This window comes from Podarcis pityusensis (genome assembly GCF_964106645.2).
Source record: "Podarcis pityusensis genome assembly, chromosome: 1".
Taxonomy (NCBI): Eukaryota; Metazoa; Chordata; class Lepidosauria; order Squamata; family Lacertidae; genus Podarcis; species Podarcis pityusensis.
The window spans coordinates 111919284-112419593 of NC_138028.1; the positions used below are offsets into that span (position 1 = coordinate 111919284).

General features: G+C 42.3%; 15 protein-coding genes and 3 long non-coding RNA genes across 38 annotated transcripts in view; 11 read left to right on the forward strand and 7 right to left on the reverse strand.

Moving 5' to 3' along the window:
- Nucleotides 1-8644, reverse strand: part of LOC308458121 (uncharacterized protein) — a 14254-nt gene extending 5610 nt beyond the window's left edge. For 2 of the 4 annotated variants that reach the window (XR_013977181.1, XM_080972837.1), the window contains exon 1: nt 7438-8644. Coding sequence is in view for 1 of the 4 variants with exons in the window: in XM_080972837.1 (XP_080828963.1) it covers nt 7438-7459 (22 nt within the window). In the remaining 3 variants the exon portion in view is untranslated. Of the gene's footprint in view, nt 1-1264; nt 2364-5855; nt 6124-7437 lie in introns of those variants that run through there. The other 2 variants (XR_013977182.1, XR_013977183.1) reach the window with 2 other exon arrangements.
- The window catches only part of NOSTRIN (nitric oxide synthase trafficking), a 33178-nt gene extending 611 nt beyond the window's left edge, over nt 1-32567 (forward strand). The window contains exons 2-16 of the mRNA XM_080971396.1: nt 4245-4330; nt 8655-8738; nt 9404-9466; nt 9675-9756; nt 10573-10635; nt 12321-12419; nt 15452-15577; nt 20293-20391; nt 21259-21384; nt 24513-24621; nt 26916-27004; nt 27751-27873; nt 29820-29931; nt 30951-31073; nt 32192-32567. Coding sequence (XP_080827522.1) covers nt 4245-4330; nt 8655-8738; nt 9404-9466; nt 9675-9756; nt 10573-10635; nt 12321-12419; nt 15452-15577; nt 20293-20391; nt 21259-21384; nt 24513-24621; nt 26916-27004; nt 27751-27873; nt 29820-29931; nt 30951-31073; nt 32192-32343 — 1536 coding nt within the window. The 3' untranslated portion in view covers nt 32344-32567. The remainder of the gene's footprint in view (nt 1-4244; nt 4331-8654; nt 8739-9403; nt 9467-9674; nt 9757-10572; nt 10636-12320; nt 12420-15451; nt 15578-20292; nt 20392-21258; nt 21385-24512; nt 24622-26915; nt 27005-27750; nt 27874-29819; nt 29932-30950; nt 31074-32191) is intronic.
- A 518-nt stretch (nt 32568-33085) lies between these two features.
- Nucleotides 33086-41533, reverse strand: SPC25 (SPC25 component of NDC80 kinetochore complex). 2 transcript variants are annotated; one of them, XM_080973097.1, is made up of 7 exons: nt 41328-41533; nt 37602-37826; nt 37075-37140; nt 35610-35756; nt 34834-34929; nt 33565-33663; nt 33086-33283 (listed from the first exon to the last, which is right to left on the reverse strand). In XM_080973097.1, exons 2-7 carry the CDS (start codon nt 37753-37755, stop codon nt 33159-33161), a joined length of 687 nt encoding a protein of 228 aa, XP_080829223.1. In that variant the 5' UTR covers nt 37756-37826; nt 41328-41533; the 3' UTR covers nt 33086-33158. The 2 variants fall into 2 exon arrangements, with proteins under 2 accessions (XP_080829223.1, XP_080829222.1); XM_080973096.1 differs by having other exon boundaries at nt 37602-37759; nt 41328-41532.
- A 5329-nt stretch (nt 41534-46862) lies between these two features.
- On the forward strand, nt 46863-52664 carry LOC308458905. The gene is made up of 3 exons (XR_013977770.1): nt 46863-47249; nt 49611-49708; nt 52601-52664. It is a non-coding gene; the product is annotated as an uncharacterized lncRNA (long non-coding RNA).
- Nucleotides 52665-55826: 3162 nt separating this feature from the next.
- G6PC2 (glucose-6-phosphatase catalytic subunit 2) lies at nt 55827-62742 on the forward strand. Its single transcript, XM_080972403.1, has 5 exons — nt 55827-56525; nt 56921-57030; nt 58882-58993; nt 59801-59916; nt 60823-62742. The coding sequence occupies exons 1-5, from the start codon at nt 56308-56310 to the stop codon at nt 61332-61334; spliced, it is 1068 nt and encodes a 355-aa protein (XP_080828529.1). The 5' UTR covers nt 55827-56307; the 3' UTR covers nt 61335-62742.
- A 2860-nt stretch (nt 62743-65602) lies between these two features.
- ABCB11 (ATP binding cassette subfamily B member 11) lies at nt 65603-145773 on the reverse strand. 4 transcript variants are annotated; one of them, XM_081023368.1, is made up of 29 exons: nt 145283-145773; nt 110896-110987; nt 109846-109867; nt 106220-106273; nt 104599-104641; nt 103384-103625; nt 101853-101940; nt 100134-100267; nt 98542-98713; nt 97446-97570; nt 96158-96332; nt 95300-95413; nt 93984-94094; nt 93749-93874; nt 92268-92471; nt 90837-91007; nt 89250-89451; nt 85940-86003; nt 85134-85269; nt 84829-84993; nt 80170-80274; nt 79903-80064; nt 77444-77647; nt 75615-75856; nt 75157-75313; nt 71170-71367; nt 69053-69259; nt 68404-68550; nt 65603-67467 (listed from the first exon to the last, which is right to left on the reverse strand). In XM_081023368.1, the coding sequence occupies exons 2-29, from the start codon at nt 110969-110971 to the stop codon at nt 67267-67269; spliced, it is 4047 nt and encodes a 1348-aa protein (XP_080879494.1). In that variant the 5' UTR covers nt 110972-110987; nt 145283-145773; the 3' UTR covers nt 65603-67266. The 4 variants fall into 4 exon arrangements, with proteins under 4 accessions (XP_080879494.1, XP_080879492.1, XP_080879493.1 ...); XM_081023366.1 differs by lacking the exon at nt 145283-145773 and adding an exon at nt 113288-113412 and having other exon boundaries at nt 110896-110990; XM_081023367.1 differs by lacking the exon at nt 145283-145773 and adding an exon at nt 113288-113408.
- On the forward strand, nt 101405-105049 carry LOC308458464. The gene is made up of 2 exons (XR_013977443.1): nt 101405-101554; nt 104704-105049. It is a non-coding gene; the product is annotated as an uncharacterized lncRNA (long non-coding RNA).
- Nucleotides 118486-131172, forward strand: DHRS9 (dehydrogenase/reductase 9). 3 transcript variants are annotated; one of them, XM_080972497.1, is made up of 6 exons: nt 118486-118504; nt 124156-124382; nt 125828-126179; nt 128655-128913; nt 129786-129949; nt 130686-131172. In XM_080972497.1, the coding sequence occupies exons 2-6, from the start codon at nt 124374-124376 to the stop codon at nt 130910-130912; spliced, it is 1011 nt and encodes a 336-aa protein (XP_080828623.1). In that variant the 5' UTR covers nt 118486-118504; nt 124156-124373; the 3' UTR covers nt 130913-131172. The 3 variants fall into 3 exon arrangements, with proteins under 3 accessions (XP_080828623.1, XP_080828622.1, XP_080828621.1); XM_080972496.1 differs by lacking the exon at nt 118486-118504 and adding an exon at nt 120762-120919; XM_080972495.1 differs by lacking the exons at nt 118486-118504; nt 124156-124382 and having other exon boundaries at nt 125777-126179.
- Nucleotides 143133-154549, forward strand: LOC308458052 (retinol dehydrogenase 5-like). Of its 2 annotated transcripts, none has more exons than XM_080972642.1 (5): nt 143133-143537; nt 145809-146126; nt 146605-146863; nt 152884-153047; nt 154158-154549. In XM_080972642.1, the coding sequence occupies exons 1-5, from the start codon at nt 143510-143512 to the stop codon at nt 154409-154411; spliced, it is 1023 nt and encodes a 340-aa protein (XP_080828768.1). In that variant the 5' UTR covers nt 143133-143509; the 3' UTR covers nt 154412-154549. The 2 variants fall into 2 exon arrangements, with proteins under 2 accessions (XP_080828768.1, XP_080828769.1); XM_080972643.1 differs by having other exon boundaries at nt 154161-154549.
- Nucleotides 154550-156283: 1734 nt separating this feature from the next.
- LRP2 (LDL receptor related protein 2) lies at nt 156284-298225 on the reverse strand. Its single transcript, XM_081023121.1, is given in 80 exon segments — nt 156284-157799; nt 159484-159555; nt 160476-160583; nt 161631-161741; nt 163700-163829; nt 164794-164914; nt 165069-165136; nt 166429-166519; nt 166615-166734; nt 168334-168510; nt 169603-169823; nt 171027-171155; nt 172315-172480; nt 173101-173244; nt 174312-174443; nt 175330-175461; nt 176144-176272; nt 177475-177597; nt 178393-178530; nt 179395-179511; nt 180650-180766; nt 181625-181744; nt 183438-183566; nt 184406-184651; nt 186038-186234; nt 188490-188667; nt 190195-190418; nt 192536-192706; nt 193372-193524; nt 194447-194963; nt 196375-196670; nt 198643-198844; nt 199320-199451; nt 200358-200477; nt 201174-201299; nt 204408-204650; nt 205871-206074; nt 207734-208023; nt 209305-209463; nt 209868-210033; nt 210822-211742; nt 212502-212690; nt 213903-214142; nt 214989-215202; nt 215699-215876; nt 216488-216597; nt 216759-216902; nt 217790-217956; nt 219931-220059; nt 220972-221149; nt 222346-222574; nt 224011-224195; nt 225201-225412; nt 226785-227033; nt 230120-230497; nt 231850-231966; nt 232357-232476; nt 233318-233557; nt 234102-234383; nt 234616-234753; nt 236001-236131; nt 237055-237180; nt 238806-238998; nt 240067-240270; nt 240990-241130; nt 242784-242986; nt 244902-245108; nt 246413-246636; nt 247857-248026; nt 249146-249274; nt 251517-251636; nt 252210-252353; nt 253388-253504; nt 254346-254459; nt 254573-254683; nt 261523-261639; nt 263911-264033; nt 267746-267853; nt 297849-298048; nt 298050-298225. Coding segments are annotated over 80 exon segments (14244 nt in total). The 5' UTR covers nt 298211-298225; the 3' UTR covers nt 156284-157637.
- Nucleotides 298226-330779: 32554 nt separating this feature from the next.
- Nucleotides 330780-368304, forward strand: LOC308458327 (uncharacterized protein). The gene is made up of 36 exons (XM_080973320.1): nt 330780-330983; nt 331897-332465; nt 334327-334347; nt 335753-335812; nt 337440-337493; nt 338056-338100; nt 339106-339132; nt 339337-339381; nt 340368-340412; nt 341481-341534; nt 343505-343573; nt 343970-344038; nt 345881-345949; nt 349106-349174; nt 349728-349796; nt 349889-349957; nt 350641-350709; nt 351131-351202; nt 351944-352012; nt 352122-352193; nt 353754-353822; nt 354284-354352; nt 354473-354541; nt 354672-354740; nt 355170-355238; nt 356248-356316; nt 357348-357416; nt 358530-358610; nt 359510-359545; nt 361140-361176; nt 362099-362656; nt 364087-364328; nt 365283-365361; nt 365629-365760; nt 366748-366939; nt 368026-368304. The coding sequence occupies exons 1-35, from the start codon at nt 330827-330829 to the stop codon at nt 366936-366938; spliced, it is 3612 nt and encodes a 1203-aa protein (XP_080829446.1). The 5' UTR covers nt 330780-330826; the 3' UTR covers nt 366939; nt 368026-368304.
- Nucleotides 368305-370913: 2609 nt separating this feature from the next.
- Nucleotides 370914-386640, forward strand: BBS5 (Bardet-Biedl syndrome 5). Of its 5 annotated transcripts, none has more exons than XM_080972186.1 (12): nt 370914-371055; nt 373029-373111; nt 374331-374396; nt 376651-376700; nt 377550-377677; nt 378136-378271; nt 379226-379321; nt 383079-383141; nt 383943-384077; nt 384188-384271; nt 386213-386236; nt 386363-386640. In XM_080972186.1, the coding sequence occupies exons 1-12, from the start codon at nt 370994-370996 to the stop codon at nt 386462-386464; spliced, it is 1029 nt and encodes a 342-aa protein (XP_080828312.1). In that variant the 5' UTR covers nt 370914-370993; the 3' UTR covers nt 386465-386640. The 5 variants fall into 5 exon arrangements, with proteins under 5 accessions (XP_080828312.1, XP_080828314.1, XP_080828313.1 ...); XM_080972187.1 differs by lacking the exon at nt 370914-371055 and adding an exon at nt 371182-371580; XM_080972190.1 differs by lacking the exon at nt 370914-371055 and adding an exon at nt 371602-372099.
- A 2034-nt stretch (nt 386641-388674) lies between these two features.
- KLHL41 (kelch like family member 41) lies at nt 388675-397060 on the forward strand. Its single transcript, XM_080971810.1, has 6 exons — nt 388675-389867; nt 392610-392767; nt 392849-392956; nt 394229-394414; nt 395470-395616; nt 396705-397060. Exons 1-6 carry the CDS (start codon nt 388758-388760, stop codon nt 396814-396816), a joined length of 1821 nt encoding a protein of 606 aa, XP_080827936.1. The 5' UTR covers nt 388675-388757; the 3' UTR covers nt 396817-397060.
- A 963-nt stretch (nt 397061-398023) lies between these two features.
- Nucleotides 398024-423272, reverse strand: FASTKD1 (FAST kinase domains 1). The gene is given in 16 exon segments (XM_081023915.1): nt 398024-398614; nt 401219-401333; nt 402423-402564; nt 404046-404159; nt 404726-404857; nt 407162-407290; nt 408318-408432; nt 409254-409740; nt 410812-410943; nt 413031-413141; nt 414796-414842; nt 414846-415194; nt 415788-415913; nt 419137-419205; nt 420396-420903; nt 422149-423272. Coding segments are annotated over 15 exon segments (2493 nt in total). The 5' UTR covers nt 420731-420903; nt 422149-423272; the 3' UTR covers nt 398024-398524.
- A 147-nt stretch (nt 423273-423419) lies between these two features.
- Nucleotides 423420-446198, forward strand: PPIG (peptidylprolyl isomerase G). Of its 3 annotated transcripts, none has more exons than XM_081024041.1 (13): nt 423420-423734; nt 431997-432075; nt 432211-432285; nt 433326-433433; nt 434519-434563; nt 435777-435864; nt 438624-438653; nt 438768-438907; nt 440422-440626; nt 442171-442338; nt 443509-443593; nt 444334-444470; nt 444916-446198. In XM_081024041.1, exons 2-13 carry the CDS (start codon nt 432015-432017, stop codon nt 446036-446038), a joined length of 2265 nt encoding a protein of 754 aa, XP_080880167.1. In that variant the 5' UTR covers nt 423420-423734; nt 431997-432014; the 3' UTR covers nt 446039-446198. The 3 variants fall into 3 exon arrangements, with proteins under 3 accessions (XP_080880167.1, XP_080880168.1, XP_080880169.1); XM_081024042.1 differs by lacking the exon at nt 423420-423734 and adding an exon at nt 427577-427722; XM_081024043.1 differs by lacking the exon at nt 423420-423734 and adding an exon at nt 430173-430188.
- A 2759-nt stretch (nt 446199-448957) lies between these two features.
- On the reverse strand, nt 448958-454306 carry LOC308458377. Of its 4 annotated transcripts, none has more exons than XR_013977310.1 (3): nt 454167-454306; nt 451552-451646; nt 448958-449825 (listed from the first exon to the last, which is right to left on the reverse strand). It is a non-coding gene; the product is annotated as an uncharacterized lncRNA (long non-coding RNA). The 4 variants fall into 4 exon arrangements; XR_013977311.1 differs by having other exon boundaries at nt 448958-449860; XR_013977312.1 differs by having other exon boundaries at nt 448958-449860; nt 451552-451632; nt 454167-454257.
- A 178-nt stretch (nt 454307-454484) lies between these two features.
- Nucleotides 454485-467636, forward strand: ZSWIM2 (zinc finger SWIM-type containing 2; the record flags this gene model as incomplete). Of its 2 annotated transcripts, none has more annotated exons than XM_080971412.1 (9): nt 454485-454611; nt 456885-456961; nt 458705-458745; nt 459120-459333; nt 460300-460551; nt 462610-462694; nt 463589-463698; nt 464103-464250; nt 466010-467636. In XM_080971412.1, the coding sequence occupies 9 exons, from the start codon at nt 454534-454536 to the stop codon at nt 466499-466501; spliced, it is 1497 nt and encodes a 498-aa protein (XP_080827538.1). In that variant the 3' UTR covers nt 466502-467636. The 2 variants fall into 2 exon arrangements, with proteins under 2 accessions (XP_080827538.1, XP_080827537.1); XM_080971411.1 differs by having other exon boundaries at nt 454534-454677.
- Nucleotides 467637-467893: 257 nt separating this feature from the next.
- FAM171B (family with sequence similarity 171 member B) lies at nt 467894-498132 on the reverse strand. Its single transcript, XM_081023917.1, has 8 exons — nt 497757-498132; nt 481049-481282; nt 480065-480157; nt 479003-479161; nt 475320-475490; nt 474522-474638; nt 473160-473283; nt 467894-472676 (listed from the first exon to the last, which is right to left on the reverse strand). Exons 1-8 carry the CDS (start codon nt 497962-497964, stop codon nt 471350-471352), a joined length of 2433 nt encoding a protein of 810 aa, XP_080880043.1. The 5' UTR covers nt 497965-498132; the 3' UTR covers nt 467894-471349.
- Nucleotides 498133-500310: the final 2178 nt, after the last annotated feature.

Consider the following 500310-nt stretch of genomic DNA (forward strand, 5'->3'; position numbering starts at 1 on the left):
CCCCCACCCCAGCACACCTTTTGCAAAGCTAGGCAGCTTGTCGTTTTCAAAGGACCAGATTTGGCCCCAAGGCCTCCTGTTGCTGATTATCTCTACTCAACTACCTGGCATTCAGAAGACATCTTAAGGCAGCCCTGTTCAGGGAAGTTTTTAACGTGTGATATTTTACTGTATTTTTGGTTTCTATGGAAGCCGCCCAGAGTGGCTGGGGAGGCCCAGCCAGATGGGCAGGGTATTAATAATAAATTATTATTATTATTATATTATTAAATATTAGGCTTAAGCCATATATATGATGCCTGATCATTTGAATGGTTTCCTTGAGTTTGGTTCAGAAGCTGTAACATAGATTGGAACAGAGAAGCGGGCCAAGTAACACACACTTCCCTGAAGCAAGTTTAAATCATCCTTTGGTTGTGAATCTTGCTGGGTTAACTTGAGCCAGTCATTACTTTGCAGGGCTGATGTGAGGATAAAACGGGGGCGTTTCTTAGAGGAAAAGCCAGTTTGAAGGGAAAGGTGGACAAATATGCAACAGAAAACTGGGGAGAACTTAGAAGAGGTATGTATCCAAAGATGGATGTCAGAAGCTGAGAAAGAAGAATAATAGAATTGTTGAGTTGGAAGGGACCCCAAGGGCCATCTAGTCCAACCCCTCTGCAATGCAGGAGTCTTTTTGCCTAACATGGGGCTCGAACCCACAACCCTGAGAATCAGAGGCCCTATGCTCCATCAACGTGAGTTATCAAAAATAAAGACATAAATAAAGTCCATTGAAATTGTCTCCTCTGAACTGTCTAGGGAGACACAGGGATATAGACAAGATATATAACTGTAAGTTCAGGGCTGCAATCGTAAACACACTTTCTTGGGAAAGTATATGTGTATCTGAAGAAGTGTGCTTGCACACGAAAGCTCATACCAAGAACTAACTTAGTTGGTCTTAAAGGTGCTACTGGAAGGATTCTTTTATTTTGATTATGGCAGACCAACACGGCTACCTATCTGTAACTGGAACACTTTCTTGGGAGTGAGCCCTACTGGAACGCAATGGGATCTGCTTCTGACTAAACACAAGATTGAGGGGAGGAAAACTGCGCAGAGAGGATGGTTTTGATCAGGAACACAGCATGCAATTAGAGAGAGGAGCAGTGGCATAGTGTGGGTTGCCTGAGCCCGGGGCCATGCTGAGGGGGTGGGTGGGAAGGAGGGAAACAGACAGAGTATGCATGCACATTCAACTGCCCAACGGCATCCACATCACCTGGGAAATCTCAGCTGCAGAGCTAAGAAGAGAAGAGTTGATCCGTTGTCTGGAGCCCAGGAATGGAAGCTCTACTGAGGCAGCACTGGGTGTTGAAATTTGGCACCCTTAACAATTTTGCACCTGGGGCAACTGCCCCGGTGCCCCCCATTCTACACCACTGGAGAGGAGCACAATTCCCCACTGCAGCCAGTCCCGCCTCCAAGAGCCGCACTTCCGTACAGCTGCATTCAAAAACAAACCAGCTAACTGCACACCACCCTGGGGATAATGTTCACGTGGCCACTGGATGCCTTGCGCATGTTGATCCTTCACAATCTACCAAGGATTCGAGCAAGCATTTTGTTTCCTTTGCCTCTGTTAAGAGATGGCAGGACCGCTTGCAGTTCCAGGCTTGCTGTGCATCCATTATGTGTGTGCGCGTGGGGGGAATTGCTCCAAGTGCTGCTGTTTTGTTGTTTTGTACAGCTCAGCTTCGTCAGCGAGTGCCGATGCCTTGCAAAGATTTAACATCCGATATAAAATATTAATACTGTATGGCTGCTGCTTCTAGCAAGCTGCATCTTGCACAGCAGGAGAACTGGAAGCCAGCCAGCAGAAGTTTCTGCTGCAAAATCTGCTTCTTTGGATTTGACATTTTTATTTTAAAAAATCTCTAGAAAAGAGAAATGTTACCATAATGCCTAGTAATCAATTGCAGGGTAAACATCCCTTGTTGTAGGCTATTACCAGCATGACAATTATAACTAATGAAAGCAATAATAATATTTTATAGCAGGCATTAGCTCTGTCTTTGGTCACTTTGGGAGGAAAGGCACGATGCAGTATTTCTCATAGCTATACTAAAATTAATATAGGGTGGTGGTCAACAAACTATGCGCTGGCACACTGGTCCTCAAAGGGTGTGGTGCACCACACTGGCATGGCAGGAGAGGATGGCAAGTGTGGCAGGAAGATTCAAGGACAATCAAAGAAATATTTAAACATTTCATTATGGCATGGTATGGTTGTTGCGCGTATTGGTCACCCGTTCTCAGAAAACTGTCTTCATGAGTTTCTGCATGTAAGATGAGCCCAAGGCGATTCTCCGGGACCCTCTAAGTGTACTCAGTGTCTCAGTTTCTGATTTGATCCCAGAATGTCCTGCTTTTCCTTAGGACGCCCCTATTTTCATTGGGGGTGGGGGTGGGAGGAGATATGCAGTTTTGCGAACCCTGAGCCAAGGAGATAAGTAACCATACAACCTTTAGAAGACATCTGAAGGCAGCTCTGTAGAAGGAAGTTCTTAATTGTTTTATTATGGTTTTTTTATATGTTGGAAGCTGCCTAGAGTGGCTGTGGCAACCCAGTAAGATGGGCAGGGTTTATTATTATTATTATTATTATTATTATTATTATTATTATTGACGTCCCTATTTTCATTGGAGAAATGTTGGAAGGTATGTTCTCCCCACGTCTCCTCTCACCATGCGCATGCCTTTTGCCATCCCCAAATCTGCTGAGGAAGCTTGTCAAGGGGGAACCCAGAACACATTTAGCGGGAATGCCAGGACTGCAGGAAGGAAATGGTTCTGTCATGCGAGGAAAAATCCTCACACTACCGGAATGTTCACCTTAGCACTATGTTGAATGAAACCAGTGTTCTATTAATATAATAATAAAACAGCAGGCTATATGCAGTAACGGTTGCGAATGTTGAACTCTACTGGTATAATGCATGGGTCTGTGCTGAATTGTCACAGAGCATGCTTTTCACAAAGGACTATGTCAGGAGGTGCAGTGCTTCCCTCGAACAAAAAAAAAGCCTTTTCTTGCGAAATCCCGATCCCTTCCTCCCTGCGTCTTCTCCACCCTTTGCAAAACACTTGCATCTGAGGCAGAGAGCATCTCCGGCCACGTTTTTGTGGATAGCCTCCTTTTTTAAAATGTTCAGTGAAAGTATATTAAAGGAGGCAGTGCTTCTGGCTTGCCAAGAGAAAGGGGAGCATCGCGTTGCAGAGGAGCTTCTTCAAAATAGTGACTTGCCTAATCACAAACTGGACATTGGCTCGCAGAGAGATCTGAATGAGCAAGCTGGCGTTCCCAGGAATGCTTTGTGCAAGTGAGGAAACCTAGCACACCAAATAGGAAGCTGCTTTCTACTGGGCCATGGGTCCTTCTAACTCAAGATTGACAACACAGGAGCTTTCAAGGCTTCCAGCAGGAGTCCGTCCTTCTAGCCCTACCTGGAAATGCCAGGGACTGACCCTGGAATCTTCTGGATGCAAAGCTAAGACTGAGCCACAGCCCCATCCACCCTCCATACACTGGCCTTTCCCCAAATTGGCAGGAGGGGGGCCTTTAATGTGAAAGGAGAGTAGCACAGGTTATCTCCATTATTTCTTTTTCATACCTGTGAATGCGTTATAATGGAAACACTTCCATGTGGGCTTTGATCTGGCACAATGTTTGCATGGGGTGATGGAATTGGGAATGGGAAACAAAACGAACTCTGAGAACCATTTTATTTAAGCCGTGTGAGATCTCTCAATGCCAGAGAGGGTGTGTAGATGTGTGGGTGCTACAGAAACTCTGTTGATTTTGTAAAGGTCTCCTCCCTGTGTGTGGATATCATTTCTGTTGGGTGGAGATTTTGGCTAGATTTCAGGGAGACGTTGCAGTCCACCCACTGGGAACTTCTACCTGTTGTTTAAGTAATGATAACAGTAATAGTAATAATACAGGAGTACCTAAGGACCTTGTACATTAGCAACAGCTGGTTTTCTGGCTTAAAAGTATGCAATCACTTTGCATGCCCCATTCAGTGACGGAAAAGGAAAAGAAAACCTTTGCTACTGCAAATACTCATTCTCTTCCCACACAAGCTGCACACCCGCTTCCTACTCTATTCTTTTCCTTTGTGGCAGGCAGAACGAGTGCAGACCTGAAATGTTGCCCAGACCTTAAAGCCTGTAAACAAGTCTGTATCTTGTGTTTTCAGTATGACAGGGCATATCAAGATCTGAAAAGATTTTCCAAAAATGGAGATAATTTCTGCAAGCAACTCATGTCTATTCTTCAGCAGAGGTATGTATGTGTCCCCTCAACCTGGTAGACTTCAATCTCCCTTGTTTGCTCAGATAGCAAATTATTTTCTCCACATGGTATGTGTGTGCTGGTGGAGGGAGCAGGGAGAGAGTTACTGTTCTCTGGAACAGACTTCTATAATACAAGGCTGCTTATCATTTCCTCCCTGCATGTTTGAACAGTTTCTATAAGGCTTGGTCTGATGCCGCTTGAAATATAACTTGCTCATCCAGTAATTACTAGGGTGGCTGCTGGAATGTGAAGAAGGGGAGTGGAGAAAAGGTCTAATAGCAAGGACCAGCTTCAAGGTAGCATATACGTGGATTTTCTTCCTTTGGCCTGATGATGAGCTCAGTGGGATGTAACCCTAAACCATGGTTTTTTCATGGTTGAGACAAGTAGTGTAGGTGAACCTTGGGTTTATGTGCCTCCTCCTTCAGGACAGCCACACAGAGGAATTTGAAAGCTTTCCCCCTTTTTGGTTAAGCACAGGTTGCTACGTCATCTGAACCAGGTAAACTGTGGTAACCATAATTATAGTTTGTTTAAACAAGCCAACGTGAAGCCATGGTACGTTTCAACAAACCACTGTTAACAGGAGTTCAGCATGCTGTCCAAACCCTAAACTGTGGTTAATCTAAAACAGAAGTAGAAGCTGCTGATCCCCTTGCAAGCTACACCAGTGAGAAGTGGGGAGTGAGGAGTTTGCAAGCCCAAGGCTCGCTGCAGCTCATCCCCATGACACGAAACCATTGTTTAATGTTAGGTGTGAACTTTTTGCTTTGACCTAAAGCAGGCAAGCATTCATAGATTGTGCAAAGTCCAATTCTACCCTGGATTCCCTTGAATGCAGCAAATAGGGTGATTATATATATATAAGACCTGTGCTTCTGGAGCAACACTGCCTTTTGCCTCCCGCAAGAGTCCTGACTAACCCAAAATAAAAGCAACAAGCATGGCTGGGAAGGGGGAAGAGGCAAGAGGAGGGAGTGGGAATGGAGATACTTTGCTCCTGCTGACATCCGAAGTGTTGGAGCAGCACCCTTGAAAAAGAGTGGTGTGGAATAGTCTACTGGATGATCCCAAATAACTTAAATGCAGTGCAGACTGAGAGGTGCCCAGTTATAGGTAAGAGTCCCTCATATGGACTTTAGCTCTTAACGTAGAGGGTAATCTCATTAAGGACAGGGCTGGGTGGACAGGGCATTAAGTGTTAATTAACTCAGGTACTGGGCCATTGCACACATATCAACACACATTTCCTAACTCCTTGTGGCAGAATGTCCCCCCAAGGTGTCTCTGCAGTTAGAACTCATGGCCGGGTGATTGGGATGTTCCTTATGCAGAAAGGGGAAGGCGTTTCACAGGAAAACATAAATGTAGGCTTCACCCAGTTACTGTGAAAAGGAGTTTGCTGGAGGTTACCGTACTGTCACTGCCCTTTGACCAGGTCATCCTTAAACAGGGCTATCTATTTGCATTTTATAAGGAAGAAGTTCCAGGGATTCCTTAGGCTTGCGCTTACCCAGTCCATTATGCACATTGGTTAATCTGGAGAAATTCACCTGCACAGCAACTGCAGCAGAGAGGATATTTGGCGGGAACCACTAGAGATTCCTCTAACAGGATCACACTTGGCTTGAACTTCCATAGCCCTACTTGGCTTAAACAACAGCGGCTTCCTCTGATGCCTTTCTGGAGTTTCCCATTCACTGAAATGTTCAGTTTGTGATCTATGCGTCTGCCTGCAGTTCTGACACACATTTGGTTATGTAAACCTAATCAGAGGACTCAGCTACATTGGCAAAGAAAAAATGCATTTGCTTTACATGCATTCTAACACTGAGACACCAGATCGCACCGTGGAGTTCCATACAAAGTTTGCAACGCATTTAACTGCAGCGCTTTTTTGATGTGTCTAGATCCAGCCAGAGTAGACTTTTGCACTGGTTCTGACAGGCCAACCAGTGTGAAACTAACCTCTATTGCAGTGGAGCCACCTGTAAGCAAGAGGGGGGACCTTCAGCAGGCAAGGGTCCAGAGACAGAAAGGGGAAAGTAGGGGAGGCAAACCCCTGAGCTCTGGCTAACTAAGCAATTCAGTAGAGTGATGTGCATCAAAGTGATTTTCAGTGAAGTGATGCTCAACAGGGTGGATCTGGGGAGCCAGAACCCACACAAGTGATCCAGCAAATGATTTCATAGTGGAACTGAGTAACCAGATCCTGAAACCAGATATATTGTTGCTTTGAAGCCTGGAGTTTTTGCACTCTCGTAAACAAAAGCCTCAAAGGAAATTCCAGCATTGATTGGATCATGGAGGTGTCATCCCTATTTCCTGTACCTGATATAGATAGGTCATGCAGGTCAGAGATAAAGGATTCTCTTTCGTGGAGACAGGTGGTGGTATTCACCTAATCTAGGCCCGATTAGGCCTAGATTTGAACAACAGGCTCCTCTCCCAAGGGCCACAATATTGCATTAATTTTGGATTTCATTGATTGGATTGCCAAAAGCCACATCCTGCGCGTATGACTGGTTACCTTGCCTCTACTAAGGTGACCAACTTGATTCACCAGGTTGCCTTTTTTTGCTGGATCGTGCCCCGATTTAGCAGTCATATTGTTCCTGCAATTGCTATTGATTTTGTAAAGTCACAAACAGAGTTTCAGAAGATTTACTAAGACACATTTCACCCAAGGGGGAAGGCTGGGAGGAAGGCTTTTAGCTCTAACTTGTTATTTCATCCTGAAAACCTAATTCATTTTACTGTCAGATATTCTGAGTAGAGAGCAAGGATTTCATTAGCTGTGCATTCCAAAGAGAAATTGCCATTCCATAGAAGATTTGCCTTGCATCTTAAACCTCAAGGCTCCCCTTTCTAGGAGACACCTTTTTGAAAGTAATTCTTTTCTAAATATGATGAAATGCTTTACAACTTATGCAGTAGGACAAGTGAAATTCGGGCACACACAAAAACCCCTCAATTCTCTTCCTTTTTTGCAAGCTTGGGATATCATCATTACTTCCATGCTACTTGGATAATAAAATATGACATTTGTCATGAGATGAACTACATTAAATCACGTCGGTGGGTGATAAATTTACCTTGTGAACATATAAGCATCATCAGCTGTTCTGATTCTTTTGCATGGCAATGAAAAGAAAGGAAACTTCTGCCTATGAAGTGTGCGGTCTACCAAGCGATGGTTGCCTCCCCGAATATTTATTTGGTGCCCCTTTGATTAATGTTGGGGTCTCCAACCTTTTCGGAATTTTGAGAAAGTGCCTTGGGTGCCAGCCACAAAATGGCTGCAGTGGGGATGTGGCTTAAACACAAAATGGCTGCCGCATCTAAAGAGCTGGAAAATAGGACCACAAAATGGTGTGAGCATGCCATCCCTCGGTCAATGGGAGCCAAGGAAGCACCTACATCAGTCATCGCCACACTCCCAGAGAAAAGCTATTTGCGCCACTTCCTTCAGAACAGAAGGGATGGAAGTAATCAAATTATTACCTTCAGTCAAATGTGGGCATGTTTAAGGAGACTTGAGGCAAGCAGGAGCAGAGCAGGAAGAGCAAACAGTCTCATGTGTATTGTGGATTTTTGACGGGAGATTTACTGAGACCTTTTTGAGGGCATCGCACAAGGTACTGGTGGGCTCACTGGTGCCCACAGGCACTGTGTTGGTGACCAGTGTTATTGCTTGCATGGTGTATGTGTGAATGAGCCATTGCAGATTAGGCAGTGCGCAAATACAATGTTCATTTCACCTCAAAAGACAATGCACTTAAGTGAAGTCAGTTTGAACATTTAATTGCATGCTATTAAATGATGTGCAAGAAGTCGATTTAGGTACAGTACATGTATGAACCAGTGCAGAAAACAGATCCACTTGTGCACACATTTCACCTTAATGCGCCATTTCTGCACCAGAGAATTGGAAAGCTTGTCATTTGAGCTCATTGTTTTTCATTACATGTCAGGCCTTGTCCTCCAGTTTCTCTGCTATCCATGCCCTGCCACACCCCTCATTTGAAGAGCATCGATTGATAAATCAAATTCTAATAAAAGCCAGCAAGAGTGGCTGAGTATTGCTAAATAATTTTCTTGGGTAAATTACATGAATGTTGAAGGCAAACAGGACATAACTGATTCATGATGGTGCATTAGCAGAGCACTTAGGAGTGGTTATGGCACTGCTGAGTGACGTGAATTGTGGGTCAGCATGGAAGAGTAAGAATATACTTCCAAAATGACAGATCATTGCTGTCGAGATACAAGGAGCTGCTTGCATCATGACCTCTGGTTTCCTTGTTGGCAGGGCTGATTTGGAGATCACATATGGCAAAGGGCTGGATAAACTGGCCCACAAGCTCACCAAAGCATTGGGCAAAATGAAGGTCAGGTAAGTGACATCAGTTCCCACCTAGAACCCAGTTGCTCCGATAGGGTTTTCTTTTTCCTTTGTCATGGAAAGTTGTAGTCTAGAGCCCTGGGCGTACATGAGGCTCCCATTGCTTCCTATGGCAGATGGAGCTCCAGAAGTGTACCTGGTCCTTTGCCCTTCTGTGCCCAACAATGGAAACCCCTTGCTCAACAAAATGTCTGCCTTCCTGGCAGCCATACTTACAATATGCTGCCTTCTGAGCTAGGCATATGTATTGAGGGGATGCTGCCACATAGATGCTGCTGCCACATTCTCAATAATAGAATGGGGGGGGGGGAGGTCAGTGGAATCCCCAACATCTAATAGAATGGGGCAGCTGTTCCCAGGTTTGTCTTTTCTCTAAAATGACTGGCACAAGTTTAAAGTCATCTTCTGTGTTTTTAAGGTGGCAGTGGCTTGCCGAACAGCTGCAATTCCTCTTGCAAAACAACCGTTGTGGATTGAGTTTGATCCCCAGTTAGTTGCACAAAATGGCATCCTATGTAAATCTCCATGCAGAACTGTTAAAATGTATTGTGTCTGAGACCAGATTTTTAGCGGACGTGTTGAAGTAAAAATAAATGTGTATACTATATTTCCTTTTTCCTCCCCCCCCCCTTTTTTTTTGTTTGGTCTCCATTCAGTTATATTTGCAGTGCCTGGCAATGTGTTTCTGAAGGGATGAAATCTGCCTCCGATTTGCACAAGTAAGTACAGTCTGGTCCATTATTCAAAGTCCACTGAGAGCTGGGAGGGTTTTAAAACCTGTACAATCAACATGGCAGTTTTTATTGCCTACTCTGGGATTGCATGGAGAATATTTACTGCATTTCCCTCGGCGGTTGTCTAGCAAATAATTTTTCGGAAGGCAAATGTTAATGCAGCAGGTATATATGTTTTATGTTCTGTGCCCAGGAAACTTGGCAAAGCCATTCAGATGGAAGCTATAAGTCCAACAAATCACGTCCTGGAGGAACATGAGAAGAGGAAAAAAGCAGTGAGTTCAAATAACCTTGCTTTTCTGATGATCTGGTGCAATGTCTGTGCAGGTGATGATGCATAATGCACAAAGTTCTGTTTCTAAGTAAGGCTGCAGTTCTGCATCGTTAAAGTCAATGGCTTCTGATTGCTGGTGGCTTCTGGTTGCGTCAGCAGGAGCAGGATCACAACCTAAGTCTATGAGGATTTGGTTTTGCAAAGGGCCTCTTACCAATCTGGTGTGATGCTAATATTATTGTCCACTTGCACTAAAAATATATATATATATATATATATATATATATATATATATATATATCCTTTAAAATCTTTAGATTCCGACTTTCCTTAAAAGGCCCAATCTGGCTAGATTTTCTTAGGCTGTACATTGATAATGGAACAAAGCCATATTGTCTCACCCCTCATATACCCAATCCATCACTGTGCTCTGCAGGATACCATCTTAATAGAAGATCCATTCCAGACCTTTGGATTTCCCTCCTGTTACATATTAGGCAGGAACTATCTCTGTTGAAAGACCTTCCTCTTTCAACAAGTTAAGATCTGTACTGTACATGTATCTGTACTAGAACCATTTTTATATATGGAATTGTCTTTCAAGTGTTTGCATTTATTTTTATATAGGTAACTGCTTTTAATTGTTTTTTGCACTTCGATGTCTCATGGTTGTTTGTTTTTTTATATAATTGTACATTTTATGGTTGTAGCCTCCCCGGGGATGTTATGGTTAAGGACAGAGGAGAAATCAAATAAATAAATAAGCAAGCAAGCAATGATATGCTTCTCAAATGTCATTGTGTTTCTCTTCCATAAGCTAGATAATACAGTTGCGAAGGCAGCGGACCTGGTGACCGGCAACTGGCGCCAACAAATAAAGGCAAGTTTCCACTTTTCGTCATTGCAAAGGTACCAAGTCAAGATCAACCCCAAGAAACTCTTCCGCGTCTCGTTGAATTCAGCTACGTGAAGGGGGCTAAGAAGTGCTTGATTAGATTATGTACCATGGTTTGAAATAAAAGGCATTGGTTAGCTATGCTAGAATGCAGATATAGAGGGAGTTTGAAAAACCATCTATGGAGAGGAAAGGCAGCCCCATGTGGTATCATCTGTATGAGCCTTAAACAGCAAAGGATATGATCTACAGTGGTGCCTCTCAAGACGAAAAGAATCCGTTTTGTGAGTCTCTTCGTCTAGCGGTTTTTTCGTCTTGCGAAGCAAGCCCATTGACGGATTAGCGGATTAGCGCTATTAGTGCTATTAGTGCTATTAGCGGCTTTTAGCGGCTTTTAGCGGCTTATCGGCTTAGCGGATAAGCGGATAAGCGGCTTAGCGGCTTAGAAAAAGGGGGGGGGGGAGGAAAAAAAACCCGCAGGAACTCGCAAGACATTTTCGTCTTGCGAAGCAAGCCCATAGGAGATTCGTTTTGCGAAGCACCTCCAAAACGGAAAACTCTTTCGTCTAGCGAGTTTTCCGTCTTGCGAGGCATTCGTCTTGCGGGGCACCACTGTATAGGCTAAATGGAGCATAGGAAGCTTCCTTACACTAGCCACTGGTCCATCTAACTCTATATTGCCTACACTGACTGGCAGTGGCTCTCCAGAGCTTCACAAATGAATCTTTAGTTGTCCTACCATGATTGAAGATGGGTCCTTTTGCATGAAAAAAAAAAAGTCTTCTTCCACTTGGCTATAGAACTTTCTCCTTCCCCTCACTCCCAATGGAACAACAAAGCTGTGTACCATTTTTGTGGTGCAAGGCACCTTCCTGTGCTTCTATCAACTACAAAGGTATCCAGCACCCAAAGTTTCGCTTGCAGGCATTTGAAACTGTATAGATCTGTGATGCCCATCTTTGCTGTTCCAGACCAGATCAACAAAGTTAAAAATGATTGTGTGTGTGTACATGTTTGCAGGTAGTTTCTGGTCGCATCCACTCTATGAATTTAAAGCACATGGCTTCCTTCAAAGAATCCTGAGAACTTCAATTTGAGGGGGTGCCTGGAATTGTGGTTCTGTGAGGAGGGAACTACAATTCCCAGGATTCTTTGGGAGGAAGCCATGTGCTTTAAAAGCACGGTGTGGATGTGACCTCTGTGACACAGGTGAAGAAGATACATACTTCCCAGGAATTCCAGCCCAGGTTGCTGTTGGTGAGCCTCTGCAGATCAGTTTGCTGCAACTGAATCTCAGTGGAGGTCTTTAGATCAACACCATTTGTGGAGCTTACGAACACAAGGATTAATTTATGTGTTCAAGAGCAGCTAGTAACTGAATGCAGCATAATGAGAAGTCCTCACTTGTCCTCTGCCTGATGATATCTCCTTTGCACCATACGCCGCGCTCGCCATTCCAAGACAATGACATCTTACCCCCTGTCAGAGTCGCGCCCTAACCCCTTCCGTCAGTGAAAGACGAGTCTGGGCAGAGAACAATAATCATGACATCAAATAATAAATTGTCTATGAGAGATCCCTAATCAGTTCGATCCCCAGCTCAGCTTGAAAAATATGCAGTTTCCTTCAACCCCTCACATCCCAATTGATTTCTGTGTGTTTGGTGGCAGGCCAAGAAGAAATTAAAGGAGCTAACCAAGAACCATGAAGCGCTCTTCCGCGAAACAGAGAGCTCCCAAGCGCTGGCTTCACCAAAGACCAAAAGGAAGGTAAATCTTCAGACAGGTGCTTGCCTCTTGGGTTTCTACACAGCCAGATTACCTGCCTGCAACCATGTGGGTTGTGTGTAAGAGAATGGGTGTCCCCAGGAAAATTCCCAGTGTCCCCTGGGCCAAGAGCATTAGGTCACATGATGCAGTGCAATCTCCTCCACAGTAGAAGCTAAGGTAATTGACAAATCATGAAGACAGTGTGGTGGCATGGTTAGAGGGCTGGACTACGTCCAGAGAGGCCCAGATTCCATACACTCCCAACATTTCTCTGATGAAAATTGGGACATCCAATTTTTAAAATAATAATCATAATAATATAGTACCCCACCCATCTGACAGGGTAGCCCCGACCACTCTGGATGGCTTCCAACATACGTATATAAAAACATACTGAAACATTAATTATAAGAATATAAGTTTACCACTTCTTTTCACTATCCTCCCTCCTTTCTTCTTCCCCAATCAAATCCATGCTTGATGGTGAAGCTCTGTACATGACCTTGGGTCAGTTACTATCTTTCTCCCCAGCTTATCTCATAGGGTTATTATGAGGATAAAATGGTGGACAAGAGCCATGTGTGAGGTTATTGAATTGAACGTTGGGCTATAAAAGTAGTAACGATAATAACAGCCTACTTTTCTGAAGCATTGGTCCTGCCAGGCTGCTAGATAAAATGACAAGAATCAATCTATTAGGTGTCTTTGAGGGGAGAGGGTGACTTTCTTTTTTTAAAAAAATGATATTTATTGAAAAAAAAAATTTTAAATTACACACACACAAAAAAGACAAGACAGAAAAATAAAAATAAAAAATAAAACCATCATTCTCAAATTCTCCACTTTCAATACCTTCTTTCTTTGACCTCCTCCTCCTCCCTTTTCTTGTATCCTGATTAATAATAATCACAGCAAATCCTTTCCATAATTCATAGTATTCTGTCATTACATTACCTTAATCTATTTTCATCTTATCTTATAGAAAACCTTAAAGTTTAAAACTTAAATCTTATTTTTACCACCTTCTCCTAGCCATAACATTCTTACCAAATTCTTTAGACATTTTTACAGGAGCCAAGTAATTTCATTTCAACATTTTTCTAGCATTCATCAATTTTATAGAACAATCCTAATGATAAAAAAAAAGAAATAAACAATCCAATCTTCATCCAGCGTCCCTTCCTCCTGGTCCCGGGTTTTGTCAGTCCTTTTTATCTTATTAATCTAGCACATTAACCTGGTAATCTTATATCCGAAGCCCTCAAGTCTCTTCCATGTCCCTTCCGCAGCTCTTCTTCATATTTTCCTTTCATTCGTGGGAACTCCAGCTTGGTAATGTTTTTGACCCTTTTCAACAAATCAGCCCCTTTTCCATAGTCCAGACTAGACTCCATGTGGTGTTTAAAAACATGTTTCAGATTCCCTCCAAAATTGAGAGCCCCCACAGCTCCAAACATCTGACGGCCCATTGCCAGACTCGAAAAGTCCAAATCTCCCTGTATAGGGGGGTCTGTCCAACCCCCCATTTCCAAACCAAACCAAACTTTATCTTTCCAAGTCTGGTTTTTTCCAAGTTCATTTGTCAAATCCAATAATTTATATTCCTGCTGGGCCGCAGCTCCCTCCGTCTCTGGCGCCCAAGATTCAGCAGCATCCTCTTCTCTCAGCTGTTCTGTCATGGCACACTCCTGTTTTAGCTCCTGGGTGGGCTCCATATAATTTCCCACTACCTGTTCAAAGGTTCTGGCCGCATTAGTCATCAAATCCGTCTTCTGGCTTAACTGATCCAATAGGGCATTTATTTTGCAGAGAGCACCCAACAGTGCTTCTGAAGACATTGTCCTGCAAGGTCACAAATCCTTTCCCACAGTTGTAATCTGTGGCAGCTGCAAGCTCCCAGGAATTAGTTACAATTTCACAGTCCCCCTCTAGGGGGAAATCTTCTGATTGTTCTTTCTTTTAAAAACAATAGCAACAAAGTTTCTTTTTTAAGGTATTTTGTCCATATTTGTTCTTTTTAAAATGCGAAAGGAAACAATGGAATCACTATGTTTCTCTTCTTTTAACTATCTGTCAAAGACATTTGTTTCTGGTCAATGAGCTTCAAACGTCAATTCTGACACCCCGCTCCAGGATCAGGACGGTGGAAAATTACTTTGCTTTAAACTCACTTCTGCAGGTTTAAACAGCCCAAAAAAGATCCCCCTTCTTCTCCTGCTGCCGAAGGGGGGTTCAGCGATTTTAAATGATGAAAACCAATCCTTTGAAAGTGATTTTTAAAGCTCTAGTTTATGTCGTCTTTGCTTTATTCTGGCTACAAGGAAACGGAAGGCTGACTTCCTGTTTAGACCTTACCGTTTCAGTACCAAATTAAGGTAAATTTTTAAGTCCAAATTCCTTTCTATTTTGCCAGTTCTTATTTAAAGTCCAAATGTTCAATGTTCCAGTACTCACGGGTGGTTATTTTAGATGCCAAATTGTCCCAGGAAAAAGGCAGCGCTCTCCGGCAACGGCTATGTGGCTTCGCTCCACAGAAAAAGCAATTGACTCACAGCACCGTGCCACTTCCCCCTCTTCGCTTCGGAGCCCGTTAGTGGGTTCCTTTGCGGGTTGTGGGGGCGCTAAGGGTGCCCGCCGAGTCCCATGGTCACAGGCTTCATCCGCCTGTGATTTCCAGAAGGGTCCCCGCTTCGCCGTAGCGGAAAAGACCCGTTTCATGCGGAGCTGGTCCCTCCAGTTCAGAGGGAGTCCGCCATTACCGATGGCGCCACCCCGGAAGTCGGGAGAGGGTGACTTTCAGCATTGTGAAGCAAAGAGTCATGATTTGCTACACACAAAACACAGTTTTCTGCATGTTGTCATGCACATAGCACGCTGTTAAGCTTTTGGCCTTACCTCTCCTGACCTCACAGGTGCATAAATAGAAGATAATTTGCCCCTGCCAACACGGCTATGAGAACAATGCCTCTGGTGAGATAAGTCAATCATATTTCTCTTTTTTTAAACAACTTGCATTTATATTTTCATTTCAGTTGCTCAGAAACCTGGAAAAATCTGCGACGAAACTGGGAAAGGACGATGAAGATTACTATGACAAGAATCTAGCCGCCTGTAAAACTAGGTTGAAATGGGAAAGCACTTTAGAAAATTGCCACCAGGCAAGTCGTTTGAGGTTCTTTTCTTGTGCTGTTGTACATTTTCATTCTGACACTTCCCCTTGAATATAAACAAGCCTCATTTCTGCACTGCCATCCATTTTTTATTTTGATTTGCAATTCAGTGAGAACAGTGAGGTACCTCCTGATTTACAGCTGTGTGTTCGAGAAGGGAAAAGTGGGGGGGGGGAATCAAGGTCCTGGGAGCAGAGGCCTACTCTTTGAAGTTATAAACATTAAAGGGAGGAGCTGCAGCTCAAGATTTGAGCACATGTTCTGCAAGCAGGACGGTTCCAAGTTGAGTTCCCCAACTCTACAACTAGAAAGGCCTCAGGCTGGAGCCAGTTAGAGTAGACGACCCCAGGTGAATCAGACCAGAACTCGGAGGTATGTCCAAGATTCCATCTCTGGCATCTCTCCAGAGAAGGCTGTATAAAACCCCGGAGCACTGCTGACTTGGCATATCCTCAGAAGGACACAGCTTCATATGTTTGTGCATGCATTTGTCACCCCATGCTAGCATAGTAAATCGCCCCAGGGAATAAAAAAGCCAGTCCTGCAATATCCACTGGAATTGCTTGATGATGATGACGATGATGATGATTGTGGCGTTCGTATGGAGCCCCCGGTCGTCTCACGGACTATTGACCCGTACACCACTAATCCGCTGCCACCAACCAGGTCCTCCCCGGTAAATCACTTAGTCTCAGTTATGTTCTCAAATTAACAAAGAAGAGTGTAGTTTATTTCAGACACAAACAAACTTTAACTGCATTCCAAACCTTGTTACTCTTTACCTTCTTAGTCTTGTTTTATCCTGTCTCTATCTCTTCTACCTCCCCTCACACAAGAACCCACTGCACTAACTGTCTCTCTATTTCCAACTGCTTTTCCAACTGCCTTTCCCAACCAACCTACCCACTAAAACCAACCAACTACCCACCAACGACTAACTCAAACCTCGGGCTAAGCCCTTTTATATACAGGTAGGCTCTCTTCGGATTATTTACACCGGACAAGAGTGTACACAGAGACTGAACATGGAGCCCGGCACCACTTCCGTTGCGAAACTCTGCAAGCTATCCGTGCCTCCTGCAAAAATCCTCCTCAGGCCTCTTTCTCTTGCCGGTAGCAGAGCGAAACACAGCGGTGAGAAGCAGAGTGCAGCACGTGTGGAATAAATCAGAGCAGACACAAGGCAGTCCTTATCTCCCCTTGCTCTTTAATCATGTAGAATAACATCATAAATTCAGACCTGGCGAGAACTGACACATTCTCCCTTTCGCATGGCGTCCGAAAGTCAGACTGAAACACACGGAGTCAAACCCCTCCCTTAAGTGTTTCTAACCACGCCTCAGGAAAGAGACGTCACCAGAACTCTTTAACTCTGTGAGTTCTGAAACCATTAACAGGCTCCGCCCCTGGCTTTCCTATTGGTTTACATTTTACCCCTTCTCTCCCCCCTGTACAGACATTTTTCAAACGAACGAGCAAATGCTAGCATAGCAAATCGTCCCAGGGAATAAGAAAGTCAGTCCTGCGACATCCACTGGAATTGCTTGATGATGATGATTTTGTTATTTATGTCCCGCCTATCTGGCTGGGTTTCCCCTGCTTCTCTGGGGCTGCTTATACTTCCTAGTTTCTTAAGGGAATATACCCTTTGGTACCAGTACACCAGGCCATTTAATCTAGCCTTGAAATTGCTTGATTCTCACCCATCTCAAAAGGGTGGAGGCTCACACAGAGCCCCAGTTTGCACCTAACCGTAAGCGAAGCTTATGAAGAAGCAAACATTTGGGCTCCTGGAGAGGAAATCCCAGCCTCTTTGCTGGTGATCCCTGGTCATTTTGCTGCTGCGTTGAGCTCAGCTGTACTTTGGCCTAGTGTGTTGCCTGGGGGTGGAAAACAGCACTCACTGCCATGACTATGACACGGCTTGGGAGGAGAGAGGCTCAGAAGCGTCACTGAATGTGACCCATGGGGTCAGTGTGGACGTTTACCCCCCATGGCAAAATTTGTAGATCCAACAAAGCCGCAACATCTGGTTTGTCATAGACAACGTTATAATCTGACTTGAAACGTAATGAAATATAATTCATCAAAGTGGCTTTTTAAAGAAACACCCTCCCACCCCCCAAAAAAGCACCAGCATCAACAGATTGGCCGTAAATTTCATACTCAATCATTTCTTTTCTAGAAGCAGAAATTTAATTAAATGCTGTTAAGCATCACCACCTCCACAGAGTTACTGTATTTTTAATCACATGCTGAGTTCTGCTCCAAACCTTTTAGCATTCTTCAGCTAAAGGAACACCTACATAAAAGAGTCGAAGGGTGCAATGCAGCCAAAGCAAAACACTTTTAAACCCATTTGATTTCAGTGGAGGGAGAATCATGTGCTTCACATGTGTGCCTATGGCTGTTTGGGTGCACCCTTTCCACTCACGGGGGGTCCTAAGTACCTGTGTGATGTAATGAGTAGGTTGATAGTAGGGACGCGGGTGGCGCTGTGGTCTAAACCACTGAGCTTCTTGGGCTTGCCGATCAGAAGGTTGGCAGTTTGAATCCCCGCAACGGGGTGAACTCCCATTGCTCTTTCCCAGCTCCTGCCAACCTAGCAGTTCCAAAGCATGCCAGTGCAAGTAGATAAATAGGTACCCCTGCAGAAGGAAGGTAAATGGTGTTTCCGTGCACTCTGGCTTCCATCACTGTGTTCCGTCGCGCCAGAAGCAGTTTAGTCATGCTGGCCTTGTGACCTGGAGAGCTGTCTGTGGACAAATGCTGGCTCCCTCGACCTGAAAACGAGATGAGTGCCGCAACCCCATATTCGCCTTTGACTGGACCTAACCATCCAAGGGTCCTTTACTTTTACCTAGGTTGATAGTACAGTGGTACCTCAGGTTACATACGCTTCAGGTTACAGACTCCGCTAACCCAGAAATAGTACCTTGGGTTAAGAACTTTGCTTCAGGATGAGAACAGAAATTGTGCAGCAGCGGCGCAGCAGCAGCAGGAGGCCCCATTAGCTAAAGTGGTGCTTCAGAACAGTTTCAGGTTAAGAACGGACCTCTGGAACGAATTAAGTTCTTAACCCGAGGTACCACTGTACTTAGATTTCTGGCACATGCACCTTTCTAGCACTTTAAAGTGTACAGCACAGAACAGAATCCTCTGCAAATTGATTTTTTTTTTAGCAACCCACACCACATAAATACTGCTTGTACAAATGGATAATTCCAGTGACCAAAAACCTGAGAGGTATGGATGAGATGCAGGGAAATTCAGACTTAATACATTTCATTTCATTTCACTTTTCATTTGTATACTGCCTTTCTATTTACACAAGGCAGTTTACAACAACAAAATATACAAGGTAGCACACCTTATCTGATCCAGTAATGGATTGTAATTGGAGATAATGCAAAATATTTGATGCAGTAATATTAGAAGCTAAGGTGGCATCAGCAGTGGCAAATGTGAAGTCATTTATTTGTATTAATTTGGTATTGTAATAATTTGTGAAGATTGGGTTGAAATTCAGAAAATCAATAAAAATAATTGGCAAAAAGAAATCTGATCCAATACAAAGGTAATAATGAATACATAACTTTAAAATAAGCAACTTATGTCAAATAAAGCAATATTCAACAATCCTTTAGAATATAATAGTACACATAAAATTAACTCTCAAAATTTTAAGAGTATGTTCATTTGTACACGCATGCGTGCGTGCACGCGCACACACATACAAGTTCATATATTACCTCAAGAAGGTTTTGAGAGGCAAATCACTACTTTCCTGGTTAGGGTTGCCATATTTTGAAGAGCAAAAAAAGAGGACACATTTGCCAACTTCTACTTTTAACTATGGATCACTATAACTCTCATTTTACATACCCTGGAAAAAGAGGGTGTGTCCTGGGAAAAGAGGACATATGGCAACCCTATCAGTCTCAGCATGAGCTAAAGACTTGCCCATTCATCCAGGCTTTGGAGAGCTCCAGATGACTCATAGCGAACTGTATTGTATTGTTGCAATATGGGGGTTCTGAAATGCCATACCCACTTCTGTTTTTTTAAAAAATTATGTACAGTTGTACCTTGGTTTTTGAACGGAATCCGTTCTGGAAGTCAGTTTGACTTCCGAAAATGTTCGAAAACCAAGGCACAGCTTCTGATTGGCTGCAGGGGCTTCCTGCATGCAATTGGAAGCCACGGAAGCCCCATCGGACGTTTGGGTTCCAAAGAACGTTTGCAAACCGGAACACTCACTTCCACGCTTGAGTCGCAAGGCGTTTGACAACCAAGGTACAACTGTATTTTGATTTCAGTGTATTTTCTGTTTGGTGTTGGGATAGCTTTGTGTTGTTGTTTTCTTATATAAATTTCTGTGGGGGGTTTTAATGAAGAGCGCTCTGTAAATGAAATAGTAAGCATAAAATAAGAATAATAGTTCTAGCATGACTAGAAACCATGGGTGGAAATTGCAGGGCAGGTTTTGGGGGACATATTAGGAACACTTTCTATTGGTAATGCTGTTCAGCAGTGGAGCAGTTTGTCTTGGGACGTGGCAGGTTCTCAATTGCAGGAGCTATTTTTGCATAGTCTGGATTGGGTACGGGGTTCCTCTGGTGGCTCTGTGTGCAGCAGACCAGTCTAATCCTTGCAGATCGCCCATTTTGTATGGTAATGGCTTCCTCCCTTCCTTTCAACAGAGCATCCTAGAACTCGAAAAGGAGCGACTGCATCTTCTGTGCAATACATTAAATTGTTACAGCCAGCATCTTTCCAGTTTGGCACAGAACCTAATTGCGGTATGTAATATTACGATTTTTCACCTCCAGTGGTTAGAAAGTTCGTTTTTAAAAAGGAACTGTTTCCAGTTCAATAAAGTTGTTTTGCAAAATGAACTGGTTCAGTTCCAGTTCATCCAAATGAACCTTTTAGTTCATAAAAAGTTCATCCTTGGCATACGTTTTTTCAGCATTCAGAATATTACCAGCCAATATGCTGAACCAAAGTCCAAAAGCAAATCGGAGGCCACACACAAGTAATAAGATGTCTGACAGACAGAACGTAAGCAGGTTAAACTTTCCCCATAATTGTATTTCCATACTAGAAGACTTACTCTGTTTTATTTCTGCCACCTACACAGCTGTTAGAGGCACAAAGCTAAGGAATCAGAAAGAAGGAATGTGAGGCATTTCTCTCTTCTAACCTGAATAGTTTGCAGCAAGAAGTACAGGTCCAAGAACAGGTGCAGGAAATGCCTCACATTCCTTCTGATTCCTTAGCAACAGTGACTGACTTAGTGTCTTTAGCAACAGCCTAATAAGCCTTAGACCGTTCCTGCCACATTTAGCTTTGCAACTTTCTTTAGAAATGTTTAGTTGATTTTTTTAAATCAACCTCCGGGCCTCCTGCTGGGGGATGGCGAGGGCAAAAGTAATGAACATGAAGATGAACTATAAATCATTCAAAGTTCTATCCCCAAACTGAACTTTATTCACCTTTAGAACACCTGACATTTACAAGTACTACTTTCAGGTGTAGTTCAGAGATTTTTGAACTAGTTAGTGAACTTTGTTCAATGGGACTAGTCCATTCCAAGCGCTGTTCACTTCCATCTAAATACTATTAGAACTTCTCTTCATATTGAATCTTGTTTGTCCTGATTCTAGTGCCACACAAGGCTTCATAATGCAGTCAGTGAAGTTGATGCACACAAGGACACACAGATGTTAGGAGAAGAAATGTCTATGCCTGCTACAGAGACCAAGCTGGAGCTGTTATTAACAGACTATTATGTAAGTGCACTACTGAAATGCTTGTCATCATGATGGGCAATGTTTGTATGGCAATAGGAGCTGCCTGCTAGGGCTGGGCGATTTATCGATATATCGTCCAAACCCAGTTTGAAGTCCATATCGTGATATCGGTTTCATAGTTTTTGACCTGGCAATATATCGTGAATAAGGATGTTTGTGTGTGTGCTATGCAAAAATCACAATGTAGGAAAAAGCATGGAACCAACCAATGCTTCTCTTGATTCCTGCAGCCCGTTAGCTCTGCTGGCTCAGCTCTCCCCCGCTTCCTTCAGGGAGCAGCGAACCACAAGAGCATTGGCCAGCGAAAACCACATTGCAGTAAAAACTGAAGCCAGCCTGTGCCTCTACGTAGCTCCATCCTTATTTCAGACATCGTAACATATCAGTATATCGCAATGTTTAGCCAATGCTATATCATGATGTTGAAAGCAAAATATTGCCCAGTACTACTGACTGCTGTAGGAACCTCTGGAGGAAGTGTAATGGCATGCCTCTTGGTGCATTCTGTGTAAACTATAAAACTGAGAGCCAGCTACCCAGTGGTAGGCAGGTTTTGCTCTGATTTCACCAGTGCCTAACTGCGGCACTTTACTTTCCCTGTCAGGGTGAATGACACAATTTGGCAGAAAGTAAATGGGGGAAACAATTAATATGGGAACTGAATAGATTTCTTGCCATCCGTGATCCCATTTCTCAAGATTGCTCCCATCTGCATACCTCCAGCCTCTTCTGTTCCTTAGGACTACTATTACCATGTGTGTTGGCCCGTTCAAGTGTACGATTAGCACACCAGTACTTTGGTGGCCCAGATGGGCCTGCTGGCCCTGTAGTCCGGTGGTAGAGCATCTGTATTGCACAGGTTTAATTTCTGGCATCTCCAGCTAGGGATGAGAATGTCCCCTGTCTGCAAACCTGGACACCCTCAGCCAATCATTTATGGGCAAAACTGAGCTAGATCGTTCTATGGTCTGACCTAGTACAGGGCAGCTTCTCAAGGTCCTATGCTGGCATGCTAACATTGCATATGAATAAACCATGGTACGTGCATTTTACTGTGACTGAGCACAAACGGAATATTCAGGCTTTACCCATGGCCCACATCTTGTAAAAATCAGGAGTGTGTTGCAAGAGTGGGACAAAACATTGAGAAGCAGTTTGTGTATTAATAAACAGATACTATGAAAATATTGATCTACAGGTTGCAAATAGGTTTGTGATTACCTGAACACTGTTTTGTTCTCTCTTGCAATAAATGCCATTGCAACCATGTTCAGCTCATAATGCAAGTTCTAAATTAACACCCCAACTGTAGAGCATCTGAAGCAGCCAGGCCACATTCAAGATCCTTAAAAAGGCTTGTAATATTTTGGCGCCACTGCTGTTTTTGCTTCACAAAGGACTGATCACAAATCAACGGGTGCTGCCAGTGCTTTATCCACACAGAGGAAGCAGTTGACATAAATCAGAAACTAAGATCCACAGAGCCAAAAGCCACAGCGGGTGCCTTCTTGACTATTATATTTTCTCCTGTAACTGTCTATATGGGGGAATCCAACATTATGCAATTACTAAGCTATAATACAATAGCAACAGAGAGCTGCTTTTTCAGCACTGTCGCTTTGCATGCCACTTAATCACAAGGTTTTATTGGCACAGCAATTATGCTTATGCATTGCAAAAGCACAATATGATAAGCAGAACTGGAGTATCCAAACAATGGATCTGGATAAGCTTATTGTCTGTAACTATTATTATTCAACTGAGCTGGGAACATATTTCAATTTTTTATGTGTCAAAGACTTTGCGGGGGAAACTATAGGGCTGTGTTCACATGTACACACACACACACACACACACACACACACAATGGGCAAGCATCAGAATTCCAAGGTAATTACCCTGTTCATTAGTTTTGGGGGCCAGACAGAATCAGAGGTGTGTTAAACCTTTCACTGATTTTTAACGAACCTTCTTTCAAATCATCTTTCTGATAATATCCATGCTTGTGCATAATTTCATAGAATGTCTGCTTCTTCTGACGTACCACCCTTGCTTTGTTGCACCATAAAACTAACATTTCAAGATAAAGGGAAAGGAAGTTCTGCAAAAGTAACATTTGTATGCTACCTCACATTGTTCTGTTACTAGAAATGGCGATTTGCCGAGCAACTCATAATATTGCTGCATGCGTGCAATCAAATTATTTCATATTGAGAATAATAATTTAGCACAATCCAATATTGACTAAATAACACTATTTGATATATTCTAACTCCATTGCTTGGGGCCTGGAGACTTGAGTAGGGATCAGGAATTGAAAGTCCCAGGGCGAATCTGTAATATTCTAAGTAGGACCAGCTTGCCCCAGTTGCCAGTGTGGAAGGCAAAAAGATTGAGTGCAGGACAGTTGATGTCTGTGGGCAACAGAACATCCCAATGTCTACTTTAGAAAGATGTTGGGCCTGGTCTGCTACCTTTTACCACCTCTGTTAAGTGGCCCTCTCAGAAAACTAGAGTCTTGGACAGAATATACAGGTTAGTTTAGTGCTTGCTAATCTCTACTGCCGTCACCTGTGATTGCCAGAATACCATGAGACCCATAAATTCTGGCTGATAGGACATTCACCTTCCTTTGCTAAGAAAATGCTCTCGGGGTCTAAGTGCTTTGATGGATCGCTGCCTTGCCTTAGAATCAGAGAATTGTAGAGTTGGAAGGGACCACAAGGGACCATGTATTCCAGCTCCCTTGCAGTGCAGGAATCTTTTGCTCAACTTGTGGCTCAAGCCCACAACCCTGAAATTAAGAGTTGTATGCTCTACCAACTGAGCTATTGCCGCCAGTGTTGCTTTTTTTAATCTGAGACTAAATACTGAAACATTTTGTGGTGCATGAAGCCACGGTGAAGTCAACCATGTCGTCACTTGGACTTGATTTGTGCAGACCGTGCCAGTGTCAACACTCAATGTGTGCTTGAGTTTAGAGTAATACCAAATGCAGGCTTCATTGTACTTCTGCACTTCTAATAAACACCTTCCTGCTTGGATGCATTTTTTCTTTTCCATCTGAACTGCATGTCTAAAACGTGGGTTTATTTTCCTGCAAAAAGGAGGAAGATGCTACGAGCCTCATCGAAAAAGAGAGGAGACAGGCTTCCATCAAAGCCAAAGTACTACGTGTTCAAAAGGACTTGGAGAAGGCGTTACAAGACAAAGCAGGTGCCTTGAAATGCCGCCTGTATGCCTTGATATATTGAGTATTACCATTCAATCCCTGACATTGCTTCTAGAGAAAACTGGCCTAGACAAGAGTCCATAGATTGATAGACTAAAACCAATTCCCCTGGAATTGAAGACAAATGTGTAAGGAAGCTATGTGCATTGTTAGCCCTTCAACACACAGCTTATTTACCTATAAAGGTAAAGGTACCCCTGCCCGTATGGGCCAGTCTTGACAGACTCTGGGGTTGTGCGCTCATCTCACTCTAGAGGCCGGGAGCCAGCGCTGTCCGCAGACACTTCCGGGTCACGTGGCCAGCGTGACGAAGCTGCTCTGGCGAGCCAGAGCCGCACACAGAAACGCCGTTTACCTTCCCGCTAGTAAGCGGTCCCTATTTATCTACTTGCACTTTGATGTGCTTTCGAACTGCTAGGTTGGCAGGCGCTGGGACCGAGCAATGGGAGCGCACCCCGCTGTGGGGATTCGAACCGCTGACCATGCGATCGGCAAGTCCTAGGCGCTGAGGTTTAACCCACAGTGCCACCCGCGTCCCTGTTATTTACCTATACTTATTTATAAAACTTCTTACCTGCCCTTTAGCATAAGATTCCAGGGTGGAGTTACAATAACAGAATATACAGTTATAAAAACAGATAAAACCATTACAATTATAATGCACACAAAAGCGTTCCAAATGGAACAGTGCAGTGTACAAAACAGTATGAGATGGTTCCACAAAACAGCTTAATTTTCAAAGAGCAGGGGAAAGAGATCTCTTTAGCCCAATGTGAGAGCTGTACAATGAAGATGCTAGATACATCTCTGTGGGGAGGTACAGTCGTACCTTGGTTGACAAACACCTTAGCTCCTGAATGTGGGAATGTTTAGGGATGCGGGGGAGGATATATTGTCTAAGATATCCTATCCCAACTTGTCTTTACAAGTTCAACAAAATCAGCAGAATTAACATTCCCCTTTTTTAAACACACGCACATCAGATAGCTTGCTCAGACTCGTTAGAGTCTCTGTAAATATTTCCTGGTATTTTTCCCGTTTAATCCCTCCTAAAATAAGATGCTATGCAGTCTTCTGTAAAGTATAAAACACTTACAAGTAATCATCTGTTCACACAAAGGTACCCAGAAGGCAGACTTTTAAAAGGTTATAACATAGTTTAAATGTGGTGACTATCTCCTTATGAGAGAAAGCCCCCCTTTTCTTCTCTTGGCCTGGAGCCAAGGGTGCATCTTAGTAGTGCTGTTGTTAAGATGACATTGATAGAAACAAGATGATCGCCAGCCTGTGATTCTTTTCTACTTCAGGAGAGGCCACGCCCATCTCGTTACACATAGGGAGTTTCATCTCAGTCCTGGAAAGCAGGAAGTTCTGGCTGGAGGACTGAGACAACCTTCATCTCTACTCTAGCCATGTTGTGTTTGACTGCATTCTTACATTCCACACTGAATGCCGCAAACCTGGGAGTGTTCTGGTTTGTGAATGTTCTTTTGGAACCTTCCTGCAGCCAATCAGAAGCCTTGCCTTGGGAGTCTAACGTTTTGGAAGTCAAATGGACTTCCAGAACGGATTCCGTTTGGCTTCCAAGGTACGACTGTATATAATTTTGGAGCTGCCACAGAAAAAGCCTTCTCAGGCTGTCATTCCTCATACTTCTGATGTGTTTTAACAAAAAGGGCCAGTAGGGATGGAGATGGTATTTTGTATATTTGGGGCCTAAGCCATTTAGGGTTTAAAACACTTGAATTGGTTTGGAAACTGGCAACCTGTTGCATCTTCCATGGTGGATAGCGAGCAAATGAAAGCAAACAATAAATGCACAAGTCACCCTTCGCTAACAGAGGAATTGCCCACTTAATAGTCCAGGCTGGCTAGCCTCTTCCTTCTTGCCATTTTGAAAGTTAATAAAGGCAGTATTTAATTTAGGTTAATTTGTTCTCCTTGAACAGTTGATCATCTTGGGTCCTCCAGATGACTGCTATTGCTGCGTCTTTTATTACCTTGTCTGCTTTATCACAATATGATTGTACACCACTTTGTGGCCTACTGAGCCAAAAAGTAGCTCTTAATTTTTTAATATAAATAAATATGTCCTGGGAGTTTTCTAATGGCACTATAACGCTTTACAGTTGATTTCCAGAAACATTTTATGAAGCATTTGTTTTCCAGAGACATATGCATGAAAGATTAGTAAATGTTCTGTGTGTGGGGGAAAACACTATAGTACAGATTGTTTAATCTTTTATAAATGGTTATTCCTTCAATATTCTTTTTAAAGGTCTGGAACGAATGCTTAACGCTTATACGGAATCTCCACAGTTCTCAGATGCAAAGAATCAGAATGATATCACTGAGCAGCTTGATGAGGTAACATTTTTTGACTGTAATCTGTAAATTAGTTTTATACCATCTTTTTAATGCCTGCCTGGGCTTAATTTGTTCATTTCAAATCCAGCTTTCACTAATATCTATTGTCCATGCCTCAAACAATCACTAGAAAATCAACTGGGCAGGTTTGGAATAGAATAACCTGCCAAATTGGGTGTGATTTATTTTAGGACAAGAGACAATAAGAGAAGTACTGTAGTACATTTTAAACTGGAAGTCTGTGTGTGTGTGTCAACTAGTGATGGTACAGAAATTTGTTTCAGTTTGCATTTAAAGGTGAACCTATGTAATCTGCATTTTCCAAAACAGGATGTAAACCAAAACACATCCATCCTTCAAAATTCACTTCTGTAAATTATGGAAATGCAACCAAATCATGTGTACAAAAATTCATATAAGTAGGATAAAGTGTGCCTACAAATGCATATATTACTGAAAACAATATACAAAAAATAATTATATTGGGGGAATTGCTTTGCAAAAAATATCTTTTAACAGGCAAACTTGCAATCAAACGTGAGTGTATTAGGAAAAATGTGCAAACGTGTGAAAATGTGGAGAACTCAACTGAACATAGATTGGAAAAAAGGGGAAACGAAGGGAAATCAAAATTGAGATTCACCCATCCCTAGGGTCAACTCCTGCCCCCACCCGAAATCAACATGAAGCAAAATACCATTTTACTAACAGTATTTTATTTTTTAAAAAACTATCTGTATTACTAGACATCTCTGAAAGTTATCCTTCTGCATGCAAACCACTTCAAGCTGGCGACTGTGCTTGCAGAAATTGAGCAGATGCCCAAACCAGTCGAACCCAGGAACTGCATTTCAAAATGGAAGGAAAAGGTACTATGAAGGGTTGTGGCCTGTGTCAAAGCACTTTTAGGGAACATGTGTGAGGCTAATTTGGAGGATATGTTTTTACAGCCCAATCCCACAAACTATTACAGCCTTCTGTACATCCTGGTTCTTTCACCTGCCATTAGTGGGACCAGTATGTCATTGCTGGTAAGAGCATACATTTGGGAAAGATTATTATTATTATTATTATTATTATTATTATTATTATTATTATTACAATACAGCTAAACAAAAGCTTTTACTTACTCTTCAAAGTACCATATTTTTCGCCCCATAGGACGCACCTAGTTTTCTTTTTTGGGGGGGGGAAATAAAGAAAAAAAAATTTATTTCCCCCCCAGGCGCGGGGCTGGGGCGGGGGAAGCCTGAGCTTCCCCCGACCCCAGAACAGGCAGCTCTCTGCAAGCCTTGGGAGACCGGCGCGACTTCCTGCCGGGCTCCCATGCCTTGCGGATATCTGCCTGAAGCCCAAACCAGGTGCGCACTGACCCCTCTCGCTCTCCAGGCTTCAGCGAAAGCCTGCATTCGCCCCATAGGACGCACACACATTTCCCCTTCATTTTTGGAGGTGAAAAAGTGCGTCCTATAGGGCGAAAAATACGGTACTTATTTAGTTATCTTGTATCTTGAACTTTAAGTGTCTGGTTTGGCATCATAACTCTTACTATGATGGGGCAGAGTAATCTTTGGGAAGTCTTTTAGATTGCTAGATTGTGCTGTACACTAGTTTTCAACTGCTCACTTTTTAGCTGTTTTATAAAGAGGTCATTTTTCCACTGGAAATTTTGCCTGCTAGAGCTGAGTACAGGGGATAATTATAAAAACAACTTAGAATCATAGAATGGAAGGGATCCTGAGGGTCTAGTCCAGCTATGACCAAACTTGTTAGCTAGGGATGATGGGAGTTGTAGTCCAAAAACAGCTGGAGGGCCAAGTTTGTCCACCACTGGTCTAGTCCAACCCCTTGCAATGCAGGAATGTCAACTAGATCAAACATGATAGATGGTCATTCAACCTCTGCTTTAAAACCTCCAAGAAAGGAGAGACCACTACCTCTCAGGGCAGTCTATTCCACTGTTGAACAACTCTGTCAGAATGTTATTCCTGATTTTTAGTTGGAATCTTTCTTGTCACTTCAATCCATTGATTCAGGTCCTACCCTCTGGAGCAGAAAACAAGCTTGTTCCCTCTTCCATGTGACAGCCCTTGAGATATTTGAAGATAACTATCATATCTCCTCTTTACCAGGCTAAACATACCCAGCTCCTTCAACCATTCCTCATAAGGCTTGGTTTCCAGACCCTTGATCATCTTGGTCACCCTCCTCTGCACAAATTCCAGTTTGTCAATATTCTGTTTAAACTGGAGTGCCCAGAACTAGACACAGTAGTCTGACCAAGGCAAGATAGAGAGGGTCTATTACTTCCCTTGATCAGGACACTATACTTGTTGATGCAGCCTACAATAGCATCAGCATTATTTATTTAGCTGTTGGATCACACGGTTGACTCATGTTAAGTTTGTGGTCTACAAAGACCCCTAGATCCTTTTCACTTGTACTACTGGCAGCTTCAAAAGTGATAAGGGATATAGTTTATTAGTGTTACTTGTAAAGATGCAGTCTTATTATGGAACAGAATCCTGTGGAAAGCTGCTTTATGTAAGAAAATATAACTGTTTGTCTGGGGGAGACTATCAAATCATATCTTAGCAATTGGGGAAATAGCCAACATTTGTTCAGAGTATGCAAATGTTTACATGTTTACACTTAGCTATAGTTTGGCTTAGCATTATGTGCAAACTGCACCCCTGCGTTGTTCAAGTATATTTATTTTCACGTGCCTTTAGGTACAGTACTTTTGCCCAAAACAATTCAATTTTTAGCATTTCTCCTGTTAACAATGTTTTTTTCTTTCCCCCAAAACTGTTAGGACTGTGTGCATCACTCTGTGGCAATCACCTGCCCTGTTAAAAAGAAACATTTTAAGCAAACTTTGAGCACAGGGGCCACCAGTGAAGAAGGAATTAACAGTTGTCCACCAGGTAAGGACACAATCCATTGCAGGATCAGCATGTGAAGTCTAGGGTTCTCTTCTCTCTCATAATCACATAGTTGGCAAAATGGCTGCCATTCTGGTACAATGGTACCTCGGTTTTTTAATGTCTCCATTGACAAACATTTTGGTTTTTGAACACTGTAAACCTGGAAGTAAATGCTTCAGTTTTCGAACATGCCTCGGAAGTCGAACATGCCACACGGCTTCCGCCGAGTGCAAGATTCTGAGGCCTAGCTGTTCTGTTTTCAAACGTTTTACAACTTGGAACAGTCTTCCAGAACAGATTACGTTCAAAAACCAAGGTACCACTGTAACAGTAGAAAGCTAAGGAGCAAGTGAAAAGTTTCTAGCTAGTAAGATGTCTCTCACAGTTTCGGTACAAATTAAAAGCCTAAAAAGCAGCTGAGCCTTCTGGGGGCTCAAATATTGTGTTAGTAATGAGGATGCTGATAACTTTATTATTTGTACCCCACCCATCTGACATAATAAAACATTAAAAAGCTTCCCTATACAGGGCTTCCTTCAAATGTCTTCTAAAGAATAATAATAGGATTATTCTTCCCCATTCCTCTGTGGTGAGGCTCTGCATCTTTTGAGTGCCTGCCACCCTCCAGTCCTTCAAATTTATCATGATGGTGGGAAATGGGGCTGTCAGGTTCTAGAAATATGCACGTACAGCTATATAGTATGGGTACTTTTTCTGTCCAGAAGCAAATAATGCTCCCTGCAAAAAGGGAAAACAGCCGTACAACTGCCAGGCCAAAATGGAAACTATAATCAAACATCAGTTTTCTTAAATAATTTAAAAGGGGTCAACATACCTAAAATGGAACATAATACACCTGGCCCTTCAGATCCAAGCTGTTTTCAAATCTCTCCATCTCAAAAAATTAATTCAAGAGCTATAACTGGGTTGTTGTTGTTTTAAAAGAGCTAGTTATTACCACAATACTATATTTGTTATAGCCTGCTGTAAATATTATCACTTTTGTCCAAACTTTCCAGTAGCTGTTAGCAATTCAAAGCCAACAGCTCTACCACCAGAGAATGGCGATTCAGTGTATGGAACTTGTACAGCTTTATATGATTACCACGCTGAAAGGGAGGACGAGCTCTGCTTGAATAAAGGTAACGGTAACATTTTCCCTCCTCTAATCTCAATGTAAGAGAAAAGCCCCACTGGATCAGACCCAAAGTCCATCTACTCCAGCATCCTGTTCTCAGTGGCCAAGAGAGGGACTAGCTTGTAGCATTTCTGGCTACAAAACCAGGGGTAGAGTTTTAACTTTATGCTGAAATAAACTCCTGGGGGAAGGACTAAAACCTGCCCACTCTCCATCTACCGTATTTTTCGTCCCATAGGACGCTCCGTCCCATGGGACACACCTAGGTTTTTTGGGGGTGGAAATAAAGGAAAAAATGTTTTCCTTTATTTCTCCCCCAAAACCAGGTCGGGGAACAGCGGGATGGCGGTGCTGCGCCTCCCCCGTTCCCCGAGCTTGTGGGGCTGGCCGATGTCTGCCCGGCGCGAGGGGCTCTCTGCTTCAGGGCGCCCCTCGCGCCGGGCGGGAGGCTGCTATCCGCAGCGTGGGGAGCCCTGCGGGAACTCCTGCAGGGCTCCCCGCGCTGCAGATGTCTGCCCGGCGTGAGGGGCGCTTTGCTTCAGGGCGCCCCACGCGGGAGGCTGCTATCCGCAGCCTGGGGAGCCCTGCGGGAACTCCCGCAGGGCTGCCTAGGCTGCAGATGTGTTCCCGAAGCGCCAGGTGCTCTGCTTTCAGCGCGCCCGGCGCTCCAGGAAGCAGGCTGCCATCCGCAGCCTAGACAGCCCCGCGGGAACTCCCGCAGGGCTGCCTAGGCTGCGGATGTCTTCCTGAAGCCTGGAGAGCAAGAGGGGTCGGTGCGCACCAACCCCTCTCACTCTCCAAGCTTCAGCGAAAGCCTGCATTCGCCCCATAGGACGCACCCAGATTTCCCCTTCATTTTTGGAGGGGAAAAAGTGTGTCCTATGGGGTGAAAAATACGGTAGTTTGGCTCTAAGCATACATATGGAAGAACACTTAAAAGCACAAGCCATACTCAAGAATGGTTTATCTGGTTTAGTCTTCACAGAGAAACCCTTCTGTTCTTTTAAAGGATGATAGAGACAGAGTACTTTCTAAAGCCATGTAGCTTCATTAAGAAACTTGTGTTTAAGATCTGGTTTATTTGACTAAGGAAGTTAAAGTAACACTATGTATTATTATTAGGTGATGTGATTGAAATTCACCAGAAGGAAGAGGATGGATGGTGGTATGGCTCTCTCAATGGGAAAATAGGTATTTTCCCTGCTACATATGTGGAAGAATTAATTCCCTCTACCACCAGGAGCCTCAATGAAGATGACGAAACGTCTTTTTAAACTGAAAAACCACAACTGGGACAGATTGCAAGTGCAACTAACAATATGGATTTATTCACTTTGACAAGACATCAATTCAAGCTTCTCTAAGTGCCTGCTCTTCCTTTGTTTAGAACTTTTTCATGTTCTAAATAAAATATTGAAAGGCATTATATAAAACTCAACTTTCATTCGTTAAATTATTGTCATTATCGTAAATAATTAAAAACAATTGTAATACCAAATTCCTTCTTAACTTCTTTTTAAAGCAGTGATACCAACACTAAAGTAGCAATGCTGTACACATTTCACTGCAAGTAAATCACATTGCACTCATTGAAGCTTACTTCTGAGTAGACATGTATGGGATTGCATTGTTAAGGAACAACGATATTGATATTTGTCATTTAATGGGACTGGTGTTAGCTTGTACTGGGCGGGAAACTTTTTTTTTTTTTTTAAGAGTTATACAGTGAAAGCAGACATTTACTATACCTTGTTCAGAGACTGAGTTTGATGTGCCCACATTCCATGGGCAGCTCTGAATGAAACAGAAGGCTTCAGGGGGAAATGACATTTGCCCTGCCTGGGCAGGGGGGCGGGTGGTAACCTAGAAACTGGTGCTACTAAATAAAGCAAAACTTTCTGATCTGCAAATGCAACCCTGTTCAAATCTGAGGAGCCCAGGATCTGATCTGTCTTCATGAAAAGCAGAGGTAGCACAGCCCAGGTGCAACTCAAACTCTATCTGAAGGTCAAATAGTTACGATGAATGCCTAATTTCTTTTATTTAAGCAGAAAAGATATCCAGACAGATTTACATATATAACAACATATCATTTATAAGTCAAAGCGATGAAGGCTTTCCTGACGTTAGCAATAAATGCAGAAAAATTGCTGGTTTCCCTCACTTTTTGCTGCAGTTCTTCTATACAGTCCAGAGGAGGAAAACAAGAAATCACTAGGAGAAAATAGGGAAAAACATAAGTTGTTGCATAAGTTGCTACTTTATCCAAACCATGAAGTTAGTGAATCTTAATATACTGGAGGTAACAATTCTTGCTGCAAAGATTAGGTGATTTTTTTAAAGCAGAATCTAAAGATTAGGTGATTTTTTTAAAGCAGAATCTAAATGCTAATGCCTTTTTACAGTGTGTGGAGAGAGAATGATGATCTGAGATTAGATTTATAGAAAACAGTTCCACTATGAAATGCAACAGTATCCATAAACTTTATACATACCTTCATAAGCTCCCTCTTCATTTATGGTAAGGGTAAGTATGTATGGTTTCTCAAGATCTTTGTGGTCAACACAACGGAATATAAACTGCAAATGACTTGCTAAAGGCAAAAACAATATTTCGTTAAGTGTGTCAGGTAACATCCATTGCCTGCGTTTCATGTCCCTGCAACATTTAACTAAGTCTTAAACTGCTGCTGTATTTTTACCAAGTTAAAGGATTCACATTACATAGAAACGTATCTGCTCAGTCTAGATAGCACCAGCCATCCTATTTTGTTCAAATTACGCTCTGAAGATTAGGGTGGCTGGATTCAGAGATCCACGGATGGAGTTCTGCTCATGGGATGCTCCTGTTCACAGAATGAGGAAATGCAAGTTTCATCAATTCCCCCCCCCCCACTCCAAGTGAGAGGGAGCCTCAAACCACATGAGAGTTGGTTGTGGAGGCTGCAGGGGAAACTAGTAAAAATCATTTCCAGCCCTTTCCATGAGCAGAGGCCTCATTAGATCATGTGCCCCTTCAGTGGATAGGATTCTTATTCAGATGACTGATATCACCCTAACTGATGACTTACTTCATTATCATCTATATAATGCCACCATCCTACCCGTTTTCTATATACCTAGCACAGTATATTGCTCAATCAAAAGTGCATTTGGAAGGGAAGAGAGAATGTGTACAATAACCCCAATTTTTGGCCTCTTCCTTATGGAAGTACGCAAGTAAAACAATCCAAGATTGTGATAATTGATTGGATAGCCCCCCCCCCCCCAAAGAAGCATGCATCATTTTGGTTTAGGTACTTAGGTACTTAGAAAACTGATAGCGTAATCATACATGATGTAATGCTAGGGTGTTCCATCTCGAAAAGTTGGTTTGTGAACAAAAAAGCAACCTGTTTGTTGCCATGATTGCAAAATCCTCTTTTCCCTGCTGCCCCTGTAAAATGAGATTACTGACAGCACTGAACAGTTGTGGCGGCTGCTTCTCACTCATCTATATAGGACCCAGAAAGGACCGGAACTATCAGCACCAATTATCCATTAGACAATGCACTTTCAGGACATGAGCATATGCTGGATGCAATGGCTTTCTCCTTTACAGCAGCCTTTTGTACAGGTGTTAGGGCACACTTGCATGGGAAACTGTTTCTATTCAAGTTCACACTTGTTGCACTTTTTATTGGGCAGTTAATGGATTAATTCTGCTACAGCAAAACAATACTAGTCACACCCTGAAATTATAGAAAGGAACACATCAGTCTTACCACCAGTTTTGCGTATTTCTAACCCAAGCCGCTCTTTAAATAGTTTTTCAGACTTATGAAGTCTTTCCATGAATTCTTCTGGGGGCTTGCTTTTAACTGAGATTTAAACAAAATAAGACGCAGTGTTTTTTTTTCATCCATGCCATTAACCTAAAGTTGTATTTTTAAAAAAACTATTTGATAAACCTATCAAATCTTGGCCTCTCTTGTTTGCTGCCTCGTCTGAATTCTACAAATGAGGAGTTAATATATGCTTTTTTAAAAAAAACACCATACTATTTAATGAGCCACCTGCCCCATCAAAATTTCATTTTCTTGATGTGGTGTGTTCCTACTCAACTGAATACTTTAATATGAATACATCTTTCCCACCAATGTTTTTTTTTTATATTAAGGTATTTTGATGGGTCATTTTGCTTCCCAAGTTAGAAAGCAAGCCTTACTATATAATCCTATGTATATTTACTCAAAAGTATGCCAAGGATTGCAGTCATAGTCCTTTCTATTGCCCTAAATGTAACACACTTATAAAGCTCCTAAAAGTGTCATATTATAATGCATTTATTCAGAAGTGACACTTGCATAAGCTGCCAGATTTTTATAAATCACAGGCAAATACATCATACATTTTAGTACACATTTCACTATGGGGAAATCATGTTCATGGAGTTAAACTAACGTGATGTGGCCCTTTGTCACACATTTCTCAAATAGTATGGCATTTTCCAATCTCTCCAGAACTAGAATTCTTTATCACCATTTTGATTGTGACTTACTTTTACTTTTTATGATCAATTCTTCTCTGAGTTCTTGAATAGTAGCCATCAAGTCTGCCTCTTCCTTTCTGCCATCCTTAAGGTCAGCAAGTACTTCGGATAATTTCTCTTGTTTTTCCTCAATGGATTTGTTCTTCTGACAGGCTTCTACATGCAACAGGGAGAACTTGGAAAACTATGCTCACTGCTCACCCCATATTCCTGATAATTTACAAACAAGTTGAAAAGCATTGCTACCAATATTAATAATTGGCATGCCCCACCTCTTATATCCTACCATTGTGAGAACTGTCCACTTACTCCTATAATCAGCTTCATGTTCATTAACAAGTTTCTAATCCAGACAAGGACCTGTCCTCTTATCCCATAAATGCAAAGTCTGCTGATTAATCTTTAGTAACAGAACAACAGTTTGACATTTTAGATTTTAGAAACAGAGGTAGCACATCCTATTTTGCCGCTTAAGGCAAAACGGGAAGTGGCACCCTGCCCTGCTGTCACACTGCATGCCCTGCTGTATTTGCCATGGCAGAGAAGCGACGGTGCTTTTTTCAGACAATATCTCACTGAGGTGCTGCTGGCAGTGCTTCTCTGCTGCTGACAGAGGGGCAAGGCAGGGTACCTGCAAGAGTGCCACCTGAGGCCGTGGGCTCACCCTGCTTAATGGCTGGGCCAGCTCTGGAAGCCAATATCTATAAGCTAACACAACAAAGCATTTCTCAACTCCCTTCTCACTATATTCAAACCTTGTTTTCAACCACCAAATTTTTCCCATATCCCCCACCTTCACTCGCTCTACTCAAACCTCAGCCATGGTTCAAAACTGCCACTCCCTGTCCCCCCTTAGTGTTGCTTTATCCCTGCTCTACTCAAACCTCTCCATCTTCCATTCCTTAGCTGCTTCTAATGTTGTTTGACTCCTAGTACTATGTGTTGTCTTCTACATTAAGTTCCAGATTCCATGTAGCCATTTGGAACAGGTATTTTATTAACAAGCAAGCACTCGGATATTTTCAACATCCATTAATTAACCGTCTCTAACTAAACAAGCTAAGTGACAGGCTCACTCTAAGATTTCTATACACCTTAAAGATACAGTAAGATATGTCTGCAAAAGTAAGAGGGCTACAGAATTGGAGGGAGGAAGAGGCATAGAAATGGGGGCAGTCTCAGTGCAAGCAAGAGTTGAGAAAAAGGAGGAAGGGAAAGGGAGGTGAAGATGAAAATGGGGGAGTGCAAAGGGAGTTCGCAAAAAAGGAGGGAGTGGGGAGCATGGCCATGATTGCGAAGTGAAAGCAGGAGTATGACAGTGACTTCAGAATAGGAGAGGCTATTTGCTTCATTATTGGGCAGAAGGTGAAAAGGGTGGCATCAAGTTAGTTTGTGTACAGGGTGGGGGTTGCAGAAAAGGGGAGACAAGAAGGTATGTACTCATGCAAAAATATTTCATGAACTCATACTCTACCATCTGTGTACTCATGAAATTTAGTGATCATCTTGTCCCCATCTATTAATCTGTTCGACCATTTATCTGTAATTAAAAACAAAACAAACAGTTATCTGCCAGCCCACTCCTGAAACATTTGTGCTGGTTTATAAACAATGTATACAAAACAGATTTAAATAACTTTTGCTGATAAGCTATGCTGAAAGTCTTGGCCCTCACAAAATTTTATTTATACCCAGATATGCCTTCCCAACCCAACATTGCTGAGAGACAAGTGCAGGAGATGGGATGACATGGGACCCAATTTGGCTTTTCTTTCTCTCCCACCAGCCTCCCTCCCAACAGCTTCTCAGCCATGGAAGGGGATTGCTACTAAGGTGTGTCCTGCATTCCACAAATGTTTTAAAGGAACACCACTTGCTCAGAATTGCAGTTTAGCATCCCTTGCAAATAGGAAACGGTTTCTGTGTAGAGCACCTTTGCCTCCGTGGCAGGAAGTGTCAATTAACAATAATTTAATAGCAATAACCCATATAAAATTGTACCTGAAAGCTTGCATAAAGACTCCATGCATAAATCACTCAGCCTCAGCGTCTGGTCAATCTTCTCATTGCTACAAGTGGTTTTGAACTTAGTCCATAATTCCTTCATGTGTTCTGCAAGTTTTGCCAGTTCATCATCACCTTTTTCCTGGGCCATGATTCTAAAAATAGATTACGGTATAATCACTCAGAAGTTTCTCCAGGTAGACAGACAGGCTTGCTGATTTCCTGGGCAAACGTAAAATAATTGCTTATTGAAAAATCCCACGTATCCAAGTCATTTAGATTTTAAAGGGCAAAAATCTAGGTATCAGAATAAGTGTTGGGCTGTTTACAACTGACTGCTATCATTAGCCATAAAAGCTCTCACAAGACCCTATGTAATTCTCAACATGACAGAACATATAAAATTACCGTATTTTTCGCTCTATAACACGCACCTGACCATAACACGCACGTAGTTTTTAGAGGAGGAAAACAAGAAAAAAATATTCTAAACGAAACAGTGGATGTATGATTTTTGTGGTTCACGCTGTGGCCACAGACGTGATCTGACGGTGAGTTTGGGGTAGCCCAATGCAAAAATCCTGAGGATCCATGTGGATCCATGCTTTGTAACCACGTTTTTGCGCCATTGCAGCCCCATGAAACAGTGGGTGCGTGTGTGTTTTTTGGTGCAGGCTGTAGCCATGGATATGCTATGTGATCTGATGGTGAACTTGGGGTGACCCAGTGCAAAAATCCTGAGGATCCACGTGGATCCGTGCTTTGTAACCACGTTTTAAGTGGGGAGGGAAGGAAAAGCATTCAAGGGACAAGGAGCACGCGTGGGGTGTGTGGAGAAGGATGCTGCTAATAATGCAGAAGAGGGGTTTAAGGGGAGAAGGAACACGTGTGGGGTGTGTGGAGAAGGATGCTGCTAATAATGCAGAAGAGGGGTTTAAGGGGAGAAGGAACACGTGTGGGGTGTGTGGAGAAGGATGCTGCTAATGATGCAGAAGAGGGATTTAAGGGGAGAAGGAACACGCATGGGATGTGTGGAGAAGGATGCGGCTAATAATGCAGGCGAGGGGTCTAAGGGGAAAAGGAACACGTGTGGGGTGTGTGGAGAAGGATGCTGCTAATAATGCAGGAGAGGGGTTTAAGGGGAGAAGGAACACGCATGGGGTGTGTGAAGAAGGATGCGGCTAATAATGCAGGAGAGGGGTCTAAGGAGAGAAGGAACACGCATGGGGTGTGTAGAGAAGGATGCTGCTAATAATGCAGGAGAGGGGTTTAAGGGGAGAAGGAACACGCATGGGGTGTGTAGAGAAGGATGCTGCTAATAATGCAGGAGAGGGGTTTAAGGGGAGAAGGAACACGCATGGGGTGTGTAGAGAAGGATGCTGCTAATGATGCAGGAGAGGGATTTAAGGGGAGAAGGAGCTCACGTGGGGTGTGTGGAAAAGGAGCTTTTTGGCAAGCTGAGCAGGGAGGGGGGAGGGAAAGAGCACTGTTGCTTTAAAGGAGCCAACCGGACAGCAGCCACTTACAGCAGTGTAAGCAGCTCCTTTCCTCTCCCGCTTTGCTCCTTCTCTCCCTCTTTGCTGCTTTACGCAGCTAATGGCGAACCCCCTGCAACCCAAGTCCTGCTCAACGGATCAGCTGAGATGCTGGGAGAATCGTAATTTCCCCCTCTCCCTCATAGCGTGCCCTCCTGTCCCCAGCAGCTTTTAAAACCTTTTTACTGGTTTTCACTGCGCTCGTGGCTCAGAGCCCTCCTGTGCCCTGCCGTCCCTCTGCAGCCTCATTGCTCCATTTAGAGAGCGCACGGACCTTTGCTAGCTGAGGCTGCAGCAGCTGTTGCTGGCTACGCGGCGCTTTTTCCGGCTCACTATGGCTCCCATCTGTCCCTCCTCCCGTGTAAGCAGCTGCTGCCCGCTTTGCTGCCATGGCTCTCCTTCCCTCCCTCCTCCTCGGCTCCTCCCCCTCCTCCTGGCTGTAAAGCAAGCAAAGCTAGAGCCGTGCAAAGCCCTGCAAGCGGCTCCCGCTTTGCTTGACTGACGGCAGCCATGGCTCCGGTTGAGTGCATTTGCTCCGTAACACGCACAGGCATTTTCCCTTACTTTCTAGGAGCAAAAAAGTGCGTGTTTTGGAGCGAAAATTACGGTAATCCTAACACACATATAACCCTTCAAAATGAATACGACTTAATACTTTAAATACGAAATAATGATGGAACCAAATAAATTTTTAGTGCAAGTGCATTTCATCAACTGCCAAGAAAGCCTTGCTCTTGTTAACTGCCTCTTAGTGATGGGTGAGACTGCAGGGCCTGATTTTCTGTTATAAGGTTTGGTATGAACAGGCAACCCTTTGCATAGACAAATCCCAAACCCAAAATATGTTACCAGTACAGAATTGCTGCAATATGCAGCCTCCTTTGCCAAAAGTTTCCAAACCATCTTTAAAAGTTACCTTACTTACAGTGCTAATAATTCAGCTTGGAAGGAGTCAGAGCATGATTTACTAGGTCAAGTTTCCCCAGGAATATGATCCTAACAGGCAAACTAGCTTGGCCACTGATGCTCCTTGCACTGCCATTGGCAATGTTTGGGAGCAGATGCTCTCTTCAACTACAGCTCACCTTCAAGGGAAGTGTAAATCCCTCCCCTCACACAAGACAAGCTGCACAACTCCATCCAGGTGTTGCCAGCTTTGCCATTTTAAAAAAGGGGTGTGGGGTCAAAGAAGCTTTCCAGGGGAAGAAATCCAGTAGCAAAATCAAACCATATGTAAGAAGAGCTGAAACTGTTCACCCTCAGCAACTAAGTGGCTGTTACAATTTTGAACAAGGATAGCTCAGTCGGTAGAGCATGAGATTCTGAATCTCAGGGCTGTGGGTTCAGGCCCCACGTTGGGCTAAAATATTCCAGCAGTACACGGGGTTGGACTAGATTACATTTGAGGTCCCTTTCAACCCTACAATTCTATGATTCTTTGAAATCCAGTTGGTGGAGTAAATAAAAAGCTTTCTGACCGGCCACTTGCTTTTTTTCTTTCTTTCAAGAATCTTCCTGAAAATGAGACCCTCACCATCATTAATGACGATGTCTCTCTAATAAGTTTTTAATCATTGGAGTCCCTTCCAAATCTACAACTCTATGATTCTAAGCACGGATCGTAAGGGGCTCCCCAACCCCCTAAGTATGGAGGTAGACTATTTAACAGGAAAAAAATCAGGAGCATTCTCTTTTTTTAAAAAAAATGTTTCTACTTTGCCTGGCAAGAACTGAATTCTGTGTGTGTGTGTGTGTGTGTGCATAAGTGTGTGTGCGCGCACACCCACCCACCCCATATATATACACCACTCACGAACACATATATACTATACATAGCCACACACTATATATACACATACACTACATAATATACATACACAGATATACTATATTGTATAGATCCACACACTATATATATATACACACACACACACACACCATATATACATACACTACATATACGTACACACATATACAGACACACATACACAAACACATAATATCCACTCACTATCTATACACACCATTATGTGTGTGTGTGTGTGTGTGTACACACACATACGCATGTACACACACACACACACACACACACACACTCTACATATTTATATAACGATAGAGAGAACACCAGCAGACACTTCCCCCCCTCCTCCGTCAGACGAGTCCCCTCCCTCCCCCCCTCCCATACCAAGGGACGCGGCAGCTGCAAACCCGAGCCTGTCTCTCGGCAGCGAACAAGGGTCCGTGTCCAGGTCGCCTTGTTCTCGGAGCGGGGCTGCGACTCAACTCACGCCCCGCGAGCGGCCGCCCGACTCGCTCAGCTCTGCCGCCACTTTGTTCAAATCACGCGTCGCCTTCGCGCCCGCCTCCAACGGCCAACGGCCGCTTTCCTCCTTCGCGCTCAGCGTGCGCCGCACAACGGACCCAGCGATTGGTCCGCGTGCATTGAAGTCACCGGCGACGTCAGGTTCTCTCTTCGCTATTGGCCAAAGAGATGACGGGTGACGATCTGCATGATGGGAATTGTAGTTCGTGTTTCTCTCAACGACAAGAGCGGGTTAAAGCGCCCAACACGTCCCCTAATACTCTGACTGGTCTCATATCCCGCAGGGGGTGCTACCTTGTCACCGAATCAGAGAGTTGGAAGGGATTCCCAAAGGTCATCTAGTCCAATCTCCTGCAATGCAGGAAAATCTCAACTAAAGCATTCAGGACAGATGCCACCCAACTATGCCAAGCTCCAGACTAGTTGTTTATATATTGTGTAGTATTGTGTGTTAATATTGTAAACTGTAAATTGGGAAGAGTGGAGGTATAGAAATGTAATAGGTAATAAAAATAACAGTAATAAAATTATAGGCTAGTGCTATCTACTACTACTACTATTTATTGAATTTATATACCGCTCTATACCCAGGGGTCTCAGGGCAGTTCACAGAATAAATCAAGATATAAAACCACAAAATACCTAACAAAAATAAAAACAACAACCCAATAGCCTGGTAGTGGCTCTCCAAGGATGCTACCTGACTTGACTGACACTGAAACACACAAACACACCGGCGTAGCGTGGGTTGTCAGCACCCAGGGCAAGGCAAGTAATTTGCGCCCCCTAACCCGGGGCAAGGCAAGTAATTTGCACCCCCTAACCCAGGGCAAAGCAAGTAATTTGCGCCCCCTAACCTGCCGCCGCTGCCAGCTTCTTGCTGCTGCCTGGTCTGGTCTGGTGTGGTTCTCTCCCGCGCTCAGCTCTGCGCTGGGCGGCCGCTGCACTGTCCCTCCCCCAGATAGTCCCTCGCTCTCTCTCCGCACTGCACGCCTGGCACCCACCCCCTCCACAGTGGGCGGCGACCCAGCGGCTCGGATCGGATTCGCACAGCCAGCACTGCAGTGAGAGAGAGTGAGTGAGCCAGGTAGGGGCAGAGAGCTGCGACTGCGAGCGCCCCCCCCAGATGTTGCGCCCGGTGCGGCCGCCCCCCCTGCACCCCCCACGCTACGCCACTGCAAACACACCTTTTAACTGGAGATCCCAGGGACTGAACCTCTATTTAAAGCTCTTGTGTCATGGTAACAGTCATGGCAAAGAATCCTGAATCTTGTAAGTGCACTGGAGTCCGGAGCCCTACCTAGGGATAGGGGAAATATAGGGTGGCATCTAAGATGTGCCCCTGCTGCATCAGGCCAAAGGCCCTTCTCATCCAGCATTCTGTTCTCACAGAGGTCAACCAGATGCGTGTGGGAAAACCACAAGCAGGATTTGAGCACGAGCCCACTCCCCTCCCTGTGGTTTCAGGAGCATACTGCCTTCAACAGCGGAAGCAGAACTTAACCATTGTGGTTAGTAGCCATTGATAGCCTTATTCTCCATGAATATATCTAATGCTCTTAAAACCATCCGAATTGGCGGCCCTCACTTATCTTCGGGAAGCAGATTCTATGGTTTAACTATACAAAGTGTGATTAAATACTTTATCTATCTCGGATCTTGCAACATAGGTGTCCTCAAGCTTTGTACTATGAAAAGGAGAGGGGGTGAAACTCTCTCTGTCCGTTATCTCCACACCAGGAATAATTTTCTGTACCTCTTATCATGTCTCCTCTTACCCTTTCTCTAAACAAAAAAGCCCTAAATGTTACTTAAAATCTGCTCCACCCCTTGGTCAGTTGGGTTTCCCTTTTCTGAACCTTTGCAACTGGTATGGGCAACCATGGTTTTTGTTTTTTGTTTGCAGAGAATTTTACATATAAAAAACAAACATTGAAATATACACGGAGTCAAGATTTCATGCTCTTTATTCAGCTCATAGTGGTGAGGAGGAATGGCGTTCCCCCAGAATGTCTGCCTGATATACATTATTTACACAATGGGCCCCACGTGATTGGCTAATTCCGGCATTCTCCTGCAGGCCAATCAGGTTGCGGATTCCCTTCCACCTGGAACTAGATTGAGTGGCTCCTGTGGACCAATCAGACTGCTGCATTCTGAATCCTATTGTTCTAGGACCAATCAGAGTGCTGCCTTTTGGATCCTATTCAACTCAGTACATAACAAACGTGCAATGGAGATAACACAAGGACTGTACAGATGCTGTTTCAGTGAAGACTGATCACATATACATGAGGTTGTGGTCACTGCATGAAGCATCCTGTTAGCTGTGGCTGCAGACCAATCTTGCAGGGAGTTGAATCCCAACACAGCACTGAGCAAAATGTTATAGTAAAAGGGCCAAGAGAGAGGATTTCTAGGGCATTTACAGCACAATTTTTATAAATCTGAACTCCAAGGGTTTTTTGTTAGCTGTAAAAGATGCAACTGAGATCAAAATAAAGCAATGCAAACCTTAGTTATGTTGGTTCAAGGAATTGTTGGAGAATTCCAGGATGCCATGATCCAAGTTTGGGGCAAGTACTCTTTGGTGAAAGAACCCCAGTAGAGATTTAAAATCACAGAATATGCAGAAAAGCAAAGGGTGGAAATATAGGCTGTCATACATTTAAAAATATGCCCTTCCAAGTTCCTTCCCAAGTTCCTCCCCTAGTGTAGAAAATGACCACATGTTTGGTGAGTTAAAAAAGGTTTACTTGCAAACTCACCAAAGGTCAAATTCATGTGCTTTCCTGGAGAGTTCGGGACAGTAAAACTTGGCTTAGTTACAGTGGTGAAAGTTCCTAAATTATTGGTTTAGGAACTCAAGAGCAGCTTGTTAGAGCCATGCGGTCTGAGCTGCAGCAACCAGCTGAGCCCTCCTCACACCTTGAACTTCTCTGGTAGACTGAAGAGGAATAAGGGCTTGATTACCTAGTCCAGGCTTCCTCAACCTCGGCCCTCCAGATGTTTTTTGCCTACAACTCCCATGATCCCTAGCTAGCAGGACAAGTGGTCAGGGATGATGGGAATTGTAGTCTCAAAACACGGAGGGCCGAGGTTGAGGAAGCCTGACCTAGTCCATCCCAAAGTGAGCTAAGCCTGGCACTACAGCTCACTCTATGCCTTAATCCCTTAGACTTAAGCATGTTGGTTATATGAGGCTTGTTATCCCATAGGTTATTTGTAAAAATCTTGAGGAATCTCCACTGGGGAAGAACAGTTGGTTCAGGAAGAATTGCCTTTGATACTATGTTTGAGTTTGCAGAACCCGAAAATATATCATGTTACAAGACAGTTGGTAGATGGCATATATTTTTGAAGCTGCTTTAGCAGCATATGGAGTACATAGTTAATGAGCCCATAAAACCTATTTCACAATTATATATAGTATTTGTAAGGTGGTAATCCCCAATATAATAAAATGTTTTTCTAAGCTTTCTATTAAATATTCAGCACAGAAAGGAAATAGGGATGCACTTCTGGTTGTACAAAACTCGACACACTAGGGTATTTTCTCCCTGCCTTGTCAACATGTTGTTCTGAAATCCTGTTTTTGCAGACAGAGAGAAAATCTTTTTAAAACCATCTGTCCACAGAATGTCTAACAATAAATAAATTAGGTTAGCATTGATTTTCACTTCCCTTTCATTAAATTTAATGCAAGCGTAGATATTTCTTTTCCATTTCACAACCTCTATATATGTCATTAAGGCTGCAAGGACTCACTCCCCTAGGCTGGAAGTGCCAACAAAATGGAGTTTACTTCTGAGTAGGAGTTCACTGTGAGATGGCTATTTTGCACCTCTCATAAATTCTGGGCCAGAATGGGATAAAGAGCAAAGAATCAGACTGCTAGCTGAACTGCTATAATAAAACAGCTTTTATAATAATAGACTGTGTGCTCTGCAACTGGTTCTTCTTCAGTACTTGTAGGCTGAATATTTCTTTCATGTCACCTGCCTTGAGTTTGGGAACACATCATCCTCTTGCTTTTTAAATTGCCGTTTGTTGTTTCCTAATGAGTGCTGTGTGCAGCAGGATGAGCTGAATCCATTCATTTACCTGTTGCAAAAATAGTTCTGTGCAGCATGCGTTGATCTTTGGCATCACTCTCCAAAGAGCTTTTGTGTTTCCCTGGACTTTTTAGATCCAGTGAATTATATTGCATTCTTCTATTTTTACCTGTTGTCTAGCAAGCTGCCAGCGTGTCTTATACCAGTTCCCCGTCTGTGCAGGTGCTGATTAGAGACTTCATTTGAAATGCAGCAATGGCTTCCTCCCAGCTTTATTATTTTCCCATTGACGAAAATGTATCTACAGAACACAAAAAGGAGCCAGCACTCACCTGACAGAGTTTGTTAGCAATTCTCAGTTCTTTTATTAGGATTGCTCATCTCCAATTTAAAAAAAAAACACACCTGTTTTATGTAACAATGACAGAGTTTTATTTCTTTGCTCCTTGGAGAAGGATGAAAAAATTTGCAGATTTTTCCAAATCTGCTCATAAAGGACGGAGTACAGAAAGCTCTGCCTCAGTGGGGAAATCCTGTTAAGTCTTTAGCACAGTCTCACCTGATAAATGCAACCATGATGATGATGCAAGGTACAACTGATAATAGATGCTTTTCCAAGCAGCTCAACAAGACCCCATAACAAACAGTAAGGTTGTCACAAACAGGCAGGACAATGGGGAGGAGAAAGAGGATCTTGGCGGGGGTGTAGCTGCAACTGGGACCCACTGGGGCAAGCCGGGGAGAGGGTGGTTTTGTGGGAAGTGCTCACAGGATGACAGGGGACAGCGAGGGGATGTGGTTCAGTGTGCAGGGACCAGAGCAGCACGACCCATCATCAGAGCCAAAGGGGTCTCCACGAACAAGGCGGGCTCTGAGGTGTAGGGAACAGTGGGAAGTATGTTCTGGGAGGCTGAGGCAGGCAAAGGCCCACAGCCTGCCAAGTGGGGCTCCTTAGCTCTGAGAGAATTCCTCAGCTGGATTCAACTCAGGACAGGTGAGGGTCACATGCCTCATCAAGCCCAGGTGCTACAATCAAGACTCAAAAGCGAAAAGGGGAGTAGAGCTGTTGGGCTGTGTCTGCCTATCTTTCTATGTTGATGGACCTTGACTTGGAAGCTCTAGAACATCTACAGGACTGTGCTTTGGGTTGGACTGTATTTTCTGACCATTGGACTTCGTGCTTGGCCTATTTGGATTGACCCTGGACTGTGCATCCCGGCTGTTGAGCTTTGGACTTGACCTACTGTATTTGTCAGTGGGACTTGGAGTCAGGGGTTCAGGTGAAAGGTCAACAATGCTGCTGTAATTGTTGGTCCTAGCCCAGGAGCTACCAGGCATATTCATTAGGTCCAAAATGTCTGTACTGGACAATGCACTATAAGATGCACTATTTGGAACTTGCATGTGAGGCATGAAAAGGAATCTCATGGTCAGCAATCTTATCCTGTTGCTTCTTGCTCTCTGACCAGTCTTACCAAGAAGTCTCCACGGGACACATGATAAATGGATGCTCATCAAAATTTGATAATTCTGAACAAAACAAATTAACTGAATTTTGGATCTTCATCATCATTATTTTTCATTCCAGTCGTTCTAGATGATGGATTTTATCATCCCTGTTCCATTCTGACTCTAAGTGGAGGGGGAAGGAAATTTGCTGCCTGATCTATGATGACGCCTGAAGTTAATGTTATTGTTGCCATGAATGAAAAAACATTGTGTACCAAGGGTAAGTGGACTTCAGCTAACACTGTTAGAGAAGTCATTTTGCTTTGCTGCCTTGTCCTTCTCCTTGCAAACATTTGCTTAGCAACACCTGACCTCGGTTATCATATAATGTTTACTTTGATAATATGCGTACAGTAATCATGGACATTTACTTGCATTAGTTAAAAAGTTTGCAGACTGAGGTCTGGAGATCCCAGAGATGCTTGTTGGGTGCTTATCAGGGGCTCCTCAGTGAGAAGACCAGCAATGACAGATAAGCTTGCCAACCACTATAAAGCTACACCTGTCATGAACATACATGACAAAATTTGGGAGTGTCCTAGCGGTCATCTTAGGCTCTCGCAGGGTGACAGTGAGGTCCAACCTGTGTGAAATGCTTTGCACTCTAGAACCACACCTCAGAATCCTAGTTGATATTCACGGCCTTAGAAACCTTGCAAAATTCTTCTTTGGACGATCACTTTTTTTTGTTGCTTTATTTCCATGCCCCCCGCCCCGCTCTGCCCGCCCAGTAAATAATGTCAATCGAGAGTGTACAGAATTTCAAAACATAAAGGAACCTCCTGGAGGAGATTCATGGAGCCATCCAGTCCAATAGAGTAGACCATTTTCCACAGTGGCCAATTGGAAACCCACAAGCAGGGCATGGAGGCAACAGCAGGACACACCCAGAATAAAACCCCAGTCTGAAGAGGCCCTTTGTAAACTGAAAACGTTGCAAAAGTACAATTGGTTGTAGGTTTTTGTACCAGAACCATTGTCGGAGGGCCACTGTTGATCAGCACTGCAGAGCACCGTGGCCTGCAGCCAGTGCTTTTTTCCTGGGGGTACGCATACTACCCCTAAACATTTTGTGAATCTAAGTTTGGCCTCATTGGGGGGCAGTATTTCAATATGAGTAGGAAAATGAGAGTACCCCTAAACATTTTTTAAAGAAAAAAAGCACTGCCTGCAGCCAAAAGCTCAAAGTCTCTCTTCAGAGAGAGCCTCTCCTAGGAGCACCAGAGTTTTCATCAGTGGGGCTGTGGGGTGGGGGGTGGGGAATAAGGACCGAAGAATTGCAATTCCAAATACAGTACAGCAACCTCCATATGCCAGTGAACAGCAGACCTGCATATAGGAGACAGAATTCTTAGGGGAAGGATTTGAACTCTACTGCATCACTTTAAACCATCAGGCTTTGCCCAAGTCAGACCCTCCCAGTGTCCCTTTTTTCCAGGGACAGTCCTGGATTTACAGAAGCCACCCCAGTTTCTAATTTGATCCTGGAATGTCATGCTTTTCCTTAGGATGTCCCTGTTTTCATTGGGGAAATGTTGGAGTGTGTGGAGTTCTGTGACCCCCTGAGCCAAGGAGCCAACAACCTTTAGAATACACCTGAAGTCAGCCCTGTATAGGAAAGTTTTTTTAAAAAAAATGTTTAATGTTTTATTATGCTTTTATATATGTTGGACGCCAGCCAAAGTGGCTGGTGCAGCCCAGTGAGATGGGCAGGGTATAAATAATAAAATTATGATTACGTATGTCCCTATTTTCATTGGAGAAATGTTGGGAGGTATGTCATTTTGTTGCCTGAGGTGGAATGACTCCCTGTCTCCCCACTCCCCAATGTTAAGGCACATAATACTTGAGGCCAGCCAAGTACTTCGTCACCGGAGGCAGAAAATCCCACGATTTTACTGCCAGTAAAAATAAGAGTAATAATAAATTAACTGTCATTCAAAACCTGGAGTCTGAGATGGCCTCTTCACTCTGTCTAATAGTAGGGCTGACCCTGTAAAGCATGGGTAGGCAAACTAAGGCATGGGGGCCGGATCCGGCCCTGTCGCCTTCTAAATCCGGCCCGCAGACGGTCCGGGAATCAGCGTGTTTTTACATGAGTAGAATGTGTCCTTTTATTTAAAATGCATCTCTGGGTTATTTGCGGGGCATAGGAATTCGTTCATTTCCCCCACCCCCTTCAAAATATAGTCCAGCCCCCCACAAGGTCTGAGGGACAGTGGACCGGCCCACGGCTGAAAAAGGTTGCTGTGAAGCGTCTACACTCAGAGTACTCACGATGCTGCACATACTTGTTTTGGTGACTCAGGGGCCAGCAGGCAACTGACCAAATGTCTGGATAGTCACTGAGAACAGGTGACAGTTGCCTTGTGCAGAGTGCACTCTTTTGGTTCCTACGTGTATTTGCATACTCACAGTTCTGCGGGCCATATAAATGTGTGGTTTGTTTCTTTGCTAGGACTTGCAGGTCCTGGTACTGTGCCATGACAGGTTTATGAATTACCCAGTCGTGGTACGAGGTGAGAGTGGGGCAGGAAGGGAATCCACAGAATCCCATAAGAGTGTTTTAACTCTTTTGCAGGTGACAGGAGTGGGATCAACGCCTGAAGAAGCAGAGGATCCAGACTAAGATGCACCTCTCCCAGTGCACCTCCAAGTTCCATTTCCCCCCACTTTAAGGTTGGTGAAGTCTTCCCAGGATAAAGATTGGTATTGCAAGAGTGGTATTGATATCATTATCATTATCATTATCATTATCATTATCATTATCATTATCATTATCATTATCATTATCAGTGCTTTTTTCTGGGGGGACGCAAGGGTACACATACCCCTAAACATTTTGTGACTATAACAGGAGAAGCAGCTGAAAAATTTAAATTTTTAGTTTCTTCTCTAGCATAGTGAATCGTCAGTTCCATTGCTACCCCTGATGGTGGCCTCATTTCCTGTCACGGTGTTTCCTGAGTCTCAGATGGAAGCGAGCGTTTAATGTGTGAAGTAGGAGTTGTAATCTAGCACGGTGATTGGTCAGTTTCATTGTATTTACTTTTCCCAATTTGAACTATAAAATGGTGATTTTCCCTGAGTCAAAATGAGAGTACCCCTAAACATTTTTTTAAGAAAAAAGCACTTATTATTATTATTATTATTATTATTATTAAAATGCACCAGGATTTAGTAAAGATTACTAAATTTAGTAAAGATTTAGTAAAGATCCCCTAGGCTGCAATCCTATTTATGTCTTTACTAACTCAAAAAAGGAGAGAAATAGCAAAGTTGGATAATATGGAGATGGGCAAAGTTTACTTTAATCATGCAGGTCTAAAGAAAACCACTGGGACTAGCAGAGCGATGAGCCAAAGGAAATGAATGGGCTACTTGGTGGATAAAATTCAGATTGCAAATGCAAATCAATGCACGAGAGAGAGAGAGAGAGAGAGAGAGAGAGAGAGAGAGAGAGAGAGAGAGAGCAACTCCTACATTGGTTTAATTAGTTTTAAATTGGTTATATCCATGCAGGAGCAAATCTTGGGCACCTCATGGGCAGCCCCAGGAGCTCCTGCAGCTGTGACCCACATCCAGAGTTAAGTGATTTAAATGAGAAACTGGTAGAGAAAAGCAAAATAAATTGCCACTTTGGCATTATAATTCATTGGGGTTACACAGTTGCAAAGCACTGAAGAAAGGAGCATATTGGAGTATCCTTAACCGATAAGTTTTACCCATCACAGCTGGGCGTGGGGAGACCAGATTGCTCCCTAAGGAAGCAAAAAATAGTCTTATCTGATATTTGGCAGCTTCCTAGGTTTTAAAATTCGGAACCCAATACCCAGTGCATGTTGTGGCTTTTGCACTAGACAGGCACCACTGTCAGGGACTGATCACTTCATGCTGTGAAGGAAAGGAGAAGCCAAGGCTATTCTTAGCCATGTTGCCTCCTTCCTTTTCTCATGCCCAACAGGTGAGCAGAACCATCAGAGAAGACAGCTCTGATATATATATATATTTTAAATGATATTTATTGAAAATTTTTAAAATTACAGAAAAAGACAAAGCAGAGAAAGAAAAAAGAAAAATCAGAAAAGAGAAAAAGGAAAAAAATCCACATCCAACAATACAAATTCAAAAAACAAAAATACACCACAAACAGATAAAAATAAAACCCACATTCTCAAATCTTCAACTTTCATTACCTTCTTTCTTTGACCTCCTCCTCCTCCCTTTTTTTGTATGCCAGTTAATAATTATCGCAGCAAATCCTTTCCATATTTCATAATATTCTGTCATTACATTACCTTAATCTATTTTCATCTTATCTTATAAAAAACCTTAAAACTTAAATCTTATTTTTACCCACTTCTCATAACCATAATATTCTTGCCTAATTCTTTAAACATTTTTACTAGAGCCAAGTAGTTTCATTCCAACATTTTTCTAACAGTCATCAATTTTATAAAACAATCCTAGTGATAAAAAAAAAGAAATAGAAACAATCCAATCTTCATCCAGCGTCCCTTCCTCCTGGTCCCGGGTTTTGTCAGTCCTTTTTATCCCATCGATCTAGCGCATTAACCTGGTAACCTTATATCCGAGGCCCTTAAGTCCCTTCCATGTCCCTTCCGCAGCTCTTCTTCATATTCACCTTTTGCTCGTGGGAACTCCAACTTGGTAATGTTTTTGACCCTTTTCAACAAATCAGCCCCTTTTCCATAGTCCAGACTAAACTCCATGTAGTATTTAAAAACATGTTTCAGAATCCCTCCAAAATTGAGAGCCCCCACAGCTCCAAACATCTCACGGCCCATTGCCAGACTCGGAAAGTCCAAACATCCCTGAATAGGGGGGTCTATCCAACCTCCCATTTCCAAATCAGTCCAAACTTTATCTTTCCTAATCTGGCTTTTTCCAAGTTCATTTGTCAAATCCAAAAGCTCATGTTCCTGCTGGGCCGCAGCTCCTTCCATCTCTGGCGCCCAAGATTCCGCAACATCCTCTTCTCTCACAGAGAAGACAGCTCTGATAAACTGGCATGTGAAGCGGGAAGGCGGGTGCTCTAGGAGTGTGTAGAAAGTGTCTAAGTTACTTAGAAGTCACACTGTTTGTCAGTTGTCTGGATCTGAGAGCATTTTCCCTGCTCAGAGCGAGTTGACTTTGGGTGCCCTGGACAAAGGATGGCGTGGTGATGACAGTGGAAACTAACATTTCTTGTGCACTTATCTGACTGATCACCTGTAAAAAGGGACAGCAGACACCAGGCTTATGAGATCTATTTTATTTTGTGTCAGAACCCCAAGATTCACGAATGTGGAGTCAGGTGCAACAGCCATATATGCTAAGAATTAAAGAATTCTGAAGGCAGGAATTTGCTTTGCTTTTTTTTTTTTTTTAATTATTATTAAGTACCCAAGGCTTAACAGAGCTCACAGTCCTTCCATACAAAATCCCATTGGGAGTCAGAAATCTTTCATGGTCTACTGTAAATCAGCAAGAGGTCTACAGTAGGTCCCCATCTACTTTCTGTCTCCCTCAATGCTATTCGCTCATAGCTGTATATTTACAAAGACACAGGTTACAAAGACACCAGTAAACCTCTGCCTAGCCCCTTTCAACTCCAAATGAAATTGATTCTTCGAAGACTCGATCTGTTAAAGAGAGCACAAAGCATTTCCCTCTCATGAGTAAATTTTTTTAAGGTCAACTGGTACTTTGTTGGGGCCAACACTGAAAAACAAATAGCTGTCGGACCGTCAGGGATGAGCACTTAAAGGACTCAAAAAATAATGAGTCTAACCATCTGGGCAGCTTCATTTAGAAAGAATTCAATGCCACTGATTAGTTTGTATTGTTGAAACAATAAAATGTTCTTTTTAAAAAAGAGAGACCAATGTCTTGACATTCCGAAACAGACTGGGAGGCAAGGCAGTCCACTCATGCCAATAAGATGCTTATGCTAAAATAATTTCCACAAGGCTCTGGGTGGAACTGAGGCTGTGCACATATTCGAGGCTTAAAATGCAATAACTTCGTTTCCCCTTGCTGCTTTTCAAGTGGCTTTTTCACATTGCTGTATTTATCGGAGAGTGGGTGGAGATGTCTTCACCCAATGCACATTACCTAATTTGCTTTCCCTCACCAAACTCCTGTTCAAGGAGGCTGTCGTCTGTGCATGCGTTGTCAACTGCACATGCACGACAGCTGTCTCAAATGTACACACCTAAGCTTCACGTTTTCAGATTGGATGATGGAAGCTGGTTTGAGGGAAAATGCATCAAACAGCAGTATTTCTTGAACTACAGGAGACAATATGGATTGTGGATAACTTCATGTGTGCTCAGCTTCAAACACCAGTGGCAGGAGCACACTGAAGCCAGAAACAATGTCAATGAGTACACAGCCTAAATCAGAATGGAAGTTGTTCAGAGTAGAGCAGAGTTTAAATACTTTAAATAAATAAATGTCTTGCTTAAAACTCTCCCTAGCAATTAAACATTATATGATTGAGATAGCATCATAAACTAGTTCCTACATTGTTTTAAACAGTTGCTGATTTATTTATTTTTCGAGTGGTTGAGTGAAGACATATGGATATGTTATATATTGTGATAAATAACACAGTTAAATTAATATCTAGCCAGCCAGCTAGCAAACAATAACATGGCCGAGCCACCTTGTGGAGCAAGGTTGAATTTGACATCACTCACACACTTCATCAGGAGAGGGGCAAAGAGGGGGGAGGTGGATGCGCCAATCTGAATTACATAACAAAAATGCTTCTCAACCCCAGAGCATTAGGAAGTCAAATTACCTCTCTGATGCCTTTCCTCATAGCTTCATCAAACACTGCAGGACTTGAATCTGCTAAAAGGCTTCTTCAAACACATTTATCTCTGCTAAAGTAAATGTGTGAAATAGCTCTCCTGTAGAAAAGGTCCTTTAAGTTCACCCACTGAAACCATCTGTTGTGTGAATCAAATTCAATAGCTTTATATGATTCCATTAAACACACAACATATATAGTTGGCAGAATGTCTTCTCACCCCCTCATATTTTTTATTAAAGAGCCATAAGAGGTTATTTACTTTTATTGTTTTCTTAGTTCCTATTTTCTTTCATCTTATTGGCAAGGAGCACAATGCACACTGATTAAAAAAATGCATCCATAAAAATAACAAAACAATCAAGCCTAGACTGGTTCCCTCATTCATTTTCATTTTCATCTTTTTGATACGGTAGTGTCATATATATATATATTTAAAACCATTCTAATTTCCTCTGGGGAATATTTTGTATGCAGGCACCCCCCTGTGGTGACAATTGGTATTTATGTCAAGTGAAAAGCTTGAAAATTGAACAGGATTACTTGACCAGGTAGAGATACCAGCCATCTTCACACAGCCAGGATCAGGACGCATTCCTAATTGTACGCGAGTGAAATTGAGCACAACTTCAAACAATCTCCTCATGACTTTGCCACATCAGATGTGGTGGGCATCCTTTGCTTAACCAGTGCTATTTTTCTAGAAAAAAAGAGGTGCTGGAACTCACCATGAACACCTCCCTTGTTCTCTTATACAGTGGTACCTCAGGTTAAGAACTTAATTCGTTTTGGAGGTCTGTTCTTAACCTGAAACTGTTCTTAACCTGAAGCACCACTTTAGCTAATGGGGCCTCCTGCTGCTACTGCGCCGCCGGAGCACAATTTCTGTTCTCATCCTGAAGCAAAGTTCTTAACCCGAGGTACTATTTCTGGGTTAGCGGAGTCTGTAACCTGAAGCGTATGTAACCTGAGGTACCACTGTAATGGCGCCCACCTGAGAGGGACTGAAATGGAGTTCTGGCAAGTTCCAGCTGTGAAAAAGCCCTGCTTAAGCCTGCTCTAAGGCCAAATATGTTACAATGCTGCTGTTGTCCATGTAAACCTGATATCTTAAGGAAGGAAAGGACCACACATTATGAACGGTACAGCGCTGCCGTTTAAATGGCCACCCCCACTGTGAGGTTTCTTCATCATCATCCCTACAATGAGGCAGAATGAAGCAGGGGCTTCAGGTGGCAGATTCTGAGGTCCGGGAGCGGCCAGAGCTGTGAGTGCCTGTGCCAGCCTGTTGCCCTCAACTGCAGTGGAAAACACTGTCCTTTCCCAGTATTGGAGTAAGATTCAACTACCAGTCCCGCTGGCTCCTATCTGTGCCTTGGAGAAGGCGCCATCTTGTCCTTTACCTCATAGCTGTCAACTTTTCCCTCTTCTTGTGAGGAATCCTATTTGGAATAAGGGAATTTCCCTTTAAAAAAGGGAAACGTTGACAGCTATGCTTCACCTCAAGTGGCAAAATGTCTTGAACAGGCCTTGGCAAAAGGGAAAGAGGGAGATCTCATAATGGACTACCGTATTTATTAACAGCAGGCCTCTTTTACATTGCAACATGTAGTTCTGCCCTTTTTCTCAGTATTTTCTAGACCAGCACAATGACCAATGCACAGAAGGTAACCTATTTGGAGGCACATGGTTTTTTTTAAGATCTTGTTGCTGTGTGTATTATTACTGTTTACAATTGCAATTTAGAAGTATAATAGGCTGTACCAGTGCTATTTTTCTAGAAAAAGAGGTGCAGGAACTCACCACGAATGCCTCCATTCTTCTCTTATAATGGCAATGGCACCCACCTGAGAGGTACCGAAACTCTGGTGAGTTCCGGCTGAAAAAAAAGTGCCCTGGGCTATGCTTAGAGATGGGCATGGTAACAGAAGCAGGTTTTAATTTCAAATAAAAATGCAAAGCTTTAATGGCTTTTGCCTGCAGCGATTATTCATGTATTTCTGGTTTTTATAGCAGCAGCAGCAGCAGTAGTTAATCAAGGGTGCAAATGGCAAATGCCCAGTCTTGAGAGAAATGAGCTGTGCAAAAGATTCAGACAAACATGGCCCAACTGTTCATATAATGGTTACATAAGACGTGTATTTAGCATCACACACCTTTGCTCACAATTTGCTGCAGATCAGCATGTCCTTCAGTTCTCTTCCTCCATTAAAATGGCAAGCAAACAAAAGGGGGGGGGGGCTCTTTCCAAAAGCAGGAGAGCCATGTGTCCTTGCCAAGAGTCACATGCTCCAGGAACGGACAATATAAAAGCAAAAAATCAACCACCGTTCACTGCTTTCATGTCCTCGTCTACTCTCCTTTCCATGGTTTCAATTCTCCCATTGAAGCTAAAGAACAAAAGGGAACTTGCTTCATGCAAGGGACTCGGTCTTAGTGCAGTTTCTAACAAGTTAAGATGGATCTTCTCCACAGCCATGGCGTGCTCATAATTCAGCATTTGCAGAAGGATTACAGGTCATACCAGAGCTTTCTAAACTTCATGTCACATGTCGGAGATCCTCGGAACATTTTTTCAATTTATTTTCCTCTTTGGTTCCAGCTTAATCAAGTGGTTGGGACAAAAATGATCTGGGTGGCAGTGATCGGTGATTGGTTTAATCTTATATTTAAATGGTAAGGTTCGTTGCTTCCTTGGAAACTTTGGGAATGGCAGGATCCACAGTCTTCTGAGATGAGAAATCTTCTGGGGACTGCTGGTTACTGAAATTATTTAGGGTTTCATTGAATGCTAGCCGGAGTTGATCCATTAACACTGATGTGTATAACTAACTTAGGCTCATTAATTCCAATGAGTCTGTTCCCTTAGTTGGATGCAACCTGTAGTATATAAGCTTTGAAGAGTTATCTTTCCCCCTTTTAAACAGGACAAAGGAAAGTAAGGCTTCTGCTTCAGCATATTATGGTAAAACTGATCTAGCCGTCAAGCAAGAATAAGAGAGAGTGGTATGCTGCTAAATAACGTGTTGGATTTGTGTGTCCATTGAAGATAATGCTTTCTTTTCTGGCAGGATTTTGTTTGGTCATCGTCCATATTGGTGGGTCCAGGAGACAATGATCTATCCAAACCAAACTACCCCATGCCTTGAGCAGTTTCCTATAACATGTGAAACAGGACCAGGTAAGATATAGAGTATGATCTGCACGCCACTGCAAAGCAGAACTGGGGTTGGTCTGTGTCTGGGAACGTTGCCTTTGGTTCTATGATAGAAGGAAGGTGGGAAATAAATGTGAGAATAATTTTGTGTATGTGTGTGTGTGTGTGTGTGTGTATGCCTTCACTACTATGGAGTTGCAAATGGCCAGCTGTCCGATTTTTTTTATTTTTTGGGGGGGGAGATTTAAATTAGGGAAGAAATTCCCCAGAATGATTTAAAACAGCATGAAGTACTGAAAAGACCTGGTTCAACTGCTTGTGATAACATTCACATCCTTGCCCCCATCTGTAGAAAAGCAGTGTAGAAAATGCTAGTCTTAGTAGGAGATTTCAACTTCAGAAGTAGGTTTCATAAGAATGATTAACTGCAGAAAAGAAAGAAGGAAGAGAAGGAAAAATTGCATATCATTGTAGCAATGAATAGATCAGGTACTATTTGTTCCACCAGCTACAGGGTAGCTGAGTCAATCATTTATAAGGATGGGCTTTAAGTTCTGGAAACCAATAAAACTGTTTAGGACCAGCAACATAAGTGGCTTGGTACTCATTTCCCTGAGAAGTTAATATCTAGTCTGGCTGCAAAGAACAGCTGCTTGAAGTGTTTCTTCATGCCATGCTTTTCCATACCATGTTACCAAGTATTACTACAGGCCAGTGAAATATGGATTTGACAAAAAGGAGCTGTGAGCAATTTACCAGGCACAGAAACATAGCAAGCTGCCTTATCCTGAGCCCATTTCGTGGAGCCTTGTCTACACTGAGTGGCAGTGGCTCTTCAGGATTTCAGGCAGGGAGTCTCTCCTAGCCCTACCTGGATGCTGGGGATGGAACCTGGGACCCTCTGCATGGAAAGCAGATGCTCTAACAGGTGAGCTATGGCCCTTCCCCAAATGCAAGTGCCGTGCACCAGCACCACATGGTATTGAGATTAGCCTGAAGACATGTGATACAGTTCTACTGCTGAAGCAAAGGAACACTGGCCCCATCAGCCAATCGCATGGGAAACCTCCTGGGTTTCGCATGTAAGTTGGAGGGTAAACGGGATACAAGTGAAATAAACTGATGTAAGGAAACAGCTTCCCATCTGACTGGGTTGTCCCAGACACTGGGCAGCTTCCAACATATATAAAAACATTATTAAATAGTAAATATTGAAAAACTTCCCTATACAGGGCTGCCTTCAAAAGTCTTCTTATAAAGGTTGTATAGTTACTTATCTCCTTGGCTCAGGGGTAGCATAACTCCATACCCTCCAACATTTCTCTGCTGAAAATAGGGGTGTCCTAAGGAAAAGCGGGACATTCCAGGATCAAATCAGAAACCAGGAAGGCTTCTGTAAATCCAGGATTGTCCCTGGAAAATAGGGACACATGGAAGGTCTGCAGCTCCATCTCTAATAGATTAGAGATTAGAATGCTAATTTTGCTACCATGAGTATGGATCAGTTACCTTTATGGTTAGGGATTTTATTTTCTTTGCTTTTTAAGATTCATTGGCTGCTAGTTTCCGTGGGTGATTTCTCCTTCTCTGGTCTGATGGGAGATGTCTCTTAAGATTGGGCATCTAGTTGCTCTGCATGAACTGCATATGAATACTGCAGGCAATTTAGTCCTATGGGCACATCTGAAGTTTATAAGGCGGCTCTTACCTGCTCCTGATCACTGTTTGCTGATCCCCCCTGTAACTGCAGTATTGTTAATTAAGTCGTTTGGAATGCTAGATGCCCACAACCCTGCCTTGCGACAGACACATGGGCTTTGGAGATGTACTGGTGCCTTTTGGAATTTTACCACTGCCTTTGTTATTTCCCCACAGGAAGCCCCTCTGGACATGCCATGGGATCATCATGTGTCTGGTATGTGATGGTGTCAGCAGCCCTGAGCTACACGGTCAGGCAGAAAGGGAAATCAACCATTAATCTGCACAGGTCAGTCTCTTTCCCAAAGCCACCCGTTTAGGAACATTATACATTTGCCACGAGATGGGCAGTGCGAAAATGTGAAAATGCTTTCGGTCACCTTTTGTTACTGTTTTTTTGATCAAGAAGCAACAATACAAAGGAGATTTTGCAGCGGTTCCTTTGGTAACTTAAAGCTTTATGTGCCATTAATGCCGAACTCAAGAGAGAGGAGCGGAGGGTGAGATGATAAAGACATGCCCTCACAGAAGGCTAGAGAGGCCCATTCCGCTTCCAATTATGGAGACCTTTCACCATGAAACAATTAAAAATGACAAAACATGAAAACAAAATACAGCAATTTTTTTGGTCTGATGCACTTAAAAAACAGGTACAGTGGTACCTCGGGTTAAGTACTTAATTCGTTCTGGAGTTCCGTACTAAACCGGAAACTGTTCTTAACCTGAAGCACCACTTTAGCTAATGGGGCCTCCCACTGCCGCTGCGCCGCCAGAGCACAATTTCTGTTCTCATCCTGAAGCAAAGTTCTTAACCTGAAGCACTATTTCTGGGATAGCAGAGTTTGTAACCTGAAGCGTATGTAACCTGAAGCGTATATAACCCGAGGTACCACTGTAGTGGCATGCTAAATGCCAAAATAAAAAACAACAAGTTTCTAAATTTGAGGACTCTTTGACTTTGAGGTCCAGGCCAAATGGCATCCACTCTGATCAGCCCTGAACTGAGATGTGGATGCTGAGAAGAGAGAGGGGGAAAACAGTCTAATAATTTTCATTTGGTTTTTGTTATTATTTCCTCCAACTGTTTCTTTAACAGAATCACCTGGTCTTTCCTGTGGAGCATGTTCTGGATTATTCAGATCAGTGTGTGTGTCTCGAGAGTCTTCATAGCAACACATTTCCCTCACCAAGTCATCCTTGGAGTGATTGCTGGTAATAAGGACAGAGCTTTCTTTTTCTATGGCAGGATTTTCTATGTACAGGATTTTGAAAATTATGGGAAAGTGTGTTCATCACTATATTATGTGGGTAGTGGGAATGCATATCTAACCAGGTGTTCATGTCAATGTTAAAGTTGTTTTCAAAATTCTGAAGCGATAAGGAGTAAGAAGCGGTGGCAGCAGGGCTAAATTTCACACACTGATTTTAACTTATTTAGCTGCTGGCTTCTAGTTAAGACTTTTAAGTGAAAAGGAAGTGTACTTAGTTTAGGCTATGTACCCATTAGTGACTTAAACTCCTCTGCATTTCAAGTCACATTTCCACATTGCGGTACACACCAGAGTGATGGTGGGGCTGTCTCCACCTGATGTGCTGGGCCTATTTGGTTTCCCAACGCCTGCAACCCAACTCCATTCAAGAAGTTGTCTTCTGTGCAATGACTTTCTCAAGTGGACACACCTCAGCTTAACTGCAGAGTGACTGTGGCTGACCTTTTCAATTCAGATGGTGTGTGTGTGTGTGTGTGTGTGTGTGTTTGTGTGTGTGTGTAACCTCTAAGTGATTTTTAAAAAGATAAAACATTAAAAGTAACTAAAGGCAGTTAATAACAGGTATTTAAAAATGTTCAAAAGATGATTAAAATCAACAGTAAACAAAAGGATTAAACACATGCCAGCGTTCTTCATGTCTGGATACTCTTGCCTAAACAAAAACATTTTAAGCAGATGACAAAAAGAGAACAGCGAAGGTGCCTGTCTTACGAAGGGATACATTTTGCAATACCTTAAATATCACACCAAACTCTCATTCTGGTGTGTGGGGTTTTTGGCTAAGCATGGAAATATATCCGTTTCAAGTAAACACATCACTTCTAATGTCTCGTTTCTTCCTTCACAGGCATGCTCGTTGCTGAAGCGTTTGAACATGCCCCAGCCATCCAAACAGCAAGTTTAAAAACATATATCCAGACAAATGTGTTCCTCTTTGTTTCTGCTCTCGGCTTTTACTTGGTTCTGAAGCTTATCGATATTGATCTTTTGTGGTCTATTCCGAAGGCAAAGAAGTGGTGTGCCAACCCAGAGTGGATCAATATTGACACGACTCCATTCGCCGGACTGGTGAGGAACTTAGGTGCCCTGTTTGGGCTAGGCCTCAGCATTAACTCTGAGATGTTTATCTTGGGCTGTAAAGGTAAACATGGCTATAAACTGAGTTTCAGGATGTCATGCATAGCTACATCCTTAGCCACGCTACAGCTCTATGATTTTATCAAGATACCCACCCACACCGAGTATCTGTTTTACATCCTTTCTTTCTGTAAAAGTGCAGCCATACCGCTTACGGTTGTAGCCTTTGTTCCGTATTGCATATACTTGCTCATGAAGCCAACAGAAAAGAAGTTTCGGTAGACATTAATGGTTGGTTTGCCTTGGAAGATCCTGGAACATCTTAAGATGCCAAGGATGCTCTGTGGCCGAAGACTCAAAACAGTTATTTCACTTTCTCTCACTCTCCATTCCGAACAATGGTGGGTATATTTCTGATTTGCAAAATCGAAAAGAGGCTTACACCCAGGACTGAGATTCTCATACCAGGAATAATGATCAGTTAAGACCCAAATACTGTTGATTAGAATGTTATAACATGGCTGCCTGAGCTTCCAACAGTTATGAAAAGTTTGTATATACGTATGTACAGGTAGTCAAAGCGTGCTGGATTTTTTTCTGCCCTGAAACTGAAAAGTGCTTTGCCTACCTGCTCCTCTGTCTCAGCCCAGGAGATGTATAGTTTTACTCAGCACTGCATTTTATGTATTTGTGTGGGCATGTGTACATTTGTATAGTTACTAGTAAATTACACTTGCATTCTGCAAGCACCTACCTATGTTTCTGGCGACCCCTAGAGCTCACACTTCCCTCACATCCAAGCCTTAAGCAACTCTGTGACCCATGTGTGACTTACTTTGCTCTCTGCTGAAATGCTGACATCTATTCTGAGATAAATGTCATGACCCAAGTTATTACTGTTAAGACCCAATATAGTCATTTTGTCAGACTTTTCTATTCATCAGTGTTTTGTGGACTGTATATGTGCCAAATTTCTTTGCTAGGTGACCCAGAATTTCCACCACCTTTTGGGAGTATATGTGTTTTTGTCTTGTATCGTCCCATCCCATTTAGTAAGACACAGAGGCTACAACCCTATACTCACTTAGCTGGGACTTAAGAGTCAGTGAACTCAATTTGGATTTCAAGTAGAAATGTATAGGATTTGCACTGTTACTCTCTGCCTTTCAGAGCCTTTCAGTTTTTTCAGTTAACTGTGGAGTGTTTTGGACAATGAATGTGCAAAATTTCAGCTTTCTGGGAAGCTTGGAAGATGCTCAACCATTTGAGGGTGCTCTTTGAATCCTCTGTTTTGTGGGAGCTGTGTACAAATGTCCCATTTTCAACTTTGTGTAACAACTGGGGTGCTTTGGACTATACATGTACCAAATGTCAAGGCTCTACAATATTGGGTCTCATTTATTCACTGAAAATAGAGAAAACAAGTAATTAATATTTACTAAAATTATGCTATTATATGATACAACTTATCTGGAGCATATAATGCTGTCCTCAGATTTTTCCAAGAATGTGAAGCAAAAGTAACTACTTAGTTGGTTATTACATAACAGGAAGGCAAGTATTTTTGCACTGATATGTCACTTGTGTTTTTGTATCTTGCATGGTATTTCTGCACCCTCCCTTGCCTTGAACTGTGCAGTCTAGTGATGAAAATGGAAACATCTTTTATACATTAAACTTCTCATTCAAATACTGGTAATATCTGCATTACTTAACAGGTCAGGAGTTTTTACCCCTTGAAAGCAGCTGAATCATTGTTAGATAAGTATATAGAGTTGTAGCTTAGAAAAGGACAAACTATTTATTGATATGCGTGCTCTGTGCTACATACAACTTGTATGGAATCATAATGTTCAGCCTCACAGCCTTTCCACCTTGGTAGACTGAGGAACTGAAAGACGCAAATATGCGAGAGATAATGCTTTGACCAAGGTCATGGCAGAGGTGTGACCTGAAGCCCACATTTCTTCATATTCAACTGGCACCCCAAATTCGGCACCATTAATTCATCACATCCCAGCTCCTGCTAGGAAAGATCCACTGCAATACCATGGATGCATGCCATAAGTAGATGTTTAGACGGAACCAAAGCTAAATAAATTTTCCTTATTAATGGCAGTCACAAAGATTAATCTACATATCATTCACACACATCCAACATTTGGCAAAGTCATTTTGCATCTGGAACAATAAACACGCACTAAATCTAAACCAGGGATGGGGAATCCTTTGGCCCTCCAGATGTTTGATTCCCAACTCCCATCAGCCCCAGGCAACATGGCCAATGGTCAGGGATGATGGGAGTTGTGGTCCAACAAAAATATCCTCACAATAAGCAAATATGAGTGTACTGTATTGTAATTCTGCCACTACACATTGGCACACAATGCAGCTTATCTCAGTCATTTCTGGGTGTCTACTGTTCTGCTCACATCAGCATTCTTGCTCTCCACAGCTGTTTACGTAAAGCATCATAACATTAAGCTACATACTGGTACTTTTCAAATGCAAAAAGTAGGGTGCCTTACCCAGGCAGCATACAATCATTTCTGAATACTGTATTCATAGTACGGTGCTTTTGTTTTGTTTTAACAAAAGCCACATACCTAATTGTATTGTTATATTGCTGTCTTGTGTTCTGTCTTTTTATTTTTATTTTAAATACAAAACTCCTCTAGAGGCACAAAGGCATGTTCCCTTTGAGAGACAGAGGGAGAGAAGTGCATCATAGCAGGGATGGTGTTTGAGTAAAGAAAGCTTAGCTGATGAACGATACACTTTAGTGAATTAAATTTACGTAAATATAAAATATTAACTGCGAAGGAAAAATCTTTTGCTTTTGATGGTAGTAGGTACTGTATTTGAAGAGGCATTCATTTCTTTTCTGTGTGTGCAAGAAGAAGCAATCCTATACCCACTTCCTGGGGGGGGGGGGGAAACCCCACTGAACCCAGTGGGACTAAGTTTTAGTAGACATGAAAAGGATTGTACTATAAATGTTGCTGCCTTCATTTGCTCTAAGTACAGGTATATTATTGAGCTATTGCCAAAGGATTTCCCCCCCTTTTTCCTTGGTGTAAATGTCAGTAATTTTCACAAACATTTCTGACATTCTCCTGTTAAGTGACAATCACCAATGCTTAACAAGCCTGGAGGATACTAGAATGTCACCTTGTGAACTTAATTTGCAATGCATGAAGAGTTCCAACACAGAGCAGGGGGATTTGGGAAAACCGTTTATATCAAGCCAGCTACAATCCCAATTATTCTTTTCCTGTTAACGGTTTCCTCTCTGTAAATTGCTAACAGCTACATGAGGGAAATCTAGTTTTAAATTGATTGATTTTTGGCAGCATGTATATTTCCAAATTAACAGATTGCGTTTACGAGAAGGCCTTTTCCACAAATCTTATTTAAGATTTGGGGTTACCAAATACGCTTTAAAAAAAACCAATGCTCTGGAACATCACACCTCTATACCAATGGATAGCCCTTGTTTGGGACTCATCAGTTTGAGCTGCTTTACTTCTAAGTCACTGTTTGATGCCTAATTCGAACTCCCTTTCCACATTATGATGATGAAACCCCATAATAAATCCCATGAATTGCCCAGATGAAAAGGTAGAAAGTATGGTCATGTATAGGCCTGGCTCTTCCCATTCAATCAGCCAAAGACAGCTGTGACTTGGCAGCACGCAGCTGTCAGGGACATCAAGGAGGATGCAACCACCTCTGGGTACCATCATGGCCCTGGAGACAGAATCCCCTTCTTCTGGGGATGAGGCTGAGGATTCTGAACCAGAACAGAGAAGGCAGTCAGGGCCAGCTTCCACCAGATGAGCCAGGGCGAAGTTCCCCTACAGCTTGAGAATGATTGGACTTGGGGGATTCCATTGCAGAAACCCAAGTGAGACCATTGCCTTTGAATACCAGTTCCTGGGAATCAGAGGTGGGCAGGATGTCATTGTACCTAGGTCCTGCTTGCAGGCTTTCCACAGGTATCTGGATGGCTGCTGTAAGAACAGGATGCTGGACTAGATGGGCCATGGACCTGACCCAGCAGACTCTTCTTATGTTCCCACCAGAGGTTCCCCCACTCCACTGTAGTAGGAGGCTACAAGAGCAGGCTGGGGCCACTTTAACTGAAGAAACTCCCTTAACCTTCCAGTGCAGGCAGAGCTAACCATTGGGATTCAGCTGCTTCTGATGCATAGGGCCCAATTTGTTTGTTGCTGAAGCAACACCAGAGCTTTGTATTGCTATAGCACAGCCTGAGCCTTCTATCCAGCCTGAATTTTGCCTTGTGCTGCATCCAGCCTGGTCCTGGGCGGCCTCGTCCTGCACCCAACCTGAGCTACGCCTCACTGCAGAGTAGCACATCTGATTCCAGATAATAACAACAACAGTAAATTAAACCACAATTTGCTGCCCTTTCACGACACCCGCCTCACTCAGCCTAATGGTTCTGGATGCAGTTACTTCTTTCCATCCTTTTTAAAAAGAATGATATTTAGTCAGCAAAGTATTTATAAGACAGCAAAGACCCAAAATTTCATCCCTTGCTTTAATGAAAACATATCTGTACACAAGTAGCTGGGTAGCCAACTGGTAAAGTAAGGAGGACGGTAGTGATACAAATTCTCCTTTCTGTATCTCCACTTCCATACAGTGTAGATTCTTTACTTACCAGTCTTCCCCAACCTGGTTTTGGACTACAATTCCCATCAGCCCCAGCTAGCACAGTGGCTGGAGGCTGCGGAAAGCTAGTTCAGATATTCAGTTAGCATTGGTTGTTCACTTCTGCAAACACATGACAACAAACATTCCCTACCCCCAAAGGACCGAGTGTAGTGAGGCTGCATTTGCCTTTTCCTGCGTTTTCTTTTCCTGATTCAGCAGCACTGATGGTAATTTTTCTGTCACTTTCTGCAGCATCAGTATGAACAGCTTCCTGCACCCCCTAGCTGTTTTTATCAGTGTTCTTTGTTTTGAGAAAGGCATTGTGGCAGCTCCAGATGCCTTTTTAACGAGCAAGGGAAAAACTGCAGCTGACTTTTTCTCCATTTGAAAAATGGACCTATAGCTTGCTGGTGCAACACATGCCCTGCCTGATCCATTTATATTCATGTGCGCTGAATGGTTTGCAATGGAACTGTACATCCCATTGTCAAGATGCATCCAGACAGTTCAGCGTGCTGGAATGATTGCAATATGGATCAGCGTGCAAATCCATACATAGATCTGCATTGGCTTTGTGCGAAATTTCTCCCTTGTTTGATCGGTGGCGAATATAATTTCATAACTTGCTGAACCTCCAGTGGCACATGCAGTGCACTCATTTGCAGAACAGGTGTCATGGGTAAGATGGCCTTTCTTGATGGACACACACAGCCACCTTACAATGCTTCCTTCGTGTTTATGGATATGTGGACACCTGCGTTTAGATATTTCCATGATCACAACTGTGAAATGAGGAATAGTAGGTCATGCCAGTGGATGCCACTGTTTGCCCAGAGCGCCAAGTGGAAGCTGTTAGGATATTTCCGTTCCTCCTTAAAAAGGGAGCAGGCTGTTGTGTGTCAGGGAGTTTCCGTTTTGTATATAGCTTTTGTATCTGTCTGTTGCCTCGACGCGAAGGCAGGCAGTCATGTTTTTCCTTTTTTCAGACCAACGCTGAATAAAGTTGTAAATATGCTCTTCTGGGTGCATCTTCTGTTGCGGAGTCTGCTGCAAGGGTGTGCATGAGTCCTGGAATGTGTCTGAGGCTCGTGTCGCTAACTGTCTGATGCTGTCCTACGAGAGACCGATGGATCGTCTGGAGATGCCTGTCTCCCTGGCAGTATCCCAACAACAGGTGGACCGGGGGCTGCAGATCTGCAGTTGTTGACTTCACTGGTGTCACAGGTATGTTGCCTAATAATCCAGACATATAAATACTTCGGCAAAACTTTAGTTGATTAAAAAAAACAAAACCAGGTTTTGAGCACTCTCCCAACAGCATCACTGTTTGAGTAGATGTTGCCTTTCTTCGTACCACAGCGAGTTTAATGACTGATGTCACAAGCTGGCAAGCAGGGTGGTGGTGCGCTTTCTCCTGCACATTTGCAATAGCAGAGTGAATGTGTAACATAAAGATTATTGACATGTTCATCCTTGGTCTTATCACATCCCCAAGTAAATTACATTGATTGTGTCATGGAGTAAGTGTGAAAGCTCAGCTGATAGGTGCCCCAGTGGTAACCAGTTTGTAGTATGCCCCTTGCTGGGCCATCAGTTCTTCATGAGTGCCCTTTTCAACGATCACTCCTTGCGACATGACAGCTATGATATCAGAATGCTGAATGGTAGAAAGGCGGTGAGCTATGACGATGCACGTTCGGCCTTCTCTAGCTTTATCCAGTGCAGCCTGCACAGTCTGAAGACAAGGGAGAAAGTAACAAAGTAAAGGTAGTAAAGGCAACTTCCTGCAGAGTATCTCAATGTTGCTCCTGGCAATTGCATTCTAATCTGGTCATTCACATAATTACTTTATATATATATATGTAACCAAATAAGTCCTTTCTCCCCCGAGGTAGTGCTCAGCCTTTTGGGCTTGCTGATCGTAAGGTCAGTGGTTTGAATCTGCACGACGGGGTGAGCTCCCATTGCTCTGTCCCAGTTCCTGCCAACCTAGCAGTTCAGAAGCATACCAGCACAAGTAGATAAATAGGTACCACTGTGGTGGGAAGGTAAACAGCATTTCTGTGTGCTCTGGCACTCATCATGGTGTCCTGTGCACCAGAAGCAGTTTAGTTATGCTGGCCACATGACCCGGAAAAGCTGTCTGCGGTTAAACATCAGCTCCCTTGGCCTGAAAGCGGATATTAGCGCCACACCCCAGCTTTGACTGGACTTAACAACCCAGGGGTCCTTTACCTTTTACCTTTACATTCAAGCATTCAGTCTAATTATTAAGAAAGTCATCGCATGATCATCGCATGAATGTATGGGAGAGGAAAGAACCAAAGAAATGTTTCTGCACCCTGTGATTCACAATTGAGAGAGCAGCTCTTTTGCATCCTATTCATTTGTTATCTTTGAGGCATGATTGATGCTACAGAACCATTCCTTCACAGCTGGCCTTAAGATACGGTATGGGATTCAGTCATGGTGAAATAGCTTTGCCCCAACAACCAAGGAGCAAAGCGTAAATTTACAGTGAAGAAGGTTGGTAAGAAAGTTCTGCTTGCAAAGTTTCATCTGTGAGGATGACTTACTCGTCATCAAAAGGTTAATATGCAAGTATGAATTGCCCTACTTGCGCTATGTTGTTGTTTCTTAGTCCACGTGGTTTACTCTCCCTCCTGTTTACCTGTTCACTTTCGGTATCCAGAGCAGATGTTGCTTCATCCAGTAGTAAGATCTTGGGATCTCGGATGATGGCTCGGGCGATAGCGATGCGCTGCTTTTGCCCACGAGAGAGCAGTGATCCCTGAGAGCCAACGTTAGTTTTGTATTGCTGGAAAACATACATTGGCTGAATTTTAAGCAACTCCTTTTACCATCAGAAATATGCACAGTGCTGCAGTACTGGAAGAAAATAATGGTGCTGCTTGTGGAGGCAATGTGGCATGAAACAACTCTTATTCGTGTTTTATTGGTGATATGAACTACCCTTGGGATATGAAAACTTTCTCAGGGCAGAGAGTAATCCACGTTTTATCCCCACAATAAACCTGTGAAGTAACTGAGAGATGGCAACTGGACCAAGGTCAGCCAGTGAACTTTATGGATGAGAAGGGATTTGAACCCGGGTTTCCTCGCTTTTAGTCCAACAACTCTAACTGCTACACCACACTGGCTGTTCAAAAGTGAGCTGCTGTTCATGAGCATATTATAGCATGTGCATAGCTGCATCTAGGAAAATGGCTGAGATTCTGTGACTCACACACCATGGATTCCTTATTTAGCCACCGTTCCCTTTCACAACACTGAACACTAGTGAAGAAAAAGATGCTTACGTCAGGAAGCGATATGACGAAGTCATGCAGCTGGGCCTTCTTAGCTGCTGCTATCACTTCTTCCATAGAAATCTCTCTGGTGTTATCGCCGTATTTTATATTGTCAGCAATGCTACAGCCAAACAGCACAGGTTCCTGGGACACTATCCCAATTTTAGATCTCAGAAAGCGGACATTTACTTTCTTGCTGTCATGTCCATCTATCAACTGCACAGGAAAAAAAACCAGAAAAGACAAAATATTTATTTATGGACTATTGGCGCCGTCGTAAGGGAACCTCAGTTTTAAATTTTAAGTTAAGCTTACACTGAACTTACTAAACTTTAAATAATTTTCACATGAATCTATGCTGAATGCTTAAACCCCTTTAAGTAAAATTATATTTGAAGTATCTCTTCATTCCAGTGCTGTTTAGAACTAGCCTTATAAAAGAGTGCCTGAATTCAGTTGGGTAACTTATTTTGAATGCATTTAGATGAACCACTTGTTTGGTAGATTTCATGCAAATAAGTCCACTTACTTTAAATGGTCAGGCGGCATTGCAGCCTGGAGACGGCCCCATGCCAGCCATCTGGAGGCCAGTTTGGGAGGACTGCAGGCCTGCCTGTGGATTGGCCAATGGTAGGCAGGCTGGATATGGGGATTCCCCAGGGGGCGGGACCAACCAGCTGGTGACCACTGAGGGGTTGCTTCTATCCGACACCCAGATGGGGGCTAGAGCCATAGAACTTCTCCAGTGGTGACCCTTTGGGGGGGGGATACTCTTATTTGATGTAGGCCATAGGGCCTCCACCCCCACCCCGTGGTGTAGTTTACCCTTAGATACACTCCCAGCAGATGGACTGGAGTTAAATAAACAACTTCACCCAATGCCTATGCCAAAACCTCACATATGTAACCAATAAAGTTGTGGCCTTTTTGAACCCAAAGACTCTATATGCTGCTTGGTCACGGGGTCTTGGCACTCAAGCTTTCATCCTCATTATCAGCTGTCATTCTGATACAAGGTAAGTTTATTATATGGAATTTACCAAGCAAATTGTTCTCCAAATTCATGTGAAATATGTTACACAAATGAGTTCAGTGGAACTCGGGTTACCTAGTTAAGAAAATGTCTGTTTGTCATAGCTAATAGATGTACAGGTTTCACGTAAATTTACCTTTACGTTTTACACATTCATAGCCTCTCTTTACTTTTTTTTAAAAAAGGGATGTCTGTGTAATTTCATTTATCGGAAGCAGGGCCAGCCTATGCATTAAGTAGAGCGAGGCACCCACGTCAGGCAGAGGTTGCCAGCATTTTATTTTTATTTTTTTCATATAATTTTTATTAAATTTTCAATATACATTCCACCAAAATTTAACATCCGCTTCTATCATCTACATCTTTTAGACTTCCCTCAGCATGTCTGACAATTTTCCGTATTATCACTTCTACTCACATTTCTCAATTTTATATTGCACTCTGACAATCTTAATCTTATCATATTTTTGAGGTTGCCAGCATTTTAGTGTGCATTTCTCTTAATATACACATTTCTGAATGCAATCATAACACATTTTATACACAAGTTTTATGCGCATATTTTATAGACGTATATGCAATTTTGATCTGGAACCCATGGGGAAAGTGTCAAGCCTGTTCGAAAGCTACCAGACCACGGACAGCACTGAGTGAGCAGTTTGCACCAACAGATGTTGGAAGCAGACTGAGTGAAGCCTTTTAGGCGTCTGTTTCCAGATTGCATCCTCCTGGCTCTACCCCCAGAAAGGGCCAATGCTCTGGCTTGAAGACAGGCACTCCTCTTTTATTCCATGACCTCCCACCTGATGTATTCCTTGCACTGCAAGCTGGGTGATTTGCAGTGAGATGCACCTGCTCCCTTAGGGGGAAATGTCCACCAGAGTCCAGGCTCTGACCCCATAAGCACTGATGGTCTGGGAGGTTCCCCTAGGAGTTCTCATCCAACCACTTCATGCACTGAAACCAGAACTGGCTGCTTCTGCATCCTCCAACTGCTGGGTTCAGGGGGTCGTGATGGGAGAACTGTGGGTTTGCTTTATAACAACTCTTCGGCGCTCTTTTACTATGTATGAAAGCAGAGAAGGCTACATACCACTCTTCCTTCCTCAGGGTCATAAAAACGTTCCAGAAGTTGGACACTGGTACTTTTGCCACATCCACTACTTCCAACAAAGGCAAGGGTCTGTCCAGATTTCACAGACACCGAAAGACCATTTAGCACTTGGACGTTGGGACGAGAGGGATATGTGAACTTGCAGTTCAAGAATTCAATGCTTCCACGAAAGTTATCCTGATTATACAAAGGGAGAGAGAGAGAGAGAGAGAGAGAGAGAGAGAGAGAGAGAGAGAATGTTCTGCGTGTGGTTGAACTGAATTCACAAATGACTCTTATGGAAGTATTGATTACTATTACCACTATTCCTATAACTGTCACGATCAATTACCCTTTTAAAACCGATTAACCATGTAGCTCTTAAATGATAAGCAGATGGAATCTAAATCAATTTGCATGTTGCAAAACCTCACTGAGTAAGGAGACAGTTGCACCTTAGTGTGGGAACATACAAGACATTGGTTAAAAGGAGAAAAATCTACCACTTTGTGGTAGAAGGAAATAACCTCATGCATATTTCAATCAGATTTGCAACATTTGCAACATTGACACTGCAATAAAAAAAACCCCAGGCCCCAGGCTGCAAAAATATAACACGTTCAGTACAGTGTGGAAGGTTTAAAAGACATGTTGACAATGATTACAGCTGACCTCTACCAACTTCTGTTGTTTCCTGCGGTTCTTACCTAAGAGACAATGTCACAGCACCAGCATCACTGAGAAAAGTAAACCATTTGCTCATTTTCCATGTAAACTAAGAGCTTTAAGTCTCTTTCCCATCAAATTAGGCACAAGGAAGTGGGAGTCAGCATGTGTGCAACCTGCACAGGTTGCTGGAGCTGATGGAAGTTGTGGTCCAAATCATTTGGAGAGCGCTAGTTTGGCAAAGCCTGCTAACAATCCTGAGTCCTGGAGCTTTGGTTTGCTGTTACCCAAATTATTAATCTGGAGACACACTGAACCTGTGAGATTGAGTTGAATAACTGCACTGATTGATCAACTGGCAACAGATTTACGTAAATCATTTAATCCCTTTGATTTCAGCGCATCTGCTCTAACACTGAATAGCACCCGCTTTGTTCAAATGGGGCTTACTCATATAAGTGTGCATAGGACTGCTGCCTGGGACTTGCCCCCACAAATACCACTACTTTTAAAAATATATTCCATGTCATTTCTGAGTCAGACACTCCTCAGAATGAACCTAGCGTAATGTACCTAGCGCAATAGGAAGGAAAGTGGTTTTCACATTACTTTTATGTGTATGATGGCTGAAATAATTCTGAAGCAGCAGTGTCCGGTTCCTGAAGATGCTGAACCAAAAAGAAGAGCCAATGAAGCAACAGGGGCTGGTGTATCAAGGGAAGCTTCCTTGTACTGTATGGCCCAATATCAGAGAAGTCCACTCTCTCCTATCGTTCATTCTGCGGGGTGAGCTATATCACTGAGGTTTCCGTTCTGTACATGTTGTGAAACCATTCTAACAGCCGCCAGTTTACAAATTCATGAATCTAGATGAACTGCTTTGTGCATTTTTTTTAGTGAGTCATTTGTGCCTCATTTGTTAAAGAACAGCCAACTTTCAATAGCCAAAGGAAGTGGCGCAGGATTCCTAATACACCTTTCTCTGCAAGTATTGCCTAAGTTCCTCATATTTGCACCATTACAAAATGAGGCACAGTAAATTCACTGACGTGCAGGTGTCCATTACATATCCAGCATTACAGTCTGTGGCTTGTACAGAGTTCTGAAGGGCAAAATAAAGTGATTGCTGTTACCAGGCAACACCAGGCCCTTCATTTGATAAATTTGCCTTCATCAAGAAATATTGTATTCACACACATTCTCTCTCTCTCTCTCTCTCTCTCTCTCTCTCTCTCTCTCTCTCTCGCCAGTGTGGTGTAGTGGTTAAGAGCGGTAGACTCGTAATCTGGGTAACCGGGTTTGCATCTGGGTGACCTTGGGCCAGTCACACTTCTTTGAAGTCTCTCAGCCCCACTCACCTCACAGAATGTTTGTTGTGGGGAAGGAAGGGAAAAGAGAATGTTAACCGCTTTGAGTCTCCTTCGGGTAGTGATAAAGTGGGATATCAAATCCAAAGTCTTCTTCTTCTCCCCCCCCCCCCTCTCTCTCTGTGTGTGTGTCTATAGTGATACCTTCCACTTTTCTTTTGTGGAATCAAAGTGACCAACTGTGGGCTGCTTTGCACGTCATGGCTTACCATGTACGAGCAGACAGCTCACACTTCATTCCTCCCTTAGCTCTTGTGGCAGCAACAAGCCAGAATCCTTGGCTTAGAGTTGATGTCTGGGTCCAGGTACTGTGGTTTGTTTTCTCTCAAACAAGACATGATCAGGAAGCCGAGAACGAGCCCTAGCTTCAAACCATGCTTTGGTGTGTGTGACTTGACACAACCCCAAGCCTGCTTTGGGTATGCTAAGCTAAGGACCATGGCTTGTTGCTCCACTTGCGCCAAGGAGGAATGAAGTGGGAGCCAGGCCTTATGCGTCAGAATGGCACCACACACACAAACACACATAAGAGGGAGGTATTAGTAGGTTCTGGGGAGCCCCAAGGTTTGCACAAGTGCAAAAACCCTTACAGGGAAAACCCCAAAAGGGTGGGAGGGGCTGCAAAAATAGCCCCAAGAAGGCTGAGCACGCGCAGCAGCCACAAAATGCTGATTGACTGGTTTGGTTGGGCGGGAATGACAGAAAACCAGGTGGAAGAGCAATGGAATAGAGTATTCTGAACCTCCACATTTTGCAACATTTTGTCTCAGGTACGACTTTTAATTAATATTGAAGAAAGACACCACTTAATGCCAAATCAATACTTCACTCACACATATTCAAGTCATTGTGTGATGGCTGCAGTAAGCAGGTGGCAAACATGGTGAGCCCATAATCTACTCTGCTGAAGAGTTATTATGTGGTGTGAACTTTCACTAGGAAGCTAAGTAAAATTCTGTGGAGCTGCTCAGTTCCTGGCTTTGTTTCAGGTGGAAACATTTCCCACAAGTTCTAAATGGCCTGAAGAGTTGTCCATGCATGCTGGCTGTGACTATCCAGGGATCTAGACAGGGTACATACCCAGAGAATGGAAGGAAATGAACTGGGGACCCTCTGCATTCAAAGCAAATGCTCTGCGATGGCCACTGAGTCTCAGCCCTCCCCCCATGCCAGTGCTATAGCAGGTACATGGCTATGCTGGCACTGGGTTCACAAGGGTGCTCAAAGCACAGCTGCTTCCCCTTCTTCCTAGGAAAGATTTCCTAACAGACCACATTTTTTGCAGACAAAGAAAAAGGAAACCCACAATTGCTGCCTGTTAAACCAGGAGGTTTGACGATATTATTCCTCCTTAGTCGCTACCATCTGGTTGTTTGTTTTTTAATTCTGGGTTTTTTTATGTTGTTGGTTTAGTTTCTAATCGGTTTTAATCACACCGCCTATTTTTCACAAGGTGCCTTGAGGACCTTAGAAATGTGTCTAACTTTCAGAACATCAGTGCTCACAGAAGACTGCAAGAACAATAGTATGTTGGGAGGACTTAACAAGGGGCTAAGATTGGAGGGACAAAGAGCATATAAATCTTGAGACGGGGAGAAATTTATCAGATGAGTTACCAGGAATCATCACTTAAAGAATTCCTTCTTCTAAAGCTGAGAGCACAATGAAAAGTTGGGCCACATTCATGGTGCCTGGGGTATGTGCACTAACTTTATTCAAACTACAATTGACCCCAAATTGCCTTACCCTGGGCACGTATTATTTGTTCAAGCCAATGTGGTTTTCTTTAATCAAGCATACTCTGTGCCCTCAAGGTATCAGCAGACCTTGTATTGCTCTAATTTTATGTTCTTGACACACTATAATCTTCTTTGCTCCAGTACAGAAGAGGGAACTGGATGACCTTCGGATGCTACAATTATGTGATTCTAATAACATGAATTTCTGCTCTTACCCATTTTTCTCCAGCATCACTGTAAACACTGATTTGGGGAACACGATCCACCAGCTGAAAAAAGCGAGCTGCGGCTATTTTTGCTTTGGCATAATTTGGCGTATAGGAGGATGCTCTTCCTAATGCAGTTCCACTGGTCACAATAGCAGAAATCACCCTGAAATCAAGAAGGAAAGACGTCAGCTTACATGATACTTAGGAAGAAGAGCTCAAGGTCTACTATTCTGTTTCCATCAGTGGCCTGCCAACTATGTCAAGCAAGGCTGGAAGGCAACAGCCTCCCCCCTCCCCATGGTTGGTCTCCAATAACTTATATATCCAGAGATATACTGTCTCTTAACATTGAGTTGTCATTCAGTTTTATCATGCCCACAAATGTGTCTGTTGAGAATGCACGATCAACTAACAGGTTCTATTTGGGAAAGATAATTTGTGTGGGTGTGTTTCTGTTCCTTTACCTAAACACATAGCTGTAGTGAAGTCCTTCCTTGTCAACTAAAAATCCTCCATACCGATAGGAGACCGAATTGGCTATAAACAGAATACTCTGTGCAAAACCAAAGCAGAATCCATAAACATTTGCTTTTTTGACTGCTGCTCTGTAAGGGACTTCCAGCTCTTTCTCATATGCTTCAATAAATTTTTTCTCCTTCCCAATTCCTGCGACAGTCCTGATGTTTGCAAGTGCTTCATTGGAAATCTGTTGAAAAGAAATAGAAATGGAGGAGTAGCAAAGATCTGTTAGATGTCAGTGTGAGAGATATGGGCCATACATCTGGTGAGCTGCTGTATCTCTATATCTATCTATCTATCTATCTATCTATCTATCTATCTATCTATCTTTCATCTATCACCTACCTACCTACCTGCCTACCTATTATCTATCTATCTATCTATCTATCTATCTATCTATCTATCTATCTATCTATCTTCTATCTATCATCTATCTATCTATCTATCTATCTATCTATCTATCTATCTATCATCTATCTATCTATCATCTGTCTATCTATCTATCTATCTATCTATCTATAGTTTTAAAGTGTAAGTTTGGTTTCCACACCAGTTTACTAAGAATCTCTAGTTTTGAACTGATTCAGTTGAACTTACCAAGGTCAGGCCAATGGAGACACTCTAGGCCCTCATACCCAAATCAGCTCCTCAGCCTGAGGAACTTGCCTCATTGAATAGCCACACAGACTTACTTTGCTTTTGACCATGTGCTCCACCTCTGGCCCTTGCCTGTCTATCTCCGCCAACAGCCTGTCTTTGATCATATCCTTGAATTCTGTCTCTCTGATCCTTTGCTGCTACCATTGGAACCTGACTACTAGCATATATTTGCCCATGTTCTTGCCTTCTGGTCCTCTTACTGCAGCTAATTTCAGAATCTGACCAAGGCCTGACCCCAGGTTTCCTAATCTAATAATTGTTTTTTACTGTACTGGTGACTTTTCCAATATTGGGCAAGAAACAATTCCTGGCATGGGTTCTCATATCTGGGCGAGGGTGATGCTGTCTACATAAGCATCTTAAGTACACATTGACAATAGAGCTAAACGAACAAATGGCTTGTCTTAGCTTGTTCTGCTCCTATTCTTTATCACATTCTTAAGTTGCTGGTAATAGCTATGGACAGACACCGTTCTCTCGTTGTATGCTTTTACGTCATTTGTTCTGCATAGCTATACTGTCGCTTTCAGTCTTATTATCAAACTTTTAGCAGCTTTGGCTGATTCTCTGGCTGCATCCCTAACTGGAGAAAGAAAGCAGACGTAGTCCTGGTTACATCCGGATTAGACTACTGTAACACACTCTACACAGGGCTGCCTTTTGCAGACAGTTCAGAAGCCTCAGCTGGTGCCAACTGAAGTTGCTTGTGGAGGCTAAGGAAATATGTAAGATCGATTGTGTACCAGCTACACTGGCTGCCAGTACATGCCAAGGCCCACTTAAAGCACACACCCCTTCGTGATTTGGATGCGCATATATGCAATGCCAAATGTGTCTTTCAACTCTATCCAACCAATTGCAACCAGAAGCTAAACACTTTATTTACCCTCACACTGCCCTTCTGAGAAGAAAAATCAGGCTTCCAAGGAACAGAGACTTTAAAATACTGCTTGACAAGTAGCAGGGGGCGGGGGAGGCGGCCATTTCAACCCTACATGACTATGCCAGGTCCAAAATGCCTGTTATCATTGACAACACTGGATGATTGCATTGTTACTCACCATCTCATTTAATCTTAAATGATGTGCTTTTTTGTAGTTGTTTTAAACATTACCTTCCCAGTTGCTTCCAATGCTTGTTTGTCCTGAGAGGCAAACCCTGTTAGCATCTGAGACTGCACCACACCAGATAAAGCCAGGAATGGCAAGAAGCAGATGATGACCAAGCTGAGCTTCCAACTGAAGTAGAAAGCAATAACAATGGCCACCCCAATGTTGGTGACAGAGTTCACAATCATTCCGATCTGGCTGCCAGTTGCCTTAAAACAAGCAAAAGGGGGAAAAAAGAAAGAAAGAAAAAAGATCACCAACACACTCTCCCACATTAAGCACTGGGACACTTTTTGCTACCTCAAAGCTGTGAAGGAAGGAGAGCTATTGTTTAACTTGCAGCTCCTATTGCCAAGGAGAAGCAAAGAGTTAGAAGGGATTTTGGAGGTAGCCACCTTCTCTGTGCAGGATCTGCAGTGCAGCCTCTCTGATAGATAGCCATTCAGATAATAATATCAATAATAATAATAATAATAATAATAATAACAACAATATATTATTTATACCCCGCCCATCTGGCTGGGTTTCCCAAGCCACTCTGAGTGGCTTCCAACAGAATATTAAAATACAATAACCTATTAAACATTAAAAGCTTCCCTAAAAGTCTGGTAGTTGTTTTTCTCTTTGACATCTGGTGGGAGGGCGTGCCACAGGGTGGGTGCCACTACCGAGAAGGCCCTCTGCCTGGTTCCCTGTAACCAGGCTGTAACCAGGATGTTGAAACACCTCCAGTGAAGGCAGTCTGAGGCAGTCTGTCCCACTGCCAAACAGCTCTTTCCATTACAAAGTTTCTCCTGGAAATTTTATCCAAAATCTATTTCCCTGAAGTGTTCTAGACCCACCTTCAGGAACAAAGAGACTGAGCAAGGATGTGTTGCCAAAGCACCTCTTTTTCCTGCCTATGTTACTGAAAAAAAAGCCTTTGGCACTCCTAATTGTGAAAACAGGCCCATCAGCAACACACTCATGGAGAGGGTCTGAAATGGCTAAGCCGCCCTCGTGGCTGCAATGTGCTTTGTTCATTTTCCCCAGTTTGTAGCAACCTTCCAAGAAGTGGCATATGGGAAGATAAGTTGGGTCCAAAGTGTGAATTATGGATTTGAAAGGAATTCCCATTTATGCTGTCTGCTCCTCTCGTTTAGGCCTCTATCTCAACCGCTTCAGACTGCAGGTGGGGGCTCAAATGAGGGAACAGCTTTACACCCCCATCGCCTCTGTACATGGGAAATTGAACCTTAGGGGGAAGAGTCCTAGACTGTTCCTTGATGTGCTTGGTTTTTTGTGTAGGAATCTTTGAATTTAATCTGTGAAGAATCATTCCATCATGTAAGCCTGCACTTGGGAACGAAATGGTACAACTGAGACACAGCTTTATCATTTCAGTGAGAACTAGGCCTTATAGTTTTGGCTGAAAGTTGAATGCTAAAAGATGCTCCAGTGTAAAAAAAAAAAATGTTAAGGTGTGAAATAGCCATTTTTTCTCCTTAAAATCACCTTACCAGCAGCTTTCATTTCTATGGAGTTTCAGAGGCATGTTTGCGTGTCGAGGTCCCCAAGCCACCCCCTAAATAAATCACAATTCACACAGAATTTTTTATTTAAGGTTTTTGGTATAATTTTGGCCACAACTTTATTGAAATACATAATGTGAGTGGTTGCTTAGACATGGGTTACGACTATCTGTCCCCCGCCCCGGGACAGAACTGACTTCTGGAAACCTGCGAAAGTCAGTAAGGGAAAACATTTTGGGGAGAGAATGGGGCTGGGCACCACACCCTCACCCCTCCCCGCATGCTCCCAGGGGCTTGTGTGGCCCAAGCCCCTTGCCAGGGATTCGGACAAAAGCATGGTGAGCCCCTGGATTCCTTTAACGGAATTCCCTTGCAGCAGCAGCACTGGAGGGCCAGGCACAGCCAACCCTTACCCCTCCACCAACCAAATTTTAACGAATGCCTAACCACAGCCTTACAAGTTGTGACAATTTGCTATGCAGTAGGCAAAAACCAAATGACACCAGCCAATCTGCCAAATGGACAAAATTTCTACCAGGCCCCTGCCCCAAAAGCAGACGACCCCATGACAGGCATAGCAAGGTCAAACGCAACAGCCCTAAATTAGGGAGGGTGGGCGGGCAATCCGATGCACACAGCAAAAAAGGCCGCACCACGCTGCATGCAGAGAATATCTAACCTTTGGGCCAACTCACTAAATGGTAACATCAAAATCTCCCCAACAACCCAAAATAGCCCAATCACAGTCATGGCCATCCAAATGGTCCCGCCCAGCAACCAAGAGGGGGTGTCTTGCTAGACCCCAACGCAACATGTGCTCTCCATGAAGAAGAACATGCTTTATCCAATAAACCCATGACAATAATTATCTTGTCTCAATTTCACTGAGTGGATGCCCAGCTGATGTGGCAATATCTGAAGTGCGTTAGCTACTTTTATATAAAATCTCTTACCCCTTGAACCTGAGAGGCATCAGTTGCTAGTCTTGTGGTCAAAGCCCCTGGGCTGTTCCTGTGGTCATCAAACCAACCAATTTCTTCACCTAGCATGGCCTCGAAGCCAACCTTCCTTAGCCGTCTTGTAAGCAGCTCACCAGACTTTGCAAATGTATATCCCTGAAATGCATTTAAAGAATGTGTAAGTCTAGACATGCCAGCCACAAGGCACCTAAAAACGAGAAAAGAAAAGCAACGGAACAGCCAATCTTAATGGTCATTTACCTGTAAAAACTGTGTAAAAAATGATATAACTCCAACCAATACAAAGAGCAGGCAGATGCCGTTGATCTGTAATCTTTGTTCTTCTTCATCCAGGATAGAAAAGGTCTTTTGGGAAAGAAAAGAAAGGGCCATAATATTAAGTGCCAACTAAAACAGTATAATTTTATTATCTATTTAGGCAATTTATACACGGCTTCATTATAATCATCTCTAAGCAGTGAACTGAGAGTCTCTACTTCAGAATTCATGTCACATGATTGCAATGATATTGGAAATCATAGGATCATGCAATCTAGCCCATGGGTAGCCTGCAGATGTTATTGGACTCCAACTTACAGCCTGCATGGCCAGTGGCCATGGCTGTTGTGAGTTGTAGGGGGTCATTGTATTGGGTACCCCTGATTTAGCCCATTTTGGTTTTACAGTTGCCTTGAGTATTGCTCATGTGAGATTTCAATGGAGTGCTGCAAGCAAATTTTGCCCCCTAGTACAGCACTTCTTAAAGGACAGCATGACCATAGCCTCACATCAGTGAAGGTTTATTGATTTAAATGGTGCTACGATTGAATTTCCCCAAATGTAAACAATAAGCTATAGATTTTTTTTTATAAGGGACGTTTCCTCTACCTAAGTACAGCTTGGTACTAAAAAAATAAAGAGGTGCCAGGCCTTAAATCTGTCGGGAGGAGAAGCCATTCTCTCTAATCAGAAATGTATTTGGTTCTACTATAGTGGATCAGACAAAGTGAATATTGTTTTTCTATCTTTCTCTTAACCTCTTTTCTGTTTTTTCTTTCTTTTTCCTTCTCTATCTCTCCCCCTCCCCATATTTCTGTGTTTTTATTCTATCTCTATAAAAGTCTTGGTTTGGTAAAAAAATGGGGAAATGTATAAAATTTTGTATTTTTCTCTATACGCTTTCATAAAATTTATTTTTTTTTAATGAAATGTATTTGTTTCATATAGAATAATTATCCTACTTTTCTTTATGTAGTTCGAGGCGATAAATAGCATAATTATAATAAAACACTATTAAAACCATTAAGAAATAGGAAGTGTTGAGAATATCAGGCCAGCAAATTAAACTGTGTTTCAGTAGTTGCTGCAGGGAAGTATCCCATTTAAATGGTGTGTGCGCTATTCATAACTGATGGCACTATGTTTAATACCTGGGTTTCAAAAACAAAGGATTAATCCGCACCAAGAAACTAGAGAACTTGGACCCAACTGAAGTACAAACAAATCACTGACGTGGGGGGAAAAACCACACAAAAATCTTCCATGCAGCTTTTAAGAGGCATAAGGGACTAATAACCAGAGGAGAACAATGGCAAGTAGCGAGTCTTTGAAAAAGTCAGGTTTTAAAAGCCCTTCAATCCACTAATAAGTCTTCAGAGAAGGAGCAGAAGGCTCAGCAAGTCCCACTGCCTCTTTTTTGGTAAGCATTTATTTAAAACGTTCCCCTAATCCTCATAAAGTCAGCTGCAATCACATGCTCACTGGGAAATGTAAAACTAAATGTGTGTGTGTGTCAAAACTCAAATGGAAAAACAGGAAGTTTTCTGCTTTCTTATAAACATGCCCAAAGCCCCACATCCGTGTCATTAAGAGACACTATAATCAGTGTGCCTTCAAGGGAGGGCATAGATCCTGTTTGTTAACTCTTTGGGACATTTGTTTTAGAGGTCAACAAGCTACCTGTTATCTTTGGCAGAATGGGAAAAGTAGCCAAAAGGAAAAAGTATGAGCGCTCAAAGAGGGGTCATTCTTTATGCTCATTAAATCCATCCCTCCCCACCCCCCATGTCTTTCGGACAAGTTTTTTGAGCCACCAGTTCACAGGCATGTTGACAACAACAGACTTAAACACTAACTTTTAAAGCAATTGCTCTCAAGCTATAAATGCTGATCTCTGAAGTTTGATCTTCCAGACTTGCTAACTAACTTTTACACTATCGCCAGGTCATGAAACACGTGCTTGTGTTCCCGTTTGATGTTTGTCTATACAGGGCAAATCTTAGTAAGTCAACTAATCTGTAAAAACTAAGTTGAGCAGAAGCAATTCCCACACCAGCTGGATTCTAGTCTTCAAGTTTGCCCCCTTAAAAGGGGGGGATCTGCCTTGGAACTAAACATTATAGGTAGAGGAAACCTTGGACTCAGCTACTTTAGTCAAGGAACAACGTTCTAAATGCATTATAAATATGCAGCACCAGATTGAGCCAGAGAAGGGGGGGTGGGGGATTCTAAGCAATTTTCCATAGCTTTTTTTCCTTTCGTTATAAAGATTTAATTTCTGACTTATTTATAGCATTTCCCCCCTGTGTGTAGATCCATCCCTTGTGTCTGTAGCAAGTAGATGGATCAGGACACAAGTTTTGGCCCCATTGTTAGAGGCAGTATGCTCTGGATGCCCGTGGTTGTGAACCACAAGTAGTTATCTATTGCACTCAAATCCAGTGGGTGTCCTTCCCAATAGGCATCTATGAAAACAGAATGCTGGGCTAGTTGAGGTGTTTAGACTTGATATCCCGCCTTTCACTCCCCTTAAGGAGTCTCAAAGCAGCTAACAATCTCCTTTTCCTTCCTCCCCCACAACAAACACTCTGTGAGGTGAGTGGGGCTGAGAGACTTCGGAGAAGTGTGACTGGCCCAAGGTCACCCAGCAGCTGCTTGTGGAGGAGCGAAGACACAAACCCGGTTCCCCAGATTACGAGTCCACCGCTCTTAACCACTACACCACACTGGCTCTCAGTTGGCAGAGGGAGCGTGTTCTATTTTGCTACCTAAGGTGAAACAGGAAGGTGCCACCCACTACCCCTCCACCAAATCTTCGTTCGCCAGGGCTGCTCAGTGTGTGGTTTCCTGGTTCTGTCAAGATCTCACAAGAGAGCTATAAGATCCCAGAAACCACAGCTGCTTATTGCTTCTGCAGTGGCAATGATGGCGGCGGGGCACCCCTGCCACAGGTGTTCTGCAGATGGCCAATGTGCTTCATTTTTCTAGGAAATGGGATTAGCTGACTCCCAAAAGGAGATGCTTTGTTCACAATAAAACAGAGCAGTGGAATAAATTTTGGCTGTCTTCGCATTAACTTTCAACCAATACTGCTGCCCAAAGTCGATCAACGTTGAGTTTAAGTGACTATAAAATGCATGGTGCAAAAAGGGAGCAATATATGCATTTGCTTTCTAAAAGCATATAATGCCTTCATGGGAGTCTGTCAGCATGCCTGTTTTGTTGTTTTGATAAAACCATGCAAAGGGGTTGTTCAAAGCCTTTGTGGCTTTAGTGCCGGTGAATTTAATTCACCACCAGCACTGGCTATTGTGTCTGTGAGTTTACTGTCTAATAATAAAATGCCTCCATACTTCAGTCAGGTAGGAAAGGGATAAAGTATTTTTTGGAATATTGTAAATGTATAAAAGCAGACCCTTATTATATTTCTCACTTCTTTATAGAATCATAGAATTGTAGAGTTGGAAGGGAGCATGAGGGAGCATGAGGGCTATCTAGCCCAACCCCTGGCAATACAGGAATCTTTCACCTAATGTAAGACTCGAACCCAGGACCCTGAGATTAAGAGTTTCATGCTCTAATGACTGAGCTATTTATGATTACTAGAATGCCATGGAATGGGACAATTTATCAAGGGGAAGAGGGCATATAATTATTCTTCACTTTTCAGATTTAAGGTTGCAGTCCAATGCACTGTTTTATGGGGAGATGTCTCCGTGAACTCAGGGGAATTTGCCAAACAAACAAGACTCAGAGTCTTCTACTTGTTTCTCTTGAAAGTAGCCATTGGTGTGAGGTGGAGGGATGCTCCAAGCTTAATCAAATTAACAGTACTGAGGTATGGGGGAAGAGAGGTACCTGAATTATGCCTGTCTCCCCCTCTCCACTCCCAGCAGGGCCAGTTGCAGGATGAGTGTGTGTGTGTGTGTGTGTGTGTGTGTGTGATTTCAATCTAGAAATGTATGGAAGACAAGGCTGGACACCCACCCCCCAGTGCTGCTGCTCAAATAACTGCTTTAAAGGAGAAAGAAAAATGAAACCCTTTGGAGATCTGAAATATCTCCTTTATCACCATAGTGCCTACATATATGAAAATATGTCCCCCTCCTAGAATGCATGAAACTGGCTCTTAATGCAAGACCCCAAACCCCCCTGCTCATCTCCAGAGTACTGGTGTTTATGGGTCTGTTGAGGAAACAGTCATGTCTTTTTTTGCAACTGACTCAACCCACAAGTTTCAATCATACATTCTCCAACAGTTTACAAAACTGTTGGTGGGCCTGTCATTGTAACAGAAGACCCTCCTTCCCAAGATAGACCTCTCCCCACCACCACCAATGAATTCCAGAGCACCCCCAGAAGCCTATGAACCTCAAGATTCTGGAATGCAGCTGCCCGGTCCTTGGAGTCTGCTGGGAGAGCCAATTGTCAACAGTCCCCTTCCCCAACCTGGTGTTCTGCATGGGAATTGGGCAAATGACCACGAATGTTCAAAAACTACTAAAAGCAGCAAGCCAAAATGTTGGAAATGAAGTAATAAGGACTGCTTGGCACACTGTTGGCACGCAGTTGTCCTGCATAATACAAGGGTAGTGAAAAACCATATTCAATACAAGAAGGAGGAAATTGGTCATGACCTACTCCAAGAATCTGACTGAAAAGCAAGGCATAGAGTGGGTTGACTGCCCCGTTGAAGCCTGCTCCAAGGGATCCAATCAGCATGTAGGGCCATTCAGCAGCATTGTATTTCAGAATTCTGGTAACATTAGCAGGCTTCACTTCTTCCACTTTTACAGCCGTTGGCTCCTAAAAGAGAAAACGGGCAAATATGTTGATATTCTTCTTTCCGTGCTGCCCAGTAGAAACTTTGAGGAAGGGTTATACAGCGAGCTTTTCAAGAGGACCAGAGAAAGGAAACAAAATGGATGTTTTTGTCAAATAATGACCTTCTTAAATGGACTGCCATCTTCTTCATACTGCCTGGTGCTATAGATATGCTCCGAATGGTTCTGGGCAACTGACATTGGGTGGTCCGGTACTATATTTGACAACTGAGATCTGGAACGCTGTCGAAGGGAAGCTCTATGAAAGAATAAGGAGAAAAGGTGAAGTCTTAGGAACAGCAGTTTAAGGAGTTTGCATCTAGCGTTATTACTTATCACGATCATAGTTTACGGAAATACTATACCTATATCCTGAGATTTATGGCACAAAGCTTGACATGTTTGCTCAGAAGTAAGTCCCGCTGAGTTCAAAGGGGAAACTTCCAAATAACGGCTCCCCCAGACAACCTATTCACAGTATTAAGCCTTCATCCCGATTTGTTTGCACAAAACTTAAAAATCAATCAACCAATCAATCAATCAATCAATTATTATTAATTAACAAGCCTTCTGCTCCTGTCCCTTTGCCAGTTCAAAGAATACCCATTCTCAATGGTGGGCTGATTCTCATTAAAAAAATAAAACTGCCAGGTCAAACTCCAAAAGAAACTGGTTGCTGCCTGTCATATTGGGAGCCTGTCGATTGGGAGCCGCCCAGAGTGGCTGGGGAAACTCAGCCAGATGGGCGGGGTATAAATAATAAATTATTATTACTATTATTATTATTATTATTATTATTATCATCATCATCATCATCATCATCATATATCTAGGGGTGCTACATCCTTTTCCCTCACCTGAAGCAAAACAGGAACGTGCTGTTACAATGCTGCATTGTGTTGTGTTTTGTCCCCCACTGAAAGGCTTACCTCAAGCTGTCCCGATAACTTCCCCTGACGAAAGACTGCGTTTTCTCAAGATTTGGTTCGGCTGCTGTAAAACAAAGCCAAAGAAGCCCATCAGAAAGTGAGATCATCCATTCCATTCTTATATTTTGGTATGTGTTTACAGTGTATAAAGCAAACCCGTTACAAGGCTGAAAGTTTTTGCTTCATGGTGGTTTGCTAAATATTCTACCTGAAGCACAGCAATTCTCTTTAGTTCAAAAAAGCGTGAGCTTAACTTAAAGTACACTTCTTTGGCAGAGCAGCTTTTTAAGGGTCCTGGATGTGCTCCTTTAGCAGCCCATCAGTTGTCCACACATGGTCCTATGACCCCATGTTGAGCTGTATGGCAATCACTGGATTTGCAAAAGGAAGCTATGAAGAACAATGCTCTTTGCATGTACAAAGCACAGACCACTAGCACATGAAAGGTCTTGAGCAGCTGCCACACTAAGAATAGAAGCGAGCAGACATAGGAGCCAACTCCTAGGGGTCAATGTCCCTTTGCCCACCCTAAACTATTTGAAGCCCCCCCCCCCCCAAGTTGAGACAGGCATTGCCAGTCAAATGGTGTGCATACATTGTGTCTTGTGATCTATTATGTGGGGTGGGGCTTACCTGCCCTCCCCCCAATATTTTATTCGAGTTGGCACACCTGCGAGCAGAAAAGCTACATGTTTTTGTTGGGGTGTACCACTTCAAGCGGGATGGGGGTAGCGCTGTGGGTTAAACCACAGAGCCTAGGGCTTGCCGATCAGAAGGTCGGTGGTTCGGATCCCTGCTACGGGCTGAGCTCCTGTTGCTTGGTCCCTGCTCCTGCCAACCTAGCAGTTTGAAAGCACGTCAGAGTGCAAGTAGATAAATAGGTACCGCTCTGGCGGGAAGGTAAACAGTGTTTCTGTGCGCTGCTCTGGTTCGCCAGAAGCGGCTTAGTCATGCTGGCCACATGACCAGCTGTATGCCGGCTCCCTCGGCCAATAAAGCGAGATGAGCGGAACAACCCCAGAGTCGGTCACGACTGGACCTAATGGTCAGGGGTACCTTTACCTTTACCATTACCACTTCAAGCTACAAGGGGTAGCTTGCATATTCGAATATTCCCTCACCTCAAATTATCACTGCAAATACACAGCTAGAATGTCAGGATATGAAAGCTAAATTATAACCATTTTATCCTGATGTACTGATTTTACAGATACAGATATGTTTCATTCCGAGCAGAATTCAAGCATGCAGTCTCCCCTCCTACACTCTGAAATGGTGAATCGCAGCACAAATTGCACTCTGTCTTTAGTTTATTCTCACAAATGCAGGGGACAACGGCTCAAGGCTGCTATAATTTTCTTCTTCACTGGTGATTAGGAAACACAGTGGGAATGGAAGCAGCCCTGAGACTTAACAATTTAACAAGATGTTAAATTGTTTTTATATGCCAACAACTGCGGCAAGAGTATTGTTAGCCCAGAAATGGAAACAAGAAGAAATTCCGATGAAAGAAGAATGGCAGACGAAATTAATGGACTATGCAGAATTGGACAAAATGACAGGAAGGATTCGAAACCTGCGGGACCAGAAATTTACAGTAGATTGGAAGAAGTATATGAATGATTTGAAGAGCAACTGTAATCAACAAATTATGCTAGTAGGAAGTTTTGTAAGGAGAAATATACGAAGTGTTACAAAGTAGAAAAAGATAAAGATATTGGTTATGAGTTTGAAATGCAATAGGGAAGATAGGAAATGCATACTAAGAGATTAGATTGGAAAATTTTCAGACAGGATTGATGGAAGTAAAAAAAATTGAATAGGATGTAAAAGTATGTTTAATTACTGTAGAATATATATATATATATGTGTGTGTGTATGTGTGTATATATATATATATATATATATATATATATATAGGAAGCAGCCCTGAGACTATGTAGGCCCTGTGCCTTATATTTCCAAACAATGTATCCCAGAGTAGTAAGAAGATGCTTTCAGTTAGAAGAACGCCAAGATGTCTGAGGTTATATCAGCTCTGCATGCTCCAACAACTCTTTCGGAAATCTGAAGCGTTCTTAAAAACGGACTGCAGCACAGCAAGAAGGCTTGTTCAGTTTGTGTCAGCAAAGAATGCTGGTTGAGGGGTCATCAAAGTGTGACACTAGTAAAGTGGTCTTGCTCCCAGGGACCATAGCTCAGTAGCAGAGCACAGGCTGTGAATGCATAAGAATCCAGATTTGAACTCCAGCATCTCCAGTTAACAGGATCACAGGTAGCCATAATGGGAAAGCATGTTCTCCTTCATGGAGAGCACGTGTTGCGGTGGGGGCCGCCAGGACACTCCAAAGTTGTGGGGTGGGCTAATTGATTGTTGGCCACTGTTGTGATTGGGCTTCCCTTGTTGTTGGGAAGAAGTTAATGTTGCCATTTGTTGATTGACAGCCAGAAATGCTAAAACTCCTTGCACGAAGCTAGGGCTTCCTCTTTTCGCCCGTGCATCGGATTGCCCGTCCCCCCTCCCTATATTTAGGGTTGTTCGCTTTGACCTTGCTATGCCTGTCATGGGGTCGTCTGCTCTTGGGGCAGGGGCCCAGTAGGAATTTTGTCCATCTGGCTGATTGGCTGGGGCCACTTGGTTTTTGCCTACTGCGTAGCAAATTGTCACAACTTGTAAGGTTGCGGTTAGGCATTGGTTTATGGTTTGGTTGGTTGAGGAGCATGGATTGGCTGCGCCTGCTCCTCTAATGCTGCTGCTGCAAGGGATTCCATTAAAGGAATCAGGGGCTAACTATTGTTTGTCCACCCTGTCAAGGGGGCTCGGGCCATGCAAGAGCTCCTGGCTGCATCTGGGGAGGGCTGAGGGCAGGTTCCCTGCTCCATCGCTACCCCCAAGTGTATTCCCCTTTTCTGACTTTCGCAGGCGTGCGGAATGTCAGTCTGTCCCCCATGGGGGGGCAGATAGTCGCAACCAATGCCTAAGCAACCACTCACATTTTTATATTTTAATAAAGTTGTGGCCAAAATTATGCCAAAAAACCTTAAACAAAAATTCTGTGTGATGTGTGAGTTATTGGGGTGGCCCTGGGGACCTCGACACACAAAGAGAGAGAGGTGCATCAGTGACCCAGAGATAGATGCACAAATAATCTAACCCTGGAATAAGGCACAGCTTGTTTTGTACCTATGTGTAGGACTGATTTTTCATGGGACCATAGGGAAATAGTTGTGTTAGTACAGAAAAGGAAATTAATTCCTTGAGTTAGTAAACCTTGACCTCGTTTTCAGGAACGCAGAATAAGGTACTTGCTTTGCACCGACGTGTCAGTGAGTGCCTTGTCCCCTTGGCTTTGCAAAGTTACCAGTGTGAAATAAACCCCTTTCCGTTCCATCAGCTCCTCGTGTTTCCCCCTTTCTACTGCTCTTCCATGCTCAAAGCCAATTATGACATCAGCAGTTCTGATTGAGGACAAGCGGTGAGCAATGGAGATGGCCGTGCGCCCAACGCGAGCCTAAAGCAATGGGGGGGAAATATCGGTGAAGCAAACAGATGAGTAAAACAGGTAGGCTTTGGTCTCTTTGCTTTTGTGTGTGTGGTCGGTCACGGAGCATGGAATGAAGCCTAACTGGTGTAAGGACATGCAAAGAGCTCTATTGGATCAGACTAATGGCCCATCAAGGCCACTCACAGTTGCAAACCAGGTACCTATGAGATGCTTGGAAGAGGGACATGAATGCTGGTACACAGAAATCTGTACGTTCTGTGTGTGCCCGTCAAGCTGTCTTACACCAGCACTGATATTTATATTTATTTCCAAGCAAATGTTTGAAGAGCAGCATGCCTACCTCCCATCTCCAGCATTGCCTGCTATTTACTGAACACCCCCCCCCCCGCTTTTTTAACCCACGCTTTGTGCCTGTGCGCTTCCTGGCTGTGCAATTCTGGTATTGGAACACTCATCTACTCCCATATAAATGCGTACAAAAGGTTGGAAGCTTAAAAGCTGTGTGTTTCACTTAATTAAGACATACTCAGAGCAGACCCACTGAGATCAAAGGACTTCAGTCAGTCGTGCCCATGGATTTCAGTGGGTCCATTCAGAACAGGAAACACTACCACTTCCATGTCAATCCCCAACATGACTCTTCCCAACAGCTCTTTGAGAGCTGTGTTGGGAAAGTCTTTGGGGTAAACTCTTCCCCACCACAGGTTGAGCTTCTGATCTGGCACTGCTCCCTCCCCAGGTTTCCACTGCTAACAAGCCTAACAATTCTGGAAACTGCATGCACGTTTGTTGGTTAATGTGTCGATGTGAGGTTCTAGGCTGTAGAACCTTGCATCCACTCTACTGATTTTCTTATGGAAACACGCAACAAGTTCCAGAGTGCACATAGCAGGGCCCCAGCCTTGCTCCTAAAGGCTTCTCCGTTCATTTCAAGAACACCCAGAGAACACCAGTTGTGCATTGGAGCAAATGCAAAGCTCTGAATAGCACCGTTGTCGTTGTTGTTGTTGCTAACTGGATTTTAGCCTGCCCTTCCTCTTTCTCTTCCCCACTCTGATCTCATCCTCACATCAGAGATTGTGACTGCCTGAATGTGAGGGTTGAATATCGGATTCCCACTCCTACTCTGGCACTATAATCACTATGTCACATTAGCTCTCCTAACCACACCTCACCATAATTTTGTATCTTGTAAACTTATTATAAAAAGAAAGTTGTGGAGGGGAGAAGAGACTAATCTCTACCATTAAGGAGATTGTACTTAAGAGGGTGTGTGTGTTTTTAAAAGTTTCCTACCCCCACCTCCATGATATTGAATTATTATTGTTGTTGTTGTTGTTGTTGTTGTTGTTATCCCCTGCCCATCTGCCCACTCATTAAATATGCCAAACCTTATGAAGGGCCTCTTGGACTGTAGCTTCGCTTTTGTTGTCCAGTGCTGATGTAGCCATGTCCAGTAGCAGGATTTTGGGGTTTCGAACCAAAGCACGAGCAATAGCAATCCGCTGCTTCTGGCCTCCACTCATCTGACCACCACCTTCTCCAACTAGGGTGTCAAATTTCTAAAACGGTGGGATGGGAATATGAAACCAGTGACAAAGGTCTTTACCTCGATCCTATTCAATGGTGAGAGCTGCACCCATCCTCTGTCTGTGCTCCCAGTGCTGGTGTGAGCTCATGTATCTCTCTAGTCTAGCAGGAAACCCCCATGTGATCCCGAAGCAGGTATCATCCACACAATTCTTTGTTAAGGAAATAAAACAAGCTTCTATTCCTCTCTGCATGAAACAGAACCATGAATAGAAGTCTGATCCACCTAACCGGGTGCTATCTATCTTTTTTGAGTGTCCTGGATCTCAGACAATAAATTTCAGCTGGCTTTCTAGCTAAGGTCTTTTTGGTGGAGCTTACACAATCAAAGCATGTGCTCTGCCATGGAGATATGGCTAGGTCCCCTCGAAACTGTCAAAATAAGTTTGAGAATGACATGTGTTGTACACCCTAACCCACCCCAAAAATATCAAGGCACCTGAAGAAGCAAGTCTCTTATATGTGTATCTTTGAAGAGAAGAACACCTGGCCATAATGGCCAACTAGGTACCTATGGAAGCCCACAACCAATACCTACATGCAACAGCACTCCTCCACCCCCCAACTTGTGTTCCCCAGCAACTTTGACAGTGGAGGTAGAACACAGCCATTGAAAGTCCTTATCCTTCTTCTACTAGCAGTCAACTTACTGAGAACAACCATGTACATTTAAACATCACTTTATGTCTCTTCATTACCCGGGAAAAGGAAAAGGAAAAGGAAAAGGAAAAGGAAAAGGAAAAGGAAAAAAGGAAAAGGAAATACCAATAATGGTTTTAATCCAACAGGGGATTGTCTGCTGAGAAGCAATTTACCCAAGAAACTCCTAGTAGGTGCATGAGTGGCTCAGGCACACACCTTGGAATTGCAGCCAATAAACACTGGCATCACCAAAAAAATCTACTTTCTCTCTCTCTCCTTTGAAGGAAGGAACCACAAGTAAACTTCAGAAGATAGTGGCCACTGTAGAAGACGGCAAGTGTCCATATTGTCTTGAACACTGCACATAGACCTACACAGTAATTGTCCACCACTAGCCATGTATAAGAACCCACCAAGGTGTGATAAACATTCTGTTCTCATTGCCTGCCTGAGGCTGCAAAAACAGATAAACACTTCTGGAAGACCACAATGTCTGAATGGTGAGCTGTGCATGACTTTGTAGGTCACAAGCTAGATAGGCATGCAGTCACATCAGGATTTTGAATATTGTAAACTGAAGCTTGCCTTACCCCAGGCAGATCCATGATAAAGTCGTAGGCATTGGCTTGTTTGGTTGCTCTGATGATGTCTTCCATAGTGGCATCTTCCCGACCATAGCGAATGTTCTCTGCAATGGTGGTAGCAAACAGGACTGGTTCCTGCTCAACTATGCCAATCAAAGAACGCAGCCACTGAATATTAAGCGAGCGAATATCATGTCCATCTAGAGTAATCTACACAACAACAACAAGTTGTTTGCAGGATAAATAGTCATAATACACTTGTTCAGTCACTCAATATTTGATATTGGAATAGACTCTACACTAGGAATAGATGAATCTGTCAATTTTGGTTTCTCCCAGTTTTCATATTTCCACACTACTACGTGATTTTTTTAACAAAAAAAGTACCCATGAAAGTTCTTTAGCATGAATATTGCTTAATACACACATTTCTGAAATGCAATTTCCCTAATACAATGCAGTTTTATATGCTATATTTACTAATCAATGCCTTTAAGCACTTTGTACCCTACTCTATGAGGGTGGCAGGTGGCACTGTAGCCAAATCACTGAGTCTCTTGGGCTTGCCAATCGGAAGGTCGGCAGTTCGAATCCCACGATGGAGTGAGCTCCCACTGCTCTGTCCCAGCTCCTGCCAACCTACCAGTTCAAAAGTATGCCCGTGCAAGTAGATAAATAGATTCCACTGTGGCGGGAAGGTAAGTGGTGTTTACATATGCTCTGGCTTCTTTCACAGTGTTCCGTTGCACCAGAAGCGGTTTAGTCATGCTGGCTACATGACCCGGAAGGCTGTCTGTGGACAAATGCTGGCTCCCTCGGCCTGAAAGCGAGATGAGCACTGCAACCCCATAGTTGCCTTTGACTGGACTTAACCATACAGGGGTCCTTTACCTTTTCACCTTACCCTATTCTATGTACATGCTACTTTGCTGGAGAACTGCACTGCAAAATTCAGAAAACTGTGAATTTCAAAGGCTGGCTGGATTTCACTTCATATATTGATTCAGAAAGCGCAAATTACGTATGTTCACCTTTAAATGCAAACTGAATCTAATTTCTCCCCTATCTCTGCTATATACCAGGGGTCAGCAACCTTTTCAGCCATGGGTCCACAGTCCCTCAGACCATGTGGGGGGCTGGACTATATTTTTTGGGGGGGGAGGGAATGAACGAATTCCTATGCCCCACAAATAACCCAGAGATGCATTTTAAATAAAAGGACACATTCTATTCATGTAAAAACACGCTGATTCCTGGACCGTCCACGGGCCAGATTGAGAAGACGATTGGGCTGCATCCTGCCCACGGGACTTAGGTTGCCTACCCCTGCTCTATACCCACAGTGGGAATGAATCATGTCCCAGGATTCTTTAAATGAAAATGGAAGTTATGTAATTGTTTACAGGATTTTTAATTAAAAAGGGTGGGGGGAGGGATGAAAATGAAAGTGACCACTCTCTTACAATGAAGTTAGGTAAAGCTCTCACCATGCCTTCACTAGGGTCATAAAATCGCTGGATGAGCTGTATTGTGGTGCTCTTTCCAGCTCCACTGGGTCCAACAAAAGCTGTTGTTTCCCCTGCCTTGATAACCATGTTGAGTTTTTCTAAAATCTGGAAATAAAAATGAAAAAGATCACATGTTTAAAAAGTGTTTTCCCTGATGTTCAAAGCAGTACATGGAAGCTGCTATAATGGTTAACCAGAAAAGTGAAGCTCTTACCTTTACGTCAGGCCTGGATGGGTAGTAGAAAGTCACATTATGGAATTCAATTTCACCACGGACTTTATCCAGCTTGTAGCCATCTTCTGACATACAGTCAATAACAGGTTTCTGGGGCAGAGTTAATCGGTTATATTACTTCCCTTGTAGAAAAGCTGCTTTCTCTCTCTTTTTTGCACTGGGTAGAATCCAAACATAAGGAAGACCCTTGTAAGAGGGTCTTAAGGAGTTGCTCCAGCTCCTGGCCGGAGCCTGGGGTTGGCTGGGGATGGAGCCACCCATTTCAGATTACCAATGGGATGCCTGCCACTTGGGTAGCCCCCACACTGCCTCCCTAGATGCCAGTCAACTTCCATGGCACTCCCCAACAGGCGAATTGGGATGGTGAATCGGACTTCAGATGAGAAGTCTAAGGATGTTAACAGATCCTGGCCCTATGCCATGCCAACTCTGCTCATTTTGCTGCAATCTGTAAAGTTTTGGCCTGTTTTCATCCACCCCCAAGTTCCGTGCTGTCCACCTTTCACCTGGTCTTTGAGTCAAGGGGCACAATGTGCCTGCTATGCAAAGAGACCACATGCCCAGACCATGCTTGGGGAATAACTTTGGCTTTCCTGGGAGTCAATCCCATTGAACTCAGGCTTGCATCTGAGTAGCCATGCACAGGATTGCACTGCTAAAGATATTCTTTAAAAAGTGCAAGGCATTATACACATTTTCCTACGACCCACTCGTCTCGTTCTCTAATCACGCGCATCAAAGCTGTTAAGTAAGCATTATTTTCTGCTATGCGAGAGCTAAAAGCAGAAGAGCACAGCTGGCTGGTACGGACGTAGCTTATTTGCCCCCAATGGGATTACAAAGGGTTATATTTGCTGGCTATTCCATTCTCTCCATTCCCTGAAGCTTTGGTAACACTATATGTATTAATGCCCTTATCTGAGCCTTTGGCTTCACTTCATTCCTTATAAATCAAGGGAGACCATAGCGGCTTAATTCCTGAAACCACTTTGCGGAGCTAAGTGTCTTGGCGATCAGGCCGCTTATAGAGTTGACTCCTAATAGATAAATATTGGAGCTTGCTGATACTTTGAATATTCATAAGCAATCATTTAGAACTGCCGCTTGGACGAATGCGCTCTTTGTCAAATGCACAGGCATGGTGCTGGTTTGCTTTAATCTGCAATCAATTTTTCCCTTAATCACCATAATATTTCTCATCTGTGCTGTTGGCAGAAGCCCTTAAGCTGATGCAAGGCTCATTTATTTCACCCTCCAATACAGGCTAGTAGTGCTGAACCAGTTGAGCTACTCACTTTATCTATCGTCTCAAAGATATTTGTTGCAGCTCCTCGGCCAGTGGCAAAGGCTTCCAGGCAAGGAGAAGCTTGGCCAAGACTTAAGGCAGCTACCAGAACTCCAAAAAAAACCTGAAAAGAAAGAAAAGGGGGTGGGGGGGAAACAATTATGTTTTCTGGGTGGCTTTAAAAATTGCATTGGAGCAGAAATTAAATTATAATTAGAAGGAATCATTCTGGAAGGCAGAAAAATGTTTTCGCCCTGTGTGATATATTAAGGGGGGTACAAAAAGATATTTATAGATCTGAAGGCAGGAATGCAATTTAAAATGGCATTATTGTTTTCTTTTCTCAACTAAGGGAAACATTTCAAATTTTCAGATGAGTAGAGGGAGGTTCCAAAGAAGGTTAAAGGATGCTCTGAAATATATCTTATATGCTAATAGTGAATTCGTTGTCTGAGCGGCAATCCTTGAGTAGTCAAAATGACACCATTTGTGCATAGGAGGAAGGTCTCAGCCAGCTGGAGGGGGAGAGGAGGAAATGACCCCAAGGGACACCCCCCCCACACACACAAATATCAGCCCAGTGAATATGCTTGGTAAGTATAGAATGCTGACTGGCTGTAGGGAGGTGTGACAGAAAAATGTGTGGGATGGTGGCAAAAGAAGAGGAGAATTCTGCACAAAGGCTAGCTGGAACCCTGAACAGAATACCTCCTACTAGGTACGCTGCAGCTTTACACGACAGGTCCCACTTGTTAAGGTTACACTGAAAAGTTTACAAAGCACCCACTTTGTTTTTCAAAGCAATGAGGTGGCTGGAAGTGCAAGTGCTTTGAGGGGGGAAAACGGGGGAAACCACTGAAAGCCTTACCTGTATAAGTGTGCCAGGTGAGTACTCCTCATCTTCAAGAACAAGTTTTGAGCCGTACCAAAATGCTAGCGCATAACTCAGGAAAATGATGCACCAGATGTAACCGGTGAAAAATCCCATTATTATTCCCTTTCTAATTCCCCAGTTTTGGGCAAACACTAGGTTTTTGTCATATCTGCGGAAAGAACAAAAGGAAAATTTAAGAAGTGCATTTGAGAAAAATAAAACACAGCAAAGGGGCTAAATAAGGGCCATGTTTGGGGTTGAAGGAGTTACAAAAGAGGCATGCTTGCATGGTGCAGGTGTAATGCCTGTAGCTCAGTGGCAGAGTGCACACTTTGCATGTGCAAGGTGCTCAGTTCGGTCCCCAACCTCTCCAGGTCAGACTGGGAGAGACTCACACGTGAAACCCCAGACATCTGCTGCCATTCAGTGTAGGCAATGCTGAACAATTTGGACCAATGGTCTGATTCAGAATAAGGGGTGGGTAGTGCAAGGGGGAGGAGTTTTATCTGCTACTTTTTTGGATGAGGGGTGCTGGACCCCTTCCCCTTCCTGCACCTTATTTCCTCCCCATATCATATTGAAATACAGGCATTCTCCCCACCTACGCATGACTGACTGGCATGTCACTGCATATATGCGCAGTGCTGGGAAATAGATAGATAGATAGATAGATAGATAGATAGATAGATAGATATGATACGTTCATCCCTAGAAATAGTGGTAGCGAGCTGGAGAGGCTTGCAAGAAGACCCTTTCCAGAGCCCGAAGAGAATGTCAGTGAGGGCGGAGGAAGCCCCAAAGAGACCCAAGGCACAGCGGGGCTTTGTTTAGGCTGCTCAGCTTCCCCACCTAACAGCTGATGTGCAGGGTAGCGCAGCAGCAGCCACTTTTTCACACATCCTCCAGCTGGTCCCAGAGCTTCAACTCTAGTTGGAGATAGAGTTGTGTAGAGAGAGAAAGAGAGAGAGAGAGAAGTAGAGACAGAGCTGGGGAGCAGGGGGGAAACAGGCATTTAGAGGCTTTTTAGAGGATGCTCCCCACTTATGCAATTTTCGCTTATGTGTGCAGGGGCCTGGAACATATCCCCAATGTAACTGGGGGGGATGCCTGTACTAGAAAGTTTGGGGGAAAGTGTACTGTATGGGATGATAGACTGGGTGGATCTAAGCTATAGCAAAGGAGAGGATTCATCTTCCTGCACGTGTTATGCTCTTAAAATCATAGGCTTTGTTGCTTTTAAATTTCTTCAGGTCTGTGAGTCAGTCATGATATACAAACCAACCTTGCAACTTCTTTTCTTTCCCCTCCAAAAGCAGCCACTGTTCTGATGGATGAGAGCACTTCATCGGCCACAGCACCAGCTTTTGCATAAGCTTTTAATTCTCGACCTGTCAGCTTTGCCACAGCCTAAACCAATCAGTAAGAAGATTCATTTAGGCAGTGAAGGTTTTTCTCCTTTGGATTGTACAAGCTCCTTGCTGTCACACTGGGTTATCTACATTTACAAAGGACACATTTATGTAGCAAATTCATTCTTCTTTTTCTTTTTCTTTTTTCGCTCACTTCACCTACCCATAGTCATGTGCTAAATAGCTTATGTGATAGATCAGGTTGGCTTATCTAGTGCATTATATAGGTGCATTTTAGGCAACATCACCATATTCCACTGTGCTCTAGAATCAGCTATATAAAATATTGATGTTGCATATGCCATCATACAACTGTTACACAGCACACCTAATATTTCTATTACAAAGATTTTGTCAGCCTTCCATCTTCACAGAGGATTTCTCTGTGAACGTTTAGACAAGGTTGACAGGGAGTTTGTTAAATGCCTGCCTTCCACAGAGTCAGCTTTCAGAAGGCTGGACGTGCTTGCTTGTGCAGCAAAACCAAGGAAGAGTCTTATGGCACAACAAAAATTACCTAATGTGGCATTCCCCAACTGGATGCCCCCCAGATGTTGCTGGAATACAACTCCAAACAACCCTGGCAATGCTGGTTTGGGACTGATGGGAGATATAGTCCAATAACTCCAGCTGTAATCCAGTAACATCTGCAGAACACCAGGTTTGAGAAAGGTTGATCTAAGGTATTGTGGCTTCCATTACTGCATGCACATCCCACTGAAGTCAATGGCAAAAATCCAGTTGGGTTTACTGAGGCTCTCAGTTTGGTTATAGGAAAGACAGACAGCATTACTGAACAACAGTGAAAAATAGATATTGGACAGATTTTTAAAAACCCTTAGTAGGTGGTTTGACAGAGTTCTGTGGAGTAGTTGTTGTTCTTAAACAGCCAGCGACTTTAAAATCTTGCCATAGTTCTCCATGACTACAAAGCAGCCATAATTAGATACGAATGGCATTGTTCCTTACCAGGCCAATCATGGCAGCTCCAACCCCAAGTAGTGGACTGACTGAGATAATAACCAAGGTCAGCTTCCAGCCTCTGACAAATCCTAACATGAATCCACAAATAAAGGTGGTGAACCGCTGGATAAAGACTGCTACTTGATCAGCAATAGCATCATTTATTTTATTTACGTCACTGTGGAGAACAAAAAAAGTTGAAGCAGCAGTTGCATATGACCCTTATTGCAATCCCAAATATTCCATCAATTGGTTTCTACATTGGAGAAATATTGATGAGAGCCATTTATCTCATTTGCTTTTATCTCTTCGTTCCTTTGTTTAGACATTTGGGAACTGAGGTCTGAAGTAAACAAGCCTTTCCTTTTAGATTCCAGGCAGGCTATAGGTTCTTGGGTTTCTGGGACAGGTATTTGGCTTACGAACCACCCCACTCTTGGACTCTACTTGCCAACAAACCTGTGCTTGTGTTTCTCCTCCTCACCCCAGTTCTCCTTGTAAGCTTGGAGACTGGCTGTGCTATGTGTCAGCCATGGAAAAGGAGAGTGAATGAGCATTGGCAGGGTCACTTAGCAACAAAAGGACATGCTCATCAAGCATCACCAGCTTGTGGAAAAATGGCAGGCCAGTTGATGGTGCAAACAGGGCTGCCTTCCAGATGTTTTGGACTACAACTGCACTGGCTGAGGATGATGCAGTCCAAAGCACGTCGAAGGTACCAGGTTAGGGAAGGCCTTAGATTTTTTTGCTGGGAAAATGTCTACATGACACACCTGCCTTGCTATCTGTGTGTTTCCACCCTCTCCCTGTGAGGCTCATGGCTGCTTCCTCCCACCTGCTTCTACATCTCTGCTTAAGTGCCTATGGTGGCCTTTTCGACATCTGAACACACATGCAAAGTAATGGTTTCCTAATGGTAGGAAATTTCAAGCAGAGATAATAGTTTCATCTTCTACCCTTTTAATACCTGTTGTTTTCAGCAGCTGCTAAAGATGGACAAATCCATCAGTTTTGGGTTTTTTAGTTTCTCATTTTTTCTGGTCTTTGCAGCACTTTCTCATCAGTTTGTGATTATTATTTTTTTAATGTCCTCACAGAAATGCATCAGTGTTTCCTTATTATTATTTCATTAAATTTATGTACCTCAAAGTGGTTTCAGTGTGAACATGCATTTTTGTATGTAATTTTGTCTAATGCACACATTTTTTTTGCAAGCAGTATTCCTTTATGTAATGCATTTTGTGTATGTGATTTTCACTAATACATGCATTTTTAATGTACACTTTCCCCCAATATATGCATTTTTCTACACATTTTTAATCGAAGAACTGCATCACAAGTGTGAATTTGGAAAGCCAGCTCTGTTTTCAACTCATTTATTGTTCTAAGAAGTGCAAATTCAAATCAATTTTCTCTCACATTGCTAGCAAAATCCAGTGGAATATTAGCTCTGCTTTGGAGTCAGACCCCAGTCTGGTACAAGTAATACTGTAGATATTATTCTTCACTCACATAACCTCGCACAGACTACTCATTAGCATGCAGCGTCTTAAAAACATGCTGACCTCATCCACCACTGGATGTCTGAGATTACTCACTCAGAAATACGTGTACTGAGTTCCCCCACTGATGTACAATCAAACCAGCCTATATCCATCCTCATTATTTTCCTGAAATAGGCTTTTCTGATTTTCTGTGTCTGTCGAGCGGCTGAGATTACCCATAAGCTGATCTGTAGGGGGTAGGGAAGAATGAGAGATAAGGAAGAGTCATGGTTAAAAGGGGGAGGGGGTGATCATCTAGCAACTACGAAAACACGATGCAAATATTGACAGCACAGCCAGCTAAATGGAAAAAAATATTCTAATTTTGGGTTTATTTGGCATTGATTATTTCTGTTATAAAAACCCTGCACATGCTTTATAGGTTGATTCCGGTATCTACAGATATATGCTACAATGACTGGCAGGAGCCATTAACACAGTTACATTAGTGGGAATTGCCTGGCTTTAACCAGGAACAGAATATATACCGTACTTTTCTGTGTATAAGACTAGGTTTTTTCTTTAAAAATTATGCTAAAAAGTAGGGGTCGTCTTATACATGGATAGTGCATAGGATGGACATTTGATTGGTTGCTGCCACGGCTGTCAGCAGCTTTTTGGACGCATGCGGGTGAGCGATTTTTGGCAACCCCCCACAACAACCCTACGTAATTCCCCCCAAAAAACTCAACAACTCCGTGCCATCTCCCCCAATTTTCTTAAATTTGAGTCCCCCAAAATAGGGGGCGTCATACATGGGGGCATCTTATACACAGAAAAGTACAGTACATAACAGGGTGCTTTTATGTGCTTGGGAACAGTAGTCAGGTCGTAACATGCACTGCTTTCATAAATTTCTACCTCCACAGAACCCTTTCCACGTCACATTGTAAGCCACATAGTGTTCTTGAGGAGCAAATTCACTGCTGCTGTCTGAGATAGTTGGGCCTTCCCATCAGGATTTAGAATACACCCTAGAATACTCAAACCTTGCACATTGCAGCTGCATTTTATAAGGCATGGTGAAATGTGGTGGGCAAGCTGCCTCCAGAGAGCCTTGCCTACCATTATTGATCTTGACATTGAGGAGCTAACTGTAAAAAAACCAAACCACTTCTGTTAACTCTTATGATTAAAGGGCAAATAAACACTTGGTCCCTTTGTGTGCATTCTACATGACATGGAGCATGGGAACAAATCTCAGGCTTACAAACCTACTCCAGTAGGGCTACTAAACACATGGACATGTATATAACTGGATCTGGATCATCACCATGAGACAGCAGCATAAAAATTGCCTCACAATGCCCATAGCTGAAGGATTCCAGTCAACAAATGTCCACAGGAAGTTGGGAGGGATGAATGGGAACACAAGGCAGGGCCTTCTGGGTGGCTGCACTCCAAACTGGAAATGCCCTGTGACTGTGTCCCAACTGTGGAGAAAGGAGTTTAGCTGCCTTTTTGTTGTTTTTCAGGTGAGTGCCACTGACATTAAGCCATTTTCTATTGTGGAAAACAATACGAGGAAGTAAATAATAATACAGTGGTACCTCAGGTTAAGTACTTAATTTGTTCCGGAGGTCCGTACTTAACCTGAAACTGTTCTTAACCTGAAGCACCACTTTAGCTAATGGGGCCTCCTGCTGCTGCCGCGCCGCTGGAGCCCGATTTCTGTTCTCATCCTGAAGCAAGTTCTTAACCTGAAGCACTATTTCTGGGTTAATGGAGTCTGTAACCTGAAGCGTATGTAACCTGAGGTACCACTGTACTGACCTGGAAGTATGCCAGCACAAGCACTGCACAGCCTATTCCCCCATAGTAACTTGCAAAATAACTCATTTCCGTTTCAATGTCCAGCAACCTGAAAGATAAAGAAAGAATTAAAGAAGATATATGACCTTGGTAAATCAGTCCATCTTGAATCGATGTGCCTGCAGGCAAAATTAATATGAGAAATAATGTAACTTCATTAGCAGCTAGATGAACTTATTTCCATTGTTCTTTTCCCTCAGTTAATATTTGGGTATGAATTCAGAAAGGGCAGAGTAATGGATTATAGTGAAAACAAAAAACTGACTTTCCAAAATAATATGCACTGTAAGTAGCAGACAGTCTGACAAAATAGGTCCACCATATTCTCCATTAATATTAATAACAACAACATATCATTTATATGCCACACATCTGAATGGGTTGCCTCAGCCACTCTGGGTGGCTTCCAACAAATTATAAAACCTCAGTAAAACATCAAACATTAAAAGCATTAAATGCTAACTGGTTGATGTGTAATTCAACAAGGGCAAAACAAAGAAGGAATATTAGTTATTGTTCAACATTTGCATAAACTGATCCAGTTTCAAACTATTTCCTTGTGGAAGACTAATGATGCAATCTATGCACATATACCTGGAAGCAAGTCCTATTCCATATAGTGGGACTTACTTTTATGTAAACATGCGTAAGAGTGCTGAATCTGAACCACTGCCAAAAAAAACCAGTGCTTAGGTGGGACAAGTGAATCAACCTTAAGTTACCTCAATTATCTTTGGCCCTGAAATCCAAGTACTCAACCACTATTGACTTGTGGGTTGCAGCTACAACTTTTGAAGCCAAAGGACAATTACCTTTGTGTGATTTCCTGTTGAAATTGTGCACAATACTGTAGTTCTAAATGCCAAAAGTAAAGATATATCTTTCTTTTTCTTTTTTTTACTTCTACAGAACCAGGGCAGTACAAAGCAAATCTTAGAAAAATGACTGACGAATTTATATTTTTACACGTTCTAGTAAGAGCCAGCAGTTGGCAAAGCTGGCTAGACTCAATGGTAGGGGAAGCATAAATTAAAATGAGCAATTATCAGCCAGGAAATGAACAAAGTAGCAACACACCCAGCTCTGGAGAGGAGATGACATTAGTCCAACTGAGATAGGACATGGTATGGGAATATTATTTAAGGCATGGGGTTTGCAAAACTACAGAGCCAACGCCCAGTGGTGTAATCACACATATATGAAGGCAGGCTGGTAAACTGACCTGGAGTATCATTGGTTTGTCTTCTGTGCAAGAATGCAGGAGATTTCAGACAATGTCATTTAATAACAGGGGAGATAAAATGCTTTGCTCATTTGCAAGGTTTATAAATATCGAAATATTGAAATATTACTGTAAGGTTATGTCCAGCCTCTACTCATAGTCGACCTGATGAAACTAATGAACCCAAGTTAGTCATGTTCTTTAACTTCAATGGGGCTACTCTGAGTAGTATTAGCACCGGACACAATGCAAAATGTCTTGTTCACTTACCCACAACTCACTGGTGTATTATTGTCGTTTTGATGATAGGAACTGTTGATCCACACTATAGTGTTATTCACACATCCTTTGTTTGGGTCACTAAGCTCTTGCTTCTCGATATCATATTGAATAAATGTGTCTGTCATCACCCCAAAGACAATCAACATGGCTGGCTGGGCAGCTCCATGAAGAGCAGCGCAGATGCCACCGAAAACCATCATCAGTTTCTCAGATGAAGAAGCAAATCTAAACTTTAAGTGGGGGGAAACAGACAAAGAGCATTCACACAAAAATTATGCATCGCTCCTTTGTATATGAATGTTCCAATTGTTTTTCTTACTAACAATGGCTGAAACCCAAGGCTGTTGCTTCACTGGCAGAATGGCTTTGATCCACAGAGGTGGCCACTAAAATAAACGGAAGTTGTTTTCCCACCCCACCTTCCTGCTACAGTCCCTTGAGAACTGAAAATCTGTTGCAGAAGCTTGTAGGACCCTCTAGATAAGTGTGGAAGAAGGCACAAGGGTTGTGTATGGAAGAGAGATATCAGTGCAAATCACCTCCCTTCTTTTGCATTAATAGATGCTCTTCTGAGTCAAAAGCCACTCCATGAGTGGAACTATAGCACTGGATTTCACCCAGGTGGCGCTGTGGGTTAAACCACAGAGCCTAGGACTTGCCAGTCAGAAGGTCAGCAGTTCGAATCCCCGTGACGGGGTGAGCTCCCGTTGCTCGGTCCCAGCTCCTGCCCACCTAGCAGTTTGAAAGCACGTCACGTGCAAGTAGATAAATAGGTCCCGCTCCGGTGGGAAGGTAAACGGCGTTTCCGTGTGCTGCTCTGGTTCACCAGAAGCAGCTTAGTCATGCTGGCCACAAGACCCAGAAACTGTACGCCAGCTCCCTCGGCCAATAAAGCAAGATGAGCGCCGCAACCCCAGAGTCAGTCAAGACTGGACCTAATGGTCAGGGGTCCCTTTACCTTTACCTTTAATGCTAAGCTCCACCATTCCTTCTTGGAGTAACGACATGCACCACCTTCACAGTGAACATCAGGCTCCCCATAACAGTTTTGGAAAAACAAAATACAAAGCTGTCTCCATTTGTACTTGAATCTCCAAAGGGGTAGTTGCGATTATGACGACCCTATAAGCTGGGAATCTGACCACCCTGATCTATAGAACCACAGCAGATATATGAAGTGGTGAAAAGCAACAATTTTATTACCAACTCAAAGAAGCCAACTCGAATCTCATTCTTCTCTGATGTCCTGTTTAAAAAAGAAAGAAAGCAAAATGTGTTGTATTATGAAAATTGTATTCTTTCCCCCAGATATGCTAGGAATCAAATTCCTTTTGTTGTATTGCCTGATGGAAGAACCTCTTCACAGTGCCAAAGAAGTCTATGTGTAAAGGCAGCTCCATCCTACCACCAGCAGCCTCTTCCCCCCACCATTGAATCAATCCAAGACAGTCAAGAATTCTCCAATATTTTCACACACACACTGCGTTCTTGAGAAATACAGTTTCACGGCATGTTCCCTAAGTGGTGTTTTACAGATGCTGGACTACAGGAGCATATCTCAAAAGCCCCCCTCATGTAATCAATATTGACTGGTGTTATAACAAAACATTTGCAAAAATAGCATATAAAAGTTTGCTGTAACGCCCTTTTCTGACTTCTGTGAAAGAATGTGCTTTCCTTGACAAATTAAAGGAGACTCTTGTTATTCTAGATCCAGCCACAACTGAAACCTATTTTAGGCCCCAAAAGAAGAAGAGTGAGCATAGTACAGAAGGCAAGGCGGTTCTTGGAACAATGAGGCAGAGATGGGAGAGGCTGGCAGATTAATCTGAGGGATAAATTTGTGCTGCCTGAAGAGTTACAAGCTGTGGTTTGGTATTGCTGTCATTGAACCACCCATATACTTGCACGGCATCAATACTTGCATTGAAAACACAAACACACACACACACCCAATATATTCTAACAGAATTTACCACACATTATGCACCAATCTGTATTGCCCTGCCCAATGATGAAGCGAATCTTCTGCACGTGAGCAGAAATATTACATAGAAGCAGGGCTCCGAGCCCCCCCGCCAGAATTCAGCTCCGGCCCCTCTCAGGTGGGCGCCATTGCCATTATAAGAGAACAAGGGAGGTGTTAATAGTGAGTTCCAGCACTTTTCCCCCCCTAGAAAAATAGCACTTGGTAGAAGGGAAGTGGAAAAGAATCTTATTGCCACCATAGATCTGGATGATACAGATGATTAAAGTATTAAGTTGTTGGTTACACACACACACACACACACACACACCATGGTAAATGATTACCTGTCTTACACAGTGGCATGAAGTGGGTCTTGTGAGGTACAAAGTGAGGTATGTGAGTGCATGCTGGGGTCTTTGTAAAGAAGTAAGGAGTTTCTAGAAATGGGTTCATGCTGGGTTATTACATTTCGGGACTGACATGTTGCATTTCTTTATTACATAAGAGCCCCACAAGATCAGAGCAAAGGCCAGATCTAGTCCAGTTTCCAAAAGATACATTTGGGGAGCCCACAAACAGGACACAAGGGGGCAATAACCTTTTCTCACACACAGTTCCTCCCCATCATGATCCTGGCCACAGTTTACAACCATTATGGCTAGCACCCAGTTAATAGCCCTAGCCTCCGCGAATTATTTGTCTAATCCCATTTGAAAACTGTCTGAAGGATGGCTGTCAGCACATCTTGTCCCAGAGATTTTGCCTCCTTTACCACCCTCTGTCACTCCTGCAAAGTTTAGCAGAATGAACGGGCCCAGCAATTATCCTGATAGAAGAGTAACCAGCTTAACTTACTTGTTCCCTTTTGTATTGTTCTTTGAAGAAGTTTCCTTTTTATTATGGAAATACCTGTGAAAGGCAAGGCAATATCCATGTGAGTACTCTTAAGGGGCCTATTCCCATGCACTTCCATTCAAATTTATTTTATCTATCAAAATGTATGTTATCATCTTGGGACATTGTTATGGCTTCAGTTGCAACAAGATCATCATTTTGAAAAGAGGCATTTGAAATACAAGGAACTGGACTTTATTTTTAACAGACTTGAAACCTGCCCCCTTAAAAAGTAGATTACAACAAAGGTTCTAAAAAGCTCTATTCCTTCAACAGGTCTGATTTTTGTGCCCTTCTGATACCATTAGTCCCCAGGACAGCCCATCCCCATTGCTGTTCTCTTCACATTTCTACACCGATTTATGACTGTAAAAAATAATTCTCATGAAAATGCACCTGCATTTTAGTGCAAATTTCTCCTAATGAACACATTTTTGTATGCAGTTTTGACTTAAATACATATTTTCCCAAGCATTTCCCCAATATATAATGCATTTTTGCATGCTATTTTCTCTAATATTCATCCATTTTTATGACATTTCCCCCCTAATTCATGCATTTTTGTACACTGAATAGAAAAATTCAAGAAAGGTCAAATTTCAAGTATGGCTGCATTTCAGTTCATGTATTTGTTGGGGAAGAGTGAATTGGAATGTATCTCATTAAAATGCAAACAAAATCAAATTTCTCTTCCATTCCTACAAGGAAGGCAGTGCTAGCGGAACTCTTAAAGGAAAGGAGTAAGAATTCTTTAATGCACCATTAATTTTAAGGTTGGGACTGTCTGGCTTAATGCTGAGGCTCAGAGGATCTTCAAAGGTACATGATGTGAGAGTGTTTGAGGCAGTTCTGGTTATAGGATCATAAGCTGTGTCTTATCCTATATATCTTAATATTCCACCTCATTGCTTCATCTGGCTGCACTCCCACAGGAAAAATTTCGTATAGTGCTATAACAATGAGATAAGAATATAACAGGGGATGGCACCCTTCCCAGACCCTGCTAATCCCATAATTGGTCCACTATAGTATAAAGAGCATTAACTATCCTGTTGGATAGCCTGGGTGGATACTTGAAAAATCAGTATTGTTCAGAAGGGAGAGAGAGTTTGATTTACTCCTTAGAGGCCTAGGTTCCTCTTGTACTCCCTGAGTGGCCTCAGGCAAGTCCTCACAGTCTTAGCTGCCATCAAGAATTACACATGAATAATGCCTACAGGTCTCTGTGCTTTTCCTAGGAAAAAGCAGCTTTGGGGAAAGGCAGTGTTGAGTGGGGGAAAATGAAGAAGGGTGCTTTATGGTTAACACCTTTCCTTCCTGCTACCTTTCTACCCAAAATCATTACAGCAGAGGTTTTCAACCTTTCTGAGTCCACAGTTCCCTTGACCAACTACATTCTTTCTACAGCACCCCTGTGGGTCTCAGGAGCCCAGTTATGTCACCCCTGGCCCACAGAGCTGGCAGCCTCTCACCCTTTTTTGAACACCCTCCCTTGTGGAGTGTTCCCTCAGCCTCTTTTCCTCTCCCCTCTGCTTGGGAGTCCTCTGGGCAGTCACGGCTGCCGCCCCTAGTCTCTGAGCTGCCCCCCTGCCCCAAAATGCTTCATCACACTGCCCCACAGGGACCTGGGACTTGTCTGTCCATTCCCAACAGCAAAGGCTGGTGGACTGGTTGGCTGGGATCCCTCGCCCGCTTGCTTGCTTACTCGAAGGCCGCCTGAGCTCCTGGCAACCAGCACCCCCTGGCCAGCCCCAGCAGAGCTTGTAGCCAGGGCTGCTGCAACACACAGTCGTACAAGCCTTTGGGAGGCAGAGATGTGAGAGGGCATCAGAGGAGGGAGGGAAGGAAAGAGGGACAGAGGCCAGTGTTGTCCAAGGCACCCCTGACCATCATTCAAGGTACCCCAGGCTGCCATGGCCCATTTGATGAAAACCACTGCATTACAGAGGCAGAGGCAAAACAAAAAACAAAAAACCACACCACCTTGTGGAGTTCCTCAGAAGTGTATTAGTGTCCCTCATTATGCAAATCAGTTAATGGGGCCAACACTTTCCTGAATGATAGCTGTCCTATCTTTACTGGTCTCTTATTGGAATGCTCATCTTTGCCCTCATCTGCACATAACACTAAGCCAAACCATAGTTTAGTGTAAGTGACCAGATTGGCAGAGAAGGCATGTGATTGCTTTTTCATCCCTATCTGCATGGGCCATATCAGGGAGAAGTACCATCCAATTCAGCATAAATTAACCTCTCGTATACAAAGTTCACCTGTACGAACATGAATTTTCAGTTTTGAAGGGCATTGATCATATTGCTATAATGGTTAGGTTACATTATACTGCTGGTAAAAATGGTCAGATCCCAGTCCTTCCAGAATCATAGCTGTCAACATTTCCCTTTTTTAAAGGGAAATTCCCTTATTCCGAATAGGATTCCTCGCAAGAAAAGGGAAAAGTTGACAGTTATGTCCAGAATGCATCTCCACGCTACTCTGAGTTTTGCCTCACCAGAAGGCTTAATTTGAAACTTAAATCCCATTCATGTGTGTACCTGGCACCAAACTTCGTGACAACCAGTTTGAGTGCGGTTCTGAGCTGTGAAAACATATGTAAAGGCTTGGTGTTTTCTCTCTCTATTTCCGCATATCTGGAGCCCAGCTCCTCAGAAATTTGCTTAAGGCTATATTCTCTCATCAACTGTATAGTGATACAGCAGGCAAGTTTCTATTTTAAGACATATTAGTTTTGCTTTCACCAAATTATAGCCTAGTACAAATCTCTTCGTATTTAATTCTGGGGTTTTTTGTTTTATTTTTTGTAAGAGGGTTTTCCAGCAAGAATATTGTATTCTGTTCTAGAATATTCTGTTGTGGCATAGACCACAGCCATGAACCCACACAAAAGTGATTGATTGGCTGTCAGTCAATGTCATATCTAAGGAAAGCAGCCAGAGTGGAAAATATTTGCACATGGAATTGTTAATTGTCACATCATGCCATGAAACCTGTGAATAGCTCCAACCTGCATTGTAAAAGGAATTGATTGAAATAGTAGCATTTTCTTCTGGTATTCTGTTATTGCATATTGTGTTCTGAATTTTTGCTTAACTCATACCAGTTGCATAATATTAGAGCTTAGAAAATTGAAGTGGCTGCATTTCCTATGTTGCAAACACACCAATGAATTATGAAAACTGCTTTCTAGGCATCAAATAAATGAATAGTGTGGATCTTTATACAGCCAAAACTGCACCATCCACTCACAACGGGGAAAGTATCAGCAGGCTCAAGAGATCCCTCCCCCCACGAAGTACCAAAGAGGTGCAAAAAATATTTTTTTTGGGGGGGGGGAGTTCAATGAAGAGGGCAAAACCAACAAAACAGACAAATGAGGTCTGCGCATGCTCAGTAGTCACAGAATGTTCCTTGACAGTTGAAGGAAGGAGAGGGTGTAAAACAAGGAGAGGGGAAATGGAATGAGGCATGGCTGGCTAAAATCCAGAACAGAAGGACTCTCTACACTGCAACATTTTGTTGCATGTCCTACTTGTGCAACCAAATACTTTGTAAATATCTGCATTACTTACTCTGGTTTGCAGATGCCGTTATCTGGTGGGGAAAACAAACAAACAAACACATTCTATAGTTAGCATTCTTTGAAAATTAATCCACACACACATACAAAGCCATTTTAATTACCGTATGTACAGGCAGTGTTTGATTAAAGAGAACTCAAAGAGTTCGTACAAAAATCCCAGTAAGATCCAAAATGGACCAAATTGGAATGATTCATGTTGGAGATCTGATTCTACAAACCAGTTCCCAAAACAGGTTCAGGAAATGGAAAGAGACATAACTTAGTGGTGGAGCCAATGTTTTGCATGCAGAAGATCCCACAGAATTGTATCATCTTGCCATTGCTAACCGAAGAATGACTATGTTCAGGCACAGGAGTGCTTGTATGTCAAGGTCAGAACAAGGCTCTGTTTTTGTTTTTTAAGATGCTTCTATTATTACAAAACACTGGGAAAATTCCCGCTATATTAAAATGGCCGCTGTATTTTATTATGTATGTGTATTTATCCAGGCTCCTATTCCACTTCGGAATAAGTTAAAAAGTAACTCTGAAACAACATAAAATAATAAGCATGATATTACTGGGGGGGGGGGGTCAATCTAATGCAGAAAATACCACATCAAGATGGGGCAGCTGGTTGCCCCATTTCAAAATTCTGAGACTTAATCTTGCCTGCTCATCACCTCTGCTGCTACCTCTTCCTCCTTCTCCAGCTAAGAAAGGTAGCACTCCGCATCCAAGATCCTGAGATGCTCAAAAAGAGAATATCAGTCTTGGGACCAACCACAACCCCTGCAAACTGGTCTATTGCACACTGGAACTTGGGGAAGAGGACAATCCTCTTGAGCTGCATATCCTCCTTCCACATTATGCCAGATAATTTGTTAACTTTTCCACCCAGAGGAAGAGGAGGAGTTAGCAGTAGTGAGTGGGCAAGCAAATACTCCCCCCCCCAAAAAAAACCCCCACGAGCTTGGGATGATATGAGGAAATGGGTCTTGAAGAGATTTACAGACATGTGCCTAAAGTCAAGAGGTATATAAAATGGAAAACATCATACGTGATTCTTCCGGCTCAAAGCCATAGTTGTCTTCTCCGATTTTCTTAATACTGCGCAAAGTAACTGGCTCAGGCATGATCTTCCTCTTTACGCTGCTAAATAATGATGATGATAATGATAATAATGTGTCCCAACTTTGCAAACCAAATGACAATTTTCTAAAGCTCTCTTTTGTACTTGTATGGTTTCACTGAGTAAAATGAAATGAAATTCTTCTAAGTCAGTAGGTCCATGGTTCATCTCCACTTTACTTACTTATTTACTTACCCACTTACTTAAAATAAATCTAAGCTTCAGCTAGACAACTTCCAGTATGAGTTACAATTAGTCTTTTTAAAAAAGAAAAAAAAAACGCAGCAATTTACATTGCTAGACAGCTCTATCCCCCCCACCATAACTAAATGGTGGCAGTGGTCTAAATATTTTGATGGGGCCCTGGGGTAACTGTTGCTGAAAAATAAAGTGAAGGCCTTCATTTGCACCCTTACCTAAGCCTCAGAATATTCCACCCCTCATGCAGAATAGTCTGAATATAAGGCCAACCCTATCATGTGACAGAGGGAGGCAGCTGCCTCGGGCAACAGATTTTGGGTGTCATGAAAAGCAGCAAATTTTTACCCATTTAATTAATTATTGCTGCATTTTTATTTATTTTTTTACCACCTGATAGCGGCATTTATGTAATTGTGAAGAGATAACTCAATGGAGGTCAAGGGGGAGTATTTTGCTGCTCTGCCTCAGGTAGCCCTGCCCGAATAACTGCCGTTGTAGAAAATTGTATCTCCTTTGCCCAGTATCTATTGGGTGTTCTTGATAGTCAAATTCCTCTTCAGTTCATTATTAGCTTCCACTTTAGGAACCCTCTTTGACTGAGATTGCAGGGCAGGAAAGTAAAGCATAAATGTAATATTTACTCCCTCTGCTCAGTTCTTCCCTCATCAAGGCCTTTTGCAGGCGGCTTAGTGCAACAGTTATTATCATTGTTCTTTATTAAATTTATTAGGGGGTTTTTTTGCCATGGCAACGCAAAGCAACTTACAGTATTTTTAAAATTTTAAACACACACACACATTAAAGTTACCATTAAAAAAACCTAAAAGACCATTCTATTTTTTTTAAAAAAACACTAGATTAAAACATCCCACTCATACAAAAAAGGCCATAGATAATTAAAAACCAAAGGCCTGATGTCTAAAGATACAGTGGTACCTCAGGTTAAGTATTTAATTCGTTCCGGAGGTCCGTACTTAACCTGAAACTGTTCTTAACCTGAAGCACCACTTTAGCTAATGGGGCCTCCCGCTGCCACCGCGCCGCCGGTGCACGATTTCTGTTCTCATCCTGAAGCAAAGTTCTTAACCTGAAGCACTATTTCTGGGTTAGCAGAGTCTGTAACCTGAAGCATATGTAACCTGAAGCGTATGTAACCTGAGGTACCACTGTATGTAACAGCAGTTTCACCAGCTTGCAGATCTGCCTGTAGCTACCCTGACCTAAGACATTTCCTGTGCCTTTAAGGTTTAAATTCTATGCACTCTTACATGGGAGAAGTAAGTGGGTAAGTAGAAGGAAGAATCGCAGCAGAAGTCACTTAGACCACTTCAGTCCTGAAGTGATAGGCAAAAACATACTTAAGTATTGCACAGAAGGGAAAATTCAATTAAGGGTACAGCAGCCACCCCAGGATTCATAATCAGCATAAAAACAGAGACCTGACTTGTCCCCCTCCCCAACCACCCCCCCATTAACAAATGGTCTTTGCTCTTCTATAGGAATTTTGAGTTGTGTTAGCGAAGAACAGCAGCAACATCATCATCACCATTGTAATAAAATAACAGTTTAAGACAATGACTTTAAGTAGGCTTTTAAAGAACACTCATGCTTACAAGAATAAATATTTGTTCCCAGTAGGAAAAAGAGTAGCTGCAGTGTATTATATCAGAAAACTGTTGCAAGAAGGAAGAGATATCAACATATTCCAGTTCTGCTGTTCCAATCCAATTTAGATTCCTCCTTCCCAACACACATCTCTGCTTTTAAATAAAACTTAAAATATCAAGACATGCAGTCATGGATCTCCTATATCTGTTTGGCCATAAAATACTCTGAAAACGTCTTCAGTTAATATAGCAAATTCATCTTGTGCCCAGGAGTATTTGAAATAGTTATTTCAAATTATTACTTATTCTATAACCTAGTAAAACAAGAGTTTCAGAAAAAAGCAGCTTAGCTTAACACTTTTCACAGAATGTTCCTTTATTTCCTTAATTACTGTTAAGACCATTACAATCTAGTCACAGTATATTTTGTAATTTATTGAAGTTGCTGAGGTGCATGTTCTTATTGTTTTATCCAAAGCTAACATTGTAATAATACATATATTTTTCCTCACCAGTTGAAGTAAAAAGAGGAAGAAACAGAGAAAAAAGCTCCAAGGATCCTATGGAGTGAAATTAGTCAACAGTTTGTACATCCATTTTCAACACCCATCAGCTTTCAATGTAGTAACCCATTTATCAAGAGTTAAGCCTCTAAGTAGTCAGAGACTATTTACACAAAGGTCAGTAACCGAGTGGTCCTCAGAGTTCATTGACATTCAGTGTAGAATTTTAACTTGAGTAAAATTATCATACAGCTGAACAGCAAAATGAGAAAATAGAAATCTTTGAAAAACTACACAGAAAACAAAAACAAATGTCTTATGCAGTCTCAGAAAGGTAACATTATAATAATTCTTGATTAAAGGTCAACAATGAAGTCTTATGTATGTGGAATGGGTACAAAAATCACTTTGAAAGTCCATCTCTAAATCTGAAGCTAAAAATCTTTGTTCCTTTTCCAAAATTTGCACAACATTCATTCTTTATCTTTCTCAGCTGGAGGCTAAGCAGCTAACTAGCCAGAAAAGCTTCACAAAGTTCCCCTTTGATTCGACCTAGGCTAGAAGCATTTTTGAAAGCTTTCTAGAGAAGTCATTTATGGGTTCACCACCCACAGCAACGTTTGACGGAAGCAGTAAGAGGTCTTCTTTGGCGTGAATAGCAGAAACCCCTTCTGGAGCTCATGGAGCCCTAATGGAGACATTACCAATTAGGAGCCAACAACAAAAGCTCTGAGCTATATGTGTATCATCAGTGTGTTGCCAATACACAGGTGATCCTTCATTTGATCGCTGAACATTGGTGTGTAATGCAACTGGACGCCGATAACAGCTGGTGCAACCACAGTTTAAGCATCTTAATTCACCTGTCATCTTTCTAATCTTTTCTATTAAATTCACAGCTTCTCTGCAATTTTAATTACTGGCTTTCAGAATTAAAGAGTCAGGTGTGTAGCTGATCATGTTGGGATCCACCTTTCACACTTCAGTTATACACTAGATGAGCAAGTTTTATAATTTATTCTAATGGGTCCTAAAGTTGCCCCTCTTTGGGGACATACGTAGTCTATGGTATCCCATGGGTGTTTTGGGAGGGTACTCACTTTGTGAGGCAAACTTGCAGTGGGTCTGCCCTATTGCCAGGGAGCAACAGGACTCAGGGTAACTCCAACAGTGGTATTTATTTGCAACAGGGTGAGCTCCTGTTGCTCGGACCCAGCTCCTGCCAACCTAGCAGTTCGAAAGCACTCCAAAAAGTGCAAGTAGATAAATAGGTACCACTCTGGCAGGAAGGTAAATGGCGTTTCCATGCGCTGCTCTGGTTTCTCCAGAAGCAGTTTAGTCATGCTGGCCACATGACCTGGAAAAACTGTCTGCGGACAAATCCCGGCTCCCTTGGCCTGTAAAGCGAGATGAGCGCACAACCCCAAAGTTGTTTGCGACTGGACTTAACTGTCAGGGGTCCTTTTTACAAATGAGCTTGGACTTGCTTCACAATAAAGGCAATGCTGTGTGTGTGGTGGTACTCATTGGTACAGAGTACTATCACCTTTCTTTCCCTTTTGGCTACCCATAGCAGACATTTTCTGCTGGCGCCCATGGTGCTTTCATCAACAGATGAATATCAGTGCCTCATTTTTTTAGAAAAGCAAGCAAGCAAGCAAACAAACAAACAAACAAACAAACATAACTAAGTAAAACTAAGGTTCCAACTAGTTCCTGTCACCAAACTGTGGAGGGAGCGACACCTGTGGAGGGAGCCAGGGCAGGCATTTCTATTACAAACCAGACATTTTATATCACCCAATTATCACCACCACCAACTAGTGGCTCTAACGACAGCTGCACTTACTTTGTAACTACAGTGGTACCTCGGGTTACATACGCTTCAGGTTACAGACTCCGCTAACCCAGAAATAGTACCTCGGGTTAAGAACTTTGCTTCAAGATGAGAACAGAAATCGTGCTCCGGCGGTGCGGCGGCAGCAGGAGGCCCATTAGCTAAAGTGGTGCTTCAGGTTAAGAACAGTTTCAGGTTAAGAACGGACCTCCAGAACGAATTAAGTACTTAACCCGAGGTACCACTGTACCATATCCCATCACATTACTCAACTCAGAAATGTTGCAAGGCATGAGATCTAGAGCAAAAGTCGCGGCTGCACTGCTTCCCACAGTTTTATGACATTTGAAAAAGGAAACATGACACACGCAGGAAGCACAGCCTTCCAACAACCAATTAATTCTTAGGAAATGACCTCGTGTAGCAATGGGCTGACATCAGCCTGCTCACTTCAGAAATGACAGTTCTCATCAACAAATATTTGTGTGTGCAGAGAAGAATCATAGCTACATTACCATATATTGTATTGTATTCCTTCTCTTTCTTCCGTCCACCTTTTTCACTTTATTTTGTACCACTGCAAACTTTAAAATATTAATACAGTTGTACCTTGGATCCCAAACGCCTTGGTACTCAGACGCTTTGGTTCCCGAATGCCCGGAAGTGAGTGTTCCAGTTTGAGAACGCTCTTTGGAACCTGGATGTCAGATGGGCCTTCCGCGGCTTCTGATTGGCTGCAGGAACTTCCTGCAGCCAATCAGAAGTCGTGCTTTGGTTTCCAAACATTTTGGAAGTTGAATGGACTGCCAGAACAGGTTCCATTTGACTTCCGAGGTACATCTGTACTAATGATATCGTGGAGTTGGCAAAGGTTATACTCTGATACGGCAGTGGTGTCTTGGTGGGAAGTGCTGTAGCTCACTGGTAGAGCATCTACTTTGAAAGTCCCAGGTTCAAACCTTGGCATCTCTAGGGAATGTCTCATCTGGAACCTTGGAGAACTGCTGCCAGTCAGTGAAAACAATATGGAGCTTATACTGGTCTGACTCAGTATAAGGCACCACCCTATATTCTTGTGGTGAATATGGGGAAAAAATGAACACCATGTTGGAAAGTATTTGTTCGAAAGGGAGTGGTATTAAAATGAGAGAACAATCGTTCTCAGGGTGTACACTGGCTGCCAGTCTCCTCACTTACTGCATCAGGTGAAGATTACTTCATTTGATCAGTATTTCTCCCCTACTCTTCAAGTTAAATATAGAATCACGACTGATCACACATTTACCGCATATTCACCAAAGGGAAATAGCTTTCCTGTGTAATAATGACTGACCCAAATAATTGTTTTTTCTTCCTAGCTCCTGTGGCAAGAACTCCTATGGCTTTAAAAGCTAAAAGGCAGCTAGAAATTTAGTAGGTGAGGTTTTTCCAAGAAGGGAAAGATTAAGTGAACTGGGTGGGGATGGGGAACCCTTTTTCTGCCTTTCCTGCCCGCAGGGCACAAAATTTATTTATTTACCTAATTTATATTTTGCCCTTAATCCGAAGAGCTCAGGGCAGTTCACAAGATAAAAATACAGGATAAAAAGCACAAAATAAATAGTTCAAAGAAAAACAAAATAATAACCTCTCCCACAAACACATTTAAAAGACTGTAGAATATGAATCAACCAAAATTCCTAACATAAAAAGGTAATGTGATTATCATTCCTGACAGACTGTGCTATTATTGTTCCCTGATGGACAGTATAGTTTGGTTCTATGTTTGTTGAAACTTGCATATTTGATTCATCCTCTAGCTCAGTTTGGAGACCTCACTGGTTTATTAACAGGGTTCTGTACTAATGGTGGGTCACAGGGCTGCCAACTTGAACAAAACATTTGGGGGGGGGGGTCCCAGGCAAGCCCCACCTCACATAAGCGATCACAAGACACAGTGTGCACACAGCATTGGAATGACAATGCATAGCTGTCAATGATTCCCTTTTTTAAAGGGAAATTCCCTTATTCTGAATAGGATTCCTCACAAGAAAAGAGAAAAGTTGACAGCTATGTGACAAAGCCTATCATGGGGGGGGCTTGCCCCCTCAAATATTTTTTTTGGGGGGTCAAAGAGACTTTGGCCCCTAGGAGTTGGCTCCTATGGTGGGTCAAAAGTTCAACAGATGGCTTATATTTTTTTTACCTGGGAAGCATGGAGCTATTTAGTGGGCAAAAGGGGCCACTCATCCCCCTTATGTCTTTTTTTGTAGCTGTTACAAGAGTTTAAAAATGGCAGCAGCAGTCCTGCTGGTGTTCATCTTGATGGCCGCAAGCTGGTAGCTGTGGAACCACTGGTCTCACCATTCAGCAAAGTGACGTGGCGTGTGAGGGTTGAGGTTAGTAGCGACAGTCTCCTGCCGTTTCCTCGTGAGCTCCCTCGCCATTCGCTATGTTGAAGAAGAGAACTGTGAGTGCTATGCGGCCTGCTCAGTAACCCTAAGCTAGCCTTCTGTGGTAGAAAATGGCAGCGCTGAAGTAAGAGTCCACTTCCAGTTCAGTTAGCTTCTTCGGAGATTGCTGCAGGAAGCAAAATTGCTTTGGCCTAGAATGCCATGTTTTGCCTAGAATGGCAGAGGTGTCCTACAATGAAGTTGGAAATGGGGAGACTTAACCTTGAGAGATATAAACAAGCATTGATTAGGATGCCAATGGTGCCAGTCAGAAGGAGGTTTTTGTCTTGTCAGAGATAATAACCAACCAGAGCAGGGCTTACTGTGTTCCCCAAGATGTTGCTGGACATGATTCCTATGATGTCCATTGGCCATGCTGACTGAGACTGATGGGAGGTGGAAATCCAGGTTACCAGTGGTAAACTGCTAAGTTATAAACGTTATTTTAGATTGTTGTTTGTTTTGTTTTGTTTCTCCCGCCCTCCAGTTTGCAATGAAACTCCCATGGTGGCACACAAAAATATAACACCACCATTAAAATACAGTAATTTTAAATAATTGGCTAAATTATTTAATTCACTTGAAGGAAGTATTACTCCTTTACACCAATACTGTGACCCTTGACCCTGGACTGTGTGTTTCGTAGCTGAGGAAACACAAGTGTGACTCACTGCCAAACTGAATGCACCTGTACAACATATATGACTTATGTAATCAACAATGTGACTCATGAGACCTGCAATTTGTTTATGACTTGAGTCAGAAGGCACTCATTGTGATGCCTTAATTTAAAAAGTCAAAAGGTGGTTCTGTGAAGGAATCATCTTTAGAAGATTGCCAGGGAAGAAGGAGAGAGAGAGAGAGAGAGAGAGAACACAACAAGTTTTTGGACTAGCTGTACTTGTAAGGCGCACCTTTAACAGCCAACCTGCCAACATATTTTCTTCAACTGAGTAGGTAGGTACCAATTCCATATTTGGGATGCAAGCATTTTACTAATTGGTGTAATGTAGTGGCTGTAAAAGTGTGAGTTATGAGATGGTAATTCTCTGGTTCAAATTTCCATACTGTCATGGACTTACCTGAGAGCCTTAGACAAGCCAAAGCAACAAAGAGTATTGTAGCACCTAAAAAAACCCCAACAAACGTAAGCTGTTGTGGGCTTTTAAGTCAGCCATAGCCTCCTAGACACCTAATCCCCTGTAACGCAGGGACCATAATGTTGCTGTACCACAAAGGGTTATTGCAATGACAGAGATCATGCATAGCAAGTACTTTGGGAACTTAGGGCAACACGGTACGTAATTATTATTGTTATTATTTATTCTAACTTCTCCTTACTGATATGGATAGCCTCACTTAACAGGGTAGAAGATGAAGCATACTGTATGTGCATGTTGGTCTGTCTGACTATCCACCCATCCTTCTCGCTGGGTTGTGAATGATTAAATCATGCTCTATGAAACTATGAATGAAATCAATGGGTATGACTGACTCCTGTCAATTGTTCAATGGGTCTACTCTATTATTTACTTATTATTGTTGTTACTTATCATTTCCTTCAATATTTACAAATGCTGTTGGAAAAGAAAAAAGAAAGAAAGGAGATTCTTCCAAATTATTGCCTGGCAACCCTACGCTGATTCCATAGGGACCTTGAGTTGCCACCTTTCCCATGACATACGCACATGCCCTCATACTCCCTCACTCATGCAGTAGGAAACACGTGAAATTTGCCACCCCCCTTTTCTGGTTTCATCTGCTCTTTCAGCCAGCTCTCTGGCCTTGCGGTGCGGCTTTTAAACACCAGGTTCGTCTACTGGAGGTCTTTAATGCCTATCTGATAGGCAAAGCCTCGTTTGCTAAATTTTTAAATAATCATTGCATCACCCCCTGAGTTTCTGAGACCCAACAACTCCTGATTCACCAAAAGTCAAGAGGTCAGGAGAAAAAGATCCCAAGGGACAAACATGGTAGGGCTCTGCTAAATTGTTGGGTTCATTTTCTCCAGACTCCTGGGAGGGAGCAAGGATTAGGAAGGGACTGTTAGGACGTTGTCTGGATAATACAGGTAACACGGAAAGGGGGAGGATGTTAGGATATTGATGTTCCATTCCAGCTTGCTGGGAACTTCCGTTTGTGTATAGCTTTTGCTTTACGCTTCTTGCTCTTGAACATGAAGGAGAGCCGACATGTTTTCTTTGTCCTGATGTATGCTGAATAAACTGCTTGTAAATATGCTTTACATATGCCTCTGTCTGCCCTTCCATCGCGAAGAGTTTATTATCTCTGCTGGCTTGCATGCTCAGCTTCTGAAAGGCTTCTGAAGCTCTGATTGAGTCGCTGATTGATGCAGAACCAAGGGCTGGAGTTCGACCGGCAACTGGCCGGTGGGCTGGAACCAGCTGGGGGCTTGCCAATTGCCCCCGTTCCCTCAGACGCATCACCACAGGGACTTGGTTCAGTTCAGATTTGAATGCGAACCTACCTACTTCACATTTTCAAAAACAATATGCAAACCGAAACACAGCTGTCTTTTGAAATGTGCACTGATCCACATTTTGTGATGCAGTTCTCCTGCCAAATGATGTATACAAAAATTATTGTAGCACAGAGAAAGGGAGGGAGGGAGGGAAGAGGGCTTGGACCATGAGCATCCATGAAGGGGATGAGCAGTCCTTTCCCACTAGTAAACCATAATTCCCAGAATTCTTTGTTAAACCAGAGTATGTTTCCAGCCTTTGTAGACCCTGAGATATGGGACAAAACGTACAATTGCGGTTTGTCTTTCTTTTGTGCGTGAAGCTACCCTGCTCTCCCCCCTTTCAAGCATTTTACTCCCCACTGGAAAGGTGCCTGTGGACACCCATAAATGGAAGAATTTGGAGAGGAACCAAGGAAGAGGGGAGTCAGAGAGAAAAAAGAATATAAAGGAAAGGAAGAAGGAAGCAATTTAGAATGAAAGATAAAGCTAGGAAGAAAGTAGATGTGGGTTGCATTGCTGTGTGTGTGTGTGTGTGTGTGTGCGCGCGCGCGCACCCACCCACCCCACACACACACGCCCATGGATGAGTATGAGAGAGAGGTGTGTTTGTTTCTAGGAATGTTGGCTCATTTCCTTGAGTGATCTGCTTTGCAAGGGCATGTGATCTTCACTCCATGGATTCATAGGATTTGTGACATCACTAGAGCTTGCCTTGTGACATCACCAGGCCCTGCCATGTGAGCCTCAGGCTTTTGGATGCTGGAGACCAGGGAACCTCAAGGGCACTAGATCTGCTACACTCGCTCTGCCCTGCCAGGGAAGGAACATGGGAGTTGTGCCAGCAACCGCTGGGTGGATCCAACAGTCAGCTCCTTACAATCACAAGGGTGACTATTCTTGTTGTCATCTCCTTCACGATCAGTGTAGCTCACCTCTAAGTGTACATAGCTTAATGACAACCTTCTTCCTCAGATCAGGACAGCAAACAAGAAAAATGAGCATGGCATACTCTCAGAGAGGGTTGAAAACTGCAGTCCACATCTTTCTAGGTCAGGATACCGTTAGAGGGAAAGAAACGAGTGTACATCTTGACCCTGATTTTAAATAACATTTGGATTTCTGAGACTATTTCACCCTTTCTGTGTGCTAAGTTGTAATTTCTTTTTTATTCAGTCAGCAAGCTACAGAGCGGTCAAAGAAAACCCATAACTACAGAAAAGCATGTGTGAGACCAGGAAAAGAGCAATTGAGACACTCTTTCCAATCCAAAATTGTATGGCATGTAGAGGGCTCTTAAAATACAATATGAGAGGCATATATATATATATATATATATATATATATATATATGAAAAATTATTAGTTTCATATAATCCAGAATTTGTAAAAGAAAATTCTCAGAAAGGAGGCATTGGAATGTGGCAGTAGAATAAACGAACCATTTATCTCAGACCTGATTCATTGTAAATTAAAGCAAAATTGAAGCATCTAAATAAGCCAAGGAAGAGCTCTGCTCATTTATCTGTTCACCAAAAAAGTTTCCTGTGCAAATGCAGGTCAGTGCCTTGACTGCCAGATTCAACATGCACTGTTAAGATAAGGGAATATGATCTGAGGCACTGTTCCTGGCAGGTGTGGGTGTTGAATGGGCATTCCAGGATAAACTTGGAGATGAAAAGGGAAACGCCTAAATTTACATGGATTCTTATTAGGAAATGCTGGTAGGTGAAGCCAGAGCCAATGAAAAGAAGAGCTAGCCCGATTAGTTGTAAGATCATAGAATCTTAGAGTTGGAAGGGACCCCAAGGGTCATCTAGTCCAACCCCCTGCAGTGCAGGAATCTCAGCTAAAGCATCCGTGACAGATGGCCATCCAACCTCTGCTTAAAAACCCCCATGGAAGGAGAGTCCAGCACCTCTTGTCTGTTCCACTGTCAAACAGCTCTAACTGTCAGAAAGTTCTTCCTGATGTTGAGTCAGAATCTCCTTTCTTGTAACTTTAATCCATTGGTTCGAGTCCTGCCCTGCAGAGCAGGAGAAAACAAGCATACTCCCTCTTCCATGTCATAGCCCTTAAGATATTTGATGGTAGCTATCATATCTCCTCTCAGTCTCCTCTTTTCCAGGCTAAACATACCCAGCTCCTTCAAGCGTTCTTCAAGGCAGGTGTTGAGGGGCTGATGAGGTAGTTCTCCATTAGCCCTAATTGGTCTCCACTGGCTCTTGCAGACTGTCAAGTACCGCATTTTTTGCTCTATAAGACTCACTTTTTCCCTCCTAAAAAGTAAAGGGAAATGTGTGTGCGTCTTATGGAGCGAATGCAGGCTGCGCAGCTATCCCAGAAGCCAGAACAGCAAGAGGGATTGCTGCTTTCGCTGCGCAGCGATCCCTCTTGCTGTTCTGGCTTCTGGGATTCAGAATATTTTTTTTCTTGTTTTACTCCTCCAAAAACTAGGTGTGTCTTGTGGTCTGGTGCGTCTTATAGAGCAAAAAATACGGGTACTTTGTGTACAGCAAAGAAAATAGGTTTGTGCGATTAAAGTGGATTAAAACGCTTTGTTGCCCTTGTGCGAAAAACCCACTTTTTGCAGATAGGAAAGTGATGAAGAAATGCCTTGAACAGTGTGGAATGCATTAATGATTGGTTGGTGAGAAGGTGAATATACGGCCTGTAAGCAAATCAGAGTGAATGTAAAAAGGGATTGGACAGATTTGTGGAGAATAAGGATATGAATGGCTACTGGTCCAGTCTCAGAGGCAGTACAGCTCTGAACACCAGCTCCTTGGGATTGTGAGCAGGAAAGGGCTCTTGCGCTCAGGTCTTGGTATCTGGTTGGCTGCTGTGAGAACAGAATACTGGACTAGATGGGCCTCTGGTTTTATCCAGCAGCCAGGCTCCTCTTATGTGTGTTTGAAAAGAGAACAGAGAGTTTTAAAGGGTTTCCCCTTCCCTGAAGAAGTGAGAGGAGACTGAGAAGCATTTATCCTTCTTCCATTTTAAAAAAGAGGAAGTAATGAAGCTGAGAAACCTTACTTGTCTGAGAAAAGCTGCCTGGATGATCTAAAATAAATTTTAGATAAAAAAATGGGGGATTTTGAAACAAACGGAAGTTGAGGAATGTCATGCTACTTGGGGAGGATATAAGCTTCTAAGAACAGAGCCTATTCAATTGTGGCTCTGAAGTCGTAGGAGGCACACCCTTCAGGGGAGGTTTGCCTGTGTTCCTTCTGGGTCTCCTTTCGAAGGCAAGTGAAAACATTCTTATTTCACCAGGCGTTTGGGATGTAATTGGAGGTGTGCTTTAACTGTTGCTCTGTTATCAACAACTTTCGTGACTGTGTATCTGCATGTAAGCTGTTCTGGGGGGGAATTGTATGGAATGTTCAATATTTGCAAGGAATGACACAATTGGTGGGTTATTTTCCTTGCAGGGTAGAACAAATTTATATGTTTGTTTGTTTGTTTGTTTGTTTGTCTTTTAAAATTATTGCTTATTTATTTTAAATAGCGCTATAACACCCCTTGCCAATTTGGATTCAGGATAGTTTGCAAAGAGGGTGGGGGACTTTTAATCTTCCAGATGTCATTGTATTCCCAACTCCTGTCATAGCTGACCATTGTTCATGCTGGCTGGAGCTGAAGGGTCATAGATTCCCCGCCCTTGTTTTACAGCATTAACAGTACAACCCTATACATGCCTACTCGGAAGTAGCTTCCATTGAGTTCAGTGGGTTTTCTTCCAGAATCGCAGTCTAAAATGTCAGAAAGCTATAAACTATACAATTAAAAAAAACACCCAACTACAGTGGTACCTCAGGTTAAGAACTTAATTTGTTCCGGAGGTCTGTTCTTAACCTGAAACTGTTCTTAACCTGAAGCACCACTTTAGCCAATGGGGCCTCTTGCTGCCGCCATGCCGCCGCCGTGCGATTTCTGTTCTCATCCTGAAGCAAAGTTCTTAACCCAAGGTACTATTTCTGGGTAAGCGGAGTCTGTAACCTGAAGCATCTGTAACCCGAGGCTCATAACATACTAGTCCGTAGTGAGTGTTGCAAACTTATTTCAGATCTGTGCGAGCTTACTAAAGAGCAGCTGTATTGTTCTGTAATTATTTCACCAATAGGTTGACTGCATCTTTGCGAGCGAAATTCCGGAGGAAGTGAGGACAGACAGCCACATCTACCTATTCCGTTCCGCAACATCGTGTGTGCAATGTCCTGCTTTTAAAATGAGTCCTGCCACACAGAGGGAACTAATCTGAGAAGATAAGCAAACAGCATATTGATCCAGCCAGATCATATAGGAGGAGAAACACCCTTTCCCTCAGGAGCCACAGCCAGCATGACAGAGGTAAATGTATAGATGGACTCTGTTTTGTTTTGCAACTCTTTAGTTTTCAGCCAGCCTCCAAAACAGGTGATTGCTTTATGCCGCTGTAAGTCTATGTGTACAGGTGATCTGAAGCCATGGCACTGAAGAAGTCAAGCTAGCAATGTCTTCAGCAGCACTGCAGAATCAGGGCAAGAAATGGGTGTAGACAAGTCTGAGCTCATCTGTGAAATCTCTTGATGGCCTTGGTCAGATGATTCTTTCCCAACCTCAGTTGCCTCTCTCTGATGTGATGATACTGATGTCCTTGTTGTGAGGATGGGTGAAGTAATAGTTGTAATTAATTTTGTGCCGTGGAAATGTTACAGGCATGCTCGTTCCAGGCTGACGGCATAAGGTGGAGCCAGCATGCTGAATGAGCTAAGCACACCTGGGTCTGGAAAGTGTGCATAAAAATGCATTTAGACTAGGGAGGATGACTTGAACAGATACATAGATTAGGCAAAACTGCATTAAAACGTGCATATTTTGAGAAATGCACGTTAAAAAGCTGGTGAACTTTTCATAATGGCATTTCCCCCCCAAATAAATAAATAAATATCACAGCCTGATGCAGAAATGTTAGAAACATATATAATTGTAGTGTTGGAGGGGACCGCAAGGGCCCTCTAGTCCAGCCCTCTGCAATGCAGGAATATGCCGGTGGCCCATATGGGGATCAAACCAGCGACACAGTTGGTGTTAGCACCATGCTCTAATCAACTGAGCTAACTGTCATTGTGGCAAACTGAATTTAATACCGTGGAAAGTGTGAAACTGAGAGAAACTGAAATTGGCAGTTGTACATCCCTAGATCCTGCCAGTGCCTGAGTGGGGATGTTCAGGAAGCCCCATATAATAAGATACCTTGAGTTCAAAGGAAGAAATGTAGGGTATAAATACTCCCTCCCTAGAAATGCTAGGCTGGCTCCCTCCTCGCTGCCCTTCTGCTGGCAGGTGAAGACTTCCTTATTCCTACAGGCTTTTAGGGACTGACTGCTTTGAATGAAAATTTCATTGTAACTATCTGTATGATTTTAATAATAATAATAAAATTTTATTTATATCCCACCCTCCCCAGCCAAAACCGGGCTCAGATATTTTCAGCCCAACCCCATTGTGTGCTATTATTTCAGATTCAAGGGACTTTACTCCCCATATACAGCCTGACTGAGAGGCCACAAGTCTGTGGTGCTTCCTAACTACTTAAAACTTCCACACGCTGATGAATGGAAAGAGACCATTTTATTTACTGGCCCCCAGGGAAGCTTTCCTTATTTTAACAGAAGTTAAAGGCTGGTGATGGAAAGTGTGAGTGGCTCTCTGTGTTGCCCCCGCTTTTTATTTCCTTTAGATTTTCATGGTCAGGAAATGATGCTAATGGCAGGGAAATGCCTGTTGTAACGAGTCTTTCTGTCTCTTTCAAGGAGGAAATGGAAGATAGCGGTCTCGAAATTGGACTTTTTTACTACGTGTTGATGTGGTTTGTCATCTGCTTCGTCTGGTGGAAATGGAGAGCAGGGCAGAAGTTAAAAGATATGTACCTTGTAGGGAAATATGTGTTCATCACCGGCTGTGACTCTGGATTTGGAAAGCGAGCAGCCAAAACCTTCGATAAGAAAGGGTTTCAAGTGATTGCTGCCTGCCAGTCTCAACAGGGAGCCGCAGAACTGAAAGCAGAGACTTCCAGGCACCTCCACGCTGTGCTACTGGACGTGACAAACACAGAGAACATCAAATCAGTTACGGAATATGTTAAAAAAGAAGTAGGGGATAAAGGTAGGTGACGGGCACCTGAACTCTTCCCAAAATCTACTAAATGCGGTGCAGACCCCCAGAGGGCTCCTGCACATTTAAGAGAAGCATAGAATTGGGGCTGCTGTGAAGGAGGAAGGCTTAGCGCACAGAATTTCTGCTTCTGTGCAACCTTAAAGATATAGCCTCCAGGTACATATCTGCTAACCTGCACAGAAAGCCAATGAATTGTTTTGGTATTTCTTAGGTTTTTTCTTTCCGTCTTAGTGCAAGCTTTTAATTAAACTTACAGTTTGGGGTATAAAGTGATCACAGTGCACTGTGGCCTCCGTCAACTGGGCGAGGGCTCATCCACATTTCTGCTTGCCCCATGCCTCAAAAGCATGGGTCCAAGTGATTTTCCCCCTTGTCCTCCTGCTTTCCTCCAGGGAAAATCCCCTGTTTAGTGCTAAATCGAAGCAAACGTCATTCTGGAGGAATGCCCAAATTGCCATTTGCTCCGATTGAGCGCTAAAGAGCAGCTTTTCCTGGGGGAAAGCGGTGGGGCGAGAGGAAGTGTGGATACCTCCTGTGTCTCTTAGGTCCAGACTTGAAATTATTTGTATATTTAATTGTTGGTAAGTCTTTCATCCGCTGTTTTGTGCAGAGTGAGCTCTCCTCCCCCCTTCCTGTTTCCACAGCCTTCATGTTTTAAAAACATAGAAAGGAAAAGCCAAGTAGGTTGTGCAATGATGTGGCAGAGTGTGGGTGAGGCTGTAAAATTCTAAAACTTATTAAGAGGCTCGTTGGGGCTTACTTTTGAGTAGGTATGGGGGTAATAGCATGTGAGCAGTAGAGAAAGCAGTGAAGATTACAGGGAAATTGCAGGCATTTTAAAATTACGGCTTTTTACTGTTGTAAGCTTAGTGTTGTAACTCAATGTTGTAATTTAGTTTAGCCACTGCCACACAAACCTTGACTCTTATTAGGAGCAGTATTGGCTATGGCAGGGTAGAAATAAAAACGGTGGTCTTATTTTTAATAAGGGGTTTCCGCAGGAATTCTTCCAGGGTTGGGGGACAGTAGAATACCAAAATGATAGGAATGTATGAAATGGCATGGAGAAAGGGGATAGGTAAGTCTTTTTTTCTTCAAGTCTCATAACGCTAACACTCTAGAATAATCGCTCCCATAAGAGGCAGTGACGGCCACCATCTTGGATGACTTTAAAACAGGATTGGACAGATCCATGGAGGATCAGGCTGTCAATGGCTACTAAGAACAATAACTATATTCTCCCTCCACTGTTGAAAGCACTGCAGTCTGCTTCTGAATACCAATTGCAGGAAACCACAGGGGCAGAGAGTGCTGTTTTGTGCTCAGGCAGCGGCGTAGCATGGGTTGTCAGCACCTGGGGCAAGGCAAGTAATTTGCGCCCCCTAACCTGCCGCCGCTGCCAGCTTCTTCTTGCTGCTGCCTGGTCTGGTCTGGTGTGGTTCTCTCCCGCGCTCAGCGCTGCGCTGGGCGGCCGCTGCACTGTCCCTCCCCCAGATAGTCCCTCGCTCTCGCACCGCACGCCTGGCACCCACCCCCTCCACAGTGGGCGGCGACCCAGCGGCTCGGATCGGATTCGCACAGCCAGCACTGCAGTGAGAGAGAGAGAGTGAGCCAGGTAGGGGCAGAGAGCTGCGAGTGCGAGCGCGCGCCCCCCCAGATGTTGCGCCCGGTGCGGCCGGGGCCCCCCCTGCACTCCCCACGCTACGCCACTGTGCTCAGGCCCTGACCATGGGTTTCCCGTGGGCACCTGGGTTGCCACTGTGAGAACAGGATGCTAGCCTGATCCAGTAGGTTCTTGTTATGGTCCTGGGGAGCAGGCTAGTTTCTCATAGACCAACAAACAGAAAAACGAGAAGAATACCTGCCTGATTTCGAAACACTTTAAAGTTGCTCTTTTTAAGGTCACGCTGCTGTTCATGATTTGGATTTCATTTTAACTACATCCTGTGTTGGGGAGGTACTTTACTATTTTATATGGCAAGCTCCCTCATATGACAGGATGCAAACCCAAGTATTGCTTTAGAGAGTGAGCAATTACGTGTATGTGTGGAGATAATTGTCCTATTCAGAGCTTTCACATTGCCCTCATAATATTACAATACTTTTCAGCAATGGCAATGCACACATTCATCAGTGAATTTCTGCATGATGAAATGTCAAGTGGTGTGCATGCGTGTGTGAATTAGCCCTCGCTCACTCAGACTAAAGTGTTCAGAGTAAAGAAATGGCATGATTGTGAATTGCTACCAATTACCATAGCTGGGTTACTGTTACAAGCTTTCTGTTTTTACGTAGATGTAATGATATTTATATACCATTATGATGATGATCTTATTCTCTGCCTTTTGAATAATAATGATTATGGGGATGTTAAATTACAGAAATCAATTTCTCCCAAAATGTTTCATTCTCAGACATAATAAATTGTCTTTTTCTTTTCTATTTTATCTCTCCCCCCAATAGGTCTGTGGGGCCTGATCAATAATGCAGGAATTATGGGAGTATCAGCACCAACTGACTGGCTGACCATCGAGCACTATAAAGCACCGATTGATGTGAATCTAATAGGCCTCATCAATGTTACTATACACATGCTGCCATTGGTGAAGAAGGCAAAGGGAAGGATAATAAACGTAACCAGTGTTGGAGGTGTTCTACCAATATGCTCAGGTGGTTATTGTCCATCCAAATACGGGGCAGAAGCATTCACCGACAGTTTAAGGTAAAATGATAGTTAATGGATGGCCTTCATAATGCATGCATGATTCAACCCAAACTGAGCATGGGTTCCGTGCCTGCTTGCAGGGGATAAAACTGGGCTTAGTAGAATTCTCTTTCCACCATGCCACTGCCCTCACCACCACTGACATCCATCCAAATCTATCTCTCATGCTACCTGAATCAGGGGTCATCCAGCAAAATGGTACACCCATGAGACAGTGCTCCTTATATGTATTAGTTCAAAAAACTAATGTAGTTCTTGGTCATCTGTTTTTTTACTCCACTTTCTCCACTTTTCCTACATTGCAACATAGTACACAAGATACTAATATATAAGACTTATTTGGATGTAAATAATGGGCTCCACCTGTCCATGTTCTATCTGGTGTCTGTTCACAAATGATATCTTACTTGAAACATAAGTGCACATCATGAAAAGGATTTGAAGGTGTGTGCTGAACATCTGAACCCAATGTCTTCTTGAGTTGCATTGGGCACATTAATTGAGAAGCAAGAACCAATTACCAAGTTATTGCAGAGAATGGCCCAGATCCCTGGGATCTGGTGGAGCCATTAATATAAAATGAATGAAGAGATACAATCTGGTTTAAACGTCAAGGAGATAGACAGGAGTTGATATGAGGACATGCATGATGGATCTCTTGTATTCATGAGGTTTACCACAAGGACTCCAAAGGCATCCCATGACCTTGACTCATTTTATATAGAAACTGAGAAGTTTCATTTCTAAGATCTTTGTGTTTGTATGCAGAAACTATAATGTGCTGCTGACAGAATCTACATAGCTCTTTCTCTAAAAATCCGCCCAAATTATTGACCAAAATTAATGTCAGCTTTTTACTTTCTTTTCAGACAGGACATGAAACCATTTGGAGTGAATGTTTCTTGCATTGAACCAGGGCTGTTTAAAACAGGGCTTTCTGACAGAGACATGGTCATGAGACAAAAAATGGCTGTTTGGGACAGTCTTCCTCAAACTATACAAAAGCAGTATGGTGAAAAATACTTAAAGGAAGGTAAGCCATGAGTTGCCTTGTTTTGTATTAATGGAGAAAGGGCCTAAACGTAATACTGAAGTAGTCAGAAGTAGAGATGCCATCAAAGTTCACCCAAGCCTGGTTGAGAAATTAACTTCGAGGTTACTCAAAAAGGCACCTCAAAAAATAGAACACTGTGACTGAGTCAATATATTGAATATGTCTCACTGAAAAATATGAGAATAATAAAAAGAGATTTTCTGTGGCTCGGATCAATATCTAGGGCAGAGAAGAATTCCTAGCATTCAACCTTCTCTCATCTCCACCAGCCCACGGTCAAAGCACACTCCTAATCCTTCCCTTCATTTACCAGAGGTGAATGCAGTAGCAGCAACATGTGGTAGAAAGGACGGAAGCTTTATTGCTTCCTTCCCTCAGCTTCATGCACCACCGTATACATCATGACTGAAGAGTGGTAGGCCTTGGAATCATCCCATGGATTACCCATAATGCCAATAGACCTTGCAAAGACTTCCATGTCCTGCCTGCAGCACAGCTGGATAATGGAGAGAGAAGGGAAGGGAACGAAAGGAGATAGGAAGCCTTATTATTTAACTGCAAGTAACAATATGTCAGTGCTCTTTGCACAGTGCAAAACTAGCTCCACGTCAACAGTACTTCAAATAAATAAGTAAGGATTGCACAGAATTAAGACTCTTGAAGCTTATTGCTGCATTTATTTTACCTCCCTCTCCTGGTTTCATTCTCTTTGCAGATGCAGTAAAGAAGGAGAAACTAGTGAAGCTGTGTCAGAATACAGACATCTCATTGGTTGTGAATTGCATGGAACATGCCTTAATGAGCAAATATCCAAAGGCCCGGTACAGTGCAGGCATGGATGCTAAGATTCTTTGGCTACCACTTTCAAAAATGCCATCGTTTGTGCAGGACTTTGTACTCATGAAGAACAAAGTTCAGCTATTTGACCCAAATGCTGTGTAAAATTGCATCCGAAAAAACTCCAGCTCGTGCTTTTTCAAGCTGTGCGTACCGAACAATGAAGATGAATACATCTGTGTTCACAGGTGATCAAGCAATCCAGAGATGTTGGAAATAATTGCTTCTCTTTTCTTGTTTACCCCTTTTTTTAAAGAGCAGTTGTCATAAGGACTGCTTTGCCCAGTGGTAGTGAAGGCAGATCTAGATGACTAAGGCTTAGCATTTGCCAACTCAAATAAATCTTAGTGAATCGACCAGTCAAATATTGTTCGAGTAATAGTTTGAAATTATTAGTTTGTCAGAATGTTGTCAAAGTACACAGACAATTATGCCCGTTGCAAATACTACAACCTGTTAACAGAGCCTGGTTCCTCCTAAGAGCTCTACCCAACACCATGGAGGTATCTCTTTCTCCTCCCACAGAAAATACTATTGACTTGTACTATTGACTTCCCAGGAACTTATGACTTGTCCCATTTTTCCTTAACAAACATTTTCTGGTGCTAAATGCCTCTGAGCATATTTTGGCTCTCTTTTCTTCCCAAAGGCAATAGATCCTTTGGGGGGATGGCTTCCAAGGGCCCCTGAGCATGTATAGAACATTTTTCCTTTCTGAAGAATATGTTCCCTCGCGTATCTGAAGACTGGAAGCGCATATCCCATGCCCCACCCCCAGGCTGCTTGGCTAGGGTGGTCTATGGGGAGGCTAGTAGAGCAGAAGTGTGCCTGAATGAGTGGCTGGCCTGGCCGGCCCATGAGGCAAGCTGAGACTCCCAAATCAGTGGCCAAATGTCCTGGGCCGGCCCTAATGAGCAATGAGTGATCCTGACTCTTGCAAAGCTGGTAAGTGAGGCCCCCTTACTTCTCCCACTGCTACACCATGGTTCGGGGGAAAAGATAGGTTGCTACTGCCAGAAGGGTGCTCATGACATATTTGGCTATGGCTGGATGGTGTCAACTAACACAATGCAACTGGTCAGAACCCCATGTTATGTGTGCTGGCTGAAAGTGTGTTGTGTGACAGAATGCTGGTGTCAAACAGCTACTTGCAGTTTGAACTGTGGCACCACAGTCATCTGCCATAGCCAGATAAATCAGAATGCATTGCCCACCAAAAGGAAGAGAGAACGAGCACTTGCTAAATATCACCTTCTAGTTAGCATTTTTGACCTTGTAGATAGGGACGTGGGTGATGCTGTGGGTTAAACCACAGAGCCTAGGAATTGCCGATCAGAAGGTCGGCGGTTCAAATCCCCACGATGGGGTGAGCTCCCGTTGCTCAGTCCCTGCTCCTGCCAACCTAGCAGTTCGAAAGCACTGTGCAAGTAGATAAATAGGTACCACTCCAGCGGGAAGGTAAACAGCATTTCCGTGCGTTGCTCTGGTTCGCCAGAAGTGGCTTAGTCATGCTGGCCACATGACCTGGAAGCTGTACGCTGGCTCCCTTGGCCAATAAAGCGAGATGAGCACCGCAACCCCAGAGTCGGCCACGACTGGACCTAATGGTCAGGGGTCCCTTTACCTTTACCTTTACCTTGTAGATGGTTCATCCAAGGGTTTATAAGTGTTGAGCAGTAGGAGACATAATGATTCTGCTGCATGGCAAGCAGTCAGGCACACACTTTCAGTTGTCTTCGACTTTCCAGTGGGGGGAAAAGAGGACCATGGGGCTGAATTCCAATCTGCAAACCAGTTCTTTGTGTGGCTTATAAAATTTACCTGTGGGTGGTTTACCTTGCAGGGAGGGGGTTATTGGTTTTTTTTGGGGGGGGGCTGGTTGTTCTTGTTTCTATGATGCATTTTGTGTTTTATCGTGTGTTTTTATATTGTGAACTGCGCTGAGATCTCAGCAGTTCTCAAACATGAGGAAGGTTTCTCTTCAAGTGGTGAAGGTCACCACTTGGTGCTAGATATTCCAGAGAAGGACAGAGTCCTGAGACAGGTGAATCCTCCTCCTCCAGCTTTGATCCAAAATCTGGGTAAGTGGGTGGGCAGCTGGGTGGGGTGTAACTGTCAGGAGCTCGTCCTACGCTTGAGTAGGACCCTGGTGGAGTCACATGCCCGACTGGTATGTTCTCTCCCTCCTGGTCGTTCGTTCGGGAGCTTCAAAAGCTTTCTTCAGCCCGAACATCACAGCGACATCGGCACACTTAGGGAGCCGCTGAGTCTTTGCAGCTTGCGTAACAGACCTCAGCAACTCAGCATTTTGGCTAATCTACTTTATTTACATATAAACACACACAGAGCACTGCAACATGGATCCCTCTCTCTCTAGCACCAGACAGCAAAGATAAAAAACAAAGGACAATAGTCCCATTTCATGAAACACAGTAACACAAACATCCTGTCTCTATCACTTCTTACTCTGTGGAGTCAAAACATCCACTGTCATGTGATAGACAACAATCCTATGACTGCAATCACGGAGCAGGAATTCTAACAGCAACTGCATCCTCACTCCAATTGCTTTGTAATAATTATACTTTCGTGTGTGTGTGTGTGTGTGTGTGTGTGTGTGTGTATTTAGGAGGGGTGAGCAACATATCCTGTTGTATTCTTCTAAGGCCAGTAGTACCCCAGTCCACACATCTGTGATCACGACTGTAGAACACGAAAAGCTCTGTGTGTTCACATTTGAAACAGATTATTAGTGTTGCATTAGGAGAGCTTGCAAGGTAGAGTAAATTCAGAACGGCGATGTGAGTGGACAACTTTCAGTTGTTTGAGGAAAGCTCCTCAAATAGCAGCCAGTATAAAAACATCTGTCCAGTCTAATTTTTAGAGTCTGTTAAAGCTAAAGTAGCCATTTTAGTGCATCTCGGAGAATTATCATATGTATTGTATTATTGTTTTTTCCATGCAGAAGTCATTAATTTATTGTGTGTTACAAACTATACTGTTCTGTATTTCAATATTACGTTATTTGTACATTGTAAATATTGGTAATGTTTTGTTAGAAGCAACATACATGTCCCACACAATAGTATAAGGTATGCTAGCTTGCCATGTTTATAATTGTTCCTTCCAATGGACATAAGGGCATTCATAAAATAAATACTTGAAGACTATCAGAGTAATGTGCCTGAAGTGCAATAGGTTTATCCAATGTTAGTCCTAAATAGAGTAGACCCACTGAAATAAATGGACCCAAGTTAGCCATTTCTATTAATTTCAATGTGTTTACTCTGAGTAGGGTTACAGACTAATGGATTTTGGAGTGGGCTCTATGAAATTTTGCTTTTGTGTCTTGTTAATATTTCTACCTCAGTTTAGGCATGGCAAAACCACTGAAGCTATGTTTTTCTTTTCCCTTTTGCACTTTCCATTCAATGGGCAATTGTGTTTGCTTGCTTCCTCTGTCATTCATGAAAGCCTTTGGTGGGTTTACATGCAAAAAGCTTGTGATTCTTAACTGTTCAGCGCTGTTTAAATAAACATACCTTTCTTCCTGAGGAATCATCCTATATATACTAATAGTGAAGTCCGTTCTATGTGCTTGTCCTTATATGGCCAAAACAGTACCATCCCCACAGAAGTGGGGAGGTATCAGCACACTTGGTGTAACCCCTTTGCATAAATAAATGGAGAGGATAATCCCAAAACAGGCCAATATAAATAGTGGTTTAATTTGCTCTCTAAAATAAAGCCTTAAAGTAGTCCATATGTTTCTATAATACTGATATGCAATGGTTTCTTGTGGAATAACAGAATTTCCAGTTAATATAAACTTCCTTTTGATCTATTTTGAGAATCAAGGCCAGTCACTTGTCATGTCAAATAAGTCCTTGGGCTGATGGAACTACAAGTTCCAGGGTGTGTAATATAATCATGGGATGGCCCCATGAACTTACTCGCCACTGGTTGTTTTCATGACCTTTTAATGGTGACCTGAAAGCCTGATCACTTTTGGTTTAGCCCCAAAGTTGGAGATCTCATGTCTACCTTCAGGAAATCATGTTTAGAACCTATATAGCCTTATTATCAGGGGCAGCCCACCTATGAGGCAAGGTGAGGAGATCGCCTCAGGCAGCAGGATCTGCAAGGGCATCAAATTCCAATGTAGATCTTTATTTCCCCCTTGTTCCTGATGTAGATCTTCACTCACCCCTTCTTCCCTGGCAAGGAGGGATTCCATTTTGTGGTTTGCCTCAGGTGCCAAAATGCCCAGGGCCGATCCTACTTATTATTACCTTTGCTAGAAATCATTTTAAGCATCTGATACTAGGGACGCGGGTGGCGCTGTGGGTAAAACCTCAGCGCCTAGGACTTGCCGATCGTATGGTCGGCGGTTCGAATCCCTGCGGCGGGGTGCGCTTCCGCCATTCGGTCCCAGTGCCTGCCAACCTATCAGTTCGAAAGCACCCCCGGGTGCAAGTAGATAAATAGGGACCGCTTACCAGCGGGAAGGTAAACGGCGTTCCGTGTGCTGCGCTGGCTCGCCAGATGCAGCTTGTCACGCTGGCCACGTGACTTGGAAGTGTCTGCGGACAGCGCTGGCTCCCGGCCTCTAGAGTGAGATGAGCGCACAACCCTAGAGTCTGGCAAGACTGGCCCATACGGGCAGGGGTACCTTTACCTTTACCTTTTTACTAGGCTTCAGAATAATAGTGTCTTTCAAGCAAACCTAAGGCTTAGCTCAATTGCTCAGGCTGGTGAAAATAAAGCAAGTGTCCTTTTTCACAGTTAATAAGTAACTTACAAGCCTCCCATTTGCAACGTGTTATGCTGCCCACAGAGTAAAGAACTCTAGTCCATCTGTCTGCCTTTGGTGGTGTTTTGGGTTGTATAAGGCAAGACAAACAGTCTTTAAAAAGGAGCTAGAGATTAATGACCAAACACACATTTCCTCTTTTGAAAAACTCCAGTCAGTAACTAGTGATCCTGTTGTGTAATAACATTAGCCTGTTATCTCCCCATGGGCAAATCACCACTAAGCTCTGCTATTCTGACAACACTGAAAACTTGTTGAAGAACATACAAAGGAAACAAGTACCTGATTTCAGACATCCCTCCTCACATATAATAATAATAATAAATTTATTATACCCCACCCATCTGGCTGGGTTGCCCCAGTCACTCTGGGCAGCTCACAATACATATAAAAACATAATAAAATGGCAAACTTTAAAAACTTCCTGATAAAGGGCTGCCTTCAGATGTCTTCTGAAAGTTGTATAGTTGTTTGTCTCCTTGACATCTGATGGGAGGGCATTCCACAGGGTGGGCGCCACTACTGAGAAGGCCCTGTGCCTAGTTCCCTGTAACTTCTCTTCTCGTAGTGAGGGAACTGCCAGAAGGCCCTCAAAGCTGGACTGCAGTGTTCAGGCTGAAGGACAGGGGTGGAGACGCTCCTTCAGGTTTTATGTTCTATCAGTTCTGATAATAACAACCCCTTGTCTGATAGGACAGGAGAACTGCCCAGACCTCACACTGCCCTGGATGGAAGTAATTTGCATGTATCTGAGCATTGAATCTGGCACTGCCTTGAATTAAGGAAGCTTCCTAAAAAAAATAATTATGCTCAGAAATTTAAACCCCAGGATCGCCATCCTACGCATCTCTACTGGGAAGTAACTTCACTGCATTCAAGGGGTTTTTCTTCCAGGTTTAAGTGTGCATAACACAGACTGGCAACCTGTTATAAAGGGTCACATGTGACTCGAGCTTCACTTTACATGGCACCCTTCCCCCGCCACCAGCACCTTCCAAAGCTACCCAATTCTTCCATCCCATCAGTTCCATCCCCCCCGTCCTGTTCATTTTCTATTTATCTTTCATTGATTTATTTTTTTTAAAAATGGTTTTTTTATGCATGCATTCTTGGAGAAGACTTATTATCTGGAGCTATTCCAATCAGTTTCAGAACTGAATCAATCTTGGTCTCTATCAAGAGACAGAGACAAAGAGACAGGGGAAATGGGACCTTGTTGCTGCTGCATCTTGGGCTCTTGGTGGCTTTGGACACCATCAATCATGCCATCAATTCTGAGTCAGTACAGTGGGGTGGATATTGGGGGCACTGTTTTAAAGTGGTTCTGGTCCTACCTAGAGTATCATGTCCAGAGAATAGCACCGAGGGAGAGCTCCCTGGCCCCCTGGTATTTGCAGTATGAGGTGCCACTGAGTACCAAACTCTCCCCAAATTCTCAGTGCTGCTGCACTCAGGCCCTGCTAGTGGCCTTCCAATAAGCAAGTGGTTGGTGTTATGTACTGAAGTTCTCACCCTGGGCCAGCAGGGGGATACTGTAGATAGTTATGCAAATGAAGGATCGAAAGTGACGTTCAGTGATTGGATAGTTTTAGAAAGTTGCTACAGTAACGTTGTACTGGAGCTCTATATAAGCAGGCTGACTGAGACCTTCAGCTCAGTTCTGTTCTGGCCTGTGAATAAACAAGAGCTGTTTGAAGAATCGCTGTGTCATCTGATATGTTCACCCACAACTTAACACTTGGTTACTGAGAGTACAGGATGCTGGACTTGGCCTGATCCAGCATGGCTCTTGGGGTTGTTGTTGTTGTTTACATCTATGTAAAGCCAGTGAGAGCAGTCATTAGCAGTTTCGGGACAAGGTGCCAATCACTATGCTGACGACGCCCAGCTTCATTTCTCGATAATATCTGAGTCAGGTGTGGCTATGTAAGCACTGGATGAAACAGAGGGCTGGATGCGGGCCAATAAACAGAGTTTCAATCCTTTCAAGATGGAACTGCTGTAGATGAGAGACGTGCCAGTTGCCTGTTCGGGATGAGGATGCGTTCCCACTAAAGGAACAGATCAGCAACTTCATGTGCTCCTAGATCCAGATTTGACTACGTTATCTCAGTGGTTTAAAAAAGTTTGTTTGTACTGCCCAGTGCTGTCTTTCTAGAAAAGGAGTTATCAGAACTAGGGTTGCTATATCTCAAAAAGTAAAATTGTTGACACCCACAAAATTGTTGAACTTTTTTGGGGAACAAACCCAAATTGTTAAGGGGAAACTCCCCCCCATTGTGATTTTAAGCTTTTGGAGCTGTTTCCACTGCTTTTTCCATACATACGGGTTTTCCCTGACATTTTTCTGTTTCAGCAAAATTCCCCCCAACACCATTTTTATACCCAAAAATCGGGACGTCAGGAATTTTCCAGACATATGTCAAGTCTAGCTGGAACTCACCATGAACACCTCCCTCATTCTCTTAGAATGGTAATGGCGCCCATCTGAGAGGTGCTGGAACTGGGTTCTAGTGAGTCCTGGCTGAAAAAATCCTTGGTTATACCACATAGATCTATTTACATGATGATTCAGTATAAAAGTTGCATTTTTTTTAAAGTAACCCCATAAAATTTTGCGGTGCTTACTTTTCTGGCGACCTCCATAGGACTGGAAAGTCTAATCTGGTGTAGCCATGGTGAAAATCAAAACAGGGCAGCCTTTATTCTAGATTAGTTAATCCAGAACACTTTTGTCACTGGTTCTATGCATTATCAGCCTGACTGTGCCACTACAGTGGTACTTCAGGTTACAGATGCTTCAGGTTACAGACTCCACTAACCCAGAAATAGTACCTCGGATTAAGAACTTTGCTTCAGGATGAGAACAGAAATCATGCAGTAGCAGCGGGAGGCCCCATTAGCTAAAGTGGTACCTCGGGTTAAGAACAGTTTTAGGTTAAGAACGGACCTCCGGAACGAATTAAGTTCTTAACCCGAGGTACTACTGTATTAGCATGAGGCTTTTGATGGATTATCCCTGAGGGAATGTAGGTCTCAAGAGAGACAGACAGACAGACAGACAGAGGTTCTTTCCCCTGACTGTCTTTCTGGAATTAAATGTTGAATAAAAGGACATTATCTTTCATTAATGACTGCAAATTAGTGATGTTTGTTCATCTGTACAATGAAGGCTGAAAACACACTATATTTTTAAAAGTACACTCATAGAATCATGGGAACTGTAGTTTACCTCACAAATAGCTATAATTCCCAGCACCCGTAACAAACTATGGATATGTGCTTTAAAGCTGTGATGTGTTCATAGCCAAAGAATCAGTGAAGAACTGTTTGTTTTCAAGAGATGTCTAATTCTTTATTCTGAGTAAAGATGATAAATTCTTATAGACAGAGGACATGGTTATCAACAGCTGCTTCTACTCTCAGATATATTATGCCTCTGAATCCCAGTCGCTGGGAATATCCTATGCCCAGAAACAGAGGTGCTGTTGTGGACTTTGAGGCAAAAGTCCAGGCCCCACTCAGCTGAGCATCATTATTACCACATTATGAAATAAGGGCATCTTATAAAAAAAAGAGCAGGTATGGGAAACCTTTGGCCCTCCAGATGTTGCTGAACTACAACTCCCATCAGCCCCAGCAAGTATGGCAAATGGCCTGGGATGATGGCAGTTGTAGTTCTGAGACATCTAGAGGGGCAAAGTCTCCCCACAGCTGGTCAAAAGAGTCTCCTTATGTAGGCTTGCCATATGTCCTCTTTTTCCAGGGCACGTCCTCTTTTTCAGGAGTATGTAAAATGAGAGTCGTCATAGCGACACATAGCTAAAAGTAGAAGTCGGCAAATGTGTCCTCTATTTTGCTCTTCAAAATATGGCAGCCTTGATAGTTGAAGCTGTATGCATTAGCACACATTCCCATCAAAAGAGGTGGGCCTCCATAAGGTCATTCTGTTCAGAGTCTTAAATTATCCAACCACTTCACTGTTCAGAAGCACTTTGGGAGTTCCACAGAAATCACACACCTATTTCTTCGCCATAAGATGACACCTCACAAGAGACCAAGCAGTAGGTGAGTCACATTCCTATGTGGCGGAGCATAAATGAGTATAAGATCTAGTCAACTGATTATGTGAGCCAATTCTATGAATTCAAGATCCAATCTTCATGGGTGTGACCCAAACTTGACTACCAGTGATAAGAAGGCAAAACAGAAAGTGCAGTGTAACTAAACACTAATTTTAGTCATTCCCCACAGCATTGAGTATGTTTATATAATAAATCTCTCATTCATTATATGAGGGGCTCATGAAAAGGTACAAAAAACTTTCGAGGCCCATAGAATATATGTTTGCAGTATGCATAGCAAATCTTTCATGCTACAATTGTATCTTTCATCTGAAACTAATTACAGCCTAAACCATTTAGCAGCCCTGCACATGCACAATATCTTTGATTGTCAAGTGTCTTGTGTTTCCATGTTAAAATTCATAGGTAAGAATGTTCCTGAGGTAAATATTTTAATGTGTTATTCACAGATATTCCAGGAGCTGTAGACAGAGTTCCAAAATCAGATAGGACTTACAGAATCATTGAGAAATGCTGACTTTTCGAGAACTGCTTTCTATAGCGCTGGAAAGATGTGACCGTCCAGATTTTGTTAGACAACGGCTCTCATCACACCTGACCATTGACTATTTTGGTGCTGATGGGAGTTGTAGTCCACAACATCTGGAGAGTCACAATCCCTGCTATAGATAAGAAGCTGACAGACTTTTCGTTCTTGCTGAATAAATGTTGCGACACCAGCCCACACTCTGCTTAAGCAATTTCCATTATTGCTTCAGTCATTTCAGTTCCGTTGAGTTTTCTTTCGATCTCTGAAGAAGCCAGAGTGTTATCTCAGGCACAGGTGAGATGTGATTCTGTTTTGGAAGTTTTCTTTTGACTAACAAATGAAGTCATTCATAAATCTGTATTGCTAGTAGCTATAAACCATTGCAAAAGCAGTAAGATGCCTACTAGCACAGACACGACATAGCTAAATATACTATCTGTTTAAAAGACAAACAAAATTAAAATGAACTCCGAAACTTCCTGAGGTTGCTCTTAGATTTAGCTGCTGAAATGAATGAATCACTTTGACTATCCATTTGGTTCAAAACTCTCACTCAATTTATTTTTTTTTTAAAATTAATTTATTTTTATTTTATTTTTTGCTGCAAAAGGGAACAAAGCAACTTGATAGGATAAATATGCATATTTACTGCATAACAAGTAAATCACCATGGGAAGAATTCAGCGTCACACTAATGAGATCTCCTTATCAGTGTGAGCATTTCTGCTTGTCTGGTGGAGCAATTTCCCCCTCTTCCTCAAAGAGAGGCAGACATACTTGCTTGGTCATTTCAGAGCCCAACACACTCAATAAAACTAGCTTTCCCCATACTCATTCTCCACTCTGATCCAGAGCTTCACATCAGATCAAGAGTTTGTCTCAGAATTTCAAATTGCCGTTGGTGCCATGGCTATAATAAATGTTGTGCGGATGCCTGATTATCGTCTTCCAAAGCAACTACAGTGGTACCTCAGGTTACAGATGCTCCAGGTTACAGGCGCTTCAGGTGACAGACTCCGCTAACCCAGAAATAGTACCTCGGCTTAAGAACTTTGCTTCAGGATGAGAACAGAAATCGCGCAGCAGCGGCGCAGCGGCAGTGGGAGGCCCCATTAGCTAAAGTGGTGCTTCAGGTTAAGAACGGTTTCAGGTTAAGAATGGACCTCCAGATGGGGCCACTAGGGGCGCATCAGAAGATGGCTGACAATAACATCTCTCCGACCCACACGAGGTAATTTGGAGGCTGTGATGGGAGTAAATAGCCTCCCTACCCCCCCAGGATTGGGGGGGGGACTGCCCTTGCCTGCTGTGCCCTATACCACCCCCGAATTTGTGGGGATGGGGGCACTAGGCACAATGCTGTGGGATTTCAGCGCTCCTGGACGCTGTCTCTGATCCGCGCCACTAGCTGCAAGAACTTCAAAAGAAACAATTTGGATGAAGCGAATGCACATATTTCAAGGAAGGAGGGGGAGTAAAGACTGCTAACAGAAGAGATCTCTGATAAAACAAGACGAGTCGGAGGAACAAGTATAAATCATGAGAAGATACGCCAAGACTCGGTATGGCAAAGGGACTGATGGGGGAGGGGGAAAAAACTTTCCTTTCTTTCCTTTATGTGATTAAACAAGAATCCCCCCCCCTCACAAGTCAGAAATGTCATTTTAAGGACCAAAGCATGTTTTAAGAAGAGCGTGGAATGTATAAGGGCTTTGGAATGATGCAGTTAAAAATACCGTCGCCATATTGGGAAGTTCTGTCGGAGGACTTAAGTCTGGGAGGAGAAATAGAGAAATAGAGCTGTTTTTATATTGTGGGTGAAACTCCTCAGAGGGACTTAAGAACGACAGTTCTGTAATTAATGATGGAAAGAGCGATGTTATCTATGAAGGCGATGATATATGGAAACCATCTCGATTTGAGGATTGGAAGAATGGAAAAATTCACACAGGAATATTATTGGTGTTTATCGGCTTAAGGAGACTATCAGAAGAGATCATAAAGAAAAAAGAGAGAATATATGAACAAGATGTGATGTGGAAACAGCAAGATAAGACTGGATAGAATTATGAACTTCGTTTGGACTGATTTGGACATTAACGCAGTAGCAAGAAGATGATCAGAATCCCCCTTCGGATCTTGAAATATGGGTCCCCTCAACAAAATTTAAAATTCAGCTTTGTAATTCGGAATTTATGTGATGTGATTTGATTTGATTTGATTGGCCGGTTAATAAAAATTATTAAAAAAAGAAAAAAAAGAATGGACCTCCAGAACAAATTAAGTTCTTAACCCGAGGTACCACTGTACTCTATTCCGAACTTAAAAATGGAAAGCGTAATGCTGGTGGTCAACAAAAGAGGTTTAAAGACTGTCTGAAGGCAAATCTAAAAAAAAGTAGTATAAACACCGACAACTGGGAAACACTGGCCTGCAAGCGCTCCAGTTGGAGAACGGCCTTTACCAAAGGTGTCACGGACTTTGAAGACACTCGAACTCAGAATGCAAGGGAGAAACATGCTAAGAGGAAGGCACGCTTGGCAAATCCACACCGTAATCAACTCCCGCCCGCGAACCAATGTCCCCACTGTGGAAGGATGTGTGGATCCAGAATTGGCCTCCACAGTCACTTATGGACTCGTTGTTAAAACAGTGCTTATGGAAGACAATCTTACTCGGCTATGAGTGATCACCAAAGAGAAAGAGAGAAGTAATGATACCCTCCCTACACGTGCTGTTTCTCAAATTTTCAAATATGTAGCCAGGTTCTACTATTCAAGTCCAAAAACCTGCCTGCCAGATAATGAATGAAATAGTTTATTGGGGATGCTGTGCAGTTAACACCCACAAGATGGCAAGTCCCTCAAATCATTTCTTAATCTATTTATTCTTTGAACAGTACAGGGAGGAGATCTGCACACAAATGAGCAGGGGGCAGCTTTCAGATTTCAAAAAGTTATTCTAATTTGAATTGGCACTCCTTCTGTTGGCAGCTGAGGTGGGAGAAGCATGCATTAAGGATATAAATCAGGCTAAGCCTGAGTGAAAGGGTCAGCTGCGGTCACTGGCATTAAGATATCCACCGTCTCAAGGACCTGAGTAGTGCCAGTAAATGCCTGCAAGAAAATCACAGTGTAATACTTGTATATTCGTTTAGACTGCCAGAAAGATGTAATTGTGCAGATGCTACTGAGAAGCCTCATGAGTTGAAATCCCAACTACCATCCATTCTGAAACCAGCATAAAACCCGAGAATTGAGTGTTCTGACCCTGCAATGAGCTGGAGAGACATCTCTGCAGAGTGTAAGTACAAGTCACGGAATAAAACCAACGCCTTGGCAAAATCGTTCAGAAGATATCGCAGTCAGTGTATTGACAGGTGACTATCATATATAGGCTGAATAATCAAAAATAGGTCCCACTCTATGAGTATTGTATAGATGATGATGGTGATCTTCATTTTATTTAATTTATTGATGTTGTTGCTGCTGCTGTTACATTAATATCCAGACTCTCTTCTACCATGGAACCCAAGGCAATGTCAATGTCTTTCTTAGATAGTCATCTCAGGAAAGTGGTGGCCTCAGATATCGTCAGACCAGGCCCTGAGATTTGTTCATTGGTGATTCCTAAAGTAAGTGTATTTAGGCTCGGTGTCTTGCTCTTTCAAGGGAACAATCCTCAGTCCAGTGGGACCTACTCACAAGTAAGTGCACATAGGGCTGAAATCCTTACCAAAACAATTATGGATGTGCCTTAATGATTCTGCCTGAGCTCCCTCCCCCATCACTTAAAGCAGGTCTGCTCAGTTGATGACCCAGCAAGCTAATTCTACCAAAAGCTTGATAATGGGGATCCTGCCTGGGGTGGCATAGAGAGGTTGTCAATGACCTGGTATACCACCGTCAACAGCTGCTGGGTGAACTATGTCTGGCTCAGTGGGTCATGAAATGGGCAGTCCTGATTTAAATTCCCCTTTATCTTTGGCCTGCATTTCATGTGGCTGCTGTAATTGGTGCTCTCCTTGAGCCTGCTGGTTATAACTAGTTTTCTATCTGACAGAGATTTAAGAGATAAAAGGCTCATGGAGATAGATCCATAGGTACTCAATTGCAGTGCCTTACTAGTATCCTATGCTGATGACACCCCATGTGAACATAAGCATAAGAATTTCCTGGTGGGAGGGTAAGCGGAGATACCTGTGGTGTTCCTTAAAGAATTTATCAAGCATTTCTACAAAAGTATCAATGTGGGTATCGCTTTGAGGTAAAGCTTTTTTCTGGCCCCACTTAGCACTAGCATCTGCCACTCAGAATGTGGTTTTCCTCACTTCTGACATCAAGTGTTTAGGGAAGCACCACATATTTCTGCCTCTTTCTTCTTGAGTTTTGTTCTGCTGATGGTTTGTGTGCTGTGTCTTTGTATTTTTTTAGGGTGAATGTTTGTAATTTATTTCTACCGGCTCTTAATTTTTAATTGTTTTTGTACTGTACTGTATTTTAATTGTATGACACCTTGGGAGGGTTTAAATAATTACTGTAAATCAGGGCATTTTTTCAGCCGGAACTCAGTTCCGGCCCCTCTCAGGTGGGCGCCATTGCCATTATAAAAGAATAAGGGAGGCATTCATGGTGAGTTCCGGCACCAATTTATTTTAGAGAAATAGCATTGCTGTAAATGTTTCTGGCTATATTTGCTGACTTTATTGCTTACAACTTCCCTGTGTAACTCTAACAACATGCCAAGATATCATCATTACATTGCCTCACAATTAAGAGCATTCATTTGCCCAAGCAAACATGTGTTTTGCATGCTTCATATACAAAGATGTGCAGATAGAAAACTTCCTTGGCATCACTTGCTGAATAAACACTGTGACACATTTTTGTTACAATGGTCAGGCTAATGAAAGGCAGTCAAGAAAGAAAGAGAAAGAGAGAAAGAAAGGCACTCTCACACCATGCTAAATCTGGTCTCTGATAGATCAGACTATAGATTGTCAGCACCAGTATCAGCATACAAAACACAAAGCAGAGGGGTCATTATACTCACCAAAAAGAGCCCAAAGTTTGCGGTTAGCTCAGGGTTGCGATCTGTTTCCATTGCAGAATGGCATTGTGGGAAGTAACAGAAAGAACACAGTCCTCCACATCACTTGAGAGCCATCAAACTCCCCTCCCCTCCCCCTTCACTATCCTGTGTTCATCATTGCCTTGAATACTAATGAATGTTCACCACAATGGGCACTGCCCCAACTGCTAACTGAGCTCCCTTTTTTCACGTTGAAGGGTTTTTCAGATGGGAGTTAGTGGCCAATATAGAGCAGATGCCATCTTGAAAGCAGCAGAGAACTATTGAGAAACTGCTGTGGAGGAATCTGCTCCTCCAAAGCATGTTACTCTTGGATACTATTCAGGTTGTGCCAGAAGTCTCTAGCTGCCAACTTATACTGACGGGAAGATTCAATGAAACTGGAACGGGAAACAAAAGCCTCTGTGAAGTGCCCAAGTTGACAGGAATGGTGAGCACTTGTGGCAGATAGGTCCACACACTGCTGTCCTGATGTTGTTTCAGATGGCGGACAGATAGGGATGATGGCTGTCATCCTTTCCATCGTGGTGTGCTGGTTCATCAGAGACTGCCTAAAAGTGGAAGGACTGAGGGGGAAGTATATTGTCATCACTGGATGCGACAGTGGCTTTGGCCATGCCCTGGCTAAGTACCTCGACCAGAAAGGATTCCGCATCATTGCTGCGTGTCTCTCAAAGGAAGGGAGCCAGGAGCTACTAGCCAACACTTCCTTGTCATTGCAAACTGTGGAGCTTGATCTAACGGACCCTGGCAGTATTGACAAGGCTGTGGAGTTTGTGCGGGCAGAAACTGAGGGTGTAGGTAAGCAGCCTATAGAACACAGCCTTGCTTTCAAAAGACAGGGGGCACCTCGAGGCAACCTGAATTGAGCATCCATTCAGAATGGTTTGCTCAAAACTTGTCCAGATGGTCTACAACGTCTGTGGGGTTTAAATGACATACGCTATTTCTCGAACATTAAGCCTGATTTGAGGCACCTGGGCTCCAGAATTCCCTAGGTATATGCATTTTAGATTCATTTCAGTTTTTAAAACACAATTATACACAGTGCAAAATGTCAAGATAAAAGTATTGTTCATGTGATATCATTTACTTCTGCTAGTGTAAGAATACATAGTGTAACAAATTACAGCCAGAAATTTTTCATATATAGATATATAGTGTAACAATCTGAGGTCAGGACAAGTCTCCAAACCCACATTACCAGCTCATTCTCTGATATCCTTTCCATGCTTCTTCACATTTTTTTTTAATTATTATTCCTAAAATACTCAAACAGGACTGTATGGCTTGGTAAATAACGCTGGGAGATCCATACCCATGGCCCCCACCGACTGGATGCAGCTGGATGATTTCTACAAAACCCTGGATGTCAATCTAATGGGGCTGATTGGGATTACCTTGAAGCTCCTCCCCCTCCTGAAAAAAAATAAAGGAAGGATTGTCAACGTGTCAAGTGTTCTGGGTCGCCTGGCATTTCTAGGGGGTGGCTATTGTGTGTCGAAATGGGGAGTGGAGGCATTCTCTGACACTTTGCGGTGAGTTGCCGTGGACTTGTGGGTGACAGATGGTAGATTACTACTGTCTCTGTGATCATAGATCATGGAACTTTGAAGTGTCAGGCATAGCCCTATTGGCTTTAGCCCAAACGTAGCAGAGTTTTCCTGCACAGCGAGGAAGCTAGTTGCGGCGGTAATGACTAGTCAGCTAGACTCAGAATAACTATTTACAGGATTTATTAAAAGGAAAAATAAAACCAGCAGAGTTTCTGCATACAAATCAAAGCAAAATAAATCCTTTCTTTCTCTCTCTCTCTCATAACCATACACAGCACTTCTAACTCCTTCTCCTAACACACCTCACACCAAACTGTGCTAGCAATCCTAGATAACAGAGTTGAGTGCTGGTCATTAACCAATCAGAGTAAGTAGTTTCTAGGTCAAGCAGACCTTGGCTTTCTGCCAAGAGTAAATTGACACTGCCTTGAGTTAATTGTGTGAAGCCAGAATCTGCAAGTTTCCCATGAGAATCAATTAACAGAAACTGAACACCCCCTCACAGATTCTGCTGGACAATTAACATCAAAAAACACCTATGTAGGAGATTATTTTTCCAGCAAACCTAAACCCTTGCACATTTGCTTGTTCTTTATCTTTGCCAATGGTTTAGTTAATACATCTGCTACATTTTCTTCACTTGATACATAAGTACATGTGATTATATTGTCTTGTACACAGCAACGTACATTTTGGTATTTTACAGAGATATGTTTGGAACGTGATTTGAAACCCTCTGTTTTACTTAAGGTTATACAAGCTTGATTATCAATGTAAACTTGTACTGGTTCTCCACAATTTACATTTAAATCTGCTAACAAATGCTTGAAATAAATCACCTCGTTGCACAAGTCACTCAATGCGGCGTACTCTGATTCCGTTGATGACACACTTACAACGTCTTGCTTGCGTGACCGCCAGCTGATTAAAGCTCCACCGAACATTATAACTAATCCTGTGACAGATTTTCTATCTGGCAAATTTCCCCAGTCACTATCACAGTAGCAACTCAACATTTCGTCCTCGGAAGAATTTAATTGTAACATATAGCCAATTGTCTGTTTGAGGTATCTCAGAACTTGTTTTACCCCTTTCCAGGCATTTAGTGTGGGTTTTGAGACCAATCTACTTAATATGCCTACTGCGTAGCTAATATCAGGTCTGGACCACTGTGCTAGATACAATAAACTTCCAATTACAGAGTGATATACATCAGGATGTTCAAATTCAGGACTCTCATCTATGTGAAGTGTTTTTATGAAACCTGGATCCATAGGCCCCTTTGCAATCCTGCATCCTGTATGTAGTCAGTAGTTGTTTAACTTTGTTCTGCTGACTAATTAGGCAGCTGCCATCTTGGGCCCAGCACACTTCCAACCCTAGATATGTCCTAACCGGGCCTAAGTCTTTCACTTTGAACTTACTGGACAATTGCTTGGCAAACCTTTTAGTTTGTTTATCTGTTTTACAGGCATACAATACATCATCTACATAAATCAGACAAAACTCTTGATCACTGCCTGTACCACGTACATAAACACAATTGTCAGCTGTACTCTGCTTGAAACCAAATGACACTAAGGCCTCATGGAAACATTTGTTCCAAGATCTTGCAGCCTGTTTGAGACCATATAGAGCTTTGTTTAATTTTAACACTCTATTGGAACCTGTCTCATAACCAGGCGGTTCGGCTAGATACAGGTCTTCTGATATTGATGCATGTAAATATGCAGTCTGGATATCAAAATGGTTTAACAGGAGTTTTCTCTTTGCTCCAAGCGTTAAAATCAGCCTTACACTGTCCCCCTTAGCAGTAGGGGAAAAAGTTTCATCATAATCTTTTCCAGGCCTCTGAGAATATCCTTGAGCCACTAAACGAGCTTTGTATTTGTACTTTCCTGTCACCAGAGGTTTAAGTTTGTACACCCACCTGCAGCCTACAATCTTTGCCCCCTCAGGCGCTGCTACTGGTGTAAAAACCTTGTGCTCATTCAGAGAGGACATCTCTTCCTCCATTGCCTGTTTCCAGAGCTCTGCCTCCTCTTTTGGTAACTTTAACACCTCCTGAAAACTCTTGGGTTCTGCAATTACACTAAACACATTTGCAGTATCTGGAGAAAAACGCACCGGAGGCACTCCTTTGTTTTGTCTTTTAGATCTTCTGGGAGAAAATTTTTCTTCTGACCCACTTTCCTCCTCAGAACTACGACCTCTCTTTTGCTGCTTAGCAACTGGTCTCTGGCTAACTCCACTTTCTTGAGAGCTCTTATCTGAACTTTCCTCCCCCTCAGACTCTGATTCTCTGTGTCTACCTTCAGAGTCATGGAGCTCCTGGGAAGGTTCAAACCAAACCTCAGTATTGGCATGTAGTCTCTCCCAGCCACTATGTTCACAAAAACTGGAATTCCTGGAGATCACAATGCCATTTGTCCCTTCAGCAAAGCGGAAACCTTTTCCCAGCTCCTGGTAACCCACAAACACTAACTGTTTGGTCTTAGGATCTCCCTTCTTTCTCATTTGTTTCGGAATTAATACCCAGGCTTTTGATCCAAACACATGCAAATGGTCAATTTTAGGTTTTTTCTGAAACAATTTAAAGTACGGGGTTGTACCTATTGTTTGATGAAAGAGCCTATTTTGGAGATAACACGCGGTGAGCATACTCTCCCCCCAATAAGACATGGGCAAATCAGCATCATCAAGCATGGCAAACATCATATCTTGTAAAGATCTGTTTTTTCGCTCTGCAACGCCATTCTCCTCTGGGGAAAAAACGTTTGTTTTTCTATGCCCAATGCCACGCTTTTGTAACCAATCTCTAAAGGCATTTGACATAAATTCGCCACCTCTGTCCGTCTGAACCCTTCTGAGTTTAATGGACAGAAATCTTTCCACAGATGCCACCCAGCCTTTAAACTTAGTGAACACGTCACCCTTATTCTTCATGGGAAAAACCCAAGAGTAACGCGTGGCGTCATCCACAATTGTTAGTGAAAAGCGCGCTCCACCCCTGCTTACAGCAAATGGACCAATTACGTCCATGTGAACCAGCTGTAGCGGTGATTCACTAACTCTGTCACTTCTGGGGTAAGAGACTCTGTGGGTTTTAACCTTTTTACAGACATTACAATCAAGGTACTTGTTACAACTCTTTAAATTACCCCCATCAGCCAATTCAGACATTTTTAGTACACTTTTCCAGCAAGCATGCCCCATTTTCCTATGCAATAAGTGCACACAGTTGTCATGTATAGCTTTGTTATTCACTGCAGGCTGAGATTTACTGACTACTGCTGCAACTTGAGATCCTGCTTTAAGCCAAAACAAGCCTCCCTCTGACTTAGCAGTGCCTAAAATCTCACCAGCCTTCTTAATAATGCAACTGTCTCCTTCAAAATACACTTTAAACCCAGCTTTTAGCAAACAATCTACAGACATCAGATTGCTCCTTAATGATGGCACACAAAGTACATTTTGCAGGCATTCACGAAGACAAGGAACAAAAACTGCACCCCCCGAAATCACTTCGGAAGTACTTCCGTCTGCTAGAGCCACCTGGCTGCGCTGTGCTGAGTTCTTGGAAACAAACAATTCATCTGAATTTACGATGTGCCGAGACGCTCCCGAATCGACCACCCAGACAGCTTGTTTCTCATCAGCAATCTTGACCTCGGCGGTCACCAGCTGAGCCGACTGTTTTTGTTTGAAGAATTTCTTTTTACGCTGCTGCTGCTGATCTCGTCTCTGCTCCTGCACCGGCAACTGAGACTTGACCAACTCCGGACATTGTCGTTTTAGATGCGCTGAAGACCCACATCGGAAACAACGCCTAACAGCAAACGCTGACTCCTCACCAGTACGCTGCTTTTGCTTCACCTCTGGCACGGCATGAGAACTCCTTCCAAAACGTCCACCTGTAGAAGCCTCTGCAGCCAACGACCTTTCTTGCCTCTTCTGCCATTCTTCAATCAAACGCCCAGTAACGTAACTGACTGATAAATCACGCTCCTGTATGCCTTCTAGAGACAAAACTAAATTATCCCAGCTTTCCGGGAGAGAACTCAAAATAATAGCCACCTTCTCCTGCTGGTCTAACGCACAGTCTCTTTCCTGTAGCGCAGCGAACTTTAACTGTAAACTGTGTAGGTGTTCCTGCATTGTAACCCCAGGCTGTAACATTGCCTTGTACAATGCCTTGCGAATGAACAGCTTGGAAACCGCTGTCTCACGCACATGGAGTTCTTTAAGTGCTTGCCACACACCTCTAGCTGTCTTGATTCCCCTCACATACGGCAACTGGGAATCTTCCAGCCCCAAGACAATTGTGGCCCTTGCTCTTTGGTCTTTATCGAGGTCTTCATCATCAGGCTTCGCAGGAAATTTACTCACCACTTGCCAGAGACGATCCCTCTGCAGCACTGCCTGCATGCGTTCCGACCACAGCAAGTAATTGGAGTCATTCAGACGCTCAAAAACCATCTGAACTGGTTGTGAGGCCATCTTGAGAGCGATGTCCCTGGAACCCGGAACCAGCTACTCACGACCACCGAGAGAGAAAACAGGAACCACAGCACCCAGCACTCACACGCTGCAGCTGTTGTCCTTGTGTCCACTGCGTCACCAGCTCACCACAGTCAGGAACCAGCCAGTGTCCATCTGCTGCACCAACAGGAACAATAACTTCTGGAACTACTGGAACCAACACCGTTGATGCTGACACCACCACAACTCAGGCTGGCAGCACAATGCCCATAACCTCATGGAACTTTGAAGTGTCAGGCATAGCCCTATTGGCTTTAGCCCAAACGTAGCAGAGTTTTCCTGCACAGCGAGGAAGCTAGTTGCGGCGGTAATGACTAGTCAGCTAGACTCAGAATAACTATTTACAGGATTTATTAAAAGGAAAAATAAAACCAGCAGAGTTTCTGCATACAAAACAAAGCAAAATAAATCCTTTCTTTCTCTCTCTCTCTCATAACCATACACAGCACTTCTAACTCCTTCTCCTAACACACCTAACACCAAACTGTGCTAGCAATCCTAGATAACAGAGTTGAGTGCTGGTCATTAACCAATCAGAGTAAGTAGTTTCTAGGTCAAGCAGACCTTGGCTTTCTGCCAAGAGTAAATTGACACTGCCTTGAGTTAATTGTGTGAAGCCAGAATCTGCAAGTTTCCCATGAGAATCAATTAACAGAAACTGAACAATAGAGTTGTAGAAGGGATCCCAAGGATCATCGAGTTCAACCCCCTGAAATGCAGGCATCTCAACTAAAGCACCCGGGACACCCAACCTCTGCTTAAAAACCTCCAATGGAAAGAGGGTTCACCACCTCCTGAAGGAGTCTGCTCCACTGTCCAACAGTTCTTACTGTCAGAAAGTTCAATCACATCTGTGACTGCCTGCAACTCAGGTTTGAACTGACTGAAAAGTATAATTGTGGGTTCACGTGGAAAAGAAGACAGGAAGGCCAAAACTCATTTGTCACAACAACTATTTATAATAGCCAGTTGTAGGATTACTGTGGAAGAGGATGCATCAGGGCTACAGCGTGGAAAAAGCTAAGTCAGGAGCATTTGCTTCCTGTAAGGGTGGCACAATCTTGGATTTGCAGGAGGTAATATGCAGGCACAGCTTCCACCTACAGGACCCCATTCTGGGTGAGAAGCCACACACCAGCATTGTCTGCTTGACATGCATAAGGTCCCATGTTCAATCCTCCACATCTCTGGCTAAGAGGATCTTGGGTAGCAGCAGGTGATCTTAATCTCTGCCTGGTATAGCTTGATCCCATTTATTCCAATGGGAAGGGAACCATAAGCAAACAAATAAGACTCATGTGGCCTAACTTTTACCATTCTTTTATTAACATCCAGCAGGACATTGCATATGCCACGTGCATCCTCTTCAGTTTCACCTGCCCCACAGCCTTAAGATTGCACCATTAATTGGATTGGAAAACCCACCACAAACTGACGAGTTTTTAAATTTTTTCTCTTAGGAGGGATATGCATCATTTCGGAGTAAAGGTGAGCATTATCGAGCCAGGATTCTTTAAGACAGGAGTAACTAATATAGGGGACATTGAGAGAGACCTACAAAGACTGTGGAACCAGCTGACTCCAGAGGCCAGAGACTCATACGGGGAGAAATACTTCCTTGACTGTAAGTGCAAATGTCCAGCACAAAAATTTGGGATGGTTTGAATGCCTGCATTTTATTCCAATTATGTGATGATTTCTGCAAGGATTACTTGGCGTTATATTTCCAGCTTCAAATCATTTTGTTGACTGTGATGGGAAAGAGCTTCAGTTTCGATAGGGAGGTATGGGGTGGGGTGGGAGGGGGCCTGAACCGTTTCCCGAGTTGGAATGCTGTTGATCAAATGCATTGAGAGATACATGTGTTTTCAAAAGATCACACTCCATGAAGGCAGAGAAAAGTGACCATGGGGGATTATTATTTGGAGGACCAACCCATAGCTCAGTGGTAGTGCATAGCTTTGCATACCAGAGGCCCTGGGTTTAATCCTTGGCATCGCCAATTACAAGGACCAGGTAGCAGGCAGTAGGTAGGATCTCTTCCTGAGACCTTGGAGAGTCAATTAGATGATACACAACTAGGTAGGCAAATAACTTCACCTGCCATAACTTTACCTATGCTCTTCAACTTAGCTTTCACAGGATCTAGGGAGGTCTTATAGATCCTGTTAGTCAAACATTACAGGTCGCATCCAAAATATATTGCTATATGTATATGCCGTCTCTTAAACTGGATTGCATTGACAAGGGAAACGGAAGGGCACCTTCTGAGTGTAAAATAATCTTGGTGAATTGTGAGGCAGGCAAGATCTAATAAGCTGCTGAGCAGAGTCTTACTGAATCAGCATCTTCAGTGCTGAAAGTCCTCCCATCTTGTCCAAACTGTAATGTGCTACTACGAACAGAAACTGGCAAAATGCAACTTCACAATGGTACCTCTAGGACAAGACTGGCACAGCAAGACACCCCATGGGACACATTTAGAAAAACAGATGCACAGATGACTCAAGAAATTGTGTTAGCTGCAGGTAATGGGGTTTCACGCTGTATTTTAAGCAGACCTGACTGCTGTTGAATGAATTAGGAGTTGCTGAGTTTTATGCACAGCATGACTAGTGGGGTAAAAAGTGTTTGCATCGCTGCTTTAGAACTACAGTTGTGTTTTGATCTCTGTTCCCTTAGCTTTAAAAATCTGGATTTTCACTTGATTTGATGGGGTCTTTTATCTTCCTAGCAGATTTAAGGCTGCAAAGGATATCCATGAGAAGGCTGTGTGATCCTGATGTTTCTAAGGTCACAAAGTGTATGGAGCACGCCTTGACCGCCAAGTACCCAAGGACGCGCTATGGAGTTGGATGGGATGCAAAGTTATTGTGGCTCCCGCTCTCCTATGCCCCCACGTTCCTCTCTGACGCGATGCTGAGAATGCTTTTTCCAGTTCCAGAGGGTGACAGTAATCCAGCAAAAAGATATCAAATAGATGTTTAAGGCAGGTGAATGTGCCAACATTTTGAAGCAAACTCTTGTCTCCACGGTGCTCTTATAGACTCTTCTATCTTGCCTGGTGAATATAACTTATCTGAAATTTCTAATCACAAAATCATAGGATTGTAGAGCTGGAAGAGATACAAATCTAAATGAAATAAAATACAACTGCTCAGTGTTGAGGGAAATGCTCATGCTGGGACTGAGTCTTGGCACAAATTAAGCCCAAAGAGTTTACAATGCCGAGCTTCTTAGAATTTTTTCTATTAGGAAATTATTGGTTCAGTACATGATTTGATGGGCACAATGGTCTTGGAAAAGGAACAGGATAAAGGTTTTGTTTGCTTAAGGTTTTCTGGTTAATCATTAAAAACTAGTTCAATTAAAGTTTACCTCCGTTCACCAGAAAGACAGAAAGCTACACAACAGGACAGGACAGCACCTCAAGAAAATCCCCTATTTTCTTCCATGCTACTTTGTGTGAATGCCAAGCAGGGCTCAGGATATTGAAATTAGATTTCTGTTAAATGCCTTGAAAGATACCTAAATGGAACTTCCCTTCAAGAAATGGCTTCTAATCAGAAAAGGTTGTTTGTCCTTGTGCCAGGCCCAAGCTATCATCAATGAAAGAACTGAGATCTTAAAGCTGATTAAGAGCACTGTTGCAATATAGATGTCTCCCAAGTTTATTACCCCTTCATCAGCATTTTAGTGCAAATTTCTAATAAGCACATTTTAATACACAGCTTTGACTAATGTACATTTTTGCAAGCCATTTACCCTAATATAATGCACTTGGGATGTTATTTTCACTAACAACAACATCATTATTATATATTATGCCGTTCCCATAATATATACATTTTGATAAACATTGTTCATCTGGAGAACTATACCACAAAATCCAGGTACATGCAAATTTCTAAGGCTAGCTTTCTCCTTTTTTTCCTTTGCACCACTTTATTTCTTTAAAACTGAACACTTTTCAATAATACACACACACACACACACACACACACGGCCAGCAATTTTAGTTCACATATCATTTGGGGGAAGTGTGAATCCGATAGATTCAGCTTTAAACATTTACTGAATCAAACTTCTCCATTCTTAGCAGCAACAGACCTTTACTCCTCATGCCATGCAGCTTTGCAACTGACCGGTTTGCTGAAAAGCTACCTGAATAGGTCTTCTATGTGATTATGGATGTGGCTATTGACGTTTCTGTGCTTGGACTAAGTAAGTGCATTTGAAGCCACCACAATACCAGGGAGGGGCACCGTGGCCAATCACTAGCTCTGTCTCACAATAAATGACAACCATGTCCTTAAGAGAGGAAAACACCTTGATTCAACTATAAAGCATTTCCACCACGATCGCCCTCTGCAGACTTTTTCTGCAGATTCCCACTTATTTGCATTTGGCTGCTAACAATCCCATGGACCTGAACTGAACTGTGTACATTTATTTTCTTTTATTTGATAAGTTTTATATATTGCTTAATCAACAACAAAAGTTTTCATAAAGCATTCATAAGGATTTTTTTTTTTTTTAAGTTGAGGAGTTTTCTTGTTCCAGGTTCCTGAACTTATCTGTGCTTAAAAAAATAATAATAAAAAAAAGAATTTGGGGAGTTCACACCTCTTTAAAAAATAAAGTAAGGACATGCCACCACGAATGACCACTTCAAATCTTTCCGATTTGCATGTGATTGTACTGCAAGTTCCCTTTTCTGCCATTTTCTTTCGAACTACAAACTGTGTATAAGCATATCTAGCCTTGGGGAAATGGTGGTTGTTTCTGACTTCTGAACTCTACCCAGTAGATGAGAATGCGGCTCAATGCTCTACAGTCCATCAATGATAACACAGGAAATGATAAAACACACATTAGATTTATTCAGCAGCAGCATTTTCCAGTTTTCTAATCAAAGTACGTATCAAGGTAATAAAACCAAGCATATTAAAAGAGGGATAGCACTTGACTTTGAGAATTCAGGTGTGTGTGTGTGTGTGTATGCGCTCCAAACAGCAGAAGTCTAGTCTGTTATGAATTTCGAAGCCTGGCGTTATTCTGAGTAGCTAGGTCAGGAACACTAAATGGCAGCTCAGACTATTCCTGGAGTGGCACATACAATTTTCCTGAAGGGGTTCAAATTATGCCTACAAAGCAGTCTTGATCAGTAGTAAAAACTAACAAGATGTATAGTACAAGGCTGTATCAGTAAAAATGGTTTCCCTTTCTATTGTTGCCCAGCTCAGGAAATAAATAGTTGACAAATATCAAAAATGTTCACATGAAAAACATCGGAGACGGCTCATTTTAAAGCGGACCAGCATTGTTCATATTGCTATGGCACAGAAATCAAGCATTTTGGATAGCAGACTAAAATTGGTTTTAACCATACACAAATGACTTGCAGAGGCTTCAGCTGAGAATAGAACTCTTCCATTGATGACTAGGAAAACAAGTTGCTAAATTAAATGTGGATGCAGCAAAAATGTAAAGGACAGCCCAGCTTCCTACAGACATTTGGAATGACAGTGTATAAAACTGGGACCTTAAGGAAAAGATGATGTCTGAGGGAAAAACGGATTCTATTCCCAGCAGGAAAAATATTAGCCCAAGAAAAACATTCTGTGCCACTTGTAATTCTTTTTTTGCCCAAGAAAAGAGTTGTGGAAAGTGTTCATGTTCTGTTTCGTATCATACAAAGAGGCACCTATTTTTCATATGCTCTGGTATGTAAAACAGAGATGGATAGAAGAAGCACCAGTGCAGTCTTAGCAAAGCGCTGCCTATAAATATATGCTCTGAAGGTTGTTGCAACTCAGCAGAGGGCCACCACCTTCTCCTCTATATTATTTAGTATAATTAATTACATAGGGGGTGCACCCCTCATGATGCAGTTTCAGAATAGATTCATACGAAAACATCGACATCCAGATAATCTTTCAGAAATTTACAAATGTACAGTATATTTATAACATTACTTTCAGAGAGTGTCAGTGCAAAGATATACATATAGTACACCGTGATAATTGCTCATAAAAATAGGCATTGACATGTGTAAAAAATAATAACAACAAGGCATGGTTTCAACAGATGTCTCCAGCTAAAGGCTAAATATATTTCTTTATAAAGAGATGTGAACCATTTTTTTTCCTCCTTCTGTTTACAAAAATATATGTGCAAACGAGTGTGCCTAATTATTCCCTATTTGAGCTAGTTATACAACAGAGTCCTCTTTGACGAGATTGGCGGTGTCTTTGAACGAATCCTCAGTTGCTGTATAGGCTAACGGTTGATCTCTTTTGAGAATGATCTTCTGAGGCAGTGATGGAGATGGGGGAGGGACACTTTCAGCATCTCCCCTGTGTTCCTTATCCATCTGAAACAACAAAATGTATTGTACGATATGCTCTGAACATAGCTCTCCTCAATTGACGCCTCAGTTTTAGTGACATAAGCAATAGATCAACACACACACATTCTGTGTGTGTGTTGATCTATTGCTTAACGTGCTTTACAGAGTAGAGAATAGGTCTGACGGACCTAAAATCTACCATTCAACACAGGGGAAACAGCAGAGGCAGTGGAGACAGGGAAGCAAGCAGCAAGTCACTAATACATAGACTTAGTTACAGGCTCTGTTACACCTGGGCATGGGAACTAGGGGCCGGTGGCAAAGGCTTCACAAACATGGTGGGTACTGAGGAAGGATGTGAAGGCGGATTGAGAATTTTATTTACCCTCCAAGGCAGCCTTTCTCAACCTGTGCCCCCAGATGTTGTTGAACTACAACTCCCATCACCCCTAGCTAGCAAGGCCAAAGCTCAGGGATGGGAGTTGCAGTCCAACAACATCTGGGGACCCACAGGTTGAGAACTGCTGCTCCAAGGATCTCAAGGCGGTGGACATGGTTCCCCACCTCCCCACTTAATCCTCACAAGACCCCTGTGAAGTAGATTAGGCTAAGAGATGGTGACGCTGACTTTGTTGTCAGAGGCAGTTCCAGGCTTGTGGAGGAGAAAGATAGTGTTCTCTTTGTGGGGGGAAGAGAAACTGAAGACCTTCAGAAAGGGGGTGCAGCAGGAGAAATGAAGCTTGGGGAGGGGCCTCCTCATCTGCAGTGAATGGTGTATCAGGGAGACCTAGTAGTGACCACAGTGCTTTAATTCCCATCTCATGCTCCCTCTCCTCTTCCTTTGTGACTCAAGTTATGTATCTCCTATATCGACGCATGCACATTCTACTCTTTGTAATCTCCAGTCTTCCTTCCTTCCTCTTGTGGAATGTATTGCCACAAAACTGATCAGTACATATGTACCAGCAGTGAACACTTTATGTGCCTCTGATTGAGGAGCAAATCATTCACATGCTTGTTGCTGCCGATCCAGAAGTGGCTCAAAAACAGAGTGGAACCGGGGGGGGGGGGGGACCTTATGCAAGCTCTGCCGACGCACATGGGAGTCAGGAACGGAGGCCCCCCCCCCAAATGATCTCTGCCTGTAGTCTCATATCGAACAATCTTACAGGACATACAGCAATCCTTTCTGCTATGCCCAGAATTCTTCTATCTTACACATTCCAGAGTACACACTACTGAGAAAGAGAGCAGAGCAGCAGAGGGCATCCCTGCTGAACTGAGGTCCACAGAGAACCTGACCTACTTCTTAGCACTTGATTCCAGTGGAAGATGTGTTGGGCTAAGGCCTGGGAGCCCAAATCCCACCACTGTCATGGTGAGGTTCATGTTCATATGCATGGCATTTACGGAAGGGTCCATGCCCTTCAAAAAATGGCTTCTAATCAGGAAAGGTTGGTTGTCCTTGTGCCAGGCCCAGGTTATCATCAATGAAAGAACTGAGATCTTAAAGCTGATGTGAGAGCACTGTTGCAATATAGATGTCTCCCAAGTTCATTACCCATTCACCAGCATTTTAGTGGTCCATGCCAGTTTTAGGTTTTAAACCATCTGTCATAATGACAGACCAAGAGGCAGACAGACAGATGTCATCCAGCACTGCCTTTTTTGTGTGTGCCAATAATGAATTTGAGCAAATTGACTTTACCTCTGAATAGATTGGATTTTCAAAGTTAGTACTCTGCTTCAGTTTTCTTTTAAAGAAGCTCCACTTTGACTCCTGGAAGTGTAAAAAAAGAAGTTTGAGACTTTGCACTTATTTTTAGATCAATGGTGATTCAACAAACACAAGCTGAAAATCGGAACTATTCCAAGAAATTAAAAAAGTCTGACTATTTAGCACCTGGTTTAACCAAATGTCAAGGATGATCATCGCTGTTCCTGCAGCACAGACTGAAGCAAAGGTGGAGAGAGGAAAGACTAAAACAGATGCATGGCGGAGTTAAACATGCACAACTTTTAGTTACCAGATCTGAACCAAGCCAAAGAAGAGAAGAAGAAGAGTTTGGATTTGATATCCCGCATTATCACTACCCAAAGGAGTCTCAAGGCAGCTAACATTCTCCTTTCCCTTCCTCCCCCACAACAAACACTCTGTGAGGTGAGTGAGGCTGAGAGACTTCAAGAAGTGTGACTGGCCCAAGGTCACCCAGAAGCTGCGTGTGGAGGAGCAGAGATGCGAACCCAGTTCCCCAGATTACGAGTCTATCGCTCTTAACCACTACACCACACTGGCTCTCCAGTGTGCATTAAGTGAAACACAAGAGGGCAAGAATGGGTGTAAGAAGAGAAATAAGCAGGCATAAAAGATGCAGATATTTACAAGTGATGACTACCTTTAGTTTTGGTAAACAAAGCATTCTTGGTGCATATCTAAATTATATGCAGTATCATGGAAGGCAAATATTACTGGCTGATATCCAATGAAGCAATAATTAGAGCAGACCCTTTGTAATCAATGCACTTAAGTTACTGACGCCATTGATTTCAATGGGTCTGGCTCTGAGCATGGATTGGATATCCCACATTCATGAATCAAGTGCTGTATGGCACACTTGACATCCAAGGGCTCTACTAAGCAGGATGCCTCATTCTCCATATTCAATCCTGGCACATTTTGCAGGAACAGCCTTCTATTACCGGTGCTGCATCTGTACTTGCAGGAGGCTGAGGAGCACTGGGAGATACTGGCGTGGCATATACTGGATTCTCGAAGTTTTCATTCCCTTCGCTGCTGGAAGCTGTTACCTGTTGACACAAAAGTGTTTGAGAAAACAGCAAAAACATGCGAGCGATTTAGTTTCTTGGTGCATTTATATACAAGCTGCCTGCCAAAGCACTCAAGGTGGTTTAAAAAAAAATACTAAAGCAAATAGTATAAAATGTAACATTGACCAGGTGTCATGGACTGGTTGGACACAGAGGAATGGTGGGAGGAACCAGCTGGGGAACCACCAAGGGAGTGATCATGGAGAGAAGAGGGGGAAGGCTGGGAGGAGGAGGTGTTGGAAGATGAAGAAGTAACAAGGCTTAGTGAGCAGGGAGAGTCTGTGGCAGAGGGAAGTCAAGAATCAGGGGGCAGAGGCAGATGCTGAAGCAGGAGAGTAGGAAGAGGAAGGTCAAGAGGGAGATATGAGTCAGGCTGGTGAAGAGGCACAGGTGTCTCCTGCTGCTGCTGTGACAAGCTCCTCTCCTCACTGGTCTCCCAGAACCAGGAAAGGCATGAAGAGGGAGGAGGTGAGATTAGCGCCACACAGGCACAGTCTCCGATTGCTTGCAAGAAACTCTGGAAAGCAGGAGAAATAAATATGGCTGCTGGGAGGCAGAGACCTTTAGTCTTGGCAACAGATTTCACGGAGTAGGGACCTACAGGACATGAGCTGCTGTGTTCCACTAGGCCTGAAACTCAGCCAAGTCTGTGAAGATTGTGTTTCACTAACTCCAGCTTTGAATTGTGCGATTTACTGACCAGCTTGCTCTGGGATACCAAGGTTGGGAAGGAGGGGACAGTTTAATTGAAGGAGCCCCTTGGTGTCTTCTCTGCCTGCCTCCCTTGTTCTCTTCCTCCTTCTCCTCACAGGAAAAGATGGTGTCCGTTGGGCTGTGTGTGTGTGTGTGTGTGTGTGTGTGTGAAATCAGACAATCTGAGCAGAGCAGGCCCTAGTGCCTGCCTTGCTCTCAAACATCTTCAAACCTACAGATGTACTTTCCGAAAAAGGAAGATTGGCGTAAGCAGTATCAAATGGTTAATAGGCTAGGAAATATTAAAGACCACCTATTATGTTTGTCCCTTACTTGTGTGGGAGGGACTACGTTCATGTCCCCAGCTCCTCCGTCTTTCGTCGTATACATCGGGTTCTCAAATGTGATTGGCTGCTTCCCAGTTTCAACAGCAAAGTTTTCATTCTGAGAACAACAGTGAGATGCTCACTTCCAAATAATATTGTGTGGTTTTCAAGTAAGTTTTAAGCAGAGTGGAATTAATGAACCCAACCTAGTCATGGTCATTAATTTCACTGGGTCTCCTCTGAGTAAATTATAGCTGAATATCACCCATTAATTTTATAAATTCTTAAAGCAAAACGTAACAGTAACATAAGAATTCCATGCAATTTTAATTCTTCTGGGATAAATATTTTCTCTCTTTTAAAAAGAAACAACCAAAATATAAGCATTATATGCTCTAGAATATATTCAACTCAGCATGGAATTTACTATACATTATTGTTTCCAGTGACATATGAAAAGAATAGTGTATGAGATTATCAAACCAAGCCAATTCTCCTAAGTGTGGCTAAAGGATGATGCTACATAAATCATTTCAGCTGGTAAAAATAAAAATATTTTCCCATCAGTCACTAAAAAATGCCACACAACAGAAGGCAAGGTTCTACAAATCAAACATATTGCAAGAAAATACCTCCCAAACCATAATTTCCAAATAGATACCGCACTGTAGAGCAGGGATGCGGGAACCTGTGGCCCTCCAGATATGGTTGGACTACAACTCCCATCATCCTGTGCTGGCTGGGGCTGATGGGCTTCAGAGTCCAACAATCACTGGAAGGCTGCAAGCTCCCTCTCTTGATGTAGAGTCTTCAAAAAAACCCCAAAAGAATCAGCTAATTAATGAAAAACTGGGAGGATTTATTTTTTTTCATGGTGGGAAAATGGCTACTTTTGGAGGGTATGTGCATTAGTCTTTGTTTTACACTGGGAATTTATGTTCTCCTTGAGGACAGAAGGTTAGTTGGAATATGGAAGTGTAGGCTGAAACTTCAAATGAGTATCTGACAATGGAGGAGATTCACCTCCTAGGGGAATACAGCAAAAACCCCATTTTAAGGAACTAACAATAAGAACACTGCAAACGTGCCATCTAAAAGCTGGCAAGAAAATTATGGAAAAAGAGGGAACTGAACTCTCTTCCTCAGGGCCTATGAGGCAGAAAAGGCAGGGCATGAAACTGCTCTCTGTCAAAGGCACAGCCAGCTGCCTTCCTGTTTTGAAGGAACAGAAATGGACAGAGGAGAGCCAGAGTCTGTTTTTCCTCTCAATGGCAGAAGATCAGCCTGCACAAGGAGGCTGAAAGGCAATGCATTTTAGGATGTGAAACCTCAATAGTGCCAATTGATAGTAATGTCAATTCCACTGTGGCCTGGAGCAAACTGCACTGGAAAAATAATATTTACTATAGCCTATATTTGTCTGGAAATGTATTCTAGGGTCAGGTGGGGTGTGGGTGTGAAAGCCCTCCTACAGTTTCCCGATCAACAAGCATTCCAGTGTACAACATTCCCCAACAACTCCACGTGTAGAGAATTTGCCAGTGCGATTTTTGGCATAGTTACGAGATCTTTGATATAATATTCAGAGACAGCACAACCGCCTCTGAAAACACAACTGGCTCTTAAACACACACATTTATTTCAACTGAACGTGTGCAAGGGAAGTTCCATGCGAAGTTAAGCTGGCTGAACTGAAGATATGCCAGTGTAAGTTCTGCACCCTGGTTTAGCTGGTGGAACTCAAGTCAGTGTTACTTACGCCAAAAGTGGTGTGGCAGGGGAATCATGGGAGCAAGGAGAGACTTACACCTACTCCAAACCCCTTTCAGCTCAGGCACGTGACCTAGCAACCTTGCAAACACTCAGCCCGGGGGAAAAGGATGGAGTAAGCTAAATTTCTCTAAATGTTTGGATTGGGGGAAACATGCACCAATAGCTAGGATTGTTCTGGAAGTGTGACCCTCATTTTACAAAGTATGCCCATTTTTGGTAGGCAAAGCTTTTCCCCATCACAATACTATGGTGAGAGGGCAAAATGAGGCACTTCATATGGAAGGGGGGGGGGGGGATTCTTACCATTTGCATTGCTCTGTCAATAGCAGATTCCGCTCCAAAGCCAGACCCACCAATGTCCATGGTCACATCAGCTCCAGGGCGGAATGTTACCCCACTGCCATTTTCCGTGGATTTTACAAGAATGCTTAAGCTTTGAAAATAAGAACATTTTTTAAAAAAAAAAACAACAGCAGAAGGTGGTTTAATAATCATTACCTTCTCATCGTGTCTTTTTTAAATTAAGTTTTAATTGTTTGGAACTGATGTGGTAATAATAACTCATTTGATTAAAAAAAGAAAGAAAAGTCAAACTATTTCTTGAAAAAAAGCATTTCTAACACCGCAAGCAGAAGTCTCCATTGCTACTTAAGCTGAGACGCTTAAACAAATGTCCTCAGGGGTAAGGGCTGGAAAGTGTGGATTTGTTAATATGGCAAGATATATGGGTTCACTGCGAAAGCTGCACATGGCACCTCCAGTCTTGAACACAGACAGCCCCTGTACCCATGTTTCTTGCTCTGTCCCTTCTATAAGCTGACTCATGAAGAACGTCTGGGTATGTATTGGAAGGGGAAATAGGGCTCTACAAAGACATGGCAGATAGCCAACATAACTAAAAACTTCTTTATTTGTTATCTGGGATGAACAGTTGAGCGACAGCTGGATGACGCCGTCAGTTTTCAACAAAGACTTTGTGAAGGATAATGCTATTGATTATGGGTATGCAGAGACAAGTGGAAAGCAATCTAGGCACTGGAGTCCAGCACTCACAAGGTATCAGTAGCTAAATCTGAAATCCCAGAGACATGAACCAGAAAATGCACATAGAGTTGTGTCTACTGTGTCTTCATGTTTCTAAGAGTGTCAATAAATTCTTGCTCTTCCTCCAATTCAAAGCAACTCTAAGCCTATTTTTCTTGCAAGTGAACCATACTGAACACGGTGGGACTTACAGGTAAGCATATATATAGGACTTGCAGCTGCAGGAAAACGACGCTTCGAAACATGTATGGTTTTCTTGCTCGTTATTAGCAGAGGCCATTGTGAACCACTTTTAACACCTTTAATGTGTACAACAGCAATATATTGAGACATTTAGACCTTGCAATACCTACCTTGGAAATTTGGGAAGCGAAGGTAAGAGAGAGCCCGTCCGTCTGTAATTTAAAAAGCCTCCCACAGCCAGAGATCCAATGATGATCGTCAGAATGATGGTCAACAACACGGCCACTGCTGCTACCAGAGAAGACAAAGGGTAAGCAAACGATACGGAAGATACCGCTCAGATGTCAACACTGCCTCAAGAATAACTTATAGACTGGCTCTCTCATGCAAATGTTTTCAGGCCTGTGCTTGGTTATTCTGGATAAAAGTATAGTTCAAAGCTTACTTGTCCCAGGAGGCACACCCCTCGACAATCCTGCTTCGCAGTAATTTCCAGTATAGCCATACGGACATCTGTAAAAGGGAAGCGAGATGCCTAACTGGAATTGACTACTAAAACATTGGCTCTATTTATTGCCCTCTGTGAGGTACATCGGCATGGCATGGTTTTTCAAACTCATTCCTTAGTAATTATATGTTTCAATGGGAGCACACACACACACCTCTGCTGACTGTTTACCTGGAAATAAGCATGTAGGAATGCTGAGTCACAAATGAAAGAATTCAGCTTTGTAAACATTAAAGATTTCATTTCAGTGGAGTATTAGTGGCCCCTACAGGCTCAGCTGAACGCAAGTGTGTGTGTTTCTTTTTTGCTGTTCTTAAGAGATATTCCTTTAATTGGTAGAAAAGGCATCTGAGCAACTTGTCCTCTGACCCTTTCTCTTAAAAATAAAAACCTTGCTGCATTTAAAATTGTCCATCTTTAAGGAAGCGTCTTTGCTTGCCATTTCCCCATTTCCGAGGCAGCAGATATTCAGCTTTACAAACACCTTTAGAATGAGGTCTTAAGAGCTACAATGAGCAAAAGCCTCATTTGAGTTGAGGTATCTGTTCTTGGGCTGTAAAATTTCAGACTGCTTCCCCTCATATAATTTACTCCATGCAAATTCAAAGCTAGAAAAGGGTACCCTACAGCTTTCGCCTCGATGTGTTAGTTTTGAATGTGTGCTGTGGGATGAGGAAGCATTCAAACATTCCACACACCCCTTCCACCTTTAGCTGGAAATGGCACAACCCAGCAATGGATACAGCTCATCAGTGGGGCTGATGCTCATTGATTCTGGTTTTTGGTACCCATGAGCACTGAATACATGAAGAGGCTATCAAGAAAGCACTGACTAGACCTGCTCCCATGGCCACTGACATACATGTGGGCCATGATGCACCCTGGCCAATGCAAGATCGGGACCAGTCTGAGCATACGTAGATGCGTGGGGTTCCCTCTGTGGTGATGGAATCTGCAGAGAGGACTTTGTTAATGGGCACCCAATAGAATTCCAAATACACAGAAGCTCTGGCTGACCAGGGTTCCTGCTCCCATGGAGGAAGCACTATGCGGCATATTATGCATATAGCTTGCCCATCAGACTAATGCTGTTCATGTGTCAGCAGGGAGCGAGTATGCGACTGGTGTACATTGTTCGCGAGTCGTCTTGAGTGCATACTGAAGAAAGGCAGGGTAGGGAAATTTTGCAACGAGCCTCTCTTTTCGCTTGCAGACTTTGGTGATGTTATAAAGAGCAGATCTTCAAGTGCTACACAGACCTTGCCAAATCTCACCTGGCCCTTCCATATAAACTTACTTGCATTTAGGAAGCCCACTTTCATCAATGTAGCATGTCCCTCCATACATGCACCTACAGGCAGGAGGCATCGTAGGAGGAGATTCAATGGCTATAAAAATGGAAAGCATGTATTAATAGTCTTTATGTACTCTGCAAAACATAAAGCACCTTATCAATCTCCAATGATTTCCACCATTTCTTTACCTGCATCGCACTCTGTCGAACTGCCTTCCACAAAACGAGCTCCTTGCGGGCATGCACAGGTGTATCCTCCAGGTCTCAGCAAGCAGAGGTGGCTGCAGACATCCTTGCATGGATTGGACACTGTAATGATAAACAAAGACACACCTGAAGATCTTTTAGGAGAGCTAATGGGATCCTTCCAACCAGACAAGAGAAATAGGTTGGGAATATGTAGACTCAATGAAGACACAGTGCTGCTCCATAGACTTGCAGACTTGTCTCTCCCTCTCTCATGAAGACATTCTCCCTCCCTGTCAATTTTTGAACCAATCGGTCATGTTATCTCTGCACTGGCATTTCTGTCATTCGCAGTTAGCGCCAAGCCACAGTTTGCAGCCATGACCAGAAACAGATACTTCACTAACAGTGGTTAGTGAAAACACAGGCAGTCAAAATGCAAACCGTAGTTAAGTTACAAAGCTCATAGGAAGGGAAGGATCGCTGCATAAGAGGGGAAGAGAAAGGAACAGGGAGCACCAGGCAAGCCTAATTTCCTAGAAGAATTAAGTTGGTGCCAACCTCCTGGGACAGAAGCAGGCACTACAAGATTAACGTGTCTGAAGAGCACCTTGAGTGTTTTGCCCCATTTCTATCCATGGCATACACCTCAGGTAGTGTCTTGCTGTTTTAACTACACTCCTAATACATGCTATTTCCTGTCCTCCCCTACAGAGCCCCAAATGGCAAGGGCAGCTACAAAATAGCCCATGCCTGAGATGGGCGATGGAGGCAGGCAGGTGAATTCATTACTGCCTCTGCCATGAGATGAGCATGATGTACAAATGATATATTGCGGTAATAAAATGGGAACAACATGCTTCCTCTCTGGCTCACAACCAGCTTTCTTGGATGTTTTAAGAAATACGATGCCATTATTTTCTTCCAGTTATTGGTCTAATGATTGAATCGCGAGAAGCTTTGTATGAAGAGCACCCTTCCAAAATGGTGCTGCACAAGGTGGGAAGCCTCTGTCCATGCAGATGTGTGCTCAGTATTCAACCATGCCCATCATTCATTTTATGGGCAGAGGCCAATTCCCCACCTTGCCCTTTCTCCCCAGACAGGTGATCAGAAATTCTTAAAATGGACAGTAACAAACTTCTCTTTTGGGCATGTGGAATCTCTCTCATCTGAAGGGCCACATTCCATCGTGGGCAGCTTTCCAGGGACCACAGGAGAAACAGAAGTGCCTCACCCAGAGGAAATAGCCCCTCCTTTATTGAACTCCACCTCTCCTTCCTATTCTCCGTTTGTGCCATGAAGAACCATAACAACACCATATCACAAAGGGGAGAAAATTGTGTACAGTGGAAACAGGAAAAGGAAGAAGGCTTAATTCACAGTTCAACCAGAAAGGCTATTCAACAGCTCACTTGATGAGGACTCTGGCCAGCACCAGTTCTATGCTTTCAGAAACACCAATATCATGCGCTGAGAGAAGTTGTAGGCTATTAACATTTACATAAGCACTAGGGCAATAAAACAATACCAATGTTTACAAGAATGTATGCTTTTTTCTGCATATTTTCGCTTTTATATGTATCTTTGTTGTTTGTCCTCACTTTTTCTTCTTTTTTCTGTATCACTTTATTTCTTTTAATTGAAATCACCTTAATAAAATATAAATATTTTAAAAAGCAAAGATTCATAGATCATGCACTATACAAGGCTGGCCCTTACCTGACTGATTGCATCTGTGCTGGTGATAGATACGGACTTGAGTAAGCCAAGGGTTTATAGTCAGCATTTTTACTTTCTCTCCTTTCCCAAATTTGTCTTCTTTCCAGACCTCCCCTCTTTCCTTAGATATCCAGTATAGGTGACCCTCGAAGACATCAAGGCTGTACGGGCTGCTAACTTCTCGGTGAAATAAAATAGCAGGTTAAGTTAACATGCAAAAGGAGAGCAACGTTGCTGGTCAAACGAACATTATTGAAACCAAAGTATACCTTCCTCCACATCATGTTATGGCCATTTTCTAAGCTTTCCTTCTTGTGGAGATTAATGCATGCTTTGGAAGCAAAATCACAGTGACCTGTGGGAATTTCACAAGTAAACCAGAAGTACTTTCAAAAAGACTTCAGGTTTTTCCTTCACAAATGAAAAGAGCACAGGAATCTGCACTACTTGCCAAATCTATACTGTTGCAGGGGTTCTCAGACTTTCTACTCTGGCTGAAAATTACCGAGGCAAACAAAATAGTGGCAAACAGAAACAGAACTTGGCATAATCTGCAGGCAATTACTGACACTTTTCTACTGAATTCTAATCCATCTTTGAAAATTGCTGAATTATTTGTTGCAGCATTTTGCTTGCGGCAAGAGATTGCACAGCTTAACTTTCCTCAAGATAAATGCAGACATTTGCTCTGGACGCATTGCTGTCTGGAGGTGTTTTACCCATCTCCTGCCATTTCTTCTCATATTCTCCTTTCAATGTTCAACTTGGACCTGTTCCCATACAGTCACTGCAAACTGCATGTTTCATTCATCCCTCCTCCCTTGTTCCTTTCACATTCACTTCCTTCGTATATAAAAGCTTTCCCTCCTTATACCCTTGCTTTCTATCCCCAATTTACACTACTACTAATACCTCATTTCCTTCAACACCTTACCTCCTTTGGCAACTTTCCCTCAGTGGAGAGACCTTCCTCCCTACCCCCGAACTTCTCTGTTTCCTGGCCACACCTTTACAAGAAGTTATTAGTACTGGCATTGGTTGAACCAAAAGCACTAATGGTTTGGGAGTGGTGTTGTCAGGTGTGGTGGCACTGAGCTGGCTATGACACAGAGGGCCACTTGAAAGTTTGAGTACCTGTAATAGTGCAAGTCCCTTGTCCCTCACTTCATAACCACCCGGCCCCCAGCCATCTGCCACCATAGATAATCTCCCAAGTATCTTGGAGAAAACTTGGATTAAAATTGCCTCAGTCCATGTTCATATACATACGTCCATGCAGAACAGTCTTCCTGTCTGTTCCATCAAATCTCATCGATTCAATTAGGTTTTCCTTCATATCACTCCAGTAGATTCTGTCATTGTTCAAATAATCAACTGAAAGACCAGTTGGCCAGCCAAGGTCTTCAAAGACCAATGTCTGCCTCTGCTGCCCATCCATCCAGGCGCTTTCGATTTTGGGTTGCCTTCCCCAGTCAGTCCAATACATTAGCCTGAGGAAAGCAGAATCGGTATTTTTAGATGGTTAGATATAACATAGCAAAGCACACAAACACTATGCAGAAAAAGAGAGAAATCTCCATGAAATGACAATCTAGTTGGTAGGAACTTGGCAGTTCATGGCTGACCACTTTTCCCCTCAGAGAAATATGCTCCTTTTGTAGCTATCCAACTTTATTTCATATTGTGTGCACACGGCTCTGTTTATCTGTTCTTGATGCATTTCATTTTATTGATTATTTCTACAGTATTTCTTTGTCTCTTTTATCCTTTCTGCAACCTTGTAAGTAAGTTTGAGAGATTACGATGTACCTAAAATCAAGACAATGGTTTTCACAGCAAAATATCCAAACGATTGCCTCTCTCTGTGTCATGAAATTATTTTTTGCTTCTAAGAACCATTCTCTTTTTCTCTCTTTTGTGTTTTCCACCAGTAATTCCCCGTTAAACTATTTCTTTACAATGTGCTATTTCATTTTACATTGATAAATATTCCCTTTAAAATGATAACAGTGACTCCCATCAGAGGAGATTGGCGCCAATAACTCAGACAGACACTAATTATGCTTGCTGTTTCTAAGCTATGTGGACTTTGCCAAGGCACAGACAGTGGAGCCCAATACCTAGGCAAAGTAAAAAGCTACTAATGCACATCAATATGAGGATGATTTGCTTTTGAAACTTTCCCACAATGTAAGGGTTCATTGTGGCCTATTTTGTTTGTTTGTTTGCATGCTGCTTGCTTTTTATGCCCATTTTTACGACCATCTGCTGATGAGAAAGCTATCAGCTGCGCTAAAACAATTATCGTGCAACACAGTTAACCCCGAACTGATGTACTGCTTGTTATATGTAATTGGAGTGTAACTAGTGACTTTAGGTATTTATCAGTTCAGTCGTAAAGAGAAAACAGCAGAATTCAGCACAAGGGTCCCAACAACAGAGGGGAGGGAAACCATCTGCCCCACTTTACTGAGGTCTGTCTCTGCTTCCAGTCGTGACATAACAATAACCACGAGAAGTCTTGTGACATTTGCCCATCGCAACCTCTGTTAGTTATTCAAAGTATTTCAGGTTACATATAGAATATAGATATTATGGTGCATTAGATATTTCCTATTCATTAGATATTTTAGACAGTTCATGCAGCATCTCCTTTCGTTTATATTCATGCTTTAAGCTGCCAAAATGCTTACCCAAGTTTGGGGTTGACAGCAATAGCTGCTGGTTGGTCCAGCGAAGAGTAGACGAGCCACTTTCGGTATCTCCCATCAAGCTTTGCCACCTCTATTCGATTTGTCCCAGAATCAGTCCAGTAAAGGTGCCTAATTGAGATCCAATCACTTTTTTTAAAATAAAAAATGAACTGTGTATTTTGTCAACATCCACTACAGTGTATGGGAAAGGCCTTTAAAAAATATTCAGTAGTAAAATGCCAAAAATTCAGAGACAATGCCAAATAAATGTGATACAATGCACACGAGTTTATGGTTGCTGTGTGAGAGATGTAAATCCCCTTGTTCTAATCCCCCTATTTGCTCCGGGTTTCCCTCTCAGTCCCCTGGAACAAATTTGGGTAGGCATGGAGAAATCCCACTTCATGAGCTAAAGTTTCACTTATTAAATTACATTGTTGGGATTCAAAACCTGGTTTCTGGAGCTCACAAAAGAACTGATATTAGATCTGGAAGAGATATCAGATCTAAAGCAATAGGATCTGATTGATGGGATTCTCCCCCCTGCAGACCACTTGTGGGTACAGACCGGTTCATCTGTCAATCACCCGATGTCACAATGGCCCAACTTCAAAGGAAAAAACTCAGAGGTGCTAATTCAAGCTGTGTCTGATTTTAAGCTAGAGCTGTAAAGTGTGCTCCTGATTCTTCCTTTTCATCAAAAAGTCACTGCTTTTTTAATGTGGCACCTTTTTGTGTGAATTTGGCATAGTGGAGGGTTAAAGAAAAAAAGATGGCAAATTCCAAATATGCTCCTGACTCTTCCTTTTGGCCATGGCTTCAAGTTTCTCATGCTTGATGCCGTACACCTGGTAAAGTGCACATGGGTTGCCCAACACGGCAACCTCTGAGGTCTGGGAAATGTTTAATTAGTGGTTCCCTAGCACTGGACAAAAGGGCATTAATAATAATCAGAAGAAGCTAAAGGTCAGAAATCAATCCTTCATTGTTTCAAAACAGGTAGAGTACCCTAGATGAGCACCTGCACTGATGGTTGGGACATACATGTTCTGAATGAGTCCAGGACTTTTAACCAAAAAGGTTACTCTATTATCAAGCTCTTCCAGCCTGGCCTTTGACTCCAACTCCCATCAGCCTCAAGCTGCATTGCTAAAGCTCAAGGATGATGGGTATTGTAGTCCCAACATCTGGTGGGTACCAGGCTGGGGAAAAACATTCATATATTTATATATACGTTCAAAGGTGAATAAGGTTTTCCGAACCATTTGTATTCTGCTTTTGCGCTTACCTCCCAACCCAATCCACAGCTAAACCAACGGGGCTGACCAGGTATCTCAGGTTCAAGTCAACTTCTTTCACGGGATTATTTCCGCTGCTTTCAAATGTGGGGATATAGGCACGTTTGATGGAACCAAACTCTGAACCACGCCCCATAATGCTGTAGTATATGACACCTGTGGAAAGTTCAGAGATCACTTTCCTTTTTTCTGCCATTAGAAACAATTCATCATTTACTCAGGTCAAGATCGGACCCTAAGGTCATGCAGTGCTTCTGTTGCAGCTATAAGGCGAAATATAAGTGAATTGCCCCAAATCCTGACTAGCCCCTAAAACGGGCACTTTTAATGAGGGGAACCCCATAGTGTCCTAGAGACCCAATAACTTTATATCCCAGAGAGGAGACTCAGAAACAGGTAACAGGGAGATGGCTATGTGTGAAGTTGAATCCCCTCAAAATATTTAATTAACGAAGCTGCTGTGCGTGTGGAACAAGGTTTGCTCACATAACAGGACTTTCCATCCCTCCCCTTCTCATCTGTGCCCCCTAAATCTGCTCTGGAGGCTTAGGGGGAAACGCAGGCTTAGGGGGGCATGGGAGGGGGCATGCAGGGGAAAGAGAGGGGATAAAGTCCTGTTGCACAAGTGGACCTCAGCTCCTGCTAACATACCCCAATTAGAGTACTGTTGAATTCCACCCATTACTTTTGTTCCTGAGGCCAGATTAAAAAAAGAACCTTCTTTTTTAGTTAGCTGAGGGATAGCCGGGGGGGTGGGGGGAAGCAAATATACTCACTGAGGCCTATCCCCTCAGGATCCCAGTGATAGTCTATGGCTTGGATGTGCTCCTCATTTTCAATATAATCAGAATACTGCTCAGATGACATATTATACCTTCGAATGCGGACGTTGTCAGGCAGGAGTAATATTGGTGGGTTACCTGAAAAGACAGTTAATACATTTTGTCACTCTTGTGTTTAGCAATTCTTTCCATGAGGGAATTCAGGGTAAATAACTGATGTGTCAAAGTTTCTGCTTCCATTTTGAAGAAAACATTTTTTCTGAAACTCTCGGACCACTTTGGACTGTAAAATTTAGAGGCTATTCTGCAAATATTCAATGTTTCCCCTGCTATGGATTTTAAATCCTTGCTATCCCCTAGTTATACTTGGTAGCAGGTTTCTTCAAACCTTCTTCAAAGGTGAAGGGTGTCAAGATCCAAAACATTGTTTTTATATCAGTCACTTGTGCAGACCTAATGAAATTGGATGACCCATTTTATCTTAGAATAGCAGTCCCCTGTACAGTAACACAAACAGCTTTCAAAAGTTGCCTCAGTTTCAAAAGTACCTTGCCACACGGCACGGAGATGCTCGAAAAACAGGGCACTATGGACAGGGCATTTTTTGAGTGGTGATGTCCTGACGGTAGAATACACTCTGAGGAATGGCTGGCTGGCCACCTATATTGTGGTCTTTTAGACACCAGTTGAATTCCAGTTAACTTTATTTATTTATTTTAGTAGTATTAGTTGGTCTCCAAGGTGCTACTGGACAATTATTTTATTTTATTTTTTATGGTCCATGAACCATACATGACAGTCTGTCAGCAAAGTGTCTTTGATTTATATCACAATAATCTGCCTTTAGAGAAATTACTACAGCTAATTTTCTTTTGATGACAACCAGCTACATCATGAACAGCCCTTTTGTTCTCTGGAAATGTGCAAGGCTATCTGCGAGGGCAAGAGACAGGACACTGAAGATGTCACAGATAAGTTCTGGTTTGTTTTCAGATTCAGCGGCATAACAGCAGTCAAATGGTTTTACTGAGCCTTACAATCATGATTCTACACAAATGAGTTGGGAAGAAGCGAGCAGAAGACAGCAGACAGCAATGCAATGCAGCATGGTGGCCAAGAAAAGAAAAAGACTTGTTTCAGAAGACAGTTCATGGTGCTTAGTTTTAATTTAATTTGGCTCTAATGGAAATGCTGGCTGAGCTTACCACTGGCAGCACACTGGTCTCCTTGCTGATCCCCAACAGATCTGAATCCCTCTGCACAGAAACACTCGTAGCTTCCTTTGGAATTCTTACAAATCTGGGGGCATGTTCCAAAGATCTCACACTCGTCAATGTCTGAAGGCAAAGAGAAAGTATTATAAACTTAATGACAAAATAACTGCCTTGTTGTCGCAGCAAAGGCCTATATAATGTATCAATCTTTTTATCACAGGAATGGGCCTCTTTAGCTTCTCTTGACTCTCTTTCTTGTCTCCCTTGCTTTGCTCAGGTCCTTTTCTTTTAAGCCCAGACACCCAAGTTCTGGGTCCATCCCTGCCCAATATTCAACTCATTTTCTCTCTCTTGCCTTTTCTATTTCATTTTTTCTTTTTACCATGGTCCATTCCAATTTTCTTCTTTCCTTTATCTTCCCCCTTCCTCTTTTCTCTCCCTCATTTTATGAATATTCAGACTACAAGAATGGAACATGTTTTATCTTTTTGTGCATAACGCAACATTAAGAATAATGACAGCAGCGGTAGCCATACTGTGCGAGCCTGTAAAGACTTATGTGCACAGACATTTTATTCCATTCATTGTTCTTTGGATCCAATCCAATGCACTCTGCAAGCAGACACTGCTTTTCAGTGAGAAACTACAGTAGCCATTCCAAAGAAAATGAGTCTTCACAGGTTTGAAGAGGAAACCTACAGCAGCAATCCATCACACAGAGAAGTATCACCCTAACTGGTTAGGCTCCAAAGAGCAACACAAGGGAGAGAGAAAAACAATGAGATCCAAGACAGGAAGGTGGTTAAGTTATCTAAAATGTTTTAGGAACCCGCACCTAAATGCTATGAGAAAAATAGGATTCCACATAAATAAACAAAACATGTCAGTGTGATGAGATGCTTAGAGAGCTGGCACAGAATGTTTTATCAGTGCCATAATGAAAATGATGAAAGAGTTTATTAAAGCTGAGCAATTTGGAGATAGAACTCTATTTCAAGATGAAAGGTACCATCACAGGTATTTCTGTTCAGTTCACTGGGGCTGTATCCAGGTCTGCAGGTACATATAAATCCCCCTTCGCTTAAGTTGGTACAGTTGTGTTCACAGATATTTTCAGCACAGGTCCTACCCGTGCCAGAATCTAAAGAACAAAACAAAACATAGGTTGCATTTTAATGAGAAACTGAAACAAATTTCTCCTTCACCTCTGGTCCTCAATAAATAAATATATAAAAAAAAGATTCAGATCCTCAAAATGCATCTACTGAACTCCTAAAATCTCTTGAAGGTTGCTAGGTTTTTGTTTTTTGTTGTTGTTTTGAACTATTAAGGAATATTCCGAGGGCCTGATTTCCTCCACTGTTTAAAATTCTTTACAAATAGAGGCCAATAGGACCTCTCCTCCTTCACAGCTGGCCTAAGCAAAATATGCCAGTAATGTAGGGATGCTGCTGGCATCCTTTTCTTCTGTGGGATCATGTGGGCATTAGCTCACATGTTCTTTGAGTTGTGTCATGGATGGAAGGGGCTCACCCAGCCCTTCAGCTACATTAGGACCATCACTGCAGCGAACATCAAAGAAGAAGGATAGAAACAGATGAAAAGGTGTAGGGAACGAGGGAGGCACGCACATCAGGTATCAAGTACAGAGGACTGGGGGAGGAAGAAGGCTGGGTTTGCATTCCAGGATTTATTCTGTTCCTGAGGATTTCTCAACGTTTCCCAATAACACGGGCACATGCAAAGCTCTCACCTCAACATTGGTTTTCCTCCCCATAACAAACGTACAGTTTGAACTCAGTGCAAGCTACTGTGGTACTTACTGCAGCCTAATTCATCAAAGTGGTCCCCGCAATCGTCATAATTATCACATACGTAGTGTAGTGGGATGCAGTTTCCATTGCCACATTTGAATTCCTCAGTAGTGCAAGGCTTAGGAGTGGGTTCTCTGCCTGCATGAAGATAATGCACACACATACCTCCTCACACAAACATATATCACGTTTTATAGCATGCATATTGCAGACGTTGCTATACAAACTGTGTTAGGGCAACTTGGCCCAGTCCCCTGTGGTGGGCTCCCACACACATCTCAGCTTTTGTCTTTCCAATACCGTTAAAGCTACCTGTCCAGTCTTGAGAGACACTCACAGGGAAATTCCAGAGTTGGGCTTGATTTACTGTTAGGCTGAAGAGCACGTATACTGCCAGAGCTCAGAGTGTGCTCAGTCTCTGTATGCTAAAGCCCCCCCACCCCCGATCCCTGGCTTACAAAGCCTTTGCTCATCCGGGAGGTATTTCTCTCATGGTTGTGCAAAGCATCTGTTAGCCTGAGAATCAGGCAATTCTTCCCCAGCTTAGATTTAATCTGAGCCACTGAAGAATCCAGGCGCTGTCAAAGCTTGTCTTTCGTTTCAGAGCTCAGCTTACAGAACTTCAACAGCATCCCTGTAACTTACTTATTCATATCACACACATCTATAATGTCTGTATCTGAAATCACTGCCTTCCCACACTTTCCCCTCCTTTGATCCAGATTTTTTTATCATATCAGGGATACTCAGAAAATGAGAGGTTATGAGAAAACCCACACTGAGGGAGCGGAAAGTATGAGAAAGTAGTGAACTAGAGGAGAATTTCATACAGACAACAGAGAATTCATGAAGGTACTATCCACACTGAATGACAGTATGGATGAGCCCATGTTTCATTCATGGCTATAAAGGTCTACAGTATATTCATACTACTGGTACTGAATACAGTGGTACCTTGGTTTACAAACTTAATTTGTTCCAGAAGTCCATTCTTAAACCAAAGTGTTCTTAAACCAAGGCGTGCTTTCCCATAGCAGCGGGGGACTCAATTTACACTCAACAGGAAGCGGAACATGTTCTGCTTCCAAGGCAAAGTTCACAAACCAAAACACCTACTTCACTGTTCTTAAACCAAGGTACCACTGTAATTGGGGAATAATGACATATTTCTTGAAAAATACAAGCCACTGCGTGTTCCTTTTTATCTAGCTAACATGTTTGTGAATTAAACGTTAAAAACAGTAGGATCTAAGAGCAGCCTTAACCTAGAATTACTGTCGATCATCATTAGGCACATTCATCTCTTAATTCTTGAATGTTATGCACACTGATAGACCTACAGTGCTCTTCTTTCTCATCGCTTCCATCTCCACAGTCGTCCTTTTGGTTGCACAGCTCATGGCTATAGATGCAGCGGTTGTTCCCACAGCGAAAACGGAATGGTTGTTCACATGCAATATCCACTGAAATAAAACAGGCCAGTGATTTCTAACTTGGTTTACAGGATACAAATATAAAAGCTTATTTTAAAACGTGATCAAAATGCCAGGCAGCAATCCTAAACTGCAATGATTTATTGTGATGTTTAAACCAATGCCAGCGTTGCACTGGCTTTCATCAGGGCAAAAGGACTGAAAGATCCTGCACTCTCCCAGAGTTCCTCCCATCTCTCTTTTGGTACCTTGGTTCTCTTGATATCATCTGACTAATGTAAAATGATGTGTGTTAACACAAATATACGGGTCCAGAGCTCATTCCTGATCACTGAACTCTAGCTAAAAGGCCAAATATAATAATCATGTTCCGTTACACCCACACTGGCCCCACTGAACCAGTCACAAGATAGGCAAACTCTGTGAGGTTCTCCTGGCCCAGAAACATTTTGAGTTTCCAAAGGGGAAACAGACAAACCAGGAAGAGGCAACAAGAGTTTTCATGTGCAGGAAAAGCCTGCATTTCACTGGCTGTGTTAGGACTTTAGACATGCACTGAAGTTTCTGTAAGAAATGTACAGGCCAGAATCCTAAAGGCTTGTGTTTCTCTCTGGGCAGCCCGCCATGTCACATAACAAACTGCTTTTGAAAGCAGAGGGGAATTTCAAAAGGATCTTTTGACATGGCACAGCAATTGGGCACCAGGAGCCTCTGTTTCAAATGCACCCTGCTGGATATGCCCAGCCCTTTGGAATGCGCTAAGAGAGTTGTAGGGGGCGGGGTTCAAGGTGGGGTCGATTCAGGCTTTCCCCCCCTCTAGCTTACAGCATAAGTTAAGTTCTTCGTCTGAGCCATCTCCACAGTCGTCGTCGCCATCACACTTCCAGTATGGCTGAATACACACATGGTTTCTGCACTCAAACATTGTGCGTGGGCAGTACGAGCCGTTAGGATAGCGGGTGGCTGGAAAACAAACACCTTCTTTGAATATCACAATCTACTTGTCCTCATAATACTATGCAGACCTGTACCCACTGCTTTGTGGGGCATCTTCGGGAGAAGAAAAGGATAAGGACTAAGTAAACCCTACACAAATCCAGAGTAGCATCCCTAAGATGATTGGATGGTGCCTGTTATGTCTCCTTCTCACAACTTCTGCAGCCAAGCTGGTGTCAAACGTATTGCTCTGCTTCCCTTTGGACCATATCAGTGAGGCCGAGAGGCGAGTCCTGCCATCTGAATAGCCCATGATCTCCATACACACTGCCCAGGCTTGCACCCCGGGGAGGTCACTTTGGTGCCGCCCGCAGCAAAAACAGTTTAGGAGGCAGCAAGTTACAAGTTACTGGTCTCTGACCCATTTCAATTAATGGACTTAGGCATGCCCGTTAATTTCAATGAGTCCAATCTGTATACAGTGGTATCTCGGGTTACATACGCTTCAGGTTACAGACTCCGCTAACCCAGAAATATTACCTCGGGTTAAGAACTTTGCTTCAGGATGAGAACAGAAATCGGGCTCCGGCTGCGCAGCAGCAGCGGGAGGCCCCATTAGCTAAAGTGGTGCTTCAGGTTAAGAACGGTTTCAGGTTAAGAACGGACCTCTGGAACGAATTAAGTACGTAACCAGAGGTACCACTGTATAACTTAGTTGTGTACAACTCTGTATCATTATTTAAGCTCTGCTTGAGAGCATTCAGCATTTCTTGAAATCTTTCTAACGACAGGAGAAGAAAAATACTAAGGTGTTTCATTTCTCCCGCCCCACAGAAAGGAGAGGTTCATAAGGGATTTCAGTAAGTTTCTGCCCCAGATCTAGCCACTCACGGCAAGTTGCTTCATCAGAGAAATCCAGACAATCGGCACTTCCATCACACCGGAAACGTTCTGCAATGCAATGCCCACTGTCGCACTGGAAATAACCTGGGTGGCAGGTCCTTAGTTCTACAAAGTAAAGTAGACTGGCGTCAAAATGTCTCTTTTACAAAAAGTGCTTTTGTAATGTCATATTTGTCAGTTTGCGTTTCTTAGTGCAGAAAGTATTGATCTGATGCGTAGAGATCTTTCCTATTCTAATGAATTCAAGAGGGTTCAGGAAGCTTCTCTGTGTGAAAGAAACAAGCAGAAGGTTCATGATGTTTGGGTTATTTCTTCAGAGAAGAAGAGGAGTTTGGACTTGATTATCCTGCCTTTCACTCCCTTTAAGGAGTCTCAAAGCGGCTAACAATCTCCTTTCCCTTCCTACCCCACAACAGACACTCTGTGAAGTGAGTGAGGCTGAGAGACTTCAGAGAAGTGTGACTGGCCCAAGGCCACCCAGCAGCTGCATGTGGAGGAGCGGAGACGTGAACCCGGTTCCCCAGATTACGAGTCCACCGCTCTTAACCACTACACCACGCTGGCTGAGTACAGCTGGCTTAAACTGGTTCTGTTATCTCTTCTGTCAAGGTCATGTTGACTATAAAAGTAAGGCCAGAAGCAGCCCGAGTTTCACCTTCTCTTTCTATCTCTTTTCCTTCTGGTGTGGTGTTCTGCATAGTATGCTTAGTGTTAAGGTTTAGTCTTATTATAAGTTATGTCTGTTGCAACTGGATTTCTTATGGACAGTGCCAATGCTGAATGTATTGGATTTGTGACCATTATGCTCTTTTGCCTTCAGCAGCAGTAAAGCTCTGCTGGATGAAATACAATTGCCTCTAGTCCATTTTTTGAGACTCCTGCAATGTACTTAAGTTTTTACTCTGCTAACTTTACATTGGAGTTCTACTCTGGATCAATATTGAGTAGAATTCCATGGCAATATTTTCAATATGACATTAAATTTATTGCATAATCCTTTAGGACCACAGACAGGGCTTTTTGGTGGTGACCCCAACATGTTTCAAATTCTATCCCCAGGGAAATACATACTGCCTGGTCATTACTGTTTTTTAAAAGAACTGTGGTATTTTCATGATTTATATGCCCATTTTTACGGAATTGTGTGTTTTGAAATTTTATTTGTAAAAGTGAGGGCAACATGCCTTGAAAGACAAGCTGAATTAAAACAAACAAATAAATATGCTCAAATTGCAATACCCACCACAGTCCCGTTCATCTGAATTGTCCTCACAGTCGTTGTCGTGGTCGCATATCCACCGAGAAGGAATGCAGTGCAGGTTGTCACACCGATATTCACTTTCTGTGCACTCACGGGGACCTTGCAATAAAGAGACGCAGCATACATGAAACGTGTGGTGTGTTTTTATGCTAAGATGTTTCACAAGCAACTCAGCCCTGCGCCCATTTACCCACTCCCAGTGGAGGCTAAGGGTTTGATTAAGCTATCCTTGCCGAATTCTAGTTACAGAACTGGTATGTAAGAGTATAAAATAACAGTTTCAATGTTGGAAATGTCATCTCCTTGGCATTACATCTCATTATCTTTAGTGTGTTGAGGACTGCCCTGTGAATTTATTATTTACTGCTTAGGTGGATCGGACTGTGAAATGGATTTTGCAAAGGGAATTACTTGTCACAGAGATGGCTATTTTTAGCGATATGCTGAAACAGTGTTTCCCAAATTTGGATCTCCAGCTGTTGTACTACAATTCCCATCATCCTTGACCACTGGTCTTGCTAGCTAGGGATGATGGGAGTTGTAATCCAAGAACAGATGGAGACCTAAGTTTGGGGAACACTGGGCTGAAATAACCACTATATATCTATATCTACCCTAAGTTAGAGGAGCATTTGTTTTATTTCTGCAATGAGTGATTTTATATTATGGATTTAAAAAAACAACAACAACTGATAGGTAAGCAGTGAAACTTCACACACATGCACACCTAAAGGTATCCATTAAATGTTACGGGTGAATCCTAGATTCCCACAATGAAGCAATATCCAACAGTGATACTTAACTTCATACCTTAATCCTGAGAAAACTGTACAAGCATGAAGATTTTTAAATATTTAACATGCACCTCATGTCGAACTTAATGCAAAATGCACCATTCAAACAGGCAGCCTTTGGCTGCAAGGCTATCAATAGTCGGAAAGGAAAGAAATATCTTACTGCAGTTTTGTTCATCAGATTCATCTCCACAGTCATTATCTCCATCACACTTCCACCGCAGTGGGATACACCGATGGTTATCACAGAGGAAATCTCCCAAAGGATCGCAAGTAATCTCCTCTGCAACACGCATACACCGTTTAAATTTGTCAATACACCAGCACAGACTAACATGCTATTCTCAAATATGAAAACAGGTACAGCAGACGTGGTACAATGAAATGTCAAGCAATTTAGGAAGGTTTTCAAAGCGGCTTCTTAACATATATACTTTGTGGAAGAGGAGAAAAAGCTTCCCAAAATCCAAGTATTCTCCCTGTGTCTAGCTTTTGCAAAAGGTAAACAGAGTGCTTTTCACTGCAATGTGTGATATAACTATCACAAAGCGGAATAATTTGACTTCCCAAAATTAGAAAATCATCCTCCAGGCTGAGTATACCTTCAGTATACTCAGCTGATCAAACCTCTCAATCACCACATCTTATCATAATAAATGATTAAAAAAAAAAAAAAAAACGCTGGAGAAGCTGTAAAGAGCACCACCTAGATTTTGGAAACAATTGCCAAGCACAACTCAGCTTTTGGCTGCATTTTCTTGTCACACTAAACCATGGTTTAGTAAAATGCACAAGAGGAGGAAGGTGCTGCCATGAGTTTCAGCCTCTGCCCCCCTGCCCCGGTGAAGCAAGAAGGCTTACTTTAGCAGCATTTATTTACTTTCAGTTTAAAAACAAGCCATCTTCAAACCTTGGATTATGAAGCTGGCTTAAACTGTTTAAACTGACCACAATTATAGACAAACCACAATCTCTGGACCACACAACAAACTGGGACTCAGGAACACGAAAAGTAAACACTGTCAGAATCCTCCTCCTAGCAGTGCAGGGAAAGGAGATCGGGAACAGAAGCATATTAATATGAGGCTTGTCCTTCCAGTTCTTGAATATCTCACCAAGCCATGTTTTAGTGTGACATGCAAATACAGCTAGTGTCTAGCTACCTGCAGCATTCATCCACAAATACCACATTAAAGATTGCCAAAAGCAAAATATATACCACTGAAGGAGAAGAAATAATGATGGCAACAGCAAATCCGGGAGGCTCGAACTACAGGTGAAGGCAACAGCTAACAAGCATGGGGTGAGTGGGGAGCAAATTTGTCTCCCAGACAAAGCATTATGAACTGTTACAAGCTGAGCATGAAAACATATCTGAGCCTCGTCAGCTATGAAGCAGAATGTACACCTATTTAACAGGGAAGGCTTTGCCACATTGTTATGATTACTGTTTTTCCTTCTTCTGATGCCTTTGAAGCATCCAAAACGGATGCAACGAGAGGTGGTATAATGGTTTGATTTAACTAAAAGGAATCTTTATTTAGTTTAAATCTAACCATCCTTTCACCTCTAGGTGCAGCCATCATGGATGCTTCAAATGAAGTTCAAGGAAAAGACAGCAATGGTAATAATGCAGAAAACACTTCCCATTCACAAGAACAGATAACACTAATTGCCTGCACAGTGTGACCCAGTGACCGAAAAACTGCTTCAGATAACTCAAGACATTCACATCAGGTATAGCCAAGACTGTAATTATAGTAAGTGACCTCCAAGGTTACATCAAATGACAAGCATCAATTAGAGTGACATGCTGCTAACAGGGTTTTCATTGCACCTTCATTTGCGGCCTAATTTGTGAAGCAGGTATAAATGCAAGTGCACGGAATTTTGGCCAAGGTCATTGCTTCACAACTTGAACAGCATCTGAAGTACACAATGATTTTACAGGTACATTTTGCAGGCCAAAAACGTACCACAGCCTTGTTCATCGCTGTTGTCTCTGCAGTCATTATGACCATTGCATACAGCCCAGAACGGGATGCAACGGTAATTTGTTCTACAGCTGAATTCTGTGTGGTTATCACAACGATAGGCAGGGCCCACTGAAATAAAAGGAAGAGTCAACATTTGAATACTTTGCCTTTTTACGACAGCTGCTGCACACCACTGCCAAATACATTTCAGAGAATGTGTTACATGGGATAGACAATGTACAGACACCATGGCCTGCCCCAGATTTATTCATATTTAAATGTACAAAAGGGCTTTTATACTTAAAATGAAAATGATAACATTACAAACTTGTTTTGGTGCCTGAGGCAGAAAATATAAAAGATAGCCATGGTCATTGGTATGTGGAACGCCCTCCCATCAGATGTCAAGGAGATAAATGACTATACAGGGGTACCTCGGTTCCCGAATGCCTCCATTGTTGTACGTTTCAGTTCTCGAATGCTGAAAACCCAGAAGTAAATGCTTGCTTTTTCAAATGTTTTTCGGAACTTGAACGTGCAACGCTGCTTCCGCTGAGTGCAAGAAGCTCTTGCAACCAATGGGAAGCCACACCTTGGTTTTTGAATGTTTCGGAAGCCGAACGGGCTTCTGGAACGGATTTTGTTCGAGAACTGAGGTGCCACTGTGCAAGTTTTAGAAGACAACTGAAGGCAGCCCTGTATAGGGAATTTTTTTATGTTTGATGTTTGATTATGCTTTTATATTTGTTGGAAGTCACCCAGAGTGGCTGGGGCAACCCGGTCAGATGGACAGGGTACAAATAATAAACTTCTTCTTCCTCTTCCTCCTCCTCCTCATTATTATTAGGAAAACAACTGGCCAATTTGCCATTTGTCTTCTTGTTAGCTACTCTGGTTTCCATTAAGGAGGAAGGACGAGCTATACGAGCAATCCATCAGCCAATCAACACAAGCTGTGCTCTACTTACTGCATTCATGAATCGGCTCATCCGAGTTATCCCCACAGTCATCATCCACGTCGCATTTCCAGGACTGGGGGATGCAGCGGCCATTGTCACATTTAAATTGGCCTGGAGGGCAGGTCCTGCTGGCACAATGAGAAGCATCTTCATCCGAGTTATCACCACAGTCATCCTCTCGGTCACACTGCCAGGCTTCTGGGATGCATCGCTTGTTGGCGCATTGCCACTGATGAGACTCACACTGGTGATTGGCTAGAAGGCAAACGTTATTGTGGTATTAGAAGATTACTTTAAAATGAAATGAAATGAAATTGCAGTATACTCTCATTTATCCAAACTGCTGCAGGGATTAAAAAAACAACAACAAATCCTATTTTGAGCAATGCTGCTGTTTAGCTAAATGGGAGTGTTATACAGTGGTACCTTGGGTTACAGATGCTTCAGGTTACAGGCGCTTCAGGTTACAGACACTGCTAACCCAGAAATAGTACCTCGGATTAAGAACTTTGCTTCAGGATGAGAACAGAAATCGTGCAGCGGCGTGGCAGCAGCAGGAGGCCCCATTAGCTAAAGTGGTGCTTCAGGTTAAGAACAGTTTCAGGTTAAGAACGGACCTCCAGAACGAATTAAGTTCTTAAACTGAGGTACCACTGTATAAACAGAGAAAAGACTGACATGGAGATAATATATGCTGGGTAAACTACTAAGGCTGGGTGATATCTGGTTTTCAACATCGTGATATATCACCAGCTAAACATCACAATATACTGATATGTCATGATATCTGAAATAAGGATGGAGCTATGTAGAGGTATTGGCTGGCTTAATGGTTTTTCACAAGTTATGATTTTTGCAGGCACCTGCTCTTGGGATTCGCTGCTCCCTGAAGGAGGCAGGGGAGAGTTGAGCTGACAGAGTTAACAGGGGCTGCAGGAATCGAGAGCAGTGGCTGGCTTCACAGTTTTCCCCACATTGTGATTTTTGCATAACCCTAACATACCTCATTAATCACAACTCTGTATACAAAATAAGAGTATACTGTACGCTAAATATCTCAATGCAACATGTACTATAACTCAAAATAACGTGAGCATATTCTACTGATCAAATTAGCCCTAATATACATCATGATTCACAATATATTGCAAGATCAAAATTATGAAACTGATATCACAATATGGACTTCAAACCATTTTTGGACAATATGTCAATATATCACCTACGTCAAGACAACAAAATATTTGTTAGAGGGAGTGCCTTGTTAATAGGTTATTTAACCATACTAGTTTCCTCTTCATGGAACAAGTAATTTCTAGACCCGTTATTGCTTGTACCGAGTAACAGGTTAATTTAGAGCATGGGTAGGCCAACTAAGGCCCGGGGGCCGGATCCGGCCCAATCGCCTTCTAAATCTGGCCCATGGACAGTCCAGGAATCAGTATGTTTTCACATGAGTAGAATGTGCCCTTTTATTTAAAATGCATCTCTGGGTTATTTGTGGGGCACAGGAATTTGTTCTTTTTATTTTTTTCCCAAAATATGGTCCAGCCCCCCACAAGGTCTGAGGGACAGTGGACCGGCCCCCTGCTGAAAAAGTTTGTTGACCCCTGAATTAGAGACTTAGCACTTGCAACATACCACAAAGCACACGATCTTCATCTGATCCATCAGGGCAGTCTGCCAGGGCGTTGCACAAGTAATGGGAACTCGTACAGTTGCCATCATTGCACTGGAACTGCCCAACTTGGCAGTACCTGTGAGGGCATGTGGGCGGTTCATCGGAGCCATCCCGGCAATCTCTCTGACCATCACATTTCCACCATATGGGAATACACCTACAAAACAGAGAGACGCCATAATGTTTATTTCAAAGAGGCAATGCCTTTGACATATTCTATAATCATGTTTATTTGGTAGCAAGTCAATGGGACTCACTTCCTGGCAAGAACACTTAGGATTGTAAACACAAGAGCCTTTGGGATGATTCCCATCATGAAGAATTAGTGTGTTTCCTTGACCCAAGGCTTCGTGCATTTATTTAGTAGCCCCTTCCACATAACTGAGCCTGTCCTAGAAAATGCTGCATTTGAGCCAATCAGCAAGTATGGGCATGTATAGTTATAGACTGTAGGTGATTTCAGAGATTTTAATTTATCATTGTCATGTATCCTTCTTCCAGGTAATTTTCTCCTAAGTACTGCTAAGGCTGCAATGCTCAGTGAATAGGGCTACCCTTCAAAGAGCTACACAGTCTTCTGATCAGGAATGTGATGCCCGGGGATGGAGGGTTTGGGGGCACCTTTAATGATTAAGGAACTGGACTACTCAGCTGCTTATACAGTGGTACCTCGGTTCCCAAATGGCTTAGTTGCCGAACAAATCTGCTCCCAAACGCCACAAACCCGGAAGTAAGTGTTCCGGTTTGCGAATGCTTTTCAGAAGCCGAACATCCTGTGCGGCTTCCGCTTCAGTGCAAGAAGCTCCTGCAGCCAATGAGAAGCCACGCCTTGGTTTTCAAATGGTTTCTGGAGTCGGACAGACTCCCAGAATGGATTAAGTTTGAGCACCAAGGTACTACTGTATAGTGCCCCCAAAGCAAGTGCAGAAGCACAACACGCAACTGTGCCATTCCACCATCATTTTTCTCTCTCCAGCCACAGCCACTACTACAAGAGATAGAGGGAGACTGTCAGAAGCATGGCAGGCTGTAAGCTGAATTATTTATTTATTTATTCATACATACATACATACATACATACCCCGCCCATCTGGCTGGGTTTCCCCAGCCACTCTGGGAGGCTCCCAACAGAATATTAAAAACACGATAAAACATCAAACATTAAAAACCTCCCTAAACATGGCAGTGCCATGGTGTGACAAAGGAGCGGCAACAGGAAGGAAGTACAGTCATACCTCATGTTATAGACACTTCAGGTTACATCTTTTCAGGTTGCGTCCCGCGGCGACCCAGAAGTACTGGAAAGGGTTACTTCCGGGTCTCGCCACTTGCACATGCGCAGAAACGCCAAATCGCACCGCGCACCTGCGACGCTTCAGGTTGCGCTCTTTTCAGGTTGTGAACAGGCCTCCGGAATGGATCCCGTTCACAACCAGAGGTACCACTGTACAGTGGTACCTCGGGTTACATACACTTCAGGTTACATACGCTTCGGGTTACAGACTCCGCTAACACAGAAATAGTACCTCGGGTTAAGAACTTTGCTTCAGGATGAGAACAGAAATCGTGCTCCGGAGGCATGGCAGCAGCAGGAGGCCCCATGAGCTAAAGTGGTGCTTCAGGTTAAGAACAGTTTCAGGTTAAGTACGGACCTCCGGAACGAATTAAGTACTTAACCCGAGGTACCACTGTACTAAGGCAAAGTGCAGCAATAGGGCACAAACCTGGAGAAGTAGAAGTGATGTATCGCTGTCTGTTACCTCTGTTCAGAAATTCTATGCTTCCAAGTGCCACCAAGACTTGGGAGAGCTAGTGCAGCATAGTGATTAGCATGTCACACTAGAACTGGAGACACCCAGGAACAAATCCCCACTCAGCCCTGAAGCTCTGCTGGTGACCTTGCATCAGTCACTCTTCCCTCTCAGCCTACCTTTCTCCATAGCGGAGATAGCTAAGCTGTGTTGGCCTGAGAGCCACGTTCAGCCTTGGCCAACCCTAGGGATGGTGGGACACATGCCAGTGATGGGCGTGGCCACTACACACACTCTCTGTACCAATCAGCTGAGGAGGGGGTTATTACCCCCTTCTCTGCTCATCAAGTGATTGGTCTGATTACCAGGGGTGGGGCAATCTTCATCTCCATTAAGGCTCTGGGCTTCATTCACCTATTCTTGTGTCTTAATATACAGCCACTGCTGCCTAAATTGTGATGGAGTGGAATGAGATTCCTGAATTGGGAGTTTTACTGCAACCCCCCCCCCCCCCCATTCCCAGCCAAATGAAGACTATAAAATGAGAGCAAGGAACAATGCCATATTTGAGTCCTTGGAGGTAGGACACGTATACGTAGGAAATATTCACGTGTGACGTAAATAAGCAAGTAAAATAATGGTGTGTGATTTATATGCATACCTTTCACTGTCTGCACAAAGGAACTGAGAGCTGGAACACATCGGGAGGCAGTGAGCCATGTTTCCAAACTGTATTACCATGAAGTTATCTGGACACTCACAGGAATAACCATAACCACCACTTTTTATTAGGCACAGATGAGAACAACCACCATTGTTGGTCCCGCAAGGATTACTTACTAGCAAAAGAAGACGGGGGGCGGGAGGAAGAAAATATAATTATTCCCCAGCAAAGAACAACCCACAAATGAAACTATTGCCACTTAAATTGCAAAGAATGCTTTAATCTTTGGTGGCACATGTCAACTTGCATTCACGAACAATACTGGGATTGTTTCCTATTGATGCATATTTGCAACAAATTCAACGTACCAAAAGGTAATACTGCAACATGTATCTTGGCCTATTGGACAGATGTACCCTGGCTATGTTATCTGGGTTGGACTATGGATTGTGCCCAGTATTTCATTATAAGGAAGGGGAGATCCCCATGGTCTCTGAAGAGCATGAGAACAAGTATGGGCTTGAGTCAAGCAAACCAAGGCTCAACCCAATGAAGGAGTTTAGTTTAAAACATGCTATCAAGAGAAACCATTGCCGATTCAAATCCAGGGTCAAACAATAAGTTGAGCCAAGTATAACAAGGTATTGTAAGTTAGGTGCAAGGGACCGGCAGCAGCAGAAACACAACAACCAACCTGCCAGCAGCTTTTTCCTAGTCCCTGTTATAGGGCTGCTGGGATAAAAACAGACAAGAAACATCCAAATTTAATTAATTCAATTACCCTTTTAGAATAAGTGCAACAGTGCATGGGCAGGCAAGGTTCCCAGATGATGACATTGGCTATATTCAGGGGAAACACTAAACCATAGTTTAGAACGTCTCTCCCCTCTCTCCTTTCCATGTGAGTAAGAAGCAGTTTTTACTTTTAGTTAACCATGGTTAGCTGTTTGGTCCAAACTGGGAATTGTGGCTACTGATGATCAGTTTCAAAACAAGGCAACTTCAAACTATGGTTTATGACGCTGGCTCATTTAAACTAACCACAGTTAATGTTAACCACAGGTCCTAGAAGTGGAGTCTGGTTCATTAGGACAGATGGGGCACTACCCCACCAACTTCAGCCTGCCCCCACTTCCCTTCCTTCTTTCTTACAATCCATCCAATTAGGAGTGTCACTACCTGTCAGCTCCCTCCTCCTTAGTTTCAATGTTGCCCTTGTAAAACTCGGCAGGGGGGATGACAGGGACGAAACAAAAATTAGTTGGTTCTACCTATCATTGACTCTGGGCTCCACCTACTCTTGGGCTCCCTGCCTTTCCTCAATGAGTACCGGTTGCCACTGGGTCCCAGTATATAAGAAACAGCAACCTGTGATTAACTAAAAGCTTCTGAATTCCTCCTCTCAGCTGGGTGGGAACAGGAGAGGGAAGTGGTATACACAAGCTCAGAAAGAAGTTAAGCTTATTTATGTGCTGCTAAACCATGGTTTTGCATTACATCCAAATGCAGTCATAATATTTACATCCAAGAGAATGCTAAAAAAAATATATCATTCTATGAGGGTGAAACATTCAACAAGAACCAGACCCCTGAAAAATGCCTATGTTGTCTCACACCTTACTTCTGAGTTACATGCAGAATTCAGAGGATTAGACCTTGAATAAGAATGAAGACACCCACATCAGTAGAATGGATTGCTTACCAAGTGGCTGCCTGTACGGGTGATAGACGTGGATATCAAAAGGTCTGTGAGTGGTGTTTACCAGAACTGCCCTGCCTGATCCATTGTACTTATTTCCCTTTTCAACTGTCCTCGTGTTCCAGTCAGTCCAGTAGATGGTGTCCTCAAAAATGGTAATTGCAAATGGGTGAGGTAATGTCCCATCGTACACCGTGTGACGGTGTTGGCCATCTAAATCGGAGTACCTGCGGGAAAAAAGCAAGCATGGGTAATGCTGAACTTTTTTCTATTGCTTCAGAGCGAGTGAAAAAGAAATGTAACCAACTATGTTCTTCCAAGGGTCTCCAAATAGAACCCCAGACATTCTGTTCACACAACTGATTACCTCCACTCAGTTCCACCTCCTGTGTTGTAAAACAACGCCTCCCTAAGCATTCTTTCCAGAAGATGTTAGTAAGATAAAGGTTCAAGTTCAGAAGGGCCTGTAGCTCAGTGGGAGAACATCTGATCTGCATGCAGATGGTCCCAAGGTTCATTCCTTGGTCTCTGCTGGTAGAGCTTGCAAAGACTCCTTGAGGGAAACTCTGGAGAGCCAACTGCCAGTCAATGTAGACAACATCGAGCTAGAGGGACTTGGTAAAAGGCAACTTCCTGTATTCCCAAGTTACTTCTCACTACCCTCTAGAGAAAGAATGACCTGTCACCTCCAACTTTCTATGTTGCTTACCTTTCGCTGTCTATGTGACTAAAGACATTTTTTTAAAAATCAGGGGCATGAAAACATATTGGGTTGCTGAGTGAAGTATTGGGTGTAAGAATCGCTGGGGGAACCCAACCTCCAACCTCTTGGCCTCCAGTCAGATCTGCAATTGTAGTATTTTGACTCCCTCGCCTGGGATTCTAGAGTGGACAGGAAGGAGGGGAAGAAGGCAGGCCTTTGAGATTTTAGCTCCTCTGGGCCAGATCTAGGAGCTACTCTGATCTCCATTCTTGTCCACTCCCATTGAGCCATTTGGCGAGTAAACAAGTGGCTGGAACGCATGCTTGGAGCCCTCAGAAAAACGAGACTGGGAAATGAAATTTCCTCTTTGTCTTTCCAAGGGTTCCCAGGCATGCCCCTGGGTACAGAGGCCCCCAAAAGATGGGTTTTACCTACTCATAGACTGGCATGAGGGACATAACAGTCACAATCCCTAAGACCACAAGTCTCATGTTTCCCATAGCTGCTGATAGAAAGAAGAACACTTCCATATTATCTGTTCCCAGCCTTTGGGATTTCAAAGAGTGCTTTCCATAGGCTTCTTCACCATTAAGAATGTAAACAGCATATTCATATAATTAAATAAACAACTATCTGACTTTCAGAAGACATCTGAAGGCAGCCCTGTTTAGGGAAGCTTTTAATGTTTGAAGTTTTATTCTGTTTTTAGTGTTCTGTTGGAACACTAGAGTGGCTGGGGAAACCCATCCAGATGGGCAGGGTACAAATAATAAAAAATATTATTATTATTAATTAAAACGATAGACTTGAGCTATATGCTATGTACACCAGGGCTAGGGAACCACAGGCCCCGAGGCTTGGTGTGGCCCCTCTGGCCTATTTATCTGGCCCTCAAAACTCTCCCAGGCCACACCCCTCACTGGCTGTTCTATGTACCAGCTGTGAGCGTTTTAGTCTGATGCCTCTGAACTCAGCTAATGCTTCTTGCTCGCCTGGATGGAGGATGGAGAAACTAGCCAGCAGAACAAAGGTAGGATTAATATTTGCTGCTTCTTGCCCCACCCTCTGCTGACATGTGACCATTGGAAAGTAGCCCAAAAAGGCAGCACTCAGGCTGCGAAAGTTTCCTCACGTCTGATATACATTTATATTTTCTGCTAAATTTTAAACACCCCAAATTCCTTTCTGCTGTTTGTCCTCTATACTTTGATATGTTTTAAATAGCTTTAAATCTTTTCCCTGTTATTCACAGACCTTTCTTATTGATGACATAATGCAGAATGCTAAACTACCAAATCTGTCGACAGACTACTTTGGTGACCGACTACAGATTTTCAGATTTGGGTGGAAATGCAACGCAGAAGCAAAACTGATGAAGACATTCTGAGAGAAGCAAAACAGTTTGCTCATAATTTTCATATTTGTTATAAAGCATAAGCCGAAGTATATCTCTCCAAAACATTTTGATGTTAGTGACAAACGCCCATAAATTGTTACAGCGACGCAACTGAACTAACATATATTCTAAATGGGTAATCATGGTTGTGTCCCTTTAATAAAGCTGAAGCAGGCTAATTTGGCAACCCCCAAAATTTGGTATGAAGAGTTACCCAGTTGCTTTATTCTTCTCTATGTACGTACTCAATGTAGTTTAGGTGGGCATCCGCCCAGTAGAGCTTGTCGTTGGTGTAATCTATGGTGAGTCCATTAGGCCACTCTAACTTGGTAGAGATAATCACGGTCTTGTTCTTGCCATCCATTCCCAAGCGTCCAATATATGCTCGTTCTCCCCAATCTGTCCAATAGACCTGCCTGGTTAAACAGACACAACGTAAATTAATCTAGTCTTCATTTGTAATGCAATAGCACATGCACCAACGTAAAAATCTGGTGGTTTGGAAGGAACAATGTGTGGGAGGAGGCAGTGAACCCATCAGGTAATGTATACTTTTATTTCATTAGTTAGAAGTAAAATTGGGTGAAATTCCAGCGGTGCCCTTCTGTGAGTGGAACAGACTTCTACAACAGGACTTCCTCTTCCTCCCCTCCCCAAATCTGCAGACTTGGTGGCTTTCTCATATAGCTATATATGCTTCCCCCAATGTAAATGTATTTCTGTAATATTCAGGTTCGTGTGAATATCAGCTTCGTTCTTTCAGTTCTAAACTTTGCCTCTTTCATTGCAGCGCTGCTAAATCAGAATAAATGAGTAGCAGCGCGAGTAGTAGATAATGCATTCAGCCTTACCTCTGAAAGAGGTAGATAAGGATGATCTCCAAGCAAGTACGTTAAATGCATTCAGAATAATAATAAAATAATAATAATAATAATATTTTATTTATATCCCGCTCTCCCCAGCCGAAGCTGGGCTCAGAATCTGTGCGCCTCATCGTAGATTTTAAAAATGCCCTTATTAGCCTTTATCCCAATGGTTAAAACAATTGTACTAAAAGGAAATAATCATGGAAATAGCTTACCCATATTTGGGGTGAACAACAATAGCTCTAGGGTACTGAAAACAGAAGGTGTTGTTGGGATCCAAACACCGATCAACTAGTTTTTTCCGGAACCGACCATCAAGCTCTGACACATAGAGGCAGTCCTTGGAGGAATCTACCCAGTAGAGTTTTCTGAAATATTTTACAAGGTTCATGTTACACAGAGTCCTCCTCATTTTATTTATTTTATATCAACTGTCGTTTTTCCTTAAGGGTTGCCAACGTTTTTAGGCCTATGTTAAGCTTACCAGATTTTTTTCCAATGAATCCGGGAACACTTTTCAACTTCCTACTAAACAGACGGATTTTTCAGGGGACTGATTTGTAAATATGGGGACTGTCCCCGGGAAACGGGGACGTCTGGTAACCTTAGCCTATGGACATATTTGGGTTATTGAGCAAGCGCTGTAGCCATCAGCCTGTCTCTGGTCACTTCTCTTCCCCATCCCGCAGATAAGTCCCTCCCCACCCAAAGGACAGAAAGAGAGACGCTGCGTGGCAACCCACTTTGCTTTCCCAAGGGAACTTGGGAAAAGCAAGTAACAATAGACTTAACCCAAGCCCCACCAAGCACACTGCTACTGATGCAGTCTGCCATCTGTAATCACAATAATGATGACTTTACGAAGCTGTTGTTAAGGACTGCATGCAAAGGACTGTGAACAGCAGGCACAAGTGAGATATGCATGGCTTTCTTTGATTGATTGATTGATTGATTGATTGATTGACTGATTGCCCTCATAGCCCATCTCCTCTGTTGACTGAGTGCATTTATACCCCCTCCTTTTCTCCATTTCACCCTCACAACAACCCTGTGAGGCAGGTTAAGCTGAGAGAATGTGACTGGCCCAAGGCCATCCAGTGAGTTTCTTGGCTGAGCAGGAATTTGAACCCTGGTCTCGCAGGTACAACACTCTAACCACTATACCACAATGGTCCTTCTAACTCACATTTAGAAGAAAGCCTGGCAAATTTTGGAGAATGTGGGTCGAAACATTAGTCCATATTAAAATAATCACCTCGGCAAGGACTATTGCAACGCACTGAGATTTACCTGCCAACCCAGTCAACAGCAATGCCTTCCCCACTGGGCACGCCATCATTAACGATTACTTCCTTGCTTGTCCCATTGAAAAACATTCTTTCAATGACCTTCCTGCCCACATCAATCCAGTACAGCCTTTTCTCCACCCTGTCAAAGTCCAGCGCCACCACGTTTCGGAGTCCTTGCAAAATGAGGGAGTAAGACTCGCCATCCGTCGTGAGATTTCTCAGATAGTAGCGGTTGCTGAAGATGAGGTAAGGCGAGATGTTGCTATTTTGCCGGCAGCTTTTCCCATCCGGCTCCCGGATGTAGCCCGGCGCGCACTTGCAGATATAGGAGCCAATGGTATTCTCACAAATCTGGCTACACACGGATGGTGTCTCGCTGCACTCGTCAATGTCATCACAAGACCTTTCATTGGACATGAGCCGATATCCAGGACGACATGAGCAATAGAAACTGGTCTGGGTGTCTGTGCAGTCGTGGTCACAGCCGCTGATTGAAGAGTCATTACATTCGTTTATACCTATAGCCAGAAAACGGAACAAAATAGATCACTCAATTTTCATCCGGAAATAATGCAGCAGCTGCATTTCTGCACTGGTCTTTGCTTATACACTTAAAGAGTTGCCATTCTGCTCTTGGAATGGGTTTTGATTAGCAGAGAAGCCCACTAATGCAAGCCAAGGAAAGAGATTCCTTCCTACTTCTTCCTGCTGCAGCCCCCCATGCCACTAATACCACTAATCTGCTCCAGGTGGTTAAGTGACCTTTCAGAACTGCATGGAAGGTGGTGTAGGGGGAATAAGAGAAAACTGCTTGCCAGCCCTCTTCCACTAGGAGTTCCCTCTGTTGTTTCACAAGCGCAATGGCAGCATTGGATTTCACTGGAAATGTTCACCTTGTGTGCGCCACAATTATATTATATATAGTGACTGATTGCATCAACTGTTGAATCAACTACAACAGGAGCAAACATTCAGGCTGCACAGAATGGTCATAGTTGGTTTCACAGAACACAACAGTTTCTTATCCTCATCAGTCCTGGTGGACCAGTAATACGTAGATTCTAATAATAATAATAATAATAATAAATTTTATTTATATCCCGCCCTCCCCAGCCGAAGCCGGGCTCAGGGCGGCTAACAACAATCAAATAATCAAAAAATCAAATAATCACACAATCTAAAAATATTTCATTATAAAAATTAATTAAATCAAATTGATGGCAACCAATTAAGCAAAGTTCTGTGCAGGTTGCCAGAGGAGGGAGTCAGGCTGCGCCCTGATCAAAGGCCTGGCGGAACAACTCTGTCTTGCAGGCCCTGCGGAAAGATGTCAAGTCCCGCAGGGCCCTAGTCTCTTGTGACAGAGCATTCCACCAGATTGGAGCCGCAGCCGAGAAGGCCCTGGCTCTAGTTGAGGCCAGCCTAACCTCTCTGAGGCCTGGGACCTGTCACCTTTGTCTTTAGGAAAGCATAAGCAGAACAAACTGCTTCCCAATCCTCCTTCACTAGGAGTTGCCTCCTGGATCACCTAACCAATCACTCCTGGGCATGTGGTAAGATGAATCTGCTGTATGAATTTGCTCTTCTAAGAACACTGGGTTATTATATACAGTGGATGTTTTAACTAAATGGTAAGATAAACCACCCAATTTCTCAAGCTGAAGGTGAACACTATACTGTGGTACCTAGGGTTACAGACGCTTCAGGTTACAGACTCCGCTAACCCAGAAATAGTACCTTGGGTTAAGAACTTTGCTTCAGGATGAGAACAGAAATCGCGTGGCGGCAGCGGGAGGCCCCATTAGCTAAAGTAGTACCTCAGGTTAAGAACAGTTTCAAGTTAAGAACGGACCTCCAGAACAAATTAAGTTCTTAACCCAAGGTACCACTGTATAAATATCGGCTAAGTCAAAAAGGTTCTATACATACCACATCCTTTCTCATCGCTGTTATCAGAGCAGTCATCCACTCGGTTGCAGACTTTGACCAATTCAAGGCAGTTCCCATTGTCACACTTAAAATGATGCGGAGAACAGGTTGCCTCTGGCGTAGCGCAGAGGTGCTCCAGTTCATCTGATTCATCGCCACAGTCGTTGTCCCCGTCGCAGATATAGGCTTTGGAGATGCAACGGCCATTTTGACAGGTAAACTGATACTGTGCACAGGGCTGATAGACGCAACCCCTCTCGTCACTGCTGTCGCCACAGTCATTACGCCGGTCACACCTGGAAAAGAAACCCAGTTTTGGAACGTTACAAAACAGATGGAAACCGCCAGCCAGGCAGAAATGTAAGTTCTGGTTAATACGATCCAGGGGGGAAAATGCTAGTATACAACAGCTGAAGCTCTCATTTCTTCAACCACTGGAAAAGTCTATCTGTTGCAAGCGCTGAGTTGCAATGTATCAGATTGCTCTTTGCTCACACTCCTCTAGAAAAATACCTCCTTGCATATATTCCTCTGAATATTATCCACCATTTCTCTGTGGCAGCTGCCATTCCACACCCCAACCCCACTCATAATGCCTCAAACGAACACTAAGTCTGGGGCATTGTGGAGAAAACAAAATGGTGTCCAGGCTCCCAACAAGTTTGAATGTTAAAACTTGGAGGGGAGGAAAAAAGCTGTGCCGTTGCTAGTGGTGACCCCCCACAATCCTTGAAAAACTATTGAAGAATGTCTGCTTTCCCTGGAGAAATTCAGTATAATAGTAAGTCCACATTATTCTCTCTGCTGGCAAATAAGGTAGAGAATTTTGAGAGGTCTTTTGTACACTGCTCTGGTATGGTGAAATGGCCTGATCTGAAAATTGTGGCAGAAGGATTGCTCCTTATTCAAACAGACCCAAGAAACTATTCCATTGAAGAAGCTCCACTTCAAAGGGATTGCATAGAAAAAGATTTCAGGGAAAGCTTCACAAATGTTTTGTTGATCATGATAAATGAAGACGCTGAACAGGATGGCAATAATATCACCCAAAACTGCAGTATATGCGACTTCTGATCAGGCAAATTCTGGAGGAGTATTCTGGTTGGGCTGGACAGGGCATTTCATCACAGCAAGCAAATAGGCAGAGAAACTCCTCAACTCCTCCATAGACATATTTTTCCCTGTCTCACATGTGAGCATAGAACTCCACCTTCCACTGCTCTAGGTTCAATGTTATAGCAACAAACAATAGCGGTCTAGAATCACAGACTTTTGCCAGCATTCCAGCATAGGTTTAAGAAAGAGAAAAAGTTTATTAATATTATTATTAAATTATATACCTCCCTTCATCCAAAGATTACAGGGCAGTTTACAACACAAAAACACAACAACACACATCTCTCACACAGACATGCACACACATTTAAAAGGCCTTTGATCAGAGTTTTCCAAACCTTTCAAGTTGGTGACACACTTTTTGGACACAATAATTCAGTTTTGAATCATTTTGTGACATATTAATTCAGTTTTACTAGTAAACCAAAGGTTAAACTAACTCTTTCCAGCTCCAGGAGCACGGGGAACATTCATGCGACACACCTACACACTGCAGCCGACACACTAATGTGTCATGACACACAGTTTGGAAAGCTCTGCCTTAGACTGTTTAACAGCCAAAGGCTTGGTTGAAGAGGAATGTTTTCATTTGGCACCTAGTAGGTAGACATCAGGGACACGGGTGGTGTTGTAGGTTAAACCACAGAGCCTAGGACTTGCCGATCAGAAGGTCAGCGGTTCGAATCCCCGCAACGGGGTGAGCTCCCGTTGCTTGGTCCCTGCTCCTGCCAACCTAGCAGTTCAAAAGCATGTCAAAGTTCAAGTAGATAAATAGGTATCACTCCGGCGGGAAGGTAAACAGCGTTTCCGTGCGCTGCTCTGGTTTGCCAGAAGCGGCTTAGTCATGCTGGCCACATGACCCGGAAGCTGTACGCCGGCTCCCTCAGCCAGTAAAGTGAGATGAGCGCCGCAACCCCAGAGTAGGTCACGACTGGACCTAATGGTCAGGGGTCCCTTTACCTTTTTTAGGTAGACATCATTTTTCACTAGATGCAAGCTTAATGACAGGGCACTGGGGCTGAGAGTTAAGTGACCTGTATTTGGTTACACGGTGAGCTCTACGCTAAAATGGGACTTTTAACTTCAGGCTGAGGTCCTTTACTATTAGCTGTACTTTCTTTGCCGAAACTGCCCAACCCATCATAAACAAACCTGTAAGCGTTACGGATGCATAGCCCGTTGCTGCAAGCGAATTCATTGCCCATGCACGGTCTCCTTGTGCAGTTCTGGTGCTCGTCGTAAGCATCGCTGCAGTCAGCATCGCCGTCACAGACCCAAGCCCTAGGGATGCACCTTCTTAGCGGGGGCGCATTGTTCACACATGTGAACTCAGAGTCTGAGCAGATGCGGTTTGCTGGGGGGGGGGGGGAAAGAACAATATTTCAGCAGCTGGTTTATACTTGCCCTATTAGTCATTTACACAAGTCTCTTGTCCCTGGCCCTCAACACCTCTTTGACCTCCCAAAGTCTTCTGCAGCCCTGCGTTTGCCAAGAAAGATGTCTAGGGGGTAAAGAAGCAACATTATAATGTCATAACAGTAAAGCAGGGGTGAGCAAACTTTTTCAGCAGGGGGCCGGTCCACTGTCCCTTAGACCTTGTGGGGGGCCAGACTGTATTTTTGGGGGGGGGGGGTATGAACGAATTCCTATGCCCCATAAATAACCCAGAGATGCATTTTAAATAAAAGGGCACATTCTACTCATATAAAAACACACTGATTCCGGGACCATCCGTGGGCCGAATTTAGAAGGCGATTGGGCCGGATCCGGCCCCCGGGCCTTAGTTTGCCTACGCATGCTGTAAAGCTTTTCGTTTGATAGGTACTTACCACAATTGTGTCTTTGGTCCTCGTCACTCATGTCACCGCAGTCATTATCACCATCGCAGATCCACGTTGCTGGTATGCATCTGCCATCGTCACATCTGAACTGTTCGCTTGAACAGCTCCGCACAGGGGAAACTGGGAAAAGAAGAACAGTGTTGCTCTGTTTGCATTATTCCTACTAGCACATTAAAAGTCACGTTCCATGTGACGGCCACATTCAGACGTAACGCTAACTATGGCAAAACTAAAACCTCAAAAGGTATAGGTGACTGTTTTCTCTTGGCCAGTGCTAGCTAAACCTGCAGCCAACAGATGCATTAGGTGGTGTAGGCAAAAGGAACTTGTGGCACTCCTATGTTGGAATGTGAACGCACCAGCTTGGTTGTGCAAAGAGGCAGATCTAAGTTTTGTATCCAGTACAGGCAACTCCCCATTTATGCACATTCAAGTCATGCGTGCCTGTGTGCACATGCATCACCATGGATCTGGAAGTGGTGCTTGAAGGGGCAAAAATGGCCCCCCAAATGTGCAAAAAATGGCACAAAACAGCATTCAGCAATCTCACGAGCCTACGCGCGTGCAATCCCAAGAGCCTTTCCACTGACCTTTGAGGCCTGCAGAGAATTGGCTTTTGAGCAAGGAAGTTTAGAGGGCATCTGGCAAGTGCTGCCGGGGTTTTGAAGGGTTTTTCAAGGGTTTCCAGATGGTTCAGAGGGTGTTTGCGGACTTTTTCAATGGTGTTCCCAACATACGTGATTTCACTTAAACGCACAGTGCCTCGGAACACAACCCCACGTAAATAGGGAGTTGCCTTTAGTGGTTGGCAGGGCTGAGGGGTAGACAATATTCCTCTCCATCTCCCCACTGCCTCTTAAGCTGAGGGAGAGGGGCATGGTAGTGGGGGTGCAGAGCAGCACTGTCTCGTTCTTTGGACTTGACTTGCCAATACCTAACAGTAAGATTGGCCAATCAATTAATTCATCTCGTTCCCTACTCAGGGCATACCTTTGCAAACGGCTCTGTTTTTAACTTCTCACTTACCACAAGAGGTAGGCTCATCTGAGCCGTCAGCACAGTCTACTGCTTGATCACAGTACCAATGAGCAGGAATGCAACGCCCAGAGGAGCAGCGGAACTCGCTGCTGCTGCAAGTCAGCAAAACTGCAAGGGTAAAGAAAAAACACAATTTCTACATTTTGTCTCATTCTTTTCCTTTTGATTCCCAACTGTGCGGAATTGTATGTCTTTTTTGTCCCTTGTTCTCTCTTTCTCTCTTTTTAATTATTTATCATTTTACATCAAACAAAAAAGATATTGTTTCACATCAAATTTCAATACCCCATTCCGACCGACCGACCTTTCTGCGGTTGCTTAAATTTATAGTATCTTCGCTGAATCTCCTGGTTTAAGCTTAATTATTAATTATCCCATATATATTAAAAACTGATTTTATCTCACTGCATGGCTTTACGTTAATCCTGCTAATGATTGTATTTGTTTACATTTTTTAATAAATAAATAAATAAATAAATGATTCCATTCTTAAGTTAAAGACTCTATCATCTTGATTCCTTAATCCTGCAGTGAGTTTCGCCATTTCTACATATCCCAATAGTGTCCATGATTCTCTTATTTAAGGAGTTTCTGTCTTTTATTTAAATTCTGGAAGTTATGCAGTATAGCCATCTCTCCCTCCCTCCCTCTCTCTCTCACACACGTCAACTGTGTCTTTTGAAAGGCAATCCAAAAAAGCAAAAACAAAGAAGAGAAGCTACAAGAATGTTTGGCTTTTCACCAGAAATCAAGCCAGAGTCGAAGGAAATGGAGGAGGGTAATTGGGAGGAACCATTAGCTTACCGCAGTGAGTTGGGCTCTCATCACTCATGTCTCCACAGTCATTATCCCCATCACAAAGATATGTTCGAGGAATGCATATGTTTGTGCTCTGACATTTTGTATAACCAGGTTGACAAGTACGGTCAGCTTTAAAGGGCAAAAAAAAAAAAAAAAATTAAAGAGTTTTCGATTTCTTAAAAAAATAACGTGCTTCTGTTTTTCAAAAAGTAATTGCACACAGCCCTATTAGCATTGTTCTGGGATGAAATTTCGAAAAGTACCCTTATGTATCTAGTAATCAATCCCAGATATGCCTTCTCCAAGACTGAGCTAATATATTCACTCTTAGGGCAGTAGTTTAACTATCTCATGCTCATTCTCATTATCTGTATGTTCAAAATAATTATTTTATCCATTGATATATGCTCATTATTTAAATCAGATAGACATTCTATGGAACCATGATTGCGGTTTTTTCCTGGCTCTCTGCTTTCTGCAGTCATTTAGGAGAATTATCCAAAATGTAGTAAAAAGCACTTTTCAAACTGCATCTCCACGGAGCAGATTTCTATCTGTTAGACAGAATAGACAGGTTGTGCCTCATATCATGAGAGACAGAAACTAACTCACATGGCATATTTGGTCATAGCTGGACAACTTTAAGTGAACCTAGCAACATTTGTCATCCATCTATAATATTTGTATAGAATGGTTACACACACACACACACACACACACACACCACAATCCTTTCTAAATTATTGGCCAGATTTAACTATGGATTTTCAATGCAAGTATTTAAAACAGTTATGTGAGTGGTAAAGGCTTGAGTCAGTTTTCCCTTGTAATAGTAATAATAATAATAATAATAATAATAATAATAATTTATTATTTATACCCCGCCCATCTGGCTTTGCTTCCCCAGCCACTCTGGGCAGCTTCCAACCAAATATTAAAATACAGTAATACATCAAACATTAAAAGCTTCCCTAAACAGAGCTGTATGTGTGAATCTGTTCTTCTGTCTTCCTAAAGAGCATCTGCCTCTTGATTCAAAACATATATTCCTCCACCAGCTACAGCCAACTGCTCTATAAAAATGTCTTGGAACAACCAAGCAACAATTGGGACATCTGTTTCATGTTAATCCAGCATCACAACAAAGCCCCTGGTTTAGCATTTAGTGTTAAGACCAGCTTATCCTGCGACTCACCACGTCGCAAACAACCTCCCAGCAATGTATAATGGCCGGAGGCATGCAGCAATAAAAAGCCTAGAGAGCCCCTCATAGCCCAACCTTCAGAACTGGTAAACACTGCACATTTGGGTTGTAATGCACCTGAGAGACAGCTGCTAGCAAGGGGTGGGCTTCATGACAAGGGCCTTATTCACCTTTCTCCTATCAATCCACTGATCTCTAGGTTCCAAGAAAATTGGCTTATGCCACCATAGCTACCAAGGGCACTATTTGTTTCTCTGGCAAACGAGACAGTGTAATCTCCTGTTCCTTGACAGTTCCACCTCCATCTAGTAGAATTGTTATTGAAAATATGTGTCAAAGGTTTCACTGATGAAAACTCTTTCTGCTGGTCTTGCGATATAAGCAGAGAAAGGAAGACCGGAGACCCCTCTCCAGTACCACGAAACTCATTCTCTGATCATTTCAGTCCTATGCACAAACAGTACAGCCAACCAAAGATGGCGTCAGGGCCACTGCATGAACAGGGGCATTGCTGGCTATTGCTCCATCAGCAACCAACCAGAGGTAGAAGACATGAGGAAAACCCACATCTTAAGCACTTGGTCTAAAAAAGCTATGGGGCCAGGTACATTGGGTACATTAATCATTTCCATGGAGGAAATGCCAACATTCCCAATAATTTCAAATAACTAACAAATTGGGGTGGTTATAAAATATGCACTAATGATACGCTATATAATTCAGTCTGGGACACATTATCCTTAACTGGCCTGGTTCATGTCACATTAAACTAGCCTACTTTAAAACATGATTCTGCTTGAACAAGCAGTGTTGGTGCGCACTTCTCTAAAGCTCTTAAATTGCTCCCTCCCCACTCCTGCCGTGCCCCGAAGGAAGCACACCAGAGGCTGGCTTTTCATTACAACTCTCAAACAAACCCACAGCTGGGAAGCCAAGGTGATCCACTGCAACACTGCCTCCAACCTCCATTGTCTGAGGCAAGAATGTTTCTGGATAGCAGTTGCTGGGAATCAGAAGTTGGGAGAGAGCTCTTGTTCTCAGCTCCTTCTTACAAGTTTCCCATGGGCCGTCCGCTGGACTAGATTCCCATTGGCAAGGCTCATCTTATGTTCTTAAAGTTTGTCCTTGATTTCCCTGCCATGGTTTGTCTTAGGAAACAAACCACAGTCACTGGTTCACAAATAACATGAAACCAGCCCCTCATTTGTTTGTTCTCTGGCCCAGCAGCAAGAGCAGAAAAGGAAGCAATTAGGATTATATACGCTTATATTTCATTCCTGAAACATACAAATCCAAACCAAACCAATTCCCCCTCTCCTCCTGCCCTGAGAATTGCACAACAAATGGCACCATGAAATACTGATTCAAGTCCTTGCCATAATGGTCCATGGTGGCAAATGCAATAAATCAGTCAGTCTCAGGTGCCAACAGACAATCAAACAGCAGCCATTCAGTTTTTCAATGTTCCTTGTAGATTTGACAGTGGTCTGGTTTCCACAAAACACTTCAAACTATGGCTTAGTGAGAACAAGCAAGCTTGCAAATACCCAGGAGAAAATCATGACTATTTCACTCTTCCCTCAGCCCTGCTGCTGCCATACTGCCAGAGCGAAACTATGGTTTGGCTTGGCATTAAGTGCGAACCTGAGCTCATGGTTTGTCCTGCTCCCAGAAACCCATGAGTTGTAACCAAGGTTTGCTCTTGTTTTACTGCTCAACAGTTTGCAAAAAACAGATCCCAGGTTTGCATAGCATCAGGAGGACCAGCAGAAAAGGGAAGCTGCCATGATTCTCTCACTGGGTACCTACCTATTTGCTCATTCTTGCTATGTCACAGCTTGGTTTAGCGTTACATGCAAATGATACCATTGTGTCAAAAATACAGTTTTTGCAAAGTGCTTTCTTCTTTTCTACAGAATATTGATTGATTGATTGATTGATTGATTGATTGATTGATTTAAGAAGACGTTTCTTCTTCTGTAGCCTAACGAGTGAGATCCTAAAGGACAATACATAGTTTGTAATCAACTTACGGCAGTTTCTCTCATCTGACGTGCCATTATCATAACAGTTGTTTACACCATTGCAGACGTATTCAAGAGATATACACCTTCCATTACTGCAAGTAAATTCTGTGTGGGAGTCACAAGTTCGGAACAAGCAGCCCACCTCATCACTGTTGTCTCCACAGTCATTGTAGTGATCACAGCGATAAGCGTAGGGTACACACCGCCCATTGCCGCAGGTGAAAGCTGTTGGCTGACAGGTATGAAAAGCTGAAGGGAGAGAGGAGGCGACAAAGCAATGTCACTGACAGAAGAGAACCTGAAGGCGTTGACAAACACATCAAAGAAATACACACACACACACACACACACACACACACACACACACAGCACTCGGTTTGTTTTACCTGCCAGGGCAAACACGGCTGCAAAACGGACTGCATGTAAAATAAAATACACACCTTGAATCAGTCAGATATAGAAGGCAATGCGTTTCTTTTTGTTTCTACATGAAAGATAAATTTCCAGACATTTCAAACCCCTGTGAACCCTTTTTTGCCCTAAATGAAAATGTAATGAGCCAGAGAGAAGTTCAAATGGAAGGGCATGGAGGTAGAGAGTAGATTGGAGTCCTCCAGCTAAGACAGCAGGACTGAAAACTTGAATAAAATATGGGGAGGGAGCAAGACCCACCCCAAATAATCAATCACATGACACGGTGCAACCACACCATTTGAATGCTCATCAACTTGGGGGGGGGGGGGCTCAAATATTTTATTTGGGGCTCCTATGTAAGACACTGCCCTAAAGTTACAAGGCCGCGTTGCCATTAAAAAGCCAATGGAAAACACAACTTTTATTTCACTTCGTAGATCCACTCCCAATTCTATAACTGAGTGTTACAAGAAAGGGGTCTTCAGATGCACCCTCCCCTCCCCTTTTTCTCCCTCCTTGCTTGCTCAGGATGGAGAACCGTCCTACCAGGATGGATTTATGCACCCAATGGATTTCATAGAGGGGAACGGTAGCTTAGAGTCCTAACTTGGCAAGATCTTTGAGGAAGAAACAGTCTTAAGAAATGTTTAATTGTTAGTGAATTATTTAAGGACATCTTCTACTCCAAAGCGCTTCTCACCCCCAAGTCTCACACATGCAGACTTTTTCTCAATTGGGCAGATACTTCCCAGCCCTTCTGAAAATCAGTTATTTTTCTTTACACTGCTCAAATTGAACAAGGTAACTTAGTTTCAACGTTGCTGTCATGTCCTTCATAGTAACCAAAGGAGTGTTTTAATTGTTCGTTTTTACACTAAAAGAAATACATTCTGAATGAGATCAGCTCTTGTACACAGCCCTGTTCACAAGCCCATTGGTTCTCTGACCAAACGCATATTGGTTATCGCTCGAACTTTTTCCAAAATGTTTCCGCCTCCCACCCCAAAATCAACAGCAACTGGGTGAGAGTTTGATTCGATTATTGAAGTGCTTACCACACACACTTTCCAGTTCGTCACTGCCATCCCCACAGTCATTATCGTTGTCACACTTCCAGCGTTCTGAGATGCACCGGCCATTCAGACAGGTGAAGAGCCCTTCTCCACACCTGGTGCCATTGTCCACGATACAATGCTTGTTATTATTGGCTAAATACCAGTGTCCTTCAGAAGGGCACTGACACTCGGCACCAGTTGGACCTGTATTTAATTACAACAAGAAAATGATAACAGGCCAACATCTCTACATAACACTTTTCCCAGAATGTTAGTTCTCTCTCTCTCTCTCTCTCTCTCTCTCTCTCACACACACACACACACACACACGTAGCTTCCTTTACAGCACAAGGGACTCCATCCATTAACTTTGTACCCTGAAGTACAAAGCCACTTTTATGATAATGAGTCCACTGCAGAGTTAGGGGTTTCAGGACTGCAAATATTACAGTTTATGTCAGCATATAAGAAGGGTCTCTTCAGGCCTTTTGCTGCTTAATGTAACATGGCAGCTGTGCTTAGCACTAACTGAGTTCTCCTCCATTTGGAACCAGTGGGAATTTAATCACTGGCTTCAAAGCAGACATACACAAGACGGCAATTTTGGAAAAAAACAGAAGAATGTTGATGTCGTGGGCTTATGACCACACTGGCGTTCTCACCCACATATGGTGAAACTGGAGTACAATTTCGAGGAAAATAGCATCCCCGTATTAACAGTCAATACTTCTTCAGACCAATGACATTTTGAGCAGCTCACAGCTGTAAAGCACAGAGGATTGCGTTCATACCCACCCACCACTGTCACCCAGTGCACCTGAAAAATGGTTCCTGCCTGCCCCCAACTCTCCACAGTGGGTTCCTAAGGCCAGTGCCCCATCATGAGAAGAGGAAGGTATTACTGACTTGCATCTGCTGTGTGGGTGTATTACAACTGCTTTGAGGCATTCCAGCAGTCTCAGTGCACACACTGTATCTTTGAGGCACATTGTTTCCCTCAAAGAATTCTGGGCAGTGCAGTTTACCCCTCACAGAGTTACAATTCCCAGCTATCCTTAATGAACTACAGTGCCTAGAATTAAAGGTGTACTGTGTGCCCAGCCTAAGTGAATGCTGCATGTTCCCCTGACAATGCAGTAAGTATTGTCTGGAAATAGGAGACTGGGAGAAGCTAATGATAGCCATCTTCAAATATCTAAGGGGATGTCACATGGAAGATGGAGCAAGTTTGTTTTCTCCTGCTCTGCAGGGCAGGACTCGAACCAATGGCTCCAAGTTACAAGAAAGGAGATTCTGACTAAACATCAGGAAGAGCTTTCTGACAGTAAGAGCTGTTTGACAGTGGAACGGACTCCCTCTGGAGGTTGTGGACTCTCCTTCCTTGGAGGTTTATAAGCAGAGGTTGGATGGCCATTTGTCATGGATGCTTTAGCTGAGATTCCTGCATTTCAGGGGGTTGTACGAGATGGCACTTGGGGCACCTTCCAAATCTACAATTCTATGATTTTATTCTCAGCGCTAGACAGTATGCAGGTTCAATCCATGACAGCTCCATGGATATTAAAAGGATCAGGTAGCAGGTGATGAGAAAGATCTCTGCCTGGTATGCTGGAGAGATGCTACAAGTCAGAGCAGGGAATACCATACTAAAGGGGCTGATTCAGTATGTCTAGTTTATTATTTCAGCCTCAGGTATGGTTGGGTTTTGCCGTGGCTTAGCTTTGTTTGTGCCAAGTGATAAGGTGGTCCATTCATGTGCAAGCCTTTAAAATAACAATTCCTTCCGCCAATCGGATGTTTTGCTGAAACCCAGTACTCCGCTACAACGTGCATTTTAATTAAAGGCACCGTGAAATATCTTACCTGGTACACAGATGTGACTACAACCGCCACTGAACTGATTACAAGGATTGGTGCACTGCTGTTGCTTGCTTTTGGCCCAAACATGAATATCCATTGGTCTGGAGGGCAGGTTCGAGAGCATAACCTTCTGATCCGACCCGTCATATTTGTTGGCGCGGTAAATGCTTCGGGTATTCCAGTCTGTCCAGTAAATGTGCTGATCAAAGAGGGTCATCGCAAATGGATACAGGGCAGTGCTAATAATAATTTCACGATCTGCACCTGTAGTGGAGCTACGCTCAATCCTCTGCCTAAAACAAGTAGGACATGTTAGTAGAACACAAACCATGAGCCTGTAACATTCCATGCGACTGTAAGTGTCTACAGACCCCATTGGGATGTTGAAAGATACAGCCCAGGTCTTTGTTAAAACTGTCAGTCTTTAAGATGCTGCAAAACTATCCATTGTTAGTTTCAGGACTCTCCTGCGACCTACATTCAGTGGTCTCCAATCTCTTTTCCCCACAGACCACTTGAAAGTCGCTGAGACTCTCTAAATGCATTTTTCTGCCTGCTGTGGGAATTGCAGTGAGCTGCACTAAATTCTGGGTGATTTTTTAAAAGTATTTTATGGCTTCTTTTATTTCTTCTATCTTGTACTTCAAATTCCACAGACTGCAAATTGTAATACAATACGATAATAATGTTAAGAAATAAGAGAAGCCACAAAAACGCAATAAAAAAGCCATATGAACATTTAATTCATATTAAATGCTCTGTCTCTCACCTTCAACCACAAATCCACAGCAATGCCATGCGTCACTCAAATGAAGCTCATGGACCATAGTTTAGGAGCCCCTGCTATAGCCATTACATGATCATTCACATTCACATCATCCAAAATCGGTTTGTAGTCCACATAATGGTTTCATAATATTTGACATGGCAATATAACGCAAATCACAACGTTTGTGTGCTATGTAAAAAATTGTGATATGGGAAAAAACTTCTCATCACTTCCCTCATGATTCCTGCTGCCCCTTTTGCTCTATACTATAAAATAACACCTGTAACAAGTGCTAAAGGTAAGTAAAAATGTATTCGCTTTAGACGCCTAAGTAGCAGCTGCCGCCAGATCATCTCTACTTGGTGACATCCCTGTTTCAGACACTGTGATATATCCGTATATCGTGCTGTTTAGCTGATCGTGATGTTGAAAACCAGGTAATGCCGAGCCCTAATTCGCATTATTAACATTTCTAAAACACTTGGAATCATTAGTATTTACTCTGGATGCGGTTTCTAAATTAATAAACAGCTGCATAGAATTTGCTGCCAAGGAGTGTGGTGGAGTCTCCTTCTTTGGAGGTCTTTAAGCAGAGGCTTGACAACCATATGTCAGGAGTGCTCTGATGGTGTTTCCTGCTTGGCAGGGGGTTGGACTCGATGGCCCTTGTGGTCTCTTCCAACTCTATGATTCTATGATTCTATGATTCTATGCATATTATTTAAAGGACCCCATGCAGACATCTGACAGAAGCTGAGAAAGCCTAGCAGTAAAACATGCAGCAAATGGAACACAAAATACGTACAAGCTTGCATCAGCCCAATACAGCTGCTGTTCCTCATAGTCAAGGGTAAGTCCATTTGGCCATACTAAGTCGGTGCTTACAATGGCAGTCCTGAAGTTACCTCCAAGTGTGGCTCGCTCTATCTTAGGACTGGAACTCCAGTCGGTCCAGTACATGTACCTGATCGACAATACAGTTGACAATTGGAAAAGGAGTCAGAGACAGTAAAATAACTCATTTTCACCTGGAACAGCAAGACACCTATAAGTAAGAAAAGGAAGTGGGGGGTGTATATGGGGTGGTGGATAAAATTGCATCTTCTTCTGTGCCTTGGCTTGGAGGACTAGGCACTACAAGTCCCATCATCCTTGGCAACTGGCCCTGCTGGAGCTGATGGAGGTTGGAAGTTGGAAAATCACCAGTTAAGGGAAGGAGGCCCTAAGCAATGCTTGGGAAAGGAGCAGATCACAAAGAAGAACTGCATATTTTTTTTAAATAACTCCCACATTAATGCTAGTCAGAGAGACAAGCAGCTATACAGAAATGGGCATCCCTTTTTCCATCACACAAAAATTATAACTTACCCTCGGCAAGGATCCAAGACGATGGCCCTTGGTCGTGGAACACGGGCCACCACAGAGCGATTAGAGCCATTCACAGCCATTGAACTGATAGTCTGATTTAGATAGTCACTGTAATAAAGCCTGTTGCTGATCCAGTCAAAGGCAATGCCATCCGGAGTTCCCAAGTCTTAAAGAGGCAGAGAGCAAAAAAATGTAGGGAACAAATAAATCCCTGCGTGAAAACCACCATAAGATGCACCAAAAACGCTCTTATTCTAGCTTCAACAGTCTTCAATGGGACTTTCGTTAAGCTATTCACCATGACCCCCAGATCTCTTTCCTGGTCAGTCATTGACAGTTCAGGCCCCATTACTGTACCTGGGAAGACTGCTCATTGTAATCCCCTCTCGTTTTTACCACCACAAACAATTTGGTGCCGTCACCAAATTTAGATGCCTCACACTAACCCCTACCACAAGATCATCTACACCAGAGCTTTCCAAACTTTTCAAGTTGGCGACACACTTTTTGGACATGCATCATTTCGCGACACAGTAATTCGATTTTGCATCATTTCGTGATTGCAGTAATTCAGTTTTACTAACAAACTGGAGGTTCAACTAACCCTTTCCAGCCCCAGGAGGAGCACGGGGAGCATTCGTGTGACACACCTACACACTGCAGTAGGCGCACTAACGTGTCGCGGCACAGTTTGGAAAGCTCTGATCTACACTATCCATTTATTCCTCTTCTATGCTTCCTGTTAGTTAACCAGTTACTGATCCATAAGAAGACCTGTCCTCTTATCTCATGACTTCTAAAGCTTACTTAGGAGTCTTATCAAAAGCTTTTAGAGTGTCAAGTATACAATGTTCACCAGATCACTCTAGATCACTTTGAACTTTCACCTGAGTAAATATTTATAAGACTAGGCTGCAATAAAACTCCTGGTTTCTGATGTTTAATTATATTTACCTGATGCCACTACAGTGGGGTTACCCGTTCCTGAGAAGATACTAACATAACTGATTCTTCCTGTGCCTGCAGGAGAGCTTTGAGTGAAGTAGATCACGTTGTTCACACTGTCGTAGTCCAGAGCTACTGCAGTTCTCAATACGTTCATTGTACGAAACGGAGGGCTGTGATTCTCAGGGTCCAGATGGATGCTGCTAATGGCGTTCTCCAAAGCAAAGATCAGGTAGTTGTCCGTCGAGACAGAACACCTCTTGCCATCGCTTTCTAGGAATCCAAACGCACACCCACATTTTGGCGCTTGCAAATCAGGTAGTGCAAAGCACAGGTGAGAACAGCCTCCGTTGTTCTCTAGGCAGGGGTTGTTGTTGATGTCGGCAGGCGACAGCGACTGATAATGGCTGTTGTAGATGGTAACATCCCTCAGCCAATCGATGTTGTCTCTTATAACTGTTGGCGGCTCGCTATTGCCTGGCTCTTTGCTGGCTTGGAAAATTTTCTTCAAGTTTCTATCCACCCAAATCATAAAATTTTCAAAAATAGTAATGCCGTAGGGAGTTGGGTAACGGCTGCCGTAGCGGACGATCTCAGGCTCTCCACCGTCATGTGGGATTCTTGCAATCATGTCTAAAGAATCGTCCACCCAATAAATGTATCCGTTGCTGTGATCTATTGCTAAGCCACGTGGGGTCACAATGCCTTCAGAGACCAGCACAGTCCTGTTAGTGCAGTCAAGAAGGGCACGTTCTATTTTGGGGTTCTGTCCATAGTCTGCCCAAAAGAGGAATCTGTTTTTGGGGTCGACTACAATATGCCTCGGCATATCCACAGTGGTTTTAAGCAGAATGCGGCGATAAGACGTATTTAAACGAAGAACTTCTACAAATGTCTCAGTCAGGAATGCATTGGTAAAATAGAGATTTCCTATGTGCAATGAAATAAAAGAAAACGCTAAAGTCTAGTATGATAACCTAAGTACAGAAAGTATATAATTTCTCAGGATGGTCCTGTAATGTTCTTGATTTTAATCAGATTTTTCTTAATCATAATTTATTTAAGGTGTTTATTTCAACCACTTTTTAGGGTCAAACTCTTACATCAGTTTCCAACATACTAAAAAAAGGTGTTACATCTGAATACCTAAACCATGGTTAACAGATGCCCACAAATCAGTTGGGTTTGAACTGGATTTGCCAACTTTGTGGTTAGCATGATTACATTTTACATCTTTACTCAGCAAACCATGGTAAAGGCAGTTTCCCTGGCTCTTCCTGCAACACATCCTTCCAGGGCCAGCCTTAGATTCACAGATTTCACATTGTTTCACTTGAATTTCCAATTGCCCGCATTCATATGTAATGCTAAACCGTTTTTAACAGTACAGGAACAAGCACCAGTGAGTCTCAGGCTCCCCTCCCCCTTCTCCTCTGTAGGATGGATCCTTATTTGTCCCCACCACTGCGGGCCAACTTTGACAGGTTGGCAGGACACAGTTTGGGTGAAATAGCCTCATGGGTCAAACTGAAAGCTTTGCCAGGCTCCATTTGACCCTTAAGCTGTAGGTTTCCCATCCCTGCTTTAACGGATCATTATAATTATTCTTCCTGTTACTTGATTCTTGGCATAAGTGCTTCTGAAAGATAAGTATTAGAAACAAGTTTGTTAAGCAGCAGTAATACTGACCAGCTACCCAATCAACTGCAATACCACGGATTCCATTGAGTCCTATGCCATCTGTGATGACGTTCCTAAAATAAGAACCGTCTGGCTTGATTTTGCGTATTGCATTCTGAGACGGAGTTCTGCTGCTGAAGTCACACCAGTAAATGAAACCAGAAGGCATGTGGACATCCACATGTAGTGCGTTTCTCCCTGAAAAATAGTGAGTAAGGAAGCAGGTCGTTTAATTCATTGTATTAAAATGCACTGCTTAGGTAATGGAAAAGCTAAGGTCCCAATGAACCCTGACACTGTCAACAACTCTGAGGAGCCCACCATTCAAGCAGAGCCTCTGGATGCCAGCACTCCAGTCATGGGCACCAGAGGACTCCATACTGGTTGCCTGAACTTCCAGCTACATCACGGACCACAAGGTGGAAAACCTCAGGAATACAAGAGCAGAAGAAACAATGAGCCAGACAGGAACTCCAGAGGCACCAGAAAAGTGCCCAGCTAGTCAAACAAGGCTTCTCAGAAGTAAAGGGAAGTCTATGTAAATGCCTGTCCAGATCAGGGCCTGGCTGACAGCCAGAAAAGGCTGTACCATCTACCAGTGTTTCCAAAACTTGGGTCTCCAGCTGGTTTTGGACTACAACTCCCATCATCCCTTGCTAGCAGGACCAGTAGTCAGGGATGATGGGAACTGTAGTCCAAAAAGAGCTGGAGACCCAAGTTTGGGAAACACTGGCCTAGATCCTATTTAATAAGATCTCAGTCTAGGTTATTCCTGGTGCACCAGCTCTCCTGGGTCTCTCTTCTGGAAGTCTTCCTTGTGTTCAGTCAGCACCTGAGTTTGTACCCTTTACAGACATGCTGACATGATGTTCCAAAGAGAGTATTTAACACCTGAAACCACTTATCAAGGTGTTTTGTCCCAATAACATGGACAACTTCCACTCCAATACTTGTGGCCTCTGTAGCAATTGTGTAGAAACTACGCATATGATAGGTGAGGACATTTAAAATGCTGCAGTAGAGAGGAAGACCCTGTGGCTCTCCAGATATTGTTGGAATACAACCCGAACCAGCATGGCCAATGGTCAAGGAGGAAGGCAGCTGGGAGTCCAGCAGCATCCCTGTGTTATGGTCTCCCTGTGTAGCACTGCTAAACAATTACTAGAATCTGAATCTGCCCTCTGTTCCCATGTTCCAGGCTTTGTAGATTCTAGCCTATTTACTTTGAAGGTAAATTGGCTTAAATTGAAATGCTTCTGCTTAGCTGGTTTGCGCAGCTGACTTTTAGTCTCAGGACATTAAATACACGCGTTTTACAGGAAAGACACAGAAGGCATTATCCATCTGCAACAGTAGATTATGGCACTAAGCATAAAAGGATTTTGCTCGTCTCCTGTAATCTCAACCTACCCCTTCCTGCCATGGGGACCATGGCTTCAGAATGGTCAGATGCCTCTAAGCTAAAGCCTTTAATTGCAGACAACATGGAAACGATGACAAAGGAGCTGTAAGGGGAGCAGGTCCTGTTGTCCAGATTTAACCGAAACCCAGTAGCACAGGCACAAGAGAAACGCCCATCCGGCACAGGCAGGCACAGCTGCTGACAAGTCCCAGGGTTGTTGCTGCAGCCGTTTGAGGAACCAGCAGAATCTATAAAGCAGAGAGAGAGAGAATACCTAGGAACCAACATTTAACAGCGAGTCATGAGCACCCTGAAGCAGTAACAAAAAAGCGGACAGCAATCTTGGATTGTAAATGAAATAAGAACCTTCCCAAGCTACTAGTAAAAAAAGAAAACGTAATTTTAAAGAAATCCAAAAGTAACAACAGATTGCCGCAAGTGAATTAAACTCCCACTATATGGATCAACTTGTTAACAATAAACATGTATGAGAGAAGAATTACAATTGACAATTTGTAATCTAGGGCCGTGGTTGTGGAGTTCTCTTCTCGGGGAAGCCCACTTGGAAATCTCTCTACCTGTCCTTAGTAAAATGATGGAAGCATAGCTCGTCAGATGGGCTTGCTGTCTGTGACCATGGCACAGTGGGCTGCAGGAGTGTTGCTTGAGGCTGCTATGTTTTAAGCAAGTGAGATTTTATTTTTTTTCACTCTGATAACTTCACTGGATTTGATAGGGTGTTTAAAAATAAAATAAAATTGTAAGGTTCCACAAGAGTCAAAACTGGCTGGTTTGGTTTGATAAAAGCTTTTAAAATAAACCAACAAACGACAATAAATGTACAGCTGAAATGAAAAGTTCTTCCTTCCAATGCCCCAGCTCAATCTGGATAGCTAACCCAACCCCAATCCAGTAATCTGACGCTTTTACCTGCACAGGTAAAAAAACCCCTGTAGTTAAGACTTGTTCCCTCTGGATTTTTGTTTATTTAGCTATTATTTAAAGCATTGTACTTGGTGCTGAGGAACAAGCTCAACAGCAATTCAAAATTAGGAATTTGTGAAACCTTCTCACAGGTGACATCTTATACTCACTGTCTCGATAATACACCCGGAGGCATTTCAGTCCTGAAACATTGTCTCTCAACACCACTTTGTTTGCTCCTGTGGACTTGTCAACCCGCTCAATGACCTCATAATCCCGGTCAGTGTAGTACAGGAAAGAGCCATAGACCGCCACTCCCCACGGGTGAGAAAGGTGAACAACCAGCGTTATCCGATTAGTGCCATCCACATTCCCTCGTTCAATCTAGGAGGTAAAGGACATGGACTGTATTACAACTGACTGTGAAGTCAGATCTCTGTCCACAAGAATTCCATGCCTAAAATTAAAGTATATCTAGGTCTGGTAGTTAATTTTCCTCCTCCCTCCCAGTTATGACTGAACGGTTTTCAGAAAAAAACAAAAGTCATCCCAAATAAAAACCATTTGGCTCATATAAACAGAAGTGTAAGCCTCACTGGATACCATGGGACTTAATTCCGTGGGTAGACATTCACAGAATCGTTCTGCTAAGCATTCCTATTAACTCTAGAAATTAATCATCCGCTAAAAATTTGCAATGCAGAATTTATTCCAGAGCTACCCGAAGCTGCACACTAAATACTTTGTGATGGAGCCATCTCTTCCCTCCTCAACGTTAACTACCTCATCATTTCTGTTTTAAAGCTCATAACTCTTTGGCTGTGATAAGTAGCAGAAGTCAGACACACAAACATACCCAAGTTTATATGTGCATACATACCACTCCGGTGCTTGTGACTGGCCAGTACAGCTTTTGTTCCTTGATATCAATGGTGATAAACTCCACATGGTCCAGATTACCAGTGAAGAGGGTTTGGATACCTGAGCCATCCATATTTGCACTGCCAATCTTGGCTGGGACCCCACTGTCAGTTCCATGGTCCGTCCAATACAGCTTCCTGCAACGTAATGTTATTTCAATCATCAAGAAAGCAGGAAATGAGGATTTTCAGTAACCAATGTGTGTGTGTGTGTACGCATTTAGAGATTTGGCATTCTGGTTGCAATCCTATGCACACCGACCTAACAGCAGGCTCCTATGGCCTCAGACTTTCTTCTGAGTAGGCCTTTATAGAATTGCTTTGTGGAATTCTTATTGAAGTGTGTATAACAACACTCCTCATTTTATATTAGTACAAAATGACGTGTTTTACTACAAATGGTGTTTGGACATAATGTTAAACCAAATGGCTCAGTGCTACAACAATTACGAGCCTCAGTAACCCTCAGGCTTGTTGGCTTCCGCTTCCCTCTCTTGGCCACAAAGAGACCGGAAGTTTCCTCAGTTTAATGTGCTGTTCAAACCTGAAACTGTGATTAAACTTAAGTATGGTTAGTTGAAAGAAGGCCGCTTCATAAACTGTGCTTTGGAGTTGGTTTGTCTCAGCTAGTCTCAGCTAGTCTGGGATCCAGTGACCAGGAAAGCAGGAAAGTGACCTCCCTGGGACACAAACCTGGTAGCCAGGAATATAAAACCTTGATAGAGCCAGAAACAATTTATTGAACTTACCCATGAATGGGATCCAAGGTTATACCAACTGGCCTTCCAGATCCTGCAGCAGTACCATCATTGGTGATTAGTGTTTTTCGATAAATTACTTCTCTGTGGAGCGTCAGTACCTACCAAACAAACCGTATGGCACAGAAATTAAGGAAGGCACTTTAAATCACAATTTGCACACTTGTTGGCACAGCAGTGAACCTGTAAGCAACTTAGCTGAGGGTTAAACCAAATATTTTTTGATCCTAAAATTGTTATCCTGAAGATAATAATGGCTTACCTCAATGGATTGTGTGGCAGGGTTATTGTAGTACAGATTTCCAGATATCCAGTCTAAAGCAAGGCCCATAGGGGAACCAACAATAGATGCTGGGGCAAATATTGTCCTGTTTGTTCCATCTGACTTCACTCTATGAATTTCCCCCTGAAGATAGAAAAAACAAATGCCAAGCGTTGAAAAAGCATGAACGTCTTACACATGTGTATTGTAGATTCTTACAAGCTCTAAGGAGGATTATTTGGGTCTACTACAACTTGAATGTAAAAAAGAACCAAATAAAGCCCTCAGATTAGACACTTTCTATACATAGAAGTTTGTCCCACTGCACAAACTCCCAAGGAAGTGTATTTAGGATGGCAGCTACTGTCTGATAAATGAAAATAAATGTGCCAGTGCTGAATAGTGATGTAAAGAATCAGGGGTAGAGAGAAAAGGAGGCTCCAAATGCAAAGAATCCTGAGAAACGCAGTTTACCCCTCACAGAGCTACACAAAATACAGTTCCCAGGATTCTTTGGGGGAAGCCATGTGGTTTAAATGCTAGTCCTACTCTGTGTAGACCCACTGAAGCTTATGGACACATCTAATTTGGGTTCGTTAATTTCAGTGAGTCTACTCTGAGCACGACTTAACTGAATGCAACTTATTGTGCATGAATGCGACCTTGATATAGTTTGCCACCATAGGGGGCTCTTTCAGCAAAAATATGAGTCACAAGTGCAGTTAAGAATAAAGTATTTTTTTAAAAAAAATTGCAGGCCTGACATTTGGCAGCTCTTCCAAGAAAGCCAAATAATGAATTCGGCTTTCGTAATAGATTGCAATGAATGACCTGCTTCACAAGATGGTGTTTGCCTACCTGCCAAGCACAGGGTGGCAAAACAGGCAAAGTACAATAAGCCATTTGGGGATGCTCTGCAAATAAAAGTCAGCATGCCTATCAATGGGCTAAAGCATCAATTCCTCACACCAGTTTTACAAAGCAGAGCGCTTCCAACCAACAGCTATGCAAAGCAACTGCATTTTACTTACTGGATTTTCAACCCAGTAGATCATCTGTTCCGAGTCGTCAAAGTCAACATCATATCCATTCTGCACTCCTGCTATTGGAACCATTGCATCATTGGTCTTCTCCTCGGGGTTCAGAGAAATGCCGTAAATTATGTTATCTCTTACGGCTATAAGGAACGGCTGTTCGACTGCAAAACAGCATGATAAGCAGCAAAATTTTACTCTACTGTATTTCCTAAAAACAAGAAAATGTAATTCTCTGGCTTGTTAAATTTTGGGGGGAAATTCAGCTCATTGAAACATATGTATGAACACAGTAGAACGTTTCATACCAGGTCAGATTATTTGTGAATTCGGCCCAGTATTATTGACTCTGACTAACTGTGGCTCTCCAGGCTCTGCTGCGAGGTATTCTTATTTAATTTTAATGGAGATGCCTGGGATCAAAACCTGAAACCTTTAACATAAAAGGTGTGTCTTTCCACCACTGAGCTTTGGTTCCTTCCTATAAGGCATCCATGTCCTCAAAGCACTAATTTTGGAGCAGTCCGCTTGAAATCGGCATCCAAGAGAGACTCAAGTCTTTGTCACCTTTGCAGCTACTCTGCATTTCAGCAGCTGTTGCCCTATTTTTTGACTTGCAAGCATGAAGTCAACTCCAATAGCAGATACTTTCCTCTCCCCACACAGCCCTTCAGAGATCTATGCGGCCTATCGCAGAGGCCTAATGTGCAAAATGTCCTGAAATTCTGAACTGCTTGCATATTAAGAGACCCGGACCACCGTAGTACTACACAGCTCTACTGCTTAAAAAAGGGGGGGTGGGGAGCAAAAAAAAAATGGTTTTAACAGCTTCACAGTGAAAGGAGGGAAACACACAAATGTTCAAGGGCTGCATATCATGGATCAAACTGCCATGCGATGATTAAAAAACAAGAAAACAGTGCTGCTTGGGACTTTGTGCTTTTCTGTCATCGTGATGGTTTGCAATATTGGCTCCACCAATTACCGTATTTTTTTGCTCTATAAGACTCACTTTTTCCCTCCTAAAAAGTAAGGGAAAATGTGTGTGCGTCTTATGGAGCGAATGCAGGCTGCGCAGCTATCCCAGAAGCCAGAACAGCAAGAGGGATTGCTGCTTTCACTGCACAGAGATCCCTCTTGCTGTTCTGGCTTCTGAGATTCAGAATACTGTTTTTCTTGTTTTCCTCCTCCAAAAACTAGGTGCGTCTTGTGGTCTGGTGCGTCTTATAGAGCGAAAAATACGGTAGCTGTGCAGACTTAAACAATATCACTGTGGTGAAAAGAAAACAATGCAAGCAAACGCGACTCAGTGCAGTCGCTGAAAGTTTCTTGTTGGCAAGATGAACTAAACAATATCAGCAAGGATTGCAGCCCCAATCAATCTCTGCAAGGGAAAAGGTCAAGCCCACCCCCCATTCTTTCCAAATCCTGAATGAGAATGTGTAATACTTGTGTTTGCTACGATCTGCTCTTCTCTGTTAAAACCACTGTGCAGTGCATGTTAACTCAGAAGCTGAGTCCTGCTGGGCTGGATCCAAAAGGTTCTTTCCATCAGTGGAAAGAAGACCTTCTATCACTTCTTCCATTGAGGAAGCTCATTCTCCCAAAGAAAAGGGAACCTTAGGCTCCTAACCACTGTTTCCAGAGACGCTTAGTCCCAGGTATGGAGGCATAGGATTGCAGTGTTAAGCATCCAGTAAGGATGCTCAAATCCCATGGGAATCTATCCTATTTAAGTCTCATGACCCACGGCCTGGCAGAGCATCTCCAAGGAAGTTAAGTATTCATGTGCATTATCAAGTCCAACTGACTGAATGCTTAACATTTATCATAATACAGTATGTTTTCAGTGTATAGCAGAAAAGTCTACAGAACGTGGAGTCCTACACATATTAAATGCATGTAACGCAAAGTTTGAAATGTTTTCAAAATACATGCCTACTGATTCAGGTTTGGCGGTCTAATTTTATAAACTGCATTTGCACAGTGTTTCCTGAAAACGGTAACAACAAAATCTGGGAGATTTGCTCCCCTATACTCTGCTGAAATACCAGACGGGGACTAGAGAAGTCTTTCCCTGATAGTGGCATGTTTTGTGGTTTTCTTTCTCTCTCCAGCTACAGTTCCCGTGGCCCCACCTCTCATGCAGTTCACATGATCTGGAGAGAGAGTCCAGCCAGACGGGCAGGCGCAGGAATAAAACCGTGGTCCTGATGCAGAAAGCAAGCACAAGTGGCTGCAGGGGGATGAGCTGCAAAAATTGATACCTGAGAAAGACAGAAATAAAAGCATTGATAAGGTAAATTGGAAAAAAGCAGAGAAGTAGCGTGGCATGATATGAAATGAGGGAATTAGGCAAGACCACTGGCTTTTCACATCTGGCTTTTTACATCAAGCTAAGACTAGTTATTGATGGCGTCTCAGTACTATGTCCCAGAATCTTGGTTTGCATTGAAAACCTTTATTTTTAGGTTATACTCGATGGATGGAGTGAATAATGTTTATCTATAGCAGACAGACGAAGAATTTGAAGTTCTTTAGCTTCTTACCTCCTCTCTCTCACTCTTAAATATTTTTTTATTCCTTTTTCTCTATCTCTTCCCCTTCCTTTCTTGTTTTAGTTTGGACAAAAAAGGATATTTGACAATAATCTTTGCATTTTTCTTTATAAACCCTAATAAAAACTTTTTTAAAAAAGAAAGAAAAGAAACCTGTACTTTTAGAACAACAGTAGGGATTTGGAAGGAAAGCTGTTTATGAGGCCCTCTAAATAGGTCTGTTTTCTCTTAACTCCTTGTACTCATGAACCTCATCCACGCCAATCATTCAAAGCATCCTTATACCGCTTTAACAATCATGGCTTCCCCCAAAGAATGCTGGGAACAGTAGTTTTCTAACAGTCTCCTAACAGTTGGAGCTGGGCCTGTACTTTAAAAAAAAAAAAAGATGACCTGACATCATTGTGACATCAGGGGATTGACAGATGGAAAATCCCACCCACATGTCAAAATGGCCTGCAGGGGCTAGACCCTCTTTCCCACCCCTGCTTTAGCGCTGTGGCCCTGGAGAGTTTGCCCAATATCATCGCTGGAAGTATCCAAAATATTCTTGATGTCTACTAATATTTACACTGGATGGTTTTGCTTTTCTGCTGCAAAATCGTAACTGGCTGAGCTTACCGGCCGGTTGCTTCACAGGATGAACTGCAACAATGCCCAGAGGCTGGTGGATATTATAAACCATCACGGTTTGATTTCTTCCATGCCACTTGTTGGCTCGAAGTACTCGGTGGGTGTATCGGTCCGTCCAGTATACAAAATCTTCAAAAAGGGTCAGCGCGTGAGGATGTCGCAGCACCTAAAAGAAGGGCAAAGGGCTCAGTTTCATTTTAACACTGTTGCTATTACAGTTGTTACTGGTATCCAGAATAAGTGGCACAGCACAGAAATCTCTACAGCTACTCTCAAGTATAATTTCTCCCACGACCCGATAAAATATGAGAAATAATGTTAAGCATCGCTCCAGGCTGCGGGACTTTTATATGCTATGCACTAAGATGGAAGGACCCGTTCTTGCCAACAATGGAAGAATGGCTGTTAAAATTAACGGACTTAGCTGAGAGATGTTGACATGTTTAATTAACATGTTTAATCAGAGAAAAGCCATTGTTAACATTTGTTAAAGATTGGAAACCTCTCATTGACCTTTTGAGTGAAAAAGAAATAACGACATTTGGATTTGAGGATTGAAGATGATGTTTGTTTATAGAAAGTGGCTTTGTTGGGTCTTATATTGGAGGGGATGAAGTGAATATTGTTAATAGTGGACGGACGAGGAATCAGGAGTCCCTTACCTTCTGGATTTTATTCCCTACTCTCTCTTTTAACCTCTTTTCTATTTCTTTTCCTTTATTTCTCTCTTTCTCCTTATTTCTTTCTCTTCCCCTCCTTTTTCTTTATGTTTTTATTGTATTTAGATCAAAGTCTTAGTTTGGATAAAACAGAGGAAACAATATTTGGTACTGTTTTGTTAGTTTTCTCTATAAACCCTAATCAAATTTATTCCGAAAAGAAAAAGAAAGAAATCATATAAGCCGCAATCCTCAGTTTTGCTCTCTTGTGCTTAGATTGAATAGTTCTCTTCTTACGAAAGCCATGTTTTGGGGTCCCAAAAATCACGATACGGTGGGATGTCTGAATTCTGCAAATGTGTTAAGTCTTTTTAAGTTCAATAGACTTTGTCAGCCTTAAGCCAACACCTACAAGACAAAGTTGACCTATGTTCTTTGTCTCCCAGGAACTAGACAGCAAGCCACAGGACTTTTTTAAATAAGTGACTTTTAAGCAATATATTGTAGGCTAATGGCTTCAGAAATCTGTCATGGTGCAGTGGACAGGTGTTGGACTTGGACACAAGAGTTTTGGAGTAAAGTCAGAAGATTGGGATCTGCTGCCTCACCACAGAAGAACACAGAAGCCATTTGCACCATACAGGAATCCATGGCCACACCCTGCGCCCCCGGCCAATTTTCTTGTTTTTTTTCCTTTTCATACCAAGTCACTTGCCACCACCTGGCGCCTGTTGTTTCCATTGTAATCACAGAAATCAATGTAGTCGAGATAGGCGTCGGCAAAATACAGCAGCTTGTTTGGGTAATCGATGGAAAGTCCATTGGGCCAATAGATCTTCTTACTGACAATGGCGGTTCGTAATGTGCCATCCATGCTTGCTCTTTCGATTCGGGGATTCCGGCCCCAGTCTGTCCAGAACATCACGTGAGCACTGTGGAAAACAACTGATTAACGGTCGCAGGAACAATGGTACCACTGGTACAGTCGGAAATGTCAAAGGACCTCATTCACAAAAGCTGCTTTTGGTGTATTGAAAGGTGCTACAGTGTAATGGCTAAGAGAGAGAGCCAAGGGCCAGGAAGTCCCTGGTTTGAATCTTGCCTCTGCCAAGAGCTCACTTAGGTGTCCTTAAGGCAAGCCAAGCCCTTGGCCTTAGTCCCCTGCCCAGCTTTCTTTGGGGCCTAAATGGGGCTATTTTCTGCCTAATTTCTCTATTTTTAGGGCAGAGTTCAGACAGCCCTACCCAGAAATGCTTGTCATCTCACATTGCCCCTAGTTTCAGCCTTGAAATCAGCCTCGTCAGGGCTTCAGAAATGTAATAAGCAACCATATTAATTAAATGAGACTTCGTCAAGATGCTTGCTGTGGTTCCGACACCAAGTTGATTTAAAGCATTTCCACAAGAACTCCAGACCTGAAAGAAGTGGAGCTGACTGCTTCTAAACAAAGGAGTCAAAGACGTATAAACCTCAGTTGCCAGTAAATATATAAACTGTGCAAAGGAGGAAAAGATCCTGCATTTGCAGAAAAAGAGAGAAGCAAATACTCTTTCAAAAAAATACATGCAGAGCAAGGTGTCTCAGCCCATGTTTCCTTATGTCCCTTGACCCCTTTTCTCAAAACTTACTGTCTATGGAAAACAAGGAGCAAAAAATAATAACAGCATCTAGGTTGAAGCAAAACAGCATCTCTGCTCTTGGAGCAGGCCCAGCAAGCTGCTAACTCTCCAGAATGCTCCATTGCTTCTGAAATTGAACTAACACAACCCAGTTCATGGAGAATATATAAAGTCAGGATTGTAAAGCCCCTCAACTCTTCAAATAATCTCTTATGTAAATAAGTGGCTGGTGCATTTTCAAATATACCATGCAAACAATAAAAAGTGTTTGCTAAATTTATCTATGATGACTAACCCAAGCTGGCCAAAGAGTTGGATTTATTGGGCTGGCACGGTTGGGTCAGACCATTTCCTACAGCTTATGAAATAGGAGGACCATAGAACATAGCCAGAACTACACCTAATGTCCTATGAATTTCACGTTCCCTGTATAAGGAGCTGCTTAACCATGGGGTGAACTGGAAGTGGTCAAGTGGCACAAGATGGCCAGTCTGATCCAAAACCCACAGATTTCAATCTGCGTACTTTGCTTAGGGTTAAGCTTTGGACAACACTTCTGGGAGAACTCAACGACAACTTCTGGGAATGTGGTCAAGTGGCTTGACTACTACACCTCATACAAATACCAGCAAATGGTAATATAACACTACAGTTTGTTCATTCAGTAATTCTTTGCTAAATTGCCCTTCCCAAGGAAGCAAGTATCCCATTGTCGAAAGGTGCCTTTTGAAAAAAGGAGAAAACCTTACTCTGTCCTGGGATCTAACACTAGTCCCCTTGGGTTTGTTACATTTTCACTGATCAGCACTGTCCTGTGGCTCCCATCGAGTCTGGAGACCTCGATTGTCTCAAGAACGAAGTCTGTCCAGTAAAGATTGCGGCCTACCCAGTCCACTGCGATGCTTTCTGTTACGGTAACACCACTGTCAAGTACCTGCCGGAAACCATGAAGGAACAAGTTAGCGCTCTTGCAGTTTGCTACAGCCAAAATGAGTGAAAATTAATGAACTGTCTATGGAAAAGAAAAGGAGCAGCTTCGTTCTTATTGACAGCAAAAAGAGAGCTATGCTGTGTAACTCATGTTCCCAAAGAGACTAATTCACTGCAATGAAACGATTCATTGCTGTTCTAAAACTACTACAAACAAATGGCTTATGGCTGGAAGCAGTTGGCCTGCTCTCATATTCGGATAGTATTTGAGTAACGTTAAAGATACATTAATAGCTCAAGAGAAGCAAGAGGACTTGGCTCTGCAGTAGCAAAGGGGTAAACAAAAGTCACAAGTACTATCAATTACGTACTAGGAAATATAGTGCCCTGTGCATTTTTAGCTTGTTTCCTTTATTATGGGAAGAATCTACCCAGCAGTGTGCTGGAAGTAAAACTGCTGTACAAAACCCTTAGAGACGGATTCATTCAAAAACTTGCAAGCATCAAGAAAATGAAACCCTTGCGGATTGAAACAAGGGACAGACATCAAATGAAACAAGCAAATCCTCTACCCAGTCTGCAACATTTAGCAGTCATGCAGGCTTATCCCCACAGTGCATAACAGAGCTCTGTTTTCTACTCCCTTTCCCAACAGCGTACGTACATAACAAGCGCTAAGGCAGGGCACTGTGAGAGATGGGTCTACCACAAATTATGATGTCAAATTTCCCACATCTGGGGAAATCACAGGGGTCAGCACATGCCTTTGTGTGGCTCTATTCACTCCACTGGGTCAAAGAATGCAAACAATGACGTTTGCCATGGGAATAAGTCCCTTCATGCATTACACAAATGAAAACAGCTGGCTCCACCATTTCAACATCTGTGCATTGCATGAACATCTGTAAAGACGTTAGCTACGGCACAAGTGAAGAAGTGGACACACACACACAGGGGTGCCATGCAATCGTGACATGCGGCCAATGTCTGCATTCCATGAGAGACTTACAACTTTCCTGTCTGTCCCATTCTGGTAGGCAGTCCAAATCTTGTCCTGTGTGGTGTCAGACCAAAATATTCGATCAGTAACCGAATCAAAATCAACCGCCACAATGTTCCTTCCATCGCGAACCAAAGAATAAATGTGCTGCGCGTGGGAAGTTATGTTGTCGACAACAATTTGGTTACGGCTTGCCACCAACAAGAGGAGATTCCCAAATTCTGCAAAAACAGGCAAAGTCAAGTAAATTCTGCAAAAGATTTTTTTAAAAAACAAAAACCTGCTGGAGAAAAAGCCAGTCATAAAATCGCCACCCCTGGACTAGTAGAGGCCTCATTTCGTGACAGGAACTCAGCGGCAGAGCACATGCTACAGAGGCCTCTAAGGGATAGCTCAGTCAGTAAAGCATGAGACCAGGGGTTGTCTAGACCAAGGGTTGTCACCCTGGTCCCTACCACCCACTAGTGGGCGTTTCAGGATTCTAGGTGGGCAGTAGGGGGTTCTATGGCACGAGCTGAATCCTCCTTCCATTGAGAACTGGTGGGTGGTAAGGAAATTTTACCATCAAGAAAGATGCACTAGTGGGCAGTAGGTATAAAAAGGTTGACTACCCCTGGCCTAGACAATGCTATGCTATAAGACAGCTTCCTCTGCTCCACAAACAGGAATGGGAATGTTCTGTCCATGAAGAAAGTGGCTCTCCGCTTGTGGAATGCTCTCCCTAGGGAGGTTCGCTTGGCACCTTCATTATACACCTTTAGGCACCAGTACCCATCAATACCCTTTTTAAACGTTGTGGGGTTTTTGGGGGGGGGGGTTATTTGGTTGTTCCACCCTGAGACCTGCAGGTATAGGGCAGTATGCAAATTTAAGAAAAAATAAAAATGTTATATACAGTACTTTCCGGCTGGCAGCAGTTCCTCTTTGCCATCTAGAAAGAAAGGGTTTAGGGGGCCCCTCCAGTGAAATGCTATAATTCACAGTGAGGCACAGAGGGAGGGCTTCCAGTCAATGAGGTCCAGCTCCGAGGGCCTTCTGGCGGTTCCCTCACTGCGAGAAGCCAAGTTACAGGGAACCAGGCAAAGGGCCTTCTCAGTAGTGGCACCCGCCCTGTGGAACACCCTCCCACCAGATGTCAAAGAGAAGAACAACAACCACACTTCTAGAAGACATCTGAAGGCAGCCCTCTTTAGGGAAGCTTTTAATGTTTGATGCACTACCATATTTTAATATTTTGTTGGAAGCTGCCCAGAGTGGCTGGGGAAGCCCAGCCAGATGGGTGGGGTATAAATAATAAATTATTATTATTATGTGCAAATAAATATAACCATTGACTGTGTGCCAATTTAAATACGACCACTGACTGTCTGCTAATTTTTAACAACTGAATTTAAACAGAAAACGCTGAGCAACCAAACGAAACACCTGCAAGTTTCATCAGCTCAATCCCACCCCCACCCCTCTTCTTACTTAATACTGTGGGTTTCAAGTGACTTAACAGTGGACAAACTTTTGCCAAGGCCACAGGATAGCTAGGGACATGGGGATCTACATGTGCACTTGTCTTTATGGACTTATCTTTGCCTTCCTCACCTGCTACTTTGCAAGTCCTCCCATTGGGTTCCAACACATAACCTTCGTCACAGTAACATCTGGAAGACCCTCGTTCATTGTGGCAGTGCTGGCTGCAAAACCCTGGAGGGTCACATTCGTTGATGTCTTCGCAGGTTTTGGAGTCGTTGGCCAGCTGGTACCCAAAGGGACAAGAACACTGAGCGCCAAAGGGGCCTTGGATACAGTCGTGTGTGCATCCGGCATTATTATCCATACAGCTCTCCTGGTCTGCAAATAAATGGGAGAGGGACATAAACCAGCAGGTATGAAAACCTCTCAATTCCCCTAAAGTATAGAAAAGGGAGTCGTAACAAATGCAAAGCAACAGTGCCTGCTCTTATGTAGGAGTAGGAGAGATTGGGGAACCTGGGGCCTTCCATATATTACGATTAGACTCCCAACTCCCATCTTCCCTGGCTGGGGAGGTTGGGAATTCAACAATATCTAGAGGGCCACAAGTGCACTAAATAAGTTATAAGTAAAAGGAATGTATACTGATATGTATACATATAACTAACATGTTTGAGGTAAATTCTGAGCCAATTTGGCAGGTATTAACATTAATAGACAGCACGGAACGCCTGCTTTTCCTGTGGGCTGTCATTGCTGAAATGCCATCCATGTAGTACCAGAAGCAGAAAAAGATTTTGAAAGGTATCGTCAGCTAACAGGCATCTGAAAATAACAGCCGGTGCTCAGAATCCTCAAATGGCATAGCAAGAAAACAGATAGGCAGAAAGCCATCCTAGCTTTTTTAAAAAAATAAATAAATGAGGAAAACATTACTTCAAAGTCGCAGCTATGGTTTCCACAAATGAACCACAAATCCTGTGTTGCCTATATGAGTTCTCCCCACCTCCCACTCCCCACAAACTAATTGAGGTAAATATGGTATTGGATGTTATGATGAGACTCAAAGTCAAAATACCGTATTTTTTGCTCTATAAGACTCACTTTTTCCCTCCTAAAAAGTAAGGGGAAATGTGTGTGTGTCTTATGGAGCAAATGCAGGCTGCGCAGCTATCCCAGAAGCCAGAACAGCAAGAGGGATCACTGCTTTCACTGCGCAGCGATCCCTCTTGCTGTTCTGGCTTCTGAGATTCAGATTTTTTTTTTCTTGTTTTCCTCCTCCAAAAACTAGGTGCGTCTTGTGGTCTGGTGTGTCTTATAGAGCGAAAAATACGGTAATTCACTTTTTACTTCATGATCCTTTCAAACATACTCATATACTAGCAGGTCACGTCCCTCTGCTGGTGTAAAGTCTAAAATCTACATTTTTTTTCTTTAGCAGCAGACGTGGTGAACCTGTGAACCTTCTGATGTTGATTGACTACAAATCCCATCATTCCTAACCATCAGCTATCTTGGCTGAGGCTGATGAGAGTTGGGGAGTCTGGCAACATCTGGAGGACCACAGGTTCCCCACCGCTGTTTAACAACACAAAACTGGATCAATTTAGAAGTCTAAATGTAGGGTGCAAGAAGCTCAAAAAGAACTTGGATTGCCCACCCTCTCCCTAGCACATAAAAAGGAATGGTTTAATACCAGAAATAGGAATTGTGGTAATTGGTGCCTTATTTTTACATAATCAGGTATGCAGAGAGAAGAATACAGGTTTGGTGTAGCTTAAAACTGAGTTGATGTTTCTTCCTATCCCCCCACAAGCTCAAGGTGTCAATTTGAAGACAAAGTGAAGTGAGAACAAGAACATATGGATAGTACAGTGGTACTTTGGGTTACAGACGCTTCAGGTTGTGCATTTTCAGGTTGTGCACCACGCCGAACAGGTTACTTCCAGGTTTCAGCACTCACACATGCGCATAAGTGCTAAATCGCTCTTTGCGCATGCGCAGAAGTGCTGAATCGCAACCTGCGGCGCTGCGGGTTGCGAACGTGCCTCCCGCATGGATCACGTACGCAACCCGAGGTTCCACTGTACAGAACTTTTGGCTCTCCTTTGAACCCTTTTAAGTGACTGTGGCTGTGATAGAGAGGAGAACACGTTCCAAGGGTTTTCTGCGATTGTTTTCTACCTCAGCCTTTAAATGCCCCCCCAAAACCCCACAAAATGATCCTGAAAGTTGGGGGAATCCCCACAGAGATATGTGATGTGGCAGAAGAGCCTATGGTTAGAATGGAAAATTTAGCTGGTTTTATGTGCACATGTGAAAGCACTTCCTTTGCATGCACACATAGAATTCTGAAGATGCCCAAGTGAGCGGGGTGGAAATTTATCTGAAATAATGCAGTCCGCTGAGCTATTGAGGATGAATACATGGCTGCCACATTCTGGAGTTCCCCCCTCAATAAAGTTTGTCGGTTCAGAAAAAAACCCCAAACCCAAATCCAGAGTCTTTGAAACCTTCTCAGGAATACCTGTTTCTGTAAACAAGCCCTTAGCTAATAAATGCAATTTGGTGTCAAAATATTAATCTAGTATGCTTTAGACTCATACCTGGCTGAGGCTCATCTGAGAATGTGCATTGATTAGAAAAAAAGGAGGAAAGAAAGAAAGAAGTTAGGATTAAGTGTAAATCAACACTGACAGTAATCATCACAAACACGACTTCTGGCCGCTTGCTATTTTTTGAGATTATCATCAGATAAAAGTTAGAAATTGTACAGAAAATATTAAAGACCAGATGAAATTTAATTTTAATTAAAAGAAACTACTGATTATGTCCCAATCTCATAGACTGTGAATTTAACAAGTATTTGAAGATATAAGCAAAGTTTGAAATACATTTAACATATTAAACTCAACCGAAGCACTGGTGAAAATAAGGAACATACAGTCTTGCACAGTTGCAAAAGGCCTGCAAGTTATGGTGGGGCCATGCAATTGCGGGCTCCAGATATTGCAATTTAATATACAGTAAGCCCACAATTTATGCACATTTAACTTGTCCACATTCAACTTTATGTGCATAGCAAAAAATAATAATAAATTAAATTAAAAAGCAGACAGAAAGTGGCAATCCCATTTGCCACTGAATGTGCTTTGTCTATATTCAATTTTGGCTTTAGGCACCAACCCTGGAACATAACCCCAACGTTAAGTTGCAGGTTTACCATACAAACAAGTATATTATACTTCATTGTGACCTTTATGTATTTTTAAATTTATTATGTCGGTATCCCACTCTTCCTTCAAGGAGCTCAGGATTCCATATATAGCTGTTACCATTTTACCTTTCACAATGACCCTGCAAAATAGAATAGGCAGGATTTTCCTAGGATTTTCCTGCCCCATCCAATATCCAGGCATCTTGCAGGTCCATCCTGCATTTGCCCTTAAAAAAAAGTAACTTACTGCACAAGGGCGATTCATCAGCTCCATTAGGGCAGTCGGCAAGATTGTCACATACTCTGCTGAGGTTTACACACATGCTGTGGCCAGGACATTGCCACTGCCAGCTGGGGCACCGGAAAGGCTGAGTGGGACAGTCTCTCTCGTCACTCATGTCGCGGCAGTCGTTGTCACCGTCACAGACCCAAGCACGGTAGACGCAGTTCCCATTGTCACAGTGGAAAAGGGAAGGAGGGCAGGTCCTGGGGGGGCATCGATGATGCTCATCTGAGCCATCCACGCAGTCGGGGTGCCCATCACATTCCCAGTTGGCAGGGATACAGTTGCCATCCGACTGACACTGGAACTCATTCTGATGGCACATCCCAGGTGGCCTTGTGGCTGAAACATAGTCATACGAAGCATGTGGGAGACAGTCCACGCATTGGTGGGAAAGCAAGCAGAGCTGTGGCACACATTTCGGACACAAGGGGCAGCAAATTTTTGGAAATTAAGAGGAATTGCAAAAGGACTACCCTTGACATGACAGAATAGCATAGCAGAGACTAGATTCAGGTGGGTAGCCGTGTTGGTCTGACGCAGTCGAAATAAATTAAAAAATTGTCCAGTAGCACCTTAGAGACCAACTAAGTTTGTTCTGGGTATAAGCTTTCGTGTGCATGCACATTTCTTCAGACACAGATATCAGAGACTAGTACACATTCCATTTAATGTCTGTGGACAGCAGCAATTTTACTTACATAAAAATATAACCAAACATTTTAGATATGCTTCAATACAAAAGCTTGCACCTATCCCCTGGCCTATGCCGGAAGTGAGGGACGTTTTTGTCTTGCTAATTTTATTCCTTTGCTAAGCATGCTGTTTTAAATGTGCATTCTATATTCCACTTCCTTTTAGTACTGTTTTATCTTGAAATGTTTCAGATATTTTAAGTTTTCTGTTAATTATGTTACTCTTAATGTGTATATTGTATCTTGTTTTCTTCTATAATATTTTATTTTGGAATGTTCTCTTTGATTGTTTTGATGCAGGCTGTAAACTAAATTAAGATTCTTTTCACTTAAAAATATAAAGCGGTATGGATACTTTGTAGTCATATAAAAAGAGTTTTAATTTGTTCAAACATCGTTCCCTCTTGCTGGCATTATAGTGTTGATATTTTTTCTTTTTTCTGTATTTTTTAAAAAAGGAATTTAATGCACATCTCATTGAAGCCATTAGGAAAACTCTTGTTGCTTTCAGTGTGTGAATTGTTTCTAAAACTATACACAAAGCAGTTCAGTATAACAAAATCTTGACTCAAATTTGGATTCAGAAGACATGTGAGATCTAACCCATGTCACGTTATTATTGGAGAATGTCACTTTATTATGCGTCTCAAGCTGAGTTATTGCAGACATCACATCTTGTCTGCAGCCAGCGTGTTCAATTCTTCATAATATTTCACTACTAACAGGGAACCTTGTCTGTTCCTATAGTCAGGACCAGTCCTGTCATTATGGAGAGTGAGGCAGCTGCCTCAGGCAGCATACTTTGGATGTCATTAAAGGGCAGCAAATTGCTAGTTGTTCAATCAATCATTGATGTATTTTTACTGCCAAGGAGGAAAGGAGGTGTATATGGGATTTTCTCCCTCAAGTCCTTGGGTAATAAGTAATTTGACTTGGGAGGACAGGCATCTGCTGTTCTGCCTCAGGCAGCCAAATGTCTTGGGTCAGTTGTGTACTTACGACAACCAGCCTCATCTGAGTGATCGTTGCAGTCAAAGACACCATCGCATTGGTAATAATTGCTGATACACTGGTCTCCACTTGCACATTTAAACTCATTGGAACTACAGTTGTAAACTAAAATAAAAAAGAAAGATTATCTCAGGTTTCACTTGGTGACAAGCTTTTGGACAGTTTCTCTGCCATTGTACTAAGAGCGAGAACATGGTAGGCAGTGATTACAACGAAATATATATCCCTGGGGATTGCAGAGGACAGGAGGAATGCTTGCATCACCCATTTCCCTGAAGTACAAGAAGAAGAAGAAAAAGAAGAAGAAGAATTTGGATTTGATATCCCGCTTTATCACTACCCTAAGGAGTCTTAAAGCGGCCATCAATCTCCTTTCCCTTCCTCCCCCACAACAAACACTCTGTGAGGTGAGTGAGGCTGAGAGACTTCAGAGAAGTGTGACTAGCCCTGAAGATGAAAATGTCAAGTGTAAGGAGGAGGCAGGTGATACTTAACTGCAATCATGTTCATCCGCTCCATCTACACAATCCTTGTCACCATCACACACATAAAATGGATCGATGCACCTGTGATCAGGACACTGGAACTGACCAGGCTCACATGTCTCTGTGAAAGCTAAACAAGACAGCATAAAAACAAAACACCAACTTAATAGAATGCAGTGGTACCTCAGTTCTCAAACGTAATCCGTTCCGGAAGACCTTTTGAGTTCCGAAGTGTTTGAAAACTGAGGCACAAAGGGTGGCCTGCAAATTCAATTGAGAAAATTGAAAAACACACGGCGGAAGCTGTTTGGCTTCCGATGGAAGCATTTACTTCCGGGTTTCCAGCATTCAGGTTCTGAAACGCTCATCAATGGAGATGTTCGAGAACCGAGGTACGGCTGTACCTATTTTCCCATAGCCCTATTTTGCATTAACACACTATGCAGAATATTACAGAGCTACACTCTGTGCAGCACCATCCTAAATGTATTTTCTAAGAAGGAAAATCTCCCTGGAACCAGTAGGACAAGTTCATTATGACTTAAGTCCCACCTATTTCAATGTTAAGTGCAACTAGTTTAGTCTAGAACCAACATAGGAATCTGCCTTAGGAGACCACTGGTCCTCCTAGCTCAGTGTTGCCAATGCACACTAGTAGTGGGTCCCCAGGCCTTGAGGCGAGAGTCATTCCCAACCCTACCTGTGGCTTACTCCTACTAAGCATGCTTACAATGGTAGCCAGAGCTGTGTAGAAGCTGAGCTGCAGAGAATGAAAAGCAATGACTTTGAAGAGGGGGCTTAGGGTACCCTGGAGCTAAACTATCTGGGACTGTTCAGGGCCTGGATGGGGATCACATGGACACTGCTTTGGGTTTTAAAAGGCAGGAGAGGTTTTGGGCTGTTGTTGCAGAAAAGCAGATTTCTGAGAAAGACTAAGCACAGTGCTGTATCCTCCCTATTTGAACGCTTACTGCAGTTTCTTTCATCTGATCCGTCACCACAGTCATTGTCTGTATCGCACAGCCAGATTCTGGGAATGCACTTGCTGTTGTCGCAGGTGAACAAGGCTGCCGGGCATGAAGTGGGGCCCTGTGTGGGGCAGTGGAGCTCATCGCTACTATCGAGACAGTCGTTGTGCTTATCGCATCGCCAACGGTTAGGAATGCACTGGCCATTTCTGCAGGTAAAGGCCGACGAAGCACAAGAATTGTCTAAACAAGAAAATAAAACGTTGAGAAGATTTGAGTTATAATGCCACCAAAACCAGCCTTCCTGGCTACCACACAAAGATGTTCCACTCAATGTAAAAACACAATCTGGGGGGTGAGGGGGAGAAAACTCATTAGGTCTGAGTAACATAAATGGTATTTCATTCTATTGCCTATTACTGGTGTAGGGGTTTGTGTCAGCATCGTGTGGATAGGCCCTTTGTTTATGTATTTATTTATTTTTACTGAGAATGCAAGCTCTTTTTTCCCCCAACTGCAAGATGTCTATGACAAAATTGTCTCTCACTGAATGTAAACAAAAAGACTATAGATCGAAAGTGGAGACAATAGATGCACCTTTCCCTGTTTATCTGTTTTGTAACACAAAAAATCATTAATAAAAACTAATTTTTTAAAAAATAATAATAAACGGTATTGAAGGCTTACACTATGTTCTCCAATTTGTTGCAATAGGTGGACTGCAACTGAGTAATTTTTGAACGAAAAAAGTGACATTGGGGGGGGGGGGAATACAAACAATACTTACTGAGGGATCCACAGTTCTGTTCATCGCTGTTGTCGTGGCAATCATCCACACCATCACATCGATAGTACCTGGGTACACACCTGCCATTGCCACAGGAAAAGGAGTATGAACCACACTGTAAAGTGGGAGGCTCGTTGGATGGATCTTCCACACAGGTCAACTGGTTAGAGCTCAGTTTCATTCCATAGGGGCAGCCACAAACCCGCTGAAAATTGGGCACTGGGAAGCAGAAATGGCTGCAGTCTCCGTTGGGATTTGTTGCTCTGTTACAGTAGTTATTGCCTTCGAAAACACAATGAAAGATTAATTCGGAAGATTTGCAACACTATGGAAACACTTACAAAACACCCTCTTTCCCGAAGAAGGAAAAGATTTCTAAGACACGAAAGGTAAAAATGGAAGGGCAAAAACTTGGGAATCTGTGGAAATGTTTAAAGAAGTTGAACGGATAATGCTACTGCAAATCAAGATGCTTCGACATACATCCTTGAAAAAGTACAATAGATAAGCTTACCTATTTGAGACTGAGCATTATATGCTTTCACGTGCATGATATTATTGATTCCCCTCCTAATAATAGTCATTTCTCCTCCATCAGACTTTCGGACCCGAACTATTCCGCCAAGTCTCCAGTCAGTGAAATATGCATAGCCTGCAACACCCAACCAAAACATTACAGAGGTTATTATTGTATATGAACAACAGGAATGCTCACATGCCAAAGCTGACTGGGCATATGTACTGGTTTGGATCCAACTGGCTGTGAGCCGTGTTTGTGGGGGTGGGTGGGGGTTTTTATGGATTCCACTTTTTCTGCTGCAGCCCCACCACCACCACATGCTGTTCTAGAGGTTCCCCCAACTGGAAGGAACAAACTGGAAGTGCAGTACAGAGAAGGGGGAGGCAAGAAAGCCTTGTTCCATTAAGCCAATCTCCACTTAGGGAAGTTAGGGTGCTAGTCAATTCTCAACTCTTCCTCAGAATTACTGAGAGCCAGTGTGGTGTAGTGGTTAAGAGTGGTAGACTCGTAATCTGGTGAACTGAGTTCACGTCTCCGCTCCTCCACATGCAGCTGCTGGGTGACCTTGGGCCAGTCACACTTCTCTGAAGTCTCTCAACCCCACTCACTTCACAGAGTGTTTGTTGTGGGGGAGGAAGGGAAAGGAGAATGTTAGCCGCTTTGAGACTCCTTCAGGTAGTGATAAAGCGGGATATTAAATCCAAACTCTTCTTCTCTTCTATCCATACTGCAAAAGTGATCTCTGGAGCACTGTAGAATTTCACATAGAGAGTTGGGTGATGCAGCATGAAAATGAATGTGTGATGTGAGGTTCAGTCTATTTCTCCACATACTTGCTCCAGAAAGAGGCCGTGGTGAATGGCATTGTTCACATTTGGTGATATGAGCAAGTGACAACAACAGCTTTTACAGCACGGAGTTTCAGAACCAACATCATTTCCCTCATTAAAAACAAACAAACCCAACCAACCAACAACAACATCATACTGGAAATCAGACAGAAAGTGACCAAAGCTGCACTTGCAATGTCAGATAGTCAGATACAAGGCTGAAACCTGCATTTTCTGTTTGTGTGTGTATTCCAAAAGCAAATGAAGAAGTGAAACCTCATAAACCCGAGATAAGGGAACCTGAAGCCACCCAGATGTTGTTGGGCTGCAACTCCCACCATCCCTTACACTTTGGGACATGCTGACTTGGGCTGGTGGAAGTCGGAGACACAACAACACCTGCAAGGCCACCAGTTCCCCATCCCTGCTGTAAACAATCCTTTTGCAAGAAAACCTGCATTTCAATGCATTGCAACCTACTATATTCCAAAAGGCTTTCATACCGTGAGAGACTGAGGACCGCTGTGAGGACTCAACATAGATACTGACCTCCAAAGATAGTGAGACCAAATGGATGTGTCATCTGATTAATTCGTTCCAGCGTCTTCCTGTCCAGCCCATCAAAGGTACTGTGTTCAATCTTATCAAAGAAGGCATCCACCCAGTAAAGCCTTAAAGAACTGAAAGAAATGAGAGTTTTATTTGAATTTTTACAGAAAAGTAGTTTGCCTGCAGAGACATGCAGGTGGAAGGTATATTCCTCTGTAAATAATTCCCATCTAACTGCTATTCATCTCAATGGAGGTTTCTGCACCATAAACATCTGGTGCAAAATTAGTATTTTGAGGAGGATGAAATGTTCCAGAATCCGCCTTCCACAAGTCCCCTCACTGTTTTCGTTTCCCCTTTCAAATGAGGCTTCTTCCTGGGAAGCCTTCCCTGTCAGTTGGGGCCCACACAACAAATGTCCTTTTAAATGTGTTGGGGGCGGGGATATGAGTTTGTTTCGTTCTTGTTTTTTATTATGTATTTTGTGCTTTTACTTTGCATTTTTATACTGTGAACTGCCCTGAGATCCTCAGATAAAGGGTGATGTACAAATTTAATAAAACAATAATAAAATGATTATGATTCCATACAGCCACTCAGAGTTGGAGCTGTTGCATAAGTCAATCCAGAATGAGGGCAATGCCTTCTGGCTCAGCAATGCCCTCACTTTGGAGGTGTGAACCATTTCAATCTCCTTTCAAAGTACACCTTGAGGCAGGGAGAACACTGGAAAAAGAGGTGCCTATCACTACAGATCAAAGCTTTGGCTAAGGTACCCTCTCCCACCCTTTCAGCCCAGCCGTAATTGAAAACTTAAATCTGTTGTTCGGAATGGCATTTCATAACTTACTTCCCTACCATCTAAAGTATTTCAACTTTTGGTGACAAACTAAAAGCATCTGTAGTTTGCAAGAAAATGACTTGACTATTGGCATTCTGGAAGAAATGGTCGTTTTGATGTTGCATTTGCTGTAGTGTAAAGATTATTTCTGCAATGTCCGCTGGTTGTATAATATCTGCTTTTAAAAATCCTTGTTTTGATTTGATTTCTTACCTCCAATCAATAGCTAAGCCGTTAGGCCAGCCAAGTGTTGTGTTCACAATTGGTAAGGCATGTGATCCATCACTCCATGCTCTCATGATCTTAGCAGGCCGGAACCAGTCCGTCCAAAATATGTATCTGGAAATAAAAATAAAATGCACTGAAACTAGAAATAGTCATCAAAATGTTGATATTTCTCCCCTGCCTGTCACCTGCAGTGCAATAAAAACCCAACCCCCAAACTAAAAACGGTCTTTTAGACATAGTACTTACTATGTTCTGACACTTGTTCTTGCTATCGCTTATAGAGGAAACAAATTTAAAAACAAACTGAACTCAACTCAACTCAACTCAACACTCACTCACTCACTAAATAAAAGGATAATAATGGATTGGATTCAGATTTCCCTTAAGTGGATTTCACGAGGCACTACACTGGAGGAAGGGATTGGCAGGCAATTTTCATCTATTCCTCTTTCCCCTTATGCCCCCCACAGTGCCATTTCCCATGATGTTCCAAAGGGCACTGTGACCCTGCGGGGTATTTTGGGAGGGAACTGCAGTGTGCTGCAAGGGGAAATCCACGGAAAATTACCTAGGGATAACTTGACCCTAAATAATAATAGTAACAGTAGTAGTGGTGACTAGTTTTCACCAAAACAAAAGTTTAACTCAATAGAGAAGCAAGTGCCAGCCATATTGCTAAGAACTGGAGCATTCCCTCCCCATCCATTATGGATAAACAGCAATAAATAAAAATATTATGGCTTCTTGTTACAGATCTGTCAACAGTTAACAATATGGAAATAAGGAAATAGATAGGAGGAAGATTTTTCCATAGTATAATCAAAGTTACAAGACATTCACAGAAGGTTTAAATTAGCCTCTCGCCCAGAGATAATGGGAACTGACTCCAGCTGCATAACCAAGTGCCAGGAGAGGGAGCCCCCATCATCAGAGGCAGTACGCATAACCACGATAATAACCTCCGCATGGACTTTGCATTCTGAAATAACTTCTTTTTCCTCTACAAAGCAAAAACATCAGGCTGGGATTTGGCCCTCAGAACGGAGTATCAGAGACTAGGTAAGTGAAAGACATGCTCTAACACTCCTCCAAGAGAGTTATTTATAAAGATAACACCGTGGAGATAACAGGAACTCTTACGCTGCAGTGAGTTCTGTTCCAATCCAAAGAAAGAGCACAGAACAAACGCTTCTTGGTTTTTTAATAGATAATTCTGCTGAATACCCCTTTTGTGTTGATTTTGTACCACCTTGCGTTTTGCTCTGGATGTTGTAACTGGTGCCAGAACAACAAGGAGGAGGGGGAGGGATGCCTGAACAAGGGGAAGATATCTGAGATGGGAAAAGGAGGCTCCTGGACTGAAAACAGCAAGAAGTATTTTTGAAATACAAAACCATATGGCCCTTAAAACACACACAAACCATTTTTTTAAAAAAGTTGGAGTCAATCTACAGTTTCAGAAATATCATGTGGTACAGCCCTCCTGGACCTGGTATCACTTCAGAATGGAGGTGGTGGAATGGCATGGTTGAATACCCACATTTTTAATAGCAATCCTGCATGTGGAAAAACAGGTTACAGTAGAAATCGTTTCTATAGCATTTCCAGACAGGGGACTATTGACGCAGAGGAACATTCTAGCACATGTTGCACTGCCTGCATTCTAACACAGCAGCATCGCAGAAGGGCTTTACCTCGTTATATTTCTGAACACACAGCCGAGTGCTGAGACTTACCCAATAACAGGATGAACCACTATTGAACGAGGGTTATTCAGATTCTGAACTATAGCTCTTCTCGATTTATCAGCCAATCTCATGACACTAATGCTCCTATACGGAGGGTCCGTCCAGTAGATATTCTTGGAGATCCAATCAAAAGCCAAGTCTTCAACTCCTTCCACTCTGTTGGCTACAAGGATTTCCCTGCCTGGTGTTCATATAAAATGGACATAAAATTTATCAAAAGGGGAATGGGGAACTTTCTATTTAAGCGTTATATGATAAATAGTTAACTATTTGTTTAACCACTTCCCCTCTGCAATCCCCAAAGTGAGTGGCCATTGGATGGGGAAGTAAGCAGTAAGATTTCTATTGCATCCTGTGCTCATTGCAATCAACGCTGCTTCCGTTCTGCTACAGTTTGATTTCCACTAAAACCTATGTTATAGAACCTATTTGCTATGGCCAGAACTAACCTAATTAATTAATTCCAGCAGAAGGGCAACATCAAAACCAATGCAGACTACAGAATAGCATTTGCAGACTAATAATAATGATAGTGAATACTGCTCTATTCCTGATATAGGTTGAACATGCAAATTATGGCAACTTCCACTCCCATTTCCATAGGAATTCTATGGAATCCCTATCTATAGCTCAGTGGTGGAAAACATTCTCTGTATGCAAAAGATCCCAGGTTCAATTTCCTGTTAAAAGAACTGAGGAACCATACTTGGGAAACATCTCAGGCCTATATTTTAGATTTAGAAGGCCCATGGACCAGATCCAGCCCCTGGGCCTTAGTCTGCCTACCCATGCCTAAGAGCCCAATCATCTTCTAAATCCGGCCCACTGACGGTCCGGGAATCAGCGTGTTTTTTACATAAGAAGAGTGTGTGCTTTTATTTAAAATGCATCTCTGGGTTATTTGTGGGGCATAGGAATTCGTTCATTATTTTTCAATATATATTTCGGCCTCCCACAAGGTCCACAGTGGACCAGCCCCCTGCCGAAAAAGTTTACTGACCCCTGCCTAAGAGCCTTGAAAAGCAGCTCCCAATCAATGCAGACAGTATGGAGCTATACGGGCCAGCAGTTTTATTCTATATAAGACAGTCTATAGAGATGAGCTATTTTTGCTCTTTCAAAACAGCAGTTTTGCTTTGTAGTCTGAATCAATGGGATCAAAAGCGATGATTACCCATTTTTTCCTGCTCAGTTCAAGATGCTAAGATAGGCAGAGGAGGAAATCAAAACAGAGAGATTTGCATCTTACCTGTCCCATCTGTTTTTTGTTTATAAATTATGTCCTTAATGGTATCAGAATAGAAGATGGTATCCTCCTGGGCGTAGAAGTCAATCCCAACAAAATAGGAAGGGGTCCCTGTCACAGGGATGATCACATCTTCCTGGGTGGAAAGATTGAATGGGATTCCACGAACAGCTAGCTGGGATGAGAAGAGCAGAAACTGCTGCACAGCTGTAATGGGAAAGAACACAAAAAAATCAGCTTCCTTACTTCAAGGCTCCAATGATCCTAAAATAATAGATAGTTAAAGTTAATGCTTTTAAAAACATAACTGAGATTAGGAGAAAATATCCATGCAAGAACATCTACCAGAAAAGACAAATTAAATTAAAAATGAAAAGTGGAGAACAGAAAATTACAACAAATCATGTATACAAACTTAAACAAGTGCCCAATCTAAAGGCATATGATGTTGTCAACTAAGCAGGCCTTCAGCTGGGCAATGTCTCCATCAGAAACGGTCTAAAAAACCTATGTTGTGAGATTTGTGATGGAAGAAAGGTGGAATATAAATGTGATAAAGAAATAAAATAAGGGTCAAACCCAGCAATGGAACTTTGCCTGCTCTAGATCACAACAGAACCCAATCACACGCCCAAATCATTTCTGAAATGAGAAGTACATGCAGGATGCAAGCCAAGGAACTGGGATGGGCTGCAGATATGGGACTACCTTTGAAACACAACAGTTCCCACCACATGGAATACTTTGGGCAAGCTTAGGAAACATGCACAACACCCCTACGGGGAGATGCGAGTAGTCCCACATTCACTCTGCTACATAATGGTGCACAGCAGCTGTGAGGATTGCACACACTGAAACTGAAAAGCCAGCTAGCAATAAAGCCATCCATAGAAGCATTACTTAAGAGAGTCAACATGAGTCCTTACCAATGCAACGTCGTCCGTCAGCATGCAAGTCAAAGCCCAACATGCATTTGCAACGATAGCCAAGACCATCATTATCTGTTTTGTGACTGAGAACACAGATCTGCTCACACCCTCCATTATTGCTACCACAAGGGTTTCTTACTGGAAAAAAATAATACGGTTACAGCCTTACCAAACTAAATCAAATGTTAGGCTTTCATGATGTTTTTAATTTCATTGGTACTTTTTACCTAAGTGCATGCAAAACATTAGGGACAAAATATCAGCTTTCCTCTACTCATGTTGAGTGCCTCCTATAACACATTTACATGGTTAACTCCTGTTAAATCTGTTCAAATTTCCCAACCGTCTAAGCATTTCTGAACCGATTCTCAACATATTGCAGACTCACAGATTTGGCTTATTTTTTTTTTCCAAAAGTAGTTTTTCTTTCTACATATCAAGTACATTTAAGTTCCCTTGATTTAAAAGGGAAAGCAAAAAGCATTCCTCTCTCCTACTGAAAACAATGGGACTTGAATTGCATAACTTCTTGGATCATCAGGCTGTCTCACACCTAATTCATCTGAAACACATTCAATCATTCCAGCTAATAAGGAAATGCCGCTCTCCCTTTTAAGAGTAGTTAGAACAGTATGCTTAAAAAAAGAAAAGAAAATTACACACACACACACACACACACACAAACCAGACCCCCCAAGTGTCCCTATTTTCCAGGGACAGTCCCAGAGTTACAGAAGCCGTCCCAGTTTCTGATTTGATCCTGGAATGTCCCGCTTTTCCTTAGGATGTCCCTATTTTCACTGGAGAAATGTTGGAGGGTATAGAGATAAGTAACTTATACAACCTTTAAAAGACATCTGAAACCAGCCCTGTATAGGGTAGTTTTTTATTGTTTACTATTTTATTATGTTTTTATATATGTTGGAAGCCACCCAGTCAGATGGGCAGACTATAAATAATCAGATTATTATTATGGAATAGGGTGTCCCTATTTCCATCAGAGAAATATATAACATACACACAACACTTATCACTTGGAAGATAGGACAGGGTGCTATCCCAGCTGCCAACCCGTAAATAAGTATGCTGTCATGTTACAGATAGGTAGCCGCGTTGGTGTGCCATAGTTGAAACAAAATAAAAAAATTCCTTCCAGTAGCACCTTAGAGACCAACTAAGTTTGTTATTGGTATGAGCTTTCATGTAGCTCATACCAATAACAAACTTAGTTGGTCTCTAAGGTGCTACTGGAAGGAAGTTTTTTATTTTGTTATGCTGTGATGTGAAAGCTGGCAGGACGCCTGAAATTAAGTCTCCTGGAGATCTACCACCACAGTCCCTCAAGTGTGCAGTGATGTACTGCTCCCTTCGACATCAAGGATGCGACCAAACCAACAAGGGGAACAGCTCACATGCAGCCCAAACTGCTAGATGCACAAAGTATCCCTTGCCCTGCATGCTGTTGTCATGTCCACTGGGCTCCTTCTTCCCTTACAAGTGCAAAGATTCCGTTACGTCGGAGATGGGGAGCCGAAGGGCCTCCAAGTCCTATCCGTCACAGATGGCATGGTCGATGGTAAGGCTGCAGTTTAGCCAGACATGCCTTACATCTGTTTGGTTGTATTTTATTCTTTGAAAGCTTCAAGGGAATAAGGCACTGAATGAACATCACCCATGCCAAGCATTCGTGCAACACAGTTATCACAACTAATAGCCACATCCACGGCATCCAATCACACCTTCCGCCATTTTAAAGAGGCTACTTCCCTTTGGCTCCCTCATTTGACTTACCATAGGGCTGCCTGAGAGCATGATAGACTGTCACTCCGTACGGACGCAAGGAAGACTGATAAATAACTTGTGGGTTAGAATCCTCAAATTTATTAGCTTTCATCACCGCCATCTTTGTCCAGTCAGTAAAATACACATTGTGTTCAAAAAGGCTTATTCCATAAGGATGAGGAATCAAGGAGCCTCCGTGAGCTATTGTTCTCCTGTTCGTGAGTCAGAAAGAATTATTTTTCATTAACAAAATCTGAAAATGAAGACTTATAGTCAGGCAAGATCAATATTACATTCGATCTCTGGTTATGGTGGCTTCACAAGGGATTTAGCAACTGACTTGCGGAATCATAAATATGGCCACTGAGGGTCAAAGAAGAAAAATCACAGAGGAGAAAAATACTGGGATGATGTAAAATTGAAAAGACTGAACAGGACATCAAGGAAGGGTTATAAGGGGGTGGTCAACTAGATGAGCTTTTAAAAAAAATAAGGAAGAAATGAAAGGGCTCAAACCAATAAAACCAATTTAACTGCTTTACTGGATCAGATTAAAGGCTCATGTAGTTCTGTATCCTGTTCTCACAGTGTCGAAAAAGAAGACTATGGGGAACACACAAACAGAACCTGCACACAATGGCACACAATTGTATGCCTATAATTCTCAGCAACTGTTCATAATAATAATAATTTTATTGTTTATACCCCGCCCATCTGGCTGGGTTTCCCCAGCCACTCTGGGCGGCTTACAGCACATATTTTTAAAAATTGTAAAATATCATACATTAAAAATTTCCCAATACAGGTCTGCCTTCAGATGGCTTCTAAAAGTCAGAAAGTCTATTTTCTTGACATCTGATGACAGTGAACACAACCATCAGGACAAGTAGCTATTGATAACCTTTATGGACTTTGGAAATGATTGCGGCATTAATTATGAAGCAAGGCTATTGGCAGATTCACACCAAACATTTAAAGCACATCTGCCATACATTTGAAGTATGTGACTTCCCCCAAAGGATCCTGGGGAGTGCAGGTTTTCCTCACAGAGCTAAATCTCCCAGCATCCTTACCAAACTACAGTTCCCAGAATTCAGGGGGTGGGAGCTGTATGCTTTAAATGTGCATTTGGGGGTGTGCTTTAGCTGTATGTGTCAGAAGAACTGCTGCTGTACTATATCCAAACGAATCGAAACTTTTGCTTAAAAGTGCATTTTTTAATGTTATCTTAAGTATGCTGCTTATACTGAAGCATCTCATTTACTTTTATATTAATAAACTAGCAACTGTTCCTCTCTGGAAGGAATGTTACATCTGAAGCTCCAGGCAGCAATAACTAACAGGCTTTTTTATCTTAAAGGTGGGGGAGAGTATTCTATTTGCGTTCTTGGTTCACAAATGACCTTGAAAAGTCCAGATTACAAGGAAAAACAAAGATAGGACTTTAAAATTAAGTTCTCCGCTGTAAACAAAAGGAGAAAATGGGACCAAAGGCGCTGTGTGGGTGCCAACTCCCTGGCATCCAGAGTTGCACAGAGTTGTGTACAGTATTTAGGGATCGACGTTTCCAGGAGGGATACCCTGCCCCTCCCCTACCAATCATCTCAGGATCAACATTTGAAGCCCCAAAACCATTCCCTTCCCCTACCCAAGAATATACAAATCAACATGGGCGATGAAATAACCTTCTGGACTCCTACAAATACTAAGGATCAACACAATATTCTTATCCTTATTCTCTCCTATCAACGCATGCAACAGGGAGAGCCTACCACTCTTCTGTTAATAATTTAGCCCAGGAGTTGCCAGCAGAGTCCTTCAGATATTGCTTGACCACAGCTCTCATCAGACCAAGCTAGTATGGCTAACTGTAAGGAATTGTGGGAGTTGCAGCCAAAGAACATCTGAGGTTAGCTACCCCTGGCCTGTTACTGCTTACAGATCCAGGGACAGTGGTGAATATCTAAAAAAACCCCAGATGTTTCATAATATAGTTTCAAATATTTACCCATCTACTTTATAATCCTGTGTGGATTTAATGGAAATCCATAACACACAACTCTCATAAACTGTTATCATTATCAAATAAATTAACAACTAAAAATATTGATTAAAACTTCTTCCCACCTCTGCAGTCCATCGTAAGTTACAGTTTCGATGTAATCAAACCGGCTATCCACCCAGTAAAGTCTCTTCGATACAATATCCAAAGTTATCCCAGCAGGCCAGCCTAATTTTGTTTTAACCAAGTCTAGGCGGTTTGTTCCATCCATGAAGGCTCTTTCCACTTTCGGGTCACCAGAGAGACTATCCCAGTCTGAGAAAAATAAATAACTATAAAAGGGAAGAAGAAAAGAAAAATCCACTGAGTGCCTCTCAGTCTTCACAGAAATACTAAAAATAGTCTTGTGGCACCAGACCAGCCATTCTGCACACTGGCCAGGATAGGACACATGAGGAACTAGGGTCAGTGTATGTGTTACACCAGCCACCAAGAAATGCAAATTCTTACTACATCAGTCCCTCAAACTGCATGGAGGAGCTCCCCAGTAATGCCCTCTGTCCCATGCAGAACCATTGCAATGAGAAGACTATTCCCAGCATCTTATACAGTGTATACAGTGGCCTAACTACAGCAAACAGAGACCAAGGCCCCAATCTACTTACAACCACAGTTGATTAATGTAGATTGCCTAAAGCAACAGAACTTTAAGGATGTGTCTGTCAGATGGATAGATCTTGTAAACTTGAGCAAGCTAGATATCAAATAAGTTGTCTTTCTCATCAACATATGTATAGTTACACTAAATCTCTTTGTAAGAAGACATTTCTAAGTAAGGTCACATACATACCATACCTTTGAAGTTCATGGCTTCCTCCAAAGAATCCTGGGAACTCTAGTTTTTTCATGAGCGGTGGGAATAGTATCTCTGTGAAGGGTAAATTATGGTCCCTATGATTCTTTCAGGGAAGCCATGTTCTTTGAATGCATGGTCTGCATGTTGATGTGAGAGATAACTAATTATCACTATCTCCCTATGTTCACACCCATCTTTCCCAGGCACTGATTCTGTAGCAAGTACAGTGGTACCTCGGGTTACATCCGTTTCAGGTTACAGACTCCGCTAACCCAGAAATAGTACCTCGGGTTAAGAACTTTGCTTCAGGATGAGAACAGAAATCGTGCTCCGGCGGCACAGCAGCAGTGGGAGGCCCCATTAGCTAAAGTGGTGTCTCAGGTTAAGAACAGTTTCAGGTTAAGAACGGACTTCCGGAATGAATTAAGTACGTAACCAGAGGTACCACTGCACTAAGAAGGTGCCTGCCATCTCCTGCCACAGACATAAACACAGTGAGTTGCACCATATTTCTTCCTCTTCTCTTGGATTCAGCAAAATGTTCCTATCACGACTCTTGTACTGCTGCACCGGAACACAGTTGTTACAGCAGTGAACAAAGGAATATAAAGCAAAATAATGCAATTCTGCAAGAGAAAGAGAACACAAGAGCTGAAAGCTCTATACCATCATCCGTTCCTATTTATTCCACAGTCCATGATATTTCAAAAACTTTAAATGCTTTAAAGTTTACAGTTTACAAACAGAAGGGATTCTGTTTAATTCAGCATTATAACTTACCCAACAGTAGGATCGACAGCTATTCCTCTAGGGTTTCCCAAGCTTTCAGCAATAAGAGTTACTCGATTAGTGCCATCCAAATTTACCATATCAATTCTGTTGACACTGGTTTCTACTATATAGAGTTTGTTGTTAATCCAGTCCACAGCTAGGTTTTCAGGTGTGTCGACTGAAACATTTAAAACTTCATGGATTTCTGAGCCATCAATGCCAACTGAAAAAACCTGAAAGTAAAGTTTGAATTACAATGGTGAGGTCTTTGGACATTTAGAGCCCCCTCTGAATACAGGTCTAGCATCAGCAATCAAACTTTTGTCTGCATGGACCACTTGAAATTTGTTGAGTCCTGGCAGATCCCTTAAATTGTTTTTTCTGCCTGTTGCAGCAATTGTAACGGGATGTATTAGATGCTGTGTGGTTTTCACTGTATGTCACCATATGTTTCTTTTATTTCTTATATACTGTATTTTATTGTAAAGCAATTTGAATTCCATAGTTCAGTACAAGAACAGGATAAAATACAACACGATATAAAAAATAAAAGAAGAAAAATACAATTAAAAATCAATCTGAAGACTTAATGTGATGGATGTGCCATCTCCCATCTTCAATCACAAATGAACAGACATGTCAGGGACCATCGGAGTGAAGGTTGTGGACCACAGATTTGGAGCCCTTGATCTAGGGGATGCAGAGAATGGGCTACAGATGAAGCCAAATGTTCTCCACATCACTACTAACCAATTTCTTCTGAGAGACAAATCCTTCCTGCTCCCAAATATAGGTTTTTTTGTTTGTTTTTTTAGTAACTGGACAGCAGAATATTTTTAAGGGCATTTGCAAGGCAAGAGAAAAAGCAACTTGTGCTTCTTAACTCATATTCCCAATCTTTTTAAAGTAATTACTCTTGAACCATTTGGATTTGAAGCTGAATACACCTTTTGGATTATATGAACTTAATATAAGCAATGCATAAAAGCAATGGAATAAAATATTGGCTCATAGCACAACACACTGTCAATATTTCTTACCTCAATTATCTGTAATATACTTGAGGAATATTTGATTTTTATCTCCTCAGAGAACACAGTACTTTCACATTTTAAATGATCAAGTTTCAAGAAATTGCAAAGGAAAAAATACACTCAGTTTTGAAAGAATGTCTACTATTTCTCTTAATTAGGTTTTTGGACTCCATTTCCAATCATATTAAGAGTTGCTCAAGATAGTACCATAGCATAATAGTGTGCTTTGTTTGATAAATCACATGTAAGAGCATAGCTCGCAAGTGCGGTCATTATCATAAAACCATCTCAAAGTTCGTTTTTGTTGGGAAACAAAGGAAGGCCCTGCATCTGTTCCGAGAAATGAAAAGTTATCAACACATCCTGCTCTTGGATCCCTCTGCTCCAAAAATGCCATTTTGCTCGACATTTCAACCTACCTTATCTTGCACTGTATCTGTCCAAAATACTCTACGCAGCTGAAAATGAAAGTCCACACCGACGGCGACTCCACGGTTCCGGGATCGGACTAGAGTCTGAAAACTGCGTCCATGAACATCTCCAACCAGCAAATCACGGCCATTAGAAAAAATAACTGAGGCAACTCCAGCTGAAAGAACAGATGGCATTAATGTGCCATTTCTTGTGCAGTTGGGCATTAGCTAGAAAATTACAGAAAGGGTGGGTAACGGCCAACAGTTAACTGTGACAACTGTGTGTACCACCAGCCTGTAAAATATTACCTTACGGGCATACCTATTCTATACATTTTCTAGAATCTGGTTCTCTACTGCAACCCCAATATTAAGACCCAATTTACACATGAAACAGAGAGTCATGATTCCAAGATTATCTGGATAATGGTCTATACAGTTATCTGCTTGTATGAACAGTTGTATGTATGCAGTTCGTATCATAGCCCTATTCCGAACATTTTTCATTTTCTATTCTTTCTTAGGTCAATATATAACCAAGACCTAATCCCACCACCACCAATTTATACAGGTAACTAACTATTATCGCAGAAGTGCCCATATGGTTACACATTGTAGAAGAAGTCACATAACTGGTGTAACATGTAAATTGGGTCTCATTCTCTGGGAGAAGATGAACTAGTACACATATTTAAAGTGCCAGGCAAAAATTATTCGTTTCTCTTTGACGACTTTCATACTTTAAAAATATGTGCATTGTGTGCAAACCTGTCCAATTTAAAGCACGTTTAAGCATCACCGATTTCTGTTGTGGAGATAAATGCACATTTAAGAAAGCTGCCATATACAACTGGTGCATCTAGGTCTGACTGGAATTTCTTTCTGGAGATATAATAATGGAATGTGGAACCTTCTGCATGCAAACCATAAGTTCGGCCACTGAGCTATGGTCTTGTTTAAACCTCTCCCATCTAAATCAATGGCACTTAGAAATCCTTCAAGGCGGGGGGGTGGTGTTTGTTTTCATTACTTGGTGAAGGATACTGGGGGGACTTGCTGCCTGGTCTTCCAGCAACAACTGGCTAATAGGTAAATAAATGGTGCAGGCAGTGACAGCAAAGTGCTGGGAGGCCTTGCAAAACTTTAAGCATCCTTGCATTACACTCAAGGGCATTCCATTTATCACAAGCATGTAATCGGCTTTCCTTTCAAGCACCTGTGAGATGACAAGATAATGTTAGCTTTCAAAGCATCGCTCAAGGGAGAAAGATCAGCTCCCAGAGCTACTGGCTTACATGAGGTATTGGCTCGGCAGTGGCGGTGATGCTCCAAGACGTAACCTTCTGCACAGTGACACCGATGGTGGCCAACGCGGTCTTCGCACACTTGGTCACAAATGCCCCACGTCTTGCAGTCGTCAAAGTCTGTAACACAGACAAGGTTGCAAACATTGCCAAGCACATTCTGTCCACAGAATTCTTCACTTTCTTTCTGCCTATTTGCAGGTACACAGATGCACATGCTTGCTTACTAACAGAAAGATGCCCATCCGATTCAGATGTTATAAACGCATGCCTCTTCCGTATTTTCCAGAAACTTAGGTTCTAAAAATACCCAAGACTTCTGAGAGTATTTTGAGTAAGGGGTCCACAGGACACAGCAGCAGCAGCAGCAACCACAACACCCAGCTCCTCTTTGTGGTTGCATTAAGTTTCCATTCTCCTTAAACTCACCCCAGACTGATGCCCATCTTTGGAAAACCGCTGCCTTGGCTAAAATGTGGGCCGCCATTTAATAAAGATGACACACAGTAACTATATGAGGCAGCATGTAATGCAACAGGTAGAATGTTGGTTTTGAACCCTGGTTTCAAGTTTCAAGTTCAAGTTCAAACACTGGCTTTTGCTGCCCAGCCATGAAACAAACTGGGTGCTCTTTTGCCAATCACAACTCCTCAGTGCTCAGTCTACCCTGATCAAAATGAAAAAGAGATATATCAATTTATATGCTCAAATGCTTATTCAAACCAATCCCAAGCACTTATTTTACAATAAAAACTCACAGCAACTCTAAATTAAATCAGAGGAAAATTAACTTGCTCTGTGATTTGTGAAAACCACCTTTCTTAAAATGATGGGGATCGCAATGCCAGTAGCTACGAGAGACTTCACAATATCATGCTTTAGCAGAAGGGATAGGTCTCACCAATTTTTTTAAAAACAATTGTGTGTTTTTATTAGGGGTTTCTCAGCTGCACTAGAATCTTAACAATGAAGCAAATCATCTAATTTTTGTCTTCTGACATTTCAGAAACCACCTTGAAGCCAGACTTGCCTCTTATTCTCTCATCTCAAAACATTTATAACAGGAGCAAGCAAGAATCAGATTATTGACACTAATTTGGACTCGGCTTTCAGCATTAGAAGCTTAAACTCCTCCATCTCAAAAACTGTAAGGACAACTGAAATTGGATTACTTTGCAGGTGAATGGCTTTTCGTTTGCTGTCTGAGTAAGGCAGAATGAAGAACAAACCAACAGACAAAGGTCTAGTCCTCAGGGAGGACGGGCTTGTACCACTTTAGATAGGGAGGCTCCCAAATTTGCATACTCCTTCAAACAAACAAAATTATCCACACATAGGAAAAATAGGCTGGCAGGAAGAAGAGTGGACTGAACCCCTTCTTCTCTGCTAGCTAGTTTTCTGAATGGTGGAAGAACATTCAGCTGTCTGAGCAACCCTCCTTTCACCATCTATAGTCTGAAGTGGTACTGTCAATATGCACCTTAAGAGAACTAGGTCAAAAGGTAATGGAGAGGATTACACGACCTTATTGTTCTAACTTATACCTTTAAGCATCACACACTGCAATACTCTGCCTTGTCACGCATGCAGAAAGCCCACTGCTTTCACTGGGGCATCACCATATATATAACTGAAGACAAGAGTAACACAACAAGCAGAAAAAAGCAAGTAGAAAAGCACGGGCTGTGCCATACATTGGAAAGCAAGCTACCATTTTTCTTCTGCTGCATTCGAAGGTCCCATGAATTACCTGTCCCATACCTGTTCAGATATGGGGCACAGCTCCAGTACTAACACAGTATCCCTGTCCAACAGAAATTCACACCACCAGAAATGCATTGATCTACTATTTGGCAAAATGCAAGCTCAACCACCCCATTGATACTTGTCAAAATGGTCTTTACTGGGAATAAAATGATTTAAATCATTCATGCTTCGCGGCATCTGACACAGCTTGTGTACCTGTATGTTTCTGGAAAACATTTCTATAGATTATGAAGAAATATCCTGCAATCAGATGGTCACTGGTGTTCTTACATTCCCATCAACAAAACTATGAATAACTTGGAAAGCATTATAAACATCTCAACAGGTTCCACATTAATAGGGGTGTTAAGCAAAGTTTTGCTGAGATGTGTCAAGTAATGGTTATAAAACAGGCAAGCTTGAAGTTAAAATGCATGAAACTGATTGCTATCAGGTAATCAATGGGTTACAAAAGCTGAACCCGTGGGTCACTGTAACAAAAGAAAAAATGGGTAGTAACAATAGCTTTAGAAGATTGAAAGTTCTTAACATCCATGACAATTGTGGGGAGGAAGTTAAGAGATGGACGATCAATATCTCAACATTCTTCACTTACCAATGCAAGTGCGGCTGTCATTGCTGCTGATTATGTATCCTGCAGGACAATAGCATGTTCCTCCAGAAGGGGAAGAGTGACAGCGGTACTGGCAGCTCAACGCCGCACAGCGAGATATGTCTGCCAAAAACAAAGTCATTTTGAATATCGCCCTTAAGACACAGTATGAGCAGCTTGGTTCTGCAGACTGAATCGTCAGGTATTTTGTCACACACACAAACACACACACAATATCTGTTTCAGCAAACAAGGAACAAATGGGGAACCTTAACTATAAGCCAATGTGTGCACAATGCAAAGACATCACTTGGGAAATGCAGTCATTTTGCACCATGAGCTCATCCAACAGCTATGTTCACAGGCCCTGTCAAACACAAAACTACTAGTGTGCAATTCAAGCTTAGGAATCGCACCCCAGTAGTTATGTGTTGGATGATTCCAGGTAAGCATTCATCTTAGGGGACTGCCACTGATCTCCGTAGACAAATCATACTTAAAATTACTGAGCCAACTTTTATGTAGAAGAAGCATTGCAAAATATCAGAAAGGGTGTCCCAGACTTTGTGAATGCAAGTTAAACGAAGTCTTGCTCCCTTTTCTTCTTTGCAATACTAGGTTCTCAGAGATGAACCATAGTTGCCTAGATGGCAAGACTGATCCTTCCATACACTTTTGCATGTGCTATTTACTCACTGCAGTGTCTGCCTGCAGTTATGTTTGTTTCATCTTCTCTGCCTGGGCAGTCCGGAGTCCCATCGCAGACTTTGCCAATTGGAATACACTGTCCTGACAGAGGGCAGGCCCATTCACCAGGGTAGCATTCTCGATGCCCGCTCTCTAAGGAACAGAAGAGAGAATCATTACACAATATCAAATAGTATTTCAGGTTTGAAGAAGCATTTGTTATTTTGAGGGGTGGGGTTGTCATTAGCTATCTGAGCTGTAGTATAACTAGAAAAGCCTCCATCAGCCAATCTTTTACTTCTTTCTGCCTCTCTCTTTCAGCTTCATGGTACTTAAGAAAACAAACTTTTCTATTATTTCCAGAGACCAATTCACACATTACGCAGAAATGAACCTTGGTTTGCCAACAAGGCAATGGCTGCCTCCAATCACAGCTCCTTGACATGCCCGCTTGTAAGATATTCCATGTTTGCAAATCGTTATCACCCATAATCACTCAGATATGTATGTTGAAATGTAAACTTAAAATGCTCTAACTGCAAATCTACCAAATCAAATGGATGAAGTGACTTCTGTTTCTTCAGGGGGGGAAACAGTATGGCAGAATACAGACTGAATTTTAAAAAGACTGAGAATGTGTGTGTAATGGTGGAACTCTTACTGATTTCAGAAACATCTGTCAAGTTGAACAAGGAATAAGTAACTGGGATGGCATATAGGGCCTCATGTCTTTCTGCTTTAGGACAGCCTATGGTCACACTATTTTGACAAATATGTCTTGGGTTCCACATACATATCTTTCTAACTAGGAATTAGACCTTTCTGGCCTATTATGCGTTATGTGGCAGATATATTTTTTTAAGGATCTTGTCCTTTAAGTGTATATTATGATTTCATCACTTACCACATTGTCCCACTAACGCACCCTGAGTTTAAACAAAACCTCTGATATTACATCTTGAGTGCCAAAGTGCAGTTGAGGATTGATACATCATAGTCTAATGTTCTGGACTGAACTTGGTAACAAAAGCTACATACTGCTTTAAAAATGGACATTGTAAAAGGGGTTGCAAAAATATGGCAAATTATCTTCTACCTGCATTCGTATAAATCATCACCCAGAAGGGGCAGGAAAGTCACATTTCCAAATGTCACTACTTTTGAAGCCAGTTTATTTCATTGCTTACCGCATCCTATTTCATCTTCATTATCTTCACAGTCATCATCTCCATCACATATCCAGCTCTGATGAATACAGCGACCACTTGGGCAAGTGTAGAAATTCCCTTTACAAGTTGCATATGCTGAGGAAGAGAACAGCAAAAAAATAATAATAAAGAACTCCCCATATGCCAAACTTTTCACACTACCTCCCTGGACTATAGACATATGTACATGGAAATAAAACTTGCTGGAGCAAGCTCAGACCACCAAGGTTTCGTGCACAATGCTTTTGCTGCCTTCTTAACTTCTTTCTTTTCTACCAAGCCTGCAAGCAGGAGCATGGACATCTGAACTGGATGAAAGCAGTAGAGCAGAGCAGAGCAGACCAGGAGGGGACCCACAACCACACATTACAAAGGCAGGAGAAAGACTGTCTTTAGGAAAGAAGCAGAGGTACCTTCTATCCCAGCCCCCAAACAAATCTTCCTTCAAAGAATCTACCTCCAAGAGCACAGAGTGGAAAACATCCCCAGTATTTCTAACCTACCGTAAAGCAACAAGTAGGAAGAATTTTTGTCCCATGTTACTGAGCTTAGCTATGTTGACAGAGATATGTCCCATCTAGGGATTTCAGTAGCGGGGCATCATCAATCTTCAGTGTACATGCGCGCGCACACACACACACGTTTGAAATGGTCCAGGTTTGAGTGAACCTGCTCCACTGCGGTAAAACTCACAGGTACGCTGTCCAATATTCTAAACAGTACATTTCATGCTTAATTCAAGCTCAGCCTCTAGGCCAGGTATGGGGAAGCTGTGGCCCTCCAGATGCTGTTGAACTCAAATTCCCATCAGCTCCATCCAGCATGGCCAGTTATCAAGGATGATGGGAGTTGTGGTCCAACAGCAACTGACGAGCCACAAGTTCCCTATCTCTGAGCTGTAAAGTAGTGAAAGAAGCCCAAGTGAAGACTGACGTACTGCAAGAGTTTTCATCGCTCCTGTCTCCACAATCATCATCGTGGTCACAAACAAAGGCTCGGGGTATACATTCTCCATTTCCACACTGAAACTGGGCATTGGAGCATCCACGAGCTGAAAAGAAGGACAAACACATGAACATGGCCTAAAAAGAAATGCCAGCATTTTGGTTATTATGATCAAGCACACCAGTTGAATCCTCCATGGTGTGCATATGCAGTACTTACTGCAGTTGGTTTCATCAGAGGCGTCTCGGCAGTCCACATTGCCATCACAGCGTTGGCTTGCATTAAAGCATGCTCCATTGGAACACGATAGCTGATCACACGTTGGGTACTCTGCAAGGGGAAAGATGCTTTACTCTAATGCATCAGAGGAAACAGTTAGGCTATACATCAGCAACGGTGGCAGATGGACTGCAGCTTCCATCAGCCTCAATCACCACGCCCTATGATCAGAGATCTTTGGAAATTGTGGTCCATCATCATCTAAAGCAGGCATAGGCAACCTTCGTCCCTCCAGATGTACTGGACTACAATTCCCATCATCCCTGACTACTGGTCCTGTTAGCTAGGGATCATGGGAGTTGTAGGCCAAAACATCTGGAGGGCCAAAGGTCGCCTATGCCTAATCTAAGGGCCATCTATTCCCCTCCCGGCTGTTCATTATGTCACTTAATTTTGTTTTCCTTGTTGCTTTGTGAGACATCCGTCTTCGTCCTTCTTTGCCACTGAGCTCTTGAATCATCCACCAGTTTTCCCAAGACTGTAAGAAATCTATGAAGTCCGCTTGGGCATTCTTTACTTCTTCCCCAGAACCAAAACCAACCCAAGACATTTCACTGTCTGTGACGGAGCAGCAAATGGCAACTGAGGCCAAGGTGTATGGTATCCAAGGCCAGTCAAGTTATTCTAACACTTAATGGCAGAAAATCACCCAAGCACTTCTCTTCCTCCCTGGCAGAAGATATAGAACAGCAATACATTAAATAACTAGTGATTTGCTAACTAACAAACAGCAAAATTTCACAATGCTCAAAATCAGCTGCCCGAGGCAGCAACCTCACTCTGCCTAATGGTAGGGCTGGCCCTACCCAGAACAATCCTAGGAAGAGTTTGGGGCAAAGTGCTAGTACACGCACTCACTCCTACTTCTCTCAGCACCACAAGGAAATGTGATTGACCAAATGGAAGATCTCACAGTGTAGGATCTCCTCTCACCAACGAGTTTAAAATTTCTTTAAATACAGCTCCCCATGTTCAGATGACTGGGGGAATTCAGATGTTGTCATTCACTTCTTATTTCTGGTTCAAGCTTTGCAAACAAAGGGTACCTGCAACTGCAGAGCTGCAGAACCTATAACCACAATAGCATTGTTTCCCCTTAATCTTTGCCATAGTTCATTAACTATTACTATTTTAATTCATTTGAAGATTTTTATTTCAGATTCATTTTTAAAGCGCAGTTTTTTGTTCCAACGTTTCCTATTGTCTTTCTAAATCATTGTCTAAATGAAGCAACCATAGTAAAACCTTATGAGCCCAGGGCAGGATAATCATCAGGGACAGCTGGTCATTAGGGGCTAATGGGATTAATCTTGACAATATTGTAACAGCTGCTAGCTGCTCCAGAGACAGTGGCACGTATATGTGGTGTTGTAGACAGTGCCGTTGAAATGCTTCATTAACACATTCTTCGGCCAATCTTCAACTTGGTGTAGCTGAGGGCTCCAGCTACTACAGCATGAAAACCACCGGGAATGCTCAACATGCCCCCAAAGTGGAAAATGCCAGCAGTGATATTCCTTTGCCATTGATGATGCTTGGATTTGTGCCTGGTCCTAGAGACTATCTACAGCAGCAGGAGGAGGAGGAGGAACAAAACACCGACGATTTCAGCAGCATGCACCAGCACACTATGCGTCAGCCATAGTTAATTTGGGCATCAGTTGGCATTCTGATTCACATAGCAAAAATGTGTTGGCCCAACCACAGTTTCCCTACAGTTTAGCAGCACAGCGCAGAAGCAAAATAGTAAGTCATAGTTGGTGCATTAAGATGCTTGTCCATAAAAATGGCAAATTACAGGTGTCAAGAAATCAGGTTAGGGTTGGGTTGTATGGAGGCAGAATGTGTACTTTCCTGAGCTAGTAGGATGCATGTAAGGTAAGTCTGAACAGGACTGTAATAATAGCTGCTACAATCTTCAAAAGACCAGGCGTTTTAGAGTTTCAGAGCTTCAGCTGGGGTGGGGAATAGGGTTGAAGCTTGGTTACATTTTGTTAATAGGAAAGCATGAAAGAAATATGGGATTAAAAATGGCTCCTATAAAACTAAGGGAAACTTTAAGTGTAAGGCAATTAGACCCACGCTAATTTCCGTGCTTTCCTTCTACATTCTTCACAATGGTTTTATCTGAAATGTTCTTGAGAGAGAAGCCAGGATTCTAAATCAGAGCAATGCATTTATGTAAGTGGAGAAAACCATTATTTTTATGAAGCAGAAACACTAATTAAATGGACTGGAGCTGAAACACTGGTCTGATGTTTATCTTAGCCTTTGCATGGGTAGTTTTTTCTTGCTGTTAATCCCATTAGCAGTAAAATGGGCTGTGGCCTTCGAGCTGCTTGTTCCATTTTACTTTGCCTGTAACTGCAGAGCATTGTGCATTTGACCAATCTCTTAAATATCATACCTCATTCAGAAACATTGTTTATCTCCTACACAGTTAAACCTCCCTCCAGCAATGCCAATTGCCAAATAGAATAAAGGCTCTTCAAATTCTGCTGGAGAAACCAAATTCTGTATGTCTTCATTTTCAGAGTTGTTTCAACAGCAGCTCGTTCCCTTAAAGCTCTCCTCGTCTTTATTGGGTGACAGTATTTTCGTTCATGGGTCCCATTCTTTAATTCTGACTTCAAAGCACTGCTATTTATCTTCACTTCTATTGAACATTATAGCTGAACCCAGTCCACTGGCTTTTGCAAGAGAATTTTATACAGAAGCTAGTCACAGGCAGTCACATGCCTCATGACATTGGGGACATTTTTCTACAGGGATTTTGCAGAAGGGGTGTACGTTGCTCTATTAGTGAACCCTATTAAATGGCCTTGATGCATCAATAAATCTGTGCAGACAGATCTTTCCAGGGCTGAAGATCCTGCCACATGAAAGATTCTTTGAACGGAGTGCGGTACAAGAGAGCTATGAGGGGCCCATATTGTTTGTGACTTTATCCACATTGTATGCCCTCCAAAACATTAACACACTTTTGCTATTCGCTGCCATTAGGTTTCCCATAATCAGCGCAATGCTCCTATTTTTAAGACCCCGCACTAACAGGCACCTCCCTTCTGTTGATTAAGAAGGTTTGTCAACACCAACCCTTTAATTAGTCATAATGACTGTTGCTGAAAGATATGAAGCCTTCCCTCAGTCCAAGGCTGAGTCTACCACTCTGTAACAATCCCAGGATTTATTGGTCCAAGGATTACTAAACGGAGATCAGGCATTAACCCTGGGTCTCCCACACTGCTGTGCGAAACTAATCACCTTAAAGCAATGACAGGCCCACTTAACTGATTTGGCTGGGAGTGGGCTTTAAAATTAAACAGAGTACTTTTGAACTTTTACACTTTAATTTTCGTGCTTCACTGACAAAGTTTAGCAAAAACTACAGAATTCAATTAAATCCACTGACTGAAGCATAGCCAACCCGGTGCCCTTCATATGCTGCTGGACTACAAAGCCACTTCTGACGTCTGGAAGAGGTGGTGTTGCGGGCTTCACGCCACCAACACACGGGCGGAGCTGGCTTCCAGCCCCATGTGAACAGGGGAATCCTCGGGCAGCGTCATCTCCCAAGCCAGCCAATTGGCTGGCTTGGGGGGGGGCGTGCCTTGTCTCATTTAAGGCAGGCGCGGCCCCGGGATCTCCCTCTTTGGGCCCCCGCAGCTGGTAAGGTTTTCCCACCCGCCCGCCCTTTAGGTTCCCTTTTGACCTTGCTATGGACCTCGGTTGGTCGCCGTTAAGGGGCCTGGTAGGAATTTTTTCCACTTGGCAAATTGGCACCGGCCATTTGGTTTTTCACGTACCTCGTAGCTAATCATCACAATTCACTTGGTTTTGGCGGTTAGGTATTGGTAGGGGTATTGTTATGCAGATCTGTTGGGGGGGGGAGCGCCATCACCTCCCCCAAATATTGAAGGGTAGTCCGGTAAAGGATTCCGGGGCGTTGCCTCATCCAAAGCCTATGGAGGTCAGGGCCTAAAGCACGCCCCCGATAGGTGACCCTGGGGGAGTCCCTGGTTGATGTGCATCAGCAGGGCTCCCCCTGCTGGTGTTAACCCTTCCCGGTCTTCAAGCAAGCAGGCTGAAGCCGGACAGTCTGATAGGACCAATGCCTAAGCCAATACCGCTCTTTACCTGTAACCAATAAAGTTGTGGCCTAATTTCACCCATTAACCTTAAATATCTGCGTCATGTGTCTTTATTTCTGCTGGTGGGAGGCGGGAACTCGCCACGCAACTCCCATCATACCTCACCATAGTCTATGCTGGCTGTTGCTGATGAGAATTGCAGTCCAAAACACCTGGAAGGAACCACAGTGGCCGAATTCTGCTAGATAAATGAACTGTCTCTAAGGCATGTTGATGAGAAATCGTTCTTAGAACTCACAGAAATGGTGAATGGAAATCATTACTGGAGATTCATTATTGACCAGAGGGAAGAAAAACCTTTATCACAGGCCTATGAGAATATCAGGGCAGGAAGCAGAATGTGGTAAGGAAGGCAGTAGAGATTCTGCCCATTCATAATGCATCTTTCAGAAGTTCCACAATTAATAGTTATGTTCCTATAGACTACCTTTGTCTACAGTTTTGGGAAACACAGAGTGGTTTGTCCAAACTAACATCCTTAAGGTTCCACTTTTGGTCTAATGTACGTATGTAAATTGTTTCACAGAAATACGACACACAATATTGTTGTTGTTTGTCATACCCACTCTGGTAGTTAACACTGTTGCATAGGATAACACGGGGCCATAATGAACAATAGGCAATAAGGCATGGTACTCAGAGTCCATGTTTAATAAGCAAATGATGCAAGCAGATGTCCACGATTACACTGTAATCCCCATAAGCTCTCTGCTGCTCGTTTCTTTTTAGCCTACTCTTGTCATGACTAGCTGGGCTGACCCTCATTTGTCAATCAAAAGGGTGAAAATCATAGATGGTGTGGAAACAATGGGAAAGAAGTTAGTTTGGACACATCCACCCAGAGACTTAATCATTGAGAAAAGAAGAAACAAAAACATGCTTTCAAGTAATCAAGTTTTCCTCTACCAAAGGCACATTAAAAACTGTTTTCTCCTATAAAGGCCACACTTGCCAAGATATGAAACTTCTTTCCAGCCCTAGTACTTGGCTCCTTAAACCACTGGCATACTCATAGTCTTTAGCGCCGATGGCATACTCATAGTCTTTGAGGTTGTCTGTGGTTCTGTTACATGGGGAAATTCCAAGCTGGCTTCTCTTGGATGCCATTTATTCCAGTTTGTGTCTGAACCGCTTACCGTTTTGGATACGTTATTGATTTTAGCGAATGAAAGGGGTAAAAGGCTGCTGGCTCATCACAAATGCGATCTTTCCATGTGCAAACCATTCAAATGTTTTTTGCCTCATAGATAAAGTTGCAGAATATTCCAATCCGGTAGGGAATTGGCTAAGGCAGCCTTACCCAGCCCTGGGTCTGCTGATGTTGTTGGGCTACCACTAACACCATCTCTGAGCTTTGGCTGAGGATGATGGGGGTTGTAGTCCAACAACAGCTGGAGACCCAAGGTTTGAAAATGCTGAGCTAAGGGGATGAAGAGGACTACTTTCTTTTCCAGCTTGCCCTCCCAAGTACTGAGGCCAGGCTATATGTTCACAGTGGTTCTAAAAATATATATTAAATACCACTACAGATGAGTTTCAACTTCTAGCTTCAGCTGTTTTATGGATATCACTTGTCACAGATGCAGAACTCATGGCAAACCCCATCTTCTATGTATGAAATGCTATCACCAAACACTACAAAAGTGGGTATCAAAACAGGAATGGCAGGTTGATGTGGCTGGTGGCTCACCACCTGACAACCACAGGTTCCAGCACCCTATGTTTACTTTGGCCTAGATTTTGTTACCTACTTCCGGAGAAAACAATATGTGGTTATGTCCTAGGCAGGTGGGGGGCACCTGCCTCACAACCTGTTTCATGGCAAAACTAATTCACTCTCAATATCTGTCAGCTATGCCAGAAAAGCAAACTGAGAGTAGCTTAAAAGTACAATAAGCATCCCTTTGAAAAAGGCAGCCTCAGACCTGTGTTATAATTAGCCTTTTCTTACACAACAATATCATTCAACAAGGACCCTTCAAGAAGGACTCTACACAGTGACAGCGGACACAGCAGGCTGGTTTTGCTCCTGAAACCCACAGTCTCTGGCTCCTATACACCTAGTGCTTTAGCACTTCTACATGACTCCCAGTGCCTTCGCTCAATTTCTGTATCAAACTGCGAAAGAAGCATTTCACTTTCTGCAGCCCAAATAAAAGGTACTTGATCTTCATTTGAATAACGGGGTTCTTTGACATGTTTGTTTTACACCCAAAAGTCTAAGTCCATAGATTATGTCAAGGATGGGGAAACTGTGCCCCTCCAGAATATGTTGCTTGACTACAACTCCCATCATCCCTGACCCCTGGCCTTGCTGGTTGCAGTTGATGGGAGCTAGAGTTCAACACTATATGGTAGGCCCCACCTCTGGCTGGTGTCCCCAACTGCATATACTTGTTTTTCCAAATCAAACTGCTTATGCTAACTTTGGGCTGTTATCTCTTTGTTTAGCATCAGAAAAAAAGAAGGGAGGGAGGGAGGGAGAGGGAGGGAGAGATTCTTACAAACCATACCCCACAACATAGCAATAATTCAGGTAATAAGTCTTAAAACAATGTAGCTGTTATAAGAGCATCAACACTAATCCATGAAAGAATCTGCAATGAAATTTTGATAACAAGAAGCATATTGTGGCCATTTCTGTCCATCAACAAACCTCTTAATCTTACAAATTGATTAAAATGCCAGCGAGACAAGGGATGAAACCAAATCTAGTGCTAAAGATTGAAAAGTACTCACGGCAGCCTCTCTCGTCTGTTTCATCTGTGCAGTCTTTGACTCGATCGCACCTGTATTCTCCTGAGATACACTGTCCGTTTGTACATGTAAACTGCTGACTGGAGCATGTTCGCCCAGCTGCAAAACACAGTTTGCTTAGAAGTGCATCACTTATATAGAGAGAAAAAAATATTACTTTTTTTGTTTGAAGCTGTTTCCTATCTCTCTCTCTGTATCCTTTTTTTTTTTTTTTTTTTACTTTATTCTATTTTCTACTATGTATTTTGTAAAATGGTTTGTCTGTCTGAGGTGGCAGAGGCAGTTTTCATCTACGCTTGATATTGGGTGCCATTTTGGATCAAGATGGCAGACCAAGCCATTGCAAACAGCACAGATTTGGAAGGCTCTGAATATACTGTTGCCAAATCTGGTGTGATGGTTCCAAACTGTGCCAATCCGGATGCCTCCAAAGATGCACTGTCGCCCAATTTCGTGTTATGCTTGCAAACTCGATTCCTTTATGAGGTGGTCCAAGGACTTATCAGTCACTTCTCTCCTCAGTTTTATCACAAAAGATAAAACACCAGCTGGAGGCGCACCTGCTGCCACCATGCCTACTGCAAAGGATGCCCTGCGAATACTTGAATTATGTGTCCTCGCTCTCAGAACAAAAACTGAACAGGAAAAAACAACGCTGTCACTATGGCTGTGTTGTATGCAGATGGATTCACTTTGAACATTTCAGAGCCTTAGAAGGGATTTGCAGTCAGATTTCTCATGAACAAATCCAAACCAAGTGCAGTTGGCTGCAGCCATTACTTATCAACTATCACTGATAATATCCTTCAGTCATAAAGGTAAAGGTAAAGGGACCCCTGACCGTTAGGTCCAGTCGCAGACGACTCTGGGGTTGCGGCGCTCATCTCGCTTTACTGGCTGAGGGAGCCGGCGTACAGCTTCCGAGTCATGTGGCCAGCATGACTAACCCGCTTCTGGCGAACCAGAGCAGCGCACGGAAACGCCGTTTACCTTCCTGTGGGAGCGGAACCTATTTATCTACTTGCACTTCATGCTTGTGAACTGCTAGGTTGGCAGGAGCTGGGATGGAGCAACGGGAGCTCACCCCGTTGTGGGGATTTGAACCGCCAACCTTCTGATCAGCAAGCCCTAGGCTCTGTGGTTTAACCCACAACGCCACCTGTGTCCCCCTTCAGTCATAGGAACCCGCTAAACATCAGCCTGAAGCAGAAGAATGAACAACCCCTGTTCACTGTGGTGCAATGGCCAGGTGAGAGAGATACTGCTGTAACAGTAGGTTTCCTGTATCACAGGAAGGTTGGACTAGACTGTCTTTGAGGTCACTTTTAATGCTTATGGTTCTGTGGGTGGATGGAAAGAGTAACATTGGGCTACCTTTTGCGAGTGTCCAAAGTGTGGCTTGCTCTCTAGTACAATAGTTAGGTGACCACACACAGCAAGCAACAAGTGCATCTTCCTGAAAATGACTCGAAAACAGAAGCAGGACTTTGCTTTACAGCCACTTCCCAAAGGTCTTGAGTTAATGTGTAGACGTGCAAAACTAAAGCAAGTGTCATGATTTAGTCCAGTGATGGCTTAGAAATGCCTGGATTTTGCCCTTTACTTATTCCTTAGTAGATGTGTAACTATTTGTGGCAGTAGCCCCTAGTCAAAGGGTGATGAGGACAAAGAACAAGGTGAGCTTGTCTTCTCTTCTAGAGCGTGCTAAAAATAATAATAATCTGAAAGTCTTATCCTTGGTCAATAGTCCAAATCTTGATCTGCAGCACAACTGGGGAAATTAGTTCCCAGAAAGTGAGTATCTGAGCAGAATTTGGGTTGACTTAGCAATTCCTGTGAATAACATGAGCACAGGGAAAATTTGAACATTGTCTGAACATAAACCCACAACAAGCCCTCCTGGACCCTAAACTTCAGGGCAAGTAATTGCACTTCTTTATCCATCCAAATGCATCCTAGCAACTCTTGTGAGGTTAGTTGCTCTTCTTCCCATTTCACTTAAGTTTTGGATTGAATTTATGATTGCACTGTTAAGGTCCCTAAAACGAAGTCCAAAGGTTAGCTTCTTTCCACAAAAAGTCTTAAAGCAACTTACGAAGATAAAAACCCACCCATCAACCCACCCATCAACAAAGGCTTGAAAGGTCACTTAATGGGTAAAATAGGATGCTACCTTCTATCAGATTGGACCACTAGTCCATCTAATTCACTATTGTCTACTCTGATTGGCAGGAGCTCTCCAAGGTTCAGACTGGAGTCTTTCCCAGCTGTACCTGGGAGACAACAGGGATTCAACATGGAACCTTCTGTATACAAAACATTCGTGCTGTACAACTGAGCTATAAGAGTCACTGCTAGTTCATAACTTACGACATTGTTGACGTTCATCAGAGCCATCTTCACAGTCTTCTTCATCATCACATACCCATGGCAGAGGAATGCACTCTCCGTCGCTGTGGCACTGAAACTGATTTCCTTCACAGGTGGGATGTGCTAGTGAGGGTAAGCAAATAATGTTTGAAACCACCAGCTTGGATGTTAGGTAAATAAAGAGATTTAGCTACTAAAATGGCTTCAAGTCTTAACAATATGCTCTTGGTGCAGGTATGCTAGCTTTGTCATGCCATTTGGCTGGGCTAGACTGGAAGACACCTTTCCAATGTCACAGTAACGGAGACAAAAACTTTAATTTGCCTCTGACAAAGTTTTCCAGTTTTATCCTCAGTTTATCTTATAAACCAGCGGTGATCTCTAATAAGGAAATAGAGCCACACTGTCAATGCCAACATACCATTCTGTAAGTCAAACAGGTGAATGAGGGAGCAGACATCATAGTCAACAGATGTGTGTCCCAGAGTCCTGGAATACCCAGTTCCAGAGAGTCCTACAAATACCAATTCCCTAAACATACCATGAAGGGATGGAAAGCAACTTCCTTCTCTTCTTAAACCTTAAACACCTCCGCATTCACTATGCCTGTCTTATTCTGACTTTAACTGACTTCATATTGCACCTCTTCTCAATTAACACTTCATGTTACCACCTAGCCCTCATTGCTGGCAATGTGTCATAATCCAATAATAATAATAATAATAATAATAATAATAAATTTTATTTATATCCCGCCCTCCCCAGCCGAAGCTGGGCTCAGGGCGGCTAACAACAATCAAAATAATCCAACATTCTAAAAACATTCATTATAAAATTAATTAAAATCAAATTAAAATCAAATTGATGGCAACCATTAAGCAAAATTCTGTGCAGATTGCCAGAGGAGGGGGACTGTAGACATGGGAGACTGTAAGAGAAAGCCAAAGCAAAACAGACCCAGAAGGAAACATATATAACAGTCTTAATCACTCAGTTGATTCAACCAGTCAACAGACCTCACAATAAGACCTAGACATCCATTATAAGATCAGATAACTCTACTGACTGGAGGGTAAACATGGTTACATTTATTTGGATAAAGTCTTAGCTCGAAACGTCTAAGTTCTGCCGATAAACAGAAGACTCACATCTCTGCATCTCAGATGAAGCTATCTCTCCTCCCTCTCCCAACAGCTCTGCCATCCAGTCCACAGCTACCTCTTACAAATGGGAGTTATGGCTATTCCATTACATAGCTTTTATCTGTCATCCCACAAGGGTTAAGGAAACAAGGGCTCCTCTTCCTCCCTCAGCACCCCCAGTTCTCTGAAATAAGAGAGAGAGAGACAAGGAGGAGGAGGATGCTCCCATGTGGGTGTTGACTTTTACATAGAAGCACTTATCAACCAGTACTCTAACATGACAAATTCCATTTACGGTTTTACTCCTTGAATTAATAGTCTTTCCCCCTTATCTCAGCCCAACTGGAGGCATGTCAAGCAACCAGGTTCAGTCCACAAGCTAAATAAAATCACTTAAATCAAATCTATAAAGCTGTATGATGACATCATGGGACAATTGTAGAGTCCATTTATTAGACATCTGAGAGACTCCAATCTAAATAAGGTTCTACATCTCCTTTTTCTATGCAGCTCCTCTACAAACATTGTGCTGAGGTCCTCCATAGTCTCCAGCCATTCAGTAAGCACTCTCTGCTTCCCTGCAGTTCTCAGCATAATTGTAGAAGTGCAGCAATGCTCACTATGCCACATGCTGGAAGAAGGCAGAAAGTCTGAGAGGCTACAAGGGTAGGGGTGGTTAAAGTGCCTTCCACACAAAGGTAAAAACAGCCTTGCTGGGTCAGACCAAAGGTCCACCTGGTCCACCATTCTGCTTCTAAACATGACTAATAATAATAATATAATAATATTTTTTTATTTATACCCCGCCCTCCCCAGCCAAGGCCGGGCTCAGAGCGGCTTACAAGCAATAATAAAAACAAGATGAATGATTACAACTTAAAAACAAAAATAAAATACAACATTAAAATAATGGAACATTAAAATATTAAAATGTAGCCTCATCGCAGGAGGAGAAGGAAAAGAAAAAAGAAAGGGAGGGAGAGAGGGAATCAAATTGGCTCCAAGCCAAAGGCCAGGCGGAACAACTCTGTCTTACAGGCCCTGCGGAAAGAAATCAGATCCTGCAGGGCCCTGGTCTCATGAGGCAGAGCGTTCCACCAGGCCGGAGCCAGAGTTGAAAAGGCCCTGGCTGTGGTTGAAGCCAATCTAACTTCCTTAGGGCCTGGGACCACTAGGGTGTTGTTATTTATGGACCTTGAGGCTCTCCGTGGGGCATACCAGGAGAGGCGGTCCCGTAGGTATGAGGGTCCTAGGCCGTGAAGGGCTTTAAAGGTCAAAAGCAGCACCTTAAATCTGACCCTGTACTCCACCGGGAGCCAGTGCAGCTTGAAAAGCCCTGGGTGAATATGCTCCCATGGCAGAGACCCCGTGAGGAGCCTCGCTGCAGCATTCTGTACCCGCTGGAGTTTCTGGGACAGCTTCAAGGGCAGCCCCGTGTAGAGCGAATTACAGTAGTCAAGCCTGGAGATGACCGTCGCATGGATCACTGTGGCCAGGTCGGGGCGGGAAAGGTAAGGGACCAACTGCTTGATGCGGCGAAGGTGGAAAAATGTCGCCTTGGCTGTTGCTGTAACTTGCGCCTCCAATGAAAGGGAGGTGTCAAGGATTACACCCAAACTCTTAACGGAAGGCAATGGCATTAATTGGGCTCCCGCAAGAGAAGGGAGTTGGTCCCTCATCCCCATGCCATCCCGACCCAGCCATAGGACCTCTATCTTCGAAGGATTTAGTTTCAATCGGCTCCCACGAAACCATCCAGCCACAGCTTCCAGACATCTGGTCAGTGTGTTCGGGGCCGAGTCGGTGTGGCCATCTATCAGCAGATAGAGCTGAGTGTCATCAGCATATTGGTGACAGCCCAGCCCAAAGCTCCGGATAATCTGGGCAAGGGGGCGCATAAAGATGTTAAAAAGCATCGGGGAGAGAATTGCGCCTTGCGGCACTCCACACACCAAGGAGTGGCGCGACGACATTTCCCTCCCTAGTGCCACCCTCTGTCCCCGACCAGAGATAAAAGAGCACAACCAGTTACGGGCTATGCCCTGTATCCCCACGTCTGCGAGGCGGTGGTCCAGAAGATCATGATCGACCATGTCAAAGGCTGCTGACAAATCTAAAAGGATCAGCAGTCCTGACCCGCCTCGATCCAGTTGTCTACGGAGATCATCTGTTAGGGCAACCAGAGCCATCTCCGTCCCAAAACCAGGATGGAAACCGGACTGAAATGGATCTAATGCCGATGTTTCCTCCAGAAACCTACCAAGCTGTTCAGCAACCGCTCTCTCAATTACCTTACCCAGGTATGGAAGATTTGAAACTGGGCGGTAATTGGATAGGTCTAAGGGATCTAATGAAGTTTTCTTTAAGAGTGGACACACCACTGCTTCCTTCAGTTCCCCTGGGAATGTCCCCGTGTCAAGGGACAAATTGATAATTTCAACCAGGGACTAGCCTGACTAGACCTGACTATACACAAGCAGAACACAAGAACAACAGTCTCTGGGCAGGGAAAAACAATCATTGAATTATTGTGGCTTAACAGCCACTGGTAGATCTATCCTGCGTGAATTCATCTTTTTCTAAATCATCTAAGCTAGTAGCCATTACGCTAATAGCAACGGCTAGATTTTATTTTATTTTTTAGAACAGGGCATGGGTACACACACGTTTTGAATGAGCTTAATTTCACTTACGGCAGCCCGCTTCATCCGAGTCATCCGAACAGTCCCTTGCTCCATCACATCTCCAGTCGGCGGGGATACAGCGTCCATTTCCACAACGAAACTGTCCACTTTCACACCCTGAAAGCAAGCAATACAGCTTGTGTCCTTACTTTTGTATCAAACAGCAAGTACATTGGTACCTCTGGTTGCGAACGGGATCCATTCCGGAGGCCCGTTCGCAACATGGAAAAAATGCAACCCGCAGCGGCGTGTCTGTGCATGCGTGAGTTGCAATTCGCCACTTCTGTGCATGCACATGACGTCATTTTGCACATCTGCGCATGCGCGAGCAGCGAAACCTGGAAGTAACCCTTTCTGGTACTTCCAGGTCACCGTGGGACATAACAAAAGAACGTAACATGAAGCGGATGTAACATGAGGTGTGAGTGTAGACAATATGGCTATCTTCAAACACAGCCTTACAGAATGCCCCGCCACACATAAAAAGGCCGAATTCTGCTTTCAGTAGTAGACCAATGTGATTTCACACAAGGCAGCCACGTCAAACCGTGTAAACACCAAACCAGAAGTTATCCCACTCACATTTTTTTAATAGTGACACCCATTATTGCTGTGTTAAGAAGCCAAAAAAGCACCGCGACAAAGCTAACATTTCAGCAAGCGTTGATCCCATCTGTCACAAATAATCCACTATATTTTAAAATATAGTGTCACATTCATGAGATGTGTTTGGATCATGCCTTTAGATCCCCTTGCAGTTATACAATGCAGAGAGAGGAGATCTAGGAATCTATCTACCAGTGACGTTGGAAATGGTTTTCTATGGTTGGAGAGCCATTCCTTGGTCTGAACTCTGTCCATACAGATGGTTGTAAAGCTGCTATAGGAATGCAGTCCAACATTGGTAATTTTTATCTCTTCACATGCATTTATCCAGGTACAGAAGAAGCCTTCAACCAGTGTATTTCAAAATACCACTATTCCATTTATCTGTTATGAAAATGTCATTATATGGTATAACAACATGGAAAATCGTTCTATCCAGTGATGTGTAGAAAAAAATTCAAACAAATATTATTCCATGAAAATCTTTCCATTTTTAGAAATGCATTGTTTCTTTTAAAAAAAATCTATTAGTAACATAATGAAAGGAAATAAGATGTCAAATTTGGCAACTGGAATGGGCAGAATACTGGTGCAAATCTAAAAGATGTACAGTGGTACCTCAGGTTAAGTACTTAATTCGTTCCGGAGGTCCGTTCTTAACCTGAAACTGTTCTTAACCTGAAGCACCACTTTAGCTAATAGGGCCTCCCGCTGCCGCCGGAGCACGATTTCTGTTCTCATCCTGAAGCAAAGTTCTTAACTCAAGGTAATATTTCTGGGTTAGCGGAGTCTGTAACCTGAAGCGTCTGTAACCTGAAGTGTATGTAACCTGAGGTACCACTGTAATTCGTTTTTTGAGAAGGGTTTTGTTTGCTGGATTATTGCTAAGGCAGCAGGAAAATACTTTAGTAATATCACAAGGTGGGTAAGCAATGCTGTTGTAGGAGAGATTTGTTCTAAATTAACAAGGCAGTGAAAATGACAGGCAACTGGATAGCTGTTCCCTATAAACATGTTCAATCAAGTCGTGTTTCATGAAGTTTCAGAAAGGATGACAGTTCAAAGGGCAAAAAGCAGCAGCAAAAAATAACCTCTCTCATTGTCTGTCGGACCAGACAAAATCTTTTCTCGTCTTATTAACCAAGTGTTAAAAAATTACTTATTTCCAATTACAACTCATCGGAAAGTAACTCATGAGAAACAGGCAATGCCAGTAAATCCTTGAACTCACAATGAGATAAACAGACAACAGATTATCTGAGCTCCGACAGAAAAACCAGGCATATCACCGCTCATAAACACAGCTAAGTGATGCACTCCTTTGGTGTATACCGTAGGCAAACGGCTTTACGTGAGGAATGTTCAAATCTGATTGTCTGGTAGTGACATCCTGATTTATAATGTATCCTACAAATGGTCAGATATTTCGCTTGGATAAATGGTGGTACCGGGTGGTACAGGAACATGTACACCCAAATACCTTCTAGACTAATGCATGATGGTGGTTGGTGGTGCAGGTCTGGGGTTGGTGGTGCAGGTCTCTTATCAAGTACCTTTAAAAGCACAACAACCTCCCTTGCAAAAAATGCCCCGAAGGAATGTATAAATGCATGCTGGAATCTCTGGCCCTTTGATTGAATTCTGCCCTGCAAATGAGAGAATCTTGGGGCTAGTTAAAAAAAACAAACAAACCTGAGCTGTTAACAAAGCAAGAAAGAAAGAAAATTACAAAGTAAATGGGGCGTACGTGAAACAAGCAAACGAAACACCGCATTTATATATAGCACGGAAAGGCCTGCACAGGTATTGCGTATGCATTGCGATTTTAGGAAGCACGCTGCCCTACAATGTATGTGTCACACAATTCCATTTAAGAATAACATTGCCGTTTTTTCAAAGTGAAAAACAGCAGGATTAATTACTAAAGCTTAATGGAGTAATAGTAACGCTTACGGTCATTCTAACATTACCCAAAAATAAAAAATAAAAAACCCAGTCATTCATATCTACACACAGTTGGTGTTGTAGCAATGCCCGCTTGCACAATTCATCAGCAGACCTACTATAATTCACTTAATTATAGCATGAGTCTTTCCAAACGTAATCTTCTCTGCTGGCTTATTCCATGAATGCTGCAGCCTCAAACTATGATTGCACAAAAGCAAAACAGCCTGGCACATGGGTGATTTTATGCTTTCTATTCACTTAGTAGTCACCTACAAAGAAAAAAGTATTCTGTTAAGCTGGAAAGGGTCCTTTGAGGTGAGAAATGAAGGCTAGTAATCAATAGTTTAAAGGTTTTTTGTCACAAACGGGCTTAAATACATGTTTCACCTGTGAACTAGTGAGCAATAAATAGCAGTCAAAATGTAATTTAGCAACCACAGCCATTTATGCCTATGATATACTCAAAACTTCAGTACAGTACAACTAACCTAGATAGTGCAGATATATATCTGCATTGTAATTACAATCCATAATTAATCTATTTTCTGTACACTGCCTTGATGCTGCACACGAAAGACACCACAGAAATCTTTTCATAAATACAAATAAAATTAATACAAAAATTGACATTGTGATAAAAATCATTTTCCCTACAACAAAAACTGATGACCTTCTTGATCTGTCCTTGGTAGTTGAGAATATAATTAATAACATTTTCTCACATTTTGAACCAACCTCTGAGGTAGCTTAGGTCCCTTGTTTATATACAGTATGTATTATATATGTATCTAGGATACCTTCACATAGGGATCTACTGCCATGCCATCTATAGTTTAGCCCTATAAGACTGAGATGAGTTCAAAGGAGAATAAAGAGTTCCTACATAATTAAGGGCTCATTCTTAACCTCTATGATCACTAAAGAGCAATTAGTCTTTTAACCGTTTGGTTCCCTCTTTGTATTGCATCAGTGCCTGCCCTGAGCCTTCAAATAATATAATCATGAGAATTTGGCCCAGTGCTTGCTCCTACCATGAGACAAGAGTGCCAGCTAAGGCAAATCCAATTGGTATGTGACATTTGGAAAGCTATGAACCTCCTCCCTGCCATGTTGATTGTCAGAGTCATGGTAGGGGGTCAACGGGGGGATTTCGCCCCCCACAATGTTTTTGCTTGCTTGGGTCATTCCACTGGGGATTTTAATTAATGCTGAGAGTCCTTGTGGGCCTACAGCCTCCCTTTCCCCTTTGATCTGCTTCCCCTCATGCTGAAAGCGGTATTAAGCATTATCATTTTGCCTTTTAAGTTACATTTAAACAGCAACCAAATGCACAGACCAAGCTTTCAAAATCCACAGAACTCCAAAGAACACTTGTAACTGCAAGTGTAACTTGGTGGACAACAGCCTCAGCTTTAAGAGGGGGAAATTGGGCTCATAAGAAGAAGGCAAATAATTATTGACACTTATTTCACAGGCAATATTTACTTCCTAATAAGCCCTTTTAAAAAATGGCAGGGCAGGAATCAGCTGAAGGCTGCAAAAAAAAAAAAAGTTATACTAATGAGCTAATTTTCACTGATTTATTTTGACAGCTGCTTCTTTCGGGCTAACGACGGGGCATGAGGGATATCTGTAGGAAATTACCAGTATGTTTCATATACACAATAAAGCAATTAAATAAAAGGTTGTTTTGAAACCATCCACAACATGTATCTATGAATAAAGTAAGGCTGAAGTTCTCGCCTCACTTACTTGGGAATACACCCTGCTGAATTCAATAGGACTTATTTCTCTAAGCATGGTTAAAGTTGCACGGTGGAGTTATGAGGGGGAGACCGTTGAAAAAGGAGGGTTTTCCTGTTCCTGTGCTTTACTGTTAGTATATTTTCACAGTCAGGGCCAGCCCAAGACATTTTGGCACCTGAGACAGACCCCAAAATGGCACTCTCTTCCCCACCAGGGAAGAAGGGGTAAGGGAAGATCTGCATCAGACACAAGGGAGGAAGAAAGATTGAGCTCAGGATCTGCTGTCCCGGTGAATCCTGCTACCTGAGGCAGTCGTCTCATCTTGCCTCATGTGTGGGCCAGCCCTGTTCACAGTGTATATTCTCATACAGAATAGGAACATAGGAAGTTGCCTTCTACTGGGCAGACCATTGGGTCCATCTAGCTCTATATTGTTTACACTGTCTCTCCAGGTCAGGGTTTCAGGCAGGAGTCTATCTCAGCCCTAAAGTATGTAGGCCTAAGCCATTTCTGGGTCTGAATTGTGCCTGGAAAGAATTTGGTAACCAGTAGACTCCAATACTTTGGCCACCTCATGAGAAGAGAAGACTCCCTGGAAAAGACCCTGATGTTAGGAAAGATGAAGGGCACAAGGAGAAGGGGACGACAGAGGACAAGATGGTTGGATAGTGTTCTCGAAGCTACCAGCATGAGTTTGACCAAACTGCAGGAGGCAGTGGAAGACAGGAGTGCCTGGCATGCTCTGGTCCATGGGGTCACGAAGAGTCAGACACGACTAAACGACTAAACAACAACAACACAGCCCTTGCAGGACAAATGTTGTATGATCCTGTAGGCAAGCACCCACGACCATTCTCACTGCTACGTTCTGGACCTACTGCAGCTTCCAAAGACACTTCAAAACAATCCCATACAGAGTGCATTGCAATAAATCAATCTAGATGTGACCAAGGCATTTGCCAACTCCTTCCATCTAGATGTAACTAAGGCATTACTACTTCTTCCAAAGATGGATTTATCCCTCTCCGTTCCCACTCAACCTGATCTCTCCCATTTGCCTTAATCAGCTAAGAAGAGCAAGAGTAAAGTATATGCACACAGGTTTCACTATCTGAATGCTTGCTATTCGAAAATTCACTTATCCAAACATCAGGAAAGTACCAGTAGTACTCAAACCTCACTATACACACCACAGATTCAGACAGCCAAACAGCCAGACCTGAGTGGGCAATCAAGTCCCCTTTATCAACTTTTACCAATTCTTGGTATAACAAACATGTCATAACTCAGAAAACTTTCACTGGATGACTCTGTGGATAGATAAGTTTTTTTTTATAAAAAAAAGTCTGTCATTGCCTACAATTTGTACTGGGTAAAAGCTCCCATTTTATCAAGTTGGAGATTTCTTTCCCAATGCAAGCTGCTAGTGTGAAGGTACCGATCCAGACAAGAACTGAAGCAGGAGACAAAGTGTTAAAATCCCATACCAGAGTTCCAAACCAGATTAAATATTCCACCTATTTCAAAGTAAGTGTGCTTAGATTTGTGGTGCAATTAAAAAAAGAGTGTTTTATCACAAATCTGGCATCTACCCCAATGATTTGGTTGAATAAAATATTCCAAATCTCTACAACAAACATGTGGACTTCAAATACTTTAGCTACACCTTCCTTGGATAATGATGATGATGCTGTGAAAGAAGATTTCTGCCCAAAGGAATTCTTTAAGGCACCTTACCTTTTCCATCTAGCAGACCAGTCATCAAAACCCAGTGGCTTTGAAGCCCAGTGCTAACACTGACTGCATCAATCACTTACTAGTGCCATATACATTCTCCAAAAAGATAACTAAGTGACAAGATCTTTCCTTATCTTTTTAGCAGTTCTTTGGAATTCTTTTGCCCCTGCACTGAAGGTTGCAATACGAGGCAGGTCAACATTCCAAAAATGAAAGAGATATCTGAAGACCAGAGCTGTCCTAGTCAATGGACCAGAGCATGAGGCTGTTTCGAGATTAAGAACACAGATCACAATTCCTGAAACTGAAGGTATCCTTTAAAATAAAGTTCCTCTGGAGCTTTTCCTACACTGTTAGGGGTAGAAGATTGCTTGTTTAATGGTGATGAATTGTCATTTTATTCTAAATAGCTTTGGTACCATATTTATGTGCATGATTGTTTTGTGCTACCTGAATTTTTTTAATAATCTAAGAAATGAAACCCAGCATTAGTGAAAAGAGGGTAGTGGAATGGATGGATTGTCTTATCATTCATCCATGCGCACAAACCTAAAAAACAAACCACGCTCGATTTTTTCTTCTTTCATAGTCATTAATTCTTGTACACCACATCCACAACTTTTAAAATGCACGTGGAAACCAGGTTCGTCCTTTTCAGCGACAAAATACCCACCGTTGTCAAGCATCCCGATCACAGCTAAATGTTTGTGCCCACAGTGATTTGTGAAAATGTAACTTCTACGTAATAATTATAATAATATTGAATTGCTAGCCATCCTTCACCACGAGGTCCCAAGCAGGAATATAACCATTTAAAAACGCAGCATTAAAATCAGTTTAAAGTAATTTATAGTCAAAAGAATAGGGTGGGTCCTAAAAATATGCATCTCAGGTGCCAAAAGCTAGGGTCTTCAGCATACGTACAGTGAAAACTATATAATGAAGGTGCCAAGTGCACCACTGTGGAACAGTAATCCACATCTTAGGGGCTACCACAAAGAATGCCCTCTCCTAGACCGTCACACACCTCTCCCAACCTCTGAGGGCTGTGAAGACCCCCTATGCCAACCTTAACACCCAAGAGGTGTTAAACGATTGACAAGATCCATTTGGAGTACAGTGGTACCTCAGGTTACAGAAGCTTCAGGTTACATACACGTCAGGTTACAGACTCCGCTAACCCAGAAATAGTACCTTGGATTAAGAACTTTGCTTCAGGATGAGAACAGAAATCGTGCTCCGGCGGTGCAGCAGCAGCAGGAGGCCCCATTAGCTAAAGTGGTGCTTCAGGTTAAGAACAGTTTCAGGTTAAGAACAGACCTCCAGAACAAATTAAGTTCTTAACCCGAGGTACCACTATCTCAGTCTGACAATTCCCAGATACCCTGTAACTCTCAGATAACTCCCATATATTGTCACAGCAGCAATTAGCCTACAAATAAATACAGTGGTACCTTGGTTTGCATATGCCTTGGTTTCCATACATTTTGGATTACAAACGCATCAAACCCGGAAACGTGTGTCCCGGTTTGCAACCTTTTTTTGGCTTATAACGCCCCTTTTTTTTATTACGAACAAAAACTTTTTGGAAGCCCCATTGGCGAAAGCGCACCTTGGGTTACAACCTGTTTTGGTTTACAAACAGACCTCCGGAACGGATTATGGTTGTAAACCAAGGTACCGCTCTGTACATGCAAATCTGAAGACTTTGCACACAGTTTATCAATGTAAATCGAAATCAGGACCACAACAGTAGAGTGGTATACATATAACTGCAACTCTCTTGCAACTGAATTGCTTATTCCATAACATTTATACACTGCTTGACTGCAAATACAAAACAAATCCTCAAAGTGGTTTACAAAAGGATAAAACAATGACATTATCAGTGAAAACAACTATTTTAAACATTGCATTTTTGCAAATAAGCTCTAATGTCTGCTACCATGGGTGACGCCACGTAAATTGTATTGCAAGGTGGAAAGGGGGACATCTATCCAAAGTGCAAAAGATGGATATGTGAAGACCCTGGGGCAGTTCAAATGCAACAGAAATCTATTTCATGTATCACAAATAGTTGAAGAGATAAGTTTGCCAGAAGCGAAACTTTAGAAATGCTGAGGGGGAGAATGCCACACAGCGGTTGTAAAAATCATCTCAAAGGGTCAAATTGAACCCGATGCCGTCCACACAGCTGTTAATTTCTAAATGTAAATTGCAGGGGCTGCGGGGATGGTCTGGAGGGGAACCTGACATGGGGCATAGGTGGGCTGTAACACCTTTTTCTCGCACTGTGGGTCCAATCCAGATCAGGGGACGGGGTACGCCCATGCCAGTCATCTGCACTGGGGAGGAAAGCTCAGTATCAAATCCCTTCCATAGCTCAAAGGCAATTGCTTACTATGTTTGTAAACCGTGCTATTTCCACTCCCCCACCCCATTCCCCCAGTTTAATACAGTCATAAAAGGCCTATAGATTCATGGCTATTAATTCCTCTGCATAAACCCCAGAATTTAAGAAATTCAGAGCTCTAATCTGCTGAAACTAAGCAGGAAAGCTTTTTGTCTTCAAAGGAAATAAAGTTTAAAGTCTCCTGCGGGCATGAAGTTCAAAAGAGCCCACATGGTAAATGAATTAAAAGAAATTCATAAGCCTCACGTGCTACTTTCAATTAGCATTTTTAAACGCTGCTATAAATGAAAATAGTCTGCTAAAAATACGATTTATTTCTCGCTATGCTTTTTAAAAAAATGTTTACTTAATATTAATCTTCAGATGCAATACTGGTTTAGTTAGGAACAAATTAGTCAGTTTTACAAAGGTTGCTACCAATTCTGATAGAATTATAAAAGCAAATCACTGTAGCTAGTTCTCCCACAATGACAAGCTAGGTATGCTGTCTTGCAGTAGTTTACTGTGAATGATCTACATGCTGGTACATGCTGCCCCCTCATTCCTGCCAGGTGTGGCTGACGGGGAGGGGCAGCACTGTGGATCTGGCTTCCCAGCTGTGCTGCCACAACAACATACCAGGATGGTGTGAGGGCTGGTTAGGTCAGCAGCAAGATACACAGTTCTGGCACATCAGAAAAGCCAATTCAGCACTTCCACTGGTGCACCTTAACTGCTCCCATGTTGCCATCCACCATCCCAGCCCCAGCAACTCATGACTCCTACTTCCACTTCTCCCACAGCACAAGCAGGAGAACATGGCTTCCTAGGACATCCAAACGGAGGATCACGGGCTGTTTCACCCAACATGGCAGGATTCACAAGCCAACAACAAACCACAATTTCAGGTTCTGATGTCATGGGAAGCCAGTGTTAACTGCGGCTTCATATGTGGTTTCTCCTGCCCACGCCAGGAGAGGAGCAAAGCAGGACAGATTGGGCAACACACATTAGCACAATGTTTGCTACCAATAAAAACTATGATAAGCCAGCAGACTTGGCTTATCACCATCTACGAACACCAAGCCTCTTCTACTACCATGAAATTGCTGTTGCAAATCTTCTTCAAACATTAAAACAACCAAAAGCTCAACTTCATATGTTATTAGATGCTTGTGTAAAATTACCATGTACAGTAGCGCAAGATTGATTTCCAGAGAGGTGGGGCAATAGTGGCTGTGTCAAGCTGCAAGTACATATGTTGTGTGATCCTATGCATGTTTACCTGGAAGTAAGTCCCACTGTGTCCAGCAGACACAGTTTTGCAATTACATTTTATTAAGTTTCAAAACTTTAAACACGTATAGTCAAAACACAATTTCGTCTTTTATTTTTGTCAACTTCCCACCTCTTTTTTCTACAAAGTTGTTGTTCATCTCCTCCTGCTGCACCCTATTTTCTATCTATCAAATCATAACCACAGTATTATAATCTAATTATCTACCCAAGTATATTTTTAACAGCAGCCCGAGTGTGGAAGACACATTCCGCTAAGGATTATACAAAGGGGAAATGAGATTTTAAAGATCGGCATCAATGATCTCCTGAGGCCTGAAGGAAGTATTTCTTCCGGATATATATGTAACAAATGGCCTCAGATTTGTTTCCCATTGAAAGGGCTGACACATGTTCTTATGCCACAAAGTTTACATTACCTAGTCCTGAAAGTACACTGCAACATTTCAACATTTCTAGAAACGCAGAGTCAGATCTTTACCATTCCAGCAGATGAACTGGAGATGACGGGCTGTATAAAATTTCCTACCTGCCTCAACATCACATAAAATAACCTGTTGTTTAAATCAGCCTTGATAATAACTGACTAAATGGTTCATATAAAGATGGTCCCTATGATGGTGTTGCTGTTGCTGCAATAACTAGATAACATTAAGAAGCATACACTGTGGAAATCATACACACCACTAAACATTTAGTTTTTCCGAAGTATCACTGAGTTGGAACAATGTTCTACCAAATGCAAACTGTGGAGCAGATCCTTGCAGGGAGGGACCAAACCAAAGTTCCAGTATGGGGGCTGCATCCTGAAGCAAGTAGAGTCTTCCTCCCCAATTAGCCAAAATCTGGATAGATTGAATGCCTTCTTCGGAGAAAGCTCTCACCGATTCACAGATGTGTAGGGCCTGTAGCAGCAGGAGTGGCAGGGTAGGCTCACTGTCCCGACACTTTGTTGTTGCAGTTTACCTAAACAGGGCTGGGGTGGTGGTAAGGTTGGAGCTGTGCAGGTTGGTGGTGCCTCTGCCCAGACAGGGGGCTGCATTCCCCTTGGAGCACCCACAAAGGCATGACATCACCACCACCCCAATCTAATCAAGTCCTGTTCATGTAAGCTGCAGTGACAAAGGTACTGGGACAACAGCTCCACTCAACGACTACAGTGGTACCTCAGGTTACATACGCTTCAGGTTACAGACTCCGCTAACCCAGAAATATTACCTCAGGTTAAGAACTTTGCTTCAGGATGAGAACAGAAATTGTGCAGCAGCGGCACAGCAGCAGGAGGAGGCCCCATTAGCTAAAGTGGTGCTTCAGGTTAAGAACAGTTTCAGGTTAAGAACAGACCTCCAGAACGAATTAAGTTCTTAACCCGAGGTACCACTGTATTCTTATCATCCCAAGCTGATTTTGGAAGAAGCAAGGAAAAGCTGCTATTTTTTCACAATGTTCCCCATATCTATTTGTGCGGACACACATACGTTTGAGTCCTGCCACATTCTGTCCCTGCCCTGCTGACTGAGTTCCTTGAATTAGTAGCGCCTGCTGGAATGAGCCTGGGGGTCCTGGTTCTTTGGTGGATTGTGAATCGTATTAAACAAATGAAAGCTTATTCTGACTAGCCCAATATCCTGACAACAAACCATATTTTTCAAGAATGGGAGAAGCCTAGCTCCTGATCACTAGGAGGTATCCCAAACATTTTTGTAAGAACATGGTTCCAACATTGCCCCAGAATTACAACTGAGCAAGGTGAGAGAATCAGTGCTACAGCTCCAGAAAGTGCTGAATACAGTGCAAATGTTCAGACAATTTCACCAGATATCAACTGGATTTTTTTTTAAAAAGCACCCAAACCTTGGAGCAACTCATTTCCATCCGAAATTAACCAAGGTGTATTGAAGACGTGCACAACACAATGTATGCTTTCAAAAATAAGCCCCATACGGAGAGAAAGAGCTGGATTCCATTGTTAAATACTGCCCAGACTACTGAAAAATGTCATGGATCCACACCTCCTTGCCAACTGACAAATCCACAAAATCTTCTTAAATCTGAATCATCATCATCATCATCATAATATAATAATTTATTATTTGTACCCCACCCATCTGGCTGGGTTTCCCCAGCCACTCTGGGTGGCTTCCAACAAAGATTAAAAATACATTTAAATGTCACACATTAAAAACTTCCCTGAACAGGGCTGCCTTCAGATGTCTTCTAAATGTCAGGTAGTTGTTTATCTCTTTGACATCTGATGGGAGGGCGTTCCACAGGGCGGGTGCCACTACCGAGAAGGTCCTTTGCCTGGTTCCCTGTAGCTTTGCTTCTCGCAGTGAGGGAACCACCAGAATGCCCTCGGCGCTGGACCTCAGTGTCTGGGCAGAATGATGGGGGTAGAGACGCTCCTTCAGGTATACTGGGCCGAGGCCAAATCAATACTCACAAGGCATTTAAATATCGTGCTTCAATGAGCTTCATGTCCGTTCATTCATAATCAAATATAAATACCACCAAAGTGCTTTGAGTGGACATTGTTTCACTGTTCCACATTCATTTTAGTCAAAACTTAAGTTAGACAAATAGTTCAACTGGCTCAGAACTATCTATACTGCAGCTTGCCAATGTGGCTCCCTCCACTACAACTCTTATCAGCCCCAGCCAGCATTGCCAACAGTCAGAGATGATGGGTTTTGTAATCTAATAATATGTGGAGGGCTTAATGTTGGCTAACCCTGGTCTATACGCTGGCTGATAGTTGCTCAAATATGGACAATGCCTATACTTCACTGTTATTGGCAAGTGTTTCAGAGAAATAAGGAAAGAATCAGATATATTTGAGAACAAAAGGACCTTCAATCTGCAGGACAGAATTCAACTGTTAACAAAATGCTATATCTGGAGAAAAGAACCAACCAAGCCCCGGTGCAAAGGTACAAGTGGAAGAAGCGGAAAGGCAACACACCATCTGTTCTCCCCAGTCTAGAGCCCCCTTGTGACATACAGCAGGAAAGACTGATGGGAGGTTAGCAAAGACCCCGCTCCCATATGGCTGAAAGGATTGGTCCCACTGGTCTACCTCCATTGTCATCTGTGGCAGAAACGCTTTTCCGCTGCCCACATATTCAGACAGTGTGGGGAAGGGCTCTCCTCACCTACAAATGTAGGCGAATGGACCGCCCCAATACGAGGAGTGGCCCTGATTGAGCCAGTATCCCTCCTGATTGAGAAAACCAGCGCTATTTTTCTAGAAAAAGAGGTGCCAGAACTCACCATGAATGCCACCCTTGTTCTCTCGGAATGGCAATGGCACCCAACCTGAGAGGTGCCAAAACTGAGCTCTGGTGAGTTCCAGCTGAAAAGAGGCCCTGGCTATAGGATACCTGGGTAGGGCTAAAGTATCTCACCAGGGGCTACTACCAAGTTTGCTGAGGAGTTTTATATTGAAGGATAACACTCAATTGTTACACCACAGATCCCTCCTTGCGTTCACCTGCCTCTTTCACCTCATACAGGAGGAAGAGAAGGGGCATGGGGCTCAGAATACTGCTAGCACAGAAATGTGCCCTCTGCATGCAGCCTACAGCACAATGACAAAATTCAGAGATACGCGTGGAACAAGGGTAGGGTATGCTGGAGCTTGTTTCACCAGCAGATCACAGAGACTTGGCTCAATATCCTGCACACAATAGCCTTCAAAAGTCCCAACTGTCAACCCAGGGACTTAGGAGCTATGTTCAACAGAGTGGAGATTCTACCAAAGCTTAGCTAGTTGATATTTATTTGTAGACGTGCTGCCATCAAACAACTATACTTGTCTTTGTTGTTACTAGTTCAAACAAAACAAGGATGGGAAATAGTCCAAGCAATGCTGAAACTTTGATGGCCTCAAAGACAGAACGGAGGTGGGATAAAATTATTCCTGAAGAAACACAGTGTGATCTTGAGCGTTACTCATTATCAACATGTCCACCTCCTCGCTTGCCAAAAAAAATTCCTATGTGCCTACCTTCAGATGCCTTTGACAGATAAAGCAAAATGTCCTGAAATCAGCCCAATCCATACTTCTCAAAACCCAAGATTAATCACTAACACATAAGCACAGAGGAAATGAAAAGAATCTGTCTCTTTGGTGCCCTCACACATGGTCAGGAGAAGAAGGGAGTTCCAACTGTGGAACCAGACATATATTTAAAGTGCACCCTGTCGCTGACTTGAAAGGAAGAGGCAAAACCTGAATAGCTAACAAAGAAAGCCATTCACACTCATGAGGCTAGAAGCACTGTTGCTAATTTCAGACAAGTGTGTTGTTCCATTCACTTCTAAGGGCAATAGTTTTAAAAACTATTATGCTTGACAATGACAAAAAAAAAAAAAAATGATGCATGAATAGGCCTTTATGCAAGCCAATACATAATGCCCAGAAAAAAAATATACAGCGGTATTCATAAGCAGAGTCTGTTGTGGTTTCAAATATCTCAACTAGATTATTTTACTGTCACGCTGAGATGCAACCTGTTGAAAGCAACCATGTGAGTCTTCAAACTGAAATAAAATTCTACAAAACTAGAGAAGTTTTACAAAAAGGTTGTGCATCTCAGCTAACATTGTTTCACCCATCAGTCAGTTAAATTTATCTGAACCAATTCACTGATGATCAGAGTGGCAGAAGTTATCAATCCTTCCCAAGTGGTTACCACTTCTCTCCCACAGGAAGTACTCAGTTACCGTTAAAATGTGTATGTTAATTTGTTTAGATTATGCAGGTATTAAGTATTTTACTGCCTAGCACTAACAAAAATCCTGAAACAATTCCAAACACACACACACACACACACACACACACAGGGGAGGGGGGAGAGGAAGAGGAGACTTCGAGCTGAGATTGAGACATTTGTCATCCCAGACATTAAGGTTGTTTTCAAATGTCACATTTAACTTATAGCCCTCTCTTAGCACCTACCAATTAATCAATTTTTATACTTTCAGTAGGCATCCTAGAAAATATCAGAGCTCCTCTGCTGCACTTCCGGCTTGCCATACTAACGGCAGGACTCAAACATTCAGTGCAGCAAAAATTTGCCTTACCTAAAATGATCGTTAATTACAATTCGCATCAAATATTCAAGTATTCACACCAATCTGCCAATAATAGCTTGGTAAATATGTTTGTACTATTGTATCCACATGAATCTCTTAAGACATTTGAACCGTCAAAATGCATTCATCTGTTGTTTAGTACTCTGAGTGGGGGTGGATAAGAGAGATCCAGTCGCCGGTGCACTTTGGGACCACCACCCACGTATTGTGGCCAGCAGGTGATTTGACACCTCCTCCTGCTTTTGCAAACCTGCCCCCCCACACACACACCACCTTCATCAATCAACATACATAGCTGGTAGGTTGTGTTCAGTTTGGCAGGTTGCAACTTTTGAAGGTCTGATATAAATCAATACTACAGAATAAAAAATGGCTGACTGCGTTTCAACAAATAGTACGGCAGCTGCCAAAGGTTTCCAGTGAATACCACAACTGTTAATCTGAAGAAGGATCTGCTTCCAACCTTCCAACAGTTTTGACTTCACCCCCAAAGGCGCAATTCCTCCATTGTCTCCAGAGACGGACGGATGCCAGCAGCAACTCTGCAAAGTACGGAGTGTTGTTGTTTTGCCACCCCGGTGAATATATACAGAGCGCTGCACATCTCTCCCAAGGCTTTTTCGGCAGTACAAAACATGTACAAGGTTGCTATATGTAAAACAGGCAGAGCAACCCAAACCTCCAATCCACTGTAGTTGGCAGGAAAGACCCCCCTGGAAAGAAGCACCCCAATGTTTCCAAACAGTGGGTGGGCAGAAACTGGTGGTGGCAGCATCCCTGCCAACTGCACCCCCTGTGCCAGGGGGGAGGCACAGCCAGCAAACAATGCGCTGGATTCTGAGCCATCTCTGCAGTTGTCATGTGTAGGATGCAGTTCAGACCTCTTCACTGTGCCAGCCTAGGAGCTAGCACAGCAAAGGGACATTTTTTCTCTCTCCCCTCCCCCAGAGGGGTATCAAGGGTACCTTGCACCCTTGGCAGGGAGCTGTATTGCCCAATCACCACCCCAAAAAATTGCTTTACCACACACCTTTGTGTTATGGTGCGAGAAGGATGGGAAGCTCCTCCCACATTTGATCTTTCCACAACAATGATGGCGCGTTGCAGCACACATACACGTCACACACTCTATAGTCCAATAGGTGATTTTTTGGGGGGAGCAGGTCTGCACCCCTGGCAGGGGCTGCTTTCACCAACCCCTAGATACGCCTCTGCCCCTTCCATGCCTTCCAACCTGGTCAGCACAAGCAACAGATCTGTGGCCCCGAGACTTTCAATATATTATTGTGAAATGCATGTATATTTAAGTCAAATGGATCTGATGTAGGCATATTGTCTCACCTTCGCACAAACTAAAGGTGTAAACCAATGTACTTAATCGAAGCTGCCAAGCAGCTTGTTTTCTTTGCATTTTGCTAGTAAAGACATTGTTATGTACTAAGCTTGGATCCTAGAACAATAGGCAAGTAGGATCCTAGAATGCAACAACTGATTGGCTTGCAGGAAAAGACCAATCAGGCTCCAGGAGGGAAGCAGAATCAGCCAATCAGATGGGACTCATTGTGTAAATAATGTATATAAAAGCCTGAGGTTTGGGGGGCAATTCAACCAGTGTTTTACAAGCTGCAATAAAGAGTATGAAATCACTACAGGACTCCGAGTATATTTCAGACATACCATGACACTTCTATATCATTTTTTTTTACAGATACAGAACAACGCTAATCCTTCAGTCTCTTGTAAGAACTGGAAAACCAATAAAACATCAAAAGGGCCATGGTAAGTCAAACGAAAGGACAGCCACTTACTTTGCCATCTACAAGTTGAGTTCTTGAAACAATACAGAATCATAGAATTGTAGAGTTGCAAGCAACCCCAGGGGCCAATCCAGTCCAACCCCCTGTGATGCAGGAATCTCAACTAAAGAGCATCCACCACAGATGGCCCATCCAACCTCAGCTTAATATGAAAGAACTATGCTGGGCCCAAGGTGCAAAAAGGATTTGATTTCAAAAGATTTTCCAAAAATGGTAAAACTATTGAAAGGTTTGTGTACTAACTGCTCCTAACTTTTGAGTCTGATATATTGACTGTCCTCTGGGCAAGTTAGCTTCAACAATACTAACATCCAATCCATATTACTGAGATGGGAAGACCACGTTTCGGAACCACGACTAGCAATGCAGCTGCTAGCATTAGCTGACGCAAAGTCCTGGAACAGTGCGGTTCCTGAATCCTAAGCCAAACCATTTGCTAGAGAGAGGCTTGATCTGAACCCTTCAGTTGCACTAACCTGAAGTTGGCACAGCCAAACCAGACAAGAACCACCATTTCCATCCTGTCAGCAGCGTTAAGTTGGCAGGACCTTTGAGGGCAGTGGTGGTTCCACCACCCTGAACAACTCCTGGGCCGTTAGGGTTGCTATGCCCCTAAAATAAACACCTGAAAACCAATGAAGTGGAAAGGTGAACTCAATTGTTCAAGCAGAATTTGATCATACTAGGAAACCTGAGAAACACCATCAACACATCACAAGGAATAGACTTTAATTTTAAGATAATTTAATGTGTTGGCTGTTCATGCTCCAGTTAACTCTGGCTACAATCCCATGCACATCTACCTGCGAGTAAACCCCACTGAATACAGTGAGACTTATTTCCGAGTAAGCATGCACAGAATTGCAGTCATGCTGCGATACAACACACTGAACAAAGCTTGCATGGCCATAACCAGATAAAAAAAAATTGAGCCACAAAATCCCTGGCCCAGACCTTTTAAATATGAATACCACACGTTTTCATGCACATATTGTGAATGTTAATATTGTGTACTTTATAATTGTTTTATACTTGAAAATAGCTTAGAAACCATCTTGACAATTATGGGGGATATAAATTGATAGTAACGTTTTCTCTCAAACATATGTCAAAAGTGGCCAGACAGGTGCAGTCAACCACAATGAAGAATGTTCAACAATGTCTGAAATTCTTTGCAGTAGAGAGAACAGTCTTCTTCCCTCTTTGGTGGTCAAGCTAGATGAGAACATTCCAGTGCTCTTTAAAAGGAATGAGGACAGTGATCACCTGCCTTGAAATGATTCTCATGATAGGACTGTGAGACTTACTTGATATTTTATAATTCAGGTAACCCAGGCTGCTTCATGATGGAGTTAAAAGTGGGGAGAAAACACTGAGTGCCAGTGATGGCTATCTGCTTTAAATGTGGCTTATGATATAGTCAGTACAGTGGTACCTCGGGTTACATACGCTTCAGGTTACATACGCTTCATGTTACAGACTCCGCTAACCCAGAAATAGTACCTCGGGTTAAGAATTTTGCTTCAGGATGAGAACAGAAATTGCGCAGTGGCAGCGGGAGGCCCCATTAGCTAAAGTGGTGCTTCAGGTTAAGAACAGTTTCAGGTTAAGAACGGACCTCCAGAACGAATTAAGTACTTAACCCGAGGTACCACTGTAAAGCCAACGCAGAACCTAAGCAAAGTTTTCTTTAGCTGCCAGTGTCATCTTGATCAACTGACTACAGGCAAACTGTTTTAGGCGTGACAGATATGAGCAGAGCGCTGAACCCGGAATTGACCTGAAAACGTCATCAAATATGTCACTAAAAGGGTGGGGCAGGCGCAGAACAGAGTGTGTCAATTGCACGATTCCATGCAAGTGTGCAATGATTCGGAATGCAAACACACACACCCCAATCTGGGGTTGCCTGTACTGGCTTCCTACGACTACTTGGCAATCTCAAAGCAGCTGTCTCTGGTTCACAAAACTGTAACTGGGTGCCTCACAGTAACAACTTCCAAGGAGGGGTGTTTTTAATCATCTTCAGAACATACAGGCAGCAACTGTTTTAGGTGCATGTGATATGGGCACGACTGCGCGTACACACATCGCGCCAAACCCGGAAGGGACCCAAAAATGTCATGAAAAGGGGTGGAACAAGGCCGGGGCAGAACAGGGTCTTTGCAGGTTTTCTCAATTGTGTTTCAAATATGTGTGATTTCATTTAGACGTCTGGTGCCTTGCAATTAACCCCCGCATAAATTGGGAGTTGCCTGTATTCCAAAGGACTTTAATCACTGTACCTTTCTTTCGGTGCCTTTCACTGTCCTGAAATGGACAGTTCTGGATTCAGGATGAGAAAAAGAACAACAGAACCTTTCACCCCTCACCTAAGCCAAAATTTCCTACAGGCACATGGTCCTGAGCTACTTTGTTAAAGGTAAAGGTAAAGGGACCCCTGACCATTAGGTCCCATCATGGCCGACTCAGGGGTTGTGGCGCTCATCTCGCTTTATTGGCCGAGGGAGCTTCCGCGTACAGCTTCCGCGTCATGTGGCCAGCATGACTAAGCCGCTTCTGGCAAATGCTGTTTACCTTCCCACCGGAGCGGACCTATTTATCTACTTGCACTTTGACGTGCTTTCAAACTGCTAGGTTGGTAGGAGCAGGGACCGAGCAACAGGAGCTCACCCCGTCGTGGGGATTCGAACCACCAACCTTCTGATCGACAAGTCCTAGGCTCTGTGGTTTAACCCACAGCACCACCCGCGTCCCTGAGCTACTTGGTTAGGCTGTACCAATTTATTCCAGATTCTATTGTGGCTTCGTGTACATAACTGGATTTTCACTTTCTATAAAACAATGGGGCATCCCACATCCTCATGAGAGCCATGGGAGTAAAGCTCAGGTCAGGGTGCAAATGTCATAAAAAATGACATATTTACAGTAGGTTGAAATCCTATACTACACATTTTCATCAAGGAGATAACCTATGTATTCTTCATTGCCCCCACCCCAAGATTAAGAATCTTCTAAGTTTACAAGAAAATTGCGAGAGGTTTTGCTAAGTTTGGCAAAATATGAAAATTGTGGAGGTGATGACTATATGACAAAATCTTGTCCCTTCTCCATTCCCCACCCTGGCACATGAAGAATCTATTTATTAAATGTATATCCTGTCTTCATTTAATTCAGGGCTGTGTAGGTTTGCCAAGAAGTCTCGTATCTGGGCACTGACCAGAGAAATACCTAATTCGTTTTAACATGCATCTTTAGACCAGTATGGAAACTACTCCAACTGTCCTAAAACTTACTGTAGTTTCTTCTTAAATGACAATAAATAAAATTTTCCTTTGGGTTAATCTTACATTCAGGTTGTGTCAGCTAAAGTAATGCAAATGATTCGGGGTCAAATTCTGAAAGGCTTTCCTTAGTCCACTGCATTTGGTAGAATTTTGCAGGAGTAAGCACTTAAAAAAGGAAAAAAACTTAAGGGGGGGAACCCTTGAGCTAAAGGCCAGCAGGTTCAGCTCTTCATTATCTAAAAGAAAAATAAACACGGTTGGTCTTTGATCTGCCAAAAACCTAAAACTGCAAGAAGACAAATATGAGGGGAAAGCTCAGAACAATAGTACTTCAGGTCACAAAGCCCAGAAGGAAAGGGAGAAAAGGGCTTTACTGGTATTGCTATTTGCTGTCTCCCCTCAAATGACTGTTCTAATTTCCTGTAGAACACATGGAAAGTAAATCTGGATTAAAGTGGAATTGTGTTACTCAAATTTCTAGTTAGCTCAATATATAAAAGAAGGGAAGTCTTTCATGGACCTGGAAGTGTTAAATAGATTGCACGTCTATCTTAGCTTAAGTCTCCTTAGATGCCCAGTACCTGTTTGTCTTCAGTTTTGCAGCTTAATAATTGGCTGTAACTTTAACCACTGGCAAAGTGGAATTTACCGTAAGTCTAACCAGGTGTCATCTAGTTACTGCTTTCAACGTGTAACTGAAATTGTCCTATTCTTGTCCTATTCTCCACTTTAAGTGATTACTTAGCAAATTCCTGATACGCTTCCCTGCTTGGGACATAGAAAAAGAGTAAATTATTAAAGAAAGATTAAGGGAAGTACAAAAACCGAGCACCATTTATTCAAAAATACATCACCGATAAAGATTCTCTAGTTAAATGATATTTAATTTGCTGTCAACCTATTAAAAGACTTGCAAACAGCTTCTTTATCTTCTTCTGGGAAAAACCCCCATAAAATTAGACAAATAGTTTATAACCTTTTGCTATACTTATTTTGAGTAAGAGGGAATCTGAACTGCTATTCTTAACACCCACCAATGTTCTAAACAATTTTAAAAGAATTAAGGAGAAATCTAAACAATACTGACTATTAATGACAGAAATATTAGCCTAGTACTCGATACTCTTGAATAAAGCAAACAAAATTGCTATCACTACAATGAGAGCAAATTGTAAAAATTACATTTATTCAACACAAAATGGTAGGATTTATTAAAATTTTATGCTGCTTAATATAAAAAAATTATCTAAGACATTTACATAAAAACTGTGAAAATACAACAACATTCAATCTAATTTCCTAAAAGCTGGGGAAAAGTAAAATGATACATCACAACTAAAAGTTAGCAGGATACAAAACAATAAATTTAAACATTTAATATCCTTTATATCCTTTCCCCCTGTGAGTTAAATCCTTCATCCTTGATCAAAATCAAATCTCCATTACAGACTTTCCACAAGAGTACAGGACATAGCCCAGTGCATAGCAGTTTATTTGGCTCAAGGCTTACTAAAAGTCCTTTATAATATAAATTTTTCCTATACTAGAATGGAACAGCACAACTCCAGAGAACATAATGGGCTGGTTCAAACAGTACTGGAAAGTATGGCTTCCTGCTATGTGAAAGAGTTGTAGACTCATGAATGCCCCCACACCAGAAGACGAAATTAGAAATCTACTTCCAATTTTATCAAACCATGACCAAGCCAGTATCAAACCATTGTTTTGGATTCCAGCTTGTTCACAAACCCATAGGTTAAGCAAACTATGGTTCAACTCATTTGGATGCAAGGAAGGGCTGTGAATAGTTTACAGCTGGAAGTGGTGGCTACTCATTCAGAGATTCAGACGTTCTATCATCTGAGTAAATACAAACCAGACAACCCTGGCTGTCTTGTTGTCTGTGGCATTGGCACTATCACAGTAAGGATTTTTAGTTACAGACTTAATTTACAAGCTGTGTGCTGCTATCCCTAGTTATTTACTGAGATAAGCATACCTGAGATAACAATAGCCCATTAACTATCTTCCACAGAATGCTATTCCAACAACCTTAGATGCCGAGGTTCTGTACACTAACATCCCCCACAAAGATGGGCTACAAACTAGGGATACTAGCCTTGATGCTGCCACAGCACATCTGGATAGCATGCTTTCCCACGGTGTCCTCACCTGCCATTATTTATGAGTAGGGTTATAGGGTTTTAAGTTAAATGCATTGCAATTGGCACCAAACATGGTTCCATCGTGCGAACAATTCATTTCCCAGTACCTCATGTTTACCGGAGATATGCTTGGCATCATCTAGACCAGTCTTTCTCAACCTGTGGGTCCCCAGATGTTGTTGAACTACAACTCCCATCACCCCTAGCTAGCAAGGCCAGAGCTCAGGGATGATGGGAGTTGTAATCCAACAACATCTGGGGACCCACAGGTTGAGAAACGCTGATCTAGATCCATCATCTAGGTTCCACCAGAATTCAACCCATCCTCAACCTGAGCTTGGAACAATCCATTCAGCAAGTTAATTTTCCAAGCACCATGATGCAGTTATGAGGACAACCATCACCTAATACCATAAACTTACTAACCACCAGTGCTTTTCTTTTCAGGGGGTAGTCAAGGGCACATCTTTATGTTGTGTGGAACTTACTGTAACGACTTCATGGTGAGTACTTGCACCTATTTTTCTAGGGGGGGGGGAAGCACTGCTAACCACCATACATCAGCTTGTTTTCAACTAACTCAAATGTGCATCACACAATCCATCAACTACAGTCATGCTCTACAACACAACTACATTTGTTACAGCTCATCAGACAAGAGCTAGCGCTAGAACAACAACAGGGTGTCTTAAAACTGCAGTAGTCACCCAATTAAGTTAAGAATCAGATTGAAAAGCTCAGACTGGTACTCAAGAGAAAACTGTTATGACAGGTCCAGAAGAGAAATTGACAAAACATTTCTTGTCAATCACAGGCCCCAGCCAAAATGTAACTACAACCCATTCAGAGTGATACTTCTCCTCCAAATGCCTTGGGGAGAAGACCAGCTCTCATTCACAGACTGGCCCCTATTCTAAAATGGCTACTCACCTACAACTATTTAACAAAGATGCAAACCCAGGAACTAAGCTCTGGAACAAACTCAGAGGCAGACTCTGTTCCCATATTTATTCAGGTAACGCTATGACAATACATGGCAACATCTGCCATACTATCACGAGGTTCATTCACCTGCCCCACACCCAATGTGTTCACATATGCAATCGCCTGCCATGATGCCTACATAAATAAAACAAGCCAATGTTTCAACACAAGCTAATAAATGGGCACAATTCTGACATCAGAAATGACTTCATTAAGAGCTTCCGTCTTCCAGGAGAATATTTCAGTCTCCCCAGAAAGGGCACTCTGCTGCTGACTTGAAAGTCAACGTGGTTCAACAAGACGACTTTAAAGAGAGGCTCACATTCAAAACTGCTGAACGAGAATTTGTCAGGAAGTTCTAGCCTAGATAGATCATTCAAAATTATAGTTCACAACAGCTGTTGAATTAGGATAGCACAGCTACATGTTTAACATTGCTATTGGGAATGCCATTGTGAACGGGTCAGTCTCTTTTTTTATCTTGTATACCAGAAGTTGGCAGGTAATGTACTGAGATCTCTTGAGAGCTTTCTGGGTAGATAATGTACAAATTTCCGATTTCCAATTATTTAACATGAACAACACAAAAGCTTTCTTGATTTGAGGAAGGGGGTGAGGAGTGGATTTTTGTGTGAGCCTTATAGGGTGGTACTCAATTATCTTTTATGAGTAGGCCCACTGAAATTAATGGATTTGTGTTAGCCATGTTCATTCATTTCAATGGGTCTACTCTGAGTGTAACTGTTGCATGGGGTGGAGGGGAGGAGATGAGAAGATTCAGTAGCAAGGGAAGGACAAAGGTTCCACACAACCAGTCCCTTACCTCCCTGGCACCTTCACTGAAGAGGACTCAGGGCTGGCAGCCTTGAATCTGAGATTTTTGTACTGTAGTTACATTACTGTACTGTACTTACATTTTGTACTGTACTCTCTGGAAGAAGGTCCAGAGAGAGGAAAGGTAAAAGGCACCCTGTTCTTTTTCTCTCTTCTAAAACATCCCTGCATAGTACAAAGAGATTGGTTCTAAAGAACATACTTTCCCCACCACAACCAATGCTTCCCCAAGACAATTTGTTAGGAGCCAGGCTAATTTCCTCTTTTTTTACTACTACTGTACTACTTTCTCTCTCAATTGCCACCACAACATTCTGAGCATCCTGCAAACTCACAGGTCACGGGAACCTCTTAGAAAGTTTAACATTTTGTTTTTCTTTTAATTCACAAACTTACTTCTGTATACATATGCATCCTCCCTACTATTATTATTTTTTTTATTGATATTCCACTTGCAAAATATACAGACTTAAATTGCATAACAGCATGCAACCTACATGAGTGTGGGTAACAGAAACAAAAGAAAAAATGAAATAAAAGTCTTATGTTTTATAAACTGGATCAAGAGAGAAAAGAGATGGAACAATTACAATAACAGTTTATTTTAGTTACACATATCATTTAGACTGGCAAACACACGTAAGTAACATTGTAAGCATGTCAGTGATTTGGTTTTACATATTTTTGTTTTCATCTTTGAATAACTGGCCAGAAACAGTCAAATTAACAAGAAGGAGGGGGGGATAAAGTAAAGTATATACACTACACTACATTCATTGTAAAAAAAACTACAGGTCCTGCTCTGCCATATGTGTAATTCAGCTGAATGTTTTCCTGCTTTGAGTTATACAGAATGATGTTAATATTCAATACTTGGCATCTACACAACAAAAGCTTATATATGTTTATACTTCTCAGAGTCGAATTCTGCTCTTAACCATGAATAAGAGACAACTTAGGGACTAGCTCTTATGGACAGAATCCAGATGGGATTTGCATTTAATTAGGAATTCCAGATTCTCACCATGGTTCCCACTTCTGAAAATGGAGCATTTTTCAGAGCATGTCATACCTAACTCATGCCTGGTTTAAAAAATGCCTTTAAGCAGGTCGGAGGTCAGATTCCATGCAATGTCCACGGGGGTCTCGGACAATAGGTTCCCATATGACGGACTCTGCATATGTGGGCCAGCCACAGGTGGAAGACAGCATGCATTACTTGTTAATCTGTCTTTTTTTATAGGGATTAAAGAGACTGATTTCGGAAACCTTTGCTAATTAGGCTTACTAAGGCAGAAATGGTTCCCTTTATTTTGAGCAACGCCAACAGATTTGTGACACATAAAGGTGGTGCTTTATGCTCCGGATGCAAGAAAGAATCATAGAATCGTAGAGATGGACGGGACCATGAGGTTCACCTAGTCTAACCCCTTGAATGAAGGAATCTTTCACCCAACACAGGGCTCAAACCCATGACCCTGAGATTAAGAGTCTCAGGCTCTACTGACTGAGGTATCCCGTGATCACACACAGAGAGAGAGAATATTGCAATAAGTTGCACTGGAGATTCAAAGGTCTAACAGAAGTTAAGCTAGGTACAGTATAAGCTAGCAGGTGATACTTATGAACTCTGACTCGCTTGCTTTATGTAATTGATTGCACGCGGTATGTTATGGTTCACAGTTTGGCAATTTGTAATGTTATAGATAAAGGTAAAGGGACCCCTGACCATTAGGTCCAGTTGTGGCCGACTCTGGGGTTGCGGCGCTCATCTCGCTCTATAGGCCGAGGGAGTCGGCGTTTGTCCGCAGACAGCTTCTAGGTCATGTGGCCAGCATGACTAAGCAGCTTCTGGTGAACCAGACCAGCACAGGGAAACGCCATTTACCTTCCCGCCAGAGCGGTATCTATTTATCTACTTGCACTTTGATGTGCTTTCAAACTGCTAGGTTGGCAGGAGCTGGGACCATGCAACGGGAGCTCACCCCGTTGCGGGGATTCAAACCGCCAACCTTCTGATTGGCAATTCCTAGGCTCTGTGGTTTAACCCACAGCACCACCCGCGTCCCATTTGTAATGTTATAGCCTTTGGTTAATAATAAATAATAATAATAATAGTAATAACAGTAACAGCAACAACTATTTTATTGTTTATGCCGCGCTCATCTGCATCTGTCTGGGTTTCCCCAGCCACTCTGGGCAGCTTACAACACATATAAAACCACAGAAAAACATCAAACATTAAAAACTTCCCTATACAGGGCTGCCTTCAGATGTATTCCCAAAGTCGTGCAGTTGTTTATCTCTACAACATCTGACAGGAGGGCATTCCGCAGGGTGGGTGCCACTGCCGAAAAGGCCTTCTCTGACTGGTTCCCTGTAACTTCACTTTTCACAGTGAGAGAACCGCCAGAAGACCCTCTTAAACTCACTGGTATATACTTGTGTAATTAATAAAATTGTGGTAGACTGCACAAAAAATGTCCCATTTCTTTTTTCTCTTTTGCCACTTTTAATTTTTGTGTTAGTTTTTCCAGCAGTGCTGCCTGCCATACAACATTATACTACTGCTCTGTGTTGTAAAGATTTCCAGGGTCTGCCTATGGTTCCTTATTTGTGATTTGCTCCATATCCTGACCATATAAATTGAGTAACGCCAAGCCAAGGGCCATAGGAATTATCTGTGCCATAATCAGTGATCTCTCTCCAAATATATGCTTCCAAAGTTTTTCTACTCTCTGGCACACTCCTGCCACAGGGCACTCCCATCCAAAGTAGAAAATGTTGGTACATAGCTATACTAGGGCATCCTGCACATGGGACAGCTATTTGGTTTTATATAGGATAGATGCCTAGGAGTTAAATACCATCCCGTGTACAATCTTGAAAGTTCTTTCCCTGGTTGTTGCTGAAAGGACTTATATGATGCTTTTGGCCATAGTTTATTCTGTTCCTCTTCTTCTATTCCATTCCAGTTTTAATTCCCAACAACTTTTCAAAATTTGTTGAGGACAGAATTGTGATTCTATAATTTATCTACATATGAGATCAGACCCTTTATCATTGTGTTTTCTCCCATGACTATTTTCTCATATGCCGCTAATTGTCTCACAACTTTTTTAAAAAAAAAAATCTGTACATTTGTTAAGGAGGATCTTAATTGGTGCCCTAATAGCCATGAAATTTGAACATTCTCCAGTTGCGTTTATAACTCAAGTTACTGTCAGCGGCTGTCCTCCTTTGTAATATGCTTTTTTAAAAAATACAACTGTTTTTCTTTCCCCACAGCCACATTGTAAGATCTATACTTATTTTCAAAAAGCAGGTAGCAATGAAGTGAAATTAAAGGAGAAAGACCCAACGCCAAGACCTTTGCCCAGTATATTCAAATTATAAATGTTGTATGTCAGTGGTTTTCAACCAGTGTGCTGTGACACCCTGGGGTGCCTTGAATGATGGTCGGGGTGCTGCGGGCAACACTGGCCTCTGTCCCTCTTTCTTTCCTTCCTTCCCTCCCTCCTCTGACACCCTCTCATGTCTCTGCCTCCCAAAGGCTTGCACAGCTATTTGTTGCAGCAGCCCTGGCTACAAGCTCCCCAGGCAAATGGTGCCTCTGGGGCTGGCCAGGGGGTGCTGGTTGCCAGGAGCTGAGGCAGCCTCAGAGTAAGCAAGCAAACAGGCGAGGGAGCCCAGCCAGCCAGTCCACCAGCCCTTGCCGTTGGGAATGGACAGACAAGTCCCAGGCCTCTGTGGGGCACTGTGAGGAGGCACCTCTCATTGGCACAGGGGTGGGGGCAGCTCAGAGACCAGAGGTGGCATCTGTGGCGGCCCAGAGGGCTCCCAAGGAGAGGTGAGAGGAGAGGACCCTGAGGGAACACTTCCACAAGGGAAGATGTTTCTAAAAAGGGTGAGAGGCTGCCAGCTGTGCAGGCAAGGGGTGACAAAACTGATCCCCACAGGGGTACCGCAGAAATAATGTACAGTTGATCAAGGGAGCCATGGACTCAAAAAGGTTGAAAACCTTTGTTGTAAGCATTTCATGTTCATGTAAACATGAACAGATCCGTAAACCAATGTTTCCTATGTTCCTAGCTTACTCAGCAAACTTTGTGGTCGAGCAAGAATTTGAACCCAGGCCTCTGAAGGAGCATCTCCACCCGCACTCCAGCCCGGACACTAAAGTCCAGCTCCGAGGGCTTTCTGGTGGTTCCCTCACTGCAAGCAGAGAGGTTACAGGGAACCAGGCAGAGGGCCTTCTTGGTAGTGGTACCCGCCCTGTGGAACGCCCTCCCATCAGATGTCAAGTAAATAAACAAATATCTGACTTTTAGACGACATGTGAATGCAGCCCTGTTTAGGAACGTTTTTAATGTTTGATGTTTTATCATGTTTTTGATATTCTGTTGGGAGCCAGCCAGAGTAGCTGGAGAATCCCAGCCAGATGGGTAGGGTATAAATAATAAATTACATTATTATTATTATTATTATTATTAATTATTATTATCATCATCATCATCACTGGTCTAAATTCAGCACTCTAACCACTACACCATACTGGCGATAAATATCACAGACTTACTACCCCCCCCCGCCAATCACACATGCACATACCAAGAATGTTGCATTTGGTATAATATATTAACATGACTTAAACCTACAAAATGTGTCTCTGAGGCCTGATGTGATGCTCAGAGCCCAGAATTTTCCACACAAGTAAGGTTTGGGAATGAAAATGCCCTCTCAGCAGTGTTAGGGGGAGAGAGGGGGGGGGACCTGAAAATTCAAAGACATGCCAGCCCTTCCTTGGCTCCAGACATTAATGAAAATAATAACTACAAGGGAATTAGCTTCCTGCCCATGTTGACCTTCTCAGTGGGACCTTTTGCAGGTATCTGCTTCCCCCCCTCGGAAAGAGGGTGCTGTTAGCAGCAGTTGCTGTATAATTACTTACTTGATTCCTTCTAAGGAGCTTAGGCTAAGAGTTGAGCAAAGAAAGCAGATTAACAGTTTGAATGCACCCACACACACACACTCTGGTGGCTGGAGGGGGCGCTCCCCTGGCCTACAGATGTGCCCCAAGAAATCTAGTCCTAATCCTGCTTCAACAATGGGGTTTTCATTAATTGTAGGGTAATTACGCCTTGCTTGTGCGGGAGGCCAGAGAGGGAGAGGGGCAGGGAGGAAGGGGCTGCCATTACAAGGTGGGAATGAGGCTGTGGGAGATAGAGCTCCTCCATCCTCAACAGTCAGATTAGTACCAGGGGATGAAGAGGAGGAGGAGGTGGTGGTGGTGATGCAGCCAAAGGCTCTGCCAGTCACATGCTTCCCGGCGTTGCCTAGCAACAGCAAAGCTCAGAGAAAAAGTTCTCTCCTGCAACTTCAAATCTGCCAGGGAGAGCCTGACCGATGGGAAGGGGGCTTATTATTCTGCTTTGGACAAAAACAACAACCGTTCTTTGCTTTGCAAAAAGGAAACACACACACACACAACCCCTCCAGCGCACAAATTTGCACAAATTTCCCTCCAATACATATATACATATATATATAAAATATATATATATTCATTGCAACTAAAAATCGCGCGCGCGCACCGGTTCAAAGCCACCCCACTGCAAGACGACGGTAAGCGGATGCACCTTGCAGCATCAAAAAAACAAAACCATCCTCACGGCCCTCGTGCGCGCGCGATTTAGAGTTGAAATGAATCTATGCCATATATATATATATATATTTAGAAATTGCAAAGCCAACCAACGGCCGTCCGCACGAGCGACTAGCACCAGCTCGGCCCGCAACAGTTACAAAACTGTTGAGAGGATGAACTCGCGAACACAAACGCGGGCTGGCTGAGCGCGCGCGGGGCAGGGGGCGGGTCCGGGTGCGAATCCGGCGCGCCTTGGAGCGAGCGCGTTTGCGAGAAAATCCCTCCCCGGCGATGGAAGAAGCTGAGCCCGCTTCTTTGTCGCTTGTCATGCGCGTCCACTGTTGGGAGGGAGAAAGTTATTCTCCATAGAGGATCCGCTAGGTGGAAAAAACTAAAGGAGAGCAAGCCCCCTCCCCCCCCACCACCCTCAGTCCTCTCTTTCTCCCCTCCACCATAAAGACAGGGAGAGAACTTGCCTGCCCCCTCCCTTAAAAAAAAAACACTTAAAAGTTGTGGGGTTCCCCCTGGAGCTGCAAAGGCGCGGGGGGGGGGCTTACCTTGGCATGCAGCTTGCAAGATGCATGCAGCGAGCAAGGCGAGCACTTGGCAGGCAGCGGCTGCTCCGCCGTCCAGGCGCCGTCGAGGTCCCATCTGCGCGGGGATGCTTGCAGGGAGCCGTCGCAGCCACGCAGCTGGCCGGGCTTGGCGAAGAAGGCGCGCTTCTGCAAGCACCTCTCGGGCTGCCCTCCCTCTGTCTGTCTGTCTCTCTTTCTCTCCCCGCCCGCCCTGTCTTTCCTGATCCCGCTAGTTGCAGAAAAAAGGCGCGCTCGTCAGCTGAGGCATCGCTTGGCCTCGACGCTCCCACCCTCTCCAGACATTGCATAAAGCTCTTTATACCCGCCGGCCCCGGAACTAGCATGAGGCATTTGCTCCAGGCCCGGGAAGCCCGGGCAGCGCTTGCCCCTCCCTTCAGTTGCACTTTGCAACCGGGGCGTGCGGAGATGCAACTTTGCAAGCGAAACTTCCAAGTCGCTTCCTGCAGGGTCCCTGGCCTTTGCAGCAGGAGCGAGGTGGGGCAAGAATCACGACCCAACAATACTGAGCAAGTTTTAAGTGGGACTTTTTCGCGAGGAGCTGCTCCCCTCAAAGAAAGCTTGTCAAGGGTGGGGGTGAAGGCAAGATTTGGGGGGGGGGGTCGTTTAAAATGGGAGAGTTTTAATTTCATTCCAGTCCTCATCATAATTTCTTATACAACAGCTGCAATAGTCCATTCGTGTTGACCCATTAAATGATTTATAAAACTACAGGTGAGGATCTCAAACTATATCAGTAAGGTTTTGGAACACAGAAATAAAGAAAACCATCAGTTCACGCATAATTCTAAATTATAGAATTTGGTATTTGAATGATTGATTGTATTATATATTGGTATTGTTATAATGAGGCTATTATTGGATTATAATTGAAATTTAATTTTTAAAATTATAAAAAGAAATTGGAGAGTTTTATTTTAAAAGTATGAGATGCTTTATACAGTGGTACCTCGGGTTAAAAACTTAATTCGTTCTGGAGGTCCGTTCTTAACCTGAAACTGTTCTTAACCTGAGGTATCACTTTAGCTAATGGGGCCTCCCGCTGCCGCTGCGCGATTTCTGTTCTCATCCTGAAGCAAAGTTCTTAACCCGAGGTACTATTTCTGGGTTAGCAGAGTCTGTAACCTGAAGCGCCTGTAACCCGAGGTACCATTGTAAATGGTTCCCAAGTGGCAGCTAGTAACCCCCACCCCGCATCTTTCATATAAGCATGTAAGAGAAGCCGTCCATACAGGGGTGCTTAAAGCATGTGATACAGCCCCAACACAAATGCCCCATACAAAGTACTGTTATGTTAATGTTACTGTTTCAGTGGAGCTTCATCTATGGGTTCAGTGACATGTTTTCCCAACATACAGTGGTGCCTCGCAAGACGAAATTAATTCGTTCCGCGAGTTTTGTCGTCTTGCGATTTTTTTCGTCTTGCAAAGCACGGTGTCGGGAAAGTTTTGGAAAAGCTTCAAAAATCACCAAAGTCTTTAAAAACCTCAAAAAAGGCTACCACACCGCGTTCTATGAGTTGCTCCTCGAAGTCAAGTCGCAACTGTATTAACGGTGTTAAGAAAAAGGAAACAAACTTGCAAGACGTTTCCGTCTTGCGAAGCAAGCGCATAGGGGAAATCGTCTTGCGAAGCAGCTCAAAAAACAAAAAACCCTTTCGTCTAGCGAGTTTTTTGTCTTGCGAGGCATTCGTCTTGCGAGGTACCACTGTACATTGTCTTCACATGACTATATTTGCTTCTGTTATGCCCACCTGCACATTTTCAAACCAGCTGTATTATTCCCAAATCTGTCCTGGTGTGACCTGTGCCATTTCTCTCTCTCTCCCCCCCCCCCCATTCCCTATTTTCCATCTCTCTCCCCCTGCACACACACACACACACACACACACACACACACACACACCCCAACATGATGAATAGGGAATAGCTAAATAGCCCTAGAGCTATGGAAGAAAAAGCTGAATCAAAGCAGTTTTAAGAAACCTAAAATGCATGTGCATCCTTGCACAGTCAAGTACGGAGAATGCTGGTTCTTGTGAATTCAGAAAGTACATCTTCATTAACAGATAGGATTACGTACTCCGCTACTGTTCCTGTTTTAAGGAAAGAGCTCTCCAGGACTGTAGTAGTTATAAGTTATTGTTGTGAAAGATTGTTGCAACAATTGGTGTCACTGACCATGGGCGTAGCCAGGATTTTTGTTAGGGCGAGCAAGCTTTTGTGGAGGGGGTGCCAGAACCTCACATTTATATTGTTTTTATTGATGGGGGCAACTGCCCCCCTTGGCTATGCTCATGTCACTGACAGTTTTTCATTAGTGATCCTCAGGTGTTTGCAAAAATTTCAGGGATTACTGTGGAGGGTGGGGATGCAGCTTAGTGGTAGAACAGTGCTTTGTTTGCAGACGGTTCAAGGTTCAATCCCTGGCACTTCCAGAGAGACCTCTGTGAGACACTTTGAGGCTTAGCTGATATACATCAACCCAGAGGGTAGGATTCTAAACTCTCAATTGTGGATTGTGGCCCATACTTAATATACAGCACATCAAAAGCATGAATGCACCCTGGTAACTACTACTAAATCAGATTAGTTTACTATGAAAATAAAACAAATGTATGTAGTTACTACAGTTATTAAAAATGAATCTCTGTTTCAGTGGATATTTGGTTGTGTCCCCGCCCGTCCTCCGTCCCCCGTCCCCATCAGTTGTTAAAATCTTAATGATTTATGCAGGTCTTCAGAACATAATGGAAATGGTCTTACTGAACTCTTATTACTGACTGTTTTTACTATTGTAATGTGTTGTCGTGATTTTAGAATTGTAACGTCAATGGTGCTTGTGTGTTGTAATTTATGGAGCTTGTTAGCCACCCTGGGCTCTCTTGTGAGGAAGGGTGGGATGCAACACAGTGTGCATCACCCACAGAGTATCAAACACAATGGGAAACATTCTTTCCGAGTCTCAGGTGTTTCCTGTTAATACAAGGTGTGGGGTGGCTGTCAAAACTAGAAACTAATTTCCAGCCCAGAAACCCTTTCCTCTGGAGTTTGTTTACTCATTAAATTACTCCAAGATCACACCCAAATTAAGTAGATCGTAGACTGCAGCTAGCATGAGCAAGTGGATGAGATCTATATTATGGCTGTCAACCTAGTTCATGCCTGCAGGCACCTTGAGTTCTTCTCTCTTTTTTTTTTTTTATAAATATTTATTAGGGTTTACAATACAAATAGATATAATAAACAAAGTAACATATGTTATAACATAATTTCACATCTTCTTTGGACTCCCTCGCATCTCCCGCTCCCACTTTCATCGTAATAAATTTTTACCAGCAATTTATCATCTTGTTTGCATTTATATCCCATCTATTTATTTATAGTCTAATAATTCTCGAAAAAGTTTATGTTTTCTCATTCACACTTATCATCCTGAATCATCTAATTTAGTGGTGCTCAATTATTTATGATCTAGCATCCTGCTTAACATTCAATCAAATTACAATATTTTTGTAAATAAATCTTGAATTTCTTCCAATCCTCCTCCATCCTCTCTTCTCCCAGGTCTCGGATTCTGCCGGTTATCTCAGCCAATTCCATATAGTCCATCAGTTGCATCTGCCATTCTTCCAGTGTGGGTAGGTCTTGAGTTTTCCAGTGCTTTGCAAGAAGTATCCTTGCTGCTGTTGTTGCATACATAAAAAATGTCCGGTCCTTCTTTGCCACCCCTTGGCCGACAATACCCAAAAGAAAGGCCTCTGGTTTCTTTGTGAAGGTATACTTAAATACCTTTTTCAGTTCATTATAGATCATTTCCCAGAACGCCTTCACTTTAGGGCAGGTCCACCAGAGATGGAAGAATGTTCCTTCACTCTCTTTACATTTCCAGCACTTATTATCAGACAGGTGGTATATTTTTGCAAGTTTGACTGGGGTCATATACCATCTATATATCATTTTCATTACATTTTCTTTCAAAGCATTACATGCAGTAAAGTTCAACCCAGTTCTCCACAACCTTTCCCAGTCCTCAAACATGATATTATACCCAATGTCCTGCGCCCACCTTATCATAGCCGATTTAACCATTTCATCTTGTGTATTCCATTTTAACAGCAAGTTATACATTCTTGAAAGTACCTTAGTCTTTGGTTCTAACAGTTCTGTTTCTAGTTTCGATTTCTCCACCTGGAACCCTAGTTTCTTGTCATTTTTAAAAACTTCTTTAATCTGAGCGTAGTGTAACCAGTCTCGCACTTTATCCTTCATTTTCTCCAAACTCTGCAATTTCCAGTTGTCTCCATCTTTTTCTAGTATTTCCCAGTATTTTGGCCATTTGGCCTCCATATTGGGTCTTTTTCGGGCCTTAGCTTCCAGAGGTGAAAGCCACCTTGGAGTTTTATTTTCCAGCAAGTCTTTATATTTTGTCCAGACATTAAACAGTGATTTTCTGACAATATGGTTCTTAAAGGCCTTATTGATTTTAACCTTGTCGTACCATAGGTATGCATGCCATCCAAAAGTGTTGTTAAACCCTTCCAAGTCCAACACGTCAGTGTCCTCGAGAAGTAGCCAGTCTTTTAGCCAGCAGAAAGCTGCGGCCTCATAATACAACTTTAAGTCTGGCAGGGCAAAGCCCCCTCTTTCTTTCGCATCAGTTAATATCTTAAACTTAATTCTGGGCTTTTTGCCCTGCCAGACAAACTTAGAGATATCTCTCTGCCACTTCTGGAAACACTCCGTCTTATCCACAACCTGGAGTGTTTGAAACAAAAACAACATCTTTGGCAATACATTCATCTTGATAGCGGCAATTCGGCCTAACAAAGAAAGTTTCAATTTTGTCCAGCTGTCTAAGTCTCTCTTAATTTCTGACCAACATTTTTCATAGTTATCCTTAAATAGACTCAGATTTTTTGCTGTTATGTTTACCCCTAGGTACTTTACTTTTTTAACCACATTTAGTTCTGTCTCTCTCTGAAACCGTTATGACTCTGTATCTGTCAAGTTTTTTCCCAAAACCTTAGTTTTCTGTTTATTTAATTTGAATCCTGCCACCCGACCAAAGTCATGAATCAGTTGTAATACTCTTTTCGTACTAGACTCTGGCTCCTGCAGGGTCAAAACCAAGTCATCTGCAAAAGCTTTAAGCTCACCTTGAGTTCTTCTCTGTATGATTACTGCACGCTTGTTGATTGGCAGCTCTATCCTATGTGCAGCATTATGAAAGTTCTGCACAACTCTGCTGTGTTTTTTCCGTCCTCCCTGCCCATCTCTTCCTATCCCACTAGTTGCAGAAGAAAGGCATGCTCATCAGCGGAGGCTTCAAGTTTTCTATATACTCCCACCCTCCAGACATTGCATAAAGCTCTTTATACCTGCCGGCCCCAGGCACGAGCATGACACATGTTGCTCTTCTTTGGTGACCCATTCATACATGCAATGTCACAGCCATCCGGTTGCATCTAACCTTAGCTGAATTTAGTTCTTAAACAATTACATTTTCCAGGGGTTAAGATCGCAGAAGGGAAGGGCGTCTGTTGCCAAGACCTGTTTTTTGTTGTCTGATGTAGAGAGGTATATATCCTTTAGAACATCCAAATTTCTTACCAAGGCTTTAAAAATTCATGTAATAAAACTGAAAGGGGATATTGGAAATGATTTATTCTGTAAAGGTTGGGGAGGAGAAATGCAAACCACTATTATTAGCAGTATTCTTGTTATTCTTATTTCTATGTGCGTAATGGCTGCTCGCTAAACACAATAAATCAAACTGAACTGAATTTAGTTCTGGTTGAAATCAGTAGGACTTAACCCAGTTGTTACTAACTTCATTCAGCTAACCTAGTCTGGTTCCAGCCTATCAAGTGATTAACCTGCCCATATTCAGCGAAGCACAAGACAGTTATTTATTTCTCTTCCTTTTTTACATGCACATCTAAAGACAGAAGCCTTGGATGATAAATATTATTTAAATATTCTCAATTCTTCTGGTTAAATGTATATACAACTTAGGAATTTTTGTTTTGTGTTTTGGTTAACTGAGCTTGACACTCCAAACCTGCAGTTCAGTGCACAGGAATAAGGTCTGTTCTATGAAGGAAACAGTTGCATATGACTGTAATTTGATGTCACCATGTGGAAGACAGACCTCCTGGCCCAAGAAAATAAAAGGCAGACGTGTTACAGAACGTCACTATTTGGGTATGCATTAAATTTTGGCAAAAAGTGGTATATTTATTAATCAACAACAGAAATGCAGCCTTTACAGTGACACAACTTGCTGAAACCTTAAAAATTGTTGAGGTGTGTGCATTTTTAACCTAAATCTGAGAACTCTGACCGAAATAGGATTGCTAATACGTGCTCCAAAGAGTAATACTTGGTTATATTACTTTTTATGATTCCTTATGCTCTCGGGCCATATCCAGGGCTGTTAACTTGTGGGGGGGAAAGGTTCACACGATCCAACTTCCCTGCTGGATGTTCCAACCATAAGGAAGAGCCCATGTGAAATTATACCCTTTCAAATGTCAGACAGCTGGGAACTGTTGGTTATTTACTGGAGGGCCCTTGTCTCTCAAAATCCCAGACTCCCTCTTCTTTCTGCCTTGATCGCACCCTCAAGGACTCTCTAATAACCTCTCAGGCGTTTCTATTAGAGCAGGGAGAAGGGAAAGCAGAAGGGAAAAGAGCAAGAGTGTGCAAGGTTTCGGCAGGGGTTGTGATTTATGCAGGTTCAGGGCTGCTTGGGTAGTGGTACGACATAGCACCAGGGTCAAGCCACAAGAAACACTGGGGGCAGATCAGAATATTCAATGAGCTTCCTGGCACCTCTGAATCACAAAGAAGGGATCAGATCTCTCCATCACAAGATCTAGAGCTGCTGAGAGGGGAAGGGGAGGAGGAGGGAGGGAGGGAGGGGCTCTCCAAATCTCTCTCTGCCTGCCGGCCTGTCTCCATTCTCTACAGGCCAACAGCTCCTGAAACATTCCTTTCGGCCCCGAAGGGCTTTATTCCCCCTGCTATTGTTGTTTGCTTTGTCTTGCAGGGTTGCCGCTGGAATTCTTGTCATGGTTTCACAGCAAGGCACAGGCGGCTGGAGGGGTAAGCTGGCCAGACCAAAGCAGCTGCAATGCGAGTCTTAACAACAACAAGAAAAATCCTAAATCAGGGGTGGGGAGAGGCAGGAATCCATTGACAGCAGCCAATCTTGCCCACCCCCGTTGATCCCCACAGAAAAAAAAGTTGCAATGGTCACAGGTTGGCTACATGGAACCTGGCAGGTGAGCACGGCCAGAGAAGTCCCAAGTTGCCCACTTTGCACGAGCACGTGGGTTTTAAGGAAGGGGTTATTATTTTTACATGACCTGGGAAATTGAAGATCTGAAGTCTTGAAAGACTCGCCGTTAAGAATAATAGAATTGTATGGCAGTATGGTCGCATAAAATCAAAGAGCTGTAGAGTTGGATGGGTTATCTAGTCCAACCCCCTGCGATGCAGGAATCCCAACTAAATAATCTGTGACAGGTGCCATTCAACCTCTGCTTAAAGATCTCCAAGAAAGGAGAGTCCACAATCTTCCAAGGGAGACCATTCCGGTGTCAAACAGCTCTTGCTGTCAGAAAGTTTTTCCTGGTGTTTAGTCAGAATATCCTTTCTTGTAACTTAAAGCCATTGAAGTCTTTGCGGGAGCTGGTGATCTTACCTGGGAAATGGGGAAGGCTGTCTTTAGGTGACCCGGAAAAACTGCAGACAAACGCCAGCTCCCTTGGCCTGTAAAGCGAGATGAGCGCTGCAACCGTTTGCGACTGGACTTAACTGTCAGGGGTCCTTTAACTTTACCTTTATAGGACAAGAGAGGTGCCCAGGATTCCAAACACGGCAGTGAGAGATATCTTTTCCATTGAGGAGTATGCTGTGTGTTTAGAAATGTGATGCCTGCTTGCTAGCTTTTCTGCAACATCTGAAGGCCACATTGAAAAAGAAAAAAGATTTCTCCCCCTTCTCCTTCGCAGGCTGTTGAAAGGAAATGGAATGTTCCCTGGCCATGTGCTGTGTGGCTTCCTCTGAGCGCATGTCACTCAAAGGCAAATTAAAAGGCAGTGTAAATATTCTTTGGCAGAGATCAAATAAGCATACAAGTGTAATGCCATTTTTTCGCATTAGAAAGTTGCAGAAAATGTGTTCCAGTTTTATTTCAGCACATGAACACATCTATTGGATTAGATGACCCTCAGGGTCCCTTCCAATTCTACAGTTCTATGATTGTATGAAAATAGCTTGTTAGTACAGTCAAGAGTCAGAGGATGGTTTTCTAGGAATGATTTTACCCAGATACCAATAGCTCCTGTCTTCTGGAATAAACCTGTCTTGGAAGGGAACAGGGATGGAATTGTGATTCAAGGTACCTCTTTGAGAGAACAAGCAACATTATATTGTAATTTTATGTTGTGAACTGCTCTGAGATCTATGGGCATAGGGCAGTGTACAATTTGATAAATTAAAAATTATATATATATATACCTGTACATTAAAACACACTATAATCCATTTAATGAAGACACCAGCTACAAAATTATCGGATACATGGCTACGGTACTTACAATTTCTTACTTCTTTTTTTTTAAAAAGAAGTAACATTCAACATTAAGTTAACATCAATCTGGGTCTTAAGTCATAATTTTTTTAAAAAAACAACCTCAAATTATTTTAATAGCATCTTCACCTTTAATACGATGGTGAACATGAATTGGTCCGATAAATGTATTGCCCCAATTGTTCTGTGGGGTCAATACCTTTGCCAAAAATCTGACCTCAGTGAAGTGTATTGGGAAGGGAAATGATACTTCTGATAATCTGAGAAGATATGAAATGATTTGGACTGTTTCCCCAGTTTGGGAAATGTTTGTTTTTGCACTTCGTTAGTTATCAGAAAAGCTGATAGTGCCTTCCTGTTCGGAGTAGTTGCGCAATCTTCTGGTAAATCAAACACTTGACCTGGCCACTAAGGTTAAAAATTTGAATTCAGACCAGAGTTCACTTTGTGTGTCAAAACGAATCAAGCTTTTGAGATAGAGGCGTCTTGAAATTCAGAGAGGATAAATGATTAAAGAGGGACAGAAAATTATGGCAAAAGCCAAACTCCAGTTTCCTAAATAGGTAAAGTGTACAAATGAAAATGGGGAAATAATTGTTACTTGCTGCAATAAGCTACATCCACAGTCAAGTCTTGGGAAAACTCAAAGCTTTTATGAAAAGGAAACATTTTTTTTGCACCTTACCTGACCGCTAACATAAACCTTCACTTAGTGGTACAACACCAGCTTTGGACACAAAAGATCCCAGGTTAAATCCCCAGCATTACTGTATTTTTCGCTCTATAGGATGCATCCGACCATGGGACGCACCTTGTTTTAGAGGGGGAGAACAAGGGAAAAAAATTCTCCCCCTCTTTGTGCAGCGCCCCTTCAGCGAAGCGGCAGGAGAAACAGAGCCCCTTCCATTTCTCCTCCTGCTTAGCTGAAGGGGCGCTGCGCCTTAGCTGAAGGGGCACCTACCCTTCAGCGAAAGGAACCTGAAGCCTCCAGAGTGCACCTGGAGGCTTCAGGTGGCTATCTTCGAAGCCTGAAGAGCAAGAGGGGTTGGTGCGCACTGACCCCTCTCACTCTCCAGGCTTCAGGGAAATCAACGTGAAGCCTCCGGAGCACGGAGGGAGCGCTCCCTCTGCACTTCGGAGGCTTCGCGTTGCTATTGCTGAAGCCAAGGAACCTGCATTCGCTCCATAGGACGCACACACATTTCCCCTTAATTTTTGGAGGGGGAAAAGTGCGTCCTATAGAGCGAAAAATACAATACATAGAATTGTAGAGTTGGAAGGGACCTCGAGGATCATCTAGTCCAACCCTCTGCAACGTAGGAATATGCAGCTGTCCCATATGGGGATTGAACCTGCAACCTTGGCATTACCAGCACCACGCTCTAACCTACTGAGCTGCCCACTAGCACCCTAGGTAAGGCTATACAAATTAAAATACTGCTCTCTGAAATCCCAGGCAGTACTGATAGTTCTGAACTAGACAGAACAGCAGTCTGACTCAGTATGAGGCTTTGTGTCCCTATGATTCTAAATACAGAAAGTTCAAAGAAAAAGTACAGGCAGCATCCATTAGCCTGACAATGCAACAGAGCAGCTGAAGAGTTATTCATCCATTTTTCTATAGCAAAGCATCAGTGCCACACAACATTGCATATTTCTCCCCAAAAATTTTCTTTGGGAATGCACAATGGTCCTTGCCATTATGAGAATAAGCAGCAGCAAGCCTTGGGCTTTCCTTTACGCCCTAGGAAAGATTTGGTGCTTCTGTTTGTCTCAAACCACATTTTCTCTCTCATTCAAACATGGCAAACATTGGTTTGGGGAAACTACAAGCCTCCCTTCAGAGGTTAATGTGTCAGACTAGGACTTTGAGTTCCTTGGAGGGGAAAAGTGGGATATAGATGCAATAAATCAATAAATGATATAAGGTGGGAGTGGGGCTGTGCCAGTTAGACTGACTAACATTGCACCCTCCAGCTTCCCCCTTGGCACCTGCATCTATAGTACAAGAATTTGCCCCAGGGAAATCCTTGCACTATTCCCTGGGTAGTAGGGCAAAGTGAAGCATGCAACACTGGGGACAAGGTAATTGGTGTGGCCCATATCCTGCACTGTATCAATTTCGGAAGACGGCTAGTGTTTATCCAAAAGCCAGGACCCCAAACCTGGAGCAGACTGTCATTTGGGACCCTGATTTGACCAGATGCTCTCAGGTAAAAATGCACAATATGGTTTGCTGCCAATTAGCAGCAGTGCCCAAGCTTTATTTCTTTCCATTGCAAACTCACAGAATTGCCACCCAAACAATGTTTTGTTTTGCTTACGTTACTTTATAAAGCGTCACATATATTGATGATGTAATGATGCTAACATATCGGGGAATTTTCTCATTAATATCATTCACTCCCATTTCAGGATTACTGAGTGTAACAATGCCTTGTGCTGCAGTCCATTTGAGCACTGAGGCATGGCTAATATTATTTTCCTATGAATTACTTTTATAATGTATTTTCTAAGTAATTTATTTTATGTGCAGAATAATAGCAGCAGATAAAACATCTGTGAACCCAGTACCATTTCATCTGGTGTTAGGAAGCAGTACATTTTTGTATCAGTTGCAAACTACTGGGGGGTCCCTCCAGATTGTTGCCCCCCACCCCCAATATGTTCTGCAACATGCCATTGACAATGTTGCAGCATGCATTTGTGGTTGGATTTCTGAACAGTCCCACACAACACTCTGCCTTAAAGTGACCTTTCTGACACTTACAATTTATAGTGGTATAGTTGCATTATTATTATTATTATCCTTCATCATGATTATTCAGTTAGTACAGTGGTACCTCAGGTTACATACTCTTCAGGTTACATACGCTTTAGGTTACAGACTCTGCTAACCTAGAAATAGTACCTCGGGTTAAGAACTTTGCTTCAGGATGAGAACAGAAATCGTGCTCCGGCGGCGCAGCGGCAGCTGGAGGCCCCATTAGCTAAATGGTGCTTCAGGTTAAGAACAGTTTCAGGTTAAGTACGGACCTCCGGAACGAATTAAGTACTTAACCTGAGGTACCGCTGTATTCTGAAATCATGTACTTAAAAAAAGAGGAAAAGAAAACCTTTTTATTATAGTAGAAAAATGGTGACTCTTGTGAAAGATCTGGATAGGACCCTCGATATTCTTTCTATGTGGAGCGGTTGGTGTTTGGGTGTGATTTAAGGGACATCTCTTTTGCTCCACTTTCCCATGACAGGTGTGAGCTGTCAGTGAGCTGTCACTTCACAGGAGAGAGATGGCAGACAGAGACACGGGTACCTAGTCAAAGTACGGGCCATGACAGCAATCATTAGCTGCCGACAAACTTTCATCACAATAACCAGGTTTGCCAGAGCTCAGACACAGTTCCCCTTCTAATCTTCTGTACTCCCACAGAGTTAGAATTCCGGAACACTAGGCAGAAAATAGATAAAGAAAGCAAGCCACAAAGGGGCTATTCCCGTATGTACTTATGCTCATGACTCCGACATTCACTTGCTGGAGGAACATGAAGCCATTGGTGGGATGGGGGAACCAGCACTCTGAGTTGCCCTGTGCTTCTGAGAAGCACAGTGTGACAGGCTTCCCTCTCAAGCCTGGGGCTGCAGAGGGAGTAGGGGATCTCCCCAGCGCTTGTTCTGTGCTTGGGGAATCCCTGGAGATCCTAGGGTACAACGCCAGAGATGGATGATTCTTGCTTCCCACTGCAGTGCCAAGCAGGAGATGTACAGTTGAAGCAGGGGATCCTCTAACCAGGTTCTGGGATTTGGAGATGACACTTGCCCAGCGGAATCAGTAGGCGATGGGCAAAGGGAAGCATCCCTTGTTATTGATTGTTTCTGTGACGTTAACATATGAGAGTGCTGGAGGTGAAATAGTTAAACAGATTACCCAATCAGAACCCAGGGGGTGGAGTCAGAGGGACTATAAAACCAGCTCTGGGAGGGGCGAAGGGAAAGTTCATTGGGAGTTGGGTGGTTGGTTGGAGTAGGAGTAAATTGGGAAAGAGTCTGTGGGTAGGTTGAGTTAGTGTAGTGATAGAATAAGCTGAGTCAGGAACGGTTAGGAGCTAGGAAGACAAGTAAATATCTGAGAGGTGGTTTAGTGAGTGAGAGCAGGTAGCAGAGGTTATAGGTCTGGATAGGCAGCCCATGATTGTAATTGACTGTTTATGAAAGCACACGCTTGTTAAACTGCAATAAATAAAGAGAAGTTTATGTTCCAATTTAACCCTGGCTGGACTCAGTATTTTACCAGGTAGGGCCCGGGTGGTGGCAGCGAGAAATAAAGTGGTGGCACAGGGATCAATAGACGGTGAAACATCCGGGGACCCTGTGTGATCGCCACAGTTTCCTACTTCAGCCCTACAAGGCCAGCACAGTGTTGGAAGCCCTCTGTTCATCTTGTAATGCGTTCTGTTGGTCACCATAGCTCAGCATCGTGCCCTGTGAGTGACAGAAGCCTTCCAGGGTGTCGCCAGTTGAGGGCTTTGTAAGTACCTGCCACCTGACCCTTTATAACAGGAGGTGCCGGGGATTGAAGCCAAACTCTTCACGCAAACCACGTGCTCCACCGCATTCTCTTCTTGAAACTCCACTTGCAACTCCACTTGGAAAGATGCTTTTAAGATGAGGAGCAAGAGCAGAGAAACGCAAACACACCCTCTCTAGAGCTGCTGGTACAGAAGCTGGAACCGTGAAGTGCCCAGGCCGAAGCAAGTCGCAGGCGGCACACACTCCACTCTGCCACATTCAGCATAACTTTAATCCTGAGCGGTTAACATTTCTTTGTAACCCTACCTCAAAGTATCAGGCAGTTTATAAGGGGCACCATTGAAAATAGCCCTGTTCCCCATAATCCTTTGTTAATGACTAGGTACAGTAGATCTGTTTTAATAGTCCAAAGTTCATGAAGCGGAGGCTTCAGATTACGCTATGATTTATGGTTACTTTATTTAGGAAATGGTAAAAAAAGTCAGCATGTGTAATCTTGATTATCTGAACTTGTATGTCCTGTCAGTGATTATCTGTCCAGTTCATTTGGATATTCCAGCTATTGCAGCAGAGGTATTTGCTGCAGGTGCTGTCCACATTATACAGGCTATGAAATTTTATTATTATTATTATTATTATTATTATTATTATTATTATTATTTCAATTTATATACCACGCTTTATCAAAAGATCCCAGGGCAGTGTACAACAATAAAAACTCATTGCAGAACATCAGTTTTAAAAACATAATAAAAAACATACTGACGGACAGCCTAATAATAAAATAGTCATCATTACATTCCTATGACAGTAAAGTGGAAAAGGAGCTTCTTTGCCCCACTGCAGTTCTGAAGGTTTTCACAAATAAAAAACAACAGTGCAACCCGTAAATAATGGTGCAATTCCATATATTGTCCACCTTTAGCTAATCTTAGAGCAACTTCCACCACCTAAAGCAGGCTTCCTCAAACTCGGCCCTCCAGATGTTTTTGGCCTACAACTCCCATGATCCTTAGCTAGCAGGACCAGTGGTCAGGGATGATGGGAACTGTAGTCTCCAAACATCTGGAGGGCCGAGTTTGAGGAAGCCTGACCTAAAGTTTAGGGCAGGGGTTGGCAAAGTTTTTGTGGCTTGGGCCGGTTCACAGTCCCGCAGATGCCACAGTGGGCCGGAGTGCGCACATACGCATACACTATTTCTGGCGCTCCTTCCGGTGCAGAGGAGGAATGCGCAGCTTCCCATTGGGTGCAGGAGCTTCCTGCAGCCAATGAGAAGCTGGCCACCATCGCGGAAGGCGATCCCTGCTCTGCTCCGTGCCTGTTTAGCACTGTGCACGGGAGCCAACCGAGCAGGCGACGGGGGTCTATGGGCCGGTTAAGCCTTATGTTGCCGACCCCTGGTTTAGGGGCATGATAAATCTTGGTTCCCCACAACTAATATTCCCCACAACTTGGTTCCCCACAACTAATATTCATATCCTTCATGAATCTCTATGGTTCTTTTGGAGGGTCAAGTTAGCGTTCATGTCATATGGCATCCTTCCTGGTACAAATCATTTAATCAAATTCCCGCATTCCTCAAACCCACCCACACAGCCCTAGGAAAGATTTGACACCTCTGTTCCTGGATTGTCTCAAACCACATTTTCTCTTTCATCCAAACGTGACAAACATAGCCTTCTGATTGTGTGTTCAGACCTTTAAACCTCTCTCTTAAATAAATTCAGACAAGATTCAAATTTTGTTTGGTTTTTGGCAGAATTTAGGCCACAACTTTATTGATTACAGCAAGTGAGTGGTTGCATAGGCTCTGGTTCGACTAGCTCCCTGCACCGTTGCAGGCAGCACTGACCCAAGGCACCATCGTAGGTCAGCCTAGGGTGAACACCTGGATAAGCAGAAAGCCAGGAACAGGCTATCTCCGCCACCCAAATGCCCCCCCCTGGACTCAGGCACAGGCACAACTCCCTCTCAGGGGTTGACCGAACCATTGAGTCCCTGGATTCCGTTAACAGAATACCCTTCACATAGGGATGGTGAGAGCGTTCTCCCATCCCTATCACTTGAACCAGAGCCTATCCGCAACCTTACAAGTTGTGACGATTTGCTACGTGGTAGGCGAAACCCAAATGGCACCAGCCAATCAGCCATGGGGAAAATTCCTGCCGTGCCCCTGTCCCAACGACAGATGACACACGACGGCATAGCAAAGTCAAGCGCGCAGCCTGATGCACACACCGAAAGAGAAAGCTCTGGGTCACGTGCATAGGTATATATAGGTCCCTTGATCCGTTTAGCTTGCGTCCCATTGGCCTGATTGACTCCAGCATCAAGGGGACCTACCAATTGGATGTTGTGGCTATTCAATCAACCCACCCACAACACAGGGTTTGGTTGCCAGGTCTCACTGCAACACGTGCCCTCTTTAAGGGAGGACCTGCTATACCAGTTGCTGGAAACCACAGGAAGGAAGAATGTTGTTGCGCTTTGGTCCTGTTTATGCACATCTCATAGGTTTCTGGTTGGCCACTGTGAGAACAGGATGCTGCACTAAATGGGCCATTGGGCCTGATCTACCAGGCTTTTCTTATATTCTGGGCAGTATTGGCGTAGCACTGCTGTGAAGAAAAGGTTGAAACTGAAGGATGGATGTAGTGAACTGGAGCTGTTCCTTGGGGCCTAGTCAGACAAATTATTTAAATGAGACCCAATCCTGACATGGAAATTAAGGGTGTGCCTTAGTTTCCTATCAAGCAGACGAATAATTACTGTAGGGCTCATTAATTTGTTGCCGTTTTGAGGAAGGCACCAAATTAGATAGCAGATATTCAAAAGATTTGCGTGGGGCTTGTGACGACGCTACTCTCTATCTTTGCTGAAGACATTAAGCAAAAGGGGGGAAAGTTACGGTAATATTTTTACATCTGCTCGTTTAGATTTATGACAGAGCTGTTCTGCTATCACAGCACTTACTATAGCATGGTAATTTTAATCCACTACTGTCAAAGTGCCCAAAAATGATGCTGCTTTAAAAAGAGTTATTAGGAATGTGTGAGCCAGCAGAAAAAAAACATTTGTCAGATTGGAAAACCCATTCAAACAATTTATTACATCAGCAACTAATTCATGCCTCTCCGCTAGAGTAAAGCAAGCCTTAGAAAGTGTTTAGGAAATTGTGTGTGCCTACAACACGTGATTGATACTCACATTTTTATTTGCTCACATAGGAGGCTGAAAATATATGAGAATACTAATGGGGAGTAAACTCAGCTCCTATTTAACCACAAAAGAATGGCTATATTTATGTCGTAGCTTATATGTCTGCCTCCGTGGCAGAAAAGTTAATATTTCATTGGGAAGCTTGCTCACTTTGTTTCGAAAGATATTTCTCCCATCTTGAAGAGGAAGGTTTATAGGTCTGTTTGCTTAAATTGCCTATTGTTCTTCATGGGTATGTCCTTCAAATATGTGTCCTTGTCTGAGGGACACATATTTAATATTTCTATCTCACATACACAAAATGCCCAACTTCAGCCCCTGCACCAGCAACTGGATGATAAAAAAAAGGATGTGTTGACCTTTAAGAAACCATCCTAATTATCTCAAGGTGCAAGAGATAATGGCATTTATTTGTCTGAAACCTTTTGTTGTCTTCTCAGGGGAAAAGCTGGGTTTTGCAGGATTTGCTGGTGGAAGATCTTGTTATCTGAAAAAAAAGGTGACTCAGTTCCCTAAATGAAGGTGGGGGTCATCCTTCCCTTAATGGATTACTCCACATGGTGCTTGAGAGAAGAGAGTCTGGTTCTTTTATGCTTATCGTGTCCGGGTGGGTGGGAACCTGCTGATAAATAGAAAATCTCTTATCTTAAAAGCTGCACTGTCAGGAAGGAGACAGGTACTATTTCTGTTTTCACACTGCACTTACTCCGAAGCCATTGCATTAACTTCTCTGGAGATTGTTTTGATTTATTTAAAAAAAAAAAGTCCTTCGGTAGTATATTGAATCCCTTGCTTTGCCAGAAGAATAGCGCTTTTGGAACTGGGCAGGTTCATGGGGAGAAAAATATAGACTTATACAGGTCTGTCAGAGCATGGTGATGGGAAGCCCTCCAGATGTTGTTGGACTTGTCAGAACATAAGAAGAGCCTACTGGATCAGGCAAATGGCCCTTCTAACCCAATATCCAGTTCTCACAGCAGCCAAGCAGGTGCCTATGGGAAACCGGCAAGCAGTATCTGAGCACAAGGGAACTCTCCCGTCTTGCAGTTTCCAGCAACTGGTATTCAGAAGAAGAGCATAGCCCCATTATGGCTAGTAGATCTTGCAGGATGCGCTGTGGTCTAAACCACTGAGCCTCTTGGGCTTGCTGATCAGAAGGTCGGTGGTTCGAATCCCCACAACAGGGTGAACTCCCATTGCTCTGTCCCAGCTCCTGCCAACCTAGCAGTTGAAAAGTACACCAGTGCAAGTAGATAAATAGGTACCACTGTGGCGGGAAGGTAAACGGCATTTCCATGTGCTCTGGTTTCAGTCACGGTGTCCTGTTGCACCAGAAGTGGTTTAGTCCTGCTGGCCACATGACCTGGAAAGCTGTCTGTGGACAAACGCTGGATCCCTCGGCCTGAAAGAGAGATGAGCGCCACAACTGCACAGTCGCCTTTGACTGGACTTAACAATTCAAGGGTCCTTTACCTTTTTTCCTACATAGACACTGACAGCTTGATCCTCCATGAGTTTGCCCATTCCCCTTGGGAGCGAGTTTCATTGTTTAACTATGAGTAGTGCAAAGAAGTACAACTCGTCTTTATCTTCCAATGTTCAGCTTCATTGGAGGCCCACTAGTTCTAGTGTTATGACAGGGGGAGAAAAACCTTTCTCCATCCACTTTCTGTGTGCCATGAATAATTATATAAAATTCTAGGATGCCACTTCAAATTCACCTTTCCTCTAAAGCCTCAAATGCAGCAACCTTTCCTCAACTGTGTGTGTGTGTGTGTGTGTGTGTGTGTGTGTGTTACTCCATTCCTTTTTTGGCTTTTCTTTTCTTTTCTGACAATACAATAGCCTTTTTGAGGTCAGGCAGCCAGAAATGTACACAGTATTCTAAATGCAGTGGCACCATAGATTTGTATAACGGCATTACGATGTTGGCAGCTTGATTTTCTCTTCCTTTTCATTCTCTCCTTTCTATGAGAGCTTCGCTGAGGTGGAAAGTACAGGGTCAAAAGGGTGAAAATGAAGGAATGAATAAAAAGATGAATGAAAAAAATGGCAGCTTCTAAAAACATGTGTGGGTTGAAATCGGTCAATTCCAGAAGGTTCACAGGGTCAGGACTTCCGGGGTGGCGCCATCGGCAATGGCGGACTCCCTCTGAACTGGAGGGACTAGCTCCGCGGGAAACGGGTCTTCTCCGCTACGGCGAAGCGGGGACCCTTTCAAAAATCACAGGCGGATGAAGCCTGTGACCATGGGACTCGGCGGGCACCTTTAGCGCCCCCCCAACCCATAAAGGAACCCATTCACGGGCTCCAGAGCGAAGAGGGGGAAGTGGCGCGGTGCTGAGAGTCAACTGCTTCTTCTGTGGAGCGAAGCCGCACAGCCGTTGCCGGAGAGCGCTGCCTTTTTCCTGGGACAATTTGGACTCTAAAATAAGCACCCGTGAGTACTTAGACTTTGAACAACTGGACATTAGATGGGGACTTGCGAGCAGAAAGGAATTGGATCTTAAAAATCTATTCCAATTTGGTACGGAACGGGAAGGTCTAAACAGGAAGTCAGCCTTCCGTTCTTCTGCAGACAGAATAAAGCAAAGACAACGTAAACTAGAGCTCAGAAAATCGCTTTTAAAGGATTGGATTTCATCATTTAAAATTGTGGAACCCCCCTTCGGCAGCAGGAGAAGAAGGGGGATCTTTTTCGGACTGTTTAAACCTGCAGAAGTGAGTTTAAAGTAAAGTAACTTTCCACCGTCCTGATCCTGGAGTGGGGTGTCAGGACTGACGTTTGAAGCTCATTGACCAGAGACAAACGTTTTTGACAGATAGCTAAAAGAATAGAAACATAGTGATTCCACTGTTTCCTTTCGCAGTTTAAAGGAACAAATATTGACAAAATATCTCAAAAAGGAAAACTTTGTTGCAAGAACAAATAGAAGTTTTCCCCCTAGAGGGAGACTGTGAAACTGTAACTAATTCCAGGGAGCTGGCAGCTGTTACAGATTACAATCGTGGGAAATAGACATCTGACCTTGCAGGACAATGTATTCAGAAGCTCTGTTGTGTGCTTTCTATAAAACAAATGCCCTACTGGAACAGCTACATGAGAAGACAAATTTGATGGTGAATTCGATTAGAAATTTTGAACAGGCAGTGGGAAACTTTGAACAGACAGTGGGAAAATATGTGGAGCCCACCCAGGAATTAAATCAGGAGTGTGCCTTGACAGAACAGGCCCAAGAGGAATATGAGCTTTCGGATTTGACAAATGAACTTGGAAAAAGCCAGATTTGGAAAGAAAAAGTTTGGTTTGGCTTGGAAATGGGGGGCTGGATTGCCCCCCTTATGCAGGGATGTTTGGACTTTTCAAGTCTGGCAATGGGCCGTGAGATGTTTGGGATTGTGGGGGCTCTTAATTTTGGAGGGTTTTTGAAACATGTTTTTAAAAACCACATGGAATTTAGTGTCGATTATGGAAAAGGGGCTGATCTGTCGAGAAGGGTCAAAAATATTGTTAAGCTGGAGTTCCCACGAGCAGGAGACAAGGGAAAATACAGTTACAAATATGAAGAAGAACTGCGGAAGGGACATGGAAGAAACTTAAGGGCCTCGGATATAAGGTTACCGGGTTAATGCGCTAGATCGACGGGATAATATGGACTGACTAAACCCGGGACCAGGAGGAAGGGACGCTGGATGAAGATTGGATTTGTTTTTATCTCTTTTTTTTTACTACTAGGACTGTTTTATAAAATTGATGAATGTTAGAAAAATGTTGGAATGAAATTACTCGGCTTTAGTAAAAATGTTTAAAAAATTATGAAAGAATATTATGGTGATGAGAAGTTGGTAAAGAAAAGACTTAAGTTTTAAGTTTCAAGGTTGTTTTATAGTAAGATAAGATTAAAATAGTCTAAGGTAATGTAATGACAGAATATTATGAAATATGGAAAGGATTTGCTGTGATAATTAATAACTAGGATACAAAAAAAGGGAGGAGGAGGAGGTCAAAGAAAGAAGGTTATGACAGTTGAGGATTTGAGAATAATGGATTTGTTTTTAAATGTTTTTAAATGTTTGTGGTGTATTTTTGTCTTTTGGGGTTTTTTTGTTCTTTCTTATTTTGAATTTGTATTTGTATTGTTGGAAGTGGTTTGTTTTTCTTTTTTTCTACTTTGTTTTCTTTTGTAACTTTAAAAAAAAAAAAATTCCCCAATAAATATCATTTAAAAAAAACCAACAGAAGGTTCACAGAGTCAGATTTTGAAACCCAGAGTGGAATTCAATATTGTGCTAAGTGTGGTATGTACATGGAGGACAAAGTGTCCTTGCACAACATGATTTCCCCGTCCCTCCTCTACCTGTGCTTCCTATAAACTTGTTCTGGGACTTGAAGTACACTTGGAGAAGTCTTAGAGCGAAGGCAGCGGGAAGTCCCATTGTGCAAGTGGACATTGTTCAACACACACAGCAACTCAGTTGACTCCCGCCCTCAATGTCCAGCTCTTCAATTTTTAGATTCTGCTGACAACTTGTGGCTCTCTGAGGATTTTGTAATAAGTCAATGGAGGCCTTTTACAATTGCATCTGCAAAGTTTTAAGGAATGTGCGCACCATAAAGTACTTTAAAGCACACAACTTCCCCTAGACAATCCTAGGAGCTGTAGTTACCCTGTCGCAGAGCTATACTTCCTAGCACCTTTTATAAACTGCAGTGACCAGGATTCGGGGAGGGGATGCTTTCAATGTGTGAGGTGTATGAAGCCCACATTTTTCAAAGTGGAAGGTATTAGCTGAAAAACGAAAGCCTGTTGAAGGTGCTTTTATTAAGGATAAAGAACAGAAGAATTAGACTGCATCTCTCAGCTCTTATATATGATTTTTGATTGCCTGTTGCAACATTCACTTTTGTATGTTTTGAAATTTGTGCATTGCTTTATTCTATTTTTTTCTTAGGTGATAAGACTCCCACAAGAGGTGCTGGACTTGGAGGTTGGATGGCCATCTGTCTTGGATGCTTTAGCTGAGATTCCTGCATTGCAGGGGGTTGGACTAGATGACCCTCAGGTCCCTTCCAAGTCTACGATTTTATGTACAACCCAGCTCTTTTTTTGGATTCTTCCCCAGGTGGGGAATTTCTCCCTTCCCACCTTCCACCCCATGCACACAAAGAAGCACAATTGCATTTGCAAGTATGTTGTTGGAGGTAAAGCATATACACCTGTTTCCCTTCACTGGTTTCCTCCCTTGCTTTGGATCAAGTTAAACATTTCTTCTCTTAACCTTTACATCTCTTCATGACCTTACCCCCTTCTTATCTATAATCTCCATTGCTTTCTCTCTGCTCTCCTCTTCTGTCCCTCTGCTGATCAAACACTAATCTTCTCCTCTGCTATTTCTTGTCTCTATCCTTGGGGCCCCTGAAGTATGAAACTCTGTTCCTTGAAATAATTGGCTGGCCTTTTCTTTGTCTCACTTAAGGAACTTATTCAAAACTCATATTCCCCTCCGCTTGTTTTCTCTGGATAATCTACTTGGATTTTTTGTTTACTTGGTAGCCTCTCCCAAATTCCTGGGTTACTTATTGTATTCTTTAACTTGCCTTCTTTACTTTTAAAGTCTCTCCTGGTTTGATATTGTACTCCCCTTATTCCCCCCCCCCCCCATCTTGTGAATTTTAGAAGGTGAGCCTGCAGGTGCCAACATGCTGCCTTCCAGATATTTTGGATTACAACTCTCACTTGGATGACAATGGCAGTGCTGACTGCGTCTGGTGGGAATTGTCGTCCAAAACATTTTGAGGGGGCAAGGTTGGTGAAGGCTGCCGGTGGCAATCTATAATAAAAAGCCTAATTTGTTTGTATTTTTAAATTTTCTGTACAGGGTCTGGAGCATATTAATTAGGTGCTTTATAAAAAAAATGGATAATTATTTATTCATCAATAAATAAACCTCCCCCACAGAACAACTGCATTTATAAAAACAATGAGATATATAAAACCCTTTGAGAAACAACAACAGCTGCAGCACATATATAAAAAAATTAATTTGGATCCAGTACTGAGACCACCACCATCATGCTGTGGAGGAGAGTCCTAGAATAATTATTGCGTGTTGGTCTTCACACATGAATATCTAAACCAGGGATGGGGAAGTTTCCCCCTTCCCAATCCAGATTGTTTGACTACAACTCCCATTATCCATAACCACCGGCCATATTGGCTCTGGCTGATGGGAGCTGTAGTCCAGACACAGTTGGAAGGCCACCTGTTGCTCCTTCTTGATCTGAAGAAATGCAAGGACGGAAAGTTTAATATTTTTTAAATGTAACATTTAAAATAACCTGCTATGATTCATTACAACATGGCTGGAAGAAATTTGAAGAAATGAAGGATGGAGAGCTACCAATCTTTCCTCCCACTTTATATGAAATGGGAAAGGGTGACATTCTGGCTCAAACACACAAGTACAGACATTGATTTCTCTCCATTCTTCAGCAGCCTATAATCTCGGTGCTTCACGTTCCAGTCTGTAAAAGTGCCACAAGACATGAGCTTCTTCTTGTGATACTTAATTCCTACAGAAAAAAAACGCCTTGTAAACAAAAGGCATTTGTTGTTACCTAATGATACATTGGGATAATGGAGAAGAATAACTCAATGGGGATAGATTGAAAGTTTAATTAAAGGATTACAAGACCAAAGAAATCATAGACTCACAGGCTCATCATTATGCTGGAGAGACTGGATAACTAACTTGCTGAGGCAATTTTGAAGTAAGGTGCATCTAATACAAGCTGTCTGACATGCATTTGTACCCTCTCTGAACCAATTCTGCTTCAGAATATCATTATCATTATTTGTCAAATTTCTATACTGCCCTTCATCTGAGGATCACAGGGCAATTTACAACATAAAACCAAAAAAATACCATAGTAACAAACAAAAACAATACTCCTTCCACACACACAGCTTAAAAGGCCATAGGTTGTTAAATTAGCCAAAGGCCTGGGAGAAGAGGAATGTGTTTGCCGGGCACCTAAAGATATGTAACAAAGGTGCCAGGGGAGCCTCCCTGGGGAGAGCATTTCACAAGCGAGGAGCCACCACAGAAAAGGCCAGTTATTGTGTTGCTGCTCTCTGGACATATTGTAGAGGAGGCACATGAAGAAGTGCCTCAGTTGATGACTGCAGGTTCTGGGGCAGTTTATATGGGGAGAGGCGGTCCTTGAGGTATTGCAGTCCTGAGCTGTATCTGTTAGGAGAGGACATGTTGCTTATCAAAAGAAATAAGCAGAAAGCTGCTACACCTTGGATATACCCTAAATCACAAGCTAACCTAGTTTCCATAGCTGACCAAGCAAGCACATTTTTTGATATATATCAAACTGAGGGATTTCTAATATTATCCTTTTCTGAGGCGGAAGCAGTCCTTTACACGAGGTTTGAGATGTCAAGACTGGTGACTAGTAACCTGTCTTTGGATGGCATTTGAAAGGTTAAATACAAACTGTCTAATGTAGGAAAAGTTCCAGTCTCAATCCATGCATGTGATACAGTTCAAGAGCCCTGATGCCCAAGAAAATAGAAATGTCTCCTGTTTACTCTCCCTGTATTCTTCAGTATATTATTATTATTATTATTATTATTATTATTATTTATACCCTGCCCATCTGGCTGGGTTTCCCCAGAAGGCCTTTACTTAGGAGTGACACGAAAATCCAAAAATGCAAAGCACATGAACAGCTTGTGTTGCTAGCTGCTAGTCTTGACATCTCAAAGCTAGTGTAAAGGACTACTGCTTGTCTTGGCTGCAGTCAGAGTCTTCTTAAAATCATCTAAATTTGAATCAAGTCTGGCACCTAGTGGCCACATGTGGAAAATGAGAGGACCAAACTAGATGTGTCGGTTGCAGTAGAAAATGAAGGTGTGTGTGGAGTGAGGGGATCTGATTTAAAAGCAAAAAGAGGTGAGGAGTGCAGAACTCTCTGTTATTTCACTACTGCTTCTTTCTACAAGCAGTTTACTCCCCTCCCACCTAAGCTTAGATAACAATTGTGGTCTTAGCTGGGCAAAAAGCATTTTGGGAAGGGGAGAGTTACCAATGGATCACTGCATAACCATCTGGGTTATTTTGTAATCCCATTTGTTCCGAACACTGAAGGAAAGGAGAGGAACCCTTTTGACAGGTTTGCAAAAAAACAAAACAGAAAACAGAGACAGAGCAAAATGGGAAAAATAATAAAATGTATACATTTCAGAGATGTTAAGAAATGGATGGAGTCTTTCATGGCGCTATGGTCTCATATGGTAGAGTTGGAAGGGACTTTGAGGGTCACCTAGTCCAACTCCCTGCAATGCAGGTATCTTAACTAAAGTATCCATGACAGGTGCCATCCAATTTTTGTTTAAAAACCTCCAAGAAAGGAGAGTCCACAACCTCCCAAGGGAGCCCGTTCCAATGTCAAACAGCTTTGTCAGAAAGTTATTCCTGATTTTTAGTTGGAATCTCCTTTCTTGTAACTTGAATGAATTCCTTAGTTCACGTCCTGCCCTCCAGAGCAGGAGAAAGCAAGTTTGCTCCATCTTCCACATGTCAGCCCTTGAGATATTTGAAGATGGCTATCATATCTCCTCTCATTCTCTTCTTTCACAGGCTAAACGTACCCAACTCCCTCTGTTAGGAATGTTGGAGAATTCTGACAGAAACTTAAATGGATGCAGAAATTCCTACTTTCCGCATATTTCCTCATTGTCAGGGATGGAATTACTTCATGTGAATCTATATAACAAAAACGTAAGGATGTCATCGCACAGCCCCCATTGGAGTATTTGTAGAGCCACCTCAGAATCTTGGATTTGCATGAAGTCAAGGCAGGGTAGGAGAGCAAAAGTTAAGAGAGGTTGCACAACAGCAGTGGCCATGGCATGGAAGTGAGAGGACCACTGAGAGGAGGAAAGTGGTGCTTTAAAACAAGAGTATGTTGAATAAAGCAGGGTTGGAAGGAACTGAGAGGAATATGCCAGTTTTAAACAACGGCAGACGTTTGAGTAACGTACTGTGGAGTATTTGATAGCTATGCATCCTTTATCTCACACATGAAGCAACTGAGCAATGGAAGAGGGAGATGTTAAGAGTATAGCGAGAAGGATTGGACACCGAAACGTGGCTATTTTAAACAATGGCAGGCTTCTGAGTAAAGCGAGCAGTGATTGGTAAGAGGGGAGTGGCAACTAAAACAAAATTTGAGTACATCAAGAAAGGATTTCGGAAAGGCTTTGTTAGGGCAACCCAGTCAGATGGGTGGCATATAAATTTATTATTATTATTATTATTATTATTATTATTATTTCTCCTTGTTAAAACTAGTTTGTGTTTTAAAAACAACCCTGCAGTGTCCCTCAGTCCCTTTTTACTCAAACCTCTGCCTTCTTAAACCACACACACACACACACACACATACATTTCTCTCCTCAGTGGTATTCCACCCCCACCTTATTCCCACCACTTCCTCTTGCATCATAGTTTTCAGCTTTTTTTTTTACACCTCACATCCACTAGCTCCAACCTGCTTCTTTGCTGCCAGGATCTGTAAGCAAAAAACCTATTCATCCCCCCCCACACACACACATACAAATGTATCAGTTCTGCAGTGTGGGTTGCCATGCAGTTGCTAAGGCTTGAACTGTTATCTCCAAGGTTACTGCCAGCATAATTGCAAGGCTTTATTATACAAAGGTCTCACGCGAGTTGGGTTAAAGATGCTTAAATTTTAAAAAATGAAAGGATGGGGTGTAACAAGAAGTTTGATGTGTTTTAAAAGCATTATACGTAAAATAACAAAGCAACAAGAAAAAACCCCACCAATGCGTATATCCTAAGCATAAATATACTGAGCAAGAATTGCCTTTCTAGGTTGCCAAATACACAAGTTGGTCATGGTGCTTCTGCCCTGGATGGGATTGCACCCCCTAGGAAGGAGTGGTTTGGGAGTTCTCCTGGATTCAACACTTGTCATTGGAGGCTTGGGCAAAATGCTCCTGAAACGACTAATAATTACAGTGTTCCCTGCGACTTTCTGATACTTCATTTTGTGTTAAAACGATTAAAATGAATCATTTGCTGTGTTTAATGCAACACTGTGGAAAGTACATTATTAAAAGACAGCAGATACACACATATGAATAGCTGCTAAAGCTTGGATAGCTGCCTAACTTTAGCTATAATGTTATTTAATGGAGTGCCTCACTATGAAGCAATGCCTTAGGCTGCTTACAGTTGAATTATGCATTTCATGTAGCAACATATCAGTATGTCAGACTTCTGGCATTCCTGGTTTTTTGTTAAAGTTTTTCAACATCATTAGAGATGGATGAGTAGCTTGGAAAGGCTCCAGGCCTTTGCAGGTCCACCGGCATATTCTTCGCAAATGCTTTGTGTTGAGCAAACACATCTGCGTGAGTAAGAAAAAGCCTGTAGACCTGAATAGTTTTTGACCCCATGAAGCTCTGAACCTTGATGACAGCATATTGGCAGTCAGTCATAAATACTGCTGTACTTACTCAATTCTGCATTGATGGATATCCTAGGAAGATTGATAGATAGATATAGATAGATAGATGGTAGATGATAGATGATAGATAGATAGATGATAGATAGATAGATAGATAGATAGATAGATAGATAGATAGATAATAGATAGATATAGATAGTCATTTTCAGCAGTCAGAAGAGTCATTTACCGCAGTGTCACTTTTTACAATAGTAGAAGAAATGAATGAAAACGGTTTAAAGAAACTTTAAGGAGGAAGAAATAGGGGAGGGCAGATCCTCAGGCCGGGGGGGGGGAGCTTGGAGCACGGGCGGGGTATCATTCAATTGAATCACTTTTGTTAATAAATGGGATAAAAGGATACCAAATCATCATAAATTTATCAGTTTTGATTTCCTCCCATGCCTTTCTCCTTTGCTGGGTCAGCTTTTCATACAAGGCTAGTTGACAAACTCTTTTATACCAATATGATAGCTGTATACCTGAAGGAGCATCCCCACCTCCATCGTCCAGCCTAGACACTGAGGTCCAGCTCCAAGGGCCTTCTGGTGGTTCCCTCACTGTGAGACATGAAGTTACAGGGAACCAGGCAGAGGGTCTTCTCAGCAGTGGAGCCCTCCCAGTGGAATGACCTCGCATCAGATGTCAAACAGATAAACAACGATTTGCCTTTTAGAAGACATCTGAAGGCAGCCCTGTTTCTGGAAGTTTTTAATGGCTGATGTTGTATTGTGTTTTTAATATTTTCTTGGGAGCCGCCCAGAGTGGCTGGGTACCATAAATAAAATTCTTATTCCTATTCTTATTCTTACTTAAGGGAGACGTTCTGCTCCTCTCCAGTTCCTGGGAATTTCTAGCCGTATCGCCACAAGGAACTTCATGACCAGTGGTTTATAGTAGTTAGGTACAGTACATCCACTCTAAATATCGAGAGGAGAGCTAAAGTTAATTCAAGAATAAGCACTCCAGTGGTCAGGAACAATGTGGGCTATAGTCCAATGAAGAAGAGAAGAAGACGACTTTGGATTTGATATCCTGCTTTATCACTACCCAAAGGAGTCACAAAGCGGCCAACATTCTCCTTTCCCTTCCTCTCCCACAACAAACACTCTGTGAGTTGAGTGGGGCTGAGAGACTTCAAAGAAGTGTGACTAGCCCAAGGTCACCCAGCAGCTGCATGGGGAGGAGCGGAGATGTGAACCTGGTTCCCCAAATTACGAGTCTACTGCTCTTAACCACTACACCACCCTGACTTCTGTTGGCCACCATATTGGCTAGCCCTGAACTGGATGGGCCCATGATCAGATCCAACAGAGATCTTCTTATGTAAATTCCTTAACAACATAGCCTGTTACGTACATGTTACAGGAGATATTCAAAGAAGGTGTGCCTTGGGCCACCGTTCCAATATTCTTACCTGGAAGCCTGCTCCATTTAAATCACCAGACATCGTTTCCAAAGTATGTTAACACTGAAGGCAAGGCAAGCGACTGCATGCAGGCTTTAACCTCAGCCTGCAGGTACAAAAAATGCACACTAAATGCCATGGCTGGGTCATGATTTTTTGCCATCTGCCCTGCAAATCACTGCCAGGTTCAATGGTCAAAAAACTGTCCCGAGGCCGTGAAATACTACAAATAACATTTTGTTTACTTATAGTCCACAGCATGCACATCCCCAAAGAGGTTCTTCTGGCACCAAGTTTCTTGAAATCCTTTTCGTTTCTCCGGTTGTTCTTCGCCAGTGGATTTAATTCTGTTTTTCATCTGCCTATGATGCTGCTGGGGAAAGGCTGTAACCAGTTTTATTTTTCTAGAAAAGGAAGTGCCAGAACTCATCATGAATGCCTCCCTTGTTCTCTTATAAATAGGTAAAAAATATGTAATGGCAATGGCGCCCACCTGAAAGGTGCTGGAACTGAGTTCTGGTGGAGTCTGGCTGAAAAAAGCTCTGGCTGCAACTCAGTGGTAGAGCATCTGAGCTGCATGCAGAACGTCCCAGTTTCAATCCCCAGCCTCTCCAAGTAGAGCTGGGAGAAACTTGAGACTGACAATCCTGAAAAGTGGCTGCCAGTCAGTGTAGACTGTACTGAGCTAGATGGAACAATGGTCTGCTTAAGTATAAGGCATCTTCCAATGTTTCTTTGTTATGTTTTGTCAAACTTTCTGTTTTGGGTTGTTTAATTCTTTGTTTTTTGTTTTAGCATTGTATTATGAGCTGCTCTGCGAATCTTTTCATTGAAGAGGATGGAATGAAATAAATACATAAATAAATGGATGCCAAACACCAATATAAGTTGAGTCCACAGTGTGGAACTAACTGACTTTCTTTCTGATTTTTCCCTATTGTGTTGTGTTTGTCATCATCATCATCATCATCAATTTTATTTCCATTAATTTGCTTCCTAGGAAAATCCCAAGGCGATTTTTGAATAAAAACATGAACAAAATATATGTATAGGATGATCTCAGATAGAGAACGATGTAAACAAATTCATATAAAAACAATTTTTAATTCAATACAGAGGCAGACTGGGATAAAAATCTCTACTTAAAATTATTGTTATTTTTATTATTAACTATTTTTATTATTAATAATACAAGTAAAAAGAAGTCGTTAGGTGAAATAAAAAATATCAACTTAATTTTCTGTGTAACTACAGAAAATCTTAAAATTACACATGCATTCCCCTTACTTCAGCACTTAAAAGTGTATTTCAAGTTGCGGGTTATATATTATCATTTCAGGCAGCTACAAGTCTGTAAGCGCCCAATGTAGCATGCAACATGTCACATACCAGGAATTCTAGTGAGAATGTTGTCATGTGTCATGTGCACTTGGCCATAAAACTTGCGAGAAATCTGCTAAGCCACCCAGGCAAGAAAGCAGGTGGGCAAAATAAAATTTTGTCCCGAAGCAAAACAGAACTGCTTCATCATAAGAACACCATGCAGCTAAGAAGTTGCTGCTAAATAAATATGCACACACACACACATACAAAGGCATGAGTAACAAATGATAATTTGGGTTGGGGGATTTCTTGCTTCTTACAGATCCGTATCCGAGTTTAACATGTTTCTTTTTGGGGAAAGCGTCGCTGCTTTGTTCTGTCTGGTCCCTCTTCAGCCAGCAACAGAACTTATTTCTCTATCTCTCATTTTTTAAGAAGCGCACTTCTTTTGAAAACTCTAAGGATTCAGTCGTGCCATTTTTCTTTTCTTTTTTGTAAGGCTGTCCTAGGCTTGAACCCAGATCCAGATAGACTACTGAACTGTGATTTCTGCAGTAATTTTGCTATCTGGGGGAAGTGCAAGCAGGAAACTCCTCTCACAACATTTCAAGGGAAATGGGGTGATACACTGGCTAATTATTGGGAGATAATAAACATGGACTAAAGATGTGAATAACATCACATTTATTTTAGCCCTGATACAGGTGCATGTTAAGATTTTTAAAATATTTGCTGTACTGTTAGGTAGATGAAGCAATTCTGGGTTTACCCATCAGGGCCCACAAGTGAGTGAGTGTTTGTATGTGTGTGTGTGTATTTTAAGCAAGTAAGCTACTTTGACAAAACAATTAAGGAAAACATGAGTTCTGTAGATGACACATGAGACCACATTAATTGGTGTTGCCCCCGAAACTCAAGTCCAGTTTCCAGATCTCATGAAAATTGACCTATGATGCCTCTCATTTTAACCTGAACTATGGAACAAATATTTATCAGAATAATGAGACCTAGGTGCGGGCATGTTTGACAATTCCATTTGTATAAATGAGGTTTCCACTGCACCACACACAGAGAAACAGTTTCTTCTCCGAAGCTGAAAGAAAAAATGAAAATCATTTGCCCCCAATGAGTTAAACAACTTTGTTGAGTCCAGGTGCGTGAGTACGTAGGTGGGATATAAATTTCGCCATACTACCACACGTGGATTTACTTAGCCTGGGGATGAGTAAAACAAGTGTGAATAAATGTGTCCTGGATGGAATTTGAGTCAGTGTGGCTGTAGCTTTCGGTGGAACTAGATGATTGGAGGAGTGGTCCCTTTCCTTTGTCAAACTTTCTTCTCCTCCTGCTCCCCCCTCCTACTCCCTCTGCAATTCACTTCAAGAGTGAAGGCTCTGAGCCGGTAATAGCCTAGGCAGCAACCTCAGGCAGAAGTCTCTTCTCCCAGATACAGCACTCGTCACCACAGAACTTGGTGCATCCAACAAGACAGAGGTAAGAATCCTCTCTTGCCTGTCCGCCCCCAGACGACTGCAGTGTTGTGCAAGAGCAAACTGTGCAAGAATTAAGATATCTTTTATAGGCGCCAGCCTTTTAGCAGGGAGTTGGATTGCTGTAGGCTTTTTATTGCTCATTCCTCAGACGGTTTGAAACCAATACACAAAAGATAAATGAAGCAGATTTATGTGCCGGGAGATCTTTATCACCACCAAAAAAATATATCCATGTGACTGGCACTTTGTCTGTGTTTATGCTGGGACTATGTGTGTAGAATATAGGGCAGTGAAATCTCTGCAAGGAGGGCTGAAACTCCCCAACAAACTCTTATCAAGGCAGTTTTTGCCACCAGCAAGCCATAAAAGTGACAGCAGAGGAAACTGTAAAACTAACTGAAGGACAGAGGCACGGGGCTTGTTTATATCTCTGGTGTGAATATTATTCCTTTTTAAATCCCAATTTCATGTTTGGAAACAGCTCCCAGGGGTGAAATTGAAATTGTTGCAGCATGCGAGTTATTATAGAATCAGGTACTTGACATTGATTTTGGCATCAAACACTAGGCCTTGGGGCAGCTGTTTATATGCAACAGATTCCTCTTGAATGAGACATACTGATCTATATGTAATGCATCCCTCTTAAATAGAAACATATGGGTAAAAATTAATTTGCGGGTGTAGATGCACAATCTGCCACATTCTTTGTTGTCGTTGTTCAAGTTTCAAGCTGTGCCACCACCTCAACCTATGGAAGGCAAGCAAAGATTGCTGTGCAGCTCTGCCTACCTGTCCTTCAGCTCCACTCCGTCTTTTGGCAGCAGAGTGGGATAAAACCTATGGAAATAACCCAGTATGGCATAGTGGCTAGAAAATTGTACTCATTGGGGTAGGAATTCAAATCCTTGATCTGCCAGAAAGCATTCCAGGTGGTCTAGCGCAAGTCATTCTCAATCAGCCTACCTTGAAGAGCTACTGTAAAGTACTTTCTAGATTATTGTTGTTGTTACTTATGACTATTCGGTGCCTCTAACCTAGATGCTGTAGTATTATAGAATTTAAAATGAACAATCTGTCCACATGTTTGCAGTCTACGGACTGTTGGTGTGTGTGTGGAAATGAAATACTGTATAACTTAAATACTATAAGTTGCTTGAACTCCTTGGAGGAAGGAGAAGATATAAATTTGCCAAATAATATTTTTTTAGACATAGTAAATATGGCAAAACCTGTTGCTGCATGCAGTGGTATCATTGCAAGTGACATTTCCTAGGAAATGCTAAATGAATGGATCATGTGCTTTTATTTGTTTATTTAAGGTATTTATATACAGTGGTACCTCTGGTTACGAACTTAATTCATTCCGGAGGTCCGTTCTTAACCTGAAAGCGTTCTTAACCTGAGGTACCACTTTACCTATGGGGCCTCCTGCTGCCACCATGCAGCCAGCACACGATTTCTGTTCTCATCCTGAGGTAAAGTTCTTAACCTGAGGTACTACTTCCGGGTTAGCGGAGTCTGTAACCCGAAGTGTTTGTAACCCGAGATACCACTGTACTGTTTAATCATTGACATTTGTAAGCAATGTACATTAAATTACAGTACATTTTAAAAAGCCATCAAAGAACAATTAAAAATCATCATAAAACCTTTTCACTAAGGTGGTAACAAGGCAATCTCCATTTTGCAAGTAGAAAACTAGCTTTTGTTTGCTTTGCATTTTTGTATTGTGTGTTGTTTTGCTTTCGCAATCACAATTTCTTGTGTCTTTTTGCTTTCGCAATCACAATTTCTTGTGTCTTTTTGGCCAACAAAGCAAACCATGCCCTCTAGGTTATGGTGGCTTTTGTTCCTGCTGGACCACCAAGTCTTTTTGGCACAAAACACCAACGAAGAAAAAAGAAATGGAATCAGAAAACAGAAGCCCAAACCATTCCTCTCAAATGCAGTAGAAAAGTATCCCAGTCCAAGTGACCAAGGTGACTACTTTGAATTTTAACAGATTCTTTGAAATGGTCGGTTCTGATCCCAAAGTTTATCTGGATGGGATTGCTTTGAAATGTATTAAAGTCTGAACACACCTGCGAGGAAGGACTGTGGTGAAGTGGTAGGCAGGAGTGGCCAGTGTGAGGGGGTTGGTGCCACTTCCCAACAGTGGTGTTGCTGCTACTTACTGGGATGGGGCAGGCGTAAAAAACACACAAAATGGCAGCTGCTCGCATTCCCTTTCCCCCAAATTGTATTTCACCTCACCCCTGAAATATTGGCAAAATGTCGATTTCAAGGTGGGTGGGACTGCTGAGAAATCGTTCTTGTCACTTCAGCCCAACTCTAATGGGAGTAACATTCTCTACAGTTATCAAATGATTAACCTAGGCCACGTTCACACCATATATATAAAGAAGAGTTTGGACTTGATATCCCGCTTTATCACTACATTAAGGAGTCTCAAAGCGGCTAACATTCTCCTTTCCCTTTCTCCCCCACAACAAATACTCTGTGAGGCGAGTGGGGCTGAGGGACTTCAGAGAAGTGTGACTAGCCCAAGGTCACCCAGCAGCTGCATGTGGAGGAGCAGAGACGCGAACCCGGTTCACCAGATTACGAGTCTAACGCTCTTAACCACTACACCAAACTGGCTCTCAGTGCGGTCTACTACAGTACCATTTTAAACAGTCATGCCTCCCCCCACCAAGAATTCTGGGAGCTGTGGTTTGTGAAGGATGCTGAGAGAGTTGTTAGGAGGCCCTTCTCCCCCACCCCACCCTCCTGCCGCCCCAGAGCCGCAGTTCTCTATAGAGAGGGTAGATGCTTTTGAGAACAGTAACAAACCATAGCTCCCGTAATGTGGCTGTAATGTAAATTATTTACCTGGTGACGCGTTCTTTCTAGATGAAGACTGCATTCTGGAAATGGCTTTCCTTCTGGACAGTTCGGAGAGTGCAAAGAACTTCAATCACGAACAACAGAAGAAGTTTATCTTGGAGATAGTGGACAGGATGAAAGGGCTGCAGCTCAGCTCTGGACGTTCCCTCAGCTGGAGGACGGCCTTGCTGCAGTACAGCAGCACTGTCCTCATAGAGCAAACTTTCAGAGATTGGAAGGGCCCAGATGCCTTTAAATCCCGCATCGCCCCCATCACCTACATCGGCCACGGCACCTACACCACTTACGCCATCACCAACCTCACGCAGCTCTACATGACCGAGGGGACTCACGGTAGCGTGAAAGTAGCTGTGCTCTTGACGGACGGAGTGGACCACCCGAGAAACCCAGATATTTTCTCAGCCACTGCCGATGCTAAACACCAAGGCATCGTGTTCTTCACAGTGGGGATGACCAGAGTGGCCGAGGAGGTGGCCAATGCCGCCAAGCTTCGGCTCCTGGCCAGTGTCCCGGCATCCAGGTTTGTCTTCAATCTGCAAGAGAAAGGAGTTGTGGAGAGAATTCTCAAAGAAATGGTAGGGACAAAGATTTCAGTGGGGCCTATATAAAGCGTATATTATACTTAACAGAATATAAGTGTACTCTGCACTTCTAGTATTATAATAATGGTGTCGCCTCTATCCCTGCTCTTCGCCCCAGGAGTCAAAGAGACCCCTGGTGGGGAACGTACTCAAAGAGTTCTGTTACCCGCCTTTCATCACAGGACTCTGCTGTGTTTTGCCTTATATGCAGTGTTTTCTTGCCTGCCTTCCCTTACATAATTCTTCTCCTGACACCTCCTGTACAGTGTCCACTTCTGCCTGTTCTTCCTCTATTCCCTCCTCATTGCCTTCACCTAGACAACATAAATTTCTTTTGCAGTTCGTCTCTTTTCCTTCTACCTACTCGTAAATCTCTCTTCTGTGTTTCTCCTCTGTTTCTCCCATACCCCTCCTCCCTGCTGTGACCCCTAGATGCTGCCCTTTTATCTCTTGAAGGATGCCCACCACCACTCCCAGCTCCCACTCCTCAACTGTGTGTGTCGCCTCAACTGCAGCATTTCTCAAGCTCAAGCAGGGAGTGACAGCATCTGCCTCAGTCCTTTCACAAATGAGTTGTACCTAAAAACTGACATGAGCAGAAGGCCACACCCTTCACACAACATGGCTTTCCTCTCCCCTCCTTCCCATGTGGACGAGAATGACTGAAGAAGGCCATAGCTTCAACATTATCTCAGCTGTGGTAGTTTATTAAACACACACACACACTACTAGATTTTTTGTTGTTGCTGCACAACTTGGTTTCACTTTTATTCACAAGGCCACATAATCAATTCTGAACTTTTAAGGTTTGTCAATTCAGTATTAATGGGTGCTGACTAGGACTGGGCCCTAGACATTTTGCTGCCTGAAGAAAGTGACAAAAGGGAGTATGTACCCCTTTGCATTTCATATGCGGAAGGTGACTGGATTGGACACTGACCATAAGAAAACATCCTCCTGGGGGAAGCAGGCTAGTTTAGGGGGTAGAAGCAATATTTCTATCATGACATTCATTCAGTCATTCATTTTATATATTTAATGTCATTGCTTCTAAGTATGGTAAGCCCACAACGTACATAAGGGTAACATTTCAAGGATCGTGCATGTCACTTTCGATCCTTCATTTGCATACAAACTATCCAATCACTGAACGTCACTTTCGATCCTTCATTTGCATAACTATCTACAGTATCCCCCTGCTGGCCCAGGGTGAGAACTTCAGTACATAACAGTGCCTAAAGCCAATATTGTGTCTAGTCAAAACTTAATGGGTTCAATGGCGGGTGGGATTGCCAAAGCCATTTCCCCCAGATCTCTCTCTCTCTCTCTCTCTCTCTCTCTCTCTATCTATCTATCTATCTATCTGCCATGCCTGTAAAACTCAATGTGCACAAGCTAACTGCGCATAAGTTACGGGCTTCTTGTAGTTTACAAAGTGCAAAACCAGTTACTCAAACATTTACATGTAAACATTCATAATCAATATTCACAATAAAAGAATTCCATCAAAATTAATTGGTTTGCAGCATAGAATTCTCCAATTTGGATTAAACATCCCCAGTGCTTGAACTCTGGGGACACATTCCTTACATGATGATAGGCTTTTATACAGTGATATCTAACACTGCATTCCTAATTTGTGGGTTTTAATTGAATCCCTAGGGAGCCTTGAACAACCAGAAATACTACTCTGCTTCTTCCTATGATTTGTTGTGTTTGTGTACAAGAAATAGGCATATGCTGGCCCTATATCAGCACCTTCCCAGCCAGCAAAGTCTCTTTTTTCATTTTTCTCACAGTGTGCCTTGTTACTTATAAAATAATTAATTTTGTTTGCACTTATTTGTCTCCCCAGAAAGAACTGGCAGAAGAAGGGGTAAGTCTTAACTGTGAACTGGGGACGATGGATTACATCTACAGCATTTTAAATGGAGTGGTGGTGAAACAACAAACTATCTTTCCAAAACTATGTTCATTATTACCATTTCAGTAAATTAAAACAAATAGAAAAAGAAGAATAAGTCTTGCTAAATGATGAGCACTAAAAAGTGAAATAAGAAAATGTAAATTTGTTTGGTCTTTGATGCATCTTGTAGTTTCCGGTTCCAGCAATAGTTTGAATATATCTATAACCTAATGCTAACTCCCAAGGGTATCACATAAGAAAATAAGAAGAACCTTCCTCCAACATGCCAGAGGCCATTTTAGTTTTTTTGGTCCAGTATTGTCTTCTCAGGACGCGGGTGGCGCTATGGGTTAAACCACAGAGCTTAGGACTTGCCGATCAAAAGGTCTGCGGTTCAGATCCCCGCGATGGGGTGAGCTCCCGTTGCTCGGTCCCTGCTCCTGCCAACCTAGCAGTTTGAAAGCACGTCAAAGGTGCAAGCAGATAAATAGGTACCGCTCCAACGGGAAGGTAAATGGCGTTCACCAGAAGCAGCTTAGTCATGCTGGCCACATGACCTGGAAGCTGTACGCCGGCTCCCTCGGCCAATAAAGCAAGATGAGTGCCGCAACCCCAGAGTCAGCCACGATTGGACCTAATGGTCAGGGGTCCCTTTACCTTTATTTATTACCTTTATTGTCTTCTCACAGTGGATAACAAGATGCCTATGAAAATCACACAAGCTGGACACAATCACAATTATAATGTCCTGATTGTGGTGCCAATAAATTGGCTTTCCAAACCATGCTGCCTCTGATCCTGGACATAATACAGTCCTCATGACTAGTAGACATGGATAGTCTTGAAAGAAGGGTTTGTCTCATCCCTTTTTTAAAAAGCCATCCAGGTTGGTGGCAGTCACAACATCTTGTGGTAGCAAAGACCAAAGTTTAACTCTGCTGTATATGAAAAAGAACTGAATCACTGTTGTTAGAGTACTTCTACACCACACAGACATTTGAGATTCCATCCAGTTCACCCAGGACTACTAGAAAAATCTGAAATGGAGATATTTGTAAATTTATCACTTCAATAGGGAACACAAAATTCAGCACCAGCCAGAAAGCTGAAACATGAACAAGAAGTATGGATTCAATAATGAAATGAGAAATGTAAGTTTTGACTGTGTTGTGGGGAAACTGTGAAAATATTGATTAGAAAACTGTACCATAAAACAGCATCCATTTTCAGTACTGTAAAGCAATAGGATGCTTTCAAGATTAGATCTTTCCTACTTGTGGTTAAATAAATAAATTATAGGAAAATAAAATTGCTGTAGAGCTTTCTGCCTAGGTGGGAACTGATGATTAATTTGTATGGTTATTTCTATTTGAAGTGTCCCCAGCCTCCTATATGTAACTGTGAAAAAGGAGAAAGGGGTCTTCCTGGCCCTGCTGTAAGTATCTTTCCCCCCCATTTACTTTCTTCTTATTTTATTTATCTTATTAAAAAATTATACACTACTTGATTGTAAACAATCCCAGAGTAGTTGAAAAAACCGCTTATTTTTTCATTGCAAAATTAAAAAATAAATATTTTTGGTGGCATTATTTTATTAATTACCAGTATTATCTATTTCATTAAATACATATTCAGAGACAACAGCTGAGTGATCCAGAGAGAATAAGATGTTCATTCATAAATGATAGGGTCCTTGATTGTGTGGAGAGCCTTCACATTCAGCTGTACCGATGAGGGCTACCTACATAACAGCTATAATGTAATGCTAAGCCAAATCATAGTTTAGTGTGAATGTGAAAATGTAAGGGTTTCTCATGAAGAGATTGCAGCTGGAAAGGGAAAATCAGCATTATATGATGGGGGGGGGGGAATATAAGCTGGCATGTTGATGCCAATGATGTGTGAACGTTACTGAAACCCTGCGTGCATGAGAATCACCAGTCTCACAATAAACACCTGTCTGGAAGGGACTGCTTCATGGTCTGACAAAAGACAGAAGAACCACATGAAAAATATAGCATGGCAATGATTGGATGATGGTGCCATGAAGATGCCCTACAAAAAGCAACTGAGCAAAGCATGGCAATTTCACACTAAATGCCAAGTGTGGAAGCACCTTTAGAATCAAATCATGGTGTGTCCCCCCCCCCCAAAGAGTCTAAGAACACTTCCAGCCCTTAGACTCTTTGGGATGGGGTTCAATCTCATGTTGTGTGGTTGTAAGTGGCTTGGGAGGTCTTGTGCAACAAACTTGCTTCCCCAAAAGATTGGATATATTTATTTATTAATTGGCAACAAGTACAGTGGTACCTCGGGTACTTAATTCGTTCTGGAGGTCCGTTCTTAACCTGAAACTGTTCTTAACCTGAAGCACCACTTTAGCTAATGGGGCCTCCTGCTGCACCGGAGCACGATTTCTGTTCTCATCCTGAAGCAAAGTTCTTAACCCGAGGTACTATTTCTGGGTTAGCGGAGTCTGTAACCTGAAGCATATGTAACCTGAAGAGTATGTAACCCAAGGTACCACTGTAGTGGGAAAATGCACTGGAAAGTGTAGGGTTTTGTTATGTATTTTTGTGCTTTTATACTGTAAACCACCCTGTGATCCTCAGATGAAGGGTGGTATATGAATGTAATTAACAACAACAACAACAACAACAACAACAACAACAACAACAACACTTGCTTTAGCATAACATCATCTAATTGCACAGGGTGAATGCTTAATAAAAAAAGGGCACCTGGAAACACATATGTTCATGAAAACATTATTATCTACCAATGAGCTGTTTAAAAGCTGAGAATGACCCGGGAAAATGCATTCTGACCAATGTAGCTCTTGCACTGATTGGAGCATGACTTGCTTTTTAGCTTCAGGTGTGAGAGGGAAATCTTTAGAACTTTACTTATTTCCTGCACTCATAGAATCATTTTCTTAATAGTAAGAATATAAACCAAGGGATCTCTCCCCTTTCTTTGCATGTTTAAAAATGCAATTAACAGATGAAGTTTAAACACAAGGCTTTTCATTTAACTCCCCTCTGTTGCTTTTCTGCTTCCAGGGTAAAAAGGGTCGTCCTGGTGATGATGGAGCCCCTGGTCCAAAGGGCGTGAAGGTAACGTGACATTTGATTTAATTGAAATGCTCATTGATTAACATTAGTAATTTAAGACAAGAGGATGTTGAAATAAAAGCATTCTCAGTCGCCACATGGCAGTTTACAACTGAGGGGGTATAAATCATTCTAAATCAGTGGTTCCCAACATTTTATTTTTGGGGGACCATGCCCCACTTAAGCATCTCTAAAACCCTGATGCACCCCCCCCCCGTGACATATAATTCTTATTATTCAAAAAGTGAACTCCTATTCATGTGGAGGAAGCCTAAAAGGCCATTAACTGTTAATAACTCATTCTCGAATTGCCTCCTTTAAAAATCAAATTGCCCCCCTGTGGGGGGGGGGGTTGCCCCATGTTGGGAACCACGGTTCTAAAACATTCACATTTCTGAATATGAATTATGTTTAGCATTGAAGATGGAGCTAGTTTGAACAGCAGGGTACATTTTTCCTATCTGTTTTCAGCAATATGTAATGTAATCTTAACTTAAATTGACAACATTTTCACAGACTACAGAACGTTAAGCAAAGTAATAACCCAACACTCTGATGCTTCTAGGGGGAGCCAGGCTTAAATGGAATTCCAGGAAGAGATGGAACAGAGGTAAAAAGTGTGTGTGTGTGTGTGTGTGTGTGTGTGTATTCTATTATGTATTTATTTACTTTGAGGGAAACTCTGTTATTTAAAAACACATCTGCCCCATATATATCACTGCTCCTTTTTGATCTCATTTTTACTTTTTGGGTATGCCTTCTTAAAATGCAAGAGAATATAAAGAAGGGTGTGAAGAAAATAACTTGTAAGCAGCAATTTCAAAGGGCAATAAAATGCATAAAAAAGGCTGCTCATTCTACTCATGGTTATGTAAGATCCACTTTGAACAATAACTTAGCAACATGTGAGCCATTGCTACTCCCAAGTCCTAAGGTCTCACATAAAACCTCTGTCATGTGATTCAGGTTGCTTGTGTGCTTCCAAATCATGTCAGCAATATTTCTGCTGTATTTCCAGAACTGGAATGACACGGGAAATGGCTGGCTTTTGGCACTCGCAATGATACCCAATGGCATTTGCAGAACCAGCTTTTTACATATTTTCATACTCACTCTACACACAAGAGCTCATTGGTCTGTTTTTGGAGTGTTTTTCATCACACAAATCTAGTGATGGAAAGCAGCACCCGTTCTGAAATTGGCAGAGCAACTCCTGAAACTTTTCTAGGGTTTGGTTTCTAACGAAACAGAGGGAGAGGGCAGTGCCTCCCCACCCCAAAGGCAAAGAGACCCTAAGCACCAAATGCAAGCAAAGCAGGCTGGATGGAGCCAGCCAATAAATTTGTCATTTCTGTTACTCATTCTAAAACTCTGGATTAATAAGTAAGATTTATTTTCCTAATACTTGCTGTAAATTTTGCTGCTGCTGCTGATATATGCATATATACCCCACCTTTTCCCTTAACAGGGATTCAACGCGGCTTACAGATAAAATAGGAGCAGCTAAAAACATAGCCGGGGGCGGGGGGAGCAGGAACCAGAATTAGTGATTACTGTTTAGTGTCAGTAGTAATTTAATCAATATGCATTCTGCTCTTCTTCTTTTTCCCATCAGGGAAAGTCTGGATACAAAGGAGAAAAGGTACGGATTTTTCGCCTTCTTGAATCAACTAGGTGCTTCAGGCTAAAGACCAATACAGCCATATTGATTTGAGGACAAAGAATTTAGCATCTGAAATAGAATGGGAATGGGTGGGGGATAAAGCACTGGCAAGGAAGGACATTACACATTTTTCAAAAGTTCTGAGATAACATTAATGATTGATTGCGCTTTTCTCAATCTAAGGGTGAAAGAGGCGAATGTGGAACACCAGGAATAAAAGGCGACAGAGTAAGTAACTATCTGATGGTCAACTACATCAGATTGTAATGTAAGGACTTGTATAATCAGAAACGGTACCGCTCATAGAACTCCTAGGCCCAGTGCTGCATTAGTAGTGTGAGCAATGTGTAAACAATAAAGGTAAAGGTAAAGGGGACCCCTGACAGTTAGGTCCAGTCGTGGACAACTCTGGGGTTGCGGCGCTCATCTCGCTTTACTGGCTGAGGGAGCTGGCGTACGGCTTCCGGGTCATGTGGCCAGCATGACTAAGCCACTTCTGGCGAACCAGAGCAGCACACGGAAACGCCGTTTACCTTCCTGCCAGAGCGGTACCTATTTATCTACTTGCACTTTGACGCGCTTTCAAACTGCTAGGTTGGCAGGGACGGGAACTCACCCCATCGCGGGGATTCGAACTGCCAACCTTCTGATTGGCAAGTCCTAGGCTCTGTGGTTTAACCCACAGCGCCACCCGCATCCCTTTGTGTAAACAATACCATTATAATAATTATTATTAGCCCTTATAGCCCACCTTTCCCTCCAAGGAACTCAAGGTAGCGTACTTGGTTATCCCTCTCCTCATTTAATCCCCACAGCAACCCTTTGAGGTAGGTTAAGCTGAGAGGCAGGGACTGGCCCAAGGTCACCTAGTGAGCTTCATGTCTTAGCGGGGATTTGAACCCTGGTCTTCCAGGTCCATGTCTAACATTCTAACCACTATACCACACTGGGTGTCATGGGTAGGGGCGGGGAGAAAGAGAGACTTACTGGAGAGGAAATAGTCCTGAAATGCTAGGTACATATTTGCAGAGAGCATGATCATACAAACTGGATTTTTAAATATCTAGTTTGACATTAGCCTTTCTGCCCACGTTTCAATTATCCTTCCCACATTTGAATCATTTTGTTTTTCCCTTGCTGGCGATTCACTGTATGATTTGTAATATTTTGCACTGTATATGGGCTCACATATAATTTCTCCTCTTATCACTCAGGGTCCAGAAGGCCCAGGTGGACCAAGAGGCCTCCGAGGTCTTCAGGTAAATGAACAGAAGTGCTTTGCTTCAAGACTGTGCTAGCTGCCATCTTTCTGAAGCTAAATTGTCCCTCCTCTGAATTATATGTTGGCTGTCAGTCACTGATGCCAACTCCCCATCCCATCACTCTTCGTGTCCCTGGAACTGTGGGCTATCTATATCCAACTGATCACTGCATTCTGCAGGTGAGGACTTCCTGTAGATACTTGTCATCAAGAAGTCTGTTCTGTACAGTGTAGGAATCAGACCTTTAGTGTGGCGGCACCTCCCCTTTGAAACTTTCTCCTGTTATGTATCAGACCGGTACCATCTCTAGTATTATGTTTTTAAGGTGCCTATTGAAAACCTTCCTTTTCCAACAAGGCTTTTAAGTGGAGATTTTTCTGTCTCTCTGTGTTTGTATTGGGCTCAAAATATGTTTTTATTGTTGGTGTTCTCATAGTTAAATCACTTCAGGATGTTTTATGGGATGTGCTTAATAAATGAAATAAATCAGTAACCCATGGTTAACAGCAGATGAATGACTGACCTTCTTCTGTTTCTTCCTGTATTTAGAGAACTAGTCTCTGTAGTCCTCACATACCTTTAACAAAGGGGGTGGGGAACACACATGGGGGGGGGGGGTTGTGTCACAGAGAAGGGAAAGCCTTTTCACAGCCATTTTCTTTAACCATTAGCCTAATACCGGTAGCAATGCCCAAGTCAGGATTCTACAGCAGGCTGAAAGACCTTTCTTGTGGGTTGCCAGTCTGCTAGTAATGGGTTTTATGAGCTAAAAGCACAACAGACTGAAAGAAACTTACAGATCAGAGCTTCAAATGGAAAAACAAATGCATATGATACAGGTTTTTGAAGGCCATGAAACGAAAGGCAGTGTAATCATCTCCAATGCAAAACAAACCAGGATAAACAGATGGTAAGTGAATGTAATAGGCAAATATCACAATTATTTGAACACTGAATAAACTGTTTTGTGTGGATTGAAGTAAAACAGTCATATTCCTATTTAATGATGCACTCGGCCAAGGTCTTTTTTTTAAATAAATAAAAAAATGCCTTCCTGTTTAACAGGGTTCCCAAGGGCTGCCTGGAGACCAAGGACCTGAAGGAATGCAAGGATCAAAGGCAAGACTCTTAACATTAATTTAATTCTAAACGCTGTGAGAGACTGCTGCTACCTTTGCAATTTTGGGGCCCACTTTTGCTTTCACTCACGTTGGCCCGGTTCATGCGCCATATGAAACTGGAAAACCAAAAACTGTTAAAAAGAAACATGGTGCCCTGCAGATGTTGTTGGACTCCAACTCCTCTCAGCCTCAGCCATCATGACAAATGGTATGGGATGATGGGAACCGTTGGCCAACAACCCATGGAGGTTTCCACACTGGCTGCCCCTGTAAACCATGGCTTGGAAACCCATTGCCTTCCAGGTGTGGTTGGACTCCCAGTTCCCATCAACCTCAGCCACCATGGCCAATGATCAAGGATGATGGGAATTGTAATCTGGTAACATCTGGAAAGGCCCACAGGCTCTTCATCCCTGAGGAAAATGTTGCTACTATTCAGATATTTCCTCTGCTATGAATTCTATCCATCTTAGCTGTGCTGAAACTGACTTTTCCGGCTGTGTCTGCAAAACCACCAAATGGAACATCTAAGAAGCAAGAATCAACTCTGTTGTCATTCAACAGCGAGGTGTCATATGACATTCCACATCACAAAAAAATCCCCTTCAAGGCACTTCAGCCCATTCAGAGCTTTGTATGGCTTTAAGCCGCAGGGAACCATTAAAGTACAGCTCATAAATAACACCTTGTTGAGGCTTTTTATGACACTTGAATTTCTTCTCAAAAGCAAGAGAAAGCTATTTTTTCTCCAGGCCATCTCTCCAACAATGGGACAGAACATGAGTATTAATTAGTAAGAAATAGATCCACACACAACTGCTTTCTTCCACTTTGAGATTATTTTTTGTTACCATGCTGTTCTGTATTCCGTGAGGAAAACAGTCTTCATAGCAATTCAGCGTGCGTTTGGCTTTCATGCTGGTTACCATGCATGTAGCAACCCAGAAGGTCACATTAGACTCTTTCAAAAGTGTTTTTCTTGAGAAGAGCATGGAGAGGGGGGTTGATTGTAAAATCCGCTTCAAGTTGGGCACATGTGGTTGGGTCAGTTTCCATGTGGGCAATTTCCAATTTTGCATCTATTACTTTCATCCCCAATTAAATTTTAGTGTCATATTCTGACGTGGCCGGGGTTGGCATGAGGGGGGCATCAATCCCCTGCCCCCGAGCTGGATCACCACAAGGGCCCGGATGCCCAGCTGTAACACTTCCCACCGCGGAATATTAGCGGTTCTACCCCAAAAAGCACTGCTGTGCATTGATGAAATAGCACACTAAAAAATATATTGGTGCAATCATATGCTCAGTCACATCAAGACTGCTTTTCTTTTTCTTTTTCTGGCAGTGTATCAGCGGGGCCATGACATTGTTCAAGGGGCAAAAGATGCAAAGGAACTGAAAGCTGCAACATAGTGGGCACGCTCTGAATCCAGAATAGATTTTAGAAATTATCCTTGTTAAACTGGAATTCACAAGCAGGGCAAGACAGGGCGGCGCAAACCAATGTTCAATGCAGGAGCACAACAGGGAAAATCCACCCATCTTTTCTACTTCTGCTAATTCCTTATATGTTTGGATGTGTTTCCTAGTCTTGTTTCATTTATTACTCCCACTCCAAGTAATCTGCTAGTTTTATCATGGCAGAAGCATTATGATACATATTGCGAAAGCAATTCCCCCACAACTTACAAGCATTTAACTTGCGCACATTCAGCTTTACACGTGTGGCAAAAAATTAAAAGGGGGTTGAGGTTCCAGGAAAAATGGCTTTGGCAATCCCATTTAAGATTGAACCCCAATTGACCATACAGAATTTGGCTTTGGAACTTAACCCCAACATAAATTGTGGGCTTATTGTACCTTAGTTTAAGAGCAGGAGGGAGGGAGGGAGGGAGGAGCAGGTTTTCTTCTCTCTGAAACCCTATCAAAAAGTTGAAATCAGTTCTTTTGTTTTGCAATTTTCTAAAGGGCGAAAGAGGCCTGCCTGGCCCTGCTGGACTGACTGGAGAAACGGGAGTAGGGTTGCCTGGCCCCAAGGTAAAAATGCCAATCATATAGCCTACTGTGCAAAAGGACAGCTGCTGAAATAATATATGGCTGGATTAAAAAAAAAACCAAAAACAACTTAAAACAAGGATAAATGATGTCTTTGTAATACCTGAAAGGTATTCTGGATGTAGTTCAAATACATTCATACCATTAAAAGGGGGGGAGGGAATGCACAGAATGGTGTAACTCTTAGTAGTTTATTGGTAATAAAATTTGACATATCTAGAGAGACAGAGGGGCAAATGAAGTTATTATTACTGGTATCATATTTGTTTTACTTCCCTCTAGTCTTCTTAATATCACTGTATTAAATCAAATAATGCTGCTTCATTTCAGTGTCCATAATTTTGTTCAAATCCAAAAATAACATATCTTTTTCTGAAGGGTGACATTGGTTTAACAGGAAGACCAGGCCCTGTTGGGCCACCTGGAGTTGGAGAACCAGGTTTACCGGTATGTACTGTGCGTGGGGAGATCACACGGGGGGAAATCCCTTAGTAACAAATAATTGCACCTTTATATGCAAAAATCAGTGCATATTAAAGGAAAGCGTGGCTCTGATCCACTCAAGGTTTGGTTCCTGGTTCTTTCTTATTCAGCTTCTCTTACAAGTTCTTTTCAAAGTAGTTATTGCTTTAATAGAGATGATCTGCAACTCTGTGTTCCAGATCTTTCACCTCGTTCTCTTTCCGATTGCTTTCTTGTTTCTTCTGTGCTGTGTAATCTCACCCCATTTGTGTATCTGGCTTGTGGACATCCTTCTATTATCCCTCCATGTCTTTCTTTGGCTCAGATGGAACAGGAGTGTGATTGTAGAAGAATAAGAGATACCTCTTGGTCTTTTCATTCTTTTATCTGAGCAACTGCCAACTCTTGTTCTCGGTGTCTCTAAGCTGTGTTCTTTCCTTCCATTTTCCATTTGTGTTTTTGTCTTCCATCTATGGAAACTATGACCACTGTGTTAATTCTATCATGTCTCTTGACTATGGTGATGCCCTCTGTTGTGGCTTCCTGTCTCCCACCTTCTTCTTCTTCTTGACTTGTTTGTTCTCCTTTTCTATAACATGTTCATTTTCAGCTCCCTTTTTTGGGGGGGTGGGATGTCTACAAATGTTTACACTCTACTCATCCAGTTTCAGAAGTAGCCAATTTGTGGACCTCCAGATACTGCTGGTCTCCAAGTCCCATCACCCATGATTATTGGCCACACTGTCTGAGGCTGATGGGAGTTGGACTCTCAACAATATCCAGAGGTCACCACATTGGCAACCTCCAAATTTCTTGTTCATATTTATACATCCACTTACCTGCTTCATTCTGAGATAGTTTCTAACTTGTCGTAGTAAATACAAACATAACTTTAGAAGTGAGAATGAAACATGCTAATTAGCAAAAGGATCCTGGTAGCTCTTCAGTTATACTGGCAGTGCCAGCCGCCCATTTTGTATACCACTTGTGGGGTGGGGGTGTTGTTTACAATCAACACAGTATATACATTTTATGAAATAAATTTTAAACATTCATCTGCAGGGAAATACTGAGTTTGTTTTAGGAAGGGGGTTCGTCTCAACTTATGCAAAGCTATAATATTTCCTACTAGATCTGGCCTACACTCTGTGTGAGTTTCCAGCACCATAGAACATGTGCATGTCATCAGCATCCTCTGCAATGCATCTAGAACAGGGTTTCCCGAACTTGGGTGTCCATCTGTTTTGAGGCTATAACTCCCATCATCCCTAGCTAGCAGGACCAGTGGTCAGGGATGATGGGAATTGTAGTCCCAAGACAGCTGGAGACACAAGTTTGGGAAACCCTGCTCTAGGGGTTTTGTCAAACACACACACACAATATCCTCAGCAAACAAGACAATATGGAAATAATTCCCTAGAGTGTGTGCAAACGACTGCATCTGTTTTAAAAGACTTGCTTAACTTTAAGCTTGAGTGAGCCCATAAAGAATCTATTATTAAAGTTGATCTTATACTTGACTGCATTTTCAGGCTTTTACAGGGTAAACCTTGCAGGCTCACATGTTTAAGCCTTTTCTTTAATGGTGCCGGGAGCGGGGGGACTCCTAGCATAATCCAGTATAACTTGTTATACCTGGAGTTCATAGCTGTCTGCTGTTTGATGTATCATGAAAAAAGCTACTTTTGCTTTTCATAAATATAGCATTACTTTAGCAATTTAGGGCAGGTTGAGACTAGGCTCCAAACCACAAAGATGTATGAAGATCCTACTTTGATTGATTTGCTATTGATTTCCAGAATTTTGCTTTCAAAAACATTTTTACAGGGGCCTCAGGGACCACAAGGTATTCAGGGAGAAAGAGGAACTCCAGGAGAAGGGCTTCCAGGACCAAAGGTACAAAAGAGTTTTGCTTTAAAAATGCCATGGCATATAAACGACCTTTAAAGTGTTTGTGCAAGCCCATTTCCAAACTTGGAATTATCAAAACGTACATAGAAATGTGTTGCTTTTCATTGTAACCCAGTCCTCAGAACCTGCACGCTGTAGCTGGAGACCTGTTCAGCATCAGTAACAACTTTAGTACTTAGGCTGTGGACACACTCCCATTTATTCTGCATTCAGTGCTCTCCCACCACAGTTTTGGGAAGCCAATCTAAGATTGTACAGTGACATAGGCCATAAAAAGAGCTGTCCCACTCCATTCAGCCAAGCTGCATCAGCTCTGGGCTTATATTTCTTTTCTTTTCTTTTCTTTTCTTTTTTCAACTGTTTTTATTTATTTTCATGGTACAGAAGATAAATTTTGAGAAAACAATTGTTACAACAATCTGGACTTATATTTCTTAACCAAGTGGAGGGAGGAAGTTGGATTAAAAGATAGAGTGCAAGCTCCCCACCCCCAGAACGACCTGGGGCATGCTCCAAGAAGAGGGTAAGAGGTAAACAAAGCTGTTAAGCATTATGGCAAGGCTGGGCAGTCTTCAGACTTGAAGGATCTACTTTGTTTTTTACTACAACCTCAAGGTCCACCAATCAGACCTGGGTGCAAAGTAGTGGTTTGGAGTGGAGGCTTTGAGGACATAGAGTTAAGGAACAAGGTGCCTCGGAACACATGTTCAACCCAGGAATTTGTTTTCAGAGCTGAGTCCGGGCTCACAATCTGGCCCTACCCAAATCTAGTCCTGGTTTCCCCTTCAAGATTTCTTCACCTCCACAGCCTAATTTAGGCAGTGGGAAGAAGCTTTTCCCCCCTGTTGCTATTGTTCAGACCATAATTCCTATTGATCTGTTACAAATCACCCTGAGATTCCCCAGTAGATTAGGAGCTATCTACCTTTTGCCCACCTGTGGGAAGCTTCCTTTGCATGAGTGCTGTGGTTCCACAGGAATGCTCACATCCCTAATGGTTTTACAGTGGTACCTCAGGTTACAGACACTTCAGGTTACAGACTCCGCTAACCCAGAAATAGTACCTCGGGTTAAGAACTTTGCTTCAGGATGGGAACAGAAATTGCATGACTACAGCGTGGCAGCAGCGGGAGGCCCCATTAGCTAAAGTGGTACCTCAGGTTAAGAACAGTTTCAGGTTAAGAACGGACCTCCGAAATGAATTAAGAACTTAACCCTAGGTACCACTGTATTATCATATGTTATAGCATCTTTGGTATGTTTTAATTTTTGTCAACTATTTATGACCCATCCTTCCCCCCAAAGTCCCCAGACAGGGTACACTTGCACATTAAAACCACAAGTAAAGCATATAAAGCCAGAACCAACAATTACTATTTCAAATCAATACGATTAGGAATGCAGCCAGTAGCAGGAAAAAAGAAAAATTCAGCTCATCTCTCTCTTTATATATAAAGCTGAACATGCCTGTAGAAATCAAACCATTCCTGGGATGATATGAAGCAATTGCTTCCCTGCGAACACACAGCAACACTTCACAACAGCTTAGTGAAGTAAAGAATGCATTAACAAACTGAAACTACAAAGGAGATTTAAACAGGCAGAACAAATGTAATTAACCAATCTGGCATTTAGCCAGAACTCCACTGTTAATAGAACTTAGTTCTTCAGAAAGGCAAGGATGAAATGTCAACAGATATATGTAAGGCTTCTCATACATCTTTGTACATTCGAGTGTTTTCTTATCTAGGCAAATTATAATGTTACATTTCCCGCTTTTAAACAAAATCAAACCTGTCAAAAGGAAGAACCAAACATTTGGCCTGTTTTCAAGATTGACGGGTACTATTTTAAAACAAGAAGTTTCAAAATATATAAAAGAAGTATTAGAAGCAAAATATTGTTCCTTGTTGATACTAATCAACAGCCTGATCCAGCTGGGGTAATGTGGTTGAGGAAAAAGGGGGTTTCTCCACCCACATCTATGGCTACATCAAGAACACAATGTGCAAAGGAATAGGAAGATAGTGGTGGATCTCTGTATCCAGTGGCTTGTGTGGTAGATAAGGCATTGGGTTGAATCCTTAGTCTGTTTCCAGGGGTGGGGTGAGTTGGTGCGTCACCCCTGTCCTTGAGCAGGTGCAAAATCTCAGGGTACCCTGGTAAATGGATCTGCATGGAAGTTTTTGTCCTGAAGCCATATGGAGAGTGGACGGGCCTTAGAACTTCCAATGGCGGCCTGGGGGCGGGGCAGCTTAGTTGACCTGCATCTTGAAGTGACATGACCCTGTCCAAAACTCCAGCCATCTTGTAGGAGGCTGATACAGAATACACACCCAGCACCTTAAGCCAAAGCCTATCTACATTTGTAATCTATAAAGTTGTGACTAATTCTCAAGTTTAAGATGTTTTCCCAATTTGTTCCACCTGTTCACCGCCTCAGCCTTCCGTCCCCAGGAGCACATTGTACATGGGTCTGCAACACACAATGCTTAACAGAGAGTTGGTACTTTCAGTTTTAGCAGGACTAATCACCTGTCTGAGATCTTTTAACTCTTTTCCCTTATGGAGGGTGTCGAAGCGGAAGAAAATTCAGGCTCCTCCCCTCCCTAGGCAGGTGATAGTGCTGTTGGCCATCTGCAGTTTTAAATTACTGGAAACCACGCTGGTTTCACAAAAAAATGGTGAGTCTAAGCACCTTAAATAAATAACAATATTTTCCACTATAAGAGAGCATAACATTGCCAAAAAGCATGCAATAGGTGAATCATGATCTTTATGTAAATGAATCATATACATTAAGAAAGCTATGTTTGTTATATGGCAAGCGCTGAATTCTTCCCATCAATATGGAGAATTCAGGACCAGAACATAAATATTTGAAATGGAAAGAAGATAAATCATTTTATTCATCTCTTTATAATGACTTTCAAATTCAACAGTGATCTCATCAGGTGGGCGGGGAACTCTCTTTGATGCACAAGAGAAAATCAACTCCAAGCACTGCCTTTTGCATTCTCAGTATTTTTGAATTATATCCTTACATTGCCAGCAATCAGTCCATTTGTACTAAACAGAACTTTAAGGATAAAGCACAGATCACATTTTCTAACCTCTATGCAATTTTGTCTTTCCATACAGGGAGATCGTGGCTTTGATGGTCCAAAGGGACCCCGAGGCCAACCAGGCATTGGCATAAAGGGTGAAAAGGTGAGCAGTAAATATGCCAGGGGATTTGCGAAGTCTAAATGACCTGTGACTGATACTAGTCACAAAGAGTGTAATGAAGCAAAATAAAGAATTTGCTTTTTCAATGGCGACTGAACAATACTGTAGTTTCTCAGATAGATTTATGCCCAATAAACTACCCAAAGCCCATTTTAACATCTCTTCATAGTAAAGTGTGAGATGAAATAAGAAGGGTTTCATTCTGTGGGAAAGTTAAGTTCTGGGGTACAAAAAGAAAAGAAGACTGTACACGTTCCTTACTGTGCCGGAGACAGCATCTATAAAAGGCTGGCATTTAATGCGTCCTAAGAAAATATAGCATACATTTGTCAACGTCTCTGTACTGAGACTATGCCAATGGCTTTGAAGGAGCTGGTCCAAATTGTACCCAGTGAATATTTACAGCACAATCCTATATGTGTCTATTATAACTAAGTTTCAATTAGTTCAGTGGGGCTTACTCCTGGGTATCGGATTGCAGCCTAAGTAACTTGCATTTATATTTTGTATTAAGTAACAATGCTTTGTTTATAAGGGTGAAATTGGCCCGCCTGGTTTGCCTGGGCCTATTGGATTACCTGGTGTTGGACTTCAAGGAGAGAAGGTGAGTTTTGGTGCTTGCAGGTATTTAAAAATTGCTTAAGCCTTGCTTAGGGAACTCTTTCTCCAGGATTCATTTTCTGACATCTTCTCTAGGGAGTAGAAGGCCCCAAAGGACCACCAGGGCCAAGAGGGCCATCTGGACAGGGATTGCCCGGACCAAAGGTGAGCCAAGTCAGTGTTGGGTTTAATTCTGTGATTGGTCTGCAGGGCAGCAGACTCTGATTGGCTGGAGGCTCTAGTCAGCTGAGAGCTGGCTGTGATGAGCAAGATAGTTGAAATTTGACAACTGGAGAAGTTGAAGGAAAAAGTAGCTCTGAAGGAGTCTCCCCCTGTGTTTCATTTATCCTTCTATCGTGTATTATTGAGTGTTACCAGTTTCTTTTCACACCAGGTTCCATATGCTTTAGTTCAGTCACTCTGCTGACAACCAGAACTGCAACTGCTTGATTTTTAAATAACTATGTGGGATTTTGGCAGAAATCCCCACCAAGCAAACTTCTTGCATGTGGGCAGTGTAATCAACAACAAATGTGGTTGGGAGTGGAGTTTGGGCATAACAAGAAACCACAGTCACTTGAAAACTGAAGTGAAAGCCTCTGATTTCCCTCTTCTCAGCCATGCTGGGCTCATGCACATAAAACTAAGCTATAGCTTAGTGTGATATGGAAGCCCTGCCAAGGTGTTCAGGATTTTATTTTTATCATTTCAATTTCCCAAGTATATAGTGGTTGAAATGGTGCTGCTCTCTATTGATGTACTCCCATCGTCTCTCTCTGAAGACGGAATAAGCCGAGCAGATTTTTTTATGTTACTCAAGCATTTCATATCATTTTGTTTTGTTTAAGGGTGATCAAGGTTTACCAGGAGAAACTGGAGCTCCGGGAGAAAGAGGTCTTGGAGAACCTGGAGCAAAGGTAAAGTAGCATTCTAAAAGCTGTATATTAAAACTGTATAAAACTGCATTATAATAAGGCATTTAATTATTTTTGCATTGCATAAGTAGCCCCGTGTATTTAAAGTTCAAAGATTTAATTCTATTGTATATTTAGGAGAACTGAGTACCAGGGATTACAGAAACAGGAGAGAGAGGGAAAGGCTTTCAACAGCTACTGGTTCACAGTGGCTATATATTGCCTCAAATATCAAAGGCAATGTAGATCATTTGCTGGGAATCGCAAGTGAGGAGAATGCTGCTGTGCTTGTGTCTTACTTGTCAGCTTCCAAGAGGCATCTGGTTGGCCACTGAGAAAGCAAAATGCTGGACTAGATGGGCTTAGGTCTGATCCAGTTGGGCTCTATTTGTGTTCTTAACTTTCCATTTCTCATTGACATTAGGGAGAACCAGGTTCTTCAGGACTAGCAGGTCTACCTGGCCTGCCAGGAGAAGATGGAGCACCAGGCCAAAAGGTTTGCTTATTTTATTTGAGCATGTCTGTTTCTAAAATTAAAAGAATTACTGTAAATGCCATTTGGCAAATCTAGGCTGGTTTCATCTATAGCCAAGGGATTAGTTCTGTGTGATGTGATGCGTTGGACACACTCACATGATAACACCTAGAGAAAGGGATGGAAGGATCTGCCAATTTCAGTTCTCTTGGTTCCTCATTTTCTTTCAATTTTAAATTCCCTTGTCCAGATTCCTGCAGCAATTTGAAATTATTATTTTCAAAAATCCTCAGCATTTAATGTGAATTTCTCCTAGTAGACACATTTTTATGCAGTTTTGCAAGCAATTTTCTTCATATAAATAATTTTGGTATGCTAGTTTCACTAACATATATATTCTCCTAATAATATGCAGAGTTGTTGTTGTTGTCCTGCTTTTGTTGCGCTGTGGTGCAAAAGTGCCCCTCCTGACAGCAAAAATGTGGTAACACTGGGGAAACATCGAAGAACAACAGATAAAATGGAATGATATGTGAATGGCCCAGTATAAATTCTATTATTGCATGAATGACACATTGCAGAATACACCTGCAAAAACACACACACAAAAACCCACCAGTCTGGAGGGGCCTTTAATGAGTCCTTGGTGAAGGGGAGAATTCGAAACAGGGACTTCTTGATTCACAGAGTAATATTTTAGCCGCTGAATTGCACCAATATATACAATGATATGCTACCACATTATCATTTTTTCTTTTGCAGGGAGAACCAGGATTACCTGGCCCCCGTGGTCCAGAAGGTGCTCCTGGAATTGGCATACAGGGTGAAAAGGCAAGAAGTTATTTATAATTGGTCATGGAATTATGTGTGCTTTTTATTACCTTCTCTGAGAAAGTTAAAGTAGCTTTTGTATAAAGTAGCTTTTTTAACTTTTTCCTAGGGTGATCAAGGTCAAAGAGGTATACGTGGATTATCAGGACCAACTGGAGTGCCAGGACCTGCAGGGGCTAAAGTATTATTATTATTATTATTATTATTATTATTATTATTATTATTATTTTATTACCACGTCTGGTGTCAGAAGTTGGTGTGGTGGAGCAGTTGCCAAGGGAGGAAAGGCAACAGCCCCTCCAGAAGTCCTTTTTATTATGCATTTGTGATTATTTGTGCTCATGGAATTACCTGGATGGCAATACACGATGCCACTTTCAATACTGTTTGCTACTGCAAATGTTTTGTGGTGCTTCCTTTTTTATCAGTACTTGTCCCATAGTTTTCTTTTTTAAAAAAAAATAAAAATACTTTTTATTGGGGGTTTTGTGTTACAAAGCAAACAGGTAAACAGGGAATGGTACATCTATTGTCTCCACTTTCAATTCATGGTCTTTCTCACAGTTCATTTACGTTTGGTGAGAGACATTTTTTTCATAGACATCTTGCAGTTAGGGGAGAGGGGAGAAAGATGGGGATATTGGTCTTTCACTCTTTTGCCTATTCTTAGTGTAGCGGGGGGGGTGTCATCACATGGGTAGGTTCTTTGTTTATGTATTCATTTATTTTTATTGATATTGCGAGAGGTTAGGGATTCCCGAGCTTGGTTGGTTCTGTTTAGTTGATTGTGGTGTGGCTGATTTTGTGAGGGAGGCAGGCTAGGTTGTTGGCTCAGGTGAGTCATATTGATTTCTATGCTGTTGGAGGGGATGGGTCATTGTTCTGTTGTGCTGTGTATGTAATAAAGGGGAACCACATTGGAGCGAAGGCAAAATTTTGCAACTACATACTACAAATTTTCATACTACAAATGTTATGTGGGGTTTTCTTGTTTGTCAGACTGTAATGCAAAAATGCCCCACAAGAGAGCAACAGTGGTGTGACTTGGGGGAGAGGTGCTGAACAGCTGATTAAGTGGATGTGTGGTGTGTGGATGGTTCAGTATAAATCCGCCATTAATGCAGGATTATTGTGCCAATAAGAGAAGTTTCAGAATAGACTCACAAAAACAACCCATCTATCTAGAAAGGCCCACAGTGAAAACAGAGCCCTCACTAAACTAAGGGCTCATCCTGAATTCATTTTATGTGGCATTTCAAGGCATAGGTCTGCTCTTTCAAGCTCTGTGCTTGACTGATTCCACCCCCCCACCAGCCCTGGCGCTTCCCCTGGGAAAACTTGCTCTTTATTGCTGAATTGAACTAATGGCAATCTGCAAAAAACCTGATTTGTTGTTTGTTCTGATTGGCGTTAAAGAGTGGGTTTTCCTGGAGAAAGTAACAGGAGGGAGGTGAGAGCTCTTGGATACAGAACTTTAAAGCTCAGACCTGCGTCAAGAACATGCAGGGCAAAAGAAGTAAGGGTGGATGAGCCCTTAGGAGCATAGCTGTCAACTTTTCCCTTTTCTTGCGAGGAATCCTATTCGGAATAAGGGAATTTCCCTTTTAAAAAGGGAAAAGTTGACAGCTATGCTTAGGAGTGAGGCTTTGAAAAAAGCTTCACATCTCAATGATCTTTTATTAATTTTGTTTTGTTCCTTTACAAAGTCATTGCTGTTGTTGTTGTTGTTTTATAATGGTAGGGTGAACCCGGTACACCTGGGCGTCTTGGAATGCCAGGTCTCCCTGGACGAGCCATTATGGGACCAAAGGTAATGGCCTCATTTCTGTTGCTTCGTAATGTTCAGTCTGGACATAGTAATGGGCCTAGCGACGGTTGCAATTACGACGGTCCTTGAATCCGAGATATTACTGAGCACCAAGTATGGCAAGATTTCTACCTGAAAAGCACTGTCGGGTCAAAACCATTGCAAAATCTGAATGTGGATCATCATGCGTGAACATGCACATGTCTGTGTATGCACTGAAAAAAAGCCAATCAGAGCTGGCCAAAAGAAAGACCATCTCCACATCATAGAATTAATGTGTGTTCACAAGCATCACCTGCGCATGAGTTGTAATCCATTTCATATGGGAATTTTGTGACATTTGTAGCAGCCCTTAAATAAAGGCAGATTCATTTTTTAAAAGGATAGTACATAATATTCAAAATTCACTTCTCTAGTTGCATATGTATATTTCTGGTTATATATGTGGGTTTTTTTAATTGAAGGGTGATCTTGGATTACCAGGACCTCCTGGCCCAGTTGGAGAACAGGGAATAGGGATTCCAGGGGCTAAGGTAATAACCAAATTGGTATACTCATTTAAATTTAAAAAAAAATTAAAAAATAGAAAATAAACATCTAGCAACTAATAACTGTTGAAAAATATCAACATGTTCTTCTTTTTTTGCAAATAGGGCGATCGTGGACATCCAGGACCACCAGGACCATTTGGACCAAAGGGAGATGGGTACCCTGGCCCACCTGTAAGCAAATGCAATTTTGACAAACTACTTGTGGACATTTTTCAATAATGTGTGCCGCTATATTGGGGAATATGGGACATTTGTCATTGCAAAGCAGTTAATAGTTAACCAATTTACTTTCTGATTTCAGGGTCTTCCGGGTCTTCCAGGAGCTCCAGGAGATCAAGGCCCTGAAGGGATTGGGTTACCTGGACCAAAGGTAAAATCTGGTAATTTAAAGTAAAATTATAAAATTATTGTTTCCTGATTAGCCTGTAAGGCTTCTTAACAGGAGTTTGGTTTATTCTGTTAAAAATGATTGTAGTGTTTTTATCTAATACTGTTGGAAAATGTATATTACAGTTCTTAGCTAAATATTACTGCTCTGATATATAAACTTCACATTTCCATATATCTCTATCTCTATCTATCTATCTATCTATCTATCTATCATCTATCTATCTATCTATCTACCTTTCCCTCTGTGGTGTCTCTTAAACCTTGAATTTTTTATTCTGCTTAATTTGTTCTCCTTAATGATTCCTTCCCACATTGATTGCTTAGCACGACAGAAGTAATAGAAGTAATAATAAGGATGAAAAAGTAAAACTGGGCATTGGGAAAATTGATAATATATATATATTTTTAGGGTGATCCCGGTATTAGAGGACCAGCTGGTCTCCCAGGCCCAGCAGGAGAAGGCCTACCAGGGCCTAAAGTAAGTTATAATTACTTCTCAAATTGAAACGTATCTTTTCAGGAATAATTATTACTGTCTCCTTTCCCTATCTCTCTGCAGCTGTGATAATCTTTGCATTAATTTAGGAATAAATAATAATAAATAACAGGCATTGACAGAGACAAAAAGTTAATCCAAAGTCCTAATTAAATTAATTTGCTGATTTAAATCATCATCATCATCATCATCACAGGTCAAAGTCAATAGTTCACAAACCACATCATCCATTGAGCATTTAGAGTAACTTGGGATATGTGATTGTCGTTTAAGACAACGATAAAACATATTTATTTGGAAATAAGTACTACTAAAATCAAGTGACATCACTTTGCAGAGACATCATCTTGCCAACAAAGGTCCATATAGTTAAAGCTATGGTTTTCCCAGTAGTGATGTATGGAAGTGAGAGCTGGACCATAAAGAAGGCTGATCGCCGAAGAATTGATGCTTTTGAATTATGGTGTTGGAGGAGACTCTTGAGAGTCCCATGGACTGCAGGAAGATCAAACCTATCCATTCTGAAGGAAATCAGCCCTGAGTGCTCACTGGAAGGACAGATCCTGAAGCTGAGGCTCCAGTACTTTGGCCACCTCATGAGAAGAGAAGACTCCCTGGAAAAGACCCTGATGTTGGGAAAGATGGAGGACACAAGGGGAAGGGGACGACAGAGGACGAGATGGTTGGACAGTGTTCTTGAAGCTACCAGCATGAGTTTGACCAAACTGCGGGAGGCAGTGGAAGACAGGAATGTCCATGGGGTCACGAAGAGTTGGACACGACTAAACGACTAAACAACAACAAAATCAAGTGATGCTTCTTAGCAGATATGTGGTTAGGATTGAGCTGTAACATACATTGGCTGCCAGCCATGGACTCTCAAGAACCCACTTGTATCTCATAAACATATTAAGTAGAAGTGACATGAAATGTGGCAATGATTATCACATTTTGCAGGCATATAAGGATGCTATGCTGTTTCTCTATTCAGGGCAATGTTGGACGACAAGGACCACCTGGAGCCTTGGGACCTCCAGGTGAAGGTATCCAAGGACCAAAGGTATTAACATTTCTTGCATTCAGTTTTACATGCAATTTGGGTTGGGCTCAGTTTTTGGCAATTTTGAGATGTTAAAAACTTTGTTACGGGTTGATATAGATTGGAAAGACAAACCAGACCAAAAGCATTTGCCAAGAAGGTTGTCATTAATCAAGTCTGAAAATCAGAGGTTTGAAGACAATCAGATACCATCATACTGTAGTTCCAACCACAAATAATGGTGGCATCATTCCCATGACCCACTGGGCAGCCTTTGGTTTTCAGGGGGAGTATGATTGCAAAGCTGAAACTAAAAGGAATTTGTGGAAGGGGACCACCAGGAGTGGAGCTTGTGGCTTAATTTGACCCAATTTGGCGCAGCTCAGATACAGAAAAGGTTTGACAGATTGATATCTCTTTCTCTGTTCTGTGGGACTGGGGTGCATGGTGGTGGAGCGATTTGTCTGGTTAATTCTGATAATGAATGAGAAGACTCTATCATGCCAAATACCGGTAGTTATGCAGACCCCTGAGCGGTCAGCATCCAGAATCTTACACAGACAAGTGACATTCAGCTTCCTGAGATTTAGGGGTGAGGAACCTGTAATTTAATGGTGAGGAACCTGTGGATCTTCATCATCTCTGATCTTTGGTCATCGAAGATGGAGCTGATGGGTCCTGGGTATCCAACAACATATTGAAGGCCATGAGGTGCTGTAGCCCTTTGCCACTACCTACTCCATTGGTTTTCAGCTGGTGGGTTGCTGCTGACTACTGAGTCATGATCCAAAGTGGGTCACAACATCTGCACAAAAACATACATAGTGATGAAAATATTAATATGTGGCACCAAGGAGAATATATGCAGAATTCAGTCTGCGTGAAGTGCTACATTTGCTGGAATGTCTTTCAGTGTAAGCTTATTTATGAACAGACAGCTCAAATAAAAAACCTTTCCCTTATTTATTTTTTACTTTTAATCAAATTTGTGTAACCAATGAAGGTTGATTTAGGGTAGACAATAAATGTCAATGATTCTGCCTTGCCTTCAGGGTGAGCAAGGAATTCAAGGAATGCCAGGACCCCGTGGGGCTCCTGGAGAAGGGCTTCTTGGACCCAAGGTATGGTATCAAAATCTAAAAACAGGTTTCTACCTGTTACGCAGTTTAGCTGTTTGAAGTTACTCGTAATCTATTTAAAACAAAAAAAAAGTGGAATTAATGTTATGGGCATTTTTAAATATATAGTATGGGAAGATTAGACAATTTTAAATTAAGGGGATTAAATATACTCATTAATGGCTATGGGTCATGATGATTATTTACTACCTCTAAGGTAAAAGGGTAAAGGACCCCTGGATGGTTAAGTCCAGTCAAAGGCAACTATGGGGTTGCGGCGCCCATCTTGCTTCAGGCTGAGGGAGCTGGCGTTTGTCCACAGACAGCTTTCTAGGTCATATGGCCAGCATAAATAAACCGCTTCTGGCGCAACGGAACACCGTGATGGAAGCCAGAGTGCACGGAAACACTGTTTAGCTTCCTGCTGCAGTGGTATCTAATTATCTACTTGCACTGGTGTGCTTTCGAACTGCTAGGTTGGCAGAAGCTGGGACAGAGCAACAGGAGCTCACCCCGACCTTCCAATCAACAAGCCCAAGAGGCTCAGTGGTTTAGACCACAGTGCCACCCGCTCTAATATCAGGGGCAGTATGTCTCTGAACCCCTGTTGCTGGTGATCACAAGCAAAAGAGATCTATGCTCCCTACCATCTGCTGCCTCTTAGCCTGATTGACAGGTTCCACCAATCAATTCACTCAAAAGGAGTTTCTTCATACCTTGAGCACTTAGAATGGTTGTGATTATTCCAGAAAATCACATCAGTTACATGGCTACTGACTACAATATCATGCTCTAAGTGCCAGAGTTCTTTCCCTTCTACACCCCAGTCTGCTGAGGGTGGAGTGGGGAGTTGGTTCGGTGGATCGGCCAGTTTGGGGGCTTTAATTATGTCTTGATGTGCTAAGTGGTCAAGAAATTAGGATGGATCAGGCCTGTCAAGTCATGCATTATTTTTTTTAATGTATGCAATGGGAATTCATATGGTAGAGTCCATTTCTGCTGCAAAATGTAGGGAACTTCCACATAATACTATCTAGTCTTTCCCACCAGTGCATGTTGTTTCAAACAGAGGTGATTAATGTGATGCCTTACGAATGTTGTGTAATTAATTCCAAGGGTGATCGTGGAGCTGCTGGAGAAAGAGGAAGAAAAGGAGAGAAGGGAAACATGGGTGACCCTGGTTCAGCTGGAGAACCTGTATGTAATAATATGCATAAGAAATCATTAATACTTTTTCACTTAAAAAGTCATCTAACTACAAATGACATACATTTGAACCCCATGGGAGTGGGAGGAGTGGCACGAAGGGGAACAATTTAGAGCAGGGAAAGCATTAAATACTCCTTTCTCCCAGGAGACTTCTCCTCTCCAAATTCCTTTCCCCACACAAGTATTTGTTGTTGATTGTTTTCTTTTTTAAAAACAACAACAACCCTCCTTATGCTGTTTGTTAGTTATAAATTAAAATCATTTAAATACTGCTCTTAATTTTAAAAATCTCAGAATGGTTCATAATCATGCTGTAACTTACTTAACACAGCAAAATAAAATACATAAAACATTTTCAACCTTAAAACAGTAGCAAGGAAATCATCCCACAGATTGTTCTAAGAGACTGGTGACTGGGAGTGGCCGCTGGGACCATATAACACCAGTCCTAAAGGATCTTCACTGGCTCCTAGTACATTTCCGAGCGCAATTCAAAGTGTTGGTGCTGACCTTTAAAGCCCTAAATAGCCTTGGCCCTGTGTACCTGAAGAAGCGTCTCCACTCCCATCGTTCTGCCTGAGGTCCTCCTCCAAGGGTCTTCTGCTGGTTCCCTCACTGTGAGAAGCAAAGTTACAGGGAACCAGTCAGAGGGCCTTCTTGGTAGTGGCACCCTTCCTGGGGAATGCTCTCCCTTCAGATGTCAAGGAATTACACAACTTTCAGAAGACATCTGAAGGCAGCCCTGTATCGGGAGGTTTTTAACGCTTTATGTTTTATGTTTTTAGATATTATGTCAGCAGCCCAGAGTGGCTGGGGAAACATAGCCAGATGAGTGGGGCATAAATAATAAAATGTTATTGTTATTTAATGAATGGTTGTCTTTTTAGGGCAGAACCGGAGCAAAGGGCGAGCAAGGTCTAACAGTAAGCAATTAATATTTTTGGAAAGAAACTTCATTTATGCAATATTATCTCAATCTCTGTATGTGTCACTGAGCAGCTGTGAAAGATTTTTTTTAATGCTTTATTTGAAGAAGGCATACATAGAGAAAGCTCACTGAATATCCAAGTATGTTGTTCAGAGTATTTCTTTATAATACTCCTGGCTATTGGGAAAAGAGGGATAAAGGAGGCCAAATGAAATAAAAATGACATTGTAGACATCACATATTATTTTAAAAAATAAGTCAGAAACCATGGTAGCCATACAACACTAGAAGAAGTCACAAAAATAAAGGAGTGTTTTTGTAGGAAACCGACCAACTATTACCGGTAAATGTGTATTTGTCAAAGTGGTGCTGTAGAGGGAACTGACCTGGGCTGAAGGAGGTACAGATCTCAGTTCCAGGTGTGCTGATGTTGGTGTCTCTGGAGCTCTGTCCAGATAGTACATGGATCTTCACTTTCAGATTTAAGATCAGGATACTTCTTGCTTGGGCTGCTCTGTCTTCAACACCCACAGCTGGATGTCTGGTCCTCCTGCTGAAAGACTGCGCTGGTGGACTTTAACCTGCTCACCCACCTTGACTCACCTTTGTGCTAAGTCAGTGGAGGTGCTGTGCTTACTGAGATGGGGATGAGGTGAGGTAAAGTGATAGCAAACGCAGTGGCAACCCCACAAATGCACACACACCTGAAGCTCCCTTGAACTCACCATCTCTGTCCTAGCAAGCAGCAACACTGCCACCAGGGGTGCTCCACTGCACTCCGCACACACAAACAGCACAGTGGGACACCAGCACAGTGGGACACCAAAGACATCCTATCTTACATCCTTGGGCAACTCAGGCAAAATGATTTGATGCATACAAAAGCCAATACAGAATTGGCTACGGTAAAATAATCTTTGGTGAAATGCAGGTGGTGGAAAAGTTGCCTTACTAAAATGTCTCCATTAGGATAAATAAATTCTATATTTTAAAAAATGTGCTGCAGCATCTGATTGGGATTATAATATTCCCCTGCACACACAAAAGGCAGCCTATGAACTTCCAGGGGTATTCGCATCTACAGTGGTGCCTCGCAAGACGAAATTAATCCGTTCCGCGAGTCTCTTCGTCTTGCGGTTTTTTCGTCTTGCGAAGCACGGCTATTAGCGGCTTAGCGGCTATTAGCGGCTTAGCGGCTTTAAGAAAAAGGAAACAAACTCGCGAGAACTCGCAAGACGTTTCGTTTTGCGAAGCAAGCCCATAGGGAAATTTGTCTTGCGGAACAACTCAAAAAACGGAAAACTCTTTCGTCTTGCGCGTTTTTCGTCTTGCGAGGCATTCGTCTTGCGAGGTACCACTGTACTCTTAAAGCTCCTTAAGCCACGATGCATTGCAGCATTTAAGCATTGACTGAATGGTCCAGTACTTAAGTGCTTAAGCTTCATTGCATGAACAATATTGGCAACAACTCTGATGATGAAAAATGCCTGAAATCTGAGGTATGCCAGCAGAGGCCGTGCTATAAATTGCTGGGAATAAAGCAGACGTCAGATAATGTATATGTGAACTCTTTGTCTTTTCTAACCTAGAGAGAAGATATAATTAAATTGATTAAAGAGATATGTGGTAAGTTTTCAACAAGCCTTCTCATTCCAATCCTATGCCTGTTTGTTCTGATCATTTCCTCCTCCCAGAAAATGATTATCGAAACATCTGCAACTCCAAGGGGAAATGAAAAGGTCGCCCAATCATTTGATATGTCAATTTAATATTTTTTAAAAATCATATTTAAATAGTTTATCACCCAAAAAGAGCCGTGAGAATTAGAACACTAACAGATGTCTGCCTTTGGCAGGCACTTTTAAATTTAGCCTACATAGCTAAGTCAAAAGGAAAAAGTGTTCTGTCAGTCCCCAATTATTAGCAGTGCTCGGTCCACAGCCTGATTGTGGCTAATCTTAGATTCTGACCTAATGGGGAGTGGCCAGATTCTGACCTATCAGGGAGTTTGTCACTGTGGGAAGGTTCTTGTAGAATCATAGAATCATAGAGTTGGAAGAGACCACAAGGGCCATTGAGTCCAACCCCCTGCCAAGCAGGAAACACCATCAGAGCACTCCTGACATATGGTTGTCAAGCCTCTGCTTAAAGACCTCCAAAGAAGGAGACTCCACCACACTCCTTGGCAGCAAATTCCACTGTCGAACAGCTCTTACTGTCAGGAAGTTCTTCCTGTGATTCCATCTATCACTGTGAGGACTGTGAATCTCACATTAGCAATAGATAATTTGAAAGTCTCGGTCATACTAAGGTCTCCATTAAAGCCATCAAGTAATTTAAATGGGTTCTGTTTCATCTGCAATCTTACTTCTATCCTAAGAAGAGTGTAGCTGTTAATTCGATTCATAGCAGGCTGCAATTGTTTGCCCTTTTTAAATTAAAAAATGCACTTATCCTCATATACATCACACATCGGGAATATAGTATATAATTAAAGCAAGCCATATGGTCTATCTGAATGGATTTGGTTTGTTTTTCTTTTTTGCAGGCTGCGGTATCAAATGCAAGGAGATACCTATGGAGCTTGTGTTTGTGATTGACAGCTCCGAAAGTGTGGGCCCAGAGAATTTTGAAATAATCAAAGATTTTGTCACTGCTTTGGTAGACAGAGTAACTGTAGGGAGAAATGCCACCAGAATTGGCCTTGTCCTCTACAGCCTGGAGGTTCGGCTTGAATTTGGACTTAATAGGTACACAACTCAACAGGATGTGAAACAAGCAATCAGGAAGATGTTATATATGGGAGAAGGCACTTACACAGGCACAGCCATCCGTAAAGCAACACAGGAAGGATTTTTTGGGGCTCGAACTGGCGTGAGGAAAGTTGCCATAGTCCTCACAGATGGCCAAGCGGATAAGAGAGAAGCCGTCAAGTTGGATATTGCTGTCCGAGAGGCTCATGCAGCTAACATCGAAATGTATGCCATTGGAATTGTGAACACTTCAGACCCAACACAAGTTGAATTCTTGCGGGAGCTGAATCTCATTGCATCAGACCCTGACAGAGAACATATGTACCTCATTGACGACTTTAATACTCTTCCAGGTAATCATGGCTCTTAAAAGAGTTACTGGTCCCCACAGATCTTCTTCAAGCTTTTGGGTGCCTCCAGTCAAAGATTACCCTCTATATCCCTCACTAAAGGTCTTGGAACAACATAGTGGATGTAGAGCATGCCATGTAGGAATGTTATGTTCATCCATAGATTTTATATCCCAGAGCTAACTTTTCTCAGGCCAAGGGCTGCATTGACCCACATTCAATGCTCTGAGGTCTGCATGTCAAAGTGGCCATGGATGAAGTGTAAAAGCATGCATAGTTGAAGAGTAATATATGGTTTTTTTAAAAAAACACCACACCACATTAATAAGGAAACAGAACAGAAAAGACTTAAGAATGAATATAGACAACACTGACATGGGCCAGAAATAGAATGGATCATCCAGTCCTTCTCTTGTCCCTTTGTGACCCAGGACACAAGCAAACAGGAATGAGAAGCTGAGATTCTCAAAGGGAGAACTCTGCTAAGACCTCTGTTGTTCTCCACTCAGGGCAAGGGGGTAGGAATTAAAGCAAGACTTTCTTATGCATTTTCCTAAAATTACACAAATAAGAATTTCATATTGTGGACCTATCTTAATAGTTTGCTGCACCAGTTAATAAATGCTTAGGGCAAAATATACCAACTTTTGTGCAAGCACAAAAACATAAAATATGATGTGCAAATTCTTGCTTTGCAGAGGGGTGGCTGCCATGCTGTTTTTATTGTGATTATTCGTATGCAGTGGCGAAGCTGCATGCTCCGGCACTGGGGGCGGAGAGCAGGTGGGGGTGTGGCTGGCGCGTGCCCTGGGGGTGTGGCACATCACCTATGTGGCATGCGTTTCGGGGGTGTAGTGTGCCGCCGCGGGGGTGTGACGTGCATCCTGGGGGGTGTGGCGCCCAGCACGGTGGTGGATTGTGCGACACATATCGGGGGCGGCCGCAATGGTACCACCCCCTCCTCAATGGTGCTGGGGGCGGTGCATTCTCCCCGTCCCCCGCCCCGTTCCTCCCCCAGTGTTTGTATGGTTTTTATGGGGGGGGTGTTTTGTTTTTTCTGTTTTTAATGGCTATTATTATCTGTAACTGCCTTGAGTCCCATCAGAGGAAAAGGCTTACACTCAGAGCACACTCATTGAAATTTATGGGCTTTATTAACCGAATTCCCCAAATTTCAAGGGGTTTGCTGAGTAAAACTTAGCTGGACACAACCCATTTACTTTGACATAAACGGCTATGCTTTGGGGCTTGCCATATGTGAAGAAAAAAATGTTCCAACAGCTATCCCAAGACTTAAGAAACAATTACTTTTTTTAAAAAAAAAAAGTTTCAACATAGTGAAAATTGCATGAGTAATATTATTTCTTGAACAAAATGTATTTTTTTAAACATTTGGGATTTTTAAATGGGTTTTTATTTTCTTTTGTTTCAAGCTTTGGAGTCCAAACTTGTTAACCAGTTTTGTGAAGATGAACATGGGGCCTTAATATATAATCGGATTGGAGCTGGAGGAAGCATAAATGGACCATCTATCCACTCAGTATCTTCTCGTTCTTCACAATACATATTGCACACAAACAGTAATAATGGACAGTCAGTTTTATCAAATGAATTTGAAACAACAGTGAAAGAGGATTCTATAAATCTTGGCCAGCCTTCTCAACCATTAATCCCGGTACTCATTGGCTACTGGATATTTTCTGGATTCTCTCTTTTTACTTGTAGTGATTAGTATTACCTATTAAATTTGTATATCACCCTTCATCTGAATCCCAGGACATTTCGCAGCTGAAAAATACAAAATGATAAGGTTTTCTTTAAAAATTAGTTGTAAAGAACTGACTTTGCATCTCAGTATTTTGAACCTGAATACTTATTTTCAATAAGTAGCTTAGTTAGCCATTAAGTTATTTCAATGAAGGATCTAATTCCAGTGCTTTTAATTTAAAGGTAATTTTATCTAAAGCCTGCAATCACCTGGTTGATGCTTCATGTTTCTGTAAATCAGGCAAACACTATTTGAAAGCTCTGGAACCTACATTTTAGTCTTGAACTTGAAGCATATATGACTTTCATGTACAAAGAACCAACACGAGTGGTTCTTTGTGGACAGAAGTAAAATGAAGCAGGTCTCTATTCGGCTTCTCTGTATCACAGAGCAAATATTTATTTGTTTGTTTATCTATCTGTCTATCTATCTAAGCTGCTGTTCCCTATAAAGTGACATGGTGGGTTACAACAATGTAAAAATACAATATTAAAATCAGTTAAAACAATTTACGATCAGAAGAATAGGTGGAGTTCTAAAAATATATATCTCAGATATCAAAAGACGAGAGGTGCATCTTCAGCATATGACAAAACTGAACAATGCAAGAGACAGATGCAGCTTTGTGGGGAGGGAATTCTTCAGCTTAGGGCACAGAGAATGTCCTCTCTGGGGCCACCACTCCCTGAATTTTTGAGGGCGGTGGAACTACCAAGAGGTTTCTCAGCCAAGAGGGTCTGTAGGGAAGAAGTTGGCCTTTCAGATATTTGGGGCCTAAGTTATTGAGGGCAGTAAATGTAAGTTCACTGGTGATAAGGCCCCCGCTAAATTTTAAAATTAACAAAACTGAATTTGTTTCAGACCAAAGAATTGCACAGGTCATCTCATAAGAACTACGATGTGGAACCTGATGATCTCACATCTTTGTCTCCTGTTAAAGGTAATTCTTTCTGCAATCTAGTTCTTAACAGGATATGTCTCATAGGCAAAACAAAAACAAACAAACAAACCTCACCACCCTTTCCTTAAATTCCTAGAGTGGTAGCCATGTTAGTCTGCTGCAGCAAAAATAACAAACAATATTGTGACGCTGCAGGTATTGTTATGGCATAAACCTTCAGGGATTAAAATCTACTTCATCAGCTACATGTCATCCCATCTCTTGAATGGTTTTTTCTCTCTGTGTGTATAACATTATATTCTGCAGCAGTTACATCAGCACTGCCATCATTGCCATCATCACCATCGTCATCACCGCCGTTGGCATCGCTAACAGCAGAGAAAACGCTCCCACCTTCTCATTCATCAGCTTCCTCCATGCCACCTACACCCAAACCAGGTCGTTACATGTATCAAAGTTTTAACGCTCTTCCATTTCCCCCTATATATAATTAAAATGTAATGATATCGTTGTGCAACCCTCATCGGAGGATTTTGCAGTGCCTCCTCGCAATCCGGGATTTGCATGAAGCGGCAGTGGGTGTGGAAAATGAAGGCAGATGTTTGAGTAAAGCAAGGGGTGAGGGAACTGCAAGGAAAATTGGGTTATGGCTCTCCCCGCTTACGCGCATTCGACTTATGCGCAACTGCGCATATGCACGACACCTGAAAGTAAATAACCCGTTTATACTGTAAAAGGGCGTGAAGGGGGCAAAAAGAGAGGGAAAACAGCAAAAATTGTGCGAAAAAGGGGGAAATGGCCATCCCATGAGCCTTTGTAACTGCAATCCCATGAGTCTTTGCACAGATCTTTGAAGCCTGTGGAGAGTTGGGGTTTGGAGAGAGGCTTGGAGGGAGCAATTGTGGAGTTCAGTGGATTTTTGTGGATTTCCAGAGGTTTAGAGGGTGATTACAGGATTTTTATATGTGATTTCACATATACACTTGGTACCCAAGAACGCCACCTTCACATAAGTGGGGGAGACGCCTGTCCTGTGGAATATTTGAGGGCTCCACATCTTTTATCTCTATCACATGAGGCAGCTGAGAAAATGAGCAGGAACAGGTTTGAATATAGGAAGGGATTGACACAGAAAAGGGGTAGGTGGGTGTGTTTAAATAAGGGTAGAGAAAAATTGAGAGGAAAAGTTTTAAACAATAGTAGAGATGTGAGTAAAGCAAGATTGGAGAAATACTGAAAAGAAGAAGAAACTCTATCCATTTATCCATCCATCATGTTGGGGGGGGTAGCGTATATTGGCACTACCTTCATAAATTTAACTTCTAACATGGTAAACGTTTGATTGAATTTGAACTTTATTGCCACAATTACTTTTGTAAAGCACTATAATGAGAATAATTATATTTTTTTGTTTTTGTTTTAAAGAAAATCTCTTGAGCCCTCCACAATGTAAATTAAGATTAGATCAAGGACCATGCCGTGTGTATATTATAAAATGGTATTATGATAAGCAAGCCAATTCTTGTGCTCAGTTTTGGTACGGTGGCTGCAATGGAAATGCTAACCGCTTTGATATCGAGGAAGACTGTAAAAAGACCTGCGTATTTTCCTCTTGAGGTAGGAACCGAGGCTTTTCTACAGACTCTTGTAGTTCTGGGAAGAACCTGTGCTGACACTGCCCCAATATTTCAAAGAATGCTGCTTTCCTATGCATGCTTATGAGCGAGTAAGCCTCAGTGAACAAACTGGAATTTACTTATGAATAGACTTGTCTAGGATCACACTTTCAAGGGCTTCATGATCTTGAAGAGGTTCTTGTTACACTTGTGTGTCCTTTCACTCTCACCCAAGATCAGAGCTTCAGAAATAAAATATGAAAAATCAAGGTTGCACATGAAAAAGTAATTCTCAACATAATACAGGTTGTGTGACCTGTGCCACACACTGTCAATACCATACTGTTAGTAGTCCCACTGGTTTGTGGGCTTAAACCTTATTTTTCTCAAACTGCATGGCGGACCCCCCCCCCCCAAAAAAAAATCAGCGGCAAAATATTTGTAAGAGGGTGGAGGAAGGTTGTGACTTAGACCTAGCCAGAAGACAAGCAGCAGCTGGGGATCACTGTGTCTCAGGCGGTCTTCTCTTTTTTCCCTCCCTCTATGAGTTCCAACAGTCTGCTAGAGGAAGAAGCTATTCTGCCACGTCCTCTTAGAATAGATCAATGCCTTGAGCATCCTGAAGCTGCGTTGTTTACTTCTTCCAATCTTGTCCCACACATCTGCCTGGATAAATAGCTCTTTCACTTTCCTATTTACCAGATTCTCCAAGCGAGGGAGAAGTCCGAACTCCTTACCCTCTAGCAAAGAAGAGAACCACAGTCTGCTGTGTACCCACCATACATTTAAAGCACAGCCCCACCAAAGAATCCTGGGAACAAATCCTGGCTACAGTTCCTGGCACTGTTAACAAACTACAGATCTCAGGATTCTTGGAGAGGATGTGCTTTAGATGTATGATGTGTACACAGAATATTTTCAAATCTAATGCAAATGATGCTCTGATAAGCAACTTGGTTACACTGGGGAAACAGTATAGCTGGAAACTGTGAAACAAGTTCTGGACACCACACTCGGATTTAATTTTGCTTTAACAGAGAAATTCATATTTATCAGTACAAATTATATAACTTGTCCTGTTTTACAGATGGCTGAAGGATATTAACAGAGACGCTCACCAAGCAGAATTCAACAGAAAAGATTGTTAGCCATGATAGGGGAGATTTTGTGCAAATGTATTAAGATCTTTTTGTATTTTGTACTTGATTAACAAGAGGAAAGATGACCGGTATCCTCAAACCACTTATTCCTCTGTAGTCCTACTGAAATCAATGGAGCAGCCTATCTTCTATTTCCAAAACAGAGCTTACATGCAGGTGCAATGTTAAGACACATACTGAGGCCACACATACGTTTGGATTGTATCATCACAGAAGGAAAACAGCCTTTAAATCTGCTTCAGATGGTTGGATTTAGAGCTGATTTAGGCGGTTTGTGGGGCCAACAAGGGGGGGAGGGGAGATTTCTGAAAGCTGCTTCCTTTTCCGTTCTACTCACAGAAACCATACCATTGGATAACACCCTTCACATCTGAAACAATTGTGCATGCTTTGTAGATTGTAAAACATTAACAAAACAAAAATAAACGTTGTATCTTATATTGTGAATAGAAACTTCCCCATACTGAGGCTGATTTTACCCTGCCCCCTGCCACGTTCGCTTTTAATTTAGGAGCTCAGCCGGGGCAATAAATAACCAGGAAACAATGGGGAGGAGTGATTTGCCAATTCAAAAGGGTCTCATTAAACTCATGGTAGAAACATGATGTTAAGAACCCTGTTGTTTCCTGGTAATATGTAGTTTCACCCCTGGGAATCTAGAAAGCTATATGGTACTATGTTTGCCAGGAAATGTTATGAATTCCTGTATGAGGGCTCTTTATAGGACTTTCCCAAGAGCTAGCAGCCTCCAAGAACCTAATAGGGCCAGCAAAATTATAACCCGTAGTTACCCCTTTCCTTATACACACATCAAATTCTCGCTCCACAATTTTCAGTTTGCCTATGGACTATATTCCGGAATAAATGAGGATTTCTATCTGTTGGAATCTGCAGGTAAATGTTACTCAGGGGTAGAAATTTGATACTTCTTTAAGGCTGCAACCCTATGCACAATTATTTGCAATTAACCCCAAAATGGAAGCATACTTCTGGGAAAGGAGTATAGCACAGGTTAGGGTTGCACAAGTTAATCCTAAAAACATTATTTTACACTAACAAACTCCTTGGTCATTTACATCACTTGATAAACTAGTTGGTTCCAGCTCATGCATATAGCAGCAAAACATGGTTAAGAGTGTTACTTGTAAAATAGCTCATAGCATTCCAATTAGGTATGCTGCTGAAAGTGAATATTGACAAGCAGGCAGCATGGCAAAATTACCTGTAAAGCTACATTAAATGTATCCAAATAAATTGTATATTAATATGGCTCAGTCCTAAAACTTGCTGAGCCAAAATATAAGAGATTAGAATGTGGGCATCAAACACTATGCCATGCTAGTTTCACAAAACTACTGCTTGCTCAGTAGAATACTGGCACTGCAGGTAGATACATCAGTGCTGTATACATGTTTCAAAGTGGGTTGTTAATTTGTTACCTCTGTCAGCATATGCCCATAAATATCTGCATTCCAGGTTTTTTGTTTTTGTTTACTAGCATACATTTATCAGCATTAAACGTGCAAGAGGTACTTTATGCATAAAATATACTAAAATACTTTTTGCACTAAGTGTATTTCTGTGCCACTAGAAAAATCTGAGAAATCTGCAAAACTAACATCTCATCTCACTGTGTTTATTAAAAGTCACTGTGTCTTTTAATCACTTCATATGAGGAAGATATTTAGAACTGAATGTTTGCTTTTGTGAAAAATGTAACCAAGAATAAATAATAATGTTCTTTCAAAATAGATTTATATACAGGCTGTAGTCTCTGTCCAATTCATAAGTTTATTTGGATCTTTCAAGTGCCTGGTGGATTTAATGTTAATGTTGCAATCTATGCATGCTTACTTAAGAGAAAGTCCTTTTGAAGTCTGTGGGATTTCTGAGCAACCACACACACAAGTGGTTAACAAAAATCTTAACTTTAGACACATTGTACATTATTTAAAAATATTGTAGTTGCTGGCATCTCAAACTTGTATTTAATATGCATGCACACCTTTCCACCAACTAACAGAATACCTGTTGTCACAATATTGGCATTTAGTGATATTTCATGGCAATAATAATTTCTGAAAGCCTAGACATTTTTAATTTTATTTAACACATTTAATACCCTGCCTTTCCTCAAGTAGCCCAAGGGTGCTGAAAACATGTTTAAATAATTATTTTAAAAAACAACTTGACATTTATTTTTTTAAAAAAACAAAACCGCCAAACATTAAAACAAAAAGAAGAAAAATGCAATTACCCTAGAAAAACATAAGGAAAGCATTTTAAATCATTTCAATAAAGGAATGTTCATTTAGGGACCACCAGAATCCTTCCTATAAGTAAGGTTTTGACCATCTTTCGGCTGGCTGTTGGGAGATAACCCTCCCTCCGAAAGGGGCGTCATCCCTAGTCCCAGCCAGGCAAATTTTCTGAGGAGGTTTTTAAATCTTGTTAGAAAACAACGCGCACAAATCCCACCCCTGCTTGAGACGGGGGGCAAATCCCACCAACTGGGCTCGATGGAAAGTTTATTATTGATACCCCGCCTTTCCTCCAGGGAACTCCAGGCGGCATACCACTATTGCTCTCCCCACTTTTCTCCTTGCAAGAGCCCTGGGAGGTTGGCTCGGCCGCCTGGCATTCTTAGGGGCCCAGGAAACTAGTTTGCTATATGCACCCCGCAGGCGCGCCTTGGCATCCCTAATTTGATCCGCCAAGCGTCGTTAACGAGAGCGCGGATCGCCTGCAGCAGAAAAGCACGCACTAGAAGCCCGGAGCATGCGCACAACAGGCTTCTTCGCGCGCCGCGCCGAGGAAGTTTGTCCCCAGCCGGCGCCCGTCGGGGAGTTGCCAAGGAACGGCGCGCGGACGCCGAGACGGGGCCCGGCGGTCACCATGGCGGCCACGGCGGACTCGCTGTGGGAGGACAGGGACGTCCGCTTCGACATCACCTCTCAGTGAGTGTTCTCGCGCGAACGGGGGCTCCCTTTCTCGCTGTGTCCCCCGCGCGGGCGGCTCCGTCGCGACAGGGAGTTCGCGACCCCGGCCTCGCTAAGTAGCCGTTGGCAAAGCGGCCGCTTCTTCCGGGCCTCGCGAGCCCGAGAGCGGAGAGCGCCGTTTCCTTCAAGCCTGTCAGCGCCATCTTGCGGGCGCCGAGGGTTCCGCCCTCGCCGTTAAAAATAAAACTCGGGATTCGCACACGCGTCTTTGGTTCCCTACGTTCTCTAGGGCGCGGCTCTTCTCGGGGCTCTTTTATTTCTTAAGCGGGCTTCCTCAGGTCCCTGGACGCCAACGGCCTCTCCGCTCCTGAACACAAAAAAGTCGCGCTTGATATATTATTATATTATTATGTCAATATCAATATTATTTATTGAATTTATATACTTTCCCTACCCCTTTAAAGCCCGTCCGAAGCATATTTGTTCCTCCCTAAAAGAATTATGGCGTCGTACTTTTCAGGAATTGCTGGGAATTGTAACTCTGTGAGTCTTAAAATTTACAGCGCCCAGGATTCTTTTGAAGGGGGGAGATGTGCTTAAAATGCGGTTTGTACGCGGCCTCCGGATTAGATCTGCGGGTTAGCTCTTCTCTCGTTCACACAACCACTGTCTCTCAGGCCCAGCCTACCTAACAGGGTTATTGTGAGGTTGAGTGGGGCTGGGGGAGGGACTCGCTGGAAGAAGAAGGGGATAAAGAAGTGAAATCAAACTGGATAAACGGTCAAGGACAGTTATTAACTCTTTTCTTTGTATAGTCGTAATTTTTCGGAACGTATTTTGTATAGCCAACCATCTAGCTATATCTGCATTTTATTTATTCCTTCGCTGTGGCTTGTGGCTGACGCAAATGAAGATTTTTTTAAAAAAAACTGGATAAAGTGTAGCCTGTCGTTTTTTAAATTGATAATTGGTCAAATTGACAATCTAAACTGCAGCAATATCTCTTTCCATGGCTGATACTTAAGGAGAAAAAGGTGCCTCTGGCCTGGACAGAACAGACAAGTACGTGATTTTAGACTTGTTTATACAGTACAGGTTATACTTTATACAAACTGTTTCACCAGGTCTGTAAATATGTACCATGTGCCTGTTGATGCAAGATGGCGTGAATTCGCTGCCATGAGATGTAGTGATGACTATAAGTGTTGGGACAAATTCATAGAGGATAAAAGAGTGGCTATGCTGGTCATGCTGGCTAGGAACTGACCATTGCTACTTGCCCAATGTGACCAATTGCAACTTCGTAAATAAGTCCAGAAAAAATTGCTAGCTTTCTGGGGGCAAGGAGATTGACTGAGGAAGGATAGAGAGCCCTACCCTCCTCCAGCAGCCCCTCTGTATATCTGTGATGGGCATGAAGGAGGGGTTTTTCCATCCACTGCCAGCTTGCTTGGTTTCTGGCCTGTGCCTAGAGAAGGGACTGAGCACTTGGGCTGCTCATTCACCTTCATGGTATTCTGTGCACACACCTGTGTGTGATTCCTTGTCACTGGTGGCTAGCAATGGATTATTTAAATAACAAGCTGGATTAATAGCACTTTAAAAAAATAAAAAGATAAACTTGTTTCTTTCAGAATGGAAACAAGCTTACCAAGACATCACACATTCCTCCATGCAGGGAACTACTTTGATTGGAACCTACAGTTAAAACATTTGATTAACGTTTTCAGTACTCATGAGAAGTAATGCAAAAAGCAGGTGAATGTCATTGCACAACTCTGCCATTTCAATTAGTGTTTCATTTGGAAAGATGACTCTCTTTGGTTAGGGAGAAGACAAGTTTATTCCAAAGTCATTATAGATCATTATAGATCTTGGATTTGTGTGTGTGCATGATGAGCATTATTGTCCCAAAATGTTTCATTGGGATATTACTGGTTTACCTAAAACCAAGGACTGAAGCAGCAACTTAACATGCAATTTTGTTATAGGCAAATGAAAATGAGACCAGGAGAAGTTCTCATTGACTGTTTGGATCCTATTGAAGATACCAAAGGAAACAATGGAGAGAAAGGTACAACTTCTGGTTTCTATTGACCCTTTCTCCCTCTTTCTCAAGTGCTACTAGCACTCTGTTCCAAGCTAAAAGTTTGCAGGTTCTTGTCAGGCAGTTTTTGGAGGGTTGTTTCCCACCTTCCGCCCAGCTTTATTTTATTGTTTCACAAATGTGTGTTCTTCTGCATGCCTGGGGGATTCCCAATATATGTAGAAGCCATGACCTTATTTTTGGATTGCAGCATTTTGCTTCCCAAGTGATTGGCACTGGGCCACCTGAGTTTGCTATTATTAGAGATTACGATGATGTGTCAGTGCAGATGTCCAAGATCGCCATGTGTATTTATTTATTAATTATAAATATTTATAACTTGCCTTTATATCCCTTCCTTGTGATTTATGTAGTATCAGCTCCCTTTTGTCCCCTCCTGCAGATCTTAGTAAGTAGGTCCTGAAAGATTTTCACTTGGTTGCGGTAGTTTGCTTGCCCAATCTCTTTTTCTAATATAGTTGCAGTTCACTCATTTCTGCTTATTTTCTTGTACAGCAGATTTTAATGGGTTATTATTCTTGGAATTCTGCATAGGAAAATAGGAATCTGCCTTATACTGACTCAGACCATTGGCCTATTGAGCATTGGCCTATTGCTGTTTACGGTAACTGGCTCTCTAACGTTTCAGTCAGGGTTCTCTCCCAGTGCTACCTGGAGTTGCTGGGAGTTGAACTTGGGACCTTCCAGATGCAAAGGAGATGTTCTACCACTGAGCAATGACCCTACCCCAAATAGTAAACTCATTCTCTGAGTGGGAATCTTTATGTAGTCAAAATATCACCATCCATGCACAAGAGGTACCAGTAGGCTTGTGGAGATTGTTAGATTTGCAGTAGTACAAAAGCGTCACAAACTGAGCAAGCCAAGTGACCACAGAATCAAAAGCTGGCTCTTTGGGAGAAAAAACCAAAAATGTGGTGGGGCTGGAATGGAGTATATTAAAGAAGGTCATGGCTGGCTGAAACCCAGGACAGGAGTGCTCCACATTTTGTTGCACATCCCACTTGTTTGTTATATATATATGACATTAATAAATGGATGGGGGATACTGGGTATAGAAGATCCTGACCCGAGTACATAGTATTGAGTAGGGTAGCCTTTGAGTTTTCTGGCTGTCTAGTATTAGAATAATTTTGCGATAAATTATCTGGTGATCCCCCCCCCCCTTTTTTTTTTTAATTTCCAGGCAGACTTTTGGTAACAAACTTGAGAATTATTTGGCACTCCATTGTATTGCCTAGGGTCAACCTCTGTAAGTATCCCTTCCTTTTTTCTATACCATTAAAAAAAATAACTGGTCAATCAAAAGCTTTTCTCCTTTACCTGGTACTGCTGCTGTTTCAAAGAGAGACATTTACATCCCAGTGTTAAGTGCATATGCTTGAAAGTAAGTCCCAATAGTTTCAGAGCTGTGAAACACCATTAGGATCAGAGTGGAAGCCTCTGGTTTTACTGTAACCTTCATCACTCTATTAACGTTACGTCTTTGTATTAGTAGTTAGAATTGACATAATTATTCCCGTGTAAACAATGCATTGGTAAATGTTCTCAAAACATTCTGGAAAATACTGAAAATTCTAACTCTCCTTAGGTATATCTGGCATTCTTGAAAATAAGAAAGCCTTGCAGACTTTGCATTGTCCCTTACCAACTCACACTGCAATTGTCTATTTTCTTTGTGGGGAGCACACAGTGTTTCATACTTCCTAAGGTCACTTCATATAAAAAGCGTTCTGATTCAGCATATGACTCATCACACTACTAACTTTAAATGTTGGACAACTTTCAGACTGATACAATATTAAAAAATTATAAATAAGGATGACGTACTGTGGCCAGCCTCCTTTCAGGTCCAGTGTGCTGGCAACCAGAAACTTGGTTTGCCCTTTACTGGGTTATAAAACTAGGTGGGCAGAAATTTTTCAGGCTGTTCTTATTTGCTCATGCTCTTTATCAAGGGCATGTCAGCTTAGCTCTTAAGCTGTTTTTCTACAGAATATCTAGTCTAGTAAGATACAGTTACCTGTTAACAAATAGTATTCTTCAAAGTGATGTTAATTCTGTTCATATAAATAGCATTTGTGGTAGCTTAGCTTTTTGTAAACATGTAGTTAATTGTGGACAAATGTGGGTTGGGACCTGAGACCATGGATAGACTTAGCTGGGGGAGGGGGTAGGTCTGCACCATACATCTCTTATATAAGAAAACTCTGACACCAGGATTAACTATCCTCTGGCAGCAGCCACTACATCAAGCTTCAAGAAGGCGACTCTTAACAGTGTGCTCAGATACTTTGGCACTTCTTCTTCTTGAACTTTTCCACTGCCGACTGGTCATTGAAAGGACTTGAAACTAAGCTCTTGCATCTGAGATTGCTTATTTTTTCCTCCTTCCCGATCCATTTTCCTTTTGTGTCATGTCTTTTTGGATTGTTACCCTGAGGGAAGGAACTGTCTTTGTGTGTGTGTTTGTTTGTGTGTTGTAAGGTTTTTCAATTGAAAAGTAAAATAAAAGTTTTGGAGATAAACAACTATGCACGTGTATTCTCAAAAGCAAGCAATGCTGTGGGGTTCCTGGAAAATTTTTCATGCCCTACAGCAGGGTGACCCAACTTTTCTTTCCAAGTGGGTCCCAAGAGTACTTTGACATAGAATCTGCAGGCTCCACACTGCCTTGTTGCACCCAGGGGAGTAGGAGCGAGGCCAAAATTTTATGTCCCCTGGCTTTGGGAAGGCAGCACAAGGACTGTGGGGGTGGGGGGGCATCGAATGTTGCTGAGGGCCACCAAAAAGGCATTGAGGGCCACATGTGCCCCTTGGGCCACGTGTTGGACCACCCTGCCCTAGACAGTGATTAGCCTGCTTTTTTTACTTGTATTTAGTAAACAAAAACAAAAAATACTGAAGGTGCCAAACTTAGCTAAAACTGTTTTGGCATCTGTTCATTGTTACTATGAAACAGAAAATGTTCCATGGAAAAATAAGCACTGGAAAAATTGTAGCCTCTGGTTATTGGAAGCAAGTCTCATTAGACTGCAGTGGTATAAACAATTACCTGGGAGTAGGTTTAGTTTAATTTAGTTGGGTTTACCTGTGAATCAATTTACTATTATAGTAGCAGCATGTGTTCCTGCAACTACAGTTAGTACATAGCTGTCACACAGTGATTTCATTGGGAGGAATTCAATTTAATGGTGGGCTCTTCTGATCATTCCTTCAGAGCAAGCATTTCTGCTTGCCAGATGGAAATACCCCCCTCTCCTTCCCCTTTGTGCTGTTCTGGGATTTCTTCTGATCCTCCAGAGCAGATTTGGGGGAGGTGGGGTGGAGAGGGAGGAAGACCTCTTGTGCTAGCGGGAACCCTTGTGTTGGAATCAACTAGCACACCGGGTTAAGTTTAATTTGGGCAATTTTCTATTCCAGACAACAATACATACCAGACAGATATCTGGAGATATTCAATGACATCTTTAACAATACTGTTTTTGTTTTCCCTGATTCCTTAGCTGTTGGCTACAATTGTTTTGTAAGCACAACAACAAGAACTGCTAACTCGGTGAGTTTACGAAACAAATTTTGAATTAGAGAGTATTTGGAAATATATAACGTGCTCTCATCAAATGACATGATTTTCCAGTTCTTCTAAAAAACATTTAATTGTCAGCAAGTCCTATGAATTTCAAAAGCAACAAAAAGCCTTGTGACACCTTAAGGGCTAATGACTATATTATGGTATAAACTTTTAGACAAAAGTCCACTTCATTAGCTCCATCAGCGCTACCTAAGTTGGCAGAATGTGTGTAGAGAGAAAAAATGTGGAAGCAGTAAAGTCAGAGAGAAATGAAATGCAGAAAAATACAGATTACAACATTTAAAGCTTAGGGGTTGTATTCAGCTAAGTCATATTCAGAGTGACCAGTTGATTTCAGTGGGTATCCTCTGAATTTGACTTAGATGGATACAACTATGTCTACAAAATAAGTATATGCAGAATAAGTAAAGTGAACATTCACAAAGTAGTGTTGAGTGTAACACAGATATCCTGGCACTGGTAAGTTAATTAATACTTGTAGTGGTAAAAGACAAACAGTTCCAAACAAACCCCAATTAATTAATTAATTACTTAATTAATACTAGTAGTGGTATAAAAACCCTTTTATCTCGATTAGGGTAATAAATTCCTGAATCTAATAAAGTGGACCCTATTATTCAAAAGCTTGTAGCAATTGATTAGTTTTTAAAGTGTGAGAATACACTTTTGCTGCAACAGACTAACATGGCTACCACCCTGGAAATTGTTACTGGTTTCCAATTATACTGAGAATACATAAATATTAAGATTGTTAATTTCTTTTGGAAACTGCAGTACTAATATACTAAATCTTATAAATCTTTTCTCTTACAGAAATTAAGAGGCCAGACAGAAGCACTTTATATATTAACCAAATGTAACAATACACGTTTTGAATTCATATTTACAAATGTGGTTCCTGGAAGCCCCAGACTTTTTGCCTCTGTTATTGCTGTACACAGGTACTTGAGCTTTTTTTATTTTAAAAAGTGTTAGTCTTGCACAGAAGCAGGAAATGCTTGCTGAAGTACAATCCTAATGAAGTTAGTTGTTTTAGTTGCATATGCCATATAATCAATAAATTTTAGAATGAAAGGTTTGCATATATTTTGTTCCGTGAGGAAATGGTAATAATTTGGGATTGGCATTCATATGTATGCAAATACACAAAGCAACCCTTATATTTCAAAATAAGAATATTCTCAGGATGGGCAGATAAATGGCTTTTTAGGATAAATGATCTTATTGAGGAAAGGCATCCCATTGTGGAGGTTTCCCTTCAAGCTAAACTCAAGAATCTCTGGCATAATTACTTCCATGTTGCTCAAGTTAGAAGAGGCAAATTGATTAGGTGAGGAGTATAAATATCCCCCCCCCCCCATTTTTATCATTGTTTGAAACCGTGTTTTATTATTCCTAGAGCTTATGAAACTTCAAAAATGTACCGTGAGCTTAAGCTGAGATGTGCATTAATTCAAAACAAGCAGTTGAGATTGTTACCCAAAGAACAAGTATATGACAAAATAAATGGTGTCTGGAATTTATCTAGTGATCAGGTACAGTGGAATATATTCATAAACTGAAATTAAGAATGTGATTTTTTTAAAGCCTTTCCTGCAAAATCTGTCAAAGAAGTTCTGTAACCACCTTGTGAAACCGACTACTTGAAAAATACATGGCACTGAGGTTCAGCAGAATATTCTTAGCTCTTTAATATTTATGTGCAAGTTCTGTCATATTACTTGAATTTCATAAGGCTGTTTCCCGAGAACCGTGAGTGGAAGTGAGGAGACTTCCCTGCCCACTCTACTGTCCTGTCCTCCAATCCCCAAAAGACACTCCTGAGGTTCAGGGGACCCTCCATTGTGGTATTGACTGGGTCACAAGGAGCTGCTGGAGGAGAGGGAAATTAACCAAAATTGGTCAGAACCATGTTAGGAAAGAAGAGCTATCCTGGCACAAGTTGGTTCTGCCCAGTTTCAATCAGTCCACCCATCTTCCAGAGTTCTCTGTATCCCACCCCACCCCATTTCAGAGGGTCCCTGTTCCTGAGGGGAAACATTTAAAAGGCCACTGCAGAAAGTGGGAAGGTCACTTCCACAAGTTTCCTTTGTCTTGCATTTCTCAAGATGCAACCCATATTCATTTGGCATATGAAACAGAGTGTGGTGACTATTTTAGTGTGTGAAAATAGACACAAAAGCAATATTGCAGAGCAAAAAGTTATTTTTGCATACTGCTATTTTAACTTTGGCATATGTTTCTTGCATGCCATTGAACTCGAACGGTATATTATTTTGAGTCCTGTAGATGCAATGGAAAGCTTCTTATACTGTACTATGGTTCAACCCTGGTTTGCTGCAGTAAGGGTTTCACCAATGGATTTTGTATTTAAATGTGAGTTTTAGTAAATAAAAAATCCTATTCTCTTTACATTTTAAATGCAGAGGGACCTAATATAGTGTTATAGAAGACTAGTACCAACTAATTATAATTTCTCTCTTTCCTAGGGAAATCTGGGTACCTTTTTTGTTACAAATGTAAGAGTAGTTTGGCATGCTAATATGAATGACAGCTTTAATGTCAGTATCCCATATCTACAAATTGTAAGTACAATAACAGCACAATATTTTTGCCTAAATATTAATATGGGTTACTTTATTTTAATTGTTGTATATATAATTTCCAAAGAAATACTATGGAATTTTTGGCAAGTGTCAATGGATATTAATATAAACCTGATAAAGCTGACAAATCTTAGAAGTACATAGAGTCAGCCTGCAACTTGCATGGGGGGGTTACATTTCAGGGATTGCGCCTGAAGCCAAAATTGTGTATGGTCAAAACACATAGGGTTCAATGGTGGGTGGGATTGCCAAAGTCTCTTTTTCCCAGATGCCCAACCCCTCTTTAGTTTTAATTTTTAAATTTGCAAAGCACATAGAGCTGAATGTGCACAAGTTAAATGTGCATAAGTTGTGGGTTTACAGTATGTATTTCCTCTGGTGGTTGAAATGAATAGTCTTTTAGCTGGATGATGGTGAAGGCGTACAGTGTCTTTGGTGTTAGAGACTTGTCCTGGATAAGTTTGCTGTGACATGCATTATCTAATATTTCCTTATCAGGCAGTGCTTATGCAGAAATACACTGATGGACAAAACTTTGTGTTTGGTCAGCTTTTAGGCTCGTAGAGAGAACATGGAGGATATTCCACCTCCAAAATCTGCAGTCAGATTCACATACATTTTTGCATCAGGCCAATAGCATTTCCTCTGTACTGAGGAATTCACCGGCCCCACGCAGGCGTAAATGGAACAGCGAGCTGGAGCTTAAAATCAATCAACACCTGCACTCTCCAGATTTATTGGTTCTGAGAGACCAGTGTCCTTTACCTAACTTTGATCCTTTTTCACTATATCAGCGGGTCTCAGAGTCCCTTTTCCCATTTCTTATAAACACCAGGCCTCCCAAACAACATAACAAATCGGGGGTCTGGTTTGACAAAGACTGCCGGAAGCTAAGATCCCTGCTTAGGAAACAACAAAATAAGGTAAAACAGGAGAGGACTTTGTCATCTATGGTAAATTTCCACAGATGGCGCTCTCACTATAAAAACACCTTAAAACTCAAGAAATCCCTTTACAGGAAGGAACAATGGGAGGCACTTGATAAGGCGATTAAATCGCGAGACGATAGAAAATTCTGGGCAATAGTAGCACAGGGAGTCTCATCCAAAGGAAAAATTGTAAACAGCAGTATTCCATCCGATGTGTGGTATCAACACTTTCTCAAGCTATACACACTCTCAAATACTGCTAATTTGAGTCCGTTCCTCCCATTGAAGAATGAGCATCTAGCTAGTTGGGATCCTGTTACGGAATCAGAGTGCCTACAGCTAATTAAAACTTTAAAAAATGGCAAAGCTCCTGGTGAGGACATGATCCCCCCTGAGGTTTTTAAATCAAATGCCCAATGGTGGGCCATCTTTTTGGCCAAACTTTTTACGGCAATAAACAACACATGTAAAATCCCAGCAAACTGGAAACTAAGTGTGGTAGTCCCTATCTATAAGAAGGGAGACATTCAAGATCCAGCAAACTACCGCCCTATAAGCCTTCTGGACATCGCATACAAACTTTATACCCGGTACTTATTAAACAAGCTGGTAGATTGGGCGGACCATTCTAACCTGTTCAACCAGGAACAGGCAGGATTTAGAAAGGGCCACAATACGATAGGTCACTGCATGGTACTACAGACCCTGGTAGCTAAATATGCAAAAGCGTATAAGAGCAGACTCTTTGTGGCCTTCGTTGACTTGACATCTGCCTTCGACTCAATCTGTAGAGATAGACTATGGAAAAAATTATATGAAACGGACATTGACAGACGACTTTTAAAAATTCTCAGAGAGTTACATACAGACATTACAGTCAAAATCAGAACTGGGTCATCGGGAACTCTTACGGACCCACTGCCATTGGGGAAAGGGGTCAAACAGGGATGCCTGCTAGCCCCATTTCTTTTTAACTTTTATATAAACGACATTGTTCAGTACATGGCAAAGTACAAGTCATCGGCTCCAGCCCTTGAAGGTAAACGCCTGAATATTTTGCTATATGCCGATGACATGGTTTTAATGGCACTCACCCGAAGAGGCTTACGCAGCATGCTGGAGGGGATCGCAGCCTACTGTTCCCATAATTCACTAAAGATAAACCATGACAAAACAAAAATTGTGGTGTTCACTAGAGCTCGCCACACCTTTAGATGGTCTTTAGATGAACATGTGATTGAACAGTGCCCTTTTTTTAAATATCTGGGTGTTACATTCCAGGCTACATCTAGCTGGCTAGCCCACTTTAAGGCTGTAACCATCCTAACACGAAGAACATTTGGTGTTTTGCTTAGTTTCTTCCATACCAGGGGAGGACAATTGGTGATCCCGGCATTAAGAGCTTTTGTTGGGAAAGCTATTCCCCAGATGTTATATGGGATAGAACTCTGGGGGTGGAACCAGAGGCTGTTGGAACGGCTTGAAATTTTGCAAAACTACTATCTCAAGAGGATTCTAGGCCTTCCTCAAGGAACCCCAGCAGCTTTCTTGAGGGTGGAGGTTGGTTTACCCTCTGTGTCTGCCAGGGCCCACTTAAGATTCCTACGATTTTACATCAACCTTGCAAACACTTCAAACACCTTATTGGCCAAACAAGCCTTTGTATCTTTTCAAAAGAACACCACTTGGCGCCAAAACTTATCTGAGATCCTGGTTAGATACACCCTACCGGAGTTTAATATTCTCAAACGGTGGAGCCCGGACAAACTCCGGAAATGGATCCTGGAGAGAGACGCTCTGTTAGATACCACAAAAATACAGATCCCAGGGTCCTCCCACTGGTTTCCCCGACTGAAAGCAGTCAAAATCTGCGCCAATTACTTGGCAAATATCACCAATCCCACTCTTCGGAGAGCCTTTACTATGGCCCGTTTTCAAACCATTCCTACGGCCTATCTGTCAGGCAGATATGCAAAAATCCCAGTAGAGCAGCGGATATGTCCTTGTTATATGAGAACCAAAGAGGATCTCATACATTACATGTTGTATTGTCCCATCTATTCGGCCTTCAGGGATGCGATGTTACAAACTATTCCCAAATCAATAGTCAACTCTGAGGACCAAGTAAAGTTTTTACTGGTGGACGCTGATCCACGGATTTCTCACGTGGTAGCGGTCTTTGTGGTGAAGGCTATGAAAACTAGGGTATGGTTCCTGGATGAAATGGTGAGGTCCCTCCCATTGCTCTCCTAACCTGTTGTTGTATCTTCTTCCCTGAATGGTGGGGTTTATTGGGTAGTTTCCTTGCTGGGACAGCATGGCATGAATTTTAGCTTACTTTTATAATCTTTTTGTTTATCTTTTAATAATGTTTTATGGTATTTTGTGTAAAGGCATGGACCTCACAAATTTAATAAATTTGTTGTTGTTGTTGTACTGAGGAATTCAGCTCATAGCTCACACTCTTTACCACTATGGTACACTAGTTTTTTAAAAAACATTGGTCAGTTTATATGGTTTCCATGGTATTTCACCTGTGCTGCTAGCTGAGCATTATAGTTGTTTTTTGTCAGAGGCATATGAACAGAATTCTTATCAAAGTTTCCAGATAAGATATTTTCCAACTTTTCAATGTTCTCAGTGTTCTTCTCCACTAAAAATTCATGTGCGTTTATAATTACAAGTGACTGGAAAGAGAGTAATTAATGGAGTCAGTGTCAGTAATTTCAGTTAATTCTGTTAAGGAGTCATATTTCAGTCATTCTTTTTAACAAACAATTATTTGTTTGTTTTTTCTTTTCAACCAGCGTTCAGTAAAGATCAGAGACTCAAAATTTGGCTTGGCACTTGTCATTGAGAGTTCTCAGGCGGTAAGAACTCAGTATATTGTACTTCCTTCAGTTTTTTAATCATTCCATACAAAACTCCATTAAGACATTTCTAAAACATCTTCATTCAAGCACCTATATTTGGTGGTATTTATTCCTGAGGAAGTTGCTGCTTTGATTAGGATGTCATGGTAGCATGATCTTTTCAATCTGAAGAGCTTAGTTATGAGTTCACAGAATAATGACTATGATAAATGAGCACCAGGTGACTAATCAAATCTCTGAATGAGACACCAGCATATCAGCTTGGTCACTTGCTATTTTTGAGTGCTGTGCCCCTGTAAAAGTTTAGAGTCTTGAAATGATTTGCTCCTTAGTAGTTCTTGGGAGTAGAACTGTTTGTGAATAAATAGATTCAGAAACGCAATTATGAATGTGTCATTGCTGATTACTTTCCACATGGCACAGTTGAGATTAGTACTTAAAAATAGCTTTTAACCTGGAATTGTTCCGTTGTTTTTGTAACACTATATTTACAATTATAGCCATTCATAAAAATATGGTGACTAATAATCAACATGTAACGCACTGCAAAGCCCCATTGCTATATTTATTTAATATAGATGTTGTATTGTTTCAATATATCTGAATGTTTTAAATACTTGAGCATGATTCAAATTGATAATGCTTTGCCTCATCTTCCTAATAAAACTGTGGCTTATCGTTGATACAGTATAACATTTTGTAGCACAGTTTCAGCCAAAATGGTTTTACTGAATTTGGGTCATCATACTGTGGGATAACAATTGGATATGTTTTCTTTCAACATATACTCTCTTATAGACTGGTGGTTATGTGCTTGGATTTAAGATTGACCCAGTGGAAAAACTAGAGGGAACAGCAAAAGAAATAAAATCATTGCATCAAGTCTTTTCAGTTAATCCTATATTTGGCGTAGATTACGAAATGGAAGAAAAGGTATTCCTATTTTAAAAATACGATTTATAGAAATTAAACTAGCTACTGTTTACTTAACAAGATTTAAAGATTAGATTTAAAAGTGTTTTCTTTCATTTATTAATTTTCAGCCTCAGCAGCTAGAAGATCTGACTGTGGAACAAATACAGGATGATGTAGAGATTGAGGCAGATGAGCAGACAGATGCTTTTGTGGTAAGGTTCTACAGAAAAATTATAATCCTCTGTTGATTTACCTTGAATTATGTAGTCCTGTGCATACTTTGACCCCCCCCAAACTCTGTGACGCAATTCACACATCACCGTAAATCACAGTTAATGGCTTACTGTAAATAATGCCTGATCACTTCCACTTCACTCCTGCTCTAGTGTGTGTGGGATGATCAAGCGGCAAAGCTTGGCTTCTCTCCCTGACAAACCATAATTGACAAGCCAAGAAAAAACCATGATCCCCATTTCAGATATCACGGTAAACCTTGTGGCTTGATTCTCCCATTTGCATTATGGGAGAGAGAAGTGGAAGTGATTGGACAGCATTTATGATAGGCCGTGAATTATGGCTTACTGTGACTGGCCCAGCATAGCTTTCTTCTGACCTACAGGGTCAGGGTGCGCATCATTTAATGTTTCTGATCCTATGGGAAGATTACAAAACTTTGTAGAATGGATCCAAATATTCCTAGTGCAAGCGCAGAGGGACTTCTGCTTGTGAAAGGAAGCCCCACCAAATTGGTCCCTGAGCTTCCAAAGCCCCTGTACCCAATCCCACATTGTTTCCCACATTGGAGGAAGGGAAAGGAAAATGTTAGCCACTTTGAGACTCCTTCGGGTAGTGATAAAGCGGGATATCAAATCCAAACTCCTCCTCCTCTTCTTTCAGAGGGTCCCTTGACACTTGGGAGCAGGTGGTTTTGGCCAGGAAAGCCCCGCTGCATGGAGTTCTATTCATTTCTGGGTCCAACCCTATATTTCACAACAAAATTCTTGGTCGTGAAGAATGGGAGACTACTTGCAGTAGGTTATATCTTGCTCACCTGCGTGTTTCATACTCATTTGAGTTTGTGATTAAACAGAGTGGCTCCATTTCAGCTAGCAATCACCTTGAAGCTATGCTGTTCTTGTGGTCCAGCTGCATGAAGTGATAAGAATACACATAATTTTTTTTTGCCCTGAGGTCCTTTAAAAGTGCCCTAAATTCCAGAGACCCTTGGGAGCAGGAAGGGGAAATCCTGTTGCACAGGCAGAAGTCCCTTGCACAGTATAGTGAGCACCTGTGACAATACATCTATTGCAATCACACTGGATTTTTCAAAGATCAAAATGCTATCACATATCTTCTACCTCTTCAGTATGCCTTCAAATATCTGGTGAGTTGCTGAGCACCTTTGGGTTCCTTACTTCATTAAGGAAAGAAATGTGAATAACTTTCTCATGTGAATGTTTCACTCTTTGTTTGACAGTCACCAAAGACATGACACTAGAACACATTTCTTAAGAGTGTTAATGATGTTGAAATAATCAAGAGTCCTGACCTCTGTATCAGTGTGGTGTATCAAAGTGAAGAAAGCTGTTTTAATTGCTGCTCACAATTGCTATAGGTTAGGTATGATCGAAGCATTTCCTTTGTGTTTAAACAAGCTGGCAGAAAACTGGCAGTTGAAAGCTGGCAGAAAAAATTACTTTGTTTAATGCTATATTTTATAAATCTGTCAAGGCGAAGAGATTTATTTGATAGAGTGTAAAATGGAGTTACTCATACTGAATAAGGGGGAAATGAAACAAAATGGCAGTACATGGTTTTAATAACCACTTCAGATACAATTAGATAATTAGATCCAAAAGTATTTAATTGAACTGAGTTACTTGGTGTTTGTGTTTGAATTAACAAATATTCAATTCTTAGGCTGCAGTACTATCCAGTTACCTGGGAATAAGCCCCATAGAACTCAGTGGGGCTTCTCAGCAGGCATACACAAGGTTGTGCTGTTTATAATTAAAATATTTAAGATGATATATAATGTTAATTGTAGGCCCACGGATTTCAGTGGGTCTCCTTTGAGTATGACTAACATTACATAGCACCCTTAGAGAATTACTTTTTAAAGTTTTTAATTTTTTTCTACTTTTCTGTTGTAGGCTTATTTTGCTGATGGAAATAAGGTAAGGTTTTATTTTATTTTTAGTGAAAACTTAATAGTGTGTTAGTTCCTAATGGCCTAATTGATTATACAGTATTAACCTTTGTTTTCTTGCATTTCCTCTCTTCCTTATTTCCTGAAAAAAAAGCAACAGGACCGTGAGCCTGTTTTTTCTGAAGAGTTGGGGCTTGCCATAGAAAAACTAAAAGATGGCTTCACACTGCAAGGACTCTGGGAAGTAATGGGTTGACATTATTTTAAAGCAACATTTAATTAATCTGTTTAGTCTCTAAAAGTCATGTATTGAAAAAGCTACAGCTCCTTGTTTTATAGCGATTATATTTACAAGAAAACTATTACAAGAAGGAAGAGATAATGATGTACAGTGTATAGTTGTCATGTTATAATAAAATATATTTGATTATATATTCATGGAATGTACAGTTTTGTAAAAGTATACAGTGCTTTCAGTGGTTACATTTAAAATTATTTAAAAATATTTGATTATTTAGAATATGTGTTGGTCTCATATGAGTGTAAATAAAAATATTTTTAAGGAAATAACATGAGATAATATGTGGTATTTCTGAATTTCCAACTATGACCCAGTCATTAAATCTTACTCTTACTTCATTCCACCAATATACCACACATTCCATTACCCTGGACGTATGCTAAGAAATGAAGTTTACTTTCATGAATTCTACTGGTTGCTGTGACAAATGTTGAATTTGTCTTGTCATTGTACCTTTTTATCTGTTCAATATTTATTTCCATTTTACTTACTAACTATTACCGACTATTGATTTGGTGCACACCACACCTGGGGATTCCACTGAATTCCACCTGGGAATTCCACTAAATAAAGCTTCACAGTGATAAATTCTACCCATTGTCTTCAAGCGAGTCCCAAACAGAATGACATGTGTATGTGTGTGTGTGTCCGCGCACATGTAAAATTGCATAATACTATAATTCATCAAAAATTTCATTCCAGCTTTGTTTTTGTCAAATTTGTTTACCTGTAGGAATATCACAACATAATTTTTCCATGCAGTGAACTAACAGTATGCTGCATGCAAAATTAAATGTCAGTAATTGTTTGAGAGAGGCAGCTGCTAAGTTTTCACGAGACCATACCATGCACACAATTTCTGTAAATGGAAAAATGTCAAATGACTTGTTCATCCAGCTGTTATTTTAGCAGCTGATCTGTTGAGTATACATTGAGGAAAAAACCAGTTAATCTTTGCTAAATAAGTATGTAGGGCTAGCTCCAGATTTAAGAGTGTAATCCTATGTCTACTCAGAAGTAAGTTCTGTCGAATTCTGAGGTTTACTGTCAGGTAGGTGGAGTCAGGAATGCAGCCTAAATTACACTTTAGGTCCCACTGGAATCACTGAAACTTCAGTTACTCATGACTAAATTTTTCACTTCCTTTTCAATGGAGCATAAGTGTGACTAACCTAGTCCTACATCCAACCCATTTCTTCTGATGAAAGTTATATTGAAAGTATAAAGGTGAATTTCAGTAAATTGTATAAAATTGCAGGGTTTATCCATTTAAAATTAGAACTTACACGTCAGTAGTAGAAGAATTGTACCTGTTGATTCATTTACGTTCTTGCTTTGACTCCAGCAGTAGCTCCTTTATCATTCTTGAATGATATGAAAAGTACACCCAGTCTGGCTAAGCACACATACTAGATCACTGACATTTTGGGACGCAATCCTGCTTTTATTTTAAATCAGTGGACATTTTCCCATTGCTTAAAGGGTGAATATGTTATTAAATGAAAGTAACTTTATATTAAACGGTGTTCCGTTTGCTGCGCTGGTGCTGGCTCACCAGAGCAGCTTCGTCACGCTGGCCACGTGACCCGGAAGTGTCTGCGGACAGCGCTGGCCCCCGGCCTCTTAAGTGAGATGGGCGCACAACCCTAGAGTCGGACACGACTGGCCCGTACGGGCAGGGGTACCTTTACCTTTTTACCTTTAACTTTATATTTGTATCTAGCAGATATTTCATAGGAATTTGTTTTCATAGGCATAGGCACTGGCCTGATTTTTCTGAAACAATCTTTTAAATGAATGCAATGACTCAGTTATGAATGGCTATCATAGTTCCACCTGCTGGCTTCTACTTTTTCCCATCTTGCTTGAGTAATATTAGCATTTCAAAGACCTACTTCATAGTAACTGCCTTGGTTCTAATTCTGCACCTTGGCTGACTGCTGGTGCTAACTATATTCTGCAAGTAATCTTGGTGATTCAGTGTGTGTAACCAAGTAAAAGTGGTTCCCTAGTGACTAAAAGCAACAGTTGCTTCTTTCAACCCATGACAGCTGCAAGCTCCACTCTTCTTTCCACACCATCCACCCTAAATTCCAGCTTGTGAAAGTCTGTACCTATATTTAGCTGGCAAGATTAAATTACAGAAGCTTCAGGCCGGGCAGAGCACATTGATCTGCCTTTTTCAGGCAGACCTAGGTACCAGCAAGAGGGCTCTCACTCCTACCTCCTTGCCCAGTCGTTCCACAAAATGGATTCCCGAAGAGAACTTGCGGAAGAGCTTCGGCTTTATCAATCCACTCTTCTTCAAGATGGCCTTAGGGAACTTTTGGAAGAAAAAAAGTTTGTTGATTGTTCCCTAAAAGCTGGGGATAAAAGTCTCCCTTGCCACAGACTGATTCTGTCAGCCTGTAGTCCTTATTTCCGTGAGTACTTCTTATCGGAGCAAAGCGAGGAGAAGAAGAAAGAGGTGGTGCTGGACAATGTTGATCCTGTCATCCTAGATATGATTCTTAAGTACCTTTATTCTGCAAGCATTGACCTCAACGATTCTAACGTGCAAGATATTTTTGCTTTGGCAAGCCGCTTTCAAATCCCTTCCGTTTTCACTGTCTGTGTTTCTTACCTCCAGAAGAGACTCGCTGTTGGCAATTGCCTGGCCATCCTGAGATTAGGTCTCCTCCTCGACTGCCCGAGACTTGCCCTGTCCGCCCGTGATTTTGTGTCAGACCACTTTGTGAAGATTTGCAAAGAAGAGGACTTCAGGCAGCTCGCCCCTCACGAATTGATCTCTGTGATTTCACCAGACAGCTTGAACATCGAAAAGGAGGAAGTGGTTTTTGAGGCTGTGATGAGATGGGTGCAAGCAGATAAAGAGAATCGAGCGAAGAACCTCGGAGAAGTGTTTGACTGCATCCGCTTTCGCCTGATGGACGAGAAATATTTCAAGGAGCATGTTGAGAAGGATGAAATCATCAAAAGCAACCCAGATCTTTCAAAAAAGATTAAGGTTATTAAAGATGCCTTTGCTGGGAAACTGCCTGAGCCAACCAAAGGCGCAGGGAAATCGGGCAAAGGAGAGGTTAATGGTGACGTGGGGGACGAAGATTTGCTTCCTGGTTACCTAAATGATATTCCAAGGCATGGAATGTTTACTAAAGACCTTATTCTTCTCATAAACGATACAGCTTCTGTGGCTTATGACCCCACAGAGAATGAATGTTACCTGGCAGCGCTGTCGGAACAGATTCCCAGAAATCATTCCAGCATAGTCACTAAACAGAAGCAGGTTTATGTAGTGGGAGGACTGTATGTGGATGAAGAGAACAAGGAGCAGCCTTTCCAGTCATACTTTTTCCAGGTATAAATCTCTGGTTTGTTTGGTAAGGGAAGAAATAATTGAACTCCACATGCTAAAAACATAGCTTTTGTGTGGCTCCTTTGGTGTGCAACTTTTCTGTAGGAGCTGTACATCCTGTATTGTCTTTCTAGTTCAAGGTCTTAAGAGTTTAGAAATCCAAAGGTGCATAATAATTTTATCCTGTAATTTTACCATTGATCCAATAATTTCACCACTCCTTCCAGATTACCCTTGATCCTTTTTTTGCTTTCTAAACTGTCTGATTTTCTCTATAATATTAGAAGATTCTCCTCTAAAAGCTTTTTTTTTTTTTTAAACATTTGTCAACAGCACCAACTGTATTGGTCTACAAAATGTTATTGACGTGAAACTGAAATTGTACTGTATAACAGAAGCTGTGGCATCATGTGTGCTCTGACTTAAAATCACAGTTCTATCCTGGTGAAATGTCTGAAGGAACCTACTCACATGCAGTTCATACTTGCATAAATGTGAGCAGAGTGGGGGCAGAACCAGCAGGAACAAGTGCAATCCCACTCCCCTTGAATGTCTGCTCAGATGAACATCTGAACACGTGTAAAGTGGGTTTTTAATGTGGGCCTTAGCGTCCTGTCCATATTTATATGTTTTCTAGTTTGCTTTTGTTTCTTCCCTGTTTTACATCATATACATGCCAGATCCACACCATACATTTAAATTCTATTTAAAGCACATGGCTTCTTCCAAAGAATCCTGGGAACTGTATTTTCTCCCGCACAAAGCTACAATTCCCAGCATCCTTAACAAACCACAGCCCCCAAGATTGTTTGGGGGATCTGTCCATAGTTAGACATTCTAATACAGTGAGTTCTGATGGACATAACACCTGCTACACACACACAGACACACACACACAGAGAGAGAGAGAGAGAACAATTCCAAGGGTCTCCCCATTCATTTCAGCAGCAGCAGTTCATCTTTATGGACGTTGCTTTTGCAGGCTGTGTGCATTCTGGGTACATGTAGACTTCTAGGTCAAAATGTGCTACATTGCTCACTTTGTTCCTGTTCTTTTTTAAGCTCATCACAATGTAAACTTTCCCCTGTCAATAACTGAGCCCAAATATCTTAAGCCATTGATGGAGTGAAGCAAGATGGTTCATTTTGTCTGCAGTACTATAGTTTTGCGTTACCTGCACAAGCAGCAGGTAGACCCCCCCATCCTTTCCCTTCCCATCTCTTCTGGCACAGCTGCAAGGAAGAGATTAGAGGCATCTGTGTTCACTTTTAAACCAATCAGAGTTCCTTGTTGCATCAGAACAGTTTGATTAGTTTAAGCAATTGTTAACCTGTATTTTCTAACAAGCCAAAATTGTAAGCCTGTTGGAACAGGCCATAGTTTAAAATAACAAGTGTTTCCACAAGTTCAGGCATAACAAACAACTGATAAATGGAGGATCCTATTTGCCCTGCAACATATTAGAAGATAGTTTGTATGTTTCGAGCCACTGTCCTACAATAATCCACAGGACGTGATGCCATCAAAAGGGTTTCCCTGATGACCTGGGTTGTTGGTCTTTATTAGTCCAGCTAGCAGCTTTTCTTCTATTTCTCTATTTACTCTTTATTCCTTCTACTTTTTCTTTTTTCAATCTCCCACCCTACCCTCGGTATAGCCTCCAAGTGACTGGGGCATATTATAGCTGCTCACTCAGCCAAGGCTCTGTCTTGGCCCATCTTTACACAAGCTGTATTTAAATTTAAATATTCATCCACTCACTTCACCTATCTTGTTCAGATTTCTTTCTCTCCTGCTCTCACCCAACATCCAAATAATTCAGTTCTGGCTGCTTTAAAGGGAGTGTACATTTTCATCCCAGTTCATGTTCACCACAAACGATAGCCATAATAATGGACCTCCTTTTTGCAATTGGCAAAACATTCTGCAAAAAATGAGAGCCCCCTATTCAGCTCAGCCCAGGGTGAGGCGCTACAATCCAGAGATAAATTCCACACCTCTGTGAAAAACATGTCCAGGTAAGTAGAGGAATTGGTGGGTAGACAGGGGAGAAAAAATAGCTCTTGGAAAGTTTGAATGTGAAACAGTCATAAAAAAGGAAGGAAAATGTATAGCCAGGAAAACATAGCAAGCATTATTAGGGCAGGGCATAGTTTAGTCATTTTCAAAAGGTGCATTGGGACTCGCAAGTTTGGTACAGAGGTCTGGTGGGGTGGGGATACAAGTTGGGGAAGCTTGTGGGATGGGACTAAAGAAGACACACCATGCATAAAGGTTTTTAAAACGGGGAGGAGGTGAATGTTGTCATGGATCAGATCTGCTTATTTGTAATCTCTATACAAGCCTACAGATGATATCTCTGCTAGCAGAGTCCCATATGGGAAACATTTAAAGGTAGGCTAGAGTTTTGGTAGGTTAGCCCTCCCCCAAATCATGTGCACACATCCAAAGGGTGTAGCTCTCGCCTTCTGAGTTCTCTTTCCAGAAGTACATTCAGAGTCTTCACTGTGTGTGGTTAAAAGTCAGGATGGGAGGAATGGATTCTGTACTGTTTCTTTTCTTCACCTGCTTATTCTACCTTTTATCTTACAATGTTCCCACCCCCTTTTCAGTCTTCCTTCCTTACTTTGCACAGTTTACTATTACCTCTTTGAGCACTCTTGTTTTACCATCTTTCAGGCCTATGTACTCTTTTGTATGTCTTCGCTAATACTTCTTATTTTGAATTTTGGAAAAATATATAGTTGGATACCATCACTTCTGAATGGGTTGGTCTTCCTCCGCTGCCATCAGCCAGGTGCCTGTTTGGACTAGGTGAACTGGAGAACAAAATCTATGTAATTGCAGGCAAAGACCTCCAAACTGAGGAGTCTCTGGATTCAGTACTATGCTATGATCCCACGTAGGTGCCTTCATATTGTTGTGTTTACTGGAGCTTCTCGTTGAATTTTCTGTTGCCTTACTGGGTCCTCTTCCATTCCAGATCCCTCAAATGGAATGAGGTCAAAAAGCTCCCCCTCAAAGTCTATGGCCATGCTACTACTTCACACAATGGAGTTGTATATTGTCTTGGAGGAAAGACTGATGATAAGTGAGTACTTCAAAAGTGTCCCAATGGTGGTGGTGGGGGGGGCATGGTAAAACGTTTCTACTTGTGCCCTGTTTCAACCCCTGATTAATCTTGATTAAAGTTGGTGCCCATGTAACCATAACTGAAGTTAAAGGCAGTGGGGAAATTCTGCTGCAGGGAGGAAACGGGCTGGAACCCATGATCGTATGAATTAGTATTGATTGATTGATTGATTGAAAATATATACCACCCTATACCCACAGGTCTCAGGGAGGTTCACAATTGCATGTCCCATTGCATGTGTCCAGTGTCACCATACTGGAGGGGTGAAACCTCAGCCTATAGTTTTAGAAATATCCAGCATTGGTTTTTGGCTGTGTGTATATTATGCAACATTCTGGGAGAATATGTTGATTTGCTCTTGAACTATACTGTAGCAACAAATTGGCTGAGGATGGCAGAATTAATGGAAAACTTGTAACATATACAGGAGAGACCATGGCAAGTTAATGAAATGAGCCACTGCTGAAAAGAAGAATGGGTTTGTTAAATATTTGTTAAATATCATGGGAGCGGAACATCATCCTCTTTGTATGCCACCTTTCCATAGTTAAAACCATGCTCAAGGCAGCTTACAGCATAAAAAGATTTGCATAAATGTAGTCAAAAAGAATAAATAAAAAGGATGCCAAAATGTACATGACCAAACTAAACGATTTTCACATAAATCATAAGTTCTAAATGTAAAGATACAAAAAATTAGTATCAACAACAGCAACAAAAACTCCTAAATAGTACCCAACCCAAGAGACTGTTCAGCAGCCTCAACCTTTGTAGCTGGAGTCAGTCCGGGCCCTGCCCTCCCATGCCAGGTGGGAAAAGGACTGCAAGGCTGGGAGCAGGTCTTCCATCTCAAGATGCTGTGAGGTGTTTTCTCTGAGGACTTTTGATCCAGACCACAGAAGCCAAGGCAGCCATTCTAAGAAAGTATAGAGAAAAAATATTAGGAAGTTGACATCTGCAATATAAATAACAGAAAGAACTCAGGATACAAATTAATGCATTATCTTCCCATTTAAAGTCATGGGATGTTAAGGTGTTTGGCATATCTATCTAGAAGTTATTTCTTGGTCCTAGCGTGTTATGCTTGGATTGGATTTGAAACTATTTTCCAAATCCGAATGCCTGTTATCCTCAAAGTGGAAATGTCTTGCAAGATGTTCACACCTTTTCGTTGTGACCGCCGAGTTGTGATTTCTGAGAACAATTCACGTTGTTTCTTTCTCTCCACAGAAAATGCACTAACAGAGTGTTTGCATACAATTCCAAGAGGGGAGACTGGCGTGATCTTCCCCCTATGAAAGTGGCTCGCTCTATGTTTGGCATCGCTGTCCATAAAGGCAAAATTGTGATTGCAGGGGGCGTTACCGAAGAGGGCCTCTCAGCTTCCGTTGAAGCATTTGATCTCACCACTAACAAGTGAGTGTGATATCCAGTCTCATTTTCATTGGCCACACCTATGCTGGAGCTTTCCCCACTACAGATATGCAGAAACCCACTACCAAATTCACACAATCTGTCTTGGAAAGGAGTGATTGTGTTTAGAATGACAGTACCATATTGCCTCCCTTCTTCCATAAGCAGAGGCAGCCAATGCAGCAGTGATTTGGGGGTAGGCAGTTGAAGGAGTGGTGGTGTCTTAGCGGTGGCATTGCGCTCATTGAGATGGGATGAGGTGACATGGCAGGGCTGGTGGAGCTCTGGAGCTCTTAGCAGCAATGGTCCTATAGATGGGTGTACACCTGCAAGGTGACCGTCACCCCGTGTTAGAAACTGGGATAGCAAAGCAAGGAGCCAAATGGCTTCTGGGAACTGGGTTGTGGGTGCCAGAATAGAATGTCTTGTCGCCACCAGGGTGGGTGGGTCGGCAACACTTTTTATTATTTAAATAAGCATTAACTAATACGCAATTCACATAAGTGACACATTGTTAATAGAAATTGTTAGCAGAAATTGTTAATACATGTTTAATTAGGTGTTTGCAATTAAAATATTGGTACTGTACTTCAGTTTTCAAAACGTTCTACTCTTCGTTGTTGAACTCCTCATTGTCTGTTGTTAGCGTATACTTCAAAGCTTCAAAGCACATACATTTCAGAAATCCTTAAGTGTCAGCCAGGTGCAAAAAAATGGCACCCAGATTTTTTGAGGTGCTCCCAAGTAGAGAATATTTAGGTGCAAAATGCGCCTGGCGCCCTGATAATTTCGAACCCTGCTGCCACCCCAGAACTCCCCCCCGTTTTGGCACCATCACCTCACCATATGTTGGAGCTTGGCCAGAAGTTTTCCAGCATATCTGAGAAAGTGTGGGTTGTATCCAACATTTTCACTTCATTCCTTGAAGGAGTTCTGCTCACAGAAGGAGTCCTTGCATGAATGAAGTGGAAACAATATATATATATATTTCCTGCTCTGCTGTTATACTAAAGTTATGTTTTAAAAGTGAGCATTATCTAATATTTGTTAAATTACAGATGGGAGGTTATGCCAGAGTTTCCACAAGAGAGAAGCTCCATTTCTTTAGTTGATCTGTCTGGCTCCTTGTATGCTATTGGAGGCTTTGCTATGATTCAGCTTGAAACAAAGGAATTTGCACCTAATGAGGTGAACGACATCTGGAAGTAAGTTGTTTGAATATTACTCTTTTTGCTAATCAAAGATGGTAACTGCATACATGTTGGCCAGCACTCCTGCTGAACTTAATGGGATGTGATTCTGAGTAGACATGTATAGGATACTGTATGAGAGACTAAAATATTTCATATTCACACTGCACGAGGTCATCTCCAGAATCCAGTGAAAAACTGCTGCTTTTGTAAACGTTCTAATGTCAGCTTATTTTTTATTGACAATCTTTTGTCATAGTATGTTAATTCCATCTTTTTTTTTTTCGCCATGAAATATTACTCACTTCAGAGGACTAAATAATCTTAACTTCAGGTTAATCAAAAAATTGTCAAAATGCTTTACAGATCGCAGGAGTAACCTCTTTTCCCACAAACAGGCCAGACTCTTTGCTTGAGTACTGTGTAGGTGTTTGCAGAGACAGGTCTGTACCAAGGAGTGGTGGATGGATTCGTCTATCTTTTATGCGAGGGTTTATGCTAGATTGCCTTTCAATGGCATTGTTTGGCTACAGTTTTGTGCTGGCCCCACACTGTCCCTGAATCTGCTCTGTGGGGAAAGAACAGATTTAGGGACCGCATGGGCAGAGAAGGGGAGATCATTCCAAAATTATCTGCATAGTGCGGTGTTGAAAGCACCCCTAAGTTTTTTGGCCTAACATGTTCAAAATAGAAATAAACCATATAAACTGATGCAGATAGCTGATTCAGTTAAGAGTTGACACTATTACTTGAGTTGTGAAATTTTAAAGCAGGGATCAGGAACCACTGGCCGCCCTGGGTCACTGGATTCCTACTCCCTCCCATCGCCCCCTTTCAGCGTGGCCAACGGTCACAGATAATGGGAGTTGCCCAATAACAGCTGGAGGACCACAAGGAAAAAGAACGTTGGGAAATAACAAACAGTTCCAGAGCTGTGAAATGAGTCACTAAATCAATGATGTACTATGGAGAATAAAGCCTTATCGTCATAACTGGCATTTTATGTTGGGATCCTAATGCATGGTTGGTATTTGTAAACATAGAAAGGGATTCGTTGCTCTGTGATCTCAGGTGCCTACTTATAGTAACTTTTGTCCATGCAGGTATGACGACGAGAAGAAGGAGTGGTGTGGGATGCTGAAAGAAATTCGCTATGCTTCTGGTGCCTCTTGTCTTTCTGTTGGCCTGAATCTCTTTAAGCTTTCAAAGCTGTAAAGTGAAAGGAAGATTGACTAATGATGATTTTTTATTTTTTGTTGTCCCCCTCTGGTTTTGTTGTGCAAGCTTACCCTGTACAGAGATTGAGAACTACCTTGATTCATTAAACTGTTCATGTATCTGTCTTATACGTATTAACTTCTGTAGGTGCCCAATGCCCCCCGCCCTCAGTTTTTACTAACAGTTTGAATTTGAAGTAAATTCTGCTGTAACACTGAATAAAATTGAATTTGACTAAAAATGAGTCTGGGAGATTTCACCTAGAAATGGTTCCTACCCGTGCAATTTTTGCTGTAGCCTCATATACAAAATACGCTTATCGCCCCAATCTTCCAGGCTGTCTTGGACTGTTATACATTTCAAAACTATTTTCACATAAAATGGGCTTGGAGCTTCTGCACCAATCACAGCAGAGGACTTTACCATAACTCGCCTTCCTCTGCTGAGGATTGGAAGATCCTCTGGCACACGACAGCATATGGATCAGGGAGTTGCAATAGGAAGGGACAATTTCTAAAAAAATATATCAGGGAACTCCCCTCTCCTGCATAAGCAGAAATTCCCTCTGCCTGGTATTCATTTAACTGTATAGCCAATTCCTGTGCTTGCATTCTGAGAATTAGGTTATGGAAGCCGCCTCCATTTTTTAAAGATCAGCTTGGCTTCCCCTTAAAATATGGGGGTGATATTTGCTGAGTTGTGGAGTTCTGCAGGTTTAAAGCATGGGCCAGCCCTGAAATAGGAGGGGGACACCATGAAATAAATGCCAACTATTTGGAGGAGCGGTTTGCCTCTCTGCAACGGACAAGCAACCTGTGGTTGTCACTCACAATGCCTGGCAGACTCAAGCCCTTGTGCTATTGTTGCATGTCTCCTGTTCTTTCAACGGCTGTGGCAGCAGCAGACCCGAGGGGAGATTCATACTGGGAAGGAAACATTACTGCAATTCACCAGCTCTTAGCAGAGGAAGCTAGTTTTAAAATAGCAACATGACACATTTACTAGCTGGAACCAATTCAAAAATCAGAGTGTGGTAGCTTTCTTGTTCACCAGGCTAGTAGTAGCTCTGTAGGAGGAAGAAGCAGGTATAAAGGTATCATAAACTGAGAGGAACAGGCAAGTGTGGTTTACTTTCACTTACTTTGACCTAAAGCGAAATTTCAAGGTGCAGAGACACATTCCATCCTAATGGCTTCCATTAGGCTTTTTGTTCCATTGTCTTTTATTGCCCATTTGTATGCATATGAGAAACACAAATGTGTCTGAGCTAAGATTCTGAGAGGTCAGTGTATGTATGATTGATATTTTCCTATGGGTGGAAGAGGCAGCTCTTTGTGCCTCAAGGGGAGCAGCTCTGGAAGTTCTCCAACCCTCGGGGGGGGGGGGTTCAGAAAGGAGGGTTACGGATGGGGAAACGCATTCTCATCTGCATTGGAAGAATTATCCAGCCATTTCAAGGAGATCTAGTGGAGCATCAAAATCCAGGTCCAAATGTAAATCCAGAGGCACATCTGCATAGGCAGCAGGTGTGTGAACCTGCTTCCGCATGTGGGTCACCCTTGTGGAACTAGAGCCTAGTGTGCGTTGTGATGATTTCATTTTTAAAAAGGGATTTCAGTAAAGCCACATCAGGCTAAAAATATTTAATGTTCCATAGTCCATATAAAATAACTTCATGATTGTGTGTCTTCTTCACGTGATCGTATCAAACCTTTTCATATATTTTATTCTTTAGATACTCCATCCATGCCTCCTTTGATGACAGCTCCATGGAGTTCCATTCAAAATGAGGGATCTGAAATAAAATAAAGTTTACTGTAGAAATATAGCAAGGGAAACCTATCAAGATACTTGTTTTTAACAAGAATCTCTGTTGTATTGGCATAGTTACACGGCTGCTTCTAGATCTGGTTGTAAACTGATTTGGAGGGGAACATGATAAGTGAAAACATGTTCAGACATAACACTAGTCAAGTTTCCTGTTACAGAGCACTTGGTCACCTAAGTTTAGGAAACTGAACAGTATTCCATATGCACTGAGGCTAAAGAACAGGATCATCCCAATAAGTTGACTGCTTTCAATGGAAAGATGCATATTCACTCAAAAGTAAGTTCTACTTACCGTATTTTTCGGCCCATAGGGCGCACCTAGTTTTTTTGGGGGGAAATAAAGAAAAAAAAAATTATTTCCCCCCCAGGCACGGGGCTGGGGCGGGGGGAAGCCCGAGCTTCCGCTGACCCCAGCCCCCAGAACAGGCAGCTCTCCACAAGCCGTGGGAGAGCTACGCGACTTTGCGCAGCCCTCCCACGGCTTGCAGAGTGCTTCCTGAAGCCTGGAGAGCGAGAGGGGTAGGTGCGCACCGACCCCTCTCACTCTCTAGGCTTCAGCGAAAGCCTGCATTCGCCCCATAGGACACACACACATTTCCCCTTCATTTTTGGAGGGGAAAAGTGCATCCTATAGGGCGAAAAATACGGTACTCATTGAGTAAGTTGACACAGCGCTGCAGCCTTGGTCATAGCTAACTATATCAATACTAAGGTGTTGCTCGGAAGATACCCATCTCTCCAGACCTCAATTGAATTCATACAGAGCAGGAAGTTCCTTAAATGTCTGCCCATGGTTTTACATCTCCTTAAAGGCAGAGGGGGGAGCCCTATTGCGCAAACAGAAGTGCTTGTGATAGGGAACTCATCTGAAAAAAGGTGTCTCCCTTTCTTTTTAGCTATAATAGGCTGCAAATACCATACAGTACTATGAAGAATATTGGTAAATGTGGTAAGATACGAAAACAAAGTAGGTAGCTGCCAGGCAGATGCTCTCATTCGTCCACTTAATGCAAGGAAAGATTATTCATATTAGGTAGCAAAAACAGAATGAAAAGAATACTTCGAAAGTTTCAGCAAGTATGACCCAATAGTATTCACTATAGCAGCCCTGGTCCCCAGATGTTGGAAGCCCTAGGCCATGGGTAGGCAAACTAAGGCCCGGGGGCCGGATGCGACCCAATCACCTACAAAATCTGGCCCACGTACGGTCCGGGAATCAGCGTGTTTTTACATGAGTAGAATGTGTCCTTTTATTTAAAATCTCTGGGTTATTTGTGGGGCAAAGGAGTGTATTCAACCCCCCCCAAATATATAGTCCAGCCCCCCACAAGGTCTGAGGGACAGTGGACCGGCTCCCTGCTGAAAAAGTTTGCTGACCCCTCCCCTAGGCAGCTTAGCCAAAGAGCAAGGATAATATGAATTGTTGTAAAACAACGTATGGAGGTCCACAGGTTGTGAGATGAACTTGATAACACATCTTCCAACTGTGTAATTCTTTTCAATGTTTTTTAAAACTCAATGTAACTTCTCTACTTTTTATTCAGTTGTATAAGTTTAAATAACCTCTCTTACTTTCCTCAAACCAAAGCCCATCTTTTTGCTGAAGCCTCTGGAATAACTTTCAAGCTCTAAGTCCCACTCTAAATCCAAACATGAGCAACTGGGGGGGAAATGGCATCTTCTTCCTCTTTTTATTCCTGCCTCTGTTTCCATCTTTCCCCCTTTGCTGTCTCCCCACCCCCACCCCTGGTCTGTTTTTAGATTGCAAGACCATATGGGAAGGGGTGGTGGTGGTAACAATAATAATATTCAACTTGAGAAGAAGAGAAAGCAACCTTTGGAAGAAGGGTGGAGGACTGAATCCAACTAACTTTCAATGGGTCTACCCTGAGTAGAAGCAGAACACAGCCCTCAATATTTATGATAAAAAACTTTCAAATAAAGAATATTGACATATTGTCAGATAACTCTGAAATTACCGTATTTTTCGCCCTATAGGACGCACTTTTTCCCCTCCAAAAATGAAGGGGAAATGTGTGTGCGTCCTATGGGGCGAATGCAGGCTTTCGCTGAAGCCTGGAGAGCAAGAGGCTTCAGGAAGCTATCCGCAAGCCTTGGGAGCCCGGCGGGAGTTCCCGCCGGGCTCGCAAGTCTTGCGGGCAGCAACCTGCAGCCCGAAGCACGGGGCACACTCCGGAGCGCGCCCCGTGCTTCGCGCAAATGTACGCAAGCCTTGCGAGCCCGGCGGGAACTCCCAAGGCTTGCGGGCAACAGCCTGTTCTGGGGGCTGGGGTCGGGGGAAGCTCAGGCTTCCCCCGCCCCCAGCCCTGGGAGCAATGGCGAGGTTGAGCGCAACCTCGCCTTCGCTCCCGGACCCCCAGCACCGAGGCTAAAATCCATCCCGCTCGCTGTCATGGCTTCTTTGCTCTTTGGGGCTCGGGGGGGAAATAATTTTTTTTTTCTTTATTTCCCCCCTCAAAAAATAAGTGCGCCCTATGGGCTGGTGCGCCCTATAGTGTGAAAAATACGGTATGTGCAATACTGATACAAAATCCAGAGGACAACATACCTGAACAACGTGGTATCCTAGAATCTCCAAATGTCGCTTTTTCATAGCAGCTTCTCCTTTCAGGTGATTCAAGTTCTTACAAAAGGCCTTTGAATCCAGAAAATCCACTGCAATTCTGAATACAATACAATCATATGTGCATGATTATAGGTTCAACAATCTGAAAACAGAATCTACTCAGAATCTAAAGTGAGCCCTTTAGATAATAGGGGCAAAAAACTCCTGAAACTGTATGTATGTCTCACCTCAGAAGTAAAAAGAGGCAAGGGAAAGTGCAGAGTTTTATCATATTAAAACATGTATTGCAACGTAAACTGCAAATGCATCAGTCTCTTCTGAGCAAGGGGCCTCTGAAGGCTGATGCCTCCAGTTTCCCTGCCAAGGAGAACTTTCACAGTTCTTTTCAGTAGAGGGAGACAACCTATGTTTATTCCTTTGCACACTTATAATACCTCACTCCACTGAAATGGAAAGGTTAACCCTGAACAAGAGAGATCTGTCACATCCCAATGTGCATCAGTCTCTGCAAATATGTGGCATATGTCCAGAACAACAGTAAAATCTAACAAGGTTTCTTCAGAGCAAATAAAGTTCAAGGAATACTAAAACGGACACTCTTTAACAACACAGCCAGCTAGAAATTAACTTTCCATTGAGCAAGTAACTAAAGCAAATATAGGTTGCCCTATCAATAAGGGAGTTTCTACATTAGGAATGGTGTAGACTCAATGAAGGTGTCTATCCAGAATAAATTGCAGTAAATTAAGGGAGGAAATGAAATATCCTTCTAAACGCCCTTTTTTATTTCAACTCAGCTTGCCTTGGTCCAAGAACCCTAAGGGCCTTGTAATAAAGCTTAGTGCATTTCACAATGTAGCATTTTATTCAAAGTCAAACATATTAACGGCTGAAGAGCACACGCAGATGCGAAGATATGCTTCCCAGTTTAAATAGCAACAGAAGTTTGCACTCAGGTTCAGGCCAAAGTAAGGAGCAACTGACTTTAAATGCTGTTATTTTAAATGTTGTTGTTAGCGACTAAAGTTGTAAGTGCAATTTGCCTCTCACTTACTCTTTAGGAGCAAGTGGAGTCAGATACGTACAATGGGACAGATCAGCCTTCCCTGAATTTGTACTTGGCATAAAACAGTACGAAAGAAGATGGACTATTGACCATAGAAGCACACAGAAAATATGTAACCACCTCTGAGCTCCGGGCGGCAGCCCTTTCCTTCCCAACAACAGGCCATCTTGCTCCCAGTGCATTCCCTTCAAGTCAGCCATGACAACAATCTGTTCGGTATGCGGAAGAGGCTTCTTGTTTTTATCAAGAATACACTCAAAGTCTGAAATAAAAATTATCATCTCAGGACTTGTCACAATAGGAAGTTAATGTTTACAGTGGGGCATGACTCCTCCACCAGTGCAATATTACAAACCACAATGTTACTCAAGCACTACTACTGTATATTCAGACACACATATATACTTAAGAGCTGTATACTTAAGAGCAGACTCTTAAGTAAAGCATGAAACAGCTTACGTGGGGCTCCAGTGATCTACAATCCAGGTACTCACCAGGCTCATACTTTGCTTCAACAATACTTTAGCTCCCAGAGCACTCACTCACTATTTAAGGTCAGGATAATAGTTACACAGGCCACCACTTACAAGAAAAGAAAAGAAAACCTATAAGCAAAACTTCTCTGTTACACACAGGCTGTCTATTTACTGCTTATGTCACTCCAGTCCCACTGATTTCACTAGTACAACTTTTCACACCAAGATCCTGAGCACAATTACTTGGAAGGACGTGCTACTGATTTCAATTAAATATGCTCCTCACTGGGGCTTATTATCCAAAAGATGCAAAGCATCACCCAACCGCATTTCTATCCATGGCCCAACAGTTTCCACAAGTTTCATGCAAATGCAGTAGCTATTTTATAGGGAAAGTTAGGGAGTAGCCTAGTTGTGAGGAATTCTGCTTGGGGGCGAGGAATCAGGGGAGGAATTTTCACGGCTGCACTCAAAAGGCTGAGTTAAAATACAATTTAAACTTTAAAACAACATGAAATGCTACAAAAGTGGGTGGGGAGCACAGTTGTCAAGACTCTCATACTACCTCATTGCATCCAGCAACTGCAAGAGCCTGGCCACTGTATCCCGTACATTGGTAACCCAGAGGCTGGATTAATGCAATGCGCTCTATATAGCTGTATTGTGTGGTTTTAAGTAGAATTGTTGTAAACTGCTGTTTTGTTTTTTGAATAGCTTATAAATAAAAGTATATAAGTACTACTACTACTACAGTGGTACCTCTGGTTACATACTTAATTCATTACGGAGGTCTGTTCTTAACCTGAAACTGTTCTTAACCTGAAGCACCAATTTAGCTAATGGGGCCTCCCGCTGCCGCCACTGCGCAATTTCTGTTCTCATCCTGAAGCAAAGTTCTTAACCCAAGGTACTATTTCTGGGTTAGCTGACTCTGTAACCTGAAGCGTATGTAACCCGAGGTACCACTGTAATAATAATTTTATCATTTATGCCCCAGCACAAGAACTGGCCCTGACAGTGTTGGAGGCATCCTTCTTTGGTATCCCTGCATCAAGCCACTCGCACGGGCCCTCCTTTGGGCCTGTGAATCAGGACAGGCCTTCAATAAGGAAAAATAAACAACACTGCATTCAGATAACTATAAACAGATTGTCTGGAAAGCCTCTGGGGTAGCCAGGACTTGCTTCTGTACATTTGAGAAATGTTTTGAGAGAGTTCCCCATGAAACGCTGAACCACAGAGGATTTCCCATGAATTAAACACCCACCGATTCCGTAGTAGTATGGAGTGAGAACAGACACCTTGGCAAAGTGGCTTCCTCCCAAAATTTCTCCCAGCAGTCCGTGAATCTGCTGTTGCAACGAGCTAAGACTACCACTGCCTGGGGGTGAAAACAAAAACAAAGCATAAAAACCAAAGGGAAGACAGAATAAAATATCACGAATCACTCTACAAGAACGACGCATGTTACGTTATCAGAAGGTGGAATCCAGGCGATGCTCCTTGAGCTTTTGTTCCAGTAGAGGCATCTGCTAAAGGAAGAAGGGAGGCGATCTTTGCCAATTTGTCCCCCCGCCCCATGCCAACTCCCAACCCATCCTGGAGATTCCCCAACCCTCCAGAGCAGATTTTCAGAGGGTGCTATGGGCTTCAATGGGGAGAGGAAATGGGGGGGGGGGATCACCTCCTGCATTCTTCCATTAGCAGATACGTTATGCAAGGGTACCAAATGGATATTACCCTGAGCTTGTCAGCATCTTTTCTGTTTTGTTTTTTTAAAAAATAACTTCATATAGCACTTCATAGCAGGCTGACAAGGACATAACTGAAGTTTAAGCCATTTCCGAAATGTTATGAGTTTTAATAAATGTGACTCTGTAACGGTGTTTTTTTTAATGGACTGAGGCACCCATAATGCAACTGTCATTTAAAAGGTTAAATATTCACCTTTTCGCTGTAGTTGCTGACAGTAGCGCTCATGAAACCATGGAATTTGAAGCTCTGGGCACTCCAAACAGACCGCTCGGTTCAGTTCCATCAGCCGTAAGCGGACCCTCCGGTTTAAGGAACCCGGTAGCGCTGGTTTTTTTTAAAAATGGAGGGAAAAAACGAACACTATTTACACCACTGTACGCCTGACAGCTCTTCTGTAAGTACAAAAGCAAGCAGTTCTTCAGACAAAGGACACGGCCGCAGAAGCAAATCAGAAGTCTCTTAAGCTGCAATCCAACCCCCACCACTGTACACTGGGCTGTGGGGGCACTGAACTGAACAGAGGCATCCCTCTGCTTGCTTCTGCTGGCTCAGCCAGCCTCCTGTCAGGATGCTGTCAGCGGCTCCCGGCTGGTTGCCCAGGAGATTATAAAGACAAGGAAAAGGTTCTCACAGTCCTTTTTTATTTCAATCTTTACAGAGAGAGGCTATAGGACCCAGCCTCTTGGATAATAGCATTGTCCCAAGTGAATCTCCACCCCACCCCCCCGTCTCTCCCACTTCCTTATTTGTCACTTCTACAGGTGCCACTAAGTGCCCTCTGTCTTTGAGCTCTTTGCTCTCCTACTTTTAAGGCTCACCGAGTTCTGGCAGATAGATAGAGGGTCTGAAATGCTTTCTAATGACAACATGTCAGCCAGCTGCTCTGGCTCTCCCACGATTTCCCAACTTTCCCCCTCATCTGCCTCCGAGCTGCTTCCTCCCTCAAACCCCTGTTGTAAATCTATACTGTCTTTCTCTTCTTCCTCCCTGGGTCAGGATGGAGAAGTGGTCTCCACCATTCCTCCTCTGCCCAGTCCCTGACACCTCCACTGTTACAGACCTCCTGCCTTCCACTCACCCTACCCCTGTTGGCAGAGCCCAATGAATAGCCCACAAAATGGGGCCTTCTGAGGGCTAAGATGGCCTGGGATCCACAGATTCCCAAGCTGCCCTCACAGCCAGCTGGCAGCAGGTCTAATACGAAGCTGGTACAGGTATGGGGTCTGATATGCCTCGCCAACACCGCCTTCCAACACTACTCTTGTGAATAGCCAGGCTGTGGAGGTAGCCTTGCAACTCTGCAGAAGCAGCAGTTTCTGAGAACTAGTAGCGCTTTCTAAAAAATGAATCCGTGCAGAAGGGAAAAGACATTGATCATCACAACCTTACATAGAGCCCTGTTTAATTCATACTCAATTGGTATAGGGCTTCAGCAAAAAAACAACAACCAGAAGTCAAAATTCACTCTGGGTTTCTTTATGAAGCCGAGAAGCATTGTTACCCTTTTTGGCTTTTAAAATATTCTGGCTGTTTGGAATTTTGAGGGCTCCTATCTACAAGCATTTCAAAGAGACGATAGAGAAGGTGAGGAGATCTTCGTTCCTCTTTTCCCCTCTGGGAGGGAAAAGGAAAATCACTGTTCTGTCTTGGTGCTGCTGATGCAGAGGACAACTTCCTCACAAACATAGCCACAACTCGGGGGGTCCACCATGCCTTCTCCTCCTTCCCCCATTTAGAGAGGGCACAGGGGGGATGAAAGTAAGCAAGTAATAAAGGTATTATTCTACGCACAGTGAACAAAGCTTCACCAAGAAAAGTGGGACTTACATCTGAGTAAAAATGGAAACTGCCAGATGACATGTAGTGGATTGATTAGTACAGAAATGCCCAAATGAATAAATGAAGTCTCAATCGGATGAAAATTTATAGTTGAACAGACTAAATTAAAATGCTAGTTTTAACTGTACCTTCATTTTAAAAACAAAATGAAAGTAATGTTTCACTCCTGACCTAGCTTGGGGGAGCATTTATGGGAAGAACTACCTGACTCAAGGCTGCTGTATGATTCTCTAAACAAGTAACCTCATTTACAATCACAACTGAAAATCCTTATTCCTTCAAGCTGGGTGGAAAGAGAAGACATTTAAAACACAGTTTAGCCTGAATCAAATTTTACTTCCTTCCCATGATGGTGTTGGGGAGTAGTATGCAAGAGGAAGAAATACTAAGTAGGTTGATATTTCTCCTAGGTAGATAATATCTGAATTGCATGTTGCACACTCGCTATGCAACAAGGCAGAGTATGTATCTGAAGAAAAGAATCATTGTGCTTTGCCAATTTTTACATGTGGAGGATATGGTCACACCCGCATATCCCATTAAACAGTATTCTAGGCAAGCTTCAGGCTCAACCATGGTTTGTTGTTTCTGAACTGGCAAACCGTGGTTTGTTGAAAATAACCTAACTCAAACATAGGAATATTATTCCAAGGTAGATTATTTGAAACCAAGAAGATGGTAGTATCAAAAAATGCAGTTGGCTATTCCTGTTCTGAGCAAAAGAAAACACATACACACAATCTCTTACAAAATGCAAGAGTCTTGTTAAAATTTGTAATTATTTCTTACTTTCAAGCTGGGCATCTAGTTTGGCCAGAAATTCGATGTTAAATATAGCCTTTATCACATTCTCTGGAAAATACTCAGCAACAGCCAAAGCAAAACCAAGCAGCACAAGGAGATGCGGTTCAAAACTACCTGTATAAAACAAATATATTAGTGTATCCTTTAACTGACAGTATCTCTGAAGAAGTGGAGAAACAGATAGGAAACTAGAATTCTCCACACCCATACAATCACACAGAGCCCCTTCCTCGCCACAGGAACTTATCAAGGGTGGGGATAAAAGTGCATCCCTGTTCCTTTCTCAACAGCTACACCCCACACACAAGTGACACATGAACAAGTCTAAAATGTTGAGTGTTTTTACATACATTTGCTTATTTATTCTGCTTCTGGAAACTGATGTTCAGATTTTGTAATGGTCCGGAGGAACAGAAGGAACAGGGATATAGAGACTGGGAACAGGGCGGGTGGAAAACAGTGGGGAACCATCACAGAAGGAAGAATGTGATGGCAAATGTCACAGTCCTAAAAACAACCCGATTAACTGTACACTGATAGAGCTTATTTTCATGCTGTTGGCCTTGACGTTAATTTGGACACAATAATAGATCCCTCGCCCACATCCTCTCCAGCATGGTTTATGTAAGAAAATCACTGCTAGTACTCCCACACTTGTATTCACCCAGTCCTTGCCTGCCAGCCCCTTCTCCATACATTGCCGTGCCTAAGGCTGTGCAACTGGGTCTTCCCACATTGTGAGCGGCACGTTTGCAGCAGCAGCTTCATAAGCGCCCTTTACAGGAAATAACCAAATGAATCTTTGTCTTAAAATCTGTGGGGGTATTTTTGTATCAGCAAGCACAAATAGTTTAAAATGTGCTCCTGCTTAGCACTGTGCTCATTTTGAAAGATGGGGAAAGGAAGAGCTGCCACTTCACTGCTCACCAGTTTAAATTCATTCTACCTACCGATGTTTAGAATAGTTAGCACAACGTCGTCCCCCGTCCCCCCCCAAAAAACAACAACAGAAGGTTCTGAATTGTATCACTTTTCTTTGATTCAAAAAGAGATTTTATTTGGCCTTGTGCACTCATCACACTACCAATTGGCACCTTGGGGGGAATGTCACCTGGCTACCATTCCTCTCTGATGAACTTACCCAAGCAAGAGCTCAAGTGCTGAAGGCAAGCCTCAAAAAACTCTTCACTCTGGGGAGGATCGTAATTTAGAGTAGCAAAGGGACGGAGAACAGAGTAAATCTCAGAACTGTAAACCTAGAGAAGAAAGCAAGGGGGTGGGGGAGAAAAGGACAGTCAGCATTTACCACGTATGTCTGCCAGATTTTAATAATTCCTCCAGTATACCTGAAGGAGCATCTCCACCCCCATCGTTCAGCCCGGACACTGAGGGCCAGCTCTGAGGGCCTTCTGGTGGTTCCCTCATTGCGAGAAGTGAGGCTACAGGGAACCAGGCAGAGGGCCTTCTCAGTGGTGGCACCCACCCTGTGGAACGCCCTCCCATCAGATGTCAAGGAAATAAACCACTATCTGACTTTTAGGAGACATCTGAAGGCAGCCCTGTTTAGGAAAGTTTTTAATGTTTGATGTTTTATCGTGTTTTTAATGTTGGGAACTGCCCAGAGAAATCCAGCCAGATAGGCGGGGTATTATTATTATTATTATTATTATTCAAAAAGCAACAAAAGTTAAGGAAGTGGTCTGCAAACATCATTGAGTTCCTTCCCCACACATCAGTGGGGCTTTGTTGAGCCGACAGCTGATTCCCCCATTGTATGCAACTTCACTGATGCACACGGGGATTTGGAATATAAGACCCGTGTAAATGGGGATATGCTTTCTATAAAATAGATCCTCGTCTTCAGTCTCTCCCTAATGTGAGCAAGTTATACATGTTCCCGGAGTAGCAATCAAATCACGCAGCGTAGTGTGCAATGCAGACCCAATACACTGGGGGGAGGGGGGGGACACAGCTCTGATAAACTATGTCCAAATAAGAATACACATGAAACGTAACACTGCATGCTGTTTGTCCTATCACTTTCAAGGGAGATGCAATGATCATGTGTCGTTAGTACCTTATCTATATGCTGAACGGTAACGGCAGCTATTCTATCAAGTAATGGAACGCAGAGATAGGAAGTTCTGGCAAAAAAAGATGACAACTCTGTCACATTTGTCCATGTAATCTGGTCTGCCAAGCGCTGAAGAGCAACCATGGTTTCCTCAAGGAGCATTTCTTCAAACCAGTCTCCAGATATGTATTTCAACTCGTCTAACAGAAGATCCAGATCGTTGGCTTTCTGAAGTCTCTCAAGGGCACAATTATTGACTTTTTGCAAAAGTTTTCCGTACTGCACCGTGGGGCTTTGCTGATAGGGCTGATCACGTCGAATCCATTTCGTAACAGCTGTGGCGAAGGAACTCAAATCACTCAAGCTGCATTGAGGCATTACAGCCTCCATTCGAGTGACTATGACTTCATCCATGTAGGAGTTAGGAAGCAAGGAAAGAACACGGATGAGCATGGAAATATCCGTCGGTACGACATTAGTGTGTAAACAGCTGGAATGCAAAACAGAGAGATATACATCTGTCAGTGATGAAGAGTGAAAATCGGCAGGCCACAAATATTTTTTGGTGCATTTTACACCCAGGTCAATTGCATATTTGCTTGAAAAGAAATCCGACCGATCAGGAGCGAACAGCGGGTATGGGAGGCAGTGGCATCATTGTGGCTTACCAGAAGGAAGATGTGGAGCAGTGTGGCCAGCACCAAACTCCCTGCCACCTCATCCCCAACCCTGGTAAGCTACAGTGACACCAATGCTGGGAGGCGAACAACCCACCCACCCACACCAGCTGCTCTTGCCACAGATATCATTGCAAGCTACTTAAATCCCTAGTCCCACACACTGAAAATGTGAAAATAGGAAAAAATACAGCAAACTGGGTCAGACTGAGCTTATTCCCCAATACAATTCACTTATAATTCCTTAGCAAGAAATTGTATCCACTGTATCAAATTTTAAAAGGGTATGAAAATTAGGGAAGTACCCTGATCAAAGACATTTTCAATTGATTAATTTATCAATTAAATAGACATTTGCACAGAAATGTTATTTCTAAAGCCAGTAGTGTGCTTCATTTAGAAGCGAGATATTCTTCCCATGTGCAAGAGGAAGAATGCCTTCTTAAGATGATCACTGCAAACTGCAATTTTGATAAGTACAGTGGTACCTCGGGTTACATACGCTTCAGGTTACATACGCTCCAGGTTACAGACTCCGCTAACCCAGAAATAGTACCTTGGGTTAAGAACTTTGCTTCAGGATGAGAACAGAAATCGTGCTCCAGTGGCGCGGCAGCAGCGGGAGGCCCCATTAGCTAATGTGGTGCTTCAGGTTAAGAACAGTTTCAGGTTAAGAGCAGACCTCCGGAATGAATTAAGTTCTTAACCCGAGGTACCACTGTACTTCCTGGTCCATGAGGTCACGAAGAGTCGGACACGACTAAACGACTGAACAACAACAACAACACTTCCTTGAATTCTGCTAAGGGAAGGATTCAAATGTAACAAATTAATAAAGAAAGCGATCATCAGAATATATTTGCTGATAAAATGTGCTTTCTTACCTGGTGAGCAATCTCTGTAATTTGGAATAAATCTCAGGATTGGAGCAATGAAATAGGAGGAGGGCGTAGGTCAATTTGGCCAATTCTACTGGTTTGTAGAGATCCATATGTTTGTAAAGCAGAGACACAATCCTGAAAACCAAAAGCAGATGAGGCTAAATATCAGGGTGAAATTAAAAGCCTTTCAAATAATAGTGAAGATGTATTTTACAAACTGCCCTGGCCCTGAGATGCACACACATTAAATTACAAGACGGATCATAAATCTATTTTGAATGGAGTTATCTGTAACATCGGCACAACAGCAAAAGCAGGCTGCTTGGGATCTGTCAATGCTTTCTGATAATGATGTCCTGCATTTCATGTGTTGTTATGCCAGGGGTCACCACCATGATGTCGGTGGGTGCCACTGTGCCTGTCAATACCTCTTTGCAGTGCCCATTAAAAGACATGGTAAATGTCCCTTCAAAAATCCACAATGCATGATAGAATGTTTACTCTTCCTGCTCTGCTGCTGTTTGCAGTGGCTCAGCTTCTTTTACAATGAGCTCACGCCCTTAAACACACGCCCACATTTCACTAGATCCCAGAATTGTACATTTTGTATTATGCCATATCCTCCATGGCAGCTATTTTTCAGCTGGTACCCTGTGGCACTCCCTCAGATTCCAGAAGTGACCATCCCTTTGCCCTGAAAGGCTGGCGATCACTGGGTTATATCCAGAAACTTGAACAAAGTTGGGATACCCATACACTGCTGCAAATAGATATATTGTCTTATTCCAGCGATAAAAATGGTGTAATCTGAAAATCAGGTCCATATTGGCCTTGCCTTCACTGGCAGCAATCTGGACTCCTGTCCTTAATTAAAGAACATAGTTAATAAAAGGATGAATGGATCCAACGGTGCCCTTCCGTTTGTGGATGTTTCTTTGATATGGTAGAGGCTAATATTAATGGAAATGGGAAAGCAATTTGTATTTATCCCCCTTTCTCCTGCAGCCCCTTGCAACCTGAAATGTCTGCTCTGGAGGCAGAGGATTTGACCAAAACAAGTCAAACACCCCTGTCGTTTACCTAAGTGCCAGCTGAATCCCAGAGCCTTCTGTAAATGGAAGGAGTCAAGCTGGGTATACCATAGAATACTATAAACTAAATTAACTTTTTCAGAGAGGAAAGGAAGAAAGTGTTATCCGCTTTCCATGACAGTGGACCGTATCCAACAGACACAAACAACATATGAGTGAAAAGCACCTCTACTCATATATGGCAGGAGGAAGAAAAATGTCATTCAGTTGGAGGCCCTCATACTTTTAGGGAGACTAAAAGTTTATGCTGGTCTTGATCCTGGTCACTGTATTTGCAGCAATTTCAGGGCACCATACAGAGAAAGGGAAAACACCAAGTAGATGCAGGAAAATTATTTTCTCTCTGCTCTTTAATTTTTACCCCACGCCACCATAACAGGGAAACTAGATGGGATGTTAAATACCTTCCTATATTTAATATGCATGTTTAAAATTGTAAATAGCTGCTGTGAGAGGGATCAGAAATTAGGAATGCAACAGGTGGGTGGGATTTAAGCCTTTTCTCTCCTGCTGCCATTCTGATGAAAACCTCTTCTCTAAAGCTGCTTATTTGAATTGTAAGAAAACCTCCTGTTGGCACTATGGGATTCTTTGTGGCCATGCAAAAACAGCTTCATGGGATAGATTTTCCGTTTTAAAAGCAGGTACATTAAGCGTAAAGATGCATTTAATGTTTTGCCTAGTTTGGCCTCAGGCACAAAGTGGGACAAAATAACTTTGCTGTTTTTGTTCACCAGCTTCATTGGGGTTTACTAACACCTGTTGTGTCAGGACATGTCTTGTGCACATTCCAGCATACATTTCCACACACACAAAAAAAAAAAAAAAGTCAAATGAGCTTAATGTCAACCAAACAGTGATGAGTTACACCATAATCCTAGGCACGCTTACCTGGATGCAAGTTCTGCTAAAATCAATGGGACTTGCTTCCAATAGATGTGTTTAGGACTGTGGTGTAAGGTAAGTCAATGGCATATCATATAGTGCAAGCATATTCAGCGTTCTGTATCAGTCATTCTTAAACTAAACAGAAGTTACAGATTTTTCACTTGCTGCATTCTGAACAGTCAGAAAAGGGAAGTTACAGAAATTGAGAACATTTTGAGTCGCCATTTTGTACTGAAGTTTTACTTTTGAATCAGTTGTGGATGTCTGATTTCTGTTTCTTGCATAGTGTCCGCCACTGCCAATGTTTGCTGATGGTCAAATTCATCTGCCACTAGTAGAGCAGTTTCAGTTAACCTAAAAATAAACATACAAAATATTACATATTTCCAGCAGTTTAAGAGGTCACAGAGTTGTGTATATCACTCTTATTTCAAAAAGGGAAAGAAGCGTGCTTGGGGAAATGGAAACAGACTCCACAAAGTGAAGCTTTTAATGTATCTTGAAAGAATGAAAGATAACCTTAAAACACACACAGCTCCAGTAAACATTTAGGATTAGAGGTTCCCCATCAGGGAGCATTTTAACTTAGGGTCACACTGAATGAGTAATATCTTCAAGAGCAGGAGAATTGTGTGGTTCCTTTACTGATAACTATACAGCTACAATAGTGATGTATGGAAGTGAGAGCTGGACCATAAAGAAGGCTGATCGCCGAAGAATTGATGCTTTTGAATTATGGTGCTGGAGGAGACTCTTGAGAGTCCCATGGACTGCAAGAAGATCAAACCTATCCATTCTTAAGGAAATCAGCCCTGAGTGCTCACTGGAAGGACAGATCCTGAAGCTGAGGCTCCAATACTTTGGCCACCTCATGAGAAGAGAAGGCTCCCTGGAAAAGACCCTGATTTTGGGAAAGATGGAGGGCACAAGGAGAAGGGGATGACAGAGGACGAGATGGTTGGACAGTGTTCTCGAAGCTACCAGCATGAGTTTGACCAAACTGCGGGAGACAGTGGAAGACAGAAGTGCCTGGTGTGCTCTGGTCCATGGGGTCACGAAGAGTCGGACACGACTAAACGACTAAACAACAACATACAGCTACAAATACAGCATGTTTCCTAAGTCCCAGATTCGGTAATGTGCTCTTCCACCATCACAAGGGCAGCATATGAGACAATGCAGGAAAAGCATGCAGCTGATCCAAGGCAAATAAATAATAACACTTTTGGTTCTGGATTGGTGAAGGGTGAAATTTGGAACCTTAGCTTCTGTTCTTTCTGTAGGGAACAGTGACCTCAGCCCCCTCATCTCTTGTGCCATTGTGAGCAAAGAAAAACGGCAACACAAACCACATGATTCTGTACTGTACAGAAATACTTTTGGAACAAGCAATTATTGTTGGCTGTTGGTATCAACAAATGCATATTGAGATGAAAGAGCAGTCTAAATATTGCAACAAAATACCAAAACTGTTCAAATGGACCAAGAGAATAGAGAGTGCTCTGTTCTAGTTCTATGCTATTGGTGGTACCCATGGAACTTCAAATTTCTGAAGACATTTTCAGGGTAACAGAAACTCTGTGCACATCTCTTTGGATTTGAGCCTGTGACTAATTCTGCAGTCTCCATTACTTCTGAGGAAGGAGTTAAGTGTGCTCAACAAGGCCGTTGTTGTGTTGCCTTTCCTCAACACAACAAGAGAATTTGTCACAGATGGAGTGAAAAAGAACACAATGGCAAGGTGTGTGTGTGCATATATGCAACCTGAAATCTATTTTGTCAATTTGGGTCAACAATAGTAACAAAGCAAGTCGACAGGAGGGTGTTTCAGCATTAATAGCATAAGCCGAGCACAACTCCACTGCATTTGTAGTTTCCCTTTGTTGAACTGCAGCCTATTCTGCCTCAGATAGCAATGGCCTTCAGATAAAGCATGGAAAAATTCACTTCCTTTTCTATGGAAAAATGTATTCACATGCACACCAAGTAAGCCAGAAGTGAAACTTACCGTTCTCTGACCTCTGGTCCTGCCATGGGTGCAAGGGTAACAAACAGTCAAGGGAAGCTTGAAGAATTATTGTAGTCATCCATTGCTTCCATCAGTTTCTGTTTAGCAACTAATTTTAACTCAATGTTGCTGAATTGTAAAGCCTGGTAAAGTCCAAGGATGATAACTACACGATCAACACCTAGCTGGTTCGCATTCTGAAGAAAAACTTTGTTACACTTGTCCAGCAATGGTCGATGTGGTAGTTTGACATTCCGGAGAAACTGTACAAATCGTCTGGCGTTATTCAAGGGGGCAGATTCCGAGGTTTCCAGAAGAAACTCTGCCTTCTGTATTAACCGATCTCTAAAATGCTGCGAGATAACACCAGATATGCTGACCATCAAAATTGACAAGACCCTAAAAACATTCCAAAAAAAGTATGCAGTGATTGAACGAACCCAACAATATTTAAAAGGACATTACATTAAAAATGGAAAGGACTAGAGGAGGGGAGGTAAGGTTTTGAGGCAGTATGAAACTGGGTATCTTTTTTTTGAAACTCTATTTGAAAGAGGCAAAAATTAAAGGAAAAAGCATTTTGCCTTCAAGGCAAAGCTGTTCTTGAGTCTTTTCTTAATGCTATGCAGACTGGAGTGTTTTCAAGCAAAATAACGGAAATATTTCCATATCAGAAGGGCAGATCTTTCTCTGCCAATGAAGAGAGATCTGCTATATCCTAGGGTCCCTGCAATGCCCTCCTAGGGACTGTAGGATTGCAGCGGAAGAGGATTTAAATCCACAGGGACAAAAAACAGTAAAAATGATATCCACAAGGAACCTACGCACATACGGGGTGTCCTATCAGGTGCCCCTTCATTAGAATTGTGTTCAGCTAACTTACAACAACAAGAAAGGCCTAAACAAGTATGCTACAGTAGTGCTGTATATGCATGAGAACGGTAACAAAAATACTCTCAATTCTTCTGAGACATTTATTAAATTAACATTACCTCCCATCTTGTATGGAATCCAAGTTCCTATTCACAATATCAGCTATATCACCAGTGAGAGGACTAAAGTACATTTGTTGGTCATGTAGGCACATTGCAAATTTAGATAGCAGAGGCATGCTGAGTCTGTGAGGATATAAAAGGAAAAGCCTGCTTTACAAAAGCTTTAAAACATTTAGGTAAAGGTACCCCTGCTCATACGGGCCAGTCTTGCCAGACTCTAGGGTTGTGCGCTCATCTCACTCTAGAGGCCAGGAGCCAGCGCTGTCTGCAGACACTTCCAGGTCACGTGGCCAGCGTGACAAGCTGCATCTGGCGAGCCAGCGCAGCACACGGAACGCCATTTACCTTCCCGCTGGTAAGCGGTCCCTATTTATCTACTTGCACCCGGGGGTGCTTTCGAACTGCTAGGTTGGCAGGCGCTGGGACCGAACAACGGGAGCGCACCCTGCCATGGGGATTCGAACTGCCGACCTTTCAATCGGCAAGTCCTAGGCGCTGAGGTTTTACCCACAGCGCCACCCGCGTCCCTATTTAAAACATTTACCTATATACATCTCTTAAATTTTTTTAAAAAACCATTTACCTATATACAAAATTTAAGAGATTCTTGAAGAGCAGTTCACTACTTACTTACATTATTGATTTAAAAATAACAAGCAAACCTGCAACTGTCCCTTGGTAACAAATTATAATAGCTTTACATCCTGCAGTTATCGGTCATCCTACATTACTACTTTCAAGTACCTTGTAAAACAGATTTTAACATTTCTGGACTGGTTTTCTTTTTACTGTTTACTGCTGGTTTTATTAAGTGTGGTTTGTTGTATGTTATTTTACCTTGTAAGCTGCCTTGAGACGGCTGATGCCCTTTGTGAAGGGAAGGGGGGTATTTACTTATTTACTCTATAATAACAAAACCCAACTTCCACTCCAATGGTTCTGCTAAAACCAGGCCACCAGTGCTAGATTTAGGACAGTTCCCCTGCCAAGCCAAGTATGTGCATCACTATCATCATCATCATCATCCCTATATTTATATAGGTACCTACTGAAAAGATGCATATAAAAGCAATTATACCAAAAGTAATTATTGTGAAAATAAGAATGGGGTGGAGGCAATTTTTTCCCCTTGTTGAGGGCACCATGTTACGGTACCAAAGTCCACTCATGATACTAGGAGGGAGGGGGGGAAAGTTTTAAAGCTATTTTTTAGGAAATTTGCAATGGGCTGACATACCCCTGGGTTTTCCCGAAGAATTATAAACAATTTTCAAAAATTCAGCCAGGACGCCATTTTCGACAGACATATCGCACCTCTACCTTACACTGCAATCGGTTACCCAATTAACATGCTATAGCCAAATTGACCTTTTATTTTCTCCACCCTCGTTAAACCTCCTCAGTACAGTGGTACCTCGGGTTACATACGCTTCAGGTTACAGACTCCGCTAACCCAGAAATAGTGCTTCAGGTTAAGAACTTTGCTTCAGGATGAGAACAGAAATCGTACTCCGGCGGCACAGCAGCAGTGGGAGGCCCCATTAGCTAAAGTGATGCTTCAGGTTAAGAACAGTTTCAGGTTAAGAACGGACCTCCGGAACGAATTAAGTACTTAACCTGAGGTACCACTGTACATTAGCTGAGGACTTTGCTGGAAGTGTTTGTTTTTTCCAAACTTTCACTGATCTATTGAAGCAAAGGTTTGTCTCACTGTACTACCATGGAAATAATATTTCTGGTACTCCTACCAGTCATCCCAAAACAACTCCCCCGGTATTTTCGGCCTAAGCCACATGATTCAGCTATCCCCCAGCAAGTCTTTGGCCATTCTCAGATCTAGCTTCTTCCCTGATCCTGGCATTGTCTTCTGGTGGAACTGGCAACCAACCACAACTCTGACCAAGGGCTTGTTTACAGTTCCACTTCTCCCATTGCTTTCCCCTGGGAAAACCTGAACTGGAACAAATGCCAATTGGTTTCTCTGTGGATTGATGTTTGTTCGTCTTCAGTGGTAAACAGCAGGTTTCCCAGCAGCGGGTCAAGCAAAAAAACCTCTTGGACCCATGCTTTCTAGACAAGCAGAAGTGTGGATGTGTCCTACCTAACTCAACTAAGTACTGCTTACCAGCACCCAGTAGTATTATATACACTTCTTCTGGCCCCTCCAGTCTAGCCCCAGCCAATCACACCATCTAGCTGAAAATTCTGAATCTGTACCCACCAATCAAAATTGGCATACTGAGAATTTTAACTCAAGAGCTGTCCATTAAGGCTCCACACGACATTTAGACTGACTTTCATTGGACCATACAGAAACATGTAAATAACCAGCCTCAGCCCCCTCTGGCAAGTGGTAAATATCATTTCTAGACTAGTAGCCTCCAACCATTTCAGAATGGGGGTCATCTTTAACCCAACATGCATTTGGGGAGCAGCTTCTTATTTTTATTTAGCATATATTTGAAGTACAGTGGTAGTACTGCTGTTGTGACCACCTTAGGTCAGGTACAACTTAGCAGAGGGTCCTTGCCTTGTCCTTCTTTCCCTTTAAAGTTTTACTTAAATGTGCATCAGAACTGGAGGCGGGGGAGAGGACAGGGAGGGCTCTAGGGTGCAGATCAGACACAGGAGCAACATGTATCCCAAAGTGAGCTTGTGACTGACCACAGCCCTGAACATTAAAGTTTTCCAAATCCCTGCCTATCTACATAAGGCACCCTCACTATACTACTTTAAATCCCTGCTGAAATCTTCATGTCACCAAGCCCACTGAGACACATAATTTAACATACAGTATATATCTTCTTTTTAAATTTTGCTGATTTTGTGATTTTTTTTTTAAAAAAAACTAGTTTTATGTATATCGCTCACAAAGCTTAGATATTAGCCCAGATTCTTGAGTTTATTGTTCTGGTACACTTTAACTTCCTCAGGGAAGGGCGTACTGGAGCAGAGGTTATTTTCTCCCATAAATCTTTATAGATTCTTCAATAAACTGGTTTAAAACCAAGTCTTCCACTGCTTTCATTTAGGAATCTTAACAGTGCAATCTTATACTGAAATAAATCCCACTGAGGTTAGTTAGCCTTACTGCCAGTTACATAGCTATCAAATTTAAGCCTAAACTCACCTTTCAAAATCTATCCAGGAGTGTTACATTCTTAAATCTGTAGCTGCCTTTATTGGTACAATGGTCCTCAGTGCACTACTTCAGCTTTGAAGAGAGAAAGGGGCCTACCATACTTTTAATAAATTAAGCTTGTCAGTACTAACCTTGTTATAGTTTTTATAAGCATGAGCTCTCAAGCTTTCAATTTATAGGATTTTAATTTTAATGTGTACTTGCCCATTTAATCTTCTCCAGCATTCCATGACGAGCTCTTCAACCAGCGAATCATGGGCCTCAATTCCAAACCTTCACAAGGACCAAAAGACAAGTCAAATGCTCTGCATAGATATTTTAACAGAGATTGGGGGGGGGGGGGAGAACCTGTGCAGTTTTAAATGTATTACAGATAGCTGGTTGCTAGAGTTTTGTACTTACCGAACACTTTCCCTGTGCGTTCTAGAAAGCCTCTTACAACTATGAACAGATCAGTGCTTGGAACTGTGCAGCTAGGATGCCAACTCTCTTTCCCCTTTAAACCCCACATTTTCTTCAAGGCCTTTTACTTAACCACTTAAATCCCTGGGCCAGGTTCAGCTTTCTAGTTCCACTAGTAGGAGCCAGTTCAAGGGCTCCCGCTGGCGCAATGGGGTCCCCCCCTCGCCTCCCATTGCACCCCCAAATCGGCAGTGTGGGGATTGGGAGAACTCACAAACAGCATGCAAGTGGTAGAAGAGGAGAGGTTGTTACGCCAGGCAGGCAAAAAGGCTTGCGCCGATGGAATATTTTACCGAGAGGCTGAATTTCCTCTCATCTCCGCTGTAAACAACCGTAAATATGCATAACTGCATTTGCTCACATTCAGCCCTTAACACTTGGCTCTCCTTCTTCTCCATTGCTCTACCTGCTTAGGACAGAAAGTCAGCCACAGCTGGAACTTTGTATTTTGCTTTTCAAACTTTTTGGACTCCTATCAGCCCCAGCCTGCATTGGCCAATGACCACGGGTGATGAAAGCTGTGGTCCAACAACAACTGGAAGGCCACAGATTCCCCATCCCTGCAGTAACCAATAGTGAGAACCCTCTGGAAGTTGTTGTCATCTCCGCAATGATTGTCTAGTTTCCCTCTGAACTGCCTAACATCAGGACATTAATGGGAGAAAATACTGGCAGCCAAGCTACCTTTGCTTTGGTTTGATTGTGCCTGTAACTGTCAGTCCCTACACCGCCTTGTACACCTAACATCTGCTACGTGAGAGTAATCTCATACATTTTTATGGAGGTCAGACACAGGGAAGGATGACTCATTAGATCATACACTGTTTAGATAGAGAAATATGAGCAAATTTTAAACAGGCATTGTACAAGTGAGCTGTGCTTTTGCAGCAACCAGGATGCTTCAGTTTAAGCATATATTTTTTAAAAAACACAATTACTTTTTTAAACCCAGGTTAATAAACTTACCCCATTACATTTCAGCATCATACTATATGGCTTACCTGAGTAAATTATACAGAATATCCACTAATGCTTCATTATCCATTTGTTCAATCTTGTTTTCTGCTAAAATGCGAAGTATAAGAAACTGGGAGTGATTTTTTACATAATCAGTAAGCCTCAGAGGCTCAGGCTTCTTCTTTTGAAACCCCCAAAGTATATTAATTGCCCTTCCCACGTGTTTTTCAGAAAGTTTGGTTTTGTTCTTTCCAACAACGTCAAACACTTGATCTTCATTTATGCAGTTATTTAGCTGGCTTAACAAGGGATCACTACTCCAAGTCTGACACTGGCGACATCTCAGTGCAAATAAATAAAAACGTCTTACAGACAGCATATTTGTGATTTTTATGTTTTTTGAAACATGTCCAGAATGAGGCTACTCTTCTTCACTTCCAATCAGATGCAAACCACAAGCTAGTAGCAAGGTGAAGCATTTAGATATATAATATTGCTTTTCCCTTATTCTTTGTAGTTATTGTTGAAGAAGCAGAAATAATTCTGAAGAACCTGCAAAAGCAGCAGTTTAAAATAATTAGTCTTGCAAATAAGTTATTAAACCACAAAATTTGATTGTTCTGTCTGCCTGTGCATGCCTGTATCAATATTGTAGCCTATCAATAGTCCAAACAAACAATATTTGGCAATCAAACTTCACTCAAAATCATGGTTTAGTGTTACATGATGAGTTGCAGTGAGCTTCAGGTTCAATATTCCTCCCCTCCTCCGGTGTGGCTGTAGAGGAATTTGGAAGCTCTCACTTCCATTTTCGATTCAGCTTCCATTTTTTATTTTGCTGCTCACCGGGAAAAGTGAACTCAAAGTGTAGATCATCTTAACAATGGTTTGTTGAAACTTGTCAACTTCAAAGCACAGGTTTTATGAAGTTAGCTTGTTTCAACAAACCATACTTGAGAAATCTGTCCATATAGCACTAAGCTGTAATATAGCAATATGCGTGAATCAATCCACTGCAGTTGCCCCCCCCCCCATCAAGTAAATAAATAGAAATACTTAACTAACTGACCAATTACCTCGCAGATAACTTGGTTCTGCCTCCCCCGGGATAAGTGGATTTCCTGAATCAGCAGAGGGCTGAACTAGATCACATTTAAGGTTCCACCCAACTCTAGGATCATAGGAATATGTATTCTCACTGGTGTTCTGAGGTGATAATGATATTGTACTTCCTTCCTGATTTCAAGATGGATCTGACCCAAAACCTTTCCAACAAATCCAAACTCACTAGATTGTCTATTTTTTATTTTTAAAAACAATGTGTCTTGACATCCACTCATTTTCATACAGAATAGTGAAGCTCCTTCTCAATTATTATTTTTTTTAAAACCCAACACAAAACCCCCTCTGTAGAAGCCACGTGAGAGTAAGCCCACTCCTGTACACATAAACCTAGTATAACCTCTAACGTATCGACATTATCACCTTTCTCCAGCTGTGAAGGTAACAGTTTGAACCCCCGTGAACCGCCTGGATCCTTGTGTCCCTTGCGCTGCTTAGGAAGTATAAGCCCATCTCTTTCAACAGAAGCATGTCGCACGCAGGAAAAGGGAGACTTCCTACAGATCACACGACCATGCTGCCTATTGCAAAGCAGGCTCCTCCTAGAATCCACATGGTGGGAGATCACCACCTCTGCTCCAGCAGCAAATATCCCCGCATAGAGAGACAACTGGCTAACAATGAAATAAATGTCTATAACTCCGTCCACACCGGCCGCAAAAAATACACACTTACCAGCCGCTCCGCAGCTTCTGTCCTATATACAACAATCGGGTCTTGGTTGAAGAATCTGCTACTACATTTCCCAGCATGCTCCACCGACAGCCTCCTTGCCTGTCGGGAGTTGTAGTCTTTCCATTGTGCAACATTGCTTGCGGCGAACCTAGGCTACAACTATTTCGTGGGGTGAAGAAGTGTGATGGCAAGCTGCTTTAAAAAGCGCACTCCCAGGACGACTCCTGCCAGCCTTAAGCTGATTTATTAGACTTTGCCTCTCCCTAGGGATCTGCGAATTTATTTTTGGCCAAGGGTTATTGATAATACATGCAAGATCGCAACCAGCCTTTCTCAACCTTGGGTCCCCAGATGTTTTTGACCTACAACTCCCATCATCCCTGACCACTGGTCCTGTGAGCTAGGGATCATGGGAGTTGTATTCCAAAAACATCTGGGGACCCAAGGTTGAGAAATCCCAACATGGGGGGCCCAGATGTTGACTACTACCCCCATCATCCCCAGCCACCCGCCATCTGGAGATCCAGGATCGGGAAGGGATGCAACCAGACCCTTTTGTTTCATTTTCTAACACAGTACAAATTAAAGTCTGCGCTATGTTGGAGAAAATTAAGACACTTCCAGGCAATAGCTATTCCTGGGAAAATATATGCCACTAGTGATTTTTTCTCTCTGTTTTTGGACAGTAGGAAACCCTAAGAAAGGTTAAACGCAGCAAAATTGCACGTTTAACACAAAAGTAGACTCTCTCCTAGAAAGTGTAGCCTTGCAGCCTGAACCCCTCGACAACATTTAGGACCATTTCCCCTCCTTCAGTTTGCGGTGTGGGAAGATGATGCTCCCCTCTCCCGACGTGGGTCGGCCTGACCTTCCTGCAAGTTTACTTTTTATAAAAAAGAACATTTAATAAATAATAATAAATGCCAATATGTTTGTATGTCAAATACAACGTGCCCCTAACAATGTGTGCGGCATGCGTTTGTCTACCACCCCTAAGCGCTCCCTGGATAGCAAAGCGGTGCAGCCGAAGTAAAATGAGCCAGTGCGAGAGCCGTCAAGAGGACTGGAAACTTGAATCCCAGGGCGTTTGGAGGAAAGCCTACGGCAAACCTAAAAACTGAGGGCATCGTTTGGGTTAAGGTGAGGCGGCTGGCCACCCCCCGTCACTCTCCGTTTGGTTGCCTTCCCTTCCTTCTCTATATCCCCAGAGAAGAGGGGCAGGCGCTGGAGCTCCGGCCTGGAGGGTGGAGAGGATTTGGGCGTGCGCGCCAAAAGGGGCGGCGAGTCGGACAGATCTGATCTTCCTCCCATCTTCGTGTCCCCCCCCCCCTTTCTGGAGAGGTCGAGAGAGGGCCCTGGCGCCCGAGGGCTCCCCTCCAGCCCGCTCTCCTCGGCAGACATCCTCGCTCGCTCGCGCCCCGTCCCGCCCTCGCCGCTCCAAGGCTTCCCCGCTTCCCTCCCCTCCTCCACTGACGCAGTCCGTGCTGCACCAGATCCTAACATGGCGGCGGCGAGGTGGTGAAGAGCGCGGCGGCGGCGGAAGGAGACTCCGGGCCGAGCGGGCAAGCGCGGCGGCGGGCGGGCGGGTGAGTGAGTGGCTTGAGCCGGGCTCTCCTCCGCCCGAGGGGCCGCGGCGTCGCCGCCGGCGAATATTTAAGGGCCTCGTGGTGAGGGGGAAAAGGGGAGCAATGGCGCGGGAGGCGAGAGGGCTCGGTCCTCTCTCTCCGTTTGAATCTGCCTCGCGAGGGGCGGGCGGGCGGGCTCCCTCACGGCCGACTCCGCAGAGGGCTCGGCCGGCCCGAGTGTCGCCCCCTCAACAAGTCCCCGGGTGGGCCGTTGGGGAAGGCGGGGGGAAGACGAGAGGTAGTTTCTCGGCGGGGAATGACTTGAGAGAGAAGCGCGAGGCCTTGAATGTGGAGGGTCTTCCCGCGATTCAATCTCCGGGAGACGCGGACTGGGTTCGGGTGGGCAAACTTGGGAGGCCGCGCGGGAGGCGGTTTCGAGAACCGTTGCAAATAGTTATGAATGAAAGCGGGCGCTCACGTCCCTGTAATTAAGGGGGGGGGGGGCGGAAAGGAAGGTGGCCTGGCAGTTGGCTTTAAAAATAATACCTTAACTAGGGGCAAGAAGTCGCGGGATAAACGTGCACAGGAGCGGGGAGGGATAGGGGAGTAAGCTCATGGCCCAAAGGAAACATTTTGCACACTCCGAAGTGTGATAAAAAGCTACGTGATACTGTTGTACCTGTACTGATTTTTCCCCGCCCCCGCCCCAAAATGCTGTATGCAGGTTGATAGTAGACAGCACAAAGTTTAAAAACAAAAACAGAAAAAACACCACAGGCTATTTGACAATGTAGGGGTCTTTTATTCGAGAACTGGATCACTTTGCTCGGCTCTGTTTGGAAAGAAGTTATGTGCAGCTTGACGTCTATGCAATGGTAAAATAAAGGAGCAGATTAATGTGCTTTGCTTTCTGAAACTGCAGTCTGAAATGTAAGGGGAATGGGCCTTTCCAGAAACATCTGTAAGGCTTGCTTTCTCACCAAGTTCCTTTATCAATGGAAGGAAGTGCCCCCCCCCACATCTGTGTTGGGACTGATGCATCTCAAGTCATTCAAAATGATCACAGCCAAGTTTGCAGGTGACTCCCAAATTATTTAGGATGGTGAAGGCCACAGTAGACTCTCCATGTGGTGAAGGGGCAGCAAAATGGCAAAGCCGCCCTGAGCCCAGCTTCGGCTGGGGAGGGCGGGATATAAATAAAAATTTATTATTATTATTATTATTAAATGAGTTTCAATGTACAGTGGTACCTCAGGTTACATACACTTCAGGTTACATATTCCGCTAACCCAGAAATAGTGCTTCAGGTTAAGAACTTTGCTTCAGGTTGAGAACAGAAATCGTGCTCCGGCAGCGCGGCAGCAGCAGGAGGCCCCATTAGCTAAAGTGCTTCAGGTTAAGAACAGTTTCAGGTTAAGTATGGATCTCCGGAATGAATTAAGTACTTAACCCGAGGTACCACTATAAGTGTAAAATCATGCACACCAAGGCAAAAGAAAGAAAGAAAAGGACTTACCTGAGATAAAAGTTGGTGGATGGGATCTTAATTGGTTGTGACTGACTGCTATAAGAGATCTTGGGGTAGTGGTGGACGGCTCACTGTAACAGAGGAAGCAGTGAAAAAAGGTAGGCTGTTGGACGTTATTAGGAAAGGGACTAAAAAATAAAATTCTGTTGCCATAGAGCAGGGGTTGGAAACCTAAGGCCCACAGGGGTCATTTAACCTGCCCATGAGCCGCCCCCGAACCGAGCTGCCCACTCGGTGAGTCCTGGCATGCTGCACTAAACCAGCGTGGCACGGGGACTCGCTTCCACAGTGCCGAAAATCACGTCTGCACAGACGCCGGAAAACGCGGGCACGCAGGCAGTCCGGCCCATGAAGGGATTTCCACTGGAGTGAACTGGCCCGGGCAAGGTAAACCTTGCCAGCCCCTGCCATAGTGCATATTCCAGCCATAACTGGCATACCATATGAAGTTCTGATTGCCCTGTCTCAAAAAGGATACAATAGCACTGGAACAGATAAAAAAAGAGCCATTAAAACCATCAAGGGTCAGAGCATATTCCAGTGAGGAAAGGTGTATTTGGACTTTGTTTTTAAGGAACTAAGGAACTGTGATTATGTCAGTTTCATGCCTTAAAATATTTGGAAGTATTTTAATTGAAATTATTTTCAATTAATAATTTTGTTTGAATAGAAAATATAAGCCTCACTAAATGCATGTTATTTATCTCCCCCCAAGTAAATATTTCAGTTCAACTATTTTTAGCTATTAGAAAAACCTTTATATCACATGTAAAGTTATATCACATGTAAAGTTATCATGACACACTTTTACAATTTTGTTTAATTGTCAACTAACCATGTTAAATTAAGTTTCTCTCAATTTATGGCAATGGAAAACTTCAGGAAATTTCTAGGAACATTGTCCAATTCAAAATTTTCTAGGAAACCCACATGTCTGCTTGTACAGCTTTGAATATTATGTGCTAAAGATACTCTTCTCCCTTTTTATGCCTTATTTCTTGGCTTTCCAGAGGCATCTAGCTGACCACTGTTAAAATCTAGATGGGCTCTCAGTCTGATCCAACAGAGCACTTCTTAAATATTGAAAAATGATAGCTAGCCGCTGAGATCGCCATAGCTCAACAGTAGAAGACTAAAAAATCTCCAGTTAACCTAATGATAAAAGAACTTATGGAACTTGGCCATAACACAAAATTTGTGTCTTTAAAAATGCAGAAAATTGAGAAAAAAATGCAGCATGTTGGGAGTTTATATCCTATACCTCCAACTATACCTCCAACTCAGAGGTACAAAAAGAGATTTGGTTATCATGATATTTTTGTTTTTAAACAATTATACTGTAACTTATCTGTGATTTCCTGCTCTTGTGTTTGAGCAACTATTTGTTTATTGTGTTACATTGATACACACACACACACACACACATATATATATATGTGTGTGTGTATATATATATATATATATATATATATATATAATGGTGACTGACCTGTGGGGAATCCATTGTTTACAAACTTAACTATCCAAGCCATGTTTGCTAGGGAAAGAATCTTCCACATAGAGTGCAGGCCACACTTCTGTAAACACAGTAGTCTGCTAAACAGACCAGATCCTTCTGTGATGTAGATTTTGAATGAATACTTTCCTTTCCCCATACTCTTTTCTATGAGCTTATTGGCAGGTGTGGCACAACTGAAGTCCATGCTGTGAGATGGTGCGACTTATAATCCAAACTCCTCTCCCCAGCCCGACAGGATTTATGGAGTGGTGAGGCTTCTGCTAAATCAGAGCTTTCCATGTTGGTGACACACTTTTTAGGCATGCATAATTTTGCGACAGTAATTCAATTTTACTAGCAAACCAGAGGTTAAACAAACCCCTTTCTAGCCCCTGGAGGAGCACAGGGTTCGTTCACGCGACACACTGCAGCCAACACGCTAACATGTTGTGACACACACTTTGGAAAGCTCTGTGCTAAATGTACAGCCCGACAACTACAATGACCAGGGCACAAGGTGGGTTGTGGGATTTCTGGGCCAGATTAGAGCTGGTGCAGTGATTGGTCTCAGTGTGGGACTTTCCTCTAGTTGCTGTTTCCGGGCTTTCCACCTGCTGTCAGTGGCACTGCACACTTGGTGGACAAAGGGGGAGCTCCATGCCTCTGGTGGCCAGCAGGAGGCTGACAGAGGGGCACCTCTGCCCAGTCCAAACCTCCCCACCACCACCACTCAGCACAGAGGGGCTTGGATTGTTCTATCTACAACTCTGCCTTGATACGGTTTTGCATTTCACCTCTAGGGAAAGGGCGGAGTGTCACATGCTGCAACTCCTTGCTGCTGATCATCCTACAGGCCTCTTAGAGTTCGAAAGACAAAACAGTTTGTTGAAGGAACATCTGCCTTGTGCTTTCAAATGGTTCTTAGCCTTTCGTCTAAGTTCCTTCCATCTGTCACTCTTTGCAAAGTTGCTAGCAATGCTTAGGTTAGTATGGGGAACTCATAGTCATGACTGCTTTTCTTTATTGTGAAGAACATTGAGAACATCTGGAATCCCTTGCAGAATCTGACTTCTCAGCATGTTGGATCCATTTATTCAAACATGAATATGCAAACATGAATAATAAATTACAACTATTATGAGATTGGTGCGTTTGGTTTCCCACAGTGAACAATCAACTACCAAGGGGCATTGGTTCGTATTTGTTTCCTTATCTACCATGAAACATTGAGACAACAATCCCTAATAGCAAAGTCATAACATCTTCCATATAATAGTCTCATAAAACAATAACTCACTGTATGAAAGGCAGTCCATGGCTTTCAGTTTCAAAGGAGCAAACTTAATAGCACTCCTGGCTAAGGGATAAATTTTGAAAATGTATCTAATCATTTGACTCTAATCAATCCTTTGGTAATCAGAGAGCAAGAAAGATGAGTGTTCTACACACTTCTCTGTCCTCCCCTCATTACCTTATACTGCCCCTTGTCTGCTCAGTACCACAATTTACAAAATAGAAATTTCAGTATGGCAGTTGGATTCAGTTGTGTATATCAGGTAAATTGTCTGAAAATGTCAGTTGCAAAATTTATTCTAGACCTTGGATTTCCTTAATACAATATTTGTGTATTTCATGGAGAGGGCTCCTAGGTTCAAGGGTTTTAGAGAAATCTAAATTTGAACATGAATCCTTTAAAAAGCAACAACATGTGAGTAGTGTTTTCAGAGAATGCTTGTATCTTAAGGGTTTGCTGTTTATTATCTGCAAGAGATCATGTAAGGTAAAGGGACCCCTGACCATTCGGTCCAGTCGTGGCCGACTCTGGGGTTGCGGCGCTCATCTCAATTTATTGTCCGAGGGAGCCGGCGTACAGCTTCCGGGTCATGTGGCCAGCATGACTAAGCCGCTTATGGCGAACCAGAGCAGCGCACGGAAATGCCTATTTATCTACTTGCACTTTGACGTGCTTCCGAACTGCTAGGTTGGCAGGAGCAGGGTCTGAGCAACGGGAGCTCACCCCGTTGCGGGGATTCGAACCGCCGACCTGCTGATCAGCAAGTCCTAGGCTCTGTGGTTTAACCCACAGCGCCACCCGCATCCCGAAGAGATCATGTAGTTAACTGTAATTGTCTAGAAATTATTGTTAAAGAATGATCACAGTTTTCCCTATGTCTTGGAGGAACTTGGAGGGTACTATGCTACTAGGGCTTAGTAAGGCAGTGTGAGCGGTGATTTTTCTAATGCTAGTTGTATACACACCAAAGCAGAAAAAGTGGTTTGTAATTCTGAGATAAAGTGGAGAGCCTGCAAAGTTGGCATTGTGCAACTGCCATGTGATCAGGCCTAGGAAGTGAGAGAAAGAGGAACAAGGCATGTAGATGGCATGAACCACTGCACTCTGGCAGTAATATACAGTGGTACCTCGGATTAAGAACTTAATTCGTTCTGGAGGTCCATTCTTACCTGAAACTGTTCATAACCTGAAGCACCATTTTAGCTAATGAGGCCTCCTGCTGCTGTCGCACGATTTCTGTTCTCCTGAAGCAAAGTTCTTAACCTGAGGTACTATTTCTGGGTTAGCGGAGTCTGTAACCTGAGGTGTCTGTAACCCGAGGTACCACTGTAATTCTTAGGAGACTGCCACATTCCTTATTCTGGCAACCCTTGTATTATTTGTCCTGTGTATTAAATTTGTATACTGCCCTATAAGCGTAGTTCTTGGCAGTTCACAACATAAAATTACAATATAAGAAACACAAAATACATAATAAAAATAAGAACAGAAACAAACCAATAATCCCCCCTTCGACAACACATTTAAAAGGGCATTGGAGATCAGTCAGCCAAAGGCCTGGTTAAAGAGGAATGTTTTTGCCTGATGCCTATAGGTGTATAATGAAGGTGTCAGCTGAATGTTCCTGGGGAGAGCATTCCAGAAATGGGGAGCCACTGCAGAAAAGGCCCATGCTTGTGTTGCCACCCTCAGGACCATCTCTGTCGTGCATTTTAGTAGTGGAAAGTGGCTGGTATACTCTTAGATGCTTCTAACAAGGTGTCAAGACCAAATTTTCTCCTAATTTCTGGTTTCCTTGCATTATAACTTGAAAGAGTAAAAATCTCAGGAAGTGTGAATTGATGATCAGACTAATGAAAAAATAAAATGTAAGAAGGGTAAATTTGTGTTTGTGGTCTGTAGCTAGTTTGTATTTCGAATTCCCGTAATCTGCTTTTAAAAACCTAAATTTTCCTGTTTTGCATTTTCCAAAGGACATATAAGCATCAATGTTCAGCCAGTATCAAGTTACCTGTCCACGCTGGAAATTCCTTAGCTTCTGTGTTCTGCTGCCCTCAGATATTTTGGCAAATAATACCATTCCAAATAGAGCTTGTCATGCCATATTGTGACATAAAAAAAGTTAAAGGAGGGGCATGACACCTATATTGGGCAGGTAATCTTTGGTCTTTTCATATTTAAGTGTCCTGAGAAACTGGGTTTGTAAATCAGGATGTGCTCTCTAACATCAGTTAAATGAGGGGAAAGGAGCACTCAAGCCTGTTGCTTGTTCCTGTTCCAGAAAAACGTATAATTTGTAGGACTAGAACCATTGACATCTGAACCAGCCCATAGTTTTATAGACCTTAATTTAAGTAAGGTCTTCATGCTTAATACTTTTTAATAAGATGGCTGACACCATCATAATATGTTATATTGTTTTATGTTCCATTATCAGTTTCCCTTTTGCATTATACTTAAGTAGTAAATAACTTTCTGAACATTACTGTGAGTCTGCAGTATGAAGCCTATGCTAGACCCACCTTTGCAGGGATGGACCCTTCCAAATAGCATAGGCAAGCTAGGAAGTTTGGTAGGGTCTCAGTCTTCGTGGCTGGATTCTGAATCCTAGATCCTAATGCCTTCTTCCTCCTGCACCTCCTTTGCTTTGCATAATTGTGTCAACTCTTGAGAGCTATGAACGCAGGCAAGAGAAAGGAGGGAAGACCAAATTAGGGGAGATCACGGGCTATGAGGCTGGCCTGGCCACTGCATTTATTAGCATCTATCACTAGTTTAATAATTATAGTTAAAACTTCGTAGTTGCTCCAGTGCTTTGAAGGTGCAGCTGTTCACATTGGGTGTAGACTCGGGTTGTACTGATAATGATGTGGGGTAGAAGTGTCAGATGTTATATTCATTTAAAAACTATCCCCTATTTATAAAAGTGCATTGTTTCATAACAGTAATTACCGTATTTTTTGCTCTATAATACTCACTTTTTCCCTCCTAAAAAGTAAGGGGAAATGTGTGTGCGTCTCATGGAGCGAATGCAGGCTGTGCAGCTATCCCAGAAGCCAGAACAGCAAGAGGGATTGCTACTTTCACTGCGCAGTGATCCCTCTTGCTGTTCTGGCTTCTGAGATTCAGAATATTTTTTTTCTCCTCCAAAAACTAGGTGCGTCTTGTGGTCTGCTGCGTCTTATAGAGCGAAAAATACGGCATATGATAAAGGACAGCCAAATTGGGCATTTTCAATATTGCAATTTTTCAGATGTTGATACATATAATAAAGCACTTTAACATTTCCAATAAACCAGAAAACATTGGGATATTTATACAGCATGTAAAACTTAAGATGGTTTACTTTCTGTTTACTAAATAAACATACTTTCTGTTTACTAAATAAACATACAAACATAGTAACTCAGATCCCAGTCAGTTCAGGTTATTGGAAAAATTTAACGGAAAAACAAATTGCTAGAAACGGATGGCTACTCTCTCTCATCTTGTCTCCATCTATTAGAATATCTGCCATGCAGTGTTTCTGATCTCATTGGTGCTGGCTGGGTGGAGAGGGATACATTTCTGGAATAAGTAGCTAAGAATGACTTGGAGGAGACAAGGAGGCACCAAGTGTTTATTTGCTTCCCCATCCCTACCCTTTTCCTTCATCCTTCTACTTGTAATTTATCCCCAACATGGTATGAACTTTGGAGTTGAGAGCCACTTGGTTTCAGCTTGCCCTGTGTTGTCATGTCTGCCATACTCAGTAGCCTACCATTCCAAAGTCCTTGAGAGCAATCACAGTCCATATACTTGTGTTCATCACTGTCATTGTTTGCATAGCTTTATCTCTACATGGAAAAGGGGGGGGGGGCGACTACTTTCTTCCCTATTTTTTATTGTTCGTTAGAGTTTCATATTTGAAGTTTTCATTTTAAAAGTCTTCAAATTTAATAGAACTTGCTTCTTTGTTAACAGTTTTCAAAATTTGAAGCCATGGGAGTGAAAAGCCAGAGACCTCGTTGCTTTTTTGACATAGCCATCAACAACACACCTGGTAAGAGAGAGGCTTCTGGCCTAAACCCTATAACACACAGCTATGTCCAGTTGAAACAAGTGCGTCTTAAGCACAATGACATTACTTTATTGATGACTTATTTATTCATTCATTGATTCATTCTTTTTCTTTTAGCTGGCAGAGTTGTCTTTGAGCTGTTTTCAGATGTTTGCCCAAAGACATGTGAGAACTTTCGCTGCCTTTGTACAGGTTTGTATATTTCCTCACTTGAATAATTTGTTATGTAGTCCAAATTGAATTGTTCCTGGTTCCTCCAAATGGTATACCAAGAAAATCCTGGTAATGAAATGAATGACTTTGATGTTCGTCTCTTTGTGTACTGAAAATGAAGATACATTTTCATACACAATTTTCTATATTTTGGTATAAATTCATATATGCAGAATTAATTAATCCATCATAGTTCTACAAATTTTGGCAGCCCAAATTTATGATCGCTACCGACTTGGCTCTTCCTTAATCATGCAGTAAGCTTTGGAGGCACTGAAAAACGAGTGAAACTTCCCATTGCTTTCTAAGTGCTTCTCAAGCTTAGTGCCAGGATAGGGAGAATTGCTGCATTCTTCCAAGCCTAAAGAAGGGCAGGGCTTATATGTGTCACTCTTCACTTGATGATTTATTGACTCTTGACATACACGAACTTGAGTGTAAAGTAACACAGCTTGACATAGTACATTGATGAGGATGGTGAAGTTGGAATTGAAGACTGTTTTCTGCCTTTGGGGGTTTGAACTGCTGCATTGGACACACAAGTGGATCATACTCAAGGTACCACCGGTACCACCAGATACAGAATGGACAGGGCTCCTATAGCTTCAGCAATTGCATAGAAGAGGGGATTTTGTCAGGTGTGGTTAATGCAAGGATGCAAAAAAGTACCTACCGCAATTCCCCTCATTGCACAGTCATTAAAGCTTGTGAGGAGCAGGTGGAAGTCCTGTTGCAAAAGCAGACATCCTTATGCTGACAGGACCATGACATAGTGCTACTTTGGATGCAACCCATAGTATTTATTTTCAGTATTCTTATGATTTGAGTTAAATGTAGTAAATAAGGGGGTTCCTTTCTGTTGGTACTATATTGCAACTTTTTTTTTCTTTTATAGGCTTCAACAAGTAGAATGTCCAAGTCAGATAGATCAAGAGCTGATTTCCAGTTGTACTTCTGTTGTACCTGAGGGGTTCTCCATTAAAAGCTAATGGGTTAACTTTCCTCCCCCCCCCCTGCAGGTGAAAAAGGTACAGGAAAATCAACTCAGAAGCCATTACATTACAAGAGTTGTTTGTTTCACAGAGTTGTAAAAGATTTTATGATCCAAGGAGGTGACTTCAGTGAAGGTATGACATTGGCTAAATGATATCAAATAGTAGTTTGCCGAGTATACAAATGTGTGTGAAGTTATTATTTGAATGGTCATGCTCTCTTGCTCCTCCTCACTTGATATTGCAGCTTCTCTGTCAGGATAGAATACTCTGGTTTGCATGTCACTTAGCTTGTATTCAGCCATGATTTAATGGTAAACGTGTCCCATCTCCCCTGCTGGCACATGGCCTCTTACATGCCCCCCCCCCCAATGTTTTGTCCAGGCTGTGGTTTGTGTCTTTCAGACAAACCACAGTCTATATTCAGATGACACAGCAATACTTAGCATGACTCGTTTGATTTATGTGGATGTCATACAGAGGTTGGGTGTGGGGAGGAAGAAGCCACAAGAGGGCCACATTCACGAATAAGTCATGGTTTTAAGATCAGCTGTGGCTCTCAGTGAGATGCACATGAGGCATCTGACAGGACTATTAAATGGAAATGTGTTTCAAGAATGCATTTTTGTAATTTCTTGAAGCCAAGCGCTTTTATAATGAACATGACTAAAATAATAATGCCCATTCATTTTCTTAGAAACAACTAGATTTACTAACAGAAATATAAAGAAAATGTGGAATAGCCTCATTCTGCTTCATGAAAGTCTGTCTTGAGATTTGTGTAGCTCCATCAAAATTTAGGTTCCCTTTGGTAAGATTTTTTTCTGTGATAGCTTTAACTTTGAATTTATATGATACACAATTGTTATTTTTCTGATGGGCTTTGGAGCCAGTCACAGACCTACCCTATACCTGTGATGAATCTGTTTCAATTGTTCTTAATTCTGAATTTTACATGGTTATAACCCACCCTGGAACCTGATGGTTCTTGTAGGTCAGGTAGTTGATGTTGTCGTTATTAAATTTAAAGGAAACTCGAGGCACTCTTGAAATGGGAGGAGATAGCATGCAGATATGCAATAGAGTTTTCCTGTCTCAGCTAGTAGGCTATGATGTAACCCTCTTTGACTGGCTCCAATCACTCATCAGTAAAGAATCCCTAATGGTAAGATCCCATTGTCCCATTCTCATTTGTAATAACATTTTTCTTTTAATACAAGGAAATGGGAGAGGAGGAGAATCAATTTATGGTGGCTTTTTTGAAGGTAAGCATAGTCTTTTATCAGGTTAGCCTGCAACTCCCAGTCACAGTCATTGGTTTAAGAATATGTATATTAGGCAAACTGCATTTTTTGGCCCCAAAACTGCTGGCAAATTTATTTATTACAGGTCATAGAGTGCCCTATCCTAGGGATTCAGAGTGCTGTTGTAAAATTTTCAGGAATTATAATTATTACAATTCCCTGTCTTACATCTCCTCTTCTACCCAGTGGATCTCCTCTTTTTTCTATTGAGGTGGTAGTTCTCTTATTAAGAAGCTTGATAACTCTGTATCTCATATTCATCTAACTTCTCTTCCCCTTTACCCACCCTTCACCATCTCATTGATGGTGACCAACCAAAACAACCCTCCATTCAATCTTACTTACACTTCATTATCCTGAGAGAAAATAGAACATCATCCCAGTCATCAGTCTGATCTTTAAGATGACTGGACAGTCTGGCTGAGAGATTAATGCTAAGTAGCAGTTGGCCCAAGTAGGCTAGTGAATGGGGTCTTACACTTTGCCTTTGCGAGGTAGCTGTTTGTTGATGCTTACTGGCCAACCAGTTCAGTTTATGATTTAGAAAACTTGAATTGTGTGATGACAATTAAAATACTTTTATTTCAAGTTTTCATGATGATCAAGCTATTATGGTTCAGAGCTGTTACAAGCAAGTCTATTGCACAAGACTGCATTTGCACAAATAAATAGAATTTCTGTTACGTTTAGTTTTAAATTTCAAAATTGCCCACCTTGTACATAGGTGCTTTTAAGTTTGTTTTTGTCTGTTTATTACAAGCTTTCTTTCCCCACATTATTTCTGTCACTTTCTACACTTTTATAAATGACATGCAGTGAGCTCCTTTGCACAAAAACACACTGGTGTGCTTGTGCTAATTGGAATGAATTTAAAATGCACTGGTCTTACTAAGCAGCTGTACTGAATATCAAGAGACAGTTTCACTTATACATTTATATCTTATATAATGGTCTTGACATATAGTTGAGTCTATATGTAAATAGTATTTACATTTTTGTGCATTAGACTGAGAATTATACTGTATACCTCTGTCTTTATTTTTATCTATTTGAATGCTGTTTGGCACTACAATGATACATTTGTGCAGTTTGACAATCCTAATTTGAAATTCTAAAGAAATGCCAATGCAAGGTCATACTTGGAATTTTGAAGTAATTGGAACGCTTTCTCTAGATGAAAGCTTTGCTGTAAAGCACAACAAAGAATTTCTCCTTTCAATGGCCAACAGAGGGAAAGATACAAATGGTTCACAGTTTTTTATGTAAGTATCATGCAGCTCCACTGTGTTTCTTCAGCATTGGGATGGTAGTCCTTACAGTTTACATTTTAGAGCTTGGAACAGGTGAAACAGCTAACTCCTTTTCCATTTAGAAAGCATGACTACTTTTAAAAGATATCAAACTTAACTTGCTCTTACATGTTTATTGGAGATAGCAAATAAAAGATTATATGGGATAAGTTTGACTATTTAACCCTGCTGTGTTTAGAATCAGGATTAACTTGGGAGTAGTTATCACTATCTCCTAACATATGGGAACACCTGGTACTTTACCAGTACAGAAGCTATGAGGTATGGGCCTAATCATTGCCTGGATGGTAGACTATTGGCAGTCGGAATGTACTCTGCTGTGTGTTTTCTTGATGAAAAGCTGAACATGAGTTTATAGTCAAGACTTCTGTATGTAGCCAGTGACCATTGCAGAATATAAGTAGGCTGTAAGTGGTAGTGTTCGTTTAGTATGAGATTTAAAAATCTTTCAGAGCAAGCTATGTTTTAGTTACACCAAGCCTTACTGAAGAGTAATAAAGGGCCAGTTCAGACGCTACTCTTAACACCAAGGTGCTGTATGTGGTTAAATAAGAAACAGGCTTGTGATTTGTATGTTCTATTCTCTGCGTCTATGTGTGGATAGTAGGTAGCATATCCCTGGTTTACTCATCAGTGTATGCCCTTAGTGTGGAGGAAGGAAGGGTGCAGACTTGAGCCCTACACGCTCCTCATTCCAGGAGTGAAATAGTTTCTGCACAGAATTGCTCAGACAGCAGAAAGAGACAAGTCTTTGCAATGAAAATATTAAATATTTTTTTCTTCAATAAACTTCAATCAGAGTCAACCTTGGGTTTACCAGATTCAGTTAAATGGAGTTGTAGGTAGGGTAACATATTGGGGACTGTACCTTCAGAAATGTTATCTTTCTCTGCCCTCCTCTGCCTGCCTGCAGTTCCTTGTTTTTCCTTTTTGCCTTGTCACCCTTTTTCTGTGCCACCTTAGTTGGTCAGTTACTTGCTTTTAGAGGAATAGTTATAAACGTTGACTTATTAGTATAGTTCTTATAAACTAAGTTACCTTTTCTGAAATAAATGTATACTCAAAACATTCATTTGCTTGATCATAAATAAAATTTATGTATTAGGGGTATAATTTCAACAACGCACCAGGAGGATCATACTTCTGAAGGTTGGCAGCATGTCTTCTCGGGTTTTTTTTTTTGGGTGGGAGGAGCCTAAATTTTCAGCAAGGTGATGAACTTGTGTGTAAACTATCACTTCTGACTACAAGTGAGGGCATCCCTGGATGTTTCTCCTTGCAAAATATTCCCTTCAGAAAGAAAACTAGATGATAGACAAAAGGGTTCTAGTTAGCTATTTTCCTGACAAATAATTTTGTATGTGAGGGCATTTGTTTTTTATGCAGGAACATCTGCATAAAACATTTTGTTTTTTATTTCACAACATTTATATACTGCTCGTTTGTAATAAAACCTCAGTGTTCCCATCTCTGGTATCATACTACAGTGGTACCTTGGTTTACAACCTTAATCCATTCTGGAAGTCTGGTCTTAAACCAAGGCGTGCTTTCCCATAGAAAGTAATGGAAAATGGATTGATCCAACGATGACAAGCAACCCCTAAAACAGAAATTTCGCATGAATTTTACTATCTATCGAGACTATTGATCCATAAAATGAAAGCAATAATCAATGTACTGTACTAGGAAATAAATAAAATGATGATAAAAATGAAAATTACTTTTTTTCTTACCTGCACTAATGATAGTCATTGTTTGGATGGGGGGCTTTCCGCACTCACTCAATCATAAACGAAAAACAATCCACAGAAACATAAATGAAAAAGCCACACAAACAAAAACACAAAAAATAGCAAAAACAAAAGCACCAAATATCACCTCAGAACACTGCAATCAGAAACGGAAGGCTTTAATTACCGGGGGGGCGGGGCTCAGATGAGCGGCGCAAGGGCAGAAGGGGGCGGGGGAAAGGCTTAATTATGATGGGGGAACTCAGATAAACGGCGAAAGGACAGACGCGGGAAGAAAAAGGACTTAATTACGATGGGGGGGACTCAGATGAGAGGCACAAGGACAGAAGCAGGAGGGGAAAGGCTTAAATTGCAATCGGGGGGGCTCAGATGAATGGCAAAAGGGAAAACACAGGAGGGAAAAAGGCTTAAATTACTTTCGGGGGGGGGACTCAGAAGAACAGTGAAAAGGAAGATGCGGAAGGAAAAAAGGCGGAGGCCCAATCCAGGCAGCAGTGGCGAGGCCTAGCCCCGCAGTGTGGCACCGCTTAGGGAGGCAGGAGGCCCAATCCGGGCAGCGCAGGTGGCACATATGAAGGCCTCCTGCAGCCAGGGCCCGTTGTATAACAAAAAAAAAACAAAACCCCGCAACCCGGAGTACTCATTTCCAGGTTGTAATTGGTCGTAATCCAAAATGCTCATATACTAGGCTGTTTGTAAACCAAGGTACCACTGTAGTGAGAATTGGCCAATACATGAGGTGAGGGGGGTTAAATACTGTAACCCGCATACATTTGTAACAATTCTTCAAATTTAAGATACTATTAAAGTTTGCAACTTTGTAATGCATTGATATTTGAACTACAGTTTAATGCCTCCTGAATCTGCTTATATCTTCTCATTTATGGCTTAATACAACAAGTTTATCTCCGTAATACTAATACTATATTTTGTCATTCTTTCCCTTGATGTAATCAAAAGAACAACCAAACCTACCCCTCATCTTGATGGGTAAGTGCCCTTGTATCTTACTTGCATTTGGAAAAGTTAATTGGATAGCTACTTAAAAATTTCAGTGTGACATAGATATTAGTCAGCTTTTAAAATTAAGCTTTAATCATTTAGGCTTCATGTTGTGTTTGGACAAGTAATCTCGGGTCAAGATGTTGTAAGAGAAATAGAAAACCAGAAAACAGATGCATCTAGTAAACCTTATGCTGAAGTACGAATACTAAGTTGTGGCGAACTAATCCAAAAATCCAAAGGTAAGAGTGAAATGTTTTTAAAGGTTGTCTCTTTTATTTAAAATGTTTTTAAAGGTTGTCTCTTTTCTAGTTTTGTAAGAGGTATGTCAGATCTAACTCAGAAGATTGGTAACTGGGAATCTTGGTTCTGTAAATTGTTGTCATTGCAGTAGCAGTAACAAAGAGTATATTAAATAAATAACAAGTGGAGCTTGAAGCAAAATGTTGCAGTCGGCCTCCATGCCCAAAGATGTGTGTTCTTCATCAGAGCTGCATAACAAGTTATGCCCTCTTTCACAATGCTTAGGTTGTAAAAACTAAAGGAGGTGAAACACCCCCCCCCCTTTCCCAAGCATTTGGAATTCTGCAACTCCTGGAGATCACTGAACATCTTGGGAGCTTTTTTCTTTGCTTTTTATTTCAATTTGCTAACTATATATTTCTGAACACCTACAGAGCCCCTTCTGTATGTAGAAGCCACTAACATCTGTGTGCAGCTCTGGTTTGCTTCAAAACTGATAGGTACCTATTTTGCTGTTGGAGGGAGCAAATGGCACCTGCAACAAAATTTGTCCCACCATGAAGGAAAAAATGCCTTCCCAGGGGATTATAGCTCTGATTTCCTCTTGAGAATTAGAGGGTTTTCTTAGGAGATCTTCCTTGTTGTCTTCTTCCTTCCTCCATGCCTCTCACTTGGCTCTCACTTCTCCATCATTGGCTTTTCACCACTTGTTCTCTTGCCTAGCTCCATTACAGATTAGAAGTTTGGTTTTCTATGGCCAACTCTCTTCCATCCCTGCCTGCAGAGATTTATGTGTATCAGGAAATATGAGCCTTGAAATCACCTATCCAAACAATGGAATGGTTATTTGTGCCTTCCTTATATATGTGTTCTTCCTCAGTCGTCTCTTGCTTCAATTCCTCTATCCTCCCCCTTCCCCTACGGTGCTCCTTTCCCACTCTTAGCAAGTCACTTCTGACGCTTTCAGGCTGATAGACGACATTTTGAAGCCTTCAGCCTGCTTCTTTCAATATATCCAGCCACTTCTATTCTCTTTCCTCTGCTTTTCCAACCATGGCTCCTGAGTATGCTTAGCCCTCATTTGGCTGGTTTGTTTACTCAGCAGAATTAGAGGAGTTCCTCCAAGCATTCAGATACCTCCCTCTTTTTCTGCTGTGATAATTGTTTCATTGTGAGCTGAGTGAGTTCCTGCTCCTAACCCAGCTTCCATGCTTTAGTGGGCCTCTTGCTTGGTGACCCCAGGGAAGACCAAGAACAAAGACCAAAAAATGTTTCCTGAATAAAGTTGGGGAGAGTCTTCTCACTGTGCCACTGGCGAGTGTAGCTCATTCTGTAACAACATGGGATTGTCCCTTCTTGATAATGGTACCCCAGCTGCAGCATTCCTTCCTACTGGATGTGTGGGTGGCCACAACATAAATGGAATTCTAACCCACAGTGAAAACATACCTGTTCTCCTAAGCTTTTGAAGGTTTTGTTTGGTAACTGCTTGTCTAATTGTTTTAATTTAAAGCCAAGAAAGAAGAGAAGAAAAGACGCAAGTCATCATCCTCATCCAGCGATTCTGAAAGTTCAAGTGATTCAAAATCTTCTTCTGATTCATCATCAGATTCTGAAAGTGCTTCTGGGGGGAAAACAAAGAAAAAGAAAAAGAAGCACACAAAAAATTCCAAGAAACATAAGAAAGAGAAGAAGAAGAAAAAGAAGAGCAAGAAGAGGTACATGCAGGCAGGCTGCGGGGAGAGATTTATTTTTGAAACTTGAAAAAACAACACCTACCTTCCTGTGCTACAGTTAGATGAAAATGGCTCAGAAGAATCAGTAGTGCATTCTTCCATGTCATTTTCATGTCTTACAAAAATAATATAGTTTTTCGTTAATCTCCAACATGCTCTCCATCAAAATAAAAATTCTTGCATGTCTGTACAGGTGGAGTTTAGAATGAAATCTGAAATATTTAGTTTTAATGGGTTTTTTATTTTTTTTTACAGTGGAACAAATCTGCCCAACATTAGCTCACCCCATACTATGTTTGTTGACACAACATTGGATCACAAACAACAGGCAACCAGGATGTTTTATTTTGTTCGTTTACTCTTGTGAAGGACTTAACTTTTTATTGTTTATATAGTCCTGTCAGAAATACTTATACTTTTATCCAGCACTTCCTTTAGAAAGCTCAGAGCCTATCTTGCCTACAGTTCATGTGCTCTCTAATCCAGGCACTAATATCCATGTTCCCTTAGTTTTATCATTGCTACAGAATTAAGTATTTCCAGGCAACAATAATCTTTTCCCTCTGTAAGCAGTTTTTTTCCTTTGGTGGTGGGGTATTTTTTCTATCTGGCATGCCAGATTCTTATCTCTACACCACATTTTTAATAATAATAATTTATTATGTATACCCTGCCCATCTGGCTGGGTTTCCCCAGCCACTCTGGGTGGCTTCCAATAAAATATTAAAAATACAATAAAACAAGCCTTTAGTCTGCTTCTTTCAGTATAGATGGTGTTGTGCTATGAAGCCCTGATTCAAAGAGCAGCATGAGGCTGTTTGAAAGCCCTTTTGCAAACAACCCCACACTGCTATTTATACCTCCGATTTTTTGAGATTTAAAGCAGGGCAGGACTGTTTACAAAAGGGCTTGTAGGGAACGACTGGTGAACAGAGAGTACAGTCTTGCTGGCTGCAGGGGTATGCTCTGGGAGCACAGAGAACATGTTTGCAAAGCAGATCCCTGCAGGATTGAATCCCACCCATCACCTGACAGAATCTATTCATGTCAGCTGATGGATAGGTGGACATAGTTTGGGGAAGCTAGCTTTATGGGCCAACCTCCTGGGGGGCCACGCTTGGCCTGCAGGCCAGAGGTTCCCTACCCCTACTGTAGTTACTAGCTTAGGTTCAACCATGCAGGCATGGCTAGATGGGTGAGGTGCTGCCACAGAGTCAGCCTCATGACAGTGACATTTCCTTTTCTTTTTTTTACTACAGGTATTTGGGGAAAGGATTTAGCTTAAAGAAGGGATATATTTTGAATATAAACCCAGTGCAAATAGATTTTTACCTTTGAAGTCTCAACTTTATTTTATTTTGGCAGAACACATATTAAAATATTTAATACCTTTGTTTCATCTTCAACAATAGTTTCTTAAAAAATAGTGCATTTGAAGTTCCTGTTTTGGCATATGCGAATTGCAAAAGAAACATATGCAACATTTAAAACAGATGCATATAACTTTTGTTCTCTTATCAATGAAGCTCAGCCAGTGAAAGTGAAACAGAAAATCCTGAATCACAGCCACTTTCCACAGTCCGTCCTGAAGAGATTCCTCCTGTACCAGAAAACAGATTCCTTATGAGAAAAAGTCCTCCTAAAGTGGATGAAAAGGAAAAAGAGACCAAGAGCAGAGAGAAGGAAAGGGAGAGGTAAAGTACTTGATCATAACTGCAGACTTATGAGTAAGCTCCAAGCTGTGGTCCATGTGAATTACCTTGATGTTGACTTTGGTTATTTACTATGTGCTGGCACTTTTACACATGCTTAACTGCAATGGGATCTATTAAATGAATTTTGCGAGAAAAAAAGACAGTAATCTTCTCAGGCCTACCGCCAGTGATTTCAGTGAGATTTCCTTAGGATGGAGGTGTTTTGAAATCAATTTTTGGTAAGGTTGTCCCATATCATGCAAGCAGACTTCCTGTTCCTCTCCCCACCCCCAACCCTCTAAAGAAAATTTGGGTGGTGCAGGAAGAGTAATCTGTTACATCGTGTCTCTTCAATTGGTAGATGATCACAGTTGGCTTTTACCCACTGTCTTTTTAATCCTCACAGTTGTGCTTTTGAATCTTTTGCCATGAAGTGAATATTTAGCAGACTGTTTGTGGAAACGTACAGTTTGATAGAGCTTCAGAAATACATAATAATAGAAGAAATGAATTATTTATTTATTTATTTATTTATACCCCGCCCATCTGGCTGGGTTTCCCCAGCCACTTTGGGTGGCTTCCAATCGAATATTAAAAACAATACAGCATCAGACATTAAAAACTTCCCTAACACACATTAAAAGGAGTCACAGGGCTGCCTTTGGTTGTCTTTTAAAAGTAAAATAGTTTTTTATTGCCTTGACATCTGCTGGGAGGGCATTCCACAGGGCAGGCGCCACTACCGAGAAGGCCCTCTGCCTGGTTCCCTGTAACCTCACTTCTCGCAGTGAGGGAACCGCCAGAAGGCCCTCGGCGCTGGACCTCAATGTCCGGGCTAGATGATGGGGGTGGAGATGCTCCTTCAGGTATACAGGACCAAGGCCGTTTAGGGCTTTAAAGGTTAACACCAACACTTTGAATTGGGCTCAGAAACATACTGGGAGCCAATGAAGATATTTCAGGACTGGTGTTAAATGGTCTCGGCAGCCATTCCCACTCACCAGTCTAGCTGCCACATTCTGGATTAATTGCAGTTTTCGAGTCACCTTCAAAGGTAACCTCACGTAGAGCGCATTGCAGTAGTCCAAGCAGGAGATAACTAGAGCATGCACTAGAGTCATCTTTAGAACCATCCCAGAACTACAGTGATGTCTTTTTCCTCCTTTCTAGTAACCCATCAAACTGTCAATCAACATATCAGAGAAGGTTGTTAGTGACTAGATCTGGACGAAAAATTAAAGGAAGAGGACCACGGGTATGTCCTTTCTTGTGATTTATTCTGTGCATTTTGACAGTTTTTACCCTGTAATACAGTGATCTTGTTCCATAACAACATTTAAGAGTAATTGTTCCTTTTTTATGGATACACTGAAGAGGTTTTGGAGAGAAGCATTTTGGGGATGAATGGCAGAGCTGTGTAGTGTATCTATCACTATGTCTCCCACAGACACAAGAGTCCACCAACCCTGAATGCTGCTACTAGTTATTTAATGAAAGAGCGAGTTTTTGCAAGCTTTTGTTTTGAATTCCTGTAAGCTGCCCACCAGCTCAACAGCATTTTAAGACGAGCAGGTCTTAGACACATAGAGCACAGTGTCTTTTGTCAGTTTTGACTTAAATATATTACTTAGGGGTTTCTCTGCTTTCTTTTATCTGAAAGAATTACTCTTGCATTCCTTTGCTCCTCTCTATGCAGTATTCATTTTCTGAGGTTATTTGCACCTATGTGGGTAACAGGAGATCTGTTCCACTGAATAGCATAAGCTATTCTTGTAAGCACAGGCCTAAATTTGCTCCTGGCCTGGCTTAAGAACATTTAAAATCTCATAACTCTTGTTGGGATTGAATGATAGGAGCCTGATGTAGCCAAAATTATGCAATTATCAGAGTGACTGTTTTGCTTTTAAACTTAAACTTTTCTTTTCCTTTTGGTAAAGTAATGTGTTTTTAGCATACTGGTACACATTTTTTATCTAACTTTTTCTGTTTTCAAAGCGCTACCGAACACCTTCAAGATCCAGGTCACGAGATCGTTTTAGGCGCAGTGAGACTCCACCACACTGGAGACAAGAAATGCAAAGAGCTCAAAGAATGAGAATATCAAGTGGAGAAAGATGGATAAAGGGAGATAAGTAAGATGTAGTCATATAATTTGCATTACTTTTTGACTCTTACATACATCTTTTCCAGTTTCAGTGTGTATACAATAGAGCATATACTAAGTACAAGCAACTCCTTATCTATTCAGGGGTTGTGTTCCAAGGCATGTGAGTGGGACATGTATAAGCCCGCCCATTCCGCCCCACCCCCTTTTGTTGCTGAAAATGGTACGCATGTCAGCAGACGTGCATGACTTGAATATGCACAAATTACAATAAGTTACTTTTTCACCTTGAATTTCCTTCAGTTTGTAGCCAGCAGAGATATGTGAAACAACTATAAAGAATAATTGTGATTGTAATGCAGATTCAGCTTCAGTCACTGATATGGCATTTCCTCTTTTGACCTTTCTAGTTCTCACCTTTTCATAACAAAATGCAGAAATATATATATATATATATGGTATGTTTTCCCCAGGGGTGAAGTTAATGAGAACAAGAAGGATGCTGCAAATCAAAAAAGCCCAGGAAGAGGAAAAGAAAGGAAAGCATCTGACCACAGGCAAATTTCTGAGAGCCCAAATAGGAGGGAAGGAAAAGAAAAGAAATCAAAAGACCACAAATCTAGTAGTAAAGACAGAGAAACAAGGAGGAATTCTGAGGAGGACAAAGACAAGCATAACAAAAGCAAAGCCAAAAAAAGGGCTCGATCCAAAAGTCAGAGCAAAAGCAAAGAGGTGTCAAAAAGTAAGGAGAGGGACTCAAAACTCAGCAAACATGAAGAAAAGAAAGTGAGATCAGGAAGCAAAGAGAGGGACTATGAGAAAGAGAAAGACAAAGAGAAATCCAATGATTTTCGAGGAAGAGAAAGGAGCAGAAGTAAAGAGAAAAATAAAAGGGGAGGGTCTAAAACTAATGGTCAGAATCATACTAAAAGTAAAGATACAGAAAAGCATACAAAGTCAAAGAGCAGAGAACGTGAACCATCTAAAAGCAAACACAGCTCAAATAGTAAGACCAGAGAGCGAAGCAAAAGTAGAGACAGAGGGAAAAGAGCCAGGTCCCGAAGTAAAGAACGAGACCGCAGCAGAAGTAAAGATTATTCAAAACACAAAGATAGAGAAGTAAAAAGAAGGGGAAGATCAAGAAGTAGAGACAGAAAAGGCACACCAGAAAGATCTAAAGGCAAAGAAAACAAAAGGAGGAAGGAGTCACAGAGCTCTGAGAGGGAGAAAAGTCAAAGTAAGGATCGGCATAGGAATCAAGAGCATAGAAGTTCTCACAAAAAAGATGATGCTGAAAAAAGAAGGCGTTCTAAAAGCCGTGACAGTAGTAGCTCAGAGACCAATAAGAGCAAAAAATCCAGTAGAGATCAGGATAGAAGTCCTGATTCAAAGAAAAGACGAAGCAGCAAGGACAGAGAATCGAAAAGATCATCTTCACGCAGGAGTAAGGAAAAGGAAAAAGACAGGTCCCGGTCCTCAAAAGAAAAAGAGGTCAACCAAAAATCTAAGAATCAGGAGCGAGATCGTGCCCGTGGTAAAGATAAAAAATCTGATCATGAATCGAGTGCTGGGACTGATGAAGACAGACATGGATAATTTGATGAACTTGATGTTTCCATTCTGCCTCCAGGTTCTAGAGACATGTTGGGGAACATTTTTTTTTTTTTAATGTGGACTTCTGTTTGGTCTTTTGATAATCCACAGCCTGGATCATTTGTACTGCTAAAGTTTTAATAAACTTGAAATGGAAAAACAAGTTTTATGTGTAATATGGTGTGCTGTGTTTTAATATTTCAGAGTTTATGTATCCTGCTTCTGTGTTATCAGAAGGAAACATTGTATTGCATTTACATTTTAATTTAGATGACTCACTACAAAGAAACTGGTTGGGCTGAAAATAAATTAAATTTATTTTAACCAGTAGAAATCTGCCTACTCATGTCTCAGAGAATTGCTGTTACGTTCATGTTAATAAATAATGATATGTTAACATTACAGGACTACAATAAGGAGACAGCTAGTGTATAATAGAGATGTAGAAGGAGGAAGGACTGCAATTTGAAATGAAGGTATCAGTTTGCCCAAAATGCTATACTGCTGTTGCCATTAAGGAAAAACAAACAAACCATAAATCCCTTTGGTCTTTGGAACAACCATTTATTATGGATGAAATATTTTCAGCAGAAGCAGTTCTTTCAGAAATGGTAATCTTTATATGCTTCTGGGTAACCTCCATTTTATTTTTGATTCAGGCTTCCCTGTAGCAGTGCATTTTGTATCCTGTGTTACTGTATTATGTCTCTTGTAGAAAATTGATTTCTGCATGCTTTGTCTAAAGGGGAAAACATTCTTCTAGATAGGAAGTCAGAGTGCAACTGTATTTATAAGTAGGATTCCCAGTTTTCTAACTCTCCAGTAGCCATTTTGTCCTGTTAATGATAGTTTGTTGGGACCCAGCATTTGTTCTGGACGTTGTGTAGAGTGCATCCTCAGTAGCTTGGATGTGTAAGTTTAAAATGTGCACCGTATGTCTTAACTTTTCTTCTGCCTGAAGAAATGAAAATGACGAAGGGGAAGCTGTCCTTTTTCTATAGCTTGTGCTGCAACTGCTGTTTCTGCTTCCATTTTTCTAGCAGATGTTGAAAAGTGCAGCAAAGAGTAGAGAAGAAGGGGCTGAAGGTAGCAAGGGATGCAGTAATCAGATTCAGTCATCTGTCAGAAACCTAGGTCTACAATGATTCATAAAAGATTTAAGACTGGGTCTCCACTCAGATTTGGGGTAGGACCATCAGCTTGTCATCTACTTGAGAAATGAAGGGCACATGGGAATACATACACAGCACACATGCATAACACCACCATTAAAAACAAGCAAAAAACAAATGCACATCCAATGTAATGAAGTTTTGAGTGTAAGGGATTAAATTTTGTTCGTCATTTATTCGCAGTACATCTATACTGGGCAATCACTTCAGTTATTTTAAGTTTAAACACCATGCAAGCTATTAGACTATGTAAGTTTCAAAAGTTCCCCCTGGATACATGGGAAAACTTGTCTTTAGGGTAAAATACTTTCAATTGTTGCTTAAGTAAAATGGAAGAGGAATGTATTATAGTTTACTGTGTTCTTTAAGAAATTAAAAACTTCAGGCTATAAAGCATGGATGCATACAGAATTGCTTTTTGTCTGCTATGTCAACAAACTTCAGTTAATTTTGATGACAGAAATTTTTTTCACTTGCTAAATTTGTTTCCCCTAATACCAGGATTGATGTGAATCAGTTAAACCTGATCTTGGTGGCATTTTTGGGATTGGGCATATTTGGTGACCTCAATGGCAGTGTGAAAACCTGACTTTTAGTCACAGAAATAGAAAGCTGACACACATTAAAAGGTAATTAGCATCCAAAGTACATGATGCATGCCAAGAATACTTCTGCCATGTGTCTTGGTCCATATTATTCCACATTATGATGAAATTACGATAAATCAAAAGCACCTTAAATATGAACGTATTTGTTAATTGGTTAAGAAATTGCTACTATGTCACAGACCATAGCGTGTGTAAAATGTAATCTTCAATGTGTGTGCCAATTAAGGGTTACACTTTTACACATAATGAATTGACTATGGACTGTGGTCCACAAAAACATACACAATAATTAGTAAGTTAAGGTATCACAACACTCTTCATTGTTTTTTACTGCAACAGACCAACATAGCTGCCCTTCTGAAAATTATGATAACTCAAGTAGTAATACTTTGCATTTACCGTTTTGCCCATGTTATTAAACCTAATTTCACATCTAGAAAAGTGGTTATTTGGCGATTCCAAACATTCATACTTACAGAACAAACATGTCCATTTTGCTGTATGCCTCTTTTCTGTAATTGCCCAAGATTGATCTTGATGCTCATCTGCAGCTACTATTTTGCTAAGCGTGCGATACGCTGTTGTGGGTTAAAGAACATGGCAGATGGTAACAGCCACATGGTTGTGTCCCACTTAGGAAAGTCCTGACATTCCCTTTAGTATATTGTAGCCTCATTAACTGTTTTAGTTGTTCCACACTGAGCCTGAAAAAAGTGTGTTGGTGCACTGATAGCAAATGGTTATCTTGAGTTCCTGTCTCCACTGTTGTGAAACCCTAATTCTGTGAACTGCTTCATTAAAGTACAAACCCACAACTTTGATCTTTTAGGGATCTGATACTATGTCATTTTGTAAAGAGCCCTGAACCTGCAGTATACCCTTCTTTAGTGTTCTTTAGTTCTTGAAATTAAAGTATATTTGAATCACTCTTCCTTAAAGTATTTAATACAGGAAGAGAAATAGTATGTGTTACTACAGCTCCATTATAAGTCGTAATGAAAAACTATACCTGTTAATAATACAGTAAAATCTTTAGGATGTACAACAAAAATCTTATACTGTACTATTACCTTTCTAGATTGTCCTATGCTTTGTATATTTTTTGAAGAGTATGATGTTTCAAGAGGGAGATTCGTTCTGTGTTTTTGTTTTTTGTTTTGCATGCATCAAATTTGATTGATCTGTTTTTCAGGAAACTAAACTAGTAAAAGAAGCAAACTTTTTTTGTAATTCCCAAAGTCATTTTAGATGTGGATATTTAAATGTATTCACTAGTCCTGTGCAAATATTAAATCTGGATCCATGAGGAGGAACTGGGATTACACTGGTGGGACCTAGCCCCTTTGGGATACCTGTCCTATCTCTTCCTGACAATTGCATGTTGAATGTTTGCATAGCAACCCACATTCCTAAACTCAGTGCATATAAGACAATCCATGTGATCTGCACACCTCAAAATAAAGGTGCCAGGGTCACAAAGATCAGCTCTGTACATTGGCCTCTGTGTGCAATGTGCAAAGATCAGGTGGGAGCATGGGTGGGACATTGTAATCCTGATCCTCCTCTTGTATATATGGACTTAATATCTATCCAGGGATACTGGAATATTTTGAGTATGATGTGATAATTTCGTCTTTAATTTGTGAATTGCCATGGCCTCAATCCAAATCCAAAGAAAGCTGATCAATGTGAAATGTTGGTGATGAAAGCTGATTTCCACTGAACCTAACTGACTAAGGCTGTAATTCTGGGAGTAAATCCCACTAAATCTGAGGCTTACATCCATGTAGGATTTTACTATAACCTGTCCTGAACTGAGTCCTATGTGTGCTTGTGTCAGTATTGGAAAGCATGCTACCCAGGTAAGTCAGTTTGGTATTCTCTTGTACGTGGGACTACACAGAAACCACAGAGATTGTTTACCTGTACTGTTTTTCTTTGAGTTGCCCTCTGCAGTCTTCTTCCTTGCTGCAGGTGCTGTTGTTGGCCTGCTCTTGCTCTGGTGCTTCCCTATACAGTATAGCCACTTTGGTTATTCTGTCGAACTGAGCAGAAAAGTGGGAACCATGTCCCTTTTTGCATACTGAGGGTTGGGAATAGGCTTCCCAGCAAAACCTAACTCTAAAATGTTCTGAATGTTGCTCTGTGGAGTTGGCAGAACCCGTATGTGTAACTGCACAGATGACCTTTCAAAGAATCACAGTTCCAGGCAAGCAACCTGTCTTTCACCCCATCAGAGAATGGGAAGCACATGGTTAATTAACAGGGAATTTTTGGTCACAGCACACATAGAATGGAGGAAAGGGTAGCACGCAGATGGAATGTGTTGGCACAAAGCTCATATGTATCTTGGATTAATAAACAGATACATGTATCCAAACCAATGAGAACCTGATTTGGAGGTGGATTTTTTTTTTTTGCATATAATTAATTAAGCCAGTGGAGAAAGGTAAGCCCCTCGGCTGTATCTCATAAAATAATTCCTACCTCCAGCTCAAGCAAATAGTGTCAAATTGTATGTTAAGATTATTCCACTGGAAGGCAAGCAGCCTGATGACACGAATCAGGTTGCTCTATCTTCTCCAGTCTGTTTATTCACACTCCAAAAACTGAGAGATGGCCACTAGAACCAGTGGTTGGTTGCAGCATTGGCTCTTCAGATATGCCATGTCTATGTGTGTCTGTATCTCACAGTATAAAATGTTTGTGTTCATCAGCATTCTAAAGATACATAAAACATGCTGTCCTAAACCTTTGCACTAATATATTGCAATAGTTGAGAAAAGAATTGCTCGGTTTAAAATTTTGCAACATTCAGAGCATGTTTGTAGCAGAACTTGGAATGGTTTTCAGTTAGTATATATAGCCCCTTTTGCATATACCTCTGTAAAGTTGTATAGAAAAGGAAATTTATGTTCATTTTGGTATGTTCTCTTAAATGTATTTTTAAAAATATGATTAACTTACAGCAGCCTTTACCAACTCTTGTGTCTTCCACATGTTTTGGACTACAGCTCCCATCAGCTCCACCAGTGTGACGGTGCTGCTTGGGGTCGGTGGGAGTTGCAAGTCCAAAATAACTGGAGGGCTCCAGGTTGGCATAGACTAATGAACAGTATCCTGAACTGGAGTACCTGGTCAACATTGTGAGGACTGTTAACCTTCATAGGGTTACATAGTCACTGATGTGTTGAAACAGATGGATTTGGGGGGTAACAAAATAGCTCTGTGTTGCCTGAACTGAGCGTTGGAAACTCATTGTTTTGGAAATTTTTGTAGTTTGTAATTCTCACCTAGGAAGGACACATGGAAATGTGAGTGCTTGGTATGGAACATGCAACTTGTATATTAAAAGTATTTTGAGAAGCTAAATGCTGTTTTCATATTTTATTAAATGACTGTTTCACTGTTGTCATATTACATTACTTATTGTCTTTAATATTCTTGAAGACAAAGCTAGAATCACATATTTGGCCAGGCAGTGAGCTTTTATATGTAATGTGGCACATAATATGTGGATCTGGCCTTGCCTTCAAGAATGTTAACCACAGTAAGTACAGGACTCGAGAGCATGTACAGTTCAACTGTCCTCTCCAGGTTTGATGTGCATTACTGTCCATCCACTCTGTAAAAGAGTTGGCATTTCTGTGCTTCTGATTCCTTGTTCTCAAGTGTGGTTTTCTCAGACAACATCTGATGCCTTGCAAAATGCAGCTGTAATACAATAACCATTTACCTGGGAACAGGTCCAAGTGAACTCATTGGAACTTATTGTAGGCATGCATAAGATTGATATTCTGGGTGCCTCCTGACTGTGCTATATTGGATTAGCTGGCAGAAACATAAACGTGTTAAGAATCATATAGCTATCAGAGCTCAAAAAAATACAAAAGATTGTAGAAAGTTTTACTTCTTTCCTGAGAAGTAGTTATAAACTCTTTAATCAAAGAATCTCTGAGCAGTGCACTTAAAACAATTTAAAACAACTATCAAATTCAGGTTGTACAATTAAAGCGGATTTGGAGCTCTTGCACAACACACTTCTCTGAAAGATCACACTTTTGCCATAAGGAAAGTGACAATAAAATGCAGTAGAACATATGGGATGACACTTGGTGGTTTGTGTGCAAAGTAACTGCTCTAAGGGAGAGGGAAGGAGGTATAGACATGGGAACACAGGTGGAGAGTGGGGCTGCAGAATAGAAGCAAGAAGTGGCTTCAGAATTGGGTCAGGAAAGAGTTGCGTGAGGTAGTTGCATGAGGTGGCAAGGGGAAGCTCTAGGGGGTAATGTGAGGGAGAATGGCGGGCAGGTTGGCGAGCAGAGGAAGCTGGGGGACACCCCAAGTAAGTGTTATATACAGTGGTACCTCGGGTTACAAACACCTTGGGTTACAAACTCCGCTAGTTAAGAACTTTGCCCCAGGATGAGAACAGAAATTGTGTGGCGGCAGCGGGAGGCCCCATTAGCTAAAGTGGTACCTCAGGTTAAGAACTGTTTCCGGTTAAGGACCTCCAGAATGAATTACAGTAAGTTCATAACCCGAGGTACCACTGTATTAGCAATCAAATGTTACAAGCGCCATTCTTATGAAAATGGCAACACCTGAACACAAGGGGGTGGTATCAGCAGGCGGGAACCATGTTTCTACAAGTACAAAGAACTTTCAAAAAATTATATGGACGTAAAGGGAGGAACCTCTGAAATGGCCAAAGAGGACCAAGCATGCTCACTGAGTACAAAATGCTGCCTGACTCTTGGGGAGGGCAAAAGGGGAATGGAATGAAGTATAGTGGTACCTCGAGTTAAGAACTTAATTCTGTTCTCATCCTGAAGCAAAGTTCTTAACCCGAGGTACTATTTCTGGGTTAGCGGAGTCTGTAACCTGAGGCATCTGTAACCCGAGGTACCACTGTATCCTGAACAGGAGCAGTCCACACTACAACTGCAGATCCTGCCTGTCATGCCTAATAGTCATTCATTGATAGACCCATCGTCCATTAATTTGTCTAATCCTATTTTAAAGCTGCCTAATCCAGTGGTCATTGCCAGATCATTGGGGAGTGATTTGCATAAATCAGTTATTCTTTGTGTGCTGAAGTACTTTCCTCAGTTTACAGCTACTCTATTTTATGAATGATTTCTAGTTGGAATAATATGAGAGTGGCAGAAAAACGTTTTTTTCTACATCATACACACTTTCAAAAATCTGTCATGTCCCCCCACTTTAGGCTGTAATCTTAGTTACCTGGGAGTTTCATTGAGCTCAATGCTACTTACTTCTGAGCATATCTCAAACATAACCCAAGGAGAACCAAGAATGTAAGGAGTAAGGTCAGTAGAGTTCAGAAATTAGTGCTACAATAGCAGGTGTACTTGTGTAAGTCAATGTACTCTCTCTATAATTCTACACAAAGCTCAATACAGTGTGTTGTTGAGATGGTTATTTGCATATGTAGCTGAATGAAATTTTAAAAACAAAGGTTTTTGTATTGGAAGCCTTTTGAGACGCGTGTTTATTTGTGAAGTGACTGCTCAATTATACAAATTGTTTTGAAAGAAAACTAGTGTTACATAGTCAGTAACAAGCTTCCAGTTACAGTTTGTAAAAGTAATATTTATTAATTTTAAGTCAAGAACAGCGTGAAAATTTGTGTTGGGTAAAAATGGAAACTCACCCCAAGTCCCTTTAATTAGCGCATGATGATGTTATTAGGAAAACACACCTTCACAGTCTTAGAACATATTTGATACCAGGACACACTGATACAAAACTGGTAAATATAATTAAATAGCAAGACCACGTATCTGAAATATGAAACTACGTGAGGGATTTGAGTTTGATTGGGGGTGCTCCGTTTTTAGCTTCGTCAGGCGTACAAATACTAATACAGTTTTAGCAAACTTTCCCAAAGAACCCTTTGATTTCCACTTTAGCCCCCTTGGTTTTATTTGCTGCGTTTATATTTCTGAAGTACTGAATCTCCTTAAACACGAGGATTAGAATGCAATACATGCACTGAACTAAAGGAGCAACTAGACTGTTTTTGTTTGCACTGCCTGGGCTTCTGGACAGCAGCATGATGGAAATCTGTAATGTGCTTTTGTAAAGGAAAACCACACATATCCGAAATCTACTATGTTTTATATGTCTGTCTGTGTGTGTGTATTGTATATATTTGTGTATTATATTTTATATATATACACACATACACACGTTATATATGTATTATATAAAATATAGGGAGAAGGGAGTGAGTGAAGATCTACATTGGGAACAAGGGAGGAATAAAGCGGTACCATTGGGGTCTGCTACCCCTTCGGATTCCACCGCCTCGGGCACTCGCCTCACCTTGCCTTGTGGGTGGGCCGGCCCTGGCGCAGCAGCATCCCTTGGGAGGACAGGGCCGCGCCACCAAAGCTTTCCTTCCCATCCTCCTCCGTGGGAACCATCCGCGTGCCTCCTTGCTCCCAAATGAGGACTCCTTTTCCTCTCTCCGTTCGCGGGCGCAATGCGGCCCGCCAAAGAAAGGTCGAAGGGAGAAGGCGGAGGAACACCTGGTTTCCTATCACTTCACACACCGCTCCGCCAGCAGGCGCGTAGACGGCGCAGGCGCGAGGCGCGCGCTGCTCCTTCCCGTCTCCATGGGAACCAGCCTGAGGCGGCCGACAGTTGACGGTTTCTTTTTAAAGAGAGGCGGTTGGGCTCGACGCCTCTCATGTCGCGGAGGCGTCTCTCGGTCCCCCCGGGGCTTAGCCGGCGGCAGGACCAGGCGCTGAGCGGCACCATGCGCCTGGTGAGGGAGCTGGGGCCCACCGCTTTCGTCCTGCAGGAGGAAGAGCAGCGGGCGGCGGAGCACCGGGTAGGGCGGCTGAGAGGCTGAGGAAGAGGGAAGCCGTTTCTCCCCCATCTAAGGACTCGGGAGTAGCGAGGGAAATGGGAGAGCAGAAGCCTCTTTTGTGAAGATCTCTGGCTAGACCAGGTCGCCTGTGCTACTCCCCCCCCCCTTCTCCATCCCATAATCTCTCCCGCCCACAGCATCTATGTAAAGCACATTTTTACTGCTTATAACAGTCCTGACTTATTTTTTCCCGCCCCCCCCCCCGGAATCATGGGAATTCTGAAGGGGGTGCTCTATTAGGTTGTTGTTTTTATCTTTATTATGTATTTTGTGGTTTTATATCTTCATTTTATTCTGTGAGCCGCCCCGAGACCCCCGGGGTATAGGGCGGTATATAAATTAAATAAACAAACTGTTTGCCCCTCACGCAGCTATAACGCCAAACAACATAGCTCATACCTTCCAATATTTCTCCAGTGAAAATAAGGGGTGCCCTGTTATTCCATAGTAATAATTTTATTATTTATACCCCACCCATCTTACTGAGTTGCCCCAGCCACTCTGGGAGGCTTCCAACATAGACAAAAACATGACATTTAAAAAACTTCCCTATACAGGGCTGCCTTTGGATTTCTTCTAAAGGTTGTAGAGTTACTTACCGGTATTTCCTTGGCTCGCGGGTCATGTAACTCCGTAACCTCCATTATTTTTCTGATGAAAATAGCGACGTCCTAAGGAAAAGCGGGACATTCTAGGATGAAATCAGAAACCAGTACGGCTTCTGTAAATCTGGGACTGTCCCTGGAAAATGGGGGCACTTGGAGGGTGTGATAGCTCAGCTCAGCTGGTTAGAGCATGGTTCTGATAATGCTACGGTTGCAATTTTGGTCTCCATATGAGCCAAATGCATACAGTGGTGCCCCGCAAGACGAATGCCTCGCAAGACGAAAAACTCGCTAGACGAAAGAGTTTTCCGTTTTTTGAGTCGTTCCGCAAGACGAATTTCCCTATGGGCTTCCTTTGGAAGACGAAACGTCTTGCGAGTTTTTAAGAGTTTGTTTCCTTTTTCTTAAAGCCGCTAAGCCGTTAATAGCCACTAAGCCGTTAATAGCCGCTAAGCCGCTAATAGCCGTGCTTCGCAAGACGAAAAGACCGCAAGACGAAGAGACTCGCGGAACGGATTAATTTCGTCTTGCGAGGCACCACTGTATTCCTGTATTACAGGGAGTTGGACTAGACGATCCTCAGTTTCCCTTCCAACTCTGCAATTCTATGATTCTATGAAACTGTTACCATCTACAGCACCCAGGGTTCTGAACATGACTCTTAAAAGATCATGTTATTATCCTGTCTCAAGGCTATTTCTGCTCTGCAAGCCCATTTTCCACTTCAGGAGCTAGACACACTGTTCAGGCACAATATCAGTCTCTCCATACCCACAGTAGGGCAAAGGCACAAATCTTGTATTGTGAACTCTAGTCTTGAATCAGATTTCTCAAGTGCAGACATATGAGTGACTTAAATCGCTCATAAAATAAAAATAGCATTTGCATTTTCCCAATTAATCATATTCTGGTTTCCTAGCACTTGAGTAAGCTCAAGCCCCCTTTTTGAAGCTTTTCAAGAATTAGATAAAAGCTTAGCTACAAAGCACCAAATAAATTCCATAATTACAGAATTACAAGATGTAATGCCAGCAAGAAATGAGACGTGATTTCACAGCTACCTCTTCAGTGCTGACAGAGCAAAGACCAGCATAAACTTGCCCCAATCTAAAAATGGAAATCTGCACGTGAGAAACCACATACAGAAAACATTTCTGGATATGCTTCACTTGTACAAAAGCAGTAAAACCTATGTGTCCAGGATCAAAAATGTTTTAAGTTATGCTTTTTAAAGCACCCCCCAATATAATTTTAGCATCCATTCCAATGCTTTAATTGCTGAAAGAATCCATTTCCAATTTTCTTACTCCTGTTTCAGCAGGTGATTGGTGCCGACAACACAAACTACATATCCTGAAGGTTCACATTCAGAGAGCCATCAACATAACTAGTTAGTTTGTAAACTAAGGGCTGTTTTTAAAGATGTGTAAATAAAGTACAGGAAGACTAGCAAGATTTTACTAAATACTCAGCTATAGCATCTCCCCCACCTTTGCCTTTATCTTCATTGTATCATTTTTGTATTACAGTTTCTAAATGTGTTCTTTGTTGCTTTGCTGTAAGGTTTTTCTGGGGAATCCTCACTCGTGCAGCTGCTCAATATTTGTGAAAGAAAAGGATCTTTGTAAACATATCTGCTGGTAAATTGATTTGTAAAATGAAGTTACCGTATACAAATGATGTTATGATAGATTTGTTTTACACAATTGCACAAGGACAATTATTTGGTTTTTAAAAAATCAGGTAGCTATTCTGACAGAACGAGACTGGGTGAAAGCAGAAAGGCCTCAAAAAAGGAGGGAAAGAGGGTTATGAGATGTAGCAAGGACCAAAAACGAAGAGGAAGTAATACAGAGGGATGAGAAGTTGGAGAGGGAAAGGGAGTGTGAAAAATCATAGGTCTACTATTCCAAGTTCACCTAAATAGATTTATTGCATTGAAATCAGAGAATTAATGTTGAGTAAAAGACCTGTTGTGTAAGTCTTCAAAATGTTCAGAAATTTAGCCAAGACATGCTTATGGGAACCCAAAACATACATATATATGGCAGTGTTGCTGTTAGGTCAGGTTGTGACCCACCATGGGTTGCAATCCATCAGTCAAAGACCAATGCTGCAGTGACTATAAGATACAATGCTGCAGTGACTATAAGTCAAGAATTTGATTTTTTTCTCTATCATAAACTCATGAAAACCTTAGGCAAGACACTCACATTCAGCCTCACCTCCACCATCCCTGCATCTGCAATAAAGGGATAATACTCCATTGTCTTATAATATTTTTTGAAGTATTAAATGATATATAAAAGATCTTCTGTATTTCTGTGAGGATTATAAGACAATGTGAAGTACCGTATTTTTTGCACCATAACACTCACTTTTTTCCTCCTAGAAAGTAAGGGGAAATGTCTGTGCGTGTTATGGAGCAAATGCCTGCGGGTGGCGGGGGGGATCTGCTGCAGTCATGAGCAGAGGATCCATGGTTCCCCTTCCTTCCCTCCTCCGTGGTTACAAAGCATGGATCCACATGGATCCTCAGGATTTTTGCATTGGGCTACTCCAAACTCACTGTCAGATCACATGTCTGTGGCCACAGCATGAACCACAAAAATCATATATCCACTATTTCGTTTAGAATATTTTTTTTCTTGTTTTCCTCCTCTAAAAACTACGTGCGTGTTATGGTCTGGTGCGTGTTATAGAGCGAAAAATACGGTACTTTAAATATGTGAAAGCTCTATACCAGGAATGGGGAAGCTTTGGCCCTCCAGATTCCACCTCCTATCAGTCCCAGCCAGTATGGTCAATGGTCAGGGATGATGGGAGTAGAACAGTATCTGGATAGCCAAAAGTTCCATGTCCTTGCCTATGTTGATGTAATTATTTAGTAAACATATTAATATTTGAGAATTATTAATTAAGAGGTAGAAAAAGAAGAGTAAATGATAGCAAACCACAATTGTACAGAGGCCTGGTTTGCACATCATGGTAAGCCAAATTATGGCTTACTGGGGACTGCTAACCGTGAGCCCAGGTTCAGATGACACACTCATGTGTTGCAGGAGTAAAGAACTCCATGGGGCCCTGGGTATTCAAGGACCCACAAAATTTTCCATGAAGGGACCAGGCACCCACAAATTTAAGTGTCAGAGCCATGCACGCTGCATAGCACCCACGGCCCTGGGCACCCATGGTTGTGAAGACAAGCTGGCATTCCTGCCTTACTGCGATGTGTAAACCAGGCTACTGTCATAGTCAAATTTGGTAAAGATGGGCTGCATCTTAAGGATTATACACTTTTAAATTAAAAGTTGATTAGGCAGCTTTTGTTACAGTGTCAAGTTACTGAATAGCTGTGTCCTTTTTTGCTTTTTTATTTTTAGGTTATTGTTGAAAAAATTCAAACTTCCCAGAGACCATGAATGTAAGTACTAACTAACCTCATATTTTTATTCCCCTTTTGTAGATCAGTACATAAAGTGCTAATATTACATTTTTCATTACATTAGTTCACTTTTTGGTGGTCAGTTTATGGCAGAAATCACAGCATGAAGCCTGATCTTCTGATTGACTCACCATATGCATCACAAGCAATATTTCCAAAATAACTTCATTCCTGCATTCAACCCCATACCAATTTTTTCATGTTCTTAGTGTGTGGGAATCTGACTTTTAATGAGAGACCATTCATTTTATATAAAAGAGTGAGTTACTACATCGTTGACTACTTCTGATTCACTTGGAAAACAACCAGAATTATATTTTATCAGATATTTTCATTGTTGAACTTTTCTACAGATGCTCTACAGTTGGGTCTTGTGGAAAGAGAAATTAACCAAGTGCTTCAGGGTCTACAAGTTGCTCCCCAACCAAAGGTATCTGCTAATTCCACCAAGGAGCTGCAAACAGCTGATGATGGGTACATTAAACAAAAACAAATTGATGATGAGGATGTGTGCCCTATTTGCCAGGACAAGCTGCTGAAGAGAATGCTTCCTGTCACTTACTGCAGGTGAGTCACCCCTGCTATTTAAGAAGGCTAAATAATTATGTCACAGTATCTCCAAAAATGTTTTGCTTGGACTACATTATCTGAAGGCTATATAGTCTAGAATAATTGTGTTGTTAGTATTTGTTTTGTAGTGTTTTCTTTAATACTTTAGAGTCACATCTTGAGCTTATTATTATTATTATTATTATTAATGTATTTATGTTGGTTTTCATGTAATGCTAATGTATAGTTTAGCATTAGGTGCAAAAGCTAGAAAGAGCCCAAGCAAAGCTTTGGGGTCACGTCATTTCCTTTCCTCTCATCTTCTGTTATGTGACTTCGAGAAAAAATTCACTAGCATTTAGCTTTGCTTTCAAGAATCTTGGCTTATTGCTTCATATACAGTAGAGTTTGTGGTTTTAAAGAAGCTCTGTTTAGTTAAACCTATCAGCTTCAAAACACAGCCAGGCAGGTGGAGAGGAAGGGAAGGGAAACAAGGGTTGTGACAACCAACAAGACCACCCCCTGCAGGAAGCAGACATAATTATTTAACATTAAAACAAACAGTAGAAGTGACTCATTTTTTAATCAGCAATCGATTTGTAAATTTCCATCTTTGTACTTGGATTTCAAACATTTAGCTCTTTTTTAATTTAGCTGCACTAAGAACATTTTTAATATTGTAAACTCATCTGTCAATAAATGAACCAGATTCCTCTCAATCTTTGTGATTGTCCTATGTCATTTCTTCCCTTCCATGTAAGATAAACTGGGTTTAAAATAAACCACTTTAAAGCTTTTATGATGATCATAGATAAGTTAGAACATGTTACACAATTTTGTCAGAGACAGCAGGGTAACATTTCCTTGTTAATATGCTTATGAATCTAGACTACTGTATATTTGTAACAGCTTTCATAGTTTCATAGAACTTTTTGTATGTGACTTTTCTTGAGAAGGGTACATAATATAGTTAATTTTCTATAGGTTTGGTTGTGGCAACAACATACACATAGTATGTATGAAGATCTGGGCTGATCATCAGATAGAGTTAGAGAAAGATTCTTTGGTGAAGTGTCCCCTGTGTAGGGAAGATTTTGCACCGTTGAAACTTATATTGGAAGAATTCAGAAACAGCAAAAGACTCATCACTGTAGCAGAGAAGCAGCATCTTGACAGACATCTTGGAATCCCGTGCAATAATTGCAGGGTATGTCCCGTTGAAGGCAATTGTTACAAGTAAGCATTTTCTAGTACAGTATTCTAGTACAGTCCTACATCCTTATTTGTGAGCTTGTGGTACTTGTAACTCTTCCTCAGTCAGAAATGAAAGAAAATTTATACAAACAGGCACACCCTTTGAGATTAATATTTTGTAGGGATATAGCTGTTATTTTTATGATTACTAACCCTTTGATTTTCTACTAAATTATGTCAGTAGGTGTTTCTGCTCTACTAAATGTATTTGTTATTTTCTGAATTTATATACTACCATTTTTGCCAAGGCATCCAAGGCAGTTTACAAAGTTAAAATACTAAAATAAGTGCATTATATAAAATCTAAAAAGATAGAGGCCACTCAGGCCAGCGGGGAGCTGATGGTAAAGCTCCCAGGCTTGGGCTCCCTCGCTTTTTCCTTCCTTCAGATCACATAGAAAGTATATTTTGTTAGTAGTCTAAACACACTAAGGTATATATTCCATTGAACAAAGCAGACACATTCATACATACTGCTAAGTCATGGTTTGTTTATCCTAATTGTCGCTTGTTTGAATATTTGAGCCCACCTTGGTTGGGGGTGGGGCAACAAACCATGATTTGAAACCATGTTTTGCTTTTGAATCTTGGCTTGTTTTAAGTATGGTGTATTGTTACATGTGAACTCAGGATCCTGGCTTATTCTTGTTTGTAATGGTGCCCTACCCACTAAGAAGTGTGAAGCAAAAGCGACTGTAAAAAAGGCCCACGCACTAGGCTAAGCAACTTCTGGCACTTTTCCAGAATAACCCTCTCCTCATTCTGCTGAGCAACAGATTCCTTTCCCTGCCGTAGCATCTAGCTATCAATTTCAAACAAGTAAACCTAGCTTTACAGAAGATGTAAATTTAAAGAATGCATTGCTACTTTACTAACAGCTATGCAGGACTCTGTGAAAAAAAACAACTTAAATTTTAGCTGGCTACCATGATTTTCTACCTACTTAAAGTAGCAAAACAATAATGTCCTTTCTACTTGACAGTTCAAAATTTTCCATGGCAAAATAAGCCATGGTTTCTTTGCTTGTGTGTAAGACTGATCATGGCTTATTCAACAAACCATGGTTAAAACAAGCCATAGTTTAGTGTTATGTGCATACATGGCAAGTAAGACTTATTTTCCAGTAAACATGCATAGGATAGTGCTGTTAACAGAGGAAAAAATCTGTTTGTATCATAGTTCATAGTTACTTGTATGTATCTTGGGTTATATTTCAATGCAATAAAACCTTACTCACATTGGTAACTATTCTTACATGAGAGATTTCTGTTTGATTGCAGCTGCTTTCCCTCCAGTCTCTTATATAGTGGAAACTGACTTGAATACATAATTAAAAACATTTATATACAAGTATTCAAATAAAAAAAGGTAATAGCCATATTCAAGAAAGGTTTTCTCCAATAAATCAATAGTAGCAAACATCGCATTTAAAAAATATTATGAAGAAAAGAAGACTGTTGTCCCCCTAGTGTCCATTGAGGAGAATGATACCCTGATTTGCTGCGTATGTAAATAAAGACAAGCTTCACTTTCTTCCAAATGTTTCTGTTGCTAAGGTGGCCTAATGTGCTACCTTAGACCGCTATATTTTGAAATAGGAGTCTTTTTAGAGGTTTTAATTCTGACATTTCCAGGCATTGTGGTACAGTATAGGCCAGTATTTCTTCACCTGACCTGCTCAACTCTTTAGGGATAGGCAGTTTTTATCAAATGAAGCCTGACATATGTGCTTTGAAAGGTTAGTTTTGAACACTAAAATAAAAAGCAGGGGTTCTTTGGTTTTCAAAAAGACATGTGTTCTCACATTTTATAGATGATTCAGAACCATCAAAATACTTCCAGCTAGCTTAAATTATTTTACTTTTTCACCTACAAAAGTAAATGTAATACGGGCTTGTATGTAGCATACAGCTTGGGTGTTAGTAGAGTGTTCCATACAAAAGCACTGATAAATTCAACATCAATCAGTTTTATTTTAAGATATGCTTATTTGTGAAATAAGGAAGCTGCTGACAATTTTGTTTGCCTCATTACTTCAAGGTGCACTGAGTGTAGTGAATATCACCTATGCCATGGATGTTTTAGAAGATTTTGTCATCCTTCACATAGCTTTGCTTTTCGTGAGGTACAGTACAACCCCTTTCAAAATTATCTTAATTCAGGAATTGAATCAGCAAACATTTTACAGGGAACTGGTAACTGTTTGTATATAAATCATCTCTGTGGAACAAAAATGAGCATTTATGAAAGTCTTTTGACCCAAAAAATTTTGACCCAAGGATCAAAATAAAGAGTAAGGATGTAATCCTAAAACATTTACTAAGGTTAAGGGAATAAGGATATGTTTAAAGTACTGCTAACTCTGCACCCGGTGTGCTCCCACTACTAATTTTTGAAGCCACATTCACATTATGCTCGCTACAGTCCATACTGAGCACGTAGTTTCTTTACAAATACTGCTGTTTGAAGCTGGTTCAATAAAAAAGGTTCATTCTGATTAGAAAACTGGATGTAGAATAAGCAGTAATCCGAACATACCCTAACAAAGGACCTTGCTGCATTTCAAGCCGCTAATGTGTCCATATACTTCACCTCATTGAGCATAGCAGGATTTACTTGCATGCATATGGAATTGTGCAAGTGTGATTTGACTCTCAATTGCTTTTCTATCCTATCCAATATTGCTGGGGGAATCTAACCCTTCAGCTATTGTTGGACTACAGCTCCCATCATCTCTGATCATTGACCATGCTGGGTGTGAGTTACAGTCCAACAACATCTGGAGGGCCACAGGTTCACCAAGCCTACTATATTTTTCCTTTGAATAAAGTCTTTGACTATGTGCTGCTGTGATGCACAATCTAATTTCAATGAATTTCTTGTAGGATATCTGTTGGAAAAAACTGTGCTTCCATAGTCCTTAAGACTGAAGATGTATGTGTGCCATTTTTCTGCTGTCAGTGACTTTGAAGTAATGAATTATTGCTTAGCTTTCATTAGCTCTTTACCCATTCTCTAGAAAAGGAATCAGAGATGGAGGTCAGTTGAACCAGTAACACAACTATCAACTTCAGAAAATCTGCAGAGTTTTAATCCAGAGAACTCTAAAGAGGAAAAACACAGGGATAAGTAAGATGTAACTCATTTTAATCATTTTAAATTAAAATAAATGAAACTTAAGCAGCTGGCAAGGACCATGGCCAATCTAAGCTGTTACTGCTGAGAAGGTGTCTGTCTGTTGGGAGAGGGCTCAGCCAGTACTGGCAGGATGTGACGGCAGTGGCGGTAGTTACTCTACAGGCAAAAGGCTGAGCCCTCCTGCAGTAAAGAACATGAGCTGCCAAAGTGGAAAAGCTTGGACAGCTTTTTAGGGCCCTGGCTAGACTGGAAAGTGGTGGTCCTGGCGAGTTTTGGCTTTATGCAGTTTTGTGTATGTGCACTCTTCAAGTTACAATATTGATTTTGTTTCGCTTAATTTCTAAGACTTAGTGCAATTAAAGATAAATACTTGGGTGTTGTTTTTTTTGGTACAGCTGCATACCAGAGGGTATAATAAACTCATTACCTACTGTGCTGGTTGGAAAATGCAGCAGTTTACTTGATCCAGGCTTGCAATGTAGACTCTGCTTGAAGATCTTTCACCTTGGCCAAATGACAAGATTCTTGCCATGTAATCACAAGGTAAATAAAAGATACAACTGCCCAGCTTCCCCCCCCAAAAAACTCTTATTGTCATATGCCACCCAATGTTACTTCAGATACAATGCTTTTAAGCAGAGACCATTCACACATTCAGGCATTCACACACACACCTACCTGTAATGCAGGAGGTTGAATTAGATGACCCTCAGGGTCCCTTCCAACTCTACAATTCTAGGTGTGAGTCAAGAAGTGTTTACTAAGGTTGTGAAACAAGCTAAAGACTTGGTGGATACTTCATGTTTGGGTGCCAAATTCAGCCCTTCTGTCCAGTCCTTGACACATTCCTTAGCCAATGTTCCTCACTATTCCTGCTTTCCACCTCCCTTCCACCTCCTTTCCTTGAACTGTGATAATGTCTCCTGCTTGTTGGAATGGAGTATGTGTGTATGTGCAGATACGTCTGACGTTTGCATGGCTGGAATATAGCCTGCTGCACAAAGGGAAGAATCATTTCACTTGCTCCACCCACTTTTTCTGCTGGCCCTGCCCACACTGGCATGCAGTTCCTGGAAAGTTGCTTATGAGGGGCTGTGGCTCTCAGGCTAAAAAGGTTTTCTCAAATAGAACTAAAGACCAGCAGCTGTCATACCATAGCCATTTCTCCTGTTTTTAGGAACCAAGCTTTCCCCATTGGTATATAATTTGCTAATTGGAGTGTTAGAGCAGGCTACATTATTGTTCTACTATTTGTTGTGTTTTTTAAGATTAGAAACATGATGCAGTAATTGAAACTTGTTTCAGCACATAATATGGTTCTAGTTCTCTCATGCACAACTCAGCACTATAGCACATGCATGACATGCAAATATGTTTTTGGTTTCTTCACTGGCATCTCCACTTAAAGGATCTCAAGTATTGAGGCTGGGATAGATCAGTGGCTGAGGCTTTGGTGACCTGCTGCCAGAGTATGCAATGCTGAGTAAATGAATCAGTCTTCAGACTCAGTATAAGTCAGCTTGAGATGTCCAATTTTTAAACTAGTGTAGCTTATTGCTGTCCAGTTTTTAACCAAATCTTTTATTTGTATTATATTTTATACCAATTTATATGACCCACTTCAATAAACAGTTGCACTGGGCAGCATTCAACTAAACAGTTCTGCTAGTGCAATGACCTCCCTGCACAGTGTAACTTCCCTACTCTGTCCTCTACCTGTACACCTTCTGAATTTGCTCTAGTGGATCGGAGAAACCACCATAGCAGATTTTGCAGGGTACATGGGGGTATGTGGGGATAGGAGAGGGTGGGGAAGCTGTATTATGCAGCTGAAAGTCATTGTGCTAGCGTGACTTAGTTCGAAACCATCCATTGCTATGTTTATAATAAATATGCTCTATAGATTTCTTGAAAGAATGGAAAATAGAGTAACTGGAGAGCACTAGCCTGTAATCAAAGAGATGTTAGCAGTGGATTTCAGAGAGCATTGGTTCAGTCATGGGATTTGTCTCAGTTAAGAGCACCATGGCTATTTTATTGATTTACAACAGTTTATACCATTTGAGCAAATGCATTTCCCACAGTATATTAGTGTGCTTGGCCTGATGCTCCCAAGATAAGTAGGTTTGGATCAGTATTATTGTAATGAAACCTTTTAAGTTGCTTCCGATTTTCTCTAAAATGGAAGGAGAATCTGACCTCTTTGCAAATAATTTGTTGATGCTAAATACCCTTTTGTCAATGAAGAGTATTTTGGTGGATAATTACTGATATATAATATATTATGTGTTTGTTTTTTTAGTTCCATAGGAAATGCATTGACAATTGGTTGCACAAAGAAAATGCCTGCCCTATTGATGGACACATTGTGTATAATCCATTAACCTGGGAGAATGTACGAAGCAAAGGCGAAGTAACCCCAATTATGTCTCAAGCAAAGAATAAGTTTACAAAGCAGGATGAGCAGGAGCTTTTTATACCAGGGACAGGATTGCTTGTCAAGCAAATGAAACCTGGCCATGTTCTTGAGAAGTCTCAAAGTCAAATTCAAGTGCGTTGTAAGAAGAAAAATAATTCAGAATGTGAAGAGAGTCTAACACGGAATGGCGTCAACTATACTTGTACAAGAAGCTCTGCTTCTAGCCAGCACAGTACTCAGACAATCAGAAATTTGAAGTTTTCTAGATATGCTAAGGGTTTGTCTCTTATTCCAAAGCCTCATGCTGATGTGTTTACACAGGAGGCAATTGGCACTGCCTTGAGAGGTTTATCTGTAACTCGAAATGCCTTTTAAATTTCCATTCTGTGCACATTTACTTGGGAGTAAGCCCCATTGAACTCAGTAGGACTTACTTCTGAGTAAATGTTTATAGAGTCAGGATGCAAGTTTAATATATTTCAAAAGAACTATTTGAATTTATTATATTCTTTTTCGCTCCTATCTCATATTAGGAGGAATCTGCGAAATAGCCAACTTGGCTTAACTCAGTACTTAATCTTACAGCAAATTATGTCTGGCAACATTATGCCTGCACAAGTCATATACATCCATGTTGTTTTCGTTAAACATGATGAGAAAAAAATCTGTTAGTGTATAAAGCAGTAAGACATAAATTTGCCATTTAAATTTTGACATTAATACACAATATTTTCATTTGATCCTGCATATCAAAAATTAGAGAGGAACTCATGTGCACAAATGACTGCTGTGCATGTTTTCCCTCCTGATTTAGCAGCTGGAACTGCAGATATATGCCATTTTAAAAAGTTTTGAAACATCATATAGCGGCTGCTCATGTGGGCAAAACAAAGGGTTGAGGTTTTTCCCTACCTCAGGTTTTTACTTTTAAAAAGTTTACATATGCGCTGTGTTGAATTGGAGCCACTACTTCTACAGCACTTCGTTTTACGTAAGTACTCAGAAACATGTATAGTGGATGAATGAACTCAGAACTACACCATGTAGAACCAGGAAGTTTCAAGCAAAGGTTCAGCGCATATCATAAGGAGCCTGAAATTGCAAGAAAATAGGTATTAATGAAGAATTCCTTAATTTTGATCCCCTTGCCTTGGTTTGTCAGGTGAGATTGTTTTGCAAAATTTGTGAGTAGCTGCTGGATAACATTCCTAGGAATGGAAGCCAAGCTTAGCATATCTGCTGCTTTGTTAATTTATATCTGTTTTTATTAATACAGCTCATTTATTGGGTAATGCTTATTTCAAGCAAGTATACACAGAACCTAATGTGCATCCTTAAAACCAGTTGATTAAAAACATGAATCTTCTTTGTTCACAGAAGTGGAAAAATGAATTAAAATATTATCTTCCACAATGAAAGAACACCCAGCTTTATTTTGTAACATCAAGGAAAAAATTATTAACTAACATGTCTCAATGCATCTTTTGGTTTTCATTAAAAAAAAAATATATATATATATATATATATATATACCATAAGGTTCCAGTTCTGTGTACAGCTACTTCAGAGCAAGCGCCACTGACTTCTGTATAAGCGTGTTACTCACTTCTGCATAAGCATGTTTTTTTTTTGGGGGGGGGGGGATAGCTTTACATGAGCAATTAGCTTTTTCATGAGAAGAGTGCATTGCTAGTGAAATAACAGTGATGCATTATCATGCGAGTCCAGGAATTGTTTTTTAAAGGACCAAGAATCACAAAGGCTATATTTGCAAGTTTTTAAAATATTTTTATTATATTGCATGAACTCTTTTAACATCTTATAAATTTTAAGATACACTGTAGCAATAGATCATTAGTACCATAGCAGTTACACAAACATGATATGCCACCCCTGACAGAATAGAAAAATGGAGATTTTTTTTTAAAAAAAGATTGAGCTACAGAAGGTCATGAAATTGAAATGAGAATTAAATAGCATTCTAACTGTGTCTCAAAGAATTAACAAGTGGCAGTGGACTGCTTGTTCTCAGTATTTACAGCTTATAAGGGATGACCAGTATTGGCTTGGGAACACTCAGGCTGGAACTAGTCTTCTGAGATGCTGTGTGGCTCAATGCTGAAAACAGCTCTGCATGTTGAGTCCTTCTTTCCTCCCATGTTACATTCACTAAATGGTAGTTCATGCAGTTGCTGAGAGTGGAGGAAACAATACAAGGCAGTTACTTTTGAAGAGCATCAGCTGAAAAAGGGCACTTGCTCTTATTGGTGAGGCAGAAAAAGCAAGGACAGCTGGGGCTACAGTAGGCAGGATCAGTACTCCTGTATCAAGGACTCATTTCAGTGGCAGCCACACAACTCTCATGTCTGGTTTCAGACTCTGTTCCCAATAATTGTAGCTCACAGAACTGGGTTCCTGATTCAATTCATGCTCTTAGGCAACCATCTTATGTACACTTACCCAAGTGTAAGTTTTCTTGAACTAAATAGGACTTACTACTGAGGAACCATGTGTAGGACTGCAGTCTTGGCATACAAAGAACAGAAAAACTTTCCAACAGAACAGCTTATATGTAAAAATACTCATTTTTTACAAAGACACCGCATTTGTTGAAGTACAATAAACTGTTGTGCTTTAAAGTAGAAGAACAGTGTATTAGCAAGTGGAAAATGTACAAATATTTGACAAGTCTTTTATTATCTGCAAAGTTACTTTAAATTTCAGTTGGTAAAACGAATTGATATAAAATTTCAAAAATGCTAAGAATTATCAGAATTGCTTCAGAAATCTTGATTATGAAATGCTTTATTTGAAAGGGGTGGGATGGCTTCAGATGCTTACCAGCAATAATGCTTTTAATGTTTTTCAAAAGATAAAAAAGAAAAAGTTAAAATAAGTTTTAAAATATTTTAATATTCCAAATGTTTAGAAAGTTCAGTACAACTAAACCCAACAAGTGTAAATGTCATAGAATTTGAGGAAAAACATTAATATTTTATAAGGCTGTAATCCTAATATTACTTGGATATAAATTCCATTTAAGTTACTTAGAATAATTTTTCTAAGAAAATGTGCTTAGGATAAGGTTGACATTATCTTGCTCTTAATTTTTTTGTGCATACTCCAAAATCAGTGACAGAGGTAATTGATATATAAGTGGTAGCTTTTTCTGAACAGTGCCAACAGAGTGCAGGTTGTGTGGTGGTCACATGTTTGGGTATTCCATGTGCGTAGAAAACTTAAGAAATCTGAAAATGTTCAGCCTATCCTCTCTGACATGCATTTTTTCTATGTACTTCTTTCCTGTATATATTTTCTTAGTTACATTTCATGCAATCATTTCTTTTGGTACCCCCCCTAACTTTACAATAAATTCTACTCCAAGGATGGCTGTTGTCCTATAGGCCAGAGCCACAGCTTACCTTCTTCATATTCAGAAACACCAACAGGTAGTGCTGAAATGTGTTCCTAGTACACAAATTACGGTTAGGATACACTTAGGGTGCATACAGACAAATATACTGTGAATGGTGAGCTAGGAGTGAGCTCAGGAGAATGCTGATCAGTTAGTTCCTGTGGTATCACCCGCTCTGGTTTCCCAGAACCATTTTAAAAAATAACAAAACACAATGATTTTAAAATACACCAAGAGAAGAAACTTTCATGCTATGTTTTAAGAAACACAGCCCATCTGAAATATGGGAGAATAAAAGTCATACTAGCTTCTACGTAAGTACACTGGCATATTGTTTGCACTGCATAAGTGGAAGGAAGCTAGCCTCACTATACAGGGAGAATGCTTGCTTTCACTCCTGATCTCGGATGAGTCTTAAGACCTTTAGGCCTTGAACCTGGACATTTCTACTTGGAAGTACCTTCCGCAGAAATTAACTGGATTTACTAGATAAATGTGTTTAGGGCTGCAGTGTTTGTTATTTTCCACAGAAACAGAGCAGAACCAAACAAGTTCAATACAGGTTCTCTTCCGATCTGTTTTCTGGAATAAGAGAACTCTCAATCATAGGAGGCTGCCTAACAGAGACAGATCATTGGGCCATTGAACTCACTGCAGACTATGCTGGTTGGCCCTGGCCCTCCAGGACTTTAGAAAGGAGTACTACCCAATTTTAAGAACTCACTGCACCATATGGTCCTTTCCCCTTCACTTTGTCATTTTGAAAGGCTTGCTTTCAGACTGGAGAATTTGCTTGATACAAAGACTGTTCTGGACTGGCCCTACAAGGCCAATTTTCCCATGCAAGAAAGACATTGGCTAAATATATGGATAAGTTTATTCAGATAGGAAGTCCAAGAGATTTCAAATGGCTCTTTTCAAGCGGCACAATGGACTTGCAAGACTGGGACCACAGCAAAAAAAGGAGGCACATCATCAAATTGCTTAAGTACTACTCTGTCTCTATCTCTTTTAAGGCTATTCAGTAGCATGGGGTTGTTTCTGGAAGAAATGTCTTCTACAAAGCCATCATTTTGGCTAAGTTCGAAATAATATTTATCTTGGACACTGAGGGGCACATTCTGCCCTAATGTACAAACCTAGTTATTCTAAAAATGGAGCACAATTTGGCTCAATACATACTGGAGCAGCACATGAAAAGCAGAAGTCCGCATACTTGAAATACCATATGGATAACAAGTCCCTGAATTATTATTTTTGCCCCAAGTATATACAGAGAACAATGCGGTGGAATGTTATACAAGGTATCAAAAAAGGTTCTGATCTTGCATTTTAGATGAAAAACGGCAGCTTTTATCTCACTGCCTTGCAGGACATCTACATCAAACATTGTATGGTAAAATAACCATATCAGACACTGATTTGTTAAAAATAAAATCTTGTTGTTCACTCACTGTGTGCCTCTTCCCTATGACGATGCAACCCAGCAGTGCTTCTTCCTTGTCAAATGTCCGATTCCAGAGCACACAATGAAGGTTGCATTTGGGCTTCTTCTGCAGTATGTGTGCGCACCCCAACAGATGTATCCCAGCACATTTTAAAAACCAGAAGCTTTGTTCAAGTAATTGCTGAAAAGCAAGAAGAGCTGGTTTGCACTCTTAGGAAGGTGTAACCTTCTCTACGAATTGAGAAATGGAATGTTACCAGATTCTGGCTGTCTCTTATAAACTGAACATTTAAGTTTACAAATAAGATGCAAAGAGCCAAGGGGACACCAGACAGACCAAAATGCAGACATAACTGTAATTTTAATTTATTGGAATAAGTGGCCTCTCTTCTCTCTTCTTCCAGATATTGGTCTTGCTGTCTCTTTTAGTTAGAGGTGGCCTTCCCCGTTTCTTAGCTGGAGGAGGGCTAGCCTCATGGTCTTCCGTTTCTTTCTTCTTAGGCACCTCTTGTGTGTGCTGTTCTATGACTGGTTCAGTCCTCCCATCTGGCATGTGCTTCACAGTCTGATCTTCGGGGGTACAAACTGTGGTTCCACTTTCACTACTACTGAGATCCAAGTCTTCCAGGTAAAGGACCTTAGAATGTTGCATGCTTTTGATGAAGGTTTTCTCCCTCTCCAGTTTCCGACTGGGATTATGCTCATTCATGTCCACCCCAGAGTCCAAGCTAGTATCGTTACTCTCAGTCTTCCTGCCCTTCTTGAGGTCTATGAATGAATGCCTCACCTGAGCTATTGGCTTGCCATCCAATGAAACAAACCATGCCCGTGGATGCGGAGATTGTTTTCCTTTTGAAAGCTCCAGCAAGGTTTGCTCTGAAATGCCTTGAAGTTCGGATGAAAATGGTGTCATGACCACGGCTTCGTTTAGCGTCCCTGGAACAGAAACTGACTCCAGCAAGCTATTGGTGTAGCGCCCCCAATTTGCAGCTTGAGGGGATAAGCCTTGTTGGCTATCTAATGCAGCTGATTCATCTCTGGAGGTTGGCACCTGGAGGTGAGAGTGCATGGGCATCTTGGGTAATGTCTGGGTATAACTTTCCCGACTCATTGGCTCCATCATTGGGCTATAGACTAATTGCCCTTTCCTTGGCAAAGTGGCAGACTTGGCAGCATGCAGCTGCTCTGGAGAATGGAAAAGGTCAGATGTTTGAAGGATGGCAATAGGTTGGCTATAAAGATGCACCAGTTGCTCGGGGAGGGGAGTGAGACCATATATTTCCTCATTCATCGAGAGGTAGTGGTTCCGTTCTTGCAAGTCTCTAGCAGGAGAAATGCTGCCACCAATATGTTTTGCTGGCTGTAAATGCCTCACTCCTATGCTAGGTTCCAAGGACTGGGGTGAGCTACAGTGAGAATTTTTGCTGGAGAACTGGTATGAAATACCTTCTGTGTAGATTTTGAAACTGTCACAGCCTTTCCTCTCCTCCCCTTCAGCTGAAGCCCCTCTCTGGGGACTATAAGAGGATAATGTGGCTGAATACAACTGAGACTTGTCATCTGGCTTCAGTGATCCCTTGGAAATGCCAAGGTGATTTATGTGAGTTGTGGATGTTGTCTGGTCCTTTTTGGAGATGTCCCGTTTTGTCATATTTCTCCTCCTCTTTTTTGACTGGCCACATGTATCCCTAAGAAAAAAAGTGGGGAACCAATAATGTTAAAGCTCTACCTTGCCCACCAGCTGAAATCCTGACTGACATCAATGGGATTTAAGCTACCTGTTCAGGAGAGCAGCCTAGATATGTAACACATCCATTTTGTGTCAAATGACACAAGAATTGCACACCCTTATAGGTTATCTGCATACCTTTATTCTATTTATAAATGTTGCTTAGAAAACAGGGAAGAGTAGTACAGAGTCCTAGAGCTAGAATCTTCTACACATATGACTGCATGAACATAAGAACATAAAAATAGCTGGATCAGGCCAATGTCCTATCTAGTCCAGCAGGCTGTTCTCAGAGTGGCTGAACAGAGGACTGCAGAGGCCATACCTCAAATATCTTTTCAAAACAAGACTGAACCATCATTCCAAGACTCCAATCGACAAAGGATGAAACACATGAATACACTGTGTCATAACTGCACATCACTATAATCTTGTTACTTACCTGCAGTAGCAAAGGAGAACTGCAAAGAACCCAATGATAATGACGATGGTGCCTCCCAATATGGCTGTAAGGAACACTGTGTGGTATGCAGTTATATCCTTAGTGACCGAGGCAATGATGGAGTCTAAATTTATAACCATTGAAAAGGGAGAGAGAGAGAAGGTGATTTCTTATGCAAAACTGGATCCAACAATATATGGTGTCTTCCCATCATTTGTTTACTCTGTTTTTCCTTAACATTGTGTCACTGGATGTGCTGCTGATTTTTCCAGTCCTCATGAACACAGGGGTGGCTCACATGGGCAGAGATGATGTCCACTGTTTAGAGCCATGTTTTGGCATTAAGCAGTGCCTATATATACATATATACACACACATTCAAGCAATATTGATGGGAATCGTGCCTCAGTCAAGACACCTGAAATGCTGGAATGGGATGCCTTTTTTTAATGAGTATTTTTCATGCCTTAAATAATATAGCCCTGTTTGCATATTGTTTGTGTTGGTTTCTGTGTATTGCCACTGTGCAGTGCTTGGAGTCACAAGATTCCAGAGATTCCAGGCTGTTGGAAGTCTCACGGAAGACAGGAGACGGATGTGACGTTACTGTTTCCTGTTCCTTTGTTTTTCAGTTGTCTCTCTGCTCTCACAGAGAGAGCATGTTTATTTCTTTTCTGTCTGCGTAGTTAGAAATAAAACTCTTTGCAATGTAGCTCATATTTCTCAGCTCCTTCCCTGCTGCTGGATACTCTGCGTAATGAGGGAACGTGCCTGGAGCCTTATCAGAGGCTCAGGTCGTTAATCATCGTTGGAGGCAATTCCGAAGGACTCGATCGGAGGAGTAGATCAGTAGTAGCGGAATAGCGGAGGCTCTGACAGTTTGTGTATATGGCTTCAGTATGAGGCCTCGTTTTAGCCTTGCCTCTAAATCTATTTCTTTCAGTAATCACGTTACACATGGTTGTGTGAGAAGAAAACCCCAGTGGGCAAGCTCATGCTCCCAAGTAGGGGATGAAGTGATTAAGACACTTTATTGCATGAGGCCCATTTGCAGGGAGGAGCTTGCATGCTGGCCTTTCTTCTCACACAACCACACAGTTACTGGATGACAAAGGTGCAAGGTTTGAGGGCAGGGCTAAAAAGCTGATCATTACTACACAGAGATGCCCTACAATCAAGTAACCTGTGAATCGTACTTATATTTCCACTAGACCAGGGAACAAAGCCTATGATTCCTATTAAAGTTGGGAGGGGGGCATTCTTCCCTATCCCATGTTCTGACCGCCAACTTGCACATAATTATTCTCCTGCAAACTACAACAGCTAAGTTCCATTCAATGATTTCACATTTCCATGGGATACCTCTGGTTCCAGGCAGTGGAGCTGCTATCCAGTAACCAAGACTTGGAGCACTGTATGTCCATACAAGATGATCCTGTGCATCCTTCACCATGCCCAACCCGCGATTCACCCAGGCACCTGGGAGAAAGAAAGGCTTTCTTTTAGAAGGGCAAGATGCCTTTAAATCAAAGCACAATAAGCCCTGTCTAAAACTCTAGAGGTCAGATGTGCCCGTGATGTTTCCAGCTGCATGAATGGGGAATCTGTGGCCCTCTTGTATTGCCGGACTCCAGCTCCTATCATTCATGGGGAGCTGTCTTCAAACACTAAAACAGCTAAGACCTTTCCTGTTCAAAAGTTCCAAGTACACATCAAAGATCTCCATGTAAACGAACAAGATGTCAGAGTGGAGAAACAGCATGTACTATGAGTTATGCCAATTTGGATTTTCCAGGTACTCTTAAAGACATACTCAATTAAAAAAACAAAACAAAAAACTGTCAGGATTAATCCAAGCTCTCATGTGCCTAGTCATTAGGTTCCTGCTATGTATGAGTGGGACCTGACGGAGAAAGTCAAGCTACTTTAGTCTCCAGGTGGGGTAGGTAAGCTAATTGTTAACTCTGCTTCCCGCTTTTAAGGATTTGGATCCCTGGAAAGGACACCCACCTGAGGTTGAAGGGGGTGTTATGGCAGCCTACTTGTTAGCTTCTGGCAAGGTCCAATGACCATGTGGTGCTCTTTGTCTTTGACAAAGTGAAAATCCTAAAGCTACACAGCTTCAGCCCTGTGCTAATGCAGAACAGAGAACACACTCACCAGTTTTCATGTCAAAGGTCCATGCTGGGATAGGATCTCCTGCTTTGACAGCACTAGTAGGTAGGAGAGGCAATGTTATCTGAATGGGACCATCTACGTTCAGTTCTTTCCCAGCCGAAAACAGGTTTACACATATTGCAGCAAGGGGAGTTAATTCAATACTTTTGAAACCTAAACATATAAACAAGGAGATGATTTTATTTCATTTTCAGTGTGTGGGTGGGTGTTCCAAATTAGTCATCTGGAACCACAAAAGTTATATAGTCATAACATTTTTAGAATTTCCAATATGCAAACCAAAGGCTTATTCTACATATATGTACAGCTGTCTGCTTTTTATTATTAAAATGGAGAAAGATGGATATTAATGCATTTCCAAATTAACATATATTGGTCCTCTAAAAAATATCATTTCACAATAATTTATCGGGAAGAATATTTCAGTGAACATTCTAGCCAGCATCTCCAAAATCTCAAAATCTTTTCAAAAGGAGCAAATCCGTATTCCACCCAGCAGACAGACTAGTTTGCAGAAGCAAACATTTCCCTCTTCTCAATTATACTTTTTGATTATCTGGCTACTGATACAGAATGCACCTAGACCCATCACCACCACAGTAATAAAAAAATAATTAGGAAAATATGTCTCTACACATGCTCAATTTCAATAGCCATTAGTAGTGGTGGCAGTACAGAAATAAACCACTAGATGGTGATAAAAGGCATCAAAATAAGCTTCTATATTTAATCTTAATTATTTAATAGTATGACAGCACTTAAATAGTATGGAGCAGCACTTATTAAGAAACTGCCAGATTATTGGTTCATCTAGCTCAGGCTTCCTCAAACTTGGCCCTCCAGATGTTTGTGGCATACAACTCCCATGATCCCTAGCTAGCAGGACCAGTAGTAAGGGATGATGGGAATTGTAGTCTCAAAACATCTGGAGAGCCGAGTTTGAGGAAGCCTGATCTAGCTCATGTTGCTGAACTACACTCCCATCAGTCCAGTAAATATAGCCAGTGGCCAGGCATGATGGGAGTTGAAGTTCCGCAACATCTGGAGGGCCTACCCTTTTGATGGGCAACTGTGCTTCAGGATTGCAAACAAAGATCTAAGGCGAAAAATCTATTTTGCAGGTGGCAGAATTGTCACCATCCCTCTACAAAATGCAGTATGGTATCTGTACTATGGTTTATGTATCTGAGCACATAGAGTAGGGTAGGTGTACAATCGGTAGCAGGGCAAACAAAATTCAGAAGTAAATCCACTAAGCATGATACTCAGGGACCTACAAAAGATCAGTTCAAAATGAATTTCGAAGATGTGTGGATAGTAAAGTGCTTTTCCACTTTGGCAAACAACAGCAACTGTGGAATGGATGAATCAATGTAACTCGGTTAGCTCAGAACAAACACACACTAATCTGAGAGGCTGAGCATTAACCAACCCTTTTTCTAATCTAAGCTTTCTGACATTCAGTTTATAAACATGGGATCTACTTATAAATATGCAGGGGGAAATTGAATCAGAACACTATCATGTAAAAGAAAGAAAGAAAAACAGCAATTAATTAATATGCATGTTTCCCTGCAGCATCTGAATACTTAAGACATCTTAAAATATTAACTGTATCAACTAAAATATTCATTAGCTTTATATATATATATATATATATATATATATATATATCCAAGTCTTCTGCATTTAACCATAAGAATTCTAATTTCTATGCCCAGTCAAAATGTTGTGAAAACCTTCCAGATGCATGGTGTAATATTACACATTGTCACATTTGTCACTCTCCATTTCTACAAGCTTAACAGACCTGTGCACAAATGACTCATCTTGGCACAGCTTGCAGAGGGAGAGAGAGAGAGAGAGAGAGAGAGAGAAAGGCTCAAGAACAGAATTAAGTATCCGAATCCTTCTCAAAATGTGCACACAGTTAGATGTGGGTCACAAGAAAACTGTCAAATATCATGTATCAATTAACTTCCACCTGCCCCTAGGATAAAAGCTGGGTGTTTTTTAGTTTTTTTGCAGGACCACATAAATAATTTAAAAAGAAACACATCAGAGAGATTTCAGGAGGATCAAGGGGAAAAAATGAAAGCTGCTTTATTTGCTGATTCGTCAGCTGCAAAAGGTGTAGGCATACATTATTAATCCCTGTGTGTCTCGGTGTGTTCAAATACCCTTTGAAAGAGTAGTGATCAGTGGCAGAAATGGAAAAAAACTAGGCAGCCATTTATTGTTTGTTTATTTTAAACATCAATGATTATCATTCATTATACAGCTCAATAATGAAATCATTTTTTTGGGAGGGGGTACATTGGGCTAAGAGAAGGATTCCCACTAGTGCAAGGGGAATTCAAACCCCCCACCGGGGGGGGGGCATGCCCCCAGAGGTATCTCCATATCTGCTCTGAAGGGTTGGAAGCAACATCCAGAGCAGATTTAGGGGATGCCTTGAAGGTTCTGTTGTGCAAGGAAAGAGCTTGGGCTGACGGAACCTTACTCTTAGCACTGGTCTGGAATACAAGCCACACACTGTGGCACAGAGACTTAATTCAAAACAAAACAAGGGAGAATACACTGAAACTTTGGTGAGAGCACTCCAGTGTACAAGGATCAAAACTAGGACCCTCGTACCTACGGGACCGCCTCTCCTGGTACAGCCTACGGAGGACCTTACGGTCTACAAATAATAACACCTTGGAGATCCCAGGCCTCAGAGAGATTAGACTGGCCAGGGCCAGGGCTTTTTCAGCCTTGGCCCCAGCCTGGTGGAACGCTCTGCCACAAGAGATCAGGGCCCTGCGGGATTTGACATCTTTCCGCAGGGCCTGCAAGACAGAGTTGTTCCTCCAGGCCTTTGGTCAGGGCTCGACCTGACTCCCCGTTTCTTTTTGTATAAGAACTAATATGAAAGAGGTCTCCCAGCATTCTCACAGGCCTATATAAGATCAGCGTAAACAGTTGGGCTGATGAGCATTTAGTGTTCCCAACCCTAACCCTGCGGAAAGCCATCTAATTAGACTTTAATTTGATTTTGACCTGTTTTTAGGAGGTAATTTAATTATTGTTTGGTTTTATACTAATGTTATACATTTGATGTTAGCCGCCCTGAGCCCAACTTCGGCTGGGGAGGGCGGGATATAAATAAAAGTTTATTGTTGTTGTTGTTTAGAATACAGTATTCTACATTGACATTTTTCTTTCTGTAAATGATGTGGGGATCTTGAGTTGGTAAGAATTTGTACAATGGCACTGTTGCCAATATAAATGGAGATTTTAAAATTTCTATAGTTATTGGCCAATCAAAGAAGGTGCAGACAAATAACTTCCCTCCTCTCTTGCAACAAGCTGGGGACGACAAAATCTATGCCAGCAACAAATGTAGGGGTGCGTGCTGGCTCTGAACATACCCCAAATTACAAGATGAATCAAGGGTGATTCAGGGAACGTTCTCGCGAGTTGGATCACACAATTAACAATGTGTTTTGAGAAAAATCAGAGACTCTTTACACTTCCAAGGTGGATAAATTGTTATTCAGCTACAATATTACATTTCAAGTCCTAACCTGTGGGTCTAAAAACCTATGCCGCTAATGTTTTAAAGGGATAGTCTTCAGATCCTTGCTGTATATCTTCAAAAGCTAGTGGAAAATCTGACATACCTGACTTATTTAAAAGAATTCCAGTTGTATAAAGAAAATGGTCCACTTTCAAAAACTGCTGTGGCACTGTAAGGTAGGCTGTAACATTTGTGATATGGTGGTTCATAGGAAGTTTTATTAAATATTTTGGAAACTGAACACTTGGTTGAGATTTGGCATCTGAAAAAGAGGAAGAATTCAAAGCCAGCAATTTCACAGCGCTTCTTTCAAAGAGTTAACACTTTTGATTGGCAAAACTTTTAACTGGCATTCAAAAATTAATGTTCAAGCATGAACCACTTGCACCTCTTATCAATGTGCATCTTATATGAGCATTCAGGCAATATGCTACATTTGGGTGTTGAGACCCATAAGAGTATCTTCGTATAGAACCTAGGCTTCTATCTATTCCAGACTCTCAATACAGTATGTCTAACAAATGATTTTTAAACTCCCTAACTAGAACCTTGTCATACCACAGATACCCATGCCATCCAAACCTTAAATTGTGACCTTCTAATTCCAAATTTATTTTATTTCTCAAGGTCACCCACTTCTTCATCCAAACTAGGCAACTGGCTGCAAAGTACAGTTTCAAGTCAGACAGTCCCAATCCTCCCCTTTCCTTTGCATCTTGCTGTAAGGGTAAAGGTAAAGGGACCCCTGACCATTAGGTCCAGTCGTGGCCAACTCTGGGATTGCGGCGTTCATCTCGCTTTATTAGCCGAGGAAGCCGGTGTACAGCTTCCGGGTCATGTGGCCAGCATGACTAAGCCGCTTCTGGAGAAGCAGAGCAGCGCACGGAAACGCCGTTTATCATCCCACCGGAGCGGTACCTATTTATCTACTTGCACTTTGACGTACTTTTGAACTGCTAGGTTGGCAGGAGCAGGGACCGAATAACGGGAGCTCACCCCATCGCGGGGATTCGAACCGCCAACCTTCTGATCGGCAAGTCCTAGGCTCTGTGGTTTAACCCACAGCGCCACCCGCGTCCCTGCAACTTGCTGTACTTTCAGTTTAACATGTTTTTTTACCTTTCCATAAAAACTTAGATAAATCTTTAGTACTGCTGTTACTTACCAGATAGTTTCCCAGTAATCAAAATTGTATCATCAAACAACCATATATTTGCCTGGCTTTGGGGGAACAGTGAGAGTGTGACTGATGAATATACTGTGGGAAGACAAAATAATAGGAATACATTACTACAAAGGTTTATGTACTGGAAAAGAAAGCTAGAAAAAAGACTTACAGTTCTGCAGAATGGTAAAATTTAGGACACCACAGTGATGGATACAAAAGAGGACTGGTATTTCACATGGAAACCAGGAAATCAAAAGCCTTTGTTTCCTGCTGTAAATTTGCCAGAGTTTCTTACTATGTGCAAACTGGGTTTATGACCCTTACTTTAAACAAAACTAGAGTTTAAACTAAGCAGAGTTTCTCCACTAAGAATATAATGAGGCAATCTGATTAGTTTAAAGTCATCAGTTTCAAAACTATATGCCTACGCACAAGCTGTTATTTTTATGCATTAGTTTATGTTGGGAATTTGTTTTAGCCTTTCTGCTTTGGTATTCTGGAGGGAAAATAATATAACAAAACTGAAGAGGCATTAAAAAAGGATGCTTTAGTTGAGATTTCTGCATTGCATGGGGTTGGACTAGATGACATTTAGGGTCCAACTCTATAATTCTATGACCTATAGCACAGAGTAAGAATTGTGCCATTCCCAACTCATCAGGAAAACACATGATTATCGTTTGAGACAATATGCTCCAGTTTCACAAACTGTTCAACCTCCTTCAAAATAATTCAGTATTGTATTCAATATTTGGGGCAGACCTGCATTAATTACAGTATTTTCATGGAAGCATTTGATATATATTTTATATCTCTTTCAAGACGGCGGCATTTACCTTTGCAGTTGCATTCAGCACAACATACTTTCGTGTGACTTCATTAAGTCACATTCATTTGATGAAAATTAGATGGATTACCAAAAAGCAGGAAGAAAGTTCAAGTGCATTCAGCTTAATAGGATCTTAAAAGGGGCTTACTCACTTGGCATTCTTCCAGTCTTCCAAGGCAAAGGTGTTAACATATAACCATCTTTATAAGATGCAATAGTTAAACTTAGACCTAGCTGATAGGGAACTTGTATCAATACTGCTCCATTATTTCCAGTCAGCGTGGAATTTGTTTTTGTGTAATTGACAAATACTTCCACAATCGCTTGGCTTAAATATTGATGGCTGATGATGTCGTTGACTTGCACTTTCAGTGTAAACATAGATCCTAAATAAGACAAAAGGAGAAAGACAATCCTCAACGTTATATATGCTTTGAAAGCTTGCTAGGGATGGGCTTTCCTAGTTCAAAAGAAAGCTTTTTTTCACTCCAGAAGAAAATGGTCCAACTAAGATAAAAGAGTTGGAGACTTTAAATCTGAATTCTTGAGGAAATACACTAATGTAGTTCACGCAATGGTAACTTGATTTGGAATAATTGCACACATCTGCTTAAAACAGGTCAGGATCAAACCGAGAAGAAAGCACAGTTCATACATTACTGGGTTGTGGACTTTATTCCTACAAATAAACTTGCATTTCACCACATACCTTCAATAAGTCATGCACTGGTTTTGCACATACAGTGGTACCTCGGGTTACATACCCTTCAGGTTACAGACTCTGCTAACCCAGAAATAGTACCTCAGGTTAAGAACTTTGCTTCAGGATGAGAACAGAAATCGGGCTCTGGCGGTGTGGCGGCAGCAGGAGGCCCCATTAGCTAAAGTGCTGCTTCAGGTTAAGAACAGTTTCAGGTTAAGAACGGACCTCCGGAACGAATTAAGTACTTAACCCGAGGTACCACTATATATTCATAACTTGAAAACTAAAGCAACTACCATGCTTTAGTAATAAGAAGGCAAAAAAGAGGAGTGCAATATCATTCTGTGGATTATCCTGTGAGATACGGAATGGCATCTCCCAGATACTAGAATCTGTGATTGTTTGATAGTCTCTGGATCTAATAGTTTTTATTGCTATATAAGGTGGCTTATATTAGGGACATGGGTGGCGCTGTGGTCTAAACCACTGAGCCTAGGGCTTGCCAATCGGAAGTTTGGCAGTTCAAATCCCCACCACGGGATGAGCTTCCATTGCTCGATCCCAGCTCCTGCCAACCTAACAGTTTGAAAGCACACCAGTGAAAGTAGATAAATGGGTACCGCTCTGGCGGGAAGGTAAACGGCGTTTCCGTGAGCTGCTCTGGTTTTGGTGCATTTTAAACTGTATTTTAACTTATATTTTAATCAACTGTTTTTGTTTTGTTTTTACTGTATTTATATTCAGTGTTAGCAGCCCTGAGCCCGGTCTTTATTTATTTTTTAAAGCTGTTTCCCTGTCCTAGACCCATTTTTCACTTGTGTCTTTGGAAATTTATGGTTTGTTTGCTCAAGATCTAAAACACTATCTTACTGAGAAGTGAAAACAGTTTTTGTACCAATATATTCCAAGAGGGGATGGTATTAGTGAGTTTTCTTTTTCTTCATGACTGGTTGAATAAACCAGTTGTGTAGGAGTGAAAACATTTGTTGTGAGTGTGCCGTCTCTGCTTCCGAGACCTGCTTTAATCACCAAAGTGCATGTTTACGAAAGCAGAAAAGGGAAGGGGGTGGGGGGGAAGAACAATGGAGTAAAGCAATTTTAAAAGCAGTTTAAAAGTTGTTTTGTTTGCTTGTTTGTTTGTTTGTTTACAGCCTGCCAATAATCCTTCGACAGAGTGACTCAATTAGAAACAGAGTAAAACGGCTCACTCTGTACCTTTTCCTTGGATGTTAACTCATCAAGTAAACCGTATATGCAGTGCTGTCTAACAAGCATTCATTATAATCACTGCTAGCAAAGTGATGAACACTGAAGCAGCAACACCAACAATGGATGATTTTCCAGTTAATTTTTACTGGATATATTTTGTGCCACGTTATACATTACACACAAGTGCATTTATTAACCCAACAGCTACTTCTTCTAAAGAAAAATGGCTTTAGGAAGGGCAATTTGGGGGGGATAAATAGAGAGCAGAGAGGTGAAGGGGGGGGTGCACCAGTCTTTCCCCATTTGCCGCTTTCCATCTCCTCTCACCCCTTCTCCACTCCAAACCTCTATACCTGAAACTGCTTGTCCCTAGGATGTATGTAATATTTGATTTGGCTTTTTATCTTACCTCCTCCTTCTCTGCATGCAAGGTTTGACATAAAATCAGTGTGGTGATCTTTTCTTCCTTTTAAAAATCTCCCCTATTTTGAAAATGCCAGGCATACGCTTACGATTTATTTCCTGAAGGCTGCCTCTAACATGCATTTCCATCTCACAAGCGAAGCAGCTGTGAGCCCCCACACTGGGTGATTTGTTTGGTCTTAGCTGACTGAACAACCATCATTTTCCATGTCTCACTTTTGCTTTTGTAGAACATGCTATTTCCTGATCAGCCTTATTAGGGATACAAAAGGTGCACTGACCTATAAAGAAAAAATCAGTTATTCTGAAGATAATCAGGCCCTGTAAACCCAGCATGCATAGTGTTATTGTAGGGCCAACAAGAAGGGAATTTATACGGAGTCAACACACAACATGTGTGTGGGGTTTTTTTGGGGGGGGGGGTGCTTCCACGCCAGTGGTTTTCCTGAAACCACATTCCCACAGTTTAATATCACTTATATCCTTTCTACCTTTAACTTGCCAATAACCCTGGTAAGTAACTGTGGGATAGAGGAGTGGTAGAAGGCCCAGCTGATATAGTTACTATATTTAACAAATATACTGATGTTTATTAATTATGAGATTTTGTAGCGTACAAGCTGATGTGGTTACTTTATGATGTGGATTCTCCTCCCTTGGAGGTCTTTAAGCAGTGCTAGATGCTTAAATCTGTCATGGATGCTTTAATTGAGATTCCTGCTTTGGAGGGGGTTGAATTAGACGACCCCCCTGGGCCCCTTCCAACTCTATGATCCTCTGTCTCTCAATAGAACAAACGAGTTTACTTGACAAGTCACAGGACTAAGGTAAAATTATCTATAAATTGGTAGAAGGGCAATGTGTTAAGGTTGCTTTTGTTTGTTAAATTGCCAATTGCATATAAGTGTGCTTTACTTTGATACACAGCCTTTTTGTATGACATCGTTACAATATACATTTCAGGAGAAGAAAGTTCTGAACTGGTCATACATTCATTTGAATGTGATTTGCAAATCTTGGATTTGAGCTTTATAATGCACACAAGCTATTTTAAATCAAGAGGAGAAGACAGGTTTGTCAAAACTTGTTCCTCCCCATGAAAAATGCAGGTCACAAGCCACCACACATCGGAAAAATCTTGAGAGCTTTCTTCAGTCAAATACACCCCAAAGGCTATATTTAGCATACCCTTGCATCAAATTATTTAATTCAGCATTTAGAGCAGGCATTCTCGTATTCTTATTCTACGGGGGGGGGGGGGAGGGAGTCAAGCCTCATCACAATTAGTGGGGAAAAAAAACAATGGGAGACAGCTGGTACATATTCACTTAATTACTGCTACTGTTCAGTGCTTATTGAGCAGAATGTAAGCTAGGTGTTATACAAATGTGTCACAAAGTCCCTACCGAGAGGGCTTACCGGTGAAGCTATCACCAGTTTGGTGGCAGTTTGATCCCACTCGAAAAATGCTTTCGTTATGTCGTTAGAAATGCAAGTTCAATTGTTACATCTGCAGACCAGTACAATATTGTCCAGTGTAGTTATCTCTGTTTGGGGCTGTTTTGCTTCTCCTGCTAATTATGCTAATTAGGACCAGAAGTCTGCCATATGGAATGCTAGGAATCAGCACAGTCCCTGTGTAGCTTGCAGGGCAGAGGTGGCTAACCTGAGGCCCTCCAGATGTTGCTGGACTTACAACTCTCATCATCCCTGACCAGGGCCAAAGCTGGCTGGGGCTGAGGGGAATCCATCCTCATTTGCAGGGCCACAGGTTCCCTCTCTCTGAAGTAGTACTGGACACCTGAATCTCCATGCATCACAGACTCAACCAATCCTTTGTCTGAAGCAGCTGGAGTAAACTTCTATTGCAAAGCAAACAGAAAATGATTTCCCCTCCACTCCCCAGCAGAAGGCATATGCAAAGTATACAATACTAGCAGTATGATGTAAATAAAAAAAGAGTAAATGGTGTCCTTTTAAAAGTAATTTCTTTTTTGTCAAAGAGGGTAGAAGGTAGAAGAATATATATTTTTAAATGAATGCTTTACATAAACCACGTAAGAGGTTTAGCTGATTGTTATTAAAATTCTGTTGAATAATAATAATAATAAAAAAAACCTGTGTGTCTCATAAACTGTTTTAATACTATATACAGGAGAGAATAATTTTCAATTGTCCTTTATCTCCAAGGCAAATGCTTTATTTATTCATGGAAAGATCTTTTATCCAGCCTTTCCATTTTAGCAAAAGCACACAAGGCAGCTAACATTCATTAATTATAGAGGCCAATCAATAACGAATTAAGAGTGAATGTTAATTAAAATATTAACAAATGAACGGGGGGGGGGGAGGTAAAAAACATTTCTGATCAAAAGTTAAAAATAATGCCTGCCAGCATAAACATGTTTTTCAAAGGACATTAAGTGAAGTCACCAAACAAATCATAGCACTGTAGAGCTGGAAGGGACCACAAGGATCATCTAGTCCAACCCCCTGCAATGCAAGAATCTTGAATCCGCAACCCTGAGATTAAGAGTCTCATGCTCTACTGAAATCACCCAAGGGGTAACTGTTCTACAACCCAGGAACTGCCATGGAGACTCCTCCCTTTTGACTCATCACGGTCAACTGCATCTCAGGACAAAAAGTCCTTCTGAGTGATCTTATTGGTTGGGGAGGATCCACAGAAGGAGCTAATCCTTTGAGTACCTTGGTCCCAAACCTTTTGGGGTTTTTAAAGATAAGGAATGGCAGTTTGTTATGAATGGCAAAATTTTGTAGCACCACCACTTCCAAATTTGCATGGGAAACCAGTGGCCCTCCACATACTGTTGCATGACAGCTCCAATCATAATACCATTGGCCATGTTGGCTGGGGTTGATGGGAACTGGAGTCCATCAACATCTGCAAGGCCAGAGGTTCCCCATTCCTGCTTTGCCTAACTATCTGTGCTTTGCCCAACTATATAGCAAGGGTAGAGGGAGAACACAACCAAGGAACAAACCCAACTCTAGTTGTTAAGTATTGTTTTGCCAGGACTGTGATAAGACAAGGGTTAAACTGACCCACTGGCAATTCTGAAGGGTTTTTGTCTCAACCATTACAACAGCTAATGAGTTTTTGTAATATACGCTGCAGTAATTTATTCAGGAGAAATAAAACAGCTTGGAAGCCTTCCAAAGTTTAAGAATTACCCTGAATATATATGTGTACGTACCATGAATGCTGCACTAACACAAAAATGGTATTGAACATCTTGATATATACCCAGGACACATTCAGCACTCAATCATGGCCACATAAAGGAGCTTTTTATCTCCTGATTTCATTTTAATGACCTAAAAAGCCAATGAGTTTCTCTATTTTCTAAAACAGCATTATCACAAGCTTTAATGGTGAGCACAGAAGAAAAAGCCTACAGTAGAAATAAAACAAACATTCCTTCACAAACCAAAAGCAACAACCCTTAACAATAAGTAAAATGTGCTACACAAGCACAGGTTTCTGGAACTGCGTGGTCCCCTACTGTGAGGTAAGTTACAAAGAAAATGTGCACACTCAAGAACTCATTTGGTAATAGGAAAGGCATAAATAACCTGTGCTAAGTGATCCTGCATTGGCATTCTTGGGTGAGAACAAAAGAATTACTTTGCTGGATCAGCTCACAGTTCAACCTACTTCAGCATCCTTTGCAAAATTCTCAGCAACTAGCAAGTAGGAAATGGTACATTAAAAACTAGACAGCAGTCCCCCAAAGGACCACAGCTGACCTTTTGCAGGGGTGAGGAACCTGCACCAGGCATGCAAGATGAATATCACTGTCAAAACTGAAAAATGCAGCAGTGCTTAACGACTTTATTATCAACAAAATAAAAGGAGCCCATCACAAAAACTACCTTTGCATTCCTATTACGTTTTGGGGCAGAAATCAGCCTTGCAAATAAAACCACAAAATCCCGTCCCCTGAAAATTAACAACCTGCTGGGGTTTCCATCATTTTTCTAGTCGCCTATTCCATTCCTCTATGGGGGTGGGGGCAGGTACTTTCCCTGGCAGCCCACTAGGTTTCTTTGGTGTGCACAGAAGGCAGGCAGAGCACGCCATCCCCCCTCCACCATGCACTTGGCTGCATGCAAATACTTATCACCTGTGCCCACCAGGCGAGTGCTTAAATGCAAGGCTGGCAGAACTAAGCATTACATGCATCTTGGTGTAAGGAAAGCTCAGTGTCTCAGTTTTCTTTGGAAACAGAAAATGCACTGTATGTGTATGTATGTATGTGTGTGTATGTGTGTGCATGTGTATGGTTAATGCTATTCTAGCAGAAGCAGCTGATGGGGCCTTCTTGCACACATCTGTGTGCAATATGGTGGAAGGAATATGTTCTTAGAAGGGGGAAGGCATAGCTCAGTGGCAGAGCACATGTTTTGCAGTGCACAAGAGTCTCAGCTTTAATCCTGGCACTTCCAGTTTAAAGATAATAATAATAATAATAATAATAATAATAATAATAATAATTTATTTATTTATACTCCGCCCATCTGGCTGGGCTTCCCCAGCCACACTGGTCAGCTTCCAAAAAAATATTAAAATACTGTAATACATCAAACATTAAAAGCTTCCCTAAACAGATCTAAGCAATGGAGGCCTGATCTGTGCTGCCAGTCAAAGTTGGAAGTACTGAGCTACAGGGGACCAATGGTCAGACTCAGTTTAAGACAGCTTCATATATGAATGCTGGAGGGATGGAGTAGGGAGAGAAACATAATTTTTGTCAATAAAACTTTCCAGTGAAGGCTATGGGCTATTTACAAGCAAGTAAATAGAGGAGACTGCTTCCTGCCACCACCACCACAAAAAGAAAACCCATCAAGGCTAATGCCTTAAATTCTAGGTTTTGGCTGAAAAACCATTCCAATACTAATCTAAGCATACCAGAAAGTAAAAGGCAGCACCCCTTACCACATTTTTCATGGCAAACTGGCTATCTGTCAATGTTGGAGAAGTGCAGCAATACTAAAACAAATGTATGGCCAGGACCTACTAACAGCTGCCATAAGGCAAGAAGCACCATATGGGGCACGGTGTCCACAAGTATCCCTGGAGGTTAACTGAAGCTGAAGCTCTGATCAGCAACAATTAGGTATGAAATATATAATGGAGTACAAGCTCTTCCAGTTCCCCCCCTTCCCTTTCAGTGACAAAGCATGGAAATAAGCCGCAGCAGACAAATAAGGGTACAGACCAGCTTCCAGATCCAGCTTGCTATCACAACTGCTTGTGTGATTTTGCCAACGCATTTGGACATTTATTGATTGCGAGTATTATGCAGCAAACATCACCTTACATTGTGCTAGTCAAATCAGGCGACGGCATGCACAAAGCTGGACATCTCTAAAAAGATATGCTATTTCCCAACATCCCCTTTTCCGTTTCACAAATGTTATGTATGAGACACCCACTGTCAAATTAATTCAGGCACTGCCCATGGAACTTAAAAGCTACATCCGCTATAATAAATAATATATGTCCAATAAAATATTTAAAGGCCAAAGTTGATATTTACATGAAAGCAGGCTGATTTGTGGAAACAGTGTTTTCTCTCAACATTGTTCACTAAATTTTTCATAGGAGAATAATCAATGGAGACAAATATAGAGAGGCGCGAATAAAGAAGAGGGCAGGCAACCAATGAGCTTCTCAAAAGAACTATAATAATGTGTTGGCTCGACTCCTTACATACAATCGTCGTGAAACAGACTCTATAATTCAAGAGGAATTATAAACCCAACATTTCAAGGCTGCTTTAAATGCCAAGAAGGTCTGCATACTGTCGTGACAAAAACAAAGCGATTAAGAAAAAAAATCTTAACAGAAGATCAAGACTTCAGATAAATCATCAAGAAGCCAAGGGCTCTCTCCCAACAATTATTTATTTTCCACACAATGAAGACATAATGGCTGCTCATTTGTTCTGGCAGATTCAGTCATGGTCCATCAACATAGCATAGCACCTCAGTTGTGGATGGCTGGAGGAACAGGGGTGTGGGGTGGGGTACAGGGGTGAGGAACCTGTGGTCCTCCAGCTGTGCTTGAACTCCTACTCCAACCAGCAGCAGCCAGCATGGCCAATGATCAAGGGTGATAGGACATTCAAGTCCCAACAACATCTGGAGAGCCACAGGTTAACCACCCCTAATGTAGTAGATAATGTCAGACTTTTGATCAGAGATCTGGGTTGTGCGGCAATGGACCTTCTCTCTCAGGATTAAGAAAATAAAATGGGCATATGTTCTAAACTCCTTGAAAGAACAGCTGCCCACAAATGCAAGATTAATATTATTCACAGATATAGCACTGCCATTGCTCCTGCAGCACTTTTTTTCTGATCCTACATGCTGCATTGCCACATGGGTTAAAAGAACCCTGAGGACCTTCTTGGCAGGAATTCACAAATGCCATTGCTATTGGCAACCAGGATTCTCTTCCTGGTAACAGCTTTGTGGACAAGCGTAGGACAATAAACTCCTGAATTAGTCACATAACACAGAACTCACCGGGGGGGGGGGGGGACTCTCACTTTGCAGGAGACAGACTCCCTGCCCCAAGTCCAGGCTGCAAGGCACATTTTAAATGCAAAGAGCGATCTGTTGCAAATTCATGTTGCTTCTCCCTGTACATCAATTCAGAATTTTCCCATTCCTCTGCCCTTGGCTAAAGTCTCAGTCCATACTCTAGTAATCTCCTACCTCGACTACTGCAACCTTCTACCTTGATCTTCCCATCACAGCCTTCTCACATCTATCAAAAACTCCCCTGACAACGTTTTCCTACACTGACTCCACCAGACATCCCTTCCTCAAATTCTGTTGCTTGGCTTCCAGCATGGACTCCATGCCCTTCCCTTTAAAGGTTATCATGAACTTACCCACTCTAGTTTTGGTTTTTATTCCTGTTACATACCTGTTCAATTATTATTATTATTATTATTATTATTACTTCCACTCCCCCATTTCCATCCTCAGCTGCCTAAAGGTATCTTGCTTGCTAATAGGGCTTCAACCATCCTCCCTCATTGCCTTCTATGCTAAAAGTATCTGCTTGAATATTCATGCAGTGCTACCTTTCACTCTTCAATTCTCAAAACACACCTTGTTTTGAAACCTTTGGTTTCAAATCAGCTGTAACTAAAGTTAGGTATGTATAACACCATTTGCTCACGTTCAGCTCTTCCTGCCTTTGTCTCTCCCTTCCCACCCACCTGTCTTATTTTAGAATGTGAGCTCCTTGCTGGCAGAAATAGGTCTGATGTTTCGTTTATAAAATCATGCAATGCATAATGCATAACCCAAAATAATAAAATTAGGGTGGAGACACAAGAGTGCGCGATCTTGTTAAATTCTAGGTGGGAATTCTAGGCAAGGGGGAATTATTCCCCAAGTAACCTAATTGGCATAACTACTTTTGATACAATTCTAAAGTGCAACCATTCCATGGACAGATGAATGGTGTTTTGGTTATGACACAAGATTAATCCTGAGAACAAAGGACAAAAATGAAAGGACAAGACTGGGACATCAATTCAGAAACATAAAGCTCTGCTGTAGGAATAATTTCTTTAGCCCAGAAGAGCATTTTCTGTTACCTTAAATGACTTCACATTTCTGATGCAAGCAATTTATAGTATTTCATTAATACTAGTGGTAACAGAACTGTAGTGTGCAAGGTTTGATATTAGAATATGTGAAATATCTAGAAAGAAAATTTAGCGGAACATGAAATGCATGTTTTAAAGAGGTATAGGCAATGCAATTCTATTTTGTCTAATCAGAAGGAAACTCCATTGACTGCAGTGAGATTTACGTGCCATAAGTGTGCACAAGATTGCAGCTTTAACTTATTTACTCTTCTATATGCTGGCAGTATAAGTGTATTCTTAGTTAAATAAATGGATGCCAACTTCAATACAGTATTAGTCAAGCTTGGCAATTTCAAAGTTTTAGCACTGTTCACTTAATTTGAGTATAAACATGTTAAAGCAGATCACTCTCTAGGCTAGGGCATCTTTTTTTTTTTTAAAAAAAAGCAGACTAAATATTTCATAGTGCAAATTACCCTAGGAAAATTACCCTAATTTGAATCGGAAAATTTTCAAAGGTCAATTTTCCCAGAAAACCCACATTCATGTCTAGAGGAGGGCTGCCTTGTTGCTTCCCAGCTACAGTATCTGAAATATCTTTGAAGACAGTTCCCACAAACACTTTCCAGCACACATAAAATGTCCCAGCCAGGCCAAGCCTATGCAGAGGCATTGTTTGTATATATTGGCTTTTTTTATATCATGATTGTGCATGCTGCCGCCATCGTTTGTATCACCACAACCCCATTTCCCCCCCAGTCTGCCACAATCATGCTAATCCCAGGGGTCACAAACACTGTGCAGCACCCACAAGAAGCCTATTGTTTACACAAAAGGTGAATCCTGCTTGGCCAACAATGTAGCAGTCCTGTAGATGCCCAAGGTACTTGAATGGGGGTCTCTGGGGAGTGAGGATAATAAATGATAACAATAACAACAATATTATACCCCACCCATCTGGCTGGGTTTCCCCAGTCCTTAGTACAGTGTCAAGGTTTCAACAATGTGAATAGAGGGTGCCAGCTCAGAATCCAAAATAATGTGCCATACGATGGTTCAACAGGTAGACGTAGAACCTTAGGTCCAATTAAAGTATTAATAGTAACCGAAATCCCCAGAGAGATGTGTTCAGTTGGGTTGTGTGCCGACTCTGTGTGTACCCCAACTTATGAGGGGAACTGGGGTGATTGTGGGAAGGTCCTCATGTCTCGAGTGTAAAATCTTGTTGTTAACAAGGCATCTAGAGACAGACCACAGACTCTCCAATCTTCTGTATAATGCCCCCAAACAGGGTTCAAAATTACTGGTAGCATTTTCCTTGGAAATTACTTTCCCACATAAAAGCAGATGGGCAGCAGCAACCCCTGTTTGGAAATATGTGGACACAACACTGCACCAGCTAGTTTTCTGGGTCACAGCAGTTCATCTTGGCAGTGATGACACAGCTGATGACACTGCTGCTATATCTGTCAAAGGCAGCTGAACTTGTGAAAATACTGTCATTTAATAATGTCCCATTGCAATACATAGAAGGAAAGGGAGGGCTCATGCGCAGCACTCAAAATGTGCCGTATCAGCCTTCCCCAGTCTGGTCCCTCTCCAGATGTTTTGGACTAAGATGCTATAGTCCCTGACTATGAGCCATGCTGGGTGGGGCTGATGGGAGTTGGAGTCCAAAACATCCAGAGGGCACCTCCTTGCCACATCCTCCCCTCTCGAGGTCTACATGCTTCTGCAATTAGTTTGGTTTGTTTCGAAGAAGAAGAAGAAGAAGATCAATTGTATATTTTGGGGGCAGTGTTAGAAACTGGGATGGAAAAGCTAGGAGCCAAATGGCTCCTGGGACCTGGGTTGTGGGCGCCAAAACAGAATGTCTAGTCGCCACTGGGACACACACCACTTTTTATTTATTCTTTTCATAAGCATAAACCAATATGCGATTCACATAAGTGACACATTGTTAATATCATATTTTTAACAGAAATTGTTAAAACATGTTTAATATAGTGTTTACAATAAAATATACCGTATTTTTCGTCCCATAGGACGCACCTAGTTTTTTGGGGGGGAAATAAAGGAAAAAACGTTTTCCTTTATTTCTCCCCCAAAACCAGGTCGGGGAACAGCTGTGCCTCCCCGCTGTCCCCCGAGCTTGTGGGGCTGGCCGATGTCTGCCCGGCGCGAGGGGCTCTCTGCTTCAGGGCTCCCTGCGCGCCGGGCGGCAGGCTGCTATCCGCAGTGTGGGGAGCCCTGTGGGAACTCCCGCAGGGCTCCCCACGCTGCGGATGTCTGCCCGGCGTGAGGGGCGCTCTGCTTCAGCCCGCCCGGCGCTCCGGGAAGCAGGCTGCTATCCGCAGCCTAGACAGCCCCGCGGGAACTCCCGCAGGGCTGCCTAGGCTGCGGATGTCTTCCTGAAGCCTGGAGAGCGAGAGGGGTCGGTGCACACCGACCCCTCTCGCTCTCCAAGCTTCAGCGAAAGCCTGCATTCGCCCCATAGGACGCACCCAGATTTCCCCTTCATTTTTGGAGGGGAAAAAGTGCGTCCTATGGGGCGAAAAATACGGTACTTCACTTTTCAAAACACTCTACTCTTTATTGTTCAACTCCTTAACATATTGTCTATGCTGAACAAGGTTTCAAAGGCTTCAAAGCACAAACATTTCAGTAATCCTTGAGCCAAGCACAAAAAATGGCATCCAGACCTTACCATCCATTTCTGATACTGTTTAAATTGAGTAGAGAATGTAAATCCTGCTGCCTTCCAGTAGATCAGATCCACCTGACATGATATCCATGCCACAGAACAAAAAGCAGTTCCTGACCCCTGCTCTATATCATTTATGAATAAATTTAATAATACCAGTACCAATACAGATCCTTAGTGGATCCAACTTCTTACCTTCCCCTGTTCTGCAAACTGCCCATCAGCTGTTTCCTGTTATTCAACCAGTTACCAATCTGTTAGAGTTGCCCTCTTTTTGCAATGCTAAGTATATTCATGAGAAGCTTTAACAAAATCTTTCTGGTAACTCCCAAAGGCTGCCAGAGCAGAACTTCCCTTTGTAGTAGCCATGTTCATTCATTCTCTGCAAGGCTTATTCTTCAATGTTTTTAATCATTGTAGCTTCAAACATCTTTCCACCATTTTACTTGGGGCAGATGTGAGGCTACTAGACCTGTAATTTCTTGGATTCACCTGAGATCCCTCATTAAAAGCTGGTAATAATATTGGTTATCTTTCACTCCTCTGATAAGGAAGCTGGTTTCAAGAACAAGTTGTCTAATTTTTTGCTAGAAGAGCCAACAGTTTCACATTTGAATCCTTTCAAAAAGTTCAGGGGTTTGCCATCTACACTTGATAATTTACTAATTTTAATGTCCTGATGAACAGAATTTCATCTAGTCATTTCTATTTCACTTTTGTTTTATTGTGCCTTTCTTCAGAAAATTGGGTTGAGAACTATTTAACATCTTCCACAGTGAAGACAGATGCAAATAATTAATTCAGTTTCCCTGCAATTTTCCTAATTCATTCACCCATCTGTTGCATAATGGTCTAACTGCTTGTCTGATTTTCAGTACATTGAAATAAATTATCAACCTTAATGTTTTCAGCAGTATGTTCCTCATATTGCATAGGTCTTAGTGTTGGTTCTCCCCGTCAAGTTTTGTGCTCCTTCCTATTCTTTTCATTTGGCTAACATTCAGTCTTGTATTTAGGCATTCTAGCTGAAATTCCTGCACTGCAGAGGGTTGGACTAGATGACCCTCAGGGTCTCAATTCTGTGATTCCATGATATGATTCTGTTACTGTGATTTTAAATAATCTCAAGAGCATCATTTTGTCCATCCTGAGCCTGGAACCAACATATGTAAATCGGAAAAAAATAAGTCATAATATAATTTAGGAGGTGTATAAACAAAGCACAACCGGTACAAAGACCTTTTAAAAACCACTGTTTGTTGTCCATGGTCATATATTTGGCATCCAAATGTGACTATCATGAGTAAACATGTTTGCTCCCCTCCTCTTATTTTAGCCACATTTTCAAGAGGTTTACAACACAATTATTTTGCTCGAGCTCAATGTAACTTAAACTGCTCTTTTTATTCTCCATGGAATAAAATGGGAAACATTCTGGAGCTGAAGCATCTTAACTGTAATGGTTTAGTCATATGATTATATGTTTCACAGGAATATCAGCTTCCTTAAGCACTTAAAGAAAGTGCCATGGCTTCATTATGTAACAAGCATCTCGTTGAACCTGCAGCTATGGACCTCCAGTTGTCCCTGGACTACAACTCCCATCATCCCTGCCCACTGGAAATGATGGCTAAGGCTGATGGGAGCTGGAGTCCAACACAATATGGAGGGCCCTCAGTTGGCCATCCCTGCTCTGAGGAGTTATGGCTCTACTTAAGGCTTAAATAACAAGGATCTGAAGGAAGTACAAATCTACAGGCATCTTAGTTACAAACAAGGATTCTCAAACAAAGTTTTAATCACCAATTGCTATGGTACAGGAGCATTTGCAATGCAAGGCTGATTCTAGAAACAAGCCAGAAACATCACATTTCTGCATACGCTACTGCCAGGAGGGGAGGGAAATGACACATTTTCTTGCTCAGCAGAGTATTCTGAAAAACAAGTGAGCTCATAGATTTTGCCAGTCATCGAAGACGTTTTAACATACACTAGCCATTTCGCACCAGCACAAATTGACTGAGCTAAGCTTAACAAACAGTATTACCTTGGAAGCTAAAGACTAAGCTAGCACATCTTTTTGGATCTTGACCTATTTCCCTTAAAAACAACAACACCACTGCTGTATCCAAAGAGTAAAAAACAAGGGAGAGAAAGCCAACAAGGGGAAAGGGAGAGAAGAAGAATTCTGATTAGAAAAAGAAAAAATACCATTATTTGGCATTAGAAAATGCAGACAGAAACATCAGCAGCCAGTGTTTCATTTTTGCAAATTAGATCACCAATGATGTATCACAAATCACCAGATGTGCAACTTCCTTGTTGGATGTGTCATACTCTGCACATATATTTGAACTCATGCCAAGTGAGAGCACAAGATCCATTAAAACAAAAAACAAAAAAAATTATAAAATGGTGAATTCAAACTCCAACTGATTTTCCTCAATATACGATGTTCAGGTAAGAAAGCTCATTTTGAGCTGCAAGAAATCCCAAGACACTTTCATCTCCTTTCTAGTTAAACAACATCTCTCCATCTTTTTTTTTAAAAAGGAGTCTTCCGTGAGTAATACAAAATATTTCCCTTTCTGCGGATAGAAGGGAATGGTTGAAGGAATATCACATCACAATACACCAATGGAGCTGCTTTCAATATCAGCTTTAAAGTACAGCATAGCAGCAGCTGCTCCAGGTCAGCTATTAAATCCCCATAGAGGGAAAGGAACAGCAACTGGAGGGCTAATTCACATCCCCAAGAGGCAAGGAAGCTGCTTCATTAAACACACAGTGCCAAGACCCCCTCCTCAGCAACACTATCCATAAATAACAAGCAGCACATGCATGGTCTAGGCTAGGGCCAGTCTTCTGGGAAGAGGAAGGGAGACTGCGGGGTTTAAAGGGGAAGCAGAGGCAAAAGGACCAGAGAGAAATAAGGGAGTCCACCCAAGTGAGGAAAGCAGAGGGGAGCTTTGGTGTCAGTGTATAGGTGCAGCTTTAGAGAGGAAAGGGGAGGAGATGATGCAACCCATGGACGGGGCACATACAAACAAGGCAATATGATGAAATTAATGGTGTGAATAAAGAAATAGATTGCATTATGGGGGAGGGGGAGAGAGGCATGAGGCAATATTGGGAGGGGAGAGGGCTTGTGTATTAGATGCATCCCACTCAGTGCCGTAATTGGAGGGGGCTGTAATTGGAGGGGGTGGGAGCCGTGGGTTTTGCCCCAGGTGAAGCCTCCAAAGGGGAGCTATTGACGCTCCCATCCTGGGGGAGGGGTGTGTGCAAAACTGGGTCTTTGACCCGGGTGAAATAAAGCCTAGTTTCATCCCTGATCCCACTGAAACTGCATCCTCCTGTTTCTGGGGAGAACACGCTGTCCTGTTCTTTCTATGTAGCATTTTAAAAAATGAATGTTGCATTTGCAGTTGATGTAAATACATTTTACCATCCTGATCGCACTCATCCATCTGCATGGAAGAAAAGAGACGGGTATAGTGGCAAAAGTGAAAAACGTCGGGTGGGGGGCGGGGAGAGAGGAAGAGGGAGAGATGGATGGATGGATGGGGATGAGAGGAAGCCGGTCTGGGCTTGCCATGTAAACTCTGCGAGAAAGCGAGGAGGCCGTCTATAAAATTGGGCAACCTCTCCAAGCAACTCGCCAGCCTCTCCAGAGAAACCGCGCTGTTCAGGCAAACCCCATACAAAATAAAACAAAACAACACAACCCGATGCGACATTCCCTCCCCAGATCTTAAAACAGGGGTGATGCTGTGGCAAGCTAGCGAGGCCAGATCTACTACCGCAAGCCCTCCACGCTAAAGAGGCGAATGCACGTTCCCCAGGCGGGCTACTTAATACGGATGAACGGCATAAGGCGAGAGCAGAGCAGCACGCTGCTAAATACTCATCATCATCATAACAACAATCCAGATCAGAAGGTTAAAGGGAATGAATGGGTCTTTCCGTCCACTCATAAGGGTGGAGAGAAGGGATAGTGTGTGCATGCATTGCAACCCGGGGACGGGGACGAAAAGGTGCAACGCGAGGGAAAGAAATGGGGTGCGACGCAATACGGGAAAAAATGTGGGTGTTACGGGGGGGAGGTTGTTTTTTTTCAAGCGGGAGCCTCTGGGTGCAAATACTCGCATGTTGCGCGGTCAGAGTGCGGGGAGACGTACCTGGAGCAGCGGCGGAGGAAGATGCCTCCGCCAGGGCGGCTCGCTGCGGCTGCTGCTTCGGAGGGCGCCTGGCGAGGTCGGCGGCGCCGGTGGAGGCTGCGGAGCCCGGGCGCCCCTTCAGCAACAGCAGCAGCAGAAGCAGAAACCCCGACGCGGCAGCCAGCCCCCGGAGCGAGAGGGACGGCGAGCTCCCGCGAATGCCCGGCATGGCGACCACCAGCCAGCGGGCAGCGGAGGCATATTGCGGGCCGAGGGAGGGCGGCCAGAAAGGGAAGGAGCGCGGACGCCCGGGCCGGCAGCTGAGCCGCGCGCGGCCACAGGGTCTCCCGCTCTACGCCAGTCCCCCTCACGCGCGCACACTCCCGCCCGCCCCTCACGCCCACGTGACGGCGAGGAGGAGGAAGGCGAGGCGAGGCGGCCGTCGACGAGGCGCCTCAGCCCGCCTCCCCGCTCCTTCTCCTGGGCTTCACTTTGGAGAGCAGGCGCCCAGTCCGTACAAGCACGGCTCCCCTTATCTCCCTGCCCCACCCCACAGGGGCACCGCCGAGGGGCTCTGCTGCCGTGTTCCTGCCTCCCTCCCCAGCTGCAAGGGGCCTTGGGGCTCTCCCTAGAGCAAGCGTCCCCAAACTCGGCCCTCCAGATGTTTTGAGACTACAATTCCCATCATCCCTGACCACTGGTCCTGTTAGCTAGGGATGATGTAGTCCCAAAACATCTGGTGGGCCGAGTTTGGGGGTGCCTGCCCTAGAGGCAGCCCGCCCTCGCTGAGGTGTGGCCTCTCCGTGACTGGATGGTGGAGGGTGTTGTCTTCTTCCCCCTAGCAGCAGGGCTTGCGCCTCAAAGGTGCTCCTGGTGTTTCCCAAACGTGGGTCTCCAGAGTGGTTGTGGTTTTTTTTGGGGGGGGGGGGACTACAGCGCCCATCGTCCATGACTGCTAGCTTTGCCAGTTCGGGATGATGGGAGTTCCACTTGACGACTATTGTTTTGCAATAGAAAAGTGTAGGGGGGGGGGGGAATTGAGAAGAGCCATGCAGACTGGCCTGACTATGGGATGTGCTATTCACACACGTACTCCCCACCAGCATTGGGATTACACTGCCAATGCTTATGTCAAGGAAACTTGAGAAAGATAATCTTACCCTGTTAAGTAATTCTTAAACTGATCCACGGACTACTGGTGAATGACAGAAGCAATAGAGAGGAATGCTACAGAGACAGAGGCTTCTTTGAAGTGTCAGTTGCAGCCATGAACGGTAGTGAAAGCTGAATTTAAATGGCTTCTTTTGCTCTCAAATATAGCACTGAGGTGAGGGGAAGGGGGACGGCTACACACGGTCCAGTTTACAGATGCTCAAATTCAGGCATGATTCCTGTGTAATGGTCAGTCATCCAGCGGAAGGAGTGAGAAGTGCTCCTCCATATGGCAACATCAACGTGGAGTTATTTACCATGCAAGTTGCCTGAGATAGCTGTGTCTTGACTGAAAAATGCCTGTGGCTATGGGGACACGTGCAAACCTAGCACCAACCTGATTCCTAGCCCTGCAGTTCCTTCCCCTTCACCCTTGTGTTTGTTGTTCCAAGTGGAATACAATATATAGTTTTACAGCAGGGGAGGAGGAGGCGAGTTTTAATTCAGATGTTTTTCAAACAACCTGTGCACATAGCAGCTGTAATAAAATTCACAAATAACAAGCAAATATGGGCCTGCCATACAACAGACTGGAAGCACTGCTGAGGGAGTGCAATTGTCTGCTAAAAAGCATGATCATCCCAAACAATTCTGAGGGAATGTTAGTTCAGTATTGTAGGGAGCTGTGACAATGGACAGCAACACACCTAACGCGAATCGAGCAAGACAGTGGTCAATATCAGTGTGTTTAGTAGGTCTGTACCAGAATCTACTTGACAAGGATGGACTGATGGCATAAGCACTTAGGTTGTTCAATCCTTTTTGTTTCACACTTAGAGGTTTAGGATGCTCTGGGCATAAGGCCGAGTCCTTTAAACCATCTGGCTCTTAGCCACTAATGGCCCTATCACCCAGGCATTTGCTGAAGTATTTTGAGTACAGTAATGTGTCCCCACCCAATCTAATTCTCAGAGCTTCTCAAAATGCAGCTTTAAGGAGGCAGCAAAATTCTCCCTCAAAGAAAGCAGTGTTATTTTAAGCCTGAAGCAGACAGAAAAGGAAGATATAACAGTTTTAGGACAATAGGATTTGGAGGGGGAAAATGAAAATGTGTGCGCACAGCCTAGAGATTTGCACATTGGCATTATCCAGACAATCAGTGAGCTAAGCTGACCCTGTTTCCCAACCTAATAAAGTTTGCTACTGCATTTGTAATAGTAAATATAGCCAGTGCAGGAGAGAAATCCTGCCACCACGATCCCTTCTGCACTGCTCCATAAACCAATCAGAAGATAGGTGAAATGATGTGATGCTCAGTAAGCACTACTGTATTCGGTAGGATTCAGTCTTAGGCAAGGGTGTACACTATAGGATTGGAAGATGGCTCAGTCAGCAGAGCATGAGGCTTAATCTCAGGGTTGGA

What these genes read in the sequence shown, in the direction of transcription:
- FAM171B (XM_081023917.1), bottom strand. Translation starts at nt 497,964, where the DNA reads ATGCCGGGCATTCGCGGGAGCTCGCCGTCCCTCTCGCTCCGGGGGCTG. An exon ending in GAAGACTGGAAGAATGCCAA is followed by an intron (nt 480,158 to 481,048) that starts GTGAGTAAGCCC and finishes GTCTTCCCACAG; the next exon opens with TATATTCATCAGTCACACTC. An exon ending in GTTCTCCTTTGCTACTGCAG is followed by an intron (nt 472,677 to 473,159) that starts GTAAGTAACAAG and finishes TTTTTTTCTTAG; the next exon opens with GGATACATGTGGCCAGTCAA.
- DHRS9 (XM_080972495.1), top strand. Translation starts at nt 125,792, where the DNA reads ATGCCTGTTGTAACGAGTCTTTCTGTCTCTTTCAAGGAGGAAATGGAA. An exon ending in GCATTCACCGACAGTTTAAG is followed by an intron (nt 128,914 to 129,785) that starts GTAAAATGATAG and finishes CTTTCTTTTCAG; the next exon opens with ACAGGACATGAAACCATTTG. An exon ending in TGAAAAATACTTAAAGGAAG is followed by an intron (nt 129,950 to 130,685) that starts GTAAGCCATGAG and finishes TTCTCTTTGCAG; the next exon opens with ATGCAGTAAAGAAGGAGAAA.
- PPIG (XM_081024041.1), top strand. Translation starts at nt 432,015, where the DNA reads ATGGGAGTGAAAAGCCAGAGACCTCGTTGCTTTTTTGACATAGCCATC. An exon ending in AGGAGGTGACTTCAGTGAAG is followed by an intron (nt 433,434 to 434,518) that starts GTATGACATTGG and finishes TTTTAATACAAG; the next exon opens with GAAATGGGAGAGGAGGAGAA. An exon ending in AGATGGATAAAGGGAGATAA is followed by an intron (nt 444,471 to 444,915) that starts GTAAGATGTAGT and finishes TGTTTTCCCCAG; the next exon opens with GGGTGAAGTTAATGAGAACA.
- ABCB11 (XM_081023368.1), bottom strand. Translation starts at nt 110,971, where the DNA reads ATGCCTGAGCCAGTTACTTTGCGCAGTATTAAGAAAATCGGAGAAGAC. An exon ending in AATACACCAGTGAGTTGTGG is followed by an intron (nt 101,941 to 103,383) that starts GTAAGTGAACAA and finishes TTTATCTTTCAG; the next exon opens with GTTGCTGGACATTGAAACGG. An exon ending in ATGGCAGTCCATTTAAGAAG is followed by an intron (nt 84,994 to 85,133) that starts GTCATTATTTGA and finishes TTTCTCTTTTAG; the next exon opens with GAGCCAACGGCTGTAAAAGT.
- SPC25 (XM_080973097.1), bottom strand. Translation starts at nt 37,755, where the DNA reads ATGGCCCAGGAAAAAGGTGATGATGAACTGGCAAAACTTGCAGAACAC. An exon ending in GTCTTTATGCAAGCTTTCAG is followed by an intron (nt 37,141 to 37,601) that starts GTACAATTTTAT and finishes TTTTAATTACAG; the next exon opens with ATAAATGGTCGAACAGATTA. An exon ending in AGAAATACGCAAAACTGGTG is followed by an intron (nt 33,664 to 34,833) that starts GTAAGACTGATG and finishes TTTTGCCTTTAG; the next exon opens with CAAGTCATTTGCAGTTTATA.
- BBS5 (XM_080972187.1), top strand. Translation starts at nt 371,447, where the DNA reads ATGTCAATATCAATATTATTTATTGAATTTATATACTTTCCCTACCCC. An exon ending in CAACAAGAACTGCTAACTCG is followed by an intron (nt 376,701 to 377,549) that starts GTGAGTTTACGA and finishes TTTCTCTTACAG; the next exon opens with AAATTAAGAGGCCAGACAGA. An exon ending in TCTGTTATTGCTGTACACAG is followed by an intron (nt 377,678 to 378,135) that starts GTACTTGAGCTT and finishes TATTATTCCTAG; the next exon opens with AGCTTATGAAACTTCAAAAA.
- G6PC2 (XM_080972403.1), top strand. Translation starts at nt 56,308, where the DNA reads ATGGATCTTCTCCACAGCCATGGCGTGCTCATAATTCAGCATTTGCAG. An exon ending in TTTAATCTTATATTTAAATG is followed by an intron (nt 56,526 to 56,920) that starts GTAAGGTTCGTT and finishes CTTTTCTGGCAG; the next exon opens with GATTTTGTTTGGTCATCGTC. An exon ending in CATCCTTGGAGTGATTGCTG is followed by an intron (nt 59,917 to 60,822) that starts GTAATAAGGACA and finishes CTTCCTTCACAG; the next exon opens with GCATGCTCGTTGCTGAAGCG.
- LOC308458327 (XM_080973320.1), top strand. Translation starts at nt 330,827, where the DNA reads ATGCCCTCTAGGTTATGGTGGCTTTTGTTCCTGCTGGACCACCAAGTC. An exon ending in CAGGAAGAGATGGAACAGAG is followed by an intron (nt 338,101 to 339,105) that starts GTAAAAAGTGTG and finishes TTTTCCCATCAG; the next exon opens with GGAAAGTCTGGATACAAAGG. An exon ending in AAGGGCTTCCAGGACCAAAG is followed by an intron (nt 345,950 to 349,105) that starts GTACAAAAGAGT and finishes CTTTCCATACAG; the next exon opens with GGAGATCGTGGCTTTGATGG.
- LOC308458052 (XM_080972642.1), top strand. Translation starts at nt 143,510, where the DNA reads ATGAGCTGGAGAGACATCTCTGCAGAGT. An exon ending in GAGAGACATCTCTGCAGAGT is followed by an intron (nt 143,538 to 145,808) that starts GTAAGTACAAGT and finishes ATGTTGTTTCAG; the next exon opens with ATGGCGGACAGATAGGGATG. An exon ending in GCATTCTCTGACACTTTGCG is followed by an intron (nt 146,864 to 152,883) that starts GTGAGTTGCCGT and finishes TTTTTCTCTTAG; the next exon opens with GAGGGATATGCATCATTTCG.
- KLHL41 (XM_080971810.1), top strand. Translation starts at nt 388,758, where the DNA reads ATGGATTCCCGAAGAGAACTTGCGGAAGAGCTTCGGCTTTATCAATCC. An exon ending in TCCAGTCATACTTTTTCCAG is followed by an intron (nt 389,868 to 392,609) that starts GTATAAATCTCT and finishes AAAAATATATAG; the next exon opens with TTGGATACCATCACTTCTGA. An exon ending in TTTGATCTCACCACTAACAA is followed by an intron (nt 394,415 to 395,469) that starts GTGAGTGTGATA and finishes GTTAAATTACAG; the next exon opens with ATGGGAGGTTATGCCAGAGT.